At 38.3% G+C, this 522301-nt stretch overlaps 5 protein-coding genes, 2 long non-coding RNA genes and 3 pseudogenes across 18 annotated transcripts; 6 read left to right on the forward strand and 4 right to left on the reverse strand.

Moving 5' to 3' along the window:
* The first annotated feature begins 118793 nt into the window (after positions 1-118793).
* On the forward strand, positions 118794-123749 carry FOXD3 (forkhead box D3). Of its 2 annotated transcripts, none has more exons than XM_057500273.1 (2): positions 118794-121810; positions 123521-123749. In XM_057500273.1, the coding sequence occupies exon 1, from the start codon at positions 120129-120131 to the stop codon at positions 121572-121574; it is 1446 nt and encodes a 481-aa protein (XP_057356256.1). In that variant the 5' UTR covers positions 118794-120128; the 3' UTR covers positions 121575-121810; positions 123521-123749. The 2 variants fall into 2 exon arrangements, with proteins under 2 accessions (XP_057356256.1, XP_036767180.2); XM_036911285.2 differs by lacking the exon at positions 123521-123749 and having other exon boundaries at positions 118794-120308; positions 120597-122749.
* Positions 123750-136862: 13113 nt separating this feature from the next.
* Positions 136863-137211, forward strand: LOC118925370 (40S ribosomal protein S26-like; annotated as a pseudogene).
* A 37559-nt stretch (positions 137212-174770) lies between these two features.
* Positions 174771-227711, forward strand: ALG6 (ALG6 alpha-1,3-glucosyltransferase). The gene is made up of 15 exons (XM_057500281.1): positions 174771-174889; positions 178408-178676; positions 193723-193807; positions 200641-200730; positions 201838-201926; positions 203688-203770; positions 204394-204458; positions 207744-207935; positions 208528-208663; positions 210440-210525; positions 211859-211943; positions 214849-214919; positions 221367-221435; positions 221554-221752; positions 226936-227711. Exons 2-15 carry the CDS (start codon positions 178595-178597, stop codon positions 227131-227133), a joined length of 1530 nt encoding a protein of 509 aa, XP_057356264.1. The 5' UTR covers positions 174771-174889; positions 178408-178594; the 3' UTR covers positions 227134-227711.
* Positions 227712-227847: 136 nt separating this feature from the next.
* ITGB3BP (integrin subunit beta 3 binding protein) lies at positions 227848-322369 on the reverse strand. 3 transcript variants are annotated; one of them, XM_036911293.2, is made up of 9 exons: positions 322197-322358; positions 298808-298850; positions 288189-288324; positions 271225-271294; positions 242603-242681; positions 242110-242203; positions 241607-241666; positions 234799-234849; positions 227848-230960 (listed from the first exon to the last, which is right to left on the reverse strand). In XM_036911293.2, the coding sequence occupies exons 1-8, from the start codon at positions 322226-322228 to the stop codon at positions 234800-234802; spliced, it is 564 nt and encodes a 187-aa protein (XP_036767188.2). In that variant the 5' UTR covers positions 322229-322358; the 3' UTR covers positions 227848-230960; position 234799. The 3 variants fall into 3 exon arrangements, with proteins under 3 accessions (XP_036767188.2, XP_036767190.2, XP_057356263.1); XM_036911295.2 differs by having other exon boundaries at positions 322216-322352; XM_057500280.1 differs by lacking the exon at positions 234799-234849 and having other exon boundaries at positions 322197-322369.
* LOC118925375 (60S ribosomal protein L37a-like) lies at positions 272924-273198 on the reverse strand (annotated as a pseudogene).
* A 48-nt stretch (positions 322370-322417) lies between the features above and the next one.
* Positions 322418-378143, forward strand: EFCAB7 (EF-hand calcium binding domain 7). 7 transcript variants are annotated; one of them, XR_008997026.1, is made up of 14 exons: positions 322421-322708; positions 324550-324737; positions 328165-328376; positions 328981-329067; positions 329635-329827; positions 330232-330353; positions 339857-339998; positions 342240-342349; positions 344627-344784; positions 347052-347185; positions 365121-365269; positions 374451-374674; positions 376660-376767; positions 377750-378143. XR_008997026.1 is itself a non-coding variant. In XM_057500274.1 (14 exons), exons 2-14 carry the CDS (start codon positions 324551-324553, stop codon positions 377822-377824), a joined length of 1887 nt encoding a protein of 628 aa, XP_057356257.1. In that variant the 5' UTR covers positions 322423-322708; position 324550; the 3' UTR covers positions 377825-378143. The 7 variants fall into 7 exon arrangements, 6 of the variants coding, with proteins under 6 accessions (XP_057356262.1, XP_057356259.1, XP_057356260.1 ...); XM_057500274.1 differs by having other exon boundaries at positions 322423-322708; positions 374451-374660; XM_057500275.1 differs by having other exon boundaries at positions 322423-322693; positions 374451-374660.
* A 30-nt stretch (positions 378144-378173) lies between these two features.
* LOC118925387 (glycerophosphodiester phosphodiesterase 1-like) lies at positions 378174-380796 on the forward strand (annotated as a pseudogene).
* A 14900-nt stretch (positions 380797-395696) lies between these two features.
* On the forward strand, positions 395697-453101 carry PGM1 (phosphoglucomutase 1). 3 transcript variants are annotated; one of them, XM_036911297.2, is made up of 11 exons: positions 395697-396164; positions 424700-424862; positions 425197-425343; positions 426798-426923; positions 428247-428437; positions 429727-429881; positions 432197-432312; positions 444458-444593; positions 447379-447562; positions 449955-450089; positions 452444-453101. In XM_036911297.2, the coding sequence occupies exons 1-11, from the start codon at positions 395919-395921 to the stop codon at positions 452531-452533; spliced, it is 1689 nt and encodes a 562-aa protein (XP_036767192.2). In that variant the 5' UTR covers positions 395697-395918; the 3' UTR covers positions 452534-453101. The 3 variants fall into 3 exon arrangements, with proteins under 3 accessions (XP_036767192.2, XP_036767193.2, XP_036767191.2); XM_036911298.2 differs by lacking the exon at positions 395697-396164 and adding an exon at positions 417233-417250; XM_036911296.2 differs by lacking the exon at positions 395697-396164 and adding an exon at positions 419081-419436.
* Positions 453102-470862: 17761 nt separating this feature from the next.
* On the reverse strand, positions 470863-496050 carry LOC118925464 (uncharacterized). The gene is made up of 3 exons (XR_005030064.2): positions 495981-496050; positions 482845-483007; positions 470863-470969 (listed from the first exon to the last, which is right to left on the reverse strand). It is a non-coding gene; the product is annotated as an uncharacterized LOC118925464 (long non-coding RNA).
* A 7511-nt stretch (positions 496051-503561) lies between these two features.
* On the reverse strand, positions 503562-511455 carry LOC130683360 (uncharacterized). The gene is made up of 2 exons (XR_008997027.1): positions 511198-511455; positions 503562-505833 (listed from the first exon to the last, which is right to left on the reverse strand). It is a non-coding gene; the product is annotated as an uncharacterized LOC130683360 (long non-coding RNA).
* Positions 511456-522301: the final 10846 nt, after the last annotated feature.

Consider the following 522301-nt stretch of genomic DNA (forward strand, 5'->3'; position numbering starts at 1 on the left):
GCTCAGTCCTGGATGTTTTTACATCTAACACTTTGCTCAGACAACATACAATTAATTTCTTTGTTAGCTCCTATTTACAGCATTAAAATATTCCACAAGTACCAACTTGATCAAAATTTACTTGTAGAAAAAAATATGACATATGTAATATTATAATCCTTGTTTTTGAAATAAGAAAACTGGGTCCCCAAAAGGTTAAAACCATAGAATAATAAAAGCACCTACCTCATAAAAGTTTTACATGAATTAATGTGTGTAAAGTGTCCAGCACATAGTAGGCTCTCAAGAAATGGTTTCCTTTGTTTTTATGTATTGCAGAGAGTGCTCTCTTAAAAGATTTGGGATTAACTTGATGAAATTTTTCTTTTAACATTTGGGACACTTGTATACAATTTCAACTTCAATATTTATTAAGTATTAGACCCTTAACTCCCTTCAACAAAGGAAAGATACCATCTAAGCTCAGTGTTAGGTCCAGCAAAATGAATATTAGGCTGCTGTCCCCCTTTCTCACTTCCAGGAGTAGAAGTACAGATCCTAGCCTAGATGACCAAAAAATTGCAGTGAAATTTGTATTACTAATCACTGGTTATTAAATGCTACATTATTATCCTGTACTCACTTCCAAAGAGCCACATGAAAGAGTAGAGCAGGCCTCATAGGGAATTATTCAAACTCTGTCACAACTGACTCTACCTGAACAGAAGCCATTTCTCTTTGCAAGTTCCAAGCCCCTGTCAGGGAGATTAAAGGGGAGAGAATAAACAAGATTCCATGTTGGATGCACAGGTGCAATCTGATTCCAACTTCTGCAAGTCTAAACAAAGCCTAGATTCCCAGTCTCCTATGTCAAGTTGCCTACTTGACATTTCCACTTACACATCTCAAGCTTAACTGTCCCGAATCAAACTCCTCACTCTCACCCTTCCTAAATGTGTTTTTCCTCATCCTCATCTCAGTAAGTGGCACCACCATCTACCCAGCTGCTCAAACCAAAAAAAAAAAAAAAAAATGGAATCATCCTTGACTTTCCTCCTTCTCTCACAATTCCCATTCAGTTCAATATAAAATCCTGTGAGCTCCACTCTCAACTACATTCCAAATATATATATATTTTGCTTCTTGAAACTAATGCAAGCCACCATCCTCTCTTACCTGTACTGCTATAAGAACCTCAATTTCCATGCTTCCAACATTTTCCACACAGCTTTTGTTTAAAAATAATTCACACACATAAGGAAGCAAAAAAGTAATGAATACCCATGTATCAACTGCCTAACTTTAAAAAATATTAACATTTTCATATTTACTGCAGCTCTTTCTTTTTTCTTTTTATTGACATATCATTGATATACAATCTTATATTAGTTTTAAGTATACAACACAGTAGTTGAACACTTACCCACTTTATTAAATCCTCACCCCATTACTGCAGTTACTATCTGTCAACATAGGAAGATGTTGCAGAATCATTGGCTGTATTCTCCATGCTGTACCATCCCTGTGACCAAGTTATATTGGGATTGAGAATTGTTGTGCCCCTTATCCCCCTCACCCTCCCCACCCATCCACCCCAACCCCTCCCGCACAGTAAACAACAGTTGTTTCTCAGTGTCTATGAGTCTACTGCTATTTTGTTCATTCTGTTTTGCTTTGTATTTATATTCCATAAATAAGTGAAATCATATGGCATTTGTCCTTCTCTGCCTGGCTTATTTCACTGAGCATAATACCCTCTAAATCCATCCATGTTGTTGCAAATGGCAGGATTTCCTTTTATGGCTGAATAATACTCCATTGTATGTATGTACCAACTCTTCTTTATCCATTCATCTATTGATGGACACTTAGGTTGCTTCCATATCTTGGCTGTTGTAAATAATGCAGCAATAAACATAGGAGTGCATATATCTTTCAAATTAGGGATTTTGTTTTCTTCAGGTAAATTCCTAGAAGTGGAATTACTGGGTCAAATGGTATTTCCATTTTTAGTTTTTTGAGGAACCTTTCCACATACTGCTTTCCACAGTGGCTGCACCAACTGACATTCCCACGAATAGTGTAGGAGGGTTCCCATGTCTCCACATCCTTGCCAGTACTTGTCTTTTGGATAGTGGCCATTCTGACTGGTATGAGGTGATATCTCATTCTGGTTTTGATTTGCATTTCCCTGAATAGTGATGTGGAACATCTTTTCATGTGTCCGTTGGCCATCTGTAGTTCTCCTTCACAGAAATGTCTCTTCAGGTCCTCTGCCCATTTTTTGGTTGGGGTATTTGTTTTATTGATGTTGAGGTGTTCGAGCTCTTTATATGTTTTGGTTGTTAACTCCTTTTCAAATAAATTGTTTACAAATATATTCTCCCATACTGTAGGTTGCCTTTTTATTCTGCTGATCATGTCCTTTGCTGTTCAGAAGCTTTTTAGTTTGATATAATCCCACTTGTTCATTTTTTATTTTGTTTCCCTTGCCCAAGGAGATGTGTCTGGGAAAAAATTGCTCATGATTATGTTCAAGAGATTTTTGCCTATATTTTCTTCTAAGAGTTTTATGGATTTGTGTCTTACATTCAAGTCTTTGGTCCATTTTGAGTTTACTTTTGTGTATTGAGTTAGTAATACAGTTTTATTCTCTTGCATGTATCTGTCCAGTTTTTCCAAAACCAGTCATTGAAGAGGCTGTCTTTTCCCCATTGTATGGCTCCTTTATCATATATTAATTGACCATACATGCACCTGGGCTCTCTAGTCTGTTCCATTGATTCATGGGTCTGTTCTTGGTTGAGGACCATACTGGTTTGATTACTGTAGCTTTGTAGTACGGCTTGAAATCAGATATTGTAATAATCCCAGCTTTGTTCTTCTTTCTCAGGATTGCTTTGGCTATTTGGGGTCTTTTACAGTTCCATATGAATTTTAGAACTATTTGTTCTAGTCCATTGAAAAATGCTGTTGCTATTTTGATAGAGATTGCATTGAGTCTGTAAATTGCTTTGGGAAAGATGGTCATTTTGACAACATTAATTCTTCCTATCCATGAACACAAGATGAATTTCCCCTTATTTGTGTCTTCTCTAATTTCTCTCATGAGTGTTGTATAGTTTTCAGAGTATAAGTCTTTCACTTCCTTCTGCAGCTCTTTTTCCTTAAGAAATAAAATATAATTAAAGGACTTTTGTATTCAGCTGCAGTTCCATTCTCACTACTCCCACTTCAGAGATAATAACTATCCTGAAAGGACTTTTGTATTCAGCTGCAGTTCCATTCTCACTACTCCCACTTCAGAGATAATAACTATCCTGAATTTAGTGAATTTAGTGAATTCATTTCCATGGATGGGATTTTACTTTTATCAAATATTTAGATTTGTGCATATCAGGTAAGGTTGAGTTCAGCTGCATGTAACAGAAGACCCAAATAACAGTGGTTTAAAGAGAAACTGGGCTACACTTCAATAAAGGAAAGAAGGAGAAAAGGGAGGAAGGAAGAGAAAGCAAGTTAAATGGACATTTATTTTTCTCACATGACTAAGAGACTTAGAGTAGACAGTTGAGGCAGTGAAGTTGGTTTGAAATCAGGAGTAAATTCTTTGGGGTTTTCTTGTTCTTTTTCCCTAATGGTTTCAATATGGTTGCTCCAGCTTCAATTATTGAGACACATTTGCAGTCAAGAAAAAGAAAAAGAGCCAATGGCAAAAAAGCATGTCAGCTGAATCCTTTCTCCTTTTAAAGATCTTTCCTGAGAGCTCTACCAACAATTTCTCCGTACATACTATTTTTCAGAATACTGTTACAATATATATAGCTGCAAGAGAAGCTCAAAAAAGTAGTTTTTCACTTGAACACATTCTCACCACAATGAGGTAGGGTTCTGCTATTATGAAAGAAGGGGAGATGAGATATTGGGTATGCAACTGGCTGTTTTTTCCACAATATGTATCTTTAATAATGTACTGTGTGAATGTTTTTAAATTTTGTATAAATAAAATCATACATAAATGAAATTTTGCTGTTACCTTCTGCAATTTGCTTTTTTGTTCAACATATTTTTGAGATTCATCTGCATTGATATAATAACTAATTCATTCATTTTAATTACTGTAAAATATTCCCCTTAGGGATACACCATAATTTATTCATCCATTCTCTGTTGATGTACACTGGGTTGTTTTAAATTTTTCAGTGTACATTCTCTTATATGTCTCCTTCAGGGTAAACATAAATCAAATTTTATTTCTTCCTTCTTAAAATTCTCCAATGGTTTCCTATTAAAATAAAATCTAACCTTTCCATATAACATCCTATATGAGCTAGTTTCCACTTATCTGCCCAATCTCAGCTAATTCTACTCTCCCTCTTGCTCACTCTGCTCCACACATACTGGCCTATTTTCAGTTCCTAATATTCCAACCACTTTCCTTCAGTCAGGGTCAGTGGCTGATCAAGGTTTTTTAGGATGTAAAACTTATTCAATTTAGGTAGAATTATATAAAATTAAGTGCAGGGCATTGGCAGGGACCAAGGCAAATGAGGTGCCCTGATACTTAAGTAACATTTATCTTCATGGAAAATCTACCTCTGTTCAGGGTCTTTGAATTTCTATTCTTTTTTCTCTGATGTTATTGCCCAAGATATTCTTCTCCAGCTCCATTTAATTTTTCAAGTCTGTGGCAGGCACTACTAGTCCTCCAATAGCCATTCTCCCTTCCAGCTACAGTAACAGAATATTTAGCTGAGTACATGATTACCCAAATAGAAACTACAATTCTTGGTAGTTGGGGCCCTGCGGGTATGTCCAGGCCAATGGGATGTTAGGAAAATGATGTGTTCAATTTCTGGGTGATTTCCTCAAAGGGGATGCACTTTTTATAAAAAGGGACATCTTCCTTGCTTCTTGTTTCCACTCTCCATTAGGTAGAGTGTGGATCTGGTGGTTAGTCATCTTGGACCATGTGGATGGTAGAGCAATACTCAAGGGCTGGTAACAGCAACCCAGACAAACCGGAATGTAGGCCCCAGACAATGTGGTGAAGCAGGATTACTAAAAAACTTGCTGAGAAAATAATTAGTTATATGTTTTAAGCCTCTGTTATTATTGAGTCTCTGTCACATTCAGTCAAATCTATTTCTAATACATGATCTTTTTTTTTTTTTTTTAAATAATTATTTTTTTTATTGAAGGGTAGTTGACACTCAGTATTACATTACATTAGTTTCAAGTGTATAACACAGTGGTAGAACATTTATATACATAATTCTAGGTTCCAGCTATCACCCTACCAAGCTGTTACAATATCTTGACTATATTCCTTATGCTATACATTACATCCCGGTTGCTTATTTATTTTACCATTGGAAGTCTGTCCTTTTTTTTTTTTTTTTTTTTGTGAGGGCATCTCTCATATTTATTGATCAAATGGTTGTTAACAACAATAAAATTCTGTATAGGGGAGTCAATGCTCAATGCACAATCATTAATCCACCCCAAACCTAATTTTTGTCAGTCTCCAATCTTCTGAGGCATAACAAACAAGTTCTTACATGGAGAACAAATTCTTACATAATGAATAAGTTACATAGTGAACAGTACAAGGGCAGTCATCACAGAAACTTTCGGTTTTGCTCATGCATTATGAACTCTAAACAGTCAGTTCAAATATGAATACTCATTTGGTTTTTATACTTGATTTATATGTGGATACCACATTTCTCTCTTTATTATTATTATTTTTAATAAAATGCTGAAGTGGTAGGTAGATACAAGATAAAGGTAGAAAACATAATTTAGTGTTGTAAGAGAGCAAATGTAGATGATCAGGTGTGTGCCTGTAGACTATGTGTTAATCCAAGCTAGACCAGGGCAATAAAACATCCACGTATGCAGAAGATTTCTCTCAGAACAGGGGGGTGAGGTTCTAAGCCTCACCTCTGTTGATCCCCAATTTCTCACCTGATGGCCCCCCTGCGACTGTGCCTGTCTTAGGTTGTTCCTCCCTTGAGGAATCTTACCTGTCTCTGGCTAACCAGTCATCTTCCGGGGCCATACAGGGAAATGTGAAGTTGGTAAGTGAGAGGGAAGCCTTATTGTTTGAAAAAGTTAGCTTTTTACTTCTTTGCATATTTATGCCCTGTGGCTTCTATGCCCAGCATTTGTCTTGAGGTATCTTTACCACTTGGAAGAATTATGATACTCGGTAAATTTGATATGAGGCACGAATTCTATTTAAGGGTTGTAATTAGGAAGGAAGAAGAAAAGCTATAGAAGTAGCAGGCGGAAGAAAACATGGGAAGATTGATTATTTCTTTGATATATCTTCTTGTAGAGTACTTCAGCATGTATAGGTTTTAAGCTACTACTTAAATTGCACACACACATTAACATAATAGGAGTATAGTTACATAACCAAAGCATATCTGTAATTACCAGCCATCTCCAGTGAAACCAAGAAAACCAGTTAGGCACCTTAGGCATTTGTGAAAACTTATCTATGATATGGTGGATATTGTCCAACTGAACTTGAACAGTCTGAGAGAAATCAGACAAATTAAAACAACCCATTCCTGGGGACTGTTCACATGCCATATGTTCTTTTAACAGTAAATAGCTTGTAGTTGTAAGACTCTGGAGCGCTACCATTTGCACTTCTCCAAATTCTTGGTTGAGTTCCAACAGTATAGATCCAGTCAAATTTGTTGTTTTACTGTATGCACAGGCCAGCTTAGATATCTCCTTCCTCATTCCCATGGCAAGTCCAGGAACTGGTGGGATAAGTGCATCTACAGCTGTAGCAGTGCGTGGATCTTTGTTGGGGTTTTTTGATGATCATCTTCTGGCATGAGTCTTCCAGAGAGTGCAGATGTTGGAAGTTCTTTTTCATATTGTATCTTAGTTCATTTTCGGGGTAGCCCAATTAGGCTTTGATCCTCTGTATAAACGCAAACAGACCCTTTGCCTACACTTTTATATGCCCTTTATACCCTTGTGTAGAACTCGTTGGAGGTTACCACACAGGAACTGCCCCCTTTTTTTTTTTTTTGCTATCACTAATCTACACTTACATGACGAATATTATGTTTACTAGGCTCTCCCCTATACCAGGTCTCCCCTATAAGCCCCTTTACAGTCACTGTCCATCAGCATAGCAAAATGTTGTAGAATCACTACTTGCCTTCTCTGTGTTGTACAGCCCTCCCTTTTCTCCTACCCCCCCCATGCATGTTAATCTTAATACCCCCATACTTCTCCCCCCCTTATCCCTCCCTACCCACCCATCCTCCCCAGTCCCTTTCCCTTTGGTACCTGTTAGTCCATTCTTGAGTTCTGTGATTCTGCTGCTGTTTTGTTCCTTCAGTTTTTCCTTTGTTCTTATATTCCACAGATAAGTGAAATCATTTGTATTTCTCTTTCTCCGCTTGGCTTGTTTCACTGAGCATAATACCCTCCACCTCCATCCATGTTGCTGCAAATGATTGGATTTGCCCTTTTCTTATGGCTGAGTAGTATTCCATTGTGTATATGTACCACATCTTCTTTATCCATTCATCTATTGATGGACATTTAGGTTGCTTCCAATTCTTGGCTATTGTAAATAGTGCTGCAATAAACATAGGGGTGCATCTGTCTTTCTCAAACTTGATTGCTGCGTTCTTAGGGTAAATTCCTAGGAGTGGAATTCCTGGGTCAAATGGTAAGTCTGTTTTGAGCATTTTGATATACCTCCATACTGCTTTCCACAATGGTTGAACTAACTTACATTCCCACCAGCAGTGTAGGAGGGTTCCCCTTTCTCCACAGCCTCGCCAACATTTGTTGTTGTTTGTCTTTTGGATGGCACCCATCCTTACTGGTGTGAGGTGATACCTCATTGTAGTTTTAATTTGCATTTCTCTGATAATTAGCGATGTGGAGCATCTTTTCATGTGTCTGTTGGCCATCTGTATTTCTTTTTTGGAGAACTGTCTGTTCAGTTCCTCTGCCCATTTTTTAATTGGGTTATTTGTTTTTTGTTTGTTGAGGCGAGTGAGCTCCTTATATATTCTGGACGTCAAGCCTTTATCGGATGTGTCATTTTCAAATATATTCTCCCATACTGTAGGGATCCTTCTTGTTCTATTGATGGTGTCTTTTGCTGTACAGAAGCTTTTCAGCTTAATATAGTCCCACTTACTCATTTTTGCTGTTGTTTTCCTTGCCCGGGGAGATATGTTCAAGAAGAGGTCACTCATGTTTATGTCTAAGAGGTTTTTGCCTATGTTTTCTTCCAAGAGTTTAATGGTTTCATGGCTTACATTCAGGTCTTTGATCCATTTTGAGTTTACTTTTGTATATGGGGTTAGACAATGGTCCAGTTTCATTCTCCTACATGTAGCTGTCCAGTTTTGCCAGCACCACCTGTTGAAGAGACTGTCATTTCGCCATTGTATGTCCATGGCTCCTTTATCAAATATTAATTGACCATATATGTCTGGGTTAATGTCTGGATTCTCTAGTCTGTTCCATTGGTCTGTGGCTCTGCTCTTGTGCCAGTACCAAATTGTCTTGATTACTATGGCTTTATAGTAGAGCTTGAAGTTGGGGAGTGAGATCCCCCCTACTTTATTCTTCTTTCTCAGGATTGCTTTGGCTATTCGGGGTCTAATACATGATCTTAATTTAAATATTCCTTCACCAAGCCTTCTCTGATGACCCCATCGAAAGTAGCTCTACCCTGATATACACCAACTCACTCTCTATACATCAAACTATCTTATTTCTGTCACTGAATTTATCATCACTTGAAACTGTTGTGTATACTTTCTCTCTCCCCCCACTAAAAAAATTAATTTATGGAGACAAAGACCTTGTCTACCTTGGTAACTGCTATATGTTCTGTGTTAGAACAATGCCTGACATATAAAAAGTACTCAATAAATATTTGTTGAATAGATGAAAGAATGAATCAACAAAAAATAACACTAATTAGTTGCCACTGACTGTAAGCTGCATGAAGGCAGAAACATCTGTTTATTTCCACACCAAGAACTAACAAAATACCCAATATATTTTTGTAAAATGAATGAACCCATTGACAAATAAATGAATAAGAATTAATTGATTCCCAAGAGTCAATAATAAAAATTCAATCATGAATTTAATTTTATTTCTTAAAGATGTTTCAAAGTCTAGCTTCCTGGATGAAATCATTTCTTCATTAGAGAACAGGAAAAATAGTGGTATTCCTATTGATACTAAACATAAAATGTTGAAAAAGAAATGTAGCTTTCACAAACAGTCTGATGTGATTAATTTAAAATGTTGGTGCCAATAACATTAGTAAGGGCTTATAATATATAATGGCATATAACAAATGCCACATATGACATTTATTAAGGGCTTATTGTATGCCAGGCACTGTACAAAATGGTTCCCATTTATTATCTCATTTAATCCTCATAACAATCCCATGAGTAGGTAATAAAGGTCCATGACTCCTTCTGAGGTGTTTTGGCATTCAGAACTTGTCAGAAAATTTGAAATGTACATATTATACATGTAGTGCTCTTGTAGGGTCTGGGGCAGCACCTTGTGGTCAAATACATTAATATTTCTGCATAAAACATATGAATATTCACCAAGAGGCATGTACATAAAGACTATAAATAATCCCATGTCTATTTAAGTTAGATTCTTCTGGAGTTCAGATCAGGGCAGATACAAAACTTTGGGTTTCAGAGATTTTGGATTTTAGAATTGCTAAGAGAAAAGTTGTGAATTTGTATGATTATCACAGTTTTACAAGTGAAGAAACTAAAACTAAAGAACTGATCCAAGGTCACAGAGATAATGAGGAGCAGTAGACCTGAACTCTGACAGTCTGACTAAAAGTATACCATGCTTAACCATTTTACTGTAGTACCCCAAAATTCCATGTTCCTTAAAATATTCATTCTGAATCATGGGAGGTGTCCATTTGAGGGGACAACTCTGCCCTGCAGAGATCTGCACATCAGGGTACTGGATAAACTAGATGATCCTTGAAGTGTCTTCTCATGAGAATCCATGGTCTTCTGAAAACATATATCTATAATAATTCTAGTTCATAGACCACATTTGTACATGGCCTCTTGGGGTGGTGCATGAAATTGACATTTACTTCATTCATTCACTTAATGTGGGTTGAGCATTCCCTATGTGCTAAGCAACGTGAGAAGATGTGAAGACTTATTGTACATGGTCCGTGATCTCAGAGTCTGCAATCCGATTGAAGAGATATGACATAAGAACAGATTGTAAATAGCCACACAAACAGGACTAGTCACAGAGACTGAAAAAGCAAAACCAAAGGAGTGAGGCTGACAGTAAATGCCTCTGAAGATCAAAGAAAGACAAATCACTACGGGCTAATAGAATCAAGGGAGGCTTCATACAGAAGATGAAGCTGGGCTTCAAGGGATGGAAAGGATTTATATGGATATAGAAATGAGGGTGGCATTTCAGGTATGGGCTGTGACCCACAACTATGTATCCTCTGGTAAGAGGTCGTATTTACAGTCAGCATATGCAAATTATTTTTGGAGACATTTATACAAGAACATTTTGGATGCATGTACAAGAACAAGCAGACACTCTCCGGCGTGTCTTTCAGTATGCATACATTATAACGGACCCTCACATAAACAGTTTTGCACACCCTGAGTAAAGTTGCTTTGACCATTTTCAACCAGGTGGTATTCCAAGTGCTTCTGCAGTAAAAGAATCAGCTCAAAAATCAATCAGCTACCTAAGAAACAAAAGCTGCCTCTAGGACAGAATATGCAAGTGAACTCTCTAGGAGAGACTACTTCCTCCACTATTCAGCAACATATCTTGAAGCACTGGACTGATTTACACTTCCAGTGTCCTCAAAGTTTCCATAACTTTAGGGCATCTACATAAATATGTCTTATGACAAATACATACCACTGCACAAGTATAATATAACCAGTAACATCATATGCATGTATAAATACCCTGATAGAGCTAATATTTATGTATGAAGAGAAGTGATACCCAAATTTCACCCTGACTTTACAAGTGAATTGTCACTTTTCAGTACACTCTCTAGAACAAGCTCCCAAATCTCTGACCTTTATTCCTTTTTAATAAATTGTTACATTCCTTTTCAGCCCAGAAGTTATTTCTTTTTTGTCTGTCAAAAAAAAATGTATAATAGGATGGTACATATTTTGAAATTAATGTGATGTTGAATCACATCACTTGAGTACATACTAAAAGGATCAGAAGAATCAATGGCAAGCTTGGTAGTTTCCTTTTGAATATCGGAAGGATGATATGACTCTTTCTCGGCTTCAGGAGAGCCATAATTCGATGTGGTCCCAAGGAACCCAGTCCATTTCTTGACGAGTTCATGACATTTCAAATCATTCCCTTCATGTTTGCCACCCCACAGACTGATAGGGTTTGAATGTCAATAACATGCACAAAAATAAAGCCTCTTCTCTTCCACCTTACATCTCAGTCTGAGGCTTTCTGGAACCCATCTTTTCTTGTTCTAGTATCCCTAGGATACTCTGAAATGCTTCTTTTAAAAGTACATACTCAATATTCTGACTAATATATAAACAGCAGAGAGTCATTGTGACGAAATATGTGTCTTAATAATATGTGTGTACAACTTAACATTTCCCTGTATGGCCCCGGAAGATGACTGGTTAGCCAGAGACGGGTAAGATTCCTCAAGGGAGGAACAACCTAAGACAGGCACAGTCGCAGGGGGGTCATCAGGTGAGAAATCGGGGATCAACAGAGGTGAGGCTTAGAACCTCACCCCCCTGTTCTGAGAGAAATCTTCTGCATATGTGGATGTTTTATTGCCCTTGTCTAGCTTGGATTAACACATAGTCTACAGGCACACACCTGATCATCTACATTTGCTCTCTTACAACACTAAACTATGTTTTCTACCTTTATGTTGTATCTACCTACCACTTCAGCATCTTATTAAAAATAATAAAGAGAGAAATGTGGTATCCACATATAAATCAAGTATAAAAATCAAATGTGTATTCATATTTGAACTGACTGTTTATAGTTCATAATGCATGAGCAAAACCAAAAGTTTCTGTGATGACTGCCCTTGTACTGTTCACCAAGTAACTTATTCACTATGTAAGAATTTGTTCTCCATGTAAGAACTTGTTCGTTATGCTTCAGAAGATTGGAGACTGACGAAAATTAGGCTTGGGGTGGATTAATGATTGTGCATTGAGCATTGACTCCCCTATACAGAATTTTATTGTGGTTAACAACCATTTGATCAATAAATATGAGAGATGCCCTAACAACAACAACCAAGAAAAAGTACACACTTCCAATTGTAAAATAAATAAGCAACCGGGATGTAATGTATAGCATAAGGAATATAGTCAAAATATTGTAACAACTTGGTATGGTGATAGCTGGTACTTAGAATTATCATGTATATAAATGTTGAATCACTGTGTTGTACACCTGAAACTAATGTAATGTAATACTGTGTGTCAACTACCCTTCAATAAAAAATAATTATCTAAAAAAAAAAAAAAAATATGTGTGTAGAAGTATATTTAATATTCAAATACTAGTCAATGATTTTTTGTTCTCAGAAATTCATTTATTCTTTCATCATTAAAATGAAACCTTGATGCTAATATTTATGTACTCAAGGGAAGATAAAATCCAAAAGACAGAGTCAAGATCTATTTGTCTAAAAAAAAAAAAAACTCTTAATTCTTGACAGAAATAGTAATCTTGAAAGGCTACGTATGTTTTGTTTTGTTGGTATGCTTGGCTGTATGCATTCTGAAGGAGAGAAACCTTTTTATTTTAAAAGTAAGAGCATGAAGTTCTCAGAGCATAAAATCCATATCAGAAAAACAGAATGGGAAAGAAGGCATAATGTTAAAAGATCCATGTTTGAAAGTTAGGCTGAAGAAATTGTTGAGGATGGAAATGAGAGCAATAAAGTTAGTCCACTGATGTGAGTTTCTAAGAAGGAAGCCCACACTGGCTCTACCAGGTTCAGCTCTGCATGGAATGACAACAGAAATCTCAGATAAATTCTGGAGATTATAAGAACAGAGATTTATACTTCGCTTCCTGGGTAAAGTCCAGAAAGATAGCAAGTTGCATAAAGAAAATCCCTGTACCAGAAATTTGTGTCAACAACTCAGCAGAAACTCAACTAAGTGTGGAAAGAAAGAATCTGTGACAGTTTTCCAAGTCATCCTTAACCCCAGAAGTGGCTGCAAGAAGACAGTTGACCTGAAGCACAAGAAGATGCCAGCATGGATGGTATAGGCTCAAAGTCATGGGAGGACCACAGATATTGAAGCAGGTGCAAGAGGGACTAATGACTAGCAGAGACAAAAGATTACCATATGACAGATTCTTTCTTCTCCTTCAACCAGGGCAAATAAAAACTCTAAAGAACTTAGGTGTCACCATAGGGAGAAATAAGAAAGCTGGAACACTAAATTTGACTGAGTTTACATTTGAAATAATCACTGTATAATTAGTGGCAAATAAAAACAATTAGGAAAGGATTCCCCAAAGCCCCCACCATCAGGTACAGCATCCTACCTACATTCATACCCATATACTCTATTTCCCCCCAATTTCCTCCAATGGAGAATGTTCATGCTTCTCTTTAAAATCTACTTCTCCAGCTGTGCTCTGGATCCTACCTTATCTTCTCTCATCTAATTCAAGAACAACTCCAGCAATTGTTTCTTCTTTCTCCCATATTATCAATTTCTCATTTTTTTCTAGGTCATTTCCATTAGCAAATAAAAATGCTATTCTTATTTTCACCTATAAAAAAGCCCTTCCCTGATGAATGAGATAGTTGCATAGTACTAGAATATCACAGGTATTTTTTTTTTTACTAATTACAAAATAAAGAAGGTACCTTATAATGGAGAAATCTGGAGGTCACTATTTTAGCTGAGAGATCAAATTTGGCATCACTGCAGTGGACAATCTAACATTATGTGTGTCTTGATGAGATATAATATGAAACAGTGTGAGTTAAGATATTCTTGCCAAAAATGTTTAACCTAAGTCAAATTAACCCTCTAGACTTAATTTCCAGCTAATAGAATATATAGGTGAAAAAGAAACATGCTAAACTATGCCATGAACAATTAGAAAAATCCAGAATGTGGGACATTCCATGGGACAACTGGCCTGAACTTCCAAAAATAACAATTACTTGGGAAAAAAAAAAAGGCAGGAATTTTCTATTGATAGACACTAAAGAGACATAACAATTTGCAACAGGTGAATCTTGATTGGCTTCTGGATTTTAAAATATATAAAAGATATTTCGAGACAATGGGGAAAATGTGAATGTGGCTGGGTATTAGATGATGTCAAATTATTATTAACTTTCTGGGGATATACAAGCAGAAGTATTTATAGGCCATGATACAGTGTCATGATGTCTGCAACTCACTTTTTTAAAAAATATATTAAAGTATCATTGATATACAACCTTATGATGGTTTCATGTAAACAACACAGTGTTTTCAACATTGACCCATATTATCAAGTACTCACCCCCTCTACTGCCGTCACTGTCTATCAGCATAGTAAGATGTTATAGAGTCATTGTCTTTTCTGTTCTGTACTACCTTCCCCATGACCTACCTATATTGTCATTGAGAATTATAGTGCCCCTTCTCATCCCCTTCTTCCTTCCCACCCAGCCTCCCCAACCCTTCCCCTTTGGTAAGCACTTGTCCCTTCTTGGTGTCTGTGAATCCACTGCTATTTTGTTCCTTCAGTTTGCTTTTGTTTTTATACTCCACATATAAGTGAAATAACTTGGTATTTGTCTTTCTCCACCTGGCTTATTTCACTGAGCATAATACCCTCTAGTTCCATCCATGTTGTTGCAAATGGGAGGATTTCTTTTCATTTTATGGCTGAATAATATTCCATTGTGTATATGTACCACATCTTCTCTATCCATTCATCTATTGATGGACACTTAGGTTGCTTCCATATTTTGGCTATCATAAATACTGCAATGATAAATATAGGGGTGCATATTTCTTTTTGAATCATGGATCCTGTTTTCTTCAGATAAATTCCTAGGAGTGGAATTCCTGGGTCAAATGGTATTTCTATTTTTAGGTTTTTGAGGAACCTCCATACCTGCAGCTCATCTTCAAATAGTTCTGCAAACCACTTCAAGATAGAGAGAAAGAAAACATGGAAGGACGTTAAAAACTGGTGAATCTAGGTAAGGATGTATGGTTTTTCATTGTTCAATTCTTTCAACTTCTCTGCATGTTTAAATTTTCTAAAGTAAAAAGTTCTTTTTAAAAACCTCTGTTGACAGAATACCACACTTTCAATGTAATTAATGCTCCATTTCTCTGCTCCGCTTGGAAATTTCCATGCAAAGAATTGCCTGTACTCAAAGTTTCCATTTCCTCTCTTTCCTTTCTTTTTTAATCTACTCCAAATAGGCTAACTCTCCACCTCTTCACCAAAACACATCTTGGCAAGGTCACCAATGTGACTTTGCACAGACAAATCCAATGATCAGTTCAATTCTCAGTTCTCATCTTACTCAACCTATCAGCAGCATTTGATGTACTTGATCAGTCCCTCCTCTTAAAATCCCATTTTTTTTTACTTGACTCTAATAAGACATCATGCCCTCTTGATTTTCCTCCTGTTGCAGTGACTGCCCCTCTAGTCTCCTTTGGTGGCTTCACTTCATCTTAATCTCTAACTCTGGAGTTGCCCAAAGTCCAGACCCAAGACCACTTCTCTATCTAGACTCCTCCTCTAGATAATGTCACACAATGTCTGGTCTTTAAACACCATCTATGTACACGACTTGGACTTCTACTCTTAATTCTTATATTCTTATACCAAATTCCTATTCAGCATCTCAGCTTGAATGCCTAATAGGCATTTCATACTTACTACTCAACATTCATAGTTAATTGAACTCCTGATAGAACCCTGCCCCAAGCACCATGAACATGCTCCTCTCACAGTTTTCCTCATCTCAATAAATGACAACTTTGTTTTTCCAGTTTTTCAATCCAAAACCTTGGAGTCACCTTTTGACTCCTATTTTTTTTCTCCCATATCAATATTTCAACATATCTTGTCAGCTCTATCCTCACAATGGATACTGAACATTGTACTTCTCACTACCTCCACTACCACTACCACAGTCCAAGCCACCACTTTTCTTATCTGGCCTATTGTAGTAGTCTTCTAAACAGTCTCTCCCCTGTAATTTTGCCTTTTATATTTTATCCTACCAAAAGCACCCAAAGTCAAACTTTTAAAACATAAGTCAGATCAGTCAGACCATATCATTCTTGTTCAAAGCCCTCCAATGGCTTCCCATTTCATTCAGAAAAAAAATTCATAGTTCTTGTTAAAAGAAAATAAAGAAGACCTAAGTAAACAGAAGGACATTCCATGTTCGTGGATTAAAGGACTCATTGTTAGGATGTCAGTACTTCCCAAAATTCATAAAGAAATGAAGTTTCAAGGAACTCAGACTGATGAAAACGGTCTTAAGAAAAAAAGGACAAAGTTGGAGGAATCCTACTTCCTGATTTCAAAACTCACTCTAAAGCTACAGTAATCAAGCTAGTGTGATACTGGCATGAGGACTAACACACAGAATAATGGAATTGAATTCAAAGTCCAGAAATAAATCTATAGCCAATTAATTTTGGCAAGGATGACAAGATAATTCAATGGAGAAAGAATTGTCTTTTCAACAGATGGTGCTGGGACAATAGGATGTCCACACGCACAAGAATGAAGTCGGACCCACACCTCAGGCCATATCCAAAAAGGAACCCGAAATGGATCATAGACCTCATGTAAGAACTAAAACTCACAGACGAAAACATTGGCATGAATTCTCGTGACCTTGGAGCAGGCAGTGGTTTCTTAGGTATGATAACAAAACCAGGTGACAAAAGAAAGAAATAGATGGTTTTGGACTTCATCAAAATTAAAAACTTTCTGTTCTTCAAAGGATACCATCAAGAAAGTAAAAAGACAACACACAGAATAGAAAAAAATATTTGCAAATCACATATCTGATAAAAGATTTGTACCCAAAATATGTAAAAGACACTTTAGATTCAACCACTAAAAAAAAAAGTTTAAAATTGGGCAAAGTATTTGATTGGATAGTTCTCCAAAGAAGCCATACAACTGGCCAATGAGCATATGTAAAGATGCACTACATCACTGGTCCTTAGGGAAATGTAAATCAAAACTACAATGAGATATCATTTTATAACCAGTAGGATGCCTATATTTAAAAAGACAGATAATAACAAGTGTTAACAAGAATTGAAGAAGGTGGAACCCTCATATAGTATTGATGGGTATCTAAAATGGTGTAGCCACTTTGGAAAAGAGGTTGGCAGTTCAAAAAGTTAAACACAGAGTTACATTACATCCCATAAATTCTAATCTTAGGTATATATCCAAGAGAAATGAAAATAGATGTGTACACAAAAGCTTGTTCACAAATGTTTGTTATGTATAATAGCCAAAAAGTGGAAACAATCTAAATGTTCATCAACTGAACAATGGGTATGCTAATGTGGTATATATCTATATAATGGATTGTTATTTGGATACAAAAAGAAACTAAGTTCTGATACATGCTACAACATAAATGAACCTTGAAAACATTATGTTAGATGAAAGACAGACACAAAAGATCACATTTTGCATGATTCCATTTATATAAAATGTCCAGAATAGGCAAATGCATAGAGACAGAAAGTAGATGAGTGTTTTCCAGAAGCTGGGGAAAGGAAAGCAGCTGGGGGAGTGACCGTTAATAGGTGTGGGGTTTCTTTAAGCAGGTGATGAAAATGTCTGGAGTTAGACATTGGTGAAGGTTGCACAACATTCTAAAAACCACCGAATTGTACACTTTAAAAGGGTGAATTTTATGGCATGCAATTATATCTGTCTTGAGTAATAAAGCTGTCTTTAAAAATCCAAAGAGGTTCTTCATAATCTGGCTTCATCTCATAGCATTTTCCCCACCTTCTCTTTGCTCCACTCTTTGTGCTGTTTCTCAAATTCTCAAGCACATGACTGTCACAGGACCTCTGAACTTGCTATTCTCTCGGCCTGGAATATTCTCTGCTCACTAGATCTCTCCTGTCTTTAGAGTTCTGCTTAAATATTGTCTTTTTTAGAGATCATACTATATAAGCTGTATGGAAACAACTCACCCACCCCCACTTCCAGCACTCCCTACCTCTCTTACCCTTTTTCATTTTTCTCAGCTGTTTAGCCCACCTGACTTTATCATAAATCTATTCATTATCTGTCTGTCCCATTTCAATATAAGCTCCATGAGGATAAGAGCTTTGTCTATTTCATTCACTGCTCTTACTGTATCTCCAGCATCTAGAACTGCATCTGCCATGTTGTACATGCCCAAGGTCATACAAATAGTAAGTGTGCAGCAGTGTGCCTCAAACACTAGAAGCCCACTTTCAAGGTAGAAGGTCCCTGTTCCTAAGAAAAGACTGTTAATAGCTCCACTGGCTCTGAGGTCCACAAAGAAGAGGCAAAATCCTAGTACAGGTAGGAGGAGTAACCCAAAATACTGGAGTTAGATGTAATGACAATCCAAAAGTGTACTAGAAAGAGAAATGTACCAGATATTAAGATTAGGAATAGGAGTATTTGAGTTGAAGGGGAATGGGATAAGACATTATAGAACACATATTCTACCACTTTACAAAGACCCTAAGAGCATCTCCAGATGATCATATTATCTTTTTGGTTTTCTCTGCTGCATTGGTAAAGAAAGATCAGGAAGCAGTGGTAGGGGATGATTGAAACAAGGAAGATATGTAACTATACTGGTAGAAAAAAAAAGCAAAAAAGAATGGCAATTTTTACCCCCAAACATTCCAGGTCTTTTTCAAGCCCTAGAAAATGACACTATATGTTTTATATTCAATTGCTCAACAGAGACCATACTACTTATCCACAAAGCACACTCCAGATCCTAATCAGTGATCTCAACAATTCCAACCTGTCGGTTACAGAAGAGGAGAAGGACATCAAGAAAAGGTGTGGCTGTGCAGAGTAGCATACACCACTACTGCAAAGATAACACAAAGACCTCTCAACAATGGTGCTGTAACAATTGTATATCCATATGCAAAAAAAAAAAAGACTCCTTGGTCCATATCTCATATCATATACAAAAAAATTGCTTAAAATGGATCATAGAACAAAATGTAAAACCAAAACAACAACATTTCTAGAAAAAAAATAGGACAAAGTATTTCTTATCTTGCACTAGCTAAACACTTCTTTGATATTATATCAAAAACACAATCCATAAAAGAAAAAATGATAACTTCAACTTCATCAAAAGTGTTTTTTCGATGAAGTGTTAGGGGAATGAAAACACAAGTGACAGGATGGGAGAAAACATCTGTAAATCACTACCTGATGAAGAACTTGTATTCAGAACATAGAAAGAACCCTCCAAAATACAGTAATACTGTACAATCGCATACAATAAATGGGCAAAGGAGCTGAACAGATGTTTCACCAAGGAAGATATACAGAAGGCAAATAAGCACATCATATTAATTGGCTGGGGCCGCCATAACAAAGGACCACAGCCTGGGTGGCTTAAACAACAGAAACTTATTTCTCACAGTTCTGGAGGCAAGAAGTCCATGATCAACAAAACTGTCTGTAAGTTTGGTTTCTTTTGAGGCCTCTCTCTTTGGCTTGCAGATAGCCACCCTCTCGCTGCCTCTGTATGGTCATCGCTCTGTGCACACATGCCTCTGGTGTCTCTTCCTCTTCTTATGAGGACACCAGTCATATTGGATTAGGGCCACACCCTAATGGCCTCATTTTAACTTAATTGGCTTTATAGATCTTACCTCCAAATACAGTTACATTCTGAGGTATTTGGGGGTTGGGACTTGCACTTATCAGTTTTAGAGGAACACAGTTCAGCCCATAGTACACATGAAAAGATGCTCAACATCACTGGTAATTAGATAAATACAAATTACTATCACAATGAAATATTACTACCCACCTATAGAAGAGCTAAAATGGAAAGACTGATCATAACATCTTGGTGGAGCAACTGGAGCTCTCATACACTGCTGGTGAGAACGTAAAATTACACAAACCTTTCAGAAAGCAGTTTTCCAGTTTCCTAAAAAGTTAAACATACACCTACCATAAGACCCAAGCTTTGTACTTTTAGGTATTCACCCAAGAGAAATGACAGCAGGTGGCCATGCAAAGACTTGTGCATTAATGTTCACAGCAGCTTTATCTGCAATAGCCGAAAACTGGAAACAACCAAAATGCACACCAGCTAGTGAATGAATGAACAAACTATGGTATATTCATATGATAGAATACTACTCAGCAATAAGAAGGAACAAACCAGTGATATATACCACAGAATAGATGAATCTCAAAATAATCACAAGTGAAATAAGAAGAGACTGCATACTGTATGACTCCATTTACATAAGATTCTAGAAAATACTAAATAATGTGTTGTGACAGAAAGCACATGTGTGGTTGCCAGGGGTCAGGGATGGAGGACGATGAAGGGTCAGAAGAGATGAATTACAAAGGGGCCCAAGGAAACTGCTGGCCCTGACAGGTATATTCATCATATTGGCTGTAGTGATGGCTTCACAGGGGCCTATATATATCAAGATTATCAAATTTGATATGATTTGATACAAAATTATCAAACTGTACCTATGCCAATTAGGTCAATATTATCTTAAAAAACTAATATATATCCCCAAAACCAAACCATTTTGATATCGTGTTAATAGTCTCCCAATTATCTCAACCGAATCACCTCTTCCCATACCAATCCATTCTTTGCTCTGTCTCCAGAATAAACTTTTTGAAATATTTCATATTCCTGTAACTCTTCCTCTTAAAAAGGTCCATTGCACCACACTGATTATAGTTCTTAAGGACACTTTTCTTCATTTAATCTCAACCTGTTTTCTAGGCTCATCTCTTCCTGGTTCCCTTCAGATTTTCTATACCTGCTACAATATGTTTCTCATTTAGTCTTTGAACGTTCAGTTTCTTCTGCTTAGAATGCCCTTACCCTTCTCTGCCTGAAGACCTTCTATTCAGTCTTCAAGACCAAGTTTAAATTTACATCCCATGTGAAGCTTTTCCCATTTCCTCCAGAAATTCTATCTCATTCTCAGGATTCTTTGTAGTTACTCTTTCTAATAGCTCATATTATAAAGCTTATTTTTGTTGGTTTTTAATTTTTTATTGAGATATAATGGACATATACTAGTTTCAGGTAAGCAACATAATGATTCAGTATTTGTACATATTGCAAAATGATCATCACAGTAAGTCTAATTAACACGTTACCACACATAGTTGCAAAAAGATTTTAACTTACAACAAGAATTTTTAAGAGCTGCTCTCTTGGCAACTTTCAAGTATACAATACAGACCTACTACCCACAGTCACTGTTGTTTGTTTTTAGGTCCATCTTTCCCATTAAGAAAGACATTATATCTCTTATTTAGTTTTCCCAGTAACAATTCAGTAAATGTTCAGTAAATGTTAGTTAATTGAATGTAAGCATTCAGAGGTGATTATTAATAGCTTTAATATTTTTTAAGATGTTTTAACATTTTTAATAATAAAACAATTAGTTTTAATAAAGTATTTGGAGAATCTCCTAAAATAAGCAAGCACATAAAAATGTTCTGCACGTATATTGAAAATCATTTTTATAGAACTGGTAAAATTAAGTGATTTTGTACTATATTTAGGCCTTACACCACAAGTCAATTATCAGATTGTCAAAAATTTGCCAGTGAAATTCTGAAGATCACCTAGTAAGAAGAGCTAGAAAGATGTGGTTAATTCATCCTTGAGACTAAAGGGTATATTCTAGTTTTGACATACAGCGATTTATATATGCAACTCCCATTAATGCTAATGGGAATTGTGCACATAAATTCTCACAAACCGAGATGAGAACACATCCCTAAATGTGCAAATCAGGGATTCACACAGATACTTTAATTCCAAAGCCTAAGAAACTATGCCCATAATTAAAACGTGTAGATCTCTTGGTGGCAGCAGATTGAGTTGCTAACACACTTACAGGCCCAATTCATCACAATATACCCGCAGCCTTCCAACCTCCACTGTCCGGGAAGGGAGCAGATGCTGGTGAACAGCAGACTGCCATGATCAGGGGAAAGGTCAGTTCGCTTTAGAAACCACATTGGGAGAAGAGGAAAAGGCATTGTCAAGGTAGAGCCCTGTCTGGGGAAGCTGAAAATTTTCCAGAGATCCCTTTGTCTCCTGTTCCTACTGTCTTGGTCCTTTCACTTGACAGTTATATCTGCTTAGAAGAGGATTTCTGAGTCTAAAACTTTTGAATGGGAGCCAAATAATCCAATCTGCAAGAGGCTGCTTGTAAAGTTGGTTTCCTCACATTGTGCCATGCAAATGGGTTGCTTGGAGATCAATGGGTGTCTCTGAAAATCCAAATCAACTCTAAGGTGAATACAAATACATGATTTCATATACTATGTGATCATAACTGCCAGGTCTTCACAGACTCATTAAAATTTCAACAAAGTATTCTTAATACTCCTGTAATAAACACTTCCAAATATAATTTCACCAAAAGCAGTAGGAGTCTACACTGAGTATAATCTCGTGAAAAGCACATTGAACTTGGTATTCAAAGATACAGATTCAAGTTCCACTTACTAGTGCTGGACACAAAATCTTTCTGAGCCACAGTGTCTTCTACTGGAAAATGAGAGGCGACAGACAGAAAGTATCTTCCATAATTCCTTTCCTCTCTCCTCCCCCTGTCTTCCCCAACCACGGTTCTCACCTCAGGCCATCCACCTGTTCCCAGCAATGAGTAACTCGTTTTACCTCAGTGTCCTAAAACCACAAAAGTATGAAACTCCAACAGTAGGGAAAGAATAATAAATCACACTGGGAGTCATATGACTTCGTTCTAGTCCCAGTTCTGCAAGCAGTACCTACTATGTGCCAAATACTAATGCAAAGAATTAGAGATACTTCATTGAACAAGAGTTAGCTACAGCTTCAAGGACGTCATCCTTGACATATCCTCTCCATCACTGCCCAGTTTCAAACCACCAACACTAAATCCTGTCATTTTTATCTTGAACCTATCCACTTGTCTCCATCTCCGCTGCCAACACTCTGGCCCAAGATAGCCTCATTTTGCTATCTCTTGCATAGACTACTCTTATAACCTACTAACTAGGTTACCCACATTCCATTCTTGTTCTCTGCAGTAACTCACCTTTTCAAAACCCAAATCTGGTCCTGTCACTCCATATGCTTAAAACACTTTCTTGACTTCTAACTGTTCTAAAATAAAGACCAAATTTTTAATGTGGCATACAGGCGCCTACATGATCTGGCCCTACCTGCTTCTCAATCCTCATTCATCACCTTCCTTTCTGTGCTTCAGCCACATCACCTTCTTTTAGTTTCTGTGATGGTTGGATGGGGTGCTACTGAATGGAGGTAAAAATTAAGTACTGAAAGTTGGATGAATAGCATTTTTCCTGAATCAAATTCCCTAGGAGACTTTACAGACCTACCTAGTTATTTTGTGCTTCACTTTATTGCATTTTGTAGATAATGGTTTTTTTACAAATTCAAGGTTTGTGGCAACCTTGCATTAAGCAAGTCTATCCATGCCATTTTTCCAACAGCATTTGCTCATTTCACGTCTGTGCCACATTTTGGTATTTCTTGCAATATTTCAACTTTTTCATCATTATTATATTTGTTGTGGTGATCTGTGATCAGTGATCTTTAATGTTACTATTGTAATTTGGAGGTGCCAAAAACCATGTAAGCCCATATAAGACAGTGAGCTTAATTGATAAATGTTGTGTATGTTCTGATTTCTCTACCAACTGGCTATTCCCCCATTCATTTTCTTCTCCTCAGGCCTCTCTATTCCCTGAGACACAACAATATTAAAATTAGGCCAATTAATAACCCATTTAAAATGGTGTCTAAATGTTTAGGTGTAAGAGTCATATGTCTCTCACTTTAAATCCAAAGCTAGAAATGATAAGCTTAGTGAGGAGGGCATGTTGGAAGCCAAAATAAGCCCAAAGCTAGGCCTCTTGCACCAGCTAGCCACATCATGGATGCAAAGTAAAAGTTCTTAAAGGAAATTCAAAGTGTTCCTCCAGTGAACATACAAATGACAAGAAAGTGAAACAGTCTTATTGCTGATATGGAGACAATTTTAGTGGTTTGGATAGAAGATCAAACCAGCCACAACATTCCCTTAAATCAAAGCCTAATCCAGAATAAGCCCTAATTCTCTTCAATTCTATGAAGGTTGAGAGGTGAGTGAGGGAGCTGCAGAAGAGAAGTTGAAAGCTAGCAGAGGCTGGTTCATGCGGTTTAAGGAGAGAACCCATCTCCATAACATAAAATTGCAAGGTGAAGCAGTAAATGCAGTTGTAGAAGCTGCAACAAGTTTTCCAGGAGATCTAGATAAGATAATGAAGGTGGCTACATTAAACAACAGATTTTCACTATAGACAAAACAGCCTTCGTTTGGACGAAGATGCCGTGCAGGACTTTCATAGTTAGAAAAAAGTCAGTGCCTGGCTTCAAAGCTTCAAAGAATAGGCTGACACCCTTGCTAAGGGCTAATGCAGCTGGTGACTAAATCGGAGTCAGTACTCATTTACCATTCTGTGCATCCTATAACCCTTAAAAATTATGCTAAGTCTACTCTGCTTATACTCTATGAATGGAAGAACATAGCCTGGGTAATAAGAAATGGCAGTGCCTGGCTTCAGTGTTGGTTTGAAAATGGGCAGCAACTGTGAAAGCAAGAGTCCTTTGTTTACAACATGGTTTACTGAATATTTTAATCCCATTGTTGAGAACTACTGCCCAGAAAAAAAGATTCCTTCCAAAATATGAGCAGTCAGTGGCAATGCACATGGTCACTCAGGGGCTCGGATGGAGATGTACAATGAGATTCATGTTGCCTTCATGCCTGCTAACACAGCATCCATTCAGCAGCCCATGGGTCAAAGAGGAATTCTGAATTTCGAGTCTTATTATTTTAGAAATACATTTGTAAGGCTATAGCTGCCATGGAAAATGATTCCTCTGAAGGATCTGGACAAAATAAGTTGAAAACCCTCTAGAGAGGATTCACTATTGTAGATCCATTAAGAAGATCGGTGATTCATGTGGAGAGGTCAAAACATCAGAGGAAGTTGATTCCAATCCTCATGGATGAGTGAGGGATTCAAGACTTTAGTGGATGAAGTAACTGCAGATGTGGTGGAAACAGCAAGAGAACTAGAATTAGAAGTGGAGCCTGAAGAAGTCACTGAACTGCTGCATCTCAAGATCAAACTTCAACAGGTGAGGAATTGGTTCTAATTGATGAGCAAAGAATATCATTTCATAATATGGAATCTATTCCTGGTGAAGATGCTGTGAAAACTGTTGAAGTGGCAGCAAAAGATTTAGAATATTACATAAATTTAGTTGATAAAACAGCAGCAGGGTTCAAGAAGATTGACTCCAATTTTTAAAGAAGTTCTGTTGTGGGTAAAATACCATCAAACAGCACTGCCTGTTACAGAGAAACCGTGAAAGCAAGAGTTATTCGATGCAGCAAATTTCACTGGTGTCTTATTTTAAGAAATTGCCACAGACACCCCAGCTTTCAGCAACTACTATCCTGATCAGGCAGCAGCCGTTGATGATGGAGGCCACACCCTCCACCAACAAAAAGATCACAACTCGCTGAAAGCTCAGATGGTAGGAAGCATTTTTTAGTAATAATGTATTTTTTATTTAAGGTATGTACTTTTTTTTTTAGACATGATGCCTACTTACTAGACTACAGTAGTGTAAACATAACTGTTTACACTGGGAGACCAAAACATTCATTTGACTCACTTGATTGAATCATTTGCTCTACTGTGGTAGTCCAGAGCACAACCTGCAGTATCTCCAAGGCATGTCTGAATGAGTCAGCAGAAGAGAGCATGGGTATGAGTGGTGGATACTGGCACTACAGCTGCTTTTTCTTGATTCTACAAAACACTTTTGGGTTGTGACAGTGGTGTGCCCAGCATGATGAGAGCAACCATAACATTTCATGGTGCCCCCCCCCAAGAAAAGAGAAGCCCTGTTCTCACCCTCCCTGTCACAGTCTGCAGACAGCTCTGCATTATCCCTTCTCCCTCTCTGCTCATGATTACACTCCTTGCTGGTGTCCAAAGCAAAGTCCTCCGGATAGCCTATTGAAAAAAGACATCGTACTCAATGTTTTCCACATAGAAGTAGTCTGTTTGCTGGAATGCACTTATGATGTAGTATAAGATACGCTACAGGGACCAGGCATGACTAAGGAAGCTCTGGCTTTCATAATTTTATTCACCATTTGAAAAGAAGTACGTGCATTTAATTACACATTCACATTGAGAGGTTCTCATTCACCTAGATTTACTGATTACCCTCTAAAAGGGAGAGCATTAAAATTTATCCACTTTAAAAATGTTTTAGCTGTGCATTCCCTTGACTCTGATAAGAAAAACTCAAGATGTAACACTTGAAGGAGGCTCCAAAACCACAGCAAACTTTTCCTCCAAAATGTAGAACTAGGTTAAGCTTCTCACCTTACTCCAAACTTAGTGACTTTCAGAAAGATTTCTGAAAAGAATATTCCATGGTTTTCATAAGAATGAGGCCTTTCCCCTAATGTATTTGATGTTTATTTTTCCTGAAGTACAGATTCACTTCTGTGCATAATTATGCAATATTTGCATTCGTAGGAAATTGATGGTATTTAAGAAGTGGTTGTAACTTCTGACCCTCTTCACCCATTTCAAAGGCAGTCAAAGGTACAAATGTCCATTTAAAAAAATGAATAAATCATTGGGTAAATAATGTACAGCATGGTGACTGTAATTAATAATGCTGCATTGCATATTTGAAAATAGCTAGGAGAGTAGATCTTAGAAGTTCTTATAAGAAAAAAAATTTGTAGCTATGTATATTAACAGATGTTAACTGGACTTATTGTGATAATCATTTTGCAATATGTACAAATATCAAATCATTACATTGCACACCTGATATAATGTTGACAATAAAAAATTTTTTAATTCAAAAATAAAGAACTGACTGTAAAAACAATGGGTAAAAAGAAGAATTAGAGTGTTTCAAGTTGCTAGCAACAAGAGAGGATAAAAGAATTTATAATGCATAAGTATTTTTAGTTTTGAAAGCGAAAATTGTTAGTTGATCTAATCATCATTAAACAAATGCTAAATAGCACATAAGACTAGATCAAAATAAATTAGATTTTAGACCCACCATTATCAAATGAGATATAAGGCAGAAAACCTTAATAAGTTGGCATTTTTAAAGCACAGAATCAAAATAAAGAGTAGCATAGTTCATAACTGTCAAAAAAGGACGATAAGAATAAGTTGTCAAATGAACAGCCAGCCATTCAAAACAAACACGCATGTATTCCCAATGCTGCGTGAATAACAACCTTCCTCCTGCAACTGATATATAGCCAACAGCTGCATGTAATACAAATCATGTTCTCTAATTACTCTACCTCCATATATCCTACTTGTACTATGAAAATTCTCACTATGAGAAATGCCTATTCATTATACCTGCCAGTCTCTATAAAATTCAACTAGTAAACTCCAGTATCTAAAACTGTAGTATCTCTTTGCCCTCCAACAAACCTTAAATATAAGGAATAGATATAGTGATGCATTAGAATTCTGGCTGTCACTTAGTAGCTATGTTACCTTAAGAAATTTATTGAGTCTTCCTGAGTCTTGGTTTCCTCATCTATTCAGTGGGTATAGTGATACTCACTTAGGGTACTTGTGAAATTAAGTAAGATGCTATTAACCTCTAAGCACAAATGCTAAGAATTAATGGTAGCTATTAGACAAGTAATTTCATGTTTTATAAGCTGGATCACCCAGGAAGACAGTGTGAAGTTTCCTTCAAAAAAATTAAAAATGGAACTACCATATGATCCAGCAATTCTACCTCTCGGTTTCAGGAAATGAAATCATTATCTTGAAGAGGTACCTTTTTTTTTAATTATTTTTTTTTGAGTCATTAATATACACTTACATGAACAACATTGTGGTTACTAGATTCCCCCCATTATCAAGTCCCCATCACATACTCCATTACAGTCACTGTCCATCAGCATAGTAAGATGCTATAGAATCACTACTTGTCTTGAAGAGATATCTTAATTCCCATGTTCACTACAGCATTATTCACAAAGCCAAGGCATGTAAATAAACTAAGTTGTCTGTTGATGATGAATGAACAAAGAAAATGTGATATATATATACAATGGAATATTATATTCAGCCTGAAAAAAGAAGGAAATCCTGCCATTTACAACAACATGGATGAACCTAAAGGGCATTGTACTAAGTGAAATAAGCCAAACAGAGAAAGGAAAATACTGCATGGTATCATTTGTATGTGACATCTAAAAGAAAAAAAAAAAAAAGGCAAACTCAGGAACAGAGAGTAGAAAGGTGGTTGCCAAGAGCTGGGATGTGAGGGAAAAGGAAGTTTAGTAAAAGGGTACAAACTTTCAGTTATAAGATGAATAGATTTAATGTATAGAATAGTTACTTTAGCTGATAACACTGTATTATATAATTGAAATTTGCTAAGAGAGTACAATTTAAATGATCTCACCAAAAAAAAGGTAAATATGTGAGGTTATGGATTTGTTACCTCAGTTGTGGGTATCTTGCACAATGTGTATGTACATCAAATCATCACATTGTACACTTCAAATATCTCACAATTTTGTCAGTTATACCTTAACAAAACTAGAGTTGGGTGGAGAGGTAACAGGTTGGTGCTGGATCAACCAAAGGAAAAAAGAAGACACAAATAAATAACTAAATCACAGATGAAAATGGAGACATTCTTACTGAACTTACTGAAATAAAAAGGATTATAACAGAATACTATAGTAAAAAAAGCAATTTAAATAACCTAGATGAAATGAACAAATTCCTAGAAATACACAAATAACCTAAACTGACTCAAAAGGAAATAGAAAAATCTCAACAGATTTATAACAAATAAAGATATTGAATCAGTAATCAAAAACATCACTCCCCAAAAAAGTCCAGGGTCAGATGTCTTCACTGGTGAATTCTGCTAAACATTTAAAGAAGAATTAATACCAATCATTCTGAAACTTTCCCAAAGAAATAGAAGAAAAAGAAACACCTCCTAACAAATTCTCTGAGACCAGCATTACTCTGATATCAAAGCCACCAAAAGAAAAGAAAATTGTAGACCAATCTCTCATGAATATAAATGCAAAACTCAACGAAATACTAGCAAACTAAATTCAACAGCACATTAAAGGTTATACATGTATGTATTTATGTGTGTGTGTGTGTGTGTGTGTGTATACTGTGACTAAGTAGGATTTATCTCAGGATTTCAAGGGTGGCTCAACAGAAAAATCGAGCAATGTAATACATCACATTAATAGAATGAAGGGAAAAAAATAAATGATCTTATCAATTAACACAGACAAAAAAAGACATTTGACACAATTAAACACTCTTTCATGAGAAAAAAAACCTCTAAGAAAAAAAGAAATAGAAGATAACTTCCTCAACATGATCAAGGGCATTTATAAGAAACCCACAGCTAATGTAATACACAATGGTGAAAGACTGAAAGTTTTTGTTGTTGTTTTTTATTAAAGTATCATTGATAAACATTCTTATGAAGGTTTCACATGAACAACATTGTGGTTTCAACATTCACCCATGTTATTAAGTCCTCAAACTGCCCACAGTCACACCATTGCAGTCACTGTCTATCTGCCTAGTAAGATGCTGTAGAGGAAAGACTGAAAGTTTAAGATTAGGAACAAGGATACCTGCTTTCACCACAGCTATTCAACTTTGAACTAGAAGTGCTAGCCAAAGTAATAGACAAGAAAAGAAATGAAAGATATCCAAATTGAAAAGGAAGAAATAAAATAATCTATTCATAGATGACAGATGTTATATATACAGAAAGTCTCAAAGAATCCCCAAGAAAGCTATTAGAGGAAATGAACAAACACAGCAAATTTGCAGGATACAAGATCAATATGCAAAATTCATTTGTGTTTCTACACACCAGAAATAAGCAATTTACACACACACACAAAAAAAAAATTTTTTTGAAAGCAATTTCCAGAGCATCTAAAAGAACAAAACACCCAGAAATAAATGTTATCAAGGAGGTGAAAGTTTTGTATACTGAAAACTACAAAACATTGCTGGAAGAAATTAAAGACCTACATACACAGAAAGAAGACCCAAATTTATGGATAAGAAGACATAATACTGTTAAGATATCAGCACTACCCATCTACAGATTTAACAGAATCCATATCAAAATTCTAACATCTGTTTCACAGAAATGGACCAGCTAATCCTCAAATTCATATGAAATTGCAGGAGATCCTGAATAGCCAAAACAAACTTGTAGAAGAAGAAAAGTCAGAGGACTCATACCTCTCAATTTCAAAACTTTATTATGAAGCTATAGTAATGAAAACAGTGTGGTACTGGCATAAGGATAGACATATATATCAATGGAATAAAATTAAGAGTACAAAAATAAACCCATACATCCACATCCAGTTCATTTATTGGCACAGGGTTGCCAAGTCCATTCACAGGAGAAGGAACAGTCTTGTCAACAGTGGTGCAGATACAACTAGATTTCCACATGCAAAAGAATAAAGTTGGACTCCTACCTCACACCATATACAAAAATTTGCTTGAAATGTATCTAAGAGCTAAAACCATAAAACTCTTAGAAGAAAATAGAGAGGTAAATCTTCATGGTCTTGGATTTGGTAAAGGATGCTTAGCTATGACAGCAAAAGCACAAGTAACAAATGGGAAAATAGAGTTCATCAAAATTTAAAACTTTTGTGCATCAAAGGACATTATCAAGGAAGTAAAAACACAGCTCATGGAATGGGAAAAAATATTTGCAAATCATTTATCAAAAAAGATTTATATCCAGAATACATAAAGAACTACAACTCAATAACAAAAAATACAATCTATTAAGCAGTGGACAAAGGACTTCAGTAGACATTTCTTCAAAGAAGATAACAAATTGCCAATAAGCACATAAAAAGATATTCAACCTCAAGGACAAATGCTGTGTGAATCCACTTATATGAGATATCTAAAACAGTTAAACTCATAGAAACAGAAGGTAGAATGGTGGTTGCCAGGGACTGCAGGGAGGGGGAAATGAATTGCTATTCAATTGGTATAAAGTGCCAGTATGCAAGATGAAAAAGTTCTAGAGACCAGTTCGACAACATTGTGTCTATAGTTAACAATACCCTACTGTATACTCAGAAATATGCTGAGGTTATATCTCATGTTAGGCGTTTTTTAACATAATTTTTTTAATGGTCAATATCATTAATCATTAGAAAAATGTAAGTCAAAACCACAATGAGATACCACTTCCAACCACTAGAATGGCTAAAACCAAAAGATTTGCTGTTTTATCTATTTTTAAGATAAAAATTAATCCATTTTATCTACTTTCTGTTTCTATGAATTTGACAAATTTAGATACCTCAGATAAGTGGAATCATATGCTTTGTATCTTTCCATCTCATATAGCTACAATAATGTCTTTCTGTGACTGTTTTATTTCATTTAACATAATGCTCTCAAGGTTCATCCATGTGGCATCATGTGACAGGACTTCCTTCTTTTTCAAGGTTGAATAATATTATTCAACTGTACTTATATACCACACTTTGTTTATCCATTCATCCACTGATGGACATTTGGGTTGCTTCCACCTCTTGTCTATTATGAATGGTGCTGCTATGAACACATGTATGCAAATTTCTCTTCAAGACCCTGCTTTTATATATACCCAGAAGTAAGATCACTGGATCATATGGTAGTCCTATTTTTTAATTTTTTGAGGAAATTCCATACTGTTTTCCATAGTGGTCACACCATTTTACAACCCCACCAAAAGTTCAAAAGGGTTCCAGTTTCTTCTCCACACCCTTACCAAAACTTACTATTTTTCTGTTATGTTTTCTTTTCATAGTAGCAATCCTAATATGTTGAGGCAATAGCTCATTGTAGTTTTTAGTGTACAATGCTTTTTATCCCAGTTTTATCCAGAAATAATCAGTGCACATCACTGTATAAGTTTAAGGTGTGCAGCATGATGGTTTGATCTAATATATTGTGAAATGATACCATAATAGGTTTAGTTAACACAATCATCTCATACAGCTACAATAAGAAAAGAAAGAAAAATTATCCTTGTGATGAGAACTCTCAAGATCTACTCTCTTAACAACTTTCCTATGTATCATGCAACAGTGTTACCTATTGTCACTGTTGTACATTATACCCCTAATACTTATTTATCTTATAAGTAGAATTTTGTACCTTTTAAACACCATCTTCCAATTTCCTTTTCCCCTATATCGCCCACTCTAGTAACCACAAGTCTGATCTCTTCCAACATAAGAGATATCTACACTCCCATGTTTAACATTATTTACAATATTATTTATTGACAAAATATCCAAGACATGGAAACAACCTAAGTGTCCATCAGTGGATGAATGGATAAAGAAGTTGTGGTATATATATATATATATATATATTTGTGTGTGCATATATATATTATGCTAGTGAAATAAGTCAGAGGAAGACAGATACTATATGATCTCACTTATATGTGGAATGTAATAAAAAAGAAACCCACCAAACTCATTGTAGTTTTCATTTGCATTTCTGTAATGATTAGTGACATGAAGCATCTTTTCATGTGCTTATTGGCCAGTAACATACCTTCTTTGGAGAAATATCTATTCAAGTCCTTTGTTCATTTTTTAATCAGTAAAAAATGCATAATCAATAAAAATTTGCATATATTAAAACTAGTGTTTTAATATATTTTGTTGTTGATAAATGAATTTATAAATTTATAAATTCTTTATAAATTCTAGATATTAATAATTGTTGTCAGATATAAGATTTACAAATATTTCTCCCATCCATAGGTTGCCTTTTTACTCTGTGTAGGTATCCTTTGATGCACCAAAGTTTAAAGTTTGATGTAATCCCATTTGTCTATATTTGCTTCTGTTGCCTATGCTTTTGGTGTCATATCCAAGAAATCACTGACAAGTCCAACATCATGAAATTTTTCTCCTGTTTTCTCCCAGGAGTTTTATAGTTTGGAGTTTATGTTTTAGGTCTAATTCATGTTGGATTAATCATTGTATATGGTATAAGACAAAAGCCCAACTTCATTCTTTTGCATGTGGATATCCAATTTTTCAGACACGATTTGTTGAGAAGACTGCCTTTTCCCCATTGAATGGTCCTAACATCCTTGTAGAAGATTGCTTGAACATTTACATGAGAGTTTACTTCTGGACTTTCTTTTTATTTGATTGGTCTATTTGTCTTTATGCCAGTGTGGCACTGTTTTGATTACTCTAGCTTTACAATATGTTTTGAAATCAGAAAATGCAAGTCCTTCAAATTTGTTCTTCCTTTTCAAGATTATTTTGGCTATTTGGGGTCCCTTGATATCCCATATAAATTCTAGGATAAGTTCTTCTATGTCTGAAAAAATGTCATTGGAATTTTGATATGAATTGCATTGTATCTGTGGATCACTTTGAGAGTTATAGACATCTTAATAATATTAAGTCTCCCAGTCCATTAACATGGGACTTTTTTCCATTTATTTGTCTTTAATTTTTTTCACGTTTCCTAGTTTTCAGTGCGTGAGTCTTTCACCTTGTTAGTTAGTTTATTCCTAAGTATTTTATTCTCATTGATGCTATTGTAAATGAAATTGTTTTCTTAATTCCTATTCAATTGTTCATTGTTAGTGTATAGAAATGCAACTGATTATTGTGTTCTGTTTTGTATCCTATAACTATGCTCCATATAATTAGTTGTACTTTCATCAGTGTTTTGTAGTTTTCCTCATATAGATCTTATACATATTTTGTTACCTGCTGTTTTTTTTTTACACATGCACTTACTTCAGTATGGCTTCTACCTTTTATTCTTTAAGTCATTATAAACATATTTATTTTAAAAACTCTTTCAAATCATTCCATTATTTCTGGTTTCTTAAGGAGCTAATTCTGTTGTTTGCATCTTCTGATGCTCACTCATGGAGGTCTTTGTCTTTATATGGTTTGTAATTTTTTTCTATCCCATTTTCAGAGGAGTTTACTCTTCTATAGCAGTCATAGGTACCCTGGGTTGTGATAGTATGAAACATACACAGTATTTTCAGGCTCATTTTTGCAAACGTGTTTCTCCCAATGGTGTCAACATCCCGGGAATATTTCTCGGATTATGAATCCTACATCATGCAGGTGGAATAAATTGGGACATCACACATACATATAATACAAGCTTGGGATTTTAATTTCCCAGGCAGATGGCAAGCTGCTTTACTGCATATCTGGGCCAGAGAGAGTTTTTCTAGCCTGTGATATAAGAACTTCTAAGTTCTAGGTTCTATCCAGGGGTATCATTTCCAGCATCCCAACTTGTGTAGGCTTGTTAACCAAATCTCTTACCTCCACAAGGGCATTAAGAACCCAGTGCCCACTCATAAATCCTATAAGCCTACACAAGTCAACTCCCTCTATCAAGCAATGGAGCCCAGCAGTGCAGCTGGTGCTCAGGCACTGAAATTTGCTCGCTGCCCTTTCATCTACAGAGTCACCTATGTGGTCTGATTTGAAGGCTTCAGAGCATTGACTCAGCCTAAACCATCTTCCCCAATCTGAGGCCTAAAACCCTACCACTAAAGATTAATTCCTGTGGAATAAGCATTGCCCTCTTCTCTTTACACAGAAAATATTCTAAATAAACTTGTCTTGGTGACACTAACTCCGGGAACATTTTTCAGAATGACGTTGACACACACCTACTCAAATATATTGTTCCCAATGTATTCATTTGTTCGGTAACAATAAATTCACATATCAGTATAAATGACAGAAGGGAAGTAAGCAGGAAGAAGAAAAAGGAGTAAGAGGCACTTTATCAAGACATGAGCACTGGAAAAATCTTTTAACAAAATTAAAGTAAGATTGTTCCTAAAAGGGAGGTAGTATACATTTCTTGACTTTGCCTCTGCAACAACTCTTCCTCCTATATTTTTTGGTTACAAAAGCCTTCTTTTCTGGGGTAACCCACTCATATAGTTTGGGTATGCATGATGCTGAAGAGGCAAATAATCCAGGCCTGGTCAACTAGTATGATCCAGTCCTCTAGCCTCAGTTGGCCCACAGATGGGGCTTTTCTGATGGAGTTAACAAGAAGGATGTTCTCTTCCACTGAGGTTGATAAGTGAGGAGGATTTGAGCATGTGGTTGCCTGCAGCCATTTTTGCCACCCCACCTGCCCTCCACCCTCCACCCACACCCACCCTCACCCCATGGAGAGAACTTGGTGAAGAATGACACAGGAGAGACAATAGGGCCAAGAGATGGAAAGACAGTACAACAGAGACTGTTATGTACTTACTAAAACCTGCTCCTCTTCCCTCTGATCACACAATGAGACTGTGTTTCTCTGTCCCCCTTGCAGATACCTGCAGCCATGTGACTGAACTCTGGCCAGTGGCAGAGATCCTCCATGTTCTTCACCACTACCACCCCTACCTGACTGCTAGATGTGGAGTCCAGCAGAGGACTCTGAGGCCCTAGGAGCGGCAAGCTAGAAGATGAAATGGGCTTGAAGCCCTGCATAACTATGTGGAAGGCCATACACTGAGATTTGGGGGTTGTTTATAAATGGCATTTAGCCTACCCTGAATAACAGAGAAATACAGAGACCCAATAACCTTGTTTGAATCTGTAGAGCCATCTAGGCTTGAAACCAGCTACTCCCCTGGGAAATCCTTTTGCTTAACTTGGTTTGAATTGGGTTTCCGTTTCTTGCAATGCAAATAGTTCTGACTTACACAAGAGTAAGTATGTAAAATAAAATCAATAGTACCTCAGTGTAAACTGAGCTACAAAATCATTTTGCTTTCTAAGAACTAGAACATCTGAGAGGTTCTGTCAATTCAAGTACTTCTTGAATTCTATAGGCCAGAAAATTTTTTCTCTAACTCAGATAATGATTTTAAATAATAGTTACATTGTTAATTGTTGAAATAATACATGACAGTTTTCTCTCCTCAATCATTAATATATAATATTCCAATCATAATTCATCACCAAGAGAGATAGGGCCATATGTGAGACTGCAAAGATAAACCCTAGCCTCATGAGTTTATATCTTCAGATCAGAAAGTTGGAGTAAAAAAAGAGTTTAGAGGCAGGCCATCTAGTCCAACTCTTCCATTCCATAGACAGAAAATATTGGCCCAGAGAGGTGAAAGTATTTGCTCAAGTTCACATGGTAAGCAGGTGGCAAAACCAAAGTTAAAACTCAGATATTTTGAGAGGAAGAGAACAAGAGTACAGGAGAGACAGGGTATCACTAATAAAACAGGGAACCTAAGGTAGGAGGAGGAAACGAGATCCAGAGCACAAATAGATGAATCAGTCTTAGATTTAAGGATAGATAAACCTTACATTTAAACTAGAGGAAAAGGGTGGATGTGAATACAGATTAGCTTTTACAGGTCTAACAAAGTTGTATTACCATAAATACTGTAGTTTATTGATTTATCACACTGTCTCCCTGATCTCCATTCAGACAGGGACTGTATAAATATGGTGTATGGTCTCTTGAAAGGAAAAGGACATCAGGGAACCAAGGACAGAAGACGAAAAAGAAAATCCCAGAGTTGTGGGCAATGAACTTAGCCAACTTCCCAGCTTAGCTGAGCCCACTCCCAGTAACAGAAAGTCCAGGAATTAAAATTAAGTCAAGAAAACTTTAGAGCTATTCAGGTGGGTGGACTGACTGACCCAGCACACGAGAATGGGGATTGTGAAGTAAATGTGTCCCTTGGGATGCAATGGGGAGGGTACTATAAACAGAGCAAGTCCTACCAACAGTCAGACAGCTGGTCACAAAGGCCAGGCTGCACAAAAGTCTTTCTGGCTGCCCTTTTACACAGGAGTAAGAAAACCATACATCTCTGTTGGGTGTGAGAGTGATCTGGCTGCAACATCTGTCATTCCATTGATTGCCAGGCTGGCTTCATTAGTTCTGGCTGGCTAGGCTGGGATCTCCTTTCTCCAGTACCTTTCCATGTGCATCTCTTCTCAAGCTGTATTCTCCATCAAACAGGGCATGTTTCTCTAACTTGTGTGGACCATTCTTCAGAGAAGAGTATACTTACTACCAGAAAATAACCCAACTTAATTCAACAGCCTCTAAATAGTCTCTTAATTCTAATATACTCTCTTTTTTTTTACCCTAAAGGATTAGCTTTGGTGTCAACAGCACCCAGAGGGGCTAAGGCCTCATAGGAAAAGAGGTTCTAGCTCTGGAATTAAAGACTCAACAAGGGGAGGTCAAAGACTTTCATACTTTCATCTAGGATGAAAAACTCAAAAAATTAAGAGGGACATGGTACAAAGAGCTGCTATGAGGATACTGTATGATGTTCTGACCTTTGTGCTTCCTTTGCATATATGTATGTTGGGGAGGCAGCATAGCTTCATGGGCTTTAAAATCATTGCACTGTGAACTGTCGAATCACTATGTTGCATACCTGAAACCAATATAATATTGTATATCAACTATACTTTAATTTAAAATTTTTCAAAATAAAATAAAACTATTACAGTGAGCCCTGGGTTCTCTTCATACTTTCCTGACTTCAGTTACCATCTATGTGCTAATGATTTTCTGTCTAGAACTCACTCTAGAACTCTGGACTCCCATGCCCTACAAGACTCTTCTACTTGAGTATTCCATAGACTCAAAACATATTTATTTATCAACTACAATGTGCAAAGTAATGTCCCATCCTGAACCTATCATTTTCACTATCCTCAAAGTAAAACTGGATGAACCCTTGGGGTCTATACCAGTTTCAAACTGAACTAAAGCTGGAAGCATCCAAAGTGTCAGGTACTCTCTCAAGCACTTCCCACCTATGTATCTCATTTAATCTCCACACAAATCCTATGAAATTAGAATCATTACCTCTCTTTAACAAGTGAGAAAACAGGTATGTAAAATAGATGTTTAGTTGATTTTTAGATTTCAAAGACATTTAAAACAATATTTTGAGGATTTACATGGAATTATTAACTGCTAATTTTGGCAAATAGGAACACTGAAAAAAAATCGTTTACCATAATTTCTTAAAAGATGATAGGTTATATTGTATGGAGGAAATGTAAATGCATATTATAAGTAGAAGAAGCCAATCTGAAAAGGCTACATGCTGTATGATTCCAACTACATGCACATTCTGTAAAAGGCAAAACTATGAAGACAGTAAGAAGAGTAGTGGTGGCCAGAGTGGGTGGGAGAAGAGGAATGGATAGGTGGAGCACAGAGGACTTCTTAGGGCCATGAAACTACACTGTATGATACTATGATAGTACATACATGTCATTAGACATTTGTACAAACCCATAAAATATAAAAGACCAAGAGTGAGGTCTAATGTAAATTACGGATTTTGAGTGATTATGATGAGTTAATGTATGCTAATCAGCTGTAACAAATGCATCACTCTGGTGGAGGATGTTAAAAATGGAAGAGGCTATTCATGTTTGGGGGTCAGGAAACCTATGCAAAGTCTTAATTTTGCTGTGAACCTAAAACTGCTCTTAAATTTTTTCCTTTAAATAGAAAAGATAAGCTGTATTTTAAAAACATATATATATATATATATATATATATATATATATGTATATATGAAATACACACATATATATATGAAAGAACATAAACAGCCTTTTCAATTCAATCAATTTAGCTTTATTTTTCTTACTTTTTAAGTGCCCCAAATTTGGGAACCACTCATTTGAGTTACTCACTCAGGGTTCTTGGATTAATTGATAAATAGCTATAAGGGCTTCTTGGTATTTGCATAAAGAGCCAGGTTACATCTCTCTTCTCCAGCCATCTTTCCAAACGCCCTATGTTAGGCAAATTAAATTATGTTGCCTTTCCTTAAAAGATGTGAAACAGAGCAGCTTGGGCTTTACCTTAGGGGAGCTTTAGCTCATTCAGTGGGATTGCTTTATATTTAAAAGAGAAAGAAGACCATCTGTGGCCTTTCAAGAAAAAGATAATTTTTGGAATATCCCAGTTTCTTCAGAAAAAGAAAATTTCTGAAGAACATATAATTTTGTCATAAATTTATTTTGTGAAAATTGTATTATCAGGTTGAAGTAGAAACTAGTGAACCAAGGCTTGAAATTTTAGTTTGCAGAGTAAACACAGTAATAATCTTCACATTATAGACTAGTTAAATCTTCCAATTTGTCAGGAACAATAAAATTTAGTTGTATATGTACTTCCTAATATTTAAAGAAGCTATTTTTTAAAACTATGACTAAATTTGGAAATTAAACCCTACCTACTATCCCCTGATACCTTAAAGTCTTTAAAGAAGTCAAATAATACTGCTTGCTAGACCTAGCCTATTGCACGCTAGGATCATTAAAATTAAAAAATATGTAATTTAGTATTTGGAGTGACAGGTATATTACACAATTAATCTTTTGGTAATAAAATACTATTCAGTGAAGAAAGCAAGGCCAAAATCAGCAACAAGGTGAAACAGATAGAGAGGTAGAAGGGAAACTATAAGCAGTGATATAATTAACGTATTTGGAGTTGTGACTTTTTTAATATATTACATTTTTGCGCAAGTTAAAACACCTCAGGAAAAAAATTAGGTTTGAAATCAGATGAAATCTTTTTTTTGTAGGTTAAACAAATGATCAAGTATCACAAATCCATAAAGTTCAAACTAATATCTCACAATCCTCAGTATATTTTAATCAGGTTTTTGGAAGACATAGTGTTCACTTTTATACAGGAGAATCAAGGGGTCCTGTGACTTGGCTTTTTGCCAGATTATCACAGTAGACTCAACAACAGAAGTAGGAATAGAACCGAATTGAATAACAGAATTATGAATTATACTAGTTCAACAGCACTAACTGAGGGCCTACCACATGCCGGGCAAGGCTGTGGAAGTGTGTGTATGTGTGTGGGGGCAGGGTGGGACATGGGAGTGGTGGGAGGGAAGCAATGTCACATGCTTTACAGAGATTTGGACGTTGAAATTTACCCAGTACAGTTTAACTTTGGAAAGGCACAGGGAAAGATGTGCCTTTTTTTTTTTTGGTTACTTCTATTGTCAAAATGAAGTATTTGTTTTCTGTTATGAACAGAAACTGGCTAATGAAAATATGCTAACTTTAATCAAGTTATGTATATGAATTCTCCGCGAAGCCAGGTTTACCCAGTAGTTTCATATGCTAATATCAACACCCAAAGCACTTTCTGTCAGGGACTTCGGCTGAGTGAATAGTTTCATGAACTGACATTGTGGCCAAACATTAGCTTTAACAATGGATCTGCTAATTCTTCTTCCCTGCCTCTCTTGTTCAACATTACATTCCCATTCTAGCCAATAACAGGCCCTCAATAAATATTTGTTGAATGAACAAGTTAGCTGGTGTTTGTTCTTTGATTATAGCATAATAATGCCAGATAAAATAAGTTCACCATGCTTATTTATTATATAAAAACTTTTTAACAAAAGTGTAAGTCACCATAAAATCAATTCTAACATTCTCCCCTACCAACTGATATCATTATCTCTCAAAGATTTTTTTCCAGAAAATCAAATCCATGTGAAGTATTAAATTAATGAGATTATCAGGAAATTATTTTAAATATTAAAATATTTTATTGAAACATCCTAATTTGTATGTCATACTTGTACGTATGTCTTTGATACTACAAATATAATCAAAGCTACATGTATACAAAAATTCTGTTTCCTTTTATTGCCTATAGTACAGTACTGTATGGCTATGTCACAAAACTGCTGTAACAATGAATTATACAAGAAAGGAATTTTAAGTATAAAAGTGCCTATTCTAAGTGAAAATATATTATAATAATTCCACCTCTATACACACAAGAATCACTTTATAAGGCTACTTGTATAACAACTTCCAAATAGTCTGATTAAAAAATGTTTTCATCTATATTTTAAGCAAGACAGAAAATCTAATCATGTTATCAAATGATTGAAAATAAAAGCATTGTCAATTTAAGTATTTCAATTGCCAGAGTTCTATAGGCCAGATAATAATTTTAAATAATAGTTACATTGTTAATTGTTGAAATAATATGTTATAGTCTATTTTTTTCTCCTTAATCATTAAAATCTTATATAATATTCCAATAATAATTTATCACTAAGACAGGTATTTTTCTAAGTAATGTATCACTAAACCACATTTTGTATCTGGTGTCATCTGCTGAAATCAATCCATGTTATAAGATGACACACTGGCTAAAAACTTGATAAACTTTGGAATGAAGTTCACCGACATGCTACTAAAAATAGACCCCTTTTAATTTTTTCAACAAATTTAATATGAACATGGTGATAGAAATACATTAGGATAATAGAAATTCACCCTACATTAGTTTTTAATGAATCTTAGATATCACAATTCTTTCATATTCCAAATTTTAATTAGTCTTCAAAAATAATAACTACCATCTCTTAGTTAAAACAGGCACAATATTGTGCTAAACATTTTACATGTTTTGCTTCACAAAATCTTCACAGCATCGTGCAATACTGTACATATTAGAGTCCCCATTGTATAAAAATGGAAACTGAGACTCTGAAAATTAAGAAATTTAATATAAGTTGTAAATAGAAAAACCAGGATTTGAATATCTCAGGTATATCTGACTCCAAAGTCTACAGTCCTAACCTTCCATTCAGTTTGAAGAAAACAAAGTCCTAAATACATAGAGAAGTGAAAGGCCAACAAGGCTGAAATACTACGTTAGGCTGAATATGAAAAAACACACTGCTAATTGATAATATTTTAAGAGTCTCAATGATATATTTATAAAATAAGTGAAACAAATCAATTTTTCATTTTTAGCAAATTGTTTTCTTTTGGTAATATTTTTTCAATGATTTCAGGGAATGATCTTTTTCAGAGTCTCTTGATAAATATGTTTCTCATTCTAGACTAAAAATTCAAGGTCTTTTAATCAAGTTTTTCACACCTGTGTAGTGGTTTTACTAATAATGTACATGCTTTTTTAAATCATTTGATAACAATAAGTTATCAAGTATTCATGAAGAAATAAAGTATACCCACATAAGCTTTACACCATCATTTCTCCTCCATGGGAAATTATTTTCATGTGATCAAAAAATTTGTGACACATATTAAAAACAGCAAATAAGAGTCACATTTTATAAGGCAGCAGCTATGTTCATGTGGTACCAGTATAGAAGACATTTCATTCATTAGTAACAGAATTTCTTCTAGTGGGTTTCCTAGAACTCATTAGATATTCCCTGACTGATTCTCCTAAGTAATTAGATTTTAACAGGATTTTCAACAGATCAGAACAATCTCTGTGGGTGCCAATAGAAGAGTCCCCCTCTGGCCTTACCAGCAGGGCAGAGCAGATAACATGCAGACTGGGAGTTAATAGGACAATTACTGGCCTCTTTTAAATGAGTTACATTAATGCACTTAAGCTAAATGGTTCTGCATATGATTAAATATTAACATCTGCAAAATATGAAATCATGATATGCAATCAAGTTTTGTTGTTTTAATTTCCCCAAAGAAAGATTTCAGTTGTTTATATAAATGCCTTTAAATACTCTACATTAAACATTTTTAGGGTATACTAATGGGAAGTTGTAAACCATTGGTCTCATTTAAGAAACCTGAAAGATACTGACTTTTAGGATGCCACTTCTGGCTATGATGGAGTGACTAGAAATACAGACAAATATATGAAATAATAGTATTCAGAAATTGGACCACAGGCAGTACAGGACAGTGATCCCTGAGAGAAGGGGAAATAAATGAAGTGGAATCCCTGAGTTGAGAGACAAAGTTGAGAACTTGGGGAAGCTAAGGTGGCTAGAATTCACAGGACAGCATTTCAAGGAAGACAGGTACCACAGTACCAAAGAAGAGAACTCTGAATATCTGCAGTGAGTACCCCTCAAGTCTCATGGTGGATCAGCACATGCATATCAGTAAACTACCCAAGGCTGGAAAAAGAACTACTGGAAAGAAGCAGGTGGAACAATTTCACACAGGGCTGGGAACAGTTCACATGCCCATCAGCCAGAGTTAAAAACAAAACAAAACTCATATAAGGTAACAGGCAGAGAACTCAGAAGGATCTTGTCTCAGTAGTAGAGGTAAATTAGTCCTACACTAAAAGTTGCTCTGGTCCTACCTATGAAAGTTAAAGGAAAATCTCAAAAGGATCAAATGATATCCAAGTTATTTGAATGCTCCAGAATAAAGCTCAAAAACATTCATAAATACAAAAGAGCCAGCACTAAACAACATAAAATTCACATTTATGGCCCAAATTCACTAAATCATGAAAGTGGCAGGAAAATATGACCCATAATGAGAAGAAAAATTAATCAAAGGAAACAGACCCAGAAGGAATTAGAAAAACATTAAAGGTGAAGGAAAGCATGAACATGGTAAGCTGAGACATGGCAAATAAAAAATAGCCTAAATCAAACTTCTGAAGATGAAAAATACAATACCTAAGATGAAAAATACACTGGATTGGATTAACAGCAGTTTGACATTGCAAACTGGAAAAAAAAATGGCCAGAGCATTAGTGAGCTGTGGGATGACATCAATAGGTAATACATGAGTAACTGGAGTCTAGAAGAAGAGAGAGAGATAGGAAAGATAAAAACTATTTGAAGAAATAATAGCTAAAAAAAATCTGACTTTAATGAAAACTATATGCCCAAGAAACATGAAGTTATACCAAGACACATCAGAAATCAAGTAGCCTAACATATACTGATTTTTAAATGCATTTTAAGATACATTTTTAAAGTGTCCAGCAAAAGGCAAAATATATTGGTCCAGACATGACCCAAAGTCTGTCCTGTGCTTGGCCACAATGACAGTGGCCCATAAAATTTCCTAAGAGTAATTTTTAACCTAATGCAAACAGTCACTTTAGCCACTAAGAAATATGTCAGAAGTTTTATAATGAATTCTATTCTTTACTTACTGGCTTTATAAAGAGATATTTCCTATTCTTATTGTCATTATAAGGTTAGCTAGTCTTATATTCTAAAATAGGCAGAGAGTTGCTGTTTGAATTGCTTTATTATTTTCTATTAAAGGGTGAAATCGGATTAAGAGGAATACTAACATTACTACAAATTAAGTTAGGTCCCAACAAGTGCACACACAGGACCCTGAACTAGTCAAATAAGTGCTGGCAAGCACTTCCTCTGTCCCTTAATTGGCTTTTAGTCACTTGGATAAAATAGGACATAAGATCAGGAAGAGAATCTGCCCACTTATCACATCCTCACAAAATCACCAACCTGCAGATTGTATTATCAAACGGTTGTATGTTCCTGAGAAAAATCATATCACCCCTGTACACAAAGCTAATCTTGCTGCTATAATCCTAAGAAGGAGCAAATAGGGGGCTCCAAGTTCAAATTTAAAAAAAAATTGCAATCACAATGTTTTAAAATATTAGTTGTATCATTTACTGCTACTTCTAAAATAAATATAGAAAGAATATTACCCAGAGGCATGTTAAACGAATCCCTCCGAGAAAAATGCCAAATACAACCCAGAAATACAACTACAACTAATTCTTTTCTTGCAACGACTCATCAAAATTGACTGTCTAGTCATCTGCATACAGCAAAGTTGCTAATTCAGAATGTCTGTTGTTTAAGCCATCCACCTGATAGTATTTTGCTACGGCAGCCCAAGCTAAGACACAGTTGAAGTTCATGAGACTTTTCCTAGAACCAAAGTCTCTTGGCTTTAGACTTGAGCTAAGTCAGCATAGTATACACTATGTCAGTGTAGTGAAGTGGCCAGCATTGTAGCACTAGGAATGATCACTTAAATTTCAAGCAATTTTCCTGAACTTGCAATTGTGACTGACCCCAAAACTGCCATCTGTTCCCCTTCCATTGAATAATTTAAGTTTTGTTATCATGAAGATACCCCTCAGAGGGGAAAAATGGAAGCAGCATCATAAATGTGAACAAATTCTGTGGATTTCTCTCCAGCAACGAACTTTTGAATTGTTTTTTCAAAAAAATTTAACTTGTTATTGGGGGATGATTTTTTTCTTATGCACAGTGTTTCCTTCCTACAAACAGAGCAAAGGCCTTCGTTTACCCTTTATTCATTTGAACCTAAGTGGTAAATTTTTTAAAGAATAACTAGACATGCTCTAATTGGATCAACTCTTCTTTTTTTTTTTTTAGATGAGCTTTCCCACGCCACAGAAAGCACAAATTCTTTGTTCTTTCAAGTTAAAAATCTTACCAAAGCAGTCCTTCCAGGATACCTGGGACCTACTGGGTAAGTGTACCTCATGTCAGGATTTTGTCAGAAAGCCCATTTGGCTCTCACACTGAGCCAACTTAGCCTGTATCAATAATAAAGGTGATATTTTGGCCCCAGTATTTACTCGTTTTTAAAATTTCTCGAATTACCCAGAAAGAGGAAAAATGGGATGTTATTTAAAGCAAGTCCTTTCAGAGACCACCAGGACAAACCTTTCTATTCTATTAACTCTACCATTTGTGAGGCCAGGAGAAAACATGAACCTTAATGGAGGTGGAATTATCCTTGCAATGACTGCAGTAAATGTTTGTTGAAGGGGAAAAAAATGGAAAGAGAAGGTATACCATATATACCCAGTTATAATGGAAAGCCTATTTCTGCCATATACATTAGAGAAATTGTTCAAGAACAGTTCATCCATGTGAAAATATTAGCACTGTAATTCTGCCAAGGTCAGTAAGACCTAGTGATTTGCTGAGATATCACCTTCATTTCACCAGGTAAATAAAGGCTCCTTTTTCAGTATGTCCTATCCAAGAAGGCACTCCATAGCAACAGTTAAATTACAAATACAGCACATATGTTCCATACCATATCATTTACAGCACAATTTAGCATAGACATAATACTTTGAAACAAACTACAATACCATTCACAAAATGCATTTAAATAGCATAATTTACTTCATTAAATTCAGTCATTTACAGTAAATCAAAATCATCATAGGAATTGAAGAGAGTACACAGTTGTTTGTTTGAATAGTTAAGCTAGGTAAGTCAATTTCTTTTTGAAGGTCAAGGACAGAGTTGTTTCCATTTTCTGTTATAAAAAAGATACAGCAGGTGTCAAAAGATAATTTAATGTCACCTCAAAATGATCAACCCTCTTTTTCTTCCTCCCCTCTCTCTCTCTCTCTCTCTACCTCTCTCTCTCTCTCTCTCTCTCCTGGTTGCACATTATATCACTGCCACTCCTGAAATATATCCAACTCCTTGAAACATTTTACATACTAGTTAACCTGAAAGTGTCTGCAGATTTTACAACATCTTAAATGTACAATTTCTTCAAATTTTTAACCAAAATATGTACACCTGGCCCTGAGAAAGGTTCAAACATTAGATCACAGTACATGTAGTCATCTATTTATCCGTCTGTTTTCTTACCATATTGTAAGCCCCTTGTAGGTAGGAGTCTAGTCAACCATACTGAGATTCCTACAACCTAGCAAAGTGTTTGTTGACTGTAAATTCCTTGAAAGCAGATATTGGTTCTTTTATTTCTTTATTTTTCTTCCTCACGGCCCCTCCCATAATATTTCACACATATTCACTAAATATTTCTTGATTTTACCCTCTTGTTGGAGGAACTTACCCCAGCATATATTTTATAAGCACACAAATTCAGTATACTTTTTATTTTCTTAGTAAACCAGTGCCTAGAATAAAGTAAAAAAAGAGGGGACAGCCTTCAGGATTTAACACAAATTATTTGATCTGATCTCACTGTTTCTCTGTCCAGTGTACTCTGAGCAGAACCATTCTCCAGGTAGACACAACCATGTCTTCATCTTAAACAAGTCTTTCTCTTAGCCTTTGCTTGAAATGTCTTCACCACAGACTCAGCAATAATCAACACTATGAGGATCTAAGCTCCAGCACAGCTGCTTTAAAGCAATACAAAACAGGCAGTGTTCATACACTCAGCATTTATCAAGACATTTGACAGCCTTATTAGGTATGCCTTGCACTAGGCACTGTGTTACCTGCAGAGAATATACACTCAGGTAAGGCCTGACTCTGTCCTCAAGCTGCCTAGAATCTAATGGGGCACACAGTCAACAATGCAGTGTCTGAGGCAAGCACAAACTGCTCAGAAAAAGAGCCCATTATCTTGGTAATAAGACCAGTTCCCTCTACTCAGCACTACCCATATGAACTGATTTCCATTCTCAGCACATTCTGAGAGGGCCAGTGATACACTAGAGGAAGTAAATCTAAAGAGGAACCGCCAGGTGGAAGGGTTACCTGCTCACATCTCCCTCCCTTAAGTTACTTTTCCCTTCCTTAAAGATGAAGAAGAGTGTGATAAAATGTTGGAACATTAGGAGAAAGGGATTTTTTTAAATTGAAAGTAATGGTTCTTAAAAGTATCTGAGCATTGCTGAGGTGAGTATTGCTGGTTTGAGGACCCAGGAGAGAACCCATTACATGAATAGCCTTTAACTGTTTTAACTCCCTACATTGAGCATCAACAACTCCAGGGTCCAAGCAATAAAATACAAACTCTTTAGACTGCATTATACTAACCTGGCTGCAGTCTTATCTCTCTTCATTACAGAGTCTGCTAGTTTCCTCCAATATCCATTTTCCCCCTCTCCTATTAGTAATAAAAAATTTAGTTGGAAACAAGTCCATCCAGGAAAAAAAGATTATGTTTCCCAATTTCCTTTGCAGCTGGGTGTGGAAATGTGACTAACTTCAAGCCAATGGAATGCAAGTAGAAATGTCAGGTGTCAACTTCTGGGAACCTTCAAAGACAAAGGATGCATACCTCATTCTGCTGACAGGGACATGAATGTCAGGACCAAAGCTCCATCCTAGACCATGATGACAAGAGCCACACCCTAGGGATGACAGAGCAGAGAGCTAGAAGGAACTGGGTCCCTGAGGACTTTGTGGAACAGAGCCACCATACCAGTCCTGGATTGCCTACCTCCAGATTTTAAGAGAGAAATGGAGAAACTTCAAAATTTCAAAACTTCAAGAAATTCAGGGGCAACATGGAAAAAGATGAAGTTGAAGCAACAACCAAAAATCACCAAAGATCAGCATTTGCAGCAGAGAGAAACTTCAGCTCATTTCGTCCTTGCTCAAACAGGGTCTGGAAGAGGTATGTCAAGATGGGTGATTACATGATGTATAAACCCAGTTTAATAAAGGCTGGGCTAGCATCCATTTATGAAACCCTCCCGAGGACATTGAGGTTTCTCATGCTGTCTTTAACAAAACTGTCTGTAAAAGGTTGGGATGGGTCTCACTAGGCTAGAAAGATTAAGTCCAAATCAATCTATTCAACAATGACTCATCATAAATTCCATTTTTTATTTGGTGGGAAAATGACAGAAACTCACTCCTGGTTATAACAATTCAGAGCAAAAAAAAATTTCTAGTTACACTATCTGTCCAAAATGTGAATTTTAGGCCCCTTTGGAATTTCTCACGCTTGCATTTACCCCACCAAGTAAGAGCACTTAAGAGCGCAGTGTAGGGCCCCACACAGTTAAGTGAGCCCCTCCCTGCCTGGCCTCCTGGGTGCAACCTTTGCCAGGCAGGGCATCTCCTGGGGAAAAGCCAGAATGTAAGATGAAAAGCCCCATGCGGAGGATGACACAAGGAAACAGTCATGACTGTCATACTGAGAGCCAGAAAGAAATTTGAGGTCTTCTGCGCACTCCGGTGCGTAAGCCTGGGTGTTTTACTCAGCATAACTCCCTTAACATTTTAATTTTCAGGATTGTCAGCTACAGAAGAGTGAGCATACTAGCAATCAAATTTTGAGTGCACCACACACTAACTACCCAGAGAGGGGTCCATAATGGCATTGCCCTGGGTTCCCATAACTCAACGGGAAACTTTCACAAGGCTGTGAGCCTTTGGTGTCCTACAAATGAGGGCAGAGGATGCCCTCAAATCCCCTACAGCAGGAACCCACTTCGGCAGCACCAACCCTAATTTCCAAAGGAGCAGCACATCTGCAAAAGGACAGGTGATGGCACCTGCAGCACAGACCTGAAGGGGACCCGGGAGGAGCTTCCACGGAAAGCCCGCTGACGTCCGTGTCCCGCGCTCCAGGAGCACCGGCCAGCGAGCTGTGCCGACATTCGCCGCCGCCGCCGCCGCCGCCGGAGCCGCCCCCGGGGGCCGCCTCGCTCCCAGGACCTCCCCTAGCCAGGCCCAGGCAGCCTTCCGGGAGCCTCCCCTGCTAGTGCCCCCGGGTCCCAGGGCACCACAGCCTCTCCCATAGGTGACTGACGTTAGCCGGCGCACCGCTGCTCCGTGTAACCGGAATCTCCTTTGCGTGTGTGGACACTGCCGTCCACACCACAGCAGGTGAGCCCCTGGGGGGTCTGCCGCGGATGACGGCAGGAAAGCTCTGCGAGTGCGTGGCACCCCCCTCCCCCGTGAACACCCGTGGGAGGCCATGCCTGATCTCTGTTTCCGCAGAGATCTTGAAGACACTGAAAAGGAAGAACAGGCTGCTGCGGAAAATGCCACAACCGAGGACTTTCAGGGTGAAGGGCCTGCTCCAGGTGCTGGGCTCACTGCTACTCACCCCAAGGCTGCAGACTGGTCTGAGGCGCGCGGGTGCCCTGTGCCCACCCAGCAGCTCCCTACTGGGCACGGGAGCCTCAGCCCACCTCTGAGGGCTGGTCCGCAGCGCCCACGGCACAGGCCGCCGCACGGGAGGAGCAACATGGAGAGGCTAAAGCTGTTCTTCCACAGGCTCTTAAATAGAAGATGGAAATAAGGTGCATGGAAAATAAACATCAGTTTTTTTTCTTTAATACCTTTGGGTATAAAGTGCTTGTGCTATTCAACTCAAGAAAGAATTCAGCACAAGAATTTTTTTTTAAGTTCCTATTATGTGATGCAGCACTAAGTACTAAGACCACAAGGAGGAAAACAATGTCACATATAACAAATATTGGGACATTTGATAACAATGCCTTATGGAGTGCAAATATTTTTAGTATCACTGTCTTGCTTTATATATGCTAATTCAGCTAAGCCTCAAAAGTCTCTATGAGATTGGCATTATTTTTCTGGTTTTTCAAATGAAGAGGTTGAAGCTCAAAGTGAATACACAACCTGCCTGTTGGCACAAGTGGTAATTGCCAATCTGAATCAAGTTCAGATCCAGATTAAGTTCTATATAACCAAATGTGTGGCATTCTCACCAGGCTACTCTCTTCACCCTCCCAAACACAACTAAAAGACAGTGTACTCAAACATTAGCTCCCAAAATAACATCAAATCTCTTCAGGAGCTATAACAGCTTGGTCTCTCACAAGCTGAAATTACTACTACTAATAACAGTGACTTACAGAATTCTACTCAAGCACTTTTCATATTTTATCTCCAGTGTCACAGCTATCTTGTAAGGCAAATATTATTGATATTATCATTCCCACTTGACAAATAAAGAAACCAAGGCTCAGGGAAATTAATTGAGTTGGCCAAAACCATACAATAACTAAAGGACAGAACCAACATGCAAAAGTAGATCCATTTAGCTCCACAACTAATACTGTTTCCATTAATCATTCTGCCTTGAAAGACAAAGAGTCTGAAATTAGAGTATCCTCCATATTTAATACCACACCTAGTTTTTTTGGTGGGGTAGTGGGGGATAGAAGACCTTTCACTTGGTAACCTAGCAGAAGGAGATGGGCTCAGGAGGGAACCCATTAAGACGTGCCTGGGAAAGAAAAAACCAACCAGACTCCAAGCTAGATGATGGAACCTCTGTCAGCATCAGGAGAGTATCACAGGCCCACAGTAAGTAAGATATGGTTGACACTGTTGAGAGTAGTGAGAAGCACAGATTTGGAGCCAAAAAATCTAATCTTGAATTCTTGCTCTTTCATGTAACATCTGTGTTAAGCAAGTCATTTCAACCTCTTTCATTGCTTTTGTACCTGCCAGTGTGGATTATTCAATTTGCTAATGTGAAGTGCTTTTGCAAAGAGAACTGACAGTTTTAAGAACCCACAATGTGCCAGAAACTAAACCAGAGTTGGATGTTGTGATGAGACTGGGAAAGTATTATATGTAAAACCCCCTTAACACTAACAACAACAATGTGATCATTTTTAATAGTACCCCTTTTCATAGAGGAGGAAATTGAGGTGTGCAGAAATGAAGTACTTTGCTCACAGGACCAGTAAATGGTAGAGCTATGACTTGAAGCCCAGGACCTGACTCCAGAAACTTCACTTCTGCTCCCTGCCCTGGACTGCTCTGGAAAGCCAGCACACAGCACAGTAGCAGGACTGGAACAGGTAACTTCTGGAAACTGGCACTCAAGTTAAAGCTAAGAAGTCTAGGAGAAAGTGAGTAGTTAAAGCTAAGAAGTCTAGGGGAAAGTGAGTAGCCTAGAGTAATGAGGGTCAAAGAAAGGACTAGGATAAAACCAAGTATAAGGAGACAGCAACTTGGCGGTTACAAATGCCACTGGGTAAGGCAAGATGAGAGGTCAAAGAGGTCAAACTGGGCCAATAAGAAATAGAAGAACCCAAAGGAAAAAGACAGAGGAAGAAAAAACTAATAGACAATAAATATATGGAGATCTCTACATGAAGTTGTGAATAGGGAGTGAATTGTGCATGGAGATAGGGTGTGTGCTGTATGAAAGAAAACTTCCATTTTTATTGTGTTTCAGTATTGTGTAACTCTGATCAAGTAATAGTGCTGCTTTTGAAATTTTAAAATTAGTAAAAATAAGAATATTAAAATATATCACAAAATAAAGAAAATTTAATGGAAGGACAAAGTAGAGAAAGTCAAAGCTCAGATGAAAAGGCTTGACATACCCAAACCCAGAGCACCTATGGTATCAGAATCCAGGGAGATAATTAGACCAGGACAGCAGGGCTGGAAATTACCTTAGACAAAGTCTGGCCTTCACCCCCACTTCCTTTTTTAAATAAGGGAAACTGAGGCTCAGAAAGAAACTTAGCACCCATTGAGTCTAATGTCACATCATTTGTTTCTGACACAACATAGACACAAACTTGGCTCCAGGGTATAGGCCATTCAGACTCTACAGATTAACAGGCTGGGATGATGGAATAGGAATCAAAGAGAACACATTTCCTAATAATGGTCATTAAAAAAAAAAAAACAGATGTAGGGCAAACATTCCCATGCACTTGTGAATGTTCAGAATCTTTGCAGTCTTCTTGTGAATTTTTCTGTTTTGTAGCACAAGGCAGTTTGTGGAAAACAGAAAGATGTCTGAGCAGAAAAATCAAGATTTTGTGGACAGGCAATCAGAGTCCACAAGGCAAAGTAACTGAACTATCTCTAATAAATTAAATATCCATGAGACCTCAGACAAGTCATTTAATGTCTCTGAGCCTCAGTTTCTCCATCATTTGGAGTATCTCCCCAAATAAGTTTGTTGGCGTAGAATTACGATTTCCCAAATTGGATGTGGCAAAATTCTCAGGGGCAGGGAGGGGTACCTGTGTTCAGTAAACCTTGCATTCTGCATGCACCATTTTGGAGAGTCGAGGTAGACATGAAATGGGCATTTGTTCTTTCCAGCTGCCCAGCATCTATCATCCTATTTCCAGCAACTACCCCTTTGCTGTCCATTTAGGAATCCACCCTTCTCTCTCAGTCCATGTAGATGCTGTGGTGGACTTTCACTCACTGGTACCAGGCAAGGCCACATGACTGATGGGGCTGGGGTTGAGAGGGTGGGGCACATGTGACCTAAGAAAGAAAAGTCAGAGTGAATCAAGATTTTTGCTGAGAATGCTGGGATAAAGCTACTCATTCTTTACCCCTGGATTCATACTTATAAGAATGCAGTCCTGGAAGCTACTGGCAGCCTTTTTGTCCAACACAAAAGCTTGTCCAAGAATAAAACCACAAAATGAAAGGGCAGAGTCTAAGAATAGAGTTGTCACAATTTCTAATGATTTCATTTTAGGCTTGGAAATTTTTTTTAAATTGTATCTTGATATTAACATCCTGAAAAAGGACTACAACGAAACAGGTTTAGGCAAATACTAGCCTTGGTGATCACTGGCATTCTTTCCTGATGTAGTTCCATGACTCTTAGGCAGAGAATCTTCAACACTAAATGGTGCCCTGAAAATTGAAATATAGAATGCTCATCTGGAAAGCTTTGAAAGCACATTAAATAGCTATACAGACCAAAGCAATGTTTATACACTCTCTCCAAAGGAGTGAATTCAGAGGGAACTGAAGATACTTACTACCACCCTGATTAAGAAATATTAGCTAAGTAGGATTTATGTAGGAACAAAAGTTAAAGTAAAAAAGCCTGACTGCTTTCTTTCCAATATACCTATATTTGTCGTTCTTAAAAAATCATGCTTCAAAGAATATTTTCTCTAAACGATATTAAGAGTAAGTGATCAGTGTCCAATACAGCTGTAATTCTACTCTGCTAAGCAAATGTTTCCTAAGAAAAATTGTTCTTAGCCAGATCACATGGATTACTTTCTTAACATTATCTTTGCCTGGAAACTGTATGATATTTGATCCTTTCAGGCCTGACAAACTTCATGATTTACTAGACAGCTACTACATCTCAGGCATAGCAGCAACAGCACTTGTAGAAGATAAACAGATGTTAGGGATCTGGACATATTAAATGCATAAAAAATTGTGAAATACATAAGGCATCATATAAGTGAAATATTACAAAAAACATTGAAATAATAATCTATAGCACTGATGCAACATGTCTTCAAGCTTCTAATGTCTAATACTTGGTAAAATAGTGGCAGAGAGGATAAAAGATGGATGTGGAGATCATGAAGATCTAAATATGAATCCTGTCTCCACTACTTACCAGCAATCTGGGCTGCTAATTAAGTTCTCTGAAATTCTTTTACCTGCTCTGTAAAATAAAAGGATAATAATGCCTTCCTAGGATACTTGTGAGGATTGAGGTAACACATATAAGGCATCAAAACAGTACCTGGCATATAGCGGGTTCTCAATAAAAGGGAACTATTAATATTACTTAGATTTTCTGGTATATTAGGGCTAGGGATGTATCCGATTGGACTCTTTAGGTTGCAAGCAACTAAAAACCCAACTCAAACCAGAGTGAAATTTATTAGCTCACACAACTGAAAAATCCAAAGATAGATTGTTCTAACTTTGATCTTAAACTTCATCTAGAGACACCATCAGCCTGCTTCTCTCAGCTCTACTCTCCTGCATACTGTTGTGCAACAAGGAGGCAGTGTGTCTGTTCTCCCAGGCTTCAGTCCAGCCAAAAAGAAGGTGGCTCTTCCTGGCGGTCCCATATGGTTTTTGGGCAATGGAACAGCTTAGGTCATAGGTCCACCCCTGAGTCAACAATGTTATTAAGAATGGTAACTATGTGAGGTGATGGATGTGTTCATTAACTTGATTGTGGTGATCATTTCACAATGTATGTGCATATTAAATCATCACTTTGTACATTCTAAATGTACATAATTTTATATGTCAATTATACCTCAATAAAATTGGAAAAAAGTAAAGACAGTAAAAAAAGTTTTTAGGAGGATTTGATACTCCAACTGGTCAGAACTGAGTAACTGGGGAACTTTCCTGATGGAGCCCCACCAGTGACCTAGGAAAGAGATGGTTCTCCAAAGGACATTTGGGTGACTTTCAGAAATAATGATGAGGAGAAAAAATACACAAACCTTAAAAGATAAAGTAAAATTGTTTTTTAACAAACTAACAGTGATATGCCAAGGAAACAGATCTTCTCAAAAATTATTTTGAGTGGGCAATTTGGGAATATCTATCTAAGATTCAAATGCACTCTCTTTTTGCCCAGTTATACTTCAAGAAATTTATCCTACAGATAAATCTCACCAGGTTGTAAAGATGTTATTTAAAAGATGATCACTGAAGCATTGATTATAACAGCAAAATATTGTCTATGAATATGAAATTTGTTAAATTATGATGCATTCACAGAGAAGAGTATTATACAATTATTTTTTAATAAGGTAGGGCTATATATGATGACATAAGAAGAAGTCTATGATATGTTATTGAGAAAACAAAGCAAATTACAAGAAAATAAGTAAATATGGCTCTGCTTATGTAAACACATATTTGTGTGATAGAATATTCCAAAAACACGTAACACTTTTTATTGCTGGGGAGGAAGTACTAGGAATTTAGGCACAGCAGGAAGAAAATAATTATTTTTCACTTTACACCCAGTGGAGTTTTAATTTGTTTTCTGAAGTACATATGCTTTTCATTACTTTAAAAAGTTAGTCTAAAAACACCTGTTTATTTGACTTTTTTTTTTATTAAGGTATCCTTGATATACAATCTTATGCTCAGGTTTCACATGAGCAACATTGTGGTTACTACGTTCCCCCTATTATCAAGTCCCCACCACATACCCCATTACAGTCTTATTTGACCATTGCCATGACTCATAATTTGCACCACTGGCTCTAAAGAATAAAAATATTTTGTTTAAGTGCTGAAAGAGTATACTAAATTACTGAAAACACATGTAACTGGGATTTCACCATGATGCTCTACATATTTACAAAAAGTATGCAAACCTTGTTAAGAAGCAATATAATATTTTCATGCTAATCTAGCAAATTAGCTGGGCTACTGAAGCAACTTGGTTCATTTATTTACTTTGTTTATCGGTCGGACCAGCCCATCACAGGATTTTGCCACTATAAATTGGCCCCTGGACTGACTTGTTCAGGCAGGCAGCAACTCCATCAAACCCAATAATTAATCGGGCAGTCCTCCTCCATATGTCACCATGACTATTCATTAAAGCAATGCATATGGCTCTTACCTACATGTGCTAGCTTTTTGCTTTTATTCATGGTTCAACAAATTTATAAACCTTTGATCCATGGAACAGAGAAGAATTAACAAAGAAGATATTGTAATTAGGCTGACAGTTGAAAATTAGAAAAGAATAACTAAAAGGGAGAGACGTCATTAACAGTAGAAGTCATGACATAGTAAACATGTTGATTGCCTTCTGTGTGCACGGAGAAGGCTAGACTCTAGAAACATGAAGAGAGACATATGACATTGTGTCCATACTCTTACTTATTGTTTGAGGAGATAGCACATATATTGAAAAGAATAAGTACTGGCTTCAGGTTATCACTGGCAAGTGCCATATATTTCGATTTATCAAGATTCCCACTTAAGGTATTCAAAGTATCTTAGAACTCATGAGTAAGTGTAGTATATCAGCCTGGATATATTATATACACTGTAAGAACTATTATTAAACTTAGAGTATTGTTACCAACTGAATGCCTGTGTTCTCCCAAAAATTCATATGCTGAAATCTTAAACCCCCAATGTGATTGTATTAGGAAAGGGGCCTTTGGTAGGTAATCAGTTCATAAGGGTGAAGCCCGCATGAACAGAATTAGTGCCCTTATAAGAAGAGACACAAGAGCTTGCTCAAACTCTCTGCTCTTTCCTCCATGTGAGGTACAATGAGAAGTTGCTAGTCTACAATCCAGTAGAGGGCTTCACCAGACCCTAATAATGTTGGCATCCTGATCTTGGACTTCCCACCACCAGAACTGTCAGAAATGAGTTTGTTATTCATAAACCATCCAATCTATGGTGCTTTGTTCAGGGACCCAAACTGACTAAGGCAAGCATATAGCAGTTATTATACCATTTTATAAATTAAGAAATGAAGATTATCAAATTGAATTTACAATGCTTTGGTAATTTAGGTATTCAGAATACAATTTCCATATGATTTACTTAAGAATGTACATAAGAAGCACAATACAAAAACTTTGATTTAGATGAGACCCTTGAATTGTCACTGTGAGTGATATAAATATAATAATCATAATAATCACAGCTAAAATTCACCTAGTACTTACTATGTGCCAGGTACTGTTCAGAGTTATTTATAAACATATATTTCATTCTCACATTAGTTCTACAATTGCAAATATTTTATTATTCCTACTTTACAGATGAGAAAACTGAAGTGTTAAGATGTTAATAATTTGTCCAAGTTAAGTTTCAGGACCCGACTTCAAAGCCAGGCAGTCTTGACTCCAGAGTCCATGCCCAAAACCACTATGGCGAGTGTGTGATATTTCTTCTCTAAATTATCACTTTGTTTATATTTTTAAGGAGAAAACACAAGCCAAAGAATAGTAACGATATGATTTGCCCTCTGTTCTGGGATTCTGTACTTCCTGTGTTGCCTCAAGCCATGCTTTGCACATGATAGACGATCAACGAGTATCTGTCCTATGAATGGCTGAGCTCTAAGACTGAGAGACTAGTATTTGTGGCCATAGTTACCACTTGTCTTCACAACTCCTGATCACATTACTTTTCCCTAGCATTCTAGTAGAGAGGGTTGCACTCTTCCCAGAGTTTCAAGCAAGAAGCAGAAAAAGTGTCTGGAGTGTAAAGTATATATAGTAGGACAGAGCAGTGGTCTGGGGATCAGCCCTGACACTTTCCAGTTACACTACCTCGGACAAGTCAGTTCACTCCTCCTGGAAATGAATGTTTATATTTGTCAAAGGAAAAAGTTGGATTAGATGAATGATTTTCAAACTGAGTTTACAAGGAAGGAAGAAGGGAAGGACTATGAACAGGTGCAATCTCTTTGGCTTCAAGGAGCAGAGCTCCCCTTAAACCTGTTTCACATATTAAGTATATGAGATTTTGTTTAAATAGAGAAACTTGAGGCTTTACAAAGTGTGAAGAGCACTGGATTTGAGGAAATTCTTTAGTACTGTCTCACTGAAAATATTCAGTCCCTCTGGACTGCACAAGCATACCCCACTATGTCAGACTATTTGTCTGTCCTGACCCATTCGAAAGACATTTTAAATGAATCTAAGAATTATTTCCAGCATTACAATTCTGGATCTATCCTTTCAAAAAAAGAAATTGATTTCTTTTCCCCCTCCACTCACATTTATCAGTCCATTTTTGGGAAGCTCTTCTTGCTACATCCTTAAATAAGTAAATAGGATAACTGAGGTAATTGCCTGACCTGCAAAGTGTATAGAACTTCAAGGTTAATGCTCTTGGCACAGGATTTTTGCTACAAACAGCAGAATTCCTCTAACCCTTTGCTGAGGCATCGGTTCAATAATAAGGGAAAATCATGCCATGTATTGAATTACTCAAAAGAGAATTATCAGAGAATCCCATGATGGTCTAACTATGGCTTATCCGTACTCCAAAAAGAACTGGTCTTAAAGAACTTCAGGAAAGACTTTCACCATAGATGTAGTAAAAGACCCAAATATTTAACAACAGCAACATAGTCTATATATCCAAAAATTGGTATAATCCTATCCCAACTGTTGTACTAATTCATTATATTTCATGTTATAATCCTGAACTTCCTTGAATATGAATGAAAAGAAGTTACTATTAAGTCTATCCACTCTGTGAACTTCCTTTAGTCAGTTTTCATTAAGAACTGCCAAATACATACATCATTTAGGGACTTCTAAATCTAAATTTTATTGAAGATATATTACATATGGTTTACTATTTCAGTTCAGCAGTGGCCATGAGCAATAAGCATTACTCCAAGAGTGCGATTAATTAAGTATTCCAGCAAACACAGTGATCCAAATAGCAAAGAAAAATTCTGGGCACTGAGCCCATATTCCCCACCCTCTCTTATGGTGTGGCTCATCTCTTTCTCTCAGATAAACTAGACAACCAAAAAAATCTTTCATCATTATGCTTTGGTTATGTAACTATACTCCTATTATGTTAATGTGTATGTGCAATTTAATTAGTAGTTTAAAACCTATACATGCTGAAGTTACTCTACAAGAAGATATGTCAAAGAAATAATCAATCTTCCCATGTTTTCTTCCGCCTGCTACTTCTATAGCTTTTCTTCTTCCTTCCTAATTACAACCCTTAAATAGAATTCGTGCCTCATATCAAATTTACCAAGTATCATAATTCTTCCAAGTGGTAAAGATACCTCAAGACAAATGCTGGGCATAGAAGCCACAGGGCATTAATATGCAAAGAAGTAAAAAGCTAACCTTTTCAAACAATAAGGCTTCTCTCTCACTTACCAACTTTACATTTCCCTGTATGGCCCTGGAAGATGACTGGTTAGCCAGAGACAGGTAAGATTCCTCAAGGGAGGAACAACCTAAGACAGGCACAGTCACAGGGGGGCCATCAGGTGAGAAATTGGGGATCAACAGAGGTGAGGCTTAGAACCTCACCCCCCTGTTCTGAGAGAAATCTTCTGCATACGTGGATGTTTTATTGCCCTTGTCTAGCTTGGATTAACACATAGTCTACAGGCACACACCTGATCATCTACATTTGGTCTCTTACAACACTAAACTATGTTTTCTACCTTTATCTTGTATCTACCTACCACTTCAGCATTTTATTAAAAATAATAATAATAAAGAGAGAAATGTGGTATCCACATATAAATCAAGTATAAAAATCAAATGAGTATTCATATTTGAACTGACTGTTTATAGTTCATAATGCATGAGCAAAACCGAAAGTTTCTGTGATGACTGCCCTTGTGCTGTTCACCATGTAACTTATTCACTATGTAAGAATTTGTTCTCCATGTAAGAACTTGTTCGTTATGCTTCAGAAGATTGGAGACTGATGAAAATTAGGCTTGGGGTGGATTAATGATTGTGCATTGAGCATTGACTCCCCTATACAGAATTTTATTGTTGTTAACAATCATTTGATCAATAAATATGAGAGATGCCCTCACAAAAAAAAAAAAAAAGTACACACTTCCAATCGTAAAATAAATAAGTAACCGGGATGTAATGTATAGCATAAGGAATATAGTCAAAATATTGTAACAACTTGGTATGGTGATAGCTGGTACCTAGAATTATCATGTATATAAATGTTGAATCACTGTGTTGTACACCTGAGACTAATGTAATACTGTGTGTCAACTACCCTTCAATAAAAAATAATTATCTACCAAAAAAAAAAATCTTTCATCATTACTAGTGAATGCATAAATGTGAAGAAAAAATGATCAAACTCCTCTATTAAATTTTTTAAATAGAAAAAATTACACAAAATCAAACCACTCCATAAAAGGGTATTTTAAAACCAAGGAGAAATATAATTGTCAGAAATAAAAGGTAACTCCCATTAGTAATCAGCAGTTTAACTCCAACTTTGCATTACCACTTCTCCAATGACTGTACTGGAAGACGGTGCCATCCTATAATCAAAAGTCTGCCTTTGTTATGCTATGAAGCTTTAAACTGTTTCAACTCTGTACATTACAATGAATATGAATCTCGACCCTGGAGAAGCCAAAAGATTCAGAGCAAACGCATAGTCTTGGTCACACAAAGATTGCTTATTTTGCACTCGCCGGTTAAAACTGATGACACTGAACCTTGCCTATTAGCTTTAGATGAGAACTTCTTGGATGTTGAGATTTTAATCTATTTTAATGGTGAAGAGGTGGGAGGAGCTCCAGGCAGAATAATTTACCAAGGGTCTTATTCATCAAACGTTCGTGGTTCCTCCTCTTCATTCCCTCAGCTCCCGGAAGCAAAGGGTGTAACTAGCCCAATCAAAAATGACCTAAAACAACCATTTCCTGTCATCACCAGATCTGCATTCCTGGGACACAACGTACTGTAAATCTTCTATAAAGGAGCCTCATGGGTCAATGGGGAGGCTGTTAATAAAGTAAATCTTTGAAGCTGGAGCAGCTGACAAAGGGAATGAAAAGGGGAAGAGCAGAACCAGCAGCAGTGTAACTGGTCACCTACACAGTTTCAAAGCCTGATCAAGTAGGTGACTTTACCTTTCCAAGAAATCTGTAAGTTGGTTATGGTATTAAGTCACTTATCTTGTGTAAACTTCAGAATCCTCACCTTTAAATGGGGTACTTTTTCACAGGTTTCTTGCGAAGCTAGAACAAAATAACACGTAAAGTACTTGGCACGGAGAACTCACTCAATAAATGGTAGCCAGGTTTGTTTGTGTTTTTAGATTATTATATTTCTACAGATAGGGGAAACATTGCTTAGAGAAAGTAACCAGCCCAAGGGCCTCAGTTTAATAGACTTGGAGTAGCTGCATAGGGCTGTGAATATAAAAATGTATAAAATCCCATCTCTGCCTTCTATCTAGGAGTTCAACTCACTCTTAGTAAGAAAAGTGAACAAGTTCTTGAACCAAGTGCTCTTTTTACTCCATTCTGATGCAAATCCAGAAAGGAAGAGGTAAACTGAGATCTATGTCAACTATTTCTTCAATGTAACACCTTCTTCCTATGCAGATTTTTTTTCACTATGGTTAAAGGTATTCTAACTCAATGTGCCCTTCCCAACTTCCCTCCATAATCAGGAAATCCCTTATAGTGGGTTTTACTCCTTTGAATGGAGAATCCCTTGCTTTTGTGTAACACTGTACAGTTAACTAAAAATGCTTTCACCTATATTAACTAATCTAATCTAAATCCCCAGGTCCTGTGAGGTATGAATTACTAAAACCATTTTAGAGAGGAAGGAATTGAGACACAGCTGTTAAGTGTCATAAACCAGATTAGAACTAGATCAGTTGCCTCATTCTAGTTAAGTTACTAGTTTAAAGTTTGCCCACCAAACTACACTGAACCTATTTTAAAATGTTTTTGTACTCTCGCCTATCCTTCTATTTTTCTCTGAGTCTCTGGGACACACTCTAAACCATCTAGGGGTCTAATACTAAACCTTGTATTTGAGGGATTCCCTCAGGCAATATGTTTATTCAAAAACTCGTGCAACAAAATATAATATCACCTTTTCAAGTATGGCTATGATTTTTACATAGGCCAGATCCATAAAGAGAGAAGGAGAGTGAAACTTTGCATTTGTTTAGCAGTCTTTCAAAGTGCTTTCATATATATTATTCAGAGGGGGGGAGTTGAATTTGAATTTAGGAGTGAAAAGGATGTTAGAGATTCTCAACCTTCTTTGGGTCACTTGCCCCTTTGATAATCTGACAAATGCTACAAAATTTGCATAGTTGCAAGGAGATTCTTGGGTCACCACCACCAACCCCCATCAAGTTAAGAACTATTCTAATTTGCAACTCTCATTTTACAGATGAGGAAGCTACTATTTATCATGACAGCATCCCTAGGTGGAGGCAGAGTAAGGATTATTATCCACATTTTTCAGACCTGGAAAGTAAGGTCCCATGAGGTTTGAAGACTGGTACCCAAAGTCTTACAGCTAGTTAACAGCAGTTGCAGAACCCAGGACTCTGGACAGTCTAGTTCTTATTCTTCTAGACCACATCGTCTTCCCACTGTACTGTGCTGGAATTCCTTCACCATAAGAAAGCCTCTTTCCACAGCTAACTGCTGATTTTACTAACCTCTATAGCACACGTAATTCTTGACCTCTAGTGAAAAAGCTCCAAATACAGAAATTGTTCTATTCACAACAGTAACTCATTTCTTAGTTATTTCCAAAGATTTTAGTCATTGGTAACACATTAAATATTGAAATCTAGAAATTAGAATTGCAAACAACTCTGTAACTTCTACATCTGTAGTTAAATACCAATCTGATCAATACCTCCTTTTTAGCAGCAATAGGCATATCTGAATCCAAGCAAAGAAGGCAAATATGTTAGCACTTCTCTTGGAAGGGTATAGAAAAGTGGTATTAGCACATTAGAATTACATCGAACACATATGAAGTGCTTAATAAATATTTACTAAATGAATAAATTAATTTACTAATAAATATCATAGAGTATTCCAAGTACAACTTTTGTTTATACTTCCAAAAATTATATTTAATAATACACTCAAATACAGTACCTTTCACTTAAGGTCTCAGTTAAACCAGCAACAGTATATTCAAAATGAAACTATAAAACATAAAAACGAATATTCATTTTTAAATGCTTACTCAGATTTTAATCAAACAGTCTATGTTGTTAAGGTAGTGGTTCTGATTAATTTTATTATATATACATTCTACCATAGCAATAAATATATGTAAAATATTTATTGGGAAAAAATATTGTAGATATGCATAAAATATTTAGACATGCCAAGGATACTATAACATTTATGATGAATGTTAAATTTGTGTAAGAAAATGGCTATTATTAACATTTAATTCAACTTCACTTAATAGCAGGCTATCTTGCTACCTGCCACATTTCCATACCTGAAGAGAAGTCTTTATTTGTAAGCCAAAAGCTTTCAGAATATATGCCAGGGTGCTGAGCATTTGGGTAATTAAGAAAAATCAAAGCTGCTGTGTTTTAGCTTTGCTTATGTATGCTGGCTTTAGAAGACTTCACGTCTGAATTTTAATGTTCCATTATCATAGTTTTTCTGTGATAACTGGATAAAGAATTTTCTACAAAACAATTGCTTAATAAGGCAATAAACCTGTTGAAGAAATAAATTAGTAGGTAGGTTATGCTTTTAGGAGATCTACACTACAGAAAAGGTATTGTACCCACTCTACCCAGTGATTAGGTTTATATTGCAATGTGACTCATAAGACTCACTGTACTGAATAAAAATTTAGGCAATTAGTGATCTTATTTCTTAGGAAGAACTGCTTGCTATCATATATTAACACAGATCTCGCTCAATTAAAATTGCTCACAGTCAGCAAAAATAATTTCTGCACTGTAATGAAATAATGAAATAATTATATGCAAGGGAGGACTTGTGATCTTTTTAATTATTCTATTCTTCATTTTTAAAAGGGCTATTTGAAAACGTACTCTTATAATTGATTGCTATAAATCAGTCAAATGCATTCTAAGGATCATAAATATTCTAACTTTTAAAAGACAAAGAAATGCTAAATATTCAGTGGAATACTTCAATATTCAGAAAATTTAATCTGGGGGGAAAGGATAGACTGCTCTTTGGAAAATAAAAAAGTAAATTTGTTGTCCCATGAAAAATGAAATATCTTGAATGTCAGTAACAGAAATGGAATTAACAAGAGATCTTTTTATTGTTTTTTAAGGTCATTAGGCTGTGAATTCTATAATTATGGAAATTGTCAGTCCAGTTCTGTAAGAATGTTTGCTCCCATCCATAAGGTAGTGGAATGTTCAATCAGTCTCTCTCGTGGGAAAGTTAGGTCATAACTGTAAGTGTACCAGCAAAATTGAATTAAGCAAAGAGATTTCATTAGTATTTATAGCCAGAAGGCATCTGTAAAAGTACAGGGCAAAGAAGTTATGTGGAAGTCAAAGGAGAAAAAAAAAATGGGTTTCTAGTGACAAAGGCGAATCTGAAAGAGATATAAGTGTATAATGAATAAGAGCTATTGAACGCTACTGCAAAGAGGGAGTTGCAAAGATGTCAAATATTGATTTTCTTGTGTATGCCTTTGGACTACATATGTAATTGTTTGGATTTGCTGTCTTCATGGTACAACAATATTTGTTGTCAAAGGTTAAAAAGCATGATGTGAAATAAACTATAAGCTGAGAAACATGTTGGAGAATTACAATAATCCTCCACTCAGTATCTCATTAAGAGGTTTCTCTATTTTCTTTCAAAAGAACATCTTTAATGAGAAAAATGTTATATAGTTTTCAAACAGAACACAAGATACTTATTAATTACGTTATTAAAAATTACTTGGCTGTGTTTCAGAATCATTTCAAATTAAACTAGGTTCCCCACTTTTTAATTTTATTGAATGGATATTCTTAAACCACATATCTAATTTTTAAAATACAGTTAAACCATGCTTTACTTTTCAGTATGATTATATTTAACACAATTAAAGTTAAACTGATAATAAAAACCTGATGTTGCCTCATTAAAAGATATACTTCCTATAGTATTTTCCTTTGCATTACTAAAAACTCCATAAAGAAAACTTCTGATTTTAATGTCTATATAAGCATATATATTTAATAACAAAATGCAAACTCAAACGATCAAATTATTAATCAAGCTAGTACAGTCACTAGTTAAATAAATGCTGTTTTTTAATCTTTTCATTTATTTTTCCTTCAAATATTCAGGTCTTAGCAAAGAATGTTAACAATCAGAATGCCTTTTTAAATTAACAGACTCACATTTCTTTTATCTGATTTTATTTTATTATTTGTTAAGATTTTGAGTCATATTTATTAATATGACCTTATTCTCTTTCCTACCTCAGGAAGTTTAAGAACAACAAAACATTTTATTGCACTTAAAACCGCAATGGCCACAAACTGAAAAGAGAGAGAAAGAAAAAAAAAAGTGTGAGATGTTTTGAACATTAGGGGTAGACAGGGATACACAAAAAGAAACAGTATAATAAATGGCAGAAGTCTATCATTTCACCAGTGCAGAAAATACTAGATAGGAAAACTGCAGAGAAAACAATTTCAGCAGCACAAACAAGTTTCAGATTTTATTTTCCATGTCTCATTTTTAACGTTATTAAATATTTAATAGCGAAAGTAAAACAGTGACAATGTTAAGTGCACGTGAAACTCAAAATATTTTTTGGAAGCATGTAGGATGCGAAGAAGCTAATCGGCAGTAATTGCAGCTCCTCTCAGAGGTAAATACTTGTCAGGAGCAAAACATAATTCAACTGCATTCTTCTTTTCTGAAAAGGTTGCTGTTGAATATCCATCATAAAGTCATTTCTACTTCTTAAGAGCTATTAGTGCCTGGCCTCTTGGCTTCATTAAGACACTCTTTTTCAATATATTCTTTTATTTTAGACTTCATCCCACTTCTCAGCTATGCAGTCCCCACTGCAATTTCTTAGCTCCCGGGGGAGATGTCAGCCACACCCCCCAATGACTGACATGCAAGAACAAGGTAGCAATGGAGAGGAAGGTGGGATTTGTTGGCACTAAATCGGAAACATTTCTTAAACCCTAGAGGTTAAAAGGGAGTTTGGCTAAGCCTCTGAGACAGAGTGTTACATCACTTAGCTGACACCAACATTACCATGCTCCCCATTAAGAGGGCATCAGTCTCCCGGCCTGTTAATTTCACCCAATGATCTGGTGCAGCTATGGAAGTTTTGAGAGTCCCTGCTGCCAGACCTCAATGTTGCCTAAGCAAGCAGTAAGAGATTATGGTAATAATAGGTGTGCTTACACCAAATAAAAGGTTTCATTAATCAAGCCATATTGAGATAAACCTGTCACTGGACAGAGGAGACCAGAAATCAAATACTGTGAAAGTTCTGACAGATTGTTAAATAGAAACCCTTTAAAATAGAATTTAATTTACTGTGATATTATAGATATTTATGCATCAATAGGCAAGTGCAGATTGAGTTCAGAGGTCAGCTCTGGTATTTGAAAAATAAAAGCACAGGCTGAAACAAAAGGTGACAGTTACCTTTGTTTGAAATTAGGGTTCATTAGACTAAATGGGAAGGTTCTAACTGATTCATGTAGGGAACTGAAGCACGGCATGTGATGTGGTGTGCAATATTGGATAACAGGCAAATCCAATTAAGGGATCTTCATTCTGTTAAAGACTTGTCTACAAACTTAAAAAAAAAATCCCAGAGCCAGCCACAGAGCAATCCTGGCAGTTGTCTGTCATGGCCCTCTCACATGCAGTAGGTAAATAAATTTCCTTCATGGCATTATGGTTAGAAGTGCTGGATTTGGGAGTCAGATAGACCTGACTTCCAATCACAGCTCTGGTACTTACATTTGACTTTTGACAAATGACCTTCTTCTAGCCCCAATAACACTTATGGGGGATTTCACTTTTTTTTTTTTTTTTTTTACAATTTTATCTGTTTATTTAATTGTAACAAAAGTAAAATAATGCATACCAAATGGAAAAAGATATCCAAATAAGATGATGAAAATCTTTAGAAACAGAAACTACTAATTTAGCTGAAGGAAATACTCAGTTCCATCAAAACACATTTGCAATTTATAATTGGTTTTTAGTGTAAATTAAACTTCGTAACCGAGTCCCAACTCACTACTAAAAGTTATCTAAATATTTTCAAAATGTTACATAAAAAATGACAACCCCCATAAGTACTACATAAACACCAAACAAATAAATCATATAAGAAACAAAATAAATGTATCCTGACATAAAATACAAATCACACCTGTCATGTCAGATATAAACTCCCTTACCCTCACATGTAATTGTAAGGACTCTGTACTTTGCACATTCCCAGACTTTTTTGTGTGTGACCTTATAATATTATGACGCAAGAAAAAGGGCACAGACAAGGAATACAAATAAATTAAAACCTGAAGAGTTACATACAACACTTCTTTTGATTATCTATTAAAATCTATAAGAAAAGTGAGAGGAATGTTATTAAGCCCTTACAATTGTGACCATAACCTGACAGTTTTCTTCTATTTCCTGCTCACAACTCCAGTTTAACAGGCACTGGGGCCAGCCAACTTTTTTTAAAAATCTGTGAACAAATTATCCTAACCAGTAAAACAGAGGGGTTCTACCAGTAACTACCTCGGAGGTCAGTGGTGAGGATTGAGATAAAGTTTGCAAAGCGCTTAGCACAGTAGCTTGCAGTGCTCAAGAAATCATAGCTGCTCGTTCCCTCTCCTTTCTTTCTCTCCCTCTTCACTTCTTTCAATCTCTTTTTGTCTTCTGCCCCCCCTTCATTTTTTTGTTCGACCCCGTCTGTCCCACAGCAGCAAGAGCATGTCCAGGATTGTAGCCTCTTTGGATGGAAGGACCGGCTGACCTCTGGTTTGCAAGCAGAATTCAAAATGAAGTTATGAAAGGCCTGTTCATCCCTGCTGCCTCATTCATGAAAGATGTTGGCCTTGGCTTTAGAATGTCAGAAACTTGCTTGTTCAAACTGACAGAATAAAGTTTCAGATTCGACCAAATTGATCCACAGGTGTCACCTTTCCTTAAAGTCAAAGCAGCATTTTGGCACAACGTTCTTACTGACTAGTGGCTAGAAATACGTGTGACAAAGCACTAAGAAGATTTATTTAATAAATATTTTTAAGAATTCCATACCCCCAATATTTTATTTTTACAGTTTGACATTACATCCTTCAATCTCCTAATTCATGTTTCCAGCACTTCTATCCTTCCTGGGTATTGTTTCATACTTTAAGATTTCTTATTCTTAGTGTCTCTGTCCCATTCCATTTATTCTGACTGAAAAAAAAAAGGTTGAATAATACCTCAGTGAATAATGCTTGTAGAAAAGATCTCTGCAGAACAACAGAGAGCACCTTCCCAACACAGGAAAGGTAATAGGCAGCCAGCGTACAATCTTGTTACTACCAAGATGCCTAAATATACTCCGGACAGATCCAAAACGCTACAGAGTAGCTGTGTCTCTTTGAGAAAGTCATTTGTCTTCCCTGAACTTCCAAGATGGGTTAAGTGTGCCTCCTCCATATGTACCTATTCCCTGTGAATACCTGTATCAGAACTCTTCCCATATTTTTGAAACTATCTGCACCTCCAGCAACTTACAAACTATTCATGGGCAGAGATATCTTATTTATTTTTGTATCCCCTGACCAGCAGTGGTGTTTTTGAAGTGGTGCTTGCTGAATTGATCAAAAATAGTCATATGTAGGCCTGAGTTAAATGATCCATGAAAACTCACTCCACATTTATTAGTTGAAAGTGGCATAATTGACCTGCGTGTAAAGATGAAGTGGCTCAGACCACTTGAAATGATTAAATATTGAAACAGTAGCTTTAATAGTAAATAAATAACATTGCATTTAAATGTTAAATAACTTAATAATTTAATATTAAATAAATGTTTCCTCAAGCAATAGCTCTCTCTTTTGAATTTGGTGATGTTGTTTTCGACTTAGTCTTTACTTGTACTTTAATAGAGCCATAGTTCAAAGAAAAGTGGAAAAACAAAGGAGGTATGTTTGAAGTGTTCATCACCACCACTTCCTCCAATAACTCATTTAACTTTTCCTCACTTTCCTGTTTAATAAAATAAAAATACTGAATACAAGCCATGTATAGATCCAGTGTTTGTTTTTCCAAGGCTCAAATCTCCTAATAAAAACATCTACATTTATTATTGTTATAATTGCTTTATTTATCATTCATAATGGAGAATGTTCAACTTTGGTCTTGCAATTGTATTAGTTATCTATTGCTGTGTAACAAATCATCCCTAAAATTTAGCAGCTTATGGCTTCCTTCCCAAGCCGGGGAGAGAGACGGCGCTGGACTACAGTTGGTAAGAAATCTGAGGCCCTAGAGATTATGTCACCTACCCAAAGTCACTACCAGGAAGTGGAGAAGCGAAGATTCAACTTAAGCTGCTGGCCTGCAAAGACTGTTCTTTTCAGAACACCACTTAATTCCATATTCTGGCTTCAATATTCCCTATGTATGCACTCGAGGTCATTTTAAAAAGCCATAGAAGAGAGGGCGGAGACAAGATGGCGGTGTGAGTAGACCAGCTGAAATCTCCTCCCAAAACTACATATATCTATGAAAATATAACAAAGACAACTCTTCCTAGAATAAAGACAAGAGGACACAGGACAACATCCAGTCCACATCCACACTGCGAGAACCCAGTGCCTCGTAAAGGGGGAGAGGAGGGCCACAAACCAACAAGAAGGGAAGTTCTTCCAGCCGTCATTCATCCCAGGTCTGCAAACTATTCCTATCACTATGAAAAGGAAAAGCTACAGGCAGACAAAGATCACAGAGACAACACCAGAGAAGGAGACAGACCTAACCAGTCTTCCTGACAAAGAATTCAAAATAAGAATCATAAACATCCTGACAGAGATGCAGAGAAATACGCAAGATAAATGGGATGAACTCCGGAGGGAGATCACAGATGCCAGAAAGGAGATCGCAGAAATGAAACAAACTCTGGAAGGGTTTATAAGCAGAATGGATAGGATGCAAGAGGCCATTGATGGAATTGAAACCAGAGAACAGGAACGCATAGAAGCTGACATAGAGAGAGATAAAAGGATCTACAGGAATGAAACAATATTAAGAGAACTGTGTGACCAATCCAAAAGGAGCAATATCCGTATTATAGGGGTACCAGAAGAAGAAGAGAGAGGAAAAGAGATGGAAAGTATCTTAGAAGAAATAATTGCTGAAAACTTCCCCAAACTGGGAGAGGAAATAATCAAACAGACCACGGAAATACACAGAACCCCCAACAGAAAGGATCCAAGGAAGACAACACCAAGACACATAATAATTAAAATGGCAAAGATCAAGGACAAGGAAAGAGTTTAAAGGCAGCTAGAGAGAAAAAGGTCACCTATAAAGGAAAACCCATCAGGCTAACATCAGACTTCTCGACAGAAACCCGACAGGCCAGAAGACAATGGCATTATATATTTAATGCAATGAAACAGAAGGGCCTTGGACCAAGGATACTGTATCCAGCACAACTATCATTCAAATATGATGGTGGGATTAAACAATTCCCAGAAAAATAAAAGCTGACGGAATTTGTTTCCCACAAACCACCTCTACAGGACATCTTACAGGGACTACTCTAGATGGGAGCACTCCTAGAAAGAGCACAGCACAAAACACCCAACATATGAAGAATGGAGGAGGAGGAATAAGAAGGGAGAGAAGAAAAGAATCTCCAGACAGTGTATATAACAGCTCAATAAGCGAGCTAAGTTAGGCAGTAAGATACTAAAGAGGCTAACCTTGAACCTTTGGTAACCACGAATTTAAAGCCTGCAATGGCAATAAGTACATATCTTTCAATAGTCACCCTAAATGTTAATGGACTGAATGCACCAATCAAAAGACACAGAGTAATAGAATGGACAAAAAAGCAAGACCCATCTATATGCTGCTTACAAGGAACTCACCTCAAACCCAAAGACATGTACAGACTAAAAGTCAAGGGATGGAAAAACATATTTCAGGCAAACAACAGCGAGAAGAAAGCAGGGGTTGCAGTACTAATATCAGACAAAATAGACTTCAAAACAAAGAAAGTAACAAGAGATAAAGAAGGACACTACATAATGATAAAGGGCTCAGTCCAACAAGAGGATATAACCATTCTAAATATATATGCACCCAACACAGGAGCATCAGCATATGTGAAACAAATACTAACAGAACTAAAGGGGGAAATAGACTGCAATGCATTCATTCTAGGAGACTTCAACACATCACTCACCCCAAAGGATAGATCCACCGGGCAGAAAATAAGTAAGGACACGGAAGCACTGAACAACACAGTAGAGCAGATGGACCTAATAGACATCTATAGAACTCTACATCCAAAAGCAACAGAATATACATTCTCCTCAAGTGCACATGGAACATTCTCAAGAATAGACCACATACTAGGCCACAAAAAGAGCCTCAGTAAATTCTAAAAGATTGAAATCCTACCAACCAACTTTTCAGACCACAAAGGCATAAAACTAGAAATAAACTGTACAAAGAAAGCAAAAAGGCTCACAAACACATGGAGGCTTAACAACACGCCCCTAAATAATTCATGGATCAATGACCAAATCAAAATGGAGATAAGCAATATATGGAAACAAATGACAACAACAACACTAAGCCCCAACTTCTGTGGGACATAGTAAAAACAGTCTTAAGAGGAAAGTATATAGTGTCCCGTCCAGCGGGACCTAGTTATTTGTGGGGACGAGGGGGATCCGACCTGAAAGAAAAATGGGGGCGAGAGAAGAGCGAAGGCAAGACAGTATTCTGATCAAGCCCTCAAATTTTATTGTAAGACGGGGGTAGATATACACCAGTGTTCAGGGGCAGAGTGGGCCATAGGATACTTGTAAGCAGGGGATTGGCTGCATAGCAGGGATGGCGCAGCGAGTTACATTCTGATTGGTATATGATAATGGGGAAGGAGGGGGAGAAGAGTATCTCTTGGCGCGCGCGGGCTTTCTTGTTGGCGCGCGCGGGCTCGCAGCTAATCTCCAGGAAGTGAAGCACTTTCTTGTTGGCGCGCGCGGGCTCGCAGCTAATCTCCAGGAAGTGAAGCAGGAACCTCATGAACTGTGGCCATCTTGTTGTCTTTGTGTGGCTCCCAACATCTCCTCCCTTTCTATTTATTTCAGAAAGGTGGGCCTTAATCGAGTGAGGGAATAGAGGCCTGGCTCCTCCAGCAGGGTAACATCCCGCAAATGCTCTCGGTATCTTTTAGGGAGGAGAGGCAGAGCTGAAAGCTAAATTGATCTTAATATATCAAGGCTTTATGTACATATGGATACCAACCTCTATGCAAGCCAGGCGTATTCTCAGGGAGGACCAGAGAGGTTCTAGGAAGAACCCTCCCTTGCGGTACTTTGTCTCGCACTCATCTCGATGCCCATACCCTCATAGTTAGGGGTATGTCTGGTTCTGGCCGACCAGCATATGGGCCACATTAAGTACGGTGCCAGAATCGATGGTACCATGGTTGAGGCGCCTGTAAAGTTGAGAACTGGAGACCGGGAGCATTGGTTGGTTCGGTGTAAGACTCTTCATCACAGGCTGTAAGTCTGTGATAATGAACAGCAACTGCTGGCTTGACGAGCTGGTCAACCTGCTCTCGAATAAAAACTGTCAGTTTTCTTAAGGCCCAAGGGCCAAGAGACACTAAAAGGAAGAATCCTGCCAAGGGTCCAAGGATGGTGGGGATCAGAGTAGTTAACCAAGGGGTGGCAGAGGTCCAGTTTTTATACCAGGCCTCATCCTTTTCTCTTTGTTTTTGCCTGGCTTCTAGGTTTTTCTTAACTTTATCAATGCTATCTTGCACTAACCCTGTTTTGTCTTTATAGAAGCAACATTCTTCTTTAAGAGCAGCGCAGAGGCCTCCTTCTTTCAGGAAAAGGAGGTCTAACCCTCGGCGATTTTGGAGCACTACCTCAGAGAGAGAGACAACAGATTCTTTCAGGCTGTCTAAACCTTCTTGCAGATTTTGTATGTCTTTATCAATAGCCTGACTAAGAGCATAATATTGTTGTTTAGAAGTAATTATGGAGGCAATGCCTGTTCCAGCCCCAGCTGCTCCTAATCCTAATATTACAGATAAGGTAATGGCGGTTACTGGCTCACGCTTAGTGCGAGTAGAGCCCGAGTAATATGGAAGGAGGTCTTCGGTGGGATGTATGGAAATCTTGGGCATGAGCATGACTAAAACACAATATTCATTGTTAGATATTAGCAAGCGCGGGTTAACAGAGGGCGTTATGCCAAAGGAGCAAGCAAAATAAGTACCGTTGGGCGCGACAAGGAATTCATAGGACAGCGGGGGTGAGAAGGAGCTGTTACAAATGGGTATTAGCTGAGGGGGTAGACGCAAGACGGGGCTATGTATACAGAGGCCTATTCCCGAAAGCTGCGTCAATGTGAGACCCGGAGAGGTCTCTGAAAAACGGGAGGGGTCTGACCAGCGAGTCTTGCTGGAGTCATTGGTAAGTATGAGGTCTGCTGAGGTGTTTACTAAAACTGCTATCCCTTCGTAAAATGGGGGAACGGGGGAGAAACATAACCAGCACTCGCTATATCCAGTGGAGTTAAGGGATTCTGCAGTCACATTAGCCAGGCCTTTAAGGATTTCGCCTGTAGAGGGTAAAACTGGGGGGAGCAAGGCCTGGAAAACAGTACTAGTAGACAGGGGAGAAGGGTTAGAAGGTCTTGGGTCTCTTGCCTTAGGGGCAATAGGGCCAAGGACAACGTGCTTGTTGGCGTTTGGAATGGATCGAATTAATTTGATTTTAAAAGTGAGCCCAGGGTCCTTTCCTGAAACATAAAGCCTTAGCCCCCATTCATGTCCCCTGAGCCATCCATCAATAGGGGCCCTTTTTCCCTTGTCAGTAAAGGCAATGGAGAGCGGTGTACATCGCCCCCTTGTGGATTGGGTGCTTTGACATTCTGGGGTAACAGTTGAGTTAGGCTTGGGATTCCAAGCCCTACTTACAGTTATATAATCCCAGGTGGAGCTAGGCTTCCAACTAGCATCTCCTGTAGTCTCACACCCCCAGGAGTCACAGAAATAGGAGTCTCTATATCCACATTTATAGTTAAGGGCTCGATCTCTATGAGCTCCCGGGCAAACATAAAATTCTGTTTCTCTGAGGTAGGTTCTCCTAGGGGTGTTGTTACACCCAGGAGAGGTGGTAGATTGTCCCTCAGGGTAGGTCTCAGGGGAGGTGGAAAAAGGAAAGTAAATGTCTGGGGTCCCCCAGGCCGCAGAAGCTCCAGCGGCCAAGTCACAGAGGTCAGGGGCAAGAACAGGCCATGGGGGGGAACTTGCTAAGGTAGAAGAACTGAAAACGACGTCTCCTGCTTCACTGGTGACTGTCCAGGTGAAATTGAAAATCTGATGGGTCCAAACGGGGCGAAAGGTCATGACGAGGGTCAATAGTGTACAAATCTTCATTTTTGCCTCCTGAAAATAAACAGAAAGGGAAGGCTTCTCAGGGGTTAATATGCCCTGGACTGGAATTATTATTGTTTTTGCCTCTATTTGTGTCTAGGAGTTTAATGAGCCTATCTGGGAGCCATCGGGCATTTTGTGCCTTAGCATCATATATACAAGCATGTCCTTTCCCCCATATGAGCACAGGGTCAGGCCCGTGCCATGTGTTGGTCATCGGATCTCTCCACATAGCCTGTGCATAATTATCTGCCGTGGAGGGATGCCAAAGGCGATCAGCAGCGGTTTTACCCGCGGAGTCATAAGTAAGGAAATTAAGAACAAACAGTGCATGATTTAGGAGTGTCTTTGCATTACCTGTTTTCGGATAGAGTACTTCTCCCCCCGACTGAAGTTTGAATAACATGTTTTTAAGGGTTAAGTGGGCTCTTTCAACAATGCCTTGGCCTTGGGGATTATAGGGAATTCCTGTTATGTGCTTAATACCTAACTGCGCACAGAACTGTTTAAAGCTAGAGCTGGCGTATCCAGGCCCATTGTCAGTTTTTAAGATTTTAGGTGGTGGTAGATATGCCAGGCATGAGAGAACATGGGTAATAACATTTTTAGTTGCCTCTCCCGTTTGCAAGGATGCACATAGGAAACCACTACATGTGTCAATAGACACATGGATATATTTTAATTTACCAAAGGGAGGGTAATGAGTGACATCCATTTGCCATATCTCTCCTGGAACCAACCCCCGGGGGTTGATTCCGTTATGAGGCTCTGGGAGGAGAGTTAGACATCCTTGACATTGCCGAACTATTTGGCGGGCCTGTTCTCGGGTGATTGAAAATTTGAGTCTAAGAGTATGAGCATTGAGATGATGTAGTTCATGAGCCCGTTGGGCTGCAGCCAAGGGTGAGTCTGACGTGACAGAGGCTACTAATTGAGTCGCCAGATCAACTCTGTCATTGCCTTTGGCAAGCGGCCCTGGAAGGCTAGTGTGAGCGCGTATGTGCCCGATGAAAAAAGGGGCATCGCGGTTTAGAATTAATTTTTGCAATTTTGCGAATAGGGGGGAAGCATTTGTAGAGGGACGTATGTAAGGCACTGTCTCTAATAGGGGAACAGAGGTTGCTACATAGGCACTGTCAGTGTAAAGGTTAAAGGGGGCATCTATTAAAAGCTCAAAAACTTTGATTATTGCAGTTAGTTCAACAAGTTGTGCAGAAGAGAGGTCTGTCTGTATTCGAGTAACTTGCCCATTAATACTGAAAGCGGCTATACCGGAGGAGGACCCATCAGAGAACACCATTACGGCCCCAGCAATTGGCGTGGTTTTAGTCCTCTTGGGAAAGACAACCGGGGTCTTTTGAAGGAACTGGACTAATCTGTCTGCAGGGTAATGATTGTCTATTGTCCCCTGGAAGGAGGTGCAGCTAATTGCCCAATCATCATCATGTTGAATAAGCCATTGTAATTGAGATGTATTGTATGGGAGGGTTATAACTTCAGGGTCTCTCCCAAACAACTTGAGAGCTGCCTCTCGGCCTAAACGTAAGAGGGCAGCAACTAATTGAGGATAGGTAGCTAAGACTCTAGGGGGGGAGGCTGGCAAATGAACCCAAAATAGTGGATGGTTTTGCCAAAGGACTCCTGTAGGGGAGAAGGGGGTAGGGAAAATGAGCAGCCACAAACTTAGATGTGGAGAGAAGTAGCTAATGGTCTGTTCAGAAATAGCCCGCTCTACAATGGTTAATGCCCTTTGTGCTTCTGATGAAAGCGAGCGGGGGGAGGAAGGATCAGGGTCTCCACGTAGGACATCAAACAAGGGCTTTAACTCTCCGGTGGTCAGCTTTAAATAAGGCCTGAGCCAGTTGATGTCTCCTAGCAGACGCTGAAAATCATTAAGAGTGTTTAAGGAGCTTCTCTTTAACTGAATTTTCTGAGTGAGGATTTTATTAGAAAATAATTCAAAGCCTAAAAAAAGTTGGGGGGGGTGGACCTGGACTTTTTCTGGGGAAATTTGTAGTCCTCGATCTCGGAGGGCAGTGACTAGCTGTTGACTGGCCGCATAGAGCTGTTGCTGGTCAGGACCGGCAAGAAGAATATCATCCATATAATGGATAATATACAAAGTGGGGAAGAGCAACCTAAAGGGGTCTATAGTCTGGGCTACAAACTTTTGGCAAAGAGTGGGGCTGTTGGCCATTCCTTGTGGGAGAACTCTCCACTGAAACCGGGGAGAAGGCCCTACACAATTGGTAATGGGTATACTAAAGGCAAAACGTTTGCAATCATCAGGATGCAAAGGTATGGAGAAAAAGCAATCTTTTAGATCAATTACTAATTTGACATACCCTTTAGGGATGGCTATTGGAGAGGGAATTCCCGGTTGTAATGCGCCCATAGAGACCATAGTCTTATTAACCGCCCTGAGGTCTTGTAGGAGCCTCCACTTGCCTGATTTCTTTTGGATTACAAAGATTGGGGTGTTCCAAGGGGATGTAGAAGGTTCAATATGTCCAGCAGCCAGCTGTTCCTGCACTAACTCTATGGCTGCATTTAATTTTGTAGTGGTAAGGGGCCATTGATCGATCCAGACAGGAACATCACTTTTCCAAGTAATCTTGTCTGCCTGGAGTGCAGGAGGAGCAACGGCCCTTACGAAAAATGTTTTTCAAACCCTAAACCTGAGCGGTCTATCTTAGGCGTGGCCAGTATCGGGTTGGGATCTCCCTGTTTTAGTTTGCCCAACCCCTGACCAGGGAGGTAACCCTGTGAAAGCATCTGCTGTGTTACAACTTCATTAGGGCTACACATGATGACCTTCATTTGAGAAAGGATATCTCTTCCCCAAAGATTTACCGGCAACCCAGGAACTACGAAGGGTTGAATGAATCCGGTATTTCCTTCTTCATCTTCCCAGTTTAATAACTGTGAGCTCTGTAAGGTGTTTCTTGACTGCCCAATTCCTTGTAGATGGGTCAAGGAAGCGTGTAAGGGCCAGCTGGAGGGCCATGAAGCCTGAGATATGACCGTAGAGTCGGCCCCCGAATCTAAAATTCCTTCAAATACTTTTCCTTGGATCTTAAGTTTAAGAGTGGGGCGTTCTTTAGTAATAGCTTGGATCCAATATAAGTCTGAAGAACCTGGGGTAGAGGAGCCTCGCTGCTTATGAATAGCAGGGTGAGATGTACTTAAAGGGAGGGGGAGCGCCTGCGCAAGACGCTGACCTTTCATAATGCTGACAGGGCACTGGGGGGCACTAGCAAGAATTTTTATTTCTCCAGTATAGTCATTGTCAACTAAGGAAGGATGGACAATAAGGCCGTTTATGGTGGTGGAAGCTCGCCCTAAAATTAGAAAATAAGTATCTTTGGGAGGTGGGCCATAAATTCCTGTGGAAATAATTGTAATTCCCTCTTCAGGCGTTAATATTGTTGAGGAGGAGGCACAGAGGTCAAGTCCTGCACTCCCGGGTGTGGCCCGATAGAGGGCGGGAGTGCTACAGCTAGGCTGTTCCCCGAGGCCGGCTGAAATGGAATTGGCTGGGGGGCCCGGGGCTGGCCCCTCAGCCCGTTTCCCTGAAAAGGGGGGGTGAAAGGATTTGTGGTACTGTAAAAAGGATTTGTTGGATTGTTACGGCACTCTTTGGCCCAGTGCCGCCCCTTATGGCAGCGAGGGCAAATACCGGGGACTGACCCAACTCTAGGAGGAGGAGCTGTGGTAGGGCATTGGCGAGCGAAATGGCCTGGCTGTCCACATTTAAAGCAGTTACGCATAGGCGGTGCGCCCCTGGGGAAGGAAGGAGGATAAGAAGCCGGGGGAGTTTGAACAGCGGCACCTACAGCTAAAAGGGCTTGGACTTTGGATGTAAAAGGATCGACATCTCTACACATTCTCAGCATTTCATCAAGAGTTTTGTCTCGAGTCTTACCGCGGAGGACGGCTCGACATGCCGAATTGGCGTTTTCATAGGCTAGCTGTTTTACAATCTTATCATTGGCAGCCGCGGAACCAAGGGTCCTTTCGGCGGCCTCTAACAGTCTGCTAACAAATTCGCTATAGTCTTCTTGCGAGCTTTGAGTGATCTTAGTTAGAGGAGTGTTAGCAGTCCCGGAAGCAGGGAGTGATATCCAAGCGCCCAAAGCGGCATCTTTCACTTGAGATAAAAGACCAAGGGGAAGGCGCTGCTGCCTGGTTTCAGAGATATATCTGCCCTGTCCCGTAAGCTTATCAAAAGTCCAGGACGCTGTTGGGGAATGAGGGTCTTTTACATTGGCAGCAGCGATGGTCTGACAGCGGTCAGCAAAATCTGCTTTCCAAGTTAAAAACTGACCACGGGTAAGCACAGCCTGGACTATACGCAGCCATTCACCTGGGAGTAAATGTCCTCCTCGAGACAGCGAATCAAGAACAGAAAGGGTAAAAGGGGCATTGGGGCCATAAGCTTTAACGGCCGCGTTCAGCTCTTTTAAGCTTTTGAAATGGATTTTGTGAAATTCTCTAGGGCCATCAGCAGGCTCGGCCGGCTCTGGCTCAGCCTGCTCCTCTCCCTCACTTTCTATTTCCTGAGCAGCAGGGGCGTCTTCGCCGTCGCTTTCAAGATCGCCCTCTTCCGGGCTATGTGTTGTGGAGGTGGGGCCAGAGCGGGCGGAGGCCCGGGTAAGAACAGGAAAGAGCAGTTTTTTAGGTTGTTTTTTAGGTTTTGTGGCTGTAAGCGGTTTCTTAGAGAGGCCCCTTTGCGAATATAATGCGGGACGAACTGGTTGGGAGACAACTAATTTTTGGAGATGGCAAGTTATTCTTTGTTCTACTATCTGTGCTATTAGGTCTTCAGTGCTGGTAGGGGGGCTAACAGGACCGGGAGCCGGAGGGGGTAGCGGAGGGGCCGACGGGTGCAAAAAGGCCGGGGCGCAAACATTGGGAGGCTGAATAGAGGGAGTGTAGGAGGCTCTTTTCAAAACTGGGGGTGTGTAAGAAGGGGGGTTAAGCGACGGGGCGGCAAGAGGCCAATCTGGGTTGTGATACTTGGCCGCTTCGTCTTCTAGTTCAGCCGCGTCTCCCGGATCTAAAGGCTCGCCATTTTGGCTCTTAGTCACGACTGGAAAAACCTTTTGTGTATCGACAAAGTCCGAATCTCGAGGGAGAGGCGGATAAATGCAACATTTGGGAGGGGTATCATGGAGGGCACCGAGCAAAGATGGTGTCGGGCTAGGGGAGGGGGATTTAGCTGATTTTGGGGCAGGGGGATCACTCGAAAGAGACGATTTTGAGGCCGCCCGAGATAGGGGGCGGAGGCAATATTCTGCCACTGACAAGAGTTGACGTTTATCAGGGTCAGTATTTTCAACAATATCTCTGATAAGACCCCAATAGGAAAATACTGAAACAGGAACAGAGTCAGGGCCGTTTTTGATAAGATAATCATTTAAATCTCTACCTACTTTCTGCCATTTTTTAGGATGAATTTCGGGGCCATTAATGATAAACCACGGACAGACTTCATCAACAAAAATAAAAAACTTTACCAAGTCTTTCTTTTTAACTCGAACTCCTCTCTCCCTAAGTGAACTTTTTAGGTCTCTTATGAAGACCGCTTCTTTACTTAATTTAGTTCCCATTTTCTTGTAAGGCGGCCGGTACTCACCAGGGACGACGACCTCCGTGAGCGGCGAAAGGCGTCTCCTATTGTTTCATCAAGAAGGGGTCTGGCCAGACGATATCTTACTCGGGGGTCCGCCTGCGAAGGATCCGCGCCTCGAGCCCCACGTTGGGCGCCACTTGTCCCGTCCAGCGGGACCTAGTTATTTGTGGGGACGAGGGGGATCCGACCTGAAAGAAAAATGGGGGCGAGAGAAGAGCGAAGGCAAGACAGTATTCTGATCAAGCCCTCAAATTTTATTGTAAGACGGGGGTAGATATACACCAGTGTTCAGGGGCAGAGTGGGCCATAGGATACTTGTAAGCAGGGGATTGGCTGCATAGCAGGGATGGCGCAGCGAGTTACATTCTGATTGGTATATGATAATGGGGAAGGAGGGGGAGAAGAGTATCTCTTGGCGCGCGCGGGCTTTCTTGTTGGCGCGCGCGGGCTCGCAGCTAATCTCCAGGAAGTGAAGCACTTTCTTGTTGGCGCGCGCGGGCTCGCAGCTAATCTCCAGGAAGTGAAGCAGGAACCTCATGAACTGTGGCCATCTTGTTGTCTTTGTGTGGCTCCCAACAATATAGCAATCCAGGCATATTTTAAAAAGGAAGAACAATCCCAAATGAATGGTCTAATATCACAATTATCAAAATTGGAAAAAGGAGAACAGATGAGGCCTAAGGTCAGCAGAAGGAAGGACATAATAAAGATCAGAGAAGAAATAAATAAAATTGAGAAGAATAAAACAATAGCAAAAATCAATGAAACCAAGAGCTGGTTCTTCGAGAAAATAAACAAAATAGATAAGCCTCTAGCCAGACTTATTAAGAGGAAAAGAGAGTCAACACAAATCAACACTATCAGAAATGAGAAAGGAAAAATCACGACGGACACCACAGAAATACAAAGAATTATTAGAGAATACTATGAAAACCTATATGCTAACAAGCTGGGAAACCTAGGAGAAATGGACAACTTCCTAGAAAAATACAACCTTCCAAGATTGACCCAGAAAGAAACAGAAAATCTAAACAGACCAATTACCAGCAATGAAATTGAAGCGGTAATAAAAAAACTACCCAAGAACAAAACCCCCAGGCCAGATGGATTTACCTCGGAATTTTATCAGACATAAAGGGAACACATAATACCCATTCTCCTTAGAGTTTTCCAAAAAATAGAGGAGGAGGGGATACTCCCAAACTCATTCTATGAAGCAAACATCACCCTAATATCAAAACCAGGCAAAGACCCCACCAAAAAAGAAAACTACAGACCAATATCCCTGATGAACGTAAATGCAAAAATACTCAACAAAATATTAGCAAACTGAATTCAAAAATACATCAAAAGGATCATACACCATGACCAAGTGGGATTCATCCCAGGGATGCAAGGATGGTACAACACTCGAAAGTCCATCAACATCATCCACCACATCAACAAAAAGAAAGACAAAAACCACATGATCATCTCCATAGATGCTGAAAAAGCATTTGACAAAGTTCAACATCCATTCATGATAAAAACTCTCAGCAAAATGGGAATAGAGGGCAAGTACCTCAACATAATAAAGGCCATCTATGATAAACCCACAGCCAACATTATATTGAATAGCGAGAAGCTGAAAGCATTTCCTCTGAGATCGGGAACTAGACAGGGATGCCCACTCTCCGCACTGTTATTTAACACAGTACTGGAGGTCCTAGCCACAGCAATCAGACAAAACAAAAACATACAAGGAATCCAGATTGGTAATGAAGAAGTCAAACTGTCATTATTTGCAGATGACATGATAATGTACATAAAAAACCCTAAAGACTCCACCCCAAAACTACTAGAACTGATATTGGAATACAGCAGGGTTGCAGGATACAAAATCAACACACAGAAATCTGTGGCTTTCCTATACACTAACAATGAACCAACAGAAAGAGAAATCAGGAAAACAACTCCATTCACAATTGCATCAAAAAAAAAAGAATACCTAGGAATAAACCTAACCAAAGAAGTGAAAGACTTATACTCTGAAAACTACAAGTCACTATTAAGAGAAATTAAAGGGGACACTAACAGATGGAAACTCATCCCATGCTCGTGGCTAGGAAGAATTAATATCGTCAAAATGGCCATCCTGCCCAAAGCAATATACAGATTTGATGCAATCCCTATGAAACTACCAGCAACATTCTTCAATGAACTGAAACAAATAATTCAAAAATTCATATGGAAACACCAAAGACCCCGAATAGCCAAAGCAATCCTGAGAAAGAAGAATAAAGTAGGGGGGATCTCACTCCCCAACTTCAAGCTCTACTATAAAGCCATAGTAATCAAGACAATTTGGTACTGGCACAAGAACAGAGCCACAGACCAATGGAACAGACTAGAGAATCCAGACATTAACCCAGACATATATGGTCAATTAATATTTGATAAAGGAACCATGGACATACAATGGCGAAATGACAGTCTCTTCAACAGATGGTGCTGGCAAAACTGGACAGCTACATGTAGGAGAATGAAACTGGACCATTGTCTAACACCATATACAAAAGTAAACTCAAAATGGATCAAGGACCTGAATGTAAGTCGTGAAACCATTAAACTCTTGGAAGAAAACATAGGCAAAAACCTCTTAGACATAAACATGAGTGACCTCTTCTTGAACATATCTCCCCGGGCAAGGAAGACAACAGCAAAAATGAACAAGTGGGACTATATTAAGCTGAAAAGCTTCTGTACAGCAAAAGACACCATCAATAGAACAAAAAGGAACCCTACAGTATGGGAGAATATATTTGAAAATGACACATCCGATAAAGGCTTGACGTCCAGAATATATAAAGAGCTCACACGCCTCAACAAACAAAAAACAAATAACCCAATTAAAAAATGGGCAGAGGAACTGAACAGATGGTTCTCCAAAAAAGAAATACAGATGGCCAACAGACACATGAAAAGATGCTCCCCATCGCTAATTATCAGAGAAATGCAAATTAAAACCACAATGAGGTATCACCTCACACCAGTAAGGATGGCTGCCATCCAAAAGACAAACAACAACAAATGTTGGCGCGGCTGTGGAGAAAGGGGAACCCTCCTACACTCCTGGTGGGAATGAAAATTAGTTCAACCATTGTGGAAAGCAGTATGGAGGTACATCAAAATGCTCAAAACAGACTTACCATTTGACCCAGGAATTGCACTCCTAGGAATTTACCCTAAGAATGCAGCAATCAACTTTGAGAAAGACCAATGCACCCCTATGTTTATCGCAGCACTATTTACAATAGACAAGAATTGGAAGCAACCTAAATGTCCTTCGATAGATGAATGGATAAAGAAGATGTGGTACATATACACAATGGAATACTACTCAGCCTTAAGAAAAGGGCAAAGCCTACCATTTACAGCAACATGGATGGAGCTGGAGGGTATTATGATCAGTGAAACAAGCCAAGCAGGGAAAGAGAAATACCAAATGATTTCACTTATCTGTGGAATATAAGAACAAAGGAAAAACTGAAGGAACAAAACAGCAGCAGAATCACAGAACTCAAGAATGGACTAACAGGTACCAAAGGGAAAGGGACTGGGGAGGATGGGTGGGTAGGGAGGGATAAGGGTGGGGAGAAGAAGGGGGGTATTAAGATTAGCATGCATGGGGGGGTGGGAGAAAGGGGAGGGCTGTACAACACAGAGAAGGCAAGTAGTGATTCTACAACATTTTGCTATGCTGATGGACAGTGACTGTAAAGGGGTTTATAGGGGGGACCTCGTATAGGGGAGAGCCTAGTAAACATAGTATTCATCATGTAAGTGTAGATTAATGACACCAAAAAAAAAAGGCAGTTCCTGTGTGGACGGATATAAAAACCTCCAATGAGTCCTACACAAGGGTATAAAGGGCATATAAAAGTGTAGGCAAAGGGTCTGTTTGTGTTTATACAGAGGATAAAGCCTAATTGGGCTACCCCGAAAATGAACTAAGATACAATATGAAAAAGAACTTCCAACATCAGCACTCTCGGGAGGACTCATGCCAGAAGATGATCATCAAAAAACCCCAACAAAGATTCACGCACTGCTGCAGCTGTAGATGCACTCATCCAACCAGTTCCTGGACTTGCCATGGGAATGAAGAAGGAGATATCTAAACTGACCTGTGCATACAGTAAAACAACAAATTTGACTGGATCTATACTGTTGGAACTCAACCAAGAATTAGGAGAAGTGCAAATTGTAGCGCTCCAAAATCTTACAACTACAGACTATTTACTGTTAAAAGAACATATGGGATGTGAACAGTCCCCAGGAATGGGTTGTTTTAATTTGTCTGATTTCTCTCAGACTGTTCAAGTTCAGTTGGACAATATCCACCATATCATAGATAAGTTTTCACAAATGCCTAAGGTGCCTAACTGGTTTTCTTGGTTTCACTGGAGATGGATGGTAATTACAGGTATGCTTTGGTTATGTAACTATACTCCTATTATGTTAATGTGTGTGCGCAATTTAATTAGTAGTTTAAAACCTATACATGCTGAAGTTACTCTACAAGAAGATATGTCAAAGAAATAATCAATATTCCCATGTTTTCTTCCGCCTGCTACTTCTATAGCTTTTCTTCTTCCTTCCTAATTACAACCCTTAAATAGAATTCGTGCCTCATATCAAATTTACCAAGTATCATAATTCTTCCAAGTGGTAAAGATACCTCAAGACAAATGCTGGGCATAGAAGCCACAGGGCATAAATATGCAAAGAAGTAAAAAGCTAACCTTTTCAAACAATAAGGCTTCTCTCTCACTTACCAACTTTACATTTCCCTGTATGGCCCTGGAAGATGACTGGTTAGCCAGAGACGGGTAAGATTCCTCAAGGGAGGAACAACCTAAGACAGGCACAGTCACAGGGGGGCCATCAGGTGAGAAATTGGGGATCAACAGAGGTGAGGCTTAGAACCTCACCCTCCCTGTTCTGAGAGAAATCTTCTGCATACGTGGATGTTTTATTGCCCTTGTCTAGCTTGGATTAACACATAGTCTACAGGCACACACCTGATCATCTACATTTGGTCTCTTACAACACTAAACTATGTTTTCTACCTTTATCTTGTATCTACCAACCACTTCAGCATTTTATTAAAAATAATGATAATAAAGAGAGAAATGTGGTATCCACATATAAATCAAGTATAAAAATCAAATGTGTATTCATATTTGAACTGACTGTTTATAGTTCATAATGCATGAGCAAAACCAATAGTTTCTGTGATGACTGCCCTTGTACTGTTCACCATGTAACTTATTCACTATGTAAGAATTTGTTCTCCATGTAAGAACTTGTTTGTTATGCTTCAGAAGATTGGAGACTGACGAAAATTAGGCTTGGAGTGGATTAATGATTGTGCATTGAGCATTGACTCCCCTATACAGAATTTTATTGTTGTTAACAACCATTTGATCAATAAATATGAGAGATGCCCTCACAACAACAACAACAGCAACAACAAAAGTACACACTTCCAATTGTAAAATAAATAAGTAACCGGGATGTAATGTATAGCATAAGGAATATAGTCAAAATATTGTAACAACTTGGTATGGTGATAGCTGGTACCTAGAATTATCATGTATATAAATGTTGAATCACTGTGTTGTACACCTGAAACTCATGTAATGTAATACTGTGTGTCAACTACCCTTCAATAAAAAATAATTATCTACAAAAAAAGGGAAAAAAAAATTTAGCAGCTTACGACAAGAAGCCTTAATCATCTCACACAGTTTCTGGGGTCAAGAATCTGAGTGTGGCCAAGCTGGGGGTGGTTCTGGGTGGGTGGCTCCCGTCTAGTCAAGCTGTCAGTTGTGTTGCAGTCATCTGAAAGTCTAACGAGGGCTGGAAGAGCCGCTTCCAGAATAGCTCACTCACAGGGTTCATGGAAGGCCACACAGTCCTTCACTGGTTTTTGGTAGAAGGCCTCAGTTCCTTGCCATGTGGACCTCTCACAGAACTGTCTAAGTGTCCTCCTCATGGGCTGGAAGCTGGCTTCCTCAGAGCAAAGGATGCAAGAGAGTACAAGGCAGAAGCCGCAATGTCTTCTATGAGGTAGCCTCAGAGGTGAGATAGCATTATTTCTACCATATTCTATTGCTCACACAGACCAACTCTGACAAAGTGTGGGAGGGGACTACACAAGGCTGTGACTACCAGGAGGAAAGGCATCATTAAGGGCCATCTTGGAGCCTGGCTACCATACCAATAAAAATGACTATTGATACCAATGGAAAAGAGAAAAAATGATTCTTAGTTACTCAAGAGGTGGAAAGTCAGAGTCCAAATGACTTCCTCAGAGCTGAGATTAAACTCTGTACCAAGCCACTTCAAGTAACAATTAATTGAGTTTGTTCACTCTTTATGAACTTGGATGCCATGTTCAAGTTCAAACTCCTCTGTCCTGTGGTTTTCATATCCATAACTCTTCATTGCATCACTTATTTTCTGAACTCCCACAGAACAAATTCACCTTCCCCAACTTTACCTGTAAGTGTAGCACTTAGGGTTAGGGAAAAATATTTCTTCTAAGCAATAGCCAACATTAATAACAAAAAAATTAAATAAACCCTATAGCTATAGAAACTAACACACACAGTCTGGATGGATATTCAGTGGGCAGCACTTAATATTATTATGCCAGTTCTTTTCAATATCTTAGCTGTTTTGCACAGGAATCATATGAAGCCAGATTCTTGATTCTCAGTTGAAGAGTACTGAAGTCTGAATGCCTGTGGGTGTGACAAATCCTCCTCTATCAAATGATAATTCCCCCCTACCGAAAGATAATTTCTCTATACCTACTTCCTACATCCTACCAGGTGCAAAAGAAAACTGGGACTTGAAATGGGGGTTCTAGCCCCAGCCCTGTTATTAACTGCTGTGTGGTTTCTAGCAAGTCACTTGACAACTCTGTCCTTCAACTTTAAGAAGCCAGCACCAGATCAAAAGAACTCTTCCAGGACAAAAATAAATCCTATAATTCTGATTCATCTGTGCCTTGTGAAGCCAGCTTGCTTATCCTTATCTATTGTCTTTTGTGACTCGAATTGCAGTGATTTCTTACTACATTGTGTCTGAAAGCAGTAGGTCAATGGCCACATCTGAACACAGGCCTTTGCCTACCCAACCCCTTCATAAAAATACTGCAGGAAAATATTCAGCAATATTCCCTGAGGGAAGCCCAGCAGAAATGAAAATACCTAACCAGTAAGGTAAACTGTTCTGTGACCAATGGAACCAAATTGAAGATAAATTTAGATACACGGATATAAAAACCAATTTCTAAAAAAATGGTTCTAACAAAAAATGATTGCTTGTAGACAGAGACAGGAAGATGTCTTTCCCCAAAGGATTCACTCTTCACAGTTTGGCAGCATAATGAAAGGCAGACGAGTATGATTCCATGGCAGCAGAGCAAATGATACGCTCATCAGCTGGCAACCAGTTTTCCTCGGAAGAGGTACAGACAAAGCTAAGTCAGGCCAAAAGTTATAGATGTCCTTGAATTCCCACAGGAAAAGAATGTAGTGCAGAGAGGAGTCTCATCTATTGAGCCTAGACAAGCCTTAAGAAGAAAGGGGAACCTTTAGTAATTTCCTGACAAAGAAAGGAAGAAAAGAAAATGAGGGAAAGAAATACAGTAAGGAAGAGAATGGGTGCAGAAAGAAAATGGCAGGAAATACACGAATGAAAGAAAAGATAAAGAAAAATTGTCCATTAGCAAGGGAGATCAGGTTGTCTTGTTCAGTAAGGCACCTCTACCACCCACCACAATGCCTGGTATAGAACAGGTACTTAGTATACGCTGGATGACTGAAAGAATGAAGATAAAGAAACAAACACAAAATGGCTTTGAGAAACGCAAAATATTCATTTGCTTCCAGCTGTGTATTAACTCCAGCCAAAAATCTCACAGCTAAACAGTAGATGTGAGCAAGAGGAGAGAAGGTGGATGGATCAGTACCAATCTATTTCCCTTTGAAAAAAAGCATAAAAACATATTCTGCTGCTACATACCTTGTCACTTTTTCAAATTTTCATCTGTATGGTATCAGTGAAGAATAATCTGTATCAGTGAAGCACCTCATAAATATTTTAGGATCATGTTTTAAAAAGAAAAAAATAAGATTTGTATTTACATACCAGTTCAAAAATATTTTTGATGTTCCTAAAAAAGCAGTTTATTTGGACAGAGAAACCACACTGTCAACTATGTCATTTCTTATAGCTCTACCAATATTTCAGTATTAAAATAAAATGGTCAAGAAAAAGCAAATGAATAGAAAAACAGCATTTAAATGTTTTCTAGGATTTTTATCCTTCTGCAGAGTGAGTTATGTTTACAAATTTGGTTCTTTTGGTTAAATGCTGACACAAGATCAAACTGCATTGCAGTTTATTCCCCTTCTACAGATTATTTTAGATCTTGGTCTAACACAACTATCCCTTTAGGACCAGTCAGATTGCCATAGTAATTGTTCAGTGACCACTGTTGTTGCAACTTTGACACAGGAATGACCATGGTTCTAGGTCAGCTTTCATCTCACCAAGAAATGAAGACACATTAACAAAAGTGGAACTACATACACACACAGGCTGAACCACAAACACAATATGTTATGGAGAGGAAGCAGAAATAACAGCATCCATTTCAACATCACATAAACACTCAGCTTAAAAATACATTATTTCTTTCTTCCATCAATACTCTGTCTTAAGAACATGAAAATCATTTCTACACAGCATTTTCATCAGATATGTATTTGTTAAAAAGAACTGTATTCCTAAGTAGATAGAAGCAAACCAGATAGTCTCTTAATAATCCATGCAATATCTTTCAAAATTCACATCTTGTGGTAAGTAAATATTTTAGAAGACTGAGAGTTTAATTTTTTTCTTATTAAAATGAATTTCAAATTATCTCATTCTAGTATGTCATTTAAAAATGATTATTTTTTATAAAGAAACTATTAAAATAATGCACATTATAAGGAATTGAATTTAAATTTATCTGTAAAATGAAAATAATACACATTTCAATTGAATCACGCATCAAATATCCACAAATACTGTTCTGTGCCCACCCACATGCTAAGCAGAGTAGGATAAAAGTGAGACAACACACTTAAGGATATAAAATACAAGGTAGTATATATTCAAGCAATAAGTTTTGTGTGTTCCATTTTATTAAAAAGGGAGCTAACTTTAAAATGAGCCAAGATTACATTCTAGGAAGGGAGCAAAATATTAATTTTTAAATGCATTTTAGTAATTTTCATTATGTAGATTTGGGTTCTCATCTAGAGATTGTCAGTGTTCATTAATAAATTATATTAATTATTAATTATAATAATTAACATTTATTAAGAACTTACATACTGGACACTATGCTAAGTGCTTTATATACATTATCTCATTTAATCCTGAAAATTCTAGGAGGTAAATAAATTATTTTCCCCTCATTACTGGTGAGGAAACTGGAACTTCTGACAATACAATGATCTAAGATAACAAAAATGAACTGTCCACCAGTGACTATGAAGGGGTATGTGGGGGGGACTTGGTGAAGGGGAGAGCCTAGTAAACATAATGTTCTTCATGTAATTATAGATTAATGATACCAAAATTTTTAAAAAATGAACTGTCCACTACAAAGACCTAGAAATGCTGGAAGAAATAAAATAAACATTGTTTTTAAAGTGTGACTGAGAAGGAAGAAAGAAAAAAAGGGAAGGAGGGAGGAAAGAAGGAAGGAAATCAACCCTAGGTACCAAAAAAGAGACTGCTGAACTATGGAGCGGAGCTTTACCTGCCTTGAGGGAAAATTGGTCCCTGCAACTTAGACTTAGGTTTTACTACTCATGTAGGAAAAAATCATAAGGCTTTGGGTGAACATGAGGAATTGAGAATCCTTGGATAAATCTAAGACCCTCAAATGTCTGCTCTTTCTGAAAAGGAATAAACTAGAAAAGAAATATGTTTACCAGGCAAGGATGACAAAGAAGCTTATCTGTCTCCTGGAACTTAAGTTGAAGAAAAAGACCTTCCCCTAAAATTCAAAATCTCAGACCTGTGCCTCCCATATTTGGGGAGCTAAAGTAAATACAACATGCATGGTTTAGGAGGCCTCAAATTTAGAATGAATGAGCTATGGTTGGTGATCTCTCTAAAGCAACAGGTAAAAGCAAAAGCAAACAAGCCTCAATAAAGATAGTTTCACAATAAAATACGTGAGTAAACTATCCATACTAAGCAGGAGTCCACATCTAAGAACTCAAAATAAAACAACATACTGGAAGAGAATATTAAGAAAGGAGTAAACCCATAAAAGAGGAGACTGTTGAAAAACTAAGAAAAAGAGTAAGTTGACAATGGAGAAAAATACTATAAAGCTTCAAAACTTCAGAACTTTTAGAAGTGAAAATTTAAACATTTTAATGTTAAAATTCAGGAAATGGGTCAAATGGAAGATTAAATCAGCTGGAAAAAAAAAGAATGAACTGGAAGATCAATCTGAGGAATAAGCACAAAGAATGGAAAAATGTAAAGAAAAGTAAATGGGAAAATGTAAAGAAAAGTAAAGAGACATGAAGAATAGAATAAAAAACCCCAACATCTCTTTGAGAGGCATTCCATAAGAAGGAAAGAAGTAGTATAGGGGAAAGGAAATATTCAAGAGACAATGGCTGCAAAAATGGTGCAGCCACTTCGGAAAATAGCTTGTCAATCCTTCAGGGAGTTAAACATAGTTATCATATGACTCAACAAAACATCAGATACATTAATGAAAAAATTGAAAACATACATCCACACAAAAACTTATGAATACTCATAGCAGCATTATTCATTATAGCCAAAAAGTAGAAATAACCCAAATGCCCATCAACTGATAAATGAACAAAACATGAAATATCCATACACAAGAATATTATTTGTCCACAAAAAGGAGTGAAGTTCTGATACATGTTGTAACATGGATGAACCTTAAAAACATCATGCAAAGTGAGAGAAACCAGACACAAAATGCCACTTTCAGTATGATTCCATTTATATGAAATTGGTAAAGTAGGCAAACATGCACAGAGATAGAAAGTAGTTGCCATGGGCTGAAGACAGAGGAATGAGGAGTGATTGCTAATGGATATAAGGTTTCTTTCTGGGGTGATAAAAGTGGTCTGGTTATAGATAGTGGTGATGGTTGCACAACTTTGAGAATAGACTAAACCACTGAAATGTATGTATCTTTTAAAAAGGTAAATTTCATGGTATGTGAATTAAATCTCAAATTTAAAAATAATTTTTAAAAAGTCCAATGGCTGAGAAATGTTCAGAATTGATGAATTCAAGACACATGAGTCTCAAATAAGTGAAATTAAAAGCACAATTAGCACAGTGTAAGAAACAACAGAACACCAAAGATAAACAGAAATATCTTTAGAATAGCCAGAGAGAAAACATAGATTACTCACAAAGCACCAATAATTAAGAAAGGAATAATTGAGAAAGGAATAAAATTCAGGAAATGGGTCTTGAAGTCATGAAAATGGACTTCTCAACAGCATAAACAGAAGCCAGAAGAAATTTAATAATACCTTCAAAAGATTAAGGGAAAAAAGTCTATGAACACAGAATTCTATAATCAGCTAAATTATGATTTAAAAATGAGAACAAAGACATTATCATTACAGACAATATACTTCAAATAAATTCTCACTTAAGGCATTATTTAATATGTTATAGAAAGAAGAAAATCAAATCCAAAACCTTTAAGTGAAATTCAAACAATGATAAACAAAGAAATTGGCAAATATGTAGGTAACAGTAAATAGAAATTGACTACACAACACAAAAATTATGTTAATTTACATCAGAGTTGAACAAAAATACATGACAGCAAAATGTGTAATGGAAAAGAATAAGTGAACTTAAAGTGCTCTTTGATCTTGTTATTATTTGAAAGGGAGTTAGAGATAATGACTGATATTGATACTATTAAGTCAAATATGCATGTTTAAAATTTAAGGGTATGCTAGCATGAGGAGAAAAGCAATCAACCAAAAAAAGAAAAAATTAACATAGATGTTAGAATTACTAGATAAGAACATTAAAAGAGCTATTTTAACTACCTTTTATACATTCAGAAGAATATTTATACATAAAACCTCTATATTTAGAGAGAGAATGTTAAACATGCTAAGTAGACACATTAAAGGATATTTTTAAACAAATCAAACTTCCAGGGATTAAAAACTTCAATGTCTGAAATGAAAAATGTATTGGATGAAATAAATAACAGGTTACTCGTTACTGAAGAAAACAGCAGTGAACTTGAAGACATACATTAAAAAATTTCCAAAACTAAGCACACAGATTAAAAACACTTGAAAAGAAGGAAGGAAGGAAGGAAGGAGGGAGGGAGGGAGGAAGGAAGGAAGAAAATAATATCATTAAGCTGTGTAACAAATTCAAGTGACCTAGTATACCTGTTACTAGAATTCCCAAGAAAGGAAAGGATAGAAAAAGTATTTGAAGAAATACTGGCTAAAAATTTTCCATATATTTAATGATAACTATTACCCACCAATACAAAGACTTCAACAAGCCGCCAACAAACCCCAAGCACATAATAAAAAAACTATACCAAGTCATGTAATAAAGTCAGTGAGAAAGAGAAAATCTTAAAAGCAGCTAGAAAAAACAAAGACACATTTACTTACAGATAACAATTACAGCAGATTTCTCATCAGGACAAATGCAAGCAAAAACAACATCTACAATATGCTGAAAGAAAAAAACCTGTCAAACCACAATTCTATATCCAGGGAAAATATCTTTCAAAAATAAAGGTGAATACTCATAATAGCTAAAAGGTGGAAACAACCCAAATATCCACCAATGGATGAATGGATAAACAAAATGTAATATATCCATACAGTGGGTTATTCTGCCATAAAAAGGAATGAAGTCCTGGTACATGCTGTAATATAGATGAACCTTGAAAATATCATGCTAAGTTAAAAAAGCCAATTACTAAAGACTATATACTATATGATTCCAGTCCTACGGAAGTCTAGAATATCTAGTAAATCTACAGAGACATAAAGTTGTATAGTGGTTCCTTAGGGCTTGGGGCAGGGAGAAATGATGGGATAGGGAGCAGTAGCTAAAGAATAAAAGATTTCTTCTTCAGGTGATTAAAATATTCTAAAATTGACTGTGGTAATAGTTACACACACTTGTGAACATACTAAAACTGTTGAACTGTACACCGTAAATGGGTGAATTATTTCAATGTGAATTATATCTCAATGACATTTTTTTGTCTAATTAATATGAAATTAAGACTTTCCAAACATACAAAGGCTAAAAGAATTCATCACCAGCAGACCTCTGCTACAAGAACTATTAATAAATGTCTTTTAGAGAGAAGGAAAATGATACCAGATAGAAATATGGGCCTACTCAAAAAATAAAAATAAATAAAAAGCACCAGAAATGGTAACTATATGAGTGAATAATTATTTTTCCTTGCTTATATGTTATTAAAATATAAACAAAAATAATAACAATGTGATATGGAATGTATAACATGTAAAAAATGAATGTATGACAACAGGCAGAGGCTGGGAAGAAATACATGGAAGTATAGTATCATAAGGTGCTTCTGAGTATGAAGTAGTACAATACGTGAATGTAAGCTGTGATAAGTTAAAGAAAAATACTATAAATTCTAAATCAAACACTAAAATAACAAAAAAGCTATAACTAATAAGCCAACAAAGGAAGTAAAATAGAATCATAAATATGAAATACATAAAAGTTTAACTCTAATTATCTGGTAACTATGCAAATATCCATTAACCTTTGCTATAATGCTAACCTAAAGGCTTTGGATTCTATTATTTTAGTCAAAACTGATCTAGGCTTCATAGGGTTTATTTTCATTATGTACAATAGGATTTTAATTTTCTTTTTTGTTTATATGTATTTTCTAATCATTCTTTCCCCTGATATAGCTGTTGTATAACTTGAAATATATTAATTTTGATAAAGCTCCAGAAGACTTGACTTGCCAAATAAGTTTGAGAAATAAAGTGGGACATGCTGTGTTATCTATGTTATCCTCACAATGCTGTATCACATAATAAGATCTCCATGGACATGGATTAAAATACTTCTGCAACTGTAAAAAAAAAAATAGTATCATAAAAAATAATCCAAAAGAAGGCAGAAAATGGGTAGAGAACAAAGAAAGATCACACAAATAGCAAAATGGCAACTCTAAACCTAATGATTATTGATAATTACATTAAATGCAAATGGTATTTTAAAACAATTAAAAAGCAAAAATTATCAAATTTGGTGAAAAAGCAAGACCCAATTGTATGCTGCCTATAGAAAACCCACTTTGAATATTAAGACACAAATAAGTTAAAAGTAAAATGACGAGAAAAGTTACACTCCCCTAATACTAATCAAAAGAGAACTGGAGGTGCTATGTTAATATGAAAGTAAATTTCAGAACAAAAAAACAATTATCAGGCATAAAGATGGTCATTTCATAAATATAAAGAGGTCATAACCATTCTAAACACATAGGAATGTAATTGTTAAGTTTCAAAATACATGAAGAAAAACCTGATTGAACTGAAAGAGGTAAGTAAATTCACCATTATACCCAGAGTTTCAATATTCCTCTATCAAAATTGATAGAATAACTATACAGAAAATCAGCAAATATACAGAAGGCTTGAAAGACACTACAACTGATATCTATATAACACTCCACCCAACATCAGCAGCAGAACACATATTATTTTCAAGTATACACAGAACATTTACTATGATAAAGCATATTCTGAGCAGTAAAATAAGTCTCAATATATTTAAAAGTATTCAAAAGGAAGAAAGTATTCAAAAGAAAGTAACAAAAGAAAGGGCAGGTAGAAAATCCCTAAGTATTTGGAAACTAAATAACCTCTAAATGGCACATGAGTCAAAGAAATCAAAAGAGAAATTAGATAGTATTTTAAACTATATAAAAATGCAAATACAATATATCAAAATATGTGTGGTGGTGCTAAAGGCATATTCAGAGGGAGATTTGCAGCACTAAAAACATCTATATTAGAAAAGAAGAAAGATTTCAAACCTGTGACCTCAGCTGTCAATATTTAGAAGCTAAGAGCAAATTAAGCTCAAAATAAGCAAAAAAGAAATAATAAAGATCTGAGCAACAATTAACAATTAATTAAATAGAAAACAATAGAAAAAATGAAACCAAAAAATAATTCTTTCAGAAAATCAGTAAAATTGATAAACCTGTAGCCAAGTTGACCAGGAAATTTTAAGAATATAAAATGAATGAATTAGGATAAATTATATCCTTCATATCATAACTAATATGATAAACATATCAATCAAGATAAATCTCACAAATATAATGTATAATGTAGAAGAGAAAAAGCAAGTTGCAAAAGAATACATCCGGTATGAGTCTGCTAAAGTTCAAAAACATGTAAACAGTGTATGTGTGTGTGTGTATGTGTAATATTTATAATAAAAGTATAAGGAAGAACAATAGAAATATGATTTTAGAGGTTCAGGACTGTAATTATCTCTGGCAAGGATCGTAAGAAATGATTCATTGAAGCCTTCAGTCCAGTCATTGACATTCTATTTTTTTTTTAAGCTGTGTATTTGTTATACAGGTATTGATTTTTATTTGTCTTTATAACACATGTACATTATACATATCCTTTTGTATGTATAAAATATTTCATAATAAAAATTTCAATAGAATGTATAGGTAACCACCAAAAGGATAAAATTGAACATGCAACTTCTAAAGCAATAGCAAGGGAAAGAGAAAAGATATATAGAAAACTTAAGCAATGCAAAGAATTCAGGAAAAGACTGAGGCAAAGAAAAGCTGATGTAACTAGAAAGCATGAAATGACATGATAATAAATAACAACAGAAATTAATATAAATCAACTAAATTTACCAATTAAAAAAATACTCATGCTGAATTAATACAATAAAACCTTGTATATGCTATTTATAAGAGAAACACCTAAAACATAAGAACATATCATTAACAAACTGCTAGTAAATGAACAGAAAAAAATTTTCCAGTCAAATTCTTACCAAAGGAAAGTTGATATAGACTATTAATATCAATTAGGATAGGACTTAAAGCAAATGTGCATAGGCACAAAAAGAATCATTACACAAAAACAAAAAGAAAAATTTACTAGGAAGCCCTAACAATTCTGAATTTATATGCACCTGAAAACATAATTTCACAACACAGAATGAGTAACTGTCAAATCTACCATTTGATGTGAAATTCTAACTCACCTCTCCTAACAATGATATATCAAAGAAGACAGATGTGTATAGGTACATACGTTTTGAACTATACAACTTACGTGCTTTAGCTAATGATAGAACTCTGAATTCAATTGTTAGAGAAGACACTTTATTTTCAAACACACACAAAACATTTAATTTTTTTTTAATGACAAGATACTAGATTACAAAGCACATTCTAATATCCAAGAATCTGACGTAATTGAGATGAGGAAACTAAAATTTCACATAGTTTAAGTAACTGTTCCCAGAACATACAATTAGTAAGTAGTGCACAGTTGACTCCATAGACTAATAATAACTGCTTCATTATAACACCTCTATTATAAGGTTAATTAAAATTGTTATTCCCTATAATATAGTACAGTTATTCCTTCTGCATTACCTCTGACATCCAGCCTTTCTTTGTAGACATTCCTACTAGAGAAGCATTCTACTTTACTAGGAAGCTGTAATTTGAAATATGGGCAATTTTAATGGGTTGTATAAGTGTGCTAGGCAGAGTAAACCACATCAACAGAATAAAAGGCAAAGAAAGATTATGGAAATGCAGTTGGGGCCACATCAATAACAGTTTATTCCTTAGAAAGGTAGAGTATGAAAGAGTATTAGGGAAGTTTCATGTTTCAGAAAGAACATGACTGATACAAGAAATATGGGTCCTTTCAAAATACTGCTCATGAACTACATCATTATATCTAAATTACCTTTTATTTGCTTTTGAGATGTTCATCTCAAGAACTAGCATGACAACATACAGATATACAGATACACATGATGCCATTCCCTCCTCTTTTGTCGACATTGATCAAGTATTTCTTTTCACTGGATCCTGAATTTGGCCTCAGAGTGTATCTCAACACAACTCTCCTAGCAGCTATGATCAACTGATGAAACTTTTTGTAGGGCCTGGCATTATAAAAAGAGGTCAAGATTTAAGATTAGATATCTAGCACCAGTTCTATTATCTACTTAGCTATGTGATTGTAAACAAGATACTTGGTACTTCCAAGCCTTGGTTATAAAACGGGACTGATATTATTTACCTTGTAGGATTGATTATACAAAATAATGTAATCAGTACCTCATCCAAACAGCCATTTAATAAATGTTAATCTTCCTTTCTTCTATATAGCTATTCAAACTGGTATACAGTGTGAGCCTACCATTTTCATAATATTGTCTTCAGTAACTACAAATAAACCCCAATTTAGAGAATGCATGGCATGCAGATATCATGGGAGGGTACTATACCACGTCTATACTTCCTTCAAGTCCCTGCTCAAAAGTCACCTTTAAGGCCTGCCATGACAGCCCTACTTTAAAATTGCAGCAACTGCTCCACACCCAGCACGCCTAATCCCCCTACCCTTTTCCTCTTTTTTTTTCGCCTTACGCTTACTGCCTCCTGAGATAATGTATAAATGTCTTTATTGTCTTGATAGAAAGTAAGCTCCACTAGAGCAAGTATGTCTGTTTCACTGTACCCCAGCACCTGGAACAGTGCTTGATAAAGATTTGTTGAATTATTTATCTCAAAACCATAATACACACTCAGGATGAGGTTTATCATTAACATAAGTAGATATAAATCCATATTTCAAAAACTCCTGATAATTTTAAGAATTTTGACCAATTTCTTGTCAACTCTAATTAAAACAGCACTGCATCACTTCATTTAGTGATGTGTTGGAGAAGAGCTCTAATTAGATCATTATTTTTATCTTGTAATGTGGCTAGGAAGACCTCTACTATGAGGAGAGAAAAGTTGGCCCTACAATATTATTAGTAACATCTTCAAACCAAACTTTCTCTGCAGGAACCTTTTCAACCTTAAGTTTAGTTTGTAAGATTATTTTAATTTAATTATGTAATATAATCCATAAATTCACTCAACACAACAAATGCTAACTGCAATAACCTCATGGTAAATTGGAAGCAAACAAAAGACACAAGATCCCGGGAAGCCCCTGTATTGTACAATTCCTACTCTTCACTCAGAATGCTTCATCTACCTTACTTACAACTTCCTCCACTTAGGGGATTACTATTTTTAGTAACTGAAGGAAAAAAAGACAAATTATATTTGTTTGTCCTTCATGTAGAGATAAACAGCAAATCTGGGTGCTTTCCCCACTCCATATCACAGACTATTATTAGTTTTTTATGCCAGAGTAAAGGTTAATTGCATGAATATCCTGTTTCATCCTGGTCGAGAGGTTGGGGGCGGTGCATTCCTGAAATAGGTGTGCAAACTAAATCAATCTATATGTAGTTGTTTTAGCATAGCCCCTGTGGAGATGCTTTGTTATTTCAGCAATTGTTCTCTTCAAATACCCTGAATTCACTACACCCTTAGATAGTAGTCATCTTCTGCTACCTTTCCTACAACTATCTGTCAATTCTGCAAGACTTCAGTAATGTTTATAATGCCTTTCATAATATCAAAAGGCTCCACCAATCCTTAAAGGCCTCCTGGCTATTCCAGACTCTTTTTCTTTGAGACACCTCAAGCTGCCTTAAAAATGCTTTTTAACACCCAGTATGACACCCTTCCTTTGTTACTTCATAACAAAGTACTATTCAGGTATATCTTTTGTCAGCCATTATGGATTTGCCAGAACACAGGATAAATGGCAGAGAGAGACCACAGTAAAGTACACCCACTGCAAAACACACACAACTCAGGACGGGGATGAAGAGCTCCCAGGGTGAGAGGAAACAGCCAGAGCTCAGCTGTCCTGAGAGTTCAGCAGCCGAGAGTGTGTAACAGCTCACAGAAGAAGGCTCATTTCTTCTTATGGGGAAATACATACTTAAATTTCAGTAACATGTATTATATGTATATGGGAAATATTTCAGAGACAAAGATATGGAAAAGTAGTGTTGCTTAAAACTATTCTTTTTTCACATGAGTGCTGTTTCTCTGAGAGATCGTCTCGGGAGGTCCTACATTTACTTTCAAATACTCAGAACATTTTTAGAATCCTGTTTGGAAAAGTCTGTACAGACTAAAACACATTCTTTTGATCACCTTTAAGGATGAGAAATTGTCATTATATGAAGCTAGTTCTTATTTTAGACAATAGCCTCCAAAAATTAGTTGGAGAAAATTAGATAATCAAGCCAGTGCTAATTAAGGGTCAAAAGTTAGATGTTATTAGAAAGTAATGGGACTGATTTCTTCTTATGGTTATCTATGCTGTATCTCATCAATTATGTAACAATACTTCACAATCATTTTGGAGAACATTATAGAAGAGAACTCAAATGATAAGTGGTACCACAAAGAGAAGGTAGAGGAGAAAGAAGAAAACAAAACATTTAAATTACAATTTTGTTACTTATGACTATCAAAAAACAATTACCAATAGCTCTTTATTATCACTATTACTGTATCATCCCTGTCCTGAGTTGTGTGTGTTTTGCAATGGGTGTACTTTACTGTGGTCTCTCTCTCTGCCATTCATCCTGTGTTCTGGCAAATCCATATGGCTGACAAAAGATCTATCTATTTGTTTGGCCCAAAATAATAAGATTTAAAATACATATATACACATACTCATACACACATATATATGAAATAATGAAAGTTTTCTTATATTTCAGAGAAATATATTTAAAGTTGTGAAAACATGTATACAACTGATATCTTTAATGTTCTATCTTATAGCTGGACTTAAGTACTTAAGTATTATTTTGTTAGTACAAGATTAAGCCTCTTTTTTGGTATGCTATCTCCAAGAAAGCTTATTTTCCCATTCCCATAACATCAGTCCACACTCGAGCAGGTTTGATATTGGTAAACATTAAAACTTTGGTAAAAAAGACAAAAGAGAACTATTCGCAATATATACTTTTTAACTTTTTGAATATTTTTCATATTAAAACATAACCCCTAGATACCTTGATTTGGGAATAGAGTTTACTTATAAATTAATATGTAAAAGTCAAGTTTTTATTCAAAATATTTTCTTTAGAAAAGATATTTTAAGGCACTTTATCATATATAAAACAATATGTAGTTGGGATTGCTCTGATTTTGAAAGGTTAAAATGTATTAAGTTCTTTTAATTCGCCAGGAAATAGTTTCAGTTAATTAACTAAAAGTCTTACTTTTGTCTTCATAGTATTTAAAATAAGAATTGCTTTAAATTAAGATTAGAAAGATTAATTCTTCAGATAGTAATCACAATTATTCAAATATGCTGTATTAAGCTAGAGAGAACTGGGATGTAGTACATCTTTCATCACAATGTACTTCACCATTCTTCGATTTAAGATTTTTTTTCAACATATATCATATATTCATGGCATTCAGAATAAAGTAAGTCAGTATTGCATCTTAGCTTTCTAAGAAGCCTGTCTTCTCTAGGAAATCCCTCTTTATACATCTTCAACCTTATCCAAATATTTTTTATATTTTGACTGTAAGTGATGTAAGTACATCCTGAAGTTATTGTGAAATGCTTTTTAAACTGGGGTTGGTTTTAGCTTTTCATTTCCAGGTTTTAACAAAGGACACCAACACCATCTACCCACCCATACGCTCCCCACTCAGTAAGGACCGACAGTCTTATAAACCCTCTCTCTGTTCACACTGCCTTCTGAATTGATCACACTTAACCGCAAATTTAAATACCTCTAATCATCTTTTAACTTCCAAGCTGAGAAAGCTTATTTAAGAAAAGGAAAAGAGAGAATTTCAAATTACCCCATGGTTCTATACAAAGGCTTCTACCTAAAAGTGAAGAGTTTAAACAACATCATTTTGCATAATAATGCTTTCTTTTTAAAAAAACCATGTTCGCCAGTCTTTCTTTTGTCAACTTTTTTAGTGAACTAATAGTGCTTTCTTAATTGTTTTTATTGTTTGACTTATGCAGCATCTTCTGAAGTTCTTTTCATCACAGTTCCTAGTCATCTATGCCATAATAGGAAGGGGTTAGAGGGGACACAATTATCATTTTTCCCTTTATTTACAGATAAACAGAAATAATTTGAAGCAAGATCACACATCAAAATAGCAAAAGAACAGACTACATTCTTTGTGCCCCCATCCAATTCTCTTTTAAAACTACCTCTCTAATTCTTTACGCTTCCATAAAATTTGTTAATAAATTTAAGCAGCTGTGGAAGTCAAGACAAACAGCCCTGGCTGGAACTACAGATAATTTCCTGCAGAGTGCTGAACTTCAATCTGACTGCATAACACATTCAAACTATTTTAGTCCTGGATGTCTCCCAAGGGTCTGGTGACAATCATATCAAATTGAGGATGTGCAATGCAGTAAGGACCATGCTAAGCTAAACACACACACACACTCTTACTTAGAACTTTTAATAGGATTTTTGCCCTTTTCTCAACTTCCTAATGTTTAAATCTTACTTACCCTCTCAAAATCATAAGCAAATGTTACCTCTTTCAGGAAGTCTCTCTAAATCTTCCTCCCTTCCCTTCCTCCCAACCCCCCAGGGCTAAAAGGAATGTCTTCTGAACTCCCAGGAGTAATTTATTGGTATCTTTTAGCCCACCTAACACATTCTACTTTATAACATTTTATGTATCTTAACTCTCTTAGTCTACTAGTTCATTAGGTTAGGGTCCATCTTACTTAGTAAGACTTCAATACATGCTTTCTAAAAGCTAATCAATGTATTACAGGATTAATAGTACAGGAATAAAAATAAAATGCCAGGCATTTCTAAATAGGAAATTACCAAAGAAAGCACATGCACTCTTGAAAAGGTGTTAGAAGGCTGAATACTAGTAAAGGAATACACAGTAGTTAATGTAATACATTCTAATTAATTAGATATTGAAATTTCATTTGATACAATGGGTTTACCAAATATTCCAATTGAGAACCTCTCATTGTTAGTGTTATCAGAAGGACTGATCTGAGAATGGCTATCCATTCATATGTGTAACAAAATCCAAACTCCTTTCCCTGGTCTGCAAGACCTGTTTGATCTGGCCCTAGCCACCTTCTCCACCAGCAACTACCTGGAACTCAGGGCCAGGCCCTCTCACCTGCCTTACCATCCACCAGCTGCCCAGGGTCTTAGAAAGACATCTCCTCATCCTTCAGACCTTAGCTTTAAAACCCCCCAGGCAACTCTATTTTAAAATAATGCTAAGGAAGTCTAAAATAGAGTCTCTAAAATACCTTCCCAGTACTATCTATCATAACAGTCTGTCCTTTATTGCATTTTGTACTTTCTTTTGTTTCTTAACTTATCTATCACCTGTGTGCTCCATTAGATTCGATGGTCTTGAGAGCGGGCACCATATCTGTGTGTTACTGCCGCAGACCCAATACCTGGTGCATACTAGATTTTCAATTCATTTGTTTAAATGAATGAAGAAAAAAATGCCAAATACATGCATTTCAAACTGAAGTAAGTTGACCGACATGTCTTAGTAACTTTCAAGTTCAAATACTGTAACAGTTACAGCGCTGGACCCGGGTACAACTTCCAGTTTAATTGCTTGCTAAACTGTATAGCCTTGAGCAATTTACTTAAACCCGCTAAACCTCAATTTCTTCAAAAAAGGAACTGAAAATAGTATCTACTTCTCAGAGCTGTGAGGACTGAAGAACAATATTTCTCCCTTCTATTTAGTACTAAGCACTCAGTAAGTGGTTTATATTATTATTCATATTAGAATTCTTTTTTCTCCCATTGGTTATTTGTTCTTTCCCTGATATCATTTGCTTCACCTAAAGTAACATTTTTATGTTAATAAGGTTATTTTTTATTCTTTTTTGTTTTGTAAACACTTTATTAAGTTATAATTGACATGCCATAAACTGCACTGAAGTTATTTTTAAATGTGATCTTGGCCCAAAGGGTCTTCTGGAAAATGTGATAAGGAATGCTGACCAGCAACAGTGTGTGTAATCTTCCATGATATATGAATACGGGGGTGTCCCAGTTGGGGAAATCTTTAGGAAACATTCTGTTAAGATTTATTGAACAAATATTTAATGGGCAACGGCTTGTGCCAAGCAGTGTTCTAGATGTCAGGGATATATCAGTGAATAAAATGGACAAAAAAAAAATCCCTATCTTCCTGGTGTTTATATTCAAGTTTTACTTGTTATTATACAAAAGGGTTTGTGAATTTTAAAAACATTATCAATGTTTTAAAAAGGGATTCTTTTAACTAGCCATACACATTGCTTAAAAAGCAAGGCTATGGACTTACCTGTGAGATGAACTGAGTACATCTATAGTAAAACACCACCTCTGCAATAGGTTTAAAGTGCACCCAGCAAGGATCTGATAGTCACACCCAAGTTACAGTTGTTTCATTCCTTAGCGGGTTATTCTATGAAACACTTCCTGGCTGCAACTTCTCCACTCCTGAAGCTAGTGGTGATAAAAATTCCCTTTCAGTATTTCAACCTGTAAAAATCCCAATTCTGAATATAATGTAAGGAGGAAATAAATGCTTAGGGAAAAGCATGGAGGATGATGTAAAGGAAGAAGAGAGGTTTCACTTGGTTTCAGAATTCCTGAAAGTCAAAAAGAATGTGCTTGTTCAATTCTGTTATTTCTCTAGAGTCTAGATGGTGTTTTATCAAACTGTTGGTTGCAACTCATTAGTGGGCCACGAAATCGATTTTGTGAGTCGTGACTAGCATTTTTTCCCCTCAGAATAGGAAAAGAAATCACAGTACTAACACACAGTATGAATCTTGTTCTATGAAACGTGTTTCATGTATGTATATATTTATATACTGAATAATGTATTTCCTGAGTCACTGATTAAAATACCACAGAACCTTCAGATGTCAGGGAGAAGGGGGGGAGAGGCCATTCGTAGGTGTAAAAGTGAGAAAATAAGATGAGTTTTATGAATCAAATAAAGTTCAACATTAAAACTTCTCCAAAATGGTAATCAGCTTATTGATTTTTGTTTGAATCATTTGAGGGGAGAGTGAGAAGCATTATGACTAAATACATTCACTTTTAATTCAGAAAACTGATGCACACTTTAAGCAAACCTTTTTTTTAAACCTCTCTCTGTAAAGCGTAAAATGTTCTGTTCAGAAATAAAATTAGAATATGCTGAGTTTATCTATAGGTCCAACTCCTAGCTTTAAGTACTGTAATCACCATTAAGATTTAGCGATCCAAGATTTTCTGTCCCCTCACTTAGGAGTGTTGATCCTTCCTTCCTTTGTAAAATAACATGTGAATACCTAAGGCAAGGATTAGCCTCATGGTAAAACAAAACAGAACAGTTCCTACCTAACAGCTGGTAAATTCAGGTTTCCCAACTACAGGTTTCGTAATACGAGGTTGAAAATTATTTGTACTGCCATATAAATATTATTTGCAAAAGGAGCCCTTATATCAGGAAAGTCACTTCTTAGGATATTAATTCACATCCTTTGAATGTTATTTACATGGCTTTAAAAGCAATTAAGACATTTAGGGAACACATTAAACCACAGATTAATGTGCATTTTTCTCTTGAGCTATCTATCATTCAAAGGCTTATCCCTACCCTTTTCCACCCAGGGAGATAAATGTTTCAGAACCAGAGAGGCATATTTCCTTTCTGTCTGGTTCCTTTGAATTCATTAAAACATGCTTATTGAAATTTCCTGTCATGTAATATTTTAGCAAGATTCCCCAAATATATACAGCTTGCAGACTGTAAATATTGCATGACAAGATTGCTACCAAGGTTTCTTCCTTAGGCAAACAATACCACAGTCAAAATCCCCTATATAAACAATTCCAGTCGGTATGTAAATTAGATTAACATAATAAAAGAGTAAGTATAGCTGTTTTCCTCTAAGTTCTTTAAATAAATAGGAGTGAATATTCAAAAACTGTTAATGCCCCAGGGGCATCAGGGCTCTTTGTGAGATATCAATACCGATCTATAAGAGGACAAGAGGACTGCCCATCTCCAAACTAAATATCACTTTCCCTAAACAGCACCCAAATCAGAGCACAAAGAAAACATTTTCCTCTGTAAGGCACTGTGCTTAAAAAAAAAAAATTTGAATTCTTAAGGAGTCCCAATGAGTTACAGACTGATAAGACTCCCATGTCAGAAGATTTCATGGCTTTTTAGACCAATTTCCTATTCCCCAAAAGGAAAGATACATATCAAAACTAAGTATGACTCCCTAAACAACTGCACTTTTAGGCCACTATGAGTAAAGTCATCTAAGCTAATACATACATACTCACTCCCTTAAGCTTTATAGAATGCTCCTTTAGCTATGATTTGGTATAAAATACTCTGGAAAAAATGATAAATATGAGAGGTGGTTGTCACCCTTTTAGCAGCTCATTCAGAGGTGGGGATGGGTGAGAGGGTTTGGGACTGAAATTTTCCTCCTGTCTAGTACCTAAGGGATGGCAAAGTAATCAGACCTCTGGAGAACTAGCTAACTTAATAGGCTGGAAATGGTTAGAGAAATTAGATCTTTGATTTTGTTTTAAACTTTTGGAGCTTTATCTCCTTTTAAAGGAAATATAGTTAAGATTTGATGATTTTAAAGTTACATACAGTACTGGCTCCCACAAAAATCAGAGGCCTCGACCATAGTTTTCTGTTTATTTACATCCACCAAGTAAATATATGAATTCAACTAGTTTAACACTAAGAGCTACCAAATTGTCCTTTTAGAAGAGTTCCTTTCACTTATGCATAGTAGTCAAAGCACAGACTTTGGAATCACATAGGCTGGAGATGGACACTTGTTTGGTACTTTCTGGTCTTATTATCATGAACAAGTTGCTTAATCTACTAAACAATGGAAATATTAATCAGTACCTACTAGACAGAGTTGTAACAAGTATTGAATAAGACAACGCATAAAAATAAGTGCTAAAGGGATGAAAAGTACAGCATAGGGAATGTAGTCAATAATACTGTAATAACTTCATATGGTGACAGAGGGGAACTATACTTACCAGGGTGAGCATTTCACAATATACACAAATGTCGAATCACTATGTTGGACATCTGAAACTAATACAATATTGTAAGGCAATTATATTTCAATTAAAATAATAAATAAAATTTTTAACTGATAGCTCAAAGAAGATGGAGAAGCTACCTGCACAGGAGGAAGAGGAGGGGAAAGGGGAAGGAAAAATAGGATGAGGAAAAGAGGAAAGGACCTGAGGAAGAGGTAGGGGCATAGGAAAGGGGTGAGGGGAGAAGGAAAGAGAAAGAACAGATCCATAATTATAATGATCACGCTTTGTAAAGTACACCCACTGCCCTTGGTCAACCCAAAATCACATAACCCTGACTGTGCCCCACTATCTAGACTTTCTCCAGCTTCCACCTGAGCAACTGACTCAAAAAATAGAAATAAACAAATAAACAAAACACCACACAGTCATGCTGACTGGGTTCAGTTGAAATTCATGACCACGACTAGTAACTGGTTCAAAAATAAAGAAGATTTGTTTTTCCCAGCATTGATTAAATTTAGTTGTTCGATTACATAATGAGGAACCTAAGTAGTTGCCACCTTTTTCTTCTGTCAGATTCAAGGGCACAAGATGACAATGACAGGTATGTTATGCAGATGTAACAGTGTCTGGCAGAAGAGGAGGAACTCTTTCTTCCCTGGAGATCTTTTTGCCAGCAAAGAAAACCTTTCCTAAAAATCCCTGAACCATCTTCCGTTCTTTCTCACGGGGCAGAATGGTATCGCTTGACCATTTCTTAATCAATCTTTGGCAAGGTGAATGAAACCATCATAGCTGGATTGAATCAATCAAGTTTCACCCCCTGGAGGTGGAACAGGGTTCATTTCCACAATATAAAGAGCCATGAGAATGACAGGAGATACCTAGAGAATTATGTTAGCAGAAGACAATTATATTAGCAGAAATAGCACTCAACTGGACTGAAAGGGACATAAATAATACAAAATTAAAAGGCCTTTGGATCTTCCAAACTTCTCCAAGCAGAAAGCAGGCTAAGAAAACTAAGCTGCCAACATTTTGAATTGCCAGCAGTATCAGAATTGCTATGGACCAGTTCTCTGTGTGACTCCCCTATTTTCTCTTTTGGAATAGGAGTGTCTATACTGCAGTTATTTTATACCTATCCTACCATCACATGTTGGGTGTGTGGAAAACAATAATTTGTAGTTACAGGTCTTCATATTAAGAGGAACTGTATTTTAGGAGTTATACTTAGAGAGCTACATCTGTGAATTATTCTTTACACCTGAATTTCATTTATAAGATTACATTCTACACTTTGAGATGATGCTGTAATGGAATGAGACTTTTGGGAAACTTGTGAGGAAGTGAGTACATTTGTATGTTGGAACAACATGAATCATAGAACACCTGAATGTGGAATATGGTAACTGGCCTCCAAAATGGTCCCCAATGATCCCACTTTCTAGTATTTACACCCTACATAATACATTCCTATCCTGCATGAGGGTTATTCTGTGTGACCAGCAAACTCAGCAGAAGTGATAACATGTGATGAGAGTAGGTCAAGCGTCACTGACACTGCGGCTCCTACCTTGTTTATTCTCTTGCTCTGGGGAGCCACCGGCCATGTCATAAGGGTACTCTCCTATGGAGGAGGCCTGCATGGCAAGAAACTGAGCCCTCCTGCAAACAGCCATATAGTGAATGCAGCTCTAGTCAACAACTCTTCTGAAGCTTCATAGAAGATTTTCTGTAAGAACCACCATATTATGCCCCTTCTGAATTCCTAATGTGTAGAAGCTATAAGAAAATAAGTATTTGTTATTTTAAGCTACTAAATTTTGCGATAATGCAGTAATAGATAATAACCAGAGGTAGTCATTAAAAATTCTGTATTCATTTTTTCCTAAAGACTGATTAATCTGAGAGACTCTTAAAATTAGCCATCACAATAGTATTATAGCCCCTTTTAAAAGAAAATAGCACAAAATGGTTGACATATATTTTCTCTTCCCATAAGAGCAAAAATATGAAACAGCAGGAATGATTAGACAACAAAAATTTCTGTTCTCTGTGCATCTCCTATCATTCAAATGATATTAATATCAATATTAGAGAAGCATTTAATCAAAATGCCCCATGGAAAAGTTTAATTCCATTGTGGGCACCACGGAGAAAGCTATTGGGGACAAGGAAAGGGAGGAAGGGGCAGGTGGAAAGAAAGATGATATTACAGGGCAGCACAATGTAGTTGGTTAAGATTATGGGCTCTGAAGCCAAACTATGTGGTTCAAATCCTGGTTGAGTGACTTTTCTCATTTGTAAAATAGGAATAATTATTGTTGTAAGGATTAAATAAATGCAGGTAAATTGCATAGGAGAGCACATAGCACATGAGAAGTGTTTAATAAATCCCTTTCATCATTGTGGGAGTGTGAATGGGATGGGAATGTATAGATAAATATTTTGGGTCATAAAGAAGATTCAGTCATTGTCTTACTTGCCAGGCTATGCTGCTTCAATTTCTCTTCGGAGTTCCTCAAAAGAGAGCAAAGAGAAGCCCTGATCTAATGGGGACACTATTAAGACTATAGTTCGTGGCACCTATATTTGTGAGCACTTCTCTGTCCATCAGTAGACAACCTGATGGGCCATTTGAGTATGCTCTAGGTTCTGAAACTTACATCTACTATGATGGGGTGACCAAATAATTTATCCAAACTTGGGCATTGCTGAGAATAAAATAGGCCCTAAATATAATTGTATTTGAAAAGTAAGCTTATCCAGGCAAGTAGCAATGAACGTTTTGGTCACTGCAACTGGGGCACAAGTTCATAGAAAGAGACAATATGTATGTTTTACAAAATCAAACAATTACATTTTACAACTATGCAGTGTGAAGAAATGGCATCTACTCTTAATAAATGTCTCACCAGAATTTGAATAAGCAACCTTATATTTAGATAATTCCTTTCAGAGATGGCCAAACCCTTATAATATCTACATAACATTATAATAAAAACACATCTCAGAAATATCTGACCTTCTTAAATCTCTTATCTTCTCAAAAGTCTCTCTTCCTTGCTTACCATGATAGTACTTGCTCCCAATTTATGCTCTATTTACTTTCTTACTTTTTTTTTAACGTGCTTTGCTTCCTTCTGCCATCTCTTTTATTCCTTTGTACTTTTCTTCATCCCACACACTCCCATTTGCTGAGCTTACATACTGTCATTGCTTCAACTATCATACTTGAACCCTGATGACTCTGAAATCTTTATTTGTAGTCTTGGCTTCTCTCTTAAGCTCTAGACTGAGCTGTCCAATACAATAGCCATTAGCCACATGTGGCTTGTTCAACTGAGATGGTTGTAAAGAGAAAATACACCCCATATTTCAAAGATTTAGGGGGAAAAAATCTTAATTTTACTGTATATTGCGTGCTGAAATGACAATAATTTAGGTACATTGGGTTAAATAAAATGTAAAACCTCATCATATACCAGTTGTGTGACCTTGAGTAAATTCCTGAGACTCTTTATCTTAGTCTCTCATTTGTAAAATGGGGATAATAGTACCTTCTTTATATTATTGTTATAAGGATTAAGTATGCCCCATATAGTTAAGGACCACTCCAAAAAGTTTTTTTAATGGACTGTATCTTTGTAATGCCTTTTCCTGTTTTCTGATTGAGAGACATAGTCCCACTTTTCTAGGAGTTTTCAGTTTAGTTCTGAAGTATGAGAGAGACAGACATTGTAAGCCCTTGAAGGCAGAGATTGAGAGTCTCAGATTATTATTATTTTTATCCTGAAAGTGACTAATGTAGAATTTTGAGCAGGGAAATGATTTGACTGAGTATGTGTTTTAGCAAAATCACTCTTATCATCAGTGTGGAGAATGGACTGAAAGGAGAAGATGATGAGTTCAATTTTGCACATACTGAATTTCAGGTGCTGGTGGAATTTCTGAGTAGAGATAATTAGTAGGAGATAAGAGTCTAGAGCAGTGCTGTCTAGTGGAAATACAATGTGAGCTACAAATTTTGGCCATGTATGTACTTTCAAATGTCTAATAACTACATTATGAAAGTAAACAGAAACAGGTAAATTCATTTTAATGATGGTTTACTAACCCAATGTACCTAAATTATTGTCATTTCAGCATGCAATGTACAATAAAATTAAGATTTTTTTCCCTAAATATTTGAAATATAGTGTGTATTTTCTCTTTACAACCATCTCAGTTGAACAAGCCACATGTGGCTAATGGCTATTGTATTGGACAGCTCAGTCTAGAGCTTAAGATAGAAGCCAAGACTACAAATAAAGATTTCAGAGTCATCAGGGTTCAAGTATGATAGTTGAAGCAATGACAGTATGTAAGCTCAGCAAATGGGAGTGTGTGGGATGATGTGTCCTGGGAGTGGAATTTGGTTCCATGGGGCTGGAGCATGGAATACAAGTGAAACTAGCAGGTAAGTTGGAGCCACATCATGGTACCCCTGAAATACTTTCTTTAAAAGTTTGGATTTTCCTCTATAAACATGAGGTTTTTGGTCAGGGACATGACTAGCATGCTCTGATTAATATGTAAGTAGATAATTTGGGTAGTCATGTGAGTGACTGAGGAGCAAGAAACTAGCATGTGTATTCTCCTTCTCAATACCAATATTTCCTTCAGACACCCATATTTCATATCTAGGAGTTACTGTGAACTCCTTATTAATCAGATACTTAGTCCTACCAAGTTTATATTCTAAATCCTTCTCCAATTCATCCCCTGTTCTCCAGTGCCACTGCCAATAATTTAAGCCACATCTTCATCACCTCTTACTGAGATAACTGAAATAGCCTCCAGTGTTACTCCCTCTAGTTTATCATTTACGTGTCCCAAAAGATTATTCCAAAACTTTACTCTGATCACGCTAATCATAAAGTTAAAACCCTTCAGTGCTTCTTATCGACTTCAGGCTCTTTGTGCAATATTCAGGAATCCTCGTGATTTCACTGTTATTTACCTCTCTACTATTAACTCCAGCCACTCTCCCAAGTTCTATTTCAGTCGTATTCAACTATATGCTGCACTTTATGTCTTGTGTCTGTGTCTTTGCTCATCCTGTTTTCTGCCTAGAACTGTGCTCCTTTCTTCATCCTCCTAACCGCAATTATTTATCATTCAAGACAGCTCCAGCATTATTTCCTTTGGGAAGCCTTCCTACATAGTCCTCTTTTTCAGGCAGAGTAGATATGACTACTCTGCACTCCTGTAACATTCTGTGTTAAGTATGTATAATTCATCACTCCATATTTTAGCTACAGACTTTCTTGAAAAAGTCACCCATCAGTGTGGGTTGCGTCTTACGGGTTCAGTCATTGAACCAATATTTACTGAGCATCCTCCCAACACCACCCCCACCCTGCCCAGGAGAGCTTGGCTAGAGGCTAGGAATATAAGAGTGAACAAAACAGGTGAAAATTCCTTCCCTTGTGGAGTTAACATTCTAAAGGTGGAGCCTAACCTTAGTTACCCAGTAGTTCCAGTGCCTGGCCCTTGTTGAACTAATATGATAAGGGTAGAAAAGTAGCTGGGTCTGCCACGCAGTCTTTCCATGGTCTCTCCCTTTCAGTCTCTTCCCCAGAATCTTTTCCTTTTATGTATGTTCCTTTTTAAATTTCTCCTATATATTAGTCAAAGCACTTCCGTGTAATCTACAAGTAGGGGTCATACTAGACCTAAACAAAATTTCTAAGCAAAGTCTATTTTTGTACTGTACCTTCTCCCTTCTCTCATGTGTTTCTTTCTCACAATTTCCCTTGAGACCAAGTACCCTCTGGCTGTCTAGAAGTACAGTTAGGCATCTTCATACTTTGTTTTCCCAAAGTATCCCAGGTTCTAATTTACTTCTCTCTAAGCTTTCCTGAATACCCTTGAAGTCAGAGCTAGCTGGTCAGCACTATCTTCTATATTGGAAAGGTTCACACTTTCTCATTCCCCAACCACTAAGAAGAACATTTTAATGCTCTGTTTTCCTCTACCAGTACCTGGAACCTTGAGTTTAATTCTTCTTTTCCTCCTTAGCATTTTCCAGAGTTTGGAGCTGTTCAACAAAGTATTAATAAAAGAAGAAATCAGTAAGTGAATATATATATATACATATACCTATTTATCTTCTCCCCGTGAATTCAGCTGTATGACTTCCATCCTTCTCCCATACATTGCAAGGAAATCTACAAAAAGAGGCACCCAGAAATACCTACTTTGGACCCACACTTAAGAAAGTCCTTTCCTTGAAGTGTTAGAAAGAGGAGAACTTAAATTTTAAGTGTGTTTTGATATCCCAGATCATGTCACATCTGCATGTGTACCCTATAGTAGGAGGCTTCTGTATTGTTTATAAATTCAGTTTGACCTGAGTGAATGATATGTGTATTACAATAACGTTTCTATATGCTATTAATTGGGTCCTTTCCCCAGGGTGTGACAGCCAGTAGCATGGTCTGGAGAGTTTGCAGAGGGAAGACTAGGCTGGAACTGAGAAGCTTACATACTATTCAAATTTAAGCGTCCTGTTGGGTGTGTTGGGGAGTAGGGCTGTAGGATTACAAAAGTCATAAACTTTCTGAAGGTCAGAGTTGTAAGAGGTCTTTCTGGTCACTTGGATACTCTGGGTCTTGCATAAGAAGGAAATGGACCCAGTACTCCCTGCAGGGCATCCTTCCCTTGGGATTGAATCCTCCTCCATACTCCCCTCCCCCACACAAGACTAAACCTCTATGCAGTGGCCATGCAGGCGGGGTAGCTATCCCTCCTAGAACTGACTTCTCAGCCTTCCTCTCCTAGCCAAGCTCCAGAGATGTCAAAGATTCTTAAGCAGGGGTTTTCCAATCTTCCCATGAGGGACCGCCCCGAAGTCAGGGAGGGTGGGCCCAAGTTGCGATGTAGAGAATTTCATGTCCGAACGACCTCCTCAGAGGAGTGGATCGAGTTAAATATAACCGCGCGAATGGAATAGCTCTAAAAATAAGGCAACAGCTGGCGGGTCCACAGCCATGTCCCGGGAAGGCGGGGCCTGAGTGGTCTTGCGCAGGAGGGGCGCTCCCGGCCTTAGGACGAGAAGGCAACAGTGTCCGCGGGCCTGGGCCGTAAGGCCAGCGAAGTGGGCCCATGCTGCCCAGGGCCTGAGGGGCCTCTACCCCTGCGAGTCCCAGGGACTGGTCTCAAGGTCGGTTGGTTGCAAAACTTTATAAAGGAATACGAAACCTGGAGAACTTGCCTGGACGTGACATGGGCTGAGCGCTGAGCTCCTGCCCGCCCCGCCGCCAGAGGGAGCTGAGAGGAGAAAGCGGAATCCTGGCGGAGGCCTGGCCGTTACCCGAGGTCCAAGACCACGGGGTCCTGTGGCAGGCGGCCCCGCGCCCACACACTAGGCTCCCGCAGCAGGTGGCTCTCCCCACTCTCCCACAAGCCCCTTCCGCGTGCCCCGCCGCTCTGGGCGCCCTCCCGCGTCAGCGTTCCAACTATCAAGCCTGCAATTGAAACGTTTCCCAAACCGGCTATTTATTTGCTCCCAATATATCGATCGGCAGTGATTAAGAAATCGATGTGGCTTGGGTGGGCGAGTCTCTCGCGGGGAGAAAACGAGCTTTCGCCCGGTGCCCTGAGCCCGCCGGGAGGCCGAAGGCGGGGGCGGACCTGCGAGAGGCGTGTCCCACGCGGGCCACACCCGAGGACCAGCAGTTTGAGCGCGCGGTTCCCCGTAGGCCGCGTTCCCTCGGGCGGCGAGGGGCGCGCGCCGGCCGCCTGCTTTCCCCTACCCCTCTCGCGTTTTTCTCGATCGCGCGGGGGAGGCAGTGGCTGTCAGCGCGCCGCTCCGAGGCTTTTGTTGCTCCTTGGCTGGCTGAATGGGGGTTTTGTAAAGCGGGACAGATAAAAATGAGCAGCATCATATTGTTTGACAGAATGATCCCATTTGATGAAGTGTCGGCTCCGAAGGGGGCGAAAATGGTGAATTCCTAAAAACCCAGCCCTCGGCTCCTCAGCGAGCCGAGGGTAGCCTGGAGGGACCCAGAGGACAGCCGGCCGAGCCACATTGCACCAAACCGTGTCGGAAAGACTAGGGCTTTCAATGCCAAGTCATTTTCAAGCCCCGATCCTGCCGAGGACCTTTCTCCTCGCGGATGAAAAGAACAATTTTCGAGAGAAAGGCTCGTTTTGATTAAATCTGACATGCTGCTGATAACTCCATGCTAATGTGAAATAATTAACATAATAGCCATAATTAAAAGCACGCTAACAATGCCATAAATTTATCACACAATTTTACTAGCTTTCTGCCCCTAACTGCTCTCTCATCGTTAATTAAACGTGTTGCCTTTTACAAAATGGATGTTTATACATTTCCAATATAAATAAATTCGAATTCATTCTCTCTCTCTCCTTTCCCTTTGGTCTCTCGCCATTCATATGCACTTCTTGGCATGGGCTCTGAGTGGCGGGCACCTTGAAAATAAATGAAGTTTTGAGATGCAAATCCAAACAAGAACATTAAATTAGCCTCTTTCCCCCACCCCCACCCCCCACCCCGAAGAGCTCTGGAGAGGTACACAGGGTGGTGGAAAGTGGGTTGGAAATACCACCCACTTGGAAATAGATGGGTTGGGGTCCTAGGTATAATCTCAGCCCTTCCCACCTTGCTCGGTGGAGGCCATCCAGGCAGAGGCTGGTAATAGTTTAACAAATCTATGAAGATTGTCCAGAAGGAGTCGACTTTGGTTTTCTTGGCGGGTAGGGTATATTCCAATGGGACTCCACCCACGTTTTGTTCCTCTGTCAAAGAGAGAGAGCGGCTGCTGTCGGTGGGAGACTCGCCCCTTTCTGCGCGGAACTTGGTCCCATCTTCCCGGATGGGAAGAATAGTGCACCCGCGCGCGGGCGTGACGATTCTGTCATATAGGCCAACGATTTATTCAAGCCATTGGCATAGTCTCTGACTTTAAGGAGGAGGAGACCACCTGGATTCTCTCCGGCCTGGAGAAGGGTAGGTGGGCCATTCCTGCCTCCTGCACACTCTGACCGTGCCACTCCTCCGGTGTTGACCACTAAGAACTCAAACAGAGTTGAAATTAATTTCCCCTTCTCCATCATAAATTGTTCCATCCACCTCTCCCCATCCCCACCCTTGCTATCGCACCCCCGAGACCGCACACACTAAATCTCCCCTCCCCCGAGACGTCTCAATTTCTTTCCTATCGATCCAGACTCCACTTTTGTTTTGTTGCTAGAACCTCGGTCCCCTCCACTACCACCAACTTCCCTGATGGTCCCCGTCCTGGTGGCTTCCCCAGATGGGTAATACGAACTCTGCCCGCGCAGGAGAAAAGGAGGGATCCTCATTCCACTCTCCTTTGGCCGACATGTTTCAAACATTTGAACAGGTGAGACTGCTGGGTGCCATCTTTAAATCCCTCCTGGGAAGTTTGCTTGTTGTGACCGAAGTAGTCACTCTCACACGTAGTAATTGTGTCTATACTCCTTCTCCTTCTATCTCCCCCAGTAACCTTCTGCGACTCAGATAATATTTGTCCACATTTCTTTTTTCTCCCCCTTCTCCCCAATATTGCGGTTCCCTCTATCACACTCTCTCCCCACCTTCCACCCCCACTAATGTATCGGTTTTTCTCTGTATCCGTCTAGCTTCTTCTATCTCTTTCTGCCCTAGTTTTTGGCGGTAACTGACAACTTGTTGGCTTTTAGCTGCAAACTGCAATTACACAAAAAACAAGATTTACTTAGCCCGGAATCTAGTCGGCCTCGGGCAGGTCCCTGTACCGCGTGGGGCTCGGTCCCTTCCGCCCCGGCTGCGTCCCGCGGCGAAGGCAGCGGGACCCTTCCTGCCTCCCACCTGGGCTGTTGCTTTGCCTCCTTCCCGCCTCTGGATGTTGCGCTGGCGCTACTGTCCGCCGGGAAGGAGGAAAACAGCGGCGGGTTCCCCAGTCAAGTGGGGTAGCGGGAAAATCCGCAGCCAACGCTGGAAATCGGTATTAAGCCTTTGGGCCGGCACGCCGGACGTCGGGGCCACAGCCAGTAGGTCCTGCACGTCTCATCATTTAGCTAATCGAGTCGAGAAGTTTCTGTAAGGGCCAGACCCGGCATCAGATGGTAACACTGATTGAACAAGAGATTAGCACAATAGATCTCTAACCGAGGGGAAGCGTTACTTTTCACGCTAAGCGCCTTAATTAATGGTATGAATCAATTAATTTGACTTTTATTGTGTGGAAGGAAAAAAGCGCAACAAATGAAACTGGCGACTGGGAGTTGTTCACCCCACCCCCACCTTTACCCCCAGGGAGGTTCCAATAAAACACCAGGGAAGGGACGGATCGGTCCGAGGGAGGGTGAGAGGCAGAGACCAACAGCTCCTAGGGAGTCTGCGATCCAACCCTGTAGGGCAGCGGAATAAAAAACAGGCTCATCTGGAGGTTACTTAGAAGGCTCCCGAAGGCAGTCCCTAGAGCCGCCACCCTTCTGCGCGCATACACGCGCACGCGTCCACACCCTCCCAGCCTCCTAAGCTGCGGTGGGGCCCGCGCCCGCCTCCGCGCCTGCCTCCGGAGCTGGACCGCGGAAGCTGGACAAAAGGAATTTATGATTTTGTAAATTCCGGTTTCTTTTTTCTTTTTCTTTTGGCCTTCCGACCTTCCTTTTGTAGTTACTGGGTTGCTCGGACAGTTGCAGCCGCGACCTCTGCAGCCAGGGGCAGTGGGCAACCAGCTCGCCGCTCCAGTTACTTTCTCCAGAGGCTATCTAGATGGCATTGTAAACGGTTCCGAACCTGCGGGCCACAAAGCGGTTCAGCTGCGGAAATCAACTCAGAGATTCATTTTAGCCTCAGATCAACCCGGGGGGTGATTTATATATATATATTTAAAACATACAAAAGAAAAACCTTGAAGTTTCACGGGCGCCTCAGTGATGGAATAACTGCCCCCACCCTCACCCCAGCCCCAACCAGGAACGTCCTGCGAAGTGGTGATCCAATGAGCTAGTGTTTATATCCAAGAAATTATCTAATGGAGACTGAAGTCAATCTGTGTGTCGCACTGCCTAAAATGAACTAAGTTTACAGATTTTTCTTCGTGTGTCTAGGCTAAGTAGAAGGAACCGTAAGTTAGGCATAGACTGAAGGAATCAGAAGTACTACTTTCCACCAAGAGTTAAATCAATTTTCTAGTGTCTTCTGTAAATATTTTACTAATTATTTCCTCTCCGACTTCCTGCCCTTATGCTCCTTCTCTGGTGGGGTCAGCATTCTCTACCCAGGCCTTAGCAGACAGACTGGGCTCGGGTTCCAGGAGCCCCGTCACACTAGGCAGGCTACAGAGACTCTGGTGAGTTGGCCTAAAAATGCGGGAGGGAAGAGGTGCTGCACCTTGGATTCACCCAGTCCAGGAGCACAACTTGGAGGTGTGAAGTCCACTTGCTCCAGCGATGCCATGCACTCGGAGTCGGTTTGCGGTCCCCCCACACCCCTGCCCCAACCTCTTTAAATCCCCAGTCTTTCCTACCATCACTTACTTCCCTTGCCAAGAAAATTCGGTGTGTACTGGCCACATCCTCGCTTCCTTCTCCACCCGCTCTGCTGCTGGTTTCCAGGGAAGCTAAATCTTGAAGGGTTTAGCTAAGCCTTGAAGGAAAGAATCCACGTTATTAGCAACTGAGTACCCAGCCCACCGGTAAACCCGACCCCCGCGCCCTCCCCAGCTCCCAAGAAGTAGGGCCCCAGCCCAAGGGGAGTCAGTCACACAGTCTCATTCCCGGTGTCGTTCGGCAGTCTCAGCCCTGGTGTGGCGCATAACCTGGAGGCCCAGAAGCCTCTTCCGGGCCCCACTCGACTTACCCAGGCCGCTGCCAATCCCGGCTCCTTCCCCAGCGCCTCATTTCCGACTTTTTCACATGCTAAGTCTTTTAACAACTCCGAGCAGCTTGTTACGTTTTCTATATTTATAGGTTCCCTGTTACTTTACGTCGTTTTTATTTCTCTCGGCAACTATTCTAATAGATTATTCAATGGCCATTTTCTGACCTTCGGGATCCCCAGCTGATGTTGGACGCACGGGGGAAAAAAAATGTATATATATATATAAACACTCCCACAGCTAGCCGGGAAAGCAAAGGCTGGGGCCCGGGTTGTTTGGCTTTGGGGGCAGGGGAGCGCGTGCAATCAGTGGGTGTTGCCGCCGAATAAGCACTGAAGCAGGAGGGTTGGGGGTCTTAAGTCCAATTAGCAAAACGGAGCCGGATGCGCATCTCTTACTCTTTAGAGCTAAAAAGAATAAAAACACAAAGAAAAAACAGATACTACCAAGCTCTGTCGCCCAGTCCCTTCCTAAGGAGTGTTGGCAAAGGGGACAGGGGAAAGGCAGAAATGCAGCCGGGTCCGCCTGACGCTCACAGGCCCACGCCCTCGCTTGCTCACACCCATCCTTCCGCACTGACACCCACAGGCTCCCTCAACCCCAGCGCAGAGCTCCAGCCTAGGCTGGGGTCCCGGGGCAGGCCAGGGCGCCCTCGGGGGTCCACGGGACGCTGGCGCACGGTGCGGCGCTGAGTTGAGCGTCCCTCATCCCTTTGTTGACAATTCCCTGAACCAACTTGAGTTTGGCCGGCACCGCAGCGGCCCTGACGTCACGCGCGGTCACGTGGCCCCGCCTCCCACTGGATCTTTAAGTAGAAAGTAATCTATCAGGCCAGTCCTTAAAACGGGACTTTCGACTACGGGGGCTTCGGCGTCCCTGACACCCCCTCCCTCGTTGCCCCTGCCCGCGCCCTCCCGAGCTGCTTGGTGCCCGGCGTCCCGCGCCCACCCGCCTGTACCGCTCCTTCTCCCCACGCCCGGGCCAGAGGCCGAGGAAGGCGGGCGAAGTAAGGGGGCGCGGCGTGAAGAAGCAGCCGGGGCCGGCAGCAGCAGCAAGCGCCTAGTACCGAGCGCCAGGGACAGCAGGAGTTTGCGGAGCGCGCCCGCGGGGGGCGGCCCGCAGCGCCCGCGCCGCGCAATGCTGCGCCGCCAAGAGTGAGCCAAACCGGGAGGGCCCCGAACCACCTAGGTCCCCCTCCCCTCTCCCAGACCCCCGTCTTTCGGGGCGCCCAAATCCCCTTCCCCTGATCTCAACGGCAGCCCCTGACGACCCCCATCGCCTGCCGCTCCTTCTCCTCCGCTGCCACCAACCCCGAGGAGGGATGACCCTCTCCGGTGGCGGCAGCGCCAGCGACATGTCCGGCCAGACGGTGCTGACGGCCGAGGACGTGGACATCGATGTGGTGGGTGAGGGCGACGACGGGCTGGAGGAGAAGGAGAGCGACGCGGGCTGCGATAGCCCCGCGGGGCCGCCGGAGCTGCGCCTGGACGAGGCGGACGAGGTGACGCCGGCGGCACCCCACCACGGGCAGCCTCAGCCACCGCACCAGCAGCCCCTGGCATTGCCCAAGGAGGCGGCTGGAACCGGGGCCGCACAAGGGGGCGAGGCGGGCCCTTCCGAGGCCGACGGCTGCAAGGGAGGAGTTGGCGGCGAGGAGGGCGGCGGGAGCGGCGGCGGGCCGGGTTCGGGCAGCAGCGCGCCGGGCGGCTTGGCTCCGAGCAAGCCCAAGAACAGCCTGGTGAAGCCGCCCTACTCGTACATCGCACTCATCACTATGGCTATCCTGCAGAGCCCGCAGAAGAAGCTGACCCTGAGCGGCATCTGCGAGTTCATCAGCAACCGCTTCCCCTACTACCGGGAGAAGTTCCCCGCCTGGCAGAATAGCATCCGCCACAACCTCTCGCTGAACGACTGCTTCGTTAAAATCCCCCGCGAACCGGGCAACCCGGGCAAGGGCAACTACTGGACCCTGGACCCGCAGTCCGAGGACATGTTCGACAACGGCAGCTTCCTGCGGCGCCGGAAACGCTTCAAGCGCCACCAGCAGGAGCACCTGCGCGAGCAGACGGCGCTCATGATGCAGAGCTTCGGCGCCTATAGCCTGGCGGCTGCGGCGGGCGCTGCGGGGCCCTACGGCCGCCCCTATGGCCTGCACCCCGCGGCCGCGGCCGGCGCCTACTCGCACCCAGCAGCCGCGGCTGCGGCGGCAGCAGCGGCGGCGCTCCAGTACCCGTACGCGCTGCCACCCGTGGCACCTGTGCTGCCGCCAGCGGTGCCGCTGCTGCCCTCGGGCGAGCTGGGCCGCAAAGCGGCCGCCTTCAGCTCGCAGCTCGGCCCCGGCCTGCAGCTGCAGCTTAACAGCCTGGGTGCCGCCGCCGCCGCCGCCGCGGGCACGGCGGGCGCTGCGGGCACCACGGCGTCGCTCATCAAGTCCGAGCCCAGCGCGCGGCCGTCGTTCAGCATCGAGAACATCATCGGCGGTGGCCCCGCGGCGCCCGGGAGCTCAGCAGTGGGCTCTGGGGGCGGCGGGGTAACTGGGGGCACCGGGGGCGGCGGCGGCGGCACGGCGCAGTCCTTCCTGCGGCCGCCCGGGACCGTGCAGTCGGCGGCGCTCATGGCCTCGCACCAGCCGCTGTCATTGAGCCGGACGACGGCCACCATCGCGCCTATCCTAAGCGTTCCGCTCTCTGGACAGTTCCTGCAGCCCGCAGCTTCGGCCGCCGCGGCTGCCGCCGCCGCAGCGCAAGCCAAGTGGCCTGCTCAATAGGGACGCGCCGGTGGCCGGGTCGCAGGGCCCGGCAGCGGCCCGGGGAGGCGGCTGCACTTCATGCTGCGCGCCCCGCCCCGGTCCCCCTGCCCAATCCCGGACTCTGACTATCCTCCATTTCCTCCCCCTCCCCGACCCTCAACACCGACCTTCGTCGGCCTCCACCCTCTCGCTCACACCTAGGCTGGCGGCGCGAACTCTCACCGCGAGCCCGCCGGGATTAGCTTTCCCTACAGGTAAAACCGAAAACTGAATATTCCAAAAATGTGCCCCGACGGCGCCTGCTCTCAGGCGTGGGGATGGGAGGAAAATTATTTGTACATATTTGTATAAAAATTATTGACTTTCCTTTTGGGGTTTTTATTTTTTTAAGAAAAAACTAATTCAGTAGATTAGAGCTCTGAACTTTCATTTTTTTGAAGGTTCACTCTCCGCAGTTTTATGTGAGAAAAAAAATGTATAGAGACGTTGGGAGATTTTAAATATAAAAAAATTTTCAAAAGGCGAAAAGTGTCATTCTATTATAAAAGTCTGTTTATATGGATGAATATATATGGTATTCTAAATGTTATTCCATCGTGTTGTACACAACTTTGTAAATAAATTTTTTAAATGTCACCCTAATTTTTATTTAGCTGTCTGAGGCAAATGACAAGATTTAAAATGAGGCAAATGACAAGATTTAAAAATGGTATTTGCATTTATCTTTTACAGAAATTTGAGTTTTAAGTAATGACCTTTTCAAATTTAGCTAATTCGTAATCTGAGTCTAAGATAAATTTAATTGGAGGAAGGAAAGTATATGCCTAATTTAAATCACATTAATATATTTATTTTAACTTTTTACATAAAATCGGGACGTGGGCCATGGTATTGTTCGATCAATCCATTTAATGTAACGACCAGATATTTATGTAAATAAAATAAGCTGCCATTAGAACAAACAAAAACCCTCTAAGTCTAAACAACAACACAATCTATTATTTTTACAAAAAATACCAAATTTCTGTCTTCCACAATGAAATCTTCCTTAATGAGAGTTCTTAGTCATATCAGTTAACCTTGGGAAAGAATATAAATTCCAAACATATTCCTCATTTTAGCATTTAAATCTTAGGTTTTTGAAATGGTTTATTTTCATTCCCTAAATCGAAGTGGTAAATAAGCCCAGCTGGTTTTTTTAAATGTATGTGACAGCATTTTAAATTTTGCTGTGGAATTGTATAGTCTATAGTAACCTGAGAGATAATATATAGTTGCTTTATTTTTTCATAGTATTTTCAAGTAAGGTACCTACTCTATGGCTATTATCAACCTACAACATAGTTTCTATTTCTGAAGGATTCTTATGCATGTCTTCTCTCCCTCTGACATGCGGCCTTTCTGAAGCCCAAGGAATAGTGGTCTTAACACTTTTTAAAGTAGGTGCACATCCACACACACACACACACACACACACACACCTTTCTAAACTTTTTAGAAATATACGTTAGGCTAGGTTAGTGTGAAATGCGGTATCATAGGGCAGGAATGGGGAGGTGTCCTCGGGAATTATTTTAAATGTGCACTTCAGCTGCTGCAGCCTTTAAAGTTCTAATGTAGAAATGAAACATCTAGACGCGGGAGGCCGGTTCCTATCACCACCAACATATCCTCAAACCGCATCAATTCTAATTATTTTGTAATTAATTTAGCTGTTACAATTACTTATGCGAAATCGCTTTTAAAACTGGAGCGGGTGGCAGCAGTACTGTCAGCTCGGCCCTCTGCGCGTCCTGTTTGCAAAACACGGCCCGTCCCTCTAGCTAGCGTCCCCTTTGCCTCCAGATGGTGGAGGTGCCTCCCGGTTTCGGATCCGAGCCTTCTTTCCCTACTGTCGGCGTGGGTAAGGGAGTCACTTTGAAAGACGAATCTCGCAATACCGAATCTTTTTTCCCTGTAAACAGTAAACACTATTGTGTCCTGAGTAAACAGTCCTTCTGGATCAGGGTCCTAAAAGAAAACAAGCTGCGGCGGTTGAGATAGTTTAACTCGATAAACAAGAACCTGATAATCAACTGCAACTGAAAGAAGCAACAGTAACCTTCACGGAGAAGAGATTATGGACCACACAGTCTCCAGGCGGGGCCTTCCTAATCTCCTTTTATAAGGAAAACTAAACGGATCTAAATTTGTTTGTGTGTTGCAGCTATAAAAGTAACAAGTTGTTTCACAGTTGTGTCTGGCTAATCAGTTTTTACACAAACAGCAAATGGTACATGATTTGTGCAAACACATAGAGGTTATTTCTAAATTTAGCTGACACCCCTGGGAAAAGGGAAAGGCAGGGCTTCTTGAATTCACTTTTAGCCTCAAGAAGCTGCTGATCCAAGGCTTCTAAATGACATTGGATAACAGGAGCCTCATACCATCTCTGATCCTTTGTTACTTATAAAATTACTCGCTCATATTTCCACGCATAGCAGCAATACCGGCCGAGCCTGAGCCCGAAGCTTGACACTTGGCCACAAGCCGCCGCTTGAGACCCGCAGGGCTTTTTCCAGCAATGCATTAGGCGGAGAAGGGGAGAGATCTGCCTACAACTTTCCTTCCAGCCACTTTTCAACCTTGAACTAGAGCCTGGAGATGGTCCCCTTTATTTATTGGAGTTTAGGAGATTCTCAGATCCAGACCCCGAAACGGCCAGCAGCTGTTTAAGACATCCTGGCAGATGTCTAAGAGAGGCCTGACCATACGTTTCTGAAAAACTCTTCTTGGTTTAAGCTTGTTATACTATGAAGATTTAGAGTAGAAGGGAAAATGTAAATATATGTAATGAACGCAAGCAATTGCAGGAGAGGGGGGATCTTGAAACATACTTGATGTGACCGAACGCGGGCACTAGCGACAAAAGACACTGAAATTCTTCCCTTTAAGATTTAAAGGCAACACAATTGATACCGTCTTTTTATTCCACTTAGGCAGATTTATTTGTAATAAAAAGAGAATGTCTGTTGATTTTTGTGGGAAGGATTTTGGCTTTCGGCTACACACCAATTTAAACTGGTTTCCACTTTCTCCAGAACTCATTCTAGGAAGTTAATCCAGTTCCAAGGCCTGCAGCCCTCAGAGCATCTCCAGGGCCGAGTGCTTGCGTTGGGCCGCCGCACATAATCTCTCGGGCGATGGAAGGTGCATCCGGAGGTCCAGGGGTGTGCGAACCGAGGCTAGAGCAAAATACGTGCACGAGCTATAACCGGCTTTCGCTGCGCTAGTCGAAATGACCTGTAGGGGGCGACCAGCGGATGGAAAACTTAGCGGTTTGTCTCCCAGTGTCCAGCCCCAGCCCTCGGAGACCTTTCCTTGCCTCCCAGGATCTTAGCACCCTGACACCCTTGCTCATCCTCTGGGTCTGGAACACTAGGTCGAGTATCGGAGATGCTGCTTTTCTCGGCCTGACTCCTGGAAGGGGCAGAGCCCCGAAGGGAGTTTGTCTTAAAGATTAGGAAGCTATAAAGTTTAGTGATGAGGAAACATCGACTTGGAGGCAATTAAGAGTTATATTTGAGGTTATTTTTTTTAATGGTTTATAGGAAGAATCTTGCCAGTGAGGGGAACATGAAAGGCTGGGTGTGTGGATATGTGTGGGTGTGGGTGTGGGTGTGCTTGCGCATGTCTGGGAGTTTTAATATGGGTTCTTTGAAGAACTGTCCTAAAGAGAATGTGATCTGAAAGAAAGCTAATTCCAGGGCCATGTGTCCATCAGACATCACCTGTGTCTGTGATGGTGGCAATAACTGCAGCATAAATCAGTGAATGGATTCCACCCTGGGGGGTGAATGGGCAGGTTAGAAGGGCATCCTCAGAGTGCCTGGGCAGAGTCATAGGGCTGTGTGTCCAGTTCATGGGAGGAGAGGACAGCAAGCAGTGGAATGAGAGTGGCCTTGCAGAGGGGTTCCCAATCAGGGATTAGGCATTCCTGACTGTGACCTTGGACAAACTGCTTGGTTTGAGTCTCTCCATTTCCTTGTCTCCCCAGTGAGAATGAGGAGTCTGCCCACCGCCTGGGCTTGCAGGTTTAGGTGAGGTGGTGTCGGTGAAAAATGTTATAAGCTGTGAAGAGCTAAGGGTATGTAAGGAGCGTGGTATTTTTTAATAGCTTTTGGACAGAGAAACTCCGGTCCAAGCACCTGCAGTGGTTGGCTTGCTTTTGAATAACTCGATTTTAGGTGTGAGAAGTAGGTTTTTCTAAGAGGGATGCAGAACCCAATCCAGCCCCTGGCTGCCTGAACGGATGAAGTGAAAGAGACTGGCGAGAAAGGGACTTTTAAAAGGTGAAGTCTCCTCCTGGTCTTGACTCCTTCCACTGCCTTGGGCCTGAGGAGAAGCCCACGATGTCCGGAGGCCTGGCGTATTTCTGGCTGAGCGGTTACTTTGCCGTTTGCCCCTTTGCTTCCACTGTCCGAGGCAAGTGGGGAAACCTGAGCCTTCCGCTGACAGAGGCCCATTAGCGCAAGACGCGGCCTCCCGGGCGAATTAAAGGTAACCAGATCCCAAACCCGCATAAAAGACCACCCTCCCCGTTGCCTTCCTCTAACAGTTGGCAGAGTTACACCCAGAGCCAGCTTCACTCTTAACGATCACCATCCCCTCCCCTTGCCCTCTTGGGAATGTACGAGTCATTCTGTGCTCCCCCAGGGGCAAAACCAGCCAAGGAGGGCGGATTCGCAAAACAAAAATCTGAAAAGAAATGTTGCAAAATCATCCAAGGAGTCTAAGCCTTATCACCTTACTTTTATTTCTCGAAGGGGTATCTTATATTGGAATTTTTCAAATTAAGAGTTAAATTAGTTCCCTCCTTCAATTTAATGTAAAACTCGTACCAAAAGCCTTCTTTTCCAGATGATTATGTGCTCATGCACACATCTCAGTCCTGTTGTTAGAGAGGTGGGGAGGGAGAAAAAACACCTTCATTCCCTTGTCAGAGTACTCTGGGGCTGAATTTTAGAAGCATCTGCAGGAAATCAGCCCTAGAAAACATCATCCACCTCTTTTCACATAGGCCCAGAAACTTCCGTGACTTCCCCAAGGCCACTCAGCAGCCTAAGTGTAACCTATGGAAATACTCAGAGGATAAAAAATTGTTCTCTACCCAAAAAGGAAGTTCCACTTAAGGGAAGAATAAAAAAAATTCTAACAGTGGGGCAAGGAAGGTTGGGAAGAGTAAAAAGGAAAAGGACAAAAAGGATAAGAAAAAAAGTGGACTCAGCTCCAGGCAGGCGGAAGACCTAGACCCCAGGGCGGTCCTGCGGCCCGGGGCGCCCACTACCCCTAAACCCGAGGGCGCGGTGCAGCTAGCCCAGCGCTGGGCATCTCGGCGGTGACCGGCGTCTCGATTTCCTTCAAGCCTCGATTTGGGAGGGGAAGAAAGAAGGCGGGAACTCCAGGCCCGCAGCTCCTCTCACTCCTCGGGTCAGCAGCCCAGCCACAGCTCTCGGATGTCGGGAATCGGTCCCCACGGGCGTCCGCCAACCGCGTCCACGCTGGGTCCACCTTTGCTCCAGCCACCAGGGCTCGGCCTGCAGGACTCCAGCTTCCGCTGCCTGGAGGGATGCAAGCGAGAAAGGGAATTTGAATTAATTAGGAGAGACTCACCCGTTAAAAGCACCCTTGGCGGGGGTGGGAAGGCAAAGGGCACTTGCCTTCCGGCCCTCTCCCGGTGCGCCCCACTTGCCTCCTCCAGGGAAGCTTCAGACGCAAAACAAATCCCCGCGGTGTGCTAGGTAGGCCACAGCCCTGGCGAATCTTCAGGAGGGTCGTGGGGGCTCAGGAGACCCCGGCCAGGGTGGAGGACGGAAGGGAGTGCCCCCAACCTGCGCGTGTTCGCCCGGCAGCCAACGCGGGGCAAGGTCTCCCCTCGGCCATCGGGGCCCCGCCGCTCCCGCTGCAGAGGACTCGGCATTTGGAATGCTCCTTCCCGGAGTTCGGCAACAGGAGCTGCGGTGCACGGCTTATTGAGGAGAGGAGGTTTGGTACATTTAATCCTTCCATCCCTTCCATTCTTTCCTCTGCACAGACGGTAAGCAAGACTCAGTTTTCTCCAAAAGATCAACAAGATATTTGTCCATTACTCTTTTCTGCAAGGGGCTTGTGCCTGGATCACAAGGAGCGTGGTTTTCAGCACCAGAGCAACCCCAAACCTTAGATTTTTCCCTTTGCTCTAATCCCATCTGGGAGGCAGCGCCTCCTCCGGGAAGCCCTCTGGAGCCTCTCCGCTCACAGTAGTTGCGATAATGTGGAGTCCACTGTACCAAATAATGAACTGTTGTCATCGATGCCCAAGGAGTTCTTTACTGTCTAACATTGCTGAGCACAAGGGGGTGGTCAAAATGATTTGTCTAATAAATGATGAGCTAGGACCTTGAGAGTGGGGATAAGGAAGCTTGAACGGTGTTAACTGATCAAGTCAGGTCTTTCCCAAGAGTTTGGGGGACTGTTTTCTTCCCATTCCTTTTCTTCTCTTTCCTTACAATAAATGCTTTTATAAACACGTTTATTTTTTAAATGAAGAAATTTAAAAAGTATTTATTGAGCTCTAAAAGGTATAAGTCACATCAACATTCATACTATAACTGGAGTTTTGGGGGATGTTTTCTGGGTCATTCTGGTACTAGTTGAGAACTCATTTTCCTCTGCTGAAATACCTGCAGCGAGTTACACATCCAACCTAATGGGGAAAACCCCTCCAGAGTACTTGGTTTTCAGTCAGCCTTTGCCTCAGTTCTTCGAGTCGAAGAGTAATCACTATCTCAAAACATTCATTGCACTTAGGGGCATCTTTTTTGTTATAGGGCCCTTTTATCTCCTTAGTATAGGGAATTTTCATCATTTGTTTAGATTTTAATATTAAAGATGATCATATAATGTGTTGGGTTTCCTTATCTAGAAACACAAAGAAATCACTGTGATTTGACTTCTATATTAGAATAATTGTTTGTGGGGGGAAAACTGAGCAAAAGCTAAAGCTTTGAGAAAGCAGCAGGATTCTGCATTCAGGATTCATCTTCCAGGGCTGTTCATGGGCCTTGTTCTAAAACCCAGTTGGAGATCCTAGTTACTTCTCACCTTCCCTAGGGTTGGGTTCAGACTACACTGGTAGTAAAAGTCTTGTGGGATGGTTGTTAGAATCTCATGTTCTTTTTTTTTTTTAACCAGAAAAAAAAAAGCATTTTAAAAAAGTTAAATCACTTAATTTCTCTTCAGTTGCTATAACCATTGGCATAAAAGTTATCTTTAACCTGTCAGTCATCCAAACCATTCACTCTATGATACTAGGAACTTAGAAGTCCTCCCTGAAAAATATTCATGCATATTCTACTATTTAACATAGAGAAGAAGAAGGAAAATCCCAGAGTATTTGGCCATTGCCCTCCAATTGGGATCAAGATAAAATGCCTTTTAGTGTTATAGAGTTAATACCTTTTTTTATTTTTGCAAATTTATATCTAGTTTGTGTGGTTACTATTGATCTAGTCTTTATGTAGACGACTAGCTTCTTTCTTTGCCATTGTTACAGATCATAGCAGTAAACCATCTCTCAAATTCCACCTTCTTGCAAATGTAAATGTTGATTACAAGAGCAAGGTGGTATTAAGATCAGCACAAATTAATCACAACCACTGTGGAACATCTGCTTTATTGATGGTATTTCAACAGCATCATCTTTCCACATATATCAGGAATTACGACTTTATGATAAAGGTCCTCTTGTTAGTGGAGAGAATGGAGTGCAAGTGTTAATAGATTGGATTAAAAGACAAGACTAATTCCTAGTCCTAGTCTTGACATTGAACTTCAGAGTATCTGATGGACTCCATATTTGCCCAAATAAAGACCACTATTGAAAATTTAGCTGAGAGAAAGAAAGAGAGTATAGTATTATCATTTCAAAATTTAGCCAACAAATCTTTTTGAGTAACTCCAAAAATTTAGATATTTTTAAGCCTTAGTTTCACTTTTGTCTCTGATTTGAGGTATCTATTATTCTAAGATATCTGTCATTCAAACCTCCAATGGTTTGATGACTCCTTTACTGTGATCTTTGTAGTGTATTTTGTAGTTCAGGGTAGTGGACTAAATCACCCCCCCTCTACCACCACACATAGGGCCCCAGCAACAAATTGAAGAAGCCTCACAGGAGACTGAGTGAATCCATCCCACACTTTGGGAATCATCATTCTAGTACAATATATTCAATACACTCACTTAATGGGTTATACTTATTTGTTGCTTTTAAATATTACACGAATGAGATAAAGTGTGAGAAAAAAACATTAAATTATATAAACTAAAAGCTTACCTGTATAAGAGATAGCTATACCCTATTTTCAAAATTGATTACCTTGCTAGGGAGGGTTTATTATTTTGAGATGCAGAATGATATTCTGGAAAGAACATGGACTTTGGATCTGATCGTCTTAGTGTTAAATTCTGGCTCTACCATTTCCTAAATGTGATTATCTCAGTTATCTGGTCTCTCTGAATCTCAGTTTTCTTATCTATGAGATGGTGATCATAACATGAAGATTGACTGATAATGTATTTAAAGTGCTCAAAAATAGTGGCCATTATTACTTTACAGTTTTGCTGATTTTATAATGGTCATATTTTCATGAGCCTACCTTTATTTATTTTTCTCTCTTATCATATACCAATAGTTGTCACATTTCATATTTAAAAATGAAGTTGCTGATACCACTATCCCTTCCACCTGTTTGAGGTAGGTATCATTTTTGTGTGCTCACAACTTAACAGATGTGAAACAGTTTACTCTGTAATGCCATGTGGCAAATCACTTTTTCACTTTCAGAGTATTTTTCAGTCTTGTGGATGAGAGGTCTTGACAATAGTCATTAAAGATATGATAGCACTTTCACAAGAACAATACAAGTGCCTTCCTTATGTTTTTGCTGAGCTCAGGTCTAAGTGAACTAATTTTAACATTTTTCGAGTTCCTACACTAAGATTTCAGTAGTAGTTATTATCTGTGTAGACTAGATCTGATCAGGCAAATACCTAATTTTGAGCTTGCAAAGACCACCTCAGTTATGTTATCTGGTTAATGGGAGGGTGTGATGTATAGTTAAAGGAAGATGGGATGGAAGTTAGTAGATTGGGGTTTGCTGCTTCGTGATTTAGGCTAAGTCACTTGAACTGTGAGCCACAGATTATGGTAATCTAGTGGAGACATATGTCTGTTCACCTTCCTCAAATTAAACCAAACATCACTTTGAAAAGTATGAGAAAGAGAGAGAAGAGAGAATAGAAAACCATTGAAATGTGAAGCTGCCATGAATTTCATTTAATGGGCATGGGACCTAGGGAAATAAGCAAGGGTGCCATGAAGTTGCTGTTTCCATAGTTGGTCTCGGTTCCCTTAATGCATTTTATGATGTGAGTGAAATGGGATGAGATCTCAGTGTTTTAATATACTGCCCTTATATTTTTGAACAACATGGCCCCTAAATGCAAGCCAGCTATTACATCTAGAGTTCAGCCAAAGAAGTATCAACCTGTCCCAACAATGGAGGGAAAGCTATGAGATTAACAGAGAGATGGTATGCTCTGTCTGTTAGAGAGGGAAATTTAAGGGATTTTGTGATTAATTATTATTATATTTGATTTTTTTGCCTTACTTTAGAACCTAACTTCTTCATGAAATGCAATTCCCATCATAGTGTCTGCCTTCCTAGGGTTGTTCTGGGAATCAAGTGATAATATATGTTAAAGTGCTTTGCAAAATTCATGGTGCTATAAAATGTAAAATGTTTCTGTCCTCTGGAGAAGACTGGCCAGGAATCCATGTAAGTGGTTTTATTCTGTGTTTTCACACAGAAAGTGAGTTGTAGAGAGTGGAGAACAACAATCACAACAATAATAAGTGGGATAGAAGATAAGAAGATTAATTTACCATTTACCTTATGCCTGGAATTGTGTTTAGTGCTTTACGTGGATTTTCCCAATTAGATACTATTTTGGAAGGAGTTCGTCCTCTTAGATTTCTATACTCCAGGCCCTCCTAAGGGCACCACAGTTTCAAATATTATATACACTTTCTGGGAAGCCTCCACATTACTCCTGTGTGTGTGTGTGTGTGTGTGTGTGTGTGTGTGTGTGTGTGTGTGTGTGTAGCTAGTATTTTTTCTTCTTATACAGCTGATTTAATAGCTAAGAAGTGCTGGGTGAGAAAGTACTTAATTTCTTACTTAACATGCTTCCATGGAGAGGAATTTTTATTAAAGGACATGTGAGTCTTTACCTCTTACTCCCTCCTCTCCTGAGGGAGGGACGAGGACTTATTGATTGGTGAATTTAGGAGAAGGAACCAAGTATTTGTGGATCAGTCACTCCTGCACATGTTGGATTTGGCTGCTTACAGAGAGGGTGCATTCCGGTTTTTAGCCTCTGCCATGCCATTACCTTGGCAGAACATGCTCTGTACTTGTGGTTGAGGTCTGACACTGTTTAGTGCTGCTTATGAATGGGTAGGTAAGTCCTACTATTAGCAACTATTAGCAAGTCTGCTTGGTTGCACATCATTTAATTTAGCTTTCACTGGGGAAAAAAAGCAAATAAGTGTTATCTCTGACTCCTGTGTCTATTTCTCAGTTAGTTCAGGTGGGAAAGAGAAAGGTTAAGAATTAACTACTTAAAACTCTAAGAGGAGACAGTATAAGGGAGTGGTTAAGAGCACAGGTGTGGAAGAGATTGCTTAATTTCAAATTCTGTCTCCAACACTTCTCATCTGTGTTACTTTGTGTAAATTACTTAAACTCTCTGTGTCTTAGTTACCTCGTCTGCAAAAATGGAGACAGTAATAGTACTTACCCTCATAGTGAGAGGACTCAGAGAGTTAATACACCTAAAATGTTTAGAATAACCCTTAGAAAATAAGCATGCAGCAAATGTTAGCTTTTCTTATTATTATATTAAAACTAATAATCAAAATATTTGCAAATAATTTACATTCAGCTTCTAACATCCCTCCTTTAAAAAATGTTGATTCACTAATTATCAGCATAGAGACCTTTTACTGATTCATTCTCTGTGCTAAACATAGTAATGTAGTCTTTTTTCTCCCCCTTTCTCTATTTGCCACAGTCTGCAGAAATGGGACTCCCAGTGACATTTCGTAAGGTTACTTTCCACAAGATCTTCAGGCTAGTTCACGGAACAAACTCTTAATTCAGAGTCCCATAGCACTTTGCCTATCCTACACAATATAGCTATTCAATGTGTGCTATTATTATATAATGGTTTACTGGATAGGGTAGAATTTGTTTTAAAAGAGAAGCACCTGAGCGGCTCTTCTAGGGTACAAATATGTTGCAGTAATATTTGGGAGAGAGTCTTCAACATTTTATCATGGAAATTTTCAAACATACAGAAAAGTTTAAAAAATTCTTCAACAAATCCCTATATACTCAACAGTCTACTATTAATATTTTAATACAGCCACATCACGTAATTGATCCAGCCATTCATCCTTTGATTCATCCATCATTCCATCTTACTTTTCCGATTCATTTCAAAGTAGAGTGTTACAGTAATATTTTGAAATGCTAACGTGATTCTTTCCTTGGAATTTCCCGCATCTCCTCTGTTTCCTCTGAGGCAGAAGCAGTGTGCCATAGTGAACGGATCTGGAGCCTGACTGCTTGGGCTTGAAATCCAACCCTGCACTTACTAGTCACGTCACCCATCTAACCTTACTGTTATTTAGCGTCCTTGTCTGTAACAGGATAATAATAATAATACCACCTCATATGTTGTTGTGAGAATACATGTAAAGTGCTTAAAGCAGTGCTTGGCCAGCAAACATTTGTAGAGTACTAACTTGTAGTAGGCAATTTATATATATAAATAAACTCACCTAATTCTCACCAAAACCCTAAGAGGTAAGTACAATTGTTATAAATATAATGCATATTAGCTATTATCATTAGCTATAACAGAAATTCATTGAGAAAAATGTCTGTTAGTTTTTGGGTTTTAAAACAGGCATTTTGAAATTCATGGCAAAAATAATACCATAGGAAGGAAGGCTTTTTTTGAGGGAAAATGGGCACCTTTGCTTGTCCAAAGTGTAAGTACTCAGGAAAAAGTCTATGTCATTAACATTGATTTTGAAATGACAGACAGGGTCCTGCTTGGCCAAATTACATGAAGTTTCCCAAACTTGGGGAGGAGAGAAGAGAAACAACCAGGGAGAAGCTGATGAGGGTATCTGGCACGTGCCCCAAGTCAGGCTGATTCCCAGAACTGGGGTCAGTGTCCCTCTGGATGGATTTGGGGATTTGAAAGCGGAGGAGAATAGTGCTTCTTGAGATATTGTTTAGACTTTTGGAATGCAAGTTTTTTTTAATCCCATCCTTCTCTCCAGTTGAAAGTAGGACATCATCCACTGCCTCGGGACAGGGACACCCTGAGAAACAAAAGAAGTTACATTTTGGCTTCGGAGTACCAGAATGAAAGACATACAAAACAGAACAAAACAAAAAACATGTCTGGATTAGTATAGTTCTTTCTGGTTCCAGGGGAGATACAAATTTTTTGGCCTGGAAGAGAGGAACATTCCCAGGCAAACTGGGATAACTGGTCATCCTAGTGGTGAGGTCCTTCCGTTTCCAATAGTAGTTGATATTTACAAAGTCAATTGTGTTAGGGTATATTGAGGACTCTAATTCCATATTCTATTAATAAAGGCAAGCCTTGGCAGTATTTCATCATTCCCACTATATATGACATAAGTAGATAGCTGGAACTCCCCCAAATTTTTGGGTAGCTTTTATTCATGCACAGCTGACTTGAGTTGGCTGTCATGTTTTTATTTTTGCTTTTTAATTTAAAATTATTCTTCTAAACACTTTAACATGAATAAGCTAGATAAAAATGCATACTATTTCCCAATTTTTTTTGTATAACCATGTTTATTTATGACAGAAATTGGTAAATAACTATAATAAGTATAAGCAATATGGAGTTGTAGTTAAGAGTACAGGCTCAGGAGACAGACTATTTGGATTTGAATCCTAGCCTTGCCCCTTACTAGCTGTACGATATCGGACAGGTTCCACTTCTTCATCTGCAAAATGGGAACTGAAATAGTATCTGCGCAATAAGATGGTGTGAAGATGAAATTAATTAATGTATGTTATGTACTTAAAACAGTGTCTGGCACATAGTAGGCACTCAAGAATTATCAGGTTATTTGCAGATTCTTTTGCCCTACTAATACAAATATAAGAGTTTATCCAAAACTCATTATTTTCACAATTAATACTTCATTGAAAGTTGGGAAGTTAGGTTAAAATGTTTTCTAAGATGACAAATTGTTTTTCCTCCAACTTCCAATAGCTATGTGCTATGGACCCAATTGTGTTCCCCCAAATTCATATGTTGAAGTCCTAACCCCCAACATGACTATATTTGGGTCTTTAGGAGATAAAGTTAAATGAGGTCATAAGGGTCGGACACTAATACAATAGGGCTGGTGACCTTATAAGAAGTGAAAGAGACAACAAAGATTCATTCTCCTACCCCCAGCCCCATGCACAGAGGAAAGGTCATTTGAGGACACAGAAGGTGGCCTTCTACAAGCCAGGAGGAAAGTTCTCACTAGGAACATGTCTTGCTCATCCTTGACCTAGGACTTCCAGACTCTCATGCTGTGAGAAAATTAATTTCTGTTGTTTAAGCTACCCAGCCTATGGTATTTTGTTATACCTGAGCAGGCTGAGACAGATTGTTAGTTAATGAGTATTGAAGACTGGGGAAAACTCTTAGAACCCCATTTATTTGCCCATGAACAGGCACAGTTAGCCAAGTTTTCTTGTCCCATCCTGCTCTACACCACAGTACCTGATGACCAAACAGAATGCTGAAGTAGAAAGAAAACCTGCCTTCTTGGGTCAGCCCTGCCCCTCACCAACTGAATGATATGGACAAGTCCTTTAACCTCTTCATGCCTCAGTATAAAATGAAGTATAGGAGACTAATATTTTTATTTTGAAAACTTGGGTTGAATTACATCTTTGGATCAATGACAAGGCAGAGGTGAAGTAGAAGCAACAATATAGAGACTAGAACTTGGAAGACAAAGTAGTTAGAGTCAGAAGAAACTACCGTGAGAAGAAGTCCCTAGGTCTTTCCTGAGATGTTGCAAGGGGCATTGGATTTTTCACAGGAGGTGGAATGGGCATTTGTGTTAACTTTGCTGAGGCTCCAGAGGCAGGGAGACCCTGGTTACCATCAGGGTTATGAAGAAGTTCTCACTAGATGCTCTCTGCATCATCTTCTAGCTCTTGAGTTCTGTAACTTCATGACTTCAGGGGCAGAGGAAAGGAGCAAAGAGGGAGGATGACTCATTTATGCCAAACATAAAATGAAATATATAATTATTCCCCAAATTCCCCTTTATTTCTACCATCTGTGGGGTCTATCTTCCATCTTTCACAGATGTATTTCTCTACCTGCCCTTGATACTTGCTTTAACCTCTTTGTAGTCCTCAGCCTTCCCGGGAATGGCCCAGGCCCTAGAGGCCACTAGGAGCAGGGCTGTCTCCTCTCGCCTCATCCCTCATCCACACTTGCAGGGTGTGTATTAGATTAGGGCTACACCTCTCACATAAAGCTTGAATTCCAGCTCTGCCACTCACTATCAAGTGCCTTTGAGCAAGTTTCTTGCACACTCTATGCTACATGTCATTTTACTTTTTTTAATATTTTAGGTAAGGATAAATAAAATACATGCCTCAAATGGTTATTTAAAGGATTAAATGAGATAATATTTGTAAACTCTCTCCATTAAATAAGATAATATCATAAACTCTCCACATTTTAAGAACTTTGAGACCAGGGACCATAACTTTCTTTGTTCTCATGTAGTATGTGCTCTGTTTTTTTTTGAAAGAACTTTTAAAATTTATTTTTAAGCTATTTAGAAATCATTTACAAGCATGAGAATAAAGGGAAGTGAAAGACTATTAAAATATTTAATGAGAACTCAAATATAGCAAACCAAATTTCCATATTTTATTGATTTTGAAGACATATATACATATACCACCAAAATGTGCAAGAGCCTCTAAATATAACTGTTTATAAGTTGTCGTGCATTAACTTGTACATAGTGATTCTAAATTTGGAATACATCTCTATTATAGTCTAGCTTATCATTTCTTCTGGTTCTTCTTCTTGTACTTGCATCATTAAGACACAATACGTAGCTCTCAGGTGCCCTCTCCCCAGATGACCAAGAAAAGAAGGAACAATGGTCATGTCAAAAAGGGCCACAGCCACATGCAGACTATTTGTTGCACTAATTGTGCCTAATTTGTGCCCAAGGATGAGGCCATTAAGAAGTTCATCATTCAAAACACAGTAGAGCCTGCCCCATCAGGAATATTTCTGAAGTGAGTGTCTTCAACTCCTATGTACTTCCTAAGCTCTATGTGAAAAATACATTACTGGGCGAATTGTGCCATTCTCAGCAAGGTAGTCAGGAATTGTTCTAATGAGGCCCAGAAGGACTGAGCACCCGCCACCCTGATTCAGACCTGTGGGTGCTACTCCATGACTGCCACCAAAACCTATGTAAGGAGCTAAGTCCTTAAGGACTGAAGAAAACCTGTTCTCTGGAAAAAAATAAAATGGAAATTATATTTACCGTTTAAAAGACACAATACATGAAGAATTTTTTGTAAAACATTTCGCTCAATTTTGTTGAAGAGAAGATCACCATCAGATGCTCCATATTTGCAAAGTACTTCCATTTATAGATTTGTATACTCCTTTAAAAGTGGTCAGTTCATTTTCTAAACGTCCATGTCATCCATTTCTTTTGGTTATCTCTCTATAATACCTGCCCTTCAGCATCTGTCTGCTTAGAAACCCTCTCAAGGAAATTTTGATGCACAGATTAAATAAAAGATGAGAAGACACTATCAAGTGTCCTTTTAGAAAAATAAGATGGCCTGGTTTCTTGTCACAAAATACTTGTGCTGTTTTTTTAATGAATAAAAATGGCTTAATTGGTGTCTGGAACTTAATAACCACTCAAGAAAAAGAATGCTATGTATATCACCTTCTCTAGTGGACTTCAGTAGTTTTTGCCAGCCCAGTGTCTAATTTTCTAATAGCAAATCTTCAGTTTTCCCTGGTGAAAGTCCCCCTCCCTCACTGTGAATCTTGTGGTTCTGGGGAAGCTGACTCCATATCTGTGCTCTGCAAGTTGGTATGTGGCCCAGGCCTGGCCCAATTTAGGATAATGAGAGTTGGGCCAGGTCTTTTTCTGGATCTAATGTGAGAGAGATATTCTCTTTCCATCTAGGTTGCCAAGTTGGTAAAAGGTAAGCCTGAAGCTACTGGTGGCCATGTTGTTCCATGTGGGAAGAATCTGTCCAGGAATAAAGCCAAGAGAAAGAAAGCAGACCTGGGGAATGGAGGGAAAAGGATTCCTGATGATATCCTGATGATTTAACATCCACATCAGCCCAAAGTAAGACCAGCCCAGGTCTCTGTCTTTGCGGGGCTGACAGATAGGGCAAGGACAGTATAATTGGAAAGGGTCAGGCTGCCGTGGTAACTCCATGCCAGGACACCTAACCTGAAGACGTAGGTCGGGGAAGACTTCTGGGCAGGCAGGGCGGGACATCCCAGAAGAGATTGAAATGATAAATATGAGTCTGTCTGGTGAATAGGGGTGGCATAAGAGAGGATAGAAAGAAAAAAAGAGTATAGGGAGGAAAAACAGCAGCTCAAGGGAAAAACAGTATGACGTGTTCAGGGAATTCAGTATGACCACAGCATATGAAGCACTTTCCCCAACATAATTTCATTTAGTCCAACATGTTAAAGCTTTCACAGTGGAAGCAATGTACCAGTTAGAATGTGTTAGGCTATAAAGAGATGGAAACTGGATTAACAGCGACTTAAGCAATGAAAACATTTAATTATCTAGAGGTAGGCAATTCAGGGGTGGTACTGCAATTCCAGGTCCTCAAGCATCTGGGCCCTTCCCATCTTTCTGTGTCACCATCCTCAGCTTTTGGTCATTGTGCATATTACTTTTGGTAGACAGAATAAAGGCTCCCTAAAGATGTCCACATCTGAATACTCAGTATCTGTGAACATATTATCTGTTTTGGCAGAAGGGACTTTGCAGAAGTGATTTGGTTGAGAAACTCGAGAAGGGTAGATCAGCCTGGCTTGGGCCTAATGTCATCACAAAGGTCCTTATTAGAGGGAGTCGGGCGAGTCAGGGTCACTGAAGGCCATGTGTTTGCAGAAGCAGAGGTTAGAGAAACAGAAAGTTGAAGATATGATGCGGCTGGCTTTGAAAATGGAGGAATGCACCATGAGACGAGGAGTGCAGACAATCTTTAAAAGCCGGAAAAATTCTCCCAAACTGTGATATCATAAGTGTGCTTTTTAAACCACTAAAATTTATGGTAATTTGGCAATAGAAAATTAGTACCTCACCCATGGTTTCAAGATGGCTGTCAGAGCTCCAGCTATTTTTTTCATATTTAATGCAAGAAGGAAGGGTAGGGGTTTGGAGAGCAGAACTTTCTCCATCTGTCTCTTGTCAGGAAAAGAAAAACTTGCATAAGTGCCCTGCCAGCTGACTTCTTCCTATACATCACTGACCAGAACTTGGACACAATGGCCACTTATAGCTGCAAGGGAGGGTAGGAAAGTGTCTCACTTTGCAGTCTAATTTGTTTTATAATGAAAGCATCAAGGGGTAAGCTGAAGTGTAGAACATGGGAGTTTGTGACTGAAGGTAGCTTTCATTTGGGAGAAAGGGCCGTGGGAAAGTCTTGGTCCTCTGTGCTGGGTGTCATTTGCCCTCAGCAGCCTGGGGCAGAGTGATGGAGTGCCTCAGAAACTGGGCTTCTCATAAGAGGGGGTCCCTGTATTTTTGGAAAGTGAGAAGGGGAGCATTTGAGAGTCTTCAGTTGGGGAGTGCCGGTGTGGGGCTCAAACCAGAGTCAGATGAGCCTCCTGTTCTAAGTAGACTCCTCCTGTCAGAAATTGTGGAGAGGGTCAGGTCAGCTCCAAAACTATCAGAAGGAGTGAAAGTGAAACATTAGAGCCAGAAGACCTCTAGAGAGCACAAAAGAAGGTGAGAGCTTGAGTAGAGAGGAGAAACAAGTAAAATCAAGTGTTCTATGAGGGATATAATGCAGGGGAAGCTAGGAATTTTTTTTTTTAAATCAGCACTTACTTGTTTGGTAGCTGTCTTGTCTGGAGGCAGAAGTGAGGTTGGTGATCATAGTCAGAAAGCTTAGGTAGACTCTGGCATAGGATAGATGTCTGGGCAAAGGATATGGCAATTGTACCTTTTGGCAAAAGTTCAGAAGCCTGCTGTAGTGTACCAGGAGGACACACAGCACCGAGAACAGCAAAGAGTGACTTTGGCAGAGAAACAAACACTAAACAAAAACCAAGTTGTCTCCAGTAGGGATCATCCTCTTTGGCAGTGGCTGGACCACAGACTGCCCTGCTAGTTCTGGCTGTTGGGTGAAGTTTGCTTGATGGAATGGACTCTCCCCACATCTGTGTAGGGGATCATGATTCTTGATCCAGCACCATTCTTGATCCCCATCCCCACCTCCTATACATATATTCACAGGGATGCATAGATGTACACGTGCAAAGATCATGACATCAATGTTCATAAATAACAAAAAAGTAGAAACAGCTTAAATGTCCAGGTGAAGGGGGCTGGTTAAATAAATTACACTGTATCCATATAATGGAATGCTACAAGGCCAATTATATGGCTGATGTAGAGTAAGTTCCCTGTTATCTTAAGGGAATCAAACGAGATGCAGAACAGCGTGGAGAATACGCTGTGAGAGCTGTTGTCTCCGGGGATGAGGACTGAGGTTTGGGGGAGGTTTTTGCTTGTTTTGAAGATGTTTTCTTTCACCATATTATACCAGTTACCTACTGCTGTATAATAAACTTCCTCAAAACTCAGTAGCTAAACAACTATTTAATTTGATTATATAATTCTAACAGTTGGTGATTAGGGCTGGGTTCAGCTGGGCAGTTCTGGTCTTCTCTTGGTCATGTGGCTGGAGGCATTTGGTGACCAGATAGAGCTGGGTGATCCAAGACGGACCCACTGCAGTATCTGGCTACTGATGCTGGTTGTCATCATCCATTTCCAGCAGGCTGGTCTTGGATTCTTGACGTGTTGCCTTTGTTCAAAGAGAGTAGGAGCTGCAGCTGCAAGGACTCTTAAGGCCTAGACTCTGGAGGAACTGAGACAAAACTCCTGCCACATTCTATTAGTCAAGGGAAGTTCTAATACCAGCCCAGCTTCAAGGACTGGGGAAATAGACTCCACCTTCTACTGGGAGAAACTATAAAGAATTTGTGGCCACTTCTAATTTACCACATGCACACATTACTTTTTTTCCAGTAAAAGTCCTCTTAATTAAAAAAGATGTATAAATGCTATTTGTAATAAATTCATTTGATGAGACCTTGGAGATAATAAAATATAAAACCTCTAATATTATAAATAAGGAAGCTGGGGGGTGGAGCCAAGATGGCAGCATGAGTAGAGCAGCGGAAATCTCCTCCCAAAACAACATATATCTAAGAAAATAGACCAAAGACAACTCTTCCTAGAATAAAGACCAGAGGACACAGGACAACATCCAGACCACATCCACACCTGCGAGAACCCAGTGCCTCGTAAAGGGGGTAAGATACAAGCTCCGGCCCGGCGGGACCCGAGCGCCCCTCCCCCCAGCTCCCGGCGGGAGAAGAGCAGGCAGAGCGGGAGGGAGACGGAGCCCAAGACTGCTGAACACCCAGCCCCAGCCATCTGGGCTAGAGCACAGACACAGTGCGTGCGCGGGGCCCTGGATACTAGGGAAACAGGGCAGCAAGAACAGTGAGCGGATACCAGAGGCCTGGCGCCGGAGGACATAAGAAAAGCAAGTGGCCATTTTTTTTTTCTTTTTTTCTCTTTTGTTTTGGTGAGCGCTTTTTGGAAGTCTTAAAGGGATAGGGACCCCAATACTAGGGAAAGAGGGCAGCAAGACAAGTGAGCAGATGCCTGAGGCTGGCGCCGGAGAATAAAGACGAACGAGCGGGCTTTTTTTTTTCTAATATTAAAATTTTTTTTTTTTTTGTGGTCGTTGTTTTGTTTTGGCGGGTGCTTTTTGGAAGTCTTAAAGGGGCAGGGCGGGACACTTAATTCAGAGGTAGGGAATCCGGGGATCTCTGCGCACCCTAATCCCCTGGGCTGCAGGGAGCACGGAGGCCCCTTACGGAGATAAATAGCCTCCCGGATGCTCCCCCTCCAACAGGACTCCACCACTTTGGAGCAGCAGCCCCACCTAGGCCAAGCCCACAGCAACAGCGGACATAAACTCCATAGCAGCCAGGCAGGAAGCAGAAGCCCTGTCTGCGCGCAGCTACCCAGCACAAGCCACTAGAGGTCGCTACTCTCCCAGGAGAGGAGGGCCACAAACCAACAAGAAGGGAAGTTCTTCAAGCCGTCACTCGTTCCAGCTCTGCAAACTATTCCTATCACCATGAAAAGGCAAAACTACAGGCTACAAAGATCACAGAGACAACACCAGAGAAGGAGACAGACCTAACCAGTCTTCCTGACAAAGAATTCAAAATAAAAATCATAAACATGCTGACAGAGATGCAGAGAAATACGCAAGAGATATGGGATGAAGTCCAGAGGGAGATCACAGATGCCAGAAAGGAGATCACAGAAATGAAACAAACTCTGGAAGGGTTTATAAGCAGAATGGATAGGATGCAAGAGGCCATTGATGGAATTGAAACCAGAGAACAGGAACGCATAGAAGCTGACATAGAGAGAGATAAAAGGATCTACAGGAATGAAACAATATTAAGAGAACTGTGTGACCAATCCAAAAGGAACAATATTCGTATTATAGGGGTACCAGAAAAAGAAGAGAGAGGAAAAGGGATGGAAAGTATCTTGGAAGAAATAATTGCTGAAAACTTCCCCAAACTGGGGGAGGAAATAATCGAACAGACCACGGAAATACACAGAACCCCCAACAGAAAGGATCCAAGGAGGACAACACCAAGACACATAATAATTAAAATGGCAAAGATCAAGGACAAGGAAAGAGTTTTAAAGGCAGCTAGAGAGAAAAAGGTCACCTATAAAGTAAAACCCATCAGGCTAACATCAGACTTCTCAACAGAAACCCGACAGGCCAGAAGAGAATGGCATGATATATTTAACGCAATGAAACAGAAGGGCCTTGAACCAAGGATACTGTATCCAGCACGACTATCATTCAAATATGATGGTGGGATTAAACAATTCCCAGAAAAACAAAAGCTGAGGAAATTTGCTTCCCACAAACCACCTCTACAGGACATCTTACAGGGACTGCTCTAGATGGGAGCACTCCTACAAAGAGCACAGCACAAAACACCCAACATATGAAGAATGGAGGAGGAGGAATAAGAAGGGAGAGAAGAAAAGAACCTCCAGACAGTGTATATAACAGCTCACTAAGCGAGCTAAGTTAGGCAGTAAGATACTAAAGAAGCTAACCTTGAACCTTTGGTAACCACGAATTTAAAGCCTGCAATGGCAATAAGTACATATCTTTCAATAATCACCCGAAATGTTAATGGACTGAATGCACCAATCAAAAGACACAGAGTAATAGAATCGATAAAAAAGCAAGACCCATCTATATGCTGCTTACAAGGAACTCACATCAAACCCAAAGACATGTACAGACTAAAACTCAAGGGATGGAAAAACATATTTCAGGTAAACAACAGCAAGAAGAAAGCAGGGGTTGCAGTACTAATATCAGACAAAATAGACTTCAAAATCGAGAAAGTATCAAGAGATAAAGAAGGACACTACATAATGATAAAGGGCTCAGTCCAACAAGAGGATATAACCATTCTAAATATATATGCAACCAACACAGGAGCACCAGCATATGTGAAACAAATACTAACAGAACTAAAGGGGGATATAGACTGCAATGCATTCATTCTAGGAGATTTCAACACACCACTCACCCCAAAGGATAGATCCACCAGGCAGAAAATAAGTAAGGACACGGAAGCACTAAACAACACAGCAGAGCAGATGGACCTAATAGACATCTATAGAACTCTACATCCAAAAGCAACAGGGTACACATTCTTCTCAAATGCACATGGAACATTCTCCAGAATAGACCACATACTAGGCCACAAAAAGAGCCTCAGAAAATTCCAAAAGATTGAAATCCTACCAACCAACTTTTCAGACCACAAAGGCATAAAACTAGAAATAAACTGTACAAATGAAGCAAAAAGGCTCACAAACACATGGAGGCTTAACAACACGCTCCGAAATAATCAATGGATCAATGACCAAATCAAAATGGAGATCCAGCAATATATGGAAACAAATGACAACAACAACACTAAGCCCCAACTTCTGTGGGACACAGCAAAAGCAGTCTTATGAGGAAAGTATATAGCAATCCAAGCATATTTAAAAAAGGAAGAACAATCCCAAATGAATGGTTTAATGTCACAATTATCGAAATTGGAAAAAGAAGAACAGATGAGGCCTAAGGTCAGCAGAAGGAGGGACATAATAAAGATCAGAGAAGAAATAAGTAAAATTGAGAAGAATAAAACAATAGCAAAAATCAATGAAACCAAGAGCTGGTTCTTCGAGAAAATAAAGAAAATAGATAAGCCTCTAGTCAGACTTATTAAGAGGAAAAGAGAGTCAACACAAATCAACAGTATCAGAAACGAGAAAGGAAAAATCACGACGGACCCCACAGAAATACAAAGAATTATTAGAGAATACTATGAAAACCTATATGCTAACAAGATGGGAAACCTAGGAGAAATGGACAACTTCCTAGAAAAATACAACCTTCCAAGACTGACCCAGAAAGAAACAGAAAATCTAGACAGACCAATTACCAGCAACGAAATTGAAGCGGTAATCCAAAAACTACCCAAGAACAAAACCCCTGGGCCAGATGGATTTACCTCAGAATTTTAACAGACACACAGGGAAGACATAATACCCGTTCTCCTTAAAGTTTTCCAAAAAATAGAAGAGGAGGGGATACTCCCAAACTCATTCTATGAAGCTAACATCACCCTAATACCAAAACCAGGCAAAGACCCCACCAAAAAAGAAAACTACAGACCAACATCCCTGATGAACATAGATGCAAAAATACTCCACAAAATATTAGCAAACCAAATTCAAAAATACATCAAAAGGATCGTACATCATGACCAAGTGGGATTCATCCCAGGGATGCAACGATGGTACAACATTCGAAAGTCGATCAACATCATCCACCACATCAACAAAAAGAAAGATAAAAACCACATGATCATCTCCATAGATGCTGAAAAAGCATTTGACAAACTTCAACATCCATTCATGATAAAAACTCTCAGCAAAATGGGAATAGAGGGCAAGTACCTCAACATAATAAAGGCCATCTATGATAAACCCACAGCCAACATTATATTGAACAGCGAGAAGCTGAAAGCATTTAATCTGAGATCGGGAACTAGACAGGGATGCCCACTCTCCCCACTGTTATTTAACATAGTACTGGAGGTCCTAGCCACGGCAATCAGACAAAACAAAAAAATACAAGGAATCCAGATTGGCAAAGAAGAAGTCAAACTGTCACTATTTGCAGATGACATGATACTGTACATAAAAAACCCTAAAGACTCCACCCCAGAACTACTAGAACTGATATCGGAATACAGCAAAGTTGCAGGATACAAAATCAACACACAGAAATCTGTGGCTTTCCTATATACCAACAATGAACCAACAGAAAGAGAAATCAGGAAAACAACTCCATTCACAATTGCATCAAAAAAAACTAATACCTAGGAATAAACCTAACCAAAGAAATGAAAGACATACTCTGAAAACTACAAGTCACTCTTAAGAGAAATTAAAGGGGACACTAACAGATGGAAACTCATCCCATGCTCCTGGCTAGGAAGAATTAATATTGTCAAAATGGCCATCCTGCCCAAAGCAATATACAGATTTGATGCAATCCCTATGAAACTACCAGCAACATTCTTCAATGAACTGAAACAAATAATTCAAAAATTCATATGGAAACACCAAAGACCCCGAATAGCCAAAGCAATCCTGAGAAAGAAGAATAAAGTAGGGGGAATCTCACTCCCCAACTTCAAGCTCTACTATAAAGCCATAGTAATCAAGACAATTTGGTACTGGCACAAGAGCAGAGCCACAGACCAATGGAACAGACTAGAGAATCCAGACATTAACCCAGACATATATGGTCAATTAATATTTGATAAAGGAGCCATGGACATACAATGGCGAAATGACAGTCTCTTCAACAGGTGGTGCTGGCAAAACTGGACAGCTACATGTAGGAGAATGAAACTGGACCATTGTCTAACCCCATATACAAAAGTAAACTCAAAACGGATCAAAGACCTGAATGTAAGCCATGAAACCATTAAACTCTTGGAAGAAAACATAGGCAAAAACCTCTTAGACATAAACATGAGTGACTTCTTCTTGAACATATCTCCCTGGGCAAGGAAAATAAGAGCAAAAATGAGCAAGTGGGACTATATTAAGCTGAAAAGCTTCTGTATAGCAAGACACCATCAATAGAACAAAAAGGAACCCTACAGTATGGGAGAATATATTTGAAAATGACACATCCGATAAAGGCTTGACGTCCAGAATATATAAAGAGCTCACACGCCTCAACAAACAAAAAACAAATAACCCAATTAAAAAATGGGCAGAGGAACTGAACAGACAGTTCTCCAAAAAAGAAATACAGATGGCCAACAGACACATGAAAAGATGCTCCACATCGCTAATTATCAGAGAAATGCAAATTAAAACTACAATGAGTAATCCTCACACCAGTAAGGATGGCTGCCATCAAAAGACAAACAACAACAAATGTTGGCGAGGCTGTGGAGAAAGGGGAACCCTCCTACACTGCTGGTGGGAACGTAAGTTAGTTCAACCATTGTGGAAAGCAGTATGGAGGTACATCAAAATGCTCAAAACAGACTTACCATTTGACCCAGGAATTGCACTCCTAGGAATTTACCCTAAGAATGCAGCAATCAACTTTGAGAAAGACCAATGCACCCCTATGTTTATCGCAGCACTATTTACAATAGACAAGAATTGGAAGCAACCTAAATGTCCTTCGATAGATGAATGGATAAAGAAGATGTGGTACATATACACAATGGAATACTACTCAGCCATAAGAAAAGGGCAAATCCAACCATTTGCAGCAACATGGACGGAGCTGGAGGGTATTATGCTCAGTGAAACAAGCCAAGCAGAGAAAGAGAAATACCAAATGATTTCACTCATCTGTGGAATATAAGAGGAAAGGAAAAACTGAAGGAATGAAACAGGAGCAGAATCACAGAACTCAAGAATGGACTAACAGGTACCAAAGGGAAAGGGACTGGGGAGGATGGGTGGGTAGGGAGGGATAAGGGGGGGAAGAAGGAGGGGAGTATTAAGATTAGCATGCATGGGGGTGGGAGAAAGGGGAGGGCTGTACAACACAGACAAGGCAAGTAGTGATTCTACAACATTTGCTATGCTGATGGACAGTGACTGTAAAGGGGTTTATAGGGGAGACCTGGTATAGGGGAGAGCCTAGTAAACATAATATTCGTCATGTAAGTGTAGATTAGTTATACCAAAAACAAAGCAAAAAAAAAAAAAAAGGGCAGTTCCTGTGGGGTAACCTCCAACGAGTTCTACACAAGGGTATAAAGGGCATATAAAAGTGTAGGCAAAGGGTTTGTTTGTGTTTATACAGAAGATCAAAGCCTAATTGGGCTACCCCGAAAATGAACTAAGATACGATATGAAAAAGAACTTCCAACATCTGCACTCTCTGGAAGACTCATACCAGAAGATGATCATCAAAAAACCCCAACAAAGATCCACGCACTGCTACAGCTGTAGATGCACTTATCCCACCAGTTCCTGGACTTGCCATGGGAATGAAGAAGGAGATATCTAAGCTGGCCTGTGCATACAGTAAAACAACAAATTTGACTGGATCTATACTGTTGGAACTCAACCAAGAATTTGGAGAAGTGCAAATTGTAGCGCTCCAAACTCTTACAACTACAGACTATTTACTGTTAAAAGAACATATGGCATGTGAACAGTCCCCAGGAATGGGTTGTTTTAATTTGTCTGATTTCTCTCAGACTGTTCAAGTTCAGTTGTACAATATCCACCATATCATAGATAAGTTTTCACAAATGCCTAAGGTGCCTTAATGGTTTTCTTGGTTTCACTGGAGATGGCTGGTAATTACAGATATGCTTTCGTTATGTAACTATACTCCTATTATGTTAATGTGTGTGCGCAATTTAAGTAGTAGCTTAAAACCTATATATGCTGAAGTTACTCTACAAGAAGATTTGTCAAAGAAATAATCAATCTTCCCATGTTTTCTTCCGCCTGCTACTTCTATAGCTTTTCTTCTTCCTTCCTAATTACAACCCTTAAATAGAATTCGTGCCTCATATCAAATTTACCGAGTATCATAACTCCTCCAAGTGGTAAAGATACCTCAAGACAAATGCTAGGCATAGAAGCCACAGGGCATAAATATGCAAAGAAGTAAAAAGCTAACCTTTTCAAACAATAAGGCTTCCCTCTCACTTACCAACTTCACATTTCCCTGTATGGCCCCGGAAGATGACTGGTTAGCCAGAGACGGGTAAGATTCCTCAAGGGAGGAACAACCTAAGACAGGCACGGTCGCAGGGGGGCCATCAGGTGAGAAATTGGGGATCAACAGAGGTGAGGCTTAGAACCTCACCCCCCCTGTTCTGAGAGAAATCTTCTGCATATGTGGATGTTTTATTGCCCTGGTCTAGCTTGGATTAACACATAGTCTACAGGCACACACCTGATCATCTACATTTGCTCTCTTACAACACTAAACTATGTTTTCTACCTTTATCTTGCATCTACCTACCACTTAAGCATTTTATAAAAAATAATAATAATAAAGAGAGAAATGTGGTATCCACATATAAATCAAGTATAAAAACCAAATGACAGGGGGGTCATCAGGTGAGAAATTGGGGATCAACAGAGGTGAGGTTTAGAACCTCACCCCCCCTGTTCTGAGAGAAATCTTCTGCATATGTGGATGTTTTATTGCCCTTGTCTAGCTTGGATTAACACATAGTCTACAGGCACACACCTGATCATCTACATTTGCTCTCTTACAACACTAAACTATGTTTTCTACCTATATGTTGTATCTACCTACCACTTCAGCATCTTATTAAAAATAATAAAGAGAGAAATGTGGTATCCACATATAAATCAAGTATAAAAATCAAATGTGTATTCATATTTGAACTGACTGTTTATAGTTCATAATGCATGAGCAAAACCAAAAGTTTCTGTGATGACTGCCCTTGTACTGTTCACCATGTAACTTATTCACTATGTAAGAATTTGTTCTCCATGTAAGAACTTGTTCGTTATGCTTCAGAAGATTGGAGACTGACGAAAATTAGGCTTGGGGTGGATTAATGATTGTGCATTGAGCATTGACTCCCCTATACAGAATTTTATTGTTGTTAACAACCATTTGATCAATAAATATGAGAGATGCCCTAACAACAACAACCAAGAAAAAGTACACACTTCCAATTGTAAAATAAATAAGCAACCGGGATGTAATGTATAGCATAAGGAATATAGTCAAAATATTGTAACAACTTGGTATGGTGATAGCTGGTACCTAGAATTATCATGTATATAAATGTTGAATCACTGTGTTGTACACCTGAAACTAATGTAATGTAATACTGTGTGTCAACTACCCTTCAATAAAAAATAATTATCTAAAAAAAAAAAAAAAAAAAAAAAAAAACCAAATGAGTATTCATATTTGAACTGACTGTTTAGAGTTCATAATGCATGAGCAAAACCGAAAGTTTCTGTGATGACTGCCCTTGTACTGTTCACTATGTAACTTATTCACTATGTAAGAATTTGTTCTCCATGTAAGAACTTGTTCGTTATGCTTCAGAAGATTGGAGACTGACGAAAATTAGGCTTGGGGTGGATTAATGATTGTTGTCGTTAACAACCATTTGATCAATAAATATGAGAGATGCCCTCACAAAAAAAAAAAAAAAAAAAAAAAGGACAGACTTCCAATGGTAAAATAAATAAGTAACCGGGATGTAATGTATAGCATAAGGAATATAGTCAAGATATTGTAACAGCTTGGTAGGGTGATAGCTGGAACCTAGAATTATGTATATAAATGTTCTACCACTGTGTTGTACACTTGAAACTAATGTAATGTAATACTGTGCGTCAACTACCCTTCAATAAAAAATAATTATTTAAAAAAAAAATCAAATGAGTATTCATATTTGAACTGTTTATAGTTCATAATGCATGAGCAAAACCGCAAGTTTCTGTGATGACTGCCCTTGTGCTGTTCACCATGTAACTTATTCACTATGTAAGAATTTGTTCTCCATGTAAGAACTTGTTCGTTATGCTTCAGAAGATTGGAGACTGACAAAAATTAGGCTTGGGGTGGATTGATGATTGTGCATGGAGCACTGACTCCCCTATACAGAATTTTATTGTTGTTAACAACCATTTGATCAATAAATATGAGAGATGCCCTCACACACACAAAAAAAATACACACTTCCAATTGTAAAATAACTAAGTAACCAGGATGTAATGTATAGCATAAGGAATACAGTCAAAATATTGTAACAACTTGGTATGGTGATAGCTGGTACCTAGAATTATCATGTATATAAATATTGAATCACTGTGTTGTACACCTGAGACTAATGTAATACTGTGTGTCAACTACCCTTCAATAAAAAATAATTATCTACAAAATAAAACATAAGGAAGCTGAGGTCAGAAAGGTAAAGTGTTTGGGTAAGGTAACACAGTCAGTAGTGGCATCAGGATTAGAACTGGGTCTCGTGCCCTCTGGTCTTGTGCACTTTATTCCCCAGTACTATTTCCTTTTGCAAACAAAGCTTATTACTGATCTTTGATCAAGAGAACTTGACAAGTTGTAGCCCTACTGCTCTTACAGTTAAGAACTTTAAAGGTAACATCTAAATGAAGCAAAGGAAAAGACTAAAGAAAGAATCCAAGCAATTCTCAGAGAAGTGAAATGGCAATTTGAATTATCTACCTTATCTGGTCTCAGTGCTCCATTCTTTCTTTCTTCTTCTTTTTTTTAAGGAATCTGAGTCTTAGTGTATCTTGGAATAAATGATTTATCAAGTAATAAATAACTCAGTCAAAATTGCTTTATAAAATGTTCAAATGGTCTAGATGATTTTTCCTTTAAGGATATTTTAAAATCCAAAAGTACTGTCAAGTATACTCCAATTATAAAGCTCTGCTTAGTCTTTAATTAACATAATCTTGATTGTTGCTTCATTAGCTAATGAATTTTTAAATTAATTAAGCTAATGTTTATTGTGAACCCACTGGTTCAAAATATTGTGTTGGAAATTGTAAAGAATATAGAAAATAAAGGCATTCACTCTCCTCTTAAGAAGCTTAACATCTAGTTGCAGGCAAACATATATATAACTAACCACAATACAAGGAGGAATGAATTAGATGCTACATGGGCAGTATTAGCAAAGTGATGAGAGTATAGTAGAATGACCACAGTTATGCCAACTGGGAAGAGTGGGAAAAGCTGTATCATTATTTGTGGTGGAAAGGAAGAACCAAAAGCAACTTTTTCTATATTTAGAGTGGTTGGCAGGATGTCTCACAGAAAGTTAAAAGGTTTAAATAATTATGTAAGATATATGTCTGGCCTATTGGGAGCCCTCAGAACAGTCTTTTTTCTCTCCTATGAAGATCTTTTTGATACATAAAGTTCTGGATTGAAGAATCCCTTTAATTACTAGCATGATGGGTACCTGGATTCGGTGGAATCTAGTAAACAAGGAAAATCAAAGTCTGGCATGCCAGAAGAGCCAAAGCAGATAATTAGGTCTTCTAACTGAATTCTCTTTGAACAAACTTCACTTTTTTTTAGGTTTTTAGGTTTTAGAGTAATAGATTATAAACTCTGATGAAAGAGAGGGAGATACAGGAAAATAATTTCTTAATTTAGTTAGTATCTTTAATTTTTAAATATTTATTTCATGTTCATTCATTGACATTTTCTTCTATGTTCAAAAACCACCTGGATAAAAAGATAAATGGTCAGGTAGAAGCCCTTAAAAACAGTAACAAAAAAAGGCTGAAGTTGGCCCAAACGGCAATGAGAATGAGTGGTAAAGATTTCAGTCTGCTCATTAGAACAGGAGCCTTTCATACCACTCTATTGAGAGCCTTGAAACCCTGTGTACAAATCGAGTTGTTGGAAGGATTTAGTTTTATCCAGCTATTGTTGTGTTTTTAGGTATAAGTAAGACTTGTTATCTCATTTTATGAGTGCCTAGGCTCTTTTTCAACACCTGGCCACCTTAGTATATGCAGGTGCTAATAGAGTACAGGATATATATCATTAGATAAATATGAACACTGTATTTTTCTTGAGGGACAACACATACTCTTGGGACTTTTATTGAGCCACCTTTTACTAGTCCTAAAATATTTAGAGTTATGTACTTAAAAGATACAGAGCATAGGTATTACACCCACAGAAAGTATTTTAGTCAGTGAATGTTCAATGTAGCAGGTAGAGATGAACTTAGCACATCTTGTAGACTGAACTGGGAACAGACTCTTCAGCCATAAAATGCACTTAACAGTCTATTTAATAGTGGCGAGGTCCTTGAAAATGCAATATCCATGCTAATCTCGCCTTTTTCTAAATCACAGATGAAAAATAGGTCAGTGAGGTAGAGCCTTCTCTTTCTACTTAAAGTGTGACATTTAATGTATTTAAACAGCTACCAAAACTTTATTAATTCAATGCAAGATATGTGTGCTGAGAAAGTAGAGAACTTTATTAAGAGCACAAGGTTTTCCAAAATTTGATCTGGATGTCATAGATCTCAGGGCCCAATAAAATCTCTACTTGGGGGTTTTGAACAAATCAGTAACACCAAGGAAGGACCTGGAAAAAAGCAACCCAGAGTGTAATTAAATCTCACACTGTGAAATGGCTCAAATGAACTGAGTATTTTACAAAAAGTAAGAGGCGAAAATTAGAAAAGGACCCTCCAGAGAAAGGTTTTCCTTTTCTTTGATGCCTCTAGGGAAAAATTCATTTGTGAAGAGACAAATACACAGACAGAAAGCTTCCAGCAGAGAACAAAACAAGGAGTCGAATTTGGTGCATTTCAGTCAAACTGCTCTGTAGAATTCTTTGGAGAGGAAAATGCAGGGTATGTGATAAACTGCAATTGCTTTGCACTGGAGTCTTATTTTGGAGAATGACTGTTCACACTTTTCTTCTCCAGTCCCTCTCATTTATTTGCATAGAATTTACTACTGTCTGGCCCCACCCTCACAATCAGTCCAAATGTATACCTAGGGTAATGCAATAGTTTCAATCTTTCCCAAGAACAGTTATAAAGAACAAGAGCTCCCATATTCAAAGAGTAAACACAGGATACTCCAGTACAGCTTTGGGTAGGGGCTTGGAAAAGCACTTTCTTTGTTATTTTTTTTTTCTTTTTATACATTCTTGGGTTGCAGATTTGGGTGCCATAATTGAAGGGAGTAGTTGCTTTCTTCTTCCTAGCCCTCTTCTCCAGATCCTGAAAGAAATCCTCGAGGAGAAAGGACACCTAGAGGTTATTTCTCCTGTTTAACTGACTACCATGGATTGAGTAACAGTTTAGTTCTGTTCAGTTCAGTTCTTATTCCAGAAAGCTAACTCCATCAATTATAGAAAATAACTTTTTTTTTTTTTTTTTTTTTAATTTTAATAATTATTTTTTATTGAAGGGTAGTTGACACACACTATTACATTACATGAGTTTCAAGTGTACAACACAGTGGTAGAACATTTATATACATAATTCTAGGTTCCAGCTATCACCCTACCAGGCTGTTACAATATCTTGACTATATTCCTTATGCTATACCTTACATCCCGGTTACTAATTTATTTTACCATTGGAAGTCTGTCCTTTTTTTTTTTTTTTTTTTTTTTTTGTGAGGGCATCTCTCATATTTATTGATCAAATGGTTGTTAACGACAATAAAATTCTGTATAGGGGAGTCAATGCTCAATGCACAATCATTATTCCACCCCAAGCCTAATTTTTGTCAGTCTCCAATCTTCTGAGGCATAACAAACAAGTTTTTACATGTAGAACAAATTCTTACATAATGAATAAGTTACATAGTGAACAGTACAAGGGCAGTCATCACAGAAACTTTCGGTTTTGCTCATGCATTATGAACTATAAACAGTCAGTTCAAATATGAATACTCATTTGGTTTTTATACTTGATTTATATGTGGATACCACATTTCTCTCTTTATTATTATTATTTTTAATAAAATGCTGAAGTGGTAGGTAGATACAAGATAAAGGTAGAAAACATAGTTTAGTGTTGTAAGAGAGCACATGTAGATGATCAGGTGTGTGCCTGTAGACTATGTGTTAATCCAAGCTAGACCAGGGCAATAAAACATCCACGTATGCAGAAGATTTCTCTCAGAACGGGGGGGTGAGGTTCTAAGCCTCACCTCTGTTGATCCCCAATTTCTCACCTGATGGCCCCCCTGCGACTGTGCCTGTCTTAGGTTGTTCCTCCCTTGAGGAATCTTACCCGTCTCTGGCTAACCAGTCATCTTCCGGGGCCATACAGGGAAATGTGAAGTTGGTAAGTGAGAGAGAAGCCTTATTGTTTGAAAAAGTTAGCTTTTTACTTCTTTGCATATTTATGCCCTGTGGCTTCTATGCCCAGCATTTGTCTTGAGGTATCTTTACCACTTGGAAGAATTATGATACTCGGTAAATTTGATATGAGGCACGAATTCTATTTAAGGGTTGTAATTAGGAAGGAAGAAGAAAAGCTATAGAAGTAGCAGGCGGAAGAAAACATGGGAAGATTGATTATTTCTTTGATATATCTTCTTGTAGAGTAACTTCAGCATGTATAGGTTTTAAGCTACTACTTAAATTGCACACACACATTAACATAATAGGAGTATAGTTACATAACCAAAGCATATCTGTAATTACCAGCCATCTGCAGTGAAACCAAGAAAACCAGTTAGGCACCTTAGGCATTTGTGAAAACTTATCTATGATATGGTGGATATTGTCCAACTGAACTTGAACAGTCTGAGAGAAATCAGACAAATTAAAACAACCCATTCCTGGGGACTGTTCACATGCCATATGTTCTTTTAACAGTAAATAGTTTGTAGTTGTAAGACTTTGGAGTGCTACAATTTGCACTTCTCCAAATTCTTGGTTGAGTTCCAACAGTATAGATCCAGTCCAATTTTGTTGTTTTACTGTATGCACAGGCCAGCTTAGATATCTCCTTCCTCATTCCCATGGCAAGTCCAGGAACTGGTGGGATGAGTGCATCTACAGCTGTAGCAGTGCGTGGATCTTTGTTGGGGTTTTTTGATGATCATCTTCTGGCATGAGTCTTCCAGAGAGTGCAGATGTTGGAAGTTCTTTTTCATATCGTATCTTAGTTCATTTTTGGGGTAGCCCAATTAGGCTTTGATCCTCTGTATAAACACAAACAGACCCTTTGCCTACACTTTTATATGCCTTTATACCCTTGTGTAGAACTCGTTGGAGGTTACCACACAGGAACTGCCCTTTTTTTTTTTTTTTTGCTATCACTAATCTACACTTACATGACGAATATTATGTTTACTAGGCTCTCCCCTATACCAGGTCTCCCCTATAAACCCCTTTACAGTCACTGTCCATCAGCATAGCAAAATGTTGTAGAATCACTACTTGCCTTCTCTGTGTTGTACAGCCCTCCCTTTTCTCCTACCCCCCCATGCATGTTAATCTTAATACCCCCCTACTTCTCCCCCCCTTATCCCTCCCTACCCACCCATCCTCCCCAGTCCCTTTCCCTTTGGTACCTGTTAGTCCATTCTTGAGTTCTGTGATTCTGCTGCTGTTTTGTTCCTTCAGTTTTTCCTTTGTTCTTATATTCCACAGATAAGTGAAATCATTTGGTATTTCTCTTTCTCCGCTTGGCTTGTTTCACTGAGCATAATACCCTCCAGCTCCATCCATGTTGCTGCAAATGATTGGATTTGCCCTTTTCTTATAGCTGAGTAGTATTCCATTGTGTATATGTACCACATCTTCTTTATCCATTCATCTATTGATGGACATTTAGGTTGCTTCCAATTCTTGGCTATTGTAAATAGTGCTGCAATAAACATAGGGGTGCATCTGTCTTTCTCAAACTTGATTGCTGCATTCTTAGGGTAAATTCCTAGGAGTGCAATTCCTGGCTCAAATGGTAAGTCTGTTTTGAGCATTTTGATGTACCTCCATACTGCTTTCCACAATGGTTGAACTAACTTACATTCCCACCAGCAGTGTAGGAGGGTTCCCCTTTCTCCACAGCCTCGCCAACATTTGTTGTTGTTTGTCTTTTGGATGGCAGCCATCCTTACTGGTGTGAGGTGATACCTCATTGTAGTTTTAATTTGCATTTCTCTGATAATTAGCGATGTGGAGCATCTTTTCATGTGTTTGTTGGCCATCTGTATTTCTTTTTTGGAGAACTGTCTGTTCAGTTCCTCTGCCCATTTTTTAATTGGGTTATTTGTTTTTTGTTTGTTGAGGCGTGAGAGCTCCTTATATATTCTGGACGTCAAGCCTTTATCGGATGTGTCATTTTCAAATATATTCTCCCATACTGTAGGGATCCTTCTTGTTCTATTGATGGTGTCTTTTGCTGTACAGAAGCTTTTCAGCTTAATATAGTCCCACTTACTCATTTTTGCTGTTGTTTTCCTTGCCCGGGGAGATATGTTCAAGAAGAGGTCACTCATGTTTATGTCTAAGAGGTTTGTGCCTATGTTTTCTTCCAAGAGTTTAATGGTTTCATGGCTTACATTCAGGTCTTTGATCCATTTTGAGTTTACTTTTGTATATGGGGTTAGACAATGGTCCAGTTTCATTCTCCTACATGTAGCTGTCCAGTTTTGCCAGCACCACCTGTTGAAGAGACTGTCATTTCGCCATTGTATGTCCATGGCTCCTTTATCAAATATTAATTGACCATATATGTCTGGGTTAATGTCTGGATTCTCTAGTCTGTTCCATTGGTCTGTGGCTCTGCTCTTGTGCCAGTACCAAATTGTCTTGATTACTATGGCTTTATAGTAGAGCTTGAAGTTGGGGAGTGAGATCCCCCCTACTTTATTCTTCTTTCTCAGGATTGCTTTGGCTATTCGGGGTCTTTGGTGGTTCCATATGAATTTTTGAATTATTTGATCCAGTTCATTGAAGAATGTTGCTGGTAGTTTCATGGGGATTGCATCAAATCTGTATATTGCTTTGGGCAGGATGGCCATTTTGACGATATTAATTCTTCCTAGCCAGGAGCATGGGATGAGTTTCCATCTGTTAGTGTCCCCTTTAATTTCTCTTAAGAGTGACTTGTAGTTTTCAGAGTATAAGTCTTTCACTTCTTTGGTTAGGTTTATTCCTAGGTATTTTATTTTTTTTGATGCAATTGTGAATGGAGTTGTTTTCCTGATTTCTCTCTCTGTTGGTTCATTGTTAGTATATAGGAAAGCCACAGATTTCTGTGTGTTGATTTTGTATCCTGCAACTTTGCTGTATTCCGATATCAGTTCTAGTAGTTTTGGGGTGGAATCTTTAGGGTTTTTTATGTACAGTATCATGTCATCTGCAAATAGTGACAGTTTAACTTCTTCTTTCCCAATCTGGATTCCTTGTATTTCTTTATTTTGTCTGATTGCCGTAGCTAGGACCTCCAGTACTATGTTAAATAACAGTGGAGAGAGTGGGCATCCCTGTCTAGTTCCCGATCTCAGAGGAAATGCTTTCAGCTTCTCGCTGTTCAATATAATGTTGGCTGTGGGTTTATCATAGATGGCCTTTATTATGTTGAGGTACTTGCCCTCTATTCCCATTTTGCTGAGAGTTTTTAACATGAATGGATGTTGAACTTTGTCAAATGCTTTTTCAGCATCTATGGAGATGATCATGTGGTTTTTATCTTTCTTTTTGTTGATGTGGTGGATGATGTTGATGGACTTTCGAATGTTGTACCATCCTTGCATCCCTGGAATGAATCCCACTTGGTCATGGTGTATGATCCTTTTGATGTATTTTTGAATTCGGTTTGCTAATATTTTGTTGAGTATTTTTGCATCTACGTTCATCAGGGATATTGGTCTGTAGTTTTCTTTTTTGGTGGGGTCTTTGCCTGGTTTTGGTATTAGGGTGATGTTAGCTTCATAGAATGAGTTTGGGAGTATCCCCTCCTCCTCTATTTTTTGGAAAACTTTAAGGAGAATGGGTATTATGTCTTCCCTGTATGTCTGATAAAATTCCGAGGTAAATCCATCTGGCCCGGGGGTTTTGTTCTTTGGTAGTTTTTTGATTACCTCTTCAATTTCGTTGCTGGTAATTGGTCTGTTTAGATTTTCTGTTTCTTCCTGGGTCAATCTTGGAAGGTTATATTTTTCTAGGAAGTTGTCCATTTCTCCTAGGTTTCCCAGCTTGTTAGCATATAGGTTTTCATAGTATTCTCCAATAATTCTTTGCATTTCCGTGGGGTCCGTCGTGATTTTTCCTTTCTCGTTTCTGATACTGTTGATTTGTGTTGACTCTCTTTTCTTCTTAATAAGTCTGGCTAGAGGCTTATCTATTTTGTTTATTTTCTCAAAGAACCAGCTCTTGGTTTCATTGATTTTTGCTATTGTTTTATTCTTCTCAATTTTATTTATTTCTTCTCTGATCTTTATTATGTCCCTCCTTCTGCTGACCTTAGGCCTCATCTGTTCTTCTTTTTCCAATTTCGATAATTGTGACATTAGACCATTCATTTGGGATTGCTCTTCCTTTTTTAAATATGCTTGGATTGCTATATACTTTCCTCTTAAGACTGCTTTTGCTGCGTCCCACAGAAGTTGGGGCTTAGTGTTGTTGTTGTCATTTGTTTCCATATATTGCTGGATCTCCATTTTGATTTGGTCATTGATCCATTGATTATTTAGGAGCGTGTTGTTAAGCCTCCGTGTGTTCGTGAGCCTCTTTGCTTTCTTTGTACAGTTTATTTCTAGTTTTATGCCTTTGTGGTCTGAAAAGTTGGTTGGTAGGATTTCAATCTTTTGGAATTTTCTGAGGCTCTTTTTGTGGCCTAGTATGTGGTCTATTCTGGAGAATGTTCCATGTGCACTTGAGAAGAATGTATATCCCGCTGCTTTTGGATGTAGAGTTCTATAGATGTCTATTAGGTCCATCTGCTCTACTGTGTTGTTCAGTGCTTCCGTGTCCTTACTTATTTTCTGCCCAGTGGATCTATCCTTTGGGGTGAGTGGTGTGTTGAAGTCTCCTAGAATGAATGCATTGCAGTCTATATCCCCCTTTAGTTCTGTTAGTATTTGTTTCACATATGCTGGTGCTCCTGTGTTGGGTGCATATATATTTAGAATGGTTATATCCTCTTGTTTGACTGAGCCCTTTATCATTATGTAGTGTCCTTCTTTATCTCTTGTTACTTTCTTTGTTTTGAAGTCTATTTTGTCTGATATTAGTACTGCAACCCCTGCTTTCTTCTCACTGTTGTTTGCTTGAAATATGTTTTTCCATCCCTTGACTTTTAGTTTGTACATGTCTTTGGGTTTGAGGTGAGTTTCTTGTAAGCAGCATATAGATGGGTCTTGCTTTTTTATCCATTCTGTTACTCTGTGTCTTTTGATTGGTGCATTCAGTCCATTAACATTTAGGGTGACTATTGAAAGATATGTACTTATTGCCATTGCAGGCTTTAAATTAGTGGTTACCAAAGGTTCAAGGTTAGCCTCTTTAGTATCTTACTGCCTAACTTAGCTCACTTATTGAGCTGTTATATACACTGTCTGGAGATTCTTTTCTTCTCTCCCTTCTTGTTCCTCCTCCTCGATTCTTCATATGTTGGGTGTTTTGTGCTGTGCTCTTTCTAGGAGTGCTCCCATCTAGAGCAGTCCATGTAAGATGTTCTGTAGAGGTGGTTTGTGGAAAGCAAATTCCCTCAGCTTTTGTTTGTCTGGGAATTGTTTAATCCCACCGTCATATTTGAATGATAGTCGTGCTGGATACAGTATCCTTGGTTCAAGGCCCTTCTGTTTCATTGTATTAAATATATCATGCCATTCTCTTCTGGCCTGTAGGGTTTCTGTTGAGAAATCTGACGTTAGCCTGATGGGTTTCCCTTTATAGGTGACCTTTTTCTCTCTAGCTGCCTTTAACACTCTTTCCTTGTCCTTGATCTTTGCCATTTTAATTATTATGTGTCTTGGTGTTGCCCTTCTTGGATCCTTTCTGTTGGGGGTTCTGTGTATTTCCGTGGTCTGTTTGATTACTTCCTCCCCCAGTGTGGGGAAGTTTTCAGCAATTATTTCTTCTAAGATACTTTCCATCTCTTTGCCTCTCTCTTCTTCTTCTGGGACCCCTATAATACGGATATTGCTCCTTTTAGATTGGTCACACAGTTCTCTTAATATTGTTTCATTCCTGGAGATCCTTTTGTCTCTCTCTATGTCAGCTTCTATGCGTTCCTGTTCTCTGATTTCAATTCCATCAATGGCCTCTTGCATTCTATCCATTCTGCTTATAAACCCTTCCAGAGTTTGTTTCATTTCTGCGATCTCCTTTCTGGTATCTGTGATCTCTTTCCGGACTTCATCCCATTTTTCTTGCGTATTTCTCTGCATCTCTGTCAGCATGTTTATGATTCTTATTTTGAATTCTTTGTCAGGAAGACTGGTTAGGTCTGTCTCCTTCTCTGGTGTTGTCTCTGTGATCTTTGTCTGCCTGTAGCTTTGCCTTTTCATGGTGATAGGAATAGTCTGCAGAGCTGGGACGAGTGACGGCTGGAAGGACTTCCCTTCTTGTTGGTTTGTGGCCCTCCTCTCCTGGGAGAACAGCGGCCTCTAGTGGCTTGTGCTGCGCAGCTGCGCGCTGACAGGGTTTCTGCTTCCTGCCCGGCTGCTATGGAGTTAATCTCCGCTGTTGCTGTGGGCGTGGCCTGGCTCGGGCAGCTACTCCAAAATGGTGGAGTCGCGTTGGAGCAGGAGCTGCTGGGAGGCTATTTATCTCCGTAAGGGGCCTCCCTGCTCCCTGCAGCCCAGGGGTTAGGGTGCCCAGAGATCCCGGATTCCCTACCTCTGGATTAAGTGGCCCGCCCTGCCCCTTTAAGACTTCCAAAAAGCACCCGCCAAAACAAAACAACGACCACAAAAAAAACAAGAAAAAAAAATTTTTTTAATTAAAAAAAAAAAGGTGGTCGTTCGTTTTTCTTTATTCTCCGGTGCCAGCCTCAGTCCTCTGCTCACCGGTCTTTCTGCCCTGTTTCCCTAATATTGGGGTCCCTGTCCCTTTAAGACTTCCAAAAAGCGCTCGCCAAAACAAAGCAGCAAAAAAGCAAAAAAAAAAAAAAGTGGTCGCGCGCTTTTCTTATGTCCTCTGTCGCCCAGCCTCCAGTGCCTGCTCACTGTTCTTGCTGCCCTGTTTTCCCAGTATCGAGGGCCCTGCACTCTGGCCCGGATGGCTGGGGCTGGGTGTTCGGCAGCCCTGGGCTCCGTCTCCCTCCCGCTCTGCCTGCTCTTCTCCCGCCGGGAGCTGGGGGGAGGGGCGCTCGGCTCCCGCGGGGCCGGGGCTTGTATCTTACCCCCTTCGCGAGGCGCTGGGTTCTCTCAGGTGTGGATGTGGTCTGGATATTGTCCTGTGTCCTCTGGTCTTTATTCTAGGAAGGGTTGTCTTTGTTATATTTTCATAGATATATGCTGTTTTGGGAGGAGATTTCCGCTGCTCTACTCACGCCGCCATCTTCCGCCCCCCTCAGAAAATAACTTTTTATAGAGTTTTTTTCCAAACCTGTTTTCACTGCATATCCAGGAAGGATTATTTTCCTTCACACTATCAAAGCATCTAGATTATTTCCTTCATTTTATGAGAATCATTCTGGTGATATGTAGTGGCTACTATTATTGGTCACATGTGGTATCTCATTTAGATTTTTAAATCCATGTTCCTAGAGGCAGAGTGCTATTATTGACAATACCTGCCATCTCCCTTTACATTAAAACCAAACCTTAAGCCTACTGTAAAACAAAACGGTGATAAAAAATTACACCCTACATATTTTGTGTCCTGCCCCTCTCCTCAGCACCCTTTTTAATTAAAATTTTTTTTTATTATGGTATGATTGATATACACTCTTATGAAGGTTTCACATGAAGAAACAATGTGGTTACTACATTTACCCATATTATCAAGTCCCCACCCATACCCCAGTGCAGTCACTGTCCATCAGTGCAGCAAGATGCCACAGATCCACTATGCTCAGCACTCTTTTTTAATTTGACAATCTTTTAAAAAAATTGGTGAGCAAAAGCCAAGAATCAAGTAAAACCAAAAGCTTTATTTTGTGACTTACCCCGTTTCTCTGGTATGGACTTTCATTCTTTACAATAAGTAAAAATTTATTTAAAAATCTGACTTTAAATCTTGATATATTTACTGTAAAATTTATAAGTTGAAACCTCCTACCTTCTTGATTTATATGATTTTAAAATGGTGTTCTTCTCATTTCCCCCGGGAGACTTTTTGGTTTGAATAGTTCTTACTGGCAGGTTGCCTCCTTTATATTTAGCCCAAATTTTCATTTTCCAAGACCGTTTTAGATAAGTGCTATGATAGCTCTAGCCAGTGGATCTGTGTGCCACATAATAGAGTGTGACAATCCACTCAGTTGTGAAAGACACTGGAGATAAAGTAATAAAGCAGCATTTGTGTTATCATATTGGCTTTACAAATCTACTTAAAGGCTGACCCAACAGTGTTACTCATTATTGGAAATTATAGATGTTTATAATTCTCCAAAATATGTTGGTTTAAGTTATACCATATATCATATATTTATATTTAAATTCAAAATCCTGGACTAAGAGAGATGTAGATTTGTGACACTCCCTGGGGGTTTGGGGACCATGAACCAATGAATACATTACATTGTCACATTAAAGAACTCTTTTTATCTGGAAAGATATAAGCACCACACTATATTTTAATAACTTTTAAAAACAGAGTTTTAAAATTTTATGATTTTATAGAACTTAGACTTCCATACTAAATTGTATCTGTGGGCCTTCATAGATTTATATTTCTTCTGTCTTATTTATATCTAGATGAAAGTAAAGAAATAAAAATATGAACGTATGTTCTTAGAATTTTTCCTAGATTATGTTACGATAACACTATTTGAACTATGTGGCAGGAACATGTATTATTTCTTTTATGGTTAGTATCAACAAAATTATTTACATATGTATGAATATATACATATTTACAGTTGAAAAATTAGTATTTGAGAATAATTCCAAGTGGCATCTGAAGTTGATAGTAAAAATAATAATGATTTATATTCTCCTTATCTATATATAATACTGGTGAATAAACTCCTTAAGGGCTATTTATTCAATAAATATTTGTTGAATAAGTGGGTATATACAAAGTAATTATAAATTAATTTGATTAGCTTCTTTTAATCAATAAAGAAATTTAAATCATTCTATTCACAGTAGATAACAGTACAGTTTAGGTTGATTCCCCCTTAGTCCCATCCAAATATGAGGTAAGTTTCTGAAGTCCCAAAAGCAATTTTCTCACCTGTAAGGCTGTTGGTTGGTTTGACACAGGGAGATTATGTGTGTTTGTACCTGTAAAAACCATTTGGCTACACAGTAGAAAAATTTATTTAAGAAAGGAAGAGTGATTCTTTTTCTTTATTTAGCATAAAAATATGAGTAGTTCACTAGCTTCCTCCACTGGTGACCTTTTTTTTTTTTTAAATATCATTATGAACTCATGGAGAATTCGATAGGCAATTCCCATTTCATGTGTTTCAATCCATTGTATTTATTATGATTACTGATGCTCAGTGTGTCCATGGCCAGTGGGAGTCTCTTCAATTTGGCTTCTGAGTTTTTTTGTCCTTGACCTTAGTAGTCTGATGGTTTCCTTGATATCTGGTTGTATATTTCTTTTCCAAACCTGTAGTTTGCTATTTCTCCAAGGATCCCTGTTTCCTTTTAGCAGAATCATATTTCAGGAACACAATCTGTGTGTCATGATGCTTATTTTAATAGAGTTGGTCTTCGTTTTTAGTTCTTTTTAAGTAAAAAGAGCTAGGAAGTATGTTTTCATTCTATTTCCTCCTTTCCTTTCTTTCTCTGTCTCTCCTTTTCCCTTCCCTTTCCCTTTCCCTTTCTCCCCCTCCCTTCTTTCTTTCCTTTCAATAATTCAATAAAATAAATCATAAGTTTATACTGATACTTAACTTCTGTTTTATACCTTTAGCTCATATTTCCCACACCAACAATCCTGGTCTCAAAACACCAAGGATGATAGAATTTGAATATTCCACAAATCTTCATTTCCTTTACCCACTTTATACATATTGTAGTCTTAGAATAGCAAAACTAATCCTAATACCAACAACATGATTTACTAACAACAATTATTATTATTTTTTAACAGACTTTCTTTTCTTTAGGGTGTATTGCTCTAGAGATTTACTGTGAAATTACCATGTTTTCAAAGTCACTTGGAACAGTTACTCTCTGTGTAGTTGAATCACATTTAAGTTCTTCATCTCATTTTATTTCTGGTTTTTAGGGATTCATTTTTTCCATTTAATTTTGTTTATAATTAACTTAATTTTCAATGTTCATAGTCAAGGACAGTCATCATGTCAACATTTTGCCTTTTTTGTGTGATATTTTTGCCTCTGAGCTTGTTCTATGTAAACCTGAAAAAGACTGAAAATAAGATCCATTTAAGTTTAGTCATAGTTGTGGCACTTACTTGCTGTGTCTCTTAAGGAAATTATATAATATCTCAAACTGCATTTTCAACAGTGTGTTCATGGGCCACTCTGTAGGATGGGAAGTGGGAAGTGGGATGCATTGTGAGGATAGAATTCCATGGTCAAATAAGTCTGAAAATTCTATGTTCTCTTTGAGAATCATGGTGTATATGACATGTAAAAGACTCTGAGAAGACTTGGAGTAAGGAATCCTTTTTAGGTTCATGCAACTCATTGTTTTCAAACTTATTTGTCTCTCCATCAAGAGACTGTCACTCACACATTTTTTTTTTTTTGATAATCGTTATTCCACTGAATGCAGGTTCTATGGACCATACTTTGGAAAATGTTGCTCTCAACTTTCTTATGTGTCAGAATGGGATGATTATACTTGTTCTACCATTCTCTCAGAATTGTGAGGATCAAGTGAATTGGATATGAAAGAATTTTAGTATATACGAGAGGCTGCTATTTTACTAAAGGTTATATTGAAACTTGAAAATGTAGAGATCAATCCTAACTCTATGATACTTAGGTGGATTTACCCTAGAGGGGCAAGGGCATGGTGAAACTTGAAACTTGAAGATTTCAGAAGAATGGAAAATGACATAGAAGGGTCAATTGAGGAAGATACACAGACAGGAAAAAGGATTTTGTTTCAAAGAACACCTATAATCAGATGAATGGTTTTCACCTAGAAACAAGGAAGTCCTGGGCCCGATATAGAAAAGGGCTCATTTTCTTAGTGAGTGGAAGAGATCTAGGGAAAGAACTAGAAACTGCCATAAAAGCATGATTTGTGTAAGCACCACATGCTAACCAATTGCACCGCTGGCGCTCCAAAAGCATGATTGTGTGAGGAAGTTTGCCTTGCACATTGAGTACTGAGAGTACCTTTGATAAGGTATGTATTAGTTTGTTAGGGCTGCCATACAAAATACTGGGGATTAGAAGTGTCGGGAAATCCAGTATATTGCAATATCATGAATATTAAATATCTTGAGAACAAGAGCCATGTTTTTTTTAATCTAATCGGCTCCATCAATTGTAAGAAGCACCATTATTTGTGTTAAGACTGGGGGACTTAAAAAATAGAAATTTATTTTCTCACATTTTTAAAGGCTAGAAATCTGAGATTGAAGTGTTAGCAAGGTTGGTTTTGGTTTCTTCTGAGATCTCTCTCCTTGGCTTGTAGATGGATGACCATCTTCTCCCTGTGTCTTCATATGGTTCCTCTGGGTGTGGGCCCATCTATGTCTGAATTTCCTCTTCTTATAAGGACATCAGTCATGTTGAATTAGGGTTTACACTAATGACTTCATTCAAATGCACTTACTGAATATCTGTTCTGTACAGGTACTGGACTTTCACAGGTGATAGTAGTGTTGGAGGGAAAGAACAGGAGTAGGTATGCAGATGCAGTGGTGGGGCAGTTTAGCTATGAATTAGAGACTTTGAAGTCTCTCCCATTATTTATTCAATGAACATTTTAAGCACCAACTTTGTTTTCTGGGTTGGGAGGCAGGAAGGAGAGACTCATACCGAGTTTTATCATTTGCAGATGTACATTTTTCACATATTAATATTTCTGAAATTATATGCTTCATAACCACAACTAGTTTAAATGGTAACTTTTTTCTTTCTTAGTGATATATAAAATAATGGTGCTTCTTACTATTGATGGAGCCAATTAGATTCAATAAAACATGGCTCTTGTTCTCAAGATGTTTAATATTCATGATATTGCAATATACTGGATTTCCCCTGACACTTATAACCATGTATTTCATCAGCTTGCCTTTTTCCTCTTAGCTTTAAATACATGTTTATGCAAATATGGTTATCTGTTTTCCCACTGTATTGTCTCCCTTATTCTTCAACCAAATGAAAAACTTTAATAGTTCTATCTCAGCTCCAACTTCTTTTCTAGGCTCTTATTCATAACTGGCACCTGAATATTAATATTTTGTTGTCTTGATGTCACCTTGAACTCAATACAATGCATCATCTTTCCTTCCAAGCTAGATTCTCCTCTAGGCTTCCCTAGATCTTTCAAATATTCTAATAATTCAGGCTTGACACTTTGGGAACAATCTTTGACTTTTCCCTCTTCTTTGTTTCATGTCTGTGTATTTACTGTGTTACCAAGACCTATACATTCTTCCTCTTGCAGTGATCTCTTCTTTTCCAGTTCCACTGATATGATCTCAGTCAAGGTCTTTGTCTAATCATGTATGGACTACTAGAACGATTTCTACCTTTTCCTCTGATTCATCTTATCCATTACTGCACTTTAATTTTTCTCTAATGCCATACTGTACATGAGTCCCTGCTAAAAATCATTTAATGGCACCTTTACTGATCATTGAATAAATTCCAAATACTGCAGCCTCGTATTCATGGTTCTCCACAATTAACTCCTTTCCAGTTTCATCACCCACTATTTAAAGTGGAGAAAATGTTCTGCACTTTTCAGCTGCCACAATTTTGGTTGAAACCATTTCCTTTGTTTAGAGACCTATTCCGAACCTCTTGGCTTATGTTAACCCAGGCTTTCCTTCAAAGCTTAGCTGACCCCTCCAGGGAAAGCATTTCCTGAAGTTTTTAGTTCACAGTGAATCCTCTTTTCTGAACTCCTACAGTACTTACTGAATATACCAAGTCTGATATTTATTATGCCCTCCATTCTATTGTTTTCTGTCCTTTTATGCATGAAAATATCTTTCCAATGAGAATTAAATCTTTTGAGGGCAGAAACTTGGCCATATTTCTCCATATATCTAGTTATGATAGTATTTTAAGCATGGCATAATAAAAAACTTTAGATTTGGAAGTTTACCTAGACTCACTCACCCATTTTACAGATTAAGAAATAGATATCAAGAGTTGTTCAGTTGTTCAGCTCCACTTAGTATAAAGCCATAGCCAAATATTTATTGATACTTATGCAGTATAAATTAGAGGGGTTGGCTTATACAAAATGGTGGCATTCAGAAGGGAAGAATGAGAGGATTCTTTGAGTAAAGAAGGGAATGTAGTTAATATTTGGCAAGTTTGGGACCAGGTGATCTAACTGGCCTGATGAGGAACTGGTAGTAGCTACTCAAGAGCAAGGCTGTTCTTTTGCATAACCCACAGGCATTGGGAAATGAACGAATGTTATTAAATCTTTATGGGAGCAGAGGAGCCAAGATGGCGGCATGAGTAGAGCAGCGGAAATCTCCTCCCAAAACCATATATGTTTTTGAAAATACAACAAATACAACTATGCCTAAAGGAGAGACCAGAAGATACAGTACAACAGTCAGGCTACATCTACACCTGTTATAACCCAGCGCCTCCCAAGAGGGGTAAGATAAAAACCGCGACCCGGTGGGACCCGAGCCGCCCTCACCCCAGCTCCCCAGTGGGAGGAGAGAAATCCGAGCAGGGAGGAAGAGGGAGCTCAGGACTGCTAAATACCCAGCCTAGCCATCCACACCAGGGTGCAGACACACAGTGCGTGGTGTGCTGGATACTTGGGAAATGGGACAGTAAGACCTGCGAGCGGGTCCCTGCAGCCGGTGCCCCTGGGACAAAAGAAAAGTGAATGCTTTTTGAAAGTCTTAAAGGGACAGGGACCGCACAGCTGGACGGAAGTGCCCCAGCACACTTCAGCACAGGAGCTGGGAATCCCAGGGAACTCTGGGCACCCTAATGCCAAGGGTGGCAGCACAGCTTGGAGGGTGCTCACGGTGATAAACAGCCCCCCGACCGTTCCCCCTCCGGCATGGTCCCGCCCTAGCGGAGGAGCAGCCTGAGGCCTGCCATGCCCACAGCAGCAGGGCAGAGCTTCTTTCACAGCGGCCGGGCAAGAATCAGAGATCCCATCTGTGCACAGATACCCAGCACAAGCTGCTAGGGGTCGCTGTTTTCCCAGGAGAAAAAGGCCACAACTAGCAAGAAGGGACATTGTCCCAGTAGACACACGTGCAGCTCCCCACAACTACCTCTATTGCCATGAAAAGGCAGAAGAATTTGATCCAGACCAAAATCACATAGACAACTTCTGAGAAGGAGCTTGGAGAGTTAGACCTAACCAATCTTCCTGAAAAAGAATTCAAAATAAAGGTCATAACCATGCTGATAGAGCAGCAGAGAAAAACACAAGAGCTAAAGGACAAAGTAGGGAGGGAGACTACAGAAGTAAAACAATCTCTGGAAGGACTTAAAAGCAGAACAGATGAGATGCAGGAGGCCACTGATGGACTAGAAACCAGAGAACAGGAACATATAGAAGCTGATGCAGAGAGAGGTAAAAGGATCTCCAGGAATGAAACAATATTAAGAGAACTGTCTGACCAATCCAAAAGGAACAATATCCTCATTATAGGGATACCAGAAGAAGAAGAGAGAGAAAAATGGATAGAAAGTGTATTTGAAGAAATAATTGCTGAGAACTTCCCCAAACTGGGGGAGGAAATAATTGCTCAGACGACGGAAGTACACAGAACTCCCAACAGAACGGACCCAAGGAGGACAACACCAAGACACATAATAATTAACATGGCAAAGATCAAGGAGAAGGAGGACAGAGTTTTAAAGGCAGAAGAGAAAGGCATGATATATTTAATGCAATGAAAGAGAAGGGCCTTGAACCAAGAATACTGTATCCAGCACAATTATCATTTAAATATGAAGAAGGGATTAAACAATTCCCAGACAAGCAAAAGTTGAGGGAATTTGCCTCCCACAAACCACCTCTACAGGGTATTTTAGAGGGACTGCTCTAGATGGGAGCACTCCTAACGCTAAGCAGATGTCACCAGAGAAAATCAAAACACAGCAAAGAAAGCAGACCTACCAAATACTAACTAAAGGCAAAAAATAAAATCAACTACCCACAAAAGCAGTTAAAGGAAACACAAAAGAGTACAGAATAAAACGCCCAACATATAAAGAATGGAGGAGGAGGAATAAGAAGGGAGAGAAATAAAGAATCACCAGACAGTGTTTATAATAGCTCAATAAGTGAGTTAGATACTAAGATACCAAAGAAGCTAACCTTGAACCTTTGGTAACCACGAATCTAAAGCCTGCAATGGCTATAAGTACATATCTTTCAATAATCACCCTAAATGTAAATGGACTGAATGCACCAATCAAAAGACACCAAGTAATAGAATGGATAAAAAAGCAAGACCCATCTATATGCTGCTTACAAGAGACTCACTGCAAACCCAAAGACATGCACAGACTAAAAGTCTAGGGATGTAAAAAGATATTTCATGCAAACAACAGGGAGAAAAAAGCAGGTGTTGCAGTACTAGTATCAGACAAAATAGACTTTAAAACAAAGAAAGTAACAAGAGATAAAAAAGGACACTACAAAATGATAAAGGGCTCAGTCCAACATGAGGATATAACCATTCTAAATATATATGCACCCAACACAGGAGCACCAGCATATGTGAAACAAATACTAACAGAATGAAAGGAGGAAATAAAATGCAATGCATTCATTTTAGGAGACTTCAACACACCACTCACTCCAAAGGATAGAGCCACCAGATAGACAGAAAATAAGTAAGGACACAGAGGCTCTGAACAACACACTATACAGATGGACCTAATAGACATCTATAGAACTCTACATCCAAAAGCAACAAGATACACATTCTTCTCAAGTGTACATGGAACATTCTCCAGAACAGAACACATACTAGGCCACAAAAACAGCCTCAGTAAATTTCAAACGATTGAAATTCTACCAACCAACTTTTCAGACCACAAAGGTATAAAACCAGAACTCAATTGTACAAAGAAAGCAAAAAGGCCCACAAACACATGGAGGCTTAACAACATGCTCCTAAATAATCAATGGATCGATGACCAAATTAAAATAGAGATCAAGTAATATATGGAAACAAATGACAACAACAACACAAAGCCCCAACTTCTGTGGGATGCAGCGAAAGCAGTCTTAAGAGGAAAGTATATAGCAATCCAGGCATATTTAAAGAAGGAAGAACAATCCCAAATGAATAGTCTAACATCACAATTATCGAAATTGGAAAAAGAAGAACAAATGAGGCCTAAAGTCAGCAGAAGGAGGGACATAATAAAGATCAGGAAGAAATAAATAAAATTGAGAAGAATAACACAATAGCAAAAATCAATGAAACCAAGAGCTGGTTCTTTGAGAAAATAAACAAACTAGACAAGCCTCTAGCCAGACTTATTAAGAGAAAAAGAGAATCAACACACATCAACAGAATCAGAAACAAGAAAGGAAAAATCACAATGGACCCCACAGAAATACAAAGAATTATTAGAGTATACTATGAAAACCTATATGCTAACAAGCTGGAAAACCTAGAAGAAATGGACAACTTCCTAGAAAAATACAGCCTTCCAAGACTGACCAAGGAAGAAACACAAAATCTAAGCAAACCAATTACCAGCAGAGAAATCGAAGTGGTAATCAAAAAACTACCCAGGAACAAAACCCCCGGGCCAGATGAATTTACCTTGGAATTTTATCAGAAATACAGAGAAGACATAATACCCATTCTCCTTAAAGTTTTCCAAAAAACAGAAGAGGAGGGAATACTCCCAAACTCATTCTATGAAGCCAACACCACCCTAATACCAAAATCAGGCAAAGACCCCACCAAAAACGAAAACTACAGACCAATATCCCTAATGAACATAGATGCAAAAATACTCAACAAAATATTAGCAAACCAAATTCAAAAATACATCAAAAGGATCATACGCCATGACCAAGTGGGATTCATCCCAGGGATGCAAGGATGGTACAACACTCGAAAATCCATCAACATCATCCACCACATCAACGAAAAAAAGTACAAAAACCACATGATCATCTCCATAGATGCTGAAAAAGCATTTGACAAAATTCAACACCCATTCATGATAAAAACTCTCAACAAAATGGGCATAGAGGGCAAGTACCTCAACATAATAAAGGCCATATATGATAAACCCACAGCTAACATCATACTGAACAGCGAGAAGCTGAAAGCTTTTCCTTTAAGATCGGGAATAAGACAAGGATGCCCACTTTCCCCACTTCTATTCAACATACTACTGGAGGTCCTAGCCACGGCAATCAGAAAATACAAAGAAATAAAAGGCATCCAGATTGGCAAGTGTAAGATAAATTCTAGCCGGAATAAGCAGGCAAAGAGAGGCAACAAAGTGCCAGGTAATTTATTTAAATACCCCCGGGTGAGGTTCTATGGCCTTTTTGCCGGAGGCCAGAGAAGTCACACCTGGTTAGGGAGGTGGGGCGCTTATAAGGGATTAGGAGGGGGAGGAGTGGGCAAACTATCTTAGGGGGTGTTGAGAGGTATGATTGGCTAAAGGCGACATAATAGTCAACTAGAAACTTTTTTCTTTCCAAGAGGGAGGAGGCTGACATCCGGGTCTTAGTTGGCACATCAGGATGGAATTCAGGGAGAGCTGTCCTCTTTCCATATACAGCATGGACTTTGGGGTCTGGTCTGTTCTCCCCCTATGGCATCTCTCTGTTCTGTTTGCATGTCCTTGTTTTTCTTTTCTCCAGCCTAACAGCAAGGAAGAAGTTAAACTGTCCCTATTTGCAGATTACATGATATTGTACATAAAAAACCCTAAAGAATCCACTACAAAACTACTAGAACTGATATCAGAATACAGCAAAGTTGCAGGATACAAAATAAACACTCAGAAATCTGTGGCTTTCCTATACACTAACAATGAACCAATAGAAAGAGAAATCAGGAAAACAATTCCATTCACGATTGTATCAAAAAGAATAAAATACCTAGGAATAAACCTAAACAAGGAAGTGAAAGATCTATACCCTGAAAACTATAAGACACTCTTAAGAGAAATTAAAGAGGTCACTAACAAATGGAAACTCATCCCATGCTCTTGGCTAGGAAGAATTAATATCATCCAAATGGCCATCCTGCCCAAAGCAATATACAGATTTGATGCAATCCCTATCAAATTACCAACAGCATTCTTCAACAAACTGGAACAAATAGTTCAAAAATTCATATGGAAACACCAAAGACCCCAAACAGCCAAAGTAATACTGAGAAGGAAGAATAAAGTGGGGGGGGATCTTGCTCCACAACTTCAAGCTCTACTACAAAGCCACAGTAATCAAGACAATTTGGTACTGGCACAAGAACAGAGCCACAGACCAGTGGAACAGAATAGAGACTCCAGACATTAACCAAAACATATACAGTCAGTTAATATACGATAAAGGAGCCATGGCATACAATGCCAGTCTCTTCAACAGATGGTGCTGGTAAAACTGGGCAGCTACATGTAAGAGAATTAAACTGGATCACTGTCTAACCCCATACACAAAAGTAAATTCGAAATGGATCAAAGATCTGAATGTAAGTCATGAAACCATAAAACACTTCGAAGAAAACATAGGTAAAAATCTTTTGGACATAAACATGAGCGACTTCTTCCATGAACATATCTCTCTGGTCAAGGGAAACAAAAGCAAAAATGAACAAGTGGGACTATATCAAGCTGAAAAGCTTCTGTACAGCAAAGGATACCATCAACAGAACAAAAAGGCATCCTACAGTATGGGAGAATATATTCATAAATGACAGATCCGATAAAGGGTTGACATCCAAAATATATAAAGAGCTCATGCACCTCAACAAACAAAAAGCAAATAATCCAATTAAAAAATGGGCAGAGTAGGTGAACAGACAGTTCTCCAAAGAAGAAATTTAGATGGCCAACAGACACATGAAAAGATGCTCCACATCGCTAATTATCAGAGAAATGCAAATTAAAACCATAATGAGATTTCACCTCAGACCAGTAAGGATCGCCACCATCCAAAAGACAAACAACAACAAATGTTGGCGAGGTTGTGGAGAAAGGGAAACCCTCCTACACTGCTGGTGGGAACCATTGTGGAAAGCAGTATGGAGGTTCCTCAAAAAGCTCAAAATAGAAATACCATTTGACCCAGGAATTCCACATCTAGGAATTTACCCTAAGAATGAGGCAGCCCAGTTTGAAAAAGACACATGCACCCCTATGTTTATCGCAGCAAGCCAAGAAATGGAAGCAACCTAAGTGTTCATCAGTAGATGAATGGATAAAGAATATGTGTACATATACGCAATGGAATATTATTCAGCCATAAGAAGAAAACAAATCGTACCATTTGCAACAACATGGATGGAGCTAGAGGGTATTATGCTCAGTTAAATAAGCCAGGTGGAGAAAGACAAGTGCCAAATGATTTCACTCATATGTGGCGAATAAGAATAAAGGAAAACTGAAGGAACAAAACAGCAGCAGAATCACAGAACCCAAGAATGGACTAAGTTACCAAATGGAAAGGAACTGGGGAGGATGGGTGGGAAGGGGGGGATAGGGGCAGGGGACAAAGAAAGGGGGCCTTACAATTAGCATGTATAATGTGTGGGGGGCATTGGGAGGCTTGTGCAACACAAAGACAAGTAGTGATTCTACAGCATCTTACTACGCTGATGGACAGTGACAGTAATGGGGTTTGCGGGGAGGGGACTTGGTGAAGGGGGGAGCCTAGTAAACATAATGTTCTTCATGTAATTGTAGATTAATGATAACAAAAAAAAAATCTTTATGGAAGACGGTTCCACAATATTTCTTACGTGAAGTGACTTCCTAGCCCTGAACACTCATCTCCGCAGGCATGTAACTTGAAGAAAGTCAAACAGGTTGGCTTTTTGGCTTCTTGAGGGCACATGCCCAGAGGAAGACCTTCTGCCCGGCAGCAAAAGGCTCTCCACTCTGTGAAGTGAGCCGGGACGCGCCCCTGACAGGAATCCGTGGACTCAGGCCTTGGCTACGATCCCAGGAAAGAAGAGCAAGGGGCTTTCCACCTGCCCCGAGGCACCCTTGGACCAACAGGCCTCTCGCGTTCCACCGGTCGTGCCCCGCCTCCCAGACCCGGGGTTTCATCTCTGCGCCTTTTCCTCGCCCCTCCCCTCACGGTCGACGGGCTCGCTCTCGTGCTCAGCGCGCGAACGGCGCGCGAGCACGCGGAGGCGGAAGGCCAGAGCAGCAGTCCGTCGCGGGAGCGAGTGCGCAGGCGCCTTTTTGGGGCTCGCTGCAGGCGCAAATCCCAGCGTTCCGCCGGCGGCTGGGTAAGCGCCAGGGTCCTTGGGGGTTCTGCACCGCCTGCCCACAGTGAGGGGAGCGGGAGGCCTGCGACGCCCCGCGAGCCCGCGCCCTGCTGGCGACCGGGCGCCTGGCTCCGGTGCAGTCGGAGGGACGGCTCGCGAGGCCTTCCCAGCCCAGCTTGCCGGCTCGCTTGGGGGTCGGGCGCGGGGCGCGGTAATGGTGGTGGAGCGGCCCTGGCGCCCTAGTTCCTGTGGTCCTGAGGGTCCGGCCCGTTCGAAAGGAGGAGAAGCGTCAGGAGGGGTCCTTTTTTGCCAGACGTGGTAATCTGGGATAGCTGCGGCCGCTGATGCTGTGTCTACCCTGGGGAAAGGAACCTTCAGACTGAAAGGAACAGATCGTCCTGGGGAATTGAGATGCACGCTCAGGACGCAGTAGAACGGAAAACTGCCGCCCGCGTGCCAACTACAGGGCACGTGGATGGGCTAGAAAGTTAACTGCTTTGCAGATGGAAAAACTAATAAAGAACCCTTTTTACTGTTCAAGGAGCAGAGATTTACTGTTGAAAGGCTCACATAATATCTTTAACTACAAAGGACTCAGTAAAATTAGGAACCTCCCTTATTAACACACGATGTCCATTAGGCAAATACGTTTTGAGTAACTGCTTTTTGCCAGCACTGTTTTAAGTGCAGAAAACAGCCCCGACTAAGACTGGAGAATCCCAGCTTGCATGGAGCTTATATTCTAGTTGACAGATAAATATAATTTCCTTTATACTTTTTAAATTGGAATATAACATACCTAGGAGAAAATACTCTAGGCAACTCATAAGCGGTAACTTGCTGATATATAAAGTAAACACATCTTTTCACCACCACTCAAATCAAGAAACAACATTTACAGCATCTTCCCAGAAGATCTTTCTGGAGATCACTCCCAATCACCATCCCCTCTTGCCTCCCCAAAGGTAACCTCTTTCCCAATTTCTAACACCATAGATTAATTTAGACTCTTTATGAGTCCTTCATAAATGGAACCATATAATATGTATTCTTTGGTGTCCAGCTTTTTTTACCCTAAATTAAGTTTGTGAGATTGTTCCATGCTGTGTGAAAAAACAATTTTTGATAATGAAAAGAATTAGGAAGAAAATTAAGGTACTCGAGCAAATAGTAAGAGGTCAGGAACCTTTCAGAGGCTGCGACTTGAGATGACAAGGTGAATGACAAAAGATTAGCCAGTGAGTTGGGTAAGACTGTACCAGTAGAGGGAATAGAAGTGGTATAGTATGAACCATAGAGTTACGAATCTGACAGATTTTAGGAAAACAAGGAAGACCTTGTGGGAGAGTGGGAGGAGATGAAATTGGAGAGGCAGGCAGAGCTCAGATCATGGAAGGTCTTATGGCTGGGGTATTTGGATTTGTTTTATTTTGGATTTCATTCCAAGTATAATAGATGTAATGAAGAGATGTTTTTGATCAGTTTGTAGGATGAGCCACTTGTGAAGGATGGGAAAGCCTATTCACTTTACTCATCCAAGAAACCCCACAAAAGTGACAATACATGGGGAACTGTTGGGAATTAGAAGAAGCATTAACATGTTGGGAGAATAAATATTTTGTATTGTCCTGATTTACATTAATCCAGGTACCTAATATACTTCCAAAACCAGATTTAGAATACACTTTAGAAATTAGTCATCTATTCTACACCTAAAAATACTCTTGTCAAGTAGTTGCTCAGCTTCTGTTTGAAACTTTTAAAGAGGAACTACCTTTTCAAAAAGAGGCTCATTTCATTTATGGACAGCTCTAATTGTCAGAAAAGCTACCCTAAAGCTTTCCTAATATTTAATCCAAAATACATATAACACTGGTCATCAGTTCTGGGCCTCTACAAAACAAATCATCTGTTACCTGTTGCTTCCCTTTCAGTACTTATGAGGTTAATTTTTGATGTTTTTTTTTTATTTTCACATTTAAGTGCAGGACCTTGAATTTATTTCAGTTTATCCCTGTCATGGGATTTTTGGAGTAAGATTTGGTCCACAGTAGATGTTGTCCAAATGTTTTTGGATATGATGGTTTCATCCATCAGTTAGCTATCCCTTCCACCACTGTGCTCTTAGCAAACTTGATCAGCATGGTATCAGTTAAACATTATGTTCTTTTTTAAATTCAGTGGATTATTTAGTGTTCTTAGTAGTCTTATTTTTGTTACTTTACGTTCCTAGGAAAGTACTTAAAAATGATTATCTGGAATGGTGGATAATTGATTTAACTTGATCTTACTGGTGATTTAAATTTCCTAGATAAAATACTGGTTAAGCTATATTTTTAAATCCAGGGATTAGCATTTATAAAATCAATTTTAAACATTGTATCAGCAGAAAAGGAGTGTTGTATTATAATTCTGGAATATATAGTGCAGCATGTTGATAAATGGAGCCTTTAGAGTTAGACTAAAAAAGAATTTGAATAGTTTATAGGCCTAAAAATCTATATCCAAATTCAGAATCAACATTTAGTAAGAAATTTAAATTTTCCTTTTAGTTAACCTCTGTGGTTGAAGTTCTAGTGAATAATAAAATGATTTAAGGAAGATCATTAGAATTTATATATCTATATATATATATATATAGAGAGGGAGGAATTTATATAATCCAAATTTGAATAACATAATTAAATAACTTTATTAAATGCTTTGAGTCATTCTACTTGATTGAGATGCTAGACTTCATTAGTTCTAGAGTTGACCCTTCCTGTTTTTTTTTTCAGGGATATTTTTAAGTAAGAAAAGAATTTTTGTCCAATAGGTGGAATGTGCCAGTTTTCCACAAAACTTTTCAGTTGATTTATTAATCATATTTTTCTGAATATATTTAAATTAAAGTATATCCTGTGGTTAAAATGGCCCACAATTTTCAAAACCTTTTACTTTAAACCCCCCAACACAAGGAATAAAGTGATAAAAATGAAACATATAGATGGTTATTTATATTCTTCTGTATTTTCTCTTAAGATCTGGTGCTGTTTTTAATGATTCTTGCAAAGATTCATTCTCTGAAATGGAAAGTTGTGATTAACACAAGTATGTTTTGGAAGAAAAGAAGTAAAAAATCAAACTACATAAGTTAGTGTAGGCTTTCTCAAACTAAATAGAAAGGTAAAATTCTTTTTTTACTGAAGATAAATCATCTTTCTGTTTACCTTTGTGATCTTATTTTTCCCAGTAGGTGAACATGATTTAGCTGAAATAGACTGTTCTATCTACAAAGCTGTGTTTTTCTTTACTCAGAAATATTCCTTTTAAGATCCTTACTTATCTTGAGATACATTGAGTCCCATTTAAAGGGAGAGGTCCCTTTTGAGGTGTGTATTTCCCAACTAGAGGACTGGGGAATAAGGAACTTAAAGCTACCCCTTTCCTCTGTGGACTTCCCCTACCTCCCACATTCTCCATCTTTCTACTTGCTTTAATGAGTTCGTTGATATGCTGTGCTGTCCTAAATCTTGGTTTTTTTGTTTTTTTTCTTCCAGGCTACTTCTTCATAGACGTAAAAATCAATATTTAACTGGAAACAAAGCATCACTTAAAATCCTCTCAAACACATCATGCCAAAAAATTGATAATATTTCTTTGATCAAGAAAGGAAGTGACTATGTGTTAAAAGTATTCTGCCATTTGCCCTCTTTTTTTTCCCCTCCCTAAATTTGAAGAAGAAATATGGAGAAATGGTACTTGATGACAATCGTGGTCCTAATAGGACTAACAGTACGGTGGACAGTTTCTCTTAATTCTTATTCAGGTAACACATTTTTACTGTTTAAAAGATAGGTAAATATTCCTTTGAATAGACTTTGGTTTTTTGGTAAATAGCTTATAGTTTTCTCACTGGGGCAGAGAAGAATTTTTGGCTTTATTAGTGTGGTAAAATACATTTAAACATCTAATTCTAAAAGAAAGAATACATATAGTTATTGAATAGGCTAAATGGACTTTGTGATTTGAGAAAACAAAATATTCTAATTGGTAAGATGATAAATTGAGAAATGATTATGTATTAGTCATTGAGGAGAGAAATTAATTAGTACTTAAAGGCTGGAGCAGAATCAAAGGAGGCTTTTTAAAAATTTAGAGTAGAGAAGGCACGTTACTAGTGTTAAAAAACTAAATTCATCCAAGTAATTTGGATATCTGTTTGGCCCTATTAAGTGATGCATGAATCAGGCAGCATCCCCTCTAGCAAGCAGAGAGATGCTCCATGGAATTGTACAGAATGGAAGGTTTTTATGGACAAGAGGGTGGGGGAAGGTTATTGGCAAAAAATCTTACTGATGATGCTGACCAGAAAATTCCTGACTGACTACATTTCTGTGGGAGGTTAAAATTTTAATTGGGCTTAAGTATTTGGTTTGGTGACTTAGCACCCTTGTTTGGTGACTTGGCCTAGTGAAAGTGACACTATATTGGGCCTGGGTGTTTCTTTTTAACACTAGATTGAAAGGAAGAGACCAATGGAGAATATGATGGAGAATGATGTGAGAGAAAGGAAGGGAAAACTGTTTGAGGGTGTTTCTGAGATTGAGGGTGAGATTAGATTTAACCCAGTAAATACAGAACAACATGGGTTTCAACTGTCTGAGTCCATTTATATGCTGATTTTTTTCAATGGATATACTGGAAAAATTTTTGGAGATTTGCAAGTTTGAAAAAACATTTTCTTTTCTCTAGCTAATTTTATTCTAAGAATACAGAATATAATACATATAACATACAAAATGTGTTGTCTGTTCATCTTATTGGTAAGGCTTCTAGTTAATGGAGGCTCTTAAGTAGTTAAATTTTTGGGGATTCAGAAGTTATAGGCGGATTATCAACTGCATGTGGGTTGGTGCCCTTAACCCCTGTGTTGTTCAGGGGCCAACTGTATGTATCTAGCAGGGTTCCAGTTCTGGGCATTATGCTACGTGCTCGAGATACAAAGTGAATATCCAACACTTGAGGAGCCTCCTCACATTTTAGTCAGTAAGTGGTTACACGAACAATGCAATGATTATAACATGAAAGTATGTGTGAGGTACAAAAGTAACATGGCAAAGTGAATGATCAGGGTGCATTAGAGAAAATTTTTCAGAGAAGATATTTGAGTTCAAGGTTTGAAGGATTAGTTAGAATTTGCTGAGTGTATGAGGCGGGAAAGGTATTCTAGACAGCAGTAACATGTGCAAAGGCATGGTAACATGAGAGCATGGTTATATGTGTTCAGTATTGGGTAGCATAAAAACCAATGAAAAGGGTGGGGAGGGAGTGGTTTGAGATTTGGCTGTACAATTAGCTTGACAAATTATTTGTGTTTTAGAAAAATAACTTATTAATTTAAAAAATGGTAGGAAGATTGGAGATAAAAAGACAAATGTGACAATCATAATAATACAAGTTACTAATTTTTACTATCGGCTAGACACTGAGCATTTTCTTTAGTACTTACCACAACCACGGTAGACATGTATCATCTCTAATTTAAAAATATAAAATGAGACAACCAACAAAGGACAACTGGATTCAAATATAATTGTATTTTATTCCAAACTCAATGCTTTTATGACACTGCTCTGTGGCTCCTGAGAAAGAAGCCCTGAACTAAGGCAATTAAAATATGGAGAAATGAATTTGAGGAATATTGAGGAAATAAAATCACTTGGATGGAGCAGTAGATTTGGGTTCAAATTTTAGTACTTTCACCTGTTAGTTGCCTAATCTTGGGGGAATTACTTAATCTCCATGAAACCCTTCTACAGGGGTAGGTAACTCTTCTACAAAGTGGTAATGCTAATATGTACATTAATAGGGTTGTTTTGAGGATTGAGACAATATGTATGAATTGTGTTTTCTTCTTTAATAGGGAAAGAATATAATCAGCACATTAAATGGTTCATAACTATTCTGTCATTTGACCTTCACAGCAAATCATTTAACCCCAAAATATTTATTGGGTATCTGTTGTATAACAAAAGTCAGTCTTGCTGGTGATCTTCAAGTCTTTAGGCCTGGTCTTTAGGATGACCAAGAATAATAAATGGTATATTCTTATGATACTGTGATTTATGGTATTTGGTCTGCATCCCCAGTTCTGGGACAGAGCTCTTAAAACCCTTGAATTTTCTAAGTGAGAGTGTTAAAGTTGTCTTGTTTACGTTAATGAGATGGCTTTTAAATCACACTTAAGGATGGGGGCTGGTTTCCAGGAGAAACAGCTCTGTGATTTGAGGGTTGGAACTTTTAGTCCCATACCTTGATTTCCAGGTGGAGAGGGGGGCTGGAGGTTGAATCATTCGCCAGTGGCCAGTGATATAATCGATCATGCCTTTGTAATGAAGAATTCATAAAAATCCAAAAGCACTGGCTTCAGAGAGCCTTTGGGTTGGTGAGCTCTTGGAGATTTGGAGAGAGTGGCTTAGCTGGAGAGGGCATAGAAGCTTTGTGCCCTTTCCACATACCTTGCGCCATGCATCTCTTCCATCTCGCTGTTCCTGAACTAATATCCTTTTATAATAAGCCAGTTATCTAGGAAGTAAAATGTTTCTTTGAGTTCTGAAAGCTGCTTTAGCAAATTAGTTGAACCTCAGGAGAGTATGTGGGAACCTCTGATCTGTACAGATGGTTGGTCAGAGTGAAGGTAACAACCTGGACTTTTGATTGGCACTCTGAGTTGGAGGGGACACTATTAACAAAACTCAAATTAAGTCATCATCTTAAGATTTCTTTGAACATATTTTTGGTGTGAATTCATGCCCCACACTGGGTAAATGCAGGCTTACGGTTAGGAATTTTCAGGAGTTTTTTTTCTTATTTCCTGCACTACCAAGAGCCATAGAGGAGATAAAGGCTATCTTCACCATCTCCCCAAAGGCATTGTTTTTTTAATCCTAGTAGAGGATTCTCTGACAATGAATTTCCACCTGTTGCAGTGCTAGGCTTTGCCTCCTTATTCATTGCCTAGAGTTTCTCAGTACCCAGGCTACAGGCCATCAAAGATCCCTTTTATAATAAGATACCTTTTATAATAATCTTGTTATATCCTTTTATAATAAGCCAGTTATCTAGGAAGTAAAATATTTCTCTGAGTTATGAAAGCTGCTTTAGTAAGTTTTACCCTCAGGACAAATGCTTACTCCTCTAGATCGTGACACTTTTTTTTTGTTTCTGGCCTCTGAGGAATTCATGTATTTTGCTGCTTACTTAGGCATATATATTTTTTTTCCTCCCTGTCCTGGAGGTGTTTTTCTGACCATCTAAGTCTGCCATGTCGGTGGAAACTAGTCTCATCTGTAATTTTAAAAGCTCCACACGTTATTGTGATGTTTACCAAACATTGATACAGGTGATGGTTGAATCCACAGGGTTGGAGGGCCCCATAGTGGAAGAAGAAAACAGATTTAATCATTGTTCACATTCTCAGAGAAGGGGGAATGATTAAAGGAGACTGAGAAAGAAACTGAGGTAGGATTAGAGCCTGGAGAAGTTGTTATCCTAGAAGACAAGAAGTCAGAGAATTTTAAGACATTAGGACTGGACATCGGTGTAAGGTTCTAGACATGTCAAGTAAGATGGAAACAAACAACAGACAAAAGATTTATAGGAGGCCATTGTGATCTTCCAAATTACCAGATGAATGAATTGAGGATTAAATGGAAATTAACAAGTGGACATAAGTTTTAGCAAGTTCATTAGGGAATGGAAGGAGAGGATCAGTTTGGTAGCTATAATGGGGTAAGGGGCCCTAGGGAGAAGCCCAACTAAAAGTTGTTATATAAAATATGTAGTTTATGTTACCACAGCTAGCCCATTGATTGTCATCTCCCTCTCTTACTTCAGCACTGTGTTATTCCTGATCATTATTTAATCTGCAATCCTGTATGTCTGTCTTGTAATTTTATTTTTGTCTTCTAATTGTCAGATATATTATTTTCTTTGAATTCTTATGTTGAGGTGATGTTGAAAAGTAAAATCAGGGTATAAATTAAAATAATATAATTTAAAAATCACTGTTTCAGTATTGCTGTTGTATATAATCAAACGCTTAATGGGAATTGAGTAGACGACAAACACGTGTAATACTTTTCTATCCTTGTGGCTTACATATATTATTTACTCTGACATTTCTCTCCTAAAGTCTGAGTTTACCAAGTTATTTCCCTCATCTGGAAAACAGGACCTCTGCAACTTACTTTCTTTTTTAAATTTTTTTTTTGTTATCATTAATCTACAATTACATGAAGAATATTTTGTTTACAAGGGTACCCCCTTCACCAAGTCCCCACCACAAATCCCATTACAGTCACTGTCGATCAGCATAGTAAGATATTGTAGAATCACTACTCTCTTCTCTGTGTTCCACAGCCCTCCCCATGCCCCCCCCACATTATATATGCTAATCATAATACCCCCTTTCTTTTTCCCAGCCCTTATCCCTGCCTTCCCTCCCATCCTCCTCAGTCCCTTTCCTTTTGATAACTGTTAGTCCATTCTTGGGTTCTGTGATTCTGCTGCTGTTTTGTTCCTTCAGTTTTTCTTTGTTCTTATACTCCACATATGAGTGAAATCATTTGGTATATGTCTTTCTCTGCCTGGCTTATTTCACTGAGCATAAAACCCTCTAGCTCCATCCATGTTGTTGCAAATGGTAGGATTTGTTTTCTTCTTATGGCTGAATAATATTCCATTGTGTCTATGTACCACATCTTCTTTATCCATTCATTTACTGATGGACACTTAAGTTGCTTCCATTTCTTGGCTATCGTAAATAGTGCTGCGATAAACATAAGGGTGCATCGGTCTTTTTCAAACTGGGCTGCTGCATTCTTAGGGTAAATTCCTAGACGTGGAATTCCTGGGTCAAATGGTATTTCTATTTTGAGCTTTTTGAGGAACCTCCATACTGTTTTCCACAATGGTTGAACTAATTTACATTCCCACCAGCACTGTAGGAGGATTCCCCTTTCTCCAAAACCTTGCCAACATTTCTTGTTGTTTGTCTTTTGGATGGTAGCCATCCTTACTGGTGTGAGGTAATACCTCATTGTGGTTTTAATTTGCATTTCTCTGATGACTAGCAATGTGGAGCATCTTCTCATGTGTCTGTTGGCCATCTGAATTTCTTCTTTGGAGAACTGTCTTTTAGCTCCTCTGCCCATTTTTTAATTGGATTATTTGCTTTTTGTTTGTTGAGGTGCATGAGCTCTTTATATATTTTGAATGTCAAGTCTTTATCAGATCTGTCATTTATGAATATATTCTCCTATACTGTAGGTACCTTTTTATTCTATTGATGGTGTCCTTTGCTGTACAGAAGCTTTTCAGCTTAATGTAGTCCCACCTGTTCATTTTTGCTTTTGTTTCCCTTGCCCGAGGAGATACGTTCATGAAGAAGTCGCTCACATTTATGTCCAAAAGATTTTTGCCTATGTTTTTTCTAAGAGTTTTATGGTTTCATTACTTACATTCAGGGCTTTGATCCATTTCGAATTTACTTTTGTGTATGGGGTTAGACAGTGATCCAGTTTAATTCTCTTACATGTAGCTGCCCAGTTTTGCCAGCACCATCTGTTGAAGAGACTGTCATTTCCCCATTGTATGTCTATGTCTCCTTTATCATATATTAATTGACCATATATGTTTGGATTAATGTCTGGAGTCTCTATTCTGTTCCACTGGTCTGTGGCTCTGTTCTTGTGCCAGTACCAAATTGTCTTGATTACTGTGACTTTGTAGTAGAGCTTGAAGTTGGGGAGCGAGATTCCCCCCCAACTTTATTCTTCCTTTTCAGGATTGCTTTGGCTATTTGGGGTCTTTGGTATTTCCATATGAATTTTTGAACTATTTGTTCCAGTTCGTTGAAGAATGCTGTTGGTGATTTGATAGGGATTGCATCAAATCTGTATATTGCTTTGGGCAGGATGGCCATTTTGACGATATTAATTCTTCCTAGCCAAGAGCATGGGATGAGTTTCCATTTGATAGTGACCTCTTTGATTTCTCTTAAGAGTGTCTTATAGTTTTCAGGGTATAGATCTTTCACTTCCTTGTTTAGGTTTATTACTAGGTATTTTATTCTTTTTGATACAATTGTGAATGGAATTGTTTTCCTGATTTCTCTTTCTATTGGTTCATTGTTAGTGTATAGGAAAGCCACAGGTTTCTGTGTGTTAATTTTGTATCCTGCAACTTTGCTGTATTCCGATATCAGTTCTAGTAGTTTTAGAGTGGAGTCTTTAGAGTTTTTTATGTACAGTATCATGTCATCTGCAAATAGTGACAGTTTAACTTCTTCTTTACCAATCTGGATTCCTTGTATTTCTTTGTTTTGTCTAATTGCCGTGGCTAGGACCTCCAGTATTATGTTAAATAACAGTGGGGAGAGTGGGCATCCCTGTCTTGTTCCCGATCTCAGAGGAAATGCTTTCAGCTTCTCGCTGTTCAGTATGATGTTAGCTGTGGGTTTATCATATATGGCCTTTATTATGTTGAGGTACTTTCCCTCTATGCCCATTTTGTTGAGAGTTTTTATCATGAATGGGTGTTGAATTTTGTCAAATGCTTTTTCAGCATCTATGGAGATGATCATGTGGTTTTTGTCCTTCTTTTTGTTGATGTGGATGATGTTGATGGATTTTCGAGTGTTGTACCATCCTTGCATCCCTGGGATGAATCCCACTTGGTCATGGTGTATGATCCTTTTGATGTATTTTTGAATTCGGTTTGCTAATATTTTGTTGAGTATTTTTGCATCTACATTCATTAGGGATATTAGTCTGTAGTTTTCTTTTTTGGTGGGATCTTTGCCTGGTTTTGTTATTAGGGTGGTGTTGGCCTCATAGAATGAGTTTGGGAGTATTCCCTCCTCTTCTGTTTTTTTGGAAAACTTTAAGGGGAATGGGTATTATGTCTTCTCTGTATGTCTGATAAAATTCTGAGGTAAATCCATCTGACTTGGGGGTTTTGTTCCTGGGTAGTTTTTTGATTACCGCTTCAATTTCTTTGCTGGTGATTGGTTTCTTTAGATTTTGTGTTTCTTCCTTGGTCAGTCTTAGAAGGCTGTATTTTTTTAGGAAGTTGTCCATTTTTTTAGGTTTTCCAGCTTGTTAGCATATAGGTTTTCATAGTATTCTCTAATAATTCTTTGTATTTCTGTGGGGTCCGTCGTGATTTTTCCTTTTTCATTTCTGAATCTGTTGATGTGTGTTGATTCTCTTTTTCTCTTAATAAGTCTGGCTAGAGGCTTATCTATTTTGTTTATTTTCTCAAAGAACCAGCTCTTGGTTTCATTGATTTTTTTCTAGTATTTTATTCTTCTTAATTTTATTTATTTCTTCTCTGATCTTTATTATGTCCCTCCTTCTGCTAACTTTAGGCCTCATTTCTTCTTCTTTTTCCAATTTCAATTAATTGTGATGTTAGACTATTCATTTGGGATTGTTCTTCCTTCTTTAAATATGCCTGGATTGCTATATACTTTCCTCTTAAGACTGCTTTTGCTGCATCCCACAGAAGTTGGGGCTTTGTGTTGTTGTCATTTGTTTCCATATATTGCTTATCTCTATTTTAATTTGGTCATCGATCCATTGATTATTTGGGAGCATGTTGTTAAGCCTCAATGTGTTTGTGGGCCTTTTTGCTTTCTTTGTACAATTGAGTTCTGGTTTTATACCTTTGTGGTCTGAAAAGTTGGTTGTTAGAATTTCTATCGTTTGGAATTTACTGAGGCTCTTTTTGTGGCCTAGTATGTGGTCTATTCTGGAGAATGTTCCATGTGCACTTGAGAAGAATGTGTATCCTGTTGCTTTTGGATGTAGAGTTCTATAGATGTCTATTAGGTCCATCTGTTCTAGTGTGTTGTTCAGTGCCTCTGTGTCCTTACTTATTTTCTGTCCACTGGATATATCCTTTGGAGTGAGTGGCGTGTTGAAGTCTCCTATAATGAATGCATTGCATTCTATTTTTCTCCTTTCGTTCTGTTAGTATTTGTTTCACATATGCTGGTGCTCCTGTGTTGGGTACATTTATATTTATAATGGTTATATCCTCTTGTTGGACTGAGCCCTTTATCATTATGCAATGTCCTTTTTTATCTCTTGTTACTTTCTTTGTTTTGAAGTCTATTTTGTCTGATACTAGTACTGCAACACCTGCTTTTTTCTCCCTGTTGTTTGCATGAAATATTTTTTTCCATTGCTTGACTTTTAGTTTGTGCATGTCTTTGGGTTTGAGGTGAGTCTCTTGTAAGCAGCATATAGATGGGTCTTGCTTTTTTATCCATTCTATTACTTGGTGTCTTTTGATTGGTGCATTCAGTCCATTAACATTTAGGGTGACTATTGAAAGATATGTACTTATTGCCATTGCAGGCTTTAGACTCGTGGTTACCAAAGGTTCAAGGTCAGCTTCTTTAGTATCTTACTGTCTAACTTAAGTCACTTATTGAGCTATTATAAACACTGTCTGGTGATTCTTTATTTCTCTCCCTTCTTATTCCTCCTTCTCCATTCTTTTTATGTTGGTTGTTTTATTCTGTGCTCTTTTGTGTTTCCTTTAACTGCTTTTATGGGTAGTTGATTTTATTTTTTGCCTTTGGTTTGTATTTTGCTGGTCTACTTTCTTTGCTGTGATTTTATTTTCTCTAGTGATGTCTATTTAGTCTTGGGAGTGCTCCCACCTAGAGCAGTCCCTCTAAAATACCCTGTAGAGGTGGTTTGTGGGAGGCAAATTCCCTCAACTTTTGCTTGTCTGGGAATTGTTTAATCCCTCCTTCATATTTAAGTGATAATCGTGTTGGATACAGTATTCTTGGTTCAAGGCCCTTCTGTTTCCTTACATTAAATGTATCATGCCATTCTCTTCTGGCCTGTAAGGTTTCTGTTGAGAAGTCTGATGATAGCCTACTGGGTTTTCCTTTGTAGGTGACCTTTTTCCTCTCTCTAGCTGCCTTTAAAACTCTGTCCTTGTCCTTGAAATTTGCCATTTTAATTATTATGTGTCTTGGTGTTGTCCTCCTTGGGTTCCTTCTTTTGGGAGTTCTGTGTACTTCCGTGATCTGAGCGATTATTTCCTCCCCCAGTTTGGGGAAGTTTTCAGCAATTATTTCTTCAAATACACTTTCTATCCTTTTTTCTCTCTCTTCTTCTTCTGGTACCTCCATAATGTGGATATTGTTCCTTTTGGATTGGTCACACAGTTCTCTTAATATTGTTTCATTCCTGGAGATCTTTTTATCTCTCTGTGCGTCAGCTTCTCTGCGTTCTTGTTCTCTGATTTCTATTCCATTAACGCCGTCTTGCACCTCATCCAGTTTGCTCTTAAGTCCTTCCAGAGATTGTTTTATTTCTGTAGTGTCCTTCTGGACTTCATCTCTTAGCTCTTGCATGTTTCTCTGAAGAACCATCAGCATAGTTATGACCTTTATTTTGAATTCTTTTTCAGGAAGATTGTTTAGGTCTATCTCCTTCTCAGGGGTTGTCTCTGTGATTTTGGTCTGGATCAGGTCTGGATCAAATTCTGTCTTTTCATGGCAATAGAGGTAGTTGTGGGTAGTTGATGCGTGTGTTGGCTGGGAGAATGTCCCATCTTGCTAGTTGTGGCCTTCTTCTTCTGGGAGAACAGCGACCCCTAGCAGCTTGTGCTGGGCAGCTGTGCACAGACGGGATCTCTGATTCTTGCCCGGCCGCTGTGGAAGAAGCTCTGCCCTTCTGCTGTGGGCATGGGCTCTGCTGCTATCAGAGGGGGAACAGGTGGGAGGCTGTTTATCTCCATGAGGGGCTTCCTAGCTGTGCTGCCGCTCAGGCGTTTGGGGCACTCGTTGTTCCCTGGGATTCCCAGTTACTGGTCTGATTGCGCTGGGTGCTTCCGTCCAGCTGTGAGGCCCCTGTGCCTTTAAGATTTTCAAAGGGCACTTGCTTTTCTTTGTCCCAGGGGCGCTGGCTGTGGGGACCTGCTCACAGGTCTTACTGTCCTGTTGCCCTACTATCCAGCACACCATGCACTGTGTGTCTGCACTCCAGTGCCGATGGCTAGGGCTGGGTATTTAGCAGTCCTGGGCCCCCTCTCCCTCCCCGCTCTGACTCCTCTCCTCCCGCTGGGAGCTGGGGTGAGGGGCACTCGTGTCCCACCAGGCCACGGCTTGTATCTTACCCCCTTTGCAAGGTGCTGGGTTCTCGCAGTGTAGATGTAGTCTGGCTGTTGTCTTGTGTCTTCTGGTCTCTCTTTTAGGAATAGTTGTATTTGTTGTATTTTTCAAAAATATATATGGTTTTGGGAGGAGATTTCCGCTGCTCTACTCACACCGCCATCTTGGCTCTGCCTCTACCATGTCCTTTTTTAAAAATTTTTGTTAAGGTATGATTGATATACACTCTTATGAAGGTTTCACATGAAAAAACAATGTGGCTACTACATTTACCCATACTATCGTGTCCCCACCCACACCCCAATGCAAGCACTAGCCTTGTCTGTGCTACACTGTCTTCCCTGTGATCCCCCACACTATGTGTACTAAACATAAGACTCCTCAATCCCCTTCCCCCTCCCCTTTGGTAACTGCTAGTCCCTTTTTGGAATCTCTGAGTCTGCTATTTTGTTCCTTCAGTTTTGCTTTGTTGTTATACTCCACAAATGGGGGAAATCATTTGGCACTTGTCTTTCTCCACCTGGCTTATTTCACTGAGCATAATGTCCTCCATCTCCATCTATGTTGTCTCTGCAACTTACTTTCAACCTGGTTTTTAAATTTTCCCATAAGAAAGTCAACAGAACAGGATTATTTTTGGATTACTGTATAAGAAAAGTATTGTTACTGCACAGTAGTAGAATATTTGTAGGCATCTTTTATAGGTAGTTATATGTTTTTGTCATTTTTCAGATGAGAAAAATAAAAATGCTAAGCACCAAGAAAAACTGTTATTCTGTCAGAAATCTCAACCTCATCATAAAGAATATAACATTTTTCAGACTCAGGTGAAGAACCTATATATTGTAGGAGGCTGGGAAAATTGATAGTATAACATCTGTGATTCTGTTGAGATTTTCTTCTTCCCCCGCTATTAATTAAAACATTTTTTGTTACTGTGATTTGTTTGAACATGTTTATTTTAGTTTGCTTTTTATTTATCTTGTTTTAAGATTGTAATTAGGAAAAAAAAGGTTGTCACTAGGAAGCACTCAAAGTGAGGAAGCTCACTTTAGCTTGCTTGGTTTTAACCCATTATTTCTCCTTTGGAAATGCATATATTTTATAGTTGTATATAATATACAACTACCTATGCATATTATAATTTAAAGTCTTCTACAATTTATACCTCGTAAATATTTATATTATACCCCTTATAAAAGTGCTGTTTATGTAATTAGTTTTCACAGACCTAAAAATATTGAATAATATTGCTTGCTTCTAAACAAGCCATGGGAAGAAGTCAAATTCTGATTTCAGTCTTGATAATCATTTCTTATACAGACCCATGATTCCTCTAGGCTTGATCCAAAGTGTTAACCAATGTTTTAGAGCAAATGGCACCACTTGAATGAAAGAAAGTTATTTTATTCTAATCTTTTTTTTCCAAAGCTGTATTGGCTGTTTAGGAAGGGAAAGTTATACAGAATTATTTTCTGCAACTTATTCAATCATATAAGTAATTGGTTAATTTCTTTCAACCTACCCATTGCTATTTATAATGTTTTTTCTTCCTCACTAGGAACATATAAAAGGGAGATTTTATTCTGGAAAGTTTTAGTCAAATTCTCTTCTCCTAGAATGTTTAAAATTTCAATGTAAACACAGTTATTATGTATTATTATCAGAGAAGTTCTTGCTTTTAAAATTACAATTTTGAATAGTTCAGCAATTAATAAATTGAACATTTAAGTGGTGCTTAAGCCCATTTTCCTGAGAATGAGATAAAATTGAAACTGTAAATACACATTACTGTGTTTTCTTTATGTAATTCTGAATCTTGTGTAAATGAATTTGTAGAATTAATCACTGTGGAAGGAATCCTTTTTGCCCTTCCCAAGTGAAGCTCCCATAGGTACAGTTGGGTTGTCCTTCTGGGTTGCTTTAAGGGCACTTTAGCAGTTTTAAAAACTTAAGTACTAATTTCATAGCCAGTGTCAGCTGAATTTATTGAAGTAGGTCAGACTCTGGATAGAAACTTGTTTCTCAACCCTAAAGAGAGTCATTATCCATTCTTCTATTTGTTAGAGAATGGTAATAAATTCTTCCACATTGACCACAAGTCTAGAGCAATTTCAGAAAATCTAGATAGTTGGATTTTTTTTTTCAGGATATTACTAAAGATCCTCTCTGACTTTTATTGTCCCACTGAACCAAAAGCAAACAAATAAAAGCACAACAAACGAAAAATAAAAACCAGTTCCTGTGCCCCTCAAAAGAAGCCATAAAAAATGGTTGTATTCCTTAAAATAGGAACACATGCACACATACACACCTCTATAAAATACATACACAAAAAAGCAATTAATTCATTGGGGATATAATTTCCCTTTTTAAAAAAATTACAGGTTTTTCTTCCTTTCCTATTCAGTTAATTGAGATTTAATGAAAATGTGTACTGTGGCTGGTAGTTCATTTCCTTTGAACTCTGGAAAATCACATTCTCTTGTCCATATGAACGAAAAATCGTATTTGGGTAGCAATTAGGAAATAGCACAGTCACATGACAAATATATGCTAGTGAAGAACATAACATGAGAAGTCAATAATTAGTGATCAGTGTGTTTTTAATTTGTAAAGGAAGGTTTCATGGACAGGTTGGAATTTGAGATGATTCTTGAAGATTTGGGCACTGAGTTGATGAGTATATGGTGTAATATAGTATAAGCAGCATGAACAGAGGCTTGGAATTTCAAAGTGTCAGTAATTTAAAAATATTTTTGGGCAAGAACTAATATATAGGCATCATGTTAAAGTAACCTTGGCATAATTAATTGGTCTGTCTTCACAAATTGCTTAATGTTGTATATCTAGTAAGTGAGATATCAGGGACTCCAAATTTCAAATATTTTGAACTAAAAATCCTTGCTGATTATTTAGCATCCTTATTATATCTGTCACTGAGATTCTAGAAGGTACCATTATATCCTGAAAATTATATATTATATTATATTATATTATATTATTATTATGTTATATTATATTATTTCTGAGAGAAACAGGTGTGTGTGTGTGTATACATAAATCTATTTTCTGTGGATAATTTTTGTGACAGTCACTAAATGTATATATGTTTTAGAGATGTTAATCTGCATTTCCTATGATTATTTCACAGTAGGGTATCTTGTTGGGTAGAGGTGCTACATTAAAAGAGTATTGGTATAACAATCATTAAATTAAAAAATCTACTTAATGTAGTGTTTCAAAGCTGGAGAAAGTCTGGGTTGGATTTTAGTGAGTGGTAATACCATTTTCTAGGGTGGCACACCTTTTCGGGATTAATGAGTATATAGTTGACCCTTGAACAACACAGGTTTGAACTGTGTGAGTCCACTTATACATGAATATTTTTCAATAAATGCATTGGAAAATATTTTGGAGATTTATAATTTGAAAAAAGATTTTCTTTTCTCTAACTTCATTGTAAGAATGCAATAGACAATACAGATAACATACAAATAAATATGTTAATTGGTTTTTTATGTCATCATTAAGACTTTCAGTCAACAGTAGGCTATTAATAGTTAAGTTTTGGGAAACCAAAAGTTATATGTGGATATTAGGAGTTGGAGCCCCTAACCCCCACATTGTTCAGGGCTCAGCTATATTTGACTGTATGTGATTTTCACTTGCTAATTTAAAAACCTGTGACTACTGTGTCTCTTTGGGTCTTCTCACAAATATGTAGTCAACTGTTAGTTAAATAGTGAGTGTTTATGATTTACAAAGTGGAATTACCTTTATGTCATTTAAAATGATTTAAGGTTAATACCTACTTAACCAATTTGTAAGGCAATGCAGAGTAGAACCTAAGAGCATGGATTATGGAGCTAGTTTGCCTAAGTTCAAATCTAGACTCTATCACTTACTGCCTGGGTGACCGTTGTCTGTGTTTTTCCATCTATAAAGTGGGTATACATAATAATACCTATTTCATTGTTGCATATGGCACGTACTAGGCTCTATCAATTGTTACTAAGATCCATTAATCCCTTATTTATAATTTTGAAAAATTAAAAATTCGTAATTAAAAAATTTTTTAAAGACAGTTTTTATATAACTCATTTGACAACAAAACCTGACCTAATGAATGTCTTTGTAGCATATAGTCTGTTTTTGGTTCCATACTTGACCTTAAATTATTTGTATTTAGTTGGCAAAAACCTTTTGTATAATACAGATATTCACTATTATTATTGTTTCATACTTATTGGATCATAGAGTTGATAGTCTTTTTTCATGAAGTAAAAATAAACTCAGGTATATCTAATTAGTATTATTAACTGATTAATGTTAATAATAGTGTCTGTTCATTGAATGTTTACTGTGGGTTAGGTACTCTCCTGGGTATTTCATGTCATTATCTTATTTATTCCAGTAGTCCTCTGGGTAGGTAGTATCGTGTTTTTAATGTGCTGAGGCTCAGGGAAGTAAAGCAGTTTGCCCGAGGTCACTTAGTCACTCAGTGTGCTGGCAGAGCTGGGACTCAGACTCCATCTCTAACTTTTTTGGTAATGTCTCTGTCCTCTTCCTTAGCTTACACTGCCTTTATAATTTAGAAAAATTTCATAAGGAAATAAAAATCATTGATATATTAAGTATATTGTCTTGCTCTTTTTACTTTTCATCTTAGGTGCTGGAAAACCCCCTATGTTTGGTGATTATGAAGCTCAGAGACATTGGCAAGAAATTACTTTTAATTTACCAATCAAACAATGGTATGGATCATTTTATTGTTTATCATAGTTAATATAGATTATTTGAAGATATTTAAAAGGAAAATATGTTTTTCATCTTGAGCATCTTCCTGTATACTGCCATCTGTCACTTATATGTTACCTTGAGTATTGTAGGCCCATCTTTGAAGTTTCATGCTCCTCAGTGTTACCCATACACTCAGTTAGCAGCCGGCATATGGTACTGGATAGAAATTTGATGATGGAACACTGTATATCTTAGAAGTTCCCTTGGATATAAACTGTGGAAATACCATCATGGGCTAAAAATACTTCTTTTGGAGGTTTCACAAAGTTCCTTTTTCAGGAATGTATGAGATATAAAAAAGCAGTAGCTTAGTGAAGAGTGTAGGTTCTAGAATTAGACTGCCTGAGTTCAGATCCTGGCTCTACTATTTACTGGCTGTTTGACCTTTGGCAAATTATTTAACTTTCTTTGTCACAGTTTTATCACTTTTAGAATGGAAATAATTGAATATGTATTTCACTGGATTATTGTGAGCATTGAATAAAATGATACATATAAGGCACTTAGACCAACTCCTGCAACATAAGAGCTCTCAATAAATATTAGCTGTGATTTATCATCATAGAAATTTGTGCCTATGTTATTTTATTGAACATGTTCTGATGACAGTTACTTACTGGTTTACTGGATGCCAAGTAGGTGATTTTATTAGAGACTGGCTGTGCACACTGTCCCATTGTCCTGTTGATTGCTTTGATCACTGCTATTTTAAAAATTATACTGCTAAATTTTTTACGGTTGTTAGAATCCAAAAGAACCCTTTGTAGGGGAGCATATGCTATCGTTTTTTTTTTTAATCAAAGTTAAAACACATTTATTTTTTTAATTGAAGTATAATTGACATACAATATCCTATTAGTCTGAGGTACATCATAAAATAGTGATTTGATATTTTTATACATTATGAAATCCCATGATAGGTCTAGTTACTATTTGTCATCATATAAAATTACTACGTTATTATTGGCCATATTTCATATATTGTACATTACATTGCCATAACTCATTTTGTAACTGGAGGCTTGTACTTCAAACTGTGCACCTACTTCATCTGCCCCCCCAACTCCTCCATACTCTGGTAACCAACAGTTTGTTTCCTGTATCTATGAGTGTGTCTCTGTTCTGTTTTGTTTGTTCACTTGTTTTGTTTTTTTAGATTCCACATGTAGATGAAATCATGTGGTATTTGTTTTTCTCTGACTTATTTTACTTAGTATACTGTCTAGGTCCATCCATGTTAACTTTTAAAATGTTAGCTTAATAATTGTAAATTAAAAGAACACTCTTATTTATTCTACTTCAGTATATATTACTGTAAGTACAAGAGGAAAATTGAATTTTTTTTCTTTAATTTCATAATGAAAACTCCTTTTATGTGAAATCAGGAGCACTTTGGCATCAAGTGGTAGAAGACCTGAATAATAGTTTAAGCAATAAAATAATTTTCTGAAGAAGTAGTTCATTGTAGAGCTGGTTGAGTGGCTCAGTAATGGCGATCAAGGACTCAGGCTTTGCCAGTTTTTCCTCTGCCATTCCTTCTCTTGGCATGTTGGTTTTTCACCCTGATGCTTTTTATCCCATGGCTCTCAGGTGCCTGCCTGGTGACAAGCATTGTAACTTTGTACAACCATGTTCAAGGCAGGAATAATAGGAGTACCTTCTTTCTGCATCTTTTTTCAGCAGAGGAGCAAAATCTTTTCCTACCTTTAAAGCATCATTAATTAAAAAAGAAATAATGTGTCTCAGTGCAGGAATGATTCATACCTGGGTCTAGGGGAAGAGCCCACCTACCCTGAGCTTGCTGTTTTCTAAACCAAAATTCAGCCATGGGATGGAAAGAGAATTGGTGCGAATGGTTGTTTATTTCTGCATTGTTCATAAATTAGAAATCTCAAACACTTAAATGTCTCTTAGTAGGGGAATGATTAAAGTATATTTTCCCTGTGTACATGTTTTTTCTAGGTAGATTTCTAGAAGTGAAATCTCTAAAGTTGAGAATTTTAATGGATACCAACACCAGAATATCTCTCTTTCACATATCCTTATCAACACGTAAAAACACCAGACTTAAAATACCAATTTCCTTGAGCATTTGTGATGTTGAGCATCTTTTAATATATTTACCGATATTTCTTTTCAAATTTGCATATTCATCTTTTTTCCATTTTTCTAGGGGATTGCTAATCTTTTTTGGTAATGATTTGTATAATTTTTAATTAAGAAGTTATAGTTGTCCCTCCTTATCTGTGGGGGATACATTCTGAGACCTCCAGTGGATGCCTTAAACTGAAGATAGTACTGAACCCTATGTAGACTGTGCATTTTTCCTAGATATACATACCTGTGATAAAGTTTAATTTGTAAGTTACGTGCAGTAAGAGATAAACAGCAGTACTAACAATAAAATAGAGCAGTTATAGCCATAAACTGTAATGAAAGTTACTTGAATGTGGTCTTGCTCCGTCTCAAAATATCTTATTGTGCTGTAGTCACCCTCCTTGTGATGCTGTGAGATGATAAAATGTCTACATGATGGGATGAAGTGAGGTGAATGATGCAGGCATTGTGAGGTTAGACTACTACTGACCTTCTGACCATACATCAGAAGGAGCATCATTTGCTTCTGGACCATGGTTGATTGCTGGTAACTGAAACCTCAGAAAGTAAAATTGCAGATAAAGTGGGATTACTGTATTTTAATTTTCTATGCTGTGTTAAATGACCACAAATGAAAACTACTTAAATACACATTTATTATCCCCCACTTTTTTTAGGTCAGGAGTCTGGGCACAGCTTAGCTTAATTTTCTGCTCTGAAAGCTGCAATCTCGTTGTCAGCTGGGCCCCCATCTTATCAGAGGCTTGACTGGGGAAGGAACCTTTCCAGGCTCCCTCAGGTTGTTGGCAGAATAAATTCCCTTGCATCTACAAAACTGAAGGCTTCACTTTCTTGTTGGAAGCTACCCCCAGCTCCTTGAGTCCACTTGTAAGTTTCTTGCCATGTGGCTTCTCCAATATGGCCACTTCCTAAAACATGACCACTTGCTTTTTTGAAGTCATTGAAAGGGAGTCTCTTTAGCATACTTGCTAAAAATGCAGAATTTTACATATACAGGCATACCTCATTTTATTGCACTTGACTTTATTGTGCTTTGCAGATAGTGTGTTTTTTACAAATTGAAGCTTTGTGACAACCCTGTGTCAAGCAAATCTGTCAACACCATTTTTTTTAAGGTATTATTGATATATACTCTTATAAAGGTTTCACATGAAAAAACAATGTGGTTACTACATTCACCCATATTATCGTGTCCCCCCTGTGCCCCATTGCAGTCACTGCCCATCAGTTTAGTAAGATGCCACAGAGTCACTATTTGCCTTCTCTGTGCTACACTGTCTTCCCCGTGATCCCCCCCACCCCATGTGTGCCAATCATAACACCCCTCAATCCCCTTCTCCCTCCCTCCCTCCCCACCCATCCTCCTTCTCCCCTGCCCCCCACTTTGGTAAGTGTGGTCCCTTCTTGGAGTCTGTATCAACACCATTGTTTCAATGGTGTTTGCTTACTTTGTGTTTCTGTGTCACTTTTTGGTAATTCTCACAGTATTTCAAACTTACATTATTACATTTGTTCTGGTTATCTGTGATCAGTGATTAGGACTCACTGAAAGCTCAGATGATGGTTAGCATTTTTCAGATATAAAGTATTTTTAAATTAAGGTATGTATATTATTTTTAGGTATAATGCATTTTCACATTTAATAGACTATAGTATAGCATAAACATGACTGGCATGTACTGGGAAACCCCAAAATTCATTTGACTCAGTTTATTGTGATGGTTTACGCTTTTCTGTAACCATGCTTTACTGTCGTGGTCCAGAACTGAGCCTTCAGTATCTCTGAGGTATACCTGTACATAAAACCTAAGCACAAGAGGGACATCCTGTCACCCTTGCCATTTCTATTGGTTACAAGCAAGTGACAGGTCTTGACTATGATCAGGGAAGGGGATTATACACTTAGGGGCATGAATACCAGGAGATGGGGCTCATGGGGAGGACCTTAATGTCTATCTGCTACACAGTATTCTACATTTTAATAATTTTTCTTGTGCACATATAACATAAGAAGTATATATGTAATACTTCTTCCTGTCCTGTCTTTGAATTTTTCTTATGGTATCTTTTGACATAAAATGTTTACATTTTGATGTATAGAAGTTCTTCCTGTCCTGTCTTTGAATTTTTCTTATGGTATCTTTTGACATATAAAATTTTTACATTTTGATGTATAGAAGTTCTCTGAACTCTTCTTGAAACTTTTCTGTAATTTTGGAACTATTTCAAATTAAACTATATATTTTTCTATATATTTTTAAAAAGTTAAAATACCTATGACTCTGGGTTGTTAGTAAAAATTACATCTTGAAGTTAATGATAATATTCTTAAATATAATTTCATAATTTGTGTGATAGCCAGGTTTTTTCTGAGAAAACATCTGTAGGTTACATGGGAATTCATTGTAAAAATATGTTTCAGTGTATAAATAGCATTTATAAAACTTTTCAGGTATATCTAAAATATATAAAGCAGGAGATTAATTAGTTGTTTTATTTCTACTGGTAGGTTTTGAAGCTTTACTTGAAACACTTTTAAGCTGTCTTTCTGCATGAATTTTTCTCTTTTTATTTATGCATTTCCATAAGAATGGGAGTAAGGTAGTTAGCCCTATCATTCTTTCTTCCCAATCTAACCAGTGGCTTTACTGTTAGTATATATCTTTGTATGCTTACTGTCATGCCTCTTTTACTTATCTCTAGTGTATATCAAGGTTATGGTAAAAGAAAAATAGCTTTTGTCTTATAAAAAGCTGAAAACCAAATCAAAATGTATTGGCTAAAATACGATTTTTTTTCCCCCAACAAAAGCAGCATGGCTTTATTGCAGGGAATATAGGGAGGAGCAAGGCAAGTGACGGTCACTGCAGGAACTCTTATGGCTGAGCAGGACTGCCAGGCTCCAGGTCTATCTAGAAGGAAGGAGAGGATCTGCATGGTGCTATCTTGGGCTCAACCAGGGGCCTAGGCCCTCACTATTTGGGGCCAACGTAGGAAAGAGTCTTTCCTGCCTTCCCCTGTGTCTCCAGCATTGTGTCCATGCTGTGCTCAGAGTTGATGCAAACCTTCTTGTTGGTCAGGTCAGTATCAGACAACTCCTTCAGGTTGTTGAGGACCCAAGTCACTGCATTAGAGCAGCCTTCTCAGGTCATGTTCTCAGAGCACTCGAGCTTCAGCAGGACTGGGAAGGTGGGGTCTCCTGGCTCTGACCAAAATGTGATTCTTGAACTATTCAGTGTAATGTGCTCTACCCATCCCAGTAGTTTTGTGCCTAGTAGCCAATTAGAACTACTATTGTGCACTTACCTTGTGTCAGGCAGAGACTTAATAGCTGTGCATGTTTAACTTAATCCTTCAACAGCTCTTTGAGGTAGATACAGTCAAACTTTATGTTAATGTGCCCTGTAGTAACATGAATTTGGAAATAACAGAGTTGGTGCCTTTCTTCTGAAGGAACCAGAGAAAAGAATCCTCTGGTCTCTGCTTCTGGCTGGGCCCAGTTTCCCAGATTCAGGCCATCAGAAGGGGCTCCAGCTAACCCGGAGATTTTTGGCTTTGCTCCTCCTGGCTTTGACCCAGCCGGATAGAGGACCCAGGATTGTTCCCGTGGACGTTGCTGCGGGAGAGGACAACTGCCACCAGATGGTATCCTACTGCAGTACCCTACGCCCAGATCTCTTGGCTGTCTAGCAGGCATTGATCATTTTATAATGCCCACCCCCTCCATACAAGCTGACACTAAGAAAAGCAGGCCTTCTGAAGATGAGTAATAGATTATTTAATGGGATCATGTTAAATATAAGTTTAAAAGAAAATTTTTTAACCTCAAAGTAAGATATTGTGGCATTGAGAAACTGTGACCCATTTGAAACAGGCTTATTAACACTGGTTATTTATGGGTTATATAGTTGTTTTCTGTTATTTTAAATTATTAAGAAAAATAATTGGATAGAAGAAGCTACCTGGTTATAAGGGATATAATGAAGAAATCTGTTACATAAGTTGACCTTCCATCTCCTGCATCACAGTAGTTGTATATAATTCCTTTCCATCCTGGCTGACTGGAGGAGCCTATTACCTTATAAACATCAGACTTTCTGTTTTCTTCCTCACTTCACAGAAGCTTGCATGTAATAGGTTTGCATTACGTGTTAGTTGAATTGTTTTCAGACAGTTTTATTAAAAGCCTCCTGTTCGTGAAGTATTTCTCTTTCATGAACTAAATGTTTATGTGTTTTTTGGTATGTATTTTTTTACTTTTAAATTCATTTTATATTGTTTCTCTAATTTGTTAGACTAAGCAAATTGTCTTTTTGATGCATGTTTTTTGTTGTATAAGTGTTAGTCATCGATTTAGTCTACTAATAAAGTGACAATAATTCTGGTTTGCCTGGGATTTTCTTGGTTTGCATCTCTGGTTATGGCTTAATTATTAATAGCTTCCCTATTCACTCTTAAAAGCACCTTGTTTTAAATAATAAATTATTTATTCACCTTAATAAATCTTTTGATTTTGAGTTCACAACAAATTTTAAGTGAAGGGGAAAAGACAAAGAGTTTAAATGAATTTTGTATCTTGTATAACATATTTTTAAAATTAGATGAGATTAAATTATAAGTATTTCTTGAATATTGATTAATGGAATGGTGCTTTCTTCTCTTTTTTTAGGTATTTTAACAGCAGTGATAATAATTTACAGTATTGGGGATTGGATTATCCACCTCTGACAGCTTATCATAGTCTTTTATGTGCATATGTGTAAGTTTTTCTTTCTTAATGCAACTCTAAATATTTATGCCCTTAGCAGATGGAGTAAGAGGTAGTGTGATCTGGCTTTGTTGAATAAAGGAGAGATTGTTTGTAGCTACTATGGTATTATGGTTTGTAAAGTACTATACCTTTACAGTTGGGTTGAAAGAAAGTTAACTACTAGAGTTTGAACATTTTCATTATTTCTTTGGAAGACAGGCTAGAAAGAAATGTAAAACACCTAGCTTTGTTTGAAGCAGAGATGTTACCAGTTATGCATGACTCCTGAGAAACATATCTAATATTGTTAGTTGTGTATAGGAAAGCTTTTTTTCAGGAATGGCCCCACATAAATAATAAAATACAGGTTCACATGATATCCTGACTGACACGTCAAGTAGGAAACTTGAATTACTGTGGTGTTTCACTTGTGACTTAAGATCTGTATTGGAATTCCTTCTTTTAAAGAAATGGGATGATTTATAGAAGATCAGGAATGTCTGGCGGAGACCCAGTTCTACTCTGCAATGGTATTCCATTCCAGACTTGAAGTGTGTTGGCAGAAATTTGAGGAACTTTTTCACAGTGTCTTCTGAACTCGTTTGTTTTATTATCTCAACTATTTCTTGTATAAAAATTAGCTTCCTGAATTAAAAATAAGTCCCCAGACTTCATAATAATCAATTATATTTTTCAGTATTCAGGGTAATTTAATCTGACTGAAAATCTTTAACAATTATGTTTAGTTATTTTTTTATGCAATGATTTGTAATTAATACATATTTATTATAGCTGATTGTTATGATGGCTGAAGAGATTATAAACTGTAAAACATGATCCTATCATATTGTTGTTTGCAAAGTATGTGTTTAATAAATGAAATGAGACCCACCAGGAGGTTTTTACATTGGAAGAATTGTGAAGGTAGGGCTTTTGGTAACATGTTATAGGGACAGTTTCAAATGATTCAATAAAAAGAGTAAAGCTTAAGCCTTGACTCTTGCTTTTTATAAGAGCAATGACCACTTCTCAAAATAGACTTATATGTCCTCAGATGTCCTTATTGCTAAAAAGTGATGAGGAATAAAGTACATGTACATATGCTTTGATTTACAGGGCAAAGTTTATAAATCCAGACTGGATTGCTCTCCATACATCACGCGGATACGAGAGTCAGGCACATAAGCTTTTCATGCGTACCACAGGTAAATGAGCAAAAGGGATTGAGTGTAAAAATTGATTTCTATAAAAATTTTGGACTGCTGAAAGGTTCTATTATTTTCTGACTTTTAAAATTTTAAATTGTGTAACTACACACACACACACACACACACACACACACACACACACACACACAATACAGGACCAAATATTTATGCAGGCTAAAAACAAAAAAGTAGAAAGAAATAATTTTGGGTGTTTTACATTCATTATTATCTTAATTCTTTGAACACTGAAATGAGCTAAGTACAATTATTATCCTTGTTATAAGCTGAGGAAACTGAGGCACATTTAAGTGAGGCTAATAGCTTACCTGAGGTCAGATAGTTATAAATTGGAGTTTTAAACAATAGGTTGTTGCTTTAGTATCTGAATTCCAAATCCCTTCTGCCTTTTTCTTAAAGTACTTCTTACTGTTGTATCTCATGCGTTGTATTGCTGTGCACTGTTGCTGAATGAAGTGATCCACTCAACAAATGTTTATTGGGCATTTATTGTATGCTAGATTCTTTTAAAAGCTTTGCAGACCTAGACCTTAATGGCAGCCTGGGCCTTTTCTTTAGTTAGTCTGAATTTATTCAGTTTGTTCACTTTGTTATTTGTTCAGTTGTGGTACTCAGACCCTAGAATAATCTTCCTTGCTGGTGTTCCCCTCTGCCATTCTGTTTGCCTTTTCCCCCAGTACTTTAATCCTCTCTGAACTGCATATTCACCATATGATTATTTAGCTTCTGAACCAGTACATATATCTTAAAGGAACTCAAAGCCTTTAGAGTCACTCTGTTCTATTTTCAGACAGCCCCAGTCATTGAAAATGTCCTTATGTTGAACCTCCACTAGTCATTTTAGGTTCTGTTTCCTTGGATTACATAGCACAAGTCTGATCCTTTATATACCTAACAAACACCTTACAGACATTTGAAGCCACATCTTCTCCAGGTTAAACATTGTCCGATACTTTAGGTATTTCTTTGATGACCAGTTTGTTGAATGTAGTTATGATTTTAAGGCCTCTGTTTTTTTAAGGTCCTCCTTTGAATATGTTCCATTTTGTCATTGTCATCTTACATGTGGCATCTAGAGCTGAAGATAGATCTCATGCATCTAACACTGACAGTTTACTATCATTTACCTTATTCTGGACACTAGTGTGGTACAAGAAAAAATAGCTGTGCTGTACTGTTGAAGAGCTTAGTTTGTTTTTCTTTGTTCTAAAAGGACTGGATATCCAGAATTATGAATTGCTTTAAAAAAATATTTTTTTCAGTTTCTTTCTCATCCAGATTAGAATGTTTATGTGCATTAATTAGCAAAAGTTTATGCATTTTTTATAAATACTAACATTTAAAAAAGATTGTCCTATTTATTGCCACATTTGAGATATTCTTCACACTAGAAGATTTGAAGTATACATATATTAAGGAAAAAAATTGTCTTTCCTTGTTTTGAGCATTCTTAATTTTTAAGTCTAAGAGCAAAAAGAGAATTAATTTTGGATACATCTAATTGATTTAATGTGTGAATTTGTTAGAGAAAATTAAGAGACTCTGTAGCACCATTATCAATTGAAATTAGGCATAGGTGAAGGGAATAGAAAGGGCTGAGTATGTAAAGGACTTGTTCAAAGTGAGTAGGAACCCTGTGTTAATAGAATTCCCAATCAAGTTTGGCAGGAGGGAGGCACCTAATAGGTTATTGTAAATCCTGATGGTCTCATGCTTAAAATCATTTGCTTGGTTTTTCAGTGTTAATTGCTGATTTGCTGATTTACATACCCGCAGTGGTTTTATACTGTGTGTGTTTAAAAGAAATCTCAACTAAGAAGAAGGTAAGTTTTAAAGCAACCTGACATTTCATCTCTGAAATATTTTTTTAGCTTAACTATTAAGTATAGAGCTTGAGGAAGCAATGCTTTTGGGAATAAATAATTGGGAGCAGTTTATTTTCTGTAATTAATTTTCATTTAGAAAACATAACTTAGAGTAATAATTTTAATGCCCAACTGTAGTAATAAGGCACTGAATTTTAGAAGTTATGTACTGCTGAATTATACAGCATGCTGAATTTATTGCCTACTGGTAAATCTGAATTTTGGGTTCGTTTTTGAGAATGACTAAACTGAAAGGCATTTTGAAAAGTAGCTGTATATTCTTATATTCACTTAACAGATATTCTTTTTGGCTATTTTACATAGGTTAATCCTTAGATTAACTTCTTTGATTTGTATATCTAAGAGTACTTTCTCTGAAACACTTTTAATGATTTTTTTCCTTTTACTGAAGGATCCTATGTCAGCTCCTGAAAACTTAATTATTTAAAAAGTTGTTTTGTAAAAATGGAACATTTTGATAAACAAGAGGGGAATATTTGCTGTGTTGAAATCACACTTTTACCTTTTTTGATGTTAGTAACAGATTGCTTGCTTATGCCACAGTATTTTTTTCTTTACAGATTGCTACTGCGTTATGCATATTGCTGTATCCAGGCCTTATTCTTATTGACTATGGACATTTTCAGTATCCTTTACTAATTTAGAAATGAAGTCAGATGCATATTATGAAACCTAGGTTCACTTTGTATAATGTTGTCATCCAGTAGCATCTTATTTACTAGGGTACTTGCTTATATAAACTTTTTACAATGATATATAAGAATCTCTTCACTAAGTTTTTCTTGAAGGGTACAGTACAGATTTGTTAAAAGTAGAATTGCTTTTTCACACCTGTTCTGTCTTGGGAACAAAATATTGGTAACAGATTAGCTCTACTGCTGAGTTGGAAAAAGAGTGCCAAGTATGGTTATGTCTTGTAATTCTCAAAACATACAACATATCTTCATTCTTTGGAAATGCTTTCTGACACTGACAAAAGGAAAGCAATCTTATGTTTTCTTTTAAACCAAGATGTTTCTCTAACAGATAATAGTAGCTGGAAGCTTCAGGAAACTGAAATTGAATAGTTAAGATCTATATGGACTTTATGTTTATAATTTTTGATACTGGAAATAAGGACCATTCAAATAAGCAAACAAATCTTAGAGGAAAGTTGATAAAATTTGTACATGGCTGTCCAGTTTGTCTTGTATTAAATGTTACTGTCTGTCCCCATCTGTCCCAAAGGAAAAAAAAAAGAAATAATCCACAGCAACAACATACTGCTTAATAGTTTTTCATTTTGATATGTCTGTTTTAGGAATAATAAACATGTACATTTGTCAAAGAACTTGTGAAAGATACTCAAATCTGTGGTTGTTTCCATCATATGTTTTATTCTGACCACTTTCCTAATTTAGCTCCCCCCTTTTTTGGACATTATGGTATCATGACTATTGGATACTCTGATAATACAAGAACATTGATATAAAGAAAAGGAAAAAAGAAGTTGTTTACAAGAGTTTTAAAACTATATTTATTTAGAAATACAACACTCATACAGAAAAGTGCATAAAACCTAAACAGGCAGCTCAGTGACTGGGCAAACTTACCATGTCAAGAAATAGAACATTGCCAGTGTTCAAAATCTGCACTTGTATAACTCCCAAGTTCTCCTTCCTCCTTTCCCTCATGCAGCTACATACTCACCGCTAATACTACAGCTTATTTCTCCCCCTTTTTGAACTTTACATGGAAGGGACAAACAGTAAGCATTGCTTTGCATTTAGTGGTCTTGGCTCACATTTTGTTTGTGAGAGCCATCCTGTAACTCTTTGTGGCAAGCTGCACTTTGTTCTCTTACATCGCTTTACGGCATTCCATCGCGTCCATACACATAATTCTATTACTGATGGATGCTTGAACTGTTTCTATGTCTTGGCTGTGATGAATATGCTGCCCTGAGCATTCGTGTAAACATCTCTTTGTTCACACATAAATATATTTCTTATGAGTGGAATTGCTGAGTTACAGGGTGTCCTCACGTTTAATTTTAGGTATTCTCAAATGTTTTTTAAGCATGGTATACCGATTAACACTGCCATTAGCAATGGTGTAAGAATTCCATGGGCTCCTCCTTGCCAATTGTCAGTCATTTTCACGTTAACCGTTCTGGTAGTTTGTAGGGGGTATCTCCTCTGAATTGAATCAAATTCTTAAAGCTTTTGGGATTATGTCATGTTGTGGGGACACATTTTTTTAACCATTTACTTTCCTCACTTCTAAAATGGGGACACTAGTAACCCTCATGTAGGCTTGTTTTGAGAATTAAGTGAATCAGTATATGTAGAACATTTAAAGCAGTGCCTGGGGGGTCCTCCTAACATTGTGCCTGTATTTACTGCTGTGATTATGTGGTTTTATTGCTGCTTCTGTTACTGCGTTTAGCTGTTTGGGCTCTGAAATTCTACAGTGATTTGTTTCAGCAGAGGTGTTTTTGATGCCTGTTTTGGATACTCATTCTGAAGACTCATGTTCTTTAGTTCTGGAAAGTTCTCATATTTCTTTGATAACTTTTTCACTTCATCCTTTCTTGAGCTTAAGATGTGAGATCTTTCATCTCTATCTTGAGCATCTCTTTGTTTTTTTGTTTTACAGTTTGGAAGATTATCTGGACTTCATATTTAACACTTATGTAAAGTTTCATTTGTTTTGCTAGGCATATCTTACATTTGTTTACTCTTTTTTCTACTGTTTGCCAAGTTGTCCATTCTTTCAGTGTCAGTTTTTTCCCCCTTTTCATTTTGATTCTTTTACTGTCATAGGTTTTCCTTTAATGCTCATTTAATCCTAGTGTATCTAATTTAAGAATATGGTAGAAGAAAAAGCTGCATATGACTTCTCTGTGTGTTTGGCCCACTGTAGGGTAAGTGGGAAAGTTGCTGGCCAGTACACTTTGGGATCCTTAAGTGTCAGAATGTGGAGAAGTTTGCACTATAGTGTTAACTCTTCACTAGCTGCCCTGGATAGTTTATTCTATTTCTTTGGGGAAATACTCCTCTTTCTGTTGCCTCGTGGGTAAATGTTTTGGCTGCCAGATAATCTTTGCACAAGAGTGAGGGAAGATTTTAGTGATTTTCAGTTAATCCTTCTTTTCTTTTCAATATATTATGCAACCACTCTAACCTCTAAGTGTTTCTGGAATTCTCTAGGGGCTTGCTGGCTGGGTTGGCTGCTTGCCGGCTGGGTTGGCTGCTTGCTTGAGCTTCCTCTGTACATTCTTTAAGCTGTGGCTTCTTCCATCATATTTCACTTGTTACCGCTTCTCTGTTTTCTAGAAATATGTTGAAATCTCTATCAATTGTAACCCATCTTCCTCACTTTATGGTTCTAAATATTTATTTTTAAAATTTCCCTATCATTTTCAGGGGGTCTCAGGAAGGAGGGGGGTAAAGCTGAATGCTCAGCTTACCATTTTGAACTAAATATCTTACTGTGATGTTGTTTTAACATAATAGCGTTACTACTTTCTAATCAAGTCATGTATTAATTTATAATATTGTTCCATATTATAGAGGAACTATAGTGATACCAGTAACTTTTGTGTTTGTGAGTGCTTTGGAAGCATTGTTTTATTCTCTAGATTTTGTTATGTTGTTGCAGTAATATTGTGAAATAGTCTAGCAGAAACAAAGCTATGTGCTTAGAGATCTTTTAAACCTAAACAAACTGGTTAGTTGCTCTGCTTAGCAGATTTAATATATTTGAGACCATTATATGTAATTCAAATTTGTTTATTATTTCAATACTTTTAATTTCTCTTTACAAAAAGCTCTCTCTCTATATATATGTATTAAAGTTACATAAGAATTCTCTCTGTAAAATGCAAGATCTATCTCTCTTAATTACTGAGGTATTTTCCTTGACACAGGAACATATATAATTCTGTGAGTCTTGGCTTTGCTTTGTGGGGTGTTATTGGAGTATCTTGTGACTGGGACCTGCTAGGCTCACTGGCATTTTGCTTAGCTATAAATTATAAACAGATGGAGCTTTACCACTCCTTGCCGTTTTTTTGCTTTTTACTTGGCAAGTGTTTTAAAAAAGGCCTCAAAGGAAAGGGGTGAGTGGTTTTTAAACACCAGAATTTAAAAGTTACTTCAGAGAACTTATTTGGCATGCTTACCTGGAGGAAGGTGCTCTTTCACTTTGCCTTTTTGGTGATTTCTTAATAATGTGTTGACTGTGGTGTGAGCATGAAGAGAAATTAAGTTGTGTTCTATGTTATTTTGTATTATTTTATTTGAAGTCTTCCTAACTAGAGAAATATTTTGGTCAGTGTAATTTACTGGAGGTCATGTAGATGGAGATGGAGATGGAGACTGCTGTAGGATTTGCCCCTTTAGAGCATTATTAGACTACATACTTATGAGAAATACATTCCAATTGGACATTTTTTTCATGGCTGCATAGGAAGAGCACGTAAATTAATATTAATTATGATGGTGATAGTATTTTCCCTGGAGAAGTACACATCTTAATAGTTGTTAATTTTTTAACTCTGATTTGAGTACACTCCCATCTTAGACTTTATTGGTAACATAGATTTATCTTTACTCTACATTTGCATATATTACCTTTAGTGAGATGCAGATTGATTTCTCAGAGTTATTAACCTCTCCCTATCTTACTGGATGCCTTTGTTTTTGTTCTAGGTTTGTGCTGTTAATTAAGCTGGGCTGTACTGTTGTGGCTTCCTTCATTCTCTGTTGGCTGCCATTCTTTCCAGAAAGGGAACAATCCCTGCAAATTCTAAGAAGACTCTTCCCAGTTGATCGTGGATTATTTGAGGCATGTTTCCTCTCCTTTCTGTTACAGTAACTTTTCTGTGACCTCTGGGGATTTCATGTAGAAGACACACAGAAACTTGAGCTGCTCTCCTCTTACAATCATTCCTTGCTAGTTATATAACCCAGCGTATAACCTCTAGCTCAGCTGGCAATGTGTAGTACATTACGTGAGTAGGTAATATTTATGCCACCATGAAATCAATAGTTCAGTTATATATTTCTAAGGAAATAGGGTCGATAATGAAAGGCAGCCTGAGAAGTTGCAGCTCCAAAGTTAACAGCTCTGTAATTTTTTGGTTTATATTCTCTTTTTAGTCTTAGGAAATTATTTATTAAACTCATTATCATGTTTGCTTCAGAAAGATCTCATAACTCCTTATGAGATATGTAACCTTCATCCATAGTAATTTTTAATGAGAATCTTTCATTTCATTTAGTGCTAGCTTAATCACTCTTGTTAAATTTTTATTACATGGATAATTTGATGATTTAGATTTAGTAATTAAATTAAACAAACCATTTTTCTGAAAGAAAAAGGCCTTCTAGAGACAACATATTTATAGATAATTTGCTTTAGAGTAAACATTTTCTTAAAAAGAAAGAATTAGAAAAGCATATATATCTTATTCTTAAATATATAAATTGTTGTAGAGTTTCTTTCAGTGGATCTATAGGAGGGTGGAGCCAGCATTTTGAAAGAGATTAAGAGAGAGTTTGGTGTTGTGAAGGAACAGCAATGTGTGACTTGTATGTTGATGGGGCTGCTGTTGATACTGGTAATCATAAATAATCACTGTTACTCACCACGTACTTGGTGCCAGATATTTCACATGTGATTTTATTTGATCCTTACAACAGCTTCTTCGAGGTAGCTGTTGTACCCACTTTACAGATCAGAAAACTGGGGTCAGAGATTCACATAGCTAGTGTGTGGCAGAGCTGTGATTTGAACTTTGAAAATTCTGCTTCTAACCTCTCTGTATTTTCTCTAACCTTAACACTTACATAATGAAAAGTTTAATTCTCCATGTAACCTGCCTGGCTATTGCCTTGCCTTCCATTTCAGAAATGATAATTATCATGATAATTATCAAAAGGAGTATCATATGTGTTGGAAGATGTTGACCTCCATTCACTTGTTGCCCTCAAAATCTGAAGAGCATTTTCTTTGATCCAACAGAGGGAAATAGCATGGTACAGTGGTCAGTGATACCCCTTCATGTTAGGCCTGCACAGCTGTGAGTCAAGCAGCTGTGTAGAGGATGGGTTTCACAAGCAGCAAGCTGTAGTCACAATTTAATTTTGAAAGTGATCTAGCACAACTGCTAATGTCTTTAAATGTCTTGATTTATTAGCAATTAGCTTTTGCCATTGCTAGTAGGTTACCCCAGTTTCTGATGTGTGATAAAATGATCAAATAATATGTGTTCTATGAGTTAGGGGGAAAAAAAAGCTTTCTTAGAAAAATTTCCAAAGATGAATAACTGCAATGTTTAGGGATAGTGTGCCGCTCTTTGAAAAATACTAAGTGTTTTTTTGGGAACAGCTTGGGAACAGCTAGACTATGGTTGGCTGGTGATTTAGATCAATTCCCATGCAAAAAAATGGAAAATGAGTGTGTGTGTGTGGTGTCTTGGATAATTAAATCAAGTCAGTTATAAAATTGAACAAAAGCTTCATATCTCAAAAGTTTATGTATTTATAGAGATTATGGGCTGTACTCTGGAGTTTAATATTTCAGTATATCAGAATGTAAAAGTAACAAATCTCTTTTAAGGATAAAGTAGCCAATATTTGGTGCAGTTTCAGTGTCTTTCTGAAGATCAAGGATATTTTGCCACGTCACATCCAGATTATCATCAGGTAAGGTACACAAAGTTTATATGTAGTGCCTAATAAGCTACTCTGTAAAGGGTTTATGGTAGTATCTCATTTATCTGGCATCATTAGGAAATGAGGTATTTTTACCCCACTAGTGAATTTTCCCGGTAACGTAAGCCTATCCCTCTATACAACAAAATTCTTTACTTGAAATATTGCATGTGAAAGTCTTTCTGTATTTTTACCTACTTTCCTCCTTAAAAAGAGAGTATACTGAACATGATTTAACATTATCTGAAGGAGTCATGGTTTTCAGTGGTGTGTCATGGCTCAACCAGAGAAGAACAAGTAGAGCAAGGTGGTGGCTTATACAGTTACAGGGTCTGGGCAAGCAAACTGCAAGTTCACAAGTCAGGCATTCAGGAAGGAAGATCTAGGGAGAAGAAAGTGCAATTCAGACCCAGTTGCTGTTTGGGGTCTTGAGTTTAGAGAACCCCTCTTTTAAAGGTCCTCCAGCCGATTAAGTCAGGCCTGCCCAAGAGTCTCCCTTTTGATTAACTTAAAATCAGCTGAATTAGGATTGAGTGATCGCTGCAAAATCTCTTCCCAGATGAGTGGGTAACTGGGAGAAAAGGTATCTGTCTACTGCGAAATGGATGCTACCTCCCTCTGTCCGTAACAGGAAGAAGCACTAGAGAGAGAAAACAAGGAACAGTAGTTCAGCCCAGCCAAGTTGACACCCCACAGAGCCACCACTAGTGGGAAAACCAGTTGTACTGCATTATAATACTTGTTTTCAGGACTTGCAAAAGCCATTTGCCATTGTACTGAATGGCCGCGCCTTGTTGAGTTGGTTTCCTCCCTGCCCATCAGCCATCACTAGGAGGAGCCCTGGCAGCTTCCCTCCTCTTTGCTGGCTTGTTCTTTCTGATTTACCATGGGCTTGAAAGTTATATAATCAACTTTTGAGGGCCAAAAGGGGTTCTTTTGTGAGTAAATTTTATGAATATTTGTTACAAATATAGCATTTTCTCTTTATGCCTGCTTATATTTTCTTATTTTGAATGATAATTGATTTTTGGCTACCTTTGTATCTTCTCTATAAATGATACTATATACTAAAATAGCATAAGTAACATTTACTACTATAATACTTTAGTATTATATAATCATATATTGAAGTGTGTACATATTTCAGTGTATTGGTTTACTTAAATGTTATTTGGTCTTAAGTTGAAATTTAATAAAAATAAACTTTAATTTGAAATCGACTTAAGTTGATGAGTAATGTGATCCTTATACTAAAAAAATTCTTTGTTTTAGCTATATACCTCTATAAAGAAAGCAAATGTTTTTATTTGTATTAATTTTTTAGCTTTTGTTTTACATTTATGAGCCTGCTTCCTGCATGTATAAAATTAACACTTCAGCCCTCTCCCAAAAGATTCAAATTTACTCTGGTAAGTGACTCATTACTTTAGATACTTAATTCTTGCTGCAGCTGATCTTTTAAGAATACAAATCATCTTGCCCTGAATAGGATTTATTGGGGTGGGAAATAAGATATTCATTCATTTGGCAAACATTTATTGAGTGACATACTTAGGTGCTGTGTTGGGCACTAGACTGAACAATCAGAATCTTTCAGTTTAATTCAACAACTATTAAATTTGTGCTTTGTATCAGTCAGTGAGGAAATAGGAAGAAGAAAACAGTGGCGATAGACATATGCTTAACTAATTAAAAACAGATGATATTAACTTCTGTCAGGTATAAACTAAGTGCTGTGATAATGTAGGAAAAGGAGCTATTACTTTGCAGATTTTAGATAGCTTCTTAGAGCAGGTAGGATTAGAACCCAATTTCAAAGCTGGGCAAGTTTTTAAATAGGTTATATAGCAGACAGAATTCCAGACAGGAGAGGGAGCTTGAAGATGCAGAGCCAAAGATTTTTGAGAAGAAGGGGACAGATACCTGTTTTCAGAAAAGGACTTGTGTCAGTTTGAAGATTTGAAGATTGATTATCTTTCCCACAGTTCAGGGTTTCTCTGTGTGGGTTTATAAACTCCTGGTTGCATTTCTGTGTATTTAAAATTTTGTTCCTGTGTGCCTTGGTCTATAAAGTGACATTTAAAAAAATCTTTGGAAAGAAATATCAAGAAAATTTAGATCATGAAAACAGTAAGTCTTACTGGACTTATAAGGGGACAGCATTTTAGAAATTGGGGTTTCAATTCTGGGACTACTACTTATTTACACTGCATTCTAAAAACAAGCCAGACATAGCATAATGGTGAAATATTTCAAAAGTGCCTATCAGTACCACAGTGTAAAAAGGACAGTTTCATGTATTGCTCTTTTCCCTTTTACTGACGATCTCTGCTGTTTCATTCTGTGAATGAACTCAATGCATACCAAATAACCCGTGATTACTATTCTGTAGGTCTTTTAGAACAGGAGGCATATGGTTAGTCAGGCTCTGATGTCTTCAATAGGCCTGACATGAAAGATTACAAGCTTGTGTAAGATTGTGTTGTTTTTGTAGGAAATAGCATTCTAAAGGTATATTTCAGAGGTAAAGGAGTGGATTTCAGAGTTTGAGTAACTGTTAGCAGTGCTAGAGGTGACTCCTTTTAGGATTATAAGCCAGAAAAAATATTTTTATCTTTTAATTTCCAAATTTTGTTCTGTTTGCTATTTTTAATATAAGCCACTGTTTACAAAACTTAGAAAGACTTCCATTAATGACTTTTGTTACTTTTTTCATAATGTTTTGAATTCTTATTGAATACTTGTGAAATCTTTAAAAACATTACCCATTATAATTATTTTAGTGTTTTCCTTTTAGTCAAGATTGAATTATTTCTCAGTATAAGTCAATAATTGGGATAATTGATAGTGGGATAATGAATACTAATAAATAGCAGCAAAATGATTCATATTTAATTTATTCAAGTAGTATAATTTATTGAGTGTGCTCTAATGTGTCAGGTTCTTTTCTAGGTACTGGAATGTAAGTGAATAACATTTAACATCCCTGTTCTCTTAATTGGGGCCTTTCATGCTAGTGGCAGGAGAAGGACAATGAACAAAATAAATCAGGTAACTGGTTAGCAACCAGGAGTAATGAGGGCTATGAAGAAAATAGTGTTATGTGAAAAGATTGCTGGTAGGACTTGGTTGGGGGCCGACTTTCGATTGAGCAAGGGAAGGTCTTTCTAGGGAAGTGACATTTGACCCTAGAACTGAATGACCAGAAGAAGACAATCAAATAAGGTCTGGGCTCTGACCTGATAAAAGCAAATCTTCCCTTTAGGCAGGAACACATCTGGCATGTTCAAGACATAAAGGAATAGGTGTGAAGTGGCTGACATGGAGTGACTGAAGGAGAGAGTAAGAAATTGACTGGAAGAGGAAAGCAGGCCCCAGATGATAAAGGAGTTTGGATTTTATTTTAAGTGCAATGGGAAGCTACTAAGGACTTTTTTTTTTTTTTTTTAAGAGAGCAAGGTATAGGCTTTTATTTAGAGATAAAGTGAAAGGACAGAGCTCCCAGCTCACGCCAGGAGGGGACAAGAGAGTCCCTACTGAGGACTTTTAGCAGGGAAATTTACATGATCTGACACTGGCTGGGCAGAGAGTGGACTGTGAGGAGGCAAGAGTGTGCCAATTTAGGAGGTTATTGTATTTGTTTGAGAGAGAGATGGAGGTGGCTTAGACCATGCCTCTGCTGCCATCAACAGAGAAGGGACAGAAGTTGGTGAATATTGTCTTTAGAAGTTGGCATTGGTAGGATTTGCTGATCTGATGTGTAGTATGACAAGACAGTGATCCAGGTTTTTTGCTTGAGCAACTGGATTGGATGTATATAGACATGTCATATATGCAGGATAAACTTCTGAAAATCTAATTTTTTATTTAAAACCTCAAATAGCAAATGATTACTTTATAAAACACTAATTTTATTGAAGTGCATGTTTTAAGAACACTTAAATAGATTTGTTTTGATTAGATTTTGACCTTGTCCTTCATGCTTTTTAATTTAAACTGTCAGACATTCCAAGAAATGATGAGGGTATGATTGTTGTGTCTTAAGTATTTAGTGGTTTAGTTTATTAATGACTCAATTAATTTGTTTTAGATGTTAAATATAGCTTTAATTTCATTGTTGTTTCAAAAAATATGTTAATTATTAAACTTGAACAAAATATATGCATATGAATGTTTTGTATATATTTTCCTTGTAGATAGAGGGTACATTAAGCTTTAAGTTTTTACTTAGTTATTTTTATTCAGATTCATAATTAAATTTCTATTATATTTCATAAGTTGTTTTATCTTTATTTTCCTCCCTTTTCCTTGAAGGTTAGCTGTGCATTGTCATTCTTTTTATTTTCTTTCCAAGTCCATGAGAAGTCCATTCTCTTGGTATCATTGTAAGTAAAAATGTTTCAAGTATGTTTTATTTCTTATTACATGTTTATGATATATAATTTATTATTTATACATAAGCAACAAAGATAAAACAAAACTACACAAATGTCATATAGTTGCATAAAATTATTTCATAAAATCATATTTATTCTAGAATAATTTTACTTCTTTATAAAATATATTAAACTGAAAAAAATTCATAATATTGCTGATGTCTTACTTCTTCCTGTTTCTTCATATATATTTTCTATGTGCTAATAAAAATAGGTCTTCCAAAGAGAGTTTCCTCAGGTTGGAGCCTGTGTGTCGTCCCTGCCTTTTTCATTTCCACATCTCTTCAGTAGCCTGTTCTCTCCAGTCACCTCTTTAGGGACTTTCTTATGTTGCCTTTCTATTTCTTTCATCAAAACCTTTGTTCAGACCCTATTGCTAATCCCTAACCAGACTACTTTGTTTGGGAACATAAATTTTTGTCCTGTTTCTCATAGAAATTGGGGTATATTATCCCAATATTAATATAATATTTGACCAGGACACACAGGAATATTTGAATCCTGCCCTAGATTAATCACAGTCCATTGCTACTCCACCCCTCACCCTGTGTTTGCTAGATTCCTGGAAGATACACATACAGAGTAATAAATGGAAGGATGTACCATTTCTGTTAGGTGCAGCTGTGGACTGAAATGTCAGTGCAGAGCTTTACAGTAAGCTGGACCGGCCTATGTAAGATTGCTTCTTTGCTTTGGATAAACAGTCTCATACCATTGCACACTGGGACAATAGCTTAATTTCATCCTCCAAAGTCTAAACCTGAGTTAGATCTTAGCACTATTATGTGGGACCAGGCTGACCCTATACAAATTCCTAGCATCAGTTGGTAGAACTCTGGAAAGGTATTACTTTCAAACATGTATATTTTCCCCAGAATTTCTACATCATAGATATTCAAGGCAGCCCATTTAGTGACCTATAGTCTGGCCATTCACATTAGCTCTTGCGCCCTGAATTTCTGGGGGTTCATAAACTCTACAACTGTACATAGATTACTTATAATAGTGCATAGCTTTAATTTGATTAAATATTTTACAGTTAGCATTAAAAGTTCCTTTGGACCTGGTCCCAGCTAATCTAGGATTAAACAAATATTCCATTCAATAAATATTATTGAGTGCCAACTATTTGCCAGGGACTGTTTTGTGTAGTTGGGATAAATCTGTGAACAACACACAAAAATCCCTTGCTATTTAAACTTTCATTCTCAAGGACAGACACTAATAACTAATAAAAATTAAAAATTAAGTAGTTGTTTGGGGTGATAAAGGCCACAAGGAAGAAATAAAACAGTGCAAGTGAAGTTGGGAGTACTGGAAGTAGGGGTACAGGAGCAAGTGCAGGTTGCTATTTTAAATATGGATGTCAAGGGTAGGCCTCATTGAGAAGATACTTAAGGGGCCTGGAGGTGAGGGAATTAGCTGTGTGGATATCTGGGGAGTAACATTCTAGACAGGGTGCAGCCAGTGGAAAGACCCTAAGATGGGAGGATGCCTGATATGTTTAGTGAATAAAATGACTACTGTGGTCAGAGTGCAGTGGGCAAAGTAGAGAATAATAGGAGGTGAAGTTAAAGAGGAAATGGGTGTAAATTATATAGGACCTTGTAGGCCATATTTGGAACTTTGGCTTTTATTCTGAAGGAAATGGGGTACCATGGAAGGGTTCTGAGGAAGAAGCATGATCTGAGTTGATGTTTTAAAATAATCACTCTTCTTGTGAAATGATGCACATTAAATATATTCAGTTCTTTGTATATCAGTTATACCTCAGTAAAGCTGTTTAAAAAAAGGCTTCTGGCTATAGGTCAAGAATAGGTCTAGATTGTATGGAGTAAGGTAGAAAACATGGAGGCAATTGAGAAAGCCATTACTACAATCCCAAGTGAGGTGGTGCTGACTGGGACCAGGATAGTTAATAGCGGAAGAAGTGAGCGGTGGTCAGTTATGGATATATATGTAGAACTAGAGGTTTCCTGATTATTTGGATGTAGCATTGAGAGAAAGAAAAGTCAAAGGTGTAACCATGTTTTTTGCCCAGAATTGGAAAGATGGAACAGTCATTTACTGAAATGGGAAAGACAGCAAGTGGAGCAGCATTAGGTTAGATGGACAGGGTGGGAGGTTTCCAAGTTCAGTGTTGGACATGCAAGTGGAGATGCTGAGTTAGCATTTAGATATAAATCTGAGTTAGATATATGAGAGACTTCCAGAGAGATTGGAGCTGGAGATAAAAATTTAGTAGTTTGTCACTAGAGAGGACGTTTAAGGTCATGAGACTGGATGATATCACCAAGGAAGTGAGTATGTACAGAGAGGAGTACCAGGGACTGAGTCCTGGACCACACAATGTTAAGAGGTATGGGAGACGAGGCAGAAAGGAATGACCAGTAAAGTATAATGTAAAACCACAAGAGCTGGTGTCCTGAGTGAAGAGTTGGAAGCTGAGTAAAGAAGGTGTTTTAAGAACATGAGGTCCTCTGGCTTGCACCACTCACAAAAATTAATGTGAAATGGATTAAACACTTAAATGTAAGACTTGAAACCATAAAACTACTGGAAGAAAACAGGGAAAAAGCTCCTTGACATTGGTCTTGTCAATGATGTTTTGGATATGACACAAAAAACTCAAGGAACAAAAGCAAAAATAAAAAATGGGATGACATCAAACCAAAAAGCATCTGCACAGCAAAAGAAATGATTAACAAAATTAAAAGGCAACGTACAGAATGGTAGAAAATATTTGTAAACCATATATCTGATAAAGGGGCTAATATTCCAAAATATATAAGGACCTTATACAACTTAGTAGTAAAAAAATGAATAATATGACTAAAAATGGGCAAAGGACCTGAATAAATATTTTTGCAAAGAACAGGCACATGAGAAGGTGCTCAGCATCACTGATCATCAGGGAAATGCAAATCAAAACCACAATAAGACATCACCTCACATCTGTTAGAATGGCTTTTATCATAAATCAGATAAGGGCTGGTGAGGATGTGGAGAAAAGGGAATTCTTGTGCACTGTTGGTGGGAATAAATTGGTGCAGCTAATTTACGTAGAAAATAGTATAGAGGTTCCTCAGAAACTTAAAAATAGAACTGTTGTATGATCTAGCAATCCCAAATGTGGGTATATATCTGAAGGAAATGAAATTACTATCTTGCAGAGGTTTCTACTTGCCCATCTGTGTTCACTGAAGCATTTGCAATAGTCAAAAGACTTTTTTCCATCCTAGTGGATATGAAGTGGTATTTCATTGTGGTACTAATTTGCGTTTCCCTAATGACTAATGATGTTGAGTGACTTTTTTTTTTTTGTCTTTGTTGGAAATAGGTATATCTTCAGAGAACTGTGTATTTGAATCCTTTGGCCAGTTTTTAAGTGACTGTCTTTCTGTTGAGTTTTAGTTCTTTATATATTCTAGATATTATACCTTTATCAGGTATATGATTTGCAAATATTTTCTCCCATTTTTTGGGTTTTCACCTTGTAGTGTCCTTTGATGCACAAAGCTTTACGTTTTGGTGAAGTTGAGTTTAACTATTCTTTTGTTTCTTGTGCTTTTGGTGTTATATCTAATAAACTATTGCCAAGTTGAAGGTAATAAAGATTTGACCTAATGTTTCTTCTGAGAATTTTATGGATTTAGCTCTTATATTTGGTCTTTCATCCATGATCAGTTAATTTTAGTACAAGGAAGTGAGATAGGTAGACAATTCGTTAGATGAGTACACGGTAGTCATTACAAAGGTTGGCCTTGCTGAAGAGCAGAGTAGAGAAATAGGAAAAACTGGTAGAGAAAGTGGGGTCAAGTAAGGTTTTTTTGTTTTAAGATAGGAGAAATAATGGCATGGTAAAGGTCAGAAGGAACACTGATGGTACAGGAAAGGTAAGAGTTGCTGGAGTAGTGTCCTTCAGAAGGGGAGATGGCGTTGGATCTGGAGCACAAATGGAAGAATAGGCTTTGGACAGATGCATGAATAGTTCATCTTAATAAAAAGAGGGAACAGGCTATATTGGTACGGATGCTGGGAGGAGAGATGTGGTGGCCTCAGAAAGTTCTTTGCACTGCCTCAGTTTTTCTTACTTAAGTGGAAGGCAAGGTCCCTAACCAAGAATGGGTTAGAGCTGTTGGGAATATGAGGAGACAGAAGGTGTGAGTTATTTTTTTAAGGAGACACAGTATGAAAAGACTAAGGGAATGTGTAGTAATTGCTGGACACTTGAATATCATGATTATGTACTTGAAGTGAAAACAGTTAGTGTGGGTAAATGTTTTCCTCCAGAGCAGTTGTTCAATGTGGTTGGAGTAAGTGCAGGTGGAGTTGGGCATTTCAAGGTTTATGGTTTGTCTAGTGAGGAAAACTCACTTGCTCAGGGCTTGAGAGTGAATGCATGGGAGCGATTGTAAAGACTGACCTTAGAATTTAAGCTGCTTAAAAAGGGAAAAGGGCATTAAAAGAGTGAGGCAAAGTGAAAAGGTGGTAGGAACAAATCTACTGAAGGTTTTGTTGGGGTCAAAAGATTGTTGTAGCTGGAGTACTGAAAAGGTAGGAGATGGTGGTCAGAGTGAAATTGATGATTTGTGATTTTGGAGGGGTTATAGTCTAGCAACCCAATGGTGTAGGCTGGAGATGAAATCACCAGCAGAGAGGAGTTCCTGTTATGGAGAGGTCAGGGTGTTGGGAGATCATTTATGTATATGTATGTTACAATTTCCAGGGATTCAGATGAGGGTCATAGAGAGTGACAGTAAGGAGTTGAAATTACTGGGTAATGAGGGAAGTGAACTTTGTGGTTGGTGGATGATAACAAAGATGAGAAATAATAGGGGATAAAGCCTGATGGCATGAGATTCAAAGCTGGAGATTGTCAGGATGGAGGGAGGGAGACCTGGTGTGGAAGAAGTGGTAAGTGCAAGGAGGTTATGTCCTGTGTCCCTCCACTAGGCCAAGTTGTTTAAAGGCTATGGAGACAGTAACAACAAAACAGACACAGTTGGGAAGGCAAAGCAGCATTTCCTCAGGAGAAGTTCCGGATTTGTTTTGAACAAGGAAGGAAGCAAAGGTTCAGAGACCAGATTGAGGCTATAGGGGATTTTGCTGTTTAATTATAAATATCAAGTACCTTGAGGTTAAGGGCTGCATTATATTCATCTTTGTATTCTTTGTACATAAGTTTTCACTAAATGCTTGTGTTCAGTAAACAAATAATGAATGAGTAAGTGGGAAAGACTAAGATCTAGAAAGAGGAAATGTTTATTGAGCACCTACTATGTGCATATTTTTAACATGAATACATTCTGATTTAAAAAGTATCAAGCAATGAAACTCAAAGTCCTCAAGTATTTTCTTCTGGTGCAGTAGCTTCTGGCCAGTTTGTATTCCAGACTTTATATCTCATAGGCTAGTTGACATGGTGAAAAGCCATCCTTCTAAGAAAGGAAGAAAATGCTCAAACCTTTTAAAATAAAGTGAACCAAAATAAGTTATGCAACCACCACCATCTAATGATAACTAAAAAGTTATTTTATTAAAAAAAATAAGCTGGAAAATACTTATAAAAGTTCTTTCAACTACTTAACAATACAAGTATTATTATTATATTTACACATAAGAAAAAAAGTTGTATTAATCATTTGATCGAGGTCATAGAGTATGTGGCAGAGATGAGCCTAGGGCTCAGGTCTTCTGACAATCTCCCTGCTTCTGAGCATCACCACAGTTGAATCCAGAAGGTAACAGGACCCAGGGAGGTGGTAAAGAGGTCAGAGTTTGGACCTATCACCTAAACAGCTCTTTGATAAAGCCAGTGGTTCCATTTATTGGCATTATGCTTCCTGTTCCTATACTGTTGTTCTTTTCTTTTATTCTGCCAATATCAACTTGTTTCCCTTTTCAATTCTTCTTGCCTCTGCTGTCCTCTCTTCAGTGGCAGATGATCTGTCTAACGTTAGCTTTTAACTTAGCTGAATATTGACATTGATCATAAAAAAAAAAAGAAGTTTGAAAACCACTATACTGAGAATTCATTGCATATTTCCCAAGTAGGATAAAATACATGAAAAAGCTCTCTTTCTTTGGATGTTTAGTTCTATTTATCTGATCCTTTCTTTAAGCTACTGTTTGAAAGAGAAAAAATTCCATTAAAGGAATACTGGAAGGAGTAGTTCTCCAGATATGAGGATATGAGGAGCTGACACTTTCTTTGTGTTACGATTCATTTAGTTTGGATTGATAGGTAAACAAAAGTGAATCAGTAGTCTATACAGAGACCTTGCTGGCTGTTTTTCTTGTTTTTAGCTACCCTGAAAATCAGATCAAATGTGTTTTTACAAGTAAGAGTTAAAGTTATATTCCATTAAATTTTTTTTTTCTTTATCCTTTTAGACCAGGCTGCTTACTTTTAAGTGAAATTCCTTTTATGTCTACTTGGTTTTTACTTGTGTCAACATTTAGGTGAGTCAAACCAATTTTACATATAGTTCTTATAAACACATTTAAAACTTTTTTACAAAGTTGTTATGGTTTGAATTGACAGTTCTCTTTTGATGTTTTTTTCTGTTTTCCCTTATAGTATGCTGCCTCTTCTATTGAAGGATGAACTCCTAATGCCCTCAGTTGTGACAATGATGGCATTTTTTATAGCTTGTGCAACTTCGTTTTCAATATTTGAAAAGACTTCTGAAGAAGAATTGCAGTTGAAATCCTTTTCTATTTCTGTTCGGAAATATCTTCCATGTTTCACATTTCTCCCCAGAATTATACAACATTTGGTAAGTTGTTCAGTTTTTAAGGAGTGGTACTTAGCATAGCACTATTAAAAAAAATTATTGTAATACATTTTTTATAGCTTTTTTTGAGATATAGTTCACATAAATTCACCCATAAAATCCACCCATTTAAAGTGTACAATTCAGTGGTTTTTAAGTATGTGCACAGACTTGTACATTACCATAATCTAATATTAGATCGTTTCCATCACCCCAAAAGGAAACCCTGTACCCATTAGCAGCTATTCCCTGTTCCACTCGCACCCCTAACTGCCAGCCTTGGCAAACACTAATCTGCTTTCTATCTCTATAGATTTGTCTATGTGGACATTTTATATAAATGGAATGTATTGGTCGGCTAGGGCTCCCTAGCAAAATACCACAGACCAGGTGGTTTTATCAATAAAAATTTATTTTCTCACAGTTCTGGAGGCTAGAAGTCTAAGATCAAGGAACCATTAGAATGGTGTCTGGTGAGGCCTCTCTTTCTGGCTTGCAGGGGACCTTCCTGTGTTCTCCTATGGCCTCTTCTCTGAGTGCATGTGTTGAGTTCTTTGGTGCCTCCTCTCCTTATAAAGGCATTAGTCCTGTCGGATTAGGCCCCCGCCTGTATGATCTCATTTAACCTTCCTAAAGTTTCTATCTCCAAATGAAATCACTGGGAGGTTGGGCTTCAACATATGAATTTTATGGGGACATAATTCAGTCCATAATGTGAAATCATACAAAAATGTGGTCTTTTTTGACTAGCTTCTTTCACTTAGCATAATGTTTTTGAGGTTCATTCATGTAACCTATATCAATCTTCATCCCTTTTTATTGCTGAATTATATTCCATTACATGACTGTACCATAGTTTACCCATTCATTATTGATGGACGTTAGGTTGCTTCCACTTTTTCGCTGGTAGGAATAATGCTGCTGTGAAGATTTATTCACGTTTGCCAGAGCACGTATGTTTTCAGTTTCCTTGCATATATACCTAATAGTGGTAATTACATTTACCGTTTTGAGAAACTGCCACAATGTTTTCCAAAGTAGTACATGATTCTTCATTCCCACCAGCAATATACGAGGGTTCCAATTCCTCCATGTACTTGATAGCACTTGATATTGCCATTTTTAGGACAGTCATCCTAGTAGATATGAAATGGTATCTCATTGTGGTTTTGGTTTGCATTTCCCTAGCTACTAATGATGTTGAGCATCCTTTCATGTGCTTATTGGCCGTATATCTTTGGAGAAGTGACTATTCAAGTCCTTTGCCCATCCACTTTTAGTTGTGTTCTTTTTATTTTTGTGTTCTAAGATTATTAAAATATATTCTTGATATAGGTTCCTTCCTAGATATATGACTTGGAAATACTTTTTTCCATTTTGTGGGTTGCTCTTTCACTTTCTTGATGGTATCATTTGAAGAACTGAAGTTTTAATTTTTATTAAGTCTAATATTTATTTTTTTCTTTTGTTGTTCGTGCTTTTGGTGTCGTTTCTATGAAACCATTCTGTAACCAAAGGTCACGGAGATTTACTCTTATGTTTTAACAATTTTACCTTTAGGCCTGATTCATTTTGAGTTCATTTTTGTGTATTATGTGATGTAGGAGTCCAATTTTATTAGGTCTTCTAGCACCAATGAAATGTGTTGCACCTTTGTTGAAAATTAACTGATCCTAAGTGTACGGTTTATTTCTGGACTCTCAGTTCTGTTCCAGTGATCTATGTCTGTTATGCCTGTCTAACATTGTCTTGATTAACGGTAGCTTTGTAGTTCAGTTTTAAAATTGAATATATGAATTCTTTGTTCTTTTTCAAGATTAATTTAGGTATTCTTTGTCCCTTGCATTTCTGTATTATTTTTAGGATCAGCTCATCAATTTCTCCAGAAATCCAGCAGAGATTTTGGTAGGGATTACATTGAATCCATGTGTCAATTTATGGAGTATTGCCATCTTCACAAGAGTTGGTCTTCCAAACCCATAAACATAGGATGTATTTCCATTATTTATTCTTTAATTTCCTTCAACAATATTCTGTGGTTTTCTGTGTACAAGTCTTACACTTTTGTTAAATTTATTTCTAGAATTTTATTATGATGCTTTTGTAAATGAAATTTTCATAATGTCCATTGCTTCTGCATATACACACAATTGATTTTTTAATACTGAATTTGTACTGTATGCTTTAAGTTTTTAGTGGATTCCTTATGATTTTCTATATGTACATCATGTCATCTCCAAATTAATGATAATTTTACTTCTTCCTTTCTTATCTGCTACCTTTTCTTTTTCTTGTCTAATTACCCTGGCTAGAACCTCCAATACAGTGCTGAATACAAATGGCAAGCGTGGACATCCTCACATCTTCCTGATTTTAGAGGGAAAGCATCCAGTCTTTATCATTAAGTATGTTGTTGTAGATTTTATATAGATGGCCTTTAGAGGAAGTTTTCAATTCCTAGTTTATTGAGTGTTTTTGTCAGGAAAAGGTAATGGATTTTGTCAAATGCTTTTCCTGTCCAAAGATATGGTCATGTCATTTTCTTCCCCTTTATTCTATTAATATGGTATTGATTTTTATATGTTGTATGTTTTGTATATCTACTGATATGGTATTGATTTTTGTATTTTGAACTAACTTTTCATTCTTGGGATAAGTCCCACTTGATCCTGATGTATAACCCTTTTTGTATGCTCCTGGTTTGGATTTGCCAGTATTTTGAAAACACTTTTGCATCTATATTCATAAGGGACATTGGTCTGTAGATTTTTTTTTTCTTGTGATGTCTTTGTCTGATTTTTATCAGGGTTAATACTTGTTTCATGGAATGAGTTGGGAAGTGTCCCTTTTCTACTTGTTGGGAGAGTTTATGGATTGGTGTGTTTATGCTTTCATAAACATTTGGTATAACTCACTAGTGAAGCCATCTCTGCCTGGGCCTTTCGTTGAGGACTTTAAAAATGATTTATTCAATCTCTTGTTATAGGCATACTTGGACTTTCTGTATTTCTTTAGACAGTTTCAATGGCATGTCTTAAGAATTTATTTCATCTATGTTGTTATCTAATTTGTTGGCATACAGTTGTTCATAGTTTTCCTTTATCATCATTTTATATTTTTATGTATGGTTAGGTGTGTTGTCCTTTTTTCCTTCATTTTGCGAATTTGTACGTTGTCACTTTTTTCCCTTGGTCAGCTAACTAAAGTTTGTTGGGTTCATTGATCTTTTCACAGAACCAATTTATTTTTCTTATTTTTGTTTTCTACCTAATTGATTAGTTATAATTTTATTATGCCATTTCTCATGCTTGCTTTGGGCTTGGTTTACTCTTCTTTATCTAGTTTCTTAAAGTTTAAGGTCAGGTGATTAATTGGAGACCTTTCTTCTATTTTTATATAGGCATTCAAGAATATAAATTCCCGACTGTGTCATGTTTAAGCAGCATTCCATATGTTTTGATAGAAGTTTTTTATTTAAAAATAGTCCATTTCCATTGTGATTTTTTCTTTGGTTCACAAATTATTAGAAATTTGTTCAGTTTCCAAATATTTGGGGATTTCCCAGATTTCTTGTTTTTATATTCTCATTTAATTCCATTGTTTGTATAACATACTTTGTATTATTACTGTATTTTCAAGTGTATTGACTTTATGTTAATTTCTCCTTAATTTTTAAAGGGTATGTTTGCTAGAAATAGAATTATTATCTTTCAGCAATTTGAATGTCACCCATCCCACTGCCTTGGATATCTAATAAGCATGTAAAACTAAGTACACATACAACTTGTCCTCAGTAAGATTAACATCTGACTTCTCATCAGAAAACACGGGATGCCACAAGTACCCTCCAAAGGGAAAATCCCTGAGTCAGCCTTAATGGGGAATCAAAATTTCTGAAGTAAAATCAGGATGTTTCAATCAGTCCTGTATTTCTTAAGTTTGAAACTTTTAATTTGATGATTTTATTTCAGAAATTTTGATTCCCCATTAAGGTTGACTCGGGGATTTTCCCCTTGGAGGGTACTTGCAGTCTTTTTATACCTGTTTGTAAGCTTTTTTGCCTCCTATCATTCCCACTCTTCCATCTGGAATGATTGCTGCAAACTCTATTCAGGTCTACTAGCCCTGTTACAGCCATTAAAGCATCTTTGGGGTTCCATTTATGTCTCACCTCCTTCATGAAAGTCGCTGACTACTGTTCTCACTCCTTGCTTTCTACTTTTACTTAAGCAGCTCCTGTATACTTCTGTACTATGCTAAGGGTAAAATGAGTAAGATATGGCTGGTCTTTGTCTTAAAGGAGCTCACTGTCTACAGCTAAACTAATTTGGTAGCCACTAGACATGTGGAAATCTACACTCAGTAAAATTAACTAAAAAATTTAGCTTCTCAGTCACAGCAGGCACATTTCAAATGCTCAGTAGGCACATGTAGTTAACAGCTACTCTTGGAGTACACAGAGAACATTTCTATCATTTCAGAAAGATTTATTGTACAATGCTGGTCTAGGGAAGAAAACAGTGCTATACAGTTACAATAAATGCAATAATTATTTTTACTATTCATTTTGGCATTTAGTAAAATGTGAGCTTTGATTTTATTTAGCTAGCTCACACATTACCCTAGTTAAATGGAAAACTCTCTGAGGCCAGAGGACTACATTTTCTGTCTTATGCACCACCATTATTTACTACATACAGCACTAGTTTGTAGAAAGTGTTCAGTGAATATGAAATGCAATTTTCCATTTGCCATAGATGGATTTTTCATAGATGGGTTCTTAGATTAACTTACAATTTTACATGCTGTAGAGACAAAGGGCCCTGCAGCATGCTGTGAATTAATCCTGACTAGCAATATTACCTATTCCAGATACCTTTTGTCAGTGGCCAGGTGGTAAAAGTATAACACAGGGATTCTTAGGCTTTGGCTACACATGGGAATCATTTGGTGAGCTTTAAAAAATACTGAGGTCTACCCTCGGAACTCATTCAGATTTTTAACCCTTCCCCCCCCATCAGATGATTCTAACATGCAGCCAAGGCTGAGGTTCACCTGTCAGAGATTGGACCCCCAACCTTACCTTCAATTCTGCTTTTTGACAGCTACCTATAAATAAATGTTACCAGTACATTTAAGTCTTACCTCTTACACTACTCAATAATACTTTTTTTTCCTCCTTATAGTTTCTTATCTCAATAATCACCATGATCCTTCTGACACTGATAACTGTCACACTGGATCCTCCTCAGAAATTACCGGACTTATTTTCTGTATTGGTGTGTTTTGTATCCTGCTTGAACTTCCTGTTCTTCTTGGTATACTTTAACATTATAATCATGTGGGATTCCAAAAGTGGAAGAAATCAGAAGAAAATAAACTAGCTCTGTCAACAAGTGTGAAAATGCTAACAGTGCTAACAGGTGTTTTGAACTTTTTGCTATGTATAAATCATAAATAAAATAATCATTTTGAGAATCATGGAATTATAGGAAAAGAAGTGGTAAAAAGTCACTGTCTACACAAAAATAAATGTATATAGGGAAAAACACTCAATGGAAGGTTTTATTTTCTAACTGTTGAGTGGCCAAGACATACTGCAGTTTTATTATTATTCAGTTATTGAAGTGTGAAAGTAAAAGAAAAATGTCCTTAATCCCAGTGTTTACTTGGGAAACGTACTATATAACTTGTTGTCTTGAGAATAATCTGCAAATACAGTAAACTTAATGGGAGAAATTTAGCCCATTAAAAAAAATTAGCCTGATTTTGATATTCAAATTTAATTTTCCTTACATTTTAGGATGCAAGTAATTTGTATTTTATTCTTTAGAAATGGTATCTCAGGGGTTAAACTTGTGATAATCTTTTAAATTACTATAAGAAGGCAATTTAAACTGCTTGAAGTTGGTGCCTTATTGTGCAAATTTGAATTTTTTTTTAATAAAGAAGAGACATTAAACTGTGTTCCTATTTATTTTGAAGAATGCTGATATACTTAAATACAGTTAAGCAATAAATTTTCCTGAATTTAAATCTAAGTAGTTTGTGTCTTTAAGTAGTTAAGATCACTAGTTTGAAACTTCTAAGATCATTCTGTTTATTTGAAATGGTCTTATACAGGATTTCAACCTGCAGTTCTTTTTTGTTACAACATGGTTCAAGGTTACCACTGCCATAACCATTGATTCATCTCATGCTTCATGTTAATTTGGCCCTGTAATACTGTATCAGTCTCTTTTAGCAGAAGCCTATCTTCACTATAGTAGACAATTGGTAAAAATAATGTATCCATATCCATGTTTTAGTTTCTCAAAGAAAGGTATGTTTTCTTTGGTTTCTGTAATTAAAATAAAACAATCATTTTCCTATTAACATATATTTTTAATGAACAGATTTCTTTCTTAAGACATCCATCAAAGCATATTCACTAAGTGGTGATATATTTTAAAACAATGCAAGCCAAACACATACACACATAAAGAAAACTTGGCTCTAGACATGGACAGCCACAGGCTGATGCAAAAGGGTAGGTGTTTCTAAGTGTGATAAAGGAAGCAGGTTTAGACAAAGAAAAAATCAAGAAGTATTTCTTTCTCATAGCAAATGTACATGAAGACTCAAAGGGCAGGCCAGTACTCAAAAACAGCCTTGAATCATTGCCGAATCAGCAGGAACATTCCTGTCCATGGTCACCATCTGTAATCACTGCCCAAACGTCAGCATCTTGGCTGGCTGGTGTGGTCTTATTTTTTTATTTTTTGTAGTAGCATACTTGCATTTAACACAGGATATTGATTTATATCAGTGACGAGGAAGTTCTAATTTGTAAATAATTGGGATAGAGAAACATTATTTGAAAAGTATTATATAAATACTAGCAAAATAGAATGCACCTATACTCAAGATGTTTCATAGGTAAATTCTCTGTAAATAAAAACATTTTCCAGGTGACTTAATCTAATCATATCATGTTACACTGTAGTTTAGGAGACATGTAGCAATTATAAGTATCTCTTACATGTATTAGAAACCAGTTTAAGAAGAGTTCACTTTGAACTTTGAGAGTTTAGGTTCCAAAATACCAAAAATGTCCAGTGATGAATTAAGATCACAGAAATAGGCAACTGCAAAGCACTTCTCTCAGCTACACTCAGGATTATTTGGGATGTTTAATAGAGATATTTAGGTTGTACAAATATATTAAAGATTTCTCATTTTCTTCACTAATATACCTGTCAAAAAATGAGCCCTTCTAAGTTATTTTCAAGTTCATTTTAGAGGGAAGGACCATTCTGAGAGATGCAGTTTTCTGCTGCCAATAATCATAGGTTTGCTCCTTAAAATGAAGGGTGTATGTTCATGTATCAAATACAAGGCATACAGAAGTTATTTTTCCTGGAGGGCTTAGAGAGGGGAGAAAAATCCCAGATATAGCATTCTGTCCAAATGATAAACCACAACTAAGTGAGTGAAACATTTACAAAAGTCAAGGCAGCCAGAGGAGTCTCTCTGTTCAACAGAAAGAGTAAAAGATGGATAGGATGTAACTAAGTAATGGCTGGAGTAACACAATGGTTTCAAGTCTCAATTGGTGTCCCTTCCTTTATGTTCATTGGAAGATCAGGGCCAAGTGTATCCCCCACTTTCTCTGTGAAGCACCCACCCTGCCCCCCTTATAAACATTAGTTTTGTGTGTGGGTCTTTCTGCTTTGTCCTTCATGTGGCCTCCAAGGGTGATAAAGCGAGAGTCATCTGATCTATAATGAAGAGAACTGGGAAATGATTCTTAGTAGACCCAGCTGTTCTGAAAGGCAAAAGCTTAGAGTATCAAGAGGTCAAACTTCAGTAACTGATTTAATAGCATTACACACATACCTACATACCTTGGATTACATATGAGAGCAATCTACTTCTTAATCCTTTATTTCCTGACTAATAATGTAGGTTTCTTTATATGTTTGGCTTACATTCTAAGGTTAGTTTTCAATGCTTAGAACACAAAGGAATGATCTTTTTTGGAATATTTTAGGTAATGTTCTATTATAAGGACAGTATCACAAAGTATATTTAACAATATCTTTAAAATAATTAAATAGTGCCAATAAAAACAGTGAAAGCAACTAGGCTTAATAGTTGGGTTATTGTTTAGTTTCTAGGTCATTTAAATTAATAGTTAAAATTAACTCATTTTCATTTTAAGGGTAAATCTGAAATTTCTCTAAATGGAAAATGTTCCTTTCAATCTTAGTATGTTAAATTTTGTTTCATATTTTCATGTAGTATTTTTATTTTCATGATACACTGAATCAAATGACATGGTAACATCTTTAAAAATTTTGTCAAGACTTAGGGCAAGAACAAGGGGAAATGCACCTTTTTCTCTGAAGAAATAAATGGTCTAAGTATAAAAGTTTCAAAAAACTGTGTTAATGTGATAAAACATTCTGTAATTCCAGCTTCTCCTTTATTTGTAACAGAATAGATGGTGATATAAAACACCACAATGGAAAAGTAGAGAATTTAAATTAATGCTTCAAAATAATTTGGAGATCACATACAGCCTTTTACAAAAGGTCTTTTCTTTTAAATTCGGTGTCATCTGTGTAGTTTAGTGCAAAAACAACTTCATATTTTAAATGTCTCCATTGAAAGATGCATTCTAATATTTTATAAAACGTGTGAAAAATTTAAAACTTAGAAAATGTATTTTTTTCTCTACAAGCATTGAAATAGAGTATAATAAAAACTCATCCCTAACACAGTGGCTCACAATAAACTTCTAGATACATTTTAAAAGTTAAAAAAAAAAATCTAATTGCTACTAGTCAATGCATAATTAGATAATTTATTTAACTAATACATCTGGGGCTTTAAATGGGAATAATGGTACCTAATTCCACTCACCATTAATCTGAGTTTTAAAATATATAGCTAAGTGTACATGATAAAGAATGTAAGTTCCTTTTCTATGTGTTGGCATACATTAAAGGGTCAAGAAGAAATGTATTATTTACATTGAGATTATATACTGGTGTCTGTAGAAAGTTTAAATTAGCTGCAAGAAATTTTATCTAGACACGCACCTGCCTAGTGCTATGATCTGGTATTTACTGGGCAGATTAATTACAAACATTTCTTCTGTTCCTTTAAATATGATCACGCAGATGCAGAAGCTGGTGTTCATAGTTAGTGCATTTCTTCTAAATGCCTGTGGGATATATAAAAGATGATTATTAAATCATCAAGAATTAGTTTCCAAATTAATATGCATCTCATACATGACTTAAGAAATGATTAAAACACTCACCATGTAATTTTGTACCTAATTAGTTAGATACTGGTAATATCTGCTATTTTTTGTGTCTCTTTAGCAAGTTTAACCTTCACAAATAATTGTCAATATGAGTACTCGGACACACCACTCTTCACTTTAAGATGGATCTTGAGATACTTCTGAGCGAGTTCTAAAACTCCAAGATGACCTACTGAAAACACAAAATCTACATTCCTTTTGTCTCTAAGCCTTATGGGCCTTTCAGCAGGTGTTTCCTTCAACAGCTGTCCCCCCAAAAAAGAGACAGTATTTACTGACATTCCTATTCAGTGTGTCCCTCTGGGGACTCCTAGTGGTGGCAGAGGTTCTTATCTGGCCTTATGATTCCTGTATGAGAGGAAGCCTTTGAAGAACCATTGGCCAACTGATGACATATATTCCTGAAGGGAATGTGGACCAATCACTCCTGAAATAACCTTTCCTTCCTTACATGGGCAGCTATGAAGGAAGGAAGTCATGACAGGCCCCTGTATCTCCCTATTCATAAGAGGGAAATATTTATGTATTTCCTATATTCCTCTTGTCCTAGAAGAAGGTAAGTGGCCAAGTTGAAAAACACCTTTTGCCAACTCTTTTGGAGAGTTGTCTGGTCTGAATGCCTACAGATTTTAAGCACTCAAATATTAAGCACTCAGCACTTAGTATTCCTACAAAATGTTGATAACGCAGTTACCAGAACTAATGATAATACTGTAGAGGAAAGGAAAACTCATTTGTTAGTTACTTTGGAGGAGGTACTAATTAAGCTAATGATTTTGTACAATCCCATAAGGTAAATATTATCAGTACCATTTTATAATTAAGGTTTAAGGAGACTAAGTGCCTTGTTTAAGGTAAGGCCATATAGCTAAGTAGACGGTAGAGCTGGTGCTGGACATCTTACCGAAATCTCATTCTCTGTTTACAATGCCAGATGCTGCAAACAAGTTTCATGAACTGATCATGGTTGCTGGGAAAAAAGTGTGTTGAAAAAGACTGAGGCTAAATTCAGGATCCAGGAAAATTAGTATTTTGATCAGTGTGATACAGGTCATAGCACAAGAACAGGGAGGAGTGCATGTGTGTTCTCTCTGCACTGTCAGACTGGTTCTGGAGATGAGTATCTCAGAATACAGATGAAAAGCAATTCAGATACAGTGATACAGTTCATGAGCAGTATTTTAACAGAATTCATCCTTCACATAGCAATTATATTCTAAAACATATTTTGCATTGTTACTTCCCTAATAATCTTCATTGGTCCACTTCTGCCTAATGAATAAAGTCTGACTTTATTAGCCTGGTGATGGTAACTGCTGATGATGTGGCTAGAATCTACTGTTCATTCTGCTTCTCTGCCTTTTTTTATGTGTTGTTCTTTCCGCCAAGGATGTTTTCACAGCCCATCAAAATTCCCCTTTTTCAAATTCTAGCTTCCTATTACAAAGTTTTATTACTAGTAAAGTACAGAGTTTCTAATACTGGAGTCTGGATGGCTCTCTGTCAGAGATAATGTACAGTGGAATAACTAGAACTGATTTTGAAATCATGAACTCTTAAGTAAGTAATGACCTAACCACTCCATCTTGAGGTGATCTATTTCTGTTGTGTATTCCCATACTATTTATTCTTCATTTGGCACTTAGGAGTGTTTATACTTCTCAGTCTGAAGAGGAAGGAACTCTGTCAACTCTTCTGTTCTCTGTATCGCGTGGAAGAGTGACAAATTTGGCCAAAGTCCAGAACATTGGTCCACACGTTACTAGTCAAATTACATATCACTATTCTTACACAATGCTCTTCCAGTAGCTGCCCTTTCGTCTACTGTCAAGTCCAGTGGGCCCGTGTGCTTCCTAGTTTTATGCTGTAAGGAGACCAGCCATTCTCTCTCATCTGAGGCGAAGCAAATCAGGCAGATCTAAGGTCTTTACTCTTGTAGTGGTACATGGACATGGGGTCTATTTCAAAGATTCAGCTTTCTCCTCAGGTTTATGAGAGCACACAGGGTTCAAGACTAAGATTCAGTGTGGGAGAGACAGATTCCACTTCTGCCTTATCACAATCCACATTAGTTACTCCAAGCTTTTAGCAGAGGGTCTGCCATGTGTAGGTTATCAATCCCTACACTAGTCATAATGATGCTTTGATCCTCATTAGACTCAATCTTTTTTTGCCTTGCTATTACCCAGAACCCTGGAAAGAAGAACAGCCTGAACTTGTATCATTTATCATACCTTGCCTTATATTGTCATTTCATGTATAAAAAAATCTTGTGCCATTGGCTTGATTACTAGATTTCAAAAGGTTGGCATCATGCAAGTGCTTTGTTTATACTAAGCCTCATGCTTTCAGTAACAAAATGATTTATCTGATTGTTTCTAGATAAAGTATCCCAGTATATCCTGCAGTATTCCCTTTAACATTAGCCAAAATCATGCCTTTTCTCTCAACACCACTCCCCACTTTTTTTGTTGATCTTCATACAGTCTGTGGCCTGGATTGCTGTCTTCCTTACTCACAATCTCTTATTCTAACATTTTATAAAGGTTTCGTTTTTAAAAGGCTCCAAGAGCAAATTTGTATGGGGTCATTCCCCATAATGAACAATATAGGTCAGGAGGAATAATTACGGTGGGAGAAGGCAGGAGCTGATGTGCACACATGGAAGCTGCCCACTGTGGTATCAAGAGTACATGACTGTCAGGTTTCTAGGACATCGGACAGAAGCAGGGAGTTTAATAATACCCCTCCTTGGTCACACCAGCTACGTAGCTATGACAAATACACAAAAGAGCAGTGAGAGAACATGGAAGACAGGGATCTAAGGAAGCCTAGTGTAAGGTGAGTTATAAGCCGGTTTTGAAAGATGGATAAAATTTTTGACAAGGTGGGAGAAAAGGTATGCCAAGCAGATGAACAAGAATAAAAGGGAGGAAGTGAGAAAGATACTCTGAGGAACGTGTCTGGCGACTGTCAAGTAATCTGAAGTGACTGAGGCACAAGGAAAAGGAACAGACATGGCACAAGAAGAGGTGAGGGGTAGTCAGATGAGGGAGAGTTCGGAATGTTCATATACATTTGGATTTCACTGTGAATATGGTGGGGTGATACCTTCTAAAGCATAGTTTGTCCAGTAGCAAGTCAGGCTATAGGGAAGTTCTTAATGTGAACCTTCAGTTGCAGGTACACTAAACACTAATATCATGACTCATATTGCTTCTAGCTAATATGTTAAAATAAGCTATCTATAAATATGTCATTTGTACCTGTATATTGCTGAACCCACAGGAACTGCTTTCAAAGAAAGGTTCAACTAATTAACATATAATTATTTATCAATTCAGCCCATTTGAAAATTCATAGACTTCTATCTTGTTTAGTCAGATGTACCATACAGATCTATGACCCACCTGGTCAGTATATAGCTGTTCATACTAAAGGTGTTCAGTGGAGAGCCTTCTTCACTCATTCAAAAATACGCCTTCTCTGACTTTTAAAGCTAGCCTGATCAGCTCAGCAGTGTTCTTGTTCAGTAAGTCCCTAACTCAGATCTTGTCAGACTGCCCTCCTATTATTTATAAGAGTAGATGGAGTACAATATCAACTAAAGCTCCAAAGCTCAGGTCCCTATTTTCCTCATAGACAGTACTAAATTTAATATTGTAAACATAATGTTTCCACCTGAACAAAACAGTGATATTTAACAAGGCTAAACTTTAGAAAGGTGAAGTACCTCAGTTTAAAATGCCTTTAAGGAATTCATAGCTGTCAAGATGACACAATTCTGTAAGAAAGAAAAAATTTTTTTTCAGAAAACAGTTCAAAGTAAGTTTTCACAGTATATGATGCAGAATAAGTGCTGAATCAAAATGAAATTAAAATAAAGAACCTAAACATAAAGTTTTATTTTATATTACAAATAGCAGCTTTGGGGCTATAAATTCTCATTTCAACATCCCACGGATTTGCCTGATTCTGTTTCAAAAGGTACATTTAAGAATTGAGGTTGGAAACTGCAAAGAAATTTATTATTATAATGTATACTTTTGCTTTATTATAATGTCTTGTCTTTTGGGGTAGATTCCATAATTCTGAGGGCAAGACTATGTCTATCCTGCTCATTAGTGTATCACCAATGCCTGGCTGATAGCAGGCATTCAACATACATAAAATGAATGACACATATAAGGAGATAGCAATTTATAAGTATTTGAAAATATTTAGATAATTCCTTTAAAAAAAGTCTTAAGAGTGGGCATTTGTTTTTATTTATTCATTGAACATTCATTGTGGACCTTCTATCATGTTCTCTACCAGACCCAGGCTACAGTATAGAGAGAAGACTTCTGTTTGTTTGTTTGCTAAAGAGGAGTTCAGAAAGCACCCTATAACCAGACAATTACAGTATACTACAACATGATACATTTATGCACATTCATACAAGCCTTATAGAAGCCTAGATAAAACAATTTAGCTTTAGCTAGGTGAGCTGGGGAGAGTTTCACAGAGGATGTGACATCTGAGGCTGACCTTAAAGAATGAGCAGGAGTTAGAGAAAGAAAAAAGCGAATCCAGGTAGAGAGAAGCAATAGAGAGGCCCAGAGTCCCAAAAGAGAGATTCCAAAGGGCTGAAGCACATGGTAGGGACAGTGTGAATTAAAGTGACTACTTTCCTCTTATGTGAGATCTGTGCTGGAGGAAAAAAATCACCTAATATTTACTTTTTATACAAGTTCTGCTCTTACCTATATAATTAGCTAAATAACACTATAAATACCTGCTTTCTTATTTTATGTGTTTAAAATATATAAGCCACTTAGAGAATCTCTTTCTTTTTTTGAGAAGCTTTTCTGATTACTTTAGGATTTAAAATGGAAAAAAAATGTTCACCTGCCAGGTGACATAAAACCAATTTCTACTAAATGTGCCAGAATAATTCTTCTCCACCTCAAGAACAGTTAGTCTTTAGTCTGTTCATTACTGTCTTTTTATAGTATTTTTATTTAATAAAACCTATTAAGACTACCATACAAATCTCTTTACTTATGCTTTTATCTTTTAACTGATCAATTTTTATATTGCTGACATCCCTTCTTCACCATTTGCTCATTTAAAAATTCATAGTATGTGAGCTATGTCTCTGGAGAAAATGTCTATAAAATTTGTTACAGCTGGCAAATGTGTATGAGTCAGTGATAGCACATGACTAAATGCTTCACAGAAAATAAAATTTGTTTCTGTAGTAAGCAGAACTGTTTAAATGTTATTTATTTTTATGTTTCAAAGAAAATATATTGTGAACTGCTGCATTGATTTAATACGCAACAATGTCTGTGTACATGCTGTAGAAGGAAAATTTATTAAACCTTTGCACAACTCCTTTAATTGAATTTTCCAAATCTCTCACCACACACAAATAATCAATATCGTCTGCAGAGAAAACCAGTCAGAATTATTACAGTCTTTCGTTTCAATTTTGTTGTCATCAGCACATACAGAGCACCTGGATATTTGTAATGTCTGATATCAAGTTATTTATACCTCTTAAACACATAATTGCTATTAAGTGACTTCAAGTCCATGGTTTGAAACAATGTTTAATGATTATTTAAAAGATAAAAATTATCATACTTCTGGTAAAGCAAAAAAAAATTTTAATCATGGAAGAAATTACTTAAAAGGCTTTGAAAAGTAATAAACTAGTTTGTTTTTCCTTAAATCCTAGACAAACCTCAAGTAAGCAGTTGAAACGCATCCCCCAAATAGTCATAAATAGTGTGAAATATGAGCATTAACATTATTAAGGAAAGGTCCGAACCATGTACAGCATACATGACAGTTAAACCCTTATAAAGAGCTGAGGACTACAGTTGTACATTAAAGTATATTTGTGTCATCAAAACCAATGTCTTCATTTTTTTATCTCCAAATAAACCAAGCATGGGGTGAAGTTTTGTTGTTTTTCCTAAAACTTATCATGTCTAAACTTCAAACCTTAGTGCTTTTAAAATTGAAGTATTTGTTTGAAAAAGGGTATTGTTTAATGTTAAGATATAATAGGAAAAACTAAAAGGGCAGTAGTCTTCTAGGAGTAAAATTATTTAGCTGATATGATGAATACTTTTCAAGACTGAGTGGGGGAAAGAACATATTTTTAGTTAAAAAATAGTTCAGTGGGTGTTAGAATGAAAAAGTCAATCAAACTATTTTATAGTCTTAGAACAGGAGTTTAAAATTTTTCTTGTAGTCCAAGAATTAGAAAACTTTAAAGTCCTAAAATAAAGATGAATTTTACAATGTAAGAAGAAAGTAAGTTAGCTCAAGAAAACAGGGAATGTTACAGTTTGTACTTTTCTTTTTAATGCCAGAGCTGGAAATTCTGAAATATTTTGTATTTCAGCTGAAACAATCAACTTTTTGAACAATGTAAAGTTCAGATGGTTACATTTCATTTAGAATATGCATACTGCAACCAACACAATTATTATCAAAACAGATATGTTTTGGAATGAAGCTAAGTGTTGAGATTTTGTATGTTGGCAACTGCTCTACAGTTTGCTTACATTCTTTTCAAAAACATTTTGTTTACTGGAAGTACTAGTCATAGACAAACAATGATGGCATTTTTCCAATATCTCCAGAAAAAATTAAAATACTAAGTACTAAATAATGTCTCTATTGACTTAGGAATATTTATATGAAGTTGTTTTATGTGGAGATTGATTATGTAAAGTAAATAAATTTCATGCCTTACCATGTGATGATAATGTGACATTCCCTCTGTATCAACCCATGAATGGTCATATGTTTTAAATCTTCAGCATAACAAATTAAAAATAATTATGAAAATTCACATCCAACTCTACCAGAAAAGAACCTTTCATTTCATTCTTTTTGTAATAGTCATAAAGCCAATATTATTAAGGAAAGTGAAATTAGGCTTACTTCCTAAGTAACTGAAAAAAGACAGAAGCCTTCCTTTATTTAAGAAATCTGTATTTAGTAGAGGAGACCCTCTTTTATTCAGACACTTTATCAAGGCATTCCCTGATTTGCAAGGTCTAGTTCTGAAGGCTATGAAGATCTCAGTGTACCTTTTCATGTTGTTGTGTATGTTCTAAAATTCCCTTCAATAAATTATATAAAAGCCTTAAGAATGTGTACCAGACATTTATTTATTTAAAACACCAGAGTGTTATTTTTACAATTATACTCCTCTGCCTATAATACAGACTGCAAGTGATGCTAAAGTAGCACTGAAATAAAAAAGTAAATAGAACTAAAAGGACCAATTTGAAGGGACAATAGCATAAATGTTGAAGTTCTTCTGGCATTGTCTATCTTAACTATTCTAAGAAAATTTTATAAGAATCTAAAAGACATTCTTTTTTTTTTTTTTTTTTTTTTGTTAGGGCATCTCTCATATTTATTGATCAAATGGTTGTTAACAACAATAAAATTCTGTATAGGGGAGTCAATGCTCAATGCACAATCATTAATCCACCCCAAGCCTAATTTTCGTCAGTCTCCAATCTTCTGAAGCATAACGAACAAGTTCTTACATGGAGAACAAATTCTTACATAGTGAGTAAGTTACATGGTGAACAGTACAAGGGCAGTCATCACAGAAACTTTCGGTTTTGCTCATGCATTATGAACTATAAACAGTCAGTTCAAATATGAATACTCATTTGATTTTTATACTTGATTTATATGTGGATACCACATTCCTCTCTTTATTATTTTTAATAAGATGCTGAAGTGGTAGGTAGATACAACATAAAGGTAGAAAACATAGTTTAGTGTTGTAAGAGAGCAAATGTAGATGATCAGGTGTGTGCCTGTAGACTATGTGTTAATCCAAGCTAGACCAGGGCAATAAAACATCCACATATGCAGAAGATTTCTCTCAGAACAGGGGGGGTGAGGTTCTAAGCCTCACCTCTGTTGATCCCCAATTTCTCACCTGATGACCCCCCTGCGACTGTGCCTGTCTTAGGTTGTTCCTCCCTTGAGGAATCTTACCCGTCTCTGGCTAACCAGTAAAAGACATTCTTTTGATAGTGAAACAATTTGTTCCCACTTTGATAATTACCTAATAAAATTTTTCATTTTCATAATTTATTTTAAAAAATCTAATACATATTATAGAGTTGATTTTTATATAATTTCTAACTATATAAATTCTAATATAAAGATTACCAAAACATTTTAAAATTTAAACAATTCTGAGTAACAACATAGTAAAAGAAAGAGTAAAGTAGAAATTTCTATAAAAAGCTGGAGCTAGATCCTGACATAACATATAAAGCAAATTAGTTTAAGATGTCAAAAAAAACTAACAGATCCTCTTAAAATGCATTTATTAATAGAAGAGGTGAAAGTTACTAACTTAGTAAAAATTTACATATATATGTGCATATGTTGGAAATGCATCATCAGCCAAAAAAAAAAACCCAACCCACCAAGGTAAAAAACATACCTATTAGGAGCCAGAGAGAGAAAAGGGAAAAGCACTCAGTAAAAATACATAGCTCAAACTCAAACTATAAAGAAAAAAAGTTTTGACCTATTGTTCAGGCAACATTTCTTTTAAAAAATTTACTTGAAAAGCTAATGAAGATACGAATACCTCAGGTAATATAAAGAGCTAATGCTCTTTCCTGCTCTTGTCAGGAAACAAAATGGAAGATGACTTAAATATTTTAATATATACAATATACATTTATATATAACATGTATTATATATTTTATATATCTTTACTCAGTTTTCATTTAAATCACAACAAATAATTAAATGCTTGTTGGATTTAGTGCTTTAGTGATGGACTCTCCTCTATGCATGAACAGTCACCCATAGGGGAAAAACCTGGTAATGGATAAGTCAGTTTTAATGCCTAAAACACTAGAAAATAGTTTAAGGCTAATCATGCATAAACACATAAAAAATTGGTATATACTGGGTAACTGAAAGGAGATGGCTGTTTTACACATGGAACATATGTTCAGGGAAAGAAACAATACTTTGGAAAATTGTTTCCCATTATTATCAGCAGTCACAATTCACTTATTCTACAATTTTCTCTTTCTCATTTCTCAAAACTGTTGGCAAAAGCCAACTATGTAAAGACTATTTCCAATTAGTTCTGGGAAATTACAACTTAAAAAAAATCATACCATTGGCATAGAATAAAGATTTCTATTAGTTGGGAAGTAAATATTCCAACTTCCCATTATCATCCTCTAAAACTTGTCAAGTTAGGAGAGATTGAATCCATTGAAACCCAGTTATACATTATAATCAAGTTACACAGTATAGGAGAAAAGGGATCTCAGATCTTAGTTAAGGGGATGTTAGTTTTTCTAAGAGCTATCTTCATGTTCTTATATTCCTGGGATAACAATGGAAATTAGCTGTTCAACTGAATGACAGGAGCCTGGTCAGCTCCCTTCCCACATGAACTCTGGAATCTTGCTATGGACGCTGTTCTGACAAGACCCAGGTAGGAACTGACCGGCAGGGAATCCCAGCACTTTGCACTGCAAAATCATCACTGGCTTGTTTAAGAGCCTAAAAACAATTTAACATACTAGATTCGTCGAACCAGTTTCAGTTATGCCTCATGTTTGAATCTGAAAGCAGGGATGACTAGATGATTTCATTTTAGGATTTTAGGAACAGGCAACAGGGAATAATGAAATAAACTTGAGGTCAGATTGTTCTTTAGCTGGAATCACTACTCTGACATTTAAGCAAGAGTATCTTTGGGCAAGTTACTTAACACTTTTTTGTTTCTTTTTTCCTTATCTATAATGGCAATCATCTTACAGGGCTGCTGTAAACATCTGCTTGTCCAAGTGCTAGGAACATAATTATTATTGGTCCTCAATAAATGGTAATCACTGGTACTCAAAAATGGTAGACTAAAACATTGCTACCCATTTCAAGGCCTACCTCTGTTTGCAGAGATTGCTAAATGGCATTTATGTCAGTAATATTAAAATAATCCCTCTTAACTTTGTTTGATGGTGTTAATTTACAGCCCATGATTATTTTGCTTACTGAGGTGTGGTTGTACATGTGTTATTGGAACTTAAAATCTGCCAGTTTAGTTTCCCATGCTGGTGAAATGCTCAGAGGCATGAGTTCACAGTAGATCAAAGGTCATTAATGATCGGGAAGTTTTTTTAGGTTACAAAGTAACTTTTTATGCTTCATAACCATTGCACCATTAAATTCACCATTAAAAACTGCCATATGTCAATGCATCACTGCACCTATTTGTATTCTTAAAAATAACTTTAAATAAAAATAAAATTTAAATCTTAAATTGAGAATTGTATTTAAAAAGTTCAATCTTTATGGAAGTTGATCTTATCAGACATGGTCTTCTACTAGATGCAATATATATGGTTTTTCATAGGAGATTTGTGGTCTTTTAAAAGAACAGACTCAAAAAGGACTCATGATGATTGGTTTTAAGTAGTGAAATGAGATGAAAAGATCTTTTTATATAATAAATTAAAACACAACTCTTTACCTTTGTTAGTAAGTCCTGAACTCTTCTTTTCAAATAGTTTTTGTTTTGTTATTTTTGTCACTAGAAGAAAAAAAGAGCACTCATGTTAAGAATTAACATGGAATATGAATAATTTCTTGTCTTGGAAGAAACAACATGAGAAAAAATAATTCAAAGTACTAAATATTTATTGGTATTAAATATAAAATATAGTACCTTATTATATTTCATTTAAAGAATGAGCTATACATTAAAAAACCTACTACCAGTTTCCAAGGTACGTTCTTTCCCTTTACATTCAAGAAGAATCCTTTAAGTAACATATCCTGGTAAAAGACAATGTGGCATTTTATTCTTTAAATAGTATTCCTATCACATGTCCAGTAGTGGCATATATAAAGTCTATCAAATTTATATTTGGAAAAAATGAATAGATTTATCTCTAAAATTGAGAATATTAAAATACCTAAGTTTGAAACAAGAAATGGAGGAACACCATTGAAAACTCAGTAAAATTTTCTTACTTAGTTCTTTCGTTTTCTGCATTTCTCTTTTTAAGGAACATGATGCACAGGAGATACCAATGAGATTTTCAAGCTCTCTACTGCCCTCCAAAGCCTAAAAGAAAGTCATCTTAAATGAATTAAGTATGTTTTCTACAAATACAGTAGTACTGACAAGCTTAGTGAAAAGTATACTGTTTCCTTTATTTGAAAAACTTAGTCTACAGTAGGAAATTTAACTTTTTCCGGTAGGTCAACTATTGTAAGCCTTAAAATGCCTGAATAAAAATAATTTATTGACAAAAAAGACTAAATATTTACTTTTAATATTTTAAAGACTACAAATTTACTTTTAAATGTGAGAAAGTTCGATATTATTGAAATATTATTGCTAATATTCATATAAGAAAAATTCCCTAGGTTTTCCCAATCTGGGGCTTCTCTTTTGTTCCCTTTTTTCAAATGGGTTAATAGAAGTATGAAAATTATATGTCTAAAAAAAAAGGCAGCAAACCTGTATACTACTTAAATTTTGCATTATTTCCGTGATTTCTTCTGACGATTTCTCAACTTTAGATAGCAATGTCATAAATCTATGAATGAAGAAAAAAATAGTATTTAGCAAGATCAAACATTTCAACATGAATAATTTTCAGAGATTTAATTCTTTTTAAATGATCTTAGATTCAATTTTCTAGTCCTTTCCTTTCCTTTTTTTAAAGTGGTAAAAGATGTAAACACTTCTTCCATCTTTCCTTCCTTTGCAAACAATACGTGTTATCAATGATCCTGTTCTTTGGAGTCTCACTTTCTCTCCAGGGATACACGGGAGAGAAGATGTGGCTGTCTTGCTCCTTTCTCCGCAATACCAGTATACTTTAAGAACACTAATACACGTACCACTCTTTAGTTATCTTGATCTAGGTCTGTGAATCAGTGTTACCAGTGATTTTTTAAAATAAAAAAATAAATATTATGGCTTTAATATGTTTCGGTGTGAAAAAGAAACAAGGGCAGTCTTTTAAATTTGAAAACAAAGAAAATGTCACTGTTACCCTACCTCCTGAATGTATCTCTAGTTAGCATGTTAGAATTCTGGGAAAACTCCCTTAGGTTTTTTTTTTTTTTTAACATTTCTATAACTTTATATCATACTTTCAAATATAATATTACATACATATTTTTGGCCACATCACCCATGTCTATAATTTTTGAAGGCTGAATAATTATGTTCCTAGTGAATATATCAAAGACGATTTAACCATTCCCTTGTTGTTGCGATTTTAGTTTTTCTTGTCCAATTTTAAGATATCATAACTGTGTATGGTAATCTATACCAATGCAGTGGAACATAAATATAATGTAAGCCACATACCTAATTACAAATTTTCTAGTAAGCTATATTAAAAGAAGTAAAAAGAAATGGGTGAACTTAATTTTAATAATATATTTAATTTAACTCAATATCCAAAGTATTACCATTTCAGTATGTAATAAATAAAAATTATTTACAAGACATTTTATACTTTTTTTCAAAAGCCAGTGTGTACTTCATATTCATAGCACATCTCATTTCAGATTAGACACATTTCAAATGCTCATTAGCCAGGTGTGGCTGCTAGTGACTACTGTTTTGAAGAGTACAAATCTATACTATTGATTTTATGTGAGAAACTAGAAGTTCTATTTAAATGTTTTTCAAAATCACATCAGTGTTATCCATTAACATTTCTGTGCTATTAAAAATAAGACAAATATGTAAACTTTTCATGTGCAATGAATATGTACAGTATGTTTCAATTAAGTATGTATGTAAGTATACAAGCAAGGGACAGAGAGACAGCATTATGCAAAAGTTAAAAAATACATAAGGAGAGTGGAATTAGAGGTGATTTTTTTTCCTTAAGAATTTTCCTTCATTATTACGTATTTTCAAGGAAAAGTTATCTGTCTGAGGCTCCAGTTACTTACCACTGGAACCTCAGTTTGAGAGTGTCATAAGGAATTCCACCTCCTTCCACTGAGCTCCAAAAGCCTGAAGGAAGAGGACTTCAGTGATTTCCATCCAAGAGCTTCTCCTACAGTATACCTAAAATGACTAGATGCCTCAGGGGTGCAAAGCTTCCGAGGAAAGTCAACTACTTTCCTAAGAGAAGGAATCTTAGGGGCTCTTTACCGTGCATCCCTTCCCTGGGAGGACTGGAGTGGCATAGCCTTTCCACACTGTCTTACAATACCTTAAGACACTGATGGAGCTCTGTTAAACCTCAGGGAATTGTGTGGAAAGAGCTGGGTATTGCAGGGTTGCCATCTTGAATGACTCCAAGGGCTCTGTTCAGGTATAGTAGGATGTGAATGGTGCCCCTAGGAGTTGTGCAATGTAGTTTCCCCACAGGACCTACTAGTAGTTCTCTCTCTCAAGATAGTTATGAGGGTCTCAGCTAAGCAAACTGTTTTGACAACCTTGGAGAGTTGTATGGACTGAGTATCAATTGTTTGGGGAAATTGTTTTCAAGATATCCTTCACCTGCCTAAGCTGCTTTTGCAGGGAAACTTGTCTTTACTGCAGGACCAAGTGAACGAGTGGGCACTCCATCATTCTTATTTTTATTTTACTTCCTTTCTCCTCCTCCCTTTCCTTTACTTCTTTCTAGATCAAATCAACTCCTTCCATTTTGATGGTAACCAAATTCATGGAATGGTTTTTTAACTGTCATACAACTTAAATTTTGAGAAATTCAGGAAGTGTGAGCAGCTTTTTGGGGAAGTACAATTGCCATTGTCTTCACCCTAGAAAGAAGTCAATTATTATATTTAATCCCACAGGTGCTAGAGACTGGATTTTTATTGCTACTGAGAGCATTTTTCTATAATATCTATGGATGGTTCAAATTCTACTTTGCAGCCCTAGGAGTACATTATTGTTTGCTTGGAGTCCTATGGTCTTTAATATCATCTTGATGTCCACTGATTTATTTACGAAAATCAACAGTCTTTATTTCTACCTGCAGAATACATTTCTGAAGTTCACTGTATCACAAAATTTCAAGGTTGTTGCTTCCTCTTTCAAGTTGGTGAGTGGAAGCAACACCCCTGAGTACCATTCAGATTTGATAGAACACTATTCCTTTCTTAGAGAGTTGCCTCTGGCTGGACTAAACTGGATCAAAACTTCATCTCACAATGACCCTGTGACTTGTGCAGATGTTGATGGGAATTGCATCCAGGTATCCAGTGACTGCTGCCAGTGGCACATCCTCCTTATAGGGTTTGATCAGATCCTAGGCTATGGCCAAACACCGACTATATAGTACAACCTGAGAAATCCGAAATCTTGGTCCTCTTTAGATGAACCTTTAAAGATTCCAATTTGCTCCTTTCTTTGTTCATCAGTAGAGTAAAATCCAGCATCACCTTTTTTCAGCATCCAGAATTTTAAGTGTCCAGGTTAGTTCTCTAAGATATTTTTAAGGAACTATGATCCAGTTGGTCTGGCACACAAAAAGTTGTTGAAATCTTAACATGTTTTTGCCAGACTGCCTTATCTCAGGGCAGATTCTTATGGTATGTTAACTATGAATATCTCCTTTTCTGATCAGAGATCCACATGCCAAAACTTCAGGATTTTCAGTGCATTTTCCAGTTTGCTTAGAAAAGTTTCACTGTGAAATTCAGAGTTCTCTTATTTTCTCCAAAGAGAAAGTCTTACTGTTCTGAAAAACAATTGAAATTAGATTCTTCAGCCAAATAAAATCCATGGGAGAGATGTATCTATTAATTATGTTTTTAATTTCTTTCATATTAATTTTCCAATCTCAAGCAAGTCATATATAAAGTAACTTTCAAAACTATCATTTTGCTCCAGTTCTGGGTTTTTCCTATCTTGACTACTTTCAATTATTTTTCATTCTTAGCTTCATCATTTTCCTTTTCTCTATAAAGTTCCTCAGATGTATTTTGAGTGGAGAACTAAAAGAACAAAGAAACTGTCACTATATTCATGGTTCTAATTAAAAATTACTGATGCAGGTGGTTAGTAAGCATTAATTCAGCTGCTGCTGTACCATTCTAGATGTGACAGAGGGGGGCAAAGGAAGAGCAAATAAAGAGAGGAGCACAGTGGTTTTGTCAAGATTCCCTGGAATGCAACCCATGGCGCCTATTACATTGACTGAACAGGCATTGTGGGTGTAGTGGAAGAGAAGAAACCTCTAAAAGCCATGATAATGTCCTTTAAAGATCCCAATTTGCTCCTTTCTGTAATTTCCAATTGTTTGACATCTGTCTCACTCACCAAGTTGTAAGTTCCATGAAGGAAAGGACAGGATCTACCTTACTTACTATTATAACCTGAGTTACTTAGCATGGTGTCCAAAGAATGATATGTACCCAATAAATATTTGATGGATCAATGAATAGAATAAAAAAGACCTGGTCCAGTGACCATCCACCTCTAGATACAAGTGAAATATGCTCATCTTTCAGTTTTCTCTTCCTTTTACTTCCTTCTAATCACAGACTTCATAGTTCATCAATTGTTACATAATGGAGAAAGCTGGGCCCATGCAGGAAATGGGAAGGGGATGTTTAAAAGGGTATAAGCCTTCATTTATAAGGTGAATAAGTTCTGGGGATCTGATGTACAGCATTATGGCTATAGTTAATTTGCTAAGAGATTAGATCTTAAGCATCCTTACTACCAAGAAAAGCTGAATACATGAGGTGATAGTTATGTTAATTAGCCTGATTGTGGTAATTATTTCACAATGTACACATATATCAAATCATCACAACATACACTTTATACATATATACAATTTTAATTGTCAGTTATACTTCATTAAAACTGGGAAATTTTAAAGAAGTTAATTACTTAAGTCCCTTAACCTTCTGACATACACATCTTTCTAATGTGCAATCCTGCATTTCTTACCTCTTTGTTTCCTTCACTCCTGGCTTACACTGTGAGTGCTATAGAAATCTTACAGCAGAGCTGATGGTCAGCATTACAAGTATGTGATTTTTGCTAGGCCCCTGATGCTGCTTAATTCTCCTTTAACTTAATTTAATGAATATTCTTTCTTTCACAAAAAGTTGCTCAAATTAATAGTCTAATCCAATCTCCACTTCCTCCATAATGAAATTAAACTCTTATAATTCAGATTTCTGCCTTACTTCTCTACTAATACTATACACTCAAAGGCCACAAATGAAGTCTTAATTCTATTACTAAACTAAAGACTTCTGTAAGGCACTACTTGTAAGAGATTGTACCTCAAGAAACCGGAGTTACATGTACATACAGGACAAAATCCTCATGTTTTTATCTTCACAATACAATGTCTAATACAGAAAATGGTAAATAGGTCACTGAACCTCAATCTAAATCTATTTAATCTAAACTGTTCACTTTGGATGGTGATATCTAGATTATAACAATGAAATATATTGCTAACAGTTTTTGGAACTTTTTCTAAACCCAAGGCACTGTACTTACTACATTTTAAGCTATATCTTCTTTAATCTTTAAAACAACTGTGTGGTAAATGTTGTCTTCATTTTACAGATATGAAAACTGAAACACAAAGAAATTATTTATTCAGTGTTACACAACAGGGGCACAGTCAGGATTTGAATCTAGGTATTTATTTATTATTTATTTATTTTTATTTTGGTATCATTAATGCACACTTACATTAGCAACGTTATGGTTACTATACTCCCCCTATTATCAAGTCCCCCCAACATACCCCCCCATTACAGTCACTGTCCATCAGCATAGTAAGATGCTATAAAATCACTACTTGTCTTCTCTGTGTTGTACTGCCTTCCCCGTGCTCCCCCCCATACTATGTGTGCTAATCGTAATGCTTTCTTTTCCCCCTTATCCATTCCTTCCCAACCATTCTCCCCAGTCCCTTTCCCTTTGGTAACTGTTAGTCCATTCTTGGACTCTGTGAGTCTGCTGCTGTTTCGTTCCATCCGTTTTTGCTTTGTTCTTATACTCCACAGATGAGTGAAATCATTTGATACTTGTCTTTCTCCACCTGGCTTATTTCACTGAGCATAATACTGTCTAGCTCCATCCATGCTGTTGCAAATGGTAGGATTTGTTTTCTTCTTGTGGCTGAATATTATTCCATTGTCTTTATGTACCACCTCTTCTTTATCCATTCATCAACTTAGGTTGCTTCCATTTCTTGGCTATTGTAAATAGGTTGCAATAAACATAAGGGTGCATGTGTCTTTTTCAAACTGGGCTCCTGCATTCTTAGGGTGAATTCCTAGGAGTGGAATTCCTGGGTCAAACGGTATTTTTATTTTGAGTGTTTTGAGGAACCTCCACACTGCTGTCCACAATGGTTGAACTAGTTTACATTCCCACCAGCAGTGTAGGAGGGTTCCCCTTTTTCCACATCCTGGCCAACGTTTGTTGTTCTTTGTCTTTTGGATGGCGGCCATCCTAACTGGTGTGAGGTGATATCTCATTGTGGTTTTAATTTGCATTTCCTGATCATTAGCAGTGTGGAGCATCTTTTCATATGCCTGTTGGCCATCTAAATTTCTTCTCTGAAGAAGTGTCTGTTCAGATCCTCTGCCCATTTTTTAATTGGATTATTTGCTTTTTGTTTGTTGAGGTGCGTGAGCTCTTTATATATTTTGGATGTCAACCCTTTATTGGATATGTCATTTATGAATATATTCTCCCATACTGTAGGATGTCTTTTTGATCTATTGATGGTGTCCTTTGCTATACAGAGCTTTTCACCTTGATATAATCCCATTTGTTCATTTTTGCTTTTGTTTCCCTTGCCTGGGGAGATGTTCATGAACAAATTGCTCATCTTTATGTCCAACAGGTTTTTGCCTATGTTTTTTCCTAAGAGTTTTACGGTTTCATGACTTACATTCAGGTCTTTGATCCATTTCGAGTTTACTTTTGTGTATGGGGTTAGACAATGGTCCAGTTTCATTCTCTTACATGTAGCTGTCCAGTTTTGCCAACACCAGCTGTTGAAGAGGCTGTCATTTCCCCATTATATATCCATGGCTCCCTTATTGTGTATTAATTGACCATATATGTTTGGGTAAATATCTGGACTCTCCATTGTGTTCCAATGATCTGTGGGTCTGTTCATGTGCCAGTACCAAATTGTCTTGATTACCGTGGCTTTGTAGTAGAGCTTGAAGTTGGGAAGAGAGATCCCCCCTGCTTTATTCTTCCTTCTCAGGATTGCTTTGGGTATTCGGGATCATTTGTGGTTCCATATGAATTTTAGAACTATTTGTTCCAGTTTGTTGAAGAATGCTGTTGGTATTTTGATAGGGATTGCATTGAATCTGTAGATTGCTTTAGGCAGGATGGCCATTTTGACAATATTAATTCTTCCTACCCAAGAGCATGGGATGAATTTCCATTTGTTACTGTTTTCTATAATTTCTCTTAAGAGTGCCATGTAGTTTTCAGGGTATAGGTCACTTCCTTGGTTAGGTTTATTCCTAGGTATTTTATTCTTTTTGATGCAATTGTGAATGGAATTGTTTTCCTGATTTCTCTTTCTGCTAGTTCATCATTAGTGTAAAGGAATGCAACAGATTTCTGAGTATTAATTTTGGATCCTGCAACTTTGCTGAATTCAGATATTAGTTCTAGTACTTTTGGAGTGGATTCATTAGGGTTTTTTATGAACAATATCAAGTCATCTGCAAATAGTGGCGGTTTGACTTCTTCCTTGCCAATCTGGATGCCTTTTATTTCTTTGCTTTGTCTGATTTCCATAGCTAGGACCTCCAGTACTATGAATAAAAGTGCGGAGAGTGGGCATCCCTGTCTTGCTCCCGATTTTAGGTGAAAAGCATTCAGCAGTTTCTTGCTGCTAGGTACAATGTTGGCTGTGGTTTTGTCATATATAGCCTTTATTATGTTGAGGTACTTGCCCTCTATACCCATTTTGTTGAGAGTTTTTATCATGAATGGATGTTGAATTTTGTCGAATACTTCTTCAGCATCTATGGAGATGATCATGTGGTTTTTGTCCTTTTTGTTGATGTGGTGGATGATGTTGATGGATTTTTGAAGGTTGTACCATACTTGCATCGCTGAGATGAATCCCACTTGATCATGGTGTATGATCCTCTTGATGCATTTTTTAACTCCTTTTGCTAATATTTTGTTGAGTATTTTTGCATCTATGTTTATCAGGAATATTGGTCTGTAATTTCTTTTTTTCTTGGGTCTTTGCCTGGTTTTGGTATTAGAGTGATGCTGGCTTCATAGAATGACTTTGGAAGTATTCCCTCCTCTTATATTTTTTGGAAAACTTTAAGGAGAATGGGTATAATGTCTTCTCTAAATGTCTGATAAAATTCAGTGGTGAATCCATCTGGCCCAGGAGTTTTGTTCTTGGGTAGTTTTTTGATTACCGATTAAATTTCACTGCTGCTAATTGGTCTGTTTAGATTTTCTGTTTCTTCCTTGGTCAGTCTTGGAAGTTTCTATTTTTCTAGGAAGTTGTCCATTTCTTCTATGTTATCCAGTTTGTTACCATATATATTTTCATACTATACTCTAATAATTCTTTGCATTTCTGTGAGGTCCGTTGTGATTTTTCCTTTTTTATCTGTGATTCTGTTTATGTGTGTAGATTCTCTTTTTTTCTTTATAAGTCTGGCTAGGGATTTATCTATTTTGCTTATTTTTTCAAAGAACCAGCTCTTGCTTTCATTGATTTTTTTCTATTGTTTCATTCTCCTCAATTTTATTTATTTCTTCTCTGATCTTTATTACATCCCTCCTTCTGCTGACTTTGGGTCTAATTTGTTCTTCTTTTTCCAGTTTCAATAATTGTGACTTTAGACTATTCATTTGGGATTGTTCTTCCTTCTTTAAATAAGCCTGGATTGCAATATAGTTTCCTCTTAGAACTGCCTTTGCTGCATCCCACAGAAGTTGGGGTGTTGTGCTGTTGTTTTCATTTGTTTCCATATATTGCTTGATCTGTTTTAATTTGGTCATTGATCCATTGATTATTTAGGAGCATGTTGTTAAGCCTCCATGTGTCTGTGGGCTTTTTCATTTTCTTTGCATAATTTATTTCTAGTTTCATACCTTTGTGGTCTGAGAAGGTGGTTAATACAATTTCAGTCTTTTTGAATTTACTGAGGCTCTTTTTGTGGCCTAGTATATGATCTATTCTTGAAAATGTTCCATATGCACTTGAGAAGAATCCTGCTGCTTTTGGGTGGAGAGTTCTGTAGATGTCTGTTAGGTCCATCTGTTCTAGTGTGTTGTTCAGTGCCTCTGTGTCCTTACTTATTTTCTGTCTGGTTGATCTGTCCTTTGGAGTGAGTGGTGTGTTGAAGTCTCCTAAAATGAATGCATTGCATTCTATTTCCTCCTTTAATTCTGTTAGTATTTGTTTCACATATGTAGGTAATCCTGTGTTGGGTGCATAGATATTTATAATGGTTATATCCTCTTGTTGGACTAGCCCCTTTATCATTATGTAATGTCCTTCTTTGTGTCTTGTTACTTTCTTTGTTTTGAAGACTATTTTGTCTGATACAAGTACTGCACATGCTTTTTCCTCCCTATTGTTTGCATGAAATACCTTTTTCCATCCCTGCACTTTTAGTCTGTGTTATGTCTTTGGATTTGAGGTGAGTCTCTTGCAAGCAGCATATAGATGGGTCTTGCTTTTTATCTATTCAGTGACTCTATGTCTTTTGATTGGTGCATTCAGACCATTTACATTTAGGGTGATTATCGATAGATATGTACTTATTGCCATTGCAGGCTTTGGATTCGTGGTTACCAAAGGTTTAAGGGTAGCTCCTTTACTGTCTAACCGTCTAACTTTAACTCATTTATTATGCTATTATAAACACAGTCTGATGATTATTTCTCTCCCTTCTTATTCTTCCACCTTCATTCTTTATATGTTAGGTGTTTTATTCTGTACTCTTTTGTGTTTCTCTTGACTGCTTTTGTGGATAGTTGATTTTGTTTTTTGCCTTTAGTTAGTATTTGTTTGGCCTGCTTTCTTTGCTGTGATTTTATTTTCTCTAGTGACATCTATTTAGCCTTAGGAGTACTCCAATCTAGAGCAGTCCCTTTAAAATACCCTGCAGAGGTGGTTTGTGGGAGGCAAATTCCCTCAACTTTTGCTTATCTGGGAATTGTTTAATCCCTCCTTCAAATTTAAATGATAATCTTGCTGGATACAGTATTCTTGGTTCAAGGCCCTTCAGTTTCATTGCATTAAATATATCATGCCATTCTCTTCTGGCCTGTAAGGTTTCTATTGAGAAGTCTGATGATAGCCTGATGGGCTTTCCTTTGTAGGTGATCTTTTTTCTCTCTCTGGCTGCTTTTAATACCCTGTCCTTGTCTTTGATCTTTGCCATTGTAATTATTATATGTCTTGGTGGTGTTGTCCTTGGGTCTGTTGTGTTGGGAGATCTGTGCGCTTCCATGGTCTGAGAGAATATTTCCTTCCCCAGCTTGGGGAAGTTTTCAGCAATTATTTCTTCGAAGAACCTTTCTACCCCTTTTCTCTGTCTTCTTCTTCTGATACCCTATAATGTGAATATTGTTCTGTTTGGACTGGTCACACAGTTCTCTTAATATTCTTTCATTCCTAGAGATCCTTTTTTCTCTCTCTGTGTTGGCTTTTCTGTATTCCTGTTCTCTGATTTCTATTCCATTAACAGTCTCTTGCATCTCATCCAGTCTCCTCTTAAATCCTTCCATTGTTTGTTTCATTTCTGTTATCTCCCTCCAGAATTCATCCTTTAGCTCTTGCGTATTTCTCTGCAGCACCATCAGCATTGTTATGACTTTTATTTTGAATTCTTTTTCAGGAAGATTGTTTTTATCAGTCTCACCAGGCCCTCTCTCTGGCCTTTTCATGGCGATAGAAGTTATCACTGGCAAGTGGCGTATGTGTCAGCTGGGAGAACGAAGTCCCTTTCTGCTTGCTGGTCGCCTAGCCCTTCTCCACTGCTTGTGATGGTTAACTGCACACAGGGAGCAGTCTCTGGATTAATACCCTGAACTGCCGTGGGCGGGGCAGGCCTTGGGATGGCCTGGGGGCACTGCCGGTCGTCACAGGTGCGCGGCATGCATTCTCCTGTGTGAACAGCACCCCTTTGTGCTTTCCGGACTTTGCACCAGCTTCCTCTGCCTGTGCCCAGTACCTGAGCGCAGGGGGCAACCTCTGGGTCTGGCCCTGTTAGCTGCGTGCTAGGAGAAGACTCTGTGTGGTTGCTGTAGGCAGGGCCACTTCCTGGCTGGTCTGCAGCAATGGTGGGTCAGCCGGTTTCCTTGCAGTGCCAGCGGAGGGGAATGAACAGCAGACCCCTTATCGCCTTGAGGGGCTTCAGAGCTGCACTGCCACCCAGAGGTTTAGGGTGCTTGAAGTTCCCTAAGAATCCCAGCCTGCTGGGCTGAGTGTGCCGGGAATATTTTTTCCACCTGTTCAACCCTTGTCCCTTTAAGACTTTTAATGAGCCCGCTTTTCTTTTGTCCCAGGAGAGCTGGCTGTGGGGACCTGCTTGCAATCTCAGTCTTGGATTTTACTTTTCCATTGCTCTAATATCCAGTATACCATGCAATGTACATCTGTGCTTCCAGTGCAGATTACTAGGGCTGGTTATTTAGCAGTCCTGTGCTTCCACTCCTTTCCCACTCTGATTCTTTTCCTCCCGCAGGTGAGCTAGGGTGGGCGGAGTGCTTGAGTACCGCTGGTCACAGCTTTGTATCTTTTTGTGAGATGCTGAGTTCTCACAGATGTGGATGTAGCCTGGCTGTTGTACTGTATCTTCTGGTCTCTCTTTTAGGAATAGTTGTATTTGCTGTATTTTAAAAATACATGTGGTTTTGGGAGGAGATTTCTGCTGCTCTGCTCATACTGCCATCTTTAGAAAATGAACCTAGGTATTTCTGATGTATGTTTGTAAACATTACACAGTATTTTCCTAAGTATAACCATGTACCACTGGCATCAGAATTCTTGGTGAGACTGTTAAAGATGCAAATTACTACGCAGGATTCAAGATCTATTATTTAAGAATATCCCTCACTGGGGCCTAGAAATATTTATGCCAAATGATTCTTAGCATACCAAATTTAATTAAAAGCATTTTTCTCTAAAGGAAGACTGGCTAAATTTTAAAAAATTGAATATAAAAAATTTGACACTCTGTATCAAAAAAAACTTTTCCTGTGCTTAAGTGTATGTATTCCATTAAATTCTCAAAGGCTTTCTCAGGGAGATTTTCTTTGCTTCTGGTAACCTCTAATCTACTTTCTATCTCTTTGAATTTGTCTAATGTAGATACTGCTTATAACTGGAATTGTGCAATATTTGTCCTTTGCATTGGGTTTCTCTCATTTAGGATGTTTTCAAAGTTTATCATGTTGCAGCATGTGTCAGAATTTCATTTCTTTTTTATGACTGAATTTTTTTGTATATGGTATGAAGTAGGTGGTCTATCCTTATTCTTTTACATGTAGAAATCCTGTTGTTGCAGCGGCATTTATTGAAGAGACTATTCTTTCCCCATTAAATGCACTTGGCACCCTTGTCAAAACCAACTAGTTATAGATGTATGGGTCTATTTTTAGACTCTCAACACCATTCCATTGTTCTATGTACCTTTCCTTATGCCAGTACCAATATTTTTTTATTACTGTAGCTTTGTAGAAAGTTTTAAAATCAGGAAATGTGAGTGTTCTCATTTTGTTCTTTTTCAAGATTGTTCTGGCTATTTGGAATTGCTTGTAGTTTCTTTTTTTGTTTTAATTGAAATATTGTCAGATATTTTGTAAATTAAGATGGGAACGTTAATTTGATACATTCATATACTGTAATAATTCATATAATGCCATTGTAGTGATAATTAGCACCTCTATTCTGTTACATAATATCATTTCTTTTTAGTGGATGGAATAATTAGGTTCTAATCTCTTAGCACATTTGATGATGATAATCCAATATGGTTATATTAGAGCTCTGTACATTAGATCTCTAGGACTTACTACTCACTGCAAATTTGTACCCTTAAACACCACCAGCCCTCTATATTCTTACCTCCTACCCCTTGGTAGTACATCATATTACTCTCAGTTTTTGTGTTTGGTTTTTTATATTCCACATATAAGTGTTATCATACACTATTTGCCTTTCTCTGTCTGACTTATCTCACTTAGCATAATATCCTTAAGTCCATCCATGCAGTTTAATACAATTTTTTGAGGACAGGCTTTCTCATTTTGGTAAAAAATGATGTTTGAATTTTGAGATGGATTACACTGACTCTAGATCACTTTGAGTAGAGGTATAGACATCTAAACAATGTTAAATCTTCTTGCTGATGAACACATTTATTTACATCTTTAATTTTTACATCATTCCTTGGATTTACATCTTTAATTTTCTCCACAGTGCTTTGTACTTTCCAGTGTACAAGTCTGTCACCTCTTTGGTTAAATTCATTCCTAAGTATTTCATTCCTTTAGATGCTACTATAAATAAAAATGCTTCCTTAATTTCCTTTTGAACTTGTTATTGCAGGTGTATGGAAACTCAACTGATTTTTGTGTGTTGATCTTATACCCTATAATGTTGTTAAATTTTATTAGCCCTACTATCTTGTACATTCTTCAGAATTTTCTATATATAGGATGATGTTATCTGCAGAGATAATTCTATTTGTTCCTTTCTAACTGGTTGCCTTTTATTTCTTTTTCTTTTCTAATTGCTATAAAATCTGCAATAAAATGTTGAATACCAGTGGTAACAGTGGGCATCCCTTCAAATATCTGAATGTAAGTCATGGCACCATAAAACTCAAGGGAAACAAAAGCAAAAATAAACAAATGGGACTACATAAAGCTAAAAAGCTTCTGTACAGCAAAGGACACCATCAGCAGAACAAACAGTTATCCTATGAGAAAGGATTAAAGATGGCGGTGTGAGAGGTGAGATAGAAAACTCCTCCCAAAACCACATATAATATGAAAATATAGTTAATACAACTAATCCTAAAAGAGCAACAAGAAATAAGGCTGTGACAGACTGCATATACCTGGAGAAAAGAGAAGACCTCATGAAACAGGACACAGGTGCTGCTCACCCGTGACCCCCAACATCACTACAGGGGCTGAGCACCTCCAGAGAGTAGAGCATCTGGGCACTAGAGGGCAACACATACAAGTAAGAAATGTCAAAGGAACATGGTTGAAATCAAAATTCCACAAACACAAGAAAGATGGCCAAGTGAAAATGAACTCACCAATCTTCCTGAAGAGAGTTCAAAATAAAAACCATAAACAGGCTCATGGAGGTACAGAAAAATATTCAAGAACTCAGGGAAGAATACCAAATGGAGATTCAATCATTAAAAAATTCCATATCTGCATAGAAGCCACAGGGCATAAATATGCAAAGAAGTAAAAAGCTAACCTTTTCAAACAATAAGGCTTCTCTCTCACTTACCAACTTTACATTTCCATGTATGGCCCAGGAAGATGACTGGTTAGCCAGAGACGGGTAAGATTCCTCAAGGGAGGAACAACCTAAGACAGGCACAGTCACAGGGGGGCCATCAGGTGAGAAATTGGGGATCAACAGAGGTGAGGCTTAGAACCTCACCCCCCTGTTCTGAGAGAAATCTTCTGCATACGTGGATGTTTTATTGCCCTTGTCTAGCTTGGATTAACACATAGTCTACAGGCACACACCTGATCATCTACATTTGCTCTCTTACAACACTAAACTATGTTTTCTACCTTTATCTTGTATCTACCTACCACTTCAGCATTTTATTAAAAATAATAATAATAAAGAGAGAAATGTGGTATCCACATATAAATCAAGTATAAAAATCAAATGAGTATTCATATTTGAACTGACTGTTTATAGTTCATAATGCATGAACAAAACCAAAAGCTTCTGTGATGACTTCCCCTGTAATGTTCACCATGTAACTTATTCACTATGTAAGAATTTGTTCTCCATGTAAGAACTTGTTCGTTATGCTTCAGAAGATTGGAGACTGACGAAAATTAGGCTTGGGGTGGATTAATGATTGTGCATTGAGCATTGACCCCCCTATACAGAATTTTATTGTTGTTAACAACCATTTGATCAATAAATATGAGAGAAGCCCTCACACACACACACACACACACAAATATATATATACACACTTCCAGTTGTAAAATAAATAAGTAACTGGGATGTAATGTATAGCTTAAGGAATATAGTCAAAATATTGCAACAACTTGGTATGGTGATAGCTGGTACCTAGAATTATCATGTATATAAATGTTGAATCACTGTGTTGTACACCTGAAACTAATGTAATGTAATACTGTGTGTCAACTACCCTTCAATAAAAAATAATTATCTAAAAAAAAAAAAATTCCATATCTGAAATGAGAAATAGAGGGATTTAAAAGTAGATTAAATGTAGTAGAAGAGATGGAACAGAAATTCGAGTAGAGGAATACAAAGAAGCTGAGGTACACAGAGAAAAAAGGATCTCTAGGAATGAAAAAATATTGAGAGAACTGTGTGACCAATCCAAATGGAACAATATTTGCATTAAAGGGGTACCAGAAGAAGAAAAAGAAGAGAGAAAGAGGGATAGAAAGTCTTTGAGGAGGTAATTGTTGAAAACTTCCCCAATCTGGGGAAGGAGATAGTCTCTCAGACCATGGAGGTGCACAGACCACCCAATACAAGGGACCCAAGGAAGACAACATCAAGACATATAATAATTAAAAAGCCAAAGATCAAGGATAAGGAAAGACTTTTAAAAACAGCTAGACAGAGAAAAAAGATCACATACAAAGGAAAAGTCATCAGGCTATCATCAGACTTCTCAACAGAAACCTACAGGCCAGAAGAGAATGGCATGATATATTTAACGCAATGAAACAGAAGGGCCTTGAACCAAGAATACTGTATCCAGCAAGATTATCATTTAAATTTGAAGGAAGGATTAAACAATTTCCATATAAGCAAAAGCTGAGACAATTTACCTCCCACAAATTATCTCTACTGTGTATTTTGGAGGAACTTCTATAGATGGAAGGGTTCCTAAGGCTAAATAGCTGTCACCAGAGGAAATAAAACCACAGCAAAGAAAGTAGAACAATTAATTACTAAGCAGATACACAATCAAAGCAACTATTCACAAAGTCAGTCAAGGGATAGACAAAGAGTACAGAATAGCATACCTAATATATAAAGAATGGAGGGAGGAAGAAAAAGGAGGGAAAAAAAAGAACCTTTAGGTTGTATTTCTAATAGCATACAAACTGAGTTAAATTAGACTGTTAGATAGTAAGGGAATTACCCTTGAACCTTTGGTAACCACGAATCTAAAGCCTGCAATGGCAATAAGTACATACCTATCACTACTCACCCTAGATATAAATGGTATGAATGCACCAATCAAATGACACAGAGTCACTGAATGGATAAAAAAACAAGACCCATCTATATGCTGCCTTCGAGAGACTCACTTCAAACCCAAAGACATACACAGACTAAAAGTGAAGGGATGGAAAAAGATACTTCATGCAATTAATAGGGAGAAAAAAACAGGAGTTGCAGTATTTGTATCAGACAATATAGACTTCAAAACAAAGAAAGTCACAAGAGACAAAGGACATAACATAATGGGAAAGGGGTGAGTCCACCAAGAGGACATAAACATTATAAATATCTATGCACCCAACACAGGAGCACCTACATACGTGAAACAAATACTAACAGAGTTGAAGGGGGAAATAGAATGCAGTGCATTCATTTTAGGAGACTTAACACACCACTCACTCCAAAGGACAGTTCAACCAGACAGAAATAAGGTCACACAGGCACTGAAGAACACACTAGAGCAGATGGAGCTAACCAACATCTACAGAACACTCCATCCAAAAATAACAGGATTCACATTCTTCTCAAGTGAACATGGAACATTTTCAAGAATAGATCATATACTAGGCCACAAAAAGAGCCACAGTAAATTTAAAAAGATTGAAATTGTACCAACCAGCTTCTAAGACCAAAGATATGAAACTAGAAATAAATTACGCAAAGAAAACAAAAAATCCCACAAACACATGGAGGCTTAACAACATGCTCCTAAATTATCAATGGATCAATGACCAAATTAAAACAGAGATCAAGCAATATCGAAGCAAATGACAACAGTAATTCAACACCCCAAAATCTGTGGGATGCAGCAAAAGTTGAGCTAAGAGGGAAGTATATTGCAATACAGGCCTACTATAGGAAAGAAGAACAATCCCACATGAACAGTCTAAACTCACAATTAACGAAACTAGAAAAAGAAGAACAAATGAGGCCCAAAGTCAGTCGAAGGAGGGATGTAATAAAGATTAGGGCAGAAATAAATAAAATCAAGAAGAATAGAACAATAGAAAAAAAATCAGTGAAAGCAGGAGGTGGTTCTTCGAGAAAATAAACAAAATAGATAAACCCCTAGCCAGACTTATCAAGAAAAAAAGAGAGTCTACACTCATAAAGAGAATCAGAAATGAGAAAGGAAAAATCAACACGGACACCACAGAAATATAAAGAATTATTAGAGAGTACTATGAAAATCTATATGCTAACAAACTGGATAACTTAAAAGAAATGGACAACTTTCCAGGGAAATACAACCTTCCAAGGCTGGCCCAGGAAGAAACAGAAAATCTGAATAGACCAATTACCAGCAATGAAATTGAACTGGTATTCAAAAACTACGTAGGAACAAATACCCTGATCCAGGTGTTTTCACTGCTGAACTTCATCAACATTTAGTGAAGACCTAATAATACCCACCCTCCTTAAAATTTTCCAAAAACTAGAAGGGGAGGGAATACTGCCAAACTCATTCTACGAGGCCAGCATCAATCTAATACCAAAACCAGGCAAAGACCCCCCCAAAAAGAAAATTACAGACCAATATCCCTGATGAACATAGATGCAAAAATACTCAACAAAATATTAGCAAACAGAACTCAAAAATATATCAAAAGGATCATACACCATGATCAAGTGGGATTCATCCCAGGGATGCAAGGATGGTACAACACTCGAAAATCCATCAACATCATCCACCACATAAACAAAAAGAAGGACAAAAACCACACGATCATCTCCATAGATGCTGAAAAAGCACTCGACAAAATTCAACATCCATTCAATGTAAAAATCCCCAACACAAAGGGTATAGAGGGCAAGTACCTCAACATAATAAAGGCCATATATGATAAACCCACAGCCAACATCATACTGAACAGCGAGAAGCTGAAAGCACTTTTTACAATAGCCAAGATATGGAAGCAACCTAAGTGTCCATTGGTAGATGAATGGATAAAGAAGAGGTGGTACATATACACAATGGAATACTACTTAGCCATAAGAAATAAACAAATCCTACCATTTGCAATAACATGGATGGAGCTAGAGGGTATTATGCTCAGTGAAATAAGCCAGGCAGAGAAAGACAAATACCAAATGATTTCCCTCATTTGTGGAGTATAACAACGAAGCAAAACTGAAGCAACAAAATAGCAGCAGACTCACAGCCTCCAAGAAGGGACTAGTGGTTATCAAAGGAGAGGGGTTGGGGAGGGCATGTGGGGAGAGAGGGAGAAGGGGATTGTGGGGTATCATGATTAGTGCCCATGGTGTGTGTGGGTCACGGGGAAGGCAGTGTAGCACAGAGATGACAGGTAGGGACTCTGTGGCATCTTACTATGCTGATGGACAGTGATAGCAATGGGATATGGGGGGGGGACTCAGTAATAAGGGTGAATGTAGTAACTACATTATTTTTTATGTGAAACCTTCATAAGAGAGTAGATACCTTAAAAAAAAAAGTCAGCTTCCCTGTCTTGTTACTGATCTTTGGGGGAAAGTTTTCATCCTTCATGTCAAAAGTTTCAAACATTGGAATAAAACTCTTGTAAATATTGGTTTTCCTCTTTCTTTGCTCACTGATAGAATATAGGCATAACTATATCTTCACCCTAAGTTTTTGATAAACATTATCAACTAACTCATCCCTAGAGACCCTCATTCAAGTCGAAAGTGATCCATAAGTCTGTATTTCTTGTTATATGTTTGAATACTTAAAATACAGTAAAGGGAAACTCAGAACTTTGAACAGTGTCTCCTTGTCACACCTAAATTGCATACATAAAAAACAAATAATTCTGGTATAACTTCTTACTATTAAAAAGGTTTTATTTGGATTAGCACAGATTATTTTTAAAACATCTAAAAAAGTTATTCTTCTGCCTATGAGAGAACAAACCAGTGATTTAAGAAAAAGCATTATACAACTGGAGGGATTCTTGTGGTGATGGGACTGTCCTATATGTTGAATATAGTGGTGGATACATGAACATACATGTGATAAAACTGCAAACAACTAAACACACACACACACAAATGAGTGCATGTACAATTTAGGAAATCTGAATAAGGATCAGTAGATTGTGTCAATGTAAATTTCTTGGCTGTGATACTGTACTGCACTTTTGCAAGATGTTAGCATGTCAGGAAAGTGGGAAAAGGGCACACATGATCTCTTTTATTTCTCACAGCAACATGTGATTCTGAAATTAACCTCACAGAGGGGCAGTCACCACCATTTCTGCATTTTCAAAGCAGTGCCAGAAGCAGCAGATTGCTACAAGGAAGAAAAGCCAATGGCAATGAATTATATATTTTTCTTTCAGAGCATAAAGGATATGGAAGTTCACATAAAATATTAATGTGTAGGTGTTTGTTTATATATGAGCTTTATTGACATGCCACTAACTGCTTGTTGCGGGGAAAAAAATTTTAAACCTAGAACACTGAATTATATTTTCCTGTTGGGAGAATTCTTCCTTACATTTAGAACTTGCCAATTTGATTAGTAGGGAGTGATTTCAGGACATCCTTAAGTGAAAAAAGAAAAGTGTAAAAAAGCACACACATTGTATGGCATCTTTGTACAGGAAAAGAAATAAAAAATAAAATAAATGGCTTAACTTTATAAAAATAAACATAGGAAAGCTAAACTATGTACGCTGTTATCTACAGGGAGTAGGTAAAATGAATGGGGGGGCAGGGAGTAACTTCTCTGAGGGTACTTTCTTTGCAAAGTTTTGAATTTTAGAAGTATATTGATGTTTTACATAGTCAAAAAATAAAATTAAATCAAAAGGGATGAGAGGAAAAAACTAAAATTGAATACAAATAGAAACAAGAGAACCTAACTATTTCAAATGAGTAACTAATTCTTCAAAGAAACCAAATAGTTTCAAATACGGTAATTTGACTACCTACCTTTAAACTAAAGGCAAAAAAGATTGCACACAAATCTTGAATGTTTTGCAGGTTTGTTTTTAGCAGTGCTATGAGTATAGGAATTATGAAACTGTTTTGTGCATGTTGCAGGATTAAGCAAATGTGCAACTATATTGCTGCTGTTAGGAGTCAGATTACTGTTTGAGAAGAGGTGCAAAAATGGAAAGGAAAGCAAGGAAAAACCCTATCTCACTGCGAACTCACGAATTTAAAAAAGGCAAACTAATAGAAAGAATAATGGAGTTAGAAAATCACCACTGTCCAACCATCTTAGTAATGAATGACCCAGTAGATTGCCCTCCCCAGTGTGGGTGGGCATCATCCAATTCATGGAGAGTCTGAATAGAATAAAAACCAGAGCAAGTGAAGACTGGTTCCTGGCCTGCCTGTCTGAGTTGTGACATGGCTCTTCTCCTGTCCTTAGACTTGGATTTACACCATCAGCTCCCCTGGTTGTCAGGCCTTTGGACTCAGATTAGAATTACACCGCTGGCTTTCCTGGGTCTCCAACTTGCAGACCGTAGATGGTGGAGACTTAGCCTCAAAATTATATGACCCAATTCTTCATAATAAATCTATATATATGTAATTATATATAATCCATCATCAATTTCTTAATAACCATTACATCAACAATACTGTATTATCATGAATACACACACACACACACACACACACACACATATATGCTATTGGTTTTGTTTCTCTGTAGATCCCTGACCTATATATTTCTGCCAAAACAAAAAATAAAATGTTATGATCATTTAAAATTTATGTACAAATGTTCAGTTTAACTTCAGATTTTAAAAATCCAAGTCTTGAGGTGGAGCCAAGATGGCAGCATGAGAAGGACAGTGGGAATCTCCTCCCCAAAACATACACATTTTTGAAAATACAACAAATACAACTATCCCTAAAAGTGAGACCAGAAGACACAGGACAACAGCCAGACTACATCCACACCTGCGAGAACCCAGCGCCTGGTGAAAGGGGTAAGATACAAGCCGCAGCCCGGAGGACACGAGGCCCCTCACTCCAGCTCCCGGCGGGAGGAGAGGAGTCAGAGAGGGGAGGGAGAGGGAGCCCAGGACTGCTAAACACCCAGCCCTACCCATCCACACCAGAGCGCAGACACATAGTGCACGCGTGGGGTGCTGGAAACTAGGGAAGCAGGACAGTAAGACCTGTGAGCGGGACCCGCAGCCGGCGCCCCTGGGACAAAGAAAAGCAAGTGCTTTTTGAAAGTCTTAAAGGGACAGGGACCCCACAACTGGACGGAAGCATCCCGGGTCACAGTCCAGCAGCTGGAAATTCCAGGGAACTCCGGGCACACTAACCCCCTGGGCAACAGCTCTGAGAACCCTCACGGAGGTAAACAGCCAAACAGCCCCCCATCCATTACCCTTCTGGGGCCCGGTCATAGCAGAGCAGCAGACTGAGGCTGGCCACGCCCACAGCAAGAGAGCTTCCTCCATACCAGCCAGGCAAGATACAGAGACCCAGTCTACACGCAATTGCCCAACATAAGCCACTAGGGGTCGCAGTTGTCCCAGTAAAGAAAGGCCAGGAGCAAGTGGAAAGAGTCTTGGCTCTCCCAGCTGACAGACGAGTCAATAGCATACCACTGCACCTATCAACATGAAAAGGCAAAAAAATTTGATCCAGACAAGACTAACCCAGACAGCTTCGACAGCTTCTACATCTTCCCCTGAGAAGGAACCTGGGGAGATAGATTTAACCAATCTTCCTGAAAAAGAATTCAAAACAAAAGTCATAACCATGCTGATGGACTTGCAGAGAAATATGCAAGAACTAAGGAGGGAGAATACAGAAATAAAACAATCTCTGGAAGGACTTCAAAGCAGAACGGATGAGATGCAAGAGACCATTAATGGACTAGAAAACAGAGAACAGGAACGCAGAGAGGCTGATGCAGAGAGAGATAAAAGGATCTCCAGGAATGAAAGAGTATTAAGAGAACTGTGTGACCAATCGAAACGGAACAAGATCCGCATTATAGGGGTACCAGAAGAAGAGAGAGAAAAAGGGATAGAAAGTGTCTTTGAAGAAATAATTGCTGAAAACTTCCCCAAACTAGGGGAGGAAATGGCCTCTCAGACCACAGAGGTACAGAGAACTCCCATGACAAGGGATCCAAGGAGGGCAACACCAAGACACATAATAATTAAAATGACAAAGATCACAGACAAGGACAGAGTATAAAAGACAGTCTGAGAGAAAAAAAAAAGGTCACCTACAAAGGAAAACCCATCAGGCTATCATCAAACTTCTCAACAGAAACCTTACAGGCCAGAAGACAATGGCATGATATACTTAATGCAATGAAACAGAAGGGCCTCGAACCAAGAATACTGTATCCAGCACGATTATCATTTAAATATGAAGGAGGGATTAAACAATTCCCAGACAAGCAAAAGTTCAGGGAATTTGCCTCCCACAAACCACCTCTACAGGGCATCTTACAGGGACTGCTCTAGATGGGAGGACTCCTAAAAAGAGCACAGAACAAAACACCCAACATATGAAGAGTGGAGGAGGAGGAATAAGAAGGGAGAGAAATAAAGAATCATCAGACCATGTTTATAATAGCTCAATAAGTGAGTTAAGTTAGACAGTAAGATAGTAAAGAAGCTAACCTCGAACCTTTGGCAACCACAAACTTAAAGCCTGCAATGGCAGTAAGTACATACCTTTCAATAATCACCCTAAATGTAAATGGACTGAATGCACCAATCAAAAGACACAGAGTAATAGAATGGATAAAAAAGCAAGATCCATCCATATGCTGCTTACAAGAGACTCATCTCAAACCCAAAGACATGCACAGACTTAAAGTCAAGGGATGGAAAAAGATATTCCATGCAAACAACACAGAGAAAAAAGCAGGTGTTGCAATACTGGTATCAGACAAAATAGACTTCAAAATAAAGAAAGTAACAAAAGATAAAGAAGGACATTACATAATGATAAAGGGCTCAGTCCAACAAGAGGATATAACCATTATAAATATATATGCACCCAATACAGGAGCACCAACATATGTGAAACAAATACTAACAGAATTAAAGGAGGAAATAGAATGCAATGCATTCATTTTGGGAGACTTCAACACACCACTCACTCCAAAGGACAGATCTAACAGACAGAAAATAAATAAGGACACAGAGGCACTGAACAACACACTAGAACAGATGGACCTAATAGACATCTATAGAACTCTACATCCAAAAGCAACAGGATACTCATTCTTCTCAAGTGCACATGGAACATTCTCCAGATTAGACCACATACTAGGCCACAAAAAGAGCCTCAGTAAATTCCAAAAGATTGAAAACCTACCAACCACTTTTCAGACCACAAAGGCATAAAACTAGAAATAAATTGTACAAAGAAAGCAAAAAGGGTCACAACACATGGAGGCTTAACAATATGCTCCAAAATAATCAATGGATCAATGACCAAGTCAAAATGGAGATCCAGCAATATATGGAAACAAATGACAACAACAACACAAAGCCCCAACTACTGTGGGATACAGCAAAAGCAGTCTTAAGAGGAAAGTATATAGCAATCCAGGCATATTTAAAGAAGGAAGAACAATCCCAACTGAATGGTTTAATGTCACAATTATCGAAATTGGAAAAAGAAGAACAAATGAGGCCTAAGGTCAGCAGAATGAGGGACATAATAAAGATCAGAGAAGAAATAAATAAAATTGAGAAGAATAAAACAATAGCAAAAATCAATGAAACCAAGAGCTGGTTCTTCGAGAAAATAAACAAAATAGATAAGCCCCTAGCCAGACTTATTAAGAGGAAATGAGAGTCAACACACATCAACAGAATCACAAACGAGAAAGAAAAAAACACGACGTACCCCACAGAAATACAAAGAATAATTAGAGAGTACTATGAAAACCTATATGCTAACAAGCTGGGAAACCTAGGAGAAATGGACAAGTTCCTAGAAAAATGCAACCTTCCAAGACTGACCCAGAAAGAAACAGAAAATCTAAACAGACCAATTACCAGCAACGAAATTGAAGCGGTAATCAAAAAACTACCAAAGAGCAAAACCCCCAGGCCAGATGGATTTACCTCGGAATTTTATCAGACATACAGAGAAGACATAATACCCATTCTCCTTAAAGTTTTCCAAAAAACAGAAGAGGAGGGAATACTCCCAAACTCATTCTATGAAGCCAACATCACCCTAATACCAAAACCAGGCAAAGACCCCACCAAAAAAGAAAACTACAGACCAACATCCCTGATGAACACAGATGCAAAAAAATACTCCACAAAATATTAGCAAACCGAATTCAAAAATACATCAAAAGGGTCATACACCATGACCAAGTGGGATTCATCCCAGGGATGCAAGGATGGTACAACATTTAAAAATCCATCAACATCATTCACCACTTCAATAAAAAGAAAGACAAAAACCACATGATCATCTCCATAGATGCTGAAAAAGCATTCAACAAAATTCAACATCCACTCATGATAAAAACTCTCAGCAAGATGGGTATAGAGGGCAATAACTTCAACATAATAAAGGCCATTTATGGTAAACCCACAGCCAACATCATACTGAACAGCGAGAAGCTGAAAGCTTTTCCTCTGCGATCGGGAACAAGACAGGGATGCCCACTCTCCCCACTGTTATTCAACATAGTACTGGAGGTCCTAGCCACGGCAATTAGACAAAACAAAGAAATACAAGGAATCCAGATTGGTAATGAAGAAGTCAAACTGTCATTATTTGCAGATGACATGATACTGTACATAAAAAACCCTAAAGACTCCACTCCAAAACTACTAGAGCTAATATCGGAATTCAGCAAAGTTGCAGGATACAAAATTAACACACAGAAATCTGTGGCTTTCCTATACACTAACAATAAACTAATAGGAAGAGAAATCAGGAAGACAATTCCATTCACAATAGCATCAAAAAGAATAAAATACCTAGGAATAAACCTAACCAAGGAAGTGAAAGACCTATACCCTGAAAACTATAAGACACTCTTAAGAGAAATTAAAGAGGTCACTAACAAATGGAAACTCATCCCATGCTCATGGCTAGGAAGAATTAATATCGTCAAAATGGCTATCCTGCCCAAAGCAATATATAGATTCGATGCAATCCCTATCAAATTACCAACAGCATTCTTCAATGAACTGGAACAAATAGTTCAAAAATTCATATGGAAACACCAAAGACCCCAAATAGCTAAAGCAATCCTGAGAAGGAAGAATAAAGTGGGGGGGGATCTCACTCTCCAACTTCAAGCTCTACTACAAAGCCACAGTAATCAAGACAATTTGGTACTGGCACAGGAACAGAGCCACAGACCAATGGAACAGAATAGAGACTCCAAACATTAACCCAAACATATATGGTCAACTAATATTCGATAAAGGGGCCATGGACATACAATGGGGGAAATGACAGTCTCTTCAACAGATGGTGCTGGCAAAACTGGACAGCTACATGTAAGAGAATGAAACTGGATCACTGTCTAACCCCATACACAAATGTAAATTCAAAATGGATCAAAGACTTGAATGTAAGTCATGAAACCATAAAACTCTTAGAAAAAAACATAGGCAAAAATCTCTTAGACATAAACATGAGTGACCTCTTCTTGAACATATCTCCCCGGGCAAGGGAAACAAAAGCAAAAATGAACAAATGGGACTATATCAAGCTGAAAAGCTTCTGTACAGCAAAGGACACCATCAATAGAACAAAAAGGTATCCTACAGTATGGAAGAATATATTCATATATGACAGATCCGATAAAGGATTGACATCCAAAATATATAAAGAGCTCACACACCTCAACAAACAAAAAGCAAATAATCCAATTAAAAAATGGGCAGAGGAGCTGAATAGACAGTTCTATTAGGAAGAAATTCAGATGGCCAACAGACATATGAAAAGATGCTCCACATCGCTTGTCATCAGAGAAATGCAAATTAAAACCACAATGAGATATCATCTCACGCCAGTAAGGATGGCTACCATCCAAAAGACAAACAACATGAAATGTTGGCAAGGTTGTGGAGAAAGGGGAACCGTCCTACACTGCTGGTGGGAATGTAAATTAGTTCAACCATTGTGGAAAGCAGTATGGAGGTTCCTCAAAATGCTCAAAATAGAAATACCATTTGACCCAGGAATTGCACTTCTAGGAATTTACCCTAAGAATGCAGCACTCCAGTTTGAAAAAGACAGCTGTACCCCTATGTTTATCGCTGCACTATTTACAATAGCCAAGATAAGGAAGCAACCTAAATGTCCATCAGTAGATGAATGGATAAAGAAGATGTGGTACATATACACAATGGAATATTACTCAGCTATAAGAAAAAAACAGATCTTACCATTTGCAACAACATGGATGGAGCTAGAGGGTATTATGCTCAGTGAAATAAGCCAGGTGGAGAAAGACAAGTACCAATGATTTCACTCATATGTGGAGTATAAGAACAAAAGAAAACTGAAGGAACAAACAGCAGCAGAAGCACAGAACCCAAGAATGGACTAACAGTTACCAAAGGGAAAGGGACTGGGGAGGATGGGTGGGAAGGGAGGGATAAGGGCGGGATAAAAGAAAGGGGGCATTATGATTAACATGTATAGTGTGTGTGTGGAGGCACGGGGAGGGCTGTGCAACACAGAGAAGACAAGTAGTGATTTTACAGCATCTTACTATGTTGATGGACAGTGACTGTGAACGGGTATGTGGGGGGGACTTGGTGAAGGGGGAGCCTAGTAAACATAATGTCCTTCATGTAATTGTAGATTAAGGATACCAAAATAAAATAAAATAAAAAAATCCAAGTCTTTAGAATAGTTTTACAAGATAATAAAAGAAATCTAAACACTTGGAATAAATGCAGAACTAATTACTAAAGTTAACAAGATAGATTTGACTAGGAGTGAGTAACTTTATAATGAGTAGAAAAACAATCAGAAGCACATTTTATATATTGTAAGTTATCTTGGCTTGTCCTTAAGTTCACTAATTCTGATACCAACTCAAAAATAATGGGGCTCTTGAAACAAATATTGAAAGAAATTATATAAATATAGGCAAATTCCTAAGTGACCCATAAGAAAGTTTCTTGCTCCTCCCTTGCTATGTGAAAGCTCACTGCTATGGGAGCTATAAGCAAATTGATGGATTCAGAAGAAGAAAAATGGGAAGGAACTGTGAAAAGCTACAATAGCTTAAGTGGACCAGACCTGATTTAGGGGGAAAGCAACAGGTAAGTTTGGCCTGATTATGTGGTACCACCGTTGTCCAAAAACATTTCCTCCTTCACTGCTACTTTAATTCTAAGTTTTTTATATTTCATATAACTATACCAGAAATTTATTTGGTTTAGCAGGCTATATGCTTTCAAATAAAAGATTATATATGATTCAGAAATTGTTACTTGCCATTTGCTTTCACTGTATGCCATTTTGTACAATTTAAGTTTTCTACTATGTACAAAGATTGCCTACTTGAATATACATTAAATAAGTGAAACAAAATGCTTTCCTCTTAATGTCTGGTTGAGACTGGTTTCACTGAGGAAATAGGAACTTTGATTAGGGGAAGGAAGGAGTAGTAATTTACAACAGATACATTTGTGTGATAGGACACATGAACGGAGCTGGTGGATATGGCTAGGGAAAGCTGCTAGTAAAAGCAGAGAAAAGGGTAGTGATAAATGTAGGAGATGCCAAATAAGGAGATTTCTTTGATAAACTTCCTTTCATTCCTATTGTACTCTAAATGACACTCACTTTCCATATCTTTTAATCTAGACTACTACTGATCAATACCATAGTTCAGCTACATTATGGAAAAAAAAAATAGACTGTTGCCCTGACCTGGGGTTATAACCACAAATGTAACAGTATTGTATGGAAAATGCATTCTGAGTTTCACCCAAATGACTTAAAAAACATTTTGAAATATAACCTATAACCTATTTCTAAGTTGGGGAAGGTATATTAATTCTCAATATAAGACTGTAAGCTCCCAATGGCTAGATACTTCATCATCTTCATCTTTACTTGCCTATCTTACTGTGTGGCACAAAGAAGATACAGCTGGAAGGGTAAATGAGCTGAATATATGAGCTACTCTGAAAATTTAACCCTGTTCTGCTTAATTCAATTTTTCCAGCCTCAGCAATAGATACATTCTTTCCAGAATACACAGGCAGTAGCTTTCTGCAGATAATGACTTCTATCATGGCACCACTGGCCGACCAATATGAAAATGGTTGGCTGCTGGTATGTAAGCCTTCTAGATTCCTACAGATCCTTTACTCTGCTGGCTTTACTGTGTTTCTAGGTCTTGCACCAGGTATTTGTTAGACATTATGTTACCAGACAATGTATTACTTCTCCATCTATGTAAATCTATAAAGGGTATTTTCCTCAGTTTTATCCTAAGCTGGTCTCTTAGGCATGGGGCTGGGGGAACTGAGCTCAGTAAGAGTACTGAAATTAAGTTATCATATACTACCATCATATAAACACTGTAAAACACATCACAAGTGAAGTCTTTTAGTTACTTTAAGAAAGAATACTTCAACTTGGGTATAAACTATTAATTTCTGCAAAGAAATGGTTTCTCTTAAATTATTACTTTAACAAATATGGGACTCTTCTTTCAAGATACATATGTATATTATGTCAAAAACAACAAACTTACTCATCATTGTCTTCTATTGTAGATTCCTTTCTTTTAGTAAAAGTGAGGTCATTCATTTTTTTTCTCTTTCCTATACATGCATGATAAAAAGAACATAAAGGAAAAATTGTCAGATTTTAAACAAAATTTAGATACCCAAATTTTAAATAGAAAATAAAAGGGTAGATAAATGAGAGGGGTGTTAGAAAAGAAAAAGTATCCTTAAATTTACTACTGGAAAATTTTTTCACTATTATGAATAACTTTTCAATGGCCATTTTGTTTTTATTTCCCATTCTGCTAATTTCTTATTCATGATGACATGGCATAAAAACAACAATCTTTTGAATAAAATTTCCATCAGGACTTCGTATATTAAACAGAAAATTAGGGAAAACAAATTTGATAATACACTTAGTTTAATATACATTAATAAACTTTACTAGATATAAGATACTTTCATCAAATATTTTAATAAAAAATATCATTAAACTTTCCAGTTTGCATTTTTTTGTATCTCAAAGTTAACAAAAAGAGATATATTAGTGTCCAGAAAATAGTGAGTTCTTAGTGATATCACAGTAAAATAAATTTGATTTTAAGGGTAAAATCATGTGATTCTTTCATGCACACTGATTTAGCAAAGTTTTTGGAAAGATCTTCAGTGCCTACTGAAATATTTCATTCACTGAAGTATTTATTTTAGGAAATAATAAAGGAAATAAATGATTAAATTCTATCCACTTAAAATGCTATGTAGTTATAATGCTATCGCTTACCTAAACTTTCACAAGTTGACAAAAGCACAAATGAAAACACAGATGTAATTAAGTTATAATTCTTCAAATGTGCGCTAGCTTGAAATTTAAGTTCAACTTTATTGCTATAGCAGAACATGATGTTTGCACTTATTAGTGGTCAAGTAGACAATTAATGAGCTGATCATTTAGTTGTTTGCTCTACAGACCTGTGTAGTACTCTATATGCTATATACTTTAAACATATTTGATGCATAAGTATTTGAGGATACAATAGTATAAAGATTTTTTTAAATTGAAATATATTCATACACAATATTATATTGGTTTTAAGTATACGACATAGTGGTGCAACAGTTACTCACATTATTAAGTCCTCACCCCAACTACTACAGTGACTGTCAACATAGAAAGACATTATAGAACCATTGGCTATATTCTCCATACTATATGATCATCCTTCTGACCATCTTAAATTATGATTGAGATTTTTGTGTCTCTTTATCCCCCCTTACCCTCCTCACTCACCCACCCCAATCACTCTCCCATGGTAACCAGCAGTCACTTCTGTGTCTACAAGTCTATTGCTAGTTTGTCCATTTAGTTTTTTTTGTTTTTAAATTCCAAAAATAAGTAAAATGTTATTTGTCTTTCTCCACCTGGTTTATTTCACTTAGCATGATATCCTCTAGGTCCATCCATGTTGTTGCAAATGGCAGGATTTCTTTCTTTTTGTGGCTAAATAATATTCCATTGTATATATGTACCACCTTTTTTATTGACATATTTGTAGTTTATTTCATTTATTTTTTAAAATTTCTAAGTCATTTTTTGAGAAAGTAAAATTAATGCAATGCAAATCAGAACACATGATTTCTAAAATTTCCAACAAACCAAAGTAATTTTGGTACATAAATTAACCCATTTATTTTTGTCTACCAGTGCTTCAAATGGCAGCACTTCTACAGGTCTTTCAATTCCTTCACTCTTCTTATGGCCAACTTTACAGTGACAGGAGAAGTGGTAGGTCCAGGAACCACCAGCTACTATTTTCATGCAGGAACCACAGTGCTAGATCCCTAAAGCTCGTTTCTTCATCTTGGTTTTGCCATGAAAGGACCAAGTGTACTTGGTGTGCTGGCTTATTTCAATTTTCTTCACCATTTTCCTGAAGGAGGTACCAAAATAGGTACCATATTTACCAATGATTCCAACCTTCTTAGTGCATTTAGCCATGTCAATGCCAACTAGGTGCAAGCAGAGAGAGTGACATTTTTATGCTTTATATCAGGGAACTATATGCTTAGTAATTTTTTCCTTTCAATAGTCTGTATATGAATTGGTCAATGCTAGTATGCTGTTGTTCTAATTTTATTTTTTTAGGACATACAGATGTCAAAAATGTTTAATTTTTCTCTAGAAACGAATTTCTCCCCCTTTCTGCTTAATTAAAAAAATTTTTTTAAGTATTGTTGATATACCATCATATATTGGTTCCAAGTATACAGCACAGTAGTTCAACAGTTACCCATATTATTAAATCCTCACCCAGACTAGAACAGTTACTGTCTGTCAACATAGGAAGATGTTACAGAATCAGTGATTATATTCTCCATGCTGTATTACTATCCCCATGACCAACTTATAATTGAGAATTTTTGTGTCCCTTTATCCTCCTCCCTCCCCATCCACCCACCCTAACCCCTCCCCTGGGGTAACCACCAGTCACTTCTCAGTATCTGTGAGTTTACTACTATTTTGTTCATTTTATTTTGTTTTGTTTTTACATTTTACGAATAAGTGAAATCATATCGTATTTCCCTTTCTCTGCCTGGCTTATTTCACTTAGCATGAGACGCTCTAGGTCCATCCATATAGTTGCAAATGGCAAGATTTCTCTTTTTTATATTCCATTGTGTGTATGTACCACATTTTTACCCATTCATCTACTGATGGACACTTAGGTTTCTTACATAACTTGGCTATTGTAAATAATGTGGTGATAAATATAGGGATACATATATCTTTTCGAATCAGGGATTTAATTTTCTTTGGGTAAATTCCTAAAAGTGGAATTACTGGGTCATATGGCACTTCTTAGTATTTTAAGGACCTCCATACTGCTTTACATAGCGGTTGTACCAATTTACATTCCCACCAACAGTGTAGGAGGGTTCCCTTTTCCTCCCTACCACCCCACCAACACTTCTTATTTCTTATCTTTTGGATAGTGGCCATTCTGACTGGTGTGCGGTAATAGATATCTCATTGTGTTTTTGATTTGCATTTCCCTGATGAGTAGTGATGTGGAACATCTTTTTATATACCTGTTGGCCATCTGTATTTCTTCTTTGGAGAAATGTCTGTCCAGGATGTCTGCCCATTTTTTAAATCAGATTGAGTTTCTGGTGTTGAGACATATGAGTTTTTTTTTTTTATTATGGCATCATTAATATACAATTACATGAGCAACATTGTGGTTAGTAGATTCCCCCCATTATCAAGTCACCCCCACATACCCCATTACAGTCACTGTCCATCAGTATGTAAAATGCTATAGAGTTACTACTTGTCTTCTCTGTGCTATACTGCCTTCCACGTGGCATCCCCTACATTATGTATGCTAATCATAATGCCCCTTATTCCCATTATCCCTCCCTTCCCACCCATCCTCCCCAGTCCCTTTCCTTTTAGTAACTTTAGACCATTCTTGGGCTCTGTCAGTCTGATGCTGTTTCATTCCTTCAGTTTTTGCTTTGTTCTTTTTTTTTTTATAATTTTATTTTGGTATCATTAATCTACAATTACATGAAGGACATTATGTTCACTAGGCTCCCCCTTCACCAAATCTCCCCCACATACCCGTTCACAGTCACTGTCCATCTCTGTAGTAAGATGCTGTAAAATCACTACTTGTCTTCTCTGTGTTGCACAGCCCTCCCCGTGCCCCCCCACACACTATACATGATAATCATAATGCCCTCTTTCTTTTTTCCTGCCCTTATCCCTCCCTTCCCACCCATCCTCCCCAGTCCCTTTCCCTTTGGTAACTGTTAGTCCATTCTTGGGTTCTGTGCTTCTGCTGCTGTTTGTTCCTTCAGTTTTCTTTTGTTCTTATACTCCACATATGAGTGAAATCATTTGGCACTTGTCTTTCTCCGCCTGGCTTATTTCACTGAGCCTAATACCCTCTAGCTCCATCCATGTTGTTGCAAATGGTAGGATTTGTTTTCATCTTATGGCTGAATAACATTCCATTGTGTATATCTACCATCTCTTCTTTATCCATTTATCTATTGGTGGACACTTAGGTTGCTTCCATTTCTTGGCTATTATAAATAGTGCTGCAATAAACATAGGGGTGCATTTGTCTTTTTCAACCTGGGCTCCTGCATTCTTAGGGTAAATTCCTAGGAGTGGAATTCCTGGGTCAAATGGTATTTCTATTTTTAGTTTTTTGAGGAACCTCCATACTGCTTTCCACATGGTTGAACTAGTTTACATTCCCACCAGCAGTGTAGGAGGGTTCCCCTTTCTTCACATCCTCGCCAACATTTGCTGTTGTTTGTCTTTTGGATGTTGGCTATCCTAACTGGTGTGAGGTGATATCTCATTGTGGTTTTAATTTGCGTTTCTCTGATTAGCGATGTGGAGCATCTTTTCATGTGCCTGTTGGCTATCTGAATTTCTTCTTTGGAGAAGTGTCTGTTCAGATCCTCTGCACATTTTTTAATTGGATTATTTGCTTTTTGTTTGTTGAGGTGCATGAGCTCTTTATATACTTTGGATGTCAACCCTTTATTGGATCTGTCATTTCTGAATATATTCCCCCATACTGTAGGATACCTTTTTGTTCTGATGGTGTCCTTTGCTGTACAGAAGCTTTTCAGCTTGATATAGTCCCATTTGTTCATTTTTGCTTTTGTTTCCCTTGCCTGTGGAGATACGTTCATGAAGAAGTTGCTCATGTTTATATTCAAGAGTTTTGTCTATGTTTTCTTCTAAGAGTTTTATGGTTTCATGACTTACATTCAGGTCTTTGATTCATTTCAAGTTTACTTTTGTGTATAGAGTTAGACAATAATCCAGTTTCATTCTCTTGTATGCAGCTGTCCAGTTTTACCAACACTAGTTATTGAAGAGGCTGTCTTTTCCCCATTGTATATTCATGGCTCCTTTTTCATATATTAATTGACCATATATGTGTGGGTTTATACTGGGCTCTCTATTTAGTTCCATTCATCTGTGGGTCTTTTCTTGTGCCAGTACCAATTTGTTTTGATTACTGTGGCTTTGTAGTAGACCTTGAAGTCAGGGAGAGTAATCCCCCCAGTTTTGTTCTTTCTCAGGATTGTTTTGGCTATTTTGGTTCTTTTGTGGCTCCACATGCATTTTAGAACTATTTGTTCTAGTTCATTAAAAATGCTGTTGATATTGTGATAGGGACCGCACTGAATCTGTAAATTGCTTTAGGCAGGATGGCCATTTTGATAATATTAACTCTTCCTATCCATGAGCATGGGAGAGATTTCCATTTATTGGTGTATTTTTTGATTTCTGGCATGAGTATCTTACAGTTTTCAGAGTAAAGGTCTTTCACCTTCTTGGTTAGGTTTATACCCAGGTATTTTATTCTGTTTTATGCAATTGTAAATTGAATTGCTTTCCTGAATTCTCTTTCTGCTAGTTCACTGTTAGCATATAGGAATGCAACAGATTTGTGTATATTGATTTTGTACCCTGCAACTTTAATGAATCCAGTGATAGTTCTAATAGTTTTTGGGATCTTTGTGGTTTTCTGTATTAAATATGATGTCATTTGCAAACAGTGACAGTTTAACTTCTCCTTACCAATTTGGATGCCTTTTATCTCTGTATCTTATCTGATTACTATGGCTAGGACCTCCAGTATGTTGAATGAAAGTAGTTAGAGTGGACATCCTTGTCTTGTTTCTGATCTTACAGGAAAAGCTTTCAGCTTTTCACCATTAAGTCTCATGTTAACTGTGGGTTTGTCATATATGGTCTTTATTATGTTGAGGTACATATGCTCTACACCCATTTTTTGAGAGTTATCATGAATGAATGTTGAATTTTGTCAAATGCTTTTTCAGCATGTATTGAGATGAGTATGTCCTTTTAACCCTTCCTTTTGTTATTACAGTGATGGATTTACGAGTATTATATCATCCTTGCATCCCTGGTATAAATCCCACTTGGTCATGATGGATGATCCTTTTGATGTATTTCTGAATTCAGTTTGCTAATAGTTTGTTGAGGATTTTTGCACCTATGTTCATCATGGATATTGGTCTATAATTTTCTTTATTTGTAGTGTCTTTGTTAATTTTGGTATTACAGTGATGCTAGCCTCATAGAATGAGGTTGGAAGTATTCACCCCTACTTTTGGGAATACTTTAAGAAGGACGGGTAGTAGCTCTTCTTTAAATGTTTGGTAGAATTCAACTATGAATCCATCTGGTCCTGGACTTTTGTTTGTTGGGAGTTTTTGGTTACCAATTCAATTTCGTGGCTAGTAATTGGTCTGTTCAGATTTTGTTTCTTCCTGAGTCAGTCTTGGAAGGTTTTACTTTTCTAGGAACTTGTCCATTTCCTCTAGGTTGTCCAATTTACTAGCATATAATTTTTCATAGTATTCTCTAATAATCTTTATATCTCTGTGGTGTCAGTTGTAACTTTCTCCTTTTTTTTGTTTCTGATTTTGCTTCTTTGTGTCCTCTCTTCTTTTCTTGATAAAGTCTGGCTAGTGGTTTGTCTATTTTGTTTATCTTCATGCAGAACCAGTTCTTGGTTGCATTGATTTTTTTCTATTTTATTTTTCTCTATTTGTGCTCTGATATTATGTCCCTCTTACTACCAACTTTGGGTTTCATTAGTTGTGAGTTTATACTGTTTATTTGGGATTGTTCTTGTTTCTTGGAGTAAGCCTGTATTGCTTCTCTCTTAGAAATGCTTTTGCAGTGTCCCATTTTGAACTGTCGTATTTTGTTTTCATTTGTCTCCATGTATTGCTTAATTTCTTCCTTGATTTGATCACTGAAACAGTGGTTATTTATAAGCATGATGTTTAACCTCCATGTGTTCGTGAGGTTTGTTTTCTTCATGTAATTTATTTATAGTTTCATACCATTGTGATCTGAAAATATGCTTGATAGAATTTCAATCATTTTGAATTTAGTGAGGCTCTTTTTGAATCCTAATATATAATCTAGTTTGGAGAATATTCCATGTGCACTTGAGAAAGATGCACACCCCGTGCTTTTCAGTGGGATGTTCTGTAGATATCTGTTAAGTCCATCTGATCCAATGTATTGTTTAGTGCCTCTGTTTCCTTATGTATTTTCTGCCCATTGATGTAACTGGGGTGTTAAAATCCCCTAACACAGTTGTACTGCTATCTTTTTCTCCCTTTAGTTCTGTTAATATTTGTTTTACACATTTAGGTGCTCCTATGTTGGGTGCATAAATATTTATAATGGTTATCTCCTCTTGTTGGACTGACTGCTTTATCATTATGTAATGTCCTTCTTTGTGTCTTGTTATTTTCTTTGTTTTGAAGCCTATTTTGTCTAAGTACTACTACTACTACTGCTTTTTTCTTCCTTTTATTTACATGAAATATCTTTTTCTATTCTTTCACTTTTCAGTCCATGTATGTCTTTAGGTCTGAAATGAGTCTCCTGTAGGCAGCATATAGATGGGTTGTTTCTTTACCCATTCTGCCACCCTAAGTCTTTTGATTGTTGCATTTAGTCCATTTACATTTGAGGTAATTATTGACAGATATGTACTTATTGCCATTTTGTTAATTGTTTTTTGGTTGTTTTTGTAGTTCCTCTCTTACACTCTTCTCTTGTTATTTGATGGTTTCTCTTTAGCATATGCTTGGATTTATTTTTGTAGTTTATTTTTTGTATCTACTGTGGGCTTTAGGCTTGGGTTACCATAAGGTTCGTAATTTCCTGAATATGTAACACTCTATAGTAAAAGTTGATGGTTGCTCTATTTTGAACACAATTTAAAAGTACTACTTTTTAAACCTTCCTACTCTTCCACACTTTATGTATATCATAATCTGTATCTTTTGTGAATCCTTGACTGACTTTTTTGTATAGTTGAGTTTATATTTTTTTTAAACCTCATACTTGCTTACTAAGTAACTGGTTTACTACTTTTACTGTAAGTTAATTTTCACTGATGAAAAATATTTAGGCTTAAGAACATTTACAGCTACATTCCCTTTAACATATCCTGTAAGGCTGGTTTAGTGGTGGTGAATTGTTTTAACTTTCATTTATCTGAGAAACTCTCAGATAAATCTCTCCTTCTATTCTAAATGATAACTTTGGTGAATAGATTTTTATTTTTTTACAATATTTTTTAAATTGAGCTATTGTTGATATACAATCTTATATTGGTTTCAAGTATACAACACAGTGGTTCAACTGTTAGGTGGGTAGGCTTTTGGTTGTAAGTGCTTCTCTTTCAATATTCATTAAATATTTCATGTCACTCCCTTCTGGCCTGTAAAGTTTTTGCTGACAAATCTGCTGGTAGCCTTATGGAGTTCCCCCTGTAGGTAACTGTCTGTCTCTCTCTTGCTGCTTTTACGTTTCTCTTTATCTTTCATCTAAGCTATTTTAACTACTACATGTCTTGGTGTTGTCTTCCTGGGGTTTTTTGGGAGGGGCTTTCTGTGCTTCCAAGACCTGGGTGTCTATTTCTTTCCCTAGATTGGGGAGATTTACAGCTATTTCTTCAGAGAGACTTTCTGTACTCCTTTGTCTTTTTCTTGTCCTTCTGGAACCCCTATTATGTGAATATTGTTTTGAGTTGTCACGCAGCTCTCTTAGCATCTTCTCATGTTTAGAAATTCTTTTTTCTCTCTGTTCCTCAGTTTTCTTGTTTTACTACTCTCTATCTTCCATCTTATTGAGTCTTTCTTCTACTTCCAGCAGTCTACTGGAGAGAGTTCATCATCTTTCCATTGTAGTTTTCATTTTAGTTATTATATTCTTCAGCTCTGAATGGCTCTTTTCCAGATTTTCTGTCTCTTTGTTGAGGTTCTGAGATAATTCTTTTCTGCAGGTTAGGGAGTATCTTTATGACTGTTACTTTGAGATCTTTATCAAGAAAAGTGGTACCTCTTTCTGGTGTCTCTGTTTTGTTTTATTTGTTTGTAACACAGTCCTCTGCCCTACTTTGTCTGTTTTTCCTTTGTATTGGATTAGCTATGCCTCCTGGTCTAGAAAGTAAATGGTTTGATGAAGAAGGCAACCTGTGGTATCCCGAAACAGGACTCCTTGCTCACCAGTGCCTGGTTCTTTGTTGCAATGGAGCCTCAGTTGCCGTTGGGTGGACCATGGGTGGGGCTGACTTTCTGCCTGCCAGCAGTGCTGATGTCTCTCAGCAGAGGCTGAGACCTCACATCTGTGTGGCCTTTGTGTGCTGGGAGGCACTTCTGCTACGATTTATTATGGGTAGGGCTGCCCTATGCCTTTTGGTCAGCAATGGCAGCAGCTGCTGGGCCAGGCAAGGTAGATGCACAGGGGAGCACCACTAAAGGGCTAAACAACAGTGAGGGAGATGGTTTGGAGCTCACTCTCACAGGCATCTCCTTGATTGGTCTGAAAGAGGGCCAGGGAAGCTGGGAAAGCCTCCCTCTGCCTGCCAGGCAGCAAAGGTTCCCTCTGTCTGCTACGCAGCAAAGTCTGACCACTGTTGGGCTGGGCAGGCCTGGTAGGACTGGTGCACAGGGGACAACCTTGTGGGGCTGAACCTCCAGTGAGGGAGATGGAGAATTTGGAGCTGGCTCCAACAGCACCCAACCAGTTGGGCGGAGGGAGGATTGGGGAAGCATTACCCACCTCTCTTTTTCCTCCAGTGAGAGCTCCCTGCCCCTCCAACCCGTGCCCCTCTGCCATACTTCCTGATGCTGGTAAATCTTTCAAACTGCTGCCTCTATGTTGGGTCTTAACAGGACTGATGAAGCATGTCTGACATCCACAAGCAACAGGAGTCTCAGTCTCCCAGAGTGCTCCAACTCTCCCTAGTGTCCAGCCCTGTTAATCACCAAAGCCCAATGCAATGTGAACTTGTGTTCCCCAAGCAGATATCCGTGGCCAGGTGAGCAGGATCCCTGAGTGCCTATCCCCTCCCTGCTCTGTTCCTCTCCCTCCTGCTTGTGGAATGGGATGGGGGAAGAGACTGGATCCTAATTGATTGGAGCTCTGCCACTTTACCCTTCTCCATGTGTCCATCTCTTCTTTACCAGGTGTAGATGGTCTGTTTTGCACTCTTCAGATTGTTTCAGGGTTAGCTGTATTTGCTGTAGTTGCTTCCTTGGTGTGTGGGAGGAGGTTTTAGCCTTGCCTTCCTACTGTGCCATCTTTTTTCCCATCCCCAACAAGAGCACAAAGATTCTCTGTGTCTTACATATAACAACTTCTGATAAATGTCTGTTGAATAAATAAACAAGTATGAATGAATAAACTCTTTCCTACTAATAAAAAAGCCAAGGGAAATCACTTTTTAAAATTATAAATGGTGACACCCTCCTCATACTATATATTTTTATGTAATTCTACTTGTTCAACAACTGGCACAGGAACTATTACTTCCTCAATTTTCTTATTTTTATTAAAAACTGATACAATATACCATGGAAAAACTAGCTCACAATTGCCAACAGATATATAATGTGAGCCATTTATGTACTTTAAAATCTTCTACCAAAAACAAATTTAAAAAAGGGAAAATAAATTTTAATATTTCATTCATCCCAATATACCCAAAATACTATAATCTTAACACATAACATAAAATTACTGAGATCATTTATATTCTTTCTTTCCCCACACTAAGTATTTGATATTTGGTGTTACATTACAGCACATTTCAACTCACATGAGCCACATCCCAAATGCTCAATGTCTACATGTACTGGACAGTATAGCTCTAGATAATATTGCAAGAAGACCCAATATTTCCAGATGAAACCAAATACACAGATAAAAGGAAGGTAATTTCTTTAAATTTTCTAATGTGATTTACTAATATATTAAGAAATATGTTATCTGGAATAGACTTTTCATTGCTGGTTTACATATTTTTCTTCATTTAATATTTTCCATTACTCTTACTTGCTCCTATTACTAGGGGAAAAGCTTATTTGAAGTACATTTTCTATTCTCTGATGTTTATAATTTCATTGACTTTGTTGTATTCTTTTTTTTCCACACTAAAATATTATTAAAGTAAATATTAAAATTGCTTTGTTCCTTTAACTTATAATTAGTTTTCACACTTTAGCATCAGCAATCTGTAATTAGGTGAAAAATGATAAAATAATGCTTTATTTAGATCTTTCCCAGATATTCAATACCTTTCTGAACACTTTTATTATTCTAAGAGGATTAGTTGGATATCTCCTCCTATGAAATATAATCAGTAGCATTAATCTCAATCTCATGGAAGTTCTTATGTTTTTAACATACTTGCCAACTGTTAAATAGGAGTCTTAATGTCTCCAAGAATATTGCATCAGTTATCAAATACTACTGAACAGATTCTAATATATCATTAAGATTCTTTCAATTATATAATAATTACTTTTCTTTATTTCACTCCACTTTATTAGCAATTAATATATGCTAAAGGACAATGGATTCTACATGGTCTTTCCCTTGTTAGGTTATATATAAAAACAGTTGTTGAACTCGCTTTAAAGGCAAAACACTGGTGACAAATGTACCATCACTGAACCTTGACCACACTCAAAATTCTATTTTGACTTTCTGGTGAGGCTCTAGGGTGCCCTTTCTCTAACTGACTTATAATGTTAGAAAGTACAACTGGTGATAATGGTAGCTAACCATTATCAGTACTTATACTGATAGAGTACTTATACTATAGTACAGTACTTAGACTTATATAGTACTTTTAGGGCTAGGCACTGTTTTAACTATTACATATATTACCTCTACTCTTACTCTGAGGTAGTCACTCTTAGTCCCATTCTACAAATGAGGAAATAGAGACACAGAAGGATTACCTAAGTATTAGTGGTTACAAAGCTAGTAAGTGACTGTCAGGATCTAAACACAGCCAGCCATCTGGCTGCAAAAGACTGTGCTCTTAACCATGACGCTATGCTGATTTACTAGTGATTTAAAGGTCAAACAGGTTTAGGCTGGTATCATGCTGCTTCCAAATACATATACTTTATAGTTGGCACACATCTCGGGTATCATTTGGTTCCAAACCAAAAATTAGGAGTTGATGAAAACCTTGACCTAGAGAGGTTCAAGTGATTTGTCTAAGGTGTTACACCCTAGTTGGTAACTTTTTCTATGTGAGTTATTGCCAATCAAGTTGGCACCTGTAGACTAAGAGGCAAATGGTATCCTGTTATTCTATTAATTAACCAAATTAATATTATTAAGCAAGAGTGGAAAGTGAAGATCCTCTTTAGAGGATCAATTCATAAAAAATAACAATGTTAATTTTTTAAAATTCAAAATACCTTTATTGAATTCCAAAGAAGGATATGCATATTCTTAAACTCTTACCTTTATTATTGAATAGAAGGGTATTAATGAGAAAATTGGAATTGTTTCTTATGTACTAAAATACTAATATTTGAGAAGCAGCAACAGAACCAGAAGATTTAAAATCTTTCACCCAAATTAAATTGTGGACCACATTAAGAAGTATTTGGCTCACATATCTCAAATTGCTGTCATTTATTTAAATTGATAGCAAATTTATCAGCTCTTTGAAATACTGTCTGTTCCTTCTCTCATTGGAAAAAAAAATCTGTCTTGACAGGGGCCTACTACTTGATTAGTCTTTTCAAAGAACTCGCTTTTGATTTTGTTCCTTTTCTTCATTATTGCCTTGTTTTCTATTTAATAATTTGTTTTTATTTTTTACTATTTCCTTTCTTCTACTTTTTGGGGTTCATTTTATTGTTCTTTTTCTATCTTTCTGAGCTGAAAGCTGAACTCATTAGTTTTCTATCACTCTTCCTTTTCAAATATATGCATTTATAAGTATAAATTTCCCAGTAAGAACTATTTTAGTATAGTGTTGTATTTAGCTATAAATTTTTCCTCTAAGTGCTGACACGTTTTCATTATTGTTAATTATAAATATTTTATACTTTCCATTATGATTTTCTGATCAATGAGTTAATTAGAAATTTCTGGGTTTCAAAACACATGGGCTACAATTTTGAGAGCTGCCTTTTTGTTACTGACTCCTAATTGCATGAAATTTGGTCAGAGAATGGGATCAATATGACAGCAATTTAGTATGGTGAGATTTCTTTGTGGCTCCAAACTGGTTATATTTTTGTAAAATCTCTATGTTGGACTTTTTTACGTGTTGGATATTGTACTTGTTTGACCACAGCTCATTAGACAAGCTTGCTAGTTGTATTCTATTGTCTATGCTCTTCCTAAATTTCTAGCCATTTCATCAGGTTCTGAAAGAAGTAGTTAAAAAATCTCCTATTATAATTAGGGATTTGTTATTGTTTCCTTGTAATCTTGTCCTATTATGCCAAGTTTTGCTTGAGTTTTTGTTTTAGATGCACACGGGTTCAGGATTCTTTTCTTCTCTCATTATGTAAACATTCCTATTATCTCCAGTAAAGCCTTTTTGCCTTGAAGTCTATTTTGGTCTACTTTAATATTAATATTCTCATACCAACTATTAGCATTTTAAAGCTAATATTCTTTTTCTATTCTTTACATTTAATTGTCTTTGTCTTTTGTTAAAGTCTAAATAATAATGATAATGAAAATAGCTAAAATAACTATTGAACACTTACACTATGCCAGGCACTGTTCTAAACGTTTTTCTGTATATTAATTCATTTAAATCTCACAACAAACCTGTGGTAGATTATTATTATTTTCCCCATTTTACAGGCAAGTAAAAAAACAACACACAATTAAGAAGTTAATTGACATCCTACCTGATTCTAAAAAACTACAAGACCCTTAAAACACTTTAACTCCTTTTTGCTCCCTCATCTATTTTCCACACTATTATGGTGTATTATTGGTTTTTAACCTCTTCTCAAGTGGTCTGTCTTTTGCTTTACAGTCAGCAAAATTTGTGATCAGATTTTTGTAATTAGATTTATAACTTTACCAACATTTTTGATAAGTTGTTTTTTCACCATTGCTCTTGTCACTCCATTCCTTTACTTGAGGCTCAATTTCTTTCATACAGAAGTACATTCTTTAGTATTCAGATACTTTGGGGAGTATCTGTGAATGGTAAATTCTCTGAATTTGTCTGAAAATATATTGCAACCTCACTTTCTGAATAAAAATATTCAGCTGTAGTTTTTTTAGTTGGTATTTTCACTCCATTTCCTGCTGGAGCCTATTGAAACAGATGAGAATTCTACTGTTAGTCTGTTATCCTTTGCAGGTAATAATTTTTTCTCTGGCTGCCTTTAAAATTTTCTCTTTGATGTTCTGCAGTTTTACCATAATATCACTAGATATGGACTGAATTCATCCTGCTCAGACTAAGCATGCTTTTCTAATCTGAAAATGCCTGTCTTTACCTATTAAAAACTGACAGTCCTTATATCTTAGAATACTGTCTCAGCCCCATTCTATTCCATCCTGTGGAACTCCTATTTGACATATATTGGAGCTTCCTATTTTATCCATTTCTCTTGACTGCTTTATCATGCTTTACATCTCTCTATGCTGATACATTGCTACAATCTGGGTGATTTCTACAGATCTATTGCCTAATTTACAAGTACTCTCCTTGACTATGCAAATTTGTTGTTTATCTTTCTACCCTAGTTATTAAATACAGAGTCTGATGCATTCTTGGGAATAAAGAAGGGGGAAAATTTATTATCCATCTTCTCCTCTGAAAAATAAAAGGTTTTGGAGATATTTGCTAAGGGGCAGGGGATGATAGCAGTATGACACATACAAACATATATAAATATAATAATTATATATGATGGTAAATATATGTATATCTTAAATGTATAAAATGGAACCAGTCACCCCATTTTTTGGCTCATGTACAGTCTAAGTAGAGGGAAGGCAGGATTACATTTTCTTCCACATATAACTAAAAATTGATTTAAATTTAACATTAAGATATTTGTTACTATAACATGGTTCAAATGTATATGCAAAGTATACACAAACACCTACAGCAAGAGTATTCCAGGTTGAGAGACCTGTAAGTGCAATGATCTTGTGGTGGGAAGGGGCTCAGTGTGACTGACTCATAGCAAGAAAGTAAGAGTGGGTAAAGCAGTGCAAATATGGGAAAGGTAGTGGAAAATGAGGCAGATGAAGTAGTCAGGTAGTATATGATATATGGCCTTAAGAGTCATGATAAGGTTTAGTCATGATAAGGTTTTGAATTATATCCTAGGTGTGATGGGAAGTGAGTAGCATCTAAAATGTCCTTGAAAACATTAATTTAAATAAAAGTGCTTATTTAAACTGTACCTTACATTTTATACAATATTTAACAACTGATAACTGTTAAGAGAAGTTATGATTTCATTTGGAACTTAAATTACTTCATAAGAGTCAGGCATTCTTATTTCTAAAATGTATGAAATGATCTACTAGGATGAGCAATGTAACGACATAATGTGATATATGATCCTATACAGAATTCTATTTTGAGACTTCTGTACATGAAATACACAAGGAGTATTTAAAACACATATGTACAGTTTAATGAGTAGAGTGAATGAGTGTGCCCACCATATAGAACAGAATAGAAATAGAATATAACCAGCACCCCAAGAACCCTTGCTATATGATTGTATATCATTAATATACAATCACATGTGCGACATTGTGGTTACTAGATTCCCCCCCTTATCAAGTCCCCACCACATACCCCATTACAGTCACTGTCCATCAGCATAGTAAGATGCTATAGAGTCACTACTTGTATATGACATTTTTTAAGAAAAACTTACTTAGTACTATAATCTGTGATAATTATCCACTTAAATCTCAACTGGGACCACATGACCAATCTTTTTATGGACAAAAGGAATGTTCCTTTAAGTCCATATTTAATTTCAATATGGTATTTGAGTGCATATCCACTTAAAATATATTCACATTTCAATAGAGAAGTGCCATCTCTAAGTCACTAACTTCAATTTTAAACAAAATATATACCAAGTATATATAAAAAAACAGAGCTTAAAGAAAATGTATACATTGTCATACATTTTTGTGAAAGCAAACATAATAGCACTTGGTTAAAGTAAAATAAAAGTCATTCAAAAGTTTAAGATCTCATTAGGATTTCATTACAATAAATTAGGTAAAATGAGACTTCTTTGTTTCTGTGTGGCTTCTAGTATATTCTTAGCACTCAATAAATGTTAAACAATAAAATACAAATTAGGCTAATCACAGCATATCTAAAATATACTTTATTAAATTTGAGCCTACTTAAAATTTTATATTATAGAAACTTGGCATGTCACTGATTAATGACTTTTTCCAGTATTAAAAATTAAACCAATGAAATCTAGATTTCTGTATCTTTTAAATGAACATGTTAGCAACAAACTACCAGAGAACAAGAAATATGGTCAAAATTAAACTACTATTATTTTTAAATAAAGAATTTCGTATTAAAATGAGGTTATTCCCTAATGGGAAATTCTATAAGCCTTTTTACAAATGCATTTAAAATGATAAAGGAAAAGAAGGAAATGAAATTAATAGATAAAAGCAAGTTATATAAAGATACCCGAAATGTGGATAAAATTATACACACAACATGGGTAACAATAACATTTAGAAGTATCACTCTCAAACTGTAGTGCAGCACTACCTGAATTATGTGCCCTTTAATTTATGCACATGATGGATAGCTTGTTAAGGGGTGTATCTGTAACCATTATAATTGATAGTAGCTGAAGGCAGTCAGGCCATAATTTCTATTTAATGGATGGGATAGTAGGGGAACAAAGTCTGCCGTAGCATTTTAAAATAAGTGTCTGGAAAGTATACATTTATGTCCAAAGTAATACCTATATTCTAGCCTTTTGTATGTTGAGTTCTTTAAGAAAGAGAAAAATCAGCTGTGGCAAGACCCATATATTAAATCAAAAGTTTGATTTAACCAATAACTAGAAAAATCTTATAATAAGTGGAAAAGAAGGTTCAACTAACCATTTGATGGTCCATTTCTGTGCTTTTGTTCATTAGAGCTTGTGGGAGAAGCAAATGGGCTCATTTGACAAGTTCCAGTTGTTGGAGAATAAGTTGTAATACTTTTCTTCCTCATAATTTTTGCAGGATAAAATGACTGGAAATAAATATTAATTTGGGACAAAAATATTTTTAGATCTTTGAAAATTCCTTTGAAAACTCACAAAATTCAAATCAATACTCTTTTCCTTGCTCTTTCTTTCCAGATCTTAAATATATTTAATTATCTCCTTCAAAGTGAACACTATTAAGTTATGCAGATAGTTCAGGTCTCTACACTAATTAGGGCATCTCAATTTGACATTTATGAAATTTTAACATTTAAGGGTTCCTATCTTCTGATATGTATTTCCAAACAATTTAGAGATGGCTGACTCTCTCAATTTTATACTGATTTTTGATGTCAGCTGAACCTGAAGTGTAATTATGGGGGCAGGCCAGGGAAATTCTCAGAAGTTTCTCTTAGTAAGACCCTCAGAAAATTCTGGGAAAGACCAGTGCTGTCCTAAGCCTTCCTAAGTTGCTCCATGTTGTTGCGTTCTTAATGATAACCAAAATAATGTTCAAACAATTGAGTTTGGCATTTCAGGGCTTTTGAAAATTTGGCTGATCCTACACAAATACTCTCTGCAGCTTCCTTCTCTGTGTTCCTACAGACCTTGAGCTTACCTTATTGGAGTTAGCAAAATTTTAATAATTTTTTACATTTCTGTCTGCCCCACTAGAATTGCAGCTCCTGAATATATTTCTTCATCCTCTATAACCTAGGACTCAAAATTATATCATGAATGTATAACTTAAAAGTAACAGTCCAATAAAGTTGGCCAAGCCACTCTACTCAGAATATATTCATTTGTTCTTTAGTTCATTCATCCAGTATTAAATGATACCTGTAGTTATAGTCACTTCAGCTTTGCACATTTGGGCTTCTGCTCATTCTGTGATCCCAGATTGGAATACCTCTTTCTTATCTTCCCCAGGATAATTCTTTCTTTAGTTTAGGTTTCCATTCACCATTAATTGCTTGTTTTCTGAATTCCCTTTAAACTTGTTTTTTATAACACTTACTTATCACACAGCATTTGCTAACAAATGTATACAAAGAAACAACAAACTCTTCTGGCCTCATAAATGGCAGAGAAGAGCTATTATGGTAGTATGGGTACTACAGAAATTCGGACAGAAAAAATCAAAGTGGGCTGTAGTAACCTCAGAGGATTCTTGTGAAGAGGAAGGATAAGGCTTAGATAAGAAAATAGAAAGTATGAAAAACCTGAAATCTTAGAGGTGAAAAAGCACAGGATAGATTTGGGGGATCAAGAAAAGGCCCACAGGCTCATATGTTGCCAACACTGTAGAATTAAACTAGCTTGGTAGCTGATTTGATATAGTTATATAATTCACCACTGTCAAGTATTATTTATTTTTAAGGCACCATGGCAGAAATGGTGTCTGTGTACTTTTCTCAATAATCTTGGTATTAGTTCCAGAGTCTATAGCATCAATTTTTTTTACAGTTAAAATTTTAAGTGATAATACTTCTTTGCATTGGGGGAACAAAAGGCATTTCATTCTTTATTTTATGTATCCACAGAAGCCTCAAATGTAAAAAAAATCTTTAAAAAAAATCAAACTATTACATCAAGTTATAACTCTAAAGCAATCTTTTTTTAAGGGTGAACGGATTTTAAGTCTCTTTATCAGGTGGTATTATTACCTCTCTATCTTGAGTTTTTAGTCATAAACTATGACATTTATCCAATCCTACCCTATTTTTCCAAGAATTTATTGCCCATAACTATTTCACTGTGTATGTACAAGAAATGAAAGTCATACCCTAATGTACATTTATGTCAATCTGTTTTCCTATTTTCACCAAAACATTTTTTCCAATTGCCAAATATCTAAACATTGTAACTATAGATCATACATTTCTCCTTGAAAACAATTTTCTAGGCTCCATAAAATGTTTGTGTGTGCATGTGTGCACGTGTGTGTGTGTTTCCCCTCACCTTAAAAAGTACTAAGGCTTCTCTTTTGTTTTCTTTTTTTGGTCCTCTGTGTTGGTTAGAAAGAAGAATTTCTGTCTACAATTACTATATGGAGAGAGGAAAATGAAAATTTACCTTTCCCTACTGTCCCACTAAATATTTCCCAGAAAACAACAGTTTTATATATCTGCCTATTGATGTACACAAAGGCATAATCTTACTTCTCTAAGTTTGTTTTTCCCCTCAAGGTTTTACCAAGGTCCTCTAATTTTTAAACCCTGAAGATGCTTGCAAGTGATCTTGGAATCCACTTAAGAATTTCCACCCTACTATCCCCAAAACATCGAAGGACCTGGCCTACTCATTAGCCTCCCACAACAGGAAGAATTAAAACTGGGATTTGAGAGAAGACTGGGCTACTAATTGAGAAGTCTGGCAGTCTTTTCACTCAGCAATTATGAGTGCTACCTACCCGATCCTTTAGAAAAACAGAGGGAAAAAAAGTGAAAAGAACAGATTTGGCTAGACAAGGGAGAGAATTCAGGATGCAAACAAAATGTAAGGAAATAGAAATAAGGTAAGTCACAACTAGTTCTATACTTACAACTGCTTGTAATATTTACTGAATCCTTAGAGATATTTTAACACAACTATTAAAAAAAAATGATGCTATGATCAGCCCAAATGTTCCTGTACTTTTTGTAAGGAGGTCAAACCTGCACATTACTAAAACTAAAATTTGGGCATTGATTTTTCTGTGTTAAAAAAAGAAAGAAATGAGTGTTCTCTCCATAATTTCAAATATATATGACATTCTCCTTCCATATCTTTCACACATTACAGCTTGCTTTGTCACCTTGTTTAGAGCGTATTTTACCAAAAAAGGTGCTTGTATTTTATTGATTCTTACCTATTATAAACAGTCTAGAAAGTACTAAGAGCTCTTTCAAGATGAAATATGATATAAAGAATCTGCTATTATTATTATGAACTACTAGCCTATGCTATCACTGAATTATTTCAAACAGATACTGTAGGTATTTGGACAGTCAGGAACAAAAAGAAAAATTAGGGCAACTTAAGAGAGAGAATTCTTTATTACCTTATACCAATTAGGTTATTGGAATGTCTCACCTAAGACATTATTATTCATTACTATACTAACTATGGTATTTATATTAGAAAACTCTAAATATAGCTGTCTCAAGGACTTTTCACAATTTGGGCCTAAGAGTCCTACAAATCAACTAACTTCTTATCAGCTGCCACAATTATCATCCTTAATGTTTCAAATAATGTTGGAGTTTTGCTGTTATTTTTAATGGTAGTATGGAGAGCAAAAGAATTTTGCATTTATCTTGTGATCTTACAGGGATAGCAGGAAAGAATATAAGCAAAATATTAGAATCATAGTAATGGAAATGTTCTATTTCTTGATTGGGTATTTGATACACAGGGGATAGATTCACTAAAACTCATTGAATTGTACACGCAAGCCTGTGAATTTCATGATATATAAATTTAATTCTCAAAGAAAAATTTTTAATAGGAAAAATAAAAGAACACATTGGCTAAAAAGTTGACACACTAGTGTTTTTATTTGTGCTTATTACTGTTTCACAATTTTGATAATAAAATATTAATATTAAAGATATCACTACTCTTTGCATTGCAATCTTCAAGTTTTTAATGAAATGTTTTCATGTGTTTCCAATCACTTCATATATCCTCAAATTTTTCAGAATATAAAGTGAAATCCACCCCATATATTTTTGTTTATTGAAGTATGATTTACATACAGTAAAATGCACAGATCTTAAGGGTTCAGCTTGATGAGTCTCACAACTGTATACACTGATGCAACCATCACCCAAGCTATAGAACATTTCAATCATCTTTGAAGGTTCTTTTGTACCCCTTTCACTCAATTCCCATTCCCTAGTCCAGAGTCAACCATTTTCTAATTCCTATAATCAGATAGTTTTGCCTATTGTACTTCATGTAAATTAAATACTTAACTTTTGTGTTTTGCTTTTTTCTCTATGTATTTGTGAGATGATCTATGTTGTTGTGTGGTAGTAGTGTGTCTCTTTATTGTTGAATAGTATTCCTTTGTATAAATATTCCAGAATTTGTTTCTATGCTCTCCTGTTGAAGGACATTAAGGTTATTTCCAGTTTGGAGCTATTATGAATTAAATTGCTAAGAACATTCTTGTATATGTCTTTTTGTGGCTATAAATTTTATTTCTTTGGCAATCTAGGAATGGAATCACTAGACTATAAAAATATTTTCTTAATATGAAATAAAAGCTAAACAGTTCTCCAAAGTGTTTGTATAACATTTTGAATGAGAGTTCCAGCTGTTTCACCAAACTTTACTGTTGTTTTAATCGTTGTGGCTTTGTTTTTAGCCATTCTGTTTTGTTGTTATTCAGCTACTCCAGTGGGTGGGAATGGTATCACTTTCTGGTTTTCATTTGTATTTCTGATAGTGAGCAAACACTTTTTCATGTGCTAATGGTTCATTTAAGTATCATTTTTGCGAAGTGTCTGTTCAAGTTTTTGTACATTTTTATTGTAGTCTTTTTTACTGTTTATTTACATACTCTAGATACAAGTCTTTTGTCAGACATATGCATGATATATTATTTTCTTCTTGTTCCATGAATTGCTTATTCATTTTCTTAATGGTGTCTTTTGATGAACAGAAATTTCTAATTTTGATGAAACTTACCAACATTTTCTTCTACGGTTAGTATTTTTTGTGTTTTATGAAATATTACCTACTCTAAGGTCTCAAAGATAGTTTCTTATGTTTCCTTCTAAAAGTTCTATTACTCTTTGGCTTTTTCTTTATGTCTATGATACTTCTTAAATTAATCTTTGTGTATCAAATGAGATAAGGATCAAGGTCAATTATTTCCCCCATGGCTATTTAAAAGACCTTCTTTTTTCCTTTTGAATTAACTCAATATTTAAAAATATTTCATAAATTTAGTCAACTATATAGTGTAAACCAAAAACAGTACTAGGAATATTTTTCTAAAGAGAATGAAGAGTCATAAAGTATTTAAATAATTACACTAAAGGAAAAATAGCTGTGTTATATGGAAGGATCACTAGACTTAAAACCAGAAAGTCTGGGCTCATATAATGGTTTTGTTGCTTCTAGCTATGCTCTTTTGAGTACAGTACTTATGTACTTTTTACTCTGAACTTCAGTTTCCTCACTCACCTAGCATATCACTAGAATAATAATGCCTACCTCACATGGAGGGCTCCTGGAGCGTAGTAGAGGGCAATACAGTGCATTCACCTTTAGGAAGTCGGCCAAGGGCCTGCAATCTATTTATGTCACCAGACTTGCAGGGGTATTCAGTATTGGGGGTATGAGGTGGCCAAGGGGAAGAACATGTAGAAATACAGATGCAAGGGTGACTAGTGCTACAACTGTGGAGGTCTAGACCATTACACCAAGGAATGCAAGCTGCTACTCCAGCTCAAGTAATGTCACTTCTCCTAGAGCATCAGCCATATGGTAGCCTCATATCCACTAAGGGCCTAGCAAACTCCCACCTCACAGAGAAAGCCAGCTTATTTGCAGGAGAAAGAAGAGACCCACAGCTCTGCCCTATTTCCAGAGGCATAGAATTTAGCTATGGTGGGTGAGTGACTACGTTTTTGCAGTGAGAAAATTTCAAGGAGCAGGAGTCAATTAGCCAAGAGTGGAGCAAGCAGGATAGACAGGAGCGGTAGGGGGCAGTTGGCATTGCCGTATGTCTCAGACCAGGAGCCACAGCAGCAACCCCTCTTCCTTCTCGTTAAGGGGGAGAGTGAGGCAAAAGGGACTCCAACACTGCTATCAAACTCAAGTGAGGGCTTTCATGGACATCTCCTTAGAACGTGCATACTTTATCTGAGACTCCACTCTCACAATCTTAAGCTTTTGAAAGTGGCCTGGATAGGGAAGTGGTTTTCCCTTTAAAGATGGATATATAATAATATTTCCTAGGCCAGATTGAAAAGATTAGGCATTAAGACCAGAATGATAGACCCAACACGGAAGTCATTACATTCTTTGTTCTCTTGAAACTCCTTCATCTTGAAAATGTTTCATGGGAGACTTGGTTTTAATTTGTTTGCCCCAAGTTTTGATCCCCTTCTACTGAAGACTGGAAAAGAAGATGAGTAAAAAGCTGGTACAGAGTGCTTAGAGGCTGGGCCAGGTAAAGGGTCTAGAGAGGAAGCCAAGGTTAGATGAAGGGCTGTCCACATACATAATAAAGGATACTTACTCCAAATCTTTAATTCAAGCACGGGACTTGCTTCAAATCCAGATCCATCCTTCACTGGTTTAAGCTAGGCTTACTATGCATGTGTGTCTAAAGATCTGAGTTGGTAAGCAAAGATTTTAAAAATGATATACCTGTACTCAGCTGTGCTGCCCAGGAATGAGTATATAAAGCAAGAACTGAAAACCCTAAACTTTTCAAAATTCTAGACTTCTCCTGTGTGGCTTGTATAGAGACCCTTTAGTTACGGGTTTTTTAAATACCTGGAGCCAGTGTCCTGCCCTGCTACAATAGTAGTTGTAGAGCCATATTAGCTAAAGGAACAAGGGGGCTTAATTTACATGCTGTAAGATCATTGCAAAACTACATTGCTGTGTTAAAACAGGGCAAATGCAATAGAATACACTGGGTGATGTATGTCTTATCCTAGGTTCTTACCTCCTTCAGTGCTGCTCTTCTCTAGTTACTTCTATTTGTCTGAGATTTATAAAGCTTCACAAGTTTCTGACTGGTGATTGTGAGATCACCCAGTCTGTGTAAATATAATGTATTGGTTTTTCTAAATGTTTTGTTTTGTTAATTGTTTACAAATCTCTTCTTGTATTAAAAGCAAACAAACAAACCCCAATTATCTTTTAAAATGTTTTACAGCAGGCAAAAAGATTTGAAACATAACCTTGGGGGCCTCTCTTCTTAAAATGGGAAATCCTGTTATTTGTGACATGAATGAAGGCATGCTTACCAAAGATTTGAACAAAAATCTAATCAAGGCACTAGCTTTAACTGCCAGTTTTATAGGAAATATGAAGAATAGAGAAGTCATTTAAAAGATACTACAAAATTACTATGGGGGAGGGTTTGGGGTGGATGGGTAAAAGAGGTAAAGAGAATAAAGAGGCTCAAAATCTGAATCATAATGTAAATTAGTCACAGGGATGAAAGTACAGCATAGAAAATAATGTCAATAATACTGTAATATTTTTCTACATTGACAGTAACTACAGTAGTGGGGAGAAAATTTAATAATATAGATAACTGTCAAATCACTATGTTGTGTAATGAAACCAATATATTGTCTATCAACTATTATACCTCAATAAAAAAATAATACATTGAAAGAATGAGATACACTAGAATATGTCAAAATAAAGTAAAAAAAAGACATAAGAAAACAATCAACCAAATCCAGAATGTAGAATATGCTTTTAGAATAAATGTCTGTTTTTACAAAAAATAAACAAGAAAAAGAGAGTGAGATTTAAAAAGTTTTAAAACACTTAAGATATATAAGAACCATTACAATGTTGAAACCTTGTTTGGATGCTGATTTCAATAAGTCAACCATAAAATGACATTTTGTAACAATTGAAATGTGAATAAGGACTGAGCAAAAGATATTAGAGATTACTAAGGAATTATTGCTAACTTTGTATGTGGCACTATGGTTATGAAAAACAGTCAGTATCTGTTAGAAATGTGTACTGAAGAATATCCTAATGAAATGACATGTCTGGGACTTGTAAAATATTCCAGGAAAAAATATACAGATACACACACACACACACACACACACAAATAAATGGAACAAAATTAGCAAAATGTTAGTAAGTGTTGAAGCTGGATGATGGTACATAGGAGTTCATTATAATTTTCTCCTTACTTTTGTGTGTTTGAAAATTTCCATAATAAAAAGGTAAGGAAGGAAAAATGGAAGGAGAGGGAGGAAGAAAAGAAAGAAGTAAATTTGAGCCAGCTCTATAAGTAAGACTACAGAATGTGAGCTATAGAATTTCCTTAAGTCCAAAGTTCTTTCTAATTTCAGGAGTCAACAGAAGCCTTCACTCATAGAGATAAGAGATAAGACAGAGTTAGGCCATGGGAATAATCAGACTTATTAGTGTCCTACCAATAATAATGGAGTAATCTAGACTGGGCATCTATGTCCAAATCAGCAAGCCTCCCCCAAAACCTGCACTGCCATTCTAGCAGCATGCCTACTGAGTTGGCCTTAGTATGAAGTATGCTCCTTCTCTTTCCATCTGTAGCATCTGCTTCTTCTTGGAGGTGGCCTGAAAGAGACTGGATTAAGCAGTCTAGGTTTGTGACCAATGAGCCAGTTATCCCTATATGTTCATCTGGACTGCAACTGACAGCAGTTTGTAAGAAATAATTCATCTTTCTTTCTGAAAATCCATCTAGAAACAATGCTTGAAGGGAAAAAACTTGAGCAGCATAAACACTGTAGGTAATGATAAATTGAAACCTTCTTTACTCCTCATTACCCCCAACAATTTGGGAGATTCAACAAATAGTGGTACTTGCAATGTACATGCTAAATAGTAACGGAAGGTCACAGGTTCATACTTCAATTTCCACCTTCAGGATAATCATAAGGAAAATAACTTTTGCAGACTTGCTCTAACATCATTAGGCATTAATCTCCATGAAATTGTGTAGCTACATTGGGAACACTGGGATCTGGGAATTCCAAATATCTCTGAAGAGGAAATAGCAGTAGATTAGGATGAACAGGCTCCACTTCAACTAACTGGTATATGATAGTATATTCCAGCTCCTTTCTTTATAGACACTGAGTCTTCTTCCTTCTGCATCATATCGGCAAGGCAAAATGACCACACAGTTACAACTAGTTCCTCTGTAGCTTCACAGCAATTAGGTACTCTTAGAATTATAGGTATATGCCTTGAATGTCTGAGTTTCCTTTGCATGGGCTAAGGCAGCCTCTATGGGATCACTGGCATATTGTAGATTCTTGGAAGTCAGGCTGCTTTGGAGCTAAATTGTTACTGGAGTGGATGGAAGCATAAATGTAGCTAAAGAGAAAAAAGTAGACAGCACCAGAGCAAAAGCTGTTAGATCTAAGATGTGACTGTACAGCTGCAAACAAATAATTAGACAGGAGTACAAAAACTGAAAATAATAGAAATTGGTCAGAGAATAGAAATGTTGAAGAAAGGTAAGGCTAGGATACTAGGAACTTGCATTTAGCAGGTTATGGCCATGCGTTATCAAGCTAAGTCAACTGATTTAAAGATACAGCATTGGACCAAAAATAACAATGCATTTTTCTAATACAGGATATTAACTGTGTGTGGCCTATATATATGTCTGGCAACTTTGACACAACCTAATCTGAAGTAAAAATGGATAGAAAGCCTGCTACGAAGATAATTGTACTTCATGAAGAGGGTGAATTCCTAAATGGCAATTTTTTTTCCATTCAAATAATGTTACTATCTCCCAGAAAACAATTTGGGAACAGAAAAGAACAGTATTTCATTTCAAGCTGGACTACTCATCTACCAAAATACCATTCTGACCAAAGAAACAGATGCAGAATTACAGCCACAGCTGCATTCTTTACAGAACAACTTGGATAATGGTACTCTAAATTGCTAATTACACTGCTAATGATTTTTTTAGTGGCATTGCAGTATTTTGCCACTTTTGTTTAAATTTTTTTTAAAGCACCTAGGAAGTGTTTAAAATGGTACACTGTTAAATATGTATCAATGAGTCTTCCAAAGAGAAATTCCATATAAAACCCATTTCTTAAAATGGTAGGCTCATATGGGATTTTATAAGAGCCTATTCATTGACTAGTTATTTGTTTTAATTTACTTTGTCATCAATTTACTTGCATTTAAGATTACTGAGGCTATAAGTATCTCAGTATTGTGTCGAGATCCATTGCTATGAAAAGATAATAAACCAACATATGTCATGAGAGCTGGCATTGGGAATGTGCTATGAGTAGGTTTACAAAAAGTAATAGCAACAGTACAATTTTATTTTTATTGTGACAACCATGGTGAGATTTATTAGAGTGTTAGTATTTTATTGTTTAATCATGCCAGCATAACTGAGGGAGGTAATTACATTTTTGATACAAAAATGCTGTTAATGTTTTTATTTCAATTTAGCAGATTGCAGAATGTGGATTAAAGCATTACCATTATTCCATATTGTTTCTTGTGCATTTAAGTGGCAGAGTATTTTTTTTCTACAAATAGTGAATTAATATCTATTAAATTATTTCATTAAAGTTTCTAAATAATTTGCCTCTTCAATGAAAACGTCAAAATGGCCAGGAACTTACATACATTAGATTTCGAAGAATATTCTGTATGTAGAAAATGGTGACCAATCACAATTACATTGCAGTATTTTTTGATAATTTTTATATTTAGTAGGGTCACATATTTATAAGGTAAATTAGCTATTAAAAAATTTAAAATACAATCCATTATGCAATGACAAACTCATATACTTACATTTTCTTCTAACAAACCATCCAGTTTCAGTGATCTTTTAACACTGCAAACAAAAATATAAAGAAATCTTAGATTTTGATGCTAAACTTAAGCAGCCAAATATTTAAGAGTAATATATGTAAACAAAGATCCTAACTTACTTTCTTCAACTAAAGTAGCACACTAATGCAGAAAGCCAACCCATTTCCACAATGATGAATCTGTCTTTTTTATAGCATATTTCAGAATGGAATCATAATTAAATATTTAACTGGATCTTTAAAAATATATGGTTTTTATATATGCACTTCATACAACTCATACATTAAAGTCATTATAAACATAAAAAATTAATGTTTGTGTGTTCTAAAATACCACTAATAAATAAATTATACAGAAAAGCAAAATACTTTACATACCTGCAATGGAGATGCTGAAAATATACTATTTGGAGAAATAATGCACTATGTATCAAAATACAGGTATAAGGAAGGTGAAAAAAGTTTTTCACATTATTCTAGCTTTAAACGTGATTCAGTGCTATCAGACTATGACTTAACTGAGGAACAGATGCTCTATGTCTTTATAAGTCCCCAATCCATAAGAAACTATTTTTTGTCTCCTTCACTAAACTGATTCAGGAACATGCTAGGCTCACTCTGTGCAAAATCTGTTCTGCCAAACTAGATGCCCAGCTGTTGGTGACAATGCTTGGAAAGGAAAGCTGAATATTTATAATACTTTATTTCATACAGCTGTCTTCTAAAGAGCAGTCATCAACGTTTTATTGAATGCACACTAAATGCTCAAAGGAGAAAAAGGTCGATATAAATTAAAACTAGTTTTCCCAGTGACAAATGCAGTTTAAAAGTACTTTCTTGATCCCTGAGAAACAGAAATGAAGTTACTTAAAATATTAGAGAATTTAAGCATAAAGCAAAAAGCAAAAAAAAAGATTGTGTTATAAAGGCTGTAGTACAGAAAACAAAAAAATATTTTATAGGTCCTCGAAATGACTATGCATAAATGACTACTGACAAACAAGTGACAGGAGCAAGAGAAAATAGAAGAGATGGATAATTTATAAAAATTACTGCAGTAAATATTAAATATAAAAATTTAATCTATCTAAAAACAGTACACTTAATTTTGCTATTATATCTACATTAGTCTAACTTAACATTATTTCTTGAGATTAGTTGTTTTTTTTTTTTTCATTGAAGCATAGCTGATATACAATTATTATATTGGTTTCAAGTATACAACACAGTGGTGCAACAGTTACTCACATTATTGAATTCTTACCCCAAGTAACACAGTTACTATCTGTCAACATAGAAACATGTTACAGACCTTTGGCTGTATTCCCCATGCTGTACTACCATCCTTGTTACCAACTTATATTATGATTGAGATTTCTGTTCTCCTTCATCCCCTTCACCTTCCCTACCTACGTACCACAACCCCTCCCCCATGGTAACCACCAGTCACTTCTCAGTGTCTATGGGTCTATTGCTATTATTTTTGCTTTGTTTTTAGATTCCACAAATAAGTGAAATCATATGGTATCTGTCTTTCTCTGCCTGGCTTATTTCACTTAGTATACTACCCTCTAGGTTCATCCATGTTGTCACAAATGGCAGGATTTCTTTCTTTTTAATGGCTGAATAATATTCCATTGTGTAGGTACCACACCTTTTTTATCCATTCATCTATTGTTGGACACTTAGGTTGCTTCCATATGTTGGCTCTTGTAAATACTGCAGTGATAAACACAGGGATGCGTATATCTTTTTGGATCAGGGATTTTGTTTTCTTTGGGTAAATGCCTAGAAGTGGAATTACTGCGTCATATGGTATTTCTATTTCTAGTTTTTTGAGGAACCTCCATACTGTTTTCCACAGTGACTGCACCATTTACATTCCCACCAACAGTGTAGGAGGGCTCCCTTTTCTCTATATCCTTGCCAACACTTGTTATTTCTTGTCTTTTGGATAGTGGCCATTCTAACTGGTGTGAGGTGATATCTCATTGCGGTTTTGATTTGCATTTCCCTGGTGACTAGTGATATGGAGCATTTTTTCATGTCTGTTGGCCATCTGTATCTCTTCCCTGGAAAAATCTCTCTTCAAGTCCTCTAGATTTTATGTTTTAAAAAATTATTCATACCTTTTAGAAGTCCACTTGAAATCTAAAAATTTAATGTGAATTCTTAATGAAACAGGAAGAAAACAGAGACATGAACAAATAAAAAGGGCAGATAACCCAAAATGTATTAGTATTTAGCTGTGGCATATATATTACCCTCTTCAGATACATGAGATGTTTTGATATTTTATAAAACTTCAAAAGTAGAAATAAAAACTGAAAAGTACAGAGTACAGCATTTTTTATCATCTATTTTTAAATGTTAAGATGCAATATTACCTATTAAAAGGACACAAACCACACCCTGAATTATCTGTTCAAAATATTATTGCTGTATTATTGTTAGTTAATTCTTAGAAAAAGTAATTAAATCTTTAGATTGAAAAGGTTTCTTGTTTAGGTACTAGGTTGATCTAAGAACCCCAGGCAAATTAAGTTAGCCAAGTTAGACAGTTATCTTCCACTTTTTAATAGTTTAGTAAGAATCTAGAAGCATGATTTATTGTGGGTAATGTGTTTTCAGGTAATTCAGGTATTTAATAACCAAAAGCTGGTAATATTTAAAAGAAGTATAAAAGATTTAATAAATTTCTAGAAGAAATCTAAGAAATCACTTAGTACATCCAATAAAAAAGAGTTGGTGTGATTTGTCCACTGTCACACAGCTTGAGGGAGAGAAACTTAGGTCTCAAGTCCTGTGCATAATAAATATTTGTTGAACTGAGGAGTTAAAGCAGAGTAAAAGAGTAAACCTATTACAGGAATTTATGACCATTTATTTTCCCATTCTATTAGAAGTGGGCTCACTGTCAATATATCAGTTATGAAAATAGCACTTACTATATGCCATTACCATTTTTCAAACCCACTCTTTATCTACAAACAACTGTTATACAAACAGGAGATTATGTTAAGTGGAGTATGATGATGTTAATATAAAGAGAGAGGAAGAGATGGATGAAACCTTATAAAGGAAGAACAGACAAAACTTGTTTAGATATATGAGATAAATATTTTTCTATTTATCCAATTTCTGACAGTCTTAGCTAGCACTGAAAAGTGATACATCTCTGGTAGTTTTGTAATGTTATAAGCACCTCTTAAATTTGCTCCCTTGGTTTAAAAAAATGGACACCCATGAACAGACAAAACACTAAACAGACATTTCTCCAAAGACACACAAATGGCCAATAAACACAAGATGCTCAACATCACTAATATTAGGGAAATGCAAATCAGAATCACAATCAGCTACCACTTCACAACCGTTAGGATGGCTAACATCAAAAAAACAAAAAACAAGTGTTGGCCAGGATGCGGAGAAACTGGAATTCTTGGGCACAGCTGCTGGGACTGTAAAATAGTACAGCTGTAGTGAAAAACAGTTCCTCAAAAACCTGACATAGAATTAGCATATAACCCAGTAATTCCACTTCTGGATATATACCCAAAAGAACTGAAAGCTGGGACATGAACAAATATTTATGTTCACAGCAGTATTATTCACAATAGCCAAAATGTGAAAGCAATGCAAATGTCCAGTGACAGATGAAGGAGTAGACAAAATGTGTTATATACATTTGGAATACAATGGAATATTATTCAGCCTTAAAAAGGAAAGAAATTCTTACATGTGCCACCACATGAATGAACCTTGAAGACAATATGCTAAGTGAAATATGCCATTAACAAAAGGACAGATACACTCCACTCAAATGAGGTACTTAAAGTAGTCAGAGTCATAAAGACAGAAAATAGAATGGTAGTTGCCAGTTGCTGGGAGGAGGGCTGAATAGGAAGGTACTGTTTAATGGGTACAAAGTTTCAGTTTTGCAAGATGAAAAAAGTTTTAGAGATGGATGATGGTAATAGCTGCACAATGTAAATGTACTTAATGACACATTACTGTACACTCAAAAATGGTTAAAATGGTAAATTTTATTACATACATAATTTTAAAAATTAATTATTTCAATTGACACCTATCTATTGTATTCTAATTTCTCACCTCCAGCTTAATACAAATTTACACTTGGGCTCATAACTCAAATGCTATTTTCCATTTTGAGGTATCCTGGGTTTAGATACACTGAGATAAAAATTCTGGATGCTACATTACTGCTCTTAAGAAGAATTTAAGATACACATATGAAATGAAATTTTATATTAACAAGTATAGAAAGTAACTATGTTTGTAGCACTAGTCATATTACTAAGACTATCCTCTACTATTTCATTTAACTTACCACTTGATCATATCCAAAATAGAACTCTCAGAACAGAGGAAGTGAATGAATTTCATTATATAATGTTACCAACAGTGGTGACAATATTAAATAAATTATTCTAGAAAAAAAATGAACTATCATTTGATTCCTAAATAAGAACCAGAAACAGCTCAAAAACTCCTCAAGTTAATGATCTGAGTTTCTCCTACAGGACTTTAAAAACACTGAATAAATATAATTTTGAATAGCAGAGCTGAGGGTTAGTGTGTTTTGGGGTAAAAATTAACTTAGTAAAGCAGGTAAGACTCAGAGATCCAGAAATTCTTCCCTTAAGGTAGGGCAAATCACATAATCTCACTAAGATTCATAAAATTGATCATTACATTGGCCTGTAAACTACTAGGAAATTTCTGAATGGAAGATATAAACATCATTTAGTATGTCACTGCTTCCATGTATCCCTCACTATAGCAGAGATGATAATACTGCCAGCTACAACTTCACAAGAGTATTTAGAAGATTATTGACACACTTAAGAGATATTTAGAAATCCTTTGATGAAAGGCAACAGCCAGATTCACATCCCATGTGGCTTAGATGTAACTGAGATATCAGAAATGATTTATTTTCCATTCTATGTATGGGAATGAGCAAAGAAGGGACAAAAATCTCCTATATCCTTTTTGCATTCTCCCTTCCATTCAAGCCTATGTTCTTCTGTGTTCAACATTCATAGTGGTCATGCAACAATTCACTACCACGACATGGGTGAGAACATTACTATATGTGGAAGTATGGCCACATGTAAAAGCACCTAAGTAATTGATTAATTCTGTTATTCTTCATGATGAAACTGACCTTAACCAAATTTTTGAGCATATATATGTTTATGGTGTCAAAAGCTTCCTTATCAAAAGATTAATAGAGAAGTAAATAATTTTTACAGAAGTAAAAGAGACATACTGGGAAAATGGACCCAGAAGATAAATGGATGAAGGTGAGGTGTTGTTTGGGTTGAATAAAGTAAGAAATGCTATAAGATCTTAGGTGGGTACTCTAAAAAATGAACATTAATAAAATATTCATTGCTATTACCTTCTGCAAAACATACACACACAATACATGTGTGTGCACCATCACATGTACAGACATATAAAGGACATAATTAAGTCCTTTAAAAATGCCTACTGAAAGGGGCCAAATTGGTTTATCAGAATTAAATATGGCAGATGAGTGATATTTTACATATTTTTATATGAACAGTTGACCCTTGAACAACACAGGTTTGAACTGCACAGGTCCACTTGTATATGGATTTTTTTTTCAATAAATATGTTGGAAGCTATTTTTGAGGCTATGACAATTTGAAAAAAATTATTTCTCTAGCTTACTTTATTGTAAGAATATAGTATATAATACACATAACATATAAAAATATGTTAATTGACTTTTTATATTATCTGTAAGGCTTCCAGTCAACAGTAGGCTATCAGTAGTGTCAGTAGTGTCTTTGTGTCAGTAGTGTCTTTGGTGTGTCAAAAGTTATGCAAGGATTTTTTATTTCCCTGGGGATCAATGCCCCAACCCACACACCGTTCAAGGGTCAAATGTATCATATTTTACAACATAAAAATTAATAATAACAAATGAATATTGATGCCTACTTTCCCTTAAGATTCCAGCATAATCATCAGTAAGAAGTTTTCCCTGACACTGTCCAGTTTGCACTAAGGATCTTTCCATTCAATGTTTATAGCATTTGTGCCTGTGCCTCTCACTAAACTTACTATGTTAAATTAGTCTATTTCTATGTTTGTCTTTTCTCCCTAGACTAAGATATTTATACCATTGTCTGTTAATTGATAAGTTATGAGCTGTAAAAATGCTTGATGAACTCTGTCCTACTAAAATTAAAACTCCTAGGGAGTACAGTATGTGTTCATACTTGAATCCCCTAAGGCTGACACAGTGATTTGCATAAAAGTAAATGACTTAAATTTACTTAATTGTATTTATTTTTAACTTAGTCTCAGATTCAAGAATATATTTAATTCCTGTAATTATTTTCTTAAATGATCTTCCAATCCTACTTAAAGTTGTTTAATTGCAGGTTTCCAAAGGATGTCACATAATACAGTCTTACCTCTAAGGTAGTCTCTTTTTTAATTATTATTATTGATACACACTCTTATGAAGGTTTCACATGAAAAACAATGTGGTTACTACATTCACTCATATTATGGGTTCCCCCCCATGCCCCATTGCAGTCACTGTCCATCAGTGTAGTAAGATGCCACAGAGTCACTACTTGTCTTCTCTGTGCTACACTGTCTTCCCCACGATACCCCGAACATCTAAGGTAGTCTCTTATGTGGATTTGTGTCTTAACAGTTCTTAAAAAATCTAAATCATTATTTCTTCAAATACTGACTCTCCTTTATTCTACCTTTCTGAGATTTCATATGTAATTTTAGACTTTCTCATCCCATTTTCCATATCTCTAAACTCCTGTTTATCTTTCTTATCATCAGTCTCTATGCTGCATTTTGAGCAATTTCTTCAGATCTATCTTCCAGTTGTCCAATTCTTTCTTCAATAATGTCTAGTTTACTATTCATCCATTAGTATTTTTAAACATTTAAATTAAAAAATGTTTTAATTAAAAATTTAAAGTTTTTTCCAGTAATTTTTAATTCTTAATTAATTTTAAACTAAAAAAAGTTCTAGGAATAAGAGTTTTTGTTATCCTTTACCCAGACTTCCAACATGTCTATACTTTGTACCATTTCCTCTAATATTCTTTCTGTGCAAATACATATATATAGAAAACAGTATGGAGTACACACAACACACACACACACACACTCTTTCCTCAACTTATGATGGGAGTTGAAAATATCTTAAATTGAAAATGCATTTAATATACCTACTGAACATCATAGCTTAGCCAGCCTAGCCTACCTTAAACATGCTCAGAACACTTGATTATTGATTATTTCATGTAATTTACTGAATACTGTACTGAAGTGTAAAACAATGGTTGAATGGGTACAGAATGGTTGTAAGTGTATCAGTTGTTTATCTTTGTGACTGTGTGGTTGACTGGAAACTGCAGATCACTGCCATTACACAGCATCACAAGAGTGTATCATACCACACAACACTAGCGCAGGAAAAGATCAAAATTCACAATTCAAAGTAGTATTTCTACTGAATGCATATCACTTTGACACCACTGTAAAGTTGAAAAATCATTAAGGTGAACCATCATAAGTTGGGGACTGTCTATATTTTATATGCATAATCTTTTTTATGGGCCACTGAGAATAAGTTGGAGACATCATATGTTTGCCAATAAATACTTCTGTGTGTTTTTGTAAGAACAGGACACTCTCTTACATAATCACAATACAATTATCAAAATCAGGAAAAATTTTGAGATAATTATATCTATTATCTAGTTAGTGTGTGTGTGTGTGTGTGTTCTGTTCTAGTACTGTCCATTGCCTATAAGCAATGATATAAGTAGCAATGAATACATCTAGTGCCCAATATTATAATAATACTATAATTAAACTAATATATAAACTAATTATATATTAGTTTCAGGTGTACAACATGATTCAGTATATGCATATACTGTGAAATGATCATCACTATAAGTAAAGTAAAGATTCATCACCACACAGTTACAAATATTTTTTCCTATGATGATGTTTTAAGATCTACTCTCTTAGCAATTTTCAAATACGCAATACAGTATTATTAACTATGGTCATCATGTTGTACTCTATATACCCAGGACTTATATATTTTATAACTGGGGTTTGTAATTTTGACCACTTTTACCCATTTTGCCCAACCAACTTTCACCCTGCACCTCTGGCAACCACCAATCTATTTATTTTTTTGAGTTTGTATTTTTTTTGTTTTTGTTTTTTAGATTTCACATATAAGTGAGATCATACAGTATTGTCTTGGTCTGACATTTTACTTAGCAAAATGCCATCAGAGTCCATCTGTGTTGCCGCAAATGGCAGGATTTCCTTCTTTTTTATGGACAAATAATATTCCATTGTGTGTGTAAGTGTACATATGTATATCATATTTTCTTTATCCATTCATCCATTGATGGATACTTAGATTGTTTCCATGTCTTGGCTATTATAAATAATGCTGTAATGAACATGAGGGTGCAAAATCTTTCAGAGTTAATGTTCTTTGCCCCAGTCCTGGAATTAGTTCTTGCTTCTATGACACTTGGTTCTCTGTTGTGGACAACAATATTTAGAAATCAAGATCTGGGCACTAGATGTATTCATTGCTACTTATATTATTGCTTAGAGGCAATGAATAGTACTAGAACAGAAGACACACACACACACACACACACGTAACTGTTCTACTTGTATCTTTATATGTGTATTTAAAAAATCCATGATTTCACAATTTACATCTCCAACAACAAGCCAATACACTTTAAATTCCTCTATTCAACAGTGAAGACTTAGCTCCCATTATCTGCAATAGTTACTGTTTCTTCAAGTCTAGAATACATAGAAACTAGTTTCAGAAGTGTTAACCCATACTTTGCAAGGCAAATCTCTTTAAGATTCAATATTCATCTAGTATTGTTAAATTTTTTAATGTATATGCAGCCATTCTACTGAGTGTTAAATAACATTTCAATATAGTTTTAATTTGCATTTCCCTGATGTCTAACAAAATGCTTATCTGCCATCCATATAACTCCTAAGTTTTGGTTCAAGTCTTTGGACAATTATTTTAATGAGGTTTTTGTCTTCTACTATTAAGTTTTAAGAGTTTTTTTTATATATTCTGAATATAAACCCTTTGTTTGATACATGTCTTATAAATATTGTCTTCACATCAGTTGCCTGACTGTTTTCTTAATGGTGTGTTTTGATAAGCTGAAGTTTAAAATTTAGATGGAGTCTAATTTATCAATTTTTTCTTTTGTTATTGCTTTTCTTATCTTGTCTGAAATTTTATTTACTCCATGTTGTATTTCCTTCCAAAACTTTACCTTTTAGGACTATTTACTATTTAGGACTATGCTATATCTCAAATTAATTTTTGTATATGGTATAAAGTAGAAATGAGGTTGCTTAGTTTGTTTTTCCATGTGGTGTCCCATAACCACTTGGGAAGACTTCTCTGTCTCCCACTGAATTGCTTTAGCATAATTACTTTTTCTTCCATTTCATCTATTTCTCCTTATGCTAAACCACAATGATTTCATAACCATTTTATAGTAAGTCTAATTAGTGTATGTACTCCAACTTCATTCTTCTTTTTCAAGAATGTTTTGGCTATTATAAGTCTGCCTTTTCCAAAAAATTTTGAAATCAGTTTTTTTATTTCTATAAAATGTTTACTGGGATTGACAGGAATTGCCTTGAATCAAAGATCAATTGGAAAGAACTAACATTTTCACAGTATCAGGTCTTCCAATCTATAAACATGGCCCTACTTATTTATATCTTTATTTTCTCTAAGCAACATTTTATAATGTTCACTGCAGAAATCTTGTGTCTTCTGTTAATTTATAAGTATTTTAATTTTATGTAATTATAAATGGAGAGTTTAAAGCTTAATTTCCAGGAATTTATTGCTAAAATGTAGAAATATAATTATTTCTGTACATCGACCTTGCAGTCTACATCTCTGCATAGTTCTGATAATTGTCTTGCAGACTCCTTGGGATTTTCTATGTCCACGATCATATCATTGGTGAATCATTAAATTTATTTTTTCCTTTCCAACATTTATATTTCCTTTTCTTTTAGTGCTTTGTTGAAAAGAAGTGGTGGGAGGGTGCATTCTTGCCTTATTCCTAATCTTAGAAAAAGTATTTAGTACTAAGCATATCTGTAGGATTTTCATAGGAATGAGTTCTCTTTCATTCCCAGTTTGCTGAGTTGTTATCATGATTGGGTGTATTCTTTGTACAACTATTAATATGATATCATTTATTCTCCTTTTGAAAAAGATTGATTTTCAAATATCAAAACACTTGGACATGATGTATTGTCCCTTTCATAAAATGCTAAATTAGATTCGCTAATCTTTTGCTAAGGATTTTTGAATCTGTATTAATGAAATACATTGGTCACAATTTTCTTATAATTCTTTTATCATATTTTGGTATTGAGTTAGGGTGGTATCAGTGTTACAGTATTAAATGAGTTATAATATATATATATATACACACATAACACACATATATATATAATATATATATATTTGTAAATCTAGTCTGATGTTCTCTACCTTTTCACTTAAGTACTCACTGCACTTATGCTTAATGTAATTATTGTATAGTTGTGTCTACATTTTGCCACTCATCTTCTCTTTGTCCCACTTTTTTTTCACCCTTTACCCACCTTCTTTTGAGCTAATATTGTTTTAGTATGCTATGTCAATCCTTTTATTTGCTTTTTAGGTATATCTCTGTATTTTTTTTGGAAGCTACGCTAGGGATCACAATGTGCCTTTTTAATGAATCAGTCTATTTAGAGTTAATACTGTACTACTACATAGAAATATAAGAATCTTGCAACATTATAATCCATTCCTATCCTTTATGTTATACTGTTATACATGTCTGTATTTGTTATAAACCCAACAGTGATACCATTTTTGCTTTAAACATTAATGTATTCTTCAGAAGTTACAAGCAAAAAATACCATCTTTTGTATTTTACCATAGACCTACCATTGCCAGTATCCTCCAAATAGATCCAAATTTGCATCTGGTGTCATTTCCCTTAAGCTCAAAGCTCTTTTTAGTATTTTTGTTGTATAGGTCTGCTGGTGACAAGTTTTCTCAGGTTTTATCTTATCCTATCTTCAATTCACTTCCATTTTGAACAACAGTGTCTATAGATGTGAAATTCCAGGCTGAGTTTTTTTTCCTTTTAGCACTTTAAAAATGTCATTCTACTGTCTTCTGACTTCCATTGTTTCTGATGAGAACCCGCTTACCTTTCAGTATTTTCCCTTACATGTAAAGTATCAATTTTCTCCTGCTGCTTTCAAGATTTTCTCTTCATTTTTAGTTTTCATCAATTTGACTATGGTATATAGATACACATGTGTAAACAAACATATATTTTGCATCTTGATTGGCATTTGCTGAGCTTCTTGGATCTGTAACTTTATTTTTTCAGCAAAATTGGGAATTATAGGAGCCATTATTTCTTAAAATATTTTTTCTGCTCCATTCCCAATCTCCTCTCTGTTATGAGGTCTCTAATTACACATATTAGGCTACTTGATATTGTTCCATAAGTCACTGAAGCTCTGTTTTTTCTTTTCTCAGCCAGATCATTTCTATTGTTCTATCTTTAAGTTCTTTCTTCTATTATAAAGTCCATACAGTAATTTTTTCATTCAGGTATTTATATTTCCATTCCCGATATTATACAAATACAGAATCTCCATTTCCTCTTTTTCTGAGATTTCCTGTGTAGTCTTGAAATATGACCATATTTTTCTCTTTAGATCCTTGAGAATATTTATAGTCAGTACCTTAAAGTCTTCGTCTACTAATTCTAAAATCTAGGTCATCTTGGGGTCATTTTCAATGGACTACTTTTTCTCTCAACAATGAGTCATATTTCCTTGTTTCTTTGCATGTCTACTATTAATTTATTGTATTTTAGACATTGTAGATGATATGAGATAAAGACTGGATTCTGTTACCTTACTGTTAACAGTGTTGTTCTGTTTTAGCAAACATTTAACTTACCTAAATTTGACTCTAAAATCTGTCTCCCCCCATGACAGGCAGCAGCTGAACTCTGCCCAGTTCTTTCTGCATCCCAGCTGTTGCTTCCTGCTAGGCTTACTGGAATCTTCTCAACTCATATGCAGTTCTAGGAATCCACAAAGTATTTTGGCAGCTTATACCCAGATTTGGGGGCTACTCTCTTTTTAGGATTTTCCCTTTATTTTCCAGCAATTTGGTAATCCCAAACTCTTATCCTACCTCTTCAAACCAGTAAAACTGGAAGCTTATGTTTGAGTTCTAGCTGCACGCACCATATGGAATGCCCTTGGATGAAACATTATAAATACAAACCTTGACCGTTGTTGTTTCCTTTTTCCCAGGTTAACTTCCCTCAATTTCTGCTTTATGGTTTTTCTCCAATGCCTTCATGCAGTTGTTTTACATATTTTGTCCAGAGTTAAAAATTGTTATCTATGGAACTTTCAGACCTATATAAGCTACTTTGACATGGAACCTCACCAACTCAGTTTTTATTTCAACAATTATATATTTTTTGTTTTTAAACATTCTAATTTTCCTAGTTTAAAATCTGACTGTGATCTGAAAAGATATATGCACTCCTATGTTCATTGCTACATTATTTACAATAGCCAAGATATGGAAGCAACCAAAGTATCCATCAATAGATGAATAAAGATGTGGTACACATACATAGTAGAATATTATTCAGCCATAAAAAGAAAGGAATCCTGCCTTTTGTGACAATATGGATGGACCTAGAGGATATTATGCTAAATGATATAAGCCAGGCAGAGAAAGATAAATACCATTTCACTTACATGTGGAATCTAAAAACAAACAAACAAAAATGAACAAAACAGCAGTAGACTGATGGACACTGAGAAGTGTCTTGCGTTTACCATGAAGAAGGACTAGGGTGGGTGAAACAGGTGAAGGGGATAAGGCAAAAAAAAAAATCTCAATCAGAACACAAGTTAGTCACAGGGAAGAAAATACAGCATAGAGAATAGAGTCAGTACTTCTATAACATCTTTCTATGTCAACAGGTAGTAACTACAGAAGTTGGGGTGAAGATTTAATAATGTATGTAACAGTGAATCACTATGTTATATACTTGAAACCAATATAATATTGTATATCAACTATACTTCAACAAAAAATAAAAAAAAAAATCTGGTCACTTTGGGTAGTCTCATATAGTTAATTTTTGTGATTCAATTTTTTATTTTTTTAAGCATTCTGTACAATTATTTCATATCATATCTCTGAAAATTCCATTTTGTAAAATCTTCAGATATAAATCAGTTATTATGGATTTTGACTTTCATTTGTGGTAGTTTGTTTTCTTTTGTGTTCAGTTACCTATGATTTTGGATATTTGGTTGATCTTATCTGTAGAAAAACTGGGGGCCTAAATTGAGGATGCTGTCTTCTAAAGATGCACATTTGATTTCATCACTAGTCAAGGGATCCATGCCATGAGAAAATACTTAGCTCCCTATCCAGCTTAATTGCAAAGTCTCAAGTCTTACACCCTTACCTTGCCTCTAGCCCAAGGCTTACTCTATCAAGCCTAACACTGATATCAGTATTTATAGTCAGGGCAATCTGTCTGTCATCTGTGCTTATTGCTTATAGTTCTGGTTTCAGCTCCAGTTTTGTTTCACTAATTGGTATTTCTACAAGCCCACCATGCAGTAAACAATATGATTCATTTAGGATCTAGTTGTTTTTGAACCATAGGGATTTTCAGAGATTCTAGTCTGTCATATCAGAGGAGTCCCTCATGTCATTATAACAAGGCTGTATTATACCTTCCTCACTCTGTCTTTACTTTTTCACTGACTTTTACAAGCAGGAAAGAGCTGTATTTAAAATTCATATTTTTCATAGTTATAACAAGTACTAATAACTTCCATATGCTTTAAAATATGCATTAAATTTTAAAAGTAAAAGAATTTACAGAACTTTGAGTATCTACTATGATTCAAAGGATGTTTATTGAAGGTTAACTTTTACTTGCTCTGACCAACACATCATTTCACCCCTATTTTTTTCATAATCAATACACGGCAATTAAAATTTTTATACCTGGCATTACTACCAACATGACTAAAAACCCAAATAGGTTCAATAAAATAGTTTACCAAATCTAGAATAACCTTATATTTATTTTTCTCAAGAAAATAAAAGCCTGTTTTAAAGTTCTCTTATAAAACTCTCAGATTTTTATGAATACATCATCAAAACAGACCCCACAGAAATACTGTTAGATGATTTTCTCCAACACTAATGCTATTCCAACTTTATAACCTTTCAGTTTATACCTTGGAACAGAATATAATTAACTCTCACAGGAATGGATGGAATGTTCTTGGCTGATGATTCAAAATAATTAGAAAGAATAAGCAAGTGGTACTAGGAAGGTTAATAAAGGAAAAGATATAGGGGGGAAAGCACTAGAATGGGATTTGATTTATAGCAAGAACTATTATAAAAGTATTTTCAATTCTGATTATGCCAAAATAAACACAGTGTGAAATTTATATCAGATGAAATTTTTTCAAAGCAGTAACTTTATCATTCAATTAATGAATATTTATTGAGTTACTATTTTATTCATGAGGACAATGAGAAACAATCTGAGGGTCACACAGGCTGGTAAAGTATCAGAACTAAGATTGAAACCCTGATCTGTCTTACTCCAAAGTCCTGAAATCTAAAACAATAAATAAATAAAAATTTAATAATCATGGTTTTAACCTAGGTAAATCATGGTGTCATTAATTTTACAATGTACACAAAGGAGGAGTTAAGTTTGAAAGGGAAAATGATTAGCCTAATGAAACCAAGCATAGTGTTTAATTCATTTGATTTCCCTGTTCCAAGACAGCATCTGCCTTATAAAACCAAAAGGAAGGCAGAACGCTGAATTCCAAATATAATCTCTAGATCCTTTAAAAACATTTTAAGTTGTATTAGATGCATACTAAAGAATACATGAAACAAACTATGAAGCATAATAAGAAAATAAACACCCATAAATTGACAACACAATTTTAGAATGAAATCATCACAAATATGGGTGGGTACACCTGTATGGCCCTTCTCTAGTGGATGAACTTTTACCAAAAGGTAACCATTAAACTGAGTTTTGTATTTATTATTTTTCTGCTTTTTTTCCTTAATAACCTTATCACACATAAACACACATAATCCTAAATAAGAGTTGTTTGCTTACTTTTAAGCTTTATAAAGATAATATACTATATGTAGTCTCCTACAAATTAGTTCTTTCACCAATTACGTTTTTAAGATTCATCCATCCATTCTGTCATGGATATTTGCTCTTTCATATTTTAGATTCATTCAGGCCATATATATTTCCACAAGAACTCATTACATATTTTTCCTGGCAATATTCAAAAAAATTAGAAGGATAGATCATACACAATCCCATTTAGACGTGCAAGTGCCTATGAAAAAAATCACCTCAACATCACTTAAAAACTATTTCACTTCACTTTCATATGTAACTTGCCAAGATGAGTTTTTGCACCACCATTTGTGATCTTTCAATTTAACCATATTGAAAAATAAAAGTTTATTAACAATAATGGAGATCCTCCACCAAAATTCTACTTTGCTTTATGCATTCTTTAACCATTAATTTGGTCTTAAATTACTTTATGAAATATATATAAATATATATATATAAAATATATAAACTCGAAGATTCAAGATGGCGGCATGAGAGGTGAGACAGAGAATTCCTCCCAAAACCACATATAGTGTGAAAATATAGTTAATACAACTAGCCCTAAAACAGCAACAGGAAAGAAGGCTGCACCGGACTGCATACAGACCTCACGAACAGAGCAGACCTCACGAAACACGGTAATGTCCGAAAGCCTTGATCTGGCAGGACCTGAGCCCTTTCCCCACCCCAGCTCACCGGGGGGAGGAAGAGAAATGGAGCGCAGAGCGGGTGAAGCCTAGAACTGCTGAACACACAGCCCTGCTTTGGACCACAGACCTACATTGTGTGGTGCTCTGGAGGGTGTTGGGGTTGGGGAGCTGGGGCAGGCAGAGAGCTTGAGAAACTGAGATTCTGGCCTTTTGTGGAGGATGGGGATCCACATCTGGCCGCTCTGGGACAAAGGAAAGGCAGGTGGTCTGAGAGGCTTCCTAGCAGTGAGAGGGCTGCTGAAGGGGCGGGGTTTACATGGAACTTGCTATGTGGGAGAAGGGATAGTGGACAAGGTTGTCTGGGTGCACTCTGCCCAATGGGTTGGGAACTTTAAGGGCCTCAGGCGCCCCATTCCCCCGGCTGCCTACTCAGGTCCGAGGCCCCCCACTTTGACATGCAACCTGCTGCGCCTTTGTCCTGGCCTGCCAGCACCTGCTCGCAAACCAGCAGTCACTACGCTGGCATCAGGCCAGCCAGAGGGAGGTCCCACCTACAACAGCTAGAGATGCCAAGCACACAGGGTTACAACTGTGTGCTTGACCCACTGGCTCTGATACTGGAGACAGGCACCACAGACGGGAATCAGGACACAGCTCTTTCCTCCCCCCAGGCACCAGCGCCACTCCCCTACAACCCCCAACCTCACTCAAGGGGCTAAGCAGCTCCAGAGACTAGAGCTTCTGGGCACTAGAAGGCACCACATACAATAATGAAATGTCAAAGGAACCTGGTTCAGACCAAAATCTCACAAACCCCAGAAAAAGGGCCAAATGAAACTGAACTCACCAATCTTCCTGAAAGAGAGTTTAAAATAAAAATCATAAACATGATCATGGAGGTACAGAAAAATATTCGAGAACTCAGGGATGAATTTAAGATGGAGACTGAATCATTAAGAAATACCATATATGAAATGAAACATACAATGGAGGGATTTAAAAATAGATTAGATGCAGTAGAGGAGACGGTAAATGGAATAGAAATTAGAGAAGAGGAATACAAAGAAGCTGTGGGACAGAGAGAAAAAATGATCTCTAAGAATGAAAGAATATTGAGAGACCTGTGTGACCAAACCAAACGGAACAATATCCACATTACAGGGGTACCAGAAGAAGAAGAGAGAGAAAAGGGATAGAAAGTGTCTTTGAGGAGGTAGTTGCTGAAAACTTTGACAATCTGGGGAAGAAGGGTCTCTCAAGCCATGGAGATGCACAGATCTCCAAACACAAGGGACCCAAGGAAGACAACATCAAGAAACATAATAATGGAAATGGCAAAGATCAAGGATAAAGACAGACTTTTAAAAGCAGCTAGAAAGAGAAGTAAGATCACATACAAAGGAAAAGCTATCAGGCTATCATCAGATTTCCCAACAGAAACCTTACAGGCCAGAAGGGAGTGGCATGATATATTTAATGCAATGAAACAGAAGGGCCTTGAACCAAGAATACTGTATCTAGCAAGGTTATCATTGAAATCTGAAGGAAGGATTAAACAATTTTCAGATAGGCAAAAGCTGAGAGAATTTACCTCCCACAAACCACCTCTACAGTGCATTTTGGAGGGACTGCTATAGATTGAAGTATTCCTAAGGCTAAATAGATGTCACCAGGGGAAATAAAACCACAGCAAAGTAGAACAATTAATTACTAAGCAGATGCAAAATCAAATCAACTACCCCCAAAGTCAATCAAGGGACAGACAAAGAGTACAGAATATGATACCTAACATATAAAGAATGGAGGAGGAAGAAAAAGAAGGGAAAAAAAAGAACCTTTAGGTTGTGTTTGTAATAGCATATGAAGTGAGTTAAATTAGACTGTTAGATAGTAAGGGAATTACCCTTGAACCTTTGGTAACCATGAATCCAAAACCTGCAATGGCAATAAGTACATATCTATCGATAATCACCCTAAATGTAAATGGTCTGAATGCACCAATAGAGTCACTGAACGGACAAAAAAACAAGACCCATCTATATGGTGCCTTCAAGACACTCACTTCAAACCCAAAGACATACACAGACTAAAAGTGAAGGGATGGAAAAAGATATTTCATGCAACTAACAGGGAGAAAAAAGCAGGAGTTACAGTACTTGTATCAGACAAAACAGACTTCAAAACAAAGAAAGTCACAAGAGACAAAGAAGGACATTACATAATGTTAAAGGAGTCAGTCCAACAAGAGGATAGAACTATTATAAATATCTATGCACCCAACACAGGATTACCTACATATGTGAAACAAATACTAACAGAATTAAAGGGGGATATAGAATGCAGTGCATTCATTTTAGGAGACTTCAACACACCACTCACTTCAAAGGACAGATCAACCAGACAGAAAATAAGTAAAGAGACAGAGGCACTGAACAACATATTAGTACAGATGAACCTAAGAGACATCTACAGAACAGTCCAGCCAAAAGCAACAGGATACACATTCTTCTCAAGTGCACATGGAACATTTTCAAGAATAGATCATATACTAGGCCACATAAAGAGTGTTAGTAAATTCAAAAAAATTGAAATTCTATCAACCAGCTTCTCAGATCACAAAGGTATAAAACTAGAAATATATTACACAAAGAAAATGAAAAAGCCCACAAACACATGGAGGCTCAATTACCAAATTCAAGCAATATATGGAGACAAATTACAACAATAATTCAACACCACAAAATCTGTGGAACGCAGCGAAGGCTGTGCTAACAGGGAAGAATATTGCAATATAGGCCTACCTCAGGAAAGAAGAACAATCCCAAATGAACAGTCTAAACTCACAATTAATGAAACGAGAAAAGGAAAAACAAATGAGGCCCAAAGTCAGCAGAAGGAGGGACATAAAAAAGATTAGAGCAGAAATAAATAAAATCCAGAAGAATAGAACAATAGAAAGAATCAATGAAAGCAAGAGCTGGTTCTTTGAGAAAATAAACAAAATAGATAAACCCCTAGCCAGACTTATCAAGAAAAAAAGAGAGTCTACACACATAAACAGAATCAGAAATGAGATAGGAAAAATCACTATTGACAACACAGAAATACAAAGAATTATGAGAGAATACTGTGAAAAATTATATGCTAACAAACTGGATAACCTAGAAATGGACAACTTTCTAGAAAAATACAACCTTCCAAGGCTGAACCAGGAAAAACAGAAAATCTGAACAGACCAATTACCAGCGACAAAATTGAACTGGTAAGCAAAAAACTACCTATGAACAAAAGCACTGGATGAGATAGCTTCACTGCTGAATTATATCAACCATTTAGTGAAGATCTAATACCCAACCCCCTTAAAGTTTTACAACAAGTAGAAGAGGAGGGAATACTCCCAAACTCATTCTACAAGACCAACATCACTCTAATACCAAAACCAGGCAAAGACACCAAAGAAAAGGAAATTACAGACCAATATCCCTGAAGAACACAGATGCAAAAATGCTCAAAATATTAGCAAACCGAATTAAAAAATACATCAAAAAGATCATCCATCATGACCAAGTGGGATTCATCCCAGGGATGCAAGGATGGTACAATATTTGAAAATCCGTCAACATCATCCACCACATCAACAAAAACAAGGACAAAAACTACATGATTATCTCCATAAATGCTGAAAAAGCATTCAACAAAATTCAACATCCATTCATGATAAAAACTCTCCACAAAATGGGTATAGAGGGCAAGTACCTCAACATAATAAAGGCCATATATGACAAATCCACAGCCAACATTATACTTAACAGTGAGAAGCTGAAAGCTTTTCCTTTAAGATAGGGAACAAGACAAGGATACCCACTCTCCCCACTGTTGTTCAACATAGAACTGGAGGTCCTAGCCACAGCAACCAGACAACACAAAGAAATAAAGGGCATCCAGATTGGCAAGTAAGAATTCAAACTGTCCCTGTTTGCAGATGACATGATATTGTATATAAAAAAAACCCTAAAGAATCCACTCCAAAACTACCAGAACTAAGATCTGAATTCAGCAAAGTTGCAGGATACAAAATGAATACACAGAAATCTGTTGCATTCCTGTACACTAACGATGAACTAGCAGAAACAGAAATCAGGAAAACAGTTCTATTCACAATTGGATCAACAAGAATAAAATACCTAGGAATAAACCTAACTAAGGAAGTGAAAGGCCTATAGTTTGAAAACTATAAGACACTCATGAGAGAAATTAAAGAAGATAGCAATAAATGGAAACACATCCCATGTTCATGGATAGGAACAATTAATATCGTCAAAATGACCATTCTGCCTAAAGCAATCTACAGATTCAATGCAATCCCTAGCAAAATACCAACAGTATTCTTCAATGACCTAGAGCAAATTGTTCTAAAATTCATAAACCACAAAAGACTCCAAATAGCCAAAGCAATCCTGAGAAGGAAGAAGAAAGCGGGGGGAATTACGCTCCCTGACTTCAAGCTCTACTACAAAGCTACAGTAATCAAGACAGTTTGGTACTGACACAAGAACAGATCCAGAAACCAGAGGAACAGACTAAAGAGGACAGATATAAACCCAAGCATATATGGACAATTAATATACAATAAAGGAGCCATGGATATACAATGGGGAAATGACAGCCTCTTCATCAGCTGGTGATGGCAAAACTGGACATCTACATGTAAGAGAATGAAACTGGATTATTGTCTAACCCCATACACAAAGGTACACTCAAAATGGATCAAAGACCTAAATGTAAGTCATGAAACCATAAAACTCTTAGAAAAAAACATAGGCAAAAATCTCTTGGACATAACACAAGCAACTTCTTCATGAACATATCTCCCCAGGCAAGGGAAACAAAAGCAAAAAAGAACAAGTTGGACTATATCAAACAAAAAAGTTTCTGTACAGCAAAGGACATCATCAGCAGGACAAAAAGACATCCTACAGTATGGGAGAATATATTCATAAATGACATATCCGATAAGGGGTTGACATCCAAATTATATAAAGAGTTCATGCACCTCAACAAAAAAGCAAATAAGCCAATTAAAAAATGGGCAGAGGAGCTGAACAGACACTTCTCCAAAGAAGAAACTCAGATGGCCAACAGGCACATGAAAAGATGTTCCACATTGCTAATCATCAGAGAAATGCAAATTAAAACCACAATGAGATATCACCTTACACCAGTTAGAATGGCCAACATCCAAAAGACAAACAACAACAAATGTTGGTGAGGATGTAGAGAAAGGGGAACCCTCCTACACTGCTCGTGTAAATATAGTTCAACCATTGTGGAAAGCAAATGGAGGTTCCTCAAAAAAATAAAAATAGAAATACCAGTTGACCCAAGAATTCCACTCCTAGGAATTTACCCTAAGAATGCAGCAGCCCAGTTTGAAAAAGACAGATGCGCTCCTATGTTTACTACAGCACTATTTACAATAGCCAAGAAATGGAAACAACCTAAGTGTCCATCAGTATATGAATGGATAAAGATGATGTGGTACATATACACAATGGAATACTATTCAGCCATAAGAAAACAAATCCTACCATTTGCAACAACATGGATGGAACTAGAGGGTATTATGCTCAGTGAAATAAGCTAGGTGGAGAAAGACAAGTATCAGATGATTTCACTCATCTGTGGAGTATAAGAACAAAGCAGAAACTGAAGGAACAAAACAGCAGCAGACTCACAGAACCCAAGAATGGACTAACAGTTACCAAAGGAAAAGGGACTGGGGAGGATGGGTGGGAAGTGAGGGATAAGGGGAAATAGGGGCATTATGATTAGCACACATAATGTGTGTGTGGGTGCCACGGGGAAGGCAGTATAGCACAGAGAAGACAAGTAGTGATTTTACAGCATCTCACTATGCTGATGGACAGTGACTGTAATGGGGTATGTGGTGGGGACTTGATAATAGGGGGAGTGTAGTAACCATAATGTTTTTCATGTAATTGTATATTAATGATAGCAAAATATGTATATATAAACTCAATAAAAATGCTATATATTTGGGAAGTCAACCTCAACGTTAAGGTCATGTATTTATTGTGAGAATATATTTACTACAGAAGTCTCCTATTATAACATGTACTTGTTAAAGGTTCCCCACTATCTATAACGGAACAGGAACATAGTTCAGGAAGTATCACTATTTCTAAACAAATACACACCTGTTTCCAGTAGATTTCTACTTAGCAGGGATTTTGCTACATTATCATTGCAGCTTTGCATTTGTGCTAACAAGGTTATTTTTTTTAGTGCAACAGTAAGAAGACAATTTTTTTGTTTTTTGTTCTGCTTAATTCTGGAAAAAGGAAAACTTCCTCAATAATACATAACTTTTAAGGTCTTAAGTGAAACTTGTTATCTACTGATACCTGTGGATAGGACATCATATTATGTGCTATTTCCTTAGCTGGAAAAGTAGAGACAATAGTAGCCCTGACCACTTAAAGTCCTTTTTAGGATTCAATGAGAAATGTAGGTAAATTGCTAAACAGTACCCAAATTATAATTAAAGAATCAATAAATGTAAATTATTTCTGCACATCTTTCCACTTTCATGTCAATTACTATTTTATATAATATTGCTCCACCACCTCCACTCCGCATTTTGCTACTTGGCATTTTGCTTAACCTGAGTATAATGCAGGAATAAATTACTCAAGAAGTGCATAGAAGGGAGTACTAAGCCAGACTGGGCACAAGGGATAGACAGCCTCCCCTGCTAGACCGGAAAATAACCAAAAAACTAGTGAACTTAAAAAAAAAAGTTTCTGTATGGCAGCAATAAGTAAGAAAGCTGAAGCCCAGAGTTTATGAGTGACTTGCCCAATGCTGGGCAGTTCTTTAGTGAATTGGCTATGCCTCCTCAGCTGAGAGCTGGAATCCAGGTCTCTTGAGATCCAGCCCATGAGCTCTCCCACTAGTTTATATGAACTCAATATACTAATCTAGGCTCTAAAGGGCTTTATCAAATTATAAGGCGTGTTTCAATCTACTGTCTCTTTCTCAGTATGTCAACAGGACGTGAAACAATTTCAAACATCACTAAATACAGCCCACAGCCTATAAAAATTTTCAAGAGCCTTGGAGAATCAGAATTGAAGAGCGTATTCACAAGGACTACCGGATAAGTGCGGCTGGAAGAGAGGCGGAGCTGGTTCAGAGTACCAAGCATCAGGAACTGTTAACGGAGTAGACAAGCTTTTACTCAGAAAGTAGGAAAACGTAAAAGGTAATTGGGCCACACAGTATCTACTCTTCTTGCTCACAGAGGGGCCCGACAAACAGCAGTACCTGAGGAGGAGATACCTACGGCATTTCGACATTGACAAAAGCACCACCACCGCTGGACAAACACCAACGCTACTGACAACAGAACCTTCCGAGGGAAATGCTGGAGCCTGAAAAGCGCGGGCGAGCGGGCACTCGACGCTGTGTCACATTAACGCGGTCCGCCGGAAACACCCTCTCCGCGACAGGGGATCCGAGTGTATGCGGGGACTGGGGGAAGGGAGTCTACGCCTAGGACCGCAACCAGTCCCTGCCAGTAACCTCTCTCATGTCTCTGGCCACAACAGCTCCCTAGAGAGGAGCGCCAGAGCCATCTCTGTTTCCTCTGGATTTACGATCCCTAGATTTCTAGTCGGACCATTTGGGGAGGTGCTCTACATCTTATTTCCGGTGGCGGAGAGGTGCAGTTGCCATGGTAATTAAAGAAAGGCCGAGGTCTGTCCGCCGGCGGGGAGAGGATCTCGGAGTCTGCGAAGAGAATTGGCTGCGCTTCCTCTCGTGTGAGCTGGAGTTAGGTAGCAAACAGCTCGGTGTCTCTGTCTCTTCGCCCGCTTCGTCCCTCACTGTTGGCTGCCTTTTCTCTCATGTGCTTCTTTTACTTCTCTGTCATGCTAACGCTTGTCCATGTGTGTGCCTAACCTGTACATATAAATGTAGTTTTATGCCCAGAGGAATACAAAAATAGATGTTGCCCGAGATCCACAGTGAGCGTATTTCACTGTGTAGGGGACGCTGACTGGATGGCTCTGTTTTCACTCGGCCCTTTAGAAGCCGTAGGCGCTTGTTAACAGTTTATTTTTCTTGCTATTGTGTGGCTGGTTATTTATGGAGCCGTTTGCTGCAATGTACTCTCTAGGCCCCTGTCTTGGTCTCGGGGTGGAGTTTTAAATGCAGGGGGTTGCCAGGCCCGAGGGGTGCAATTATATATTTATTTAAGCCTCAGTTTAGTCTCTCGTCGCAGAAAGGGAAAGAATAGAATTCCGGAACATTTCTGCCGTGGGATTTCCAGATGAGGGAGTCACCTTATTTGACAAGCGTATTCGAGGACAGTCCTAAGAAAAATACTTAACATTTTTAAATGGATTGCTGCAAAATGAACATTCATTCTCCCTTCCTCATTGGAACAGTTTTCGCTCACATTTGTGGGGAGATGCATTCACGCATATGTGTTTAAAACTCTGATGCTTAATTGTAGTAATACCAATTTGCGGTAACCAGACTGTGACACCTCATCCCTGTGGGGGTCCTTCTAAATCTGGTGCAATATGAAAGTGTCAGGCAGGCGGTGTGTGTATTATAAATAGGGTACTTCATCCATGATAAGCGATTATTATCTTTCTTTCCCAAGTGTAAAAGACCTATATAATTCAAGAAGGTGCAAGTGATTGAGGCCTCCTGAGTAAGAATCCAATGAGTCCTGAAGGGGACCCTACCTGTGTCGTTGTCTTGTTGAACTTGAAATATTCAATTTGTTAGGTTGGAATGTATTTTTAGAAGTCAAAGCTGTGTAAAAATAATGTTGGAAGCTGTTAGACCACCAGCACAATTCAGTGCCGCACAGTAACTGTTGTACAAGAATCCTCCACTCAATAATAAAGAAGAAACTGTTATTAAAATTTACTGCCTTTTGCTCCTTACTACTAGATAGGTGACAACTCTGTTCCTCAATTTCCTTATCTGTAAAATGGACCAAAAATACCTGACTACTGCAGTAAGGATAAATCAACACATATGACAGTTCTTTAAGCTCTTAGGAGCAGAGATGCTGTATTAACCCAAAACATTGTTAGTAGTAATGAAACGATAAAATCTCATGGTAAATGCTATAAATGGGATTTTTAAAATTTGGTCATTTTAAATGTGGGACTGCACTTTTGAGATGTTACTGAAATGACTGGTTGATTCTGCTTTGTAGAAGAATGCCAATCACATCATATCCAAATTCTCATTATTGTGGAGTTTCACTTTATCTACAGTTTATTAGCACTTACTATGTGCCCAACACTGTTCTATATGCTTCACATGTATTAACTTATTTCATCCTCATGACAACCCAGTGAAGAGTCTCTTATATAACTGTCCTCTTGTTTTGAGGGAATAGATGTGTGCTTTTCCATTGTCCATGATTCTTCTTTTGTATGGTCATCTTTGTTTTGGCTTTGTTTTTTAAAATTTGGCTTATTCTCACTTAACATATGGCAATTCAACCTTCTGCGTATTATAATGTTTGTCTTTTTTTTCCATTTACAAAAACTCTAATGTCTTGATTTTTTCTCCCCTTTTGAAAAGAAAGGTAACATTTGCATATTAAAGGATTAACATTGACTAAAACAAATTTAAAATTATTTTCCAATAGAATGGCCATCAGTCCCGAAAGTGATGCAGCTTTCTCCATTCAGAAATCAGTGCTTTCAGAGAGTCCTCGAACAAAGAAATGTCCACTAACTGAAGAAGAGATATTTTATAAGAATTGTAGAGCTGCCTACTTAACTGTTTTCAAAAGCAGCTTAGAAAACATCATTTCTAAAGATCAACTTTACTTAGGTAAAAGTTTTTTTAATTTTAAGTATTTTGCCTTATTCACTGAAAGTTAAAAGATCAGAAAGACTGGAATTAGAATTACATTGTTGAATCATCCCAATTTCTTAGTGAAGCTTAAGCAGTGGAACTACATTATATATTATGCCGTTGTTTATAGTTACATATTCTATGAGCTTCAAAATAAAACTTTCAATGTTTACACAAATTATGTTAGTATTTTTAAAGCTTCCATCGATTACTTAAAAATATTTTTTATTCTCATTTTTATACTTAAAGATTTATAATAATAGAATTAAAACACTTTTAGCATCTGAATCACTAGCCTAAATGTGACCTATATTGGAGATAATGTAAAGATTATATAAAAATGGTTTGAATAACTGTAAAAGAGAAGTATTAGCAAAGAAGTGAAATTTTAAGAGATTAAGAATTCTGGTTTTGGTTTTTGTTTGATTTAGTTTGGTTTATGTGGGTGGAGATTATTTGGATTTTTTTGCTTCTGTTCATTATCTCATCTTAAATTACTCTCTGCTGCAAATATCCCCCAAACCAATGAATTTGGTCATTTCCAGATATGTAAGTGACTTGTAGGTCTTTTGTGTGAGAGAATGGTTAACAACAATATCTGATAACACTGAATACTCATTTTATTAGGCTAATTTCATTAAGACTAATAGACTTTATGAGTAGAGAAACTGAATTATTTTGCGAACTATAAAAGCAATTTCCTTAGGTAAAAAATCTGACATGTTTGTAACAATGTCTTCAGTTTATATGCAATAAGATCCTCTATTTGAAGAAATCCATTTTGAGGAATATGAAACTTGAAAAGATTAAAATATTGATTTTATTATAAACTATAATTTTAGATTTTTTTCTCTTTATTTTTTTGAAAATAGGCTGAGATCTGAATCTACTCAATTTAAATATTTAACATCCCTTCCACTACTCTGGCTTTAAGTTTGTGAATCAGTGAATATGTAATACTAAGTGCTGCGTCTTACAAAATTATCTGGGAAGATAATGTAGTGTTTGTCTTGTCCTTGTTACATACACTTTTAGTTTTAGGGTGGAATATTTTTTTGTAACATTGTAATGATTGATTTCAGATAATCTAAATTTTTAAAAACTAGTGTGAATCAGTCTCTTTCTTACTACTGTCTTTCATCTATATCCTTCTGCCACTTATGCACATAACATGTGCTTTGACATGCCATTTCAATGTCAGATTGAACACTATCATTACCAGAGCTTTAGAGGTCCTTTTTTGCCAACTCAGAAATAGTACAGGTGTTGCAGAGTTGTATCAAAGCTTAAAGTAAACCCTGGCAAAGATCAGTATCGTGGCATAAACCTTTAAACACGTATTGTTATATAATGTTTTAACTGTTATGAGACTCAAAAGGCTCCCACTAATTCTAAAACCAGAGATTAAAGTCAATAGTTATTAAGTTATATCTATTTCTTAGATATGGGAATGTGTGCTTACTGAGTACATGTTTTTGCATAATTAATTTTATTCTGAGAAAGTTCTGTAATTAACTACATTTAAAAGATAATTTGTTATTGAAATAGCAACAAGTGTATGCTGAGCTGCCACTTGTGGGAGTTACATACCTATTTCCCCAAAGCTGGACAGAAAATAGCATTTTCTTTCAAATGGACTTGTGACTTCAAACCACAACTTCATCTGGGTCTTATTTGTCCTCCCAGTTTTTAAAGGGTGAACTTTGGCTGGGGAATGGAACCCTAAAACGCATATGCCTTTTTCCTGATTCTCTTAGCAGATGAATTATGTATTGTCTTTTTATATACTAGGCAAGATACTTATCTGTTATTCCTGGGGCAGCATGGTAATCAAGGCCTTTGTCTACATCCAAAATAAACCTGTAGAAATAGAGCAATTATATTTTCTCCACTGCTACAAATTTCACAAAGGCTTTCTGGCTGAATGGAAGGTGGCAATTAATTATAGCTACAACTTTTGTTAACTCTGAAAGTTATGCTAGGTGATGATCTTGTTTCTCTTTTTTTGCTAAAGCTCTGTAGGTATGATGCACTGGCATAATCTGGAGGATGGGAACATTTCTCTTAGTCTATGGACTTCTAATATGTTATTACCATAAATCATAACCACAGGTGGCAATTCTACAAAGAAATAAGAAATTCTTACCTCTGGAAAAAAAAGAACACTGCCTTATGCTTGTATATATGAATGATCTATGTAACACACTCACAAATGTCTATATTTAGTGCCCTGATCTGGTTTCTATTTCCTTGAGGTATTTCTTTAGTTAAATTGTTTTATATGTATTAGTCTTTACTACATTAAATAGTAGATTATCTTGGATATAATTTTTTTAGTGTTCATTCACATATATGGAGCTTGTGAAATTTCACCTAGATAGTTGGAAATATCCAATGCAGCTTTTATAATAGAAGCTGGAGGTACAAATCAGGACAGTTATACCTTTTAAAATGCTGATAATTCCTTCTATAGTGCTTAGAAAACTTACCATTGGTTCATTTTAGATATTAAGTCTTAATATGCAGAGATTTATTTGAAAATTACCAAGTTACTCCAATTCAACTGTACAAAATATCTAAAATTCTTTAAAACCATTATATTTTGGTGTGATATGACATATGCAAATATACAAAGTCGTTTTTGCATCATAATTCTTTGCCTTTCATAGGTATAAGAACATGGCTTTTAAAATAGGAATCTCTTATGAATAATTGGTTATGGGACAATTTTTAAATGTTCTGGTTAAAAATGAAAAACAGTTTGACCATTCATCTCTAAATAGTCTTTCCTCAAAGTATGCTGACATTCTTGATTTTTAGCAGGGCCATAACTGTGAGTAGATACTTTCTGTGCATTTTTTTGATACTTGGAACATGATTAATGTTCTCAAAGCTCTAGTATCTAGTAATGATGAGTATTTTAGGTACCATTGCTTATTAACAGTATTACTGTCAAACTATTGATTTTCTCATTTCATTAAGCTAAAAAGTACTAATTTATGTTATTGTGTTATTCTTATGTCTCAAAATAATTAAATGGATGGTTGTTTTTAACTTTTTTTTCCTCTAGGCATTCTTTCTCAGTGAATCAGATATTATCAGTTAATTGAACTATGTAGGTTGAGAACCAACTGTGGAAACATCTATTTAATTCTGGCATTAATAAGTCAAGAATCTTTAGCTGGTAACATACACACACACACACACACACACATACACATATACACATACACATTTTAATTTTTGAAAGTCACGCACATACTGATAGCACTAGATTATCAACACCAAAGGTATGTGTATAGTCCTATATAGTATTGTAATATATAATGATTTCAAGAAAAAATACACTTAAATATCAATTCCAATTGTTACCATAACAAATAATACTTGTTTTATTGGGCAGCTCTTCAGCATGCAGGAAGAAATCCATCCAAAAAGACCATTAATAAGTATTGGACTCCTCAAACTGCCAAACTGAATTTTGATGATTTTTGTATAATTTTAAGGAAGGAAAAACCTACTTCAAAAGCAGAACTGCTGGAATCATTTAAGCAATTAGATGTAAATGATGAGGGCTCTATTTTACACACTGACCTTTCTAAACTTCTAACAAAGGTAAGGTCTGTAGAATATGCGTATTTTGCAAAACAACTTGGACCTAGCATTGGCTATCAAAGTCCACATTAAAATAACTATTTCATTAGCAAGTGAAGTAGTATGGTTTATAAAGTACTTAACGATCCTTCTTGGTGGAAGGTGCTTTGTAATAAAAGATAAAGTATAAAATTGAGCCCATGTTGCAAAGTTACTTGTGCTTCCTTGCAACTATTTCCTGCCCAGAATTCTTTGTAAATCACTGATACAGTCATATGTGATAAGTAAAAGAGAAACAAAGTATAAATGGGATTAGGAATCCTTTTGGTCTCTTGCTACAATATGAGAAAATATCATTACTCTTAATTCAATAGTAGTTATTACTGGATATATGATATATATTAAAATTTAGTAAACTGAAAGTCAGCACACTTCTACAAAATTGAATGAAAAGTGTGAAATTTTACCTAACAGTTTTATTCTTGCTTGCATAATATTCATTTTTAGATTTGTAATGAAACCATCTATTCAGACTTACTTGTAGAAAAGATTAAAATGAATTTCCACTTTCCACATGCATAAAAAGTGATACCATGTTGCTTCAAAACAAATCTTGTTTTTTCAGAGAGGTGAGAAGATGACTCAAGAAGAAGTAAATGCCGTAATAAATTTGGCTGATGTAAATGCTGATGGCAGATTTGACTACATGAAGGTACATAATGCTCATATTAATGTAAATTTGCTTACTATGTAGGAGACATAGTTTTAAAGGGGCACATCTTTTTCATATTGACAATGGAATACTTAATATATTATGTACTAATTGTACTTGAAATTTAATCTCTTCAGTCAATTGTAAGCTGATATCTATGTTAAAAATAATACAACCTATGTTAAAATATATGCATATGGACATATACACATGACACATGCAAACATAGAGACTCACCTCAGAAATATGCCTTTTCTGGGGTAGAAGAATCATAAAAATTATTTAGGACAAATGGAAGTCTACATGTCTTATAAAAAATAATAAATCAACTCTCTTTGTGTAACATTTTATTTTCTCTCAGAGTATGACCTCATTGAATCATGGCTACATTTCACTAGGTCCCTTGAGGGTGGTCAGTCTGATTCAAGAAAATAACATGACTAACCTAGCTTACTAGGAAATATATTCTTCCATCAGTCTATCCATTGCCTACTAATGTGCATTTGCCTTCTCCCAAATGTATGATTGAATGTTTTACCAACTGGACTACTTTTTTATTTCCTATAGTTTTGTAAATTATATATGACAACCAATGAGCAATGTCTTAAAACTACTCTAGAAAAACTGGAGATTGACAGTAAATTGAGGTGTCAACGGTTTGGAAGCCACATTGAAGTGTCTCCTGAAAGGGACCCATTACCAATACCAAAATCGCCTAGAATCATAAGAAAAACTGATCAGGAAATATTCTCAAGTAAAGGTATTTACTTTTGACACAGAATTTCTTGATCAAGATGGAGGGTCATATTCAAGTAAGTTTTTCCTTCTATCTTGACTTACCAGTGATAAAACAAATGAGAATCCAACTTTTATTAGCTACTGTTTCTAGACTCTAAGCTGTAAAAATCTGTTGAAGTAAAATTTTATTATGGAACTTGACTTGGCTATATTCATTATATTTTATTAAAACTAAAATTTCAGGCTAAAAAGTGACATTGAAATAAAGAATCTTATTAGTAGCCCATAAATTAGGGATCATTAAAGCCTGATAAATATGAAACTTTGGATTTTATTTCAATAGGAGGAACAAAGAGAATGAAATTAACACACACACCTTTTATACTACACAGTGTTTTCTAACCAAATAACTATTATTTGTTACAGGTGACACCAGGAGTTCTTTACTGACAACAACTAGGAAATTCAAAACGTCAGTTTCCTTCACAATTACCATGAGTGCTAATAGTAACCAAAACTCAAAGTTAACTGAGCCTAACTCAATAAAGGTATAGTATTTTAAATTAGTAAATATGACTTTTTCTGAAAATAAAATTGGTATTGTTTATTAATAACTATTTGGTGTTTACAGAGAACCAGTAAAGTTATGAAGTAATTCTTTGAGGTTTTTCTGTGGATTGCAGCATTTCTACTTAGAAGCCAATTGTAACACTTTTTAAGTGACTAAGAGTATATTATTAAAAGGTCTTTAGTTTGAAAATGATGCTCTTAAGTTTTCTAACTTGATGAGTATATTATCTAATTATGTACTTTGCCAAGCATTTTTTTGTTTTGTTTAATAAATACTTTCCATAGGTGTTTCTTATAAATAAATCATTCATTCAATATCAATTCCTATGAAAGACAACAAAGTCACTTTGCTAAGTCAATATTTGTAGAGTGTTAATATTGATCTTCTTCTTTTGTTTTCCCTTTCTAGACTCAACCTTTACTAGTTTTCTTTCAACAGAAAATAATAGCTACAGAAATATAAAACATTAACTAGAAACTGCTAGGATACATTAAAAATGTGTACCTAGAGACCTCTGTAAAAGGGGGAAAAATGGTTATGACCACATACTATAACTGCTGTTAGAAAACTGAACTGATTGTTCTCAAGAGCTACATTTTTGTTTCAAATAACAACTCTGTATTTGTTATTGAACTCTGAAGTCCCTTATATCTTTAAATTGCTAGACAGTGACATTTGTTCTATATTAAAATTTTAAAATATTATCTCCAAGGAATTCCGTTCCGACTGTTTTAGGAATCTATATACCCTAAGCAATTTGGTGTTCATGTCCAACATGTTCATGTACAATATTTAGTGTTCCAGCAATATTGTTTTCCACCAGTGGAAGCTCCTTTGTATTTTGCAACTAAATTAAATGCTAATAAAATTAACTTAGTTAAGTAATTGTGGTTTATCTGATAAAAAAGTGTAAGTAGACATAATTTTAGCCAGCACAGAGATAAATACTAATATATATTAATATATATACTAATATTATATTTAACTAATATGTACTAATATTATATTAAGACCATAGTAAGACTTTTACTCAGTGTCATGCTCTTGTTAAATGGGACCATACCAATACAATTCCTTTAATGTAGTTCAGCTCAACAAATATTTAGTAAAAAGGTAATGTATGCCAGCTATTTTCTCAGTGTAAAATGTGCGCCTTGGATTAAAAAATAATTTTCATTTGCTTTTTAACAATATACCAAGATAGTGTGGCATACTATTTCATTTATTCAAGAAGTATTTATTGAATAATTACTCTGTGCAAAGTACTATTCTAGGTGCTAAGAGCTTAAGAATTTGGGATTAGAGACCTGTGCTTGAATCTTAGCTTAATAATTTGTAACCTTTGGTAAATTAGTCTGCAGCCATTCTGAGTTTCCATATCTATAAATTGGGAATAATTATATTTAGTATGTTTTTGAAAGATTTGAATTATTTAGCACATATAAAGCATTTAGCAGTGTGCTGTGGACAATAATCATAGTTATGTCAATAAATACTAGTGTTGTTAATATTATTATAGAACTAAGAAATGACTATAGGTCTTTATATGGGAATCACATGATGAAAGTTTAGTTTCAGAAAAGTTATTCTACTATTGTATATTGTGTATGGAGACCTCAAATTAGGGAGACTATCTGAGAGGCTGATAGACTTATCCATGTATAAAGCTACGACAGCTAGGCCTAGGGTAGTACCTGAACATAGTAAAGAAGGGGCAGATCTAACGGCCGCCGAAGCCAAAATTAGTCTGTAGGCCATGGTGATTGTATAACAAAAGACTACTTAAATTTTGCATCCAAGCTATCGAGAGCAGGGAATGGTGGTGATGATAACTGGAAATTAGGTAAAAGGTACTAAGAGAATTTAATGATTAAAAGAAGATGACATACTGTCAACTTTTAAATTCTGTGACTTTGATATAAAATTTAATGTCTTTTGGAAATACTTCATAGACTTCATACTACTTACCTGACTTTTTATATCCTATTTCTGATCTCAGCATTGCCCACTATTGTTTAACTATCTGATATTTCTTAGATGAGCTGAACTGATTTTTTAAAAACCCATGATCCTTTTGTTATTCAGCAGGATTCAGTTCTTTGCATTTTATATATTTCTTAAATTTCATAATGACTCTGAGAATTACTTGGTTATAAATATAGTTATTGTATAACTTGTTTTAATATAGATTGATAGGATAAGTTACTAAAAGAATTGTTAAATTAATTTTCTTCAAATACTTTGAATCTATTTTAAACAAATTTGAGTATTTCAATTTCATGTGGAATAAGAAAGTAGGGAATTGAGACAGAGAAGAAGGGTCTTTTCAGAAATTAGAAAATTGTTGTAATGGGGTATGCATAAGCCAGATTTTAAGCCATAAATCCACACAATTGGTAAAGGATCTGAATTACATGAGGAAAATAAGACCCTTATAATGAGGGACTATACATGTATTACTCTCTGTAAACCAAAATAAGGTACTGTATCACTATCCTTTTTTAATCCTGAATTCTTTCCACTTGCTTAGGTTTTTGTAATACACAAGGAGTGTCAGAAATTTTTCTTTGAGATAGGAATAGCTTTAATTGACAATCGTGACTAGAATTAGAGAAAGCCCCAAACTATCCGTTGTAAACTCTAGACTCAATATTTCCCATATCCAGACTCCTAGTTAGAATATGCCTACATATGTTTTACACATATTTCTATGTATATGTATGATACGAATATATTGTGCAACACATATATGTCTATGTGTATAAAACAATACAAATATAAACATTTTAACCTTGAAATAGTGGTCTAACAATTTTTGTGAAAACTTTTCTATTGTTCCAATAGTTTCTTCTATTTTCAAAAGGTTGATCAATTCAACTTGTCACTTAAATGTCTTATCATTTCAATGGATAGCAAATGGATAGAATTCATGATTAAAAAAAAGAATAGTGACACAGTACCTTTTTTTTGGTCTATAGAGAATAATATATGTATAATCCCTAAAAGGGTCTTATTTCCCTCCTGTAATTCAGGCCCTTCAATTGAAAAGTTGACAAGTTACCAATTTTTCCCTTTAAAAATAATCTATTTAACCATTTATTTTCAAGTATGTACAGTTTATGCTTCTTTAATAACAAAAAGTTCAAAAACTGTTTACCTAATGAAAACCAAATAACTTTCTAATAGGTTATTTAAATAGGATGTCTTTATACAAAACGACAGTGATGATGATAATGATAATGATATATAAGTTCCTCCTCTAAGTCTATAGTAGATCTACTGCTTTAATAATTCTACCTCACCTAAAACTTTAATAATATGAAATTTTATGTCAAAACAAATTATGTTCTCTACAGGAGTCTAAGAAAAATGTAGCTTTACTCTTACAAGTTTTTTGATAGCTAAATTTTTAACATTGCTAGTTTTAATTTTTGATGTTCAATATTTCCTTATAGATTGTGAATGAAAATAAAATTTGTGTATGACAGATAAATGAATTAACAGTTTTCCTTTTATAGGAATTTACCTGAATTGGTAGAATATAGCACCACCTAATGCCCTATGTTAGAATTACAAGCTACTATTTTATTCCTGTTTTATATTGTCAAAAATTATATCATATATGGAATTTCTTACTCCATTATTCTAAATTTTTTAAAAACTCAACCTTCTTCCATTTTTATCATAATATTCAAACCATCAAGTTAATCTATAATCCTTTCAAATTGATTTATTTGAATGAGCCACCCAATTTGTCAGTACTTTTTTCTTTTAATTCATAACATTTTAGTCTAGGTCCTAGAGAAAAGGTTTTGTGTGATTGAAAGTCTGTTTGTTTTAAAGGAAATTTAGGTTGAATAAACATTGTGTGTCTTATAAGTCCCAGATCTTAAGAATGTGCTTGTTTCCTTTTAAACAGGAGAGCTATGAATTCTCCTAGTAATGGTATTTAGTATTCAAAATAATATCATTATTATATTGAAGTTTGCTTGATATAAATAATGTGGCATTTGTCCTACTTCTGTTCTATAATAGCTTTTCCTATCATTTTCCAGGTTTTTTAACCATGTATGGTAGCATGCAGCTTGGCTATATTTCCAAGGAAACTTGTAAATTCCTTTCTACCTGTACTTTTCCTAGAACTGGAACTAAGGAAAGGCTGCCAATGAAAATGCTTAACTCACTTGCCAGCCAAATTTTATAAAGGCATCTCCTGTATGCTCACTAACAGTGTACCAGGGAAAGTGCATTATTTTTTAGTTTCATTTAACATTTTTTAAAACTTGGGGTGTGGTGGGGGCTGCTACTCCCATGATTACAATACAAATTTAGGAAATTCTCCAGCTACTAAAATCTACAATTTTTAAAAAGAAAACCAAGTAATTGTTTACCATAATACTTCAATGTATAAATTCCAAATGATAGTGCTATATCATACTTTATTATAATAATTTCATAAGAATGAAGTTTCTTTAAATACTAGCTTTTTTAAAACTCATGGTAGATATTTAAGTGTGAAGAAGATCATTGTTGAATATAGCTGGTAGTTTGGAGAGAAAGTAAGGAGACCTAGTTTCTAGCTATGGTACTGCAATCAATGAGAATTGTTACAAGCATGTCACTTTATTTTTTAGACTTTCATCAATCTAAAGAAAGGTCTGGACTGGATTGCTTTTTAAGACTTCTACCTTTAGTAATTTGTAATTCTAAATTAGATACTATCCCTTACCATTTCCTTTGGGTAAATATAAAAAATACATTCATAAAATAGATGAAATGCCATCTGATATTGCTTAGTCAAAATTGATTGAAAGGAAAATATTTTAAATGTTTTCTGTTTGAGGCTGGAGTCTTAGTCTTAGTTCAAATTTTCTCAAAGAGTAACTTGTCTAAATACCATATGAGTACACCTTTCCTTTCTTCTCTGTAACAGTCATCATTGTCCAAGGTCATGCTGATTATATTAAGACCAGCTGTCTTTGAGGTAATGTCAGCATCTGTTGTTAGTCCATAACGTATTCCCATCCAAGTGATTTACAAGGAAGCCAGTGAAAGTCTGTACACATTCCTACTCACCATTAATAGCTGAACTTGAACTTTTAGTTCAAGCCTAAGTTTGAACTTCATTGTGTTATAAAATTTGTCAATTTAGTACCCTGAGTGTATTTTCTTTCATATACATGACCTAGTGGTAAAAGCATTGATCCAAAAATCTTAGGTTCTAGACCTAATATTTCTACAAACACCTTGCAAAACTCTGAACCGTATAACCTCTGGGTATCTCAATTTCTTTTTATTAAAATGACTAATTTATCTCTACCCCATATTGCCTCATAGGGGTGTTATTGAACTATCATATATAATGACTTGTTTCTGTCATGGGCAATATACTTATGAAGATAAATTCCAATAATTTAAGGTCACATTTAATTTCTTAGAATTAAAAGTACACATATCTTTTATAGCCCAAAGGTGTGACAATATCTATGATTAATGACTGACTGAAAGCCTGAGTTCAGCAATAATGGTTATTTCTTAAAATTCAGTTTAAGAAGAAATCTCCAAGAAAAGATGAATATAAAAATAATAAACTTAAATAAGTTGAAAAACAAAAACTAAACTAAAATAGGAGGACAGAGAAAACACATTCATCAAAACTTCAAAGGGTGGTCAATATACAAAATAGTCAAAGCAATTTGTTAAAATACATAAGAAAAATACTAAGTGTGCAATAGATCTATAGAGAAGAAGGGATGAATAGGCAGTTCAAACAAAAGAAGACAGAAATAATAAATATGATGGGGAATTGTTCAACCTTCTTATAATCAGAAAAATTCAAACTAATGCAAAAATTATTATGCAATCTTTTATTTATTACATCTTTTTATTATATTAATAATTAATGTAAAACTCATTACAATTAACATATATAAAATATATGAAATACAATAATGAATATTTTATATCCCCATACTTTGCTTAAGAAATCATCCTCCACCACCACACAATTTTTTTTAATGATGACACTACTGACCAAGTTATGGTAATGGCAAAATTACTATATTGTGCACCACTGGTGGTATTGTAAAATTGCCTCAACGTTTTACAAAGCAATATGAGGACACATCACTAACCTTAAAATAATACATACATAACTTCTTGCCTAGAAGTTCTGAAAGATATTACTCATAAGAAGAAAAGCATTTAGACAAAACTGTATTCATTTTAGCATTATGTATAGTGCTGAGAAATTGGAAGTGACCAAACAGCCAACATTTTGGAAATAACTAAGTAATGGTATACCAATTCAATGGGTAATTGTAGAACCTGTTCAATTGAAATTTTGAATCCTGCTAAGCAAATTTTGTTATTGAAAAACGTACATAATATAAAATTTACCATTTTAACCATTTTTAAGTGTATGGTTCTGTGGCATTTAATACATTCACATTGTTGTTAATCATCACCACCATCCATCTCCAGAACTTTTTCATCATCTCCAATGGAAACTCTTTACCCATTAAACAATAACTCCCCATTTCCCCATCCCCTGAGCTCCTGGAAACCACCATTCTACTTTATCTCTGAATTTAACTAATCTAGGTACCTCATGTAAGTGCAATCATATAATATTTGTCCTTTTTCATCTGGCTTATTTCACTTGGTGAAATGTCCTCAAGGTTCATCCTTATGCAGCATGTGTCAGAATTTCTTTTTTAAGGCTGAATACTGTCCCATTGTATGCATATACCACACTATACATTTATCGTGGACATTTGGATTCTTTCCACCTTTTGGCTCTGTAAACAAGGCTGCTCTGAAAATGAGTGTCAAATATCTCTTTGAGTCTTTGCTTTCAGTTCTTTTGGGTATATGCCCAGAAGTGGAATTTTTGGATCATATGGTAATTCTACATTTAATTTTGGGGTGAATTGACAAACTTTTTCTACAGTGGCTTCACTGTTTTATATCCATACAAGTAGTGCACAAGGGTTCCAGATTCTCCACATCCTTGTCAACACTTGTTTTCTGCTTTTTGTTTTGTTTTTATAACAACCATCCTAACGGGTATGAAGTGGTATCTCAAGTGGTTCTGATTTGCATTTCCCTAGTAATGTGATGTGGAGCATCTTCTCATGTTCTCATTGGCCATCTGTCAATTTTCTTTGGAGAAGAAGTGTATCTTTTGAAGTCCTATGACTATTTTTTAATTGGGTTTGGGGTTTTTGGATTTTTGCTGTTATAGGAATTTTTAATATATTCTGAATATTAATCCATTTTCAGATATATGATTTGCAAATATTTTCTCCTGTACTGTGGGTTGCCTTTTTCACTGTGTTGATGGTATCCTTTGATGCATAAAGGTTTTTTGTTTTTTTTTGTTTTTTTGGCTTACAGCAACACAAAGTTCCTCTCTGTTTTTTTTTTCATTTTGATGTCCTTAATATACAATTACATGAGCAACACTGTGGTTACTAGATTCCCTCCATTATCAAGTCCCCACCACATACCCCATTATAGTCACTGTCCATCAGTGTAGTAAGATGCTTTAGAGTCACTACTTGTCTTCTCTGTGCTATACTGCGTTCCCCATGCACCGCCCCCCTACATTATGTGTGCTAATCATAATGCCCCTTATTCCCCTTATCCCTCCCATCCCACGCTTCCTCCCCAGTCCCTTTTCCTTTGGTAACTGTTAGTCCATTCTTGGGTTCTGTGATTCTGCTGCTGTTTTGTTCCTTCAGTTTTTGCTTTGTTCTTATACTCCACATATGAGTGAAATCATTTGGTACTTCTCTTTCTCCGCCTGGCTTATTTCACTGAGCATAATACCCTCTAGCTCCATCCATGTTGTTGCAAATGGTAGGATTTGTTTTCTTCTTATGCATAAAGGTTTTTAAATGTGATAAAGTCCAGTTTATATTTTCCTTTATTGCCTTTTGGTGTCATATCCAAGAAATCACAAAATCCAGTGTTGTGAAGATTTTGTCCAATTTTTATTTTCAGGATTTTGTAATTTTAGTACTTATATTTATGTTTTTTATCTATTTTGTGTTAATTTTTGTATATGGTGTATGGTAACAGCCCAAATTAATTATTTTGCAGGTATATATCCAATTTTCCCAGCCCCATTTGCTGAAAAGACTGTACTCTCTCCCATTAAATGGTTTTGACATTCTTGTTGAAAATCATTTAATTTATTTTGGGGCTATCTATTCTATTCCATGGGTCCATGTGTATTTGTCATTATACCAATAACATGCTGTTTTGATTACTGTAGCTTTGTAGTAAGTTTTGAAATCAGAATGTGTGAGTCTTCCAACTTTGTTCTTCTTTTTCAATGACAAAATGTTTTGGATATAACATAAAATGAAAAATGAAAAACATAAAATGTTAATTAGAATGTAAAAAATTGGCTTTATATAAGGCCAATATTAGGAAGGATTACATAGAAATCAAACGAGGGTGGTAGAACTATGAAGACTTATCCCTGTTTTTAAATTCCTGATTTTAAACTATTTTGGTGCTGTCAAATTAATTTAAAATATGAAAATAATTGTATGTATAATAGAAATGATGTGTAAGTACACATTAGGATAATTTAGCCTTTTAAAAAAGTGATGAGAAATCAATCTCAATATAAATTGTTCTTGCCTTTTCAGGCCATAGTACATCTTTCTATAGTGGATTAATAATATCTTCTATATTGATATACAGCTAATGTACACCTTTACAGTAGTTATCTTAATATTATTAAAGCCTTGAGCTTATTATCTGAATATCCTTACAGATAATTTTTCAAAATCATCCTTTATAAAGTCACTTCAAAACCTCACTAATATTTTTGGAAGTCATTAGGAGTAGAACAGAAGTATGTCTTATTATATATAGGTAGGCAAGCCTACTAATGATAAAGTGAAAAGCATTTTTGCACATATCTATGGTGATAGCACAATTTCTCATTACTTCAACAGAGAATCCTGTACTTTCTACAAAAGGTGCTGTCTTCAATTTTTTCTTAATTCTAGTTAGACTTATTAATTTGGACTAGAAGAAGGGATTTGGCTAGACCAAGAGATAGTACAGCCAATCTTGTAGATTGGCTGTACTAATCATAATACTAATCATAATATCCCTTAATCCCCTTCTCCCTCCCTCCCCACCATCCCTCCCCCACCGTTCCCCTTGGAGTCTGTGAGTCTGCTGCTGTTTTGTTCCTTCAGTTTTGCTTCCTTGTTATACTCCACAAATGAGGAAAATCATTTGGTACTTGTCTCTCTGCCTTACTGCCATCAACTTTAATTGAATTGCGTTATGCCTATTTTTTTACCTCTTAATGATGGTGCAGATTCTTAGATGTCACTGGTTCTATTTAAGATTTTTTTTGTATCCTCCTTAGGTTTCTCCTCATCTCTGTGTGTGCTAGATTTAATAAATTCGATAAGTATTGTTTGAAAAAAATGTTTTCCTTCATTTCAGGAGTGGCAATTTGTACAGTCAAAAGGCTGCTTTTTCTTAGAAGAAGATGGTGAAATCATTAGTCATCAATACAGGATGCAAGTAGTTCAGAGATCCATGGTTTATCTAACAATTAAGCCATTAAACCTGAGTCAAGTTGAAGGCAAGTTTTAATTTTCTGTGTATATTTTTAAATACCAATTTATGCCCTCTTTGAAATACTTATGTATTTGATAGTCCTAATTAGTGAAAAATATTCTAAGAAAAATATGGTTACATATACAGAAAGTTACATACATTTAAAGAAAGTGTTAGTTTATACATTGACTATGTCATATTTTACAAAGCAAGTAAATTACTTTTCATATGTTTAAAGCATGTTTTAAGTCATTTAAAAACAAGAACAAAGTATTACCTGGTTTCCAAAATGACATCGAATGTACTTTTTGTTTGCTAATTAATCCCTAGTTTTTCCATTTGTCAATTTTTAAAATTAGTATGTTTAAGAGAAATTCTGTAGGAACATAATTAGAAATAATATGAATTGCAGGTATTTTTGAATACCTTCAAAGTTATATGTCATATGATTTAGGCAATCCTTATTAATAATCTCTGTATTCATGGTAATATTTTTTTTAGTACACAAGTGCTAGATAAAAATGAATAATTTCCTAGTTCTAAGGTGGTTATTAGGTAATTCTTAATTAGTGAATGTCCGTATTTCCAAGGTAGAGAAAAAAACTTGATCCCTTGAGGGAGGAGCTGCCAAGTCACATTGCCTAGGGCTGTGGGTACAGACAGGAACAGCCATTTTTTCTGTCTTCCAGAGAAGCAAGGGAGTAAGCTTTGTGGATGTAGCCTTGGTAGAAGGGATGGGTGAAGACTGGAGGAGGTGGCAGACATTCCAGGTGGAGGAAGTACTCTGTTCAGAGGCTCTGAGTGAGAGTGTGCCTGGTATTAGAAGAACAGCAAGGTGGCTAGAGCGGCTAGAATGAAGTAGACAAGGAGAGTGTGGTAGGAGATGAAGGCAGGGAGGAACAAAGACAAATATCAGGTATAGGGTTTCTTTTTGCCATATGGGGGCTTTTACTCTGAGAGAAATGAGGAACGCTTAGGAGGATTTTTCCCATGGCTGCCATCAAGATTTTCTCTTTATATTTGATTTAACCAATTTGAATGTCTAAGTGTTTTTTATTTTTCTTGTTGATGCTATTGTTGTGGATTTTTTTTTATCCTGCTTAAATTTATGACTTGTCTTTCATTATTTTTAGAAAAATTTCCACTATTGTTTCTTCAAACATTTCTTCTGCCCTTTCTCTTGTTCTTCTTCTGTTTGTGTGGTACCTGACGTCTGTGCTGTACCACACATAAACCAGTAATTGTATCTCATCTCTCTCTGGGAGAGTCTGTCTTTCCTTGAATTTTAGGCTACATCATTGCCCTGTGACCTCAGCTATGATGGATTCAAGAAAAGTTAGAATTTTCTAGTTTATTCACTTTTTATTATTGTTGTGGTGGAAGCAACCTTCTTCCAACTCTCAACTCCTTGGGAGGATTTTTTGAGTGGAGACAAGATATAATCTAACTTATATTTTAGCAAGAACAGTCAGGTTCCTATATTGAAAATTGACTGAAAGGTACCCAAGAGAAAGCAAAGAGGCCAGCAAGGATGCTACTGTAGAATTCTAGGAAAGGACTAATGAAGTACCCTCCAGGACAGTGCTGAGAGGATAAGTAGAGATTCTGGAAATATTTTGAAGGTAGAACCATAGGATTTCCTGAGGACTGGTTGTGATATGTCAGAGAACAAAAAAGTTAAAAAAATGATTCTGAAATTTTTGGCAACTGAAAGTAATGAATTACTATTAATTGAGATGGTGAAGAGTATAGATGGACAGTTTTTTTTTTAAGGAGTTGGGGAAGGTCAATTTTAGACATAGAAATCCAAGTGAAAATATCAAATAAGCAGTTGGTTATATAGGCCTAACTTGCAGAGGAAAGGTTGTAGCTAAAAATATAAATTTAGGCGTTGTCAGCACATAGGTTGTATCTGACATCTCTTCGTCCTATGCTCCTCCACAGATAAGCCAGGTCTTGTAACCTGTCTCTCCTTCAAAAGGTTTGTTTTTCCTTGGATTTCAGGCTACTTGGTTGCCCTGCAACTGCAGTTCTCTGATGAATTCAAGGAAAGTTATGATTTTTAGAAAATAGATAGAGAATGGTTCTAACAAGGTCACTGTATATAGGTATGTGCTTTATTGCAAATGCTGTGATGTTTACATGTAAAAATAGGATGTGTACTTCTAAAAAAAAAATCCAAAGGGGAAAGAAACCACTAACTTTTTAAGGAAAGAGTGAGTAGCGACTGTTTACTTTAAGATTTTGTTTGTTTGTTTGTTTATAGGAAAACCATCCCCTTGGTTATCAGTTGATACTGCTTTATATATTCTTAAGGAAAATGAGAGTCCAGCAAATCTACAGCTCATGTGTTTTACTGAACTACATAGTAGAGAAGTATACATATTTTTTTTGTAATGTTTAGTTTAAAAATGAGTATGAATTCAAGTTTGGGGAAGATAATGGCTTTTTTATATTTATATATTTTTACATTCTTGAGTCTTCCCTTTCAATTAGGGTGTATATAATACTTAAACATTATGTACATTATATATGTTCTACTAATTGTGAAGGACTTTTTCTCTTTGCTGAGATTTAAGAATTGAGGATTGATTGATTGGCAGTCTTGGGTTTATAATTTGTAAGTTGTATGGCATTGTCTTTCACTTCCCTGTTCTCAAAGTGCCCTGATGCCTCACATGTGAACATTTTGTTATACTTAGTAAAAACGATTGATGTTAGTGGATTTTTCCCCCTAAATATAAGCAATTCAAGACTTTGGAAAAGTTGCTTTAGATGTTTGTCTTACTTATACCACTACTGCAAAAAAAAAAACCTTCAAGATTACTATCCTCAGGCCTGACTTATATTATAGGGTTCAAAAATAGATTGAGCTGAAGAAATGCTTTTAAATAATTTTAAATGTTGCTCATGAGGTTGTTCTGATCTTTTTTAATTATATATTTACTCAGAGGCCAAATATGTGAGGCAGATATATAAATGTGGCTATTTATTTTATGAGGACTACAAAGTACATCTGCTACACAATAACAGGAATAATACTATTCAAGGGCTTACTGCAATATCATATTTAATCTTTATATAGGTCCAGTGACAGACAAACATTTCCCTGATGGAATGTTATATAAAAGTCTTTATTGCAGGCTTCCTAACAGACAAGAATAGTTATAGGCAAGAAACAAATAAAATGTCTAAAGTTAATGTTTTGACTAAACTCTTCTTCAGAACTGACTACAAAGTTAAGTTCAAAATAAAGCTTTGTCTAATACAACAACTTTTCCTATTTTGTTTTGGATAAAATTACTTTCTTTTGAGAGTGTATGTGTAAAAATGTTAGTATTTAGCAAGCCTGTAATAAAGTTTGAGCAAGTTTCTGTTTACCTCTTTATGGGCTTCTCTTTATCTGCAATATGTCATATTTTAAAGAATTTTTTATTTTTATTTTTAGTTTCATAATTATTTTCTTGAAGAAGAGTTTTGTGCCCATGAAAGACTTTCCATTTGCTATCACAGTGGCAATTCAAGGTTATATGTGGAAATAAGGATGATTCATGGGATAACATATAGTAGGAAGCAGCAAAGAATTGTCCGTCTGTGTCTGGCCAACCTGAAAGATTATGGTTTTCAAAGGATGGATTTGGTCAATTTTTAGTCTTCAAAATGACCCTCATGGTCACTTTAGGATGATTATGGTTTCTCTGTCTTGTGAGGGCAGAAATAGGGTTGAAACCCAGAATTCAGATGAACAACTTTATTTTGTACTTGACTCCCTGAAATGACCTAAAATATGCCTAGGTTTTGAAAGTTTCTGGACACAATTCCAGACAGAATTCCCTAGAGCTGTTCTGTGCTGAAGGGCAAATAGCTGGGTGCTCAGCTATTACAAATGACTAGAAAATGCTTAGGTTTAACATATATGACAGAGACAGTCCCTAAGTTTTATAGGAAGCCACTGGGCTCCAGAAAGTACCTGGGAAGTCCATAGAGAAATACCATTTTGCTTTCTTTTATAGAAGAGGAGAATAAAATGTTTTCCTGTACAAATATCCTGGCACACGTTATAAATATCCTGTGATGGAAAACAATTCTGTATAAGGTAGTTTTATCTGGGATTCTGCCATCTTGTTTTATAGTCCATATTACATAAATAATAGTAAAATTCCAGTGCTTTTGTCCACATAATTGGATTCTTACAAATATGGCTAATTCATACAAATAGGAAATTCTTTTAAAGTGCATTTTATTTTTGTTCTTTGTCATTGAAATCTGATTTACAAATCATATATTTAAATCACATTAGGGAACTGTAACCTGGAAAAATTATTCCAAGATCCCTCTCCTTGCTTCCTGTTAAAGATATTTATGTTACAAACATTTTTTAAGATTATTGGGGAAGATTTAGAAGTTATATAACTTACCTGCTATAGTTTTAGACTTTTATTTTTAAAATATATAAAGAACTACATCTAGGAGTCTTATACTAGGATTACCTTAACAAAAAGATTTTGAGGTCTAAAAGATTGATAGAGCCATTGAATAGAATTGGTGAATATTGATTAAAAATTATTTCTAATTCTTCCCTCTCAGAAGAATGATTAAAGGTCATTAAGATGTTTTTTGTTTGTTTGTTTGTTTTAATTCTCTTGAGAAAAGGTGTTTGGATGGACTGGTGAACTAGGACCTGGAATTTACTGGCTAATTCCTTCCACAACTGGATGTATTCTGAGAAAAGAAATAAAAACAATAGCAGAAGAAGCCCAACTTGTGTATAGAGATGAAACAGGGGAGTTATTTCTTACAAAGGAATTTAGGTAACTTTTATTTATTAAGATTAGAACTCTAACATTTGCCTGGATATATATCAATAGCCTCTCTTCAATACTTTACTTTGGCCAGCCACCAATCCCACTCCCAGATTCTATCTAGTTCAGTAACCCAACTCATTCACTAGGCATTTGAAAATGATCTTCCCTTCATGGGTCTGGGATTGCTATTCATTTCTAGCAAGTTCATTTCCACACATTTGGCAAGTCAACTTCAGTCACACATCAATGGATTTTTCCCCAGCGGGACACTGCCTTAGAAGTAGATCTTTCTAGTTGCACTACTGACTTAGATAATTGTCAAATACGAAATACAAATCCTTGTGTAGTTCTCCCACACCCTGGATATGTATACACAATAAGATCTGGTAGAGAGGAAGAAGAATGTAGACTGGAGAAAGGAGAAAAAAAACAGAACTATTATTCATTGGATTTCTACTCTATGTTGAGATGCTGTGGTTGCTTTAGAAGCTTGTTTATCTCATGTAATACTAGACTGAGTACAAATTCTGTTTGGATACATTAACTTTATTTATTGAAATGTAGTTTATACACTATATTATATACTAAATATAGTTTATATGCTATATGTTATACTGGTTTCAGATGAACAACTTAGTGATTCAACAATTGTACACCTTAATAAATGTTCACCATGGTAAGTGTAGTTATCATCTGTCACCACACAAAGTATATTCCATTGTACATATGTACCACATTGTCTGTATCCATTCATCTATTAATGAACACTTCAGTTACTTCCATAACTTGGCAACTGTAAATAATGCTGTAATAAACATAGTGGTGGAATATCTTTTCAAATTAATTATGTCATTTTCTTTAAGTATATTCCTGAATTGAAATTGCTCAGTCATATGGTATTTCTGTTTTTAGTATTTTGAGGCTTCCCATAGTAGCTGCACAATAATATTATGAGCAATATTCCCTGTACTGTACCTCCATCCCTGTGATTAAATTATTTTATAATTTGAAGTTTGTACCTCTTTATTCCCTTCACCTATTTCATTTCTCCCTCCACCCCAGTGGTAACAACCATCCATTCTCTGTGTTTGAGTCTGTTTCTGTTTTCTTTGTTTGTTCATTTGTTTTGTTTTTCAGATTCCACATGTAAGTGAAATCATATGGTATTCATCTTTCTCTGACTTATTTCACTTAGCATAATATCCTCTAGGTCCATCTGTGTTTTCACAAATGGCAAAATTTCTTCCTTTTTTATGACTGAATAATATTCCATTGTACATATGTACCACATTGTCTGTATCCATTCATCTATTAATGAACACTTCAGTTGCTTCCATAACTTGGCAACTGTAAATAATGCTGTAATAAACATAGTGGTGGAAATATCTTTTCAAATTAATTATGTCATTTTCTTTAAGTATATTCCTGAATTGAAATTGCTCGGTCATATGGTATTTCTGTTTTTAGTATTTTGAGGCTTCCCATAGTAGCTGCACAATTTGCAATCCCACTAACAGTGTAGGAGGGTTCCCTTTTCTCCACATCCTCACCAACACTTGTTATTTCTTGTCTTGTTGATACTAGCCATTATGACTGGTGTGAAGTGATATCTCATTATGCTTTTGATTTGCATTTCCCTGATGATTAGTGATAATGAGCATCTTTTCATGTGTCTGTTGGCCATCTATATATCTGCTCTGAAAAAAATGTTCTGTTCAGGTCCTCTCCTAATTTTTAATCAGATAATTTTGTTTTTTGGTGGTGTTTGAGTTCTTTACATATTTTGATATTAGCCCCTTATCAGATATTTCATTTGCAAATATATTTTCCCATACTGTAGATTGCCTTTTCATTTTGTTGATGGTTTCCTTTGCTGTGCAGAAGATTTTTAGTTTGATGTAGCCCATCAAACAAATAAAACAATAAAATATTGTTTATTTTTGCTTTTGCTTCCCTTGCCTGGGGAGACATATACAGAAAAATGTCTAATGTTGATGTTTAAGAGTTTACTGCCTATGTTTTCTTTTAGTAGTTCTATGGTTTCAGGTCTTATATTTAATTATTTAATCCATTTTGAGCTTTTTTTGTGTATAATGGAAGAAAATGATCCAGTTTCATTGTTTTGCATATAGGTGTCCAGTTGGATACATTAACTTTATAGTTCACAAAATTGATTAATGTCTTGGTATTGCTTCCTTTTGAAAGTTATCCTAATAGAAATCTTTGGTCTAGTTGTCTTAGAGACAAGAAGTAATTAATTTTTATAATTTTAGGTCAACTTTGTCAGATATATTTGAAGTAATTGATTTAGATGGAAATGGTCTTCTTAGCCTTGAAGAATATAATTTTTTTGAATTGAGAACAAGTGGTGAGAAATGTGATGAAGATGCTTGGGCTGTATGCAGAGGTAAGCACTTTTCCATAATGTATATGTAAAAAAATATATAGCTCTGTTTCATCATTAAAAAGTAAAATATCAGACTTCTGCATAGAATGTTATTAAAACATTAGGATAGTTGAAAAATAATAGCATTGTTTTCAGACCATACTTAAACGTTTATTTTTCTTAAACTGATAGTTGGTGTAGTACTCAAGTAAAAAAAAAAAAAGACGATTTACTTAATTGTAATTTTATTTTCAACCTGTGCACTTTGGAGCTTAGAATGTAAAAAAGTATGTCCTAGCTCTTGATACCAACAGGACCTACCTGATCAAGAGCCTGTGCACAGGATAGGATGCAAAGAGCTAATAGGGCAGAGTTTTACTGAAAAGAAGTTTCCAGGAAGTTGTTTATACATGTTAAGAATTATTTAATTTTTTGTGTATGAATTGAATTAAGAAAGTCCATCCATAGAGGTATGGAAGCAAAAAATACCAAGGACAAAGAGTAATACTAAGAATGAGGCAGTCAGTTATCACTTGGGAGAAGTCTGGGAAAAGTGTCGGGCTTCTGTACTTAAGCCAAGGACTGAATGGTCAAAGGGGAAAACCAAAAAGCCATAGCCAACTACAAACCACAGAACAAGAGGTTGAGGAGACCAGAATGTAGTCAGAAGAGAGATTAACTCACATATTGCTATTACTGGGGTAGTCATTGTGTCCTACTCCTCTGATTCTTAAAGTGCTTTAAGCTTGGCAAAGTCAGTGAGCCACATAGGAGTCTGATAAATCAGTTTTATTTGAATGGCAAATAAGGTAGAAACACTATTAATATAAAATATTTTAAAAATATATCTCTTTTTAAGGGACTAGCAGTTACCAAAGGGAAGGGGTTTGGGAGGGTGGGTGGGAGGGAGGGAGAAAGGGATTAAGGGGCATTATAATTAGCATTCATAATATAGGTAGGTCATGGGGAAGGCAGTATAGCACGAAGACAAGTAATGACTCTATAGCATCTTACTATGCTGATGGACAGTGACTGCAATGGGGTGTGGTGGGGGACTTGGTAATATAGGTGAAGGTTGAAATAACAATGTTGCTCATGTGAAACCCTCATAAGATTGTATATTAATGATACCTTAACATAAAAAAAATCTTTTTAACTGAAAGTTTATGTGATATAATTAATAACAAGAAATGTATATTCATTTACAGTGTGAAACTTTGATTAACAAGACTGATAATCCACATAACAGAATATTATTTTTAGGAAGATACAATCATCTTATAAATTTAATGATACAATCTTTTGAATCCCTGTTGTTAGCTCTAGTGCATCTTCTATGAGAGTGAATTATAATTAGGATTTTCATATGGTAAAGTTGTTGATAAATTTTAGTTTAATAATTAAATTAATAAGTTGATAGTAAATAATTTTTGAGATTTTGCTATGTACCAGGTGGAAGTACTTCTACACATCAGCTCTCTGATGTGTACACTATCATTTTTCTCATTTTACAAATTAGGAAACAAAATCAAAGAGGGTAAGTCACTTGATCAAAGTTACACAGAAAAAAAATTTCACAGCTGAGTTTCAAACCCAGGCAGTCAGGCTCCAGAACGTTAAATATCATGCTACAAAAATCTCCAAGAATGGTTGACTTAAAAATGATGTGGGGAAAATGTCTCCTTCAACAAAATTAATAATACTACAAAGAAATTGGCTTTTAGGTTCTAAAATGTTTATTTTTCATGTCATACATAATACTAATTTTATTAATCTTTCCCCATGATAGTAAGAAAACGTGTTGTTAATCTATAAGGTCATCTTAATAAACTTTTTTTTAGATTTAAAAGTGCCTTTATATTTATTAATAACCTTTATTTTTAGAGAAGTTTTGTTTTCAGTAAAGATTGAATAGGTTGCTTCTATATCCTTCTACCCCCTCTGCCAGTTCCCCCTATAATTTTTTTTCTCTCCTTTTTTTATTAGGGTATTATGGATATACACTCTTATAAAGGTTGCACATGAAAAGAAATGTGGTTACTACATTCACTACATTTACCCATATTATCGAGTCCCCCCAAACCCCACTGCAGTCACTGTCCATCAGTGTAGTAAGATGCCAGAGTCACTACTTCTCTTCTCTGTGCTACACTGTCTTCCCCATGATCCCCCCCCACACACCATGTGTACTAATCATAATACCCCTCAATCCCCTTCTCTCTCTCTCCCCAATCGCCCTCCCCAGTCCCTCCACTTGGTAACCACTAGTCCCTTCTTGGAGTCAGTGAGTCTGCTGCTGTTTTATTCCTTCAGTTTTGCTTTGTTGTTTTACTCCACAAATGAGGGAAAGCATTTGGTACTTGTCCTCCGCCTGGCTTATTTCTCTGAGAATAACACCCTCCAGCTCCATCCATGTTCTTGCAAATGGTAGGATTTGTTTCTTTCTTATGACCGAATAGTATTCCATTGTGTATATATACCACATCTTCTTTATCCATTCATCTACTGACGGACACTTACGTTGCTTCCATATCTTGGCTATTGTAAATAGTGCTGCGATAAACATAGGGGTGCATATGTCTTTTTGAATCTGAGAACTTGTATTCTTTGGGTAAATTCCTAGGAGGGGAATTCCCAGGTCAAATGATATTTTTAGTTTTAGTTTTTTGAGGAACCTCCATATTGCTTTACCCAATGGTTGAACTAGCTTACATACCCACCAGCAATGTACGATGGTACCCCCTTTCTCCACATCCTCTTCACCATTTCTTGTTCTTAGTCTTTTCGATGCTGGCCATCCTAACTGGTGTGAGATGATATCTCATTGTGATTTTAATTTGCATTTCCCTGATAACTAGCGATGTGGAGCATCTTTTCATGTGCCTCTTGGCCATCTGAATTTCTTCTTTGGAGAAGTGTCTGTTCAGCTCCTCTGACCATTTTTTAATCAGGTTATTTGCTTTTTGGTTGTTGCGTGTGAGTTCTTTATATATTTTGGATGTTAACCCTTTGTCAAATATGTCATTTACAAATATATTCTCCCATACTGTAGGATGCCTTTTTGTTCTGCTGATGGTGTTCTTTACTGTACAGAAGCTTTTTAGCTTTATGTAGTCCCGTGTGTTCATTTTTGCTTCTGATTCCCTTGCCCGAGGAGATGCGTTCAGGAAAAAGTTGCTCATGTTTATATTCAGGAGATTTTTGCCTGTTTTCTTCTAAGAGTTTTACGGTTTCATGACTTACATTCAGGTCTTTGATCCATTTCAAGTTTACTTTTGCTTATGGGGTTAGACAATAATCCAGTTTCATTCTCTTACGTGCAGCTGTCCAGTTTTGCCAACACCAGTTGTTGAAGTGGCTGTCATTTTCCCATTGTATATCCATGGCTCCTTTATCGCATATTAATTGACCATATATGCTTGGGTTTATATCTGGGCTCTCTATTCTGTTCCACTGGTCTATGGGTCTGTTCTTGTACCAGTACCAAATTTTCTTGATTACTGTGGCTTTATAATAGAACTTGAAGTTGGGGAGCATAATTCCCCCAGCTTTATTCTTCCTTCTCAGGGTTGCTTTGGCTATTTGGGGTCTTTTGTGGTTCCATATGAATTTTAGAAATATTTTCTCTAGATCGTTGAAGAATGCTGTTGGTATTTTGATAGGGATTGCATCGAATCTGTATATTGCTTTAGGCAGGATGGCCATTTTGACAATATTAATTCTTCCTATCCATGAGCACAGGATGTGTTTGCATTTATGTGTATCTTTAATTTCTCTCAAGAGGGTCTTGTAGTTTTCAGAGTATATGTCTTTGACTTCCTTCATTTGGTTTATTCTAGGGATTTTATTCTTTTTGATGCGATTATAAATGGAATTGTTTTCCTGATTTCTCTTTCTGCTAGTTCATCATTAGTGTATAAGAATGCAACATATTTCTGTGTTTTAATTTTTATCCTATAACTTTCCTGAATTCAGATATTAGATCTAGTAGTTTTGGAGTGGATTCTTTAGGATTTTTTATGTACAATATCATGTCATCTGCAAATAATGACAGTTTAACTTCTTCATTTACAGTCTGGATGCCTTTTATTTCTTTGTGTTGTCTGATTGCCATAGCTATGACCTCCAGAACTATGTTGAGTAAAAGTGGGGAGAGTGGGCATCCTTGTCTTGTTCCCAATCTTGAAGGAAATGCTTTCAGCTTCTTGCTGTTAAGTCTGATGTTGGCTATGGGTTTGTCATATATGGCCTTTATTATGTTGAGGTACTTGCCCTCTATACCCATTTTGTTGAGAGTTTTTAACATGAATGGATGTTGAATTTTGTCAAATGCTTTTTCAGCAGCTATGGAGATGATCATGTGGTTTTTGTCCTTCTTTTTTTTGTTGATGTGGTGGATGATAATGGTGGATTTTCTAATATTGTTCTGTCCTTGCATCCCTGGAATAAATTCTACTTGATCATAATGGATGATCTTTTTGATGTATTTTTTAATTCATTTTGCTAAAATTTTGTTGAGTATTTTCACATCTATGTTCATCAGGGATATTGGTCTGTGATTTTCTTTTTTGGTGGGGTCTTTCCCTGCTTCTAGTATTAGAGTGATGCTGGCCTCATAGATTGAATTTGGAAGTATTCCCTCTTCTTCTACTTTTGGAAAACTTTAAGGAGGATGGGTATTAGGTCTTCACTAAATATTTGATAAAATTCAGTGGTGAAGCCATCTGGTCCATGGATTTTGTTCTTAGGTAGGTTTTTGATTACCAATTAATTTCATTTCTGGTAATTGGTCTGTTCCTATTGCTTCTTTCTCAGTCAGCCTTGAAAGGTTGTATTTTTCTAGAAAGTTGTCCATTTCTTCTAGGTTATCCAGTTGATTAGTATATAATTTTTTATAGTATTCTCTCATAATTATTGTATTTCTGTGTTGTATGTAGTGATTTTTCCTTTCTCATTTCTGATTCTGTTTATGTGTGTAGACTCTCTTTTTTTCTTGATAAGTCTGGCTAGGGGTTTATCTATTTTGTTTATTTTCTCAAAGAACCAGCTCTTGCTTTCATTGATTCTATTGTTTCATTCTTCTTGATTTCATTTTTTCTGCTCTAATCTTTATTATGTCCCTTCATCTACTGACTTTTGGCCTCATTTGTTCTTCTTTTTCTAGTTTCATTAATTGTGAGTTTAGACTGTTCATATGGGATTGTTCTTCTTTCCTGAGGTAGGCCTGTATTGCAATATACTTCCCTCTTAGTATGGCCTTCACTGCATCCCACAGATTTTGCAGTGTTGAATTATTGTCATTTGTCTTCATATATATTGCTTACTCTCTGTTTTTATTTGGTCACTGATCCATTGCTTATTCAGAAGAATGTTAAGCCTCCATGTATTTGTGGGATTTTTCATTTTCTTTGCATAATTTATTTCTAGTTTCATACCTTTGTGGCCTTAGAGGCTGGTTGGTACATTTTCAATCTTTTTTAACTTACTGTGGCTCTCTTTGTGGCCTAGTATATGATCTATTCTTGAAAATGTTCCATGTGCAGTTGAGAAAAATGTGTATCCTGCTGCTTTTGTATGTAGAGTTCTGTAGGTGTCTTTTAGGTCCATCTGTTCTAGTGTGTTGTTCAATGCCTCGTCTCCTTACTTATTTTCTGTCTGATTGATCTGTCCTTTGGAGGGCGTGGAGTGTTGAAGTCTCATAGAATGAATGCATTGCATTCTATTTCCCCTTTTTATTCTGTTAGTATTTCTTTCACATATGTAGGGTGCTCCTGTGTTGGGTGCATAGGTATTTATAATAGTTATATCCTCTTATTAAACTGACCCCTTTATCATTATGTAATGTCCTTCTTTGTCTCTTGTGACTTTATTTGTTTTTAAGTCTATTTTGTCTGATACAAGTACTGCAACTCCTTTTTTCTTTCTTATTAGTTGCATGAAATATCTTTTTCCATCCCTTCACTTTTAGTCTCTGTATGTCTTTGGGTTTGAGGTGAGTCTCTTGTAGGCAACATATAGTGGGGTCTTGTTTCTTTTTCCATTCAGTGTCTCTGTGTCTTTTGATCGGTGCATTCAGACCATTTACATTTAGGGTGATTATTGATAGGTGTGTACTGATTGCCGTTGCAGGCTTTAGATTCCTGGTTACCAAAGGTTCAAGGGTAACTTCCTTACTATCTAAGAGTCTAACTTAACTCACTTAGTATGCTATTACAAGCACAACCTAAAGGTCCTTTTCCTTCTTCCTCCGTTCTTTACATATTAGGTATGATATTCTGTACTCTTTTATTCCTTGACTGACTTTGAGTGTAGTTTATTTAATTTTGCATTTTCTTAGTAATTAATTGTTCTACTTTCTTCACTTTGGTTTTATTACCTCGGGTGACAGCTATTAAACCTTAGGAACACTTCCATCTATAGCACTCCCTCCAAAATGTACTGTAGAGATGGTTTGTGGGAGGTAAATTCTCTCAGTTTTTGCTTATCTGGAAATTGTTTAATCCCTTCTTCAACTTTAAATGATAATCTTGCTGGATAATGTAATCTTGGTTCGAGGCCCTTCTGCTTCATTGCATTAAATAGATCATGCCACTCCCTTCTGGCCTGTAAGGTTTCTGCTGAGAAGTCTGATGATAACCTGATGGGTTTTTCTTTATATGTGATCTTTTTTCTCTCTCTGGCTGCTTTTAATAGTCTGTCCTTATCCTTGATCTTTGCCATTTTAATTATTATATGTCTTGGTGTTGTCCTCCTTGGGTCCCTTGTGTTGGGAGATCTGTGCTCCTCCATGGCCTGAGAGACATTCTCCTTCCCCAGACTGGGGAAATTTTCAGCAATTACCTCCTCAAAGACACTTTCTATCCCTTTTCCTCTCTCTTCTTCTTCTGGTACCCTTATAATCCGAATATTGTTCCATTTGAATTGGTTACACATTTCTCTCAATATTCTTTCATTCCTAGAGATCCTTTTTTTCTCTCTGTGCCTCAGCTTCTTTGTATTCCTCTTCTCTAATTTCTGTTTAATTTATCGTATTATCCTCCATATCTAGTCTGCTTTTAAAACTCTCCATTGTATTCCATAATGATTGGATCTCTGTTCTAAATTCATTTCTGAGTTCTTGAATATTTTTCTGTACCTCCATGAGCATGTTTATGATTTTTATTTTGAAATCTCTTTCAGGAGGATTGCTGAGTTCAGTTTCATTTGACCCTTTTTCTGGTGTTTGTGGGATTTTGGTTTGAACCAAGTTCCTTTGACATTTTATATTTGTATGTGGTGCTGTCTATTGCACAGAAGCTCTACTCTCTCATGCTGCTCATCCCCTGGAGCAATGTCGGTGGTCACAGGGGAGTGGTGCTGGTGCCTGGGGGAGGAAATAGCTGTTTTCTGATTTCCGGCTGCTATGCCTGTCTCCACTGCCACAACCAGTGGGCCGAACACACAGGTGTAAGCCTCTATGCTTTGCATTAGTAGCTGTCATTAGTGGGGCTTCCCTCTGACTGGCCTGATGCCAGGGCAGAAGCTGCCGATTTGCGAGCCAGATGCGGGCTGGCTGGGAGGAAGGCTAAGCAGGCTGCACATCATGTGGGATCCTTAGAACTGCATAGCCAGCCAGTGGGATGGATCACTTGAAGCTCCTGAAAGTTCCCAACCTGCTGGGTAGAGTGAGACTGGACAATTTTGTCCACATGTCCTTTCTCCTGAGCAGTAAGCTGCATGCAATCCTTGCACCTGTAGTAGTTCTCTGTCTGTTAGGAAGTCTCTCAGACTGCCCGCCTTTCTTTTCTCCCAGTAGAGCCAGATGCAGATCCTTGTTTTCCACACCTGGCTAGAATCTCAGTCTCTCCAGGTATTCCACCTGTCTTAGCTTTCCAACCCCACTAATCACGAGAGTACCATGCAATGTAGGTTCATACTCCCAGAGCAGATCTCCAGGGCTGGGTGTTCAGCATTCCCAGGCCTCTTCTCTCTCCCCACTCCATTTCTCTTCCTCCCACAGTGAGTTATGGTGGGGGAAGGGCTTGGGTCACGCCGGATCACACCTTTGGTATGTTACCCTGTTCCATAATCTCTGTTCCTTTCTCCAGGTGTATGCAGTCTGGTGCAGCCTTCTTTCCTGTTGCTCTTTCAGGATTAGTTGTATTCACTATATTTTCGTATTATATGTAGTTTTCGGAAGAGGCCTCTGTCTCACCTCTCACACCGCCATCTTTAATACCTCTCTACACCCTATTATTAAAATCTTGCATTAGTATGGTACATTTGTTAAAATTGATGGCATATATTAATACATTATTGTTAACTAAAATCCATAGTTATTATTAAAGTTATATTGTGTTTTATAGTTCTACTGGCTTTGACCGATACATAGTGTCATTTATTTGCCATTACAGTGTCATACAGAATCATTTCCTTGCCCTAAAAATCCCCTATGGTCCACCTATTCATCTATCTATTTGTCCCTCCAATCCCCTGGCAACCAGTGATATTTTTACCAAATCCATAGTTTTGCCTCTTCCTGAGTATTCTTGGACTATCAAAAGGTACATAGCCTTTTCAAACTGACTTCTTTCACCTAGCATTATCCATTGAATTTCCTCCAAGTATTTTCATGCCGTGATAGCCCATTTCTTTTTAGTGCTGAATAATATTCCATTGTATGAAAGTGCCACAGTTTTTTTTATCCATTCACCTATTAAAGGACATTTTGGTTGCTTTCACTTCTTGGCAATTATGAATATAGCTGCTATAAACACTCATGTGCTGATTTTTGTGTATACATAGTTTCAATTCATTTCAATCCAGTGATAGCTGGTTGGTACAGTAGAACTATGTTTAAAGTTTTAAAAAGAACTTCCAAATTGTCTTCCAAAGTGGCTGTACCATTTTGTATTCCTACCAGCAATGATGATAATTGCTGTTGCTCCACATCCTGATGAAAATTTGGTATTATCAGTTTTTTGTATTTTAGCCATTCTAATAGGTGTGTAGTGGTATCTCATTGTTTTAATTGGCAATTTCTCAATGACATCACAGTAAGCATCTTTTCATATGTTTATTTACCATCTTTATATCTACTTTTGTGAGGTATCTATTCAGATCTTTTGCCTATTTTTTTGATTGAGGTGTTTTTCTTTTTGAGTTTTAAGAGTTCTTTGTATATTCTGGATACAAGTCCTTATCATGTGTATGTTTTCAAGTATTTCTCCACAGATTTGTGGCTTTTCATTCTCTTAATAGTGTCTTTCATAAAGCAAAATTACTAATTTTTATGAAGTCCCGCTTACCAATTTTTCTTTTCATGGATCATGCTTCTGTTTGTTTGCTTTTGGTGCCATATCTAAAAACTCATAGCCAAACACAAAATCACCAATATTTTCTCCTGTTATCTTCTAGAAGTTTTATAGATTTGTGTTTTGGCTCTGTGTCCCATTTTAGTTAATTTTTATTTTTTTAAGGTCCTTGTCTAGATTTTTTTTTTTGCATGTGGATGTCCCTTTCTTCCAATGCCATTGTTAAGAAAAGTATCTCCATTGAATTGTCTTTGCTCCTTTGTCAAATTGGAATATATTTGTATGAGTCTATTTCTGAGCTCTCTATTCTGTTCCATTGATCTATTTGTCTAATCTTTCACCAGTATTACACTGTCTTGATTACTGTAGCTTTAGTGTTAATCTTGAAGTCAAGTATTAATAAACTTTTTAAAATTATCATTGATATACAATCATATATTGGTCTCAAATATATAACACAGTGATTCATCATTTACTCGTATTATTAAATCCTCACCCCCACTGGTATAGTTACTATCTGTCAATGTAGAAAGATGTTACAGAATCATTGGCTATATTCTCCATGCTATACTACTATCCTCGTGAGCAGCCTACATTATGATTGAGAATTTTTGTGCCCCTTTATCCCCTCACCCTCCCCTCTCACCAACCCCAACCCCTTCCCAGTGGGAGCCACCAGTCACTTCTCTGTGTCTATGAGTCTGCTGTTTTGTTCCTTCTGCTTTGCTTTGTTTTTATGTATAACTGAAATCATATGGTATTTGTCTTTCTCCACCTGGCTTATTTCACTGAGCATAATACCCTCTAGATCTATCCATGTTGTTGCAAATTGCAGGATTTCTTTTCTTTTTATGGCTGAATAATACTCCATTGTGTATATGTACCACCTCTTCTTTATCCATCCATCTATTGATAGATGCTTAGGTTGCCTCCATATCTTGGCTATTGCAAATAGTGCAGTGATAAATACAGGGGTACATATATCTTTTTGAATCAGGGATTTTGTTCTCTTCAGGTAAATTATTATAAGTGGAATTACTGGATTGAATGGTATTTCTTTTTTAGTTTTTTGAGGAATCTCCATACTGCTTTCCACAGTGGTTGTACCAGTTTATATTCCCACCAACAGTGCAGGAAGGTTCCCTGTTCTACACATCAATGTCAACATTTGTTATTTGTCATCTTTTGGATAGTGGCTATTCTAACTGGTGTGAGGCAATATCTCATTGTGGTTTTGATTTGCATTTCCCTGGTGACTAGCACTGTGGAACATCTTTTCATGTGCCTGTTGACCATCTGTATTTCTTCTTTGGAGAAATGTCTGCTCAGGTACTCTGCCCATTTTTTAATCAGGTTTTTGTTTTTTTGGTGTTGAGGCACATAAGTTCTTTATATATTTTGGATGTTAACTCTTTATCAGTTGAATCATTTATAGATATATCTCCCATACTGTAGGTTACCATTTTGTTCTGATGATGGTGTCCTTTGCTGCACAGAAGCTTTTTAGTTTAATGTAGTCCCATTTGTTCATTTTTTATTTTGTTTCCCTTGCCTAAGGAAATGTGTCCAGGAAAAAAATGCTTATACTTATGTTCAAGAGATTTTTGTCTATGTTTTCTTCTAAGAGTTTTATGGTTTCATGTCTTACATTCAAGTCTTTGATCCATTTCAAGTTTACTTTTGAGTATGGAATTAGACAGTAATCCAGTTTCATTCTCTTGTATGTAGCTGTCCAGTTTTCCCAACACCAGTTGTTGAAAAGGCTCTCTTTTCCTTAATGTATATTCATGACTACTTTACCATATATTAATTGGCCATTTATGGATGGATTTATATCTGGGCTCTCTAGTCTGTTCCATTGATCTATGGGTGTGTTCTTATGTCAGTATCATACTGTTTTGATTTCTGTAGCTTTGTAGTATAGCTTGAAGTCCTAGAGCATAATCCTCCCAGCTTTGTTTTCTTTTCTTAGGATTGTTTTGGCTATTTGGGGTCTTTTGTGGTTATATATGAATTTTAGAACTAGTTATTGTAGCTCATTGAAAAATACTGTTGGTATTTTGATAGGGATTGCATTGAATCTTTAAATTGCTTTGGGCAGGATGGCCATTTTGACTATATTAATTCTTCCTGTCCATGAACATGGAGTAGATATCCATTTAATGGTGTCTTCTTTAATTTCTCTCATGAATATCTTATTGTTTTCCAAGTCTAGGTCTTTCACCTCCTTGGTTAGGTTTATTCCTAGAAATTTTATTCTTTTTTATGCAATTGTAAATGGAATTGTTTTCCTAATTTCTCTTTCTGCTAGTTCATTGTTCATATATAGGAATGCAGCAGATTTCTCTGTATTAATTTTGTATCCTGCAACTTGCTGAATCCAGTTATTAGTTCTAATAGTTTTTTTTTGGTTGAGTCTTTAGGTTTTCTATGTATAATATCATGTCATTTGCAAATAGTGACAGTTTAACTTCTTCCCACCAATTTGAATGCCTTTTTAAAAATCTCTGTGTCTTGTCTGAGTACCATGGCTAGGACCTCCAGTACTGTGTTGAATAAAAGTGGTGAGAGTAGACATCCTTGTCTTATTCCTGATTTTAGAGGAAAAGCTTTCAACTTTTCACCATTGAGTCTGATGTTAGCTGTGGGCTTGTCATATATGGCCTTTATTATGTTGAGGTATGTACCCCCTATGCCCATTTTGTTTAGAGCTTTTATCATGAATGGTTGTTGAACTTTGTCAGATAATTTTTCAGCATCTATTGAGAAGACTCTGTGGTTTTTGTCCTTCTTTTTGTTAATGTGGTGTGTTGTTACAATGATGGATTTATGAATATTATATCATCCTTGCATCCCTGGAATAAGTCCCATTTGGTCATGACGGGTGATCCTTTTGATGTATTCCTAAATTCAGTTTGATAATATTTTGTTGAAGATTTTTGCTTCTATGTTCATCAAGATACTGGTCTATAACTTTCTGTTTTTGTAGTGTCTTTATCTGTTTTAGGTATTAGAGTGATGCTAGCCTCAAAGAATGAGTTTGGAAATATTTCCTTCTCTTCTACTTTTGGGATACTTTAAGAAGGATGGTTACTAACTAGTTCTTCTTTAAATTCTTGGTAGAACTCAGCTGTGAATCCTTGTGGTTCTGGATTTTGTTTGTTGGGAGTTTTTTGATTACCATTTCAATTTGCTTGGTGATAATTGGTGTGTTCAGATTTTCTTTTTCTTCCTGGGTCAGTCTTAGAAGGTCATATTTTTCTAGGAATTTGTCCATTTCTTCTAGGTTGTCCAGTTTCTTGGCATATAATTTTTCATATTATTCTCAAATAATTCTTTGTATTTCTCTGGTGTCCATTGTGATTATTCCTTTTTCGTTTCTGATTTTATGTGTATACATTCTGTTTTTTTTTTTATAAGTCTGTCTAGGGGTTTATCTATTTTGTTTATTTCTTCAAAAAACCAGCTTTTGATTTCATTAGTTTTTTTCTATTGTTTTACTCTTCTCTATTTTATTTATTTCTGCTCTGATTTTTTATATATCACTCCTTGAACTAACTTTGATTCATTTGTTTTTCTTTTTCTAGTTTATTTAATTGTGAGTTTAGACTGTTTATTTGGGATTGTTCTTATTTCTTGAAGTAGGCCTATATAGCCTCCATGTTTTTGTAGGCTTTTTTTGTGTGTGTGTGTTAATTTATTTCTAATTTCATACCATTGTGATCTGAGAAGCCACTTGATATAATTTCAATCTTTCTGAATTATTGAGGCTTTTTGTGGCCTAGGATGTGATCTCTTCTGGAAATCATTCCATGTACACTTGAGAAATATGTGTATCCCTGTACTTTTGGGTGGAATGTTCTGTAGATACCAGTTAAGTCCATCTGACCTAATGTATTGTTCAATGCCTGTTTCCTTATTTATTTTGTCTAGTTGATCTGTCTGTTGATGTAAGTTATGTGTTAAAGTCTCCTAACATGAATGTGTTGCAGTCTATTTCCCCCTTTAATTCTGTTAGTATTTGTTTTACATATTTGGGTCCTATGTTGGGTGCATATTTATAATGGTTATATTCTCTTTTTGGACTGACTGATTTATCATTATGTAATGTCCTTTATCTCTTGTTACTTTCTTTGTTTTGAAATCTATTTTGTCTGTTACAAATACTGCTACTGCTGCTTTTTTCTCCCTTGTATTTGCACAAAATATCTTTTATCCCTTCATATTCAGTCTGTGTATGTCTTTAAGTTTGAAATGACTCTCTTGCAGGCAGCATATAGATGGGTCTTCTTTCTTTATCCATTGTGTCACTCTATGTCTTTTGATTGGTGCATTCAGTCCATTTATGTGTTAAGGTAATTATTGATAGGTATATACTTATTACCATTTTATTAATTGCTTCCTGGTTGTTTTTATAGCTCCTCCCTGTTCCTTTCTTCCTCTGTTATACTCCTCTCTTGTTATTGAGGATTTTCTTTAGTGTTGTGATTGGATTTTCTTTTTTAATTTTTTTTGTATATCAATTATTGGCTTTAGGTTTGTAGTTACCATAAGGTTCAAGGATAACTTCCTGGCTATATAACAGTCTATAGTAAGTTGATGATTGCTCTATTTCAAACAATTTAAAAGTACTTCTTTTTTCTTCTTCCTCCTCCTCACTTTATGTATTAGATATCATAATTTGTATTTTTTGTGTATCCCTTGATTTATTTTGTGTATGGTTTGTTTCACTACTTTTATTTTAATTTCATGCTTACTTGGTAAGTAATTGGTCTACTACTTTTACTGTGGGTTTATTTTCCCTGCTGAAAGCTAGTTTGCCTTAGGAACATTTCCATCTGTAGCAGTCCCTTTAACATATCCTGTAAGGCTGGTTTCGTTGTTATAAATTCCTTGAGCCTTCATTTATTTGGGAATTGTTTAATCTATGCTTCAGATTTGAATGATAATCTTCCTGTGTGGAGGATCCTTGGTTGAAGGTCCTTTTGTTTCAGTATTTAAATATTTCCTGCCATTACCTTCTGGCCTGTAAAATTGCTGCTGAGAAGTCTCCTGATAGCCTGATGCGGTTTCCCTTACAAGTAACCTTTTCTCTCTCTGTCCGCTTTCAATACTTTCTCCTTATCCTTTATCTTTGTCATTTTAATCATATGTCTTGATGTTGTCTTCCTGGGGTTCTTTTTGTTAGGGGCTCTCTGTGCTTCCATGATATTAGTGTCTATTTCCTTTCCCAGATTGGGAAGTTTTCAACAATTATTTCCTCTAAGAGACCTTCTTTCCCTTTGTCTCGCTCTTCTCCTTATGGTACCCTTATTATGCAAATATTGTTTTGTTTGGGTTATTCACATGTCTCTCCTATCATTCTTTCATTCCTGGAGATCCTTTTTTCTCTCTGTTCCTCAGCTTTGTTGTGTTCCTGTTCTCCAATTTGTATCTCATTGATTGTCTCCTCTACTTGCAGCAATCTGTTATTTATTCCCTCCCTCTGGTGTATATTTTATTTCAGTCAATGTATTCTTCAGCTCTGAGTGGCTTTTTTTCAGCTCTTGTATCTTTTTGTTGAAGTCCTCACTGAGATCGTCAATACTTTTCCATAGATCTGTGAGCATATTTATGACGTTTACTTTGAAATATTTATCGAGAAGATTGTTGGTCTCCCTTTCATTTAGCCCTCTTTCTGATTTCTTATCCTGTAGTTTTATTTGGAACATATTCCTCTGCCTCCTTATTTTGTCAGTGTTTCTGTGTTTCTTCCCTGGTATTAGATGGATCTTATGTGCTTTCTAGTCTAGAGAGTAATGGCTTTATGAAGAAGGCATCCTTTGGTGCACAGAAACTAAAGACTCTTTACTCTCTAGTTCCTGGTTCTCCTTTGTAGTGGAGCCCCACTTGCTGTTGGTGGGCAATGGCGGGGCCGCCTTTCTGTCTGTCTGCCAGCAGTGGTCTTTGTCTGCTACAGCTGGCAGTTTGGCTTAGCCAGCCCTCTGTAATCAGAGCAGTGCCTTCTGCAGGTATCCTTGTGGGCGAGAACACCCTCTACCCACCCTGCCACAGTGGCTGGGCTTCAGGGTTAACAGCATGGTTGATGCCACACTGGGGCTCTGTGAGTCACCCAGTGGCAGGGTGCACTCTGGCAATGAGTTACCACTGGTGCCCCCTGAGGGATGAGGTGCACAGCACCAGACTTGGTCACCTGTGGAGAGGAAGGAGCTCTCAGAGCTGTCTCCTTAAGGCACCTCCCCATTTGGGATGAAACAGGGCTGTGAAAGCTGGAGAACCTCCCTCTGCCTACAAGGCAGCAAAGTCCGATGCTGCTGGGCCAAATGGGCTGGTGTGCGGGCAGGGCACAGAGAAGAGTCTTGGAGCTGAGCCACCAGTGAATGGGATGGAGCCTTTGGGGCTCCCAACAGTGCTTGACCTGTTGGGTTAAGGGAGGGCTGCAGAGGTATCATCCACCTGTCCTTTTTCCTTTGGAGAGAGCTCTGTTCAGCCTTCCCCTATGATACCCCCTCCTGCTGCTGGCAAACCTCTCAAACTGCCTCCTCTGCTTCAGGTCTTAGCAGAACTTGTGGAGTATGCCTGTCCTCCATAAGTGGCTGGAGTTTCAGTCTCCCAGGGTGTTCCAACTGTCCCTGGTGTCCAGTCCCACTAATCACCAGAACCCAGTGCAATGTAAACTCATGCCCTCAGAGCAGATCTCCAGGGCTAGGTGTGCAGAGTTCCTGAGCACCTGTCCTGTCTCTGCTCCAGTCTTTTTCCTCCCACCTCTGGGCTGGAATGGGGAAAGGGCTTGGGTTCCACTTGGTCATGGCTCTGCTGCTTTACCCTTTTCTGTGTATTCTTCTCTTCTTCACCAGGTATAAGTGGTCTGTTCTACAGTCTTCAAGTCATTTTCAGGGTTAGTTGTATTTACTTAGTTGCTTCCTTGGTATGTGTGTGTAAGGTTTCCGCCTTGCCTTCCTATTTCACCATTTTTGTTTTCCCTCCTGCAAGTAATAATAAACTTTTAAAAAAATAGAGGATTGAGATTTTAAGTATTAAAAGTAGACTGGTTATTGATAGTCTCTATACTACAGTATCTAGATACATTTTCCTTGAAATAATTTCCTTTTGTTAGATATCAAATATTAATTTTTTTCTTCTTGCTTTACTACATAGTAAGCTCCAGCCTCCATCTTAGTGGCTACCATTTCTCTCTATGATCTAATTTAACCTACATTTACTTTCTTTCCCTGCAGAAGTTATAAATCATTTGCCAAGCTCTATAAACATTTTATACTATTGATCAGCCAGTTTTAAACAGTTTGTCTCTGCTGCTTTTCTCACAATGATCCATACAAAAGAGATATCCCAAATGAGAGTACCCATTTCCCTGGGGTATATTACAGTTGGCAGTTGGGCAAAAAAATATTTATGTAGGGCAGTTAACAGAATATAACCTGTAATGAGTAGCTGTTTGTTATTTGTACTATAGACAAATTCAGGAATTAAGTATGTCTAGCTACTTCTATGTCAGTTTAGTTTTGCTTACAAATAATGTTAAAATGGACATACTTATGTATATATATTTTTAATATTTTTTTTTGGTATCATTAATCTACAATTACAGAAAGAACATTATGTTTACTAGGTTCCCCCCTTCACCAAGTCCCCCCCACATACCCCTATACCCTTCACCGTCACTGTCCATCTGCGTAGTAAGATGCTGTAAAATCACTACTTGTCTTCTCTGTGTTGCACAGCCCTCCCCATGCCCCCACACACACTATACATGCTAATCGTAATGCCCCCTTTCTTTTCTTCCCACCCTTATCCCTCCCTTCCCACCCATCCTCCCCAGTACCTTTCCCTTTGGTAACTATTAGTCCATTCTTGGGTTCTGTGATTCTGCTGCTGTTTTGTTCCTTCAGTTTTCCTTTGTTCTTATACTCCACATATGAGTGAAATCATTTGGTACTTGTCCTTCTCCACCTGGCTTATCTCACTGAGCATAATACCCTCTAGCTCCATCCATGTTGTTGCGAATGGTAGGATCTGTTTTTTTCTTATGGCTGCGTAATATTCCATTGTGTATATGGACATACTTATGTGGGACATTCATGGACTCCAAAGTTTTCCCCATTATCTTATTAGTTTTTTAAGGGCCAGGGGACAATTCAGTTAAAATTAGAGTAATTAGGCTTATAGCAGTCTCCTTAAATTTGACCATCCACATCTCCCTTTTTAAAATAGCAGTAGTTTTACATCAAATGTATTTTGATATAAAATTTGGGTATTACATCAAATTCATTGATTCTGCTGGGTTTAAGTGACAAATATATAGGAAGCATTTTAATTTCCTGAAATATATATCAGTACATACTCTAGATAAGCAAGCAGTTTGGAATTTACCCAGAAAAGTTATGATTTCCTCTAATTTTGGGACATACTTATATTTATAAATTCAGATTTTGTTGAAAAATTAAATCATGCACTGTGTTGGAGCTTGTGCTCTCTCCAGCATGTTTTCAAACATTCTTACTCTACTTTTATACTGCTCACAGATACATAAGGCCTCCTTAAAAATACTTAAAATATCGTAATATATAATAGATATTTTATTAAATGTATGAATTTTAAAATTATGAAACTTTAATGAAAGAAACTTTTGATTCTTTTAACAGAGAATTTTGATACAAAAAAGAACGAACTAACAAAGCAGGGCTTTATGGATCTGAATCTCATGGAAGCCAGTGATCGAGACGGAGATCCTCGTGACCTTTGGGTAACTCTACACTCAATGGGCTACAATAAAGCTCTGGAATTGACAGAGGTAAAGCAATCTTAAAGTTTTGCAGTAGGCTTAATGTACATAATATTTCACCCCATGAACATTTTCCTAACACATTACTTTTGAATTTGACATTCAAATCCTTGAACTTCAGTATATGAATGAATGCTGGTTGCAAGTGTATTTCTGCTCATTTATGCAAGTTCCTATTTTTACCTGAAATTTAGTTACTGCCACATTCAAATAATTCAGGAACAGAGGACTTTAAGCATATGAGATACAGGAAAAAATTGGTAATTTAAAATATTAATGTTTCTAATTTGGTGATGGCTATTTGAGTTGCTAAAGTCTCATTTCTATAGGGAAACTCTTTATCCTAGCAGAAGAAAGGCTGTCTTAGAATAAAGGGGAAATAAGTCTGTATGAGAACAGAATTCTGATCTTTTGACAAAGGACACACCTTGGGTTAATATTTGTAAAACACATGAGACAGTGCTTTGCTCATAAAAAGCATTAGGTATGCATAAGCTATCATTATTATTTATTAATGTGATAGGTGTAGAAGTTGAATAAGACCTGCAGAGAATTGCAGAGGAATTTTATTGCAGAGGAATAATAAAAATTAGGCCTTCTAAAATTCTGTACTTTTATGTCAGGTTTAAAATAAATAATTTAAGATTTTCAGACCACATATTAGACAATAGTACATTTGTTTATATTCCTAAAATTTAAAATAGCATCTGTCCTTTCTATAAATAAATCAACTTAGGAGGGTAACACTGACATCAACAAATTTTAAGTTTTGGGTATATTGCTTTAATTTTGGTTTGATGTTGATTGAATTCCTAGTTTTGATGTCATTCAAAATTCCTTATAAACCTCATTGAAAAGTTCTCTATAATTTTTTTTTGCCATTTTTAGTAGCAGGAGGTAAACGGTTACAGTAACTTTTTATATCTTACTTTAACCTAGCATTCAGTGGACCCCACATTTTAACTATGGTGCAAAATCAGCATATAACCTGTGAATAATATTGTTTCTGCTACACATGCTTTCACTTAATAGAGAAACTAGTTAAGAGCGATTTAAGACATTTTAGAGCATTTACTGATGTCATTGACCTTTGAAAACATAGGCAAGAAGTATTTCTCAGAAAAAACTTTCTTAATTTAAAATTTATTCATTTACTGAATACATAATATATATTCTATTACTGAAAGTACAAAAGATAAAAATTTATATACAGTGAAAATGTCAAAGGGTGATGAGACCACCACTCAGTAACTAAAATAAAAAGACAAAACTGAGTTGATTGTTTACTGATTCAGTCTCCCCATGCATAACAGAATGTCCATCTTATTTTATAGGGTTTTGGGGAAGCATGGTTACTTGGGTGAAACTATTGGTTGGCACTCCTCATTGTATTTATTGACCTGAGTCTTTCCTGATGCCTGACTTAAAAAAGTGGTTGGCTTGTGAAAATGTGTTCATTGTGATAAGTTGTTGAAGATCAGTTGAACAGGTTTAAAACAGTTCTAATGGCATTTGTTACCATGACAACAGAATAAGTTTTTCATAAGTTTGTGGGAACTTTTTTATTCCATCTCCCCTTTTGGTTTTCATCCAGCTAAAGCTGTAGTAGAAACCATCAAAGATTCACTCAACCATTATTGTTGATTGTCTTTGAAGAGGTTTCATCTGTGGAGATCTGATTTTCAGTTTGTGAGTTTTAAGACTCTAGACAATATTTAAACTTTGAGACAAACAGGTATTAGTATTATAAGAAGGGACTAGAGGATACTCCAGAATCAGATCCTAAATTTTTCCAGATTTAGTTACGAAAAGTCCCAAGGATTCCTCAAATCTATTTTGTATAACCTTTTGTAGTTAGCTCTTTTAATTGATTATAGATGGTTTTACTTGTAGTGTTAATCCAGGTACAACATGAAGTATTAGCATTGGTGCAGACTCTTCCTTGGTTGGTCAAGAGAAAAATCAAAAGTTTTTTTATTATCTATAACTGCTTGAGTTAAAGAATTTAAACTGGCTTGTTGTGCCTCAGGACTTAGACTATATTAATTACTATATCAACCAACATGAAGGAACAATTTTTTGGATGACCTGGAATGGGATTGCTATAGGAGTCTTTTCCCAGAAATGGTTTTATTCTTTTGGGGAGTATGTAAGGAAATATATAACCCATTGAAGGTACTGGATAGTCCTACCCTTGAAATAGCCTAAATAGTAGCTGTACAGAATAATTACCCTTGGTTCTGAGTTGGCATTAAATAATCAGTAGCTGACTTCTACATACTAGCTATACAAGAGATATAATTCTTAGCAGAACTGTTGGTGTATTGTTTCTTTGTGTTGGGAGAAATATTGTGTTGCATTTTGTATTTCTCATAGTTCAAATGCATTTTTTTCCTTAAAGCCTAGCCTTAAGCAAGTTATTGTTACTAATAAGGAGAACATAATAGGCCGAGTTAGACATGTACCCTTAAATCAATAAAGAGGAAAGCTATGAATAAACAGGAGTGTGCAAGTAAGACTATAACCTATAGTAGAATCTTGTTCCAATGGTCTTGAGAGGAAGCTGCTTACTTCTTATGCTCGTATGTTTTTCAGAGATTCTTGCGTTAGCAGTTAAATCTGTGGACTGTTGACTCCTGGAGGTTCTCTGAAGAACCTCACTTTAGGATCTTTAAAGGATATGCCTTTCCAGTTCTGTTCAGGCCCTTTTCATTTTTCTAGAGGTTTGGGAATAATAAAGACAAAAATATTTTTGAGTAGGGAGCACACTTGCATAATCTAAATTCATGAATAATTGTTTCAGTTAAATGTATCCCTTGTCACAGGATCAACAATTTGGTAAGTCTTAAATAGTCATGATGGTTATAGCTTTTCAACAGGAAAATATTTTGACCCACCCTGAAAATAAATATACTATTACTAGTAGTATATATTCATAAACAATAGAGGGAGAGTCAGCTGTATAAAATAAATTTGGAAATGCTCAGAAAGTCTTTTAGAGCATAATCACAGTTTATGTACCATAATTTTTCCAGGTTTAGTTATAAAGCATGGACTGACCACATCCTTCTTTATCCTAAGAAAGTTTTTCTTCAGTGCTTAATATTATTAGCCTGTTTGTTCCTATTGGATTGAGTTGTTTCATGGAAGATTTTATGTCGTGTCCAAATGGCCATTTTGGTTTTGCCAGATCTTATCCTCATGGTTCCTACAACTTGATCATGGTCAGTGTTTCTTTTCAGAATTTGGCCTGCTAAGTTTTGTGTATCCATGATAGAATCCTTGAGCTTCTCCACGGATTTATTTTATTTTGTTCTTGTTGTTTTACATAAGGACTTTAGTCAGAGTATTCTGTTTAGTATAATGATCTGTTAGAAATATTTCTGAAGTGTTTTTATAGTACTTTTAAAGTATTCCTATAGTATCTATAACATTTTAGCTTCTACAGAACTTCTTTTACTTTGAGTCTCTTCCTTCATGATAGCAGTTACTTTAGGTATTAAATAATGAATTTGTTCACTTTTAAAGGATGCTTGATAATGAAGAAAAAAACTTTTTTCTGTGGCATTTTTTAAAAGTCAGTTATTCTAAAAGCATACTGACTATTGGTTTATATATTTCACTCTCTTAATTTAGTGCTTTGGTATGCCTTAGAGTGAGCCACAGTTTAGTCATTTGAACTAATCCATTTTCTGGTAAAAAAATAGATTTTACAAAAGAGATTAGGCTACTTATTGTATGTTAAGTCTGGTATTGTCCTTTTTATTTTCTAATATAGGACTCATCAACAAACAGTATTAAATCAGGATCTGTTAATGGAGCATCCAAAAATTCTCTTCTGGGTATGGTACTTTTTGATTTATAGAATCACAATGAAGACATTCTCCTCATTCAGGAAGGATTATAGAAGTGGACTAAGAGGTTTTCATCAGCAAATGATAATACAAGAAGGAAAAAAGAACAGTTTGTAATTAATCAATTGTTATAAAATTCTAGGTAATTTGTTAGCAGTAGGGATTTATGCATATGGTAACATTTGACTTAAAGGATTCATGTAAGATCTGAAGTTATTTTGACTAATTTAGTTCTGGCTTGTAATTGCTCTGAGACAAGGAGGTTATTAAATAAAGGAACTGACTTTGATTAGCAATAGTTCTTTGATGTGTGCTATGTTACTGAGTTAACATATCTAGAGCATGACCTAACATTTTTATGTTTGTAAAAAATAGGATTTATGATCATCTAGGAAGACTCAATCTATAGTCTTATGAGCTGTTTTCTAATTGGTTCAAATAGACCTGTAAAGTCCTTTGCCCATAGGGATTCTGTAACTATTTCTTTTTAAATTTATTAAATCATAAATAATGTAGGTGATTTAATGTCTAGGTGAGCTATAATTTGATCCCACCTATTAAATTAGTAGGTATTGTGTCACAAAGAATAACCAAAGTATAAGTTACAGATTGGTGTTTGAGAAAGGATTTAGGGTTGCCAGAAATCTCATTATTTGAATGGTTTTAGTGAACCAAGACAAAGCTTATTTTATTTTAAGTATTCTATAACATGGTGCACTCTCAGTTTGTCCCCCTATAGTCAGGCATACCCAATCACTTTGACTTTATTTTTCTTAGTAATTTTCCTAAATTTAGGTCTTAGAGTTATAGAGTATCCATTCCCTAGATCAACCTGTAAAGGCAGATCCTCTGTCAAAGAGCAACATAACATTTTTTATTGTTCTTACTACAAGGGCATTGTCCCTTTATCACTATAACTTAATAATTTGCTCTTTCATTAAATGTTGATAAGCAAAACACATGTCTAGTTTTTCCTCTTTTTTTAAAAATAATGATTTTATAGTACAATTCCTTTTAGAATTCAGAACTGGGAAATTCTTACTTCCATTTTTTAGATTTGGAGAGCTATGTGACACATTATACTTTAGTTTCGTCTTGGCTAACAGGTAGTGAGATTCAAATTTTGTGCTAAATTTAAGTAGCATACCCTAAGCCAGGCTTTATTACTACAGTCTTCCCCATCTACCTTATTGTATATTAATAGTTTTACAATGAAAAATTTACAATGAATAGTTTTCTTGCTTGTTGTATTCTTCCTATATTAACTTAGTAGGAGAAAGAGAATAGGTAAATAAAAGATTAAGCCCATGAACAGAAAAAATAATATAGTTATAGGGCAACTTTTAGACCAGATATATTTTTTTAAGATATAGAATATGTCTTTAACAAAGACCATTTAAGATTTTTACTTTCAGTGAATCTTTAAATATTAATACTGTTTGGTTGAATAAAACTGATAACCAAAACTTGCAAAATGGCAAAATAATACCAGAATCTGAAAAACCAGTGCTGAAAAAATTAACCTTTAAAATTCCACATTCTTATAATTATTATAATTTTTTTAGAAATCTACATCATAAAATATTTTCACATTTATCACCTATTAGATATTTCCAGCAACCCTTGACAGAATATATACTATTTATTCCCACATTATCAATGAAGAAAGTAAGCCTCATAGAATTTGACTTCCCCAGTTCATGTAGCCAGTAAGTGGCAAAACCCAGTTACAAACCAAGTCCTCGGCTTTCTAGTCCAATGTTTTTTTTATTCTACTGTTCCTCTTAAAAAAGTGACTTTATTATTGCCAAAGAGTAGAGTCATTAAAAACTTGAAAAAATAAGTATGTTGGTGTTCTACTAACTTCATACTTTTATCTTTTGTCCCTCAAATAATAAGATGTCCATCAATGTGTACAGACTCATTTATTCAACAAATATTTATTGAATGCCTACCATGTTGCAAGCCTGTAATAAAGAGGCACTGAGGTTACAATGAATAAAGTAGTCAAAAATTTTGCTCTCATGGAATTCACATTCTGTGAAGGATGATGATTGATTAAGTGGAAAATAAAGCCATTTCAAAAATGTTTTAAAAATAAGCCACAGGCCAAAGTAGAGAAGAACAGTGGGGCAGTAAGGGAGATTGGGAGACCAGAGCTGCTCTTGCTGCAAAGGTGATACCTGAATTTTAACCTGATGGAGGAGAATGAGGTACCATGTAAAAAGATACATAGAAAGAACTTCATTTGTTCTAGGATCTGAAAGATCAGGGTAGATGGATCATAGCCAGGAGACTGGGTTGGATAGAGAGGCAAAGGTTACTGTGCATAGCATCTTGTAGGCTATGGCAAAGACTAAAAGGTAGTATTAACCTTAAAAATAAACTACCTAAAAATTATTATTATTATTTTTTTTTTTTAGATAATTATTTTTTATTGAAGGGTAGTTGACGCACAGTATTACATTACATTAGTTTCAAGTGTACAACACAGTGATAAAACATTTATATACATAATTCTAGGTTCCAGCTATCACCCTACCAAGCTGTTACAATATCTTGACTATATTCCTTATGCTATACATTACATCCTGGTTACTTATTTATTTTACAATTGGAAGTCTGTCCTTTTTTTTTTTTTTTTTTTTGTGAGGGCATCTCTCATATTTATTGATCAAATGGTTGTTAACAACAATAAAATTCTGTATAGGGGAGTCAATGCTCAATGCACAATCATTAATCCACCCCAAGCCTAATTTTCGTCAGTCTCCAATCTTCTGAGGCATAACAAACAAGTTCTTACATGGAGAACGAATTCTTACATAATGAATAAGTTACATAGTGAACAGTACAAGGGCAGTCATCACAGATACTTTCGGTTTTGCTCATGCATTATGAACTATAAACAGTTCAAATATGAATACTCATTTGGTTTTTATACTTGATTTATATGGATACCACATTTCTCTCTTTATTATTATTATTTTTAATAAAATGCTGAAGTGGTAGGTAGATACAAGATAAAGGTAGAAAACATAGTTTAGTGTTGTAAGAGAGCAAATGTAGATGATCAGGTGTGTGCCTGTAGACTATGTGTTAATCCAAGCTAGGCAAGGGCAATAAATCATCCACGTATGCAGAAGATTTCTCTCAGAACGGGGGGGTGAGGTTCTAAGCCTCACCTCTGTTGATCCCCAATTTCTCACCTGATGACCCCCCTGCGACTGTGCCTGTCTTAGGTTGTTTCTCCCTTGAGGAATCTTACCCGTCTCTGGCTAACCAGTCATCTTCCGTGGCCATACAGGGAAATGTAAAGTTGGTAAGTGAGAGAGAAGCCTTATTGTTTGAAATGGTTAGCTTTTTATTTCTTTGCATATTTATGCCCTGTAGCTTCTATGCCCAGCATTTGTCTTGAGGTATCTTTACCACTTGGAAGAATTATGATACTCGGTAAATTTGATATGAGGCACGAATTCTATTTAAGGGTTGTAATTAGGAAGGAAGAAGAAAAGCTATAGAAGTAGCAGGCGGGAGAAAACATGGGAAGATTGATTATTTCTTTGACATATCTTCTTGTAGAGTAACTTCAGCATGTATAGGTTTTAAGCTACTACTTAAATTGTGCACACACATTAACATAATAGGAGTATAGTTACATAACCAAAGCATACCTGTAATTACCATCCATCTCCATTGAAACCAAGAAAACCAGTTAGGCACCTTAGTCATTTGTGAAAACTTATCTATGATATGGTGGATATTGTCCAACTGAACTTGAACAGTCTGAGAGAAATCAGACAAATTAAAACAACCCATTCCTGGGGACTGTTCACATCCCATATGTTCTTTTAACAGTAAATAGTCTGTAGTTGTAAGATTTTGGAGCGCTACAATTTGCACTTCTCCTAATTCTTGGTTGAGTTCCAACAGTATAGATTCAGTCAAATTTGTTGTTTTACTGTATGCACAGGCCAGCTTAGATATCTCCTTCATTCCCATGGCAAGTCCAGGAGCTGGTGGGATGAGTGCATCTACAGCTGTAGCAGTGTGTGGATCTTTGTTGGGGTTTTTTGATGCTCATCTTCTGGCATGAGTCTTCCAGAGAGTGCTGATGTTGGAAGTTCTCTTTCATATCGTATCTTAGTTCATTTTTGGGGTAGCCCAATTAGGCTTTGATCCTCTGTATAAACGCAAACAGACCCTTTGCCTACACTTTTATATGCCCTTTGTACCCTTGTGTAGAACCCATTGGAGGTTACCACACAGGAACTGCCCTTTTTTTTGTTTTGTTTTGTTTTGTTTTGTTTTGTTTTTGGTATCACTAATCTAAAAATTATTTTTAAACTATTATTTTACCATCAAAAATGGATTTGTGTGGGAATAGCAGACAATTGCAACTTGGGACAAGCAAGCTATGGCAAACCACAGGCACCTCTGGAGAACAAAGGAGAGGACCCCCTTTTATAAAGGAAAGGGCTGAATTGGGAGGGCTGTTAGAAGGAAAAAGTCCACTGGAGAAAAATGGAAGTCCCATGTATTGTGGCTTCTCATTGGCTGAATAATGATAGTCTCTCACAGGCTGGGCTGTTGCTGGGGGAGGCAGAAACTCTTCCTCCTGCTGGAGAGTAAAGTAGCTAAAACAGTGTGGGTTTGTAAGATACCCATCTCTTCTTTCCAGTGAAGCCTGCTATTGATAAGGCATGGTAGGTATGAGATTTCCCCTGTGGCCTCCTGATGCCATGTCAGTGAGGTTTCCCTTTATTAATTTCTAATTTTCACAGTAGACATTAGAAAAATAAATTTCCAAATGCAGGAAATTTTTTTAGATATTAAATTTTAAAGATCCTTTTACACTAGCTTTGTACTGTAGATTCATTTTTCTACATTTAGTTCTTTTTGTTGCTTTATATCCATGATTAAGTTTCAACTGTGAACATACTAATTCCTTTAGAGCCTTTTGATGAGTTCTTTCCATAGCCTTAAAGTTAGAAAAGGAAATTAAATAACTAATATGACATATGTTAGCTTTAAACCAAACCAAATGGAAGGGGTGGTACTGTGGCTTAAAGGAGGCATTACTGATTTGCTAGAAGTTTTAGTTTTTTTTCCTTTTCCGTGAACATTATCAGTTAATATGTTTTAGAAAATCATAATTTCAAGGTTTTTTACTCAATTCGTAGTATAGTACTAAAATTTTCCCCTAAAAGTATACCAGAAGGACAAGTAAAAGGTGAAGTGTATCTCTGCATGTCACATGATTAATGTATTAATAAGAAATAATTTATTTTTAATTCTATCAAAAGGCTAAAACAAGGTTTGCTTTTTCTTCATATCAGGCATGCCCATTTGTCATCGACATCTATGCAGACAAATGCAAGCCAAGAATTAAAGCTGTCTATATGGAGACATGCAGTGGGCAACTTGAGAAGGCAATTTGTAAATCTGTCCTTAGCAAAGGCGATGCTAAAATAATGGATGGCTATGAAAATATAATTGTACATACTTATAAACATGACACCTGGATAACATCAGTTATTGAAAACAAGGTATCAGATATGAGGTGATTCTCCTCATAACTGCAGTGTTTACTAATATGTCCTAATATGTCCTATCTTCTTTCTTACTCTATTCTTCTACGGTAATTAAATATCATATTGTATTAATAATATTTATAATGGGAGTTATTCTTTTTCCTTCTCAGGTTTCTAACTCAAGTTGGGCATGATAATTTTTGTATTACTTTAAAGGTTTGAAATAATTATTTTTCTCTTAAAATATGAAAATTAAATATTTGGAGATCTAAGAATATAGAGCATAATCTGGGTATGAGGTATTTTATTTGTTACCAAAAATTTTCATACACACATAACCATTTGAGATAATAGACCTGGTGTTTTAAAAATATATAAAAAAAATAGGAAAAAAAAATTACTCCTGCTTTTTTACACAAACTTAGCAATATCAGAAATACTATGGACAACCATCATTTAATCTAATTAAATATTAGATTTATTGACTCAGACCTATCTTTATGAAGCCAATGATTTCTAGCTTTGGTCATCTCCCCTGCTTCTATCGATATTGAAGGTCAAGAGAATATATGCATAAATTCTTTAAGTCAGAGATACCCAGTTTTCTAGAAATTAAAAATTTCCATAAACCTTTATTCAAGATGGCTGGGGTTTTAGGCCTGCTGGCTTATTTCCTTTAGTTCCTAGGTGAAACTTACATTTCTTAAAGTGCTTAAGGTCTGGCTGAGAAGTGAGTCAGTGTGCATGTATAATATGTGACTAACTCTTCTGGTCACAGCAGGGGTCCCTAGAAAATACAGCATGGCCTCTACTTTCAAGGAGTTTGTGGGCAAAGTTAATATTCTCAAAGAAATCAGAGAATGAATGTTAAATTATATAGTACTGTTTGAGCAATAGTTTTATTTTATTTGAATCTCTTGTAGTTGGTGTTAATTTGGGCTATATAGGTTGGCGAAGGGGACTGTGATGTGGAATTTGAGCATGTGGTATGAGATGTGAAAAAATACTAGGATTTGATATGCAGGGAGGCAGCCTTTAGGAGCAGGGAAACAATGGATGGAGAAACATTAAGGAAAGGAAAGTGGGAGAATACCTGCTTTGCAGAAACAAGGAGCTCTATTGTTGGGGGTGGGTATTAGGAAAGTAAATAACAGGTAGAATGGGTCCAGATTATATACATTATTTGAAAACAAGGTAGAGACATTTGAACTTGACAAAAATAAGCTAGGGACACTAGCTAGTAGATTGCAGTCTTCAAATGGATCATAAAGCTTTAGAAAGTCATTCCTAAGTTCCAGCATGTTTTCCTTTCTGTCTTCTGTGTTTTAAGATTAAAAGGTTGGAAGGGAGTCACTACCTTACCCTAATCCCTCTGCTCTGTATTTACCTATGGTTTCTCAACCCTTTACTTCCTTTTCCTTCAAGGAAAATTAAACTTCCCTTCACCAAAATGAGGCAATAATAATATTTGAGAGCTTGCCATGTGCCAGGACTTTACATTTATTAATGCATTTACTTCTCACAACAACCCAATGAGGTAAGTACTATCCCCATTTTACACACAAGGAAACTGGAGCACAGGGACATTAAGTAACTTGCAAAAGGTCATACAGCTAAGTAGTAGAAGTGCTGAGAAATGAATCCAGGTAGTCTTATGTTATACTGCCTCTTTGTAGTCATCAGGGAGTGATTGAAGGTTCTTTAGCAGGGAATACTTTGACTCCTGCATTTCTCTCATTTACCAGCTTCACTCTGCATTCTCTTGTTTCCTATCCATCCTAGAGGCCTGTCTATTATCTATGATCTATTATCTCAAGTATCCTTTCTTCCATAAGGTCTTCCTTGATACCCCCATCTGAACTAATGTTTCTGTGTTTTTATAATGTCTTCTGTGTTTCTATAAAACCTGTGAATACCTCTAATCACAAGACTTACAAAGTGTTTTGTAATTACCATTTTGTCTGTATTTATTAAAGAAAGGAGTAGCAACTTATGAAATCTTTTTTTTTTATAGTCGGATAATAAAGTGATTATTCATGTCAACAATGAGCTAAGTAAAAACTGCATAAACAACAGAGGACTTAACATATTTGCAGTAGAAGTGGCACCAAAATCTACAATGGTAATGTGTTGTTTTCTAATTAAAGCCTTTTGTGTTATCAATTCGAGAAACATTTTTAGTCTTAATGCTATGAATAAATGTGTAAATGAAATAAGGTTAGAAAAAAAATTATCTTAAGTATGATTTGTATTAGCATCATCCTATACTAGAAGTTAGGAGACTGGTTCTAATCCAGTTCTCACTATTTGGTTGAATAATTATGGCCTGTTCCCTTAACCTCTCTGTTCCTGTCCCTTTAAATGTAACATTAATATAATACCACCAGCTTTAGGTACTCCACAAGATTAATGTAAAGACAAACATAAAATAATATTCATGAAAGCACTTTTGAACATCATATAAAAACATAAATTATTGTTGTTGATAGTAATAGGAATTTTCATAATCCAAAATGTTTTTATATATGTTATTACGATTTTCTAAGATAACCTAAAAGAGAAAATGCCTTTGAGTACCCAACTAAGTCAAGAGCCAAGAACAGCTGGAGTTCTGGTGTTGGCAGAACTCTGAGAGTTTCAGGCAGGAGTTCAAAGGCAGGGACAGGTTAGTAGACCCTGAAACTGGTCTAGTGAAGGGTAAAAAGCTTTCTATTCATACCCTTTCTTCCTCCATACTGTCCATGAAATCCTAAAACATTTCTACAACAGGATGAAGAGAGATTATCTTTTTTGTTATCCTAATGAGGATTTTAGAAAATGTTCTAGGTTTAGTGAGAAAAGGATACTTACTCTTGTCCACACCCCTCTCTACCTATATTCACACGCACCAATTATCACCTACTAAATCTGAGTAAAATTTAGGTTGGATTATCCTGTTAGACATTAGATCATAGATTGCAGGTACTTGCTGAGGACAGATAGAGAATTTTATCTGCACAAGGATATTTTTTACACAGAGTCTAGGAATGTTGCCCTATTGAAAAATTAGCCAAAAATAACAATATATAAAAGGAAAATTAAAAGCTTTCTATTTTTATATGCAGGTTTGTCAACATGTAATGCCTCTGAATGAACGACAAGAATGGATATATTACTGTGTATATTCCCTTATATCTTAAAGCTGCTTTTTAGGAAATAATTCTACTTGACGTTATCAAATTAAGAAGAATTACTTCAGGTTTAGTCTATTTGTTGATCAACTAAGTGCTGATTTAACTGATGTATATAAATAATAATCTAACTTGTATGAATTTGCATTTTATGCTTATGTTATATATTTTATTATTGAAATATAAATAGTGCTTTTATGTGTGGCCTTATTAATTTAATGAGAAATCTAGGCGCATTTCATTTACAAATAGCAAATCAAAAAAAAATTACAAGTAAGCTTTTAAAAAGCTTGAATTCTACAAAATTCTATACACTTGGTTTATCTTATTCATCAAGAAAAGCTAAAATAAAATGTAAATGGGCCAGCTGCAGCAAGTGCCTTGAGCTCTTGCTCTTGCTTCTCACTGTCTGTCCCAGGACTTGGGCAGGTCCCAGACCTCTGTCTAAACCAGTACTGTTGGAAGCATTTTTCTGTGGGAGGACCAGGAGCCTCCTGGGCCCCTTTTCCTTCCATCTGCTGCTGGTATCTCAGAGCCCATTCCACACCTGCCTTTTCACTGGCAGCTTCTTCCTCCTGCTGCGCCTCTTCAGCTTTGAGCTGGTGCCCTCCCCCAGGGCCCTGCAGGTGCGGAAACCCAGGTCCTGTTTCCACCATTGCCTACACTGGGAACCATTCACCAAGCAGCTAAGATTGGAGTGACAGGTAGAGAGTCGGACGTTGAGTTTACTTCTGATGGGATTCCTATCTTAAAGCACTGTAGCACAATAGATAGGATGACTGATGGGACTGGTCAATGTGTGATTTGATATTTGAACAAATTAGAAAGCTTAATCCTGCAATAAATCATAGATACAGGAATGATTTCCCTGATGAGAAGATTCCTATCTTGAGGGAAGCCAGTGTCAAGTACCTGAACCATAACCTCACAATTTTCTTTGATATCAAAGGCCATGTAAATATGTATATGGAGTTCCTCAACTATACAGTAATGGTATCATCTGCTCTTTCTTGCCAGAAAATTATCTGTAAACTAATATAAACAGATCAGAATGTAGTAACTGCTTTGACTCACAGATCTTAGAGCATTAGCCATTAAGCAGATGGGAACCCACACTGTGATACTGTATGTTTCAGCCCACTTTTGTGGTAATGGGCAGTTTACTTGACTATAGCATGCATGATATCTTGTGGAACCTGTGTGTAATTTCAGCTTTTCTCATGGGAAAGGATTTTGTATCTCTGGACTACTTGAAGAAGTGGTCAGCTAAAGGCATTCAGGTTGTTGCCTGTAAATACTATTGGGAAGGGGAAATTTTCCTCTCTTCCCTACTAGGTTTGTTTGATGGTCTACTAATTAAACTGACATAAGACAGATTAACAGGAGAAAAACATTTAATTGTATATGTATAAAAACCCCACAAAGCAAGACTCAAAGGCAATCAGGCGATTGAGGCTTATATATCATCCTGAGCAAAGAAAGGGGTGACGGCCTGTGGTATAAAAGGGGAGGAAGACAATTCACAGGTAGATGAGAAGAGCAAAGGTTTGCCATGCCATGCAGATAAGTCTCTCAGATAAAAAAGCTATCTCTAGTAATAGCTCTTTTCCTAGTACAGACTCCCTATCTAAATTCTTTTAGGCAGTTATGGGAGAGAGAATAAGCTTTTACTGAGTCTGCTGTGTCTTCATTGCCTTCAGCTCAAAAAAATCTACATACCAAAGTGGGACATTTTGGGGTGGCATATTCTCCCCTCCTTCAATATCTTTGATGAGAAAATGTTACTACAAATCTCATCTTGGTTCCAGCTGTATCACCAACACCATCTTGGAAGACAGCATGTCTCAGCTCTAGACTTTCCCCCTGAGAAGGAAATGTGTACAGAAACTGCCTTCTGGCCTCATGGAGAGTTATTAAAATACTCCTTGGTAGCCCAAGCCCTGGGGATCAGGTGACTCACACAAGGAATAGTCAGTAATTGCATTTTTACCTGAACCAAAGCAAAACCTGGTTTTGCCACCTTGCTCGATGGAACACCTGAATTTCACACTGTTGCTCTTGAAAGTCTGGATCTGCAAAAGACACACCTCCTCTCCTTGACCTAGCTCAGGCATACACTTAAACGCAGTGAGGATAAGCACCAATTGAGTTGTGCAGTGTGGAGGTGGAGAAGCAGCTGAATGGGAAATGCATGATCACTCAGAGTTGACATCTTAAAATATTTAAAATTTCTTATTTCAAATATTCTGCCATGTTATCAATGTAATGTAGATGTCAAGTGACACACTAATAAAATCATTAAAAGAAAGAAAAAATGTAATGCAAAAAATCCATTTAATTACACATTTATTTAGTATCCCAATCAGAATATTAATTAAAAATAATAAAAGCAAAATTTGGAGAAACTGATTTTTATATTAAGCCCAAATCTAATCACAATAATAGGATAGTGTGTTCTGACTGTAAATATGTTTATGACTTTACTTGTGAATTGCTTTCAATTAAATGTATTTTGGAATAATAGGAATGAAATCTGAATAGCATTTAATGAAGACTGGTTCAGTCCATGAAAAACTATATTAAGCAAATACAAATTGTATAACCATACAAGTAACACAATACTCAGCCAGCAACTGTCAGCTTTTGAAATATGAATACTATTATGGCATTAGGTTATTTTTGTGCCCAGTATATGCTAGCACATAGTTTAAATGTCATTTGATTTTGGGTGCTTGGTGTAAATATCTGTAAATAGGTTGTCATTACCTAGCAGGTTAAATTCTTAAGATAATGTGCTTAAAAAGTAATGCAATGTGAAAGCATTTTATTAGTTGCTAGATGCTTTGTAAATACAATAAAGGTGATTATATATTGCATTTTCCAAAGTGTTGAGTTGCAGGGAATTATCTGGCTATATTACCAGAAGCATGTAATAGGCTATACTACCAAAAGCATGTAATAAAGTTATCTTTGTTCCAAGATGTAAAGAGGCTTTTTATAATAGAATGATAGTTGGTGCATTGGAACATGGAAACAAGCAAAAGAAAAATGAGCACGTAAGTCTTATCTTACACCGCTATCACCACTTACACATTCTACGACATATCAGGCCTTCACTTGTTAGAGGAAAATTATCACTTTTTAAACATAAAAACTATCTGTGGTCCTATTTTCAATTAGCCAGTAGAAAAGACAAAGATATTTTCTTCAAGTTAGACTTTCTTCCAAGTGAATGAAAATCCAAGGGAATCAGCTAGTTTAATGAATACAATAAACTGGGTTACATTTTTTGACCTTTAAGTAAGTGACTTTTTTTTTTTGACCAACATTATATTTATTAGACTCCCCCCATCACCAAGTCCCCCCCACATACCCCATTACAGTCACTGTCCATCAGTGTAGTAAGATGTTATAGAATCACTACATGTCTTCTCTGTGTTATACAGCCTTCGCCGTGCCCCCACACACATTATACATGCTGATCATAATGCCCCCTTACTTTCCCCCCCCATCCCTACCTTCCCACGCATCCTCCCCAGTCCCTTTCCCTTTTGTAACTGTTAGTCCATTCTTAGGTTCTGTGAGTCTGCTGCTGTTTTGCTCCTTCAATTTTTTCTTTGTTCTTTTCTCCACATATGAGTGAAATCATTTGGTACTTGTCTTTCTCCGCCTGGCTTATTTCACTGAGCATAATACCCTCTAGCTCCATCCATGCTGTTGCAAATGGTAGGATTTGTTTTCTTCTTATGGCTGAAGAATATTCCATTGTGTATATGTACCACATCTTCTTTATCCATTCATCTACTAGTGGACACTTAGGTTGCTTCCATTTCTTGGCTATTGTAAACAGTGCTGCCATAAACATAGGAGTGCATATGTCTTTTTTAAACTGGGCTGCTTCATTCTTAGGGTAAATTCCTAGGAGTGGAATTCCTGGGTCAAATGGTATTTCTATTTTGAGGCTTTTGAGGAACCTCCATACTGCTTTCCACAATGGTTGAACTAATTTACATTCCCACCAGCAGTGTAGGAGGGTTCACCTTTCTCCACAACTTCGCCATTTGTTGTTGTTTGTCTTTTGGATGGTGGCGATCCTTACTGGTGTGAGGTGATATCTCATTGTGGTTTTAATTTGCATTTCTCTGATGATTAGCGATATGGAGCATCTTTTCATGTGTCTGTTAGCCATGTGAATTTCTTCTTTGGAGAACTGTCTGTTCAGTTCCACTGACCATTTTTTAATTGGATGATTTGCCTTTTGTTTGTTGAGGTGAGTGAGCTCTTTATATATTTCAGATGTCAACCTTTTATTGGATCTGTCATTTATGTATATATTCTCCCATACTGTAGGATGCCTTTTTGTTCTATTGGTGGTGTCCTTTGCTGTACAGAAGCTTTTCAGCTTGATATAGTCCCACTTGTTCATTTTTGCTTTTCTTTCCCTTGCCCAGGGAGATATGTTCATGAAGAAGTTGCTCATGTTTATGTCTAAGAGATTTTTGCCTATGTTTTTTTCTAAGAGTTTTATGGCTTCATGACTTACATTCAGGTCTTTGATCTGTTTCGAGTTTACTTTTGTGTATGGGATTAGAAAATCATCCAGTTTCATTCTCTTCCATGTAGCTGTCCAGTTTTGCCAACACCAGCTGTTCAAGAGGCTGTAATTTCCTCATTATATGTCCATGGCTCCTTTATCATATATTAATTGACCATATATTTTTGGGTTAATATCTGGACTCTCTATTCTGTTCCACTGGTCTGTGAGTCTGTTCTTGTGCCAGTACCAAATTGTCTTAATTACTGTGCCTTTGTAGTAGAGCTTGAATTTGGGAAGCAAGATCCCCCCCTGCTTTATTCTTCCTTCTCAGGATTGCTTTGGCTATTCGGGGTCTTTGGTGGTTCCATATGAATTTCAGAACTATTTGTTCCAGTTCGTTGAAGAATGCTGTTGGTAATTTGATAGAGATTGCATCAAATCTGTATATTGCTTTGGGCAGGATAGCCATTCTGACGATATTAATTCTTCCTAGCCAGGAGCATGGGATGAGTTTCCATTTGTTAGTGTCCTATTTTAATTTCTCTAAAGAGTATCCACCTTTTCTAGTGTGCTGTTCAATGCCTCTGTGTCCTTACTTATTTTCTGTTTTGTGGATCTATCCTTTGGAGTGAGTGGTGTGTTGAAGTCTCCTAAAATGAATGCATTGCATTCTATTTCCTCCTTTAATTCTGTTAGTATTTGTTTCACATATGCTGGTGCTCCTGTATTCAGTGAATATATATTTATAATGGTTATATCCTCTTGTTGGACTGAGCCCTTTATCATTATGTAATGTCCTTCTTTATCTTTTGTTAGTTTCTTTGTTTTGAAGTCTATTTTGTCTGACACTACTACTGCAACACCTGCTTTTTTCTCCCTGTTGTTTGCATGAAATATCTTTTCCATCCCTTGACTTTTAGTCTGTGCATGTCTTTGGGTTTGAGGTGATTCTCTTGTAAGCAGCATATAGATGGGTCTTGCTTTTTTATCTATTCTATTACTCTGTGTCTTTTAATTGGAGCATTCAGTCCATTTACATTTAGGGTGATTATTGAAAGATATGTACTTATTGCCATTGCAGGCTTTAGGTTCATGGTTACCAAAGCTTTAAGGTCAGCTTCTTTAGTATCTTACTGTCTAACTTAACTCGCTTATTGAGCTATTATAAACAGTGTCTGGTGATTCTTTATTTCTCTCCCTTCTTATTCCTCCTCCTCCATTCTTCATATGTTGGGTGTTTTGTTCTGTGCTCTTTTGTGTTTCCTTTAACTGCTTTTGTGGGTAGTTGATTTTATTTTTTGCCTTTAGTTAGTATTTGGTTGGTCTGCTTTCTTTGCTGTGATTTTATTTTCTCTGGTGACATCTATTTAGCCTTAGGAGTGCTTCCATATAGAGCAGTGCCTCTAAAATACCCTGTAGAGGTGGTTTGTGGGAGGCAAATTCCCTCAACTTTTGCTTGTCTGGGAATTGTTTAATCCCTCCTTCATATTTAAATGATAATCGTGCTGGATACAGTATTCTTGGTTCAAGGCCCTTCTGTTTCATTGCATTAAACATATCATGCCATTCTCTTCTGGCCTATAAGGTTTCTGTTGAGAAGTCTGATGATAGCCTGATGGGTTTTCCTTTGTAGGTGACCTTTTTCCTCTCTCTAGCTGCCTTTGAAACTCTGTCCTTGTCCTTGATCTTTGCCATTTTAATTATTATGTGTCTTGGTGTTGTCCTCTTTGGGTCCCTTCTGTTGGGAGTTCTGTGTGCTTCTGTGGTCTGAACAACTATTTCCTCCCCCAGTTTGGGGAAGTTTTCAGCAATTATTTCTTCAAAGACACTTTCTATCCCTTTTTCTCTCTCTTCCTCTTCTGATACCCCTGTAATATGAATATTGTTCCGTTTGGATTGTTCACACAGTTCTCTTAGTATTATTTCATTCCTGGAGATCCTTTTATCCCTGTCTGCATCAGCTTGTCTGCGTTCCTGTTCTCTGATTTCTATTCCATTAATGGCCTCTTGCACCTCATCCAGTCTGCTCTTAAGTCCTTCCAGAGATTGTTTCATTTCTGTAATCCTTCCCAACTTCATCCCTTAGTTCTTGCATATTTCTCTGAAGATCCATCAGCATGGTTATGACCTTTATTTTGAATTCTTTTTTGGGGAGATTCACCAGGTCTATCTCCCCCGGCCCTGTCTCAGGTGTTGTCTGGACTCTTTTGGACTGGACTAAATTCTTCTGCCTTTTCATGGTGATAGAGATAGCTGTAGGCCAGTATCATGTGTGTCAGCTAGGAGAACAAATTCCTTTCCTGCTTGCTGGTCACCTTGCCCTTCTCCACTGCCTGTGTCAGTTACCCACACTCCTGGAGCAGCTTCCGGATTAATCCCCTAAGCTGCTGTGGGCGGGGTCACCGTCAGAGTAGCGCAGAACCCTGCAGGGAGTGGGAGGCACACCAGGTACGCTGTCCCGCGAAAGCGGCGCCCCTGCCAGGCAGCTATGTACTGGCAGTGGCCTTTGGGTCTGGCCCAGGCGGCTGTGCGCCGGGCTGAGATTCTGGGTGGCTGCTAGGGGTGTGGCTGTTTCTGGGCTGCTCCACTGCGGGCTCGTGCAGGCTGCTCCCAGCCCCCTCTGGCACTGCTGCTGCAGGCTCTTGTGGGCTGCTCTGTCGCTGCTGCTGCTGGCCTATGCGGGCCGACCCAGGCCCCTCTGGCGCCGCCTCCCCCAGCATGTGCTGCTGCTCTCCCACTACTGGGCCAGTGTGTTGGGGTCTGCGCCAGTTGGGGGAATGACTGGTAGGCTACTTATCACCGTGAAGGGCTTCAGAGCTGCACTGCCACCCAGGGGGTTAGGTCGCCTAGAGTTTCCCAGATTCCCAGGTGCTGGGGTGCATGTGTCAGGATGACTTCGCCCAGCTGTGGGGTCCCTGTCCCTTTAAGATTTGCAAAAAGAACTTGCTTTTCTTTTGTCTCAGGGGTGCTGGTTGCCGGGACCTGCTTGCAGGTTTTGCTTTTCCGTTTCTCTAATATTCAGCACCCCATGCACTGTGTGTCTGCGCTCCTGGTGTGGATTTCTAGAGCTAGTTGTTTAGCAGTCCTGGGCTTTCACTCCCTCTCTGCTCTGACTCCTTTCTTCCCGCTGGGTTCTGGGATAGGGGGACGTTCGGGTCCTGCTGGGCTGTGGCTTCTTTCTTACCCCCTTCATGTGATGCTGAGTTCTTGCAGATGTAGATGTAGCCTGGCTGTGGTACTGTATCTATTGGTGTCTCTTTTAGGAATAGTTGTATTTGTTGTATTTTCAAAAATATATATGTTTTGGGGAGGAGATTTCCGCTACTCACGCCGCCATCTGGCACCTCCCTAGACCAAGTTTGACAGAACAAGTTTGGGCAAGTTGGAAAGGCTAGTATGGTAAGGAAGAGTCAGGGGCTAGAACTTTAACTGACCTTGAAATAAGAAGGATTTTAAAAGGTGTGTGTGTGTAGAGGAAGAGGAAATGGAGGATTTTAGGCATTTTCTCATGTTTTCACTGTACCTAGAATTTCCTTTATTGTACCTTTGCCAAATAATATCATAGGCAATAGGTCAATTACTCATATACTTTTTGAGTGCCTAATATGTGTAAAGCACCGCTTTTGTTACTGCATATACAGAAGTGAATAACCTAGACATTGTTCCTTCCCTCATATATATGATCAATCAGAGAAGATAGATTGTGACAAGTATTACATGATGTGCCTTTCTTCAACATACATTTTTAATGCCTCATCCTTCATGAAGTCTTTAATCTTTTCTCCAAACCAGAAGGAATTATTTATTCCACTTCTTGAGTTTCTATTTTAAGATTACTGCTCATTTTTTTGAGGTGTTTTTGTTTGTTTTGTTTTGTTAAATTCAAGTAAATCTGGTATCATATTGTAAGATAGCTCATTCCATTTTCAACTCAAATAAGGATCATACCTTAAGACACCCATTGTACTTTTGAGTGCGACTGAACTGCTCTGTGTTCTTTCCTTTAATCACGTGATGTATTAATATGTACACTGACAGATGTTAAAAATCATTATTTTAATTGATTTATATTTATATAATGTCCATTTATTGGTCCATTTATTTTTAATATAATTATATTTATATATTACATAATTGGCATTATATAATATACATTTATATAATGTCAATTATACCTCAATTTTTAACAAGTTATATAACACTAAAAGAGTGTGTCATCTTGACCAGCTATTTCTCTAACAAGTCTTGTAATCCATCTTAACCAGTATTATGAAGCAGTAGATAATACTTCAGTTTCTTAAATTCCTTAGTTTGTCTTTATTTTCATTAAGAGAATGATGCCTATGAAGGATATTCAGTCAAAAACTCAGAGAACCTCACCTATTATGGATGTCCAGGTCTTTGCTAAACTCATTTCTTTGTATATTCCTTGGGATGACATAGAAAAACATGTCATCTGCAAACAGGGACAGTTTCATTTCTTACTTTCTAATATGTTTGCCTTTTCTTTTGTCTTGCCTTATTGCACTGGCTAAGAGTTCCATGATGATGATGAATAACAATGGCAAAACTGGATGTCCTTACCTTGCTCCAGTCTTAGGAAGAAAAGCATTCAGTATTCAGTTCTTCATCATTAATATGAGTATTCAGTCCTTCATCATTAATATTAATCAATAAAAACACTGAAATTGTTTTTGTAGATGCTCTTAGGTTGGGTACATTCTCTTCAATTCCTAGATTGGTGACAGTTTTGATAAGGAATGGGTGCTAAATTGTTAAATATTTTTTCTGCATCATCATATGCTTTTTTCTCTTTAGACTGTTAATATTGTGGATTATAAATATGAATCAGCCTTTCATTCCCAGGATACCTCTCACTTGGTTATGATATGCTATCTTTTTATATATATTGTGAATTCAATTGGCTAGTCCCTTGTTGAGCATTTTTGTGATTATGTGTATGAGGGATATTGGTCTGTGGTTTCCTTGATTTATAATGTCTTGTCTAGTTTAGGTATCAGAGCAATGCTGGCCTTATAAAATGAGCCAGAATGTTCCCTCCTCTTGTTTTCTGGAAAAGATTGTTTGAAACTGGTGTTATTTCTTCTTTAAATGTTTGTTTGAAGTTTTCATTGAAACAATCTTGTGTGGAGATATTTTTTGGAGGTTTTTAAGTACCTATTCAATTACATTAACGGTTATGAGACCATTCTGTTTATTTGTGTCATAAGGGAAGGGGGCTTGCAGTTTGTTTCTTGAGGAATTGGTCCATTTAATCTGAGTTGTCAGGCTTATATGCAAAGTTTTTAAGAAATTGTTTTTGGAGTCTGTAGTGATACCTTATTTTTCATTCCTGATATTAATAAAATGTATCATCATTTTTTTTTGTCAGTCTTGCTGGAGGTTTATCAATTTTATTGATCTTTCTGAGAACCAATTTTTAGTTTCATTGATTTTTCTATCTTCATGTTTTCAATTTCATTGATTTCTGCTCTTAACTTCATTAATTTCTCCTTTCAGTTTATCTTGACCTTATTAGATTTTTCTAGTTTATTAAGGTAGAAGCTTAGATTATTGATTTGAGCCTTTTTATTCTAATATTAATTTTAAAAATCAATACCTTTTTGTGGCTCATACTTTGTTTCTTTCATTTTATTAATGTGTATACATACCTGGACTTTTCTATTTTAAACTCATTGAGTACAGGGATCTTATCTTACATGACTAATCTAAGCCTAACTAAGTATCTTGCACTATATGTTTAGCAAGTATTTCATAGATGATTTGAATGGAGGGATGGATGGATAAAAGGAGAGTTAAGTGAGAGCAATGGATGTAAATTATTTCAAAGACATTTTCAAAATTAAGAAAAAAAAATATGACAGGAGTTACAAGAGTCAGTAATGTCAAAGGAAGGAAACAAAACAATTCACTCATGAGGAAACATTGCTATATCAATTCAAGCTAGTTCTGGTAGGAAGTATTCAGAACCTCAAGATAGTATACAAAAAACTTACAGTTTGTTGCATCCTATTCTACCTAGTGCTTGCCAATTCAAGAAAATAATTTATTCAGATAATTTAAGCAAAATAATACTTTGAAAATAATTGCCTCTGTGATTTTGATTCCCCTTTTTACTTGTTAAACCTGATATTTATTCATTGATATTTATTCAATATTATTATATCAAACCTGTTGTTTATTCATTGATAGACTTAGATAGCATTCTTTTTCTTATTCTGTTTCTTGTTGACCACCTGAAGTCACACAGTAGGCCTCTAAGGAATCAGGCCATGAATTTCCTGACTCATATGTCTCCATAAAATCAAGACATCTGTATTAGTTTCCTACAGCTGCTATAACAAATTACCACACACTTGGTGGCTTAAAACAACTATTGCTTTTTTTGTAGTTCTGGAGGCTAGAAGTCGAAAATCAGTATCACTGAGCCAAAATCAAGGTGTCATCAGGATTGTGCTTTCCCTAAAGGTTCTAGAGAGGAATGCTTATCTTGACTCTTCCTGCCTTTGGTGGCTCCTGGCATTCCTTGGTTTGTGGCTGTACCACTCAAATCTCCGCCTCTATGGTCATATTGTCTCTCCTCTTCTCTAATCAAATCTCCCTCTACCTCCATCTTATAAGGACATTGTGACTGCATTATAGGTTACCTAAATAATCCAGGATAATTTCCCCATTTTAAGATGTTTAACTTAATTACATCTGCAAAGTCCTTTTTTGCCATATAAGATAATATTCACACCCTGTAGGGATTAGGACATCAGTCCTTTTGGGGAGCTATTATTTAGCCTACTGCAGCATCTTGAGTCCTTTATCAAGAACACTGATGAAATAGGACACAGAAGACATTCATTATCTCTCAAAAAATGTCCTTCATAATTTGTATTTTTAAAAATCTTATATTTTTGCCATTTAAAATACTAATATTTGCATATCAAATATTTGTATAAATTAATTCAGACTGGTATCCTTCATAGTAGATTCCAGAAAATGAATTCTAAGGAAAAAGCCCAATTTATTATATATTAATCTTTTTCACATATAGCTTCATGAATAACCATATGAAATTGAAATGTGAGTTCAGAAACTATTATTTTGACCCAGGAACAAACTTAATTTCAGAATCACAGACTCCAGATGTCCATTGACGTCTATTCAAATAAAAGTTTTAAGTACTTGAATAATTTATGGATAGAACTAGAATACACACTAAGAGGTTTCATATTGCTTCCATAGGTAGGAACTAGTCATTTCAGCAAATTACAAATTGATCAAAATTTAGCCTAATTAATTAAATCTGTAGCCCCGAAGAACCTATGATTTAGGTTTAACAAATGAACTAAAATGACATGTGCAAGATTGTTCAACATTAATTTATATGGGTTCTTAAAGAATTATCAATTAGTTGTTTGCCAGTTACAAATAATTGCAAATTCTTATAGATTTCTATAACTTACCTATTTCATCAGAATTTTCTTAATTCATGTTAAGCCTCCATGTGTTTGTGGGCCTTTTTGCTTTCTTTGTACAATTTAGTTCTAGTTTTATTCCTTTGTGATCTGAAAAGTTGATTGGTGGAATTTCAAACTTTTTGAATTTACTGAGGCTCTTTTTGTGGCCTAGTATGTGGTCTACGCTGGAGAATGTTCCATGTGTACTTGAGAAGAATGTGTAACCTGTTGCTTTTGGGTGTAGAGTTCTGTAGATGTCTATTAGGTCCATCTGTTCTAGTGTGTTGTTCAGTGCCTCTGTGCTCTTACTTATTTTCTGTCTGGTGGATCTATCCTTTGGAGTGAGTGGTTGAAGTCTCCTAAAATGAATGCATTGCATTCTGTTTCCTCCTTTAGTTCTGTTAGTATTTGTTTCACATATGCTGGTGCTCCTGTGTTGGGTGAATATATATTTATAATGGTTATATCCTCTTGTTGGACTGAACCCTTTATCATTATGTAATGTCCTTCTTTATCTCTTGTTACTTTCTTTGTTTTGAAGTCTATTTTGTCTGATAATAGTATTGCAACACCTGCTTTTTTGTCCCTGTTGTTTGCATGGAGTATCTTTTTCCATCCCTTGACTTTCAGTCTGTGCATGTCTTTGGGTTTGAGGTGATTCTCTTATAAGCAGCATATAGATGGCTCTTGCTTTTTTATCCATTTTATTATTCTGTGTCTTTTAATTGGTGCATTCAGTCCATTTACATTTAGGGTGATTATTGAAAGATATGTACTTATTGCCATTGCAGGCTTTAGATTCATGGTTACCAAAGCTTCAAGGTTAGCTTCTTTAGTATCTTACTGTCTAACTTAACTCGCTTATTGAGCTATTATAGATACTGTCTGGTGATTCTTTATTTCTCTCCCTTGTTATTCCTCCTCCTCCATTCTTCGTATGTTGGGTGTTTTGTTCTGTGCTCTTTTGTGTTTCCTTTAACTGCTTTTGTGGGTAGTTGATTTTATTTTTTGCCTTTAGTTAGTATTTGGTTGGTCTGCTTTCTTTGCTGTGATTTTATTTTCTCTGGTGTCATCTGTTTAGCCTTAGGAGTGCTTCCATATAGAGCAGTGCCTCTAAAATACCCTGTAGAGGTGGTTTGTAGGAGGCAAATTCCCTCAACTTTTGCTTGTCTGGGAATTGTTTAATCCCTCCTTCATATTTAAATGATAATCATGCTGGATACAGTATTCTTGGTTCAAGGCCCTTCTGTTTCATTGCATTAAATATATCATGCCATTCTCTTCTGGCCTGTAAGGTTTCTGTTGAGAAGTCTGATGATAGCCTGATGGGTTTTCCTTTGTAGGTGACCCTTTTCCTCTCTCTAGCTGCCTTTAATACTCTGTCCTTGTCCTTGATCTTTGCCATTTAAATTATTATGTCTTGGTGTTGTCCTCCTTGGGTCCCTTCTGTTGGGAGTTCTGTGTGCTTCTGTGGTCTGAACGATTATTTCCTCCCCCAGTTTGGGGAAGTTTTCAGCAATTATTTCTTCAAAGATACTTTCTATCCCCTTTTCTCTCTCTTCTTCTGATACCCCTATAATGCGGATATTGTTCCTTTTGGATTGTTCACACAGTTCTCTTAATATTCTTTCATTCCTGGAGATCCTTTTATCTCTCTCTGCATCAGTTTCTCTGTGTTCCTGTTCTCTAATGGCCGCTTGCATCTTATCCATTCTGCTTATAAATCCTTCCAGAGATTGTTTCATTTCTGTAATCTCCTTCCGGACTTCATCCCTTAGCTCTTGCATATTTCTCTGAAGATCCATCAGCATGGTTATGACCTTTATTTTGAATTCTTTTTCAGGGAGATTGGTTAGGTCTATCTCCCCAGATTCCTTCTCAGGGGAGGATGTCTGGGTTAGTCTGGTCTGTATCAAATTCTTCTGCCTTTTCATGGCGGTAGAGGTAGTTATGGGGAGCTGGCGCGTGTGTTCCCTGGGAGAACGTCCCTTCTTGCTCATTTGTGGCCTTCATCTCCTGGGAGAATGGTGACCCCTATTGGCTTGTGCTGGGCAGCTGCATGCAGATGGGGTCTCTGATTCTTGCCGGGCCACTGTGGAGTTAAGCTCCGCAGTTGCTGTGGGCGTGGCCGGCCTCAGGCTGCTGCTTCACTATGGCGGAGCAGCGTCAGAGGGGAAACAGGCAGGAGGCTGTTTATTTCCATGATGGGCCTCAGAGCTGTGCTGCCACCAAGGGGTTTAGGGCACCCAGAGTTCCCTGGGATTCCCAGCTACTCGGCTAAGTGTCCCGGGACATTTCCATCCAGCTGTGGGGTCCCTGTCCCTTTAAGTCTTTCAAAAAGCACTCACTTTTCTTTGTCCCAGGGTGCCAGCTCTGGGGACCCACTTGCAGGTTTTACTGTCCTGTTTCCCTAGTATCCAGCACCCCAAGCACTGTGTGTCTGTGCTCCAGTGCGGATGGCTGGGGCTGGGTGTGTGGCAGTCCTGGGCTCCCTCTCCCTCCCCACTCCGACTCCTCTCCTCCCGCCGGGAGCTGGGGTGAGAGGCGCTCGGGTCTCGCCTGGCTACAGCTTGTATCTTACCCCCTTCGTGAGGTGCTGGGTTCTCGCAGGTGTAGATGTAGCCTGGCTGTTATCCTGTATCTTCTGGTCTCTCTTTTAGGGATAGTTGTATTTGTTGTATTTTCAAAGATATATATGGTTTTGGGAGGAGATTTCTGCTACTCTACTCACGCCGCCATCTTGGCTCCACCCCAGAATTTTCTTAATTGAGAGAACACCTTTCAGGCCTAGTAGAACTCTTGGGAAGGAGAGAGATTGGGCCCACCATTGTATGCCAAAACTGAAGATTATCTCAACATTCCTCAATACAGATTATTCCACCTTCACTTTGACACCATGAAATAGTAAGTTGAGTGTACACACATACAGAGTTGTATTTGTCTTGTTTTTAACAATATACAGGTGCCTTCTAAGGCTTTGTCTACATGTTGTTAATTACTTTTCAGAATTTTTTATTTTGGTAATCAGTTTCTGTATGTGCCACATAACTGTTAAATAGCTAATGCCACTAGATCACCCACTTCATTATCCAGTGTTTCCATTATAAAAGCAATATGCATGCCATTTGTTATTTATTGCCCTCATTCAAGAGTAATACCCTATGGTAAACATATTCCTTTAAATCATTACAGTTGGAATTCAAATGATGATTTGTGATAGGTAAAGGTAAAGCTGTCTTAATGAACACTGTATTTGAAAATGGAACTTGACCAAGCATTGGGCATTTATCTAGCCAGGATTTAACCTACTTCCATTTACACATATTTGCATATGGAGTCAAGAGAAATCATTCAGGCCTATCACAGAATTGCCAACTGCTGGTTCCTTAACCTAGATCAAGCCTAACAAAATTCTGGGTGATCTGGCTTGTAAGGAAGGCACGTAAATGGTCAGTTAAAAATTTGTGTAAGGAGCAGAACTTCCTTGCCTTTGAATGTAACATAATAGCTTTGAATTCGGGTTTATGGAAGGCTGGATGGCATACAGAAGAAACATGTCTGATGGGCTGATGTTCCTAAAGAAAAGCCTAACTTTTTCACACTGCAGTTCCTGGCCTTTAAATACCAGAGTCAAATAGGCTCTGTGCCAGACTCTTTTTTTCTTCCTGTACACTATATTCTCTCCATAGGTGATCTCATTCACTCTCATGTTTTCAAATGCTGTCTATATGCTAATGGATTATAAATTCATATAACTTGGCCAGGTCTCTTTTCTAAGCTCTAAAGGTCTATATTTAGTACCTTATTCTGTACCTCCTCTTGGATGCATGACACTCACCCCTGACTTTGTGTCCAAAACAATTCATGATCACACCACATTACCTTCAACCCCACACTTACAATCGTCCCAGTCCCAGAATGCTGGGAGACATCACTTCTTTTCAGTTCCCTAATATATATCATCTATCAGCAAGTCCTGCTGACACTTTCAGTATAAAATACCTTCTGTTCACTTCTATTCTTCTCCATTGACTTGAACCTAGTATAATCCACCAGTTTTCCACCTGCCCATCTAGTTTCACTTCATCCACTTTTGTCCTTAATTCATTCAGTCAGGGTGATCTCTTAAAAATGCTACTGTGAACAAAATGTTCCTCTGCTTAAAACCCTTCCTGCCTGCTACAATAGGGATGAACCTGCTAGACATTTTGCTAAGCGAAATAAGCCAGACACAAAGGACAAATATTGTATGATTCCATTTACATGAGAATAGAACAGTCAAATTCAAAGAGATGAAGTAGAATAGTGGTTTCCAAGGGCCAAGAGAAGGGAAGGAGTGCAGGTTATTGTTTAACAGGTACAGAGTTGAAGTTGAAGATGACAATAAAGTTCTGGAGATAGTGGTAATGGTTGCACAACAGTATAAATGTACTTAATGCCACTGAACATACACTTAAAAATGGTTAAGGTGGTAATTTTCATGTTATGTATATTTACCCCTGGTTGCTCATTGCTGACAAAGATTATAATGCTTGACAACGTCTAGAAGCCCTGATGTGATCACACCGTTCACTCTACCCCTCAGTTTTATGCTCCAGTTACACTGGCTGCCTTTTAAATCCTTGACACTAAACTTCCTTCTTCAAACCTGCTCCCTAATGCTCCCTCTCCTGGAAGGAAATGCTCTTCTTCCCTTGTCACCTGGCTAACTACTACTCTGTTCTCCCAGTCCTCAGCTTATACGTCACTTCCTCCAGGATATTTTCCTGGTAACTACTCATAAGAAATATATATGTCTGCCACCTAAGCAGGGTGGTGGAGTTTTGAAAACAGTAAGTTGTTATAGAAAAAAAATAATTTTCTTGCACAGATTATGGTGAGATATGCACAAATTCTCTAACATGTTTTATGTCCATTTTAGAGTAAAGAAATGGATGCCCACAGATATTAACCAACCTTCCCCAGGTCACATATCTTGTACATAGATTCACTAAAATGACACATTTCTTCAGCTGAGGAGACAATCACTCTCACCAAATCAAGGGAGATACTAAACTGAAAGGAAAGACTCAAAATTTGTACTAATAATGGAGACTCTCATTGACTATATCCTCCATAAAATTTTCCAGGCCATCTCTGTTCTACTGTGTGAATAATTGGCTTATTTTGGTGGTAATCATACTCAGCCTTACCTTATATTTGTATCTACATTTATCAGGGCCTCCCCGTACATTTCCTAGTTGTCAAACCTGGTGACATTGCAGGCAAATCATGGTAAGAGCCACACGTGGTTTGGGAGCCACACCCACCTAAGTTGGCCTCCAAGATAGACTTATCTCGTGGCCTTGGCAAGCTATTTTATTTTCTGAATCTCAGTTTTGTAAGCTCAAAATAGGGAAAAATAAAACCTGTGCTTTAGCAAAGAATAGGAACATTATATTCATTAAACCTTAGTTATTAGTAAACCCATCCAAACCAATGGAAGTAAAGTGCGTGGGCCATCAGTAAACATAGGAAAAGTAACCTGTGGAATTAGACCTTTGGGGTTGATTTCTTTTTCTAACACATATACCCTAATATTTGAAGAGAGAAAGAATAAGGAGTCACGAGACCTAGCTAAGATTGGCACGTCTGTTCCTCAGAACAGGTTTCCAGAAAGTTATTTACAGGTGATCCCCTAGCAAACCACAGGAATTCCTTACACTCTATTTTTCCACCCTGCCTCAATGCCCCTTGCCCTATGAGCTGGTCGTTACCATGCTGCCCTTCCCTGTGGGGGAGGAGTTGCGGATTTCATTTCACCCAGAGGGATGGGTTTCTGCCGGCGAAGGTAAATCCGAGAGGCTCCACCCTTTTCCCCGGAGGCCTGAGGTGGGCGCTCCCCTTTCATCTCCCTCCGGGACCTGCGAGGAGGTGTACCGGCGGCGGAGGGAGGGTCCGGCCCCTGGCCCTTTAAGGAGGAGGGCCGAGCGCGGCCGGGAGAGTCGGCGTGGCCCCTACCCCGCCCTCGCCCTCAGCCCAGAGCAGCTGCCGCTGCAGCTCCGGCCGCCCCTGGGTTAGCAGCGTCCGCTCCGACCCCAAGAAGCAGGTCGCCACCATGGTGAAGATTGTGACCGTGAAGACCCAGGCGTACCCGGACCAGAAGCCGGGCACGAGCGGGCTGCGGAAGCGGGTGAAGGTGTTTGAGAGCAGCGTCAACTACGCCGAGAATTTCATCCAGAGTATCATCTCCACCGTGGATCCGGCGCAGCGCCAGGAGGCCACCCTGGTGGTGGGCGGGGACGGCAGGTTCTACATGAAGGAGGCCGTCCAGCTCATCGCCCGCATCGCCGCCGCTAACGGGGTAAGGGACGCCCCGGCTCCTGGGCGGCGCGGGGCCCTCTCCCGCCGCCTCCCGCCTCGCCCTGGCCGGGCCACTTCCGTGCGCGCCCGCCGCAGTCTCCACCCCCGGCTCCTCTGCCCTCGCGCTTCCCAGCCCCGGGGCCTGGCGGAGGCCGCCTCGCGCAGGGAAAGGGCCACGGGGCTTCGCAGCGCTGCTCTCCTGACTCCTCCTGGGCGGTGGAGCAGGCTTGACCTTGGGAGGCCCTCCCCTCCGCCGCCTGTCCCTCCGCTCCCGTGCTTGTTAGAGGCCTCTGGCATTTCCAGGAACCCCTCCTGCCTCCGAAGATACAGTTACAGCGCAGAGTGCAGTCACCTTAAGGGTGAAAGGTGAGGCGGCCGCCGCCTGGCTCGGAACCCTGCCGCATCCGGCCCAGCTGCCTGCTATTCTCGTCGGGCACTGGCGCTTCCCGCTGGCTGGGAGCCGGACGCTCAGGTTGTCAAGCTCTCTCCCCACTCTTTAGTGTGCTCTGGCATACAGCACCTGCCCTTGCGCGGCCTGGCTGGGGCACAGGCGTTTTGAAAGGTCTAGTCTTTGCCCGGTGGTGCTTCTGGATCTGTTCCACCGAGGGGCTAGAGCTGAATTTTCATTAGGACAGAAACCGCAGGCCCAAGGGCGCTCTTTTGCAAGCAGTCGTGGCAGGCCAGGAAATTAATGCAACACCTTGGTTCCGTCCCCCTCTAGCTAAGGAACATTAACTGACCTAATGGGCAGGCACACTTGGATAAGTGTAACTTCGAAATATATTTTTCAGTAAGCCTAATATACGAAAAGCTGGGTTTTATAAAATAGGTAAATTGGGGCTGATTGTTCACTCACTTTTATAGAATGTTTTCTAATGAGGTTTTCTTTCTGTATTTAAAATGAGATTTGACTTATACCCAACTCTTCTAGAGCTCATTCCCTTTAGTAATACTTTTATTCATTTTAGTAGTCCTTTATTTTCCTTATTTTGTGAATATACTGAGTGTGATTTTGCCAGGCACCATGAAAAGCACTTCACTTGTGGTGTCTCATTTATCCTCCTGCAGCCTTGTGAGGTAGATACTATTACAGGTATCCCCAAGTTGCCAACAAGAAAACTGACGCAGAGGCAGGTTAAGCAGGAACCGTAATGGCAGCACTGAGAATCTAGTGCCAGCTTGGTAGTTCCAACAACTTGAACAGCTTCTGGGAGTGAGGGGACTCTTGAATCTAAGGATGACACCAAAATAGTAGTCACCAAAATCCATACAGGGTCCAGTCTACATCTGCCTCCCTGGGGCAAACGTATATAAGCATCAATGAGAGGAGATTGCCTGGATTTGTTTTCTCTATGCTCCTGAGTTTTCAGATAACCACAAATTTCCTTGAAAGAGCAAATAAGACAATAGCTGATACTTTCGCTTAAATCCTTGTTATCCCTTAAATCTGTTATCACCTGTGTTGAATTTACATGTCATTTATTTTTTAAACAAAATCTGAGCCTATACCATTTACAGAGAAATGTGTGGAATAAAAACACAGAAGACATCCTGGGAATTTTAGGGGTCCTATTGCTTTCCTCCCTTTAAGTCAATCTTTGTAAAAGTCTGTGTTCACCATCGCAGATTTCTCACCCCTAATTCACCTCACTGCAGTCTGGCTTCTCCTTCCCCCACCCCTCCACTAAAATTGCTCTTGCCAAAGTTACTAATGACTTTCTGGTTGCTAAATCCATTGAACACAGTTTAGGCCTTATTTGACCTTTCTGTTACATTTGACTGCTGATTTTGCACTCTTAAAGTTCTCATTCCTGTGCCTTGATCACTCTCCTGATTCTACTCACACCTTTTGAAAGTTCTCTCATGGACCACTTGCCCTCTCCACACCCTAGCTATTCCCTAAATTTCTGTCCTTAGCTATCTGCTCTCTGATTTTGTTCTCAGTCTCTACTCACCAGATATTTAAATGTGTTACTCTGTCTCTTCTGGTGTAGTTCAATTCAGATAGCATCTTCAGAGAGCTTTCCCCAACAACCCTATTCTGCTCTCCTCCCCCTATGAAGTACTCTTTTCCCATAGATACCTCTAGAATAGATTAATCAAATCCCAGTGAAGTTATCTGTTTGCAGGTGAAACTCCCCCACTAGAGAGTAAGCTTCTTTAAGATAGGGTCTGTATTTTATCTCTATCTGCAGTGCCTAGTACAATGTAGCATTCATTCATTGAGTCCTTGTTCAATTGTCCTGAATTGTGAATTGTGAAAGGTGTGGAATATGCTTTCAATTAAGGGCATTTCAGCAATTAAAGCCAGTGTATAATTGGTGACCAATAAACTTGTTCTCATCAACGTTTATTATGTGCTTACTTTGTATCAGGTATCTTTTGCTAGGTACTTGGGATACAAAATATTCTTCCCCTTAGGAAGTACATAGTCTAGAAGGGCAGGTAGACAAGAGCAAGCAGAAAGCACAGAGAGTGAGGTGTTATGGTGGTGGTATGTGCCAGGTACTGCCAGGGAAAGAACACCGAGGGCTGTACAGGTCTCCCCAGCTTGTTAAAACTTCATGTCACCCCACTTTGCTTTTACGAAAAAACCTATGTTAGTACCTGTTTTCACAAACCAAAAGAAATCCAAAGTGGATTTTTTTTCCAGAGAGAAGCTAAAAGTGAAAATAGTGTCCAGCATTCCCTTTGCATCAAGCCAGTATAAAGGCAGTGCTCACCTTGAGCAGCGAGAGAGGCCCTGCCACGCTCCTTCCCAGGGATCTAAGCTCAGCACCTCAGCATCAGGCCCCCAGAGATTCCAACTGTGTCTGTGCTTTACCTCGATTTACATTGTTCATCTGTTAGCAAGATGTGTCCGGAGGTATCAGAAAAGCCTAAGGTTATTTTTTGGTCTGGATATGCTCAAAAAATTTTCCGTGTAAATTAATGGTAATTGCTTCTTTGCTTTATTCCATTTTGGCTTAGGGAGGGTGTCATAGGAACACTTACTTTTGGATAGCCGGGCAAACCTAGGCTTGGGAAAGGAAGCTGAAGTGAGGATGGCGTCACAGAGGGGTGGTAGCTGAATCGAGGCTGTAAGGGTGAAGTTGGAGTTCCTAAGGTAGATTTGTCAGGTGAGGAATTCGAGGCAGAAAGAATAAAAATCATAGGAGTTGGGGGCTGTTCTCTTGGGTAAACTGTTTAATTTCTGAAGTTTTCCTACCTTGTCTGGAAAGGTTGGAAATAATAATTCATACCGAGAGAGGCTATTGTGAGGATTAAGCGAAACAACATATTTTAAACTACCCGGCAGTCCTTTCTCACCAGGAAGCTGTGTGAATGACACTTGTGGGGAAACCTTGGGATGGGCCTGGGGCAGAACTTTGTGTTATCAATGTTCTGCTGATACTGGGACTGAAAGTTTATCAGGCCCAATCCTGTGCAGATATTAACACCTCCCCACCCCCATAGATATTAGCATTGTGCCCCACATTCCTCTAGCCATTGATGGCTCCAACTAATATAGGGGGGTGAAGAACCCAACTGGTGCAACTGGCAAAAACCTAACTGAGATTAGCCCAACTGAAAAAGGAATATATTGGCCCCTGTTACTGAAAAGTCTAAGAGATGCCTGATGCAGACAACTTAGTTCAAACCTTTCCTGGTCCCTCAAAATCACTCTTGGTCCCAGTGATTCAGAAGTGACTAGTAGTAGGTACTGGGGAGAGTTCAAACCCACAAGTAAAATAATGTTTGGATATTTTGAAGAATAGTTTATCTTCAGCAAAATAAATACCTTTGGGAACCTGTGAATAAGCAGATTTTCTTTCATCAATTCACAGGGGTTCCTATGTCATGGATACTTTTGTTAAACCTATGGGCCCTTTCTCAGAATAATTTTATTTTTAAATACATTTAAAAAAATGAAGGATTACAATGGAAATAAAAGTTATATTAAATACAACTATCGAAGTATTAATTGTATTTATGATATAGCAAGACATATGCTTCTTTATTGACATATTAAATAAGATTTAGTGATGGGTCTAATATTATCTTACTTTAGAGTAGTGAAATGTATAAATGATATTTTGAGATATGTGGAATCTCAATATTTTGAGATAGCTATATAATATAATACGAAAATATCTGATTTCTGTTGATAAAATTTCAGGTAGTATTAGTAGAAGTAATGGTGATAACAATAATAATTTTAAATAATTATTCTGAGGTTTGTTGCCTATATTCATAATTGAAAGAAATGCTAAATTTCATTAAGAAGTTATGGAAAATAAAGATTTTTTTTATGTTGCCACTGAAATTCACAAACCCCATTGAATTCTACCCTCTTGGGAGGACATCGAAGGATTAAGTTAAGAACTTCTGCACTTAACAAATGATCCCCTTTTAGTGTCAGGTGCTACTTGGACCAAAATGGGCATCAAGTATGTGACCCCAAAGAGTGAGGGTCTCAGGTCCTCAGACCAAACCAGTAGGGATTTGAGAACTTTGTCTTAAGTGGAGGAACTCCACTAACTACCATTTGGGATGGATCACTCTTTTCTGAACTTCCATGAGGCCCAGCTGCAAACACAGGGGAAGGGACATGTTTCTGGATAGTTCTGAGAAGGAAATGGAAGAATGCTGGGCAGGAGGGGGAACATTTTGAGACTGTGAGGTAATTGGTGTTAGATGGAGGCATCTTGCTACACTTACTTAAAACCTGATACCCTGAGGGCAGGGATGATTGGCAGAGAAACATCTTTGGGTCACTTTTGAATATGCTGTAACTCACGTTCTTTTAAAAGAAGTCCTTTAATTATGATGGGCTTATGAATGTTGTTCTCCCCTTGTTTACCCTTTCTGATTTTGGATTTGCATTAAATACCAGGAAGAATAAGGTATTGCCTATCCTTTTCCATCCAGGAGTGTACAGTCCTTTGGGGGAGAGAAGGCACAAGAAATGCATACACATGCAAAGAACAGAATTAGGAAAAAAGCTTTCAGGAGGATAATTTGAGTGGGCTAACCATCTAAGAAAGTTAAGCAGGAAAGTTTGAACTGATCTATTCGTTCTCCCCTATCTTGCCTTGAAGTCCATACACAGTCATTCCGTTGCCCTTGAAGCTGTGTTCAACATCAGGAACCCCCTTTTAAAAATGGCTATGAAATGTGTTTAGTAACTGAAGGTTCACCAGGGACTTTAGTTGGGAGGATTTGGAGAAGACGTTTCTTTCCTGTTACCCTCAGAGGGGAAACGTCACAGAGGGGCAACCCCAGGAAGTTGTTTGGAAAGGGTACAAGAGTTTGCCTGTGCCTCAGGGTATGCAGATGATACCAGCTGTTCTTTTTTTTTCATTTTAACTTCATCTGATGAAGTCTCCCTTCCCAATGCTTCTCCCTGTCACCATCAGCTGAGTCGCTAAGGCAAAGGATAGAAAAGGTGAATCAAGCCCTGAACAGACACCGTGAGTGCGGACTGCCAATCAAGTGATGCCAATTAGAACCCAAGACACCTTGAACACTATGTTCTCACAGTATGTTTGTTTTTCTGTTTCTGAAAAGGTAAAATGTGATAAACAGGTGGTAATGAAGAAAGATTGGTTGACTTGTCCAAGAGGCTAATAAGTGGTGGAGTTGGAACCAGAACTCTGGTCTTCTGATATTTCATCCAGTTGATCTTTTCCATAAATAAGTATATCCCAAAGCACATAGTTCTGGGGTTGGTTATCACATCTGGTTAAAAATTTGGGAAGACTGGAATCGGCAATGTTAAGAAGGACTTTCCGAGATTTTAATATATAAACAAGTAGTTATGTGAGTTTGCAGGAGGACCCCAGAACTATTTGGAGAAATACCATTTTACACCACCCTGGGTTGATACGACCATCTGTATGGTGTAAGAAATTTCCAGGTTTAAGTTTGGCTTCTTTGTTTTAAACTATTGTTAATGGCATGCAGGGAGAGTGAGATCCTGTTTTCCTATAGACACTCACTGCATGCCTTATTCTGGCAATTAAAACGTGAAGTTTGTTTTGGTGCTGTTGATGTTGAGTGTGAGTAACTCAGCCCAAGGAGTACTTTGCTCCTAGGTCACCATGAGGTAGGATTTTGGGGTAAGGATTTAATTCCGATTGTTAGAATATTAGTCCCTGACACTGAACTCCAATATGCTGACAAGTACCACCTCCATTGCTAAAGAGTGAGTTGAAATGGCTACTACATTGTGTGGGTTCAGTGGGCTTAGACAGCATGGTCACTAGTCATTTTGGGGCCAAACGAAGCAGTGTGAGGATCACAAATGGTGAGGAGGTCAGAATGAATCCATCAGTTAAACTAAACTGTCTCCTGGGATAAAGCAGAGAACAAGACAAGCCCAGTCCTTACTCACTTACTTAGAGTCAAGAAGATTTGTGTTAGAAGCCAGGTGGTTACAGACAAGCAAACCAACGACTGCTACTAGGTGTAGTTCGAACTGTTAAGCAGTTGATCAAGACAGGCTCTGAGAGCAGAAAAATGGTGCACCTGATTCAGGCACAAGGAGCAGGGAAGTGACAGCTAAGCTGAGACCTGAAGGTGAAGAGGAGAGAAGAATGTTCCAGGTGGAACCAGATGTGAGAGAGCAATGCACATTGAAGAGATAGGTTGAAGATTTCCCCCACCCTCCAAGTCTGTATTTTTGTTTCATACTCTCCGAGAAGCAACTGCACTAAAACACACCTCAGGTTTTGTATTTTATAAGATACTTCTGCATGCATTGCTTCATTTCCTCTCTAGAGCAAACATTTCAGGTGTCCCAGGCCCACAGTCGCAGAGTCAGGAAGAGAGACTGGGAACTGCCCCCTCTAGAATGCAAGAGACAGTACAGTAGAAAAAACACCAGCACTCCAGGACCATGTTCCCAATACCAGGTTCCCATGCTGCATGGCTGAGAACCCTGCCAGTCTGGGTGAAGTTTTAAGCAGTAAACGAGCATTTGGAGTGGAGCAGTGTGCAGACCTTGCTTCTTGGGTAAAAGCCACTTTTCTCACTATTAGATTGAATTGAAACCAGCTTGTGGAATCACAATGTAAAGGAAGGGACAGAATCCACATGAAGGCATAGCTGTTTTTCTTCCTTTGATGATTCACATAAACAATGAAAACTGAGCCACTAGAATATAATTCTAGTACCAGCTGACTTCCTTGGGCTCAATGGGGGCAAATCATTTACTGTCATCCAATTAATACATTTTACCATGGGTTGTTACATTTTACCATGGGTTGGGCTCTTGATTTACAGTGGAAGATGAACTGTTAGTATAGTCAAAGACATTATAAAATCCCTTAGGGAAGTAGTATTGGAAAACAAAATGTGTAACACAATATGTATATCTTTACTAGAGTAACACTCAGCACAACAAGATGCTCTGACTTTGAGAGACATGTATGGACTAAGACTGATCAAGGGCATATGGTCATTGAGTGAAACAATATAGAATTGTCCATACTGTTTAAATGTCACTTTTTCTCCCTTCCTCTCCCTGCAGTTGTATAGAGCTAAATTTGTTGTTTGATAAATTTACATAAAGTCTACATAACAACAAACTTATAAATACTGTTATATAATTAGACAAGATAAATAGTTGTATGATGTAACTACACTGTAAATTCCTGTTGCTACTCAGGGTTGCACAAATGAGAAGGATGTCAGTCGGAACTCGGCATGTGATTTGGAGCATTATGCTCTGTGGCTTCTACTCGGCTTATGTTTGAAATCTCTGTTCGAGTCCTTGTCAAGGTCTGGCCTCCCATTGTAGCTCAGTTTGGCTTGTCTAGAAGATGATATTTTATATGCCTCCCAAAGTGAATTTGATGTACACCATGTAACCTGTTTTAAATCAGATAATTGCACACTTATATAAGTTCAACTGTTACAACAGAGACAATCAGTGGATTAAGATTAAACAAGGTAGTTTTTCTTTTTTCTCTTGTAGAAAAGTCTGGGTGAAAGCAGGCCAGGACTAGTATGGTAGATTCGTAGTGTTGGGACCCAACTATTTTCAATCTTATGGCTCTGCCACCTCAAAGGTGTTACCTTTGCCCACCTGTTGCAGATGGCTCCCACCACTATGTCCATGTTTCAGCCAGTGGCCATGGAAAAAAGATTGAGTGAAATGCTTTTCCCTTTAAACAGTCTTGAAATTGTGCAGTCACTCTGCCCACTATTCTGATTAGATCTTCCATGCAGGCCACACTTACTTGCAAGAAGGGCAGAAAAATGTAGATTTTATATTGGGAGGCACATGGCCAGCTAAAAATGGGTGGTTCTGCTACCTTAGGAAAGGGAGGGGCAAGTAGAAATCTCTGTGCAGGCAACCTCTTTGGCGATGCCCACACTTCCCACCCATGAAACATCACTATTCCCTAGGGGAGGCCCCCTGAATTCCTTCCAAAAAATATATGTACTTACATAGTTATATAAGTAGAGCAGTCACCAGCCATAGTGTTCACACTCTTGCTGGTGGGGAAGGCAGACCCTCTGACCTGGCAATGGAGTAGGTCCACTGGGAACCCTGGGTCTGCCCTTTAGGGGGAATTCTCTTGTTCTGTCCTTTGTACTCAGGACTGGACATTGGTGAGTAGGTCCTGAGGGCCCTTTTGGGGGCTGCATCCTGCTTCCTGCTGATGAAAGTTGTGGGGGTAGGTAGGAGGACAGGGGTTGCTTTTGCAGAACAGATTTGTGGATTCTTTCACTATATAGTTGCTCCAAAAGCTTGCTAGGCTTCTGGCCTGTTCTAATCAGTTCCATGTGGTGATCACCACAGTGGAAGTTCTCATCTAGACAGAGATTTGAAGCCTGAAAACTTTGTCTTTTCTTTTCTGGCCTCTGTGCTTTGTCCCTCCTCTCATTTCTCCATCTCTAATGGACACCTTGAGACAGTAGGAAAAGCTAAGCTGGGTACGAAGACAGTATCCTTAATTGGATCTTTTGCTGGTGGGCTAGTTCCCATTGTCTGGCAAGCTACAGCCTTTTCTGCAATGCCTCTGCTTCATTTATAGCTGCATTAGCTTGGGTACATAGATAGTGGGTCATCTCAACTCTGCAGTGCCTCAAGTTGATGGACTTGGGTAACATAGTTTGCAGAATACAGTCAAAGAAAACTTCCCTTAGCACAGCTATAACCTCCAGGTCTGTCTGCAGGCTGGCCATTCCTTGCCTGTGCTCCTCTCTGTATTGTGTCCAGAAGCAGCCAGTAAACACTCCTACTTGGAATTCTGTGAGCCATTTGCCTGGAGCTCCAGGCTTGATCTGCCTGTGGTCTGCCTTCCAAGGTAGCAGTGACAATTTTGTCATGGCATAAAAACTATGCCCATGCCACACATTAGATCTGTGTTGTTATGGAATACCAAATGTTATCATTAGTTAAAATGTAGATTTGGCTGCTAGAGTTCCAAAATAAGTTACTCAAACAAAATAAAAGTTCATAGGAATAAAATTCAATCTGTAATAAACTGACTGTGAACAGTCCAGGGCTGGTATGGAGGCTCTATCGTGTAAGTGGACCCACGTTTCTTTTGTTGCTCAGCCTTCCCTAGTAAGTTGCCCTTATTTGCATGGTCCAGGATGGCTGCCTACCCGTTATGGTCATTCCAGCCAACAGGAAGGAGAGAAAGGAAGGCAGGCACACCTTTCTCAGAGACTGCATATAGTCAATTTCGCTCATGTCCTGTTGGCCAAAACTTGGTCTAATGCTTCCTCTAGCAGCAAGGTAGGCTGGGAAAGATCTGTTTTATTCTGGGTGCTATGTGTTAGGCTAAACACTGGCTATCGAGCTAAATGAAAGGGAGAATTGATGTTGGGGAATACCTAACGATTCTTACTATCATAAACATGCTTTCCAAATTGGGTGAAAATACTCAAGTCATTTTCAAGTGATAGAGTTACAGAGAAAAGACAAAAATTTAATTTTACATAGATAACTAGATTTTTGGAAGAGACTGTGACTATCATTTATTCCAGCCACCATTTAGAAAGGAACCAAGATACAAACATTCCCACTGTGGAGGACTTTTTTAATAAGCTACTTTATTGAGATATAATTAACATTCACCCATTTGCCCTCTACAATACAGTATATTTTTATGTATTGACAGAGTTGTGCAACCATCCCACAATCTAATTATAGAATATTTCCATGACCCTAAAAGAAGCCCCATATCATAGTGGTCCCTTTTTTCCCCTTTGCTTTCAGCCCTAAGCAATCACTAGTCTACCTTAGGTCTCTATAAATTTGTGTGGGTGGGTTTAACCTGGACTTAATGTCTAGTTTTGATTGTCAGGTAGGAGAAGTTACATTAGCAAGCAAAGCCTTGGGAGTATGAGAAGCAAAGGCAAAGGAAAGGGTTTGTGTTCACAACAGTGGAATTAGTGTCCCGTGCCGCTGTGTGTGCTGTCCTCGGTGCTGAGGACACAGAGTTGAAGATGTCCCCATACTCCAGCAGCACCTTATTGCATGTGGGAAGATTGGTACAGAAAAGACAGTCACTGCTAGGTAAGAGCTAATACCTAAACAGAAGATGGCTGTGGTGGCTCGAGGCTAGGAGCACCCTTGCCCCAACCTGGGGTGGGGCTGGGCATGGGATGAGGTGGCCAGCAAAGGCTTTCTGCAGGAAGCGAGTCTATTTTCTCAGCAGCCACCCTGTCCAAAGCAGACCAGGCTGTCAAAAAAAAAAAAAAGAGATTTTTCTCCAGAAGAATAGCTTCTTCATGTTCATGAGTGTAAGCAATCAGATTTCTTTTTTTATAAACATATTTGAACTTATATATCCAGATTAGTATTGTGCCCTGCCAAATCACCACTCGGGGAACCGTACACTCATTCCAGTGATGCGTCTCGTGCTCAAAGCATTTTGAAACTCCTCTATGGGAGTTATTTTTCAGCCAGTCGGTTTATGGGTCACCTAGGAGAACCAGTCACATTATTTTATAGTCATGCCTCATTTTTCACCTAAAACGATGTAACAAGGTTTGATCACCCACTTTATTCATTAGACATGGCTCCAACCAATTTTTGTCTCTTTTCAAAGTTCAAATCTATTCTCAAAGGATGAAATTTGTTATGACTGAAGACTTTCAAAGAAAGTGCCACAGACTGTTAAGACAGTTGCCGAGAGTCCCAGAAGTGTTAGTGCAATCTTGGCATGTTTGAATAAATATGTTGCTCCCCCAGGTGATTGTTTTGAAGGAGATAACATTAATTTAGATGAAAATGCTCTGGCACAACTACTTAAAATGAGCAACCATATTTTATACTGATGCAGTGCAGTGCCCTGTCGAGGGGGTCTTAGAAGGCAGTTCATGCTGAGGGAGATTCTGGCTCGCTTTCCTTCTGCAGTCTACTGGTGGCCTGGGCATGTGGTTCTCTTCCATTCTGGCAGATATCTAACTATGCTTTGGTTAGGCATTTTTGTACACGATGGGAAGGTTTGTTAAAACACAAGTAGACAAAATGGTCCTGACCCAGGATGAGAGCCCTATCAGCTCTGAGCCACAGAAGCCTGGGTGTTAAGCTGGCACCCACCTGCTCCGAGAGTTCAACCCATAACTCTGAAGAGGCCAGAAAATGGAGCTGGGATGGAATAACTGGGTGGGGATGGGGAAAGATCTTTTGCTTTAGTAATAAAACTGTTTTGTTCCACTGCCTCCATGGGGACTTTGAGAAATGCATTCTGTGGAGCAGAATGAAATGAAATCATTTCAAAATGAAGCAAAAGGGAAATAAGTGTAGGAAACTCAAATAGAATTGGGAGTAAGGTTGGTGCTTGTCAGCAAAGCCCCTCTGAGCTAGGCCACAGTGTTGGCATCCAGCCCTCTGTGTCAAATGCATGAGAAAAACACTCATCACACAGCTCACCATAGCCAGTTCCCTCACACGTACGTAGATTTGGTACAAAAAGAGTACTATCTGCCTTGAAAGATTCATGTGAGGGTGACGTAAAATCTGCGAAGCGCTTACAGTGCTTGACATTGTGTTTAGTAAGCTGAAGACTCTGATTATTTTAGTGATTATTGTGATTATTCTCAACACTGAGGCCATTCGAGGGCAGAGGGGAGGGCCTTCTGTGTCTGCCACTACCCCCACCACCTAGATGTCATGTCCTGCCCCTGTCCATTCGTTATCCTTTGATCTGTGAGGCAGAGGTTCACAGGTGCTGTAAGTTTCAGTCCCAAGCCCATTGATTTGAGGGCATCACCTCATTGGAGCCATGAGCTAGCAGTGGATGCCTGAAGATGGGTATTTTAGGATGGATCTGTGGAATGGTTGCCTGGCCCATGCCGATGTCATACCACAGATGGGAAGCAAGAAATGTGTGTTGGCATCACTGTAAGCCTCGTGGTCAGCATGGATTTGTTCATTCAGCAAGCACTGGTGAGCAGTCTTTCTGTGCCAGGCACTGTGTGAGATGGTTGGGGGTACAAAGATGAATATGGCAAAGTCTTTGTTCTCAAGGTGCTCATGCTAGCAGAGGAGCATCCAGAGGTGGTTGTAAAACTATGGTATGAATACTAGAGTGTTAGTTCCTAAGGCTGCTGTGGCAAATGACTGCATAAGACTGGGTGACTTAGAACTGCAGAAATTATTTTTTTCACTGTGCTGGAGACCAGAAGTTTGAAATCAGAGTGTTGGCAGGTCTGTACTCCCTCTGAAGGCTCCAGGGGAGAATTCTTCCTTACCTCTTTTGGCTCTTGGTGGCTCCAGGTGTACTTGGCTTGTGGCTACATATCTCCAGTCTCTCTGCCTCCACCTTCCCGTCTTTGTGTGTCTGTGTTTTCCTCTTCTTTTTTAAGGGTGCTTCTTACTAGATTTAGGGCCTACTTGGGTGATCTCATATAGGCACTTGATTGGTCTCATCTTGATCCTTGACTTAATTAGATCTGCAAAGATCCTTTTATCAAACAAGGTAACATTGACAGGTTCTGGGTGGTTGTATCTTTGCAGGGGTGGGTGGAGGTGGCTACCATTCAATGCACTACAACTACATGAGGAGAAATGCAGGGAATCATGGAAACACAGAGGAGAGCCACCCAGCCCCACCTTGTGCGGAAGGGGAGAACAAGGATGTCTTCTCTTCCAGATGGGATACTTTTTGAGGCAGATGCAAATAAATAAAGAAGAATCAGGGAGACCTTAGCTGAGAGTGAAGTGAGGGTGGTGAGGGTGGAAGCAGGGCACAGTCCCTCTTGAATGCATGTAGTTAATACCTTTGTTCTAGCTGAAGTACACTAATGGTAATAGTTGACAAGAAGATTCCAGAGCTCTGTAACCATGCTGCTTCTGTGGACACCTGATATAATGCCGTACAGAAAACAAGTCACTTGGTGGCTCCTTGCATCTTACCAAATAACTTTAGTTCATAGTGATGGGAAGATTTTGGTTTGAATCTCAATTGTACAACTTGCTGTATAATATCATGTATTCTGTTTAACTGACCTAAAGCTCAGTTTTCTCACTTGTAAAATGGGATTCGTTCTAGTATCTGCCCGGTCAGTGAGTTTTATGAGAATTAAATTAAATAATGGGCATGCAAAGGCTTTAGGAATTCTAAGGCGTACAACCCAAATGTGAGTTATTATGGTTGTTTCGAAATTCCACTGTGGCTTCAGGAAGGTCACCCCACTGGACTAAATTTAAGTCTCCTGCCAAAACAAATCTCGACATGCAATTTTATCTAGTATCTCTCGAAGTCCAAAACTCAGATGTGTTAAAGAATAACCAAAGAGTAAAGATAGCATGCCATTCTCAGGGTCTTAGTGGGTTATCAAAATTACCTCTTGAGGTTAGAATATTGTTGCATTACAACTTTTGATGTCAGGCAGACTTGATTCCTGGATATGCTGTTTATTAGCTGTTTAATCGGGTAAACTGAACTCCTGTTTCTTTACTTCTTTGTAAAATGAAATAATATGTCATAGAGGTATGTTTAGGAAATAATAAGGTAATGCCTAGGAAGTTACCTAGCATAATGCCTTAGATGTCATCATGATGAGCAGGTTGCTACACTGGGCAACAGGGTTTTTGATGGGAAATACAGACACTAAATACAGACACTTCTCTTTGCTAATAGGCCCCAGCCAGCTCCCACCTTCTCAGTTTCACTTCTCTTCCCAGCTTTCCCAGTGATTTATCAAAATGCCCCACACCCTTTGGCCTATGAATTTCAGAACAGAAATGTCTTTCCCACAGAGAGAAGTGTTTAGTGCACTAGGCTTGGGATGGGGTGGGGGGCCTGTTCTGCATAAATACAGGTTTTTCGTAGTATGCTATCAGCTTGATACTCAGTTATCTTGTCTCAAAAGACCATTAGCAATTAACTCCCAAATAGGCAAAAGTGTCCCTGAGTAGCTTAAGTACTAGTCTCAGTGTTTGGTATTTGCGTACCAGGTCTACCATTAAGGTTTTAGGGTAGTGGTATAAGTAGTTGTTTTGGGTCTTCTTGCTGCAGCAACTAACATTTTAGGGGGTGCTTTCCATCCCTCAAACATTTACAGAGCATTTTCTCCTTGCTCAGCATTGTGCTGTGCATGTGGGGCATACACAAGGGCCTAAGACCAGCCAGTTCCCTGTGTTAGAAGCATGTGATCAGTCCTTATCAATGCTGCCTTCTATTTTTGTGGTTTGGATAACATTTATTGAGAGGCTGCTTTGTGGCCAGGCATTGCGAAAAGCACTTTATACGCCCTTCCTCATTTACTTTCACTCAGGTTCACAAAGATCCCATAGAAAAAGTTGTCGCCACTTTGTGGCCACCTTCATTCACTTCTTTACAGCTGGACATTCTAGTTTGGCCAGGCCATGTAATTGGAAAAATCAATGATGAGACAGAATTACCTCACCATTCCTCTCCAACTCTTAAAAATGCAGAAGTCATGCCACATTTTAATTATTTGATAGAGGGTCAATCACTGTCTGCCACAAACTCCAGGGAGGACTTGATTCCCATTGCATTTTGGGTCAGTGGGGTTCCCCAAGTTGCACAATGCCTGCCTTTCAGTCCAGATAGTGCGCCCCCTAGTGAGGCTGTGGGAAATCTTGCTTGTTTTTCCATTTTCAACCACAAGAGGGAAACATAAAACCATGAATGATTAGAAAACACTGCAGAGCTATTTAAATAGATTTCATTTTACCAAGAGATTTTTAATACATAGTTCCTGGTAATAGCCAGACTATGGGAAAATATTCTGTTAGTGACAAATGAATATTCTTAAGGGAAAAATGAAAATTTTCTTGAAGGTGCTCCAAAAAGAAAGACAAAAAATTTTAAACCATATAAATTGCTGTTTTTACAGGTCAAAATGCTTGAATATTGGTAATATCTAATAAAACAGGAATCTCCTTCACATGTACATTATGTATGAAAGAGATTCCTAAGCCCTGTGCATCGTCCAGTTGAGGAGATTGTTTTTAGATTTAACCACATGAATTAAGGATGGCATTTGTGGAGATGGGGAATGTCTTCCATAACTTCTCACATTGTCCTCTGAGTGCTCATAACTTCTCTCTGTCCTCTGAGCTCCCAGATTAACACTTTTTACTCCATTTTTCAACAATTTGTTGACTCATCTATCTCTCCTTTTTGACCAAAAGTTGGCAACTTGAGTCTGACATCTTCCCATGGGGCACAGTGCCTGATGAAATGAATGCAGTGAGTCAATTTATATAGTTAACTGCTGGAGGCATGGATGGGTACACAGATGGACCACAGACTGACAGATGCTAAAGAATGTACATGTTCTGATGCAGATGTTCTGTTCATTTTTAACTTCAAAATATGCGTCGGGAGTCTTTTTGAACTTGGGATTTGGTACAGCTCTAAGCCATCTGGCCCTTGTAATTCTTCTGACATTGTGCCTTCTTTATAGTTTAATGTAATTTCTCCTTTTCTTTAAAGGGCATTTCCTAATTCTATTGAAAAACACATACCCACTAAGTATGAAACACAGCTGCATATTTTCAGATTGATTTAGTGCAGTGATAAAAGCTAACACTTATGTGGGGCTCACAAGGGACAAGAACCAGCAAGTACTCAGCTCTTTACCTTTATTAACTCATCATATCTTTACACAGCAAACTCATCATATCTTTATTAACTCATCATATCTTTACACAGCAAACCAAAGCAGTAGGTATTATTTTCTTTTCTGTTTACTTTAAGAGATGTATTAAGAAAAAAATTAAGGTGTAATCGACATACAACATATTAGTTGCAGATATACAACAGAACGATTTGATTTTTGTATATATTGCAAAATGATCACAATAAGTTTAAGTAGGTATTATTTTCAATCCTCATTTTAAAGATGAAAAAATGGGGGACACTGAGAGGTTAACTACTTTGCCCAAGGTGACTGACTAGTAAATGGCATTCTGCCTTCTCCTTGCTGTTGACTGAGGTTGCTCAAAGTGAGAAGAGTAGGGGTTTTCCTTTCTTCCTCTTCTTGCTTGGATGGGCTGGCAGGTGGAGCCTGACTCAGAGCTGGCAACTGTGAGTGGTGCATTACAGAGCCCGGCTCAACACAGTGAAGAGCTGTAGGTAGTTACAAGTAATAGAAACTTAGGTGGACTGCAGTGCGCCTCCAAGAGGATTATATCACAAGGCTGGAGGCCTGAAGCCCCAGGGGGAGGAGGGCCGGTGGGGGGCCAGTGGGCCTCACAAGAGCCTGAGGCAGGAAGAATCTGGCAGCTGTTCTTGGTCTCTTCTCTCTTTATCTCAGCACATCTGCCTCATTTTCCTCTCCTTCTGCTGACTCAATTGTCCATATGAGTTGTTGGAGTTTTTTTTTTGTGTGTGATCTTTACTATAAACTCATTTTCTCTAACTCCTAGGCCTATTTCAAATTTATAAATCAAATATGTTTATTTACTTTTATAATTCTTTTAACAAGCAAAATTTTGCAAGTATTCAAGTTGTTCTCACATAATCTAATAATGGTAATAGTCAATACTTGTGTAGGGTGTCCTTTATCAGCTCTGGCAGATCTTTCATATATTACTGCATTTACTCATGACTGCAACACCAAGGGAGAAAGGGGGCTGTTATGCTCCCCATTTTTATAGGGGAGGCAGTGGAAGCACAAAGAGGTTCAGTAACTTGTCTGAGGTCACACAGCTAGTAACTGGCAAAGCTGGGTTCTAAACCTGTCAGTCTGGCCTTAGAATCCATTCCCTGAAATACTACAGTAAGGTATCTGCATATGATGGTTTAAGCTTGTAAATATGGCACGTTCAAAGTTTTCTTGGGACCAATAATGTTAATAATTTTTATATTCTCTTACCCTCTTCAATTTAAATCATAAGTCAAAATAAGTTGCAATCACAAGGCTAATCTATTAGGTACACTAATATCTCAGATTCTCTTAAAGTACTTAAAATACGAAGTATACTTAGATTTTTTTCCCAACTTCAGTGCAAAAATACTAATACCAAAGTTTGACTTATTTTATTATCTGTATTCTCTAGGTTTGATTTATATCATGTCTGTACTTAATTCTAAATCTTCCTATGTTTAAAAATTCCCCCTTCATAAACCATTCTCTCACCCCAAGCAATTATGAGTTACCTTTGCAATTGAATTGGGGGTGACATGTCAGCTGGCTAATTCTCATGTCTCACGAATCTGCAACTCCTACCCTCTTGAGAAGATTGATCTAATCTAGTTTCTGCTTGATTCTGTTTTGAATTCCTTTCCGGTTCTTCCTGCACAGTAGGCCCACAGCTCTCAGAGATGTCGAAACGATCCAGAGTTGGGTCCTGTAGAGCTCCCATGCATTATGTGCCTGTCAATCACCGTTCTGGGGATATTCTCATGTCTCTTCCCTGCAGTTCCCGAGTTTACCTGTCTTCCTAGTTTAAGGACTAACTGAATCTAATGAGCACACTTTGAAGTCCTACTGCCAGATTTCTTGAAGAGAAAAATGACTGATCCAGCTTTGGTCAAGTGTCCATCCTTGTGATCATGGCCTGGCATCAGGGTCCTGTAGTGGAAGCATGGCTCCAGGAGTCCAGTCTTGTGGGGTGGAGTTGAGGACAGCTCTAAGAGAAAAGAGGGGATTTGTAGAAGACACTATGTGGAGAAGGGGTCAGAGGAAAGAGGATGTTTAGGTAGTGTCTTCCTGTTGGACAAAAAAAGTACAACAGGGTTCTGGCTATCCCAAAGACTCAGAGTTGAAGTCCTGTGTAGGAGGCGGGCAGAGATGCAGCTCTGGACAAGATCATGTTGACCAGGAACCTCAGAGCCACCCCACAGAGGAAGGAATCCTCCTTGGAGCCTTGGTTAATCTCTTTCCAGTCTTTCCTTCTCTAAGCTATTGGATGCGCCACAGCAGCCAGCTTCCCCAAAACATATTGGTTTATACTCCTTCTGCTTAAAAATTTCCACAGCTTCTGGTGCATACAAAATAAACTTTAGTGCAGTTCATGAGACTGTATATTCTTACCCCAACTATTTTTCCAGTCTCATCCCATCACTGCAACCTCTCAAGAGCCGTAACTCCAGGATGCCGGGATGGCTCTGCTCTGAAGTGAACTTTTTAAGAATAAAGGTCTGTCCCCCCTTTTTTTCTATCCCTACCCCCCTCAGAATGTGGGGGGAAAAATCATATTCTTTGCATAATTTTCTAGCTTACAGAGGCTTTCATGGATATTCAGTAAGGCCATCATCAAAAAATCCTGTGAGCCAGGTGTTATTATCTCACTTTAGATATGGGGAAATGGAGGACTGGAAAGGTGGGGGGCTGAGGTTTCCTGATAAATATGATAATCTGCTATATTCTTTATTGATAATCTGCTTTATGGCAAGCATAGTATTAATATGTTACCTGATGCAATTCTCAGAACAGCTTTGAGAGCTCACCCCGTTTTACAGGCTCAGTTTAGTTAAGTAACTTGCTCAAGATTGTACCTCTTGGACATTTTAGAGTCAAAAATTGAGCCCTGGTTGTGTGTGGCTCTTAAGCCTGTGGTCTTTGCATTATCCTGCAATGCCTGGTCCAGGGCTGGCATTTACTACATACTCACTTACAGTTGGTTGGGAGAATGAATGACTGTTTCCCAGCTTGTGTTTCCTATCACTTGAATCGAACATCCCAAGCACTTGGGTGGGTACCTGCAGGGACAATGCAGGGCCTTAGGCTGGGGCTCTGATGTTGCCTGCTGCTCTTAGTCCAGTTTGTAGCTTTCTGCCGAGTGCTTGTGCTTAGAGACAGCATGGCCATTCTGCCCCCTGTGCCCACTCCTGTGGCATGTGCTAAAGAAGATCTTTTGGTGTGAAGAGTGAAACCATTCAGGCCCCAGGTCCAGCCCTCTCATGAGCCCTGGGACATAGTAGTTAGCTACCCAATAAATATTTATTGATGAAAAGAAAGAATGAATAAAGGCTTGGCAAGCCTATAGTTTCAGCTGTGTTCTCCTAGGAAGGTGTTATTGTCGATCAGAATGGGAGCTGGAATCAGTGCAAGGGCAGGAGCGAAGGGGTTCATAATGCTGCCATTGTAAAATTGATTGGACCCAAGACCAGTATGAAAGTTCCTCGTCTGAAGGGAGTAATCCTTAATCCCCCATATGGTTTAAATGTAATTTGTGTCATTGTGAAGGAGTACTGGCAACGCAGGCGAATTCATTAGGCCAAATTGGGTTCGCTATGCTCGACAGTAACGTTTCTGAAGATGAAGTTCAACCTTTGCTGGAGAGCTAAGACAAATGAGCTTCTTAATAGCTGCCCCACTTAGTCTGAGCGTCTTAGGAAGCTTAATGTTTTTAATGCCTCCTCTTTTTTACCACACTTCACAGTCCATCTAACATTGCTGCTTCTGGTAATATTTTTATATGTGGTTGAGTTCTATAGTGTCCATAAAATTATGACTCAGGCCCATTTTTAGAATAGAAGCTTTTCTAGGGCAAGGATTTGTCTTTTTAGTTTAGTTGTGCGTATTTACACACACTATGCCAGACACATATAATTACTGAAAATGTTACTCTGTTTTTGGGTATAGAACTCTTTCCTCTGGTTCTTGCTGGGTATTCAGACATGTGCAAGAGCCATGAGAGAAGGGAATCTTCCCCAGTCCAGGCCTAGCTATAAAGCTGGCTCTACACAGGGAAGTAAATTGTTAAATGTGCCCATACAAATGTTCCCATCTAGGAGGGGGCACCAAGTTCACTTAGTGACCTGACTCCATAGGTTAGACATATGTGACTTCTCCATGCTCAGACACTGTTACCCATTTCCATTTGTGTTGACTAATTTCATAAAAATGAAGATGATCTAAATGGGTAGGTACATTTAAAAATCTTGAATTAAGAGGCAAATAAATAGTCCACCTTGAGATGATATATCACGTATTTAGAAAGTCAAGAACTGGAAGAGCACCAGCATTATTAAGTTTGCAGTATTTCTTTTTGAACAACTTGAGAAAAGGAAAATTTTTTAAATCTGTGTAACCAGCATAATTACATTTATAATACTTTGTGCATCTGCCAGTTTACAGATAGGTAGAAACTGCTAGGAGGCCCAAGAGCAGGCTTAATTCTAGAAAAAGTGTAGCTTTTACAACAGTTACAGTGTAAATATATTTTTAGAAACAGGTTTTGGTTCACATGAAACTACACTGATAAGCTGAGGTGTTCTAGTATCTGATGTGGCTACAGTCTTCAAGAAAAAAATCAAGCATTTACCATCCTTTGAAACAAGAGCTGGTGATCTCATGCTGCAAATGAACCCACTTTTATGTTTGTATTTTTTGTGTTGTTGAATATCTATTTTAGATTTGCATAATTATGCCTTGATCCTTCATAATTTCTTGTTTTATGGAATTGATTTGCGTTAAACATTGACTGTAAATACAGTAAATAACTGTGGAGGAAAAAATCCAACAAAACATTACTCTCCTAGTTCCAGCCTCAGAAGGAGCTTCACCAAGAGTTGCAGAACACCACCAGAGAACATGCTAGAACTGGTGAACAGAGAAGCTTTGGGTGGGGATGCTGGAGAATCCTTGTGACCAAGTGCCCCTGAATCTACCCTGGGATTTCAAGATATCATTAAGAAAACCAACAATTACATGGTTAGTTGTTATGTTATTCCCAATGAAAACTTATTAGGTTGATACTTCATAAATCTGCATCTATTATTAAATAGTCAAGACACATATGCTGGCCTAACTTGCAAGCCTATCTAAAACCAGATTAAACTTGGCACTAAACTTAAAAAGATATGAATTAAAAAATGCATTTGTAGTAAGTTGAAAAATAGCAGGTATGTAAACTACTGTTAATAAAGATGGCTCACCTCATAAATTAATTTCTAAAGAATTTCATTTTAAAAACTAAATAAGAGCAAAAATAGCTATAAAAAGTAATTGTCGTTTGTCTGACTGGTTTTCAACTTAATAACAGTGCCTTGTGGATTGTGTTAATGTTACGTCTTCAGGTCTTCCCTGCCATTTATCATTTATCATTTGAAGGAGACCAGACTGCCTTGCAAGTGACTGCTTTCTGCTCTTGGGCCCATTAGTTCTGCTGGTCTTGCACAGAACAGCCCATGGAGCACAGGGACATTCGTGCCTCAGGGTAGTCTGATGCTCTAAGTGCCTGTTTGCTTTTAGATCTTGCTTGACAAATTAGTCAAAAAATACTCAGATTTTGTTTGCCAAGGGATTATTCCCTTGTCCCTTGGAAACCTTGACTCCTCAGTGCGCATCGAACTCTGCAAATGTGTAGTATAACTAGTTCTGGTTTTCTTTTTTAAGCATCCTTTACAAGTTCACCAAAACCTTGACATTGGAGCTTCCTAATTAGCAACTTTTGCTGAACTGGGTAAAGGACATACATGTAAGCATTTAAATGGGTTTATTAATAAAATCTCAGGAATCAAATGGGATTGGATATTAAATTTATTTAGCTAGAATGTCTTTAAACATTTTAGGTTCTTCAGATGCAAAGAAATTAAACTGCTTCATTAAAAATGTTTTCTTGAAAGTCACGTCCATTTAGAACAGAAAATATAATTTGTATTATTTTTTGTATTATTTTGTATTATTTTTCCAAATAATAACTTGGTCAAACTTCACACACTCAGAAAAACATACTCGCACCCCTCTCCCATTCTGCTTATATTTTCAAGGATTCATTCCCACTTTCCCATAAGTTCAAGGGAATGACCAAGCTGTGGGTCATTCAGGACATGTTTGTATCTATCTGTTCTTCTAAAAGTGGATACTGTTTTGTTAAATCCTTGGGGCCAATGAATAACTATTCTGTTAGGTGATTTTTTTTCTTCTAACTGGGATTGCATGTGCGAAGTACAAAATCACTTGGGTATCAAAATGATGGTGATGTAAGGGAACCAGAGGTAACTGAGATCCCTCCCTTCCATTTTAAGATTGACCTTTAACTTGCTAGATGGCAGGGAACAACTGTAGCTGCAGATCGCCTTCTCAGTGATGCATGCCCAGAGAGGCTCTGGTTTAAGGGGTGTCAGGAGCAGCGGGGGCCGCACCAGGGCATCTCGTTCACAAAGCTGCCTCCTGGACAGCACTTGCTCGTCCTTTCCTGGGCTCTGAGAGTGGGGTCTGGAGGCCACCTGGCGTTGGTGGCTGAAGTCATCTGCGCACAGCAGCCCTCGGAGCTCTCTAACGGCGTGGGGAGGCAAAAATAATCGAAGGGCACTTGACTTGGTTATGTGGGCAGAAGTGTCCTCATCTAAACAACTTGGAAGATCTGCTTGGTGTGTGGGTGTGTGGGTGTGGGTGTGGGCCTTAACTTTTCACAAGAGGCATTGTCAACAAGGAATTAACCCAGCTTCCTCCTCGAGAGTGATCACCCAGGCAAAACCTCTCTTGTAGTTACTCAGACATCACTGTTTGTTGCTGCTTCAGGTCGAACAGACTGTTTTGAGGACCCTTGACTGCTCTCTGGACACCCTCATTGAGCTAAGTGGTGGAAATGAAAGATGAGTGATTTTGATGAATGGATTTCTGGGAAATACAGGAAAATGGAAGAAGGTCCTCTCTCTGTGTTGACTTTTGCTACAGTTCCCTACTATGACCAGAAAGCAGGAACTAGTGGATTACGGAAGAAAACCTATTGTTTCGAGGCAAAGCCATGCTATCTGGAGAATTTCATCCAGAGTATATTCTTTTCCATAGACCTGAAAGATCGCCAAGGATCCTCACTGGTGGTTGGTGGAGATGGGCGGTATTTTAATAAATCGGCAATAGAAACAATAGTGCAGATGGCAGCTGCCAGTGGGGTCGGTATATGATAAGTATTGTTATGTTTTTGGCTCTCCACATAACCTTAATTTTGTAGAAATATACAAAATACAAAGATTTGCATGTTGTATACATCTTAATTCTACTGACATCTTTTTAAACTTTCGTTGTGACTTCAGAGATTGTATATTGTGATATTAAACCTGAAATTACATTAGTCACATTCGGATGTAGGAGTGTAAGTACAACTTCTTATTTGTTGTTCTCTGTGTCTGTTGCTTGAAGAAGTACCTGTTGTTTTTTAGACATTTAAAGCACACCCCCAGCCTTAAGCTGTCTTATCTACATTCTAACTAGTTTCAAGGGGCACCCTATCCGATGTAAGAAGGCTCTAATGATTAGTGGAGAGGGAAGGATTTTCTTTTCTTTCAATGGCTTCCTTGTTGAAGTTCAGTCACTTGTCAAACAGGAAAACAAAAGCCAGGGTATGCTGTTGTTTGTGGGTCCTGGTAGTCATGCAGAAATGCCAGGAGGAATTGGAAAATGTTAGGTGTGAGCCTTCCAAGAGGACCTGTTACAGGGGAACCTGCTTATAATGACCTTGGACACAAAGAAGCCCTGTGTGCGGTGAATTTGTGCAGCAGTGTAGAGATAATAACTCCTATCAGACTATGATATAAGGAGTCTCTGCACTATGAAAAACTGTGTTGGCTGAATTAACCAGATCAGAAGGAATCTTGCACTGAAAGTGCTGATCTTGATAATCTAAATTTGCACAGTCCCACTGATTTACAGGAAGGTGAGCATCAGGATTGCTGTTTTGCTCTGCAAATTCCTCTGCAGTACCAAAAATATGTTTTTAGTGTTTTAGATTAAATTTAGCAATAATCTGCAGCACACAGACCTTTAGTACTCACAAATTTAAAAAATGTGTTGTATTTCCTTTCTGGGAGTGATTCAGGTTCTGAGAACATAAGATTTAACATTGCAACCAAATGTGTTGGGCCTTCATTTTCAGTCTATTTTAATAATATGCCACACAGGTGTGATTGCAAAAACCAAATTAAACACACATACACATACACCACCAAATTAAATTTAAAAATGTCTGTAGATCCTACTGTTTATAGTGTGAAGTTTCTTTTATACTCAGTTTCAGAATTTGAATGCCTCTCATGTAAAAATTGCTGATAAAGCACTCAGCTATGAAATTATTATGAAGCATACACATTTTTAAGATGAAATGTGACATGCTGTAAATTTCACCTTTGAGAGAGCTGCAAAGAGAATGGTATTAAGATGCTTTTAATCTTTTGAGAGAGAATGAATGGAACATTATTTCTCCGCATGTATCTAGATTGTTGCATGGATCTGATACACTGTCTCCTTTGCTGTGATATATTTGACTTCATTTCATTTTTGCGTGGAGCTGAAGGCTGCGGAAGAGGTGGTAGGAATGCGTAATTCAGGAATGTAGACCCTACAGACTTTATCAGATTTACAACCTGAAGGTTTGCTAAATAATACATTTAAGTGATAATAATTGACTAAATATGGTAACTGTCTATTTGTTAGAGCTGTGGCAGCCCAAGCAATATTTTCAAGTCTTTTCAAGGGCATTCTTTATTAAAAATTGTGTTGCATGTAAAGCATTCATGCTACCCAACTGAATTACTTAAAACATTTAGTGGACCAATATAGTACTTTAATCTGATAAAACCTATCAAATCCCTTTGACTGTGTGTGTAGCATCCCTTTGATTGTGAGCAGAACTTTAAGGAGGAAATCCAAAGGAAAGATAATTTGCTGCCATAGATTTTGGTAGGAGTCATTGTTCCTTCCTCACCTTTGTCAGTCAATACCCATTCCACCCATTAGCCAATTCTTGGTGGACTTGTCAGCCTAGTGAGCTAAATAGAGATCATTAAATTTTTTTTCTCTTCAGTGCACTTTTATCTGGTACATTTATAGAATATAATTTGCCTTTGTTAGAAATTTCTCTGTGTTTTTATTTGCATAGAGCTGTCTACATTTATAGGAAATGTACAATTTAAGGCATTTATACTACTGATAGCTTGTTTAATCCCTAGAGCCTTAAACTTAGAGATACATTTAGAAATGAGAATAGAACCGTGTGTATGGCTAGTAGGGCAAAGAAAATGGAACTTTTTTTTAATGAAATACAAGAAAACACCAGGCCCTGTTTTCATTAAAGGGAAAATATAAGTTTATTTCCTATCATGTTTGACTGTAAAAGTGAGCAGGAAGGTATCCAGCTTGGTAGTGTGATAGGAGTTATGCAAAAGGGAACAGTGGCAGAGGCTGGGTAGGAAAGGCTGTATGAGGAGGGAATCTCAGTGCCAGGCTGAGGGAGGTACCTCTAAGCTGGTAGACACTTGAGAGCCAGGGAAGGAATTTTTTTTTTAATTTTAATTTTTTGTGGTGAACTATACATGTCATAAAATTTAGTGTTTTAGTCATTTTCAGTGCATGATTCAGTGGTTTCAATTGCATTCAAAGTGTTCTGCAACTATCACCAATATCCATCTTCAGAACTTTTTCTTCATCCTGTCAGAAACTCTATACCCACTAAACAATGACTCTCCATTTTCTCCTCCCCACCAGCGTCTGGCAACCTCTGTTCTACCTTCTGTCTATGAATATATCTATTCTGTGTTCATAGTATAAGTAGAATCATAGAATCCTTGTCCTTTTGTGCTTGCTTATTTTACTTGGTATGTTTTCAAGGTTCATTCACGTTGTAGCATATATCAGAATTTCATTCCTTTTTAGGGCTGAGTGTCATTCCATTTAGGACTGAGAGTACATTCCATTATATGTATGTACTATATTTTGTTTATCCGTTCTTCTGTTGATGAACATTTGGGTTGTTTCCACCTTTGGCTGTTGTGACTAACTATGCTGTGAACATGGGTATGCAACTTATCTGTCTGATTTCTTGCTTTCTTTTGGGTCTATACCTAGAAGTGGAATTTCTGGACCATATGGTCAGGGAAAGTTTTTGAGTAGAGGAGGGACACAGTTAGAACAATGATTTTGAAGGACAACCTAGATGGGCCTGAGTAGGTAGGATGGATTCAGCTAGGGCAGAGCACAGAGGTACAGGTGGGAGAGAGTCAGGGGAGATTGAGTCAGGAGCTGTTACAATACTTATCCAGACATCTTTAAGGGAAAGAGAGGTAATAGAGTAGTGTCTCCACAGTATAAGGTTGAAGATTAATATTCCTGAGGGTGATTCACAGGAAAAAGTCTTCTCTGGCAAGGGATATTTTGACCAGCTGTACCATTTGTTGGGCTCAAGAGAAATAAACTACTTTGGATTTCCTTTGTTTCTATCTCTTGACTGTCCTTCCTATTCCCACCATCTGGTATAATCCTCCCAGTCTTGGACCACTCCCACAGATCTCACCATAAGGAATGGTAGAATTAGGGGTTACTGTGGGTGGCATAGCTCAGTGTCCTTTTTCCACACCAAATACAAATAAAATCTAAATACAAGTCAGTGTTCTTGATGTGCAAATACAGTTGCCAGAAAACTTCACCAGCCACACTGGCTGATTAAACTGCCATCCCTAAGCCCCTCCTGTTATGGAAGTGCTAAACCATACACTTTTATTCTCATCCGAACCACACCTGGAAACTGCTGGAAGGGTGAGATGTTACTACTCTCACTATGTTAAGTCAGGAGTTTTCAGTGCTTTCCCAGGAATGGTCACTAATTTGCCATGGGACCTGTGATGTCATGATACCCAGTGTCTCCCACAGCACCTTCCCATAAATGCTTGTTAGTATTGCTGTTGGATGGAGGCAAGAATGAACAAGTGGGCAGGATCATGACAGCTCTGGACTTCAGCTTCTTCATCTGCACACGGTACTTGGGAGGAGCAACTGTGGGATGAACTGAAAGTGCAACGGGCTATAGAAAGCACTCTGTAGCTCAGTCATAATCATTGGTATCCATTTTACATTGTCTGCAAATTCCTCTGGTCTGTAAAGGAGCCTAGTTACAGCGCCTACCCTGGTTGTTACCACTTCCTGAGGAAGCAGGACATGACAAATATATTAGTATAACAGAGATTATTCAGAGATAGACATTTGAGAGCCAAGAGTGGCTGAAATGGACCAACTGCTTCCTGGGAGGTGGTTAGCAGTGGAGGAGTTGAATTACAAGGCAGTAAGTTTTCAGTGAGGGAGGGGGGCAAAGGTAACAGTCCCAAAAAAGCTTCCCCATGGAGTCCAGGTATCTCGTTGACATTTTTGACATTAGAAACACTTCTTCCGCCATAAGTCACTTCTTCAACCATATTTTCCTTGGATGGGGTAAAAAGAAATAACAAGTGGAAAATTTTTAAATACTCCTGTCCCTTTCTTCTCACAGAAGGGAGAATGGAGGGAGGGCACAAACTCCTCACTTTATATATCTTTCTGTGTAGCAGTCACATCTTCTCCAACTATGTCAGAGGAACTGATAGAACTTCCTTCTTTTCCAACTTGGGTCATTACGGAACAGATGTAAGTTAGTATCATTTTAGCAAAGGAAGATTTAGGAGCTATGCTGCTAACGTCTGTGGGAGAGATGGGAAGGTGAGCTGGGCATGCAACGAAAGTGTGACGGTCCAGTCAGTAGGAAGTCCCAGCATTCCCTCCTAGGCCCAGGAGGTAACTCAGGTAGACCCTAATGCGGGAGGTGTGTCCTGCTTTGAGGACACCACATCTCAAAAATCCAAGGCTGACTGGAAGGATAAAGTTGTGAGATACACTGTGTAATATTCTTTGTATAAAGTTTGCCTTTTTTACTTTCCACAAAAATTTAATTTACAAAAGCCTTTTTATTGGGTAGAATTCCTTTAACTCAGTCGATTTATATATTTATATCCTCTCTCCCCAAGTATGATGAACTGGATGAAAAGGGTTTCCTCACAGTTTTTCAGTGAAAGCTGTGGACGTGCTTTGTTACGGCTCTCTTTTGAGTGCTTGGTGTTTCCCTGCTGGAACCTTACAGCACCCCAACCATGTACCATTCTGAAACTACAGAGTCCCAAAACACTATCTGAAGGAATGGCTTTGTTCAGTAGTGCTGATCCTACTTCAATAATAATATTAATCAATCATGATATTCTGCCTCGTCATCATCATAACCGTGCTGTTATGTTCATTAAAGAACATCTTTTCTGGTCCAATAGACAATATTCCTTTGTCCATCTGCCAGTTCTGGTGTTTCTGTGCAGTAGCTCTGGTTTTATTGATGCTAAAGTGTGTGTTTTGGATTTCTTCTCCTAGATTGGTCGCTTGGTTATTGGACAGAATGGCATCCTCTCTACCCCTGCTGTGTCCTGCATCATTAGAAAGATCAAAGCCATTGGTGGGATCATTTTGACAGCCAGCCACAACCCAGGAGGGCCCAATGGAGATTTTGGAATCAAATTCAATATTTCCAATGGAGGTGAGTTTACTATCATTTGAAGTTAATCAATTTTTATGTTCAGTAGGATAAAACAATAAGAGAGACCTTTGGAGATCAGATTTCTGGTTCTGATCCTTACTTAGCGAGGGGATTCTTCCATTCCGTTTAGTACAAGTGAAACCTTCCTCATTCTGCATGAGGGGCAATGCATGAGTGATCATTAACGTGATATTTTCTATTAGAAAATCCTGATACTTTGCTTCCTGAGTGATGGAATGGCATATATGCGAGTGAAGAATTGATAAGCTTTGTGTTCGTTCTGTTTTCATGTCAGCTGCACAAAATGACCCACTGTTCATTGTTTGATTTCCAGGTCCTGCTCCCGAAGCAATAACTGATAAAATTTTCCAAATCAGCAAGACTATTGAAGAGTATGCAATTTGCCCTGACCTGAAAGTAGACCTTGGAGCTCTAGGAAAGCAGCAATTTGACCTGGAAAACAAGTTCAAGCCATTCACAGGCACGTTTAATTCCCTCTATCTCCTGCCTATCCCTAGTTCCAACTTGAGCTGTTTGCTTTTCAAGGTTTTAGTAAAGTGGGTGTTCAGCTTTGGAAAGATTGTGGTCACTAAGCTTTGCACACATTAATTAGCAGGTCTGGAGCTAGGTCTGGGTGTCTAGAGACCTGTGCTCTCTGGGCCCTGCAGTGATTAGCTGTGTGACCTCGGGTTAATCATTACCAACTTTCTTGGTCTCAGTTTCTGTACCTATAAAATGAATGGCCTTGACTAGAAGATCTGTAAGATTACATTAATGGCTAACATTATGGAGCATTTTTATGTGCCTGGCTCTTAATATGCATTATCCCATTTCACTTTTATAGTAACAGTAGCCTTATGAGGGCAGCACTATCCATATTCACCTTTTCCAGATGAGGAAACGAAGGCTGAGAGAGCCAAAGTAATGGGCTCAAGGGCACATAGTGAGTGGGAAACCAGGATTCAAACTCAGGTGTGAATGAGTCCAAAACCTGGCTTTATTATTTTTTTTCCTGCCCTAATATTCACAAAAATCAAATCAGACCATTTCTTGGGCTAAATTGAAACTCCTTGGGTAGGCAGCTATGGTAGACATTTTGTTGCTGAATTCTGATGTATTACAATAATTGATGGAATAAATGTTTATAAATAATCTGTATGTATAAAATGAGGATGAGGTGGTTAGCAATGTGACTTGCATTTTCACTACTCTTAACGTGCACTCTTTCCTCTGGACTGCAGCTTTATAGAATGCATTTTTTTGTTTGAACCTACTCATTGAGAGCTGACAATTGCATCCTAACAAAGATAAGAGGTGCTTTGGTGCACCTTGAAGACATTCTTAGGGTTTAGAAAAAACATCAGTAGAGAATTTCTTAAACTCAATGTTTGGAAAATGTTCAGACCCTTGAAAATCCTGCAATAAGAACAATAATACCGAATCTTTGTTTTATTCCTTAGCAATGCATGTGAAAAGTGATTCATAAAATTTTTTTTCCTGCCTTTTACTATCAAATCTTCATGGCAATGGACCTAGAAAAAGGAAAGGAAGGAAAACTAGTTGTTACCTTTTCAGTTATTTATGACACCACTTCTCATGGGGATGACAGGGACTCCATGTGGCACAGAGCAGAGTTTACTGTCATGGAAATCATCAAAAATCCCATGTCTCCGTCCCAGCAGAGTGGGCAAGTTACTTGACGTTTCAGACCTTGAGCTTCCTCGTCTATAAAATAGGACTAATAACGTTTACCTCTTAGGAAGATTGTTAGTATTGAATAAGGGATCACGCAGCAGCCCTAGTATTTTGGAGCTGCTCAGTAATTGTCCTTTTAAAATAGCTATTGCAGGTTTACAGCAATATAATCACTTCAAAGGAGAATATTTCTTAATGTGTTTAGTCTCTCCATCTTTTTAATGTTGCCTTTTCTCACAGTGGAAATTGTGGATTCCGTAGAAGCTTACGCTGCAATGCTGAGAAACATCTTTGATTTCAATGCACTGAAAGACCTGCTCTCTGGTCCAAACCGGCTAAAGATCCGTATAGATGCCATGCATGGAGGTATGGAGCCATTTTTCTTCCATTCCTTTCTCTCAGATATATGAAGCTGCTCTCTACATGCTCTGTGCCTGTCATGGTGCTTTGCAAGTCCTTTCTCAAGACTCTCTCTGGTTGATGGATTTTAAACAGTTATTTTGGCAACATTTCAGAGCATTATTCACACAGATAACAATCTAATTGTATGCAGCAAGAATAGTAGAGACATTCCTCATGGTAAGGTAGTGTGAAGGTCAGTGTTTCCACACTAATCATCAGGTTTTGAGTAATATGAAATTGTTCTTTGTGAGCTCTTCCTCCCCCTCAGAAGATAGCTCACATTCTTCCGAATGCCCCCGTCTACTTCCGGGAGTGGGGGGCCGTCATCTCCTGGGTCTCACACCCACTCAGCTGCCCCGGCGTGTGCCTTTTCTTAGAAGAGCAAAGCTTACAAGAGCAAGCTGAGGACTAAATGTGGGAACAACAGATGGGTATCTCTCCCTCTTCCTTCTCCGTGGGTTGTGTGGCTGGGTCAGTAGAGATAGTAGCCATCACTGTGAATCAGAATGAGGAAGATTTTTCACATATAGGAATATGGGAATTCCTGAGCACTCAGGTTACTTGTTTGTTTTGTAATAATTTAGAATTTTAGAATCTTTGAATGGCAGATTTTTTCCCTGGTCTTGGAATCCAGCTGCCTGGCTAGTTGGGGAAGACTTTCTGCCTGTGCTTAAACCGTTCTGATGATGCCATTCAGGGCCTCCCGTTAAATTGCAGAACCAAAGTTCGAATACTTTCTCATGGTGGGCTGAAATCTTCCATCCCTGAAACTTTGCCCTTGGGTCCCAATTTGCCTCCAGAGTCCATAGAATGTGTCTACTTCCTTATTCAGACAGCTATTCTGTCATTTCACACAAAGAGATTAAATAATTTTCCCAAAATCATACAGCCAATGATTGGCAGAGCTGGGATTCAAACCCAGATGCTCTGATTCCAGAGTCTAGGCTCTTAAACACTACAATATGCCATTTTGTGAGCTTTTACTGAAGGACTGAGTGAGAAAATGGTTGAGAAGCACCTGGCACAGGTATATAGTAGTATCGCCTCTTCCCCAACTCTTCTTTATCAGCTGGCCCTACCCTTTTCAACCTAATTTCTTGTTATTCATTTGCGTAGAACCTTCTATTCCTGTCAGAATTACTGTCTCTCCACTAGCTCCTGTGTACAGTTTTCATATTGTCTCTCTTGTTTGTGCAAATCTCCCTAGAATACCTCCACCTCATCTCCAAGTCTTCACATACTTTAATAAGTTTTATTTTCTGATTCTTCATTTCATGCTTTGCACAGTTGTAGGACCATATGTAAAGAAGATCCTTTGTGAAGAACTGGGTGCCCCTGCAAACTCGGCAGTTAACTGCATTCCTCTGGAGGACTTTGGAGGCCACCACCCTGACCCTAACCTCACCTATGCAGCTGACCTGGTGGAGACCATGAAGACAGGAGAGCATGATTTTGGGGCTGCCTTTGATGGAGATGGGGTAGGTACAAGTGCATTTGAGTGAACCTGATGCAAACAGGCCTGATCCTGCAGCCAGGGAAAGAAGGGCTGTTCTGGCAGGCCCTGTGGGCTCAGTGACAGTAGAGGATTCCTTGCCGCACCTGGGGTCAGAACTAAATTATTAGAAGACCCTCTTGGACAGAAATGAGTCCTTGAAATGTCACACATGTCTTTGATTTCAGATGTTCATGTTTCCTAAGAGTGGCTGGGTGATTAAGGCCCAATTATAACGTAGTGACTGGTAATTCATAAGTTGGTTGGTTTATAGATACCCATCCTAAGGTAGGTTATTGTAGTCAACCAGCAGCTGGCTACTTATTCAATCTCTGTTAAGGGTTTTAGTCTTGTAATATACTCATTTGTTCATTCACATTAGCTGAGTGATAAAACTATAGTGAGAGAATTAACCACATTCCTTCTCTACAATTAATATTTTTAATAAACAGGCTGTTTTACTTATTGATGAATATATAGCAAGGAAGAGATGTATTTTAGTCAGGTTTGTATTATTGGTATCTCAGAAATAGTAGGTACTACACAGGTTTGCCTAGTTGAAAAAATATTTCTGTTGTTAACATTTTTCTTTAACATCATTTAGAAGCCACTGTTTCCTAAAAAGTAATTTTTCCCATATGAATATTTTGGGACGTTAAAGGGATCCCTAGCAGACATTATTTTTCAATGCATCTTTCTGAAATAGTGCGTCACGGGAGTCGGTTCCCTCCATACTCTGAGTTACTTGAGGGCTTCCCGTATACCAGGCACCAAGGAAGCAGTGGGGGGAGGCGGCATCATTGTTGGGTCCTGCATCAAATGGAGGGCCCAGGAAGCCCTTCCTGCAAGAAATCTGCCTTGTTCCTCGAAGGTGCCTGGTAGACCTAGCAGATTATGTAAACAGCCAACATTTCCTCTTTTGTTGCAATCTCTCCTCTCCTCTGGGAGAGAGGTGACTGCTTCCAGAATTTGGAAAAGGTCTAGGATGTTAAAGTCAGCTGGCCTCTGGAGAGACAATGGAATATCCAGGTCGGAAGGAATCTGTGTTTGCACTTTAGTTGAAAACAGTTTGAGCTTTGGCATAGAGGTGCCTTCAGCCCAGTGGTACTGTACAGATCTGTTAGAAACAAAATCCGGTGTTTAGAACACAGTATGAATAAGGGTATCAGTTTAAAATTTATAATTGAACACTTCATAGCTCCCCTGTGTAAGGATAGTTTGGTTTCTTCAGCAGTTGGATTAAAAGATTTTCCTTCAAATCCCCCTTCTCCTAAGGATCGAAACATGATTCTGGGCAAACGTGGGTTCTTTGTGAACCCTTCAGACTCCGTGGCTGTCATTGCTGCCAACATCTTCAGCATTCCATATTTCCAGCAAACTGGGGTCCGAGGCTTTGCACGCAGCATGCCCACCAGTGGTGCCCTGGACCGGTAGGTCACTCCGTTGCCTTGGCCCTCACCATGCTTTCCCCGCTTTCAGCTCGGGTATCTGACACATAGTATGTGCTTGCTAAGTGTTTATTTTTTGAAGGAAGGGGTGGAGTGTTTTCTGGACGAGATGTCCCCTCTCTGTGCCCCCTCTGCACTTCTCCCATTCCTGAACTTTTCATGCTGTGTTTGCAGAGCCTGTTTACTCCACCATCCACCCTGCTAGACTATCAGCTTCTGCAGAGAAAAGACAATCTCATTCATTGTCCTAAACTCTGCCTGACCACAGGATGCTTAGGACATAGTAGGACACACATACGCATGTACACTGTTTAACAAATGAACCACTGAATGTTAATGAAGAAGTGAGTGGATGGTATTTCCTTTGTAGGGAGGACATCATTCTAGAGACTTGCTTTCCTAGCAGTGTCCAGGCAGCCTGGGTGAAGCAGTTTGAAGTAGGATCACTGTTTCAAAAGGACTTTCAAAGAAACATTCCCCTTTCATCCCTTGTTGGATGCCCATGTACACACAAACAAAGTAAATGTTCATTTATCTGAATCTACACAAACAGAAAGCTCGAGTAGTTGAAAGAAATTATGATCAGTTCTTAATGAGAAAGAAAGGATCCAGTGACAGTAAACAGTTGAAATCTCTGGTTTGCATATTTGTTTATTTATTATATATCACATCACTTACAAAGGCTTATGAGATCACATATAAAACAATAGAAAAATAAATTGCTGAATCATTGCTGAATGAATGGACAAAGAACAAGTGAATGAATAAAATACCAAGGTCAGAGAAGAAAGCAGAACGTGTATATCTAGGCTCTTATAATAGTAATTAACATTTTTTGAACACTACCTGGTGCTACACACTAAGTACTTTATGTGTTTCCAGTCATTTAATTCTCAGGCCAACCCTGTGAAATAAATGCTGTATGTAGCCCCACAGTCCCAGGTGGGAAAAACAAAAGGACAAAGAAATTAAATAACATTCCCAAAGTCACCCAGCTAGTAAATGACTGTGTTAGGATTTGAACCCAGGATCTTGGCTTCCACCGCTGGGCCATGCTGGAGTTGCCTACTGTGGAGGTAGAGTGGGGGGGGGTGTTACAGAATTCATAGAGCTGACTTCACCTCAGCTATTGAGAAAATTACTAATATTTGTTTAGCGGTTTGTAGTATACACAGAGCTTTTTTGCATTCACCATCTCAGTTGGTGCTCACAGCAATCGTTCTCTTAGAGAAGAGGAAACCAAAAGTCAGATGTTAGTAGAAGCCCACAGCCAAATCTGAGCTAGAATTAGAACTGGTGTTTCTGCGTCTACATCCCACATCTAAAGCTGTGAGCTGGTTTCAGCCATGCTAGTGTACATTAGACCTGTCAGGTCCGGAAATACCTTCTCTGTCATCCAAGAACAGTTTCATTCCTTTTTCTGGAAAAACTGATAATCTGCATATCAAATCATCACCACAGAAATAACTCATTACACGGACAAAAGTTTATTGTGCTTGTATTTTCAAAATCATAGATTTAATCTTCCTCCAATGGTAGACTCTAAATTTGCATTCTGGAAAGCAAATCTCACTAAAACTGAATGAAATGTAGGTACTTTTCCCATTTAGAGGGAAATGAACTTTTTTAAAAAAGTCACTTAAAGGAGGTTTTTAATAGTCTAAAGACATATATAGAGAAAAAGATGTGTGGGAGGGGACAGGGAGCAAGGATCAGTGTGGGTGAAGTCGGTGCAGATGGGGCCCTACAGGGTACTGTCCTGCAGGACTTCGGGTGAAATGAAAGGAGCATTGACTGGGCAGCTGATAGGAGCTGGACAGTTGGTCGTCCTCACTGTGTGACCTTGGGCTGCTCATAACATTCCAGACCATTTCCTTTTCTTTAAATAGTCTGTGTGATTCCAGTATTCTATGATTCTATCATTATAAGTGCATGAAAACATCATTTGTTCTTTGTAGAATATAAAGTATAAACAGTCTGTATCTAAAACATAGGAGTTTAAACAGCCTACACAGCAGCCTTGCGACATTGTGCTGCAGTTGCTGTTCTGAAATGTTGGTCAATGATCTGAATTAATCTCTTCTTCTTCCTCTTTTACCCCCTCTCAGACTCCATGTATAATAGCCCATTGTGCACAAGTTTTCTCTTATGATTTTCCACCAGTCTTAGAATCATGTGTACCTCTGAGCAATGCCAAATAGGACCCTTGATTACAATAGCTGTTGCTATTTTCCATCCCTCACATGGCTATGCTAACAGTCCTGCTGTGATATAACTTTGATTTCATGCCTTTGAAGGGTGGCTAATGCTACAAAGATCACTTTATATGAGACCCCAACTGGCTGGAAGTTTTTTGGGAATTTGATGGATGCAAGCAAACTCTCCCTTTGTGGGGAGGAGAGCTTCGGAACTGGTAAGTGTGCAGTCCTGCACCACCCATTTCTTCCCTGTGAACACTACTTGCAGTGAGAGCTTAGACCACTAAGGCAGCATGGGAATAGCAGCGGTAGCTGATGTGCCCAAATCATCAGGCTCCAGTTTATTTATAATGACCCTGGTGAAGTGTCTGCATATGAAGAGCTGCTAGCACGTTCAGCCAAGGAGGGCTCATTCTGCTCTCAGGGGATCACATCCACCGAGACAGCAAGTTTGGGGCCCCCTCAGCAGTGTGGTTGGTCACTGAGTCTGTAGGGATTAAACAGAGTGATAAACATATTTTTCTTCCCTCAGTGGTCAAGGAAACCTTTATAAATGTTTTCATTTCTGGGAAGAAATATGGTGGCATGAGTCAGTTTTTCATTTTTATTTAAGAGGAGGTTTCAGTAGAACATTAAATCTTTCTCTTTAATAGGCTCGAGTTTTCTGCAGCAACAAGTTATGATTTATTAAGTTTAAAAGAAAGGAGACTATTAGGATGTAACTAAGATTAGCATCTTAGTGATCAAGAAATTAGAAGCACGTCGTTGTCCATGTCTGTGTAAGGGGTGATATGATGGCAGAGTGGAAAATGGCATGCTTTGGGGGTGTCCCACGACTCTCATACCCCACTTTCTGTGCTCTCCCTCCTCCTTTCTGCCTGAAATACTGAATTTCCACCTCCATGACCTTCTCTACTATGCTATCCTACCCATGTCAATCTTTTCTCTAAACATCCATTCAGGCGAGTGGCCCTCTTCCACGTGTTGGTCTCCAAGCAGGTTGCAAGGTTTTTCAGGGGCTGCTCCTAGTCTCTCTACTCAATATTTTTGAAGTTAAAGGACCAGTGTTCTTGGTTCTTCAGTATTCTAATTCCATCCTTTGGCAAAGAAATGCAATCAAAATCTAGCATTCTGTCAGCCTTGCAATTGAGTTGCAATGCATGCTAGGTTAAATAGAATAGAATGCTGATTTCATTTCTTTTCCAAAAGTCCTGCCTGGGATAGGGTGGGTAGGATGAGTTGGTAAATTTGCAACACCTGTTTGCAAAGTTCTAAGCATTTAATAGCTGAGGGAGAGTGGCAGTTCCATGGCCATGAATTGACTTGATAGCATTGTAGGGTGTCAAGGAAGATGGATGAGTCCTGGGATTGAACAGTGTCCACAGAGAAGGTGCGATGATTCCCAGGGTTCTAGGGTTTTGATCAGAGAATACAAAGCCACTGCTAGTCCTTTCCTACCTAAAATATAGATGGTACCTGCCATGTTACTTCCTGGGGTACTAGATGAACCTGCGAGGTGGTCTGCCATAAATTCCCTGCAGTATTATCCAGGGCAGGCTTGGTGTCAGTCATTCTTCTTTATGGATGAAGCTGTCTTTGGAGGCAGGCACCATGTCTTAACCTTTGGTTTCCTAACCCCGTCTGCCTCTATCAGTGCTGAGTCTCATGAAAAGAGAAACACCTAGACAAGGTTCCCCAGGGTATTTGGGTGTGTGAAAGGGTACTAGTTCCATTAGGGACTTCTGAGTTCATTGAAGTCTGGGAAACTGGAATACCCGTCTCTGTCTTGGTTATTCACAGTGATGTTAGCATCTGAAGATTCCAAAGCATTCTACAGTGAAGAATCCTGTTTGTACAGTTTTACCTAAAACGTAGTTAGCAGCATATCTCTTTTTTTGTGGTACATCTAGTAACATCTGGCCCCAGGCCCATGGGAATGCCCTGGGAAAGGTGGGTCCAAGCCCTAGAGCCAAGCAGGAATCACAGGTGCCGACTGGTCGGGAACAGGCCTGAAGGCAGGATAGCACAAGCTGTTCCTCTTAACTAGACAGGCCTTCACGGGCTGGAGGGCAGCTTTCAGGCCCTCCCTTTTCTGGGCTGCTCATCCTTAGTTCCCCAGTCGTTCCTCACCTCCAGCACCAGCTTCAAGATGCTCCCCAGTTCACCAGTGCCCCTCGTAAATCAGGTCCATAATTGAGCCTAAGTCCTCCAGGGTTAACCTAACTGGCAAGTAAAGAGTAGACTGAGATGGTTATTTCCAGGGAACCGGGCCCTGTGCTTTTCTTGATACATCTTTCATTTATGTTAGCTTTTAGGACATTTCATAATGCTTGTTTGGCCCATGTGATGTTGTAGATAACTAAACCGCCTTAAGTTTTTAATACTTGGGAGCATTTGCCAAGAAAAATTTCCCATGTTACATCTGTGGAATTGATTTCTTTGAATCCAAGTATTAGATTTTAAATTATTCCTTGTTAAAGTTTGTTCATATTTGTTTATTCAACAAATACTAAGTGCCAACCATGGTTTTATCTTCCCTTTGATACCTTTTTTTATCCAAAGAGAGAATGTATTATAAGAATAACCCACAAATGCTTTCTCTCTCTTTGAAAAAAGGGAATTGTTCTGTAATATTTCTGAAATAAACATTTAAAAAATCAGGCTGCTTAGCCATGGGGCTTCACTGCTAGGAATGAGAGCAGCTGAACTTCTTTAACAGAACTTTGGGTCTCCTTATTTATAGAGGAAATTTCCACCCACTGCTTCCCTTGCTGGCAAATGCTTCCAAAGGTTCCTATACAGAGTTTCTCAGGGTGGACATTAGCATTTCTATGAGCTTTGAAATATTTGAATTCTATAGCTTAGTTGCATATGGGGTCATTTATTTCTAGGACAGCAGAGAGAATTTCTCAGGAAATTCTGTCCAGAGTGAGTCAGATCCCCTTATTATTCTCTCTCATGGCATCACACACTTCTCCTCTGTTGCACCTATGGCAGCTGGAATTTTACCATTATTTATAATTAATTGATTCATGTCTGTTGGATCCACTAAACTGTAAGTTCTGTAAGAAGAGGAGTCACATCCATCTGCCTGGTAGATATTCTCAATCATATTCTCAGAGCTTCCTATAAAGCCCAGCCTAGAAGAGGTGCTCAGCAAACATTTGCTGAATGAATGAGAGAACACTAATCTGGCACTCTCCATTTAGACAAACAGAATCCAGGTGTTGGTAGGGAACAGACTTTACAAGTCATCTGATGTAATTTCCTATATATTGCTGGAATTAAGTGAGCAGCCAATGCTCTTTTGCTTAAATACCCACCTCATTGGAGAATCCCCACCTCACCTCTTGCAGTGGTCTAGGATTCGTGTGTAGACTCAATACCACTCCCACTTTACAGTCCAGAACTGGGGACCCAAGGTCTTTGTGAGAAAAAATGAGCTTTTATAAAGAAAACAAGTGTACTTGCAAACAGATTCAAAGAAGTCAGACCTCAGAAGAGGTGGCTTACCAAACAGAACAAACCACTAGCATTTGAAAGTGTAAGCCATAATATTACTAATGTTACCAGGTACACATTAGTCTGTTCATAGTAGAGAAACAGCAGCTGTCCTCACGATTATCACAGCCACAGAGGCTCGGATGCTTCCTGACACCAGCATTACAAACACCAGGGATGAGGGTGTTTTCGTCAAGACTCATAAGAGGGCACCAGAACTGGATGGGGTGAACCTGTTATTTTTGGATGATCACGTGGTGCAACATTTTTTCCCCCAACTGTGGATGCTGATATATATGTTTGTGCACAGTGGCCGAGGCCAAAGGTCAGTTCTGTCCCACCGTGCACTTGTTGGAAAATTGGAAGGAAATAGAAAGTGAAGCCACTGAATAGAATAGCATGTCACTGCTTTTGAAACTGTTCCTCAAGAAAATTGGGGATCTTGGGGGAAAGAGGTAAAGGAAACCAGGTTGAAGATGAACATATCAAATGGCAATATGCCATTGAAGTATGATCTGGTCAGGTGTAGTGGTTAGCAATATTTCTTCCCTGTCCCATCTGTAAAAGGTTCTAGTGAAATGCATCATACAGGAGTGATAAGTTGTATAGCATAAATGCATTGCAAATTTCTTTTAATTTTCATTTCTCATGAAAAGCCCTTCATGGTTGTACTGCTTTTTATCAACTCATTCCTCAGATGTTTATTGAACTTTAACTGTATCCCAGATACTGACTTAGGCCCTGGGGACACAATGGTGAGCATAACCTCCTTGTGCAGGGCTCTGTGGAGTCCACATTTGTGGAAGAAAGCCAGACTTGGGCCAGGTAATTACAAGTGTACAAAGTGATAGAAGGTGAAATACGGCAGCTCTGGAGGCTTTATATTCATGGTACCAAACTTGGTTCTGTGGTGTAAGGGATTTGATTTTCAGTCTGGTTTCTGCCCACTCTAATTTGCATTGCTCAAGATACATTTTCCTGTAGGCAAATCCCACACAGAAAGGTTAGAACATTTCATCTCTGGATATTTTCCATCAGAATACCCCAGTAGAACTGGGCTGATACCCTAATTAGAACTAACTCAAACTATTACCTGCATGTGTGCCTCCCTCACCTGTGTATCTGTGCTCACCTGTGAGGGTAAACATGTCTTACTTATCTTGGTATTTCTCACATACTTGGAACATGGTAGGCACTGATCTATATTTGTTGAGTATAAAATGAGTTTGGGTTAAGATATAGTTCCTGCCCACCAGGCACTTACTGCCTTCCTCCAACAGAAACAGAGTTTCAGGGGCAGTCACATAGTAGTGCCGGGTAAATTGCTAAATTAGTTGGAAGGTCTGGGGGTTGCTGAAGGAGAACCCTCTGAAGTCTGGATTGATCTAAAAAAGGCTTCCTGAGAAGTTTATCTGACCTTTCAGAGTAAAGCCATCTGTGGACTGGAAGGCAGTGAGGACAGGACAGTGGACAGAGCAGATCTGCTGGGTCTCCCTGCCAGTCAGCTGGGCTCTGATCATTCTTTGGCCAAACCCTTATTGAGAGTGGACTGATGCCTGGCACTAGCTAGGGGTACAGCTCATACTATGGGGCAGGGTGAGAACAGACAGGGTATGATAGAACCTAGGGCAACAAAGAAGCTATCCTGGATAAGGGTGAGGTTGAATGCCATTTCAGATGTCAGCCAGGCTGGCATGTATATGTGCAGTGGAAAGTTCCAGGCAGAGAGAACAGCATGATTACAAGAGTGAAGGAGAGGTAGAAATGGGCCGAGAAAGAGAAAGAAAGTCAAAGATGGGTGGACAGATGCTGGTGTTTTTAAGAACTCCATGTAGCCTTTTTTCAGCTGCCACTTCCCTCCCCTCCACAGGCCTGTTGCCTGCCAGGGGCAGGAGTCTGGGTACTCCTGCGAAGCCCGTACTGGCAAATGCAATCTAATCCCTAAACTGTTAGTTCTTGGCTCCCTCAGCAAGAGTTGACATTTTTCTTGGCTAAGACCCACTGTATGCCCTGACTGAGCTGAGGTTATACTTATCACAAGGTGCTGATTAAGCTAAAGTAAAGTGACAGGTGTTTGAAGATGCTGAAAGGGCAGAATTCCCATGCAATCAGTTGGTCTCTGAACTGGACCAAGTAGGAAGAGACCCAATGCAGAATCTGCCCCTGCTGTGATGTCAGCTAGAACTAGGTGCTTGGTGGTTGTGCATTCGATCAGTGTTGAGTGGATATGACTTCTTTTACTGTTTTTAAATTTAGTGTTAAATGAATGTGGCTTCTTTTACTGTTTTTTTTTAATTAAGAAAAATGATACCAGTAATTCATATTCATAATGGGAAGATTAGATAAGAAACAAGAGAAGAACACTGTAATCCCACTGCCTAGAGAAAAAAGCATATTGAGTTAATATTCCATTTTCTTCCCCAATATGTACAGCATTAATTTTCCCTAAAATGTTTTCTTCCCCAGTATGTACAGCATTGATTTTCCCTAAAAGGTTTTTTTTTCCCTTATTCACAATGTATCTTGCAGTCACATAGTACTTAACAGTTTATGAAGTAGTCCCATTCCATATCACAGTAAAGTCTTATAATTGTGTGAAGAAGGTGGCAGTATCCCCATTTTACAGTCAAAGAAACTGAGAAAAGTTAAGTGACTTGTTCAAATTCAAACAGCTTATAAGTAACAGTTTCAGATTCATGCTTTCTGATTCTTAAGTATAAAGCATTTCAGTTGAACCACACTGCAGAAACAACAATAGCTTTAGACACACATACACACACAATCGTTTTATTTTTCACTAATAACTGTCATCATTGATCAGAACCCTAAGAAAATGAAATTTACGCAGACTTTGGAGTATTAGAGTTACTTAGAGTTTTTTATTTTTTTCATTTTTTAAATTTTGGTATCATTAATGTACAATTACATGAGCAACATTATGGTTACTAGACACCCTCCTTTATCAAGTTCCCACCACATACCCCATTAAGTCACTGTCTATCAGTGTAGTAAGATGTTGTAGAGTCACTACTTGTCTTCTCTGTGTTGAACAGCCCTCCCTGTGCCCCCCCTACATTATACATGCTAATCATAATGCCCCCTTTCTTTGTTCTCCCCCCTTATCCCTCCCTTCCCTCCCATTCTCTCCAGTACCTTTCCCTTTGGTAACTGTTAGTCAATTCTTGGGTTCTGTGAGTCTGCTGCAGGTTTGCTCCTTCAGTTTTTTTCTTTGTTTTTATACTCCACAGATGAGTGAAATCATTTGGTACTTGTCTTTCTCTGCCTGGCTTATTTCGCTGAGCATAATACCCTCTAGCTCCATCCATGTTGTTGCAAATGGTAGGATTTGTTTTCTTCTTATGGCTGAATAATATTCCATTGTGTATATGTACCACATCTTTATCCTTTCATCTACTGATGGACACTTAGGTTGCTTCCATTTCTTGGCTATTGTAAATAGTGCTGTGATAAGTATAGGGGTGCATATGTCTTTTTCAAACTGGGCTCCTGAATTCTTAGGGTAAATTCCTAGGAGTGGAATTCCTGGGTCAAATGGTATTTCTATTTTGAGTTTTTTGAGGAACCTCCATACTTCTTTCCACAATAGTTGAACTAATTTACATTCCCACCAGCAGTGTAGGAGGGTTCCCCTATCTCCACAACCTCACCAACATTTGTTGTTTGTCTTCTGGATGTTGACCATCCTAACTGGTGTGAGGTGATATCTCATTGTGGTTTTAATTTGCATTTCTCTGATGATTAGCGATGTGGAGCATCTTTTCATGTGCCTGTTGGCCATCTGAATTTCTTCTTTGGAGAAGTGTCTGTTCAGCTCCTCTGCCCATTTTTTAATTGGCTTATTTGCTTTTTGTTTGTTGAGGTGTGTGAGCTCTCTATATATTTTGGATGTCAACCCCTTATTACATATGTCATTTATGAACATACTCTCCCATACTGTAGGATGTCTTTTTGTTCTACTGATGATGTCCTTTGCTGTACAGAAGCTTCTTAGTTTGATATAGTCCCACTTGTTCATTTTTGCTTTTGTTTCCCTTGCCTGGGGAGATATGTTCATGAAGAACTTGCTCATGTTTATGTCCAAGAGATTTTTGCCTATGTTTTTTTCTAAGAGTTTTATGGTTTCATGACTTACATTCAGGTCTTTGATCCATTTTGAGTTTACTTTTGTGTATGGGGTTAGACAATATTCCAGTCTCATTCTCTTACATGTAGCTGTCCAGTTTTGCCAACACTGCTGTTGAAGAAGCTATCGTTTCCCCATTGTATATCCATGGATCCTTTATTGTATATTAATTGACCATATATGCTTGGGTTTATATTTGTGCTCTGTATTCTGTTCCACTGGTCTATAGTTCTGTTCTTGTGCCAGTACCCAATTGTCTTGATTACTGTGGCTTTGTAGTAGAGCTTGAAGTTGGGAAGCGAGATTCCTCCTTCCTTCTCAGGATTGCTTTGGCTATTCAGGATCTTTTGTGGTTCCATACAAATATTAGAACTATTTGTTCCACTTTGTTGAAGAATGCTGTTGGTATTTTGATAGGGATTGCATTGAATCTGTAGCTTGCTTTAGGCAGGATGGCCATTTTGACAATATTAATTCTTCCTACCCAAGAGCAAGGGATGAATTTCCATTTATTAGTGTCCTCTTTAATTTCTCTTAAGAGTGTCTTGTAGTTTTCAGGGTAAAGGTCTTTCACTTCCTTGGTTAGGTTTATTCCTAGGTATTTTATTCTTTTTGATGCAATTGTGAATGGAATTGTTTTCCTGATTTCTCTTTCTGCTAGTTCATCATTAGTGTATAGGAATGCAACAGATTTCTGTGTATTAATTTTGTATCCTGAAATTTTGCTGAATTAAGTTATTAGTTCTAGTAGTTTTGGAGTGGATTCTTTAGGGTTTTTTATGTACAATATCATGTCGTCTACAAACAGTGACTGTTTGGCTTCTTCCTTACCAGTCTGGATGCCTTTTATTTCTTTGTTTTGTCTGATTGCCATGGCTAGGACCTCCAGTTCTATGTTGAATAAAAGCACTGAGAGTGGGCATCCTTTTCTTGTTCCCGATCTTAAAGGAAAAGTGTTTAGCTTCTTGCTATTAAGTATGATGTTGGCTGTGGGTTTATCAGATATGGCCTTTATTATGTGGAGGTACTTGCCCTCTATTCCCATTTTGTTGAGGGTTTTTATCACGAATGGATATTGAATTTTGTCAAATGCTTTTTCAGCATCTATGGAGATGATCATGTGGTTTTTGTCCTTCTTTTTGTTGATGTGGTGGATGATGTTGATGGGTTTTCGAATGTTGTACCATCCTTGCATCCCTGAGAGGAATCCCACTTGATCATGGTGTATGATCCTTTTGATGTATTTTTGAGTTCAGTTTCCTAATATTTGTTGAATATTTTTTCATCTATGTTTATCAGGGATATTGGTCTGTAGTTTTCTTTTTTGTGGCATATTTGCCTGGTTTGGGTATTAGAGTGATGCTGGCCTCATAGAATGTGTTTGGAAGTATTCCCTCTTCTTCTACTCTTTGGAAAACTTTAAGGATGATGGTTATTATGTCTTCTCTAAATGTTTGATAAAACTCAGTGGTGAATCCATCTTGCCCGAGGGTTTTGTTCTTGGGTAGTTTTTTGATTACCAATTTAATTTTGTTGCTGGTAATTGGTCTGTTCAGATTTTCTCTTTCTTTCTGGGTCATCCTTGGAAGGTTGTATTTTTCTAGAAAGCTGTCCATTTCTTCTAGTTTATCCAGTTTGTTAGCATATAGATTTTCATAGTATTCTCTAATAATTCTTTATATTTCTGTGGTGTCCGTGTTTATTTTTCCTTTCTCATTTCTGATTCTGTTGATGTGTGTAGATTCTCTTTTTCTCTTAATAAGTCTGGATAGGGGTTTATCTATTTTGTTTATTTTCTCAAAGAACCAGCTCCTGCTTTCATTAATTTTTTTCCTATTGTTTTATTCTTCTCAGTTTTATCTATTTCTTCTCTGATCATTATTATGTCTCTCCTTCTGCTGACTTTGGGCCTCATTTGTTCATCTCTTTCCAGTTTCAATAATTGTTACTTTAGACTATTCATTTGGGATTGTTCTTCCTTCTTTAAATAGGCCTGGATTGCTATATTCTTTCCTCTTAGAACTGCCTTTGCTGCGTCCCACAGAAGTTGGGGCTTTGTGCTGTTGTTTTCATTTATCTCCATATATTGCTTGATCTCCGTTTTAATTTGGTCATTGATTCATTGATTATTTAGGAGCATGTTGTTAAGCCTCCTACTTAGAGTTTTGATATATCCAGGGTGATTAGTGAGATTAATCAGAATTTTCAAAGAGACTAGGGATTGTGCAAATGAAATAGAATATATTTTGTTTACATTATTGGGTGTTTGATCTGGTTATTTCCAAGTAACTTGGTCAGAGTTGGGTAAGATTTTAGATTTTATTTTTATTTCCACTTGAGAAAAAAACAAATTCTTTACTTGTAGCAAGAAAAATACAAAGGATCACTGCCCCCTATGCTTTCAGTTCTAGCCTTGAAAAAAAAAGAAACAAAAAGGAAAAGAAAAGAAAAAGGAAGGGAGGAAAAAAAAAACCAAACCCAGGGGAACACAGACAAATAAGTCCAAGCTGTATACTTTTGCCATGAATTCTCAATATACTGGGGAAGCTGCCAGAATCTTGCTGCTCGGAATGAACGATTGCCAAAACATATCATTTGCAAAAGCTGTAAGAGCCAGAGAGCTAACTTTCAGTTCCTTGAAGTAGTGGTAAAGGCAAATAAAAATCCATAGATAGTAAAATTTGGTAAACATTTCCAAAACGTGTTTCATAAAGTGCTAAAAGTATTGCCAAGTATCTCGTTTTGCCAGCGTCCAGGTTCTGAGAACTATTTTTTCTAAGAGCAGTATCTTATTGAAGAGAAAAATCTTTTGAAAAAAGGATTGTGTTTTTATGAACTAAAAAGAGAAATAGAAAATATTGGAATCTATTAACTGATTAATTCATTCATGCACTCCCTCACAATTAATTATTTTCCTTATTCCATGTACTGTGCATCCCCAGACTTAGTTACAAGGGGAAGTAAGACATGCCTCCAAGAAATACATGGTTAGTAAGTTGAAAGGCTTACAGATAGAAGACTGAGGCTCAAGGAGCATGGTATTGCACCTTTTTTTTTGAGCAGGTTACTATAGGAGAAGAAAGAACCTAGCTCATAGCTGCCTAGAGAAGCTGAGAGCTGGTCTCAGATAGTCTCAGATAGGAGAGGACATTTGAGCTGGGTCTAAAAGGATGAAGAGGGAAAGGAAACAAACTTACCTCATGCCTATTAAATAGCCAGCATTATAGATTCTGTTGACAGTTCTAAGAAGAGTAAATCCCAGTCAGAAGTCAAGAAGGGCAGACAGGCATGTAAAGAACTCAAGGCATGATAATATGCATAGCACTATTAGAGAGGGATTATATTGAGTACCATTTGGAAATCAGAAAGTAGCACTGGATAGCGCCTGTTTTGTTTTGTTTTGTTTAGAATAAGAAAGTTAAGGTAAAAAATAAGAGTTGTGTTCCATATCAGTCTCTTGAAAAAGGATCTCCATGCATATAAGCACATTCAAAGGAGCCAATTTGCTATTTTTGGTAAAGATTTTAGCAAGGACCTTAGCAGATGACAGATGTGCCATAGTTTTTTTAACTATCTATTGGTTAAAGAAATATGTCCTAGAGTTGGAGTTTCTAGATCCTCAAGCAAGTCTATTTTTAACGTTTTTGCTAAATTGCTCTCCAGAACAATTGTACCTATCCTGGTAGCAGCATGTTGGAATCTCATTTCCCTTATACCTCCCCGATACTATGTGTTACCATTTTTTAATCTGTGGCCATTTGTCAAGCAAGTGGCAGTTTCTTATTGTGGTTTTACTTTAATTTGTCTGATGCTAGCTCTTTTTTATGTTAATCAGGTGTCTGTATTTATTCTTTGGTGAATGCTTATTTATATCCTTGGCCTGTTTTTCTATTGAGGTTTTGCTTTTTTCTTATTAATATATCAGGTTATTTTTTTTAGTGAGTGTGTTAAACATCTTTATATTACAGATTTGTTTTAAAGATTGCCAATGACCTTTTAATTTTATCTATAGTAGTTTTGCTGATAGAAATCTAATTTTTAAATCAATATACATAGTATTTTTTCTTTATGAAATCTAAATTTACATGTATTTGCTATCTTCAAGATTTAAAAAATGTGTATGTGTTTTCTAGTATTTAAAGAGTTTAAATTTTTACATTTGAGTGTATAATCCATCTGAAGTTACTTTTGGTAGGTGCTATATAGAAAACAAAAACTGATCTTTTTCCCAGCTGTTTAGCTAATTATCCAAATACTATTTAAAAAGTAGCCCATTCTTTTCCTACAGCCTTGAAGTGATGATACCTTTATCGTATATTCAAGTCTCATATGTGATTGGGTCTCTTTCTAGGTGCTCTTTTGTTTTATTAAACTACCAGACTACTTTAATTTTGAAAATTTGTAATAGTCATGTTTGTCTGCTTTTTGTTAAGACTTTTTTCCTGCAAACATTCATACTTTATAATTGGTATATCAAGTTCCACCAAGTTATTCCACTGACATTTTTATTGGCATTTGCCTTAAATGTTTAAATTACATTGGGAAGCATCAACTGCTTTTCCATATTATGCTGCTTTATTCATTATGTGGGTCCTTCCATGTATTCAAGTTCCTCAGTAAAGTTTTACGATGTTTTGGTTGGGTGTGTATGAGTTTATTGCCAAGTATTTTGGAGAAACCGAGTTTCTCATAGCTGCTTGCTGTCGTCTGACCAGGTTCTGACCATATCCGTGAGAAGGATGGACTCTGGGCAGTCCTCGCTTGGCTGTCCATTCTCGCCACCCGCAGACAGAGTGTGGAGGACATTCTCAAAGATCACTGGCAAAAATATGGCCGGAATTTTTTCACCAGGTAAGTGACAGCCTGGCTGGGGCATGGAGATAGGATGGGGAGGTGGGCAGAGGGAATTCTCATGCATACAATTTCCTCACTGTGTTAAGTGATCATAGAACCCAGTTCATGCAGCCTCTACCGACTGGGGATTTCTAAAATAATTTAGTCAGGGTTGAGAAGAAGTCAACTTTCATATTAGCCATAAAGAATAAGGCTTAAAAAATGTAGTCAACATATTTAAGACAGTAAATGTTTTGTAAGTCTTTTAAATGTGCCTACCAGGTAGATATGATAATAGCATTGGATTTGGATTCAGAAAAATGCATTAGAATTTTATTTCTGCCCCTTAGTAGATTGGCAGGTCATTTAACCCCTGTACTCAGTTTTCTCATTTGTGGAAATGGAAATAATAGTCTGGCTATTAAGTGGATTAAATGAAATGTTAGCCTGAAAGTGTTTTATAAACTCTGGGGCACTGAAAGTATGTAAATTTTTTTTCTGATATTATGAAAATAATTATGTAGTCTAAATGAACTTTTTTTGGCTCATTAAAAAAGGTCCCCAAAGACTGTGTACCTGTCAATACTTCATTCATTGATTCAATAAATATTGACTATGTACCTACTTTCTGCCAGGCAGTGGGGATGTAACAATAAACAAAATACTTAGTAGTTCTGTAATACTTAGAATACTTAGTAATTCTCCTTTACCATACATACTTTTATTTTTAAAAACCTTTAACATTTTTTTTCCAAGAGTGCTTATTACTAATTCCAATTTGCCTTTCCCCCACTAAGTATAAAAATCTAGCAGAATTTTTCTGGACCACATTATTCTAATTATGGAAAGGTAACATGAGAAAAGGGTATTAGATAAATTGTTTCTGTAAGAAATATATAGAAATAATTTCTTTGGACATCAGTTGCCTTTTCTATAAAATAGATGAGTTAGACCAGAGAATTTAAAAAATATATTGCAGATTTAATAGTCCATGGTCTCTGGATGGTCAAGAAAGAGTTCAGCTTTAAGCAGCTAGGTCTCCTTCATCACAATCCTCTTATCCACTTTGGACAAGGTCATTGCTGTCTTCCTCCTTCAGGTTACTCTTTTGAGGGAGGTATAAGTAATAACTGAGATGTGGTGCTGCATAGTAGCCTTGGGAAGCAAGGCCACAAGCTCTCCTTCCTAAAAACCAGAAAAACCTAGGTATTCAGAACAGCAGTCATGAATTCTCTAGAGCCTAGAGTATCACAAAAGCAGGACCATGTCTGTGTTTGTGCCCTGTAGTATCACCAAACACCTAACTTATAGTGACACTGCATAATTATGCTTTGAATAGATAAATGAGTTAACAAGTGAGTGATAGCCGGAGTGGAATAAGGTTAGGAGGGTTTGTTCAGAGAAAGGGTCACTCTTAAATCAGTTAAGTCTCCATCAAAAAACTATTTTAATGTATTTCTACTAAATTCAAATGACTGCCTATCAAGTATTATAAATAAAAGTCCTTAGAACTTGCATTCGTGGTTGGTGAAGACTCCATTCTATCCTCCATTTATTTAACAACAGTGCTGAACACTTTAGCATGCATTGTTTCACATTGGCCTCAAAACAGTTATTGATGAGGCAACTGAGATTCAGAGAGATGCAGCAACTTGCCCACAGATGCACAGCTAGTAGCCTACAGAGGCTGGATTCACAGCTTGTTCTGTGTAATTCCAAAGCCCAGATCCTTTCCATCATACTCCTCTATGCTTAGGATTTATAGAACATTTCCCTTGAACATCCAAAGGTCACAGATGTAAACCACAAACACCTGGTTGTAATTTCTTGCTGTTTATAATTTTAATTGGGGGACCAAGCTGACTTCAGGATTAAGGGGACTGTTGTCCTTGATTCATAGAATCTTGGAGCAAGAATAGGTTGGCCTTAATTCCCCAGTATTTCTCATGTCTCAGAGGTGTCATCTTGCACATATCATATTTGTTCCACTATTGCAAATAAATATAGACTATGCTATCTTGAACTAACTCTCTCATGAAGGTGTGTGCCCCTAGGTCAAGAAAAACCACCTGGAAAAGTGGTTTTCTTTAACCTTATAAGAAAGAAGTGAAGAACAATTCCTGGAGTAAAAATAACAAGTAATTTCTTTTGTAATGCACTTTTTTTTTTTGCTTTTTGACCCTTTTGCATCCACATCAGGTCTCTTCAAGGTGAACCGAAAGTTCTTTGGACCAGAATCCACTCCCAGTAAAAGGAGGAAGGGGTTTCTGATGTAAAGGGTTTGGCTCCTTTGTCTGGCCCATAAAAACTTGGCCTTACATTAGGAAACTCCTGTGGAGACTGGAACTCTCCATTGCCAAAATCTCAGCAGCCTCAGGCAGGTCCCAGACTGGAAGCAGCATCAACATTTACCTCAGAGAAGCTCTAGGAGTTCGCAAGAGAAGAACCTGAGTCGAGTGCTCCTTCATGCCGGCTTCTCTAGAGATAGCATTGCATTTAATTCTACCTCCTCAGGATGTGCTGATTAAATGGTAGAAGGTGTCTTTCAAAAGCCTTTGAAGCTTCTAAGAGCTTTATTCTGTAGAAAAGCCAAAACGGAGTTGTCTGTTTATTCAGAAGCTCTGTCCCTGAAATCCTCCAAACCCTTCCTGCTCCCACCTCGGAGGCTGACAAGCTCATCTCATTGCCAGCTTCCTCTGAAGCTAGCAGGTTTCGGGGGAGGGCCAAACAAATGGTGGAGAAAGTGCTGACCTTGGTGTGATCTGAAGTCACGCATGGGACTCAACTTCGTGACATCTTCCAGGTACGATTATGAGGAGGTGGAAGCCGAGGGTGCCAACAAAATGATGAAGGACCTGGAGGCCCTGATATCTGATCGCTCTTTTGTGGGGAAACAGTTTTCTGTGGGTGACAAAGTTTACACCGTGGAGAAAGTTGATAACTTTGAGTACAGTGATCCAGTGGATGGAAGCATTTCAAGAAATCAGGTAGGAACAGATTTATGTGTACTTGGGAGAGAGGCCTCAGAGCTTCATCTTTGAAATCTCGAGATAAGAAAGAAAAAGGCCGCTTGATCATTTCTCCTTTGCCGTGCTATTTTCCTAGGGTAGCTGTTCTCAGCTGGCTGTTGGCCGAGTTACGTTAAGACTTGCACATGTGCTCTGGGGAAAATGGGTTTTGCTCTGATTCTGTGCACTCCCTGCACCCTCATCCTGGGATGCTTAGATTCCAGAGGGATTTGGGAAGCGTCCAGAATTCTCTGCAAGATGTTACATTGAGTGTGTGTGCAGAAAGGAGCCCCAAATCTAAAAAACACGGAGAATTCTGCCTTAGATGTCAAATACCCTTCCTCTATTCACTCAAGAAATTATAGCAGAATGCCAGCATGCAAGTAACATTATCACAGGCATTTCTCTGATATGTTCTAATTTCTGAAAAGGAGGAAAAAAAGGTAGGCCACTCACAGACTTAGAAATGTTAGCTGTTACGATCTGCAGCCCGTGGCATGCAGCCAGTGCTAACATAGTAGGTATAGCAAGACATCCCAGCGGAGAACCTGGACCGTGTATGGGTGGAAGCAGAGCTGTCAGCGTTTCCCTCACTGGGTGCCGGACACCCAAGGCTGCAGCCTGGGCCAGCCCTTTTCCAGACTTCTCAGAATACCCAGGACCTAGAGTCCTTTCTCCTCTGGTGCTGCTGTTGTCACAGAGTGGATTCATTGCCACTAATTTAGAAACAGGTAATAAAGAGGGAGATGAAGATTCTGTTACAGGCCTCCAGTCTGCTTTTTGCTGATCCAGATTTTTGGCCTGGTCCTTCCCATGGCATCTGACGGGCTTTGAAGGAGATGGGCTGTGGGATTATTTGAAGTCTGTCTCTGGAGAATGGAGCATGGCCACAGCAACCCACAGTGCCTGGACTTTCCCCCTCAAAATTCAAGCACAGTGGCTTTTCTTACCTGTGCCTTTTCCCGTCTGTGACAATGCTGGGTCTCATGTGACAATTGTAAATGACGTCTGAGATAATTAGGAAAAGGGAGGCCTAGGTGGAGTGGGGGTTGGTATAGAAAAGGAGAGGTGGGTCCAGGGGATGGCAGAGCAGAGCAGAAGTTTTTGTAGTACAGCCTTCAGAGACAAGGGATGTTTTGGAAAAGTAAGCCCAATTCCGCAGGGCACCCAGCATCTACGGGAGGCAGGAGAGGGTGAGAGTGCCTGGGAAGGGTGGGGGCTGGAGCAGGGCCAGTGCTCTCTGCGTTCTGTGAGGAAGGGGTCAGCGCCTCCATGTCCTATAATTAGAAAGTCTGAACATTTAAATGGAAGACCAGATAGGAGGGAAAACCTTCTGAAGTAAATCTAGCATCTGCAATCAAGTGAAAAGAATTTAGAAGCTTCAAGTTGAGGTTGTGGGAGAAGACCAGCCCTGGTATGTTTGTAGACAGCGAGGGATGGTGAGTGGGAGTTGCCTTTGTCCTCCCCTCTGTAACTGCCTTGGGGATGTGCTCTGCGCACACCCTCTGCTGTGCTGAGTGGCACAGTTACACACGGAGGCCGGGAGTGTTGGTGAGGAGTAGCAGATGAGCAGTGTCTTTCCTTCTGGCTGCTCTTTGGCTTGATGAGAAGTTCTTCTTTTCTATGGGAGGATTGACAGACTCATGAAGACTGATGGTCACCAGATAACTCTTACCCAGCCTTCTCACCTCAGCCCATGAAGTATCTATCTAAGAGTCCCCAGCCTGAAGTCCTTTGAAGCAAGAGGATAATTGAGGATGAGACATGCTGCAAGGGAAGGAACAGAGAGGGCACTGGGCTTGGCCTTGCAGTGACAGGGACCTGCTTTCAGTCCCAGGCATCCACGAGAGATCATCTCCAGGTCCTGCAGGCAGGCCTGGAATAGTTGGCCTCTGCCATCAGGGGCGTGCCACCTGCTGTCCTGTTTTTGAGGTGCTCCCAGTGTTTTGTGGAGAGTTCTTCTCATCCACCTGGAACCTCTTCTGCTCTGGTTTCAGCCCATTCTGTCCATGTTTCCTCCTGATCTGGGGATCACATTTCTGCATCTAGCAGCTTATTTATTTAATTTACTTACTATTAAGCTTCACACTGGAATGGTTTGTCCATACATCACAGGGATGTGGGGAGGCAAGGGGACGGCAGGCCCACCTGACCCTGGGAAAGCCGCTCCCATGGCCCAGCCCCCTGACTGGATGCAGTGACAGGTCTGCACTGCAGACTCCTGGGCTTAACTGGTCCTGTTTATCAAGGATCTAATTCTCCCATTGATCAAGTGTGGGCGAAATCAGATCTTCAAATGGAGCCCTGGTAATTTGTCAGCCTTCAGTCTCCCTTCCAGCATGTGGGAGAAACATCTACTTGTCTTTTCCAGGGCTTGCGGCTCATTTTTGCGGATGGCTCACGCATCATCTTTCGATTGAGTGGTACCGGGAGTGCGGGAGCCACCATCCGACTGTACATTGACAGCTATGAGAAGGACATCGCCAAGATCTACCAGGACCCTCAAGTAATGCCCAAGCCCTGTGCTCTAATTAGTTCCTTCTGTTGGAGGGAACGTTAGTGGCTTCACGGAGCCTGTGTCATCATGGCCCATTCCCCCACGTCACTGTCTGTATGTCATAACAACAGCAGCTGTCGGTCATCTAAGGGTTTTTTGTTTGTCAAGTTCCATTCTGAACCCATCACCCAAATGGCACTGTTCTCATTTAATTCTCAAATGAGGTAGACTCTATTCTTGTCCCTACTACAGATAAGGAAACTGAGGCATAGGAGGTTGAGCAACAGTTAATAGGTTCACACACCTGGTAAGTGGCAGATTCAGGATAACTGATCTTTAAATCAACCCCTCGTCTAGTGTTCTCGCCTGTCACTGACCATTTGCCCCTTTGCTTGGTCCATCTGCCTGCCCGGGCGCACACAAACCCGTTCCGGATCGGGTGGCAGTTTCATGACCCAGGAAGAAACATCCTTATGGAAGAACCTGCGGGCTTGCAGCCTGGGGGTCTGGGTGCTCTGCTCCCTGAAGACTGTCCAGAAGTATTATCAGAGTGAGGAGGGACCCTGGGAGCCAGGGTGGGACCAGAACTCGGAGGACAGCCCCCCAAGGGGAGGAGCCAAGGGAGGCAGTGGAGCTCGGTGGTGGGGGTAGCTCCCCAACATGCGGGCTCCACACTCGTCTTGACAGACCCTCCCAACCCGAGTGCCATAGCCCAGAAAGGTTTAGGAAATGTGCTGTTAGTCCCATCCTCATGATTGATGCCACATGCTGTAAAGGCTCTGAGAAAACTTGTAGTAAAGCCGCCTGTTTAAGTAGCATTCGCCATGCTTTTTTTCCACAAAGCCTTTTTTCTTCTAACACCTGACTAAAATCCTGTGAACCTCATTTGGAAACCCCTGGTAGTGATTTTGGGCATAAGCTTTGGAGTTAGAGAGATCTTATTTTAAATTCGGTTCCTGTCACTTAGGAGCTGTGTGTCCCTGGGTGAATTGTTTTGATGTTCTGAGCCCTGGTTTCCTTGTCTGTAAAATGGCAGAATAATACCTCATAGACCTGTTGTAGGAATTCAAGTAGACAATGGATAAAATTCTAAACACTGGGCCTGTGCATAGGATAGCTTTTGAGAAAGAGTGGCTCTTACGGTTATTTTTATTACAAAAAGAGGGAGATAAGAGGATGCTTTGCCTTTGTGTTTTTTCCAGTGGCCAGACTCCAGCTTCAGTCATCACCAGATCCCTGTTGTGTTCTAGGTGTTCCTAAAACTTAAAACAAAACGCAATGGGGTGTGCATTGTCAACCCACAGAGTAACAGAGTAAGAGGAAAAGGAGGAAATTGTGTTTCTTTGCGCCTTGGTGCCTGGCTCATGATAGATAACAAAGTAAATAGAGATGAACTTCTTCTGAGCCATAGTCCTCAGGAGTGGGAGCAGGATGGTGAGGGAGGTGGGAGGGCACTGAAGGGCACGCTGTGCCTGCAGCCTCAGTGTGCCACCATTCCAGAGATGCCTCCCTGACTGGAGCTGCTGGGCCTCAGCCTCAGCATGTTTGGGACTGTTGGCCTCCCAGGAAGAATGGCGTGTGGTGTGGTCAGCACATGGGGTTGGTTCTCCAGCTTCACCCAGGAATAATGGGCTGGTAGAGATTTTGGAGTGGGAAAGCAAAAGTGGGCAATAGGAAACATACTACTCTTGGCTCTGCCCTTGAGTCAGTTGGTCAAATCACTTCACCTCTTTGGGTATCAGTTTCCTCATCTGTAAAATGGGCAGTTCAACTAGATAAGTAGTTTCCATTTTTTTTAATAATAAAAAATATTTATTTACTTAGGCAACAGAAGAATTAGTTTTCTTTTTTCCTCTTAAGTGAGATGTAGATGGGAGGGCTGAGTTGTTGCACATTGAAAATTCTCTTTGGGTACAGTGTGGGAAACGAAGTGGAGGATGCAGAAGGAGAAGTAGAAGCCTTGTTGATCCAGGTAGGAAAGAGAACGCTGGTTTAGCAAAAGCCGTAGCACTGAAAGGGAAAGCACTGGATGCCGCTGAGAGAGTTTGGGAAGTCATCGCCACTTGGGCTTGCTCATAGATTGGACAAGGGAATGTGGAGAAGAAGATGTCAGGAATAACCCCTAGTTTTTCATTAGCTTTTTATGATGGTCGGTGGTGTTGATTCGCTGAAGTAGGGGATGCTGGAATTAGGTTTTAGGGAGAAGACGTGTCTTTACGCTTAGACTTGTGGAGTGGGGGGAGCCTGTGGGACCTGGGAGTAGGCAGGCAGACATGCAGTCTGGAGCTCAGAGGCATCGTTAGGGCTGGATCTGTGTCAAGAGAAAGTGACAGGAAAGGTTCTTCTCTCTGTGTCTCCCTCAGGTCATGTTGGCCCCCCTCGTTTCCATTGCCCTGAAGGTGTCACAGCTCCAGGAGAGGACGGGGCGCACGGCACCTACCGTTATCACCTAAGAAGACAGGCCAGATGTGGTATGTCCCTCCGCCCCAGGACCTGCCCAGTCATCTGATTGAAGAACGTGGACAGAAACCAAGCGTATTTCACTCAGGCTTTTTAGGCTTCGGCGTCTCCACTCACCAGTTGTTGATGAATGGCACATCAGTGAGGCACTGCCCCTTGATGCCTGTGGGAGCCCTGTTGGAAAAAGGGAAAGGGCCCAGAGGCCTCTGCTAACAGGAGACCCTTCCTTTCGCCCTGCTGCTGTGTGAGTATTTGTCTCTTCAGGGCCAGGTTCTGTTTATACTACAGTGTAAGAGGGAGGCTGATCATCAGCGAGTGAGGCCATTTTTCATCCCCAGGATGTGTCAATGAAGTGGCAATGCAAATTCCTTTCTCCTTTGTGAAACTTTCCCCCCGTTTACTGTTTACATGTAATCCTGCAAAATGCCATTTCTGGTGCCTTCTCTCCAATCAGATTTTTTCTCAGAGTGAGACATACTTATCTACAGGTTTCTGCCTTGTTTTGCAATGTAGTCCCATTCACACAAATCATTTGGGGTATTAAAGAAAAATAAGCTACTATTTCTTGATGTCTTTTTTTCCAAAATGCTCTTTCAATTTTAGAAAGAAAAAAGATTTTTTAATTTGAGGAGTTAAGAGGGTATTGTATTTTGTTTTGAAATCCTAGCTAGGAAAAAAAAACACCTAGCTAGGTTTAAAATCCTTATACTCAAGAACTATAATTTTAAATCTTGGCAGAGTCAGCTGAGCCCTGGAGCCATCTGAGGTAGATACAGTAAGTCTGGCACGGCTAACTTGGAATGAAGGAAAGAAAGATTACTTTCAGGCAATCTCAAAAGAGCGAAGCATTGCCCCGTGCTTTGCGGTGATGAGATACCATGATGCCAAGAGCAGGGCTACCAGCATTTGGCTGGATACCTTGGGTCCATAGGCATCTTACTCACCTTAGAACATTTATATTCAATCCATGTGTGTAACATAGTGTTTACAAGCGTAGGCCTTGGTGGCCAACAGACCCGAGTTTGAAACCCACTTGAGACCTTAAGCACCTTGGAATATCATTCTTGTCTTCTCTAAAATGTGGATGAAAATAGTTCCAACATTATAGTGTTATTGAGGAAATTAGGTGAGTGTACTTGTGAGAAGTAGTGAGCACAGCAGCTAGTTCATGGTAGGTTGTCAAGTAAGTGGGGACTAGGATGGTGCTTGTAATGTTGTTCCTAGATTTTTCAGTGTTGAAGAAACAAAAACTAACACTAATATTTGTAATGCATTTGATGGTTTGCAAGGCATTTCCACACAGTCACCTTGCCTTGCAGAGAGGCAGCCTCGCCCACCCAGCGTGGAATCCCCATTCCAGGTGATCAGGTCTTTATCTGAGGTGAGATTTCCAATGTTGCCATTCAACAAGGGAGTCCAGCCCAGAAAACAGAACTGAGCCTTGATAATGATGAGATGAAGATGAGTCTTGAACATTATTATTATATTACTGAACATATATATATGTTCTAAGTGTTTTTTGTATACTCTTTAAATGCTCCCAGTAACTGTGAGGTGGGTACTCTGAATATTCCCATTTCACAGATGAGGTCCAGTTACTTGCCCACAGTCACACGACTGGAGAGTGGCGGCATGCCCCCAGCCGGCACAGCTCAGCCTTGCAGGACCTACGGATACCTTGTATTGCCTCTTCTACTGGCTACTTCCAATGGTTGAAGAAACATGTGCAAATGCCCTGTGTTTCACTTACTAAAGGGTCATACTATGTGCCTTGGGTGCCAGAGGCTGTTAGTTTTGGCAGTAGAGTCTCCACTACTAACCTCCCTACCTCCTGCCAGGATCCTGATACCCGAGTCTGTGGGTCAGCCAGGGAATATGGATGTACTACCCACATTCCATGTGAGATGGCATATGGGAAGAAAAGAGTGTGTGACACATAGTTACTGCCCACCTGCCGCCTGTAAGACTAGCCAAGGGACGGAAGTCCAGCACAGTGAAGGTTGTACAGGGTAGGTGGCTTGTGAGTTGCATGGGTGATACCTACTGTTGGAATCCAAGTTTTCCAAGTACCTCTTCAGTTTCAGATGTTGGGCTAGAACATTGATGCTTTCCAAGAACTTTCCAAGTGACACCTTATTATTCCCATTTTAGAGTTGAGGCAGTTGAAGCTCAGCTCAAGTAATTTGCCCCAGGTTCCCAGCTACCATGTGGTTGAAGTGGAATTTTGACCCTGAATCGCACTCACTCTCCATGACCCTTTTCTGCTTCTTCCTCTGTTGAATCAGCTGCAGACTCTCCCAGGTCTGTGACTTCTGGAATGACTTTACAGATTTCTTCCTTGTCCCTGATCATAATTCAGTTGCTCTCCCTGACCTCACTTGGCTATAGATTTGGGAGCTAAAAGTTCAGGGTAAAAAGAGGGAGGTGGTGGGGCCGTGTGGAAGCTCTGCCTAGATCTATAGTTGGATTTGTGGGTGTGGGCTAATAACTATTTCCCAAAAGCCTGTCGTCTGTGTTTCAGAGTGCTGCTCTCCAGCTGACAGGGAGTTAAGAGTAACAATCTGTTTGCTCTGTGTCGTGAAAGCTCTGTCTGTGTTGGTTCCTGACTTCATTTTTGTGTTGTGATAGGAGGACTGATCTCAGATAAAGGAATGGAAATGTTCAGAGTTATGTGGCCCGTGTAGAGTCTCATGATCACGATGAAGGAGGAAACAGACCCACCAGTCCTCCCACCCTTGGTGTTTGGGATTCTTTTCCTAGTTTACCACTGCTGTATAACAAAGCATCCCAAAAATCTAGTGGTGTTAAACTTTTACATGATCTTACTATGCTCACAAATCCTGTGGGTCAGTAATTGGACAGAGGACAGTGGAAATAGTTTGTGTATGCTCCACAGTGTCTGGGCCCTCGCCCGGGAAGACTGGAACAGCTGGGAACAGTGTTTATACTTTTAAACACTACCCTGCTTTTAGACACTCCAGTGCCTCGGGGCTGGAATTGCCTGAAGACCCCCAGACCTGAAGTCTGCGTTCAGCTGGGACTGGGTTCTGCTGTGCCCACACACAACTTCTCCATGTAGCTTGAGTTTCTCACAGGACGGTGTTAACTTCTAAGAAGGAGCGTCCCAAGATTAAGGGAGCCAGGAAAGCCAGGCAGAAGCTGTTTTCCCTTCCCACCCGGCTTCAGAAGCCATGCAGCATCACTTCTGCTCTGTCCAGCTGGTCATGACCACCTCAGGCCATCCCAGATGCCAGGGGAGGAGCATCACTTCCTTCCTCCTGAGGGAATGGCAGGTTCGCATTGCCCAAGAACCTGTGAGGTGTGAGCTCTTGTAGCCATCTTGGGAAAATACAATCTGTCACAATTCGTATTAGTATTTTTCCTCTAATAAATATATCATTCTGAATCATATGGACGTAAGAATGAATTTAATTTAGAAATTATTTTCACCAAGAGCATCCATTTGTCAGTTATCTAAGTATAGACATGTGCTGTCATCTCACATTTTCATGCCCATGGCAGGTAGAACTAATCACTTGCAGCACTCTTTCTGCTAAACCTTGATAGAGCTCCAGCAACCTTAATACAATGCGCTAGACAAAAATATTAGTCAATTGTAGTGGGGATGTGAATGAAAATTTATTTTCACTTTTGAGGACTATTCCTACTGTCTTTTATAAATGTTAAGCTAGCATTTCACATAGGGGATGAAAGCCTATTTGAAAATAGACTAGTCAATCTGTAACTTGATGAAAAATATGTGCCAAATATTGAGAAAATTAGTGGTTACTGTTAAATGAAATAAATCACAGTTGATTTCAGAAACAGTACAAGACATAGTTAACAAAATAATTTTGCTGTTTTTTTTTTCTGATATTTTTAAACTTAGAAGTCAATTAGAGGTTGATTTCATTATTTTTAAGGTCATAGCCCCAGCTATTTTGTACACTGCAGCTCTTTCCATCTGCCATTTTCTAGCCTTTGCTGTAACAGTCTCCTATATCTGACCTCATAATTCCTAAAGTTTGTTTAGCATTTTTCAAAGCACTTCAACTCAATTTGTTTCATTTAATTTTCAAAACTGTACTGTGAAATAAGTAGATTTAAGGTAAATATGACATTTAGCAGTCAGATTTTTCACCCCAAATCATAGAAGTCACTAAAACTAATAATATATATTGATCACGTTTTAGGTACCAAATACCGTTTAATCCCTTTACATACACCATGTCATTTAATCCTTATTGCAACCCTAAAGATGAGTATTATTAGCTCCATCTTACAGATGGGTAAGTAAGGGATCAATTTGTGGAGGCTGTAAGAGATTAATTTGTGGTTGAAATTAGCAAGTGGTGGAACTGAGATTTGAACCTGAGTTAATGAGACTATAAAGTCCAAGTAAAAGCTAGAGTTAGAACCAAGGCTTCAGTTACTTCTTTTGGGAAATAAAATTCTTTTCAGATCTAATTTTTTTAAATGACGATTTTAGCAAGATGAACCGACAATAAATTGATGTACAACTTGATAATATGTTTTGACTGGTGGGTGGTGCTGATAGGGAGACACATTTACACAACTGATATTTGGAGAGAGGTCAAAGCTACTTTAAAATAGAAGCCCAAGCTCTGGGGTCCAGTGTCACCAGTAGGTAACTCCTTGCAGTATGGCTGGTGTAAGAAAGGAAGGAAAGACTTGGGGGTCGCCCCTTTATGCAGCCTCCCCGAGTCAGTCGGGTCCTGGCTGCTCTGTGGGGGAAGGGCTTGACAACTTAAGAACAGCTCCTCTCAGGAGCCCTGAGCTCATGTTGACGTTCCCATCTCCATGCTCAAAGCAGACTTTCTTTTCTGCTTTTGAGAGTTATGTGGCCCGTGTAGAGTCTCATGATCACGATGAAGGAGGAAACAGACCCACCACTCCTCCCACCCTTGGTGTTTGGGATTCTTTTCCTAGTTTACCATTGCTGTATAACAAAGCATCCCAAAAATCTAGTGGTGTTAAACTTTTACATGATCTAGCAAGATGAACTGACAATAAATTGGTATACAACTTGATAATATGTTTTGACTGGTGGGTGGTGCTGCTAGGGAGCATCCATTTGTCAGTTATCTAAGTATAGACATGTGCTGTCATCTCACATCTTGGGAATATATAGCAACTTCCAGAGAATGAAGAATGACTCTGTCTTTTCTGGGGCTGGGGTGGGTAGGAAGAGGACCTCTGACAATAGTGACCAGGGATTCCCCCTCCAGTGCCCAGAGTGGACCCGCAGTGAGCATCCATGGGATAGCGAGGCTTCCCACCGTCACTCCTGCCCTGTGGTGAGGGAATGTCCTGACTTGCCTGGCAAGGCTACAGTGTTAGCCCAGCTGGCTCCTCCCCAGCCTCCCTTTCCAGCTTTCTCTCTAATCACAATCCAATTTCTCCACCCTCCACCCACACAGTTCCCCAAATACCTCATGCTTTTCTACGTTGGACCTGCCATTCCATCTGCTGGAAAACTCCCTGCTGTACTACTGTGTTGTCTGCTCCACCCAACTCCCCTTCTAAGGGAAACTAACTTCTCCCGGGTGGGAGGGTATGACCATACTTTGTGCCATGAGCCACCATCCCATTTCCTGTCTAGCTGATTAGACCACAGGTGAGCAGGTGACTCCAGGCCAGCCAATCCACTGCTAGTCAATGACTATCACTTCTGACCTATGGCTTGGTTCAAAGAGATGAGCTAGAATAATCAGGCTACCTCCTGGGAATTTGAGGTAAGACAAGAACAAAGTTGCTTGATCACTTGGCCAGGAGTAAGACTCTCTTCTCTAGATGACCATAATACTTCATACTTCCTTGCAGTAGTCTCTGGAGAAAAATACAACATCTTGCATTGTATTCCCAGGGTCTATTTCAATGCCTGGCCTGTGATGGGGGCTCAGTGAATGTATAGTGAGCCCATAAATTCAAATGGCAAGAAGAGTTCACATTTTTTTATTATCTCAAGGCCATTTAAATCTGGCTCTGACCTGTATTCCACTAGGTTGAGATTTTTTTCAGTTGAACACTTCACATTATTTAATGTTCACAACAATAAAGGCAGTATGATTTTTTATTCCCATTTTCTACATGAAGAAGCAGAGATGCAGAGAATTTAGGTAAGTTGCTTGATGTCACAGTAGTAATAAATGAAGTTTCTGATACAACAGTTTGTCAAGTCCTTGCTTTTAACTGCTGCCTTGCAGATTTTATCTTGGTCATTGTTACGATGCACCAATGAATGAATGAATAAGAGGCTGTAACTCCTTTCCACTATCAGTTGGTTCCTGTCATTCTCATATTTCCTCATCACTTAATTTCATTTATCCATACCTTTTGCAGAGAACCTCACGTAGCATAATAACTAGAGCTAACAGCAAGTACTTGCCTTATGCCAGGTACTATTCAAGGGAATGTGACGGAAAACTGGTGAAATACAATAGAAAATTAAGTGTTTTGAAATACTAAATCAAGTTGCTGCTAGTTAAAAAAGGGATTATTTTTTAGATGCCCCATTGCTTTTTTTCTTTTGAAAAATTTTAACTTCAGAGTAAAATTTTCTGAATCATCAAGTCAAGCCCTTGCTTGCCTTCCTATGAAAGTTTGAGCTTAAGTTATGGAGTAGAATAGGTTCCAGATGCTCTGGGTATTTTCTGTAGATCATGTGTAGTGTGATATGGCAAATCCTAAGCAGTGTATTTATAAAAAGCTTTTTTTAATGGGTTTTGCTCTTGTCATTCTCTTCTTGGCAGTTTGGAATTATTTTGTGAAACTGCAAATTAAAATGACACTGCTTAAGTCGATATGGTAAGTGGGCTGTTTTCCTCAGTGCTCCATTAGAGGGTGATTATTCTCTCCATTTTACTGATGAAGAACCCGAGGCCCAGAGAGGTTTTGTAGCCTGTCCAAGGTCCAGTGCTCTAAATGGCAGGCAGACAGAGTCTAGAGCCCTTTAAAAAAAAATCGAGTTGTTTGTCACATACCATGAAATTCACCCTCTTAAAATATAAAGCCATTAGTTTCTAGTGTATTCACAAGGTCGTGCTGGTTGTGCAAACATCACTGCTATCCAATTCTAGAACTGCTTTGCCCCTAAAAAAACTTGGTTCCTATTAGCAGTCACTCCCCCTGCTCCCCCTAGCCCCTCCAGCCCCTGGCAACCACACATCTTTCTGTTTCTATGGGTTTGCCTGATCTGGAAATTTCATACAAATGCGATTGTATGATAATGTGTCCTTTTGTGTCTGTAGAACTCTCATTTTAACACAAAGCAAATGCCCCTAGTCCGTGAACTCCTTCACTGTGCAGACTGTTCTGTACTTTGTCTTCACCATGCTCTGAATCCACTGTGCTCATTAATGAATGAATGAATGTGTAAAGGAATCATGAAACAAATGTACGTAGATACTAAATAAAGTCAGAGTCTAATATTTTGCGAATGCTAAGTGCTTTCAAAGGTGACCTCAGTTCACCCTCGTAACACCCTCATGAGGTGGCTACCGTAATATGCCTATATTACAGATGGGAAACACAGGGAGGCTAAATAAATGCTGCAAACCCTGGATAGTGGGTGTTGGAGCCAGACTCTGGACTCTGGTCCCTGGTCTCTTGAGACTGCTTCTAAATTGCATGCAAAGGGCAGTCCTTAGAGATAGGGTCTAACCTCTTTCTGCAGCAGGAAAATGGAGGTCTATAATGCAGCTAATCATTGAGCCCATATGATGTGCCAGCCATTGCCCTACGTTGGAGGCCATGTGCTAGTCAAGAACAAAATAAAACCAACAGTGGCAGTTCCAGGTGACAGGCACTGGGGTGCAGGTATGGCTCATCAAGAGCTGTGGGAATGGCGGGTCCAAGTCACCTGCACAGGGCACGCAGCCCCAGGCCTGAGCCCACCTTTCTATCCTCCACTCTTAGCACCGCACATCTCCGTGTAAGATCTCCTGGTGGTCATCGTCACCCTCCTCAGCACCCAGGGGGCCAAGTGGGCCTGGGACAGAGGCCTCAACTTGCTTATTTTCCTGGCCTGTCAGCACAGGGAGAAAATCCTGCCCTCGTGATCGTCAAGGCCCCACATGCAGGGCAGGGTGGAGCTGCCAGCGATTCTTCAGTGTTTCTGGCCTGCTCATGGCCTTTCTCTTCTCAGAAAGACTGCTGTGCTGACCTGTTGTTCCAAGTCAGTAGTTCTGTGATTTCCACTTCTGACTCAATGCCAGTGTTCTGTGTTGCCAGCCCCATGGCTGCAGGCCCTGGTGTGAGAAGGAATTCGGTTCCTGGAGCCCCGTAAGAGACCACACTCAATTCAGGTGGGTGGAGGCTTCCCATACCCACTGTTACCTGTGCCAGGCTTGGACTGGTCAGCAGAGGGCGCAGGACCTCTGGTGTCAGAAGCCCAGGCTCCCCTAGGCCACACGACCTCCAAGAGATGCCACAGCCTGGGATGAAGACCAGCCCACAGCCTGCCTCTGATTGCCTCATCTGTTCCCCCATTCTTTCTGTCTTTGTTCAGAGTGGAGGGTGAGGGCAGAGAGGCATCATGCATGTGGGGTTGTGCTAGGATGTAGAACCCCAAAGCCAGGCTGGGCCTAAGAGGTGGAGAAGAATTGTCACTCTGGCAGCCAGGGGTTTCATGACTAAAGGCAATGCCAGACTAGGCTGAGAGAGGACAGAAGTTCCAAGCCAGAGATGTGATGCAAATACTAGTGCTAGAGTTGGCTCGGTTCAGGTCACGGGAAGGTCAGAAGCAGGTTGGGAAGGGTCAGGAATGCTCTAGTGGCCCCTGGCCAGTTAGAGATCCATGTGGACATTACAAGGGAAAGAGATGGCTGAAAACCTCAGCACGGGATTGTGAGCATATGCTCAGTGAGCTTTTTCTCTAGGTGAATCCTAGATTGAGGGGTCTCTACAAATTTTTGTATTTGTTTCTCCCAGGTATCCTAAGGGTATGACTAGTCTGAATGCTTTTTAAAGTTGAAGATTTCAGGACCATGCAAAGTAGGAGTTTCAACCCCAAACTCATGAGATAAGACTACAAGTTTCAAAGGGGTTGGACAAAAGCCCATTTTGCACCCAGAACCCAAGATGAGACACAAATGCTTTCTAATTATCTGTGGTGATATGTACATTTTTTTTCCTGACCCATTATTTCACCATTCACTGAAGTTCCCAGCTTAATATGTGTGGTGGGGGGGGGGGGGGAGGAAGGCTCTCATCTCATTTAGGCCTGAGGCCTTTTCCCCTTTCCCTGTGTGACTGTTAACATGTAAGTTTCTGTTACCTAAAATGGGAAGAAATTTCCAAAGAAGCTGCAACTTCAGCTTCTCATGTAACCCTCTGCTTTTCACTTTCCTCCTCATCTTTGCCCCAAGATAATTCTCATATTTTCTTGCAAGTTCTACTAGGCATTTAAATGGGTGTTTGCTGTAGTTTATTGAGCATTTCTAGGTAACTGCCAGATAGTTGGGAGGTGTTTCAGTTTGCCTGGAATCTCAGTTGTCTCTGCTTCCACTCTTGCTCCTTCCATTTCAGTCTTACAATAGCCAGTGTGATCTTTTAAAAAAATAAGCCTTATCCTGTTTTTCACTTGCATACAACCCTTTAGTGCTTTCTGCTAGTTATGATATTAATTTGTCAGTGTTTCTGTATATCCCACAACCTTTCCCATTTCTCTTCTGTAATCAGCAACACTTTTCCCTGGGGGAAACTCCTCCCATATTCCATATGGCCCTAGGGCTCTCAGTCATGGTGCACCCCCCCCCCCCTTTCTTCACTTTCTTACCCCCATTCTAGCTACGGTGCTAAAAATAGAGTCCAGTTTATGCTAATCATTGTACTGCATGCATCCTTATGGATATAGTGATTGGTCTAATGTGTAGACATGTGACCCAGCCTGGGTCAATCAAAATCCTTCCTTGATTCTTTTTTTCCAAATGGAGATGGAGGAGTAGCTTTTTCTTCCTTTTTGAATCATAGGTTGTAAGGATGTAGGCACGGTGAATATCAGTTACTGTTTTCCTACCAGGTTGATAGAAATTTCCAGTGGAGGAGAAAATTAGGCTAACTAGCTAACTAGTAAGGAATGCAGAAACAAGCAGAGGCAATTACTTGAAAAGAAAGTCTCAATATGCTCGATCCAGCCATACCTGAAGCTTTAATGCTAGAGTTAACTATTATAGGAACCAATTGCCTTTTCACTAAAACTACTTTTCCTTAGTTCTTTGTCATATGTAACAAAAAGAGATTTGACCAATGTAAGGCCAAATACTTAACAGAGCATTTGAAGGTCCTGTGTGGTCTGGTCCCTGCCTATTTCTCCACCCTCACCTCACACCACTCCTTTTCTTTCTTCATTGTCCATTAATACAGAACTTCTTTCAGTTCTTCAAATGGTCCAGGCTCTTTCCTGTCCCAGGGTCTTCACACATGTTCTAAATCACTTGCTTGGCTAATCCTTACACATCCTTCATGTGTATACATATAGATCACGTTCTTAGGAAGGCTTTCCTGATTGACTGACTAGGCCAGAGTCCTCCTCCTCCTCCTCTGCATTATGTACTCTTACAGCATCCTGTGCTTTTTCTTCTAAATGCTGTCACAGAAATAATGAACAAATCCCTTGTTTACAATGAGAAAATTCCTTCTTTACAGTCCCTCTTCTCTGCTAGACTATAAGCTTTATGAAGTTAGGGACCATTTGTCTTGATCACCATTGTTTATTCAGTGCCTAGCACAGTGCTTGGCACAAAATAAGTTCTCAGTAAATATTTGTCAAGTGACAGAAAATGAATGGTTCAGTGTTTAACTTGGAAGCCCATGCTTTTGATCTCCCTGGGCTTTGTTAACAAACGGACACTGGCAGGCCTGATTCATAATGTGACTACAGAAGGCTCCCTGTGGGAAGTAGAGAATTTAATGGGTAATTTGTCAGGTATTAGGAGCTGGATTTCTGCCTGGCCAGATGAGAGTGGACCTTGCTCCCAGGAGATGGCAGTGTTGTACAGTCTCTGACTCACCAAGGCTACCCAATTCACTTTCCTGAGGCTCTGGGTGCTACTGGTCTGGGCCTTGACCCCTCCTACCACGGAAGCCAAAGTCCACAGCCCTCTGAAAGAGCTGTGGGCTCAAAGCAGCTCAGGAGCAGGAACTTTGTTTCAGAGACCAGCAGGCCTCCAATCCAATATTCACAAACTCCTGATTAATGGATTGATGGATCTGGTTTTCTCCTCTGTTCAAGAACTCTCTTTTGTACAGTGTCAGCCTTAATGGACCTACAGTCTCCTAGGAGGGAAGACTCAGGCCACAGAGTCCCTACCTCCTAAGGCCATGAAAGATTCTCCTTACTCATAATTTCTCTCAAATCCAGAGGCTGCTAGTGAAGGTGCAAAATAGTACAAATATCAACATGGGCCCACAGGTGAACAGTCCTCTTCTCAAATCCTGGCTCTGTCACTGGGTGACCTAGGATAAATGCATTCCCTTTTCTCAGTAAGAGAGTTGTGATATCTCCTCCTCAGGCTTGGGCTGAGGGATAGAGCCACAGTGTGGAGACCTCCTGGCACCCTGCCTGGAGCATAGTAGGTGCTTCATAAACATCAGTTCCCTTACTGCTCCCCACTGCCCCCCTTCAGGAGGAAAATGTGAAGAAACTACTCAGCATGTTTTTACTGGCAAATGTCTAAAAACAACCTTCTTCATTTCCCCCATGACTGTAAAGTAGGTGAAAAAGTGCCCGTGGTCGTTGGAGCTCCCCATTCAGCTAACTCACACCCCAGGGCTGGCCTGTCCGCATGATCCCTGCCCTGCTGCCCTCCCCGTGGGGAGGCACGGCTCTCCCGGTGCTCCTGGGAGTCCAGGATCTTCCCTGGCCCAGAGGCCTTGGCTCCTGTTCAGTTCAGTTCATTCTTTGGTGGTGGAGCATCTGGGCTGTAGCGCTGGAAGTGTTTTGGCCCCGATGCTGGGGCGCTTATCTCTGTGCTGTGCAAGCCCCATTCCTGCCATGTCAGAACCCATTAGCGGCCACTCTGCTGAGGCTTTTGAAGGAGTAATCGGTTTGTAGAGGGAAGAGGCTGTGCCAAGCCAGGCCAGATGGAGTAAGTAATGAAGGCCCCAGATTAATCTCGCTTGTCTCTTTTTTTCCAATATGAAGGCTCAACTCAAGAGCTTGGCAGTCTCAAGACAAATTATACTTGTCAGCTTCAAAGCACAAGTTTCTTTCCAAGTCAGAATGTTTGTGCTTTCTCTTTCTCTCTCCACATCTCCTTCTCCCTCTCCTTGAAATAAAAAACTGTAGTAAAACATGGGGTGCATATGAAATGTTGTGACATTTTTGCATCCCTGTACTAATAAGAGCTTCCATCGGGCATTTACTATGTACTAGGCAACATACTGAGTCCTCTACATGCATTCAACTCCTTTCTTTCTCACCATAACCCTACGAAACAGGAATATAGCAGTACCTCCAGTTTACCGATTAGGAGACCAAGGTTCAAAGAGGATGACTGACTCAAGGATTGAAACCTAGGTTTGTGTACTCCAACCACTACATTTTACACATTCTTTAGTCATCAGAGCTGTTAATCTCTCTGACTTAAGTCTATGCCTGAAGGGGAGTCCAGCTCTAAAGTGAAGAACAGTTTCCTGGTCCCTCCCATTGTTAAAAATTCTCCCAGAGGTTCCTCAAAAAACTAAAAATAGAAATACCATTTGACCCTGGAATCCCACTTCTTGGAATATACCCAAAGAATACAACTTCTCAGATTCAAAAAGACATATGCACCCCTATGTTCATCGCAGCACTTTTTAAAATAGCCAAGATATGGAATCAACCTAAGTGTCCATCTGTAGATGAATGGATACAGAAGATGTGGTACATATACACAATGGAATACTATTTGGCAATAAGAAAGAAACAGATTCTACCATTTGCAACCACATGGATGGAGCTGGAGAGCATTATGCTCAGTGAAATAAGCCAGGCAGAGAAAGACAAATGCCAAATGATTTCCCTCATTTGTGGAGTATAACAATGAAGCAAAACTGAAGGGACAAAATGGCAGCAGACTCAGAGACTCCAAGAATGAACTAGTGTTTATGAAAGGGGAGGGGTGTGGGAGGGTGGGTGGGGAGGGAGGGAGAAGGGAACTTAGGGGGTATTATGTTTAGTACACATGGTGTGGGGGATCATGGGGAGAACAGTGTAGCACAGAGAAGGCACATAGTGGGTCTCTGGCAACTTGCTGCACTGATGGACAGTGACTGCATTGGGGTATGGGTGGGGACTTGATAATATGGGTAAATGTAGTAACCGCATTGTTTTTTCATGTGAAACCTTCATAAGAGTGTATATCAATCATACCTTAATAAAAAATTAAAACAAACAAAAAAAATTAAGAAAAATTCTCCAGGGAGTCTTGGGCTGAAAGCAAGGGGTGAAGACTGGGCTCCCAGGGAAGCATTTCCCAAAGTATACTTTATAAAACTCTAGTCTTTGACATACCTGGGAACAAAGATCCTGAGGTTATATAGATTTGGGAACCCCTGCATGTAATTGAGCTCTCCTAAGGGCATGTGAGTAGGCACGAGGTTATCAAAGCAAGAAAGCCCTATGGACTTTGTTTTACCTACTGTTGCCCCAAATTATTTGGCCAAGTTGTTTTTCAAGACAAACCTAGAAACTTCCATGAAACTGAGTCCTCAGACATCAATCTGCTCTAGAGCCCTGCTACTTAAAGTACTGTGCTCAGACCAGCACAGTAGAAATGCAGAGCTGGGAGCCCACTAGAAATGCAGAAGCTCAGGCCATGCCCCAGACCCCGAGTCCCGAGATGATTTGAAGACACTAACATCCAGGAAGCCCTGATCTAGATCAGAGCAAGCCAACTAAAGTCAGTAGGCCAGGTAACTCACTCAGTGGGCAGGGCTCATTCTGACACCCAAATTTTGAATGATGTCAGTGCGAGTGTTGTACATTTAGAAAAACCAAATTAGAAAGAAGGACCGTTTCTCTCCTGTCCAAGTGGCCCTAGCCCCACAGCTAAACATAAACGTGGCGTGGAGGAAGAATGCACTGGCCCGCCTGCCAGCTTTGGATGGTGTCTCATTCCGAAGAGTCAGCTCTGTGAGCGATTGTTTTCTCCTTCATTTCATACATGCTGCCTCAGAACTGAGCTCCTGTCATTTCTGTTCAAAATTTCCAGACATTGGAGCTGACCAGATCTGGCAGCCCCACCATCTGCCCCGCTCCCAGCCCTGCCCGAGTGCCAGCGCACCACCCATAGCACCTGAGGGAGAAACAGTCCTCTGTGCTCCGGCGGCCGCTGTGCGTTCCTCCTGCATCTCTGTGGGCCGAGGGCAGCTGGAGCATGGATGGGCACTCAACGTAAGGGCAGCCAACCTATATGCTCTCCAGTAAATGATGTGTCCTGGGACGAAATGTGAACTGTAACCAGTGGTGAAAAAAATCAATGGCTGCCTAAGCTAAAAGGTTCCACTACAAACAGGAGCTGGGGAGGATGTGGACAAGCTAAGTGTAAACCGACATGATGAGAAAGCAGGGACCGTGAGGAGGCAGGGGCTACGAGGTGGAGACAAGGTGCAGCACTGGACAGAATGATGGCGAGCAGACAGAGCAGATGTGTGCAGGGCTGCGGCGTGCTTGAGGCAGTGCAGTAGGTGATGAGTCATACTTTGTATTAGTTTTCTACGGTTGCTACAACAAATGGACACAAACTGGATGATTCAAAACGACAGAAATTTATTCTCAGCCCCAGGAAACTGATACACATGGAGTATGTTGGGAGGCCCCAGGGCTCTCTCATAGAACCTTGTTCTCTGACTAGGTGACGTCTTCCAGTTCCTTGGCTCCCAACTGTCTATAAAACAGTAAATTCCAAATTTATATCTCCTGCCCTGTCCTATCCCCAGAACCTCAAGCTTCTATATCCTACTACTTGTCATTTACTTGGATGTGTTTTAGGCATTTCAACTTAATGTGGTTTAAACAGAAACCTTGAAATCTTATTTCATCCCTGTGTTAATTTACTGTGTCAATTTCACCTGGCCACTTGGTGCCCAGATACTTGGTCAAACATTATTTCTGGGTGTGTCTGTGAGTGTGTTTCTGGATGAGACTGAATAAAGCAGATTGCTCTCCCCAGTGTGTGTGTGGGCCTCATCTTGCCTGGATGCACCTCTGAAAGCAAGATGAGTCGCCAGTACCTCCATTGGAGTTGCCTGCAGAATTCAGCAAGAGTTCTTGCTCTGAGTCGCCAGTACCTCCACTGGAGTCGCCTGCAGAATTCAGCAAGAGTTCTTGCTCTTGCCATGTCTGCCCGAACCAGCGTGGTGAGATCTGCAGATAGAGCGACAGTGTGTGCCCCCAGTGCTTCCCTCAAATGAGACGGATGTAGGCTTCGTGGTCGGACTAAGTGATCTTCTTTGGATGGATCATCCAAAACATCTATTTGATGGAAGAAACAATGCCATCTCTGCATTAGATAACAAAACACAAAACAAAACATTTGAAATAGTTAATTGGTTATAGAAATCTTCTTTTTAAAGTTTACTGTCCTCTTCTGGCCTTTGGCCTTGGCTTAGACTGCCAACTCCATTACTCCATTGGCTGTCCTGGGTCTCCAGCTAGTAGACCTCTCAGCCTCCACAGGCCATATGAGACAATTCCTTACAGTGTATATGTATGTCCTATTGGTCTGTTTCTCTGGATAACCCAGACTAATACACATGGTTTTCCTCATCTCAGTGATGGGCATCCAGATGCTTGAGCCAAAAATCTAGGTGCTGTCCTTCAATTCCTCCTATCCAATGCATCTGAGAATGCTACAACTTGACCTCAGAAGCAGATCCTAAACTCTCTGCTTTTCTCTTCTTCACTAGTACCACCACAATCCAAGTGCCATCAGCTCCCCGCAAGGGCACAGCATGGCTGCCATGTAATGGTGCTGCTGTTTCTATTCCTGCCTCACCCCAGTTCTCCACATAGCAGCCACAGTGAACTCTTAAAATCAAAACCACAGCACACCTCTACGCTGTTTAAACACACTTAGAGTAAACTCTATACCTCTAGCCCTGGCTCATAAACCACACATGATTTCCCCCTGACTACCTCTTCAACCCTCCACCCTGGCTTCTATTGAGTCCTCACACATCCCAACCTCCCTTCTGACCGACTCACTAGCTGTTTCCTCTTTCCACAGCCCTCTCCATCCCCATCTCCCCTCCAGTATTTTCTTGAGGCAAATGTCATCTCCTCAGAGAAGCTCCCTGTAACCAATCATTCTGAAGTAGCTACTTACTTAACACTCACATCACTATAGCACTTGTCAGCATGAATAGCATTTATTACTAGCAAAGAATTTTACAGTGTTTTTGTTTGTTCACTTCTTTATATTCTGACTGCCTTCCCCTCATCAGCGACAGAGACAAGGTGTGTCCTGTTCACACTCTACATCCGGGTCCTGACACAGTGCTGGGGCTGTGGTGGGCATGCAGCAAGCCTTCTTGGATGAGTGATCCCTGGCTTTGAGTTGGGTCCTCATGCCCCTTGGAATATGCAGATGGGTCAGCCTGGTTTAAAAAAATACCGGGTCAGGCAGACATTGGCTCCTGGGACATAGCTGATGTTTATAGCAAAAAGTTTCTGTGCCCTGTGCCACATGTCCTTAGCCACTTCTGATTCCACCTGCAGCTGTGGTGAGCAGTTTTGTCATGCTGGTCACTGGGACTGAGTTTCTCTTAGGGCTTTCCCAAAGAACAGGAATGGAGAGGGAAGGGAAGCATACGAAAGGAAAAGAAAAAAAGGACAGGAGAGGAAAAAGTGAAAGCACAGGCAGAGCCCAGAAGAGCAGAGAATTTCAGGCCCTGGGGCAAACTTCAACACATGGAATTGGTGGTGGGTAGATAAAAGGCCTCCAGGCTTCAGTGGGACGATTCTGAGGTATGGTCTCCACGATTCCTCAGGGGTTCCACGCCAGCAGTGAACCACAGCTGCCCATAGCAGTAAATAGCTCACACCCGCGATTAGCTTTCCCTCCTTCTCCATCTTACTCCCCACCTCCCTCACTGCCTCCTGCTTGCTTTCTCACTCCCAAATAAGCTGCATCTAAGTCCTTGTCCTGGGCTTTCCTGGGGCATCCAGACTAAGATCGTGCTTCATAGTTCTTGAGTGAATGAATGATTCAACTGGGGCAGACCATTTCAAAGCAACTTAAGAAGCGTTTCCTACCATAGCATTGAAAAGTATTATTAAAAGCTAGTTTCCACTGTCTTCAAAGCTTATATACTTAAAAGTTTTTGTTATGTTTGCCCCTTTTTCATAATAAATAGCTATTCATTTGTATGGAAAATATCCACTTATAAAAGGATAACTTAGCTTTGCACATTTATGTTTCCAAGGTGCTGTCTGTCTCATGGAACTCGTTTGACTGTTAGACTCTAATTATTCCAGTCTGTGTGACCTTGACTGCAACACTTTACTTTTGGTCTCTCTGCGTGTAAAACGAATGAGCAAGAGGTACCTTTCAGTACGGAGGTTCTGTAGGTCTATATGCAAAACTAGATAGTATTTGTTGAGAGCAAACACAGTCACACTTAGAGGCAGGGGCACACCTCCGATGGCCAAAGGCAGATACACCATGAAGCTAATGGAGCTTAAACTTCAGGGTCCTTCACTTGCTCTGGCTCCCTAGGACCCTGGGAAGGACCCTCACAATGTGCTCCCATGGTCATATGCTTTTGCCAAATGTGTAATATTGTTTCTTATTGCTTTTTTGAAGAAGGTCCCCACATTCTCATAAGCTTCAGCTTATAAAATCTCTCAGCCACATCTGGTGGCCTGGTTAAATTCTCTGTGGCTCCGCACCATGGCCATGCTCTAGCTGCAAAGACTGCCACCCGCTGGGTCTGTGTGGAGAGATGCAGCTCTTTCCTACTCATAATCCATTGGTTAACCGTGTAAGTAAACAATGGGTGCATTTTGAATTCAGAATGGTTATACCTACAAAGTCTCTGAGTTTGGAGTTTCTGTTCTCAGGCTGAACCATCTTGATTCTAGAAGCTGAGTGGCTCTAAATTCTGGCCTGTTGTGTAGAAGCCTTAATTAGCACAATTTCATCTAGACTTTTCTGTCTCCCTGAAAATGGTTTTAACAAATGATAGCTCTTGCTTGTTAGGTAGGCTCCTGGCCACAAAAAGGCCCCAAATTAATCAGTCTCCCAGTATTTATTTATTTTTAAAGTTTACTTAGCATTTATTGAATGCCAGGTACCATGTTAAGAGCTTTACTTGCATTGGTTCATTTGTCCCTCTGAAGAATGCTGTAAGGTATTATCCTCATTATGCAGATGATGCAACTGAAGTCCAGAGAGATCAAGAAACTTGTCCAAAGTCACACAGCTAGGACACAGTGAAATACAAATTCAAATCAAAGTCTTTGATCTTAACTGACTATCTTAACTCTGAAGGCAGATGAAATCTTCCTGGCAATATGTTCAGACTCTTTGAGCTGACATATTTGATGGACAACATTGGTTTTCAAGTTGAGATCTTGATATGCTTATTAAAAATTATTCCCACTATTGTATTCATGTTTTGTAAGGGACTTTCATGCCATATATGCAGTAACATTCATCCATCCTTTATTCATTCATCCACCTACCCACCCAAATGTCCACCCATCTTTCCACCTATACATCTGTTTATCCATCTATCTCTCCACCCATCCATCCATCCTATAGTCCTCTATCTACCAGGTCCTATTGTAGGTGCTGGGTGGCCTGTATGACACATTGCTTTCACATTCCTTCCACACTCAGAACGACTTCCAGCTTCCTCTCTGCCTGTCCAAACCCTACCCAGCTCTCACATGCAGTTCAAATCCCTCATCTTCCTTGAAGTCTTCTCTCACTACTTTAATCCAAATGAGCTCAGTCTAACTCCGGATTGGATGTAATACTAAAGCAAAACAAGACTTAGACTTTGACAGATGTGGGCTCAGATCCCAGTTCTGCCCTCTCCATAACTATGCAAACAAATTGTTCCTTCTGAGCCTTCCTCATTTGTGAAATGGAAATAATAATAATGAGAATACTAATGAGGATAATATCTACCTCATAAGGTGGTTGGAAGATTAAATGAGAAACTGAATGTAAATTGCATAGCCAGCAATAGATGCTTAATACAAGTCATTTCCTCCCTGTTTTCCCTTCCTTTCCAAAAACTGCACAAAAGGTCTGTACTATAGCTGACTCAGACTCGGGATGGTAATTAATTGTCTAATGTGTATAAATCATTTCCCTGGTAAGAAGCCTCTAAATTAATCCAGTGCATACATCACATCTTGTGCATCTTTAGTATCCTTCTTCTAGCATGGGGTTTTGTACTGTACTAGGGGCATAGCACATATGCCATGAATAGTTGTCAGGTCAAATTTGAGCCAGGGTTTCACCCACTTCTCTCAGTTGCAAGGAAAAAAAAGAGTCATGAAACTTCTCAGAAGGCCCTGCTGCTGCAGGCCAGGGCTCCCACATGCCAGCTTGCTCCAAAGGTCCATGTAGGCCCATGTTGTGTCCTGGGATTCTTGCCATCACTGTGGCTCTCACCAGATAGTTCTGGCAGCAGCAAAGCTCCCACCCAAGGTCTGAGGAAGAGGTAGGGGTGGGGTGGAGAGGAAGTCAGGTTTAGAAGCCATGTCCTAAGTCTGAGTGATGTGTAGGGCTCATCTTGGCATCTGGCCCAGGAGCCCAAAGCTCTTGCCGATCTGGGTCTCTTAATGCCAGAACTAAGATGCCAAAGGGCAGGTAGGGCACACTGAGCACCACACAGGCAGGCGGAGGGGAATTAAGGCACAGGCCAGGCAGCAGCCAGCCAGGACCCTGATCTATACAGGGGACTAAGACGTCACTAGACCAAATTAGCAAAACATAAATTGGTCTTGTTCTCACTCAATGAAAAATTCTCCCTGCTAGGCCCTGCAAACTGATGTGGGGTTTTTGTGAAACTCACAGTTGCTCACAATCTGATGAAGTTCTGAAAACAGAGTGAATGCACACTCAATGCTGTTTACTGGGCACTTAGGACTTATTTTGTCATCTAAGTTTAAAAATCCTTTAAAGTACCTCCTTAAGAAGTTCCATCTAGAAAGTCAACAAAGAATACTGAAAAGAGAGCCAAGAAATTCTGAAAGAGGAGGAATACTGTCAAATTTTCATGGATGTTCATTCTGCTTTGGTCAGTAGACAAACCCAGTAATGAAGTTTCTGTAAATAGCATCTATGCATAGGGAATCAGTATTTATCCATGGGAAATCGCAACTCCACTTAATAACTGCCGAATAAATAATTAGAGAATAATGTTTGAAGGCACAGCAAGTGATCTCTGCCCGAGTGTGCCCCCAAGGATGGAATGTGAGCTTGGCGCTCAGCTTGTCTTACTGGGGTTTTCCCAGGAGCCCACACTGAGACCAGGAAAGGTTAGACAGTTTATTGAGGAGGTGTCCCAGCCCCAGGAAGGGAGTGGGGAGGTGAGACAGGGAAGGGAAGGCAGCAAATGAAGAATGTATTTTCGATCATGTTACCATTGTGGGAAACTGGAGCTGACCCCACTGGGAAACTCGAGATGCTACTGTGGAATACCTGCCTTAGATCTGTCCTGCCCAAGAAGCCTGAGGGTATCTACACATCAACTTCCGCAAACCACGGGAAGGGGGCTGCCTCAGGGGTGTTGATTCCAGGACTCTGTACAGGCAGGACAGTTTCCTCTGTTAAAAACAAACACAAAAGACCCAGCTCACCCTGCAGTGGGAGGCCTGAGGGGATATACACGGGTACTCTGAGGTACTGCCAGCCCCTAGCACAGTGCCAGGCCACAGCTGGTTCTCAGGATTTTTCCACTAATGAATGAATCCACAATGTACCCACTTTAGTGATGGCTGAAGAGGTGGCCCATGGGTGCAGCATGCAGTGGCAGAGGACCCAAGTGCAGTAACTCTGCCATGCCCCAGGCTCTTGGGTATAACTACAAGGCAATGCTGACTGCTGGTCTTGGGACTCCATTGTTATGGACATGAAGAAAGGATTTGAAAATTCAAAAACCAGCTAAAGCTGGAGAGGCAAAAAGGTACACACCAAGGCCCGCCATGCTTTCCACGCACAACTCCAGGAAATGCTGCCCGACTGCTGCATGTTTGCATCCTAGACCCAGAATTCCACACAGTTCCCAGTCACTCCCCGAGCCATTTGGTGTAAGAGGCAATGTTTTATCAGATTAGAATGGGATGTCTGAAGAGGCAAGTGGCTTGGGAAAGAGAAGCCCTCAAAGCTCTTGAGGCCCTAAGGAAAGCTTGCAGCTCACCATATTGACGTGCCTGTGGCAGCTCAGCTCCTGGTTCACTAGCTTAGCCAGATTCTAAATCTAGTTTCATGATCCTAGCTGTTGGCCTTGGACAGTTTTCAGCCTTGGTTCTCATTTGCATGTGGAGCCAATTCCCACCTCCTGTGAGAAAGAAATGAGAGAACATGTATGTAAGAGACTGTCCACTAAGTGAGCAGGGAACAATGCTGAATGCCTGGCCAATGTTACCACTCCCAGAGAACCTTTCTGCTGGGCTCTCCTCATGTGCCCAGCAGGCAGTGGAGCAACTGGCTTGAAGCAGGTGAATGAGAAAGAATGTTGAGTTGAAATTATCATCTGCACTCTCCCTGTGTCAGTCAGCTCATCACCTATTGTCTTCAATCCAAGCACTGAAGGGAGTTTACTCCCATTGTCCGTGCCCCCAAGGATGGGATGTGAGCTCGTGAAACTTGAATTGAAAAAATTCTGCCAGAATATAGGCTGGAGAGAGATTTGTTGTTCTTACTGGGTGCCAGGCACTGTGGTAAGTACTGCCTATGATACTTTTACTTAACGCTAAGAACTAGCATTAGATTGAATCATATGGAATTATCATTTCTAGAGGTAAGAAGGGCAAATACCAACAATTTCATATGCTTTAACACTATACATGGGTTTGGTCTTATTATTATCATTCTCATTGTTCAGATGAAAAACCTGACACTTGAGAGGGTAACTTAACCATGGTCTCAAAGACCTGTGCTTCTCAAACTGTATTGTACATATAAATCACTGGCAACTTTGTAAATGTGTAGATTCTGATGCAGTAGGTCTGGGGAAGGGCTGAGGTTCTGCATTTCCTCAAGTTCCCAGGTGGTTCTTGCTGCTCTGTGAACCACGCACTTTGAGAAACAAGGAATAATTAACAGCTGATTTGAGTTTCCCTGATTCCTGAGGACCCATAGAGCTGAGTCAGGGATCAGGTATGGAGACTACCGAACAAGCGTCTTGTCCTATGCTAATATTTTATAAAGGGATTTTCCTTGCATTCAGCTTCATTGAGTGAGTGCCTTCTATGCATTGAGCATGTGTGAGGCACCCGTTTGCCAACCAGAAGAGGACTCCCCTCCCCACCTTCTTCTTTCCTTTCTTTTTCTCTTTCTCTTTTGCTCTCTCTCTCTCAACTTCTCTTCTCCCTTTGATTGCTATTGTATTACTTAAAATTTTTTCAGATGTGAGTAACAGAAACTGATTCTAGTTTACTTGAGTCAAAAGACGAATTGATTAGAAGACTAGGTGCTCACAGAATTTCCAGAAAGTTTGGAGGATGGTGCTTGGAAGAGAAGCTTAGAGCCAAGGTAGCCCAAGAGGGCCAAGAAGCCAGAATACCAACCCCATTGTCTAGAGGGAGCTGTGGCTGAGACACTGCCTCCTGATGTAGTCTAGCCACTCTAGCCAAGGATGCTCCTCTGTTCCCCGTGATAGCTGTTACTACGAAATAACTTTAATGATCATTCACTTTTCCACTGACCCCCCAGGGACGCAGGCCCGGGGTGCGAGTGCTCAGTTGGCCTGCCGTGGGCTCCTGCCAGGGTGCTGGCTGCCAGGGAGTCAGGAGCAGGCGGGGCATTGCCCTCCCATGGCATCCCCCGCGCAGAGGGGGATTGGTGCGGGAAAACCTGCCCTGCTGATGTCCACCACAGCTGTTCAGGGCTGCCTCCTTTACTTACTCCGCCTTCTGGGAGAAGGAACACCACAGCTAGCTGCAGTTACTGAGAACCTCAGGGAAAAAAGTGACAAGTACAGTGTGTGAGTCTGAGACCTAATAACCCCAATAGAGACACCACCAAGCTTTTAATTCTGTTCAGCTACAGGAGAGAAGGAGAGCAGGGAAAAAAGGTTTTACTCTGATTTTAGAATCTGCTGATGAAAATTCTGAAGCACTTGCCGATAAGTAAATGATTCTGTAAACCAAATGCAGCTCTCTGTAACTCATGGGCTGAGGGGTTGATAGGAAATGTCCTTCCTCCCTCCCTTTTTTCCTTCCTTCCTTTCATGCTTTCATTAATTTATGCATACATGTATTTAACAAATTTGTATTGAGTACTTACTAGGTCTCAAGGCCTGTGCTAGGTGGAGAGGAAGCAAAGATGAACAAAACAGAAATCTTCAGGAGAAGCTTGGAGAGAACAGGCATGTAAGGTAGAGTATGATAAAATGAAAGTAAGACTTATTATACAGTTAATCCAGAAGGACTCAGAGAACAGGGAAAGCTTTTTATTTAGGTGAATAAAACATATCTGCCTCTGTTGGCAGATTTACTGTTGAAAACAAAATGTTCTTAGAAGCAAATGCATCCGTTGTTTTTAAAGTAATCAGCAGCCTGCCAGCACTCACCTTGCAGAACAAGTCACTCAATTTGTCACCAGTAGGGGGCGACAACACAGTGGATTAAAGCTAGTCTTTGGAAAACTGGTTTTAAGGAAACCTATAGGAAACACCTAACCTCCTGGTGTGCGAGATGGGGAAAATGAAGTCTGACAGTAAGATATACATCTTTTTTTTCTTGTAGAAAGCTGCCTTCAAGGAAAGCAACCCACCTCCAAAGAAATATAAATTTCAAGATTTTTTTTTTAATTGAGCACATGACAGTAAGTTGACCATTTTTATCCTGGGATCTGCTTTTTAAGGTATGAAAAGTAAATGGGATCTGCAAACACTGCTTCTGCAATGTAACTTTGGGTTGCTGGCTTCCACAAATCTCTCAATATTCAAGAAAATGCAGAATTATTTCCATCAATAAGCAGGGAGCTGTCTCATTAATCCATCACTTAACCCATAGTGCCGAACCACCCATGTGTTGGCACTTTGTTGGGGTCCTGAGGCCTACGGAGATCTCAAAGGCATATTCTCTGTCTGGAAGGCACTTGGCAATAATCCAGATAGAGTAAAACATGGGAACAAATAAAGCTAGTGAAGAGCCAGGTGGGTGGGTCGGATGGATAGTGGGGGCAGCGGAAGACTGCCCAGCACAGGGGATGAGTGGGCCATCAGGTCAGCTGGCAACCTGGGCTGGGGGGTGGTCCGAGGCAAACCCTCACCTCACCATGAGCCCAGGGGTGGCTCTAGAGACAGAGTACTGGGTTTGAGCCTGGAATCAACCCCTCATCTCTGTGGGAATTTGGGCAAATTCACCTCGCTGAGCCTCAGTTTTCTATCAGTCAAGTGGAAATTATAGTAACAATGCCAAATGGGTGGGGTTTTTGTGTGGATAATCGAGGCAATCCACAAAAGATATTTGGGTTACTGTCTAGTGCACTGCTAGCTTTTATTATATTGATAATGCCTCAGTTTCCTTTTCTGTAAGCTGGAGATAGCAATGGGCTGTATTTCATAAGGCTGTTGTAAGGATTAAGTGTAATAAAGGATATAAATTGCTGAGCTCAGTTCCTGGCACATAATAAGCATTCAAGACTGACCCATAGAGGAAAAGAAGATCATTTTATGCTGAGGTAGTCAGGAGAGGCTTCCTGGAGGAAAAGAGCTTTGAAGGATGGAAAGCATATGGAAGGAAGCATTCTAGGCAGGGGCACATACATCCAAGCACAGAATGGAAGTAGAAATATGAAAGGTGTGCTCAATAGAGTGGCTCTGAATGGAGTATCCAAGCAAATTCAGAAACTGAAAAAGCCTACTAGACTCAGGTATGGCCACACTGTAGCAGCCAAATTATGGCCGGGTCATGAGATGAATCACTTCAATGAGCCACTTTTCTCTCTGTGCCTCAGCTTCTGCGCTGGAATAGTTAGACAGGTACAACTCACATCAGGGGCTCCTCCAGTGCTAACGGTCTCTATCTAAGTCCAAGTTTGTTCCACAGTGAATTAAAATAAATATGTCAGCATATGTGTTTACACAACCCCAGAGGACTTTGAAATTCACGTGCAAATGTCTTCATGCTGACACCAGGGGCCGCTCCTTCACGGGTTCATTCCTTCTTTCATTCTTCCACCCATCTATCCAACCAGCCATCAAAAGTTTACTGAGCACCTACTATGTGCAAAACACTGTTGTAGTTGCCAAGGTTTTCTTACTAAAATCCAGATCTGACCACCTGCTCTGATACTCATAATGAATTTCCACTGCTAAGTGTGACCTGCAGGTCACATTACACCAGGTACTTGCCTGCCTGCATCCTTTTATTTATGCAGATTGCCCTACCTGGATTGTCCCTCCTAGTGACCCAGATGCTTTCAAAATGTCCCTTCCTTTCTGAAGTTATCAGCAGACCTGCCTGGATTCCCACCCCTGCCCCATGCTGGCACAATGCTCTCTCCTCTGTGCTCACACAGCACTTTGTACCACCTCTGTTACTGCAGGGTTGCATTTTATTTTAGTCCATTGTTTGTATGGCTTTTTCTCCTGCTAGATTTTTAATTCATGGGAGCAGGAACAGTGTTTTATTCATCTTTGTAACCTCAGTACCTAGCATACTGCTTGGCACATGAGAGAGAATTAAATATTTGATGAATTCTTCTTTGAAACTTTGGAAGTAGATGAGAAAGGCGCTATGAATAATAATGACAATAACAGTAATTATATTATAGCACATATTTCTTACATGCCAAACTCTGAGGCAAGAGATTATATCTGTGATCTGTTTAGTTTTAATCCCCACAATGCCCTGTGAACAGGGGTACAGAGGACTGGTGAGGGGCACCGTGTCTCTGGGGTCAGAGAGACAGGGATTTGAATTCTGGCTCCCTGCCTTGTATACTTCTGCACTTTGTGCCCTGCATGAGAGGGCTTGGCTCAGGGGGCAAGTGGGGCTAAATGCTCTTTCTGTTTGCCAAGCCAGGTTCTCTGGAATGGGGCCATAGCTGCTCAGAAGAATGGGCCTCCTTTTCCAAATGTGAGGAAAAGACACTCTATGGGCAAGCTGTGGCCTTGCACTGTTCCTTAGCTTGCTCTTTCCCTGACTTCCTCATCTGTAGAATGGGGTCAGAGCACTGCCAACCTCAGAGGGTCTGGTCAGGGTGCAGTGGGATGATGTGTTGGATTTGCTGGCACTCCTCTGACATACGTATTCAGTAAATGTTAATTATTGTTACTGTCATTAATGGTAATAGCCCTATCTGCCAAACAAGAGAATTTCGAAAGAAAGGAGTTGGCAGAGAGCAGAGCATGGGGACATTCCTCCATATAAGGGCATTAGAAGGAACCAGGAAGAGAAGAGCTGGAAATGTTGAGCAAGAGTGAGTTAGAAGAGAGGCTGGTCAGGTGTCAGGTGCTTCTGGAGAGTTCGCTGGAAGAGGCTGAGAAGAATCCCCTGGACTAGACAGTTAGAGGTCATTAGTGACCTTTGAATGAAAGTCTCAGGATAGCGGTGGGAGAGGAAGCTAGATAGCTGTGGGTTAAGGAAACAATGAGTGATAAGGTAGAAATAGTAAGTCTGGCCCATTCTTTAGAAATTAAGTAATGAAAGGTTGGAGACAAATACGCTGGTTGCTTTAGGGAGACAGAGGATGGATAACAGCCCTCTCCTACATACTTTATTTAAGGAGCTAGGCATCCCCTTCAAAGATCCCCTCCAGATCAATAGGGCTCTCAGAGAACATGGACACCCCTCCCTGCATCTGAACCCTAAACCTGTCTGGAGAATCTGGCAATCTCTCCAGACTCCTGGGATGACAAGGAGGATGACTTGCCTCAAACATCCAGCTTCCATATGGGACTCTCTTTTATTTAAGGAGAGAAGAAAGTTAAATGTACTATTTGAGGCAGAAGACAGTCAGCGGAAGGCAGGTGCAGAACATATAGGGGTGTGCGATCAAGCCCAGCAGTGGACTTGTGCTGGAGTGGTAGGGCTGGAGGAAGCAAGGGTGCAAACCCACAGGCAAGTCGAGGATATGGCAGAAGGTGGTTGATGGAGTCTCTGGATGGCCTGTCTTGGCAGAGGAAGAGGCAAGGTCTGCCGAGAAGGTGATAAGTAAAGGTAAAGAATGGCGCCTGTCTGTCAGGGAAGGTAAATGATGCAACAAACAATCCCTGAGTTTTAGTGGCTCCACACAATGAAAATGTATTTCTCCTCACAAGTGTGGTTAGCATGGAGCTCAGAGATGCCTCTGTTTTGTGCAGTGACAGGGACCTAGGCTCCATATACATTATGTCTCTTTCCTTTGATGGCTCCCGTGGGACCTCAGGCCCCTGCTCTGGCTCTTCTACATCTGCTGGCAAACACAGGACAGGAGAAAGACTGCAGGATTGTGAAGGAGACTTTATGGGCCACCCTTTGAAGTGCTGCCCATCACTTCTGCTCATGGTCCATTGGCCAAACCTCAGTCACACGGCCACTCCTAACTGCAAGGGAGGATGGGAAATTTCATCAAATGGGGCAGACAGTATGGTCTGTCTGCATCCTCAGTGCCTAGCACAGGGTCTAGAGTAGAGTGAATGCTCTGTAAGCTTCACTGAATAAACGTAGAGAAGGACATTTCCTCATTTGCTCCTTGTCACTATTCTCTCTACTGTGACTGGCTTGAGGGTCACAGATAAACAGACCTAATGTCCCAAATAGGAACTAAAGGTCAGGCTGTGCGAAGAGCTGCTCTTCCTGTGATTCTGTTGTACTGCAGAGATCCACTCAGACTCTCGGCACCTGAATGTGTGCTCCCTCAAGTGAGGCCGGAAGTGTGCGGCCAGGGAACCTGGTGGAGTGAGGCTCACGTGCTCTCAGGGAGATAAAGATCAGGGTCTTTCTTCCAAAGTAGTGCTTTAACGAGTTGAGCTAATCAGCCAGAAAAATACGTCAACCAACCCCTGAGCTACAATTCCCAATCCAAATACGAGTTAACCACATCCCACCTGAACTATCTAGCTCGCTGTCAAACTAGCCAGTCCCAAGATGAACAGGCGGCTCACTGAGATAACTACTCTCCAGTTAAGTTAACTAGGTCCAAATCAAACTAATCAGCCCAAGTTACCACTGATTCAACTCTATCCTACAGAGAATGTTTAAAACCCAGGACTGGAATTAATCTTCTCCATGACCTTTCCAGTGGCCCTTTTTATAGATAACATGAGCTCTAGAAAGGGGAGGAAAGCTGGTGATGTGAGTCATAACTTCCCTAAAGGGCAAATAAAGGGCTCCTTATCAGGCTGGCAAAGCTCGCCTGCAAGTGGAGCATGACGTGGAAAATGCCGGGCAGGGAAGGCCAGGGATATTTTTATAAACGACTCCAGAAGATATCAGCAATGTAGGGCTGGGGCCAAGATTCCCATGTTTGGAAGCCCATTAACAAGGGTGCTGGCGAATGAGAGTGAATACCAGCAACGCCGGAAGGAAGGAGAAAGCAGTGGCGGGTGACCAGAAAACAAGCCAGTGTTTCAGACCTGGGAAGCACAGGGGTTAGGGCCGACTGACGTCTGACTCTGCCAGCCTGGCGCAGGGCCACAGAGGCTGGTCTGGGTAGCTGGGTGCTCAGTGTGAAGGGGGACAAGGTACCCAGGGCCAGAAGCTCTGCCCACAGCACCTGGGCCACAAGGAGAAGGGCTCGGACGGTGAGGAGATGGGCATCCCCTTCAAAGGGCCAGCTCAGTGGAGTCGTTGATGAATATGGACCCCTCTGCCCATACCTGCACCCAAATCTGTTTGGAGACTTCTGGCCATCTCTTCAGATTCTGGAGATGACCAGGAGAATGACTTGCCTCACCTACCCAACTGCAGACAGGACTGCATTGAGATGCACATGATAAAGTAACTCACTTCAAAGCAATAGTTGTATGTCCTGGAAAGAGGCCAGGCTATGGAATCAGTGGATTCTAAATCCCCTGATTACCTCTAAATAACCATGTGGCCTTTGGCAACTCATTCAGCCTCTCTGGGTCTCAGTTTCCTCATCTATAAAACAGTAATTCCAGTTTACATGTTTGTGAGGATTTAATGAGATTGTACATGAAAAGAGCCTAACCCACTGCTTAACATAAACTTTCCTCTCTCTTCCCTTCAAGCCCTCCTGAGTGGTCTCCAGGCCAGGCTTAATCCATCCTTTGTCACCGTGGAGCCCTGGACCGGCCTGTCGCAACCCAGGCTGGCCTGCCCTGGCCTGTGTCTGTCTGCAGATAGGTCTAGTCTCCCTGCCAGGGGTTCCCACTGCTCCCAGGCTGTGATCAAGGCTCAGGCCCAATGTACTTAACACTTCTCTGGTTTTGGAAAGTATAGGCAGGCAAGAAACTGGCAGGCCAGGGATCAAGGCTGGGCACCTCTGCTGACTTCATACCAGGACCCGGAACCTGCCTCATGAGTGAAGGCAGAGTGGCTGGGCTGCCCAGTCCCTCATGTCTACATCTAACAATGTCCAAATTAATGTCCAGCTCTGCAGATGAAATATTCTAAATCACAGTGGCTTGAGCTAAAGAAGGGCTAAAAGTCAGACACATTTATACAGTGTGATTCCCATGAGCTGAGCTGGTGTGAATGGGAATGTTCCTGGCAACCAGGGAGTGTTCCACTTTATTGAGTTGGGTTGGACGATGTTAAATGTGGTCCCGGGAACCCTTTGCCTGTGCAAGATTCCAGTTTATTTAACACAGGTATTGTTTATTACATGGGGGAATCACTGGATAACTTTCCTAGCACCTCTAGAAATGCTATGTATGTGAAATTTGGGGAACCCCGTCCCTCCTTCCTGACCCTATCTCCTTTCTCTCTGCTCCAGCCAGCCTGGCCTTCCTGCTTGAACACTCCAAGCTTTACAGCAGAAGCCTTGTTCTCATTCTTCCTCCCGCCTGGGATCCTCTTCCCGCTCCACCCTTGGACCCACCTTATCAGAGAGCCTCTTACTGACCACCCTTTATAAAATGGCAATCCACCCCCATCATCCTCTAGTTCCTTATCATGATGATTTTTCTTTTAGAATTTAGCATCAGACCTAATACTCACACTTTGTTTCTCATTTGTCTGCTCCCCACTGGAACATAATCTCCATGAAGACGGGATTTCATTTTGTTCACTGCTATCTTCTTGCTCCTAGAATAGCGAGGCCCCTGGTAGGCCTTTAAAAAATACTTGCTGGATAGATATTGGACTTCACCTTTGATGTGGTCTGTGGTCAATACAGTGAATTAGGTAGAATGTCACATTATACAGATGAGGAAACCAAAGTGCAGAGAGGTTAAATGACTTGTTCAGTGTCACTAACTAGTCAGAGACAAGGTTAGAACCAGAACCCAGATATCCCAAGTCTCAATATGATGCATGTGCTGAGAGCCACTTGTGTCTCCTTGATTCCTCAGCTTATTTCCCAGAGGAGAGTATGTTGATTGCCTTAAAGACCACCCTTAAGTGGAGCACTGACTGCACTTAAACTTGAATGATTTTGCTCACGGACTTGTCAGATACTGGAATCCAGAGGTAATAGGCAGGGACTAGGTTTTTCTAGTGAAAACTACTTTTCATTTCACCCAGCCTCTACTCTGAAGTCTGTTTATTTCAGGTCTAATGCAGAAAATACACACACTAAAAAACAAATTAAAAATAAACAATAAGTGAGTTAGAAACTGCCCAGGGCTGTCAGGACTTATGCACCATGCTATGTGGGTTTTGAGTAAATATTTGCTTTGCAAGCCAAGAAGCAATATGTATTTACTGAGGCAGTCTCTGGCTGAAAGGCACATATGCTACTTCTGGGAGCTGGCGTAATTCCCCCAGGGAAATATGTGCACAGGCCTAAGCACCCTGGCTTCCTGCAAAGAGACAACTTGGTATTGGGAGGCCTGGGTTTTCATTTGAACTCTGCCCCTCTCTTACTGGGTAAATTGGGGTCACTTATTGCCCTCTCTGGACCTTTTTGACTTTAGCAGCATCCTATGACTTCAAGAGAGAATATGACTAGTTTTCTGATCAGCAAATGACTTAGGTGAGAGAGAATGAGGAGAGAGAAAGAGAGAGAGAGATGTGGGTACTTAAACTGTCCCTTTCTTCTTCTATCTTTTCCACTGAGTCAACTCTTTTCTTTCTTGACTTTTTTTTTACCCAACACAAGTGTCTCTTTTTCCAAGAACTTATAACAAATGCCACAGCCTTCTGAGGGCTTTTGCTGTGTTCTTCAATAAGAGCTAGTACCTGTGCCCAGGACCATCTGGGCTTGGAGAGTAAGGTTGGCTGTGTGGGGCAATGTGACCAGGGCTGAGTGGCACCTCTGTCTAAAAACGTCAATCATCAAATCCCACAGTGGAATCGAACACACTCATTTAGCCACTACCAGACCTTCTGCCACAGAGACCCACTAGGGAACAAAGCTCAATCACCACCCTCATGGAGCTTAAGGTCTGGTGATGGAGCGGTGGTTCAGGAATCAGGCATATTTCATTCTCCTGTGACACAGCTTCAGGGAGGTAAAGCTATAGGCCAGCTAACTAACTGGGACCAGTGTTGAGGAGGAAGAATCTGGCAAACCTTCCCAATGTAAATGACATTCTAAACCAAGATGTGAAATCGGGAGAGAAGAAGTTATTCAGGCAAAGGCGAGGAGGGAGAAAATGTTCCAGGCTGAGGGTGTAAATGTGTGTGATTGCAGAGGCTGGGTGGGGTGGGGGTGTGTGTGTTGTGTGTGTGTGTTGGGGGGCGTTGCTGAGCGGCTGGAGTGTAGAGGGGGAGGGGGAGGGGCAAGAAATGAGGCCTGAGAGGAAGGGAGATATGGTAGGTCCCCCCTAGAGCCTTGTGAGCCACTTGAGAGTGGAAAGATTTTGGAGCTGGGAAATGGCCATTTCGGAAAGACCACTCTCAGTGCAGTGCAGAGCCCCCCTCTGGAGAAAAGCAAGGCTGGAGGACCAGAGGCTGGGTGCCGGGTGAGAGGCATAACAGAGCAGAAGAATATTTTGACTCTGAGAGCAGGTTCAGACTTTGGAACTCCTAGAATAAGTTTTGGCTCTTGTCCTTCTCAGCCCCTGTTGTTCCTTTCTCCATGAGCCATAGCATTCTCAAATTTGATTTATCCTGGGGCTTTTGTCACATTGGAAGAACAGGATCCAACCCTTTTGAGCAAGAGAATCATTTACTAGTGTAAAAGACTCCACTCCCATGGCACAGTCTTGTGCTTTTAGTATCTATTAATTGAGAAAACACCTAAAGAACAAAGCCTCCAGTAGATGCGTGCACCCATGAACGTTATACCTACGTATATGTGGGAGCCAGTATTTAGCCAGCCTATTGACATGGCTGTTGTAACATATGAATCCCCAGAGCCATCTGAAAGGCGTCTGCATCCCCCCAAGGGGATGGGAACCACTGCCTGGAACATGTGTGTTAAAAAGCCACACAGTCATCTGTCCCCAGAGTGCAGCGCATGGCTGCCTTCTCTGTAAACCATGGGGTGCATAAACTCAGCTGGTTCTAATTGCACAGGGCATGCCATATTGTTGCCCGATGTAATGTCAATTTTTATTTATTTGTGTTTGCGAAAAGCAGGACTGATTAGACCACTTAAAACTACACAGGCTGGTTAGAGCCAGGCTGGCGTTGGTGATTCAGCCGCCCCCTCTAAAGTCATCATTGCTCCTCGCTCTCGGCCTCCCTCTGAGAATGTAAACTCGGGGCCTTGTGCTATCACGATTTCTATTTCATCCTGACTCTTGTAAACTACCATATAAAAAGCAGCCGCTGAAGGTTTTTTTGTTTTTTTTTTTTTCAATTTCATTTTGAGGCTTGGAAAATCACAAAATAAAAATAGCCCTGAGAGTGGAAACTTTGGGGGAGTTTGTTTAGCTTTCTTTGAAATGTACTTTATGAAGGAATAAGTAAGTCATAAGATCCCTGTTTGAGGAGTGCTTTACAGTTTACGTAATTTTTTCACATCCCTTCTCTCCTGTTTGACCCTCCTGGAGCCCCCGGGAGGTGTGGGTTATTATTACCCTCATATTGCCAGCAAGGCAGAAGCTCCGAGAGATGAAAGCCTGGCCTGGGCCAAGGTTACACAGCCAGGTGATGGCAGTCAGTCCAGGTAGACGGTGCCCCGCATCCTGGCCTCTGCCTTCGCCCCCTTCTCCCCTAGGTTCCCGGCACCCAGGCCCAGCTCCTGCCTTACTCCTTCCTCAGGGCCATTCCTGATGGGGAGGTGTTCCGGCCATGGCACAGCAAGGCTCCAGGCTGGTCACCCAGGGCCTCTCTTCCTATCAAGGGACCCACTCCTCGGGATGTTTCCTTACAGACCCACACACGTTCTCTCAAAGGCTAACGACTCCTTTTGGCCGCTGTCATCTCTCTGTCCTTAGGGGTCAGCATGGGGTCTAGTACCTAGTAGATGCTCTGTGAGTGTTTCCCAAATGGAAACATTTTGAATATGAAAGTTTTTTTTAATCACCCTTCTCTTTACTTCATTTTCTGTCCTGATTTATGAATTGGCCACTGGAAGTCTGATGGAAGTCTTGAAGTTATTACTTGGCTCATCATTTCCCAAACTATTTTGAGGAGTGTTCTGAGATACATCAGTAGATATTCCAGAAAAACTAAAAGTCCCATGGTCATATAAACTTCGGAAATGTCGACACAATAAAGTCAACAGACTTTTTTAATTGAAAAATTTCTCAAAGCATAGATTCTCTTCCAAGTCTGCATCCCTTCAAGATCTCCCCATCTGTGTGAGTTTCGGGCATACCTCTCCGTTCTCACAATTGCTTAATGAGTAACTTTTAAATACACACATCTGCACTCATGCACAGAACTGTTTTCCTGAATGGCTCAGAGTTCAGGGCTGCTTCCATGGCGCCATCAGTTCTCAGCAAAGGGCGAGCAATTCATATTCCTCTCCTTTATGATCTTCCAGGCCTCCCACCCAATGCTAGGCCATAGCCCTCCTGATGACTGAAAAGCCCCTTTCCTTTATTCCTTCCCATTAGCTTAAAAAAGTGCTAGGGTCTCTGAGTTAAAGAAATCTTCCTTTGACCACACCAGTCCCTCAAGCTGTGGCTCCCTTTCGCTCCTTCTCTTTGACTTGAAACTTTGTGAACAGTTGCTCTCATCCAAGGTCACTCTCCCTTCCTGAGGGAGGGTGCATCCCATGAGTACTGAATGCAGAGGAATCTACTCAGCCACCTTGCCTTGATTAAGGATTACTCTGCGGGTCCATCCAAGCTCCAGAGCTCCACCTGCAATTAGCTAAGAGCTTTGCTTAAGTACTTCAACACCCTAACTTCTCCTGTGGTTCAATTCTGTTCCTTTATATCCTTCAAGATACTTATTTTGAGAGTATTTTCCAATGTTGTCTTCCTGCTAATTTCCATTTGAGTCTGCTTTCCAGGAAATCTGGCTTGCAGCAGTTGGTTCCTGCAGTGTCCGAGAATACAGGTATTAATGTGAAGTTTTTGAGCTGGTGGCTGGCAATGAGAATGCTATCACCGGTGACAGATGCCACACAGAAGGCTCCTGGCACAGTGCAATTATTTTAATTTTCACCCAGGGGAACTAGGAAGCTATATAAATGTATTTCCATATGGTCATGGGTCAGGTGTTTGAGTCACTTGGAGGAAATAAGCTGTAAAGAGAATGGAGTTGGATAAAGAGAATTCCATACTTAGGAAAACCATCAGTCAAGAGTAAGAGTTAAATACAGAAATTTTCTGAAAACTTAGAGCAGAGAATATTTACTAATGGCAGACACTTATTAAAGAGAATTGTAAAGAATGTACTTAAGGCAGAATGGCTGGAACATGCAAAGAAATGGGGTGAGTTAAGATTTTGGTAAATTTTTAGATAAAACTAAGAAAACATTTAATTTCTGAAATGATGATAATGACTAATGTCTGTTTGGATTAAAAAACCTAGAACTAAAATCTGGACAAAAATAGTGTGTACATTTGAAAAAGTGGGTAATCAGAGTTAAAGCATTTTAAACTCATGGTATTTTGGGGGACAAAGATAAAAATACTATTTAGACTTTGTTAAAAAGAATAGACATGGAGAAAGAATAGACAAAATCAAAATAGAATTTTTACCTTTGTCAAAAAGAATAGACATGGAGCATTTAATTTCCCAGCATGAGTAAGAGAAAAAAAAGGAGTCAGTCCAAGGAAGGTAAGACTGATGGGTGTTAAAGGGTAAAGGCAGGATGAATAGAAAAGACAAATAGATATAAGAGTAGAAATAAATCCAAATCAATCAGTAATCCAAATAAATGTAAATGGATTAAACTTTCCTGTTAAAAGACAAAGACTCTCAGGCCATATGAAAACAAAATTTAGCTATGTGCTTTCTTGAAGAGACTCAGTTACAACGTATGAACATAGAAAGTTCTAAAGTCAGACTTAAAAATATATATATATCAGGAAAATAGTAACCAGAAGAAAGCAGGCATAGTCAAATCAGTACAAACCAAAATAGACATTGAGGAAAAAGCTTTAAGAAAACATAAGGAGAATCATTCAGCATCATGCTAAGAGGTTCACTATCAGGAAGACAATTGAAAACTTACATTCACCTAATAGTAATATAGCTTCAAAATGGATAAACTCTTCATTAGATCTACAAGTAATTATTAACAAATCATTCACTATTTTATTTATTTATTTATTTATTTAAAAAAAATTTTTTTTCAGGTGTACAACACAGTGATTCAACATTTTTATACATGATAATTCTAGGTACCAGCTATCACCATACCAAGTTGTTACAATAGTTCGACTATATTCCTTATGCTATACATTACATCCCGGTTACTTATTTATTTTACAATTGGAAGTGCGTGTATATATATATATATATATATATATATAAAATCTTTTTTTTGTGTGTGAGGGCATCTCTCATATTTATTGATCAAATGGTTGTTGACAACAATAAAATTCTCTATAGGGGGGTCAATGCTCAATGCACAATCATCAATCCACCCCAAGCCTAATTTTCGTCAGTCTCCAATCTTTTGAAGCTTAATGAACAAGTTCTTACATGGAGTACAAATTCTTACATAGTGAATAAGTTACATGGTGAACATTACAGGGGCAGTCATCACAGAAGCTTTCGGTTTTGCTCATGCATTATGAACTATAAACAGTCAGTTCAAATATGAATATTCATTTGATTTTTATACTTGATTTATATGTGGATACCACATTTCTCTCTTTACTATTATTATTTTTCATAAAATGCTGAAGTGGTAGGTAGATACAAGATAAAGGTAGAAAACATAGTTTAGTGTTGTAAGAGAGCAGATGTAGATGATCAGGTGTGTGCCTGTAGACTATGTGTTAATCCAAGCTAGACAAGGGCAATAAAACATCCACGGATGCAGAAGATTTCTCTCAGAATGGGGGGGGAGGTTCTAACCCTCACCTCTGTTGATCCCCATTTTCTCACCTGATGGCCCCCCTGCGACTGTGCCTGTCTTAGGTTGTTCCTCCCTTGAGGAATCTAACCCGTCTCTGGCTAACCAGTCATCTTCCGGGGCCATACAGGGAAATGTAAAGTTGATCAGTGAGAGAGAAGCCTTATTGTTTGAAAAGGTTAGCTTTTTATTTCTTTGCATATTTATGCCCTGTGGCTTCTATGCCCAGTATTTGTCTTGAGGTGTCTTTATCCCTTGGAAGAATTATGATACTCGGTAAATTCTATATATGGCACGAGTTCTATTTAAGGGTTGTAATTAGGAAGGAAGAAGAAAAGCTATAGAAGTAGCAGGCGGAAGAAAACCTGGGGAGATTGATTATTTCTTTGACATATCTTCTTGTAGAGTAACTTCAGCATGTATAGGTTTTAAACTACTAAGTAAATTGTGCACACACATTAACATAGTAGGAGTACAGTTACGTAAACAAAGCATACCTGTAATTACCAGCCATCTCTAGTGAAACCAAGAAAACCAGTTAGGCACCTTAGGCATTTGTGAAAACTTATCTATGATATGGTGGATAATGTCCAACTGAACTTGAACAGTCTGAGAGAATTCAGATAAATTAAAACAACCCATTCCTGAGGACTGTTCACATCCCATATGTTCTTTTAATAGTAAATAGTCTGTAGTTGTAAGATTTTGGAGCGCTACAATTTGTACTTCTCTTAATTCTTGGTTGAGTTCCAACCATATAGATCCAGTCAAATTTGTTGTTTTACTGTATGCACAGGCCAGCTTAGATAACTCCTTCATTCCCATGGCAAGTCCAGGAGCTGGTGGGATGAGTGCATCTACAGCTGTAGCAGTGCGTGGATCTTTGTTGGGGTTTTTTGATGATCATCTTCTGGCATGAGTCCTCCCAAGAGTGCTGATGTTGAAGGTTCTTTTTCATATCATATCTTAGTTCATTTTCGGGGTAGCCAAATTAGGCTTTGATCCTCTGTATAAACACAAACAGACCCTTTGCCTACACTTTTATATGCCCTTTATATCATTGTGTAGAGCTCATCGGAGGTCACCACACAGGAACTGCTTTTTTTTTTTTTTTAACATTTATCTACACTTACATGATGAATACTTTGTTTACTAGACTCACCCCTATACCAGGTCCCCCCTATATAGCCCTTTACAGTAACTGTCCATCAGCGTAGCAAAATGTTGCAGAATCACTACTTGTCTTCTCTATGTTGTACAGCCCTCCCCTTTCTCCCACCCCCCTATGGATGCTAATCTTAATACCCCCCTTTTTCTCCCCCCCTTATCCCTCCCTACCCACCCATCCTCCTCAGTCCCTTTCCCTTTGGTACCTGTTAGTCCATTCTTGAGTTCTGTGATTCTGCTGCTGTTTTGTTCCTTCAGTTTTTCCTTTGTTCTTATATTCCACAGATGAGTGAAATCTTTTGGTATTTCTCTTTCTCCACTTGGCTTCTTTCACTGAGCATAATACCCTCCAGCTCCATCCATGTTGCTGCAAATGGTTGGATTTGCCCTTTTCTTATGGCTGAGTAGTATTCCATTGTGTATATGTACCACATCTTCTTTATCCATTCATCTATCGATGGACATTTAGGTTGCTTCCAATTCTTGGCTATTGTAAATAGTGCTGCAATAAACATAGGGGTGCATTGGTCTTTCTCATACTTGATTGCTGCATTCTTAGGGTAAATTCCTAGGAGTGCAATTCCTGGGTCAAATGGTATGTTTGTTTTGAGCATTTTGATGTACCTTCATACTGCTTTCCACAATGGTTGAACTAATTTACATTCCCACCAGCAGTGTAGGAGGGTTCCCCTTTCTCCACAGCCTCGCCAACATTTGTTGTTGTTTGTCTTTTGGATGGCAGCCATCCTTACTGGTGTGAGGTGATACCTCATTGTAGTTTTAATTTGCATTTCTCTGATAATTAGCGATGTGGAGCATCTTTTCATGTGTCTGTTGGCCATCTGTATTTCTTTTTTGGAGAACCGTCTGTTCAGTTCCTCTGCCCATTTTTAAATTGGGTTATTTGTTTTTTGTTTGTTGAGGCGTGTGAGCTCTTTATATATTCTGGACGTCAAGCCTTTATCGGATGTGTCATTTTCAAATATATTCTCCCATACTGTAGGGTTCCTTTTTGTTCTATTGATGGTGTCTTTTGCTGTACAGAAGCTTTTCAGCTTAATATAGTCCCACTTGTTCATTTTTGCTGTTGTTTTCCTTGCCCAGGGAGATATGTTCAAGAAGAGGTCACTCATGTTTATGTCTAAGAGGTTTTTGCCTATGTTTTCTTCCAAGAGTTTAATGGTTTCGTGACTTACATTCAGGTCTTTGATCCATTTTGAGTTTACTTTTGTATATGGGGTTAGACAATGGTCCAGTTTCATTCTCCTACATGTAGCTGTCCAGTTTTGCCAGCACCACCTGTTGAAGAGACTGTCATTTCGCCATTGTATGTCCATGGCTCCTTTGTCAAATATTAATTGACCATATATGTCTGGGTTAATGTCTGGATTGTCTAGTCTGTTCCATTGGTCTGTGGCTCTGTTCTTGTGCCAGTACCAAATTGTCTTGATTACTATGACTTTATAATAGAGCTTGAAGTTGGGGAGTGAGATCCCCCCCACTTTATTCTTCTTTCTCAGGATTGCTTTGGCTATTCAGGGTCTTTGGTGGTTCCATATGAATTTTTGAATTATTTGTTCCAGTTCATTGAAGAATGTTGCTGGTAGTTTCATAGGGATTGCATCAAATCTGTATATTGCTTTGGGCAGAGTGGCCATTTTGACTATATTAATTCTTCCTAGCCACGAGCATGGGATGCGTTTCCATCTGTTAGTGTCCCCTTTAATTTCTCTTAAGAGTGACTTGTAGTTTTCAGAGTATTAAGTCTTTCACTTCTTTGGTTAGGTTTATTCCTAGGTATTTTATTTTTTTTGATGCAATTGTGAATGGAGTTGTTTTCCTGATTTCTCTTTCTGTTGGTTCATTGTTAGTGTATAGGAAAGCCACAGATTTCTGTGTGTTGATTTAGTATCCTGCAACTTTGCTGTATTCCAATATCAGTTCTAGTAGTTTTGGGGTGGTGTCTTTAGGGTTTTTTATGTACAGTATCATGTCATCTGCAAATAGTGACAGTTTAACTTCTTCTTTTCCAATCTGGATTCCTTGTATTTTTTTTTGTTTTGTCTGATTGCTGTGGCTAGGACCTCCAGTACTATGTTAAATAACAGTGGGGAGAGTGGGCATCCCTGTCTAGTTCCTGATCTCAGAGGAAAAGCTTTCAGCTTCTTGCTGTTCAATATAATGTTGGCTGTGGGTTTTTCATAGATGGCCTTTATTATGTTGAGGTACTTTACCTCTATTCCCATTTTGCTGAGAGTTTTTATCATGAATGGATGTTGAACTTTGTGAAATGCTTTTTCAGCATCTATGGAGATGATCATGTGGTTTTTGTCTTTCTTTTTGTTGATGTGGTAGATGATGTTGATGGACTTTTGAATGTTGTGCCATCCTTGCATCCCTGGGATGAATCCCACTTGGTCATGGTGTACAATCTTTTTGATGTGTTTTTGAATTCGGTTTGCTAAAATTTTGTTGAGTATTTTTGAATCTATGTTCATCAGGGATATTGGTCTGTAGTTTTCTTTTTTGGTGGGGTCTTTGCCTGGTTTTGGTATTAGGGTGATGTTAGCTTCATAGAATGAGTTTGGGAGTATCCCTTCCTCTTCTATTTTTTGGAAAACTTTAAGGAGAATGGGTATTATGTCTTCCCTGTATGTCTGATAAAATTCCGAGGTAAATCCATCTGGCCCGGGGGTTTTGTTCTTTGGTAGTTTTTTGATTACTGCGTCAATTTCGTTGCCAGTAATTGGTCTGTTTAGATTTTCTGTTTCTTTCTGGGTCAGTCTTGGAAGGTTGTATTTTTCTAGGAAGTTGTCCATTTCTCCTAGGTTTCCCAGCTTGTTAGCATATAGGTTTTCATAGTATTCTCTAATAATTCTTTGTATTTCTGCATTCACTATTTTAATATAGCTTTTTGGATTATTGATAGATCAAGCAGGAAACATTGGCAAGGATATTTGAGATCTGAACAGCACAATTAAAGAGCATTTAGGAAATTGCCTTAGTTTACTGTTACCCACCACTCCTGCCCTGAAACCCCAAACACAGATCTCTCCTTTACTTCATGTGTGCTCCTGTTGCTCTTTGTACTGACTCTTTTTTGTTCATCTGAGAAAAGTTCTTGATTCATGTTCTCTCAGTTTTATTATTTGCCTCTGATTTGAGTCTCTACTCATATCCTCAGTTTGACTTTCCCAGCTTCTTAAGCAAGATATCTCTCTTCCAGTGTGTTAGTTGAGAGGAGCCCCTTGTAGGAGGACCAGAGCTCACCTTCCTCACGTTACGAAGTGAGTGGGGGGACATGTTTAGACACCACATAAATGTTAGTGGTGACATATGTTAGGTAAGTGCTCATAAATGCATGTAGTATAAAATAAGCATTAGCTTATTGGAAGAGTTGTCTCCCAGCATCCTTTACCTTTAGACCAAAGTACTTAGTCATATCATATCCTAATCCCTAAATGCATAGCATTATCAACCTTTACTCTCCCAGCCCTGCATCCCTACACATTCCAGGTCTTTATCTTTCTTTCTTCTCTGTTTAGTCCCTATTTCCAACCACTTAGTGCCAATTACTGAATGAGAGTCTGGGAATGGTTTCTCCAGGAGGGCTTGTGACAGGAACAGCAGTGGCAGATGGAAACTGCCATATCTACCACATAAGCTGGGCCCTCCCAGCTGACAGCCTTCTTAGAAAATGAGAATTCATCTGGCAGTAAATAACAAGGACCACAAAGCTATTCCTACTCTCCAACCCAGTAATTCTACTTCTGGGAATTTACTCCAAGGATATAACTTAAGGGGGAAAATGTCATCTGTCTAAAGATGTCCGTAACAGTCCAAGTCATAATAAAGGAAAACTGGAAACAATCCAAATTTCTACCACTGGGGAAATAGAAGAGCAAGTTATGATAGTATTGAAATGGAATACTCTATAGCTATTACAAGTCACAAGTACACACACTAGGTTAAATCTTGGAAATGTGCTTGTAAACATTCAGTGAGAGGCAGCAGACCAGGAAACATTTACTGAGTGTCTACCGCATGTAAGATGCTCAAGATCCTGAAAGTTATTAGGATCATCTGGTTCTACGGGTAAGAAACTGAGGCTCAAAGGGTTTGGTGCCCTGCCTTGAGCAGAACTAGAATTCAAGCCTGGATCACTCTGATCTCAAGTCCATGTTCTCCTGTAAATGCAGCTCCCAGCTCTGTCTAATTTTCCGGCAAAAATGTAAAGGAAACATAGAGTGATCCAAGGAGATTAGAGTTTGTTTTTAATTATCTTATTAATGAAAAATTATTTAAATGTAAGTTAGAAAAAAGAGAAATAAAATGAGATCTGTCCCAGGAAGAGCAACCTTGACTGTAACTTGACTAGGCAGTCCCCCATGGAGACCTGTGTTGTGTAGAAACCAGCACTAACAATTACCCGAACTGGGAGGCCAAATTCCCTGAGGGCTTGTTCAGTCCCTACGTGCCCTCTGCCCTCCTCTCACCGCCCTCTCCTGAAACTCATGTTTATGCCACAGTGAGTTACTGCTCCTGGGGGAAGCATGAATATTTATTTTTGATTTGTTTGGAGTTAATACATAGACTTCAAATCACTTGCTAATGTATTTTCCTGAAAAGGTCCCTGTGAAATCTGAGGAGCTTGTATCTCCCATGGGAGGAAGCAGCATTTTCTGCTTCTAAACGTATCACCTTTGCATGTGACATTGGATAAAATGGAGGATGTGTACTGTTTGCATGGATTTTGGATTTTGGAGTAAGGTGACTTGGGTTCAAGTCTTGGTTGAACTATAATTGTAGGTAAGAACTATTTTAAACACACACACACACACACACACACACACACACACACACACTAGCACACACATACCGTAGCTTATCCTTAGAAACTCTTAGAATGGCATGTTTGTTTTGCCTCTTACTCTAATGAAGTTGAATTTTCTAATCAAGGACATGTCCTGCTTCATGGGCTAAAGGTGTCTCAGGAAAAGGTAAAGATTAGAAACACTTTGTTCCTAAAGATCTTCTGTTCCTTGGATGCTATAGACTGAATGATTGTGTGCCCTCAATACTGGTATGTTGAAAATTAATTTCCACTGTAGTGGTGTTTGGAAGCGGGTCCTTTGGGAGGTGGGGCCTCGGGCCTTCAGAGAGCTCCCTCCTCCCCTCAGCCATGTCAGATTTTAGCAAGAACACAGCAGTCTTTGAACCAGGAATTGAGCCCACCAGACACTGTATCTGCCAGCACCTGGATCCATAACTCTGGGAGATAAACTTATGTTGTTTATAAGCTGCTCAGTCTATGGTATTCGTTCAGCAGCCCAAATGGACTGACACTGGCTGAGGCTGGTGTTTCTTCTCTTTGTCCTCCCCTAGTGCTCCCAGAGCTACAATGGCAGCAGCCGTTCTGACCTTTCCCGAGGCCGCCTGTACCTGTGGCTCAGCTGGCTCACTTGACCACCTCCTCCTGGATTGCAGCTGACCGGAGAAGCCACTGGATCACTGGCTTGAGCTGACCCATGAATCAAGGGTAAGATGCCCTTTGAAAGTAGTAGTCTCCTGGTCCTAAAGAAACTGTAAAACTCACCCAGACAGAGAAGTGGTAGAGGTCTCCAGGTATAAGGGTGACAGATCCAAAAGGCACCTTGCCATCAGAGCACCAATTTCTTTTTTTTTTTTTGTAGATAATTATTTTTTTATTGAAGGGTAGTTGACACACAGTATTACATTACATTAGTTTCAGGTGTACAACATAGTGATTCAACATTTATATACATGACAGTTCTAGGTACCAGCTATCACCATACCAAGCTGTTACAATATCTTGACTATATTCATTACATCCCAGTTACTTATTATTTTACCATTGGAAGTGTATACTTTTTTTTTTTTTTGTGAGGGCATCTCTCATATTTATTGATCAAATGGTTGTTAACAACAATAAAATTCTGTGTAGGGGAGTCAATGCTCAATGCACAATCATTAATCCACCCCAAGCCTAATTTTCATCAGTCTCCAATCTTCTGAGGCATAACAAACAAGTTCTTACATGGAGAACAAATTCTTACATAATGAATAAGTTACACAGAGAACAGTACAAGGGCAGTCATCACAGAAACCTTTGGTTTTGCTCATGCATTATGAACTATAAATAGTCAGTTCAAATATGAATACTCATTTGATTTTTATACTTGATTTATATGTGGATACCACATTTCTCTCTTTATTATTATTATTTTTCATAAAATGCTGAAGTGGTAGGTAGATACAAGATAAAGGTAGAAAACATAGTTTAGCAGAGCACCAATTTCTGAATTGTCTTTCTTGCATGCCCCTCAGAGCTGGAGGCTGTTACCTTAATGACTTGGCAGAAATAAGATGAAGTTGGTGGGAGAAGACACAGGACGTGGGTTTGTGAAATGCTTGCAATCAGCAGATCTGCTTGCTCTGCTTGCTTTCTGTTGCCACGGCCACATCCTTTTAGTTTAAAGCAATACTTTTCTTCTTACTAAATGGTAGTTGGGTTTACTTTGCTATTGCAAACACATAGGGAGTCAACTATATCCACAGCAGTCAGGAGCAGGCAGAATAGCTGATACCAAAGTCAGGAACTTGGTCAGAGGGCAGGAATTAGAAGAGGAGGACTGTGTTATACAGACCTTTAAGAACCACTAGCAGATACAGTGACTTACTGGTAGTGTGACTTTGGGCCAGGTACTCTCCCTCTCTGATCTTGAAGTTCCTTATCTGTAGAATAAGGCTAATTCTTCCCATGTTGGAGAGTTGTTATAAAAATTAGAGAGAATGTGTCTAACATGCCTGACTATCAGTGGCCACTAAATGAATGAGATTTGCCTCCATTGCGTTGTGCATTTATCTCCCTTTCTTTTTTGCTTCCAAAGATGAACTGGCTGTGAACCAACGGGAAAACAGGCTGGGTCAGTGTCACCAGCTGTGATGGTTAATTTTATGGGTCTATTTCACTGGACACAGGGTGCCCAGACATGTGGTGAAACATTATTCTGGATGTATCTATAAAGCTGTTTCTAGATGAGATTAGCATTCAGCAGACTGAGTGAAACAGATTGCTCTCTTCAAAGTCGGTAGACCTCATCCAATCAAATCAAGCCTGCTTTGAGCAGGGACACTGGTCTCCTGCTCTTAGACTTGGACTGAAATACTGGCTCCTCTTGGGTCTCCAGCATCCTGGCTTCCAGAGTGGGACTTACACCCCTGTCTGTCCTGATTCTCAGGCCTTTGGAATCAGACTAGAACTGTGCCACTGACAATCCTGGGTCTTCAACTTCTTGACTGCAGATCTTGGAACTTCTTAGCTCCCATAATTTCATGACCAATTCCTTATAATGAATGAATAATAAATAATAAATATCTGGTTCTGCTTTTCTGGGATATCCTGACTAATAACCAGCTTAGGACTCTGATTTTAGAGGGCAGGCCTAGGGGAGGGACTGCAGAGCCAGGGGAGGCCTTCCGCCTTGGAAAAGCAGAGCCAGCAGCAAGCATGATAGGGAAGGAGGGAAAACTTTGCCCCCTTTCCGTGTTTGCCTGCTTTAACTGCCTGAGACAGTCTGACCTGCTCAGGCTCCTGTGAGTATTCTCAGAGTGGCGCCTGTTTGGCTGAGCCCAGAGTCATCTTAATATGAAAACAGGCAGAATGAAGTGTCCCACCCTCTGTGTGTGCTGAGAGCACTTTGTACGTAACAGAACTGTAACCATGCAATATCCCAACGTATTTTAATAACATGCCTGTCTTGCTGGTTGTGAGCTCTGTGAGGAGAGGGGCTCGGTCAGATTCATCTCTATTCCCCCAGGACCTTGCTCAGGACTTGGCACCTTGCCTGGCTTAAAGTGGACACTTTTGTAGTTTGAAATCGTATATTAGTATTTGGGTGATGGAAACACCTCATTTTTTCCCTCCTTCCCACACATTTGCCTCATTTATTTCTCAGATGTAAAGGAATTTGAACCAAATGGGCTTTTTTCGATCAGGTTGGGCCAGACAGTATTACAGCCTACTCTAAAATCTCAGTGACTTAACTTAATGCAAGTTTATTTCTACCTCATGCAAAGTCCCCTGTGGTTATGGGCGACTCTCCAGAGCAGCTGCTCTCCATACAGTGTCTCAGCAATTCCGTATTTCTCTGATTTGATGTCTCCATCATCTTAACACAAGGCAGGGCAACAGCTCATGGAGAAAATACACTCTCCCAGATGTGCTTTAGCCCAGAACTGCTAGCCATCACTTCCCTTCAGAGCCCCTTGGCTACATCCACTCATATGGCCACACCTAGCTGTGAAATTATTGGGGTAAGTAGTTTTGTGTGTGCCCAGGAAGGGCAGGAGAATTGACATTGGTGTGTACTAATCGTGCCTATCCTAAAGGCTCAAGCTAAAATGCAGGACAGCTCAAATTAAAAGTGGAAAAACTACTAAAATTTGCTGTTCTTGTTATGAAACATGTATTCATTTATTTATTCATGCAATAAATGTTTATTGAGCACCTGTTAGGTGTCAAGCACTGCTTTTGATATTGGAGCACAGAAGTGAATAGAACAGTCTCTTATACCATAAACTTACATTCTAATGGGGAGAGACATATAATACATAGTATATAACTCTCAGAGGGTTACCCATGCTATGAAGGAAAATAAAAGCATGAAAGAGGCTAGAGAGAAATGGAGGAAGTTGCTGTTTGGGACCTGGTGGTAGAGGAAGTCCTTGCTGACAAGAGATTTGGCGAAGTGAGGGAGACATGACAGTATATATGGGTGGAGGGGTAGTGGTATTGCGAGCAGAGGGAACATGCAGTGCAATGGTCGATTCATTAATTTAGTTCGTTCATTCATCAAACATTTATTGAGCTCTCACCACCATGCCAGGCCCTCTCTTATAGAGCTGGTTATATGAACATGAGTGAAACCCAGACAGTGGCTTCTAGCAATTCCCAGTCCAGTAGGGAAGATAGTAGCAGACAAATATGTACAGTGAGAAAAAAGGAGTCAGAGGAGTCAGACACAAAAGAAAGAATTGCTGTTTCCATTTGGGTGGAGAAGGGCCAAGGAAGCTGTCATATAAGAGGTGACTGGATGGTCTAAAGTGGAAATTAGAAAAACCAGCTGTTAAAATAAAAATGTTGATGCATTATCTACTGCTGTGTAATAAAATAGCCCTGAATTGTGGCTTAAAACCACAGCATTTTATTATTTTTCATGATTCTGTGGCTTGGGATCTGCTGGACGGCTCTTCACATGCACGTGGCACTGACAGGTCACTCCTGTGGATGCATTCAACTGGGGGCCTGGCTTGGGCTCTGTATCCAAGATGGCTTCATTCCCATATCTGGAGCCTCACTGGTACGGCTGGGACATTTGGGGCCAGATTGCCTCTCTCTCCATAGTATCTCTCATCCAATCCAAACTAAATTTCTTTACATGGTGGCTGGATCCTAAAAAGGTAAACAGAGACTGGAAGTCACAGTATCCTTTCCACTGGTTAAAATCAGCCAAGGAGCCAGCCCAGAGTCAAATGAAGGGGACACAGGCTTGACCTGTGTGCCTGTCCAGGGGTGGGAGGAACTGGTAGAGGCCATGCTATCAGATGATCTATCACACGCATTAACAATACAGTGAAGCAGACATGTCTGTGTGCACCCATGCTGCCCTGTCTCCACAACACGCGTCGGTGGCAGAAATCACTAGTCATTCCCAGCACACTTACCTGCTCAGTCTAGGATCTCCTCAGATCAGCCCTCCAGGCAGACTGACCCGAGTCAGGGAAGGAGATGAGACCAGTCTGCCATCCTAGCCATAGAGGAATATAGCAACCGCCAAAATTGTGTCTCTGATACGATTATTCTAACTCTATAGCTATTGTGTTTGCAAATAAATGAAGGATGGGGTGAGTGGTAGGATTGTGGATCATGCTTTTTGTCATGTCTTTCCAATAAATAGGTAGTTTTAAATGCCCAAAGGATATACAAATTAAAAAATAATTAAAATACAGGACAAAGATAGTAAAAAGAAAAAAACTCTTGGTAGGGGTTTTGGGTGAAGAGCAATGGGGCTGGCCTAGAGAGAGGGGAGTTCGGAGGAGCTCAGGAAAGGAGGCAGGTGATACAGGCGTGTCAAGGAATTTCTGAAAAAAACAATTTTGGTCAAAACTCGAGAGACTGTACTGGGTTTCCAGCCAGAAGGAGCTTGACACTCCCAGCATTGGGGCTTGGGGAGATTGTCCATCTGGGCTTAGAGGAATGCAAAGGCAGCTTTATGTGTGCAAGTCAGCTCGCTGAATTCCACAGCAAAACTCAGTGTCTCCATTGACCCACTGCCATACAGTTTGAATCCCCAAATGTATCATAATGTGTTCAAGTCAGTTTTGTGTTCTACACTGTTAAGAGTGTTATATTTCAGGAACCTTGTTGTAAAAGGTTACAGAACAACAATTAGGACTCATAAGAATAGAGACGAAAGTGGAGAAATCTATGTCACTGCCTTTGGTGATGATAGCAGCTGCATTAACTGGGCACCAAAGCAAGGGGCCAAGGGGCTTCCTGAGGGATCACTTACTTATGGTGTCTCCTGACCCTTTAAATTATAGATATTTTAGCCCTATCCCTTCAGCAAAGTCAGATTCTGATGTGGAGGCCCTCTGTGCAACTTAAGGCAAGAGTGTCTTTCCCTTTCCCCAGGCAGCAGTGATGTGTGGGAAGCATTTTGGATATGCAGTCACGAGGGTGTACCACCTAGAGGCATCTGTACTGGACAGTGGGGTTTGGCATCATCTGGGCTTGGACTTGAAGCCAGACCCTGCCGTTTCCTGCTGGATGCTGGCATGCCTCAGCTGACAAGTTTGTATGGCAGTTACTAAAAGGAGCTGCTTTTCAGAGTTGCAAACATAAGTATCCTCAAGGTACCCGTGGTAAAGAAGTATTATCTGCAGGGTGATTGTCATCTAGCATGGGTTCTCATCATTTTATTCATGTTTATCAGTCAGGGCCTTCAAATGAATATATTTCTTTCTTAGCTAAAAATGTGAATTCTGCTGCAACTTAGTTAGAGGGAGGTAGTCCAGTTGCTGAGTGGTCCCAGATGTAGTGCTCCAGGACCCCCTCCCTAACAAGTATAAAGAGATCCTATTGTGTTGAGGCTTCAAATCACCTATGTATGAGGCCAGATCGTAATAGTTTCTGAATTCAGGGAAAAATTTTTCCCCAGATAAAATAGAAAATTGCATTTCCTGACATCTCAGCCACCATCTGGGTTTCCTTCCACATGAAGTATTGTAGTTTGGCTACTGTACCCTGTTAAAACATTTACCATAATCTCTCCCTCAGGGTATTTCAAGGCCTTACCATAAAATTTACTAAGCAGAAAAATCCTTTGGGAATACAAGGAATGGTCATGGATTAGGAGAAGGATTGAAACACTTCCATTCATGACATAGGAAACCTTCCCTGGTGTGGCCTCTACACGAATATTTTATTGAGGGATTTCTTCTTTTGTTTTACTGTAAGTGTAATGTCATTTAAGTCCATCTGCCATCATTAAGTCATATTGCCATCTGCTGTAGTGTTCGTCAGGTCTGTATGGCCAAAAGAGGCTCAAGGCTTAGTTCAGATTCTCGCCTAGACATTTTGGAAATAGTCCCTTTGTTTTGATTTCAAGATGCTTACCACTAAGTTTCAGTCTTGCATCCATTCACTGTGGTCTGGTGGCAAGGAGGACCTGGGAATTTATCTGTTCCTCAAGCACATATTAAATGTGTACTGTAAGCCAGGTACTGTGCCAGACATGGGATGCAGAGAGCAGTGAGACAGGTCTCAGCCTTCAGGGTGCTCACAGTCTAGTAAAGGCCACACTTCTGATCAAGGGCCATGCTTACCTTCAGTGACGGTGCCTGCCGTCAAAGTTGAACAGTCTGAAGGGGAGGCGTGGAGCTGAATATATGTACAACTCACTCTGAGAGGATGCCCCACATTGGGCGCCAGATGTAACATGCTGCTCATCTTCTTTGGGTGAAATGAGAGAACAAAAAACACAGACAACACAGACAGACAATGGCTGCAGCCCTGCTGTGGCACAGCATCTTTATTTTTTATTTATTTTATTTTATTTTATTTTATTTTGGTATCATTAATCTACAATTACATGAAGGACATTATGTTCACTAGGCTCCCCCCCTCACCAAGTCCCCCCCACATACCCATTCACAGTCACTGTCCATCAACATAGTAAGGCAGCATCTTTATTTTTATACTGCCTTTCTCAGACCTCAGCCAAGTGCTATACTCATCTTTCCCATCTCAGGGGGGTGCAGGCCAGAAGCAGGGGAGGTGTTTTCACACATCCTCAAGGTCTCCCTATTTTCAGAGTGAGGAGTCTTGGCTCGTCTTTGAGGATAAGATATGTTTTTGTGGGCAGGTAACTTCCAAGGACTGCACCGGTTGTTCTCAAGCTTGTGCTTTCCCGTGCTGCGTTCAGACATGGGGGAAGGTGCTTTCCCATTCTGCCTACAAACATGTGAGAAGACAAAGGCCGTCCCCGACACCTCCCCCTTTTTCCTTTAATAAAACAACCAGCCTAACTCAGACTGGGTCAAGGTTTGTGCCTGTCTTAGGTTGTATGGTTGAAGTAAATCCTTACCCGTCATGGGGCTATAGTCCTGTCGACCACTCCCTGTCTTAGGTTGGTATTTACAATTCAACCATATCTTACCCATCATTGGCTACCATACTTGACTTTAGAACTTATGATTTACAAGTGGGGGGTGCCGTCTGCAATTTCAAATGATGCAGGTCTCTTAAGGCTTGTTGGATGAGTTTCCACATGCTGCGAAGGACACAAGGCCCTAGTAACAGCAATAGAAGACATAAAATGCTTAGGGTTAAGAGAGGTGTGATAGCATGCCAGAGACCATTCAGGGGTTCTTTGAACATGTCTTTTATCTGATTTAATATATCAGATGCAATTTTGGCTGCAAATAAGATATGATTTAAATGGTTCTGGGGTGACCGGGGATATAACTCCCCCTTTTAGTTTTTTTACAATTGAGCTTTAAGGATGCCATGGGCATGTTCCACAATGCCTTGGCCTTGTGGATTATATGGTATCCCAGTTTTGTGTGAAATATGCATTACATGGCTGAGATCGAACATGTCGAAAGACAGACATAACTTGAATATATATATAGGTTTTAACAAACTACTAGTTAAATTGCGTACACACATTAACAGAATAGGAATACAGATACATAACAAAGGCAGACTTACAATTACTAGTTATATCTAATGAAATTAAGAAAACTAGTTAGATAGCTTAGGCATTTGTAAAAACTTATTGACAATATGATGGATATCATCTAATTGATTTTGGGTAGTTCGAGAAAAATCAGACAAATTGAAACAGCACATTCTTGGAAATTGTTCACATCCTACATGTTCTTTTAACAGCAGACAGTCTATAGCAGAGCGATTCTGAAGCACCGCAGCTCGCACTTCTCCCAGTTCTTGGTTGAGTTCAGATAATACAGAAGCAGTCAAATTTGTTGTTTTGCTATATGCACAGGCCAGCTTAGATATCTCTTTCTGCATTCCAATGACAAGTCTAGGGACCGGCAGGAGGAACGCAGCTGCAACTGCAACAGCGGCAGGATCTCAGAGTTTCAAGTTTTCATCACAATCAGATGGCAGAGCTCGGAGAAGTCTCTTGTGCTTATATTCAGGATGTAGAGCAGGAAGAATGCTTCCCACACCACAAACACCTCGATAGTGTGAAGAAAGGGCTTGATATGTTTTGTTATTACACAAAAATACCCAACCATTTGGAGGTCTATATCCAGAAGACCATTTTCAATTGATTTGTAGAATTACAGTAAGAGGCTACATGAGTACAATCAATATATACACAGTCAGTGATTATAGTAGTACTAACAGGTAAATTTAATTAGGCATCAGGAGTAAGCGTCTTAGGGGGAAGAGTGATATTTCTGTAACATAAAACATTCAGTAATAAAATTTAGCATTATTCCTTTTGACAGCACTTTTTAGGTAAGTATATATCAGGTAAATAAGCCAAATTAGTCAAATATTTTCCTTGATGAGGAGAAGAAATTCCTCTGACATGTTCCAGGGGCCCTCTGGAAAATATCAGAGTTAATTAGAAGTAAAAATACTTTTTAAAATTTGGTCTTGGGAAGTTGTCAAAAGTTTTTAAGGCACTTGCCTAAATAGAATTATAGTTATTAAATAACACTTATTATTTAACCAGAATGATAAAAGCAAAGGCAGGTTACATAGTTAACAACACTTAGTTTACTGTCTTTTTAATATTAAGATCTCATTTTCTTAAATACTCAGACAATTCATTGAGACTTTAAGCATAAGAAACTGTTTTGATAAAACAATTAGAGAACCCTTTGCAATCTTTCAATATTAAGAGCAGACTAATGGTTAAAGAAAACTTTGTCTTTCCAACTGAAAACAAAACTCCAATTTTGCTGTGTACTTAACATCAAGACTCACTTGCTTTAACTTCACATAGCATGACCATATCAACTCCACAAGCTTTCCACAACCTTCCTCTTACATTCAGTGTTCTCCCCCTTTAAATAAATAGCTGTACTTTAGAACAATTACCTTCTTTTACCCTCAACAAAACAAATTTCCATTCTTTATACTTTCTCTTATTAAAACACACATCTTTAACATACCAAAATATTTTCCTTATTATATTAAGTAGTTTTCATTAGAACTTAAAACCATTTGATACTTTAACCTTCAGTGAACACTGAAAAATAGGCCACTGTAAACTGTTACACCAGCATTCTTCAGATTGATACATTTATGAACATATTTTATCATTTTTGGCAACTGTCTTACAGCACAATTTCTCATTAAGCACAAAATATGTCTATATAACTTAGCAAACTTTAAGAATTTTGGTTACCACAAAAATTCTCAGGCTGTTTGCAGATATATACACTGTTATACATTAATACAGTATTATGATTAAAAAGTTTATTTGCTGCACTTGTTTACTTATTTTTAGCAACCATGCTAGGTCACTTACAAAACTTTCACTACACATCAAAGTCAAGCTTTTCTTCAAGCATCTTCTTGAAATATTTAACAGGTAACATCAACTTAAATGACTTAAAGTAAACTCTGGCAGCTGATAACTATAAGGACATGTCCATTTCAGTTAAGCTTAAATTAGCATAAATGCTTAATATTTTTTATTAGATTTTCTGGAAATTTTAGAATGCCCAATTTTCACAAGCACTTGTCTTTAAATCACTTTTATTAATACCCTCCAGAGGTGGAAAACATTTTTTAATTTACACACTTAGACACACAAACATACAGACCAAGACATAATGACTACAGTTAGCAACGCTTTTCATATAAAAACATATACACAGGACTCTCTTGTCCCCCCCTGGCGTGAGCCGGGAGCTCTGTCCCTTCACTTTATCTCTAAATAAAAGCCTGTACCTTGCTCTCCTACCTTGACTGTTTGTGAAGCTCATTCTTCGGCTCTGCAAACAAGAACCCCGGCATCATCTTTGGGGGCTCATCCAGGATAACTTCGGAGGTGAGTATTGGCATCCAAGCCTGCCTTTTCTTTCACTGTCCTTATAGAAGGAAGCCGTCTATGGCACACAAAATCGGGCGCTTGTCAGCCACTTAAATGGGACTAGCCTGGCTGCCAATCTCAAAGTCTCGAGCGACAGGTTCCCCTGCGTCTCCCTCAGTGGATCCCCCGTCTCCCTTGGGAACCGGAATGTCAGCTGAGTGGAGGCCAGGATTCCCTTTCAGAGGCATCTCCTCAGATACGAGGGACTGAGGAAAGCCATGGGCAACTGCGAGCATCTAGGCTGAGGCTACACTTCAGTGGCTTCTCAAAGGCCCGCGTGTCTGGAATCAGACCCCAACAGCCCAATTGGGTATCCGTGAGGAGTGCCTCTGTCTCTGCCTATGACTTCCAGCCTGCTTCTTCAGGCTGCCCTGGCCTCAGTGAGGCAGGGGGCGTTCCTAACTCCCTTCTAACTTCATCAATTTCACGGAACCCGATGCTCACCACCGCAAGGTAGGAGATCCACGCTCCGCTCTTATTCCTGACTAAGTGCTGTACTTTTTGTCTCATAAAAATGTGTCTGGGCACCTGTTAGCCACTTAAAAGACGATTAGCGTCGGCTACCAGTCTTAAGTCTAGGGCGAAAGGTTTCCTGGTGTCTTCCACTCCTTGATCCCCCGCCTCCAGACAGATGGGAATGTCGGAGAGTGGCTGAGCTGATTTCCTACTTTCCTATCCTAATCTGCGGACTCCAAGGGCAGACCGGACTAGTAGACAGTGGTCCTTGGATCTCGGCTCTGGCTGACTGATCCGGTGGTGCTGAGTGAACCTCCGGCTAGGCTGCTGCATATGCAAGAGTCGCAGATGACCCCTGACCTCTTGTCTCAGTGATCAGATTTGTTATAGTGGGTGACTGGTGAGTAAATTTCCAGGCAGTGGCAGAAACTGGTGTTTGAGTGTATAGCCCCCTCCCCCCCATTAATGTCCATGGCAGCTCCTGATTTTTATTTCTGGCCTTAGAAAAAGTTCCCTAGCTCTCCATTCAAAGCAGGCCTCTTAGGCCTGTGCCACTTTCTCCTGTGTAGGTAAATGAAGTCTGTAAAGTAATCAAGCTGAAATCTGAGACCAACATGTAAATGGCTCTATTCTGTTGATCTCCTTTCCTTACAGGCAGTCGTCCTGGGGCTAGGCATTTCCTTTTCTGCAGCCCCAGGAAAGCAAAACAGGCTTGTGACTCAGATCAGGGCTCTGGCAGCAAGAAGTCACACAGTCCCTGCACTTATCAGATAGGCAGGGAGCGCTCAAGGAAAACTTGTGCAGAGAAAACTAGGGAAACTCCCAAAAGGCATAAGTAGGAGGACACTGGTAAGGTCCCACTAAATCCAGAGCTCCGAGGTGACTCTTGCTTAGTGGGAAGGCAAGAGGGGAATCAAGGCAAGGTGCAGGCCACGCTGGTAAGGAGTGGTTAAGTCCAGTAGGCCTGGCAGAGGGGTTAACTGACCACTATCACCTCAGCTCCAAGGCGAGGGGACTCCCTCACAGAGAGAGAGGCTGACCAGGTGCTGGACACCTGTCTTTCTCTCTCTCTTTCAGATGGGAGCATCCTCTTCAAGGTTAAATTCAGACACGCCTCTGGCATGCATTCTGAGGAACTGGGAGCAATTTTGATCCCCAGACCCTGAAAAGGAAAAAGTGCTTTATCTTCTGCACACAAGCCTGGCCTCAATACAAACTCTGATGGAGAGGCTTGGCCCCTGAGAGAAGTACACAATATAAGGTTATGCAGCTAAATTTATTTTAATGCAAGGAAGGAAAATAGTCAACAGTCCTGTAGACTATAATGTGAAACTAGTTTTCTAAATTATTTTGGTGGAAATCTATTCTACTTATTGGGTTCCTTATCTTCAAAAATTAAGAAGTTTTTAAACTAGACTCCCTGAAACAGAAAAAATGTGTCTTCTGCAATACAGCCTGGCTTTAAACAACTGGAGCTAGAACTGTGCTTGCATTTCATTTCCAGCCCCCTGGACACACGGTCCCTATCAGTTCAGAACCTTCATCGGCCCTGTTAGTCTGGGGCCATCTAAACCTTAACCCAGTTATATAAACTGCTTGCCTGTAGAGTGTATTCTTGAAAACTGAAATACTTTTAGTCAAATAAGCTAAAAAGAAAGGCAATTGGATATCAGTAACTCAAGTCTCTGTGTCAGTTTATCTGTCTGTGTATATGTTCTTTTTACTGTAGTCGTTATGTCTCTGTATGTTTGTGTGTCTAAGCATGTAAATGAAAGATTTTTCTACCTCCGGATGGTATTAATGAAATTGATTTAAAGATAAGTGCTTGTGAAGATTGGGCATTCTAAAACTTCCAGAGAATTCTAATGTAAAACATTAAGTATTAATGCTAATTTAAGTTGAACTGAAACGGACATGTCCTTATGGTTATCAGCTGCCTAAGTTTACCTAAAGTCATGTAAGTTGATGTTATCTGCTAAATCTTTCAAGAATAAAATGCTTAGAGGCTTGACTTTGTCTAATATTCAGTAAAGGTTTTGTAAGTAGTCTAGCAGAGTTGTTAAGAATGAGTAAACTAAATGTAGCAAGTGAACTTCTTAATAATTATTGTGTGTTACAGTGTGTATACCTACCTACGCCTGAGAATCTTTGTGGTAATCTAAAACCTTAAAGTTTTGCTAAGTTAAGAAGATATACTTTGTATTTAGTGAGAAATTGTGCTGTAAAGCTCATAGTTACAGAAATTATAAAATGTTCATAAATTTGTCAATCTAAAGAATGCTAGTGTAACAGTTTACAATAGCCTGCTTCTCAGTGTTTACTAAACATTAAGATACCTAATAGTTTTAAATTCTAATAGTTAACTCTGATATTTTCCAGAGGGCCCCTGGAACATGTCAGAAGAATTTTTTTCTCATTTTAGAAAGTATTTGGCTAATTTGCCTTATATAATTTCCTGCTTAATTACCTGGAAAGCACTGTCAAAGGGAATGATGCTAAACTTTGTTACTGAATGTTTTGTGTTACAGAAATATCAGAATTTCCTTATGTCAACTGTCTTACAGTAAGCTCTTGTTAGGTCTTTAACCATTGTCATTTGTAAGTCTTTTGTCATTTATAGTCACTGTTTTATTACTCCTAAACTAGTAAAGAACTAGATTTCAGCAGAATAAGTATTGGTTACATAGGATTAAGTAAACTAAGGAAGATGATTTTGTGGCTTTTTGTTTCAAATGTTGCTCAAAAAGGTGTTTAAAGCTTTTTTCTCTTAAGCTGACTGACAACAGTTTTGTAAATGACAATACCTTTATAAGCAGAATTGAAACATTTATCTTTCTCTCTACCTGACCCCTCAAGAATTTAAAAGCTTTCAGTATTTTTATATTTCATGGCAGTATGTTTATTTGCATAAGTTCAATAAGAACCTGCTTTCCTTGTAAGAGGACCAATTAAAAACACTGGTTATATTACCAAGACTTTGACTGGAATGTCATACCTGAGAGACATGTGTGTAAGCTCAGATATGAACAGCTTTAAGGAACTAAAGTTGACTTTATATAGCCAACAAAGCCCCTTGAAAGAACTGGCCTGGTACCTTGCTTACAGAGTTCCCAGCAGCCTTACAGGTGAGTAAGGAAGGTAACTTCCTGGCAGGTGCAGGAACCTCAGGATGTCTTGGACCTCGAGAAGAGAGGAATTCACCCAAATCTACAGGTACTGCAGGCAAAACCTGATGGCAAGTCTTACTTGGCTTTCTGGCCTGGAGAGGCCTTTAAAAGTTCAATCTGAAATTCCTTACAAAAAGTTCCAGCAAAGCACATTTAAAAGAGCCTATGTAATCAATTGCTTTTCTTGCTGCACTTATGCAAATAATAAAGCCAAGTGTTTATTTTCTTAATCTGGTTACTTCTAATAAAAATGAGGGTGATTTTGGAGAAAAGTATTTTTTCAATAATGCAGCCTTATCCATACTAAATCCTAATACTAGTCATTGAGACATAAACTAGATTCAGAATTTTAGCTTCTTCAAAATATCTGGCTATGATTCTCTAGATATTTTAGTTTTCTCTTATCATTGCAATTAAAGTTTTACTATCTCTAGTTCTCATATTCAGCCATGCATTCTTAATCTCATCAAGTTTGTCCTTCCAGAATGGAAAATCCAACTTCAGATGTTGCTACTTAACATAATAACACAATTTGTTCTATCTTGCCTAGAAGCCACAAAACTGCAAATGGAGATAGAACCTGAAATAAAAGTGCCCACCTTCTGAGGCCTTCTCAACTGTCCACTAATGGAGATCTAGCTGCACCCCTTACTGCGCCTCCTCTCAGCATGAAGCAGCCAGAGAGGTCATCTCCGCCTTTCCCTAGCAGCAGCTAGGGTCTCTATCTGTAGAGAGGGGAATGAGACAGGGACCATAAATGTAGTCAGAATAGGGTGAGGGCCTCCGGAGGGGGCAGGGCAGGATATTTGCAGTCAGAGCAATGTAACTACATGCAAGGAAACCCCCCTGCTAAAATTCGATGTTAAACATTGAGCTCTAGAATCATTCTTCAGTGAAATCAGTTAATGTTCCCCAGATAAAGAAGAGTAGCACATGTTGTATTATGCTGAACATTTGTAATCATGTGTAAGGTTCTCTTTAGCATACTAAAAGGCCCAGGCCTCTGTACTGTCTTTCCACCTTCAGATCTGATGAATGATTTTGCAAACTAGGCAGCTAATTTAGCAAGTAAGCCCAGGCATAAACAACACAGTAAAAGGCAGGAAGCATTCCACCTTAAAGATAAGATTGCATTTTAATACCCCGGAAGTTAAAAAGTTAGAAATTCTTAACTTACTCTTTAGCAAACAATACCTCAGCCCACCTTGTGGGGCTGAGCAGGTGGCCTTGTTTCCTGTGTCCCCAGACCAAGATGCTGGTATCTCAGGGAGAAATCATCAGAAGAAGTTGCTTGTGTTAAGTTAATTCTAAATATTCAGGGACCGCTTAACAAGTCCACACCCCTGAGTTTTTTTCATGTTCTTGAAAAATCCTCAGCTGCCTATAAAACCCCCTAGACAACGCACCACTATGGACTCTCTTGTCCCCTCCTGGCATGAGCCGGGAGCTCTGTCCCTTCACTTTATCTCTAAATAAAAGCCTGTACCTTGCTCTCCTACATAAAAAAAAAAAATACATATACACAGACAAACTGACATAAAGATTTGAGTTTCTAATATTCAATTGCCTTCTTTCTTCTTAGTTTATTTGATTAAAAGTACGTCAGTTTTCATGAATACACTCTAAGGGCAAGCAGTTTACATAACTGGGTTAAGGTTTAGACGGCTTCCGTCCAGGGGGCTTTGTGCTGCGCATCCGCAGCATATGCTTAAGTATCTGTGCAAATAGGACTCAGCTGTTTCCGGCCCCCATGATACTCTCGGAGGTTAAATGATTCACTGCCCCTCACCTGTTTTGTGGGCGCACTGTTATTCCGCGGCGGCTCTCACGTTCTCCTCCGTACTTCAGCTCCCTGTACGGGCGTCACTTGACGGTATCTGCCGTCGAAGTCGAACAGTCTGAAGGAGAGGCGTGGAGCTGAATATATGTACAACTCACTCTGAGAGGACGCCCCACATTGGGCGCCAGATATAACGTGCCGCTCATCTTCTTTGGGTGAAATGAGAGAACAAAAAACACAGACAACATCGACAGACAGACAATGGCTGCAGCCCCGATGTGGCGCAGCACCTTTATTTTTATACTGCCTTTCTCGGACCTCAGCCAAGTGCTATACTCATCTTTCCCATCTCAGGGGGGTGCAGGCCAGAAGCAGGGGAGGTGTTTTCACACATCCTCAAGGTCTCCCTATTTTCAGAGTGAGGAGTCTTGGCTCGTCTTCGAGGACAAGATATGTTTTTGTGGGCAGATAACTTCCAAGGACTGCACCGGTTGTTCTCAAGCTTGTGCTTTCCCATGCTGCATTCAGACATGGGGGAAGGTGCTTTCCCATTCTGCCTACAAACATGTGAGAAGACAAAGGCCGTCCCCGACACTTCAGAAAGGCCAATTAATCTATATGTACCTTATTGATGATATATTGATTACCTGCAAGGTGGAATGAATTATGGTCCATAACAACTTAGAGCCTGGCTCTTTGGCTTCATTGACCATATTTAGTTAAGGTAATACTAGATGTTGTAACAAATAGCACTTCAAACATATAATGGGGCAATAGAAGTTCATTTCTTGTTCATGGCAAGCCCACATGTGCATCTATGTTTACCAAGCTATTCTTCTCCCAGCAGGGTCCTTGTGTCCACAGGATCCCCTGCTTTCCACCAGTCAATAGGAAAGTTGGAATAGAGAAGGCACACCCAATTCTTATACACTCTGACCTGAAAAAGACATACATTATTTCTATTCTCATTCCATTGGTGAGAACAAGGCACGTCAAGATGCAAGGGGAAAGGGAGACCCCAGCAACATCTCTCCGCTATGGAAGGGGACCATGACACTTTGCTAAGACAGCTGGCTGTCTCCAGTCCCTTCCATTGGAGAATAAAAAACTTTCATTACCTTTCCATTGATTTGCCTGTCTCATTCGTTTTTGTATGTTTCCTGTGTTCCTTTCACTTTCTACGGGAACTTGTAATTCCCTTTCTAATGTGATAGGATTAACTCTGAACTGGAAGTCAGAAGCTCTGGTTTCTAGAATTATTAATACTATCTCAATTATTAATAATCTTGAGCAAGTCATTTCCCTTCATCTGCCTCAGTTCCCTTATCTGTAAAATAAAAGTAATAATGCCTACCATACAGGGGTGTGGTGAAGATTAAATGTGTTTCACATCCAAAGTGCCTAGCACAGTGCCTAACAAATTAAAGAAACTCAGCATATATTCACTTGCTTAACTGAATAAATGATGAAAGAAAATTTTGTCAACCATTTTCCTACTAGCTTGTACTGGTTCCTGTGGCCATGTTTTTTAATATTATTTAAGTATGTGGTGTTGGTGGTGGTGGTGGTGGTGGTGGTAGGGTGATGGGAGCAGAATTGGAGTTTCCCAGATGCTAATAAACTCATTGAAGATGGGGATTCTGTGTGAGCAACCTTGTGTCTGCTCTCCCCACAGTGTGTGTATAGGGCGGGGATAACCAGTAAGCCTATGCTGGATGGATGAGTTTTGTTGAATTATACATAAACAAGTGATTACACCATTGCCTCCAAGGGGCTGGACACTGAGAAGGCCACAGTTATAGCCATATATAACAGAGCTAGTGTTGCCTAATCTCCAAGAATCAGGCTGTTTTTGTTCCTCTGGTTCCAGGATGTGAGGCCACTTTCCAAGGTGGGGAAGTCACTGTTGGTCCTTTCCTGATTGAAAATGTGAGAAGACCCTTCTGTTTGCTAGTAAACGGCTTTTGGCTTCTAGACTGACTTTGGTAGCCAAATTGCCCATTTGGGTATTCAAAGCAATTAGTCTTTCTAGCAAACCACAAGCAATTGTAATTGGGCTTGAGTTAGGCATTAGAAGACTCGGCTTCAGGTCCTGAATGTGCCATTAACTTGACAGGGTTGAGTGACAGAGTAGGAAGAACATGAAGTGGAAAGAGTGGAAAGAGTTTTGAATCTGGATTTGGTAGGGAGGCCTTGGGCTCCTTATTCAACCATCCTGAGCCTCAGTTTTCTCATCTGCAAAGTGGGAACTGTAATCCTGCCACCCTCTCTTCCTGTCTCCTTCCCTCAGAGACGATGGTGAGAGGCAGGTTAGTATAAAGGTTGAGAGGTTTGGCTCTAGGCTTGTGTGATTGTAGGCAAGTTATCTAGCTTTTTTTTTTTTTTTGTTATCTAGCTTTTCTGTGCCTCAGTTTCCCCATCTGTAAAATGGGGCTGGTAATACTTCCTACTGTATATTCTTATTGTGAGGGCTAACTGGGTTAATTTATGTGAACCACTTAGAACAGTGCCTGGCAGAAAGTAAGCAATTAACTGCAGTGGATAATAATAGCTATTATTATTATTACTACTACTACTATTATCAAGAGAATTACATGAATGTAGAGTTGTTTGATAAATCTAAAGCCACAAATCTTAGGTTTCACTAAAGCAATGGGCTTTCCTCTGTTCCTGCTCAGCTCTATTTTCTGGCCTCTTTGGAATCATGAGAAATGTCTTAGCATGGAGGGGGGCACTTGCTTCATTTCTCTGCTCTGGTTCCTATGACCAAGAGCTGATGGGCTTCCTTCAGGCCAGAGGCTGCACTCTGGTGCTCTTGCTCTGTCACATTTGGGATACATCAGTGCAACTCCTGAGTGCGCTCACCAAAGTATTTCCCACTGTGTGTTCACACTGTGCCTGCAGTGGGAGGGAAGGGCCCCAGGCCAGCACTACAGACTACAGACGAGAAATTGAGGTACCAGGACCTCTCTTAATGTGAGCCATCTTCTGATGCACCAGCCTGGGAAAGAGGATGGCACATGGAGTTGGTGGCGGGAAAGTCCGCAACTCCAGAGGCTGAGAGTGTGGGGCCTGTGCTCTTACTAGCCTGTGTTTGAACCTCAGCTTTCCCTGCCCATAGCTGGGTTACACTGGTTCGTTTGCACCTCAGTATCTTCATCTGTAACTCTGGGATAATAATACCTACTCCTTAGAGTTGTGAGCACTAAATATGTGACTCAGTGTCTGGCACATAGACAGCCTTGAAAAATACGGACTAAAGCCAGTGGGCTAAGAGTCAGTGAAACTGGGTTCTGATAAAATATTTACTACAAATGTTCTGCAAGATGTTGGGCAAGTCAGTTAATTTATCTGGGTCTTAATTTTCTTCATCTGTAGAGTAGGTGTGGTGGCTTTATCCCATGCCAACTTAGCTAAACTGGAATGATTTCCCAGAATTCCCTTCCCTGTGCAGATCCTATTTAGAGCTGACTACAGACCCATCTGCAGAACTGGAAGGTGGAAGTGAAGCGGGAACCATCTTCATGCTGTAGCAGGCACTGCGGCAGCACACACACGCTGCTGCTGATACGGTAGCTCAGCTGGTTGGTGTGAGGTGTGTCTGGGCCCACAGCAACTTCAGCTCCTACTAGACCCTCCTGGGCCTTCTCCAAGTCCTGGGCCAGAGTGTGTGCAGTTGCATGAAAACGGCACAGCTGCTCCTGGAAGCCATCCACGGCATTGAGATTGGAGGTGGTGGGAGATGGACACAGGTTCCAGGTATCTATGTGGGGTCCTTGTCTTCCAGGTGGGTTCCTGTTTGTCCTTGTTTGGTATCACTTCACGTCCAGCTTTCCTCCTGATGTTCAGCCTGGCCGACCTGTATCACCCTTAGGCACAACACCCAACACAGAACCTTCTCTGGCTACTCACATTGTAGAAGGTCTAATCTCTACACTAAATACCTTATTTTATGCAACCCTAGTGATTGCACCTCTCTGCTCATATCCTGATGCAGTGGGAACAGTGGCAGCAACTTCATAATGCTGCTTGAAGCACCAAATGAGATCATGGATGAGACATTGTTTTGAAATTATGATGTGTGTAATGTTGATGTATGCCCTTTTTAAAAAATCACCAATGGAAAAATTTCTTAATAAAACTCAAAAGCATAATTCTTTCAAATGTTTCTAAAAGCAGAATTCCTGGTTTTCCCAAGACCTGTTCCACTGTCTTCTCTTCAGTTGCTTAGGCCAAAATCTTGGCTCATCCTTGACATCCTTCTCTCCTACACAGCCTTTTTCACGTTGAGTTCAGTTGCTTCTCACCACCTCCACCACTGACTCCCTGGTCCCAGCCACCATGCCTCTTGTCAGGATTATGGTTTCCTCTCTGGCCTCCCCTGCTTCCACTCTTGTCCCGAAGTGATGCAGTTAGAACCAGAGTTAGATCATCTTATTCTCTACTCAGAGCCCTCCAGTGGCTTCCCGTCTCAATGACCTCACCAGTCCCTGTCTCTTACTGCTTCTCTGAGCTCATTTCCTCCCACCGTTTCCCTTGCTCACTCTGCTCTAGCCATATTGGTTGTCTTGCCATTCTTCAAACATGCCAAGTGTGTGCCACTTCTTATAACAGGATACACCTTTTCAGAGAGGAAGACTCAGACCCTAGAATGATGGCTGTCTGGCATTGCTGTTGGCTTAGACATATCTGGGATGTTGCTTGCCACCCATTCACAATGATACTAGTGAACAATACGATCACAGAATGACGCTGGATGCCATTCTGGAAAGTGCTTTTTTCCAGGAATTAAATGCTATTTGAGGTTACTGTTAGTATTATGGTTAGCACTGACAACTTAGATGTTAATGATTACAATCCACAAAAACATCTTGCATCCCTGTGGCAATCCAGGATTTTCAAAGTGTTTTCATGTCCATTATTTTACTTAATCCTCACAACAGCGTTAGAAGTTAAATATTATTTCCCTCTGTCTTATGGACAGGAACACTGAGGCTCAGAGGAAACAATTGACTTGCCTGGAATCAGAGAGCTAGTAGTGGACATGGCTAAATGTCAAAGGCAGGAGTGCAGGTGCCAGGCCCAGTCCTCTTTTCTTTGTACACAGTTAGAGCTACTTGTAAGGCCAACCTGATTTATAAGTAGGATCAGATGGAATGGAAAAAAAAGCTTTTCCACCGTCACCATCCACAATTCAGAATTTTACACTTTTTTTTAGATACAAAGATCCCTGGGATTTGTATGCTGGGCCAACCAGCTTGCTTTCCTCCTGAGAATATCTCCACAGACAAAAATAACCTTTTTTTTGTTTTGAGGAAATTAGGAAGAGAAGGAATGGAAAAGTGTTGGGAAGCATATTGTTCAGGTTAAATGGAATAAAGTATATTATTATCCTGTTTTATGAATGGACAATGTGACTCAAGGGGCTGAGAGTAGCAAGTTGGCAAGGAGCAAAACTATCATATCATGTATCCCTTATAAATGAGTGATGTTAGGTGAAATTTATTGCTAGATTCTGTTCTAACACACATGGGTCTACCTTGCTGAACTTTTGTGGCAAAATTGTGACAAGGGGGCTACAAAGAAGCTTATCCTTTATGAAAACTTAGAAAAGGTGCACATTTCTCTGTATAGCAAGCCTGCCCTATAAAAGCAAACAAGTGTTTCAAGAAGCACATGATTTTCTATCACTCAGGCAGAAACCCTGGTTACATCACTGGGACATTTGTCCTGGCCCCAGAAGTGCAAGGTTCCTGGCACAGTGAATAAGTCTCTGGCATATGGAGCCAGGAGCCACTGAGAGTGTGGCATGGCTCAGATACTTATCACTTATACTAATACGCATTGCCATTTACTGGACACTGAAGCCAGGCATTGCACTTTACCTGCAGTATCTCACTTAACTGCTTCCTCTCCCCACCAACAGCCTCACTGGGAGGTCTCATATGCTTCTACTTCATGCATGAAGAAGCTGAGGCTCCGGACTACAAAGCCACTATGTGGAAGAATTAGAATTTGAACACAGGTCTATCCCAATCTAAAATTCATAGTCTTTGCCCATTAGGGCAGAGGAGAATGTGCACAAAATCAGAGGTAATTAGTTGCCTTAATTGAATTTAAAAGACTGCAGATAAAGTCCACTTGACTCCAAGTTACTTGCCTCTAGATATAATCTCCCTTGCAGGGTTGTGTTGAGATTGGAGAAACCGGTATGAAGGGCCTAGTACAACATAAAGGCCCTGGCTCATTGTCATCTTCAGGAGACTTTGACTGTTGTCATGCAGAGAAAATGAAAGTTTCTATGGCCAGGATTCTCACTTGGCCCTGGACGGCTTGCTCACTACACATGTGTGGGCAATATGTTATTAATGACTCTATATAAAAAGCTCCACCCAGCCGGGCTGCTGTACGGGCTATACGGCTGCGAGGCTGTAGGATGGCAGAGGCTGGAGGGTGGCAACGCCGAGGACAGAGACTGAGAGGCTGCAGAGGCAGAGAGGCCCAGAGACACAGACCTGCTTGCTGCATGCAGACGCGCTCTGAAGTGAACAGGATTCTAGGGCTTGACCTATCGCTGTGGTAAGGATAAAGCTGGGAATAAACACTTTTACCCCAAGAGGGTTCCATTGTCATTCCTCAGACTCACTGAATCAAGAGTGAACTTTCCCTGGGCTTGAAACCCATTGGCGAGACATGTTATTATTAACAGGGTTGTTTTTTCAGCTTCACATGTGCTTCTGTGGCTCTAAGAACCATGATGGGAACTGTGGTGAGTAATGAATGGGGAGAAAGGTGGATGTCCCCATTTCCTTGGGGCCTCTCAAGTAAGCCCCTCTGCATTCCCCATATTCTATCAGTTTCAGTGTCCTCACGTGGCCTGGGTGGGAGGCTGCTGCACCCTGACAGGCCTTGCAGCAGGGAAAGCAAGGGGAGGGCTGCAGGCAGGAGTGCTGGGCGTCCTCGAGAGGCGAGAGGCGGGATGGAGATGTAGGCAGCCCAGCTGGGTGCTGGATGCCAAGAGGAATGGTGGCCTCTGCGTTTACATTCCATTGTGGGAGGCCCAGCGGCCAGGGACTTGGAGGGAGTGAAACACCGAGCTGAATGTCAGCGGGGCCAGACAGGCAAGGGGCTACTCTCTTGTTTCTTCCAAGGGCCCAGGGGGCAGAACAGACTGTCTAGAGGTTTTGTGCTCTTTCCTTAGGACAAAGTGCCCAAAACCTTCAGGTTTTCAAGTTGCCAAGCCTCAGGTCAGCAGAGGTAAGAAGGTATTTGAGATGTGGAATGGAAAGGCCGGCCCTCTCAGGAAGGACATTTCTCCTCCCCTGTCAAAGGCCCACATAATTAGGGCCTATTACCTGCTTAGAGGTAAGTGACCAGCTGTGCTCTCCAAGCAGCTAAGGAAGCCCCCCTCTCCTGGGCACAGATGAATAAGAAACGACCAGACTTCAGACTCCAGGTTACTTCCTACACTGAGGATATCCCAAGACCCTCCTGGGATATCACCTTGTGCTTACACAATGGAGTTTAATTTTGAGGGTTTTATGTTGCCTTTTTCTTTTCTAATGCTAGAAATACAAGTTTTCAGTGAGAACAAGGGAAAAGATCACATTTACCACAGTGACTGCAACAATGGAGAACACAGGGTCTGACACATAGTAACTACTGAATAAAGAGTTGTTGACTAAGTGAATGAAGCTCATAGAAAGGGAAAAAGACTTGTAGCAGAAAAAAAAACCCTCTAAAAAGCTTACTGTGATCGGTTGGTAATAGGATTAGTGGTGATTTTATTTTGTTTATCCTCTAGAGTTTTGTATTGTGGTAATAAAATTATTATAATAGGTAATAATGACCAAAGGGAAATTAAAGCCAAAACTCAGGGGTCATTTTCTTATGAAGCAGAAGGCTGCTTGTAGAATCAGCAGTTTAGCTGTGGGAACAAATGCCTGCTGGGGAGGGATATCTTTTTACATCACTTCTGCCCTTTCTTTTCAAAAAGGACTGAATTTATCCCTACTTGTAGTGAATACATGCCATTCCCATTCTCCCCCAAATTAATCAGTGCCCAATCTAAAATCCTGCTAAGATCCTAAAAAGGGGAGATTTTTGTAGTAGCTGATTCAGACATGAAGCTTTAGAATAGATGAATCATCTGAGTGCCTTAGAATATATTGCTAATTCTGAAAAATATCATGATATATATATATATTTTTGAAAAGTATTTTCTCCTGATTTTAACACTGTTTTAAGAACTAGATAAAGTTTACAGCAAACAGCCCTTTACTATGAAATGGCACAGTCCTAAAGATTGAGTGTTGTGCAATGAGGGATAGATTAGATTTGGGGAAATCCTCTCCCAGGCTTCCCTGTTCTTTTATGAGGAGTTGGTCCTAAAATATTTACCCATTATCTTCTAACCCCATAACCTTCCAGGCTAAACTAAAGCCTGCAAAGGATGCTGTGGCCATTTTAGGATTAGGCCTGAAGAGCTTGGCTCCTGTGCTATCTGTTGATGAGATTCAGAAAGAAGATGGGATTGTTCTCCTCATTTCCTAAAACCTGGTCACAAACTCCTTGGAAAGTTATGGTTGCTATGGTGATAAACCTACATAGGCAAACCATGAGCAAAAATGTCATTTAAAAAAGAACCTGACCTTTCCTAAACCTCCTTAAGTCCCAGGGTCAGGGTGAGGTACCTGAGCTTTTGGATAAAGAATATGATTCCCAATATAGGAGATTCCTGGAATGCATCTTCCACATCTGGGCATTCCCACTGCAACCTTTTTGGGTGATTGCCATGGGGATCTGGGTTTTATGCTTGGCTTTGCCAAGATCTTACTGGATGAATCACCTCAAATCACTTTGTTTCTTTGAGCCTCAGTTTCCTCACTTGTAAAATGGGAACAATAATCCTCACGCCATTGGGTGGTCATACCCATGAAATGAAATATGGTAGGTGAGAGGGCTTATGCACTGGGGGTGCTCAATCATTTTAACTGCCTCCCCCCTTCCACTGCACAGAATCAGGGCTATGCCTGGTAAGGCCGTCAGCTGCTGCACGGATCTACGCTGAGTCCCTCCACAAGCACCACCTGAGTCAGAGCTTTTAATTAATGCCAGGTGAACTCCAGCTCAGCTCTGACAGTCCAGGAGCTCTGAGTCCTGTTCCATCAAGGCTTTATGGCAGGGGCACTCGGGGGACTTGTGCAGCGACTGGTGACGGGCCACACCCTGGGGCTGGGTAGTTGGTGGCGGTGGTTGCATTTTGTTGGTTTGTTTGTTTTAAAATATCCACATCCTGTCCCACAGCTGGGGCATAAAATCCAGCTTTAGTTGTGGGATTTTTGTTTACTTTATTCACTAGCTGAGCTGTTCAGGAGTTTAACTGAGGTCAGTGCCTTTACGTTGCTTGTATTCTGCAAAGGGACTCCAACATTTGCTGGCTACTAAATCTCGGTGTAAAAAAAAGAACTTAAAAAAAAAAAAGTTGACCTACACAGTTTGGTTGCTTGTAGGATAAATTCATTTTAGTTTTGCTTAAAAAATAGTAACAACAAACTTCTAAATGCATGTTTTCATTTTGTACAAGCAGCTTTGGCAATGGGAATTTTTGGTAGAAAAAAATAAGTAAATGTGGCTGCTCTCACAGCTGTAAAGTATTGATTCAGCTCCTCTTACAGAGAGAGGGAGGGAGAGAGAAGGGGAGAAAAAGAAAAGCAAGGAGAAAAAGAAAATAAAAGCAATTAGCCACATTTGCAGAGGATGGCTCCCCGTCAGTTCCCATAAAGTCTTTCTCATGTCCTTCCTCTCAGAACATTCCAGCCGTCTGGAAAACATTTGATTTGTAAAGCCTGGGAGTATACAAAATAGAGCTTCTCACAACTCTTTCAAAATTTAATAATGCTGTATGCTGCTTCCGTGATAAACAAAATTCATGTTCATTAAAGAAAACGAGAAAATATTAAAAAGAAGAAAGGGGAAAAATTTCTGGCTCTCCAAACACAACTTATTATTGACATTTCTGTGTACTTTCCAGCAGTCTTTTTATTTTACATATGTTGCCTCATTTGTTTCTCCTAGATATAATGATGGGGCGTGTATGCTTTTGCGCTCTGTGTCTCTCACATAACAGATAGTGACATTTATGGAAGCCTTGTTATGTGCCAGGTACTGTCTGCTGCTACTCAGTCTCTCTAAGCCAGCTTGACATTCTCACACATCCATTATCATCTACAACATAAATATGAATAAGTTCCTGTTCGTTTGGCATTATGTCATGTAAAAACAGCTGGATGGAGTTTCACCCAGTTCGAAGGGTATTTGAGGATGGTCTTCAAATATGAGCTATATAACATGAAATTTTCACCATGGGAAGCCTCGGGTGGAAACGGTCGTCAGCTTTTTTATTTCCACTCAGAGGGCATACTGTGACACTGATTCTGAAGATTTCACTGAGTTGAGTTCAGACATATACATTTTTTAAAGTGTGCTATGATTTTTGTGGAAGCGTTCAATATATTTCAAAACAATCAAAAATTTTCCCAATGGGTACATATAAGAAGTTATACCTGACCCAGTGTCCTCTAAAGGCATAAATTCAATGTCAGGAAGAACTTCTAAAAAAAAAAAATTGTCTAAATTTTAGTTGGGATCACTACTTGAAATCCAAAGAAGATATGAAATGAAGCTTCTCATGGCCATTGACCAAGGGAGGCATACTTTTTCATGGGGCACTGGGGGCAGGTGCCCAACCTGGGAATGTCAAAACATCCAAGTGGATAGGGGTTCATCCTCAGGGCAACAGAAGTGAGATGCAAAGAGAGGCTTTGGCAGTGCCACCTGGGAGCGACAGGCC

Source organism: Manis pentadactyla, chromosome 4, assembly GCF_030020395.1.
Source record: "Manis pentadactyla isolate mManPen7 chromosome 4, mManPen7.hap1, whole genome shotgun sequence".
Lineage (NCBI taxonomy): Eukaryota > Metazoa > Chordata > Mammalia > Pholidota > Manidae > Manis > Manis pentadactyla.

Excerpts from the sequence above, each read along its gene's own strand:
- FOXD3 (XM_057500273.1), top strand. The coding sequence starts at position 120,129 with ATGACCCTCTCCGGTGGCGGCAGCGCCAGCGACATGTCCGGCCAGACG.
- ALG6 (XM_057500281.1), top strand. The coding sequence starts at position 178,595 with ATGGAGAAATGGTACTTGATGACAATCGTGGTCCTAATAGGACTAACA. Across the intron at positions 178,677-193,722 it reads TTCTCTTAATTCTTATTCAG|GTGCTGGAAAACCCCCTATG; the intron begins GTAACACATTTT and ends TTTTCATCTTAG. Across the intron at positions 193,808-200,640 it reads AATTTACCAATCAAACAATG|GTATTTTAACAGCAGTGATA; the intron begins GTATGGATCATT and ends CTCTTTTTTTAG.
- ITGB3BP (XM_036911293.2), bottom strand. The coding sequence starts at position 322,228 with ATGTCGAAATGCCGTAGGTATCTCCTCCTCAG. Across the intron at positions 298,851-322,196 it reads CGTAGGTATCTCCTCCTCAG|TGTTAAAAGATCACTGAAAC; the intron begins GTACTGCTGTTT and ends TTTTGTTTGCAG. Across the intron at positions 234,850-241,606 it reads TTCAGGACTTACTAACAAAG|AATTGTGTCATCTTGACAGC; the intron begins GTAAAGAGTTGT and ends TCTTTCTTACAG.
- EFCAB7 (XM_057500274.1), top strand. The coding sequence starts at position 324,551 with ATGGCCATCAGTCCCGAAAGTGATGCAGCTTTCTCCATTCAGAAATCA. Across the intron at positions 324,738-328,164 it reads TAAAGATCAACTTTACTTAG|CTCTTCAGCATGCAGGAAGA; the intron begins GTAAAAGTTTTT and ends TTTATTGGGCAG. Across the intron at positions 329,068-329,634 it reads GCAGATTTGACTACATGAAG|TTTTGTAAATTATATATGAC; the intron begins GTACATAATGCT and ends TATTTCCTATAG.
- PGM1 (XM_036911296.2), top strand. The coding sequence starts at position 419,137 with ATGAGTGATTTTGATGAATGGATTTCTGGGAAATACAGGAAAATGGAA. Across the intron at positions 432,313-444,457 it reads GGAGGAGAGCTTCGGAACTG|GTTCTGACCATATCCGTGAG; the intron begins GTAAGTGTGCAG and ends TCGTCTGACCAG. Across the intron at positions 447,563-449,954 it reads GAAGCATTTCAAGAAATCAG|GGCTTGCGGCTCATTTTTGC; the intron begins GTAGGAACAGAT and ends TGTCTTTTCCAG.